The sequence below is a fragment of the Scophthalmus maximus genome, chromosome 18 (assembly GCF_022379125.1).
Source record: "Scophthalmus maximus strain ysfricsl-2021 chromosome 18, ASM2237912v1, whole genome shotgun sequence".
NCBI classification, from domain to species: domain Eukaryota; kingdom Metazoa; phylum Chordata; class Actinopteri; order Pleuronectiformes; family Scophthalmidae; genus Scophthalmus; species Scophthalmus maximus.
The window spans coordinates 16,154,519-16,724,230 of NC_061532.1; the positions used below are offsets into that span (position 1 = coordinate 16,154,519).

Here is a 569,712-nt window from a genome sequence, read left to right on the forward strand (position 1 = left end):
AGAGAAACCTGTTAATCAGGCCTACAAAAATACAGTAGGGCGACAATTAAAAATGAAGCATTTAACTTTTATAAAATGACACAAGAAAAGGAAATGACCTTATTCTAAAATGTTGAATAAAATTTTAACGTGTTGATCACTCTCGGTTATGAACCATTGTGTTGGTGAAGCGGCTCAGTAAACACTCATCAAGCGGCATTCGGAGTCCGACGCGTGGAGGACAGAGACGAAGCCTCGGCAGAGTACGGACACACAGCGCGTGGGCACGTGGGGGAAACATGATTATCTCCCGGGCAAGAAGAAAGTGGACCGGTCGATAAAAAACTAACGAATTAATGGAGACAACATGGGGCTCCGTCCCTAATTCTGGGCATTACGGGCTTCCGTTGAGTTTAACCTATGCGCTGCCCGCTCGACCTCTGACCTCTGGGTTTCAGAGTAAGTGTCCACCTCGCCGCCGTGCGGCCGTCCCGCCCCTGATTCTCCCCCGCGTGCTTCCCCCCTGGCCGCGGAGCGACTCGCGTTCCTCGGCGATTGACAGATGCCGAGGGCGGAGGCCGGAGGGGGTCTATCGGCACCGTCCGACAGTCGGCGGCCCCCCCGCTTCTCAGCGGCGGCGCCGAGCCTCGCGCGGGCAGTGGGCCCCGGCAGTCGGGAGGGAAGAGGTGGTGACGACGAGCGGACCTCTCCTTTTAAACTCCTTCGTGAACGCTCACAAATGATGCTATTTTCCTGCGTGCGCACACTGTGACTTGAGAAACTCGACACACCCGGCACGATGGGGCGGGATGGCGGTGAAACGGCTCAGAGACGGAACCCATGGTGCTGTCGGTATGGGACCACGACTGATGTGGAGGGCCCCTCCCCTCCCCCCCGCCCCCGACGGAGACAAACTTTCTGCTTGGTATTCTCCCAGCATGGCGTCTGTTAGAGCAGGTGGGCTGGATGAACCCTGACGTCCCGCTGAGTATAAAGGAAACCTGGCCACCTCCCGGGAAATCTCCTCTGTGAATTCCGTATAAAATGAGACGCTTCTCCCTCTCTCCTTTTTTTTTCTTTTTTTCGGTTTGTTCGCTCTCTCTTTCGTCTTAGCCATCGTTCTCCTTACCTGTCATGGTTGCCCAGGGCTGGGCAGGCAGTTTTGGCGCGTTTCTCATGTAGTGTGGATGTTTTTTTCCCCGTGGGCAAGCATGCTGGGCTCAAGATGTTCCAGATGGCGGCGGGAAGGAAGAAAGTTGTTCCCTGTCCACAGGCTCCGGAGTCTCCGCCCCGGCGGGGCCCGACCATTTGAAATTGCACGTGAATTGGCTCCGGACAATTTCGGAGTTCGCCCTTTCACGTATGACAAACTGGGCAGACGCTGTCTGAGTCAGACACAGTCACAACGGCAGGAAAATCTCCATTTTTACAGAGGCGGAGAATTACAACAATTCTGCAGTGTTTTTTTGGTCACAGTCATCGGCACGCCCTTTCGGAAGAGTTCAGTACAATGTACAAGAATGCAGCAACATAGTCGAACGTTGCAGTAGGTTTATCCGCCCCTCTGTATGAACATGCCAGTCTTGTGACCGTCAGGAGTCATGCATTTTAATGTTCCGTCACATCGCATTACAAGTGATGTAACATCTGCAAAACAATTCAGAAACTTTGAGTAACACAAGCAGGCAGTAGTGACTGTTGTCGTATCAATCTCAATGTCAACGATCATCAAACTACTTCTGAAGTATGTGGCGGTATATGTTTTGCCCAGGTGTGTGTGTGTGCGTGTGTGTGTGTGTGTGTGTGTGTGTGTGAGAATATGACAACGCCAACCAGGAGAGAGCCCAGGACGCTGTAGTTCACGGAAGCAGCCGACGATGACTCAAGTACAATAACTCATTCACAAATTGGGGAAATGTTCGAGTTATTACTAAAAAAAAAATGGCATAAATCAAAAAGAAAAAAAAATCTCATCTGCCCTGGGGAGCGCTTTGGGGAGAGGGACGTCTGGAACATCCTGCCTAGCCGGCCGCCTCCGCTGCGCAATCTCGGATGTGCGGAAGGAAATGGATGGATGGACAGGCTACGGTAACACCTAGTCACAGTCGAGGAGACACAGACTCAGACTGTTTTGAATGATTGAAAAGAGACTTGTAGGGTGAATGTAATAAATAAAATGTAAATCATCACCGCTGGTCACACCTCAGTGGTATTAATAATCACTCAATGTGAAATTAAACTGTGACAAAACAACATTTTCCAAACTTTGTATCTGAAGTGTTGACATTGTTGTTATATATATATATATATATACTAAAAAAAAGAAATGTTCCTTGACACCTTGACATCAATCTCACTGGTGTCAAATAATATTTTCACAAGTATGAAACGTGGTGAGCTCTCCCTGTTTTTTTTGTTTCTTTTCCAGTATTTGTACACAACGAAAACAAAGTAGACATTGATGATTATATTCAGTCCGTGTGGAGTCGGACCGACTCGGTCCAGGGAAATGCAACATTTGAAAGAGGTGTCGTCGTGGAAAAAACTCGCGCCAAGTGTTAAATCTCCGGAGCACCGTTGGGAGTGGTGATCTGCATCTCACCGGGGGGCCACCGAATGATGAAAATACACCGCGGGGTGTCTTTTTGTTGATGAAGTCAACCACCATACGGCCATCGTCTGGTTAGCAGATCTGACGTTAACCCTGTGGGCGGGATTTTGCCGGCGCTCTGACAAAACATATCGTATCGCGTTTCCGAACATTTGACGCGGCGGGTCCTCGAGGCGACGAATTACTGTCTCCGAGGCACGGAGGACTGTTTGGGCACAGACACACACACACACACACACACACACACTGCTGTCTGTAAACACTGGCGACACGGGGGCGGTGGCGAAAGGGAACTCTCCGTGGCCGTTCTGTGCACCTTCCTGCCCCCCCCCCCCCCCCTCGGGCCTCTGTGTGTGTGCCACAACCTCATTTGTAAAAGAAGAAAGACTTCACTTGGCGACCCTTCTCCGCCAAAGGGAAGAAGTGAGAGATTATAATGTGACTCCATATCGTGTCACATCCCACGTGTTTGTGTGGGCGTGCTCGCTAATGATTTACTGCTTCTTCTTTTGTCGGAAAAAGCTTTGCATATGACGACGCCTGTCTGTCAAAACGTTAGTGTACCAGTGTGGGAATGTGCGCGTGTGTGTCACACTGTGCTTCTGTATGGGAGCTCGGCAAGACAAAGGAGCCATTGAGTCATTGCGTGAGACTCCCGTCACACTCGCCTATTTTCAGAGCTCGCTCTCCCTCCTCACAGGGCTCACACTGCTGACATGTAGCCACCGCGCTCTGCCCGCGCCGTCCCCGGCTCCTCTGCACTAATCGACTGTGTGCTAACGAGTGGGTTAAAGACCGCGGTTAACGGCATTAATGACAGGCCCTGTGAACACAGTGACGAAAAGAGGAGAGTTCCCTTTGCATAAATGGAGCGGGTTAAGTCCTGCTCAGAATCGGGGGGGGGGGGGGGGGGGATTTAGTCAGGGGAAAAACCAGGGGCTTTGCAGAGTCTCTGAGGATATAAAGAGCCGTGGCGGCAATGATCTCGGGGGGGGGGGGTTGAAACGGGGCGGCGCAGCCTCCGAGAGTCACAAAAGTCCACGGCAAAGCAATTAACATGGAGGCGCTTGATGACCTCGGCGTGTGACGGAGGGAAGCAGAAGGCAGTTCGACAGAGACACGCAACTGCCCCCGCTCTGCTACTGAACATGTTCATTTCTCTCGTCACAATGTGATTATCAGCTCCTGGGTCGCTCAGTCGCCCCCCCCCCCCCCCCCCCCCCCCCCCCCATTTATTTTTTCTCCGATGGAACGACAGGATTCCTGCGTCGAGGGTGAAGGTGATGAGTGATGTTGCGTGGTCAATGGTCATGGTATGATTTAGAGGTCACATAATGCTCTCGTATGATGCGTGTTTTGGCGATGTCCACAAGGCAACCATGGCAACATGAAGCTGTCCAGTGGAACGAGCAAAAATAACTAGGGGCAAAAAAATAAAAAAGTGAGTGAGAGAGAGGGAGAGGCATGGGGAGGGAGAGAGAGAGAGAGGGAGAGAGAGAGAGAGAGAGGGGGAGAGGCATGGGGAGGGAGAGAGAGAGAGAGAGAGGGAGAGGCATGGGGAGGGAGAGAGAGAGAGAGAGAGGGAGAGAGAGAGAGAGAGAGGGAGAGGCATGGGGAGGGAGAGAGAGAGAGAGAGAGAGGGAGAGAGAGAGAGAGAGAGGGAGAGGCATGGGGAGGGAGAGAGAGAGAGAGAGAGAGGGGGAGAGGCATGGGGAGGGAGAGAGAGAGAGAGAGAGAGGGAGAGGCATGGGGAGGGAGAGAGAGAGAGAGAGAGGGAGAGAGAGAGAGAGAGAGGGAGAGAGGGAGAGAAGGATGGCAGAGCTGACTTTGCCCAGTCACCATGGCAACCTCTTTGACATGCAGCTGCCATACCTGCTGCTAATATCAGAGCTTTACACAGACATTTACTTTGTGTCTTTGGATTAAAGATACACAGAGCATCACGAATACATAAACAGAATAACTTATTTGACGATGAATACACACATGTGCAATGTTTTCCGCCGGCATTTTTTTACCCTGATCTGGCGTTTGGTAGAAAATGCTGCTTGAAAGGGAGTTTTCCTGCACCTCTCGCTGTGGCAACTGCCTGGTGTAGGCATGTGTGTGTTTATGGGAGTGTTTTGAGGTGTGTGTGTGTGTGTGTGTGTGTGTGTGTGGTCTCCAATGAAAAAGTAAAAGGCACCAAGGCAGATAGAGAACTTTAAAAAAAACAAGAAGATCCCCCCTGTGAGGGTGCTCTTCTCTGAGGAGTTGGTATTGACTCTCAAAGGACTGTCAGTTCTGAGTTGCAGAGAGTGACCGGGTACCGCCCGAGGCCGGGTGACATCCGTGCCGCCTGACAAACTGCGGGCAAAACACCTGCGGCTTCCCGATACCTCTCTCTCTGCACGCAGCCCTGCAAGCCTGGTCCGTGATCCCTGCTTACTTGTGCCGCGACGTGGATTTCTTATGCATTTACAATGGACGGCCTTCACATGCATACGGTAGACACGTCTGCCTGGGTGTGCACACACTCACACACACACACACACACACTCACACACACATTCAGGCGTACGCTGACGCACACATACGCACGGACAGACCAGCGGTGCTAGAAAAACACCTGCGGGGAAGTGATTCTCCTCTGGGTTTTGTGCAGAGCTGCTGAGTTAGGCCCCAAGAGATTGAATACAAATACATGGACATGAATATACACACACACACACACACACACACACACACACACAAATATAGCTGCTCGAAGACTGATGCTTTTAATCCTTGAGGAAACAAAAGCTGCAGGATTCATAAACACCCCGATGAATTGATAATTGCGCTGTCGAAAGCTGCTCTGCGCTCACAGCAGCGCATGTGGACAAAGCCTCTCCTCGGATGACCGCTTGTCACTCACTCCCTCTTCTCGAATGGGGACGCAGATAATTGCGCAGCAAGCGAGCGCGTGAGCTTTCTTTTTCTCTTTCGACACCACTATGCGACAGGGCAGCTTCGACTGAAATGTCAATGAGTCCTTTCAATGCCCTCCTTCAGACCAGTCTCATTTAATCATGTTCCAGTGAATAGTTACTCAGAAACTGAGGTGAAACGGAAAAACAAATTCCTTAAAACACCTTGTTCTCCTCGGAGGCTTACCAGCAAGGCAGCTGAGAAGGAAACCGGAGTGAAATGTTAAAGTATATAGCGGCTGTGTTTACCACGATATGATCCTATATTAACGTATGTAAGTGTGTGCCGAAGCTAATTAGTGCCTTTGTATAAGGGTTTCTTAACTTGCAGATTGACATCTTTCTCATTTAAATACTCTCTGACGGAAACGTGCAAGTGGGAAAGGCAGATATATATATACGTGGATAGAGATAGTGGATAGTAAACACGCGAGTGCCTCTTATCGCACACGACCAGCTCCTTTTCCCAATGCTAATGGGATAAAAGAGTTGACATTTGTGGAAGCGACTCTGGGAGATTGTTTCGCTCATCATAAAGAAATGCAAGGAGCGGGACGAAATACGAGGTCTGAAATTCATTTCTTCAGCACTTTGCAACTGAAGTACAGTAACTGGCCAGAGGTGGTGTCCGACATGTAACTGAGTTGTATATCGTGTTGTGAGCATGTACGTGTAAAGAGATGTGCGTATAGATTATTAGTGTGAAAATCGTGCTAACAAATTGTTAGGTTACTTGCAGGATTCATACGGAATGCAGGGGAGGACATAAAAATTCGCTGTATAAAGTATTTATAAAGTGGTAATAAAGTTTTATTAACATTGAGACACTACGGTTGCTAAAACATCCGACAGCTACGGAGCAACATTAACTTTCTTTGTTGCAGTGTTTCCATCATGTTCACTCTCCTGGCTTTTTAATTTATTTTTTGGTCTCGAGCCAAGTCCTAAGAGAAGATGCTAAGCTACTAAATGCTCAACTTCGTTCACCAGCTAACTTAAAAAATAAACCAAAAAGGCTGAAAGTTAGCTTCCTGTTGTTGCCAAAAACAACTCTACGAGAGAACTAACCAGTATTCCTTTCTTTACAGTTCAATCAGTCCTTTCATCGGTGTTTTGTTGGTTGACTAATTCTAGTGTGAGTTAGCATGCTAACATTTGCTAATTAGCGTGGAACAGTAGGCTACAGCTGAGGCCACGGGGCAAAATGCGCTAAATTCTGAAGGTATCTCTGCCACTGATGGCCTGGAAAAGCAACGATGACAACTCTGACAGTTGTAGTTTCATTTCCAGGAGTTTCCAGCAGTATGTTTTTAGTGAAGTCTGCTTCCTCCGACTGTTTCTCTCTGATTTGTCCCACAAGACAGAGACAGTACGTGTCATGAGCAGTGGTACCGCAGCACAGCTTGTCTGACAGAGAAGCTACTGTGTGTGTGTGTGGGGGGGGGGATCCAGGTTTATGAGATAATGTTAGCTCCTGTCGGCTAACTGTCGACTCGGCACGTTACCGCCCCCGCTCTTGTCCTCTGGATTTGGTTCACAGCCTCCTTGTGCTATTGTGATGAAAAACACAACTCGAGAGCAGCAAGTTGGTTTTTTTTCAGAGACAGCAACTAATGTGACCGACGAAAGCAATATGAACTACAGTTTATGCTCCCACGGCGGCACAAATCACCAGCTAGTTAGCATGAGGGCAGTCGATGTTCTTCAGTGTTTCATAACATTTCATCAGCGGAGGCCTTTAGCCCGCAGGAGGCGCTACATTTTCTAATTGCACAACCATATTTATTATTTTAGCAGCAGTTAAAGGGATAGTTCAGTGATTTTGAAGTGGGGCTGTATGAGTTACCTATGCATAGTTAGCGCGTCACCTTGTGGAGACGGTGATCAGCGATGTCATTTAACGGAGTTTGGAGGAGAAGTGGAAGTAGCGACAGTCTGAGTCCCACTGTTGCAGAGGGGACCACCGAAAAATGCGTTCAATTTAATGCTGGAGGACGTTTTTTTTCACTGCTTTAGTTTTCCGCCAGACATCGCTGATCACCATCTCCATAGGGTAACATATTAACTATGCATATTAAGTAACTCATACAATCCCACTTCAAAATCACTGAACTATCCCTTTAAGGTACACTCATGCCACAAATGAACATTTTCAAATATTCTCTTTTGTCAACTACTACAAGCAATGTTTAACATTAACCGAAGCAGATATGTCTTGATTTTCTGAATTTTATTACACAAGGCACGGTACTTGTATTGTCCAGTGATGATCTTAGATTATTGTTCTGTTACAAAGCCTCGGGGTGTGCCTGAACAGGGTTTATTCAGCGATTTTCTACATTGCAATAATAAGACAACAGGGAAGGGCTCTCAAACTGGGCATTCATAAACACACTAAAAGCTTCAAGTCCCCCACCAATCTACTCTGATGCATCTGCTATGTCCTCAGAGGACCAGAAGGATTTTTTCTTTTGGGTCAATTATACCTTGAAAAGCTGACCGTTCACAGTTCTACTGCTGATGCTTAAAAACGTTCCACCTGCAAAGCAGGGGGACTGGATTAAAAGCAGAGAAGGACATGAATCAATTAGTGCTGTTAAGTGTGTTCATTCTTATTATATACAAAGCCTTGAGAGTAAATGCAACACTGGTGTCGAGTGTGTCTAGTAGGGTAGAAATCTGCATCCGAATAACATGTTGTCCATCGCTACAGAAAATGTAGACTTTGTGTTTTGATGATCCTGGAAATACTCCTGGGATCTGTTGGGTCTGCTATGGAAAGAGTCAGTGTTTTGTTATTGATATGTCTTGTTAATTCTTTGTCTTATGGCATTTCAGTATTGTTCATTATCTTTGTGTTGGTATTTGTGTTGCTCAGACACGAGCAATTCAGTCCAGAAAAGCTCATTTAATTTGAATTTGATAAAGGAGCCAAGAAAGAAACAGAGGGAGAGAGAAAAAAGGGGACAGAGACAATGTATCTGCCGAACTTTGACAGACTTAAAGTCTCACACGTCTCCGTCTACTTTGAAAAGCCATGACTGGAATACTAAATATGTATATTCGTATTCACTCTGTGCTCGTGTTTGCGAACCCCCGGAGGCTGACACTTTCAGCAGTCCATATTTTCTGCTGTTGAGGGCGATAAGGCAACTGAGATAGAGGGTGCGGTTGTGGCTCATTGCATAATGTCAATACACAATTAGGAATTTACTGAATTCCACCCGCGAGCTAATTAGAGCCACGTAATTAGCAGAGGGAGAGTCTTAAGTGTTCCCGAATGGAGCACCAGATAGCCACTTAGACGGCGCTTCGCCGTGTAAGTGGACCGACACTCCGATCACAACCCGGGAGACACTCAGACGAGGACGAGGGGTGCTTGACAAGACTCGACGTTGCCTTAAGTCAGGATAAGTGGTGTTCAGTAGTGACAAGACCGCCCTTTTTCTAAATGGTCAGTGCTATTTCTGTATGCGGTCTGAACTCACACATTTAGAACACGTGGAGACGTGAGTCGGCTTTTCCAGCCTGGGGGCCCGTGCCTCACGGGGTCGTCCCACCACCCCCAGTCCGCATGCCGACGTGTCTGTGGGCAAGACACTCAACTCTGAATCGCCTCTGACGGCTCTTGCGGGAGTGCATCGGGAGGTGCAGTAAATTGCAGCGCAGCATGATTGTGTGTGAATGGCTGAGTGTGACTCTGAGTGGTCAGTAAGCGCCTGCTACCTCCTCCCGTGAACGACAGGTTTAACAAGCGGTGTCAGTAATAGCTGACTAAAGAACTTTTTAACATGCCAAACACAACTTTTCTTACTCGCGTATCCCAGTCATCGTCATCCCCCCTTAATCTCACCTTGTCTTCTCACAACTCATCTTGCCGCCTGTCTCCCGTGGGTTCCTTTTCAAAAATGCCCACATCTTTTTTTTTTTTTTTCTCTAATGGACTCCTAGCTGTGATGCAAGAGTCTCCAAGACTGGCGTGTCTCCTCGCGTCGCCGCCCTCTCTCTCTCTCTCCCTCCCTCTCCCCCCTGTCTTTACATCTCTATTTATCCAAACTCCTCGTTGCGATGTGCTCGAATCAAGAATTCAGTCACATCTATCCCTTGCTCGCCGTCTCTCATCCATCAGTGTATTCAGGATTCTCTGTCTTGTTTCGCCCTTGGCCCAGTCGAGGGGGCAGACAGGCGGGCAGGCGGCCATCAAGCATAGCATTCATGACAACTGTGAACTAAAAGCAACATGTATGTGAAATGGCATGTCTATGATAGATTTTTAATTTTTTCAAAGGTTACACCTTAACTGTTGAAACTGGTTATCTGGTATTTTCAGCTATGATTTTTTTTTTTTCAACCCTGAGGCAAATAAATTCATGAAAAACATGTAATATTTCACATTATTTCAACACTATGGTAACGGATTTCGGAATAGGATAATCCATCTTTTAAGGGGCATCACTTTTAGCATTGAAATCAGTAAATTGCAGATCTTTTTTCTTGAAATCCCTGAAGAAAAATATAAAATAGTATTGCAGATGATTGGTCACCCGCGTTTTCCAACCAGAGATTACTTTTCATGTCCACATACATTTATGAACCAATATCTACCATTCTATCCAAGAGAGACTAAGACAGCATAAATTGGAAGTCTGTCCCCAGCGCCCAAAACAATTCTTGAATCGAGGCCTTAGAATATAAAAGACTCCGCGTCAGTAATAATGTGCCGTGTCTTGCTGTGAACATCCACAATCGGATGTGGTTTTCCTGCGCTCATTCTTTTGCAGTCCTCCCTGTCACATTTAAAACTGACCCGCTGTGCTGAAGAAAGACATAAACGCGCTTGTTGTGTGCAGAAATTGGGAGCAGATAATATGTAACACGGACCAGACTGAAACTCTGGAACAGCATGTCAAGTGATTGATTTACTACTGGGTTTGCAGAAACAGTGCGAGATCTCAGATTTGTTTTCTCTGAAGCAGAGATGGAAATATTAATCCATACCAAATTGTCACCTGCAATAGCAGAACGGGGTCAGCCCTATGTTCCCACAGCCCAATGGTCCCATGGCCCTATGTTCCCACAGCCCAATGGTCCCAGGGCCCAATGGTCCCACAGCCCTATGGTCCCACAGCCCTATGATCCCACAGCCCAATGGTCCCACAGCCCAATGTTCCCAAGGCCCAATGGTCCCACAGCCCTATGATCCCACAGCCCAATGGTCCCAGGGCCCAATGGTCCCAGGGCCCAATGTTCCCAAGGCCCAATGGTCCCACAGCCCTATGATCCCACAGCCCAATGGTCCCAGGGCCCAATGGTCCCACAGCCCTATGGTCCCAGGGCCCAATGGTCCCACAGCCCTATGATCCCACAGCCCAATGGTCCCACAGCCCAATGTTCCCAAGGCCCAATGGTCCCACATTTCTAGGACATTATCAAAATTAGGGTTAGGGTTAGAGTTAGGGCTGCTGGATAATAGGTTGGGTGTAATTGGCCACCAAATTGGGAGAAAGGGGGATAAAATCTGATACAAATTTATGAAGAAGGAAATAGGGCTGTGGGAACGTAGGCACGATCGTAGCAGAACGTCCCTCTCTTTTGTCATTATTTGCATTCTCTCTCCTGTGTAGATCACTTTCCTCATATTTTCTGTTCCATGTCATCCACACGTGCACAAAACCCCCCGAGCCAACCCGTCCGTGCTGCCAGTGGCTTTGGATCCAGTCTCCTCTCTGAGCAGAGAAAGGCTTTGCATTTGGACTCGGACTTCAAGCGTGAATCTGTCGACCCCTGATAGAAGGCCTCGGCCCTCACTTGTTACCACCAGACACTTCATAAGTGATTCCCAATTGGATGCTTTCCTGAACGGGGACCCGGGGATCAGACGGAGAAACGACCGTGACACTGCAGTGTCCTTACAGCTGTGTGTCTGAGCCGTTCTCCTTCCCGCTGAACAACAGCAACCGGCCAATATTTTGTGTTTGTCGAGGGGAAATTCTCTATGATGCCGGCCGGTCACTCCAGGTCTGTATTAGTAGTCTCTTACAGATGTCATGAGATCAGAAAACCTCTGTTCGTTCGTCTTGTCCAGATTTTCATATTCTTTACCCCTCTAATGGTGTGCTCACACCCAACGTACATCAAATCACATGCATAGTCAATGAAAAGACGTGAGTAGACGCCAATGACCGGCCATTCGCTCCACTCGCGTCGCGTGGTGTGACGTCGCCGAGGTCAATCGGCGTCGAGATCCTCCCCAAGTCACCGACGCCCGTGTGCGAACGGTCGAATATTCATGGGCTGTGTGTTACTCGCGCTACCGCGCAAGTAACACACGACAAGAGCTGGAGGCTCAACAACCATACGACCGCAATCCAAAGAAGCTGTTCAGAAGACGAATGGTGACCCTGCTTGTCGTTCTCTCATATTTTTTTCCCACCGCCCGCACAATATGTCTACGAATTCCCCCCGTTCCAACTCCGCTCACCGTCCCTCAATCTTCCTCTCTATTTTGGGCGTCAGGCGAAGGGGGAGGAGTGACAGAGTGTGGCTGCTGCGCTCTTTTTTTTGTGTGTGTGTGTGTTTGTGTGTGTGTAGCTGTCGAGCGGTCGCCTGGGGAGGTAGACGCAGAGAAAGACAATGAGACAGGAGTGTGTCACAGAGGATTGAGCTGTCACACGTATTGAGGAAAGACTTCCATCATCAGGTTCACACACTATACAAGAGGCAGCACTTAGCGCGGCTCAAATTAACATTGAAATGCCAATGCTCAGGATCGCTGAGTGTTCCATTTGTTGCATTATTGATTGTGCCTCGGAACATAACATGTTTTTTTATCATATCATCTGTGAGGGTGCGTGGCACGCACCCCGCCACGGGCTCTATTTTGTTTCACGTGCAACTCTGTGAATGAAATATATGGCTATTCAAAATCCCTGACCATGTCAGCGTGGATATCAAAAAGTACCGGTGAATTACACCGTGCTGTGTGTTGATGTGTTTCCCTATTTTAACACTTTTATTCATAAAAAAAAAAAAAAAATCATTGCAACACCTCGCTGATTCACAAAACTATTTAAAAGTAAATATTTAAAAATACCACTGCAGTGAACTCGGGGACTGCATGCATAATCAGTGGCTCATTTGCGTTTTCTCCCCATTTCTGTCTTCGTTATCTATTGCCAGAGGTTTTTCGGAGCTGCGCTCGTTGCGAGAAGACCTCGTTTTTCTATTTTTGATAGTGGAAGTCTTCTTGCGGCAGGAAACTCGAGAAATCTGGTGTACCCGAGGACACGCATCCTGGGCGAAAATCATTTCAAACCAACTGGGCCCTTCTTTTTTTTTGTGGGGGGGGGGGGGGGGAAATTGCCGCGGGCCGTAATCGTCATTCTCTTACACATGCTGTGTGTCCTTGCCTGTTGCCTGTTGCCATTATGTGTTGATGTACACTTTGTGTGTTTGCCGTGTGTTTTGGCTAATGTGAATTGTCCGCTGTGACACTGATGAATGGCGTTGGACTTTGAGTAGCGGCTCTCAGAGACTCAATCTCCCCCGGCTGTCTTTGCTCATTGCTCCGTCCTATTATTTGTCTGCGAGGAGAGAGGTGGAGGGCTGGCCGCTGTCTCTCAGAAGAAAAATCTATCTGCACCGAGCCCCAGTCCTGTCACCTGGCTGCAACTTCCACTCCTTCTTTCATTTCCCTTACGCCTGGGAGGCTATCCGCTGGCCATTTCCACTGTCGTATGAATCTTTGTGTAATTTTCCCTCACAAAGAGCTTGTTGTTGATAGATTTTCCATTACTCTCGAGTTTCAGATGCAGAATCATGTGGAAACTTGAAGTTAAACTGAACTTTGATTCTCCTCATATTTGTCTTATGCGCATAGTGATTTTTCTAAAGAGGAAAAATACAATGGAAACAATAGGGCAATTGTGATTGACATATGAGAGAATGCTGTTAATTTTGCGCTCTTTCCTGTAGTGTGTCAAACTGTGTATGCTACAAACTATGATGCAAAAACTTTAACCTATTTTAACAAGCTCACGTGGAGGGTTTACAGCCTAACGTTTCAGGATGAGTTCAAGCCTTCTTACTGTGTGCGAAATTTCACTTTCGTAGCATGTTATTCTGTGATGCAAATCACAACAGCACCAACTCCCAGGCTAGTTTACTGCCTGCGTACTAAAGTTAAAGTGGTATTTCAAAGAAATATCATTAGACTGTAAAGATGGACGACATGACAGCTCCACAAAAGCAAAGCCAAATCATCTCGTTCGCCCCCTGGTGGCTGGCTACGGTATATCATCAACCCTCCATGTAAGTGGGCCAAAATAAAAGTACACGTTACATATTTCTTTCTCGAAAATGGTCACTGTAATTTGATGGTAGTTATTATGAGGCTAATGTACGTGTTGTTGTTTTTTGTAAGTTTGGATTGAATATAAGTTTATTGTATGTATTGTAATATAAGTATTTTTTACAACATGAGGAAATGAAGAGGCCATATCTATTTTTTTTATAGTTACAGTGGAAAAAACCCCAGGTGTGAATTATTTCATCAGCGATAGCTCCATCCCGACTTCTTTTGGTCCTTTAATAGAACAGTGTGACAGTGAACCAGCATGCACATTACCAGTACCCTGAAACTGAAGCAGCTAAATGCAATTCAGACATCATTCATTTTATTTTTTTTTCTCTGCTGTGACATAATGTGACACCAAATGTCGTCGGTGGAGTTTGTTTTTTGTAAATTTTGACCAAAAATAATTACACAGTTCGTAACCGACCCCGAGGATATGCGCTTCCCGAGCAAAACTAAATTTAACGTCGTCTGCAATTAGCCGCTCTGATTACTTGTGTTCTGCTCAACGTGGCAAAAGGCCAGTACGTTTCGGATGCAGAGTTATTCCGCAGTCCTCGGTAAATTAAACGAAACTATAGGAAGGAAATGCTAATCTCGGAACATGAATAGGACTGTTGTGTTTAACTTCAAAGACAGTATTGTGTTACATCTCCACCAGTACTTTCACTAACTGGGTCAAGGTCCACATCTCCACTCTATTGTGCCGGTTTGAAAGAGCCTGTTATGCATAAACAACAATCACTCCTTCCCCCTAGTCCTCTGTGTTATCCGATCGAAGTCACCTTGTTCAGGGAATGGGAAGAAAATCCTCCTTTTCTGTTTTTTTTTGTTGTATCTAACTATTTCAGTAATATTTGCGTGGCCAGCCGGGGGTTGTTGCACGTGTCAGCCATCTTTACACGGTATCAGGCAAGTGCAAGAGGTGATTATTCAGGATGACTCTTTGGGGGCTTTGAGATGCAAAAGTGGCTCCTTTTTATGAAAGCCAGATGTTTCCTTTCTGACTTGAGGTCGTAACGAGAGGGTCAGAGAAAAGAGCGACAGAGATGTAAAGGCACAGAGGGACACAAACCCTAGTGAGAGAGGCCTCGGCATTTAATCCCCAAAGAGAAAAGCGGAAGCCCCGAAAGGAGAAATAGATACTGACAAGAAAGCGAGATTGAAGTCGGGGGTTAAAAGAGAGCTACTGCCCACTTCACTGGCAACTCCTCTCCTCAGATCTGCATTGGCTCATGTTCTGGGCATCCATTCCCAGAATGGCAGGCCAGTCAGCCAACTTGCTTTTTTTGTTCTCTTTCACACTCAGTCATGCCTGTAACTAATGGATTTATTCTGTACGAGAGTTCAGCCGTCTGACTTTTATGGTTGTTCTGCTACGGCGGGTTATGTAATATGTATAATTCATCTTTGGAGGCAGTCAGTGAGTGTATATTTATGGGTCAATGTGGGCACAGGTAAACATAAATTTTCATGACTTTTCTTGTGGGACAGTGGATATTTTAAGCCAAGGCTTTTCTCAGCCATGTAGAGTACTGAATATATAATATCATCATCATCATCATCATCATCGTAACATATAATGTTACAACTGTATTAGGCCTTATTAAGCACAAGGGCTGTTTAATCTTTGAAAGAATACAAGTCATGTTAAAAGCATTTTGGTGTACTTAAAGAAAAAGAAAAGAATTGGTCAATTCTGGTCACAGGGATGGTGCATCACATATCGTTGCTTAATTTTTAAGAAATAATCTTCTATTGATGATGAAGTAAAAAGCCACAGGCCTTTCTCTCATGCCTTTCCTGCTGTTCCTGCCAGTTTGTGACTGATATTTTAAATTTTTAGAGTTTTGCTTTTTTTCAACAAAATGAAAAGATCATGCAGTCCTTGGTGTGTCATTGCCTGCAAGGGTTTGGCAGCATATTCTGACTTTGAAAATATTTGGGTATAAATGAGATATTAACTCCCCACCGCTGAATCCACTTTTGGGCAGATATGTCTTTGTCCTACATCATTACTGTGCAATGTGAAGGCCGGCTGGTTATTGATATGAGCGGAGGAGCACAGGTACAGTGGCTGGGGTTAATAAGGGTCACAGCCACTGCTGGCTGTCAGAAGGCGGAAAGCAGGGAGGATCTAGTACATATTAACACAGGTAATTGTGGCTCTAATGAAACATTGCCTCAGGCTGCCCTATTCTTGTAAAAGACCTGAACCATACCAATGGCCCGTCTCTCAGACCATCTCATGAAGTCTGGACCAACATCTCTATTAACATAACACTTAACTCTGTACACTGACTTTTATATTAATAAACGCTGACAATTAAATATGAAAAAATAGGACATTTTAGGACAAATATTTCACTATCAAATCAAAACTTTGGAAGCAGAATGTCACTCATGTGAGTTCATATCTAATATCATTTGCAATGAAAATAAGACAGAATGTTGTTCGTCTATGCCCTCTAGACCAACACAGTAGCATTTTCTGATTTACTACCTATTGGAAATCTGTCTAGGTCAGTTCAGGTTTGGTCTGACACACACACACTGTCTTACTGAAGTGTTGCTCAAGGACACGTGGACGGGAGATTGCGATTGAACTGCCAACAGATTGATGGACCTGCGGAGCCAAAGTCATTGTCAACCCAGAAATCTCACCCGCCTGACCATATGAACCATCTGTTATAATGGGAGCTCATGGAGAGATGAAATTTTGCCACTTGTGTTGGCTACAGACAGTGAGCATGTTGTCATCGGGGCTCCAACATACTTGCGGTCGCAGTACTACAACTGCAAAGGGAGCCTTTCCATCACGCTCTTGGCTGTTGTACTCGCAAATTGACTGCTTCCAAGTCAATGATGTTGGTGCCTCTGGCAATGAGAGTAATGCTGAGGCACTTTGTGAATCTGCCTACGGCTGTAATTTAGGACCTGGGACATGGCCTAAACCCTTGAGATTAACCTGATGAGTCCATACTGTGGATGCCAGCTTCAGAGACCCTTCAACTGACACTTGGATTTTGGGTACCTCTGGGGAGTATCTATCAAACATGAGAAAAAAACACGTGTCCACCACAGCTAGAACCGGAGGGCTGCCCTGGAGCCACCAAAGATGAGCTGGCCATGACATGAGTCGGCCATGTTCATCGTCACCAGGGTGGGCATTCAGGGCAAGACCACACTCGGTCTCTTGGCAACAGGACTGTGGACAAACATATCAGCCAGCAATAGCAATTTCCAAGCGAGATAATACGGTATCGTACTTTGCCGATTTGTTTTGCGGATGAACCCAGGCATGACGATAAATTCATTAGTCGAAATCAACCTCTTATCTTTCTTCCCTGAGCCGTGGCTTCTCTGAGCTCAGTGCTCTCCGGGTCTGAAAGAATGAGTGTTCACAAAGCCACTAAAGAAGGAAGATGTAATTAGATAACGAACCGTAACTGTTTTCACCCAATGAACCTCAAGGACACACACTCATTACTTTCCTATCGTCCTTGCCCTTTGCCGATGCACCTTTTCAAATCCCAACACACAGAGACTGACGTGAGCCTGAAATGAACTGAACCTGGCGCACAGTCAATAGACAGTAGAACTAAGGGTTTTCAAAAAGGCAGTTTTTCACCTCTCTACATTCTTGTCATTGGACTCAATAACGCCAGACACTTGCAGTCTGTGAATACTTCTGCGCAATAACATCTAATATGTGGGAGGCAAGTTTCTGTGGCACTAGCTGATGTGTACTGCAAGTTTCATTCAGAAAGGTTATCACAATGAATGACGAATACTTATATATGTTGTTGCTTTATGTATGTCTGTGATGGGGCAACTGGACCTCTCTAAATTCAGAAGGGGTCTGGGCAGCATATGGTCAAATTCTGCTAGCAGTGTGTGCGCAGGTGTCCCCCGGGCACATTGCAGGACCGCCTACTCACCTGACGCCCTCTGCGTAAGAGGAAGTACATACTTATTCGCGATCTCAAAAGATGTAAGCTGGCTTTATCCATGACGTCTGAAATTCTCGAAAAGCCCATAGAGATACAGCATATGATGAGTGTGTCAAACATTGTTAGCGGTTTTGTTTTGCCTGGAACACTCCAAGGAACTGACCCAGTCTGTAGTGTTATAATTTCTTCTTAGTCCTGTATTTTCTGCCAGGCAGAGTAAAGGAAGTACATTGCTTCCTCCCGCAAATTAATAACAACATCCTATTCCATTGATTGGGATGGGGAGATTGGATGGTCACCCGAGATGCATATGTCAGATATGGGCTTTAGAAAAGGGAGGGTATTGAAACAGTAATCAAAATCCTCCTGCTCACAGTCACAAGCCTACTAACAGATGAATACTGCAACAAGAGAGAGAAAACAAAAGTTAAAGCTCAGCCACAGATGATGTATTCCATGCATAATCTGATTTTCATTTCTCTGTTAGCTGTCATTTCTAGAGGATGTATAATAGATAATAGATGAATATTGCTTCAGCAGTATGAAATATCTTGATGAAATTCATTTTCTGTTACCTTGTCAAGACCTCCAGAACTAAATTTCTTCCAAATATGGAACTGAACACATTTTGAGGCTGCCACGGAGTCAACAATTGGCGACTGTAATATTCCTCAGTATAATAAAATGACAATGGGCAATTCATGCCATTCCAGGAGAGTTTTTGTCAAGAGCAGCATGAAGGGGGGGGGGGGGGGGGGGGGCACAACAATTCTGTTATATAAATCACAAACACAAAACTTGAATTGTTGACAGCCAACTGCAGTTATGAGAAAAATAAGTATAGACAAAACTATCTGCATAATCTACTAATGCTTTAACAAGTATAACTTTTGGTGTCTTTATTATAAAGCTTCAATTATACATTCACACTGCTGGTAGAACATTTGATTGGACTGGTCAAAACCCTCCTTCGGAAGAAATAACGTCAAACAAGCGCTGCAAATCACCAGCATTCTGTGGTAGATTTACTGTGATGTTCAGGGACGTTGTCCGTGCTATATTACCCAACTTTTCACTTTAGTCCGAACCAAAATGCGTGAGGATGCGTCAGATGCACACCTCTCCACAATGTCAACTATAGATAGACGCAGCCCAAATAGGTGTTGACGAATCCTGGATTAATTGCTGTCATTTCATGGTGTGAACAAGGCTAATTGTAAGAGTGGCAACCTTCAGCTGTGGCAAAAATACAACAGAATATTATATGCGAATAGAATATTATTATATATTATATGCGAATAGTATCCGCAGTAGATACCCCATATGTGTTTTGTTCCCTGAACACACACATTTAACTAAATGTGTTTTCACTTAAACTTAAAACCAAAAGGTTTCACAAAGAAGCTGGTAAACGTTCAACTACAGAGTCTGCTTTTTTTGAAGAAGGAGCCGTTTGAGAATTGGCATCTTCGTAGTTTGCCTCATCTTCTGCAACTTTTATCCAAATGAATTCAGAGGTGCAGCCTGGTTGGATCCTCTGGGCCTGATACCTGGTTTCACGTGACTCCGCGGCTGAGGGCTGCAGCAGAACAAGAGGCTGCACTAGCAACAGGAACAGGGGCCACACACATGGGAGTGTGTGGGCCGAAGCAGAGCAGAGAGGTGTGAATGGTGTCAAAGACGGCACAGTGGAGAAAGGAATAATGACTGCAACGGGGAGAAATGCTAGAAATAGTATTTGGACCCTGGGCAGGGTCGACAGGAAAAGGTCATGGTGAAAGTCATGGGGGCCTGGATCTGTAAGAACATCCACGGAGCTAAAAATCTCCACAGCAGGCACGAACTCCTTGACAGCGGCGGCAGGAGACAAGGCCGTGATGGTGTTGGCAGGCACAGAGGCGTCAGCAGCTGAAGGCAATTTACAGCTAGTGTCTCTCAGGTTGAGGAAGAAGAAAAAAAACGGGGTCCCAAGGAGAGAATCTGCAGGAAGTTCAGAATGAGCGGAAAATCATTGGACTGGAGAAGGAACCATTAAGAATTATTTACAGCAGACGGACTACGAATAGATACTACACACACACACACATACACACACACTAACCGATACACCCACCTACCTTCAGATCGCAGGAACAATGTCACTCACATTCTGGACCAAGCAGATCATGTCAAGTTTTGTGTCTACATCCACCAGACTCATTAATGCCTTGTCGATCTTGGGGCTTGACCTTATTCATGTGTTACGGACTAACTCTTGACGATGGACATGCCAGACGCTTGTGGCACGATTGTCATAACGGCAACAAACAATCACAGCTCATGACACACAACCTGGCTAGCTGTCCATGCAGTGCTAAAGGGAAGTCTACAAGAAATCAACTCCAGAACCAGATGACCAACGTGCCACCTCTCTCCATGCTCATTTTGACGTTAGATGTCATGCAGGGCCTGTATTATTTCTTTTATCAACTTCTATCTCATGCAACGGACCCACAATGCAGTACGGCAAAGCATGACGTCACCCCAGTCAAAGCGAATGAGCAGCATTTCCGTTGGAGCCTCCGATGCGGACATATGAATGATATTTTTGTGCACACTTAACCTTATCATCTTAAACTGTTTTAAACTTAAATTAAAATTTTAGAGTGGTTGTATTGTTGCAGCTGCCACAATTACCTGAGGAAGAAAATCCTTTCCTCTAGATTTTCGGCCCCAATTTTAATACCAGTCCTTTTGGCAGTGAGTGGATCTTTCATTCGTTCATATCTGTGGCTCCGGAGGAAGGATTATCATCGGTAGGCGGCCTCACATCCATGACACTGTGTCCTTGATCACTCTCAGACTGCCCGACTAAGCTCTTGAAGCGTTCTCGAGTGCACCTGGCTTTAAGTCTCAGAACACGGATGAGCCGCCTCTACAAGCCAATGGCCCACCAACCCCGGTCGAAGCTCCACCACTCCATCAGTAATATTCCTCACAGATTAACCACTCTTACTATATGTGCTGCAGCATATGTCAGATTTAGTGTGCTAGCAATCCACTTGTTACCCAGATGGATACTCCACTCATACAAGTACATTACAGAGGACACAGGGTGTTGGCAGGTCCTGAAAAAGTTTTAAAGTACTTTAAATGTACTGTACAAATATCTCTACACTTTCATGCACATCACCTTCATCTACCAAGTGTGAAAAGTGGCTTTTTTGGAAGCATCCGAGCAGAAGGCAAATTACTTTATCTTTTCGCATTTTGAATACTGCATAAACAGACAATGTCATTTCCATGTTTATATTTTTCTGCTGGAGTTGCGTAGGTTTTGTTTTGCCTCGACAAGTGTGAAGATCGAGTCAATTTATATGCCTGAACAGAACAGCGTGTGTTCAAGGTATTTAATGAAACAATCTCCAAATAGTCCCCATAGGAGTCGTACAAATTAAATACAATGCATCCACATCTATGTGAGGATAAGAATATCAGCTCAGAACGCAGAAGAAGAGCTGCTGAAATCAAACACGTAAGCTTCCACTTATCGTATCAAATGACTTGTTTGCATTCCTTTGCAAAACTCATCGTGAAAAAAGAGACAAACAGCTGTTCGAGTACTGTGCAAATTAATTCACTCCATATGATCGCTTTAATGAAGGATAGACATTGTCACCAGCCTACTTACCCACACGTACACACACAAACATAGACACACACACACACACAAACGCCCACGTTCACCCTTGAATCCACTCCAAAGTAATTTGCAACTGGGATGGCCGCCATCTCTGAAATAGCCTCTCGGTTTGTCTGGAAGGGAAACCACATTCGAGCTGAAGCCAGAGGCTACTTGCCTGTCAGCGGTGAGCGAAAAACAAAGCAAATAATCTCTATTAATCATTTACAACTTCTCCTCATCAATTATTCTCGCAGTCTGTTAAATAACATGCACAGACATGAAGGTGCCGTGTCAACAATGGACCCCGGCGCGGTTGCACACTCCCGGGAGCTTTGACGGGCCGCCCTCCCTTGTGTTAGTGAGTACCACTGTTGGCTAATCCACCCAGAGGGGGTATTTATGTCCCCCTTCTGAAACATATTTCCACTGCCACCGCCGCGCCATTTCTCGCAGAACATAGTCTCCGATCCTGCAAGGCTTCCATCTTGCTTTCTTCCACCGGAACCACAAATGGGAAGCCTGTTCTGTCTTCAGGGGATTGATGGAACAAAGGATTTCAAGCGAAGGAGAAAGCAAGGTGCACTAATGCACCTTGCTTTGGTATTCTGACTAAAGACTGTGTGTGTGCCGCGAGTGGGCCTTTGCGTGACTTCTCAGAAATGTCCTTGTTGCTCCGAGTAGCCCAGAAGAGCAGTAGTGTACATTAGCTGACAATTTGTCAGTTAATGTACCTCGCCTTTGTTGCATGGATGCCTTCAGAGATCCCACGCAGCTCTGAAAATCATCAGTGCGGACTCGCTGGCTGTTTAGCAAGTTCACATCCAACCACTGTGACTCTCCAAAGCCCTGGTAGTACCCATCACAATGACTGTACCCCACCTTTAGAGCCTCTTTGGTGACAGAATCAGGACAGCTCCACCGTCGGCTGCATCAAAGCCACAGCAGAGACGGAGATGGATTAATAAGTAAAGAAAAGTTCGAGGCAACAAGAAAGGCGCCCAGATCACACAAAGGCGTTAAAGTCACCTGGGGCTTCTGAAGGAGACGAAGTTTTCAAAGGTGTTTGTTTTGTCGTACTCGCTCAAAGAGTGCCTATGCATGAGCGTCTACCGTCCCAGGAACAGCAGGAGCATGGGAGGAAGGGAGATGGACTGCCACTGCTGCTCAGCCTGGAATACAAAAGTTTGAAGAGCAAAAGAAGGCATGTGCTTACACCCGCATGCTCCCAGCATGCCGCTCTTCATTATTCCAGCAATCTGTCAGCCCCCACTGCTGAATCATCGTCGTGACACAGGGGGAGGGCGCACGAGCCCTTTTACTGTAATTTTTTTATGTTTGAGGACAGGAATGCCTCTTTGATTGTAAGAGGTTATTTGAGCAACATGAGGCGATATGCATGAGAAAAGAGTCCAGATGAAGCTTTGAACTTTTCGGGTTTTGCCTTTTGTCTTTTTTGGCTACTTATTCTGTGTCCTAATTTTCTTCCTCTCTGTCGCTTGCCCTCCCTAAAATTTCTCCCATCAGCTCGTTCAGTTTAACACTGTCAACTTTACCATATCTCTCATAACTGCGACAGAAACTCTATTCTCAGGATTCGAGGCTCCATTTTGTGAATGAGGTTCAACTCCTCGTATCAGAGTGGAACGCAGCTACACAGTCTATTTCCACCGCAGTCAATCACAAGGAAGTTCAAATCTGTTCAACGGATAAGATTCTGGGTCTTATTTCTTCGCTTTTTTTTTTTTTTTTGTATCAAAAATGTCCTGCACGCAGCAAAGGGCTTATCTGATGCCTGGAGGTTTATGAGGCGTCACTGTTCATCAGCTGCGATCTGGTGTTTAAATATAATCTCTATGATACCGGACCAAACAGCTGCGACATTTGCAGAGCAGCGGTAAGGGTCACCCTGCTGATGGGCCGTGGCTAACTGCCGCCAAAGTCAACCGCCCTTCCTGCATCTCGCCGGGCGTGACCAGCCGAGGCCTTAACCCGCCCAGCCACTCGCGTCGAACCAGCCCAACATCTGTCACAATATATTACCGAAGACGCAAACGGAAAACATGCAACGTGGATGCGCAAAGTCACCCGCTGAGTCCCAAGACATCCGTGTGCGGCCGCGGGCTGGGAATCGTAACACGCCACGGTCTCCGCGCCGAAACTCTCAAACGGCACTCTCCCTCACTTAACTTTCCGTGATCTTGCCTGACCCAAAGGTGCGGTTGAGAGGCATAATGAAGCCAGCTCTGCTCCATTCCTAATCTGGTCTGACAGGTCCTAACTCCAAGAGTATGATTAATGCGAGCTGCGGCTGCAGCCGGACGCCTTTAATGTCTTCTGCAATATCACCCCGCTCCAACAAATGAGGGCCCAAACGTCATAAATTCCCGTGGCACGTTGTCCATATCCATTAGTAAACAATTTATTGCAGACACGAGAATTTTGTTGTTATTATCCTGCATGCGTCCAAATCCATCAGTCAGCCAGCTCCTGAGCCCCGGAGTGCCACAGGAAGTCAAGAGAGCGATAGCCCGCATCCAGCTGCCATGAATCATTCCTCTGGTATTCACTCATTAAGCAGGTGGCAGGTGGAATTTGGTATTTCACGGGAGCGCTGCAGGTTTTCCCCCGAGGAAGCGGTGGGGAGGAAGCAACAGGAGCATATGGGCTGCGAGCATTCGAAACGGCAGAGTCAACAGTTTTCGGGCCTGGAGTCTGCAAACTCGCGCGTGCCCGTGAGTAAATCAAGTGTTTGCGACTGCGATTGGTCAGGAGCAGCTCGTAATGAGCAGGGGAAAAACGCCATTTGTCAAAGCAGTGATTAATTCAAGGATGCAGCCGTCACAGCAGCTGTACTCGTCCCAAGACGGATGGAATTCATCTGGTATCATTAATGAGTCAACACAAGTATAAAGGGGCAATTACCAAAGTTGTATCTAAGCTGCGAGTGAGCAGATACATTTCAATTGAAGAGGGAAAAACTTTCTTATCTGTCTCAACTACGACCGACCTTGGCACACAATCTTCAAGTATTTGGTTTGGGTTTTTTGGGGGGCTTTTTCGTTTTCTCGATCCCCACCCCCATTACCTCCTTCTTGTTTATGTTTCATTTCACCACCATACAGTATAATCCACCTCCATTTGATTTGTTAAGAGTGTGAAACATTGCCTCTCAGTCCTAGTTCTTGACATTTACCGGGTTTACTCAGCGGAGCGCTGCAAGTTGCACAAATTACAGCCGAATCACTGTTGATGTTGCACAGAGATGCCCTCAATCTAGCAAGCCGCCGCGACAACACCCACCCCCCACCCCCCACCCCCAGCCTTGAGATATTTTCTCAGTCACGGCACGTTCCATAGTAGCAGGCGTCTTAATCTGAAGAGACGCTTCCATCACAGCTCGCTCCCAATAACCTTCCCATTCATCGCTCCCCGTGTACACCTTCACTGAGGAGAGGGGAGCTCCTGGAAATAGAAATGAAAAGGAGATGATTTCAGTGGCTGAGTCATAGATTTTTAGCGGGAGCAACATGAGAGAGGTAGAAAAAGGATAAAGGGAAGGGAGCAACTTGAGATGAAAAGAAAGGAAATGAGAAGATGTACACAGAGGAGGGAGAAAAAAAAAAGTGTTCTGTGGTGTATTAACTTCCTCGGGTTGGAAGAATTGGAACTGAATCTCATTGCAGTCGCTGTCGGTGCGGTTAAAAACACGAGGAAGCAGTCTTTCGAAATTTGCTGCCGAGGTGAACACAACGCTGCATCCTGACAAATGGACTAGTTTAATACTCCACTGCCTCTCTAGCGTCTTGTTTGGAGAGTAATCAGTCCGCTTCCCTGTTTTAACAGACAAACCCCCGAGGGAGCATCCGGAATTTGAGAGACAAATGAGGTTGGGATCGGATATGAAACAGTCTGCAGGGAAGTAATGAGTGGATCTCGCGCTCCCGATGAGCTTCATGCGGCTGACAAATTACCGGGAGACTTAATATTGAATGTTGATAGACTGCGAGGAGGTGAAGAACCTTGTGGAGACTGAAAGCCTGTAGGCTCTTTTCAGTGTCTCTATTGTATCCAGGAGGGAAAACATACGGGAGGCTAATAAAGACTGGCCCTGATTTAAATGTCATTGCACCGTGTGTGTTTTTTTTTGTTGCCATAGCAACATCAGTCCCGACTTTGTCTGCGTCACGGCTCGTTGATTGGTTTTTCGAGACTATATTTGAGTGCCACTGTCGTATTATTCACCTGCTAATGGGGTGGCCACAGCAGGGCCTTTGGTCGAATGAAGGCATGCCGTGTTTGTTTAAGAACGAAAACCGCAGGGGGGGTTGGGGGGGGGGGGGGTAACACCGACACCGGCTCCACTCACCTTTTCCCTTGCAGCGGTGTGACGGAGCCGCGAGATGTGTGGTTTATTTGGTCCTCGGGCTGCCAGAAATGTCAGCAACACACCCCGGCGGGCGCCGTCGGAGGTGGCGGGAGGCGGGACGGGGACAGAATGCTGATGAGGCAGCCGGAACAGAAAAAAAGCTCTCAACATCCGAGTCGCTGCACGGGCAAAGGCTTGCGCATGCACGTGAACAGGTCCGGACGGCTGCAGACCCACACACACGCACACCGCACGCGCACAGGTGCACAGTCGCCTCGGCGTGACCTCTGCGGCTCCAGCAGCTCAGAACCGCCCGTCGCCGGGCTGTTGCAGGGAGCGACGGGAGCAGACAGAGCTTTCCGAGCGGGTGTTGACCTTTTTTTCCGCCCCTCTGACCTTTTGCGGATCATCCGTTCAGCTCAGCTACATCTCTCCGGGGAGCGTTGGTTCTCTCGAACCACTCACAATCCCTTGTTAAGCCTGCTCCGGGAACACACAGTGCTGCTGATGCGGGAGATAGGCAGTATGGGCTTATGAAGAATAGATAAATCAAATAAAGACAGCTCCGGGATGGAAGAAACTTCGAGCGCTCTCTGGAACTTGTTTGCACGCACAGGGAACGCCTCAGACAGATGGAATCCTTCGGAATATTCACACACACTCAATATTATTTAACTATTAAACACCGCTGACCTGCCGCTGAGTCCGGAATTGCAGAATCAGGCTGCGTGGCCGAGCGCTTTGTTCGAACTCGTACCACTTTCTACTCGGGATCACAAAGTTTCCACCGAGTCCAGATGTGTGGGGATGTAAAGAAGAACTAATATGAGTCAGATGATCTGATCTGATCGACACACTTTCTTCCTGCACAAAATGAGCCCACAGGTCGTTGGGCGATCTCTAGCGGCTGTCGTACTTAGGCTACATCCACATTGCTCGCTTCGTTTTTAGTTTTAAAAACACATCACTGCTGCAATGATTTTACTATTATTATTTTAACTACGATGCCAAAAGTTCTCTCAACTTATCAGAAGTCCTTTCTCTGAACCACACCAAAAACTTTTACTGAACCTAGAAAAAAGATACTTCGGTCGGAAACACACAAATGAATTAAGTTTGTTTAACTTAAAGTAAAGAAGTTTAGACAATTGTAAACTTCGATTTGAAAAAACTGAATTCATTTGTGTGTTACCGACGGAAGTAATTCTTCTAAAGTTTGTTGAGCAATTCTCTTTTTTCCCGATTGCACCGTTGCGTTCAAGTTATTACCGTTCACTTCCCATTTTCGGGAGCCGATCCTCCGGGACACGTCGGAGCGTCGGGACCGATGACCTTCAGGGTCGTTCAGGCTGCGGACCCTGTGCTCGTTGCTCTGTGGAGATGTGAGAGGTCATAAACTGAAACTAGGCATGTTACACAATATGAAGACGAGGGCTATATGGCTAAATGCCCGTTTCCCAGAGCCTAAGATGACGTCTTATATACTTTTAAGATATGCTTGGTTGTGTAATAATTTAAATTTTGGTCAACTGAGCAAGTGGTTGACTTATTCAGAAAGTTGCAGCCCCCTTTGGTCCCCTTTTGATATATGAAGATGAAAGATAAATCCCTTGCTGACCCACGGTGGGTGTCTGACAATTAAACTGGTACATTATGCCTTTTTCCTCTTGAAAAGGTGGTGCGGGTTAAACGGAAGGCAATGTCCTCGCGTCACAGGGCGAGTTCCCCGCGCCCCCCCCCCCCCCCAACCTGCCGCCGCGTCGAGCTGTCCGCGTTCCTCCCGCCTCACTTGCTCTCCCCTTTCTGGTGCTGAGACCTATTGATTTTTTATCCGGGGCCACTTCTCACCGGGCCCCCGGCTGTCTCTCTCATTTACGCCTTATGAGCAGAGTTGTTTGGTTTTTTTGCGTCTTTCCTGTTTCTCCTTCTCTCCGGGTCAATAAAGGAGGATAATTACACTGCCGCTTGGATTTTGATTTCAAAAGACTTAATCCACAAGGTGTGGCTGACATGGAAGCTCTTCCTCTACATTCACCTTAGAGGTTTTTGGCTGCGATGTCTCGTATCCGTACCCCCGCTGAGGTGCTTCAAGGACTAGCTCCCCGCTAAATGATGGGATGGTTAAGAAAGACCATTTGTCCCTTAAGCACCTCAAAAAAAAAAAGGCCTCTAATGTTTTTTTCTCCGCCATTTATCCAAAAGTAGTTTTAAATCACCACAAATTGACACCCTTGAGCACAAAGGGGCCTAGTTGCTCCTCGGGAAAACAATGCCTGCGTGTGGTAATGAGGGGAAATTAAGCAAAAATGTCTTTTTAATTAAAAAACAGTAACGCGGCTCACACTTCATGGGGGGGAAGTACACCCAAGATGCAACCGCGTCGCAGATACAGCGCGAAAACCGAAGGGAGCGGGGAGCGCGCAGACATTAGTCAGGCTGTCGAGGGGGGGGGGACGATGCACCCACCGTGTGTGTGGTGGTACACAACTGCTCGACCATCTCTGACTCTGGAGCCCCGAGAGGCACGAGCGCCCGGGCCGGGAACCTCTGGGATCTGTGTTGGAACAGTGTGATGTTTTCTGCCGCGCCGCAAAACCCCCGGTGATCATTACTCAGCCTGAGAACCGACACCGTGGCCCGACCAGGGACTATTGACAAGGGTTATTTTTATAGCACAGTTTGGCTTCAGGGGATATGGATAATGATTATAGCACGTTGTTTATTATTCTAAAAAGTATCAGCATCTAAAGCCCTGTCGTGATCAAATATAAAAACATTATATATATATATATATATATATATAAAACATCTCCACAGGGGTACCTTTCATTTTACAACTGAGAAGAAAAATGAAGTGATAAAAGTTCACCAATGGACTTCTCGTTTCACCATGTAAAATATGATCAACAAGTGTAATTCAACATGTGGTATGAATTTTTACTGCACGCACATGTTTTTTTTTTTTTGTTTCACACTGATTTCAGCAGCAGAAGTTTCAATAACCCCGATTCTTAACCTCAGATATCATCATCAATAATTTCTTAGTTGTACAATTCATGGCGGTGTGCACAGACACACACACACACACACACACACACACACACACACACAATAGCAAAGGCATAAAACATCTCTTTCCTCTCTGCTCCTTCTTTATATTTCATCAAGGATACACAAGGACAAAAGTACACAGCCACACACACACGTGTGCTTCTTGTTATCAGGATACTACAGTGGCTGGGAGAATAGTGAGTGAGTGAGTGAGTGATGGGTGGGTGTGTGTGTGTGTGTGTGTGTGTGTGTGTGTGTGTGCGGGGGCGCGCGCTCTTTCGCTCAATGTCTCCTGCTCAGGCAGTTGGCCACAGCAATTTTGCAGGAGTGAACAGTGACCTTTGACTCCATTACAGCTGATTGGATTGGCCCACCCAGCCCACCCCTCTGCCCCCACGGCTGGCCTGCTGCCCAGCACTACACCCACCACACACACACACACACACACACACACACACACACACACACTGCCTTCAGTCCCCTCCACTTACTCCCTCCCCTCCCTCTCCATCCACCGGTGGATCCGTCTACCTCGACTCCCATTCATCCATCTCTGCCTCTCTCTCTCTTTGTTCGCCCCCCCCCCCCCCACCTACATTTTCTTTCCTCCACACACAAACACTCGCGGATGCCTCTTACGGCGCGCTCACACCACACTTACTCGGGCAAGTTTGGCAGCAGGATCATTTGTGTTAGTCCGCCTTACTTGCGGTCGGAACTAGAGCCCGACCGACATATCGGTTGGCCGATATGTTTAGAGCCTGCACGATATTACCAGCCAACCGATATGAGCCTTTAAATGTGCATGTATGTTTAACATTTTACGTAAAATAATTGTTTTTCTTAATTCGAGTTCTACTTATTTGCTTGTATTTGTCATTTTCATTTGTTTTTTTATGATAAAAGTTGATGGTTAAACTAAAATATCAAGCCTCCGTTACATTTCTTTGTCATAAAGGTTTGATAACGACGTCGTAGAATCATACATACATACATGCAAATATATTTGTCGGCCCCCAAGAATCCATATCGGTCGGGCTCCAGAGGAGACATGAGTAAACCTGTATCCACGCCTCCTCTCGCGTCTTTGCATTGACCTTGTGCGTAATCTCGTGATCCGAACGCACCTCCAGTCTTCTTCTTATTTCCCCCCCTCTCCATGATCCGTCCGTCTCAACCGTCCACCATCTCTCACATCCTCTGCGCCTCTTCCTTCTTTCAAACACACTGCCTGGTCAATGGGATGTGGACGCGATCGCTGAACTGCTCCCATCAATGATGGGATCTGCAGCTACAGCAGCCCTCTGCTCCTCAAGTGTGAAAGGGGGGTCGAGGTCAGGGCCGTGCGCAGGCCGGTGGAAAGGGGTGGCGGCAGGTCAGTTGGCAGAGCCGGGTCGGTTGTCGGTGGTTTTACTCCCTGGCTCCTCGCGTGACCTCGGGCCGCTCGGGGAACCGCAAATCTCGCCTGAGGTGAATATATGCGTCAGGTAGAACAATGGTCCTACAGTGCTCTCCAATCGCACACGAAACAAAGCGCAGGCCTCATACAAAGACGGACGACAGGGATCCGGCCTCGTCCCCGAACACAGATGGGGAGGCTGCCATCTTGCGCCGGTGACGTCATGCGGAGTTTGTCCAGTCGCGAGTCCGTTTCCGTGGTCGACCATGACGTCTCAGCCCGTCTTTGTGGCGTCAAGGAACTAATGCAAGCCAAATTGGTTGAACATGGTGACTCATTATATTTTAATGTTTTACAGGAAGAAGGAAAAGATGAAAGGGCACCAACATTATTTTTGTAAAATATACAGGGAAAAAATCTACTCGGGAACATTAATTGGAACTAAGGGTCTGAAAAAAAGGCCGTCAGACCAAAAAGGGGTTGAACATTTCATCTGTAGCAGTCTCTCTCTCTCTCTCTCTCTCTCTCTCTCTCTCTCTCTCTTCTTTGCTCTTCCCATTATAACACTTTCTTCCCATCTCTCCTTCCTTCTTTCCCTTCCTCTTTACAGTATCTCTTTCTCTCTCTCTCTCTCTGTTCCGGCTCACGGCCCACAGCTTTGCTTCCTGGTCGAGGTCACTGTCGGCTCGCGTTTACAGCGTGGTTCAGTGAATCCATCGTCCGAGTTGAACCCGTGTATTCCAGCGCACGCGGACACACGTGTACCGTTTTCCGTCAGGTGACATGTATGTGCCTGTCTGGATTGTTGGGGCGAAAAGATTCAGCAAGTTTGGAGAGAATAAAAATGCAAAGATGCTGTGACCCCAAATTCTCTGATTTGAATAATTTGTTCAGTTACTTTCAAGAAGAGTATTTAGTTCATTTCTAACTCACAATGACAATATCAGCATGTCGATGCTCAGCGTGTACAGTACAGTGTATATGTCACTCACTGTACTAGTTCAGCATGTCAGCTCTGAACACAAACTACAGCTGAGGCTGAGGAGAATGTCATTAAAAGTTTAAGGACAGTACGATTTTTGACCTGTTAATGGCACTAGATAAAGGTCAGGGTTAGATTAGTTATCGATTTCTAAATTAATCGGCAATTATTTTGATAATTGAATAATCTGTTCAGGTCATTTTTATGAAAAAAAAAATCAAAATTCTCTGATTTCAGCTTCTTAAATGTAGATATTTTCTGGTTTCTTTGCTCCTCTACGACAGAAAACGAATTATCTTTGGTGTGTGGACAAAACAAAAACATCATGTCCGGGTTTGGGAAAACACGATTGACATATTTCACAATTAACAACATTTTATGGACCAAACAACTAATCGATGAATCGAGAAAATGATCGACAGATTACTCGATTATGAAAATAATGGTTAGTTGCGGCGCTGGTCAGGGCGTCGCCAAAGTCGGTAGGATCCCCTGGGTCCACATTCACACAGTTGGTGCTGCAAGCGGATGCTTCTCTGTAAAAAAAATCCCGCCTGCGCACGAACGCTTCACCTTCGATTCCGTCAGTGAGTGAATGTTCTACAAAGCGCGGACGGAGAAGAAAATAATGGAAATCAGAAAAAAGAAAGCGCATGTGTACGTGGGACTCTAAATAAAGTACAGAGGCGGCTCTGTCATTACTGTGTGGAATGCACTCCGAAGTTTTATTGACCCTGACGCTACTGTACGTTCAGACAAACACGCTCGCGTAGGACACACACACACACACACACACGCACACGCACGCACGCACACACGCACACACACACACACGCTCACACAGAGACCGGCGTGTTAATTGAGATGGTTTAGCGGCCTAATTGAAAACTTACCTCGGTGTTTACTTTACATTTTTTCTGCGCATGCATATTCATACTTACTGTCTCTGTGCACTGGGCTGCAGTTTTGTCTCGATGTGGGAAGTTGCGTGAACAATGACGCGATATGGAAACTTACAGTAAGTTGTGTGCGAGCTAATGGTGCTGTCAGGGGTAATCAGGCGTCGAGGTCGTGGCACTGCTTTGTTTCTTCTTTATGTCCTTAAACTGCGCTTGTGAATTCAAGCAAAGCATTTGCAAATCTGTGTGGCTGTGCAAAGAATGTTTCTGTGTGTGTGGGTGTGAGTGTGTGTGTGTGTGAGTCGCAATCTATTATTCATCACCGATTGTAAATTAAGCTTTTCAAAAAACGTCCACGCGCGCATAAATCGCCTGCCCTTACGCGATGGCAGCTGTGCGAGCGGTGTTGTTATACCCTCGCCGCGTCAACCTTGAGCCCGTCCATTGTGCACCGCGGCTACGATGGCGCGCCGCTAATGAGGCGGGAACTCAGCCGCCATTACCGAAATTAAAAAGCGCAGCGTGATTTACACGGTAATGAAAAGCGGCAGCCGATCTTTGACACGGCTCCAAATGGACAGAAAACAAATATCAATTAGCCCCTGTTAATCCTCTGATGCGTTTCATATTCAGAAGCGGTCCGGATGAGGTTGGGTGGGGGGGGGGGGCTGGTCCACTTCGGACCAACAAACCCTTTTGTTAAGAGGATAATAGAGATGATAATGAAGCGCTAATGGACAGATGAGTGCATTTTTATTTTTTTTTGATAGCTGTCTGGGGATGTTGCTTTTAGTTTTTGTGTGTGTGTGTGTGTGTGTGTGTGTGTGTGTGTGGATATACTGTGTGTGCAATACTGAAAGGATCTCAGAGCTCTGGAAGGTTATCTCGGCAGTAATATTATTTTATCTTTTAATAAAATGATCGTAAGATCCATCCGTCCGTCATCTATGGCTCTTATCTTTTCGACGGTGGTGGGAGGAGCCGAGCTGACATTGGGGCGAGAGGCAGCGTATCACAGGGGCCAACGCACCGAGACAAAACAACCGTTTCAGGCTCCAGTCAAACTAAACGGCTCGTCTATGCACGGTGGGAGGAAGCACACGGAGTACCCTCGCAGACAAGGGGGGAACAAGCAAACTACACAACGGCCAATGCAGTGTCTTACCAGGTGTCAACCCACCGTGACGTCACCCATTGGTTGAGGATCTGACCAGCGCCATCTTGTTTTTTTTAGTTAGTAACCATATGTCGAGGAGCGGAGGGTCCTACACCCTCAACTTGCACCTACTGGACGGTGGCAGCTGCCAATCACACGGCATCCACGCCGCAATGCTTTATCGTCCGTTTTAAATGAGACCATAAGTTACAAAATAAACATCATGCTGTAATAAAGAAGACTAGAAACTACAGACTGAGACCATAAACTCCTCAGGAAGGTGTTTACTGACGTCATAAATCAAGTGAAGAGTAAGAGTCATTTCCTCAGAGACTTGTATAGACACAGCCTGGTTTTTGCAACCAGCGGAGTCGCCCTCCAGTGGTCATTAGGGAGAATACAGGCTTCACTTCCTGGAGACCGCGACTGCGTCCATTATTATAAACAGTCCGTGTGTCTTACCAGAGGATGTTGCAAAAGTTGAGCCAAGTTAAACTCTCTTTGCAGAACAATCCCTACCGGTTGGTATACCCCCCCCCCCCCCCCCATGCCATGTGATACTATCTTTCTTACCATCTTATCTGAACTGCTGCTCTATCAGTCTCTCTTCTCTGACTGAAGTGTTGTTTTTTTTTGTTAATATGAAAGTGGGCCCATTTAAAAGGCAGATTAAAACTCGACACGCAGAACCCCCCCCCCCCCCCCCCCCCCCCCCCCCCCCCCCCCCAAAAAAAGTCAATGGCCCTCATTAGAATTCCAGCGTTTTCTCAACCGCCCTAACCCAATTACAGTGGCCATGGACTCTCGCTTGATGATGTTGACGGTGAAGGAATCAGCTGAGTGGAGGAGGACGACCTCGTTCCTCGTAAGTGCTCTTATGAACACGCCGACTGAGAGCCGAGCGCGCGGTTTAACGCGAGGAGCGGAATCAGATCACCGTGTTAAAACGACGCGTTCCTCGGGGTGAATGTGAATATTTCTTTTTTTTTGAAGCTCAGAATCAAATGGAAAATTCCATTAGCCTTGAAGGAGCCTCTGCGGTGCGAGGGGGCGTGTGGACGTTTTTTTTTTATAATAATTTGCTCAACTATTTCCCAAACAGCCTGAACCCCCCCCCCCCCCCCCCCTTGAGAGCGACGGTTAAAAAAAAAGAAAAGAATGCGGCCACACTTTCTATGAGAACCTTTCGTTGTGTTTTTACACAACCGTGTGTGTGTGTGTGTGTGTGTGTGTGTGTGTGTGTGTGTGTGCGGAGGTTATTTCCAGCGTCTCTTGAGTTTGCCTTACAGTCTTGACTGGGCTTTGATCACTTTTCCTATCTCCTCAGCCTGTTCTCTCTCTCTCTCTCTCTCTCTCTCTCCCTCCCCTGCTTTTTTTTTTTTGATGAGGCCTTCCTGAAAACCTTTTGGCTTCCCTCTCCTCTCTGAACTTGTTCAAACCACAGAGGTGGATATGAGAGAGAGACAGAAGGCGAGAGAGCGAGAGAGCCGTCCGGGAGTCAAAAATTGCAGGGCGTTGCGTCTCCACATGAATTTCCTGCACACCTTGTAATTGCTGTCAGCGAGCCCTCCGACAACTCATTTAATTGCCTGCCATCCATTTATGGCGAGATAGGGGGAGGGTGAGGAGAAAGGAAAGAAGGAGGGAAAAAGATAAGCAAAGGGCGATGGCAGAAGGAGCGGAGCGGGCCGGGGAGGTGGCAGCGATGAAAAGAAGAGCTCCGAGTCCATTGTGCCCGAGTGACGATGAACAAAAAGATTCTGCAATTAGGGAGTCGTTCATTAATATTAGCGACTTGAGCGGAATGAGGGAGCCGAGGTTATGAAGCCATAGGTAGGAGGATTTGTGCAGGAGCTGCCATTGTTCTTGTGCGGACGTTTTCTTGCTGCAGTGTGGTTACTCCTGTGAGTGGTGGCATTGGTCTACGCAGCGGTTCGTGCAAAAATTGCGTGTCCGGATGTCGACATTAGCGATTTTTCAGCGATTTTTCACCCCACTCCGACTGGTTTTCTGAGACGTCACAGTGAACACGCGCAGTCGACCTGCGGACACCCGCCGCTCCACATGCGTGTTACAGTCCAGTCCCTGTTCACACGTTAGTGGCATGAAAACAAAACGCGCCCCCTAATTGACAGCGAACAAGCACAACAGCGCACACAACACTGAACACTGAGTCTGGCTGAGACGCAGCAAAGAGGGAGAAGGGAAAAAAGAAGAAATAAGCGAGGCCGGACCCGAATGAACCAAGTGTTGCGCTGAGGATAAAGTGGCCAATCCCTGCAGCCCATGAAATGAGCCTCCCCTCTGGGCGCTGCGCGGGGCTTTGATGAATATTCATGAGGACGTTGCTGGAATGAGGGTGGGGAGGGTGTTTACTCCAGTGGGCAAGTGCGCCTGTATCAAATGACAGCTGGATTGCGGAGGTGGTGGGATGGAGGGGGTTCGTGGAAGCGCTTGTTTGCGTTTTCTTCCCCTCTGGGTGGAGCGGGTGACGGGAGAGGCCACAAACAAATCCGAGAGGCTGTTGCCGTAGGGACAGGTGACACATGGGCGAGCCGGAGACAGAACCCGGGGGGGTCAGAGGTCACCCGTATCAGCTGTAAACATGTGGGCCGCTGTGTGTTTGTGTCGCATGAGGTGGCTTGTATTTTACCCCAGGCTTACATCAGGTCCTGTCCAGGGGAAAAAAAAAGCAATTATGGAAATGCATAGTATCGTGTTAGTGTATGTTATGAGCAGCTTCAGTCCTTTAAAGCTGCAGCGGAGCATTTTACCCTTTGTTTGACATTTAGCCGCAGTGAGAAACACTGAATAAAAGCGGGAGGATAAAGACAGGCAGTACAGGCTCCTTGATGTACTCGAACCAGGGGACCATTTGAGTCCATCAAGTTAAACGGTTGGTGTCTTAAAGGCAACGAACAATTACTGTGATATGGTGTGTGTCACAACAAACCCCACCTGATGTTTCCTATACAAGGACACACACCGGCAGTGTCAAGACACAGTAAATACAACCAACTGAGCACCCGACAGGGCGCACCGCTGAGTCCCTTTCCGGTTTCCAACGCGACGTATTCTGGTCCGTTTTGAGCAACGACCGTATTCAACACGATGTAGCAGACATGGCGACTCACGCGGAGGTCGGGTCCCCCTCATGTAACTATATTTAAATCATTCAAAGTTGACGGAAAAAACATTGGTTCTTTGTTGCAGGTGATAATACATACAGTATATGAACACATAGTTATGGACAATATATACAATTTCTGTGAATAAGTTCTTATTACACACTGTAGCTTTAACTGCCGCACATTCCATGAAGGCTAATGGAATGGTAGGGAGATGTGCTCTGCCTACCCCAGGCTATGCACATATGCACATGGAAGAGCAGGGAGGTCCGAGAACTGAGCCATACCGTCAAATATGACTTATTGCAATGATCCTAATTGAATTGTAATTATATACTGCTCACTATCTACTGCATAAAAGTATATTTTTGGGGGGCTGCCTCCATTCTACTTCTGAACAAGTTTAGTTCAATGTTGTCCCAACTTTGCTTTCTCTTCTACGCCACTAAAACCAAGGGAGCAGGAGTAAGGAGGCAGAGGATGAAATGAAGACAGCTGGAGGGATGGAAAGAAAGAAAGGTAGGAAGGAAGGAAGGTAGATGGGTGGGCGGGTGGGTGGGGAAGAGAAGAGAACATGGAGTTAGAGTTTGAAAGCAGCAACAGACATTAAAGATTATGGCAGATCAAAGAAGATTGTTCTAGGCAACACAAAGAATCAGACCAGTGGGACCGAGGCAGACGGAGAAAGGCCTCCAATCTCGCCGCGGGGGAAACAAGTTTCAGGGATTTATACCCGCAGATCCATTTAAATCGTGGCAGAAGGAAGGCTCTGTGAAATCTGCACGTTAATGATGATAATAATGAAAATGTGTATATTGGCAGCGGGGCAGCTGGGGTCCGACTGCAGAGGTTTGAAAGCAGAGATCACAAGGTGCATCGATCTATCTATCTAATAAGCACTGCTGGGTAACTATTGGACTATTGGACCATCCATGTTCTGGGTTCAGGCAAAGCAGCCAACTGCCGGGGGACCGGAGCTGAGAGGGGGGCCCTCCAAGCATGCCTTATTAAATTAGTCCACGGCAACGATACTACGGCCGTGAAACCGCCTAACGAGGCCCCAGGACACCAGCATTGTCCCACAAGCTTAATGGTTATAGAGGTATAAGTTATATATATATATATATAATATAGGAATGATGTGGTTTGCTATCGTTTGTTTCTTGGGGGGCGGCCTCCCTTTTGCCTGGGGCCCCCGTTAGTCTCTCAAAAACACTCCTGGCTATTTGTTAATCTAACACGCCAAGATTAGGTTGCTTGTTGATTGCTTGTTTAACGCGCCGCGATGCGTTTTTTGATGTTCTTCTCCAAGTTTTGGCTTCATTCCGCCGCATGAACAGTTTATGATTTTTTCGTGTTTGCGCGACGGTGAAATCCACACGGCGGCTCACATTCGTCCATTCACGCAGAAAAATCCATACCGAGCGCCGCTCCTCCATCACACACCGTTCCCACACAGCGCAGCTGTCGGGGGCAATTTGGGGTTTAGTGTCTTGCCCAAGGACACTTAGCACACTTCCAGCACACAGTTGACTCAGCGGCCGGGATGCATGAATTTTCAGGAGGGGCGGATCTCGCAGTGATGTGTCAGTGAAATATCTGGGGACGGACCCGACCGCCACACCGGCAGCACAAAAACTACCCGACTCCCCCATAAATAAAACCCAGAAAAAAATGTCCCGACCCTGCAATTGGGTAGATTAAACAACCCGGCGTGTTTCTGTGCGATGCCTCGTTGGTGTATTTTCCGCATCATTTAAATAACACAGGCATATGTGAAGAGACGAGACGTCTACATTCACGAAGTGCGAATGTGTAATACTTGATTTTCACGGTCGATGAGGAATGTAGTACTGTAATAAATATCACAGGCCTCCCTTTCTGTGTGGACTTTTGTGTGAAGAAACAGTGATTTCTGTGCGGCTGAATATTGATATCCTCTTTCTGTGTGTAAAGGAACGAGGGGCTTGGTTCTGTACGGACGCGGGACGGGTCATAGGTCGTGCCCAGTTGGGTTCGTGTGTATGAAAGTGTATTTAAGTTTTGGCAACCTTATCTCCTACAAAATAAAATGCTTGTATATTGCGAACCTGCCCGTCAGAATAGGTTTTGGAGGAAGCGAATTTGGACTCCAAAAGCTCTGGAGTAATCTCCACATTTCAGTCCAGAGGGGCAGCATGTGAGCACGCAAATGTTGCTCCGGACATTTACCGGAACTTTTCCTGCCGGCCCCCTTGTAGATAGTAATCTCTGAAAAACCCATTACTTTGAAGGTGTGTATGTTTTTTTTTCTTTGAACACAAGTTCTGGTTTTATCACTTTACACTTCAACAGATGTGTAGGCTGTTTGAATTACCGTCTGCGAGCTCGCGGACCTCGAAGGGCGATGAGCCTCGACCCGCACAAAGGAAAAAAAATCTCATGAAACTTAGACTTCATAAAAACGCCGGGGGAGGTTTTTCCGGGAGGTGGAAGCAGTTAAATTTTAAGCAGTGAGTACTGGAGCACCGAGGAGTGAGCGCAGCTAACGCGCACGTGAACAGTTTGCAGATGCATTTGCTATAAACCTGTCCTCACTATATATATATATATATACACACACTGTATGCACACTGTGTGTGTGTGTGTGTGTGCGTGTACGTGAACAGCATATGTGTGCATTTGAATGAAGGGGCCCCAGTTTGTGCTGCACTCAGCTGCTGTCATCCCTAACTCATTGTCATGTTGCATGGCGCTGAAAATGGCTTTGGAAAGCAGAGGCGGGAAACGCGCCCCTGTTATTTTGTCAGTGTCAGTTGTTCGATGCGGTGGGATAGGTTGGGTGGGTTGAGGAGGCGGCGGCGGCGGCGGCGGCGGGGGGTGTCATTGGACCTTGAATTCAAGCAAGCAAGAGGCCAGACCCATGCCGAGCGACGGGGCCGACGCGGCAGGGCGAGAATAAACACCAGGCCCGGAGAATCAATCCAGCGTGCCTGTCAGGAGGACTGTCAAACTCCCCTCCATGATGGACAGGCTGGATGTTCACAGTCTATTTGCCGCCAGGCTGTGGAGCGGTGAGTAAGTGAACCGTGCCGGGCCGAGCACAGACAACATGAAGAGGGAGCGCGGAGCAATATCTGCCGTTGCCATGCTAGATCAGCATAAACGTCAAGGCCGCTCTGGCGTGGCCTGAGGGGTCCTCTGGGAGAGCCACATGTGTGCGTGTGTGTGTGTGCCGGCGGATTGGTGTCAGCGTGGGCGACAGCGCGTGTGGGTGTATGTTTGCAGTGTGATACATATTTGTCAGTGTGTGGTTGCAAGTGTAAAACTGTTAACATAAATCAAGCTTGAAGTCTTAATTAACTCAATTCATTTAACTGTGTTTGATTTGTTTTTCACGCTGCATACAAACATGCACGTATACATACATAGTTATATAAATAATATATGCACCTACACAAACGGTTGAAATTAATGTCCAGAAAAGCCGAGACAGTGACGCTGCGGCGAGTAATTCACAACCACACAAAAAAAAACCCTGTATTGTCTGTAATTATTCATGATGATCGGCCATGTGTTAGCCACGCTGTGCCACCCACAATGACAATGACACGGGGGGGGTTTTCACCTACATCTGCAGTTTCATAATGGAATTCGTGTGCCGGTTCCAGATAAAATCCCTCCTGGGGTTCTGTGTTCCACTTCTATCCCTCGAGCTCCACCTGTCATCTCGGCTCAGCGGTGAGTGGATTTCAATTTAAACAGTTAAAGGGTGAAAAACCTTTTACGTTGGCCTCTTGCTGAGGGTTGGTCTTATAAGTATAGGCATTTTTTTTTTTCCCCTCCATAGTTTTGTTCACTTTGAAGTTTATGCCGGTGACCTGATGAAATGTATAATCAATGTTACTGATTATTGCAGGATTTGTAAAATGAAAGTACCTGTTTGTGTCTGTAATTACGCTGATTGCAAAAATATGTTCTGGAAAATTGCTTTTGTCCGATTGATCCGAGTGGCAACCCACCGTGACGTCACACGTTGGTTTGTGAACGGCCATTTTGAAGCCTCGAGTTTAGACTTTTGACCAGCGCCATCTTTTTTTTGCAACCATATGTAGGAGGGGAGCAAGAGCTCGTCCAATGCTTGCCCACCCACACCTTCAACCATGCACCGATTGGACGGTACTAGCTGTCAATCACGCTGAATCCACGCTCCAAGGTATATTGTGCTTTATCGTCTATTTTACCCCAAATGAGACCATACTTTACTAAATGATCATCACGTTGTATTGAAGAAGACTAGAAACTAGAGATTGGACCCTAACCTCCTCGGGAAAATGTTTACTGATGTTATAAATCAAGTGACAAGTAGAGTCCCTATTATTTTTGCGACCGGTGGAGTCGCCCTCTACTGGTCATTTCAGAGAATACACCTTGAACTCAGGCACTTTCCCAGACCGGGTGACTACGTTCATTTTTATTAACAGTCTATGGATTGATGGCAATTTTTTGGTAGCTACCCTGATCTTTAATTTCGCATTTTGAGTCAACTCCTCTGGTCCATCAAATCCAGTTAGCGGAGCGACTGGCAGCCATGCGAGCTGACAGAGCGTTACATCCCTGCGGTGATGTAACCATCACTATCTTTGCATTTGTCCATTACTAGCAGCAAATTCAGGCTGCATGAATGCAGCCACCTCTCTCTCTCAAGCTGCTGTGATTTTTCCTTCTGAAAAGATTCGACACACGATCTCTTCAAAAGTCCAAACACTGATTGCCGCGCTGTTTGTGCACCACGTTGCCAAAACCGATTGTGGTTTCATCAGTTCATCTGCACGAGGCCTCTTAGTTGTAGCTCGGAATTTTCATTAAAGTTTGACTTTGGAATTTGAAGTTTGGCCTTTATTCGAAAAAGCAAAAGTCCTCCGCTGGCTCAGTTCAACTTCACTTTCGACATCTCAAGTTTATTCTTGAAATGCAAAAGGAAAAAGAAAAAAAATATTCCTCCACTCGTGTTTTTTTTTTTCCTTCTTGTGCCTGGCTCTGATACTCTTCTGTAGCAACAGCAGCTTGTCTTAACACACAAAGCCCCTGACAGGAAAAAGAGCTATTTCCTTCCAGATGATGAAATCCGGAGTCACAGTGGAAAAATCCCTCCGTCCTAACTCCGCTGCAGACAGACCTGTGTTGTCTGGCTAATGACATCTTCCCCGATTCAAATGCCCAGTCTCTAATGGCTCTGACGTGGTTCCAGTGGTGTCACTTTTGTTCAATGGTTTGAGCTCTTCACAGCAAAGTGTTGCATGTAAAGTGACGTAACTGAAAACAGATTATGGGATGGATGTGAGCGATGGGAAAGATTCCCTTATGTATGACTTGTGAACGTCCGGGTCTCCAGACAACTCGGGATGGTTGAATAATGTGCATTCAAAATGCACTTTGATATTCATTAAAGGAGATTTATTCTGCTTTCCCCTTTACTCTAGTGTGTTATAGGTCTTTTTGTGTATGTAAAAGGTCTGCGAAGTAAAGCTCCTCTCCCCGACGAAAAATACAGAAACCATAGTTCCCGAAACATGAGACTGTGATGTCACGATGTCACAGAAGTGCATAAGGCTCGACTTGCGGCTAGTCCTGACTCCCCCACACAAAGCCAGGTAGAGCGAGAGCTGAGGCCGACACTTGCTACATGCTGGAAGCGCTTGACCAATCACAACAGTGGGCCAGCGGGCCAATCAGAGCATACTGGGCTTTGGAGGGGGGGGGGGGGGGGGGGGGGGGGGGGGGGGGGGGGGGGGGCCTTAAAGAGACGGCAGTTAAAACCAAGTGTTTCAGACAGAAGCTGAAAAGGCAGCGGCAGGAATCTGAAACTGGTTTGTTCACTGAACATTAGAGCATGTAAACCTTTTCAAGTAAAAAAACAAATTAAAATTCTGAGCCTGAATATGAGCATTATATGTCTCCTTCAAAAAAAAAATACAAGGACTAACATGTGGCATCTGTTGGTGTTTTGTTTTCAGGCACGTCTGTGTGCCGTCAGATATACTGTATCAAAGTTAGATATCAAGCTAGATAAATAGGTTAGGCAAAATGTGTGAGAGAAGGAGTCATATCTATACATTATCAATGTACCGATGTGATGATTAGTTGATTTGAAATCACCAAGTTTACACCCGTTTGTCCCGTGTCTGTTGGCGTGAACCAAGTCGGCTCGGCTCTTTGGGTGTACACTCACACTCGCAAGTGAATGAGAAGCATCTGCGTCGAAGCCTCCGACATGTGGTCAGCTTGGTCTCCAAAAACCCAAGAGGCCCTAACACTGTGAGCGCTGAGGCACACAGGAGCCCTAGTGGTCAGCTTATGTTTTAAACACCATGGGGCCCACGGGCTGAGGGGTCTCAGCTCACACGGGGGCCCGGTGGACAACTTGCGCTGGGCGCACCAAGGGCCGTGGCGCTCAACTTCCTTCAGAAGTCTTGGGCCAAGCATCGGGCATGAGGCTTGGTGGCCACCTGGCAGTCCCAGGCCCCCGGGGGCACTGGCCCCACTGACGCTATCCATAATCCAGCCTTGGGTACAGACCTTGCGGAGTGAGGACGAGAATCCACGATTTTTCATTTCAGAATTACTATTCCGAAATGGAGGCTTCAGAATTACCTCACCGTCTGAGCGGTGAGGTTGTTGTTCGGCTGGGTGACAGTATGGCTTGTATTCCGAACCCCCCCCCCCCCCAAAAAGAAATTGAGGACGACAGCGGTCGCATGTGACCACCTGGCGACGGATGAGGACCACTGGCCTCTCCGTCCTCTGGGGAGCCGCCTCCCTATGCGTCCCGGCCGCTCCCTGGCTGCGCAGCGTTCATGCTCCATTGCGCTGGTCTGACACGCTCAACTTGCCTCGAGGGCGTTTGAGTCCTGCAGCACGGGACAGTAAATCCTCCCGAGTCCCGATGGCTATTGATTTAGGCATTCACATCCTGCCTCCTGCCCGGGAGAAAACAGCCCTGGCCTCCGCTCTCTCTCTCTCTTTCTCACTCTCATCATCCCTCTTTCCCTATTTTTTTTTTTTACCAGCGGGCCCTCACACAAATATGACAGTATACAGTATATTATGCACGATGCAGGCACAGCGTCTGGAGTTGTTGTTTTTTTTTCTTCTCAGCATCTCCTCGGCTCAACAAACACCTTGCCTCCGCCTTTGTTTGTCCGCCGGCATGGCTGTGCTCCCCTCTCTCTCTTTCACGTCCCCTCACCCGCCGCTTCCTCTTCGTCACTCCGCCTCGGTTCACCCCTCGCTCCCTTCTCCGACCTGTCACTCTCGCCCCGTCTCCCTGGGAACGCAACAGGCGCTGTGGCTGTAAGTACCGCCCGCCGAGGGAGGGCGGCGGCGCGCTCTGGTTGCGCGTCATCCCCCGATCACGCTAATGTGTGCAGGCGAGCCTGAAGGGGCCTGAACTCACCTGACCAGGCGTTCACCTTAACCGCTGCGTGACACCCGGCTGGGAAAATGCTGAGTGAGCGGCACCGGTGGAACCAAGCGGCATAAAGAAACACACCAAAAGGAGGCAGGCGTCCCTCAGTGGAGTCCAAGAGTCGCTTTGGCAAAGTCATACAAACACACACACACACACACACACACACACACACACACATAAAAGAGCAGACTTCAAAGGAACAGGATGACATGATTATTGCGTTTCTCCCTAATGGAAATTTTTTTTTTTTTTTAAAAATCAACTCATCAACTTTTGTGCTCATTCTGCCCCGAAACTCACTCACTCCCGCAAACGCCGACGCGACGTCGAAGAGGGACAGAAAAGTTGCAGCTGAGCTATTTATAGAACGGCCATATGAGTGAACACGTACACAAGCATATATAAGTTATAATTATAATCCAAATTGGAATCCATCATTTTGATTTGCTGCGTGTATTTACAGCATCTTCCCCGTGTCATATTTTACCTAAAAATGTGAGTGTGATAGAGTTTCCAGGTGAAATTGGATTTTTTTTTCCTGCCCCTTTATGGAAATGACTCAATCTCAGCAGTGATTTTGTGTGTGTGTGTGTGTGTGTGTGTGTGTGTGTGTTTGTGTGTGTGTGAGAGAGAGAGAGAGAGAGAGAGAGAGAAAGAGAGAGAGAGAGCACTCGTGATTTTGTGTGGGTTGGTATAAACGTGTGTGCATGAAATCGAGTGGAACCACGTGTGTGTGTGTGTGTGTGTGTGTGTGTGTGTGTGTGTGTTATTGTGGGTGTGTGACAGAGGAAACGATACGGAATGAAAGGTTGTTTATTCATATGAAAGTAGAGATGAGTGTGTGTGTGAGAGAGAGACATGCTCTTCCGGGATTTTGTTTGGGGATTGTCACTGCGGATGTCACCGTGCGTGTGCAAGTGTGACAGGAAGGGGGATTACGGCGTGCGTGGGTTGGTGTCAGTTGTTCTGCTCGCGTGTGATTGCGTTTCCCGGGCTTTCATGTGGGTGTGTGTGTTTACTTGGGCGATACATGAGGACGTGTGTCTCTTCGGGACTTCAAGGTTGCGCGTATATACTGTATATATGCGTGTGTGCGTGTGCGTATGTGTGTGTGTGTGCGTGTGTGTGTGTGTGCGTGCATCCATACAGCGCCAGTCCCTGAGCTGGAGGGCGGCCCTGCCCGGCAGCCTGTGCTGACCCTCTCCTCATGGGATTTGGGAAGCCATCGATTTCATAGTCCTGCTTAGTTCTTCTGCCTTCTCACGAATAGCAGATCAAACTCTCCATCACCCTGTTTGTTTTGTTCTCCTTCTCCCGCAGGCTGTTTACCTCGACACTTCCCACCACTATCCGCGGTACGAGGTGCGGGAAGAAAAGATCTCTTTTTTTTATTTATCCTTTTTTTTCTCAGCGCCTTCTATCAAAGGCAATGCCAGCGTCGTTGTTGATGGCGACGGTGACGATAATGGCGATGGCGACGATCACGGAGAGCCCGGGGACAACAGGAAATGGAGAGGATGAGAACTTTTGACGACGGCCGCAGTAAAGTTAACGGCGTGCGGTAACGATACACGAGAGGGACGCTGACAGTCCTGATGTGGGGGGAACATGAATACGTCAATTCACAACAAATTACAAAAAAAAAAAATATATATATATATTTTTATTTCCTGTTCTCTCAACTCTTGCAGTTGTGCCGAAAGTCTTGGTTCCATGTGTCGAGAGGTTTTTCCGCGTCCCTCTCAAAGATGTCGGCCGCGGACGCAATACATGTCTTTTCGTTTTGTGGCGCTCGCGTCATGGAAAAAGGACATTTACAAAAAACAAAAAAATGAACCGCCGCATTGACACACATTCACACGGCTCTGGTTCTACACTGTCAGACATCAGACGCCCTCCGCAGTTCAATATCTTGCCCAGGGACACTTCAACTTGCCGACTGGAGGTGTTCGGGCTCAAACCGCCGACCCCCGAGCCACCGCCGCTCTAACCCTCTGCTACACGTGCGGAGCTTCTTGGCTGCGCGGTGGGCGGTCAGGACATCCGCAGGTCGACGACGAGCAAGAGCGGGATGACGACGCGACGTCGCCGGGGGGACCGCGGGAGGCACGGCAACCTGTAACGATGGCGACGGCGACGGCGACGGCGACGGTGGCGACTGCCATAAGGAGGCCCGACGCAGACGATGTGCCTTTGGGTGAACAAGGCGATGAAGTCACCGAGTGGTAATACGGCCCTCATGATAACAAGCCCGGATGAGAGTTTATTTCAAGAAAGCCAAATGTTGTGTCTAGCTGGCACAGATTTCCTTCCCGTGTGTCACCGCCCCGGTTTGGTATTTTGGGGATTTGAAGTGAGCGCGACTGCGGCGGGCTGGAGAAGAGGCGGCGGGTGTTTTTTTTCTTCTCTGCTATTTTTAAGACTTTAATTCAGAGCTGTAATATCAGATTGTCATATGAGACTAGATAATGTCTGGGAGCAACTGTCATACATTGAGACACAGTAGCTAAAGACGTGGCAATTTTCCGGCCTCACGACGACGTCTGACTTGAATTTAACAGTTAGTATCGTTGACTGTATCTAATACACTTCTGGCTGATGTATGTGGTGGTTGTTGTTGTTGTTGTTGTTGTTGTTGATGATGTTTAGATTGATCACAGTCGGCAATCGCTCCCCTCTGACAGATAATGAGACCGATAACTCTGTGGCTGTGAAGTGCAAATCACAAAAACAGTCACAAAAACACAGCGACAGACAAGAACACGTAGCGACATGAACCTCTCCGCTGTTGACGAGGAGCCGTCGCCGATTGGACGGACGCGCTGTCCGTCTTTTTAACGGGACGGAAACCCCCCCCCCCCTTTCGGCGCCCAGTGATCACGTTTACACCTGAAAGCAGCATTTCCTTCCTGTTGAAAAAGGGAACGTGAATGTGTTGTCTTATGTGCTCTTCTTTTGTGATTTGTCTTTGTGTTTTGTCGTTTCGTTGTCTTATCCACTGTTGTGGATTACCATTTGCCGTTGTGATTCCTTATTTACCGTTGTGGGATTTTTTTGGGGGGGGATTTGTCTCTTCGCAGCATACAGATGTTCTTCAGTCATAGAAAACATGGCTCCGAGTTGTGTTTCCATGCACCTGTGTAATTCATATCATGTATATATATTCATATTGTTATGGATGGAGTATTTCGCGGTGATCATTTTAAATGAAAGCGACAGATTTGAGTTTATGGATTCCCCCCCCCCCCCCCCCCCCCCGCCCCCAAAAAAGTTCTGTGCTAAACGTTGGAGATGACTTCGACTTGCACATTTTTGACGACTACATTTCAACACATACCGTCTTATACAGGAGCTCTTCCCAAAATGTTCTGATACTCGATTGTGTCATTTGTTACCGATGAACAAATTGTTTCTGATGAAGAGGGCGATGCCAGTGAGTATATCTAAATGACACCATTGTAAAATATGATGATGATCATTGATGAAAACTTCAATGAAAGAGTAAAGATACCAACATTAATGAAGGAGTACAAACTAGTGGCAGGCTAAAACTAATGGAGGCCATTTTGGCTGTAAATCCTCTCGCCGACGAGCAGTAGCTCATCTGGGTGTCAGGGGCAATGGCGCTAAAAGACTGTTCCCTCGCGATGAAACGGTAATATGGCCGGCTGAAAGGCAACCATGGCAACCATTTATCTCAGTGTAATATCTCTGATAGCAAAAGGCTCCAAATTAGTTTCGAAGCTTTTGATTCACACTCGCATTTAGCTAATTTGCCACTGAATTATCGTCGCAATTTATCTTCCAAATGGCATCCCAGTGTGTCCCTCTGGTTTATTTTATTTTTTGGCGGGGGGGGGGGGGGTTCATCTGAGGTTTTGAAGTGGGCCCTGTTTGTTGCGGATGTGCATCTACAAGGAACACAGATGCTGCAGCGTTTGCCTCGCCAAGAGCCTCGACCCCCCCCCCCCCCCACACACACACACAGATGTGCTCATTTCCCCAGGCAATGGGAAATGACAGGCCTCTGTGCAGAAGTTGGACATATTCCCCGCTAATGATACAGAAATGCACGGCTAAGTGATTCTGCTGTGGACGGCTCCTGTCTGATTTGGCGAGACTTTTGTTTACATGTTACACATGTGATCCACACTGACGGATGGTGTCGATGGCTGTGGGCAATTTGAAAGATTTACCTCTCCTGATGCTCTCCAATGGTTGCAAGTGTTTTTGTTGGAGCTCTGCAGAGAGACGCTGACCACAACCGGGCTTTGGGACCAACTGCCAGCAGATTTATAATAATAATAATAACGATATTAATAATACAGCAAAGGAAGAGAATTGAGGTCAGACTCCCCAGTCTCAGGTCTTTTATTCAACGCGAGTCAGATCGCGTGGTGTGTTCTCCGTCATATCATTCCATGAGAACCTATATTAAATCGAAGTATAGATGAGCACAGACCCCCGGTACTCAGAGGACTTTATTTCAGTGCGAAAATTTAATATGGCTGAAACCAGCGTTTGTGTGTTGGCAGTGTTGATTGTCTGTATACGAGACGGGGGGTTTAGAGGAAGCTGGGCCTGAACCACTGGACTGAGCTCTGGGGATAAGTTGAAGGATTAAGGGGAAAAAAGGGGAGAACGTGGGGAAATCGGAAAAGAAGTTTTTCGAAAAAAAGAGAGAGCGAGCGAGAGAGAGAGAGAGAGAGAATCTTCCGCACACAGAGGAGGAGGAGGAGGAGGAGTGAGCGGGGAAATGAAGATGAAGTTAGGCAGCGAGAAAGGAAAAAAAAAGGGAAACCGTCTAGAACGCGTCGAGACGGAGGATGAATGTTTGAGGCTTTAGCTTTTTAAAACTCCAATAAAGCCGGCTGGCTCCTGGCCGCATTGGAAAATGAAGAAAAGAAAAAAAAAAGAAGGAAAAAAAGGAGGCTTTGAGTGGCGAGTCCGGGGGCCAGGGGCCAGCGGAGCGAGGCCGGGGCCCGGTGGGGCCGGGCAGCGGGGCGGCCATCCGTCGTGAGCGAGAAGCCATTTACAATAGTGAAGGCAGGGTGAGCGGCACTTAGCTTGGCCTCGAAACCCCTTCACAAACCCCACACATCTCTCATCTGCCGTCTCCAACAGGACTCCATTGTGTCTGTAATGAAAAACTAGGCATTCACAATGCAGAATTATTCATCAATTTTGCAGCCAATGCTTTCTGCTGTGCCGTTCCCCGTTCACCGGCTCTGTGCGTGACTTATGTATCGCGCCTTAGAGCCGCATGGGGCGGAGTCGCGACGGGAAACAAGGGCAAGGACGTGACGAGGACGACGCTCCGCTCACAGTAAACCCCAAATCTTAAATGTGAACATCTCTTCTCAAAGTGCAGGTGTGCCCCAGTGTGCACATCCGCGATGTATGACGCTGCCGCAGGGCCGACACGTGTTCAACACACACACACACACACACACACCATGAATCTAATTCAACTCCAGGACGGGAAGCAGAGTTGTCGTGCGCTCGCGCTGCTCCTTTAAATGTTCCCGGTGTCGCGCGCGTTATGACCACTTGGTCGTACGGTGAGACTAGATCAACATCTGAAAAAACAAAAAGTCTAATTCTGTCGAAGCACAAATGTTTCGTCATTTATCATCTCAGCCAAAAGCATCTCCCGAGGGGAAAATCGATGTTTTGATATATATATATATATTTTGCCGCGGTAATGTGAACCTGTCCTGATTTTGTGACACCGTGACGTGTGGACAAGTTAGCCGGAGAGTCATTTCTCTGCCAGAGCTCTTTTGTGAAGGTAAATATGTTGCAAATATGCGAGCGTTTGTAGACTGGATTTGTGAACCTGTAGAAAAACAATGTGAGACCTCAAGAAATGGCGCCGATTTCGAGAGGTTGTAATGAGGGAGTTAATAATCGGATTAGTGTTAGATTACAAGTTGGCGGCTGCCATCCTATTCATGTAAATATCAATCTACACATTTGTGAAAAGTATTTTTCTTGCGACGTCAAGTTCAGAACACAAGTGGGCCTTTCGTTCTGTGAGTGAAAATGTCGACGTACAGGCTCAAATTTGTTTCTCGCGCTGTTTTTCCCACAGGTTCACGAATCCAGTGTAATCCATTCGCCTTCACGCTCTTCCTGGCAACGGGCCCTTCTGCGACCGTGAAGCAGGACGGGGTGCAGCCGTCGCTGAAGTGCACACAAAGGGTCAAAGGGGTCGCTCGCGCGCACGACCGTGGAACGACCCCGGGCCACAGGAGTTAAGAGCACCGTGCTCGCCGAGCGACGGGGCTCACCGCGCGGTCACCCATAAATCCTCAGTGCTCTCATCATTACCCAAATTCATCCGGTAAGAGGCCCGGGGGGCGCGGCTCAATCCGGGCTCCCGATTGTCACTCGCTTCTTATTGAGCGGTCCCTCTCGACAGTCCGAGAGGGGAGGGCCCGTCCGAGAGGGGAGGGCCCGTCCCTTTGCCGAGCGGTGCCGACATCTTTACTGCCTCACCCTCCGCTGACTTTGCATACGCTTCCGCCGCGTCCCCTTCACACTGTGCTGAGTCACGCTGACTCGGGGCCGGGAAGGGAGGCGGACGTGTGCCAATGCGTTCGTTCATCTCACAAAGTCACGCTCGTGTTCCCTTTCGTTCCGGGGACCGACATCCCAAATGAAATGACAAGTCGGCACCGCTGCTCCGATGATCTCCATGCCTTGGGGTTGTTTACCTCCCCCCCTGCAGAATGACCGGGAAAAAAAAGCAAAAGTGCAAACACACAGACGCACACCGACGCCATCTTTGTCGAGTCAAGTCACGTCAACCTTATTGTCAGTTCCGGCAGTATTGTTCCAGACATGCAGAGGAATTGAAAAACCCTGTTTGTCTCGGACCCACGGTGCAATAGTACAAAACAAAAGAACAAAACAGAAAATAAGCTACGTAATATACAATAAGTAAATTCTAAATAGTGCAAAAGTAAGAGTAAGGCAAAACCACACAGGATAGTAAGCTAAAGAAATTGAAAATGTGCAATAGAAAGGAAATACTGTACAGAATAAGTGTAATATACAGGAAACTAAATGAATAGAACACATTGAAAATGTTCAATATAAAGGAAATACTGTACAGTATGTGTAATATACAGAAAACTAAATGAATAGAATACATTGAAAATGTGCAATAGAAAGGAAATACTGTACAGTATGTGTAATATACAGGGGGGGGGGGTTCTTCAGGAGTGTGTGTATCCTGTGTTCGCCGTGGGAAGGAAAATCACACGCAGTTTGAGTTCATGTGTTGTTTGTTCAGGCTCAGCTGCTCATCGGGACAGATAGGCAGGAGGAGGCTGCAGTCAGGTTGGAAGGATTGGCAGCTGTTTTTTGTCCGGCGGAGAACTAAAAGGTATTTAAGATAAAAAATGATGTCGCTTTAGTCGAAACACGGGGTTTTTTAATAGCGTTCTTCTATTGTGAGAGCAGGTGGCACCTATTAAACGTCCCCTGTGGAGTTTTCCTCGAGCGGATCCTTGGGGCCTCCCGATGTTCTTGTCTCCTGTAACACATTTGCAAAGCGGACTCTCGCGACTGACACGAAACCTGCACTGAGCGTGTTCGTGTTAACGCTGAGCTGGACGTTTCCGCGTTTGCTGGTGCAACGCTGTCGCTCCCAACAACTGGCGAACGCGAATCAAATCGGTCAAATGTGGGGGGGGGGGGTTTAATCGCAGCCCATTTCCGCCACAGGAACGAACCATACCTGCATTTTTTAAAAAAAAGGGTCGAAAAAAATGTGGTTTCTCAACCTGCCAGTAAAAAAAGAAACTTCCCTGTTCTGGTTGGTGGTACTTTTCCTCCCCCAGGACGGAGTTTGCAGGGCTGACTGTCTTTAATTGGACGAGCGAACGCCTTGCAGCTGCTCCAGCTCGTGTGCAGCCTCGTTCACACGAGCATAACAAGACTTTTTTAGCTCCTGCGTTTAGCTCCTGTCACACCATGGCTCCTGAAACAATGTCTCCAAAATGGACTCTGGTGTTTCATCTGTACATCGCTTTCAAAACACGTGTACTGTCAACGGTGGAGATGGATTTTTTTTTTGCAATATGTTGCAGTACGTTGATCTCTCTCTCTCTCTCTCTCTCTCTCTCTCTCTCTCTCTCTCTCTCTCTCTCTGCCCACGAATTCTACGGGGCGTTATCTCCGACGGTCCAAGAGCACACCTACAACTGATCGCGGCAACGAAACGCGCAACGTAATATATGGAATATGGAATCATCCATATTTTGAGAAGCTGGGGTCGGGCCTAACTGAGGATTTGTCAACTGCACGTCCAACTCCACGTGCAAGCTGAACCTATTCAATGATACTAGCTGTCAATCACGCTCAAGCCCCGCCCCCATGCATACTGTTGCTTTCTCGTCTATTTAACTCTAAATGAGACCACAATTTACGTAATGAACATCACGGTGTATTGAAGAAGACTTGATCCCAGAGACTGGACCATAAGCTCCCCAGGAAAATGTTAATCGACGTCGTAAATCAAGTAAGACGTCGAGTCATATTCTCACAGACCTCTGCAGAAGTGGACATCTTTTTGCAACCAGTGGAGTCGCCCTCTGCTGGTCAGACCCGGTGACTACGTCCATTTTCATACGCAATAACTGAGTGAACACATAGAAAACACAGGGAGAATACACCGCCCGGCTTGTTTAATAACGCCTTGTTTCGCAGATTCAACAGACTTGCTCTCATCAGCCTTCTTGGTTGACGACGACGCGTCAGCAGCTCTCGGCGTCGTGGACTCTGTTGGGTTTTCTTTTTGCGGATGCTTGCGACCACTTCCGAGGAATAGCTCTGAACGAGGGTGGCCATCTGTGAGAGACATTGACGATCGCTCTGGTTTTTTCCAGACTAGCACACTATCTGCCTCACACTCGGAGGTGCTGTGGAATCTGCTCGTGCGGTCGACGACCTGCAGCGGCACACGGGAAATGCTGACACCTGCCACACACACACACACACACACACACACACACACACAACACAAACTGTACTGTATCTCTCCAACCGTTCACTGCTGCTGCTGCTGCTGCTGCCGCTCCTCCCATTCGCAGCAAGAGGTCTCCCAGATAACCCGCCATCTCCAAAAATTAGAGCAGTCACTCAGCCGGCTCCTCCGCAGCACACGGCTGCAGATTTGTGACAATCCCAGCCACCGGGGTTCAGCGACGAATCTCCACTCGACACGCTGGGTCCGAGATGGTCCTCCGGCACAATCTTTCCCGCAGAGGTGGCGAGGCTTTTTTCTCCGCCGCCGAAAACGTCCATGTGTCGAGCGCCACATCGGATTTGGAAGAGGCCCCTCACGCGCGGCGCTCGACCTCGCGCGCTTGTTCGACATCGCAGTGGAGCGGCTGGCATTTTGAAACTGATGCGTTCCATGCTTTGTGCAGATTGACGTCCTCGTCAAGCCTCAAATGTCAGGCACCGCCGCAGAGCCCGAGTCATGTGACGCGGCATTTGACAGCAAACGCGCGTTTCCTGCCATCCACCGTGAAGCGCTGCAGGTACACGGATTGGGGAGCCGACGTCCGCTTCACTGCCAACACAGGGCGCTTGAAATCACAGATCATGAACCTTGAAATCTCCCCAGTTTAGTCCGGGATACTGCAAGTCGCTGACCTCGAGGTGTTCGGAGGGGGGCCAATGTGCAACACAGTCGCCCGGCGCGTCGTACGCTGCGGCGCAACGGGGCGGCCGTTGTGACTCGGCAGCTTTCGTGGGGAATAAAAAGGAAAGGTGTGAATCACCAGCGGGCGCTGGCAAAATGAGCGAGTGCTGGGAACCTGGCAGAATTAATGGGCCCCGGTGAATGAGCGGTGGACTGTCTGGCAGCCGAGACAACAAGTGTACGGAGCTTTTCACTCCTGTGTGTGTGTGTGTGTGTGTGTGTGTGTGTGTTTGACTACTTCCACAGTCTTGGAACAGAGAGAAGCAGCCAAAGCTCAACTTCTGTAAGTTGGAGCCGTGAAATTAATTTGTTTGACTTAAAGTTAAAACAGTCGTTTTTTTCCACCATTGACTCAGAGGTTTATGGACTCTTTTTGTTTCAGGACTACATCGGTATTTTCAGCCATATTCAATGCCACTTGCATATCCCTCTTACACGAGTTGTCGAGTCGCTGCCCAAAATGCAGTAGATAACAGTCTAAGAAGTAAGTAAGGCATATTTAATACACCAACATTCGTCAGGGCAAAGTCACAAAAGCACAAGTAGATTAAAAAATCAGGACGTCCACCCATCCATCCAAGCTCCGGTCAAAAGGCCGAAGCGTGACCTACTATTGGCATAAAGCAGAGGCAGAGGTGCACACTACATCTGTGACCTGCTTCACCACAACACACCATGTCAACAAAGAATAATTGATAAGCAGCCACTCGATAACTGATCAATCGTCTGTGAGGATTCGGCTCCTTTGCTTTATCTTATCGCGATCGGACTAAGTATGTCTCTGATGATGATGATGATGATGATGATGATGATGATGACGAAGGCATGTTCAGAGTCATGATGGAGGCTGCAGCGAGAGCTGCCGGCGGCCTGACAAGCATCCAGCCTCCTGCAATCACAAGGTTTATCTGAATGTCGCCGACAGACGTGAGATGCCACTTTTGGATGCGCTGCGCGGCGGCGTGGTGGATAGCGCTTCCGCCTCACAGCGAGAAGGTTCTGGGATTCGAATCCAACCGGGGGCCTTTCTGTGTGGAGTGGCACTCACAGCGACACTGTGCAGACGTGGTGTAACTCCGCCATCTAGTGTTCAGACGGAATGGTGGATTACAGTAAAAGGTCAACGTCGCTGAATATTAACCTTCCTTCAAGGCTTCGTCCACATCCAAAAGCAGTTTGTTGTACATAAAAATAAAACTTTACGTGACGGCAGGTTTACAGCTGCAATTAGAATAAATGGGGGAATATGACCTAATAAAGTTTGCTGGGGAAAAACCCCAGAATGAATGAGAGGAACAGGACATTGGTTTCTGCAGCATGACGTGAATCATAGATATTTATTACACTAGAGGTTCAAGTGTTCATTTCATCGCACCAGACTTCATGTGAGAAGATTTGCTTTCGTGAAGACTGAGTAGTTTGGCTTACAGTCGTGGCCTTTAAAAAAAAAAAGACCTTTTCCCAAAGTTAAACCGATTATTAAATATAATGACGTGAACAATGATTGCAGATCCGTACATCAAGGGGAACAAAGAGTGTTCCTCAGTTTCCCTCCTCGGGTTAAGATTCGGCGTCCTTATCAGAGAACGAGCGCTCTGTTGAGGACGGATATATTCAATTTCCGAGAGGGAGGCCGAGCGGCTTGGGAAGGAGGCTTATCTGAGTCCGTCTAGCGGAACCATCCGCTGAACAGAAGGACAAACTCTGACGCCAATTGTTATTAACTACTTACTGTGCCATTCTCACGTGACCTTCGCAGAAAACGTACTTCGCGTGACTCTGATGACTCTCAAGTGACTGCGTGGTCATGTGATCTCACCCCCCCCAGGTTGAAATGATCAGGAAAGCTCATTGTAAAACAAAAACTACCTGTTTTTTTACCCTCGAGTGTATTTAAAATACCTTGAGTACCTATGATCCATAATCCAATTTCAACCGCCTCTTAACCTTGTTTGTCTACTTGAACGTACTCGTGCACTCTGGGCTTTTTTTTTTAAATCTCCATCTCTGTTAAAAGATAAGAACTGTAACACCGGATCATTCACAATCGGCCTTTCTTTGCTAATTGAACTCTGAAATCCTGAGTGTTGCTGCATTGGTGCAGCGAAACATGTTGCTCCCAGTGAGGGTATGATTCAAAGAGATCAATTAAAGCCGACTAAATTAAAAAGAGCTGGGCAATTATGACAGTGGCATTCTTTCTTTGTATCGCGTTTGATCAGATTTGGACTTTGCAAGCTAATATTTCACACGGCTTTGTGTTTATTTAATTGGAAGAAAAAAAAACTTGTGCTTTTTAGAAAATGTACGTTTAAGCAAACAAATTGTTCCACTAAACTGGAGACCCCCCCCCCCCCCCCCCCCCCCACACACACACACAGTCATCACATGCTGCATTTACCAAGAACTGTGGCATGACAATCTTAACATGCATGAGATATAACTCGGCGTCCAAAGTGTCATGGGACACACAAAGTCGACAAAATGTAATGAAATGATACCTAGTAATAATTGGTGTATACCAAAGTAATTTGTAATGCCTGTGGGGGGGGCATGTGATGAAAACACAAGTGTAAATATATATACATTATCAATTCTGCTGATAGGTCCCCCCAAAATCCTACACACTGGACCTTTGATAACCAAATAGAAAACAGCGTATCCACCATAAATTAATATAAAGTAACATTAAATTATTGCCCAGACCTACATTGCTGATTACACAGTATAATGTAACAGGCAAAGCTTCCCTCCCCTGAATGTCAACAGAGGATTTAATCATTCATTTAGTCAACATGGACAGAGCCTTGCACAATAGTTCACCGGTGAGTCTGTTTGTGATTATATCTGATGAATAATTCTTCTTTCTTTTTTTTTCGTCAAAAGCCATAATTTCAAAGCCTTAATTAATTACATTGGCTTCAATTGCCTGGCAGGCAGAAAACATTTGACCCGGCAACCGAATTAAGAGATACCACCGCTTGTTCCCCGATTAGCAGAAGCATCGACGATGCGTCGTAACACACTGCTCCACTGCTCATTAAACCAGCAGTGAAAACATTCAAGGGAGGCCACGAGCGAGCCAGCCGTTTGTTTGTTCCTCGCCGTCCTCTTGTTTCAGAAGTGATTCCAGGACTACCGGGCCGATAGTCGGTGATAGTTCGACAGTTGGGGCCGAATTCATCCCGACCTGAAAAACAAAAAAGTGTTGCTTCCTGTCTTCGCCCCCTGACTTTTGCTAAAAGTCCACATTGTCCTCGGGGGTTATTGTCGTAGTTTGCCTGTTTCTTCACTGGCTTATTGTTTTTGTTACAATGGTGTAATTCCGTGGCTTGGTTTGTCCACTGTCTGAGTTTTACTCCTACAAAGGGATAAAAGGTTCATTTTCAAATTCAAAGGGGGCGTGGCCAACGCACGCGGACGAATCACGTGACGTATGTTGCGCGACTTTTTGCGTTGCAGTTTACCTCGGAACTCGGACCCCGGAAGTCGTAATTCCGAGCTCATACTGGATCATACTGGGACGATAAACCCGACTTCCGAGTTCCGAAAAATTTCTCCCGATTCCCGACAAGATATTCCACACCTTTCGCCCACTTTCGTTTTCACAGCCTGTCCCGCGGAAATGGGGAAGTGGGCAGCAGCGCACCATTCAGGATTGCAAGCTGCCGTTAAATCCCAGCGAAGAAGACGACGAAGAAGAAGTGAGGGAAAAAACCCGCGCGGCGAAGTTAGTTTTAAGTTGGATATTCGACGGACGTTCACTCCGCTCCCAGCCGCCGATCCAACTTAACACTAACTTCACCGCGGTGAGGGAGAAATATGTATATACATATTTTCAATTCATTCATTTATGGAAAGAGGAGTTCCCCCTTTTTAACAGACCGGCCGTTACTGCAAGGCATAGCAGTTTTAATTACAATAAGCATTAAAAGATGAAATAAAAGTATTGCAACATAAAAATGTTACAATGCATTCATATATATATTTTTTAATTTTCATTCTTTTGAAGTGGCCAGAATGCAACAATGTCTTTAAAGCTCAAATATTTATTGTTGTTTTTATTGCTTTTTTTTCTCCACATCTTTTATTATCTTAAGTACCCTTCTTTTATTGTTGTCCTTTTAGCCATTGGTTGTTTTAATATACATTAATTCACTTTTAACTTCCTATGTTTTGTCAATCACCTGTAAATCACTTTGTATTGCATTTGATTTGAACATTACGGTTGCTACTTAAGATTCCCATCCACTGCTGCTCCTCCGGGTCGTCAACCTTAGACTTATTATCCAACCACACAAGGTTCACAAAGGTCTTGCTTTCCTATAATGTGTTATGAATGCGCCGCGTGTTATTATCCCCCTAAATGCTGTTCATCCACATCGCTCCCTGGCCATAATTGCACCTCGGTGGCAGGAAGCCTGTGAAATATCTTTCATAATTAAAAGCCTTCTTGGCGTCACACGTTTCATAAACTGTCGTGTGGCACCGAATATTTTGAATGTTTCGTCTAAGTAGCATGATGATGCGTCCCTTCCCAAGTGTTGCAAATTGATGCGGTGATGATATTCTAACGAGGCTCCTAATGATGTTTTAATTATTCTGTTCCGTTTCGTTTGTCTCATAGCATGAAATGCATTTTGTGGCATGAAAAGTGACACGTAAAGGGCCAGTGAGCGATTTTGGAGAAAGTTACACTGGTTGGTGCTCGAACCCACAGACACGGACCTGCTAATCACGTAGCATCCGTCGCTTAAGATGTCGGGGAGTGAGGAAATATTCGTTGAATTTTACAAAGAGTGTATTGGATTATAAATCGCTTACTGCCCCTTTAATATGCATGTGTGCACGCCTGCTAACAGAATCTGGTCCACATCAGACCTTCTGATTCCAGTCTGATTATCAGGATATGTTTACATGTGAAATGCAGCATCGGACCCTCTGCGCTCCACATAATCTATACTGGTTCTTGTGTGTGTTCCCCCTCCAGCAGAGTTCACATTATCTCCTTTGGAAAGTCTACCTCGGTGTCTCAATCTGAAAAGGTCAACAGCAGCGAAAAGGTCAGGAGTGATCGAGCTGCCGGCTCGCTGCTGAGAACAACACTGATGATGATATCGCACGTGTGTGTGCACGTGTCGATGGGGTTATTAACCGTTAAGATTATTTTCACGTGTTGGAGATTAGCCTGGTCAATGAAACAATACCGAAAGGTCTCCCGAGTCATTCTTCCTCTTTGAACTGTCGGCCTGCACAAATCAAGAAAATGGCTCAGGCTGACTCACCGCCGCCCATCTATGGAGGCACTGTGTCCTTTTCACCACATGGTGGCGCTGCCGCATCAGCCGTGGGCAGTCAGGACCAGTGAGTGAGATGGAAAATATTTGTGTGCTGAATGTAGGTGGGGGTTGTTATTGTGATTCAGCTCCTCGCCACAGGAGTGAGACTTCTCAGAGGCAAGCTGGCTTTTTTTTTCTCCTCCTTTTCTTTTTTCAAAGATGGATGGGCGAAGCAACACCAAATGAAAAGCCGTTGGGTGTTATGAGTTAGATTTAGTGGCTTGATTCTCAAGTGAATCTGGACAAAAAAGTGTGTGTGCGTGTGTGTGTGTGTGAGGGGGTAGGAAAACATCCATATACAGTAGTTCACAAAGACTGGCACAGCAAATTACATGTTCGAGGGCAACAAATTGATACCTGAACGCCTGTTTTGGTTTTCACAGCACCCACACACAAACACACACACACACACACACACACACACACAAACACAAACACACAAACACACACACTTACACACACACACCCCGCCCTCCTCTTTACAACTGCTCGGAGACATACTTGACCTCAACTCAGGTCAGCAGTTTATATGGACAAAATAGATTTGTTTGTATGCGTACTAAACAGCAGCCACTGCACTAATAGGCCCCGTGTGGTTTTATATGGCAAAGGGAGAACTTCCACGAAGAAGCACACGGGGAAACATGTCTAGTTCGCCGAAGTCGGTTGCAAATGGATGAACTTCCGCTGCAGTGAGGTGAGCGTATAGATCAAATTAAAAATGAATAAGTGACGGTGAGACTGCTGAGTGTGATGATGTGAAGCCGCCGCAGCGGTGGTTTATAGATCTGCGACTGATGACTTGGTCTGAGGCCCTGTCCACTCACACACGTACTGTAGGCTTTAATGCAAACAGAGTTCTGCTCAAGAGTGATGCAATTCCATATGGTGTAGATAATCTACTTCTCAAAATGCTGCAGTGTATGAGTTGTAAATTGCATTATGTAAAAAAAAAAGAAAGGAAGAAGACAAGAACACTCCCGAGATTTCTACGTTAATTATGATGGGAACTGCAAATTACTGCTCGGAGATTACTTTTGAATTTACTCTTGCAAATTGTCAGGGAGACCAAATGTGTTTTGTCTTGTTTACTGGTGACATTCCGCTGTTTAACACAGACAACAACAGCATTAACAAAAGAAAAAAAGATGTGTTTTTTTCCTCGCAACCTTGCAAAGACATTTTGGTTTGTGGGAAAAATCAGGTTCTGAGATTTATGCCATCACTTTCAACACAACGGAGGTGAATGGGAGGGAGAGAAAAACAAGCTTTTCTCTGAAGAAAGAAAAATAGTCACTTTCACTTTGGATCTCACCATCACCTGTGAGTGGTTAACGTTTACATGCCTGGTAGTTTTGCTGTATTTATTTATTTATTTTATTTTTTACAGGCCTTAACCACAACACTCACCCTCACCAAAACAAAAAAACACCTGAACCAAAGTGAAGATGTGGAAAACAAATATTAACAAAATATATTGGATCTGAGTTAGGACGGATCCTGAAAACCTCCAGTCTCCTTCAGCTGACTTGTCGTCTGTCTAGACATATTCCCACTGCACAGTATCTACCAAGACAGATGCAAACACCGGATAGCGGAGCTACACTCGGTTTCTCTTATCAGTCAGCTGAGAGAGAGCTGCTGATATACGTTGAAGACATGCAGTGACAGAGGAGCTGCAGGTAACACGATCACTTTGGCACGATGAGGCTCTGCCCTGCGCAGACGCTCGTGTCAGTCTGAAGGTCGAAGGGGAGTGTCATCCTTCCGGGAGGGGGGTGGAGGGAGGTGATGGGGGAGTCGCGCCCTCCGTCGCCTCGGTGGCACCGGGTTTGTGTCGGTGAAAGAGCCCGACTGCAGTACAACAACCCGACACTGGTGCGCGCACTGCAGCTTCCACTCCATCCCGCTCCCACCAGGGTCTGCAGCAGGCGCCGTCAAGCCCGCACACGGCGAGCAGGGCACAGACAGGAAACGGCACCACTGGCCCTCCAGAATAAACGACACCAAACGACAAAGTTCATGGTTTTACGTGAATTCATGTGATGTATTCGAGTTATTTCACTATTTAAGAAATAAATGAATTTAAAAATGTAATTGCCTTAGTGGGATTCATTCAAACATTGTTGCACAACAAAAAAAAATCAAATAAAAGATAAACCGTAAAGTAAAAGCTATAAAAAAAGATTAAAATTGACAGTACAACATTGAAGGCCACGAAGACAGTGAAATAGGATTGAATATATATATATATATATATATATATATATATATATATATATATATATATATATATATAAATGTGGATATACAAGGAATCAAAAGGCAGTATAGACAGAAACAAAAACTGACAAAGTGATCCTTGAATAGTGTGAGATGGATTAATTATATGCTTATGTGTTGAAAGTATATGTTTAAAAAAAATAACAATAACCAAAAAGGGGAAACTAAAATCCGCCTGGTATGTACCTCACAATATTTACATAAAGTTAAAAAATATATCATACAATTATGTGTTTATTTATAAAGATTTGTGGTGTTTTACTAAGATATAAAACACACACACACACACACACACACACACACACACACACACACACACACACACACACACACACACACACACAGAGCAAGTTACTGTACTCAGTGAGCACACCCGGTCTTTTATTTTGAAAACCCCCGACCGGATGCGGAGTCCGTCCCCTCCGCGGTCCGCCTTGACGCCGGCCATCCAGGCACAGAGCCCCACAGCCAGAGCAGCCTCCACTGCCCGTGTCCACAGATCCCAGCTCCCCCCCCCCCCGGTTCTCTGTTTCCGCAGCAGGCTGTCTTTTTTTTTTCTTCTTCTGGTTTTCCCCTCTTCTCCGCTACTCTATTTCCTTGGAGCGACGGATCTCGGCCGGCGGAGCCCACGTCCCAGGTAGGTGGTGGTGATGATGATGGTGATAGCAACAACAACCGCGCTTGCATGGCGGAAATGTTGGCGGCGACACGGAGGCTGAGCTCCAGCGCCCCGTAGATCCCCCCCCCCCCCCCTCTCCTCCTCCTCCTCCTTCCCCCCCCCCCCCCCCCCCCCCCGCCACCACCGCTACATCCCGGCCTGTTGACTGCGTCGCCGCTGGGATCACGGTGGCCGCGCGGCGGTCACGGTGCGCGAGGGGAACCGTCCGCCCCCCCCCCCCCCCCCGTTATATCGGCGTCGTGGCGCGGACACTGTCCCTCCGCGGCTCGTTCCCGCTCTGTCTGCGCCGACAGAAGCGAGCGGGCACGTTTCAAAACAACCCGGCGTCACGGTGTGCGGAGAGCCGGGTGAGCTCGCCCGGAAGCTGCCGGCAGAGACGGCGGCCGGAGGCGGTTGAACGAACCCGGACACGAGACGTGATTGTTCAGCGGCGGCTAGGTGCGTGTAGCCGGTTAAGCTAGCTGCGGGTTTGTTTTCTGTTTCAGTGTCGGCATGGCTGCGTGCGGTTGGATGAGAGAGGACGCGCACACACACACACACACACACACACACACACACACACACACACACACACACACACACACACACACACACCTAGCATGAATCAAGAGACACAAGATGACACAAAGGGGGGGGGGGGGGGGGTGACAATGTGTGTGTGTGTGTGTGTGTGTTTGTGCTCGTGCCTCTCAGGAATCAATCTGTTGTATGAAAAAAGAAAAGAAAAACACAGAGGCGAGCTTTGGTTTGCAGTGTCCCGAGGTGTTAATGTGTAACAAGTCCCTCTTCTTGTGTGTGATTGTTTTTATTATCATGGGGGGGGTCTCACCTCCGTCCCAGCAGCAGGACAGCCAGAGGTATCTGCCCCCCCCCCCCCCCCCCCCCCCCCCCCCCCCCCACACACCCACCCACACACCCACACACACACACACACACATATACCTTACAGGGCTGCTGCTGATGATGATGATGATGATGATGATGATGATATAGACGGCAGCATCCCCCCAGGACACAGACTGTTGTTCGGGGGTCTGTATTCCACATGTACTCACTTGCCACCAGTCGGCATGTTGGCATCGCGTTGGCATATGACACCTGACTCTGTAATGTGAGCGATGTTCTGTACCGTGCCGATTCCCGGTACGTGGACTTTTTGCGTATCGGCCGATACCCAGGATCGATCCGATGCCAGCACAATTAGAAAAAGTATCACCTTGTAAAACATATGCCGCTGTTTTTACAACTAACCCCCGTATGGAAAATTGATGATGGCCGTCATTGTTGTTAGGCCTGCATGGCTCAACTAATACAAACAGAGAATGAATGACACAGAACGTTTTTTATTGTTATCTAGTTTGGATTTTTGAAGAACTGAAGAAGCGTGCAGCCACAGTTAAGATAAATCAAATAGTTTTAGCCTCTATCTTTCACAGTAACGGTATAAAATAACTAGTACGGTACTGACGCAGATATCAGATAACAGAGAATGCAAATGTCATGTCCGGCCATATGCACTTTGACTCCTCTTCGTGTTGTACTGTGAACAGTGTACCGAAATAAAGGGCTCCCGTTGGAACTGCATACTGGGCCTCCTCGACTCAACCTTCTGCAAACCCAAAATATTAACAGTCTCTGGCTAAAGCTACACTACTGGAAATCACTTATTTTTCATCGCTCCAAAAAACAGCGCTAATGTTTATCGAGCAGCGAAGAAGAAGAAGTGATCTCTGGTAGCGCAGCGTTTGGCCACAGCGAGCGAAAATGCCTGCAATTTAGCAATATTTTCATGCTGGAAAGTGCTGTTTTTATCTGGTTGCAACGACTTTAAAGACTTGGTATAGGGTCAGTACATAGTTTACCATATTCGCAAATGCCCGATCCGGCATTTCCCATACTGGTATCCTCATTCATCCAGGTCATAGTTATCCAATGGATTTTTGGATGATTGGACCATTGTCCTGATCTCACAACTACAGCTAAAATCAAAGCATGTCAAGGAATAGGACAAGAGGCGTGAATCTCTTTTTTAATCTTATCAAATAGGACAGATTCAGTTGTATAATAATAATAATAATAATGATGATGAACTTACCTTTCAAAACACAGTTACAAGTTAAAAATAAAGAATTGATGGCAAACGAGGTCACAATCCAAAACATTTTGAAGATCACACAGAAGTCGACATTAGAAGAAGACAAAACGATTAATGATGATGAAATGATTAAAATAGTGAGGAAGGTCAGGGGAAAGAAAAGGTCCTGAGGGCACGCTTATAAAAAACAATGTGTCTATAAATAAGTGCCGTCTTATTGCTTTGTCAAAACTTGATTTGTGATGCGGATGAACTGGTTTTTCGTCATCTCTTCTTTCCGCTTAACTTGTAGTATTTCATATCACTTAATGTCTGCCGCTGATATTAAAAGACATCTTTCAGCACGCGGGGAGGCACAATGTGACTTTTCTGCGCGTTCGTCTGACAGTGAATTATTAGCAGGCGGTGTCGTGTTGTGCCACAATTATCCCCAAGTTTTCCGATCCGTTCGCAGCTGACGCCCATCGCGTTCTCATTTGAATTTGTAGCTGCTGACGGGGAGAAACTCAACACCCATGGACAACCGATGCATCATTAATGCTATCTTATAAAGTCGGCCTTGGTAACTGCGAGTGGATTGACTTGAGTTAGTTGCCCTAATCCATTCATGAATAAGTAAACGGCCATGTATATTGCGGCGACAGCGGTCTATATGCCGCGGAGCCGTGCTGCTTCACGTAGACGCTTGATTGAATATTAACCGCTTTAAACTGTCCCGGGTCAATTATCTTTACACAAAGTCAGGTGACTGCCGCTTTTACAACATTTAACTTTGATCGGGGGCCGTCGACGTGTATGGAACCAAGTTCGCGTTTTGGCGCGTGGGAGCGGACCACATTCATATCGGCCCCGAGTGCGAAACAATAACTTCAGGGCAGTTCATTCCAGGCTGCGTGATCTTTTGATGAAGCACTTGAATCCAATGGTGGTGATAACACTCCAACTCATCCTTGAAACCCCGTGGCAGGTTTTTGGAAGGTTTTTTCCTCTCTGGTTTGTGTTTTGGTTCTGTTTGTCGAGTTGATCGCATCGGACAAATGTTGCATTTGCTACCATGTACCTGCTGTAACACACGATACCCCATCCATAATACAGGAGGCTGTGCTTTCTAGAGAGGTAGCCCCCCTCCTCCTCCTCCTCCTCACTTCATCTCTCTCTCTCTGCCCTTTGTGCTTCAACCCTCCATGCTCCATGCCACTGTCTGTCTTCATTTTTCCGCTAATGAGTTCATTAAACATATTAGTGTTGCTCTGCCAAAGAGGTTAGATGCAGTGCGGTGAGCAAAAAAGAAAAGAAAAAGGGGGCGGTGACATATTTCCCCAGTTTTATCTGTATTTAACACTGTGCACATTTGTCATGTTGCCGCGGCACCATTCCTCTTCTCGTTTTTGTCTTTTTTTAGCGCCACAATCCGCCGCCAAGTGGAGTTTTATTTAAAACGGAAGTGGGGATTTTCAATTCCCGCCTGCAATACCAGCCTGTCACCTGCACATCGAGCGCCTCTGTTTGCATGAAAAGCCATTCTAATTTCAAGCATCACAGTGTTTTTGGCTCGGTGTACAGTGTGTGTACAATGCTTGATATTGGCTTCAGTGTGCTGTGTATACATCCCCCTTTTGCACCCTGTTGTCCCAGATATATCCCTTCTTTTTCCTCCCTCTGAGAACGTCAGGCGGATGAGAAGGGAAGGCTGAAAAGAGCTATGGTGGAAACAAACAACACATTTTGAAGACATGTTCCCAGTTTGGGGTGGAGGAGGAGGGGTAGAGGGGGGTCTGGGCGGGGGGGGTCTCCTGCTACAAACACAAAGAACATTGAACTGAAGAGACGAGACACGTGCTTGTAGCGAGCTCCAGTGACAATGCTACCAAAACGGGAGAGCTCATCTGGTAGCATTGTTTTTGTTGGTATTGTTAATCTCTGTGTGGCGTTTCTCTTTCTGCTGCTCCCCGGAAATTCCACAAAAAGTACCATATATAGAGCAGAAGTCGCTGAAAAGACGCCTTTGCATTTGTTGTTCCTGCTTTGACCGAAATCATCACACACGGATTCGTGGATACACCCGTTTCTGAGCCATATTATGAAAGACTCTGCTCTGTCAAGCGGGAGAGGTAAAGAATAGCTGGTTACCGCGTGCGGTTCACTGAGCAATCAACTGTACGTCCAGTGTTGGCATTTGGCTGGCATTTATCATGTGAGACAAGAGCGCGGCGTGTGTTTTCTCTCTCCTCTGGCCTCCAGGATTTTAAGAGCACCGAGCCGAAAAAGATATGAAAATAATCATTAACCTCTTAAAGATGTTAATGAGTTGAGAATCTTAATGATGCCTCGTGCACGAAGGACTGTAGAGCTAATCACCGGCAGGTCGCGTGCGGCGACACACCTGTAGTTTGCTCGTGTCGCCTCGCAGAAGAATGCAGCCCTTTTTTTTTCCCCTAAAGGGCAAAATCTGTAGCAAAGACGGCTTTGTGCCATCACTCTCATCCTGCCTGAGGGCTGTTATTATCTGTATTGTAAGACAGAGTGTCCGTCTAGTGATCGCGCGAGCCAATCGCAGGGCGAGTGTGGGGCAGGTTTCCATGGAGAAGAACGGACTGGGCCGGGAGGCTGCCGGAGCTCAGCTCGAGCAGACCAGCCTGATCCAGGCCGATAGCATACTCCAGCAGCAGCAGCAGCAGAAGAAAAGGACCCAGCAGGCTTTGCCCTGCACTCTGCAGACGTCTCACTGACTGTCCACCTGTCTTACCCAGCTAGATGTGTTAAGACAGGGGCGGTATTGAAAGGAATATTCAGCCAGACAGGCTGATGACAGGTTGGATTTGTGTAGGACCTGGATGTCGGACCACATAATACCTTTGCCACAGCTGTCATGGGTTTGGGTTGAGGGGTTTCGCTCCGAGTTCCTGACGTGGACTTTCCCCCGCAAAGAGTGTGCTAACCCAAGGTCTGTTTTGCCCCGCGGGAAGGCCGCCCAGCCCGCAGTGCACTCACATCAGAGAGGATGTCTGTTTGCTCGTGTGTGCGCGCTGGCTTTTTGCTCTATCTTGGGGAGTTATTGCCGCTGCAGCCCGAGCTGAGAAGTGGGTCTTACGACATTTCTTCTCGGCTCATTGGAGCCGTCTAGAAATAGGCATGTAGCCATCCACATGCCGCACTTAAATTCTATCTTTCATTTTTTTTCCCCCTTTGCAGGAGGAGATACTTAACTGCCTCTTGTTGCACAGACTCCTGTCTCTTTTGCATTCATTTGTATCTAAGAATATCATATATATACTCATACACATATACTATTTGTGTGTCTTCTGTTTTTTCCTAGTTTTTATCTGTGTCTGTTTGGCAAAAAGACAAGACAAAAGAAGGATGCAGTGAAGCTTGTGGCTCCTCTCCATGAGGAACTGAACTTACATGGGTATGACACTGAGATTTTTTTTTAGCCCATCCGAACTTACTGTGCGACACCATAAGCCCACCTACTCCCTGCCAGACCAACCAACCAACCAACCAACCAACCACCTACGCACAAAAATCCCCTGATGCTCGGTGCCCATGGCCCATCAAAGAGCCATGTCAGCCCCTGTGAGTCCACAGCTCAGGCCGGCATCAGGGCAGACACGGAGGGCTGCAGGGATTCAGGGAGGCTGCGAAGAATTCTCAGCCGCCTGACAAGATACTGCACTGTCTGAGTCTTATGTACCCGACAGCATCTGACTCAAAACAGGATTTAAACCCACCCCAGTCTCTCTCTCCTTCAGGGCTCTTTCTAGAATGGGAGCATCCTGAAAGTACAAACCCCGTAATAGCGGCGTCCACGGATGGATGGGACCGAGATTTGGAGTGCAGAAGAGGCAGAGGCATATGGAGGAGAAATTAGGAGAGAAGAGAGAGGTAGTAATTGGGACAGCTGCGCAGCTTGAGGCACAAGCAGCCAGATCACCCACCTCTTTCCCACCCCTCACGCTCCCCAGCCCGACAAATAAAACAGGGAGCCAAAAAGCCAGATGCTGGCCATTAGGATCACAGTGACAATAGCCTAAATTCATTCTGCGGCCAGAACACAGAGGGCACAAGCCCTGCAAAAGCAGAAATAGAAGAGAACGACTATGAGCTCATCTGACAGAATGGGTGCATCTCCCATTCTTGGGTAGAGAGGTTGTGTGACGGGCCTGTCTGTACTTGGGGGATATTATTCTGTTTTCAACAGGAAGCCCAAATTCCCTGAAGCCACTCCACCTCTGCCCACACACATGAGGATTATTGAATGGCCTCCATTTAGCCAGTGGTATCTGATACAGTGCTGGCCAGGACTGGGTGGCCGGCGTGTGACCCCCACACTGGTCCAGAGAGGGTTCAACTCCAGGGCCCCTGGTGAGTGGAACCTGGAGTGCAATGAAAGGTCTGCATTATCTTTCTCACAGGCGGGGGGAAGCTATTTATGCCACTGCTGCCATTCCTGGAGGGTTTGTTTGCCGTGGTGGTGGTGGGGGGTGTTTGTGGATTTTTTGCTTTTACACTAACCCTAACCCTAACCCCAAGGGGGAAATTCATCTCTATGACCTCCGCTGAGAAGCCAGAATGGAGGGTCAGCAACATTTTGCAGTCCTGGAAGGGATCCAGTGTTTTTTGCGGAGCACTAGGCCCCCTGCAGTCTGCGCCAAGTTCACAGGAGGTGAGTTGGTTAATGTGCATGTGTCCATCTCCATATCTCTCAAAGAGTTCATTGTAAGTGTGTGTGGCGTGTGCAGTGTGTGTCGCTGATGGTCGGCGGTGTAGGGCGCCGGCTGAGAGGATTGTGAGGGATCGCAGAGGATTGGCCTGATTGGATTTCCATCGCAGGAGTCCTGTCACCTGGCCCAGCGCTGCGCTCCAGGAAACGGCGGGGTAGCAGTCAAACAGCAGCCACACTGTGAATACACAGCAGAATCTGCATTCGAGCACCGCAGACACAAACACCCACTGTTCAGAATAGAAAGATAAACCTCCTAATACGGAGTTCCAAACATCTTCCAACTCCTTCATTCAACCTTCAGACACTTAGGAATTAATGCTTGTGGTTTGTTTTCTGGAACCATTCAATTGCCTTATGGTTCATGCCAATGTCATATTTTCCCCCGAATTCGTCAATCCGAAGTGAAAGGTTTTCATATCAACCCGTCAGACTCAGACATATATGGAGCCTCAAAAGACCAGAATGCATTGCTGCTACAAGACATTTTGTGTTCTGACATTTAGAGCACAATGCTCTTGACTTGAAACAAAAAAAGAGCTGGTATAAACCTGCCCCCCTCCCCCTCCTTACATATAGGTCTAAAACCCAAAGGTGAGTTAACAGCCTGTTCCATTGAGCCTGTCAGTCCCTTTCTTCTTCTCTAGGGGTTGTTGAAAAGCACTCTGGGAAATATAGAAAATCACTAACTGAAGTGGAATCGGACAAGGAAGGCTGAAGGAAAGTGGGTACAACAAAATAGTAATTATAACAATTGCGGAATAACTCCAGGAGTGCATTGTTCACCGCGTATTGATGGGACTCAGAAGCGCAAGAGTATCTGAGGGTGGATTATTCTTCTCAGTTCTTTTTCTCACAGAAGAACAAGGGTGTTATTTAACAAAGCAGCGCTGGAATTTTACTGATTTTCCTAGAGTTTAGATACATATGTTAATGTATGCAAAAGAATGCAAAAAGGGTATACTCACCAAATAGATATACAAATATCTGCATGACTATGACATTAATTCATACGTGTTCAGTTTTCCCACCCAAAGACAGGAGAGCAGCACAGAGCTAGATGTGCAAAACGTGGAGGAAACATACATCAGGATTGTTTTTGCACTTGCATTGCATTTGAACAAAAATACTTACTGTTCTAACGACCTAGATGTTACCGGGGGAGCTTCTCCTTTTGGACAATTGTGGAAATATCTCTCGTTGGACCTCTCAGTAATGTCCCGCCTCTTGTTGCCCAATGGTGTATCTGTGCATTTAGGAGTTCTGTGTGCCAGCAAAAAGTCCCATTCCAAGTGTTTCAGTTATTGATTGAGCTATAAAACGAATTCATAATGCTCATGTTGCAGGCTTTGCATTTATAGATATTGAATTCCTTTGATACTGAGACGTCAATACTACACTTTCCGTGCAGATGGTTGGAATCTGTAGGTTGCTGGGGCAGTTCATGTAAGTAATGTGTGCGTCTAGTCAAAAAGTAACTGGTATTACCTTCAAGGTAAGACATACCTCATTGGGGCCCAGGGGCTTTCCATCAAAATGTGGCAAATTGATTTTTTTCGCTTTCACTCTGCTTCTAAAATAAATAATTACAGAAGTGAAAGAGGCTGTGCATCCCTGTGTGAGCAGAAAACATTAATGTTGAGGTCAACTTCAGCTTTACATGCAGCTGTCTGTCTTTGCCCCAGTTATCTTGGTACCATTTCAGCCTCAGGTCTTCTTTCCTGTAATTGTCACAAATTCAGAACAATTGTTTTGCAGACTTTTTTACAGGAAGACTTTGAGTTCATTATGGAAGTTACAGTTGGAGAACTTACACCATCCATCTACTGGATGAAGGCTATCTCAGAATTGAGCTAGTGACAGATACAGTGGAGGGTTAAATGCTCATGTGGTGTCTCTGAAGTAGGGTTGGGCGATGTCTACTGAGTTGGCATATGGCGACGTGGACAGTGAAACATCATGATGGATGATGGCGTGGGGAGGGTGTGTTTACAGATTGACGAAGTTCCACCATTTCACAAAGATCATTAGCACTTGCATTGCAGTAAAGAAAACACTCTGTATTTTTGCCCGTCCATTCTGCAACACATGCCATTGTTTTTAAACTAAAACGGAGCCAGCAGCTTTTCCAAACTTCTCTGCTTTAGGTGCTGGAAAAACTAGTGTGGGAAATGTAGCAGTAGTGATGCGCTTTTAAAAATTGCTTCCACCGTTGCCTTCCCACATCAGCCCCTTTCAAGTATCCTCTAGAAAGCCTCTGCAGGCTTGTTGACGCCCCTCCGTCCCCCTCCGGCATTTGCAAGAGTGGCAGTAACTGGCATTCACCTATGGCAAAGCCCTCGGCAAAACTAGCATGAGATCATTTGCATCTGACATGCCTGTCATGTAGCCCCAGGGCTGTTGCAGCACACAGTGTCATTTCCTCCCCATCCCTCTCCATTTTTGTTATCATGATGGCACCGTCCTCCACAACCCCACTGCTCCTTATTGCCGGTGCCGTCAATGCAGAGGGGGCTTTAAAGGGCCCGCATGGCGAACTGATTCCTCTGTTTTAGCAGTGGTGTGGTCGAGCAGTGACAACACGCCAGTCAGATATAAGAGCCCCTTAATAGGACTGAATGATATGACACAGCAGACCAAGGCCTATTATTCTGCCTGAGCTGTGGAACAGACGGAGAGAGAGCAAGAGAAAGTGACTGCACCCCCACCCCCAAAAAAAGATGAAACATGCCTCGTGGAAACAGCAGGGAAGTGCGACATACATACACTATATGTAAGTAAGTATGGGGGTGGTCTGAACCATCGAGATGCCTTCAGTCTGTCCGTCTTTGTCGGCGGTCCAGAGCGAGTTTTGACGTGGATCGAGGAGACACTCGTGTGATGCCAGCCACACTATCAGGTTTTCAAGCATGCTTCTGTAAAATAGCTGTGAGACAAGCCGCTCCGAAGAAAAAAAACAGCCTTTCCCTTAGCCTTACTTTTCTTTGATGTTGTGACAACGGCAAAGAATTGAAGTTGACACATCAACTCGGTGAGGAGCTTTAAACACCCGGCGAGGGCTTTGCCTCCTCACTTTGATTTGTGGAGTAAATTGAGGATTATTATAGATGAATGCGGTGTTATGGTTGTCCTCCAACTCTTGATGTTCAAACAAAAACTAAAAACAGTGCAACTGCTGTGCTGTCGCATTAGAGCAAGAATAGGGCAAGCCGCCACCCCGCATGACTTACTCACCCATCACCGTTCCACATGCGCCGCATTGAGTTTTTTTTAAAAGAGTCCAAACGCCTGTATAGTCGTTGCAGAATAATCTACCCTGTCTGCATTTGAGAGCTAATTACATTTGTCCGAGTGCGAGAAGGGAAGTGGGCAAGGTTTTTACAGCATGGAGAGGCTCGGGCCGGGTCAAGGTCAAGATATGACGGTCAAGCTTCATCTGTAGGCTTACCCCCCTGTTTGAAAGCTGACCCATCCACTCGGTTTAAAATAACAAAACGCCTCTGTCGCTCAGCCGCCTTTTTGCGTCCGCAGTGGCATCATCCGGCTCGCTCCGTCTTTGCCCTCCTCTGGCAATCGGCGCCCTAATTGAGGCACTCTTGAGCCATGTTTAGCACCGTGGCAATGTTGCCCCGCAGATAATCATTGTCTTGTGGATTAGCATAACAACAGAGGAGAGGCTTTGCTTTAATTCCACTAACACTGGACCAAGCTCCTTTGTGTCGGCTCGCCTGCCGAGGTTGTCTTAACCGGGATTAGAAGCATGGGCTGCTAGCGCCCACCAGGCCCCCACACTGCGCTCGTGCCCCTGCCTCTTTGTTCTCTAGTGAACCCTCTTCGTGCCCTTGGATATTTCGTCACGTCAGAACCAGAAAATCACAATTTTCACCTCACCATTGTGCCATGAAACCCCACCTGAATGTCGAAAAAGTTGAAACGAGTGGCTCACCATTAACTATTCATGGCAGCTGAATGAAAACGATCACATTGAGAATCACCTCCAGGTTCCACCCTGGCCTTCTGTCAAAAGGACCGAAGTTAACAAGGCTTTCTTTACATAGCTAAAGAAAAAAAGCAAAACACATCTGCCAACTTTGTTCAAGCAGCTTGTGCACCATGCTCTGTACCAAATAAGTTTTACTTTCCTTCACCAGCGAGTGACCTTGTGCTTGGACGTGTGCTTGAAGTTCCAGCCCTATCTGAAGTAGCTCATGAGTCGCGCCAACTTCATAAACACATTAACATTGGAGACTTCAAACCCTGTCTGAGGATTCAAAGCGCACTGATGCATTGATCCTGATTGGAAATCATAAACTGGTACACGCACCCAAGTGTCATCTACAAAACTAACAAAGAAAAATACTCCTTACTATCAAATGATATTGTGAAGATGTAGCTTTCTTAATAAGACTGACCTGGATCGCAGTTGGTCGCCTGTTGGTTCGGGTGGTGGCGAGTGCAGGCAAACAAGGCCGGCGTGTGCAGCAGTGAGCACGGCACGCCGTCCTTTCCTAGTCTGCTGGTGCAGCGCAGTCGGGGCTCCCACGGGAGACGGGGTGTAACCACTTGTCTGTTTCTGCAGGCGAGAGGGGAGAGGGGAGCTGAGAGCACCGAGACGGAGGAGTGACGGGCGGAGGGAAAAGGCGTGGGGTGGGGTGGGCTGGGGTTGGGGGCAGCCACTGACCCTGTAGGCACATAAGATTAAGAGGAATAATAAAAAGGGGTCTTGGCAGTGCTTCACTAATACGCATGATAATTTAAAGATGCTTTGAGAAGAAATGTCAGAGATGTGTGGGTGGGCACATTTAATGTGTGTGTGTGTGTGTGTGTGTGTGTGTGTGTGTGTGTGTGTGTGTGTGTGTGTGTGTGTGTGTGTGTGTGTGTGTGTGTGTGTGTGTGTGTGTGTGTGTGTGTGTGTGTGTGTGTGTGTGTGTGTGTGTGTGTGTGTGTGTGTGTGTGTGTGTGTGTGCGCGCGCAGAAGAGAGGGAGATGCACGCATCAACAATCTCCATGGAGGATTCCTGTGGCAAAGAATTCTCGGCTTCCCGAGCAAACAAGTGGTGAGGCGTGCAAAAAGGAATTTCAGGCCCTCTCAGAGAGATGACCACACCATTACAACGGCGCTCCTTTGAACGATTAGCAGAGTCTATACGCGTTCGCCACACACACACACACACTGCTTTGTCCTGCAGTTGATTCATTTTGTCCAATGATGGTTTCACACTTTTTTTTTCTCTCTTGCATCTGGCATTATCTTAATATGTTTTTTTTCCCCCTTTGCCAGGCTGTTTTTCTTTCTTCCCCAGGATAATTTGCTGCGTTTGAGGCTACCACCCCACCAGCCAGCAGCGTTTAATTCAGTTCAACTTGCAGTGTCAGTACTTGGCAAGGCCACGGCGGCGCAGGCATAGCCGGCAGCTCTCGATAGCATTTTCTCTTATTTAATACAAAGGACTCTCACGGTGACCCTGTGTGTGAATCCCACTTTGGAAACAAGAGTGTGATTCCAGCAAAAATAACTAGCAACACTGTGGGCTACTTGTTTGTCCCCTTTAGTGTAGTGGGCTGTTTATAAGAGGGCAAGTGGCGGGGGGGGGGGGGGGGGGGGGGGGGGGGGGGGGGGCTGAGCGGTGTGAGGCAGTCTGCTAGAGCAGGTGACATCTGTGACCCAGCACAACAGTGGTGGATGCTGGACACATGCTCCTTCCTCAATGGCTACTGGCACCGTTTCTGCCTCATTGGGCCCGTGCCCACATGCAAACACACACACACAAACACACATTTTAAATATTAAGCCTTTTGTACAATGGATTCATTCAGATGTTCTCCAAACGATAACCTTCAGTAGCAAAGCCTTATGATATAAAGGCTATACCATCACTGGTATAGTGACTGGAGGGAAATGTACTTTTTCCCCATCCTTTTATTCCCGACAGATGACCTACACTCCGAAAAAAAATCTGCTGCTGATATGTACTTCGTGAACATGACCCACTATCCAAACTCCAGGATCAACAGCTTACAGAAAACAACAACCTCCCAACGTATGCAGCTCAGAGCTGATACTAGGTCAGTTTGTGTGTTCTTTCACATAAAACAAGAATGGAATGGGGAAAACCCCGTCTGAGGAACGGCTGCTGCTCCGTGCTCTTCGCTGATGTTACGGCACAAGCACATAGGAGTACATACAGCACATACGCGTGTGCATTTGCCTGCTGGAACTTGTCCGCAGCTTCGCAGAATAACAATCAGATGATTGATCTTGGTCACAGAGTTATTAACCCTTTATATTTACCAAATCATTAGCTTTCCAATAATTGAAGTGTTAATTAAAACAAAGGCCTCAGTTCCCTCTATTGAATCCCCAACTCCCCTAACTGAGCACCGAGCTCTTTAGTGTCCCTCCCGTGGAAAACACTCCTACAACTAATTTAATGACTGATTTTAAATGAACAAAGTGCATTGGTTGGGTGAACAAACTTCGTAAACGAGTTATCTCGTGCGCCGCGTGAATGCTGATCTGCTGATGACACAGCAGCACAAGACAGACACCCGAAGCTTCAGCTCACAATATCGACAGGCGACACACGCGTTAGGAAGACAGACCATGACGTTTTTTCACGGTTCACACCCGTCGTGCATAGAGCTAAAAGTTAACCCGCCTTGCATTGGAATCTACGGTGTAAAATCGAAATACTTCTCAGATGCTTTCACGTCGAGATTGTCCGCTCAGGACGACTTTGCTCGCTAGCATCCTCCATTATTTAAATTTTTTTTAAAAACAGACATATTGTAACTTAGTCACTTCGCCGGTCAAGAGGCCATGCAATAGGTCAAGCCGACGGTGAGCGCCCTCAGCTGGATCCCGAGGCAAGCTACTTCAGACGGTGTGAAGAGCTTTTTAAACTGTATAATTTTAATTCGAAAAGGCCAATTCAGTTCGAATCATGAACTTGACCTCCGCGTTTGAATGAACCTTCCAATGTCAAATAAAAAGTGACAGGCCTAATCCGCACAGAGGTTTTTCCGTCGTTACAAGTATTACAGTCTTAAATCGGACGATAATATTCTTTAATTTTTCTTTTAAGGCAGCAATACACGATTTTGAACGCGGGTTTTATCTATCCCCCTCCACATTGCCCATCCCCTCTCCTCCCCTCTCCCCGGAGGGAGTGCCTTTCTCCTCCTGGTTTCTTGTTGCACTCTGATAAAGCAGACTCTGCCTCTGATGTCTCTTATCTCTTCTGATCTCCTGCAGTAAAGACTGTCTCTGTTTGCTTTATGCTTTCTGCCAGTCCCCCCCCCTTCCCTCTTCCCTGCTCCTCTTAGGTGACACCCAGTGCCTCGTCCCAGTTTCATGTGCAATGTCAGAATAACTTAATGGAGCGCTGACCTGCCTTCTGACCCCTCGCTGTTTATCAAATTCTATCATACACTGTAGCTAGATACAGTGTATCCCCCCCCCCCCCCTTCCTCACCCTCCCATTGTGTGAGAGGTATAGATTTGTTGCTCCATATTTCTGGCAGCGCAGCACTATGCTTGCTTACCGCCGTTGACAGAGTGTGTGTCTGGTGCAGGCTATGCTTGGCTGCGTCAGGGTAATGCTGCCGGCTTGCACACATCCAGCAAGCGAACAAACAACATATACGCTATTACATTGGAGGCGAAGAGAGTGCTTTTGTAGCCAAGGGGCCCTCAGTGTGTATGACTACGACACATTGCGAGAAGCGGCGGGCCCGGACTGTGTCAGACCTGCTCTAACCAGGCCGAAGGCAGCGGTGGAACGACGCGGCAAAGTCAAATTTGCCTGAAGTAGAAACGGGCAAACGGTTTGCATCGTTTGTTTATGTCCCCTCCATGTCAGTTGGGGTGCAGGAATAAAAAAAGAGATAAACATGACCCACAGAGACGGGAATATAAGTGTGAAGTTATATCTTGCGTTTCTAGAAATTTTGAAATAAATATTTTTTTCACTATATCAATATGTATAAATATACTATTTTCAATATATTTATCCATCAAATGATTTAGTGAGACAATAATATTCTAAAATTGGCCGTTAAAATGATAGTTAGAAGCCTTTGTGTTTTTTGAACTTTGGACGAATGTCCTTCAGCCCTGGAAAACGCCGATGGGCATTTTTTTCTCAAATTTCTATTATTTCATAGACGAAAACAAACAATCATTTAATTGATGAGAGAAAATTACTCGTACTGATAGTGATACAATACATACAACTGATATGGACGAAACCTTTTTTTAGAAAAAGAGCAGCTGTGGCGAAACAGGAATATTGTGCACTTGGATAAATCACAGTGTGAGGAGCCTGGTTGGCATAAAGGTTTTAACAAGCTGAGAAAATATATATCCTAAAAAGCATTCATTTTGAAAACAGCTGACTACAGGATGTTGGGGGAAGAGATGAAAAGAGCACAGGACCTATAAAGGGAAACGTAAAGCAAAGCAACATTCTTAATGGGGTGCATGTAAATCTTACAATCTCAGGGTTTTACTGTCCAGTCTGTAGGAGCTATGGCCGAAATTGAACGTAATATTCCCAAATACGTTTTCATTTGTCTATAGTTACGGAAACTAAGGATGGTTGTGTTTCGCTATGATCTCAGAAAGAGCCGATTTCTCATTTTCTTTAATGTGTCTCCCACGTTTACGCCTGCTGTGAGCGCCTCTAACGGAGATGTTTGGAAACGCCGCCGGCCCAGTTTTTAGTTTGGGAACTCCGGCATGCGACGGGCAAAATTGGAGACGGGGCTAAAACTCTTGAGCAGGTCCATCCGTATGTATGAGTATGGATGTAGTAGCCTTAGTCCAGTTGCACTCGGCGGCATGCTGTGCGGATACCTGTTGGCAGAGGATTTGACTCGTCTAGCCGGCCCCGTCTGCCCGTCCACACTCTGGAGCCTTACGCCAACACAAGGTTTTGTTTTCCTTCACTAACCTCAACTCTTCTGTCCACAAGTAACAGACAAAATCATTATTTATTTATTTTCTACATTAAGGCATCAGCTTTAGTGCCTGTGAAGTCTAAAATAAGGGTTTGAACACGCCCTCCTCCTTATTTCCTCTCATTTCTTATGTGAAGCATTGATCTGATTTCACCAGTTTCCTGCGACGCTATTATATTGTTTTCTCCACGAACTCGTGTGTCATTCATCCAAGGGCACGTGAACACAAACGGCCCAGGTGATGTGATTAATTCTATCAAAGGAGCGGTGGTTGTGTTCAGAAGACGCCCCCTGTCAATATGATCTGACGCACTCGTGATAGCTCATTTCGTCTCCATCTGTCACTGTCCCTCACGGGGTTTTTTTTTTTTCTGCTCCTCGGGCTGTAGAGAAACTGACAGATTATATTTAAAGAGCTGTGTTGAATGACCGCGCAAGCACCACCCTGCTTTGAATCCACAATATTCCTGATAGTGAGTCTCCAGACACACACACACACACACACACACACACACACACACACACACACACACACACACACACACAAACAAACATCACGTGTGTGTGTGTGTGTGTGTGTGTGTGTGTGTGTGTGAGGTGGCAGTCTGCTCTCTCTGTTAGGTCCTCAGCTCCCACCAGCCTTCCAGATGGCCATCGTGTCGGCACCGCACCTTTTGCCCACATGACGCTCCCCACATTCGTCCACCCCCCCCCCACCCCCTGTTAAAATTGCAAAATTACAAATCGAGACAACGGTGCCCTGCACAAAGTTCCTCATGAGCATTAATCTCGCATGTGATTAAAGTTAGGACCGCCATAACGACAACAATAAACTTAATTCGCGTGGCACTTTTTCCTAACAAATGTTTCAAAAGTGTTTTACGGGGAAGTGTTAACTCCCGACAGGTAAATAAAAACGGGGATAAAACAACGGAACGGCAGCCGAGGAAACTGAGCGATAAAACGGTTATTTATTTATTTTTTATGATTTTTATCTCGGGATTAGGTTGGCGATGTAAACTTTTTAAACACTCCCAACGTCTAAAAATAAACTTTAACAAACTAGAAATGATTAAACTGGCCCCTGATTGTTCTCTTGTTGACTGATTAATTGATCCTTGCCTCGCAACTTGAAAAAAGTAGCTGTCTCAGCTTGTGTATGAATATGACCTTGTTTAGGACGGGGCCAATTTTCATGCAGGAGTGTTTTTCCAATCGGAAAGGACCAACAAGTGCCGCACACTGCTAATTGTTTTACCCGGGCAAATGAAAAAGCTTTCACACGCAGCCTATTGATTGACTCGCTAATGCTTTGGATCAGGCGGGGCGGGCGGCAAAAAGAAAATGGAAAAACCAGACTTTTATTTTCGAAAGCGCAGATCATTAAATTATTCAGTGGAAGTTCGCCGAGGATGTGCGCCGTTCTCCTGCAATGCCCTGCTTCACATTCACGCTGCGAGTTGCTCAGAGTTGCTCGGGGAGTTCTGCAGGAGAGCCGCACGTTTTGTGTTCTGCTTTGTGCGCTACAGTACAGGTGCGGCGCCAGCCACACGGGGGCGGGGGGGCAGATTGGACGGCGCGTGCTTCGCCCCGCGGGTGCGGCGGGAACGGGAGGTGCTGGGGTGTCGGTTGGGGCGGGGGCGGGGCGCGGGGTGCATTTAACCTCGGCCGGACCACTTCTGGTTTCATCTCTTTGACTTGTGGCTGATTGGTTTTCCAGGCCACTTGTTCGCCCCCTTTAATTCCGCTTCCCGCCGTCGCACTTTCTCGTCATTATTGCTGCGAGGCTCGGCTATTCAGAAGACGTGTTCCCATTCACTCTTTGTGCCCAGCAGCGATCCCCTTTTCATCGACGTGCTTCATTCACTCCACGCTGTTCTCTATTAATACACTCATTCATTCACCCCCACCCACGATGAATTCCCCTGTACTGTATATATAAACTCCCCATTTGTTGCCCTTATCACGATCATCTCTCCTGCTGCCCTCCTCCTCCTCCCCCTCCTCCTTCATTCTGTTCCCCTTCCTTTCAATCTTCCCCTCGCCATGTGCTCTCTGTATCCCCCTCCCCCCTCGTGCGTCCCTGCCTCTCCCCGCCTGCCTCCATCCTTACTGCAGGGTTGAATCATCCCCCGCTTTCCGCTTGCCATGTCACGTTTGGCCCCCGTGTGCATCTGTCCGGGCCTCATCACGCGGCGACGGCGCGAGCTGGACTGACATGTCGCCGCAGCGCTAAGGGGGCCTCTGATGTCCAGTGACGCTGTGGCGCTGACCTGTCCCTCACTCCTCAAAGCAACTGACATCATCAAAGCGAGACCTCTTTCTGCCCACGAGGCTATTTATGGCCCGAGTATGTCATGAGCCACGCTTTTTACATTTTTTTTTTATCAATGCCATTTCTAAATTAGAAGTGAAAGGAGGAAAGGGAAGTTTTATATCAATGTCTTGTTTTTTTGGGGGGGGGGTGGGTTTCAAAACGCATCCTTTCAAGTAGTTCCTCTCCTGCCGTCTCCTCGCCCGCTCGGTATTCTCTGGCTGTTGTCGGAAAAGAGGGACCACATCAGCACCGATCTCTTCAGAGCTTTCCCCCTCACAGGGGAGCCACCGCTTCGCCGCGTACTCCGCATCACACGACACACCTCAGATCACGCGCGTCCATACGCTCACATGCACAGCAGAACAGCAGAACCTCCCTTCCTTGATGCAAATTTTTTATCATTATTAATAATTAAAAAACATGCACACAAACGAAAAGGCCCCGGCATCCGTCTTGGTGGAAAAATTGAGTCATGGTCCTTCTGCTCGCCTAAACAAGCCAAGACAAGACAAGCCAAGCGAAAAATGGAATCAAAATGTCCCTATATCGGGGAGTGTGTGTGGGCATGAGCAGTGGCACTGTGTGATTCTATAACAAGCACATGCAAATCGAGTCAAACCCAACCCGAGGCTCATTAAATAAAACATGGGAGCGAGGACAAAAGCCGGCTTCCACGACGGTAACCTTGCATATTCATAATCATTTCCTAATGTGGAGTGGAGGCATGTTTCGCAAGGTAACATTCTCTGGCTTGGTGCCTCTTGGGTGCCGTCGAAAGTGTGTGTGTTTGTGTGCCGTCAAAAGTTGGCTCCGTACACACATTTCAAATTCGAGAAACGGAGAAAGAGTTTTTTGCCGAAATTTCCACCCTGCGCGGTCCAGGACGAACCCCATCGGCCGGGATGTCGCTGAGTGTTTTCAGTTACAGACCGTGACACAAAGATTCGCCTGCACCCAGAAAATGTGCTGTGGTGTGAAACAAATATGTCCGTACAGCAACTATTTAAAGAAACACTTTGCTCTTCGGTCACAGCACACAGAAATGACTATTAACGTAAATATTAAGCGCAACGAAGAATTTTTATTGGGCATTTTTTAAAGGTTTTTTAAACTAGATGTCGTATATAAGGGTATTAAAATACACAATGTCGACATTCAAGAACAAAACCTTAATGGGAATCATTTGTTTTGGAAAGCATAAGAAATGTATCTGTTATACACATTTAATCTTTATCTATATCTATCTTTTTTTTGAATCCATTCATTTTATTTTATCTATAGTAGAGAAGCACCGATTGAGCTTTTTCTCAAGTTGCGATTGTGCCACAAAAGTTGGCCTGCCGTTACTGAATGAAATTCTAATGATTTATTAGTAATGTGGACTGACGTTTATTATGCGATCATTGATATCAGTCAGACGGATGATTAGTGCATCTCTAATGTAGTATTTCACTTATATATATATATATATTTATATTTTTCCTTAAATTTACAATTTGCAGAATTGTGCGTTTTTTGTGTCACTTAACAATTATTATATTAAAGCTCATAAAAAACTTTTTTTCAGATTTGACAGAATTCTAAACACATATTGGAGCTGGACAAAGAAATCTGATTATACTGTGCATCTATAAGGCGGGCTGGTTTTTAATTTTCAAAACATTACCCACGCGGCTGGAGCGTGAATCCCCCCCTTGTTTTGGCCCCAAATCACGGACTGATCCGGGGACGAGACTCGGTTCACTCTGGTCCTGGTATGTAACAAACACTCGAGGAAGGTGTGCGGAGAGGCCAGGATTAGATTCCTTTTGCTGATCTCGGTGATCCAGGGCCGGCGGAGCAGTTCCGCGCGGAGAGGGAGGCGAGGGAGGGAAAGCTATTTTAGATCGGGGCCGCGCTGGTCCATCGCCCCCAGAGTGACGGGTGAGCGATCTGCGAAGAGACGGTGACAGGCGGTGTTCATTAATGCTGCTGCCTCTGCTGTAGGGTCCAGTCAAGGGGCTCCACACACAAGCACCCTCAAACACACACACACACACACGGGCTCAGCGCGGGCACTGATGGCTTCACCGCCTCAATTGATAGGTGCTTAGACGCGAGTCAAAAGGCAGAGCCGGAGATATGGGGGGCCAGTAAAAACGGAGTTTGCGAGAGATGCCAGCGGCGGGTTGCCCCCCGTCGATGGCTCTCCGGTGGCTTAGCGAGCGCCACTCCTGCTCAACACGCAAAGCCACATTACATTAGCCCACGTGTGGCCCAGCTGTGTCCATTAAACGCCTCAATCCTGAAAATCTCTTGAGGCGTCGCCACGGTGAAGCGACCCCACTTCCAGGTGCTGAGTTATACCAGTAAAAGGCCGCGTCACGTTTTAATAGATATGGAGGCAATAAGCCGTTGCTTGTATTCAGACTGAGTCACGCGGAGGGGGGGGGGGTGATAGAATTTGTTTATTGTCATATATGGCCAACATCGCCTGGCAGGGATGCGATGGTGGATCTCGTGACAGACTCGGCGAGGCACGGAGAGGTGTCTGTCACACTGTCCTGCCGTCTGTTTGCACCGTCATCCAAATGTTTGCCTCCCAAATACCCATCGGAAAATGGAATCAGCGGTGTGTGTGTGCACGCGCGGCACTGTAAGCCTGTTTGGTGGTCTGATTGACTCGGGCGCTGGACAAACAGGCCGCGAGTGGCTGCGAGCGCTTTCCCTCGGATGACACCAACAAACAAAAAAGAAAAAAAGGGGACGATCGCTGACGGCGGGCGCGCGTCGCTCCCCTGATCTGACCTCGACCCGGCCGGTAGGGAGGACACCACGAGCCTTTGGGGACAATTCCACTTGGAGCAGTTTTTGATCACTCTGCGTTCCTGTTTGAAATCGCGCAGGACACTCTCTCGCTCTTCTGTCATCTAACGAGATGCGTGCGTCTTTCTTTCTTCTGTCAATATGTGGCATCAAATCCTGCCCAGTGTAATCCCTCGTTTTTGTGGCTGTTTTAAAATCCGCAAAAATCCTGTAAAATCAAGTTTCGTGTAGCTGTAGTTTGCGACGGCACATCTCTTCTTTTTCCTTTTTTTGGGGGGGGGGGTCCGTTGGCTCAGAGAGGAGGTAGAGCCACAGGAAGTTTTGGCAGAAAGGGGAAGAGAAGACACTTCCTCCCGTCTCGTCTCGGCTCTCGCATTGCGGACGCCGAGGCTGGAAGTGTTTCTCGAAATTTGCAATTTGAGAAAAGGAGAACCGAAAATCCAAAGTCCCCCTAGTGTTGCTTTATTTGACGTGTTGAATAAAAGATATGGAAAAGCAGTCTTGAAAAGATCTCGCACGCACGGAAACCTTTTGAAACCCAAATTTCTCGTCGACAGGAAATGTTCATATTGGCTCAAATGTTGTGTGGAATCCCCTTGGAGATGCTTTTATTTAAAAAGTAGTAGTAGTCTCCCCTTTCTTTTAATAAAAGAGTCTTTTTCTCTGTTGACTAATTAGTTGTTGTTGATAACGGCCTTCATCGGGTCACCAGGTTCTCTGCGCTCACAGTCTCCCGTGCTCTGCCTTCCATCGATTTGCGCGGATCATGCTTTTCCCTGAAGACCGCGCTGCGAGCGTGTGATCACATGAGACACAAGGAAGCAGGGAGGAGAGGCCGCTCGCTCTCGATACCAATGAGTAGTTTTGAGTGGCGGCTGGACCCTGAAGGAACCGACCCGGCTGATTTTTTTTCGAGCTCCCCCTCGCCGCGCGTCCCCCTCGAGCGGTCGGCAACGAAAAACAGATCAGGGCTCTTTCGCTCCGTCAGGAGCGCGGCAATCGAGCTGGGTAATGAATTCCAGGAGGCTGAGCAATCTAACGAGTTCATTATTCCAGCGTGGTTTAGGAGTAATTACCTTTTTGCATCCAAAGCCCTCCAAGACGGGGTTCTGCTCCTGTCAAATTAAGTCAAGTGTGAATTCAGATAAATATTTGCATAAGCGTGGAAGCTCAGGGTGGGGCTTAGCGACAGCCGCAGATCGGTGTGTGGACATGTCGGATCCTCGGCGGTTTGCTTATATATCCACGTCTTTGCTGAGCCCGTGTCTCCAACGGGGCCGATCGCCTCCAGGTCCATAAAACTGGTGATGAGAACATCTCCGAGAGGCCCCACACGAACCCGTGGCGCCCCCTTCTCTCCGCGCTCGTCGGCTCTCCGTGCTTCCCCCCCCCCCCCCCCCCCCCCCCCCCCGCGCCCCCTCATTCCTTTGTCATTTTCATACTTTTTCCATGAGATTGAATGTGACACGAGCCTAATAAGCAGCCGTGCACAGAGCCCACAGCAGATAAGCAGACTCAATTAGGTCTCAGAAGAACATCATTAATTATTTTTCAAAAAAAGAGCACCCCCCTCTAGTTGTCTGTCTCTGGTGCACTATTCCCTGACTTCCCTGAGTGCACAGTCATGAATGTACGACCGCGTCCACTGCAAACGTCAGTGCTCGCGTATGCATCATTTAATCCGTTCACGGAAGTTTGTTTCAATCAAGTTTTTTCTTAAAGGATCTGTCAAGTACAAAGTCCCAACTAGAGAGACGGACCCCTTGGGCAACACCCCCCACATTGCAACACCCCCCCCCCCCCCCAAATTTCAGGATGCTGTTTGCAGACTTCAGTGCATGTCTGAAGGCAAATTTGCAATTCATAAAAACAAAAACAATTTGTGTATATTCAGTGTGTAATAATTCCCTCAAATGTATGACAGTGTTTTCCAGAGAATTAGTTATTATTTGTTGACTTCTTCTTCCCTCCCTCCTTTTTTAATGTTTCCTAAAACATGTGTTATCTAAAACTCTTATCTTTTATTACACATGCAGTTGGGGCTATGATCATACTCCGTTGTCTGTAATAGTGCATCATGTGTGCAATAGTTTTTCTTCTGCTTTGAGTGAATTAATATTGTGGCCATGATTAAAGTAAATGATTCCGTTTACGACCACACGCACGTGATGTAGCGGCAAAGACACATGCTGTTCACAAGAGTGAAACATGAGTCATCAGAGCGTAACGGGGCTTTTTTTTCCCCTCAAAAGAGCCTTGAGTGAACAACCAGCATATCATCGCCTTTTCACAAATAATCTGGCAATATTTGCCGCCTGTGGTACGAGACACATTCTGCAGCGAAACAGATTCGCAAAGGAAATGGTGCATTACCACAATGCTGACTGTGTCAGCATCGAGAGTCCCCACCCAGTGCTATCTATCAGAGGGCCTTTGTTGTCTTGAATAAATAGACGTATAACCCCGGAGTCCAGAGTTCAGACCGCACTGCCAGCCAGCCACCGGCACACACTCCAGTGTCCAAGGGAAAAAATGGGAGAGCACTTGAATGGGAACATCCCAAGACAGTTGAAATCTCAGGTTAGTTTTAATATTAAAAAGATCCAGAAGGTTTTGGAAGTTTTGGAAGGTTTTGGAGATGAATGAAGAGTTTCCCCTAAAGCTGGGCTCTGACTCGGAGTTTTAAAGTCCTGTTCGATTTTGCAATCGGGTTGCATCACGTACTGGACAAGAATCTTCGCAGATATTCTTCTCGCACATCTCAAACCTGCACACGCCACAAGTTTAAGAAAATAATGGGACGTCACTGACTATAGGATATTATTCCGATTGTCACGGAATCAAGAGGCAGCGACACACGTTGCACAGGCACATTGTGTTGTGTTGCCACACATCGACAATCCTTTCCCCCAACTCCGCCGCCCATCGCGCTCGCACAGCAGCTTGTTTCAATGTCGCCATTTCAAAAGGTCTACGGTGTCGAGCAGCTGGCGGTGTTGCCAGCAACGTGTCTCTTATTGGTCCCGCTCACAAAGTGCTGACGTGATAACGCCGACCTAAAATCCCAAATATCAAACATGTTTGCCAATCATCGACCATTCTGTGGACCGAGGTTCCAGAACAGATTTTCTCCTCTGATTATCGGGGGTCAACAAAAGAATAACAAGAAGTTAAAACAACAGCTTTGTCAGCCATCGGTTGGAAGTTAACACGTTTAGAAATTAATTAAGACGTCCAAGCAATGTCTAGGAAAGCGTGTCTAGATGCATTCTGGTTCATGCATCTCACACAGGTCAAGAAAACCTCTTACTGACGAATGGTATGTTAACCCTAATTCCATGCACAGCAGCTCATGTGTCATATGATGTTAACACCATTGGTTTCACCAAGCTAAATTACATATCTGCCCTGAAATATCCTTGGAGTCTGTGCAACTGTTTCCTTCTGTAGATGTGACGCGGGGCGGCGGGGGCATAATAGCGTACCACTTGTCCGCTGCTGTGTTTTGCAAACTCGGAATCACAAAGACATCTTTTTTTTTTTTTCTCTCGGAAAAAACGTGAAGAATGTGGAAGAAATAATAATCTAGCCGATTTCTGCAGGGGTGAATATTTAGTTGCTAGGCAACAGTTGTTGGCATTCGACCGGAGCCCTTGAGTAAAAGAGACGGCGGAAGAGGCGGGTGGGTCGGCGGCCCCCCGTTTGTGGCAAAAGCAGGAGCGCGAGTGGATCGAGAATGGGCTGTACGGACAAAATGGCAATTTCCCCGGGCCTGAAGTGGCTACGTTGTTTTGACAAATTGGCCCACATGCAGGACAGTTGTTTACCAAACCAAGGCCGTTTGAACATGGTGGCCCGCCATTAACGCAAGCCATTTTACGGAGCAGCTATTCCGAGCCTTAAACTTACAAATTCTTATTCTTCCTCTCACACGTCTAATAGTGAAAACACCGGGTTTTTTTAACGGTGACGTAAAGCTGCTGTGCATTTCTCTTTTTTGACCGATGAATGCAGGGAGTCTCTGCTAAAGACGCACCACAGCTGTCATTTTTTTTATCCTCGCACCATCACAGCTTCCTCCCTCAACCCCACCGGCGGCAACTGTAACTGTCCATGTTCATCCTCTCTCTCTCTCTCTCTCTCTCTCTCGCCGCTGCTGTTTGTTGTCGTCTTTGGGTTTTTACCGTAGCCTTTACCCGCCTCCCTCTGCCCTCCGGCAGCCGGTGACACGGCCGTGGCATTGATGCAAGATTTTCTTAACGCGACTCCCCGTCCGGGGCCCAATTTCTTCCTCAGATTGGTAGTTTGGATATTTATAATCTCAGGGCACCGGCTAATGGTATTTGCAGAGCAAAATCAGTTTAGCGCGTGTTTTCCCGTAACGGCTCTGACTGCGTGGCATTGCCAGAGGCCCTGTCGCGAACGGTGGAAGGATGGCTCTAATTTGGGCTAATGGGTGACTCAGCCGTCATCATCATGTGCACCTCAGTGGGATGTAGATGGCTGGTGAGCCATGGCTGCCGCGGAGCCGCCGTTACACACACACACACACACACACACACACACACACACACACACACACACACACACACACACCCCACAGCACAATGCATCAAGTCAATGACACATGCAGTCAATGCTGACATTTGTAGAGCCACATCCAGCGAAGGGGTGGGGGGGGGGGGGGAGACTTGCTCAGCAGCAGTTGCACAAAACACAGAGGGAGAGGTCAATCAGTGGCCAAGCTAATCGAATCATTTGTCATCAGATTAGATTAAAGCGCTGAACCTTCCCCCGGGCAATCATCTGGGGAGACGGCTGCAGACGTGCGAGTCACACAGGTATCCGATAGCTGTGAAATGAAGACGCGCGGCGAAACGACTGCTCCGCTTTGGTATGAACTCAACTCACCGGCGCGCGTGGAAACAGGACGCACAGGGCGAGCAAATCACCGCGGCAACCGGGGGTGCGAGGTGGGACGCTAGTCGGGCCGTTGAATGTGGGGCGGTGGCACTCTGTGATGGGCGCTGGACAACATGCTGGCTCCCTGGGGGGGCGGGGGCAGAGCTTTCCGTAAGCGCCCCCCAGATGCTGACCAGTCAGCCGACCGGTCAGCCGACTTCTTGTTTACAGTAGAGCTGTTTTTTAGACACGCCTCTCACGTGTGACGAACGCAGCAGGAGATTGTCCGAGTCGGACGCGGTCACGCCAACAAGAAAATTGTTCGGAACGTTGGATCCTGGGGGGCGGAGCCCGCAGGGGGGCGGAGAGCGCTGTTTTTGTTTACAGTCATCAACGCTGTATTCTCACATGAGCTCACTCAAACATCTTTCCAGAAATTTGACTTTTCCTTTTTACAAATAAAATAAATGGCAGGACATTTGCGTTTTCTCACATACTATGGAAAAAAATTGAAGCGCATTGTCTGAACGCAGCAAGCAAAGTCTAGTCGGCCACTTCATGACATTCATTTTCAATTCTATAAACAGGATTGTGATCAACAAGTTGTGAGTCACTATTCGTGTACATTTTACGACCACTAAGGTGCCCTGTCTGTCTGTATCAGTCCCGCCCCCAAGTTCCCTATATTAATGTGTGTGCACGTGTGTGTGTGTGTGCGTGTGTGTGTGTGTGTGTGTGTGTGTGTGTGTGCGTGTGTGTGTGTGTGCGTGTGTGCGTGCGTGCGCGTGTGTGTGTGTGTGTGCGTGCGTGTGTGTGTGTGCGTGTGTGCAGAGAGAGAGAGCGGAGGGTGGGTCTTGCGTGGTCGACAAACATTAGCAAAATAATTGACCGCACCTGAGGAACACCAGTGGCGGCAATTTGATGAGCAAGCATTAAAAAAAGTTCACTGAAAACGCTGCATTAGTCATTTACAACACTATACGGTAAACTGCATGAAGACATTAGCGACAACACAAATGTCGAATGTGCCTCAGGCACACGTGGTAATTTCACAGTTTAAAAAGTCCAGAAACGCTATTGCCATCGGCCAATTCTAATGTCAGACGCCCCCCAAAATGAAATCTTACATACTGTATATAAATAGAGTAAAACATATGTAAATATGTTTTTTCTCTCATCATACATTTTATCCATGGTTATCCTGTCTGTGAGGAATTTCCCCTCTTTGCTTTGTGTGTAGCAAATGTTCCCTCTTAAATCGTACCTTTCAACTGCCCTGAGGTGCGGAGTGTATGAGGAGAGGGAGAGGGAGAGGGGAGGAGAGGGAGAGGAGAGGAGAGGGGAGGAGAGGAGAGATGAGGAGAGGAGAGATAGGGAGAGGAGAGGGAGAGGAGAGGAGAGGGGAGATGAGGAGAGGGAGAGGAGAGATGAGGAGTGGAGAGATTAGGAGAGGAGAGGAGAGATGAGGAGAGATGAGGAGAGGGAGAGGAGAGATGAGGAGAGGAGAGATGAGGAGAGGAGAGATGAGGAGAGGGAGAGGAGAGGGAGAGGAGATGGAGAGATGAGGATAGGGAGAGGAGAGGGAGAGGAGATGGAGAGATGAGGAGAGGGAGAGGAGAGGGAGAGGAGATGGAGAGATGAGGAGAGGAGAGGAGAGGGAGAGGAGATGGAGAGATGAGGAGATGGAGAGATGAGGAGAGGAGAGATGAGGAGAGGGAGAGGAGAGGGAGGGGAGATGGAGAGATGAGGAGAGGGAGATGGAGAGATGAGGAGAGGGAGAGGAGAGGGAGAGGAGATGGAGAGATGAGGAGAGGAGAGGAGAGGAGAGGAGAGGGAGAGGGAGAGGAGAGCTGGCATCCAGAAGGAAGCTGCAGAGAGTGTAGTAGAAATCAAAGCACTTTGATGGGGCTCCTTAAAGAAGAAACATGTTTATTTATTGAATAAATGAATGAAAAAATAATAACCCTACGGCTTAATGATTTCTTTTTTCACCTTATGATCAGTCCAGAATAGGCTCGCGCCTGGTTTCAAATATTAACAGCTATTCACAAGCCATACACCCGAGAAGCCTAATTCTTCTCGACAATAATCCATTACGGCGAACCCCATTATGTGAATATCGTGGAATTGCGGCATTTAATTGCACCACAGACCACCAAATGTGGGGGGGGGGGGGGGGGGGGGGGGGGGGCTGGCTGGCTTCTCCGTATCCTTGTGGAATCCCCTGACTGAGGCTGAGGCCTGGCAGGAGTGCTGCAGTGGCTAGTTTACATTCCACAGAGTCGGCTAAGCTTCTCCAACCTCTGCTCTGTTTAGACAACCCACTAAGACACACACACACTAACACACACACACACACACACACACATGCGCGGTATAAAACACATACGATCACATATAGATATCAACATGGACACACTACATCTAAATATATGCATAAATACATACATAATTACACATGTGTATGTAAAAATGTGTGTGTGTGTATATATATATATATATATATATATATATATATATAAAGCAGATTTATATATACATAATTTCTAAACACACACGGTACAATTCCCATGTCCCCACGGACCCATCACTGCCTATGCCACCCGCATCACAATCACATTTCCGTGTCACACCGAACCGTGTATGCAGATAACAAACCACCCCATCTGCACTATCTAACCGCCCCTACCTGAGTAACCTTGGCAACAGCGTCGCTTTGCTTCATTGGAGTGGCGGGTGGAGGAGGAGGAAGGGGAGCGGGGGCGGGGGCGTAGGTGAGAGGAGGCTGCTGCAAGGTGGAAGTCAGTCCCAGAGGAGGAGCCAGCCAGTTTACAACTGTACAGAGCAGCGAGACTCGACTGCACCCCCCTCCACCCCACCACACCCTGCTCCCACCCCCTAGAAACCCATTACCAGGGGTCAGAGCTCTGGTCTCAGGGCGGCAGCGCTGTGCAGGTTCTCTGTGTGCAACCTGTCAAAGATCAGACACGTGATCTGAGTATGGGGGGGACGGTGGGCGGTGGGCATGCACGGACTGAGAGGAGGAGGTAACTGGTGACGAGTGTGTGTGTGTGTGTGTGTGTGTGTGTGTGTGTGTGTGTGTGTGTGTGTGTGTGTGTGTGTGTGTGTGTGTGTGTGTGTGTGTGTGTGTGTGTGTGTGTGTGTGTGTGTGTGTGTGTGTGTGTGTGTGTGTGTGTGTGAGATCCGTGTACGAGCTACTGAAGGAGGGAGGGAGGAAAGAGGAGGGGGAAGGCTGTTTGCAGATTTTACAATTTATCTAATTGCCGCCTCAAGTTAGTTTTTGTTCTATGGTTAATTTGGCTACCGTGATTACGTTAAATGGTATTTATCAAACAGAGATATCAAGCTTTATTTGGCAACTTTGCACATTAATGAGGCCGGCTCCACCACTCATCACCAGCAGTTTGACCCACAGCGCTTCCTGCCCAAGTGTCATTGGGACACTGAACCCCACATTGCTTCCAAGTGGTGGCTTGCTGCCATTGGTGTGCGTGTTTAAGATGATTAATAAAAGCACTGCATGAATTTATCTATTTACCATATACAGAGAATGGCAGAGAAAATGAATGTGTATTCATAGTGAACACCAAGTGACGTAAGTAGGTGGAAGTGATATGTGGGACGTTTAAGTGTGTGTGTGTGTGTTTTGTATGTTGGTAAGTTTTCAGTCATCACTGTTCAGTTGCGCAAAAATAACCAAACCACAACATCAAAATTTGATTCCAACAAACAGCAGCAGTTTTTTCATTTGACACGGAAATCTGTGAAGGTTTAACGCTGCCGAGCGGTAAAAGTTATTGAACTGAAATCGTCCTAAAACCTTGCGCTCATGACGCAAGATGTACGGGTTTGGGAAAAAAACGGGTGCATTAATACCTTTAAACCGCGGCGCAACAGTGTGCAATAGCCCTGCAACAAATGCCGCTGTACCTTTTTTTTGTGAAGCTCACAGTGTTTTTATTCTTTCGGAGAGATGTTGATCCAACTCCGCAGTCTGTGTGGAGGCCACAGTGGGTTGTGGTGTATGATGCTTCTGTTATTCTTCCCGTGGAAAAGAAAAGAAAAATGTCTAAGACAATAGTGCAGTGCAATACTTGTTTTCTGTTATACTGAAGAAAAAAAAATGAAAACACTGTGTCACCGAAAAATGTTTCATTACCTTCACAAAAGTACTTTATATTGCAGGGCTGGTGCGTTGAGTCGCGTTAGGACCTTTTCATCCACCACTTAGGCCGGATATATTCAATACAGTGACACAGATTGAACCGCGGCCCGATACAAGATGCGGCGGAGATAACGGACTGCTCAGTATGTTCATGTCACAGTGTGTTTGGGAGTGTAAATTTCCTGAGCAAGTCAGGTACCACCGGCCTCTCATCAGCGTCACAATAAAGCGAGGGACTTCCGTGCCCGAGCAGAGGCGATGTATTGAGCTGACTAAACGAGATGTCAGCCGCAGTGCTGGCAACATTCATCCCGCTCCAACGTGGACGCACAACGGAAGACTGATGAAACCAACAGGCACACAAGCTGCGGACGGAGGATTTAAGAGCATGTCACAAGTCATTAACGAACGTATCCCCCATTCCCCCGCCCCCATCATCGAAAAATCGACTTCCAGCTATTGGGAAATGCTGTTATGCGCCACGTTCGGTGATGATATGTTTTTTTTTTTGTGAGCATGTTGGTTCCAGCCTCGTATGCTTGAGCACACTTGTGTGCTCTGTTAGGAGTCCAGTCACCCCGCTCCCTCACCCCGCTCTCCCCCCGGCTCTGGCAGGGAGCCGCTGGAATCAAATCAAATCAGACTCATTTCTTGCCCTCCCCCCTCTCCTCTCCACCTCCGAGGAATTCGTCTGACATCCCAGGCACCAACAAAAAATATAAGATGACATTAAGGTGGCGTGTAAACATCATGCTGAGCGTACACGAGGATGACACAGAGCACATGCATGCCACACACACACACACACACACACGGTAAAGAAAATTCAAAGCAGTGACGTGACAGGTTGTGTACAAATGTTCCTCTCTATCCCTATATTCCTACAATGCCTACAGTAGTTGAAAGGACCTGTAGCCCAGTGTGGACATCTTTTTTTATTTTATTTCCAGTAGACATCATATAATGAGAAAGCACCATTATGGCTCCAGCCGGAGGCCTGTGCCTCTGCTGCTGCTGCTGCTGCTGCTGCAGACACACTTTACCCGTGAGGTCTTTCTCTTTGTTAGTTAAGGGGTAGAGCAAGCAGCAGACGTCCCTCGCGCTTGTTATCCAGCAGTAATGACAAGGCGGCGGGGAGCGCGGCAACCAGGCCAGGGCGCTGGCAGGCCCGTTCCCCTCTGCTGGCCCTCAGCTCACCGACAGGAAGGGGAACAGAAGCAGACGCCGCAGAGGGCACACTGGGGGGGGGGGGGGGGGACCAGACCATTAGTGACACATTCTGAGGGTCCAGCTAGCACACTTCCTGCTCAGCTGAACATCATCACCATTCATGCGTGCTTTGTTCAAAATGTCGGTGTGTGTGGTTTCCAAAGACGTGATTAGAATTTAAAAGGTGGCGTTATTATGCTCATAATTCAGGTTCATACTTTTAATTTGGGGTCGCCACTTGAAAAGGTTTGACATGCTCTAAAGTTCAGAAAAGGCATCAGTGTTCCCATGCTGCCCATTCCTGCAGCTCCTCATTCCACCCTCTGTCTGAACCGCCTGGATTTCTTTTAGCCCCGCCCCCTCTCGATCAACCCCAGTCTGCTCTGATTGGCCAGAGCCAGTTGTTGTGATTGGACAACCGATATCAAAACCTGCAGGGAATGTCCCGCCCCTTTACCAGAAAAGTGGAGATTCTCAGATCGCAGGCGGGGTTTACCCCCAAAAGAGTCCCACTGTGACATCACAGTGGGAGAGAAATCTGAACCAGTGGTTCAACGCTTCAGGCTGTATGGTTTAGTCACAGAAAAAAACGACAGGGTTTAGTCTTTTTTTTCAAAGTTTGTGGGCTGACAGGCTCCAAAGATACACACACGTTTGTGCACAAACACTGAAAAGGGGATTTTTGCATAAGATTAGATTGAGTATTTTAATCAAATGAGATGCACTTGAATCTCAAGGTACGGAATTCGAAATATAAACAAACTCTTTTTTTCCCCCTCTTTTAGTCCACGAAAGACGTATTTAGCACAGTGGCATTTCGCAGTCTAATTGTTTCTATGAGATCATGTTTTAGTGGTTTCCAGATGGTCGGCGGTTATCTACGACGGGTAATCTCACACACACACACCCACATCCCAGACCTCAGATGTTACGGTGTCTGTTAATTATGTTTACATATTGCACGGGCAGATCAATAATTCAGAGGCCGATACACAGGCCATCTGCATTACAAGGTAATATAACCGCAATAACATATCAACATTGCCCCGTCGCGTGGCAATCGGGAAAGGCAACGGTTATAACTCTTGCGTGTGCCATACGGTGATATATTTGTGTATTCAGATGTTGTACGGATAGTAATGCGCTTTAATGCACTCCAAGGTCCCATAAGCAATAATCAGTATGAGGGACAGAATCTGGACGACTCAAATGCTGTCGATTGCATTTTTTTTCCCCCAGACTTCTGGTTTGTGCGGAGTTGAAGATGAGACCGTCGATGCCGCCTGAGGGGTGGATTAGACGCAGAGGAAGCGTTTCATTGCGCGGCGGGGCTGGTATTGAGCGGCTGGTGCGCGGCGGGAAGTATTCAAGAGCAACACCAAGAGAGCTGGGGAGGAAGTGCAAAAGGGGGCAACGGCAAGGTTAATTACAGTGGAGTACATCAAATCTGATGTGTGGGAATGAAGTTTTTATCGCGATGCGAGTGCGCTTGAGAACATGGCTGTGTTTTCTTTTGATATTTTTCTTTTTTTTGGTCTTTATTATCCTCATTATGTGCTGCCTCAGCCCAGGGTCAGAGTCTGCGTCCCTTCTGGTGGATTGCCGATCGAGTGCAACGTTGTGCGAAGACACACAAACAACATCTGCAGCGACGGCGGTGCGGCCTGCGCTCCCTCGGCGCCTCGTTCTCCTGCCAAGTCCACCTACCTCCCCTCTCATCTGCTCAGGCCATCATCCCTCCTTCACGCTTCCTCGCTGCTTTTTTGAACATTTTTTATTTATTTTTTTTAACTGTTGTTGCCTTTGAGAAGTCTCATCTTTCATCTGGACTGTTGACTGTTGACGCAGGGCCCCGGTCTGTCGGGCACCGTGGACTCACCGGAACGGGACTGAGCCGAGCGGACTGCAGTGCCGAAACACAATAGGCCGTGCATTATTGATTGTGTTTGTGATCTAACCTTGGTGCACAGGAGTATCCCTCCTCATCCTGTCCCGGTGCCCGTGCATAATTTCTGCATTGGAAAAAAAAAGACTGAACATCTTTCACCCCTTAGTGGAAGTCGAGGGAACGTGTTAGAGATTCCCAATCGCTGCGTTTGGTATTCAAGTCCAGCTCCCTCTGTTTACCCAGTTGTGGAAACTTGTTGTGGGCCTGTTAAAAGGTCAGCGTGGCCGACCGAGTAGAAACGGAGGGGACGTCTGCAAAGGGGGGCAAAAAGAGAGTGAGCTCGAAATCTAAATGGATGCCATCAATCAGGGGGAATGTCCTTCGTCGGGCCCGCATCGGTCCTGCGGGGAGAAATGCATATTCAATCTTGGACAATGACTGTCAGTCACGCCGCTTTCACCAGACACATGACAGCTGTGCACAGTAGCGTGGTGGTTGCACACTCGGCGGAGAATAGGAGCAGAGCGAGAGAGAAAAAAAGGGGGCGAGGGCCCAGTCATTGCTCAGGGGAACTGAATAAGCAACAAGCAAATGAGGGAACAAACAGAGGCAGGGAAGATTGATGGACTTTCGCCTGCGCCGTCTAGACCGGTGTCAGCGCCGATGGTTAATACGACATTACATGTATGTTTCACCGCCATATTCGCATTCGATGTGCAAGCGCGGCTGACGTCTGACATCCTGGGGGTTCCGGCGACGGAGAGCGACAGTCGCTGTCCCCACAGGTCGTCTCTCGACCGATCCTCGCGACGGGAGTTGGGCTGGGGGGGGGGGGGGGGGGGGGGGGGGGGGGGGGGGGGGGGGGGGGGGGGGGGGGGGGGGGGGGGGGGGGGGGTGATTGAATCGAGGATGCAGCTGCTCCCAGCTGGATCACAATGTTCCGCCAGCAAGTTGAAGTTGTTTAGTCTCTCCCCTTCGCTTCTTAAGCTCCTCGCAAAGTCACATTGTGTAAACCCCTGCTCGAGTTCCTAATAAGGCCTCGGCGGCGCAGAAGGGAAGGACGGCAGGAAGGAGTACCGGGCGAGATATTTCATTTCACCCATTTTCTCCAGCGAGAGACGCGGTGGTAAAAAGGTGGGAATCGTGTATTGTGCGCGTGATTGCATCAGCTCAGCGTCGGCTGCCGCCTGACACGCCGCGTATTGACTTCTTTCATCTGCCGTTAGTTAATGTGATCTGAGCAACAGGTCCTGGGTTTTTTTTTTCCCTTTTTTCTTTTCCGCACGGTGTGTGAAGAGGAGGCTGTTTTTCTCGGCATCCGTTAATAGGGGAGGGGGGATGGGGGGGTCAGGGAAAACAGCATGCCAGTATTTCTCCTTAAGCGCGTCCAGGAAGTGTCATCCCCTGAAGGTGAGCTTTCTCTCCCCCAGTGGTGCCTGTTTCTCCCTCATCGTACTCCAGAGGAACGCCGAGTCGAGGCGTTTAGGGCCGAGGCCGAGTGACTGCGCTAAAAGAAAAAAGCCCGCGGTCATGAGAAGCCACCGTAGCCTGTAATTGTCTGTTTCATTACGCTAAACAACCGACGGTGTATCCGCGTCCAGCAAGTCGGGGCCGAGCGCAAGCGGACGAGACGAGGCTTCTCCAGCAAAGCGGAAGCGCTTCACCCTCGATGACGGGATTGTGTTTTTTTTCCCGACAGCACCGGAGCTCTTATCGAGCCCTCTAAACAAAAAAACCAAAAAAAAACCATGCAAGCCATAGCTGCGGTGCTGTATCTCGGGAAAAAAAAATTAGGGTCGCCACATGGAACTGTTACACGTCCATACATTAACTATGCATCAAACATTAACTACAAAAGACATCAAGCTGAAGGGGTATTCAAGTGGAATCTGATGGGGGCTCAGCAGACACACACACACACACACACACACACACACACACACACACACACACACACACACACACACACACACACACAGTCCCAGATGTAGAGCCAGAGTGGAAGAGACAGAGAGACAGAGAGAGAGAGGAGAAGTCAGGCGAGCGAACGAGTACGGACCCGAAGCAGAAAACACAACCTGACTGCGGCGAGGGGTCCTGTCAATATGGCTTTTGTGTTGTGACGCGTGCAGGAGGCCTCTGTCGAGGGACAGGGGAGAGAGGGCCACGCTCTTGATGGAGAGACGCAAGAAAAAATGAGAGAGAGGGGTGGCGAGGAAGGCTCGCTGTGTGAAGATCTGACGTGGAAATTGGGCCTAAGCTGTCCCAAACCCTCGTGGTACATCTGTTCCATCAACTCACTTGAACCCGAGCGTCCCGCATCTCAACGCGAGTCGTCATCATCAAGCGAAGCGAAGAGTGTTTTAACCCCCAAAATTTTGTTAAACAATCCTGACCCAAAGCGAAGCGATTAAATGGAGAAATAAACCCAGCGCCGAGCTTACCCAAGTCTATTCAGGGCAGGTCCCAGCGGGTTTTGGGGTTTAAATGTTGAAGCTCTAACAAAAATCTGTAAAGACGGAGGAAGAGGAAACGGAGTTCAAGAGGAAGCCATCAACCAGAGTCGAGCGACGAGGAGTCGAGCGGAGGGGTGAACGGAGGACAGCGGCGCGCCCGCATACACACCCCCCCCCCCCCGCCCATCTCAACTCGTCAATTATTAATTTCGTCGCCCGCTTCAACATTTATTCGTGCTGATCGTCAGTCCATCACGGGGGGCCAATGCAGGCGAGCCGACGCACGCGGCCGCTGGAGCAATTTTCCGTTGGTTTCATTTCATCTCTCGTGCATGTCTTTGGAGTGCCGGGGGGGGGGGGACTGGAGCACCTGGAGGGAAAATATTAATATTTTATTTTATCTTATATTTTATATTTTATATTTTATTCTCTCTCTCTAGTCTTGGGGGGAAAGAAAGCTTGATTTATTTATTTATTTTTCAAAGGCTGAGCAGAGGATGAATACATTTGTCACTGGTTTACTGCTGACGTGGGTCCCCCCCCCCCCCCCCCCCCCCCCCCCCCCCCCCCCCGCCGCCGCCGCAGTCTGGGGATTTGAGGTCACGTAGACGTAAAGGTTGAAGACGAGAATGGAGGTAATGTAGCAGAGAGCGATGAGTCGGCGGGCCGCCGTGTGTTACTGCCGTTTATAGAAGTCCTTCTCTGTATTAGTCGGGACTCGAGTCCCTCGAGGGGGGGGGGGACGACGACGACACACACTCTTCATTCTCTCCTTCTGTCTGCAGCCGCCATCTTTCTTCTGATCACCGCCTCTCCTGGCTCTCACTTTTTCCTCTCGGACCTTTTTCCTGCTCGCGCTTCTTTCCGTCTGGACATTCTTGTGCTGTTTACTCGTTCTCTTCCTGTCGCTCTCAGTCTTGGTTCTCCCCTCCATCTTTTCTTCCTCCTCCTCCACGCGGCCGCTGCTTTATCATTTGAAGCCTCAGCCTCGGAGAGGACACTCTTGCCCCGAGCCCAGGGTGTGATGGGAGTTAACCGCCGGCCGTAAATCCTGTCGCAGGAGATGAGTGAGGGCAGGTGGAGCCGGGGCGCGCACACTTGCTTATTGTGTTGGAAATGTAACTTATTGCTCAAGAGATCGCCGAGCTCCCCCCGCCGTTCTCGTCAATCTCGGCTTTTATTGGAAAAGGCGACATTTTGACGACAGTTTTTCTCACCGTCCTCCTCTGTGGCTGGTGTCTCCCCCCCCCCCCCCCCCCCCCCCCTTTAAGCGCTGGCTTCTTCAGCCTCACACACATTCCCTCTCCAGTCTGTTCTCCGCCGGCCCGGTCACACACTTCTGTGTGCGATTTAGGATATCTGATCATCACAGTTACCAAACCGGTTAACGGAAAGCTGCGCATCCACATTTAACCTGGAAACGATCATTCTGTTATTATTATTTTTTTGTTAGCCGCTCACAGTGGACTGCGGCCAAATTGCATTCGGCTGTTATCACGACGTGAGCCTGACGGCTCCCACCGCTTGTTCCAAAGGTCTGATTGTAATCTGAGCAAAAAAATCCATATTCAGTGGATCTGGGCGTATCACGTTGTGCGTCAGCGCATATTGGGATGATGAGAGTCACACAATTTTCGCACAGTGTAACAGTAGCTGTTCTCTCGCCCTGTCCTCTTTATTCCTCCTCCTCTCCTCTTCCTCTCTGGTTACTCCCTCTCTGTCCTCGTGTGTATTCAGTCACTCATTAGGGCCCTTTAAAGTGACCGGATGAAGGTTGGCACCCTCTGCATGGGGTCACCGCTGCCCCTACCTCTCCGGCTCATCCAGGCCGCGAAAGGTCAGCCGTCATCGCGACTCATCACGAGGAAGAGAAACTGGAACAGACAGGAAGTGTGTGTGTGTGTGTGTGTGTGTGTGTGTGTGTGTGTGTGTGTGTGTGTGTGTGTGTGTGTGTGTGTGTGTGTGTGTGTGTGTGTGTGTGTGTGTGTGTGTGTGTGTGTGTGTGTGTGTGTGTGTGTGTGTGTGTGTGTGTGTGTAGTGACATGGATAACCCAGACTTTGAGCTTCCCCTTTTCTGTTTTGACCGCCAAGTTTCTGTGCAGCGCACTTTGAGGATCATATTTCTCAACGCTGCTGTGATGAAGTAAATCATCACTTCGTAATGATGCTTAATTATGAGATCTCATTGCGGCCCTCCCTTTCCATGTAAAGATGTCCAGCCGAGCGCTTCAGCTCCGTATCAGTATTCATCCACGTCCACGCCAGCACACCTGAAAACGTGTATCACATGACCATTCACGTACACCGGGCATGTGCGGGCAGGTGTGAACAGGAAGTAGATTCTCTAATCTGCAGTCAGTTGCTTAGTTACAGACGGCACTAATAAGGAGAAACAACAATGTTGAAATGTAAGAAAAGGAGACGAGGCGGAACTAGTACTGACAGTTTGTATTCACCGCTGCCCGTCAACTCACGGCTGATAAGAACCAGTCTGTATATTAATATGTGTGCCATTTTTGCCGGTCCACAAGACAACGCAGCCCCGCAGTTTTCAAAGTAAAACGGGGACGAGCAGCGTTTCCAAACTCTGGAGCAGTGTGGACGGCAGGCGTAAACGTAGCAGCAATGATGTGGATCGTGGCTATAGCCTAACTCTCACACACACACACACACACACACACACACACACACACTCTGACACTGGCTGCAGGCGCTATGCGTGCAGCTGCATGAGTGGAACTACAGTCACTCGTTTCCGGTCACTCTCAAACACACCAGTTCATCACCCTCACTGACATGGTTAAAAATGACCACCGTCGTCCTTGACCACATCTGATCCACATCTCCCTCGGCTCGGGTCCACATTTTTTATTTGGGGAATAAAAAAAACGAGGAATGATCGGTGCCTTTTTAGCACTAATCACACGTTCCTCCGGCCCAATTAAAAACCTGTTTGCGTAAACCATCGGCACAAACGCACACACAGAGCCAAAGAGTTTGTTTGTGTGTGTGTGTGTGTGTGTGTGTGTGTGTTTGTGCGCGCGCCTGTCTCCGTGTCTCGGCGTGAGCGCGCGCGCATCCTGCTGTCAGCGAATTCTCCGCGGAGATAACCTTGAAGGAGAGGCTGCGTGCTGTCGCTTTGATACCGAATGCCACGCCGCCGCCGGGGCTCAGCGGGCCCGCCCGCGGCTGCAACTGCCCCGAGACCTTTAGCCACTTCTCCGAGGGACTTAATCCCAGAGCTGGCGGCTGTGACTTTGAGTGCTCGGCAGGAGGAAGAGCTCAGACAGGTCGGTGGCCCCCGTGATGAAAATGTGTCGCCCTCTGGATGAGAATATCTGACAAACGTTAGATTTTTTTTCCACACTCTCTGGTAACTGTTGACTGTTGAACATTGGCCTCAATTGTTCATATGTTGCCTCCAGGTTTCCATTATGTAAGTCGGTTGCAACCAGTATAACAAGTTGCGTTAGTTGTGGTCATTTGATTACACACACTTTAGGAACAGTCATAATAATAATAATAATAATAATAATAATAATAAATTTCATGTGAGTACATCTCTGTAATTGTTTTTGTCCTTATGTGGCTAAATGTCAGTACCTGCACCTGTAATTCTAAATCCCTTCATTGTTATTTCAGTTGAACTTATTTGTTTGACATAAAACCGTCAGATTTATGATTTAAGAGTCCAAAGACTATGAGGATCAACCAATTCTGTCGACGCGACCTTCGGTTTACCAGCCATTAGCTAATGGCCGTTCCATTCGTCTGTATTAAAACCTATTGCAGCCACTTTGTGCATCGTGCCTTTTTACTTTCCCGTTCTGTTTTCATCTCTTTCCTCCACGCTACACCCCCCCCCCCCCCCCGCCAGGCTTTCTCTCTTCCATTTGGCCCAACTTAATGGACTCTTGCACATTCAGCTCAGAAAATGTTGTGAAGTAAACAGCAGCTCATGAAATATTCACCGCTCTCTTTCCTGTGTGTGTGTGTGTGTGTGTGTGTGTGTGTGTGTGTGTGTGTGTGTGTGTGTGTGTGTGTGTGTGTGTGTGTGTGTGTGTGTGTGTGTGTGTGTGTGTGTGTGTGTGTGTGTGTGTGTGTGTGTGTGTGTGTGTGTGTGTGTGTGTGTGTGTGTGTGTGTGTGTATATCTGTGTATGAAACACTGGGGCGGCCCCAAAAAAGAGCTAAGGGTGTCTCCGCATCTCGGCTCCGAGCCAACAGAGAAGCGAAAAGGGATCACCGCGAGTGGGAGCACTCCGCTGCTGAGTGAGTCAGACGTTTGATGATATTCATATTGAAAAAAAATAAAAAAATCACACAGTCATACTCCAAATTTAATCGCTGTGTTTTTTCGTTGCAAATGGCAGGAAACAGGGGAGCAAACATTTTTTGGGGGTTACAATCGGCCTGCCTGGAGCGTTTCTGTCCTTTTCCCCTTTTTTGGAAGTGATACGTTATAATCAGTTTGTTAAATGCCGTCCCTTGATTTCTTCATGTCGTTGTTGGGTTCACATGTGTCAGCCCGTGTGTGTGGGAACTGGGCTAGAGGCGCAGAGGTCGAACTGGATTGAACCTCCACACGCCAGCTGAGAAAACAAGCAGAGAAGCTGGGAAGGAAACGGCACCAGGGAGCAACCATCAGGTTCAAGAATAAGGCTGCTCAGATAAAACACCCCAGGAAGATAAATGGTTGGAAATTGCCACCATGGTGGCAATTGATGTTTCTCTCTCGCTGCCTCTGTGTAGTTCACACACCTGCGAGCTGCCCCCCCCCCCCCCCCCCCCCCCCCCCCCCCTGCACTGTGCTCATAAGCTGATATAGGGAATCTAACATCTCATACTGGTGTCCAGTCGTAGGTCACATTCGGCTTCATCTGTCAAATAGATATTTGTGAATCGTGACCACAGGTGTGTAAACACCTTTTCCACTGATCTCCTCCTACATCATGCCTCCGCCACCACGCTACATGCCAGAACGCGTACCACATCGCGCGGCACGTCATCCCCCTCCAGCGGCCCGCGACCTGAAACGGTCATATGAAAGAAGCCGTCCTCTGGCGGCGTGCCCTCGTCGCGGGGCCTCGCCGCCCGGAGACCGGCGCCCGCTGACACGTGACCTGCGCTGCGGCCCCCCGAATCACGCTGGAAGATTCACCAGCAGGACGGAAAAGAGGTCATCTGCGTCGATTGCCTCCTGCATGCTGCCGCGGCACATTGGGGGCATTTTTCTGACAGCCCGCCGCGCACTTCCACATGTGCCGTGCCAGCGGCTGCCGCCCGAGCGCCGCTCGGGGTCGCCGCCACAGCAGGGTGAAGGGCGGCGACGGCGATGATGAACGATGATGTTTTGAAACACGACGGTTGAGAGGAAGATTTTGGGGATCGAGTGTGCGTGTGTGTGTGTGTGTGTGTGTGTGTGTCCCATTTTATGAACAGCATAGGTCCACTTATTCCCTCCACTCATAAAAAAAAATAGGAGGACGAGCACATTGAAAAAGTAAGCAGTGGCATATTTCATTTTGTCTTGAGTAGCTCAGAGCTGGCAATCGTGTGTCTACTTCACTCGGAGGATGAGGAAGGGGGGACGTGGTGGCAAGGAAGAGGAATAATAATAAGGACGAAAAAAAGAAAGAGGTACTATACGAACAATCCCTCTAAAATCCTGCGCTCAGCACATCTGTCACGCGGTCCAACTTGGGAATGATTGTGCTACAGCGGGGGAACTTTGACATTATTATAATTTCCATTATTTATGCCCGCTCCCCGCTCGTGGCAACCCGAGGGCAGATGTGAGAGGTTTGAGACAAAATGCTCGCACTCGGGCCATATCTCCGGTGGAATATTACACTTTGGAGATCTTCATCAGTGGCATGAGTTGCGGCCGGGTGTAATTTTCTCTCTAATGAGACCACATTCTGCTGACACGGGAGTCAATAGACGTCTCCCCGTTTCTCCATAGTTACGAAAAAGACACAAATCTGAAGCTGCCGAACGAGAATGTGCGTGAACGCGCTTGTCTGCCTCCTCGTCACCACGAAGGCCGAGGGCTGAAAGAAGCGTTATGGAAACCACCTGAATAATCTCTCATTTTTTCCGCAGCCACTGACTGGAGATGATAATTGCCATAATGTGCCGTTAGTGTCGGTGCCTTTCGTACTCAAACAGAACCGGCTGGTAATCCTTCAGGATTTGCACCTCGCCAGGTGGATACATCTCAGCGTAAACCATCGTCCTTCTGTTGTTAGAGGTACAGTAGATTGCGAGGTTCTGTGATACCTAACCTCTTCACGCACACCGTGTCCCGGGGACGTGATCAGATTAGTCATCTCCTTTTCATCTTCGTGATTCTTTGCCTCGCGGCGCAAAAAAAAAAAAGCCCCTCGCCACGTCCGAGTCTCTGTGTGTTGGATTTTAAGGAAACGGCTGTTCTTCTCTTCTGTCGACTTCCCCTCCTGTTTGAGATTATTTCAGGAAGTGAATGCTGGTAACTGGGTCATCGTGTCCAAACGTCTCCGTTTTCCTGCCTGTCCAGACTAGAGCGGCAACAGTCGATCGATTAGCAAACGACTACTAAATTAATCGCCAGCTATTCTGATAATCGATTAATGGGTCCAGGTTGTTTTTATGGGTCGAAATTCTCTCATTTCAGCTTCTTAAATGTGGATATTTTCTGGTTTCTTTGCTCCCCTGTGACAGTAAAACTAGATATCTTTGGTGCGCGCACAAAACAAAACATCGTCTTGGGGTTTTGGGAAGCACAATCGACATTTTTTTTACCAATTTTCGGACATTTTATGGACCGGACGACTAATCGATTGATCGAGAAAAATAATCTACAGATGAATCAATAATGAAAATAATCGTTAGTTGCAGCCCTAGTCCAGAGGTTTTCACAATGAAACCATGCCGGCAGCGTTTTTAGGGCGCTTGAAAACTCTCGTGCGGTGCGGACAGGCAGGCGCAGACGAACGTAGCAGCAGCAGTGGTGCGTTTTAAAAACTATAAAACATGGTAACGCGGGTGTAGCCTCAAGCGTTTTGGGACATCACAACTTCCCACCATAGGTCCGTCCAGTGTCAAACCCGACCAGGTCCGATCAGAGTAAATCAAAGCATATTTGTGGGTGAGCAGAGCTTTTTGACATGAAGAACTCCATGTTCACTTCGCTCTCTTAACGTACCAGCAATGAACTATGAGCTCGGCTTTCAAGTATGTGCAGAAACCCCCGTTTGGCACGAGTCGCTCGCCTCGCCCCACACTTTCTTTTTGTGGTCATCGGTTTTGCTCGGCCGATGGCAAACATCATTACGCCTCGTCGAGCGCGGCGACAGGAGTTGTTGCCGGCCTCCTCGCGTCCCGGTTGCGCGGAGTGCCACCGTCTTCACACGGCCCCTTTATTCTCCATAATAAAACACAGCTCAGCACATCCCCGCGCTGCATGATTAAAGAGAAGCCACCCCCACGCGTCAGGCCGGGTTAGTCGCAACAGGAGCGCGGGCGAGGGGAAGGGGCGTCTGCACAGATTTCACTAATCCCCACAGCGTTCAATAAGAAATGAAGCAGTTTGCTCGTCGTTGTTTTCTTGGGGGGGGGGGGGTGGTCTCGGCGCCCTGCTGCATTCTGGGCAGTTTGGGCCGGTGAAGAGCGCACTTCCACGCTGACTTTACATGCGGAACCACATATTAACCCGTCACAGAGACACAGAGAGCGTCCGCTCAAACTGCTTCCTGTTTCTTGCCTGTCTCCCTTCTCCCCCCACTGCTGTGAGATGAAGGGAAGTGATGATCCAGGGATTTTTTTCTCTCTCTCTCTCCCCCCCGTTCTCTCTGTTCCATTGATCTCGCTGTATCACCTTGACGGTGTTGCATTCCGGCACGTAGGCTACAGGGATGGCAGCGGGCACTTGGGAAGGGGGAGAGAAAAGAATTTTGTGGGATTTAGTCGTCTCCAAACAAATCCATTTACCGCCGGGCTTTAACTAAGAGCGAGGGGGAAAGGGCTGGAAATGTGTCGTGCGGGTTGTGGTCGATGGTGCAGTGTGGGGCCTGGGAGAAATTAAAAGATGTATTCTTGTTTGTGTGGTTGCTTCTTAATGTGCGTGTGTGCGCGACGGAGCTTCTGAGAGACGAGAGTGTGTATATGTGTGTGTGTGTGTGTGTGTGTGTCTAATGTGCAAGCAGGCAGGACGTTGGAAAGTGGAACATCCCTGTCCTGCCCCGGCAGCGATGCAGCATCAGCCCATTGGCCGTACGTCAGTGTGTAAAATGCAGAATGCGGTGTCATGCTGATCAATCCTGTGGGCTGCTGAGACAGGGTTGTGTCAGGACCAGTCAGGAGCATCTCGGCTGCATCCGTCATCCTGTCCGACCCTGCTCCCGTGCCCTCTGCATGGCGCTAAGTGAGGCGCGTCACGCGATCTGCGGTGTTCGTCGAGGCGGCCTCGCCGGCCTCGCCCTCCCTCGGATCGCTTTTGATCTGCTTGCTGTTTGATCGGCAATCGCAAAAAAAACCCCAAACGTATTTGCAAGACAAAGCGACTCGTGCAGTAAAGTCAACTAACTCCCGTGTCTGTCTTTGTTCCAACAGGATGCCACTCTGATCGGAGGGTCCCGTGGGACTGGGAGAGAAAGAAACAGGACGGCGCGGGACGCACCGGTCGCCGCGGAGCCGGGCGCAGGGGAGACGACGCCAATCGAGCCCTCGATAAAACGCGGACCCCTGAGCAGGCCAGCCATGCTATAGCACGCACACCGAGAAAAGGCTAGTTGAGCTCCGGAGAGAACACCAGCTGCCTTTTATCACACTCACCGAAAACAACAACCGCGAGCATCGCCCTGCTCACCCGTCGCTTGCCGTCTGCCATCCCCGCGGAGATGCCGATGCCGAGGTTGACGCTGTGGCACTTGTTGTGACGGGGCACAGCGCGTGCGCGCACACATCCGGCGGGCGGGTCGGTGGGCGGCACAGGGGCACCGAGGGGATTTTCTTTTTCCGGGTCGGCGTGGTTGAACCATGCGGCCCTGGGCGGGATCGTGGCGTTGGATTACCCTGGTGCTGTTGGCCTGGGGCACGCTCCTCTTCTACATCGGCGGCCACCTGGTGCGGGACAGCGAGCACCCGGAGCGGTCCAGCCGGGAGCTCTCCAAGATCCTGGCCAAGCTGGAGCGGCTCAAGCAGCAGAATGAAGACCTGCGGCGCATGGCCGAATCGCTCAGGTAAAACGACGAGCCAATCGCCGAGATAGTGTGGGGTGATGGTGTCCTCTTTTTTTGGGGGGGGGGGGGGGGGTTCGTTGCACATCCTAGTGTGGATAAACCCTCGCCTGAATCGTGTGGACCAGTTAGCGGTTGGAGCACTTTTCCCTTCGCGATTTCCGACACATGGACTTTGCGTATTGCCCCGACGCCGAGTACCGATCCGACACCGGTGCATTTAAAAAAAAAAAAAAGATATAAACTTATATAACTGTATTTTAACAGCCGTTTGCTACTGGTGGAAGTGAGGATTGCCGTCAGCGTCGCTTGGCCTGGCTCAGTGTTTAACTTCTCTGAAGAAAAGAATAAAGCCAAAGAACTTCTTTTATTATCACTTTGACAGTCGTAACTGGAAGAAGAAGAAAAAAAAAGAACCAAGGAACAAACAACAGTTTTTTTCCTTCAAGTCGCTGTTAAAGTGCGGCCAAAAAAATAGAATAAATAAAAGAGCTTTTTAAAGTTTTAAACAGAACAGAGTTACGGTATAAAACAGAGCAACACTTTCCAGGGTCCGTCTGATGCCACATCAAAGTTTCCGTACAACTTTTTCATTACTGCACTAAACACACAAAACGTGTAAAGCACAACCCCCCTCGTTGTTTTTCCGGGTCAGTCCGTCCTCTTGTTCAGGGAACGCTGTGGCGCAATGCATCATTTCCCTTTCGGCCGACAACCAGATTCAGCCTGGAGCTCACTGCTCGTCCAATCAGTGTAAAGTATTTTTGAGAATCTAGCGACGCTATGAATGTTTCTTCGACTGTTATGTGATCCATGTGATCAGCATCCGCTTGAATAAGCGTCTTCTCTGTGACACACACGGCGAAACAAATGATGCCGCAAGAAGCCTCATCAAAAGCTGATCAGTGGTGTCAGAGACACCGAGGGTGTGTGTGTGTGTGTGTGCGTGACAGACAGACGGACGGACCGTCACACACTTGTTATTCTGGCAGACAATAGCACATTGTACGAGCCCATTAACCGCACAGCGTCTCTCACTCGCTCAAGCTATGTGAAATGGAGAGACAGATGGTTCTGCTCTTATCTCCACACACTGACACATAAACACCGGGCCTGCGCATTGGGTGTCTGTGTGTGTGTGTGTGTGTGTGTGTGCGTGTGTGTGTGTGTGTGTGTGTGTGTGTGTGTGTGCACACGTGCAGAGACTGGGTGTCCTGGTGTGGAGGACCATATTAACCGGGAAACTCGGGCCCTTCAGATGTTGCCATTGCTGCTCCTCTGTGATATTCCGATTCACTTTGATGCAAGGCCCTCGTCCCGTAAACACACACACACACACACACACACACACTTCAGACAGCTGGTCCCTGATTAAATCGCCTTGCTTTTTGTAATTATTCAGAATTGGCTGAAAAACAAAGGTGGAATTCACGGCATAAATCTGGACCAGTGTCCAGATGGGTCCGCGACACACTGCGTGCTTGTTGCGTGTCATTGAGTTTGCCTGTTGATCCGGGACCGGGCGGGGGGCCTCCACAGTTGTTTACCGGGGGGGGCCGCGCTACAGTGCCTCCTCGAGTCCCGCTAAGCCTCAGCTAAGTATCCGGCGCAGCAAGCCAATATAGCAGGCGACCGGCTCGCCGGGGTTAAGCTTTATAAGCTATCGACATAGACGGGGGTTGGTTTGTGCTCTGTTCAAGTTTGTGCCTTGATGTGTGTGTGTGTGTGTGTGTTTGTGTGGGTGTGTGTGTGTGTGTGGTGGGGGGGTGTTATACAGGCCCAGGAGAGAACTCCCCCGCCTTCTCGTCCTGTAGCGTCTCTCATCCTAATATTGGAGCCCTAATAGAAGCAAAGAGGCTGTTAGTGAGCTGTCCATCATTCTCGCCCGTCGCCCCTCCCTTCACTGCTTCATCGCCTCCTCCTCCTCCTCCTCCTCCTCTCTGCCCTCCGCTACCAAACTGCTGACGGAGGCACGGCGCCGGGCCAGACTCCAGCCGACTGAGCGACAATTCACTACCTCCTCAACACACGAGGAACGCCAACTTCCCCCCATCGGCAGATTCCGGGGCGGGGAGCACGGATCTGTTCGACGCTGCACAACAAGCAGGAAACTGCTCCTTCTTGCGAGCAGCCACTCAACAGAAGATAACCAAGATTTTCATACAAATACCCCTAACCTTTACATTTGTGCAGTCATGTTTAGTTTTTTTCTATGAAAGCCCTCGCAGAGATTCAAACAGATGAAACCAAAAATGACTACACCTCCGCGTCGACTTGCTTCGCGGCAGAGAAGCCGCCGCAGAGCAGCCGATTTGAAGCTTAGAGTTTAGGCTTTAACTTGGTTAGTGTCACTTGCACCAGAGCAGCACTAGACGGATGTTGTAAGTCATTATCGGGGCGTTGTTGTGCATTCATTATACATCTGGAGAGACCTTGTTCACAGCGGCTCATTTGCTTTACGATGGAGCGCGATCGCTGATGCAGTTTGCATAGGATATCGATTTTTTTGTTCTGTTTTTTTGGTGGAACGCAAATTGCAAATTTCTATAGAATCACTGACAAGATATTTAGTTACTCTTCCTGCTCAGTGGATTCCTCAGACGCGAGTGATCGCGTTTTCGGCCCAACTCCCTTCAATTCGTAGAATGGAGTTGTCACGTGCAAATCAAGGATTTTATCAATCAATGCTTAGAGTCCAATTAGTATCACCGGGTTCACTTGATTCACTCATTCAGTCCCGTCGTGAGTGACTCGAGCGACAGGGCGCGGTGCCAACCTACCGATCACCCGGCGGCGCTAATGGGAGTTGAGTGCGAGGTTGAGAGTCGCTCTGTCTGGTCTGGCTCCGCCCCCTCCTGTCCAGCAGCTGTCAGTCACCTCGCGGAGGGGGGGGGGGGCGCAAAGCGGCGGGCCCACTGCGGAGACAATGACACGTGCCAGCCGGCCGGACGGTGTGACATCGACGGGATCGAGGGCCGAGAGTGACAGCTGGGCTGAGCGAGGACGACCTGATCGGTCCCCCAGGCATGCCAGCAGAGGGACGGAGGGAGGGAGGGAGGGAGGGAGGGAGGGAGGGGTGATGCTGAGGAGGGCGAGGAAGAAGTGGGGAGCATGATGGATGGGGTGAGGACTGAACTAAGTAACGAGGAAATGGAAATGGAAAATGAGGACTCGGAGGGGGCCATGAGAAGGACCACAGCCGTCGCACTGGTCTGTTCTATATCTGTACTTCAGCCCGGGCCAGAGGCAGCATGATCAGATGTTTGGCATTGTACAGTACAACCAGGTGATAAAAAGACTGTGCAGCGCACCTTTCCTCCGATCAATGAATTGATCAGTTGACCCCGCGCTCGCTGTAAATCCCCCCCCCCGTGCGTGTGAGGTGATGTAAGTAAAGAATTACTCGCGCGTGCGATACCGCGTGACCCGGATCTCGGACGGACCAGAGATTGAAACAAAGTCTTTTTCCTCTCCTCGGTGGAAATTGTCTTTTAATGGAGCGGGACATCGACCATTTAGGCCACAATTACTGTCCTCTGTGCCCTTGCGTGTTTTATGGTTAACTTTCAGCCACATTAGCTGGTAAAAAAAAACTATACACGCGGCCCTTTTTTTTTTTTTTTTTGCATAGGTCAAACTCATTTGGTTTCCCGGTCTTTCGTGGAGCATGGGAGTGTAAACGGTGAGAAAAAACAACGGACGTGTAGTTTGTATGTGAAGAAGCCGGTGTCCACTGTCATTCATCCTGTAATGGTTTAACACCATTACAGTTTTAACTCTTGCTATTTCCCGACCGGAATGCCCATCGACCCGGCCGTAGATCAGACCCAGTTAGGGAAAGTCTACTACCACACACACACACACACACACACACACACACACACACACACACACACACACACACACTAGCCCCATTGTGGGAGCTGTCTGTGGTCGGGACATCTGTGTCAAGGCGGCCTCAGAGCGGAGCGGCCTCGCTCTGGACTTGCTGAGGCGTTGAAGCATGCGATGAATGCACCGCTCACAAATCGGTTCACTCTTCGGAATTGTACAGCTTCAGTCACACGGACGCGTGACATCGGATCGGACATAGGAATATCCACACGAACTCACGAGCAGATACGCAGATTCAGGCGTCTACGCTCGGACGGCCACTGTAGGAAGCCTCATTGCTCCTTTAATCGCCGAACTCCTTCCGAAGCAGATGCGATCGAGCGGTTTTCACGGTGGTTGCGGACTTTTCCTGCTCGTTCCCAATGTCTGCTCGCCTTCGCTCCGCCCACAGCCCACATTCCTGCGGCCTACTGGCTTGACTTATTGGAGTCGAGTGGTCGGTGGTGGCGGAACCACGCTGCCTGCTCTGTTCCCCCGGGACGGAGGCTGCGGCGTGTCGGTCAAAGGCTTTTGACGCGTCGCGACAGACGCAAGGGCGAGGGCGAAACTTGTGTTCACGTGGCCGGCTTTCATCTACGCCTGCTCCCGGGACTCACGTCACATCCGCATCCATATGGATGAACTCACAGTTTTGTTCTCTTGTTGAAGTCCACCGTCCGGAGTGTTGTGAGTGTCACCGCGGAGACGTGTGCGTGCCCGCTCCGTTGGGCGGGAGCGACAGCGACAGCTGGGCCCGGCGTTCTCGTAGGAGACTGGGTTGAGGCGCGCTGAACCTCACCTGCTTTACGTCTCAGTGCTCATCAACAACCCCCCATCCCCCCCATCCCTTCGCTTTCACAGCTTGTCTTTCACTCGGCGGTACCACCCTCCCCGCCTCCCCCGGAGTCGGGAGTTTTCCCCTCATCTGTTACCGCTCCTGTACCGTTTGATTAAGATGCTGTTGAATCCAGCTGCCGCGTCTAGTCTCTTGCCTCAGATCCTCTAGAGATACCGTCAGGAATCATTTGTGTACGCTGTTTTTCCTCCTTCCTGTTTGTGTGTGTGTGTGTGTGGGGGGGGTTGTTTGGATGTATTTTACATCTGCATATATCCTGTTTGGGGAAGCTTGTGTTTTGCCGCCGTGTCTCAGCAGTTTTACGTCTCCTTTTGACCCGCTCCTCATCCGGTGCTCGTCCGTCCTATTTCCTTTTTCACGCCCTGTTCAGTGGAGTTTATCGCACTGCTTTGTCGTCGCCCCCCCCCCCCGGGGAAATGATGTCAGTAAGGAAAATAGTCCTACTAACTAGCACACGAGGGTGTGACCTTTGGGAGCTCCCCCCGTTGAATATTGTTTGAACAGACGACCGTAGACAGTGGAGTTGATACCAGGTCAGGTAATGCACCCGGGTGTTATTGCAAAAAGATCCGTGTCAGGCGGCCGAAACGGCCACACAAAGGAAACAAGGCGGGAATTCCACACAACTAGATAAATATCTGTGATGCCACCGAGGCACAGAGAGAATTCTTCCTTGTCCGTCACGCGGTTACATAACGTCGGAGTTTAAAATATCCTGCTCAGTTATTTCCACGGCGTTGACGCACAAGCACTCGGTTAGTGCTCAGTGAAGTGAGGGGGGGTGCAGAAAGACGCGGCTGCTGCAACTTTAAAAGTCTCATCTTTGTGCCTGCCAGCGACTGATGTTCCTCACTCAGGGAGCAAATTGAGTTTGCATGCCTTGATTACTCATTAACATGGCCCCGGCAGCACTCCGCCAATGCCCCTGTGCATTCAGACGTATTCCATTTTTAATAGTTTTATGTAGAGGAATTGATATGGTACAATGTCAGAGGCAGCTCTCTTCTCCTTCTCCTTCTCCTTCCCCCTCACCTTGACTGACTCGAACTCTGTGTTTCCGTGCGTGACAGATTGCTCATTTGTGTTTCACATAGCCCGACACAGAGAGGTGTGAAAAAATGCCCGTTTAATGTCCGTAACACCTATTTAACAGGGAGCCGTAATTGGCCCCCCAAAAAAACTGAATATGTACAAGTCTGACACGGATTGGTTCACAGTACTACTTAAAGATAGCTCACGGCAGGCATCATTTCAACTCCAGTGCACAATTAAAGCTGTAAATTTACGGTCAAAGTACAATAACAAATTTGATTTAATATGTTTACTGCACTCGAGAAGAATTGATGTGCTGGTTTGTTTTCACCCTGCAACGCCAGCATGGCAAGCGCCAACAGGGCTTTTTTTGTTTTCAACCGTCCGTGTGTGTACAAAATAAATCAACAACGCATGGACGGACTTGTATCAAGGTCAAGTTCGACGAAAATACGATTCATACGAAAACACGTTGTCCAAGATGTCTTCACAAATAATGTAGCTCCAGAGAGAGAGAGCGTATGAAGCTGATATTGATCAGAGGACGATTCCCCCGTCACATGATGAAGTGGCGCCAGATGTCGGTAAACAATGACGTTGTGCATGGTTCAAAAAACGTGTCAGGTATCGCTGCATCGGACTTGAAGAGTATACTGATGGGAAATTAATTCCTGATCTTACGGTTGGAATGACGTCATCATGGCGTCAGGAAGTGACATCATGCAGTCCAGTAATGCTTTTGGAGAAGAAAAAAAATAAGATTGGCAACACGACCCGATTCTAATTTAGATGGTCATCGTACGGTTTAAGTGATAATTGCAAAATGTTGGTGCTCAGTGAAGTGAGAGACGAAATGTTTGAGTCATTTTCGTGCTTCCGTCTTTTTGCGCACGTCAAGTGACATTCGGCACAAAGGCTCAGTTCCGTGGACGTTGTGAGACGACGTGGAGCTTCGGCTCTACTGCACAAAAAAAAGAAAGGCAGAGCTCGGCCCACGAGCTCGAGCTCAGAATGAATGAACACGCACAGAGTGTTCTCAGTGCTGAATGCTTAGAGACGAACATCGCTGCTCCATTTCCCCCGCAACTGTTTCATTCCAAGCGGGAATCGGCGAGACGCACGCCGCACTAGTCGGTGAATGTTTCGATGATAAGCAATCTCACCCCTCCTCCAAACTCGCTGCAACCTGCGTAAAGTCAAATCCTGCGAGCGACAGTTATTTCTCTCAACAGATTTACTGAGAGGCTGGTTTCATTTTGACAGCGCAGGAGGAATTTCACAATATTTGCAAAACGGGCCGACGGATTGCAAATCGCGAGCGAAAAACTTAATTACAGCCAAGAAGCGAGCGGTGTGCATCCAGTCAGTTGTCGGGGAAGGTTGATATTGAAGTCTATATTGTAGCTTTGAATGCTGCCTGTCTCCGGATAATTCATCCATGGCATTGCTCCACCGAAAATGAATAAAGGGGAGAGAAAAAAAAATAATTGTGGGATCGCTCCAGTCTGAGATTCATCTAGTTTGTTTTTCATCGGAAGAATCGCATTCGCAGACCTGCCGTCTTGTGATCGGGAGTCTCGCAGTCGACTGACTGGCGGCATGGGGGTCGCACACTTCACGATCCTTCACCAAGAGAAACCCCCAACTAGTACGTCTGGTATTCAAAATATAAAAAAGACTAAAACAAAACACTTCCCCTTGCAGCTGATTTACAGATTCCTGTACGCATTCGCAAATGTCATTGCGCATTTTTAAAATTCTTTTACACATTTATGAATCTGATTACGAACACACGGATTGATAGACAGTTACACAACTTCTCCACACACAGACACAATTAATATTCTCCCCATATTTGACCGTTCCTGCTCTTCTGTGTCATCCTGCTTTGTTTAGTTTTTTTCACTCACCCCGTCCTGCGCTCCGATTGGCCGTAGTTGTCGCATATTTTATCTAGATATTTAGCCTGCGAGAAATCTAGTCGTCCTCGTGAATCGCATCTGTGAAGAGTCCACACGTGCCGCTTGGCGTCGGCTGATCGAAAACCAATTTGGCTAAAATATTGAGCTTTTGTTGGCGAGTTCTTAAAATTGTCAGCGAGCGGAAAATCGCGCTAAAAAAACGGTGTAGTGTGAACGAGGCCTTAGTTATTGACAGCAATTTTAGTGACTTTATTATTGTTTTTAATGAATTCAGCACGTGTAGGTAAACATCTGGTCAGATTTGGGGATTCGCTGCTTTACTTTGTGTTACGTCATTGTGAAAATTTAAATGTATCATTCGTTGCTTTTTTGTTTTTTATAGACAAAATAAGCAATTTTTGGGGAAAGTTATGTGATTTCTCAGTCATAATCAAATCAAAATATAATTTTTTTCCATTTTCCAGCACCACAGTGGTTACAGTTTTATAAAATCCTTTTCACATTCAATTCTTCTTTTGTGTTTACTGGGATACAGTTTCACACATTTTGCCGGCAGGACGTTTGGCAGAGAAGAAGAGGAGAATTTTTCTCTCTCTCCTCCCTCCGCCCATGTAGACAAGCTCGCTGTCTACATGTTCCCCCGTCACAACCTCTCCCTGTGTCCCCTTCCCCCAGGATACCCGAGGGTCAGGCAGAAGCCGGGTCCCTGGCCGCCGCGGGGAGACTCCGCTCGTTGGAGGACCAGCTGACCAGAGCCAAGCAGAAGATCCACAGCTTCCAGAAACTCTCTGGAGACGGTAAGCGGGGGGCAGAGCCGCCGCGAGAAAGGGTTACGGAGAAAAGCGTTTGGCGCCCGAGCTCGATTTTGAAAGGTGTATAGAAATATCGGACGAGACAGGTCTGCAGCTCTCGTGAGCTTTTGCCCGCAGCAAAGAATCTCGGCGTGGTCCAGCGACCGTGCTGCTGTAGCTCAGCGGCGATGAGGGCGGGAGCGGCGCCGTCGGACAGGCGGCGGGGGTCGTGTGTGTCATTTGCCGCCTTAAGCAGCGGTCAGACGGGTCAGGAAAGCTGTCAGGTGAGTAGGGAAATGTGTGAATGAAGTGGAAGCAGTGTGAACACCCCAACGGCAGAAAGGGGGGGGGGGGGGGGGGGGGGGGGGGGGGGGGGGGGGGGGGGGGGGCAGGCTGAGAGAGAAAATAAAGAAGGAAATGTGAGCGTGGAGGGCAGCGCAGGGTCAGTCTTTCCATCTCGCCGCAGGGGGAAGAAAAATGCTAAAAATACCCTCCAGCTTTTTTTCCACTAAGGAAGCGAGCGAAGAGCGAAGTGAGTGCCAGATAGAAAGGTTAAAAAAAACCCAGTGTTTTTTTCCTTTTCCCCTCTCTCCACCACCATCTTCTCCTCCTCCCGCTCGAGGCCGTCTTTCCCTTCCCCCCTCCTTTTTTTTCTTCTTCATTTTTTCCTTTTTCTGAAATCGCAGACCCACCCATGTGGGTTAGGGTGTAGAGTTCCCATCCTGTCGCTCCGGAGAACCGCGTGAGGGCCAACGCACCAGAGGGAGCCGCGAGACACCGAAAACGCCGATGGAGTGGTCCTCAACGAACATTTTCACAGTTGTTCAGATAAAGGAACCTCGTCGTGCCATTAGCCTATTTAGATCTCCTTCCCCCCTTGCTCCGCCAAGCGCTATTCCCCAGGAGCTGTCCTGATGTTAACGATGTCACCGATTCATCGGTTTTTGAGATCTCACCTGTGCCTCGAAGGGCCGCGCGGTGGCGTAGTGGCTAGCGCCTCACAGCAAGACGGTTCTGGGTTCGAGTCCCGGTTCAAACCAACCGGGGCCTTTCTGTGTGGAGTTTGCATGTTCTCCCACGTGTGTGCGTGGGTTCTCTCCGGGTTCTCCGGCTTCCTCCCACAGTCCACAGACATGCAGAATGGGGTCAGGTTCGTCGGAGACTCTGAATTGGCCGTAGGTGTGAATGTGAGAGTGAATGGTTGTCCGTCTCCATATGTGGCCCCGCGATAGGCTGGTGACCTCTCGCCCAATGTCAGCTGGGATTGGCTCCAGCCCCCCCGCGACCCTTAAATGGATAAAGCGGTAGACAATGGATGGATGGATGGATGGATCTGTGCCTCAAATATCAAACCGCCCGCGCATTGTCGTGTTTTTCCTTTGCCGTGAGCTGTTTTCTTTCTGTTTCCCCCCCGCAGGCCCCGGGCCCACTCAGGAGGAGCTGCGGAGGAGGGTGGAGAACGGCGTCAAGGAGTTCTGGTACTTCGTCCGCAGCGAGGTGAAGAAGCTGGCCACCGTCGAGGCCAGCGAGAGGCAGAAGTACGCCGACACACTCCTTCAGGACCTGGGACACCAGGAGAGGTGGGCAAAAAAAAAACGTGACAAGTGGCAAGGATTTGTAGGAAAACCAGCAAATCCTTGGGGAAAAAAAGCTGATGGTGACATCGGTAGAAAGAAGAAGAAAACAAAAAACAAATCTCGCAGCGAGACGCTAACACAGACCTGGCTGCTGCCTCAGTCGGGCCCATTAGTGGCCGGTCATGTTGAAGCAGACTGTTTTCCAGCGGTGCGAGAGTGACAATGAATGCATGTGTCTGTGTGTTTCCCTGCGACACAACATGCAGAGCCCCTAATTGGACACAGCTCGTTAAAAGCAGATCTGTTGTCGACACAGCCACGTGACATTACCGCAGTTATGACTCCCAGCCAAGGTTTTCTGGACGACGAAAACAAAGGGAGATCTACGGCAACTCAGCAAATCCAGGTGCAGCGCACGACCCCGTGCGTCTGCACGGATCGAGGCCGACGACATGGAACATGTTAATTGGTGAGGTTTACAGATGCTGGTCGGTGGATTTTGTTTCACCCCCTTTGTTTCCAGGGCTTTGTGCTAATCTGAGTTAACGGGGCTGCCGGCTGTAGCTTCATGTTTACCGCACAAAGCCAGCCGCTGTGTCCTCCTCCTCATTCAACCCGACTCCTGTTAGCTCAGGAGTCGGTCGCTGTGCAAATATCGGGCGCGTTTGAATCTTTCATTCGTTCACCTTCACAGCACACTTACTGCTCATGAGCGAACGTTCGCTCATGAGCGGGACTTGAAAGCAGCAGCACTTGCTGAGAGACGGAGGAGGGCCGAAGGTCCCAGACGCGCCGCTCTCCGTCATCCGGATGGCACGCGTCCACGGAGCTGAATGAAGAAAGGCCCGTTGACACCGAGCCAAGTGGTTCGTTGTTATCCTGCCGAAGTGGTCTACACACGGCCCATTGTTTTAGCCTTTTGCTGCCTAAGCAGTTTTATAAAGAGTGATTCCTCACCCGGTACACACGGACATACTCGTACACACACACACACACACACACATACACACACACACATACATACAGTCACAGCCTTCTATACGCTCTCACTTTCATTTCAAGCCATACGTGCTGCTAGTCTTCAATTTCTCGAATAAGTAAAGTAAATGTGGCATAAAAAGTTCATTACGAAGAAAATTCCGTTCCGCAAAACTTTTAGTCACAAGCAGCTGAGACGAAACGGCGTGACAGTGAGATGTGCACTCAACGCACTCGATGTCTTTTTTCTGCAACAGGGAATTAAACACCTCCGCGTCTACAAGGGAGTGTATCACTGCACCGGTGCCACCGTATCAGTAACATACACTGAAGTGGGGGGGGGGGAGATACTCGGTGAAACACACTCGCTGTATGACACGGAACGCACCGCAAACACTTGACGTGAGTAGCCTGGACCTAAGGCTACAGCTCCTACTATGAGGTCGTTCAGTGGTTCAACGCTTGGCTGGAAGTCTTTGGTTTACCACTCGCGCATGTGCATTGTCATGCTTCTCCTGGAATTTCGAAAGATGGCGGACAATTGACGCATCATCCCATGCATTTTCTATGATTTAACACTGCGTTTAACGTTTAGGGTTTAGGGTTCCTTCTTGTTGCCGACTCCAGTTAACTTTTTTTTTTTCAAAATTAAGAATATATTGGTTTAAAAAACAAAACAAATCATCACTCAATCTTTACAACGTCAACGTAGGTACCCCTCCGCTTTTTATTTAAATGGCTGCAGCTGCCAGAGGAAACATGAATGGGTATCTACTGTACAACCAATCATAGTTGAGATCTGTTATCGTGTTGTGGCCGTTCAAACGCGGCCGCAACCCTAACTCCCAGCTGTCCTATCGATAAAGGCCCCAGTGGATAGATTAAATAGAAACATTTTGAAAAGATTTAGATGAAGAAGAACCATTTCTTAATTGCTGCCAAACACTATATAACTTAATACTCATGCAACGGGATGGAGGGGACAGTATGTCTGCTGCTGTCGTGGCATAAGCAGCGCAAGACACAAAAAACACCTTAGGGGCTTTCACACTGGATGTTTACCAGATGCGTCCGTGTTATGTCGTAGAAACAGCACATTATTATGGAGCCATGAGCCAGTTTGAGGATGTCTCGTCTTTCTTCCCCTCGGTCCGTGTCACCTGGCCTGCTGTAAAAATCAAACCCGAAGCCTTTGTAATCGCTCCCCCACCGGCGCGACGCAAGCGCCCGGAGCTCCTGTGCTCGGCTGCCAAGCCCGGCGGCTGCAGCTCCAGACCATCGGAAGCGCCGGGGGAGGCCCACAAGACCACAAGTCATTTATGTGAGCACCTCTCAATACATGTGCGGGGACGTCGTAGACGTGCGGTTTGCTGCCAAATCCCTTCAGGGGGACTATATGTGGAGTCCTATAGTTAAGTTTAGCGGCCCCCCAGGTTTTGCGTTCGCCATTCCCCCGTGCGCTGCTCGCTGGGGGAGAGTTTGACATCCATCACACACCGTGGTCGCATGAGAAAATGAGCAATGATGGTGTATGTAGAGAAAAGGCACCGTTGAAATGGGACTTGGCACATTTTTGTCTGCTCTGTTTTGTGTATCTTTGCATGCCACTACTTAATATATGCATAAGAAGTCACGCACGATGTGACTGATTTGGGTCAAAGAAGTGAGTAATAAATTCAGCTCGCATAAGTGCACGTGCACGTGCGAGTGTGTGTGTGTGTGTGTGTGATGTGTTCGCGTCTGCCGTTGGCAGAATATTTCCGAGCTCATGGGCATGTTTCGTAAGTGGACGGTCCAAATTTTTTGGCAGTGTGTGTCATGTACACAGATTTGCTGGCAGGGGCATGAATATGACAGTTTTGTTGTTGTTTTTTTTTGAAAGGGGTTAGACAAACGGAAAAAAAGTTGTCAGCAGTCTGCATGTCAGTATCAACACTCTGTCCGTAAATATCCCGAAACTCGAGACGTGTTGTGTTCAACACAGACGTTACTGTTGGCAGAGGCGGTCTGTCTGGCGGACGTTCTTATCAAAGACGTTTATAGTCTGCGGGGGGGTTTCCTTCACTGTCTACCTGCGGGAGTACACAAATCCTATGATTCAGAGGTTTACTGAAATATAACAATATTTTCTTGTGTTGAGGAAGAAAGTGCCTGCCACAGAAGCTGCGAAGACGTCGCGCTGCGGGGCAGAAATGGTGTCAGTCACAGACGGAAGTATATAACGTGATATTTATAAAATATGCAGGATCGCATAGTCGAGATCGTGCCGGCATAAATTATCTAGCATTTTCAAGTAGGGGTGGGCCATGTTGATACGATCCTCTGTCACAGTGTATGTACTGTCATATTACGTAGTGAATATCTAGAGATTCAATTGAGAAGCTGTTTATATGAAGACCCAGGTCTTTGCTGTTATCCCGAGGGTTTTACACAACCACAGATTCAAGGGATTTTGGAGTCGATCTCAAGAAAGACCCCAAGAAAATCCTACCTAACCCATCTCATCTTTACAATGAGATTTCAATAAACTTTATTTCGGGCTGCAACCAAGCCCAAAACCCCCAAGATGATGTTTTGTTTTGTCCACACACCAAAGAGATTTAGTTCACTGTCACAGAGGAGCAAAGAAACCAGAACATATTCACATTTAAGAAGCTGAAATTAGAGAATTTTGACTTTCACGAATCATAGAAACTACTTGAACCGATTTATCGATTTATTAAAATAGTTGGCGATTCATTTAGTAGCCGATTATTAAATGATTAACTGCTGCAACTCTGACTTTATCATACCAGCCACAGTATTTTATAGGTGTCCCTGTATGTTTCTGCGTGACTATGTGTTTTCCCTAAAACCTGCGGCTACCCACACAGATTGTAACTTCTCTCTCTGGTTCTGCACCGAGCCTTTTATTTGCATGATGACCACGACCGTCCATTCTGGCCATTTGCATCCCTCTGAATGGCTGCTATGTGAACAAAGGGCTTCACTTTACATTCATGCAGACGTATGTATTTCCTTACAGCGCCACAGTTGTGTTGCATGTTGTCATTGTTAATGAGAGGCAAAGGAGACGTGTCAGTCCTGGAAGTGGGGCATCGGTATGTTTGTCCGTACCGAGTCTCGGCACCGAACCTCTCGTAGGTGTAGTTGTTTGTTGTTCGAAAATGAGCCGAGGCTGCTACTTGTGTCCGGGCAATGTCTGTCCACGTCATGAGTCACAAGTAAGCCCATGTGAGAACACAGCAGACGAATCTCTGGATAATTCACAGTTAGCAAGTGGTCGTGTCCTGACTCCTGCCTCCCGCTGCTCTACTAAGATGCCAGAGAGTATTCCAGAAATGTCCCTGTTGTCGTGAACGCGTCTTGACTCCAACGACATGCTCAGCCGGTTATATAAATGCAAACGCAAAATAATTACAATTTTTTTTCTAAATGTTTGTGTTTTCTGCAGGTCCATCATGACAGACTTGTACTACCTCAGCCAGGCGGACGGAGTGGGCGAGTGGAGAGTGAAGGAGGCTAAAGACCTGTCGGATCTGGTCCAGAACAGAATCACCTACCTACAGGTGACTACAGACGCACCTGTTGCTTTGCCAACTGGCCCACACACACACACACACGCATGGAACCATACACAAACATGAATGTTTCCCTCACACACACAAACGCAAATATGCTATTCTAGGACATATTTCACACTTGCGCTTCTCATTTGCATCATCCATAAATGTCTGCATCAGTTTCCTCGAGGAGGAGCAGGTGAGGGGTGTGATAGCAAGATCTGACGTGCAGGATTCTCCCTGCTTGTCAGCGGTTTAGTGACAGACACACACAAACACACACACACACACACACACACACACACACTGTAGATGCAAATCCAGGACTGGAAGAATGACAGATCGGCAGACACGCGTCTGCACTCAAACACATGCAAGTACTAACCCAGGGCCTAGGTGGACGCACTTGTGTTTACGGCGCCGCAAACAACCCGAGGCCCAGGGCCCGTCCGCTCGGCCCCTCCCGGCAGCCCGCTCCCCGGTTCTGGTGCTGCTCGGGTGGGAGTGGGGGGGGGGGGGGGGGGGGGGGGGGGGGGCAAGCGTGGCCCTGCAGCACCGGGCCCTGCAGCATTAATGAGCCGGTGTGTTTGATGAAGAGGACCCAGTCAGTCTGGCGGGGCGGAGACAGCACCGCTAACAGCTGCTGTCACCACCACTGAGGGATCACACCGCTCCACCAGCTGCCATCACTAATTCATCAAACACACACACACACACAGATGGATTCACCCAAACCTATGCAAGGAATTGACGCACACACACACACACACACACACACACACACATGTTCCGCCACAAGATTGATGCTCATGCTTGTACGCAAAGAGATGCTCTGTGTGTGTGTGTGTGTGTGTGTGTGTGTGTGTGTGTGTGTGTGTGTGTGTGTGTGTGTGTGTGTGTGTGTGTGTGTGTGTGTGTGCGTGCGTGCGTGCGTGCGTGCGTGCGTGCGTGCGTGCGTGCGTGCGTGCGTGCGTGCGTGCGTGCGTGCGTGCGTGCGTGCGTGCGTGCGTGCGTCTCACTATCTCAGTCACTCAGTCACTCACACACCTATATGAACACACACACTGACAGACTCCTCCCTCCTGTCCTGCTGCCTCTGCCGCCCACACCAGCCTCTCCCTTCGTTCCCGGTTTAACTAACTCCATCTCTGCATCCGCTCCATCTGTCCACCGACGACACTCAGTCAACATGGCCGCCGTCTTCAGCTGGTTTGTCTGTTGGTCGTGCTTTTCATCTATTTTCGGACGAGATCGCCGCTCGTCACTCAACAAGTGTGTCCGGGTACTTGAAAGCCGCAATGATCAGTACCTTTGTAATTAACAATGAAGCCCACGTTTACTTGTCTGTGAAAGAGGTTAGGCCCCAACTCAGGGTCCGGGACGCGGTCTACAGCCAAATACACGTGGAGCGAGAGGCCCTCGTCTTCCGCATCCCGTCAGGTGAAAACCTGTGACTCTGATCCAGCCGATGGGAAACGGACGACTCAGCCGGTATAACAGTGAAATCTGCGGTAAATGGAGGCAATTAAAGGACGCAGAAGATTAACTGGCTGCTAACTGAGAAAAAGAATCGCCAGCAGCTAGAACACGAAGTGGGGTTTGATCGCCCGCACGTGGTGTTCTGTTTTTTTCACTCAAACTTATAATGAGCCGCTGGATTTACTGTAAAACTGCGACGCGGAGAAGCGAAGCAGAGATTCACCTGAACGAAAAAATGTCGCGCGGTGTTTCATTTCAACGTCCGGGGCAATTACCTGAGCTGGACATGACTATTGTTCCTCTGCGCTCGTTCGGAGACAGATTCCCCCTCACAGCACCAACAACATCATCCGTGGTCGTCTCTCTCTCTCTTCGGAAAATTGAAATTCTCCGCAAGTGGCCTATACTGTGCGCGTCACCCTCAAAAGAAGCGCAGCATTTGCGACGGACACTTAACCCGCGTTTTTTTTTCCCGGCGCGGTGCTCGGAGGGGCTGCCTCCTTTTTGTGCGCGCGCGTCCGCCGTCATTGTCCACCGCGTCCCTCGGCGACCACGTCTGAGTCAGTCCAGCCTCGTGGTCATCAGCGCCGCGTGACGCCGGCGCCCCGGACCGCCCGTGCAACCATCTCATCGCGGACGTAGTAGAGGCCCAGACTTGTGTGGACAGGAAAACGAGCTCTGTCCCTTTTTTTGTCCCGAGTGCCACTGAGGATGATCAGCACATTCGGGTGGGTTCCACCTGCGGGGCTGGTTGTGTGGCCTGTCCTGTCGCCACGCGGTGCTGTTCTCCGGTCATGTTGCTGAACAGCAGCGGAGGTAAACAGTTCTCAGCTCCTCTCCTCTCGCGCCTTTCTTTTATTTTTATTCCTCTCATTTCCTCCCATTGCTCCACTTTTTCCTCTCTCTCTCTCTCTCTCATTTCCTTTCTGGATTTAAAAAAAAAAAAGAGATCCTCTCCTCCGTTATCCTCTTCGCTTCCCTTCTCTTTCTTCCTCCTCCTCCTCCTCCTCCTCTTCCTCTCCCCCTCTCCTGCCGGTGTGAGATAGGCGGCGTTCACCGGTGGGTGCCGGGCGGCCTGATTACTGTGAACTATTCCACAGCTGCAGCGGCCCTAATGAGGAAAACACTCCCATCAGCCCGTAATTGCTGTTTAGGAAGCCGGTTGGCACGCGAGCGTTCGCGCGAGTCACTCAGACTGGCTGCCGAGCGAATCGCGAACCCAACGCAGCGTGTGTCACTCTGCTGGTTTCACGCAAAAAAAAGAAAGAAAAAGAAAGAAAGAGAGAGAGAGAGAGAGCCTTGTTTTCTCCCCCCACAGCGTCTCTCGTTTGGTATGAGACACTGTTACATGATATTGCAGCTAATTTGTGGAGAAAATAGTTGGGGGAGAGGAAGTGAGGGGAAAGGGAGAAAATGATGAGAATGAGCGTAAAAAGAAGAAAATGAAAACGGGCAGTGAAAAGGGAAATAATAAGAGAAGGCGACACATTTACGGTGATTTGTTTTCCACTCAAGACTTAAATCTTTAAGAGCTGCTCACAGATATGTTTATAGGCCTACGACAGAGAAATCCTTATGCTGTCTGTGGGTTAATCTCAAAACGAGCTGCGGAACCCAACATTTTATTTTATTGAAGAAACGTGTCGCCCGTTTATACTTTTTTTTTTTTTTATAGTGTCTAGACGAAAATGGCAAAATAAAACGACATCAGGGTTTTTGGGGGGGCTATACATACAGACAGGTGGATTTAAAAAAATAAATAAATCGATGAATATAGAGCCGTTTTATCCTCTTAAAAGACGCTAAGAGAGGAATTCTCAAGCACATCACGGAGAGGGGAAAAAAGGGACCAGGCAGGTGGGGGGAGAATAGGACTGAACAGGTAGCGCGGAATTAGAGTGAAGTGGAGAGTGAGACGGACAGACAAAGGGAACAAAGAAAACAATATCAGCCATGTGTTATTACAAAGTCAGCGAGCGGGGCTCTGAGAGATACAAGACGAAGGTCAAGCAATAAAAAAAGATGTTGAAACATGGTTTCCTCTCCTCCTCCTCCTCCTCCTAGAACCCCCCAGACTGCAGTAAGGCGAGGAAGCTGGTGTGCAACATCAACAAGGGCTGCGGTTACGGCTGCCAGCTCCACCACGTGGTCTACTGCTTCATGATCGCCTACGGCACCGAGCGCACGCTCATCCTCGAGTCGCACAACTGGCGCTACGCCCCCGGCGGCTGGGAGACCGTCTTCCTGCCCGTCAGTAACACCTGCTCCGACCGCTCCGGGGCCACCACCGGACACTGGTCAGGTGGGTGCACGCGCACACACACACACACACACACACACACACCATCGCTGCTGTGACCCCCGGAACACAGTCGGCTTGCTGCCTGCTCCAGTCGTGATTTGTTGCTTGATAAACAAATAAGCCCTCGTTATCCCGGCTTTAAGGAACAGGGTTCAGCCAGGCCTCTGGTTTGTGCCGCCGCAGCGAAAAAGGAGGGGTGTGAATTTTCCCTGGCTAAGCAGGACTCTGCAATTTTTCTGCTAAAAGCACTTTATTGGCAGCGACTGGCGCAGCAGCGGGCTCCTGCTCGGAGGTTTTCGTTGCCAACGAATGCCTTGCGACTGGATTTCAGTAAACAGCCCACTCCTCTCTGACCCGCGGTGGGTTCCCTCTCGTCGTCTCGCCGGTGGCGACCGAGGCGCTGCCCACCATTTCTTGTCCCAGGCTTTTTTGATTCGTTATTTTTTCCCGAATAGGGAGAATATCCTTGGCTGACCAGAAATGTGTTTTAAACGATTATGACAAAGTCTTAACTGCTGCAGGTTCCTTTAGATGGTTCAGGCTCAGGTTGGAGCACAGACTGACTCCCCACCTTCAAAGCTGGTATTGTGTAAACTTCACACTGCCGGAAAAAAAATCCACTTTGACATGAATAGTGCTGAATGTTAAAATCCTCCTGAAATCTAATTTGGCCAAACCTCTGAAACATGACGCACGTGCTTCATATCAATTTAAAACAGTGAAATCAAATATAAGTATTCAGCATTCAGGACCAAATCTGAAAGTAAATTGTGGGTTTCTATTATTTTGTCCAGCCCACTTATGTCAGTAAGGTGCAGCTGAATAGCAAAAAACACTTCAGCATAAAACGCAGCACAGCTGAATCAATTCCTCTCTGAAGCAATTTCAATAAAATAACCTTGATGAACGCAGGATATGTTGCAGACTACATTTGTTGTCACTGGATGATCCTCAACGATTACAAATGAGTAAGACATGTTGTGGAAGTGTGTGTGAAAATTTGAAGGAGAGCGCGAGTCGTGCATGGGGTGAATATTATCCAACCACCCCCCCCCCCCCCGCAAAAACATTAACATGAGGCCCCTGACCCGACCTGTCACCCGTGATTACACACACACAATCACTCACATCAGATGGGTTTTATCATTTACTGCGCAGTTTAAACATGCAGAAACGCCAATTCAAAATCATAATCGACCACGCTGCCGCGCGGCGCGCTGACATTTAGCGTCCTGCTGTGCAGAAAACGGAGCACGTCGACAGTCACTCACTGTAAAGTGTTGATGCACGAGCCCAGCGGCTCGGCTCGCTCCGCGGGATAACGAGGGGTTATTTGATTATCACCCTTCGTCGTTGACAGCCGGCGTCCATGCGGACGTGAAGGGGTCAGAGGCCATCACAATAAAAACGAGTCCTTTGCAGGTGACAGGAAGCTGATGAGGTGGTGAATATGCAGCGGAATCAATTTCATTTCAGATTTTTTTCAGGGGGGGAAACAACCACTGCCGCCTGCATTCACTTTATTTTTACCCGTGAAATTATATGAATACATATATATATATATATATATATATATATATTTATTTATTTATTTTTTTGTTTTTAGTTTTTTTCGTTATATGACTAGGTGCAGGACTTTGGCCTGTACACTGGTCGGGTAGCCCAGCGTAGCCAGTAGAGCTGCAACAGTTAATCGGTTAGTAATCCGCTACTAAATTATTCGCCAACTGTTTTGATAATCGATTAATCGGTTCACGTAGTTTTTATGAAAAAACAAGTGAAAATTCTCTGATTTTAAGCTTCTTAAATGTGAATATTTTCTGGTTCCTTTGCTCCTCTATGACAGTATACCGAGTATCTTTGGTGTGTGGACAACACAAAAACATCATCTTGGGGGTTTGGGAAACACGATCGACATTTTTCACCATTTTATGAACCACACAAAATAATTGACAGATTAATCGATAGTGAAAATAATTAGTCTGGGACCTCTCGGTTCATTTTCGAGGCGTTGCCACCGGACGCAGAGCAAAAAGCCTTCCGGACGCCACTGGATAGACCTACAACCAATGAGAGCATCGAATCGTGACCTCTGTTTCGGATTTCTGCTGGTCGGAAATCGAGAAGAGCTCCCGGAATTCATCTGGGTCCCAGGCTACCGGTCGTGTCCAGCCTGAAAAGACCCGGGGGCTGGAGTCAGGGCAATGCTGCTGTATGTGTAGGGTGCCATGACTTTTGAGAACACAAGCTCGTGGGTCGTGAAATTGCACTTTCCTATAGTGGGAAAGGAGCCACGGCTTGTGCTGCAGGGGGAGTGGAAACAGTTTGAACCATAGTGGGGTGTTGCCTCTGTGCCAAAGTCTGGGCTGGAGGGAGTTCCTCCTGGAGAGGCTGCTGCCTGGGGACCTCATCGTTCTGCGTTGGGGATTTCAATTCTCCCACGGGTAATGGTGGGAAGAAGAAAAAGAAAAGCCTGCGGGGAGAGGATTCGGAGGAAGGGCCTGAGCTGAACCGGAATGGTATTTATTTTGAGTCACGCTGCGACGCGGCTCCGGGGGGACGGCGATGTTGGTCTGACGGACGGTCGATCAGCCGGCCCGCCACTTTTACGACTGAAATAACTCAGCAGCTGTGAGACCGACCGCCATGGAATCTGGTGCAGGCGTTCATGTCTTCCTGATTTTTATAATAACTCTCGGTTTCACCTATAATTTCCTTTTAGTGTTCATGAAGATTTTACGCACGCACACCGACAAAGCTAATGACATATACATCAAACTCAGCCGTTCTTTATGTTGGTATAACATTTTACCTGCAGACATGTTGTCCTTCACTAGACTCACCAGAATGGCTCTCGACACTCTGTTATTCATGTGTCGGGGCTGCAACTGACGATTATCTTCATTATCGATGAGTCTCGATTTTGTTTGGTCCATAAAATGTCATGTGATGTTTTGTCCGCACACCAAAAGATATTCAGTCTACTGTCACAGGGGAGCAAAGAAACCAGAAAATATTCACATTTAAGAAGCTAAAATCAGAGAATTTTGACTAAAAAACTACTTTTTTTTACCAATGAATCGATAATCGAAATAGTTTGCGATCAATCTAGTTGTCGATGACTAATCGATGAACTGTTGCAGCTCTGTTTACGTGTTCGATTATAATCCTGCACCTCCGATCGACTGTTCATCAGGAGCACCGTGTTCGAGCCTGAGGTACAGTAGGTCACGTGTACACCAGGCAGGTGCCAAAGATCAATGTGCTTGTTTGGAGTAAATGGATTTCCCCCCCCCCACACACACACACACACACACACACACACACACACACACACACTAATGCTAGGGCAGCAGAATCATGTGTGAATAAACCGGCAGAAAGAGGAAATTAATTGAAACTGTGATTAATGTGATGGTCCGAAACCCAAAGCAGTTGTAATGGAGATGGCGATGATTTGGAGGTACCAACCTCTCCCCTCTCCCCTCTCCCTCTCTCGCCTCCCTTCCTCGTTGCTTTCTCTCGCCCTCTTTGCTGCATCCTCTCCGCTCCCTCGCTCTCTCTCATCTTTCTCATACCGTTTGCGTTTGACTCGTGCTCTCCTGGGCTTCTCCCTCCTTATCTCCCGCCTTTCCCGGGCGCCTTCCCTGCGCTATTCTCCTGCCTTTCATGTGTCCTTTTCCCACTATCTAATGTCTCTCTCTTCCCCTCTCTCCCCGGCGTCTTGCAAACCGCCTCCTATAGATCCATATAATGCCATCTGGGGGCCGCTCGTGGCCAACAGCCATGCTCACACGCGAAGCGACCACAGCTTGTCTTTCTGGAGGTCCTGCATTCTTTTTTTGGGGCCTCGCCCCGTGGTCCTTCCTGTTCTTTTCTCTTTACGGTGCAGTCGAGAACACTCCCCGGGGTACGGGATCTCACAAAGGGGCACGCTGATACCCCCGGAATTAATGATTGGACATACATTGTATATCTCGCTAATTAAGTGGAAGGGGTTTGTCCTTCCCAGGGGAATTAGCGTGTTTGAATGTGGTGAATACTGATCTCTTGAAGTGAGCACCTCGCGTGCGGATGGGAGATGGCCTCACGTGATGAAGGGCGCTGCGTAGAGGTCGAACGGCGGCGACCTTTTGCACATTCGGGACACCGTCGTGTCCCCGACCGTCGTCTGTGGTCGCCATGCGCACACTGCCCCCAGGGGATCCATACTGAGCCAATTCGCTGTGTCTGTGTAGGAAATTGACCGCGTTGGTAATTTATGGCGCGGCCCCAGCAGACTCCGCTTTTACCTCTTTACACGGTTAGCCCACTTTCTATTACGTGTTCCCCCCCCCGAGGAGAGTGAGACGTTGATAGGCAGAGAGAGGGAGGGAGGGTGCACGGTGTATGCGTCTGTGACAGGGAACCTTCTCTGCCTGGGAAACGCATATACTGTATAGCTTTGGGGGGAAATCAAAGATAGTGATGAAGTCATTATGGGACCTACTGATTTTCCTTCCCGCGAACAGGAAATGGAAAATACAAAAAGAAAATCCACATCAAAGTAATCATATTACTTGCTTTTTGCCTGGAAAAAAAAAGTTGTACGGTGAAGTTACTGGAGAGGAAGAAAGATTTATAATGGAGATTCTGTCCCTCCTGTAGTTAGGAGTATATTATTTTTTCGTCTTTGTCTCCGTGCAGCAGTCTATGAGAAAATGATTCTACTTCTCACTTGATTTATAACGTCAGTAAACATTTTCCTGAGGAGTTTAAGGTCTCAATCTCTCGTTTCAAGTCTCCGTCAATACAGCGCCATGTTCATTTTGTAAAACGATGGTCCCATTCAGAGCGAAATAGACAATAAAGCACCGCGTGCAGTGGGGCCGTGGATACCTCGTGATTGACAGCTGGTACCGTCCAATGGGTGCACGGTTGCACTTGCCGTGCCCGAGCTCTCGGTCAGGCCAAAATTCTAAACTCGAGATTTCCAAAACGGCCGCTCACAAACCAGTGGGTGTCGTCACGGTGCCACTTGGCTGACACCAAAACTTTATTAGATTATGTAATTGGAATATTGATGAAGGTTAACCCACCTTGTTGTTTTGTTGTAGAGTTTGTTGTTTTGTTGTAGAGTTTTGCAGCAGAGTCAAAAGGTCTCAAATTTTAAAAGCAAAGTTTGTATGAACAGTAAGCGACTGAGATTAGAAAGCCTGAAAAAAATAAAAAAGCACTAAATTTAAATTTGCCAACGTTTTGATTTTAATTGGGAACCACAAAAAAAACATATCTGAACAGATGTTCAGTGCCTTCTTTATTTATTTTTGCCCTTGACAGTTTTTGATTGTCAGTGCTTTGGACACATTCCTGTCAGCATCAAAATACAGTAATGAGTTCCGACACCCCAGCCTTCACTTGTCTGTCCGGCCCCACTGTTGCGTTTTGCTCATTTACTTAAACCCCCCTTTTTTTTTTTTTAAGTTTAATGGGCAACACGAGAGAGCTCGGTGCCAAAACTCAGGCCCTGGACCAAATTCTGAACACACACACCGGGGGGAAACGCGTCTTTTTGTGGAACAATGGTCCGTTGATCAAAGCGCTAATTTGCCAAAGAGAGGGTATTCCTTTGAGGTCCTCTGCAGAGATATTACTGCCTTATGAGTGAGCCGGAGAGCTGCAGGAGAAACATAATGTTCCCTGCCATGTAAAGCCCTGGAACAGGAGTTCTCTTCAGTTCACAAACTCAATCTCAAATGTATTACAATTTTGAGAAGCTCCTTTTTTTTTTTCCTTCTCTCAGTTTCTCCAGTTTCGTGACAACGTTAATATGACAGATGTAGTAGGCGGCATATGGATCATGGGCTTTAAAAAAAAAAAGCAGGAATTCTGCGTCAGTGGCAGAGCAGACCCATACAGTATGTGTGCTTCACGTCATGATGCATCCAGGAAAATACATGCAGAGGCTTTTTGGAGTTGAGATGAAATTTTAGAGGAGGCTTTGTGATCTAATTAAGTAGCTGTGGGAGGAAGACACACTGAGCGTCTGTACGTTTGTTCCAAGAAGTGCAGGCCTCTCGAAATATGCCCGTTCCCCCTTATGTGGATCATGCCAATGCTGTTATATAAGCAAAGACGGGCCTGGGAATATCTTTTCTGTTCAATATTTAATGCCTCCACCAATTTATATTCAGTTCATGCTCCAGTGTACACACACACACACACACACACACACACACACACACACACACACACACACACACACACACACACACACACACACTAAAGCCTCTGTTTCTGTCCTTGTTTTTGACATGTTGTTTTTTTATAGACCCTCTTTCCATGAAAGGCCAATTTTTAATGACTCACTTTGGCGTTTATTTCGGAAGTGTGTTGTTGTTGTTGTTGTTGTTGTTGTTGTGGTGGTGGAGGTTTTGTTTGCGGCTGTATTAGGGGGCCGGTCTGCGGCAGTTAGAGCAGCCACTTTGGTCCCACGGAAGAACACGGGGCCTCCAACTTATTTTAACGCAAATCAGGGGTTTTTAATAGCAACGGACGAAAATAAGAAGAAGAAATAAAATAAAAGCTCCTCCGGTTTGAAGACCGAAAGAGAGCGAAGGTTGCGTCTGCCAGGCATATCCCTTCTGGTGAGATGAGATTAGCTGGGTTTTCTTTGTGTGCGTGTGTGTGTGTGTGTGTGTGCGTGTGTGTGTGTGTGTGTGTGTGTGTGAGAATGCACGTTTCGACTGTATTTCCTGTCGGTGCGGTAAGTGCATGTTTTCATGCTTGAGTGCGCGTGTTTTTTCCGCCTTTGTTCACACACGCAGGTGTGCGCGTACATGCACATGTATGGACAGAGTTGGCTTTGATGTGTCGGCGAGGTCCGGCGACTGCTGCCCCGGGAGGTGACCTTCGTATTCAACCCTGCTCAGCCCTCTGCCCGGGGCTGACGGGGGCCAATGCCAGACCAGCTCCGCCACAACTCTCCTCCCCGACACAGCCGTGATTGAAAGGAGCTTATACTTTTGGCCTCTAGGCAACGACGAGCAAAGAGCAGCTGTCAGTCACAAACACTGGACTCTCGCGGGTTTTTATATTTATGCCGGAGCTGAACCGCGATAACCCACTGACATGGCACACGGCAATAACATGGTGGCATCTATAACATATCACATGATATCACAGTAAACATACAGTACACATGTGTACGTTACGCCCTTCGTTTGACTGATCAGGAACTTTTAGACCTTAGACTCAATATACTGTTCCAAACATTGAAATAATTGATGTAATAAAATAAGCTACAGTGCAAATCAACCGATAATCCTGTTCGTGAAACAAGGTGTGAACCTGTGTGTGTATGTGTGAAACAGAGAGGAAAATAAAAATAAACTTTTTTCTTCACCAGTGTGAGCATCTGCAGCTTTGTACCAGTTGCAAATGGAAAATCTTTGTGTTTTGATCCGTGCAAAATAAGAAATATGAATTCAACATTTTTGGCTCTGGGAAACTGTGACGAGTGTTTTTTTCCCCATTTCACTGGTTTCCCACATTTGTATAGACCAAGCAATCGACGAATAGACCAAAATATCATCGTTAGTTACAGCCCCGAAAGTTGAATGTGGAGCGTCTCATTCCGTTTTTCCCGCCCCTGTAGGAGAGGCCCACGACAAGGACGTCCAGGTCGTGGAGTTGCCCATAGTGGACAGTCTCCACCCGCGGCCCCCCTACCTGCCGCTGGCCATCCCCGAGGACCTGGCCCCGCGCCTGCACCGCCTGCACGGCGACCCCTCCGTCTGGTGGGTGTCCCAGTTTGTCAAGTACCTGGTGCGCCCCCAGGCGTGGCTGGAGAAGGAGATCCAGCAGACCACCGCCAAGCTGGGCTTCAAGCACCCCATCATCGGGTGAGAACGCTCGGATATCACTTTTCAGTGTATGTGGGTGTGTGTGTGTGTGTGTGTGTGTGTGTGTGGTTATGGGCACTTCAGTTTCTATAGCATTTCTCTACATTGTAAGTTTCCAAAGTGCTTCACAATCAAACCGAAGCAGAAGGCACAGGAGGAGGAAAACAAGGAGGCAGCCGCGAGGCGTGCGAGGGAACACAAACGCAGCTCTGGGTGAGGTTAATACGAGGTTAATACAATAGTATTTAAAGTAACTCAATTTTGACGGCGGCGTTTTGTTTGGTTAATTTTCCACACTCTTGTTTATGCTTGGGAGGCATTTTGGCTTTTCATTACTTCACAGCTTTTACACTCACGCAGCTCGTATTCATGCAAATCATCTTGTTGAAAGAAACTTCTTCACCGTTGTTTTTTTTTTCTAATAGCGCAGGCCTGATACGTCTGATTCTGCCCTGTTTTTTAATAAATGTGCCCGTGATGGGCTTATTTATTTTTGGGGGGTTTGTGTGTTTCCAGTCAAATCCAAACATTATACGCTGACGACCTTTTTATATTAGCAGTTGTGTCGCCACACACTAAAAGCATCACTCGTTCTTTTTAAAGCGGTAAATCCGAATCCAGAAACGGACGGAGAAGTTCTCCAGACATTCGTGACCGCATGGACGACGAATAGCCCCGATATTATTATCTTCCATCGTCTCTGTCAATTCAAAGGATGGCTTTACGCAATACTATTTTTTATCGTCAACAAATCCCAAGAAGAAACCAAAAAAAACAACAATGAATTTTATTTTACACCGTCTGCGCTGCCGGCGCCTGTTGTAGCTGTTCCCTCTGTGCCATCGACCTCCATTGTTGTCAAAGGCTTATTAAAAAGAGAAGAGAACATCAATGAGCCGCAGCGTCGCACTCGGGGACGTGTTCCTTCATTACAGGGAACATGGGCTTTGTAGTTTATTTTGAGTGTAACCCAAATACGCCACGCTGGTACCATAAACACCACGCTGTGATTAATCTGCATCAAAACATGGTCTAAAAAAAAAAAAGAACAATCTGCGTCAAATGAGCGTTTTCACACCTGAAAGTCCCGGAACCAAGGTTCACGTCTTACATTTGATTCCGGTTCGTTTTGGCTTCACGCTGCGATTTCGGTACCAACGGTTCATTTTGGCTTCCCTTCCGCTTCTTTTTCTTCTTCTGTTGTTTGATGCAGTCTCGACATCCTGCAATTTGTTCCAAAAAAAGTGTTTTTTAACACGGCAAACAAACCCAACCATGGTTCGCTTTGATCCGGACCGAGACGACCTCTTTTTGTCGTACTAAATTTCCGTCCATGCTTATTTTGATCCGAACCAAACTGAAAAGCTGGAAAGTCTGTACCAAAAAAGGTAGTCATACCAAACAAGGTAGTCGCACCAAACAAGGTAGTAGTACCAAACAAGGTAGTCGTACCAAACAAGGTAGTCACACCAAACAAGGTAGTAGTACCAAACAAGGTTGTCGTACCAAACAAGGTAGTCGTACCAAACAAGGTAGTCGCACCAAACAAGGTAGTAGTACCAAACAAGGTAGTCGTACCAAACAAGGTAGTCACACCAAACAAGGTAGTAGTACCAAACAAGGTAGTCGTACCAAACAAGGTAGTCGCACCAAACAAGGTAGTCGCACCAAACAAGGTAGTCGTACCGTAGTCGTACCAAACAAGGTAGTCACACCAAACAAGGTAGTAGTACCAAACAAGGTAGTCGTACCAAACAAGGTAGTCGCACCAAACAAGGTAGTAGTACCAAACAAGGTAGTCGCACCAAACAAGGTAGTCGCACCAAACAAGGTAGTAGTACCAAACAAGGTAGTCGCGAAAGCGCCGTAAGTTACTTAAGGTAGGCTACCAATATTTTAGAATTAAACAATTCATCGGAAACCTTATCCATCTTAAATTGGCACAAATGGGCCGTCGGTTAGATCACTGGGCAGCGACGCGGCCCAACGCCCGCGGGGCTTGAGTCCTCCTGCGGCGGCCCTGGGTTCAACCCTGGCCCTTTGCTGCGTGTCTCCCCCACTCTCTCCCCCCTTTCACAATGAACTGTCCTGTCAACGAAGGCTTGAAAATGCCCCAAAAATATCTTTAAGTGGCCACAAACAGTTTCTACAGACAGTTCCTGCATTGCGAGACGGAATAACACATATTCCGTCCACGGGTTGTCGTGTGTCATCGGTTGTCGTGATCTTCTGGGCACCACGCGTGTCTGTGCAAAATCTCATGGCAAACCCTTCGACAGTTGTCCAATATTTTAGTCTCTGGATGTAAGTGGTCGGCTGATCAACCACTCTACAGCAGCCACGCCGCGACGGCTTTGAGAATCCACGTTGCAAGACGGGATGGTTTCCTCTATCCTTACATCTCGAGTACACCTCCAAGATACCGTTCATGAAAACCTGTCACAAATAGTGCACATTAGATATTATAGCGATCCCTTTAAATATGCCATCACTAGCTATTATTTTACCCTTTGATATAAAAGCCCTCGGCTGCTCAAGAGTCGCGGCGTCTCCAGAGACTCGGCAGCGCTCGTGCCTTCTTGCGTCCCGCGCGGCGTAATTGGACAGAGCTTCCTCCGTGTGAGTCGCCCAGTTCCCACGAGGGGCCACTCTTTGTGGAAATGTATGCGGCCGCTGAAATTTTATTTTTTTTGATCTGGTCTTACTCTCCTCCGAATGACGCGCAGCCCGTCCTGAAATGGTACAGTGTGTCATTCCTCCCGGCTTCGAAAAAGACTCGGCAAATGATTCTCTCCAGTTGTTTTAACCTGCCTGGTCGAGCGGACGGGAGAGGATTCACCATATTCGGGACAAACCACACGATGGCTGACTTTCAGGTGGTTTCGCTGAGATCGTGTCAAACTCCTGCGTCATCCCACGAGGCTACTGTAACTCCACCCGCCTGGTGGAGGGAGTAGTTTAAAAACAAAAAGGCTAAGAATTATTTTCTTATAGTTGGTGAAGGGCCGCCTTGTGTCACACTGTCCCCCACCTCGTGGATCTCCCATCCACGTGTCTCAGCCCCCGTAGCTCTTCTGTTTCTCACCTTCTTCTTCTGCATGTCGCCGCGAGGCCATCGCCGCTGCTCTGCCTCTGTCGGCCCCGTCCCGCTCGGCTCGCTCCTCTCTCTCTCTTGCTACGTTCTCCGTCGCTCTCCCTCCTCTCAGATGCTCCTCCCTTTGGTTTTCACCTCTCTTCCTTTCATCACCTGAGCAGCTGTCATATCTTTCTCCCACTCCTCTTTGACTCCCTGCCCCCCCCCCCCTCTTCTTTTATTATTCTCTGTTGGTTTTTTTTTTCTGTGATTCATCCCAAGTTTTTTTTTCAATCTCCTCGTCCTCTCACATCCTCTCCTTTTTTGATCGTTCCTGCGTCCCTGATTTGTTCGTACTGCTCCCCAGATTTTTAACATTTTTATATTTCACACTCACCTCTCCCTCACGTCCCCGCGGGGGGGTGGGGGGGCAATCTGTACCCGCAATTCTCTTGCTCTCATAGTTTCGAACTCATCTTTGTAACTCTTCTTTGTGTTTCACACACACACACACACACACGTACATATATATATATATATATGTATATATATATATATATATATATATGCACAACCCTTTTCCCCCTTCATATCACTGGGGGAAGGGTTATTGAAATCAAGCACTGGGTAGAACAAAGTTTTTATCCCCTTTTCCCTTTCCTCCTCAGCACTGTGGGGGAAGTCAAAATGTGTGTGTGTGTGTGTGTGTGTGTGTGTGTGTGTGTGTGTGTGTGTGTGTGTGTGTGTGTGTGTGTGTGTGTGTGTGTGTGTGTGTGTGTGTGTGTGTGTGTGTGTGTGTGTTTATGGAGAAGGGGGGTGAGGGGGGGAAAGTGGGATTGAAAGAGATCCATAGCCTTGCCTCGGTGCAAGAAAGAGGCAGGAGGGTGGCCGTGGTGGGAGATGCAGTTCCCTCAGGACGCGAGCTGCAGAAAGGCGGGACGCCACCGACTAAAAGCCAACTATCAGCCAGCTCCATCCTGCCTAGTGCTGCCTAATGGAGGCAAAGAAAGAAGAAAAATAAGCTGCTGCTGTTACTTCTTCTACATAAATCTCTTGTCACATGTCTCATTCTTTATGGGTTCATGATATAACATATTTTTTTTGGGTGGGGGAAATCACAGAATGCGTTGATGCAAGACACAGGTTGACAAAAGGGCGTCCTAGTAGAATGTGGGTCTAATTCTTCATTAAGAAATTCAAATTTTGAACCAGAATATCCTTTCTTTTCTCACCTGGGGGCGACTCCGGTGCAGAATTAGCAGCTAATTTTCCTCTTCTCACCATTTTTTTTTTTTTTTTTTTACTCCCTTCTGTTGATATAATTAAGACGACGAGACGTTCTAATTTCTGCTCATTGTTCGAGCGCCTGTTTTCACGACGTGGCAAAAAAAAAAAAAAAGCTGACATAGAACAGATTTGGTTGCCCGTGAAACCGAAAATAGGGTCCGGATATAATCCATAGTTTGCCTTTCACGTGGGCCGGACGCAGCAGGATATTGTCCGAGAAAGGCCTGCAATGAGTGTTTTTCTCTAAGGAACTAAGGCTCATAACATGAATTTACAATTGGCTGAATACATCGGTTGAGAGACTGAACTATGTATTAGTGCATGTATTGTATAGTAGTCAGTATGGTGCAACCCCCATGATAATATGACAGCAGAAATCCAAATGCTGATTGGAAGTTGCAGCCCGGAGCCTCGGAGCCTATAGAGTCACTGCTGCGTGCGGCGCTGACGGGCCGCCGTCAAAACCCACCAATCATTTATTCAGTCTATACGCCTTCTGTCGCAATCTGCCAGACTCAGCACTGCGTCCGGCGTGGGCGTGTGTGACGCCTTCTAATGTACGCTTCCACGCCCACCGCGGGGATCGCTCATGCCTCCGCCGGCGCAGTGCGACCGGGGAGAAGAGAAACGGGCGGAAAGGATGGAAAAGCCCCGAGTGGAGACGTCTGTCCGCTCACAGAGACAGGGACTGAGTGGAGGACTCCGACGCCCTCCCGACACCTCCTCTTCTCTCCTTCACTCTGTGGGTTCTTACGTGTCACAGAAATAAGAGGGTCCATTTCTCTGCCGAGCCCCCCCCCCCCAGCAGCCACTGATCGATCTCTGGCAAGTGGTAGGAAGTGGGCGCGGGGCGTTTGTTCTCTTCCTCTGAACCTTTCACTCTCTCCTTTTCATACTTCCACCTCTCTGCGAAACAGCTAGAGGCGTCCTGGATGTGAGAGAAACTGCTTCAACCCCCCCCCCCCCCCAAAAAAAGAAAAGAAACAAAGACAACAGGGAAAATCCTGAAGGGGACGGAGTCAAAAAGAATATTCTTCTCGGCCGAGGATGAGCCAGTGGAGCTGCTCCGTGGTCAGCCGTAGAGAACAAGGTGAACTGGGTTCTCGCTCCCAGGTGGAATGAACGTGGAGCCAGAGGACGGACAGTCAATCTCCCCCTCGCCAGTTGAAGCCGACCCCCCACCCACCCCCGCGATTGCGACTCTGTGCTGTTTCCAAGCTGTGCTCCTTTTCGCCTCCTCGCGTGTGCAGCCGGCGACGGCGCTCGCTCTTTGTCCTCGCTCGCCGGAAGCGATGACAAGGACGCCGGGAAGAGAGAACGTTTCCCCGTGCCGTCCATCGCTCTGCCTTCGCCACATTTCTCAAACTCCGTCGCTGTTTGTCTTTTTTTTTCCTTTTTGTCTTTTGTGCCGTTATTGTTTGCCTCGCGTTTGTGGCGACAATGGAGAGGTTCCCGAAAAAAAACCTGCCGTTTCCGGGGAAAGTGCCGCTCCTGTTGATGATTTCGCTTTGAAAGAAAAGTACGATTTGCTTTGAAATGTTGTGTCGCCGGACGGGAATTCACAGCCATTGTCAAAATCCCTGTTCACAGTTGGTTCCGAAGGGGCCATCAGTGTTGTTATTCATTTGTCAGCAATCACTCCTTTTTTTCTCCTCAACTTGTTGTGATCAATTTGTGAAATCAAATGCCCGAGGACATCCGTCAAACTGTGTTCTCTTGTTGCACAGGCAGGCATCTGCATTCTGTGTCTGAGAGCAAGTTTCATATTTTCGAATCGATGGCTTCTGTCTCATTTGTGTGTGTGTGTGTGTGTGTGTGTGTGTGTGTGTGTGTGTGTGTGTGTGTGTGTGTGTGTGTGTGTGTGTGTGTGTGTGTGTGTGTGTGTGTGTGTGTGTGTGTGTGTGTGTGTGTGTGTGTGTGTGTGTGTGTGTGTGTGTGTGTGTGTGTCTGCAGAGTCCACGTGAGGAGGACGGACAAAGTGGGGACGGAGGCGGCCTTCCACCCCATCGAGGAGTACATGCTCCACGTGGAGGAGCAGTTCCAACATCTGGCCCGACGCGTCCACATCGACAAGAAGCGAGTTTACCTGGCAACCGACGACCCCTCGCTGCTGCAGGAGGCTAAGACCAAGTCAGTGTGTGTGTGTGTGTGTGTGTGTGTGTGTGATCTACAAATGTGTTGATGTTTGATGACAATGACGTTAGAGTAAGTTGTGCAAATTCTCAGGCAAAGGGACAAATGTCAATCAAAATTAGTAGTCAGTAGTTATTATGATTATGAATCCAACACAAAAAAAACTTGAATTATAATAATGGCTGTTTTTTCAATGTTTTCCATTCTATGCTCATGTCAGAAATAAAATAAAAATATCAGTCCATGAATTTCATTTCCCCAAAATGTAAACAAATATAAAACAGGACTCACGCTGCTGCGCACAGTAATATCAACTGTATCCATAGCAACAATATACTTTCTGTTCCTTGTAAAAGTTTGTTTTTAGCAAAGTGAAGACTTTAATTGTGACATTGTCTAAAATACTAACATAACGAAGTGTAATACAGTAACGTCCTGTTCTTAAAAAATGTAAATTAAAATGGAATTTGGTCTTTGGTCCATTTATTATTTTTCTATTTTCTATTTGAGTATAAAATTGAAGGATGAAAAACAAACTCATTTTATCATTTTTTGTGTTGGATTCCTAAATTAATGACAAAATAGCATTTTTCTTTTTTTTCTTCTGATTTTTGATTCCCAGTTAAATATGAAAACAACAAATGACACGCTGATCATGTTGGTGTCTAACCATATTGATAGTTTTACCTTCTCACGTCTACTGTGACCTATCTGTCCCTCCCAGGTATCCAGAATACGAGTTCATCAGCGATAACTCCATCTCGTGGTCGGCAGGCCTTCACAACCGCTACACCGAGAACTCGCTGCGAGGAGTCATCCTCGACATCCACTTCCTGTCCCAGACTGACTTCCTGGTGTGCACTTTCTCCTCACAGGTCGGTCCACTCGCCAACAACCACTCGTATTTTCAAAGACGACATGAACATGGAAATGGTATTTTGATGACGTTCTTTTAGCTTGAAACTGAAAGCGAAGTTGGATTTGATGTCGGGATGAAAGCAGCCCGAGCTAGTGGGGGGAGCAGATTTTTGATGTGCGTTCGCTCGGAGACTAGAAAGCAATAGAATCAATATGTTATAATAAGTAGATTAAAAAACTGTTATAAAAGCAAAAGATTTTCTTTCATTAGGGGCATTTATGTTTAACTACACTTCTATTGTATGTAGATATTGTCATGCGGCTTCCATAAAATCCCCAAAAGTCAATTTCCTTTGTCCAATTAGAGCTAAATTGTTAGTTTGATAAAGAAAGAAAACATCGTTGCACAAGGTCCACTTACTGTACATTAGCTGGTGCTTTCAGTCACATCTCATGGTCTTCATCAGAGGATGGAGTTTGCCTTATTGTCGCAGGGATCAGTCGCCATCACATGACCCAGCTTTCTTTTTTCTTTTTTTTTTACTGCTTCAGGGCCGTTCACTGTGGTTTTTGTCTTTTACCTTTTAACTTTCAACTGTATTTTAGGGGGGGGCATTTTTGTGCTTTCGCCATTCATGAACTTTTTTGACATCGCCTCCAACGTTGTGTTCACACCGGACGCGAGTAACTGAGTTTGGTCGCAGGAACATTCGTGCTTATTGGCGTCATTCGCGCAAATATTTTCCCGTTCTTCCTTCCAAAAAACCTCCTCTGACCAAACACACACACACACACACACACACACACACACACACTCACACACTCACGAAGAGACAGACAGGAATGCCGACGGGACGCGTCAAAGCGTCACACCACCTTTACTGTACTGTACGGCTGCTGTGACAAATGAATTTCCCCACTGAGGATTAATAAAGTCCTCCAACTATCCACCACAGTGGAACGCTGCTCCACCGACTTCAGACCAGGTTTTTGTCGGGTTTGTCGTAAAAAAAACCACTTCCCTGTGCCTCAAGCTAACAATGTGCCAAGGGATTTTTAAGACCAGCAGACGAGCCCAAGTTAATTTTCTATTTATACGACAAAAAAAAATAAAAATGTACAACCAGCAAAGAGACTTGTGTCGGACATGAGGCTGCTCAATGCAAAAGACCCGAATTACAGTCTATGAAAAATAGAATAACTAAATTCCGGTGATAACCATTCATTTAATAGCTCACTTTTAAAAAGCAGTTAAACTACGGTTAACAGTTGATCTGGTCAAATAATAACACCTTGATTATGGATCATAAACGAGGCTATAGAAAACTAAAATCAGGTCAAAGCTTGGAACCACCACGACAGCTTTCGACACTACAGTGGCGTTGGTTGTCCGTTCTTCGGATCATTGCGGCTGCGTGTGTCATGACGTGACGCTGACGGACTTCCTGCCACAAGTAATTGTAAGCCGCATAGTTCCTGTTCACTCTCTGGGACTTATTAGTGCCCTTCGAGGATCTAACCGGAGCGAGTAGCTTCGCACATCTGTACCCCTCTTTAACCCAGACCGAAATGAAATGCGTACGTCTCGCAGCGAGACGTCCTTTTGTCCCTCTCCCCGAGTGTTTGCGCGCTTCTACAGTGAATTCCTTTTACATTTATCGATTCGAAAAATCTGAAAACCAATCCCCGCCTTCTTCTTCCCCCGCCTCAGGTCTGCCGCGTGGCCTACGAGATCATGCAGACGCTGCATCCGGACGCCTCGTCCTTCTTCTACTCCCTGGACGACATCTACTACTTCGGCGGACAGAACGCCCACAACCAGATCGCCGTCTACCCGCACCAGCCGCGCAACGGCGAGGACATCCCGCTGGAGCCCGGCGACGTGATCGGCGTGGCCGGCAACCACTGGGACGGCTACTCCAAGGGCATCAACCGCAAGCTGGGCCGCACCGGCCTCTACCCCTCCTACAAGGTCAAGGAGAAGATCGAGACCGTGAAGTACCCCATGTACCCCGAGGCGGACAAACTGCTCACCGCTCAGAAGAAGTAAAAAAAAAAAAAAATCATAAAAAGAAGAAAAGAGAAGAAGTAATACAAAGGAGAAAAAAATTATGTTTTAAAAATAAAGGCACGACGAGGAGCGAGGAGAAAACACGCAGACTCCGATTCCAGGGAAGGAGGCTGCTTTTGTACAGAGGAGAGCGACAGAGAGAGAGAGAGAGAGAGACATACTTAGTGCGCTAAGCTGGGAAGAAAAGAAAAGGCCTGCACCCAGGGGGGACAGGAATGAGAATGCACTCTGTGTGTTTCTGCGTGTGTCTGAGTGTGTGTGTGTGTGTGTGTGTGTGTGTGTGTGTGTGTGTGTGTGTGTGTGTGTGTGTGTGTGTCAGTGAGTGCGTGCACTTGTGTAAAAATGCCTGTGCATATGTCAGGTCATGGACGACTTGCCGACCCCTACCACTACTCCTCCCCCGCCCCGCCCCGCCCCCTCGACGTGGGGGTCTGTAGAGACGTAGACGTTGAACATTGATTTTAAGTAAAAGCGGAGAAAGAGCAATTCAAATCTACAACACATCCGACCAAGCTCGCTCGCTCGCTCGCTCGCTCTCTCGCCGTGACGGAGGCTGGGGACTACTGGACGGACGACGGCCGCGGCCTGGAGAGAGCGAAGCTTCCAATCCGGGGGGGGAGAGGAAGAAAAATGACGAACTGGAAAAGAAAAAATGACAAATGACAAACTGGAAAAGAACAAAAAAAGAGAGAGAAAAAAGGTGTTTTTGATTTTTATTTAAAATTATTTTCACTGGTTTTGATTCTAATCTTGCCTTTGTTTTTTTTCTTTGTCTCCTGTTTTATTGTTTACTGAATGTACTGTACTTCTTGCCATGCTCACCGCTGCCCCCCCCCCCCGCCCCCTCCCTCTCTGTTCCCCCTCCTCTTCCTCACTGTGCTTCCTCCATCTTGTCTCTACATGTGCAATTAATTTTAAAATACCATACTGTGCTTTTATCGAGTGTTTTTTAAACGGTCTTATTTTTTGTGTGTATGGGGCTTGTGCATTGTATACTGTACAGTGTGTGTGTGTGTGTGTGTGTGTGTGTGTGTGTGTGAGGATGGATGAATGCGTGTGTGTGATCAAGTGTGCCTGTGTGAATTGTTAAAGTCTAAGGGGCCATGTCACAACCTGGTGCCTGGTTGTGTGTGTGTGTGTGTGTGTGTGTGTGTGTGTGTGTGTGTGTGTGTGTGTGTGTGTGCGTGCGTGCGTGCGTGTTTTTATTTACGGCTTTTCCTCCTGACTGTACAGTGTTTGTGTGGCCAGCGGGAGACTGGCGGTGACAGTGGGTAACTGTCCCCCCCCCCAGCACTTGGAACAATGGTTCTCTCCAGTCATCGACCCTCTCGTGAACAACGATTTGGTGGAGTGCGGTGACCTCGCGCACACACACGCACACACACACACACACACACACATGCACACACACGCACACAGATACAGGAGCCGTCCCGGGGCTCACCGAAAGCACTCCACCGAGATAAATGTCTCTTCTGTCCTTTGTTTGTTTCGTTTCTTCTTCTTCTTTCTTTCTTTCTTTTTTTTACTTTGCTGTTTAAAAAGGAAAAGAAAATGAGGTAAAAAAAATAAAATATATATGCCTATGTTTTAGAAATGATGATATCAAATCTCAGAACCCCCATCATGAAGGCTTTTTTCATAACTTATGTTCTCGGGCATTGTCTTTGATAACCACAGATCGAATAAACATGAGAAACCAACACGGCGATTTCTTCTCTCCCCCCCCTTCGGTCTGATTCTGTTGTTCACCATCTGCTCCTCCGTCGCTCGCCGGGCGACACCTGCTTATTCAATCAGGCAAGAAAAAATGCTTCATATACATCACACACACACACACACACACACACACTTTATTTACATATTTTCAGGAGTCCATTTCCTGAAGGGGCGTCCATCTATCGTAAAAGTCATTACTTGGAAGTTCATCCTTTTGATATCCCCATGAGGAGGAAGACCCCGCTCCTCGAAATTGAAATCTTCTCAGTAGAGCGACCTCCTACCTTCAGAAAGCACCTGCTAGTTTGTTTTGTAAATCATTCATGCGACGAGCGAGGAATCCATTTTGGAACTTTGTCTGCGATTTCCATTTCAAACCGGCGACTGCGATCTCGTCCCGCCTCTCATCCGCAATGCGCCCCGCGACAGCGACGTGACGTTCGCAGGTCCGCGTCGTCAGAACGCAACACTTCCTGTGCTGGTCGTGTCCCACTTCCTGCTTCCTGCTCAGCCGCTGTGTGACCTCGTTCTCCGCTGTGTTTATTTATGGGCTGTCATGTTCCTTCCCTGCTCCGGGGAGTTTCATTACAGATCGCTCTTTTACTTTCGAACGCCGATCTGCATGCTTCATTGGACGCCCCATAACGAACGCCGCGGCGGCGGTGGCGGAGATGAGCTTTCTGTCGTGTGTGTGTGTGTGTGTGTGTGAGATGGGGGGAGAATAATAGTTTTATTGCTTTCCTTCCCCGCCTGACAACAATCCACAACCAATTTGGCCCACATTGACGAAGCACTCACAAAGCTTTATGAACACATTCCAATTTTTTTTTTCTTTTCAGCAGTTCATTGTACATCTCTGTTCCCGGGGAGGGGGAGTTTCCCCCCCCGTGGGCTTCCAGCCTACTTGAGGGCACTTTAATTAAAGCCCGCTTGTTGCTGTCACGGTGGCCTGTAACCGTCGTTGAAGAGAGACGTTAGTTCAGTTAATTATTCTGTTAATTGGCCAAGAGCATTCTGGGGGGGGGGTTCCCTTCACTGCATGTGCGATCTTAATTCGCTGAGAGCACAGTGAGGCCGCTCGCAGGCCGCACACGTGAAGCCCGACGGCCTCGTTCGTTTCCGAAGTCAGCGAGTCAGCGTTTGTCTCTTCAGACATCTACAGGCAACCCCCCCCCCCCATCGCAAACACCGCGGCGACACGTCCGACACGCTGAAGTTTGACAACTTTTTGCACATTCATACGTGGCGCGATTAAAAGCGCCCCGGCAAATTCCCAAATCGTGACTTGGACGAGAACGCGGGCGGCTCGCGTCATTGTTTCAGTGGAGACGAGTCGCTGTCGCTCATTTGCCAGGACCCGGGCCCGCTGCCGATCCGGAGGTCAAGTGACGAGTGCGGCTCCTCGTCTATGTGAAGCTGAGTCGACGTCATATATATATATATATATATATATTGGGGGATGTGATTTGCCTTGCAGGCATTTCCTCTCAAACCATCATGGTGGCAAACTGCAGCCTTGAACCATGTCCCGGAGGCCCGTGGGTCGTGAGGCGTCCCGTGCACACCGGGGACGACCTGTTTTTCGTGGCAGCTCACGCGGCAGAAATGAAATGTTCCAGCGTGAACACCCACGCGTCGCCCATCCATGAAGCAGAACCTCCGAAGACGCGCGCCTGATTTGACTACAAGTGAGACTGCTGAAGCCTCCCATTGGTTTAGATTTAGGACTTTTTAGGATTTTTGTTTTTCCATCTCTCGCCCTGGAAAGTTGTCTTCTGAGGAAAACGCGTGTATAGACAGGGAAGAGTAACTCTTTTGATGTCCTCATGGGCATGACAGTATTGTTTTAAGGCTGCCCCCCCCCCCCCACTTCTTTTTAGTCCCTCAAGGCTCGGAGAACACAGAACTAGATTTTCAACGCGGCGGCGGAGCTCTGATGGAATTCACATTATGCAGAGATAAGTGGGTGTGCCGTCGCCTCGTGGAATTCTAATCCTGTAAAGGGCAGCTGAATAAATCCCGACTGACTCGTGGCAAAAAAGCGCGGGCAGAGGAAGAGGAAATGATCGTCGTAGGGCCTGGCCGGCCTCGGCGCTCGGTCGTCCTCCGGTTTTTCACAAGACGGAAAGGGGGCGTCGACCTTTCTGCTCTTCGCCTTTAAAATCGACTCGGCCGCCGGCCAAAGTTTGGCCTTTTATTACCTCGGTGTTTCTTTTCTTTTTCCTTTTTTCATCCCACCTGTTGTCACGACGACTCGCTTGTAAACCTGATTCCATAAACCTGATCCTTGGCACAGAGCAGAGGAACACCGAGGTGGTTTATTCGGCCCCAGTACTGCACTTACTGTACGTGCGATCGCTGCTGCGTCTGGTGGAGTGCTGGCACGCCTCTAGCTTTATGAATGAAATGAGGGGATGTGGGTTTTGTATTTCACGTCGACAGCTTTGCTCAAAGCGAAACAAGCTGAACACTTCTGGGTTGTCAGACCTTTGCAGTGAGCGGATTTACTGATCCGTTGCACTCTCGATTGTTGGGAGACACTATTATTGAGCTTCCAGTCGTATACTCGGTCATGTATTGCGGGTTCTTTTTCATAAGAAGAGCCAATAACTCAATTCTGTTGATACCCACCGTATGACACTTTTTGGATATTCCGTCCATATTGACATCATCCTGCAGGTGTTGCTGTAGGTGATCAAAGGTCAACCGGACTTCAAGTACCTGATTTTTTTTGTTTGTTTGTCAGAAATGTCGTCAGAACACGGCCCCGTTCAACGCCGCCAGTTGCGTTCACCGACGACGGGACCGTCGGCCGGTTTTCACGGAGCACGCGGCCGCTCTGAGAACTCAGACAATGGCGCCTCAGTGACTCACCGCTCTGTGGCTTCCTCTGGCGTCAGACAGACAAAAGCGCTTTGTGTTACTGTATGAAGACCGAGCGTGTTATTAGACCACGGTGTCACAATTATACGTGCTAGTGACGGCGGTGAATGGAATATTGTGATTCCCGTATCATGACCTTTTCCTGGATAATTGTGGTGTGTTAGAAAAAGGTACTTCGGTAGTAGTGGCCATTAGTCGTATCAGGAACCAGGGAATGAAACGTGAGCAGTCAGACAGTTACCTTGGATTTAAAATCTCCCCTGTCGAATCTTCAGTCTTTCTCCGTGTTGCATTAAATATTCATGACTAAATACACAGAATTTGAATTATAATAATAAAAAAAAAATAGCAGTTAACACTCAGCTATGCTGCTAATCTGCCTGGCGGAGACGGTGTCTGGGTGTGGTGAGATCCCATTTGATGGACGGTCTTGATTCAAATGACTAAATCATGATTGTGCCACATGAGCGAAATAATCGTTCCCAGCTGCCCCCCCCCCCACGAGAAAAAACAAGGATAAATACACAAATGCAGAAATAGTTTGTGTGAAGCGAGGGTTCAATCCTAAAGGAGTGCGTTCATGTAAGACGCCCGTCGCTCAGAGAACACCCTGTACAACAAGCCCCCGACTAGAGCCAACTGATTCTGGAGAGGATTGAAAGCAAAACTGTCCGGTGTACATTAAAATGTATATTTTGTAGTTAATTTGTTACCGGGCCGCGAGCAAAACAAAAAGCTGAATACTATAAATAATATGAAGCCTATTTTGGCATCTATCAACCAATCTTTCATCGGCACCCTTCGCCATTTAGTAGCACATGAAATCTGTTTCTGAGGGTTCCAGCTGTATTCTTTTAAATTTGATGAGTAACCAAGCCATTGCAATAGTTTTTGTCCTATTCACTCTGGAGTATTTTCTCTAAGCCCTCATGTCTCTGGAACAGATCCCACCTGAACCAAAACTCAAATCCAATTGAAAAAATGCAATTCTTTTTTTTTTTGATGTCATAATTCTTCCTAAATAAGCGATGTCACGTTGCACAGTAACGTAATGGGCCGCAGGTCGATGGGGCGCCTGCTCTACTGTACCCGCACGAAGACTAATGCTCCGGTTGAAGCGTCCGCCATCGCTCTGCTCCTCCGTGTGAAGAGCTGGAGTCCACGTGGCTCCGGCCCCCGCAACACCCCCCCCCCCCCCCCCCCCCCCGCAGCTGTGATGACCATTAGCGTCTGGCTGGGGCTGCGGGAGATAACAGGTGATTTAAGGCCCTGTACCCCGACACAGCCAGAGAGAAATGGCCGGCTGCCGCTTATCTCCCCCTCCGCCATACTCCACACACTTTTACATTAGGCTCCCCTATTCACAGCCATCTGTCTTCGCAGTCAGGGTTTGATAAAACCGCCTGCGTACCTCACGTAGCAGCAGGAGGACGAGAAGAGTGAGGAGACACTCCGCCTGCATACTTATACGGCAGGAGCCAAATCAAGAGGATCAACAGCACTGCACCGGCTGAATTCGTTATCCACGCCCGACTGAGAGCCCCCGGGGTGGGGGACACAGTGGGACTCCACAACAATGGCTTTGGTGCAGCGCGCATAAGAAACTGTACCTGGCTGTAAAAAAAAGAAGAGACCTGAGCACACCATCACCGCTGGACTAATTGCAAATCAATGGTCTCGGTGAGATGAATGCGGCGGAGGATAATAATCGCCCACGGCAACGGCGCATCAACCATTCATGCACAGTGCCAAACACTAATCACAGCAGGTGCACCAATAAAAGCTCTGGAGATGTTATCATTTCTCAACAGAAGAGGAAGAAAAAAAAGAGGCATTATATGATGTTGAGGGGCTTTTTTTTCTCCACCCCCTCCTCCCCTGAGCGGCCCAGCGACAATGACAGCAATATCATTCCTACAGATTGCTCAGAAGGCTCTGGCATGTCTATAGACTGGTGATTAAATCTTAATGTTGTGACATATTGGGCAGCCTCCAGCAGGCACCAGGAGAAAAGAGGGGGATTACTTCATCCCCTTTTGGAACGTGAATATACGTGGGGAAATATCCTCCCATCTTTAGGGCACAAGAGAAAAACGCCTGCTTTATTGAGCAAAACACACCAAAGATGTGGAGTAGACTGGAAGTAAAGATAGAGATGCACGTGGAGCAGGAGCTGTATAATTGCCCCATGTTTGCTGACGGGGGGGGGGGGCAGCTAAGCGAACAGTGGCCGGTCTCTTGCTTGGTAATTATAGTGTCATCGTGTGAAGAGAATAGCCTCGACAGCAGCGAAAAGGACGGAAAGTTCCCTTGTATCTGGACAGAAGTTGAGAGAAGGGTGGACTCTCTTTTTCTTCTACCTTTCTTCCCCGCGTCCATCCCTTTAATTCCTCTTATCTTCTAGCTCGTCAATCTCCCCCAACTCCCATTAGCCGCCGTCCCCGTCAAAACCTGATGACCGGGCACAAGTGAAAAAGTGCTGATGCCATTAAGTGAGTTTCACAGGTTAATACATTTCTCCTGATGGTGAGAGATCGTGGCCAAAGTGTCGAGTGGATGATGTCAGCATTCGGGAATATGACATCATCTCAGCGCGGAGTGCATCGGAATATTGGAAAGGTCGTCGCAAGTTGTTTGACCCTTTGCGATCAGGCTTAATTGCCTGGAAACACATCTGGTAACAAGTCTACAATATGACAATATGAGGCCCTGAGGCTACAATTAGGCACAGTGGTATTTGTATTTGGCTGGTACAATGTTTACCTATCTTATCTTAATATGTTGGCAAGCTTACATTAGCTAATAAGCACAAACCAAAGGCGGAAGTGCCTGAAACCTGTATTCTCTCGAACGGCCAGCAGAGGGCGACTCGACGGCTCCTCTAGTTTCTAGAAGAGTCTTTGAGAAGGTGATTCTACTACTCACTTAATTTATAACTTCAGTAAACATTTTCTTTATTGTTTATGGTTTCAATCCCTAGTTTCGAGTCTTCACTAAAGCATGATGTTAATTTTTTTAATTATGGTCTCATTTGGAGTAAAAAAACAACAATAAAGCACAGTATGCATGGGGGGCATTGATACCCTGTGATTTACAGCTAGTGCCGTCCAATGGATGCAGGTTGCAGGTGTAGGTGCGCCCACACCACTCTCCTCCAAATATGGATAGCCTACTTCTTGTTTTTTTTGTTTTTTTAAAAGAATACAGTAGTTTGTCTTGACCGGGGGAAAAGGCAACCTCCAGACCACAGGGCTGAACATGCCTGTGACACATTTCATACAACACAAAACACAAAGATGCAACAGCATCTAATCATTTATTTCTGCGATAAAAGAAATTAAACATGAAATATAGAAGGTTAACATCGTGGTTGACATCTCCTTCCGGGATCTTTCCCCTGCCGACTGTTTGCCTGTCAGGTCACGATCAGGGTGAAGGAAACTCGCGCGCACCTGTGAACGTGTCATCGCCGACGAGCGAAATGGCGCCTGTCGAGAAAAACGTCAACAAGAAGCCGACCGTCGCGCTTTCACAGAGAAATGAACAAATGATTATTCCATCGATGGAGATAATGTTCGTGGTGCGATAGTTGACACCGTCACGGCGAAATAAAAACGGACATGTAAAGCTACACTACAGCTGGAAACTGGCAGCTAAACCGGAGGAATTGTGAGGATAAATGCTAACTGCTAAATGCTAACGCTTTTTTTTAGCAAGGGTTTTGTCCAGGAGAAGAAGAAGAAGCTTTCTCAAGACCAGCTTACAGCTAACAAGCTACCAGCTAACAATCTTACAGCTAACAAGCTACCAGCTAACAAGCTTACAGCTAACAAGCTACCAGCTAACAAGCTTACAGCTAAAAATTGACCCGCTAACAAGCTACCAGCTAACAATCTTACAGCTAAATATCTACCAGCTAACAAGCTACCAGCTAACAATCTTACAGCTAACAATCTACCAGCTAACAAGCTTACAGCATAAAAATCCACCAGCCAACAAGCTAACAGCTAACAGGCTTACAGCTAACAAGAGACAATGTTTGACTAGTTAGCGTTGTGGTGAGTGAGCTAAATCTAACAGGCTACAAAGTTGGAGCCTCATTCCGATGGAGAATCTGTGAGGGGGTTTCCTGTGGCTGCTGCTAAAACCAGACAAAGTGCTGGTTTGGTTTTGAGGAAGTTTACGGTTCTTCTCTCTGGATTGTGATGAAATAATCGACTTTAAAGACATAAAATGAATGTATTTACAAGCAAAGTATGACACTACCCCTTGTTTTGGCTAAAACCAGCTGTGAGCATCATCATCATCATTATCATCACTACCATCTGACATCAGACCTCAGCTTCCATCGCTGACGAGAAGTGAAGCAGCTCCAGCCATCGCCTCATAGAGGTGAGTGTGATCTGTGTTCAATAATTTAGCACGGCCTGGATTATAGGATGTGATATAAATTGAAATTGCCTGTGTAATAGGAAAAAACTTTTTCCTCCACTTCTGGTCTAAGACATTTAAAGTCATAACCATAAATAATCAATCTGTAAAATCAATCTCGCAGTGGAGCTTTAGAGTCGGGACGATCACGGAAGTCCTTTGGTATACACATACAAACAAATTTGACCTGCTGATGGCGCTAGATGAAAAGCGAGGGGATCGCCAATGACACTAGGATTCATCCTGTGGGGACCGTGCATATTTATACAAAAAAGTGTAATCCAATAATTTTTACGATATTTTACTTACACCAACAAAAATGTCACAAGAAGGAGCCAAAGTCAAGGTTCATCCTCTTGGGACTCATGAATATCTATAGTTTAGTCCGTAGTTTCATTGCAGTTGATTCAATATTCGTTGAGTGAAAAAAGTTGGGTGGCCAACTGACCGATTGACTGACCGACAATGCCGTCCATCTCTGCCTGTTCTTATTTCCGCCGCCTCTCTTCGCATGTTCCTCACATTTGTCTCTGCCTCAAATGAATAATTCAGAAAAGCAAAAAATTCAAATTGCGCAGCATGGTGTCAGGAGGATGAGAATTGAAAGTGGTTGGGGGATGGAGAAGAAAAAAAACATTCATTTAATACCAGGAAAAAAGATGGACTTTTGCTTTTGGCATTTCAATGGGGGAAAAGTATCCACCTTTTCCATTGGTGGAGTATCAGGCTGCTCCGATTGGTCGAGCCTGAGAGCAGGTTGCCTCTCATGTGGATCACAAAGCGTTCTGAATTATGAATGTGTTTGTGTCCATATTCTGCCTCGTTCTGCTCTGCGATTGTGATTTTTGACGGGGGGCCTGACTGGAGATCTCGTGGGTAGATTAAAAACGTTGCTCAATTAAAAATCGCTCGCAGCAGTGAGCACAGTGTGCAGACACTCTCGCCTTCAAAGTTGCCACTTTTTGTCATTTTAAATTTTCATTTAGCAGACCTCCAAAACTGGCCTGCAATTCCTAGAAAAAGCTTCGACGTCAGTTTGATTATTCACAGTTTAATCATGTGTTAATTCAGGCACATGTCTCTGACATCACCTCCACAATTATCCAGTTAATATTAGAGGAAGCAGGTGTTTCGGATGAAAAGCATTACCTGTAAGCCTTATTATGAATAAGCCCTAATGTTCCCATCCGTGTTAGTCATCACAGTAATTCTACAGAGGATATTTTCTCCATCACTTAGTTTTTGTTTCTCTTTTTTTTTAAGGGAGAAGGGGGGATTAAAAGAGAGTGCTTTTAGCGTTTTACAGTATGTAACTCTGACATTGCAGGTCACTGAAAATCGGATACATCCCGGTGTGTTTTCGTTATCCTTGAAAAGCACTTGTATTCCGTCTCGTCTGGAGCCACCCGCCGCTCCATCCCCTCTATAAAGTCGGCTTGTAAGGAGTCTTCTCCCGCCAGTGTGTAGTCGTGGCTTTGAAGCTTGGCCCGGTGAAAGTTTTATAATTTCAAGTCCTTCTCGTCCCACCCCCATGCAGATAGGTGAAGTCATTGGAGTCTGAAGCTTCGATTAGACATGCTGTTAGATTACTGCCTCCAGCTCCCGTCTCCCTGTGGTGACGGCCTCTCCCTTGACCCGATACTTAACCCTCTTCACTGTGATCCTCGCCACTGTCATCTTGGGTAAATTGAAGGCTGCTGACTGCTGGCTGCAGTGCGTGCGTGCGTGCGTGTGTGTGTGTGTGTACGTGTACGCGTGTGTGTACGTGTACGTGTGTGTGTGAGGACGAATGCGTCTGCCGGGAAGCATGCAGGTGCATACATGTTAATGCACGGTTGAGCTCTCGTACACATTTTCTCTTTTTTCTTCCATGTTGACCTAGAAAAATGTCACATTGCCTTCTTTTATGGCCGGCTTTCATCCCACCCGCCCGATCCCTCCGAGTCGTCTATTGTTAGCCTTGCGGATTGTGCATTGGCTCGTATTTCACCGTGTGGCCTCAGTGACAGTGGTTTCGAGATCGATGGGCACTTTTGCTCCCTTTGCGAACACTGTTGAAAAGGGCACGCAGCATATAACTCTTTTTTTTAAATTCTCGCTGTGGTGTAATTTCACTCTTGACACACATTCCAGTCAAATCACAATTCCAGCCAGTGCTTCCCCATGAATCAAAAAGTTCAAACAGAAATGTTGTATCGATTAATTAAGCATGAAGAGATATCGCCTTTAACCCGCTGTTTCGTTTTTTGTGCGTTTCCAATTCAGAGCACAGACAGTGAATTAACTCAACCCTCACATGCGTTTTTTTATTCTCATGTCCCCATTCAAATCAGCGAGACCTCGCCAGCTGCCCCTGTCGCCCTCTCTCAGCTTGACAGCGGGGTGAAATCATGAGCAAGTATTTATTAGGATGCCTGAGCACACTGTTCATCAGCCGCTCGGCGGGGGGGGTTCTTTCATTTCCCGAGTTTAGTAGAAAAAATTCAGGTTATTCATTTCATCCCAGATGTTTGCCAATTTGCTTAACATCCATAACCTTATCGGCAATACCCCCCAACGCAAACACGCTCCCCGGCTAATCACAGTTTACTCACCGAGAGGCGGATTCTGACGCCTGCAACATGACATAATACAGATGTCGCCCGGCCGAAGGTGACAACAAACTGCACCTTTTTTACTCAAAGCAACTCTGAAGGGTTGTTTCATCCAAATCACGAAAAGCTAATTTTCTCTCTTACCCTCAGGTTTATGTCTAGGTATGATGACAGTTTTCTCTGTACTTGTTTCTAAAACATTTCTGTCCCTGCAATTTTTTGGGCATCGACCCTTAAACATAGGCGGTGAATGCAGTTTTGATCGTGGTCATTACGCTATTGTAAATGTCAATATCGATGTGTCTTTACGGACACAAAAGGCTTTGTGCGATAAACCGTCGTATCGATAGATTTGTTCTACAAAGTTGCAGGTGCAAGTGATTTAAGAGAACTTCTTGCTTTCACCAACTTCCATGTGTTAAGATTTCTTTTATTTAATATGTTAATAAATTGGAATAAAATAAAAGCAAAATCAATTCTGTTTTATCATATAATGGGATGTCAGTGGTGGATTGACAATTTTTAGAGTTTTAAAACAGTTTTTGCTTGTTGAATTTTGCCGCTGTTCTGCTTTTGATTGTTCCTGTAGGTGGGAAACTTCTGACTCTGGGTCTATGCAAGTTACTGTCCAGTGGTGTAAGAAAAAACTCAGAAGTTAGAAAACCATCTTATTCCACAAGAACCGATCAGCCACAACACTGTGTAGGTTCCTCTCGTGCTGCAACAACATATCTGACCCGTTTGGGAACGGACACAGGACCTTTGGCGATGTCCTGTGGTGTTGGGACATCGGCAGCGAATCCTTTGGGTCCTGTGGGTTTTGTGGCTGGGACCTAAATGGATTTGGCTTCTTGTGGCGTATCCTATGCTCGGATCGGATTGGAGATCTGTGGAGGTTGGAGGCCTCGGGCTCTTCGTCGTGTTCTTCCAGCTGTTTTTGCAGTGTGGCGGCACATTGTCCCGCTGGGTGAGGCTGATGCCGGCGGGTGGGGGTCTGCTTGGTGTTTGGTCTGCAGCAATGTTTAGGTGGGTGGTTTGTGTCAAAGTGACTCCCAGAGGAATGCTACCCACGGTTTACCTGCAGAACATTGCATTTTTAACAAGAAAATTCGATGACATCCACCTCACAGCCCGACCATTCATACTCAGGACTGGAAGTTATGTTCATTATGTTATACTGTACACATTTTCAAAATTTCGGTCTGACACATTTGTTATCGCTGGAAATGTTGTGAACGACCCTCAGTTTCCATGAATCCGATGAATGTTTCATGAGTGTGTAATGACTGACCGACCTGCAGGTTTAATGAGTTAAAATTCCCAGGAGTGCGTGTACAGTTTTCTGCTTGTTACATGTTTTTTTTCCAAAGTGGCACAACACACCACATCGGCTTCGCTTTTGCGATTAAAAAAATCACATATATTCTGTAAGTTAAACCTGCCTTCGACTGTAATTGGTACATACTGTATCTCAAAGTTCAGCTGGAATAATGAGATGGGGAGCATTACTGTACAGGACTGTGTCTTCAGATTGTCACCGGATGAACTTTATTCATCCAGCGAATGCTGAGCAGGCATGTAAATTTGCATACTCGTTCTTTTTTTCTTTTTTTTAAGCTCAGCTTCTTCTTCACAGTACGACTCCATTATCCACCTGGGAGCCGCCTGGTGCAGCCCACCGTCCGTCACCGAGCAGCTCCGCTCGGGCAGTCCGGCATCAAATTTGTTGCTTAAAAGCACCTCAGCACCAGTTAGCGTGGTGAGACAGAGCCTCAGTTCTCTCTCTGACAGGTTTTCTCCCCAGCTGGTCCGAGGGAGCCAAGAATGGTTTGTCTTGCCCGTGGCGTAGGACAAGGCAGAGAGTAAGCCTCAGCCTCCCTTCAAAATAATAATGCAGTGACACTATTCAGAGTCTCCTCGACTAATCCGAGCCCCTGAGAGCCCAGCACAGTATGTTTGTACCTCCATGTAAAGGCTTTGCCTGCTGTGCCTTGTGGGCCACTGAGATCACAGAGAGCTCATAACATGGCGCTAAAATCCCACTCCAGCCGTCTCCCAGAAGAGGAGTGCTCTACTATCGGCCGTGTGCCACAGCCGCAGAGCAGGGGCCTGCCACAGAAGGGTGCCATGATCAATATTCCTGAGAGTGGCTTGCCAAGGCCCTCATGAGATGGAGTAAAGACAGATCTTATCTACTGAGTCTGTGTTTGAAAGAAGGAGTGTGTGTGTGTGTGTGAGAGAGAAAGACAGATGGAGTAAGAATTAGATGGAGGGAGTTCGACACCGATTGAACAGCCAGGCTCCGTCGGAGATAAATGTAGGGGGGGGGGTGCTGCTGAATAATTTATGCAAACCCCAAATAAACAAAATAAAAATTTTGTTCTCGCAACTCACAGATAGATGAGTTCCTTCGGGATCCCGGGAGACTCGCAGACAAAAAGTAGAGAGGGTGGGACACCGAGGCGGGACACACGGCAGCAGGTCCCACCACCATCAGGGCGACACGATTCATAATAACTAGTTATTAATGGACATTTATATTTCATCGTGGAATTCATTTGGGGTCTAACTGTTACGGATTTGGAATGAAGTAATAAAATAACACGGAGGCAATCACACATGAGTACTACAAACCTGACAGAACCCGCAGGACGACATCAATCAAAACACTTTGTATGAAAAGTTGGTTATACTGCATTTCATAAAGCTCCTGTTTCACCACCGCTAATTGTGTATATCGGGGTAACTAGTAGCACGAAGTCGCAGCTGGTGCTCAATTTTTTATTTTGTCTATGCAATTTGTATACTAGAGTACCAATATCGATATTGGGGAGTACAAGATTCCCGTTCGATACATTGACTGATATATATAAGCATATATGTCAATGATTCAAAGATGTCGTTATCAAACCTTCATGACAAAAAAATGTAATTGAGACTTGATATTTTAGTTTAACCATAACTTTATCATAAAAAACGAAATAAAAATTACAAATACAACCAAATAAATAGAACTTGAATTAAGAAAAAACATTTGTTGTACCTAAAATGTAAACATAAATGCACATAAAGGCTCATATCAGTTGGCCGATAGGTATCGCCTCTATTGTACACTATCAATTTCTTTAAAAATGTGCAGATCGCAGGGGGCAATGGGAATATCCACATGATGAATAAACTACACAGAATATAATCAAATAAAACAATATGTGCTGCTGGGCAACACTGACTAGTATCTTTTAAACGATTAAATATGCATGTCTTGTGTATATTTGCAATGTATATTTATCCATGTTTTTGAATTTTGAATGAAGTTTACACAGATTCCCAGTCTTTGAAAAAAAAATCTTTTTCTTTTCTTTAACCACATGTAAAATAGATGTTCAGTGCTCTCCAGGCACGAGGAGGCCCCTCAGGCAACTGCATATTTCTCAACACAGAGGTGTTAATGGGTTGTCTTGACCGACAACAATCTTGATAGTGTCATGAATTTCCAACCACGGGTTGTGACGTTTCGCGCATGCCTTCAAGAAATAAGTGCTGTGATTTTCCCTGCAAATCCAGCTAGACATAATAAAAAGTCCAGTAAATCCTGTTAAACATCAAACTGGATGGTTCTGCTTGTAAATGTTGGATGTTCTGTTTACTTTCCCAAATATTACTCATGGTTGGTGCATTGTAAGAAAGATAACGTTCTTGAATTCATTATACATTTATGTAAATTATTCACATAATTTAGAGGTACAATAAGTCTGCAGGATCCTACATTCAAATTTGGACTCGCAGTCGATCGGGGTTTTACAAAATGCAATTTGAAGAAATAGCTCCGCGTTTAGGGAAACATTTGCTCTCTAACCAAGAGTTAGAGGAGAGGATCAAGAGACCACTTTCATGTCTGTATATTGAATATGAAGGTAAAGCCAGAAGGTGGATGGTTTAGCTTATTATAAAAAAAATTGAAAACATGGGAAAACGTTCTGGTTTAAACAAATTTGTTCACAAACACCTGTAAAGGCAGCCGCTGCACGGAGCAGCAATACTGATAAATCAAGGTGTGGGTAAACACGGAGATGTTTAAAAAAATGCACTTCAGCATTGGCTTCTTCTTTCACACTCAAAGACTACATCTATCTTTATATACAGTCTATAGAGCACCTAGACCTAGACATCTTGAGATAGATGTTAATATCAGGACTGAACAATCCCAGAGGAAGCACTTGTCCCCTGACAACATTCAGTCGCTCGGTCTGAATTCTCACTGGTCAGGAAAGTCCTGCACAGAACTGCTGCTCACTGACTCGAGCTGCACAACAGTCAGTTTGCTGCGCGACGGCTAACGGTATCTCTCGCACCAACATTTTTCACTTACACCAAGTGGGAAAACCCTGACAATCTGATGGATTATCCTTTATTGTGAATTTCACCTGCAGAGCTGGTGGCATCCAGTGGCGTCCATTCTCATTCCCTACACATAATCTGAAGTGAACGGGCTCCTGCCTGCCTCTGCTTCTCTGTGCCTCCCTGCCATTAGTGGGTAACACAACCATATTTCTTCCCAACGTTTTTATGAGATTTGTGTTGAAAGACTTTTTCCTCTTTGACATTACATTACATTTATTTAGCCGAAGCTTTTGTCCAGAGCGACTTCCAATACTCAATACTACAGTATGACAACTATATAATACACTTGTCATGAGTCACAGTAATCTGCTTTAGGGTTCGGGTTAAGATCTAGCTATGTATGTTACTATTATCAGATGGCAAAATCTAGTTTGTAGCCATTTCCTCTGAAATTATTTCTTTCTTGGTTTGTGACTTCAACTATATTTCTTTGAATGTAGTAAGAAAGTCGTAGTTTTTGTGTATTTCATATCAAGATGAGAAATAGGGCATAGATTTAGTACTTTCTATTGTATGGTAGGACATTATTCTTTCATAATTAATGATCAATTCTTAAACTCTGACTCAAAATCAAAACGATATTTCTGAGCAAAAAATAATATTTTAGTCAAACAGAGTTACAGTTATATAGTCAATATTCGAGCAACGTTGCAAATAAAGTGGCCCTTTTAATACTCCAACTCCACCACCATATTCTAATGTGGTTTTTTTTGCAGTGTGCATTACAAAAATTATAATTCAAACATAATGCTAATGCTTCCAGTGTAGTGTTTGAACTGTGCAGTAGCTACTGTCCACTAGTGAAGCTTGCTGGAATTCAAGTGTGTAGAGAGAGCTTTGGTTTATTTGCACACATCTAAAGCAGAGTAGAAAAAGGCGCTGGAGAAATGATGAGAAAAGAAGTTTAAATGCCAACATCCCTAATTGTGCCAAGACTTATCACATCAGTAACCTTTACCCATCACACACGAACACACTCCGACACACAGACGCGCAACACACACACACACACACACACACACACACACACATGCAGATGCGAGTAAACAAAAGTAAGTGGACCATAAAATGCAGCGATAAAAACAAAAGTAGTAGAAAAAAAGACGCAACCAGACCGACGGTCTCCTGCCTTGTTAAAGGTCCCATAAGGCTGCAGTGCTCATTACACACCATGGAGAAACTGGTGGTGGGTCAAAAAGGCGATTTTTATCTTTAACTTACCACAGGGGAAAAAAACATTTGGGCCTGAGGGGGCTAATAAAGGAAAGGCCATATGATGAATTAATTGATTTTAAGGTTTTTCTCCTCTGTGCACTGATCGTTTTTTTTCTGGACATCTCACTCCCAGGCAGCTCTACACGCTGTCAATCTTTTCCTCAGCTTTCATCAGCCTCAGCTGAACTGGTGCTTTCAGGTGAACGCATGGTAAAGCTGTTACTGAGATTGTTTTCTGTGGACTAATCGACGGACTAAATGCCCGCGTGTGACAGTCAATATGTCTGCATGTGACGGACTTGCTAGACATTTATTAAAAGTTTTATGGAACAGAGGTAACGTCTGTATATCTCAGGTCTCCAGATTTATTCCATTTGACTGCGTGTTTTCTGCTGCCTGGAGATAGGCTGCGGCCCCGGGTGACTGCTGGTCCGCACAGAATTACAATAACTGATGAGAGCATATCATGGTGAAATTTTTCAATTACTCAGCCTCTGCTGACATCACAAACGTGTCTGGCACCATAGGATTATGGGGTTTTCCGTTGCTATCACTTCCAGGTACATTTTGTAGGAACTGTAAGAATTAATAAAGAAAAGTATAACATTTTAGAATATACATATATACACATATATGTACATCATTTTCTGGAGTTCCTGTTTCAGAGTAAGGCAGGCTTGGTCTGTCCAGGATTCAATCCCTGTTACGAAGTAACACTACCACTACCCCATCCAGCTGGTATAATACATATAGATGTTTGTGAATATATATTCTCAGGCTTCTACTTATGTCACTATATGTGAGGTGAACAACACTGGGTCAGCATTCAAATTGAAGGAACTTTGACCTTTTGTTTTAAGTTTTACCAACTAGTGCTGATGCAGAAATGCCTTAAGCTACTTCTTATAATGTCCACAGCAGGCCATTGAGCAAGGTCACCAGATGGATTAACACAGGAGGCAACATTCCGCCAGTGCTAAGGTTGAAATTTCTGTACTTAATGGAACTGCACTGCAAATGACTTGGGGCGGGGTAATATCGCATGCATAGCACAAATAACACCCCGGAATAGTCATTCATCTTCCAATTTGCTGTAGAAGTTACAAGCGACACACCTAATCTGTTTTGATATTTTAATTGGCATATTCAGCGGAGAGGAGGGGGGAAATTAAAATAAATCCAACAACATGAAAACCAATAAACACCATCAGAGTTCCATCGTTTTCCTTCTGTTACTTTGAGGTGTGAAGACCACGTTCCCTGTAAGCTACAAGACGAGCCTGATTATCCAACTAATCAAATCTGGGATATTATTGATATCAAGTTATGTAAGTGTGAACAATTTGAAAGCTTTAATCACACTATCACGTTTCCTTTTTCCCTCCTTGTGTCAGGTGCTGGGTTCGTCCTCCTCCCAGTATCTGTATCACATTAGACTACATCGACTATACTTTAGCGTTAAGGAGTCGCAGAGTCGTTAAAATTTTCAGATTTTCAATATTGAATTCTTCATGTCCCTAAGGCAGAAAGTGAAATAATGATTTACTGCATCGAGGGTTTAACTGCTGCCTCTAATGGCGTCCACTGAAACTAGACCCGTGTCAGATTCTCAATGAGGCCCTGAATGTCTTTGACAACACTTCTCTGCACCATCTTCAAAAACTCTACTTGACGGCAGTGCGTTCTTCAGTGTGCTCTGAAATAAAGAAAAAGGTCGAGTGATAATATCTCCCTATTTGGCAAATCACACAGTAGGTGAAAGAATTAGTCCCTGGACCCTCCTTCACATGTAAATTTTTTATAACTCCCCCTTCACCCCACCACCCTCTCCATGTGCTCGCTGGGATCTGCTGAGTAGGGGGTGGGGGTGCACCTGTGTTCTGCTGATGAATGGAAATCCAATTATTTGATGTGATACTAAAGTGCTGACTTCACAGAGACACGGGGAGGTTGGTCGTCCGTTGGATCCCCTGGCCTGGGGACACAGGGAAGTCCGTCTGCTGGGGACGATGAAAGTCATTTTTACTGTCTTATTAAAAGGAGTCGGTGAACACGTTGGCAAACATGCTGCTCAGCAGACACTGAGCAGCATTAGGCTTTTCATGGAGTAATGTCTGTGGCCACCAGATGAATGTAAATCCAATATATTGGATACCTGCTGCTGCGTTTTGGTCTCCTCGGCTCTAGAGGGAAGTATCAGGTTCCTTAGTTTCACTAACTAGTTGATAATGTGGTTTACCTGGTGTCTGGTGTCGGCCAGCGTTCAGTGTTTAAAAAACAGCTACTTTGGTGCATGAAAAACGAGGTGAATGAGAGCGGGGGGACTCAACTAATGATGTTAAGAAATTATGAAGGAAACTGCAGAGTGGGACGATATTTACCTCTGCTGAGGAGGTTTATATTTTCGCCCCTGTCCGTTTGTTGGTTGGTTGGTTGGTTGGTTGGTTGGTTTTTCTTGTTTGTCAGCAGGATTACGCCAAAAACTACAAAACGGATTTCTGCAAAACTTGGCAGAAAGTTGTGACGTGGGTCAGGAAAGAACCAATTAAATTTTGGCAAGGATCCAGGAATTTGAATTTTGACATTTCCATCAATTTCCCACGCTCGTATACTGATATCTATGAGCATGTGCAATTTGGTGCGGCTTGATTGAATTTAGGTGGCGTTATGCGCCTTGATCACAGAGGTGGCCGATCATCAAAATTTTCATACGTCTTATTTCTTTACTCGATATATGGTTCAGTTTTGTGCCGTGAAGTTATGATGAAGGCGTGTTATATATTTAAGGGGTTAGAAGACCTAGTATCCAGTTAAGGTTTGAGATGTAGTGCTTATGATTAAGGTTAATTTAGTTCTCTAGGAAGTTAATGTAGGTCAGTACAATGTTCCTAGAAAAGGGAAAGTGTGTGTGTGTCCACATATGTGCATAACCTCTGTCGATATTCAAGTCCTAAATACTTGGAAAGTAATTAGAGCCATTCCAATAACGCGTTTAATGAGCGTGAGGGAACTGAGTTTTAGACCTTCAGAGTGAGGTCGTTCATTTTTGCAAAATAAGGACTCCTTTGTTCAAGGAAGCGTTTGCTGGTGGAAAGTTGGACGACTCGGTAAGTGAGCGCAGGTACTTGTCCAGTAATACTGCGAGTTATTTGTTTCTGCGTGAAGGTCTGCCCCTGTTTAAGTACCCATTATGTGGGTACAGTACTTTAAATCAAACCTCCAGCAGTCAATACTAAGGAGAAAATGAACCAGGTGCGATAAGATGCATCAGTGTTGTGCGAGTCATAGATCATCTTGAAGGTTACTACGGAATTACCTGCTATCTGCCTGTTAATAGCTTCCAACACAATTGGTTGTGCATTACAGCTAAGATGAAGTGAAATGCTTGTGGTTATGAAAGATTTAATGAAAAGTTTTTTTTCCTCCCAGAATATGTATTATTAATCTTAATCTGCTATGCTCAGATGAAACGCATCATCTCCCCGATGCTCAGGCGGCTTTAATCAACCTGTCATTCCAGTTTCTCATCTTTCTAACTCAGCCTAAATCGTCAGCGTTCCCCCGGCTCAGGCTCTCAAATTCTTTCTTTTTTTTCTTTTTTTCCCCCCCTCATATTTCTCTTCTGTGTTTAGTGAGGGTGTTTGACTTTTTCCCAGACCATATCTCATGGAAAGATAAGACGAGTACAAGCCAAAGAGCAAACCTTAAATCCACGGACGGGACCTTGCTGGCAATTCTGACACCTATGAAGATAATTAAGTCTCTTTTGTTCAGACTCTTCAAAACCAGGGAGAGTCAGGCTGCTTCTTATGCCATCCTTTGAAGGCTCTACACAGCAGAGCCTGATCAATATATCAATCAGCTGACTTGTTTTTTTCCCAGCTGACATCGGCCTACTTAAGATATTTTAGTATCGACGTATATGACGTGATTGGGGGTAATTTAGAAATACATGAATAGAATCTCAAACAAAGAGAAAACATGGACAGAAACAATAAAACACAGCAAAACCAATCATCTCATCTACAAATGAACTAACACCCTATCAACCTAACTTACGGTATGAATGTAATGTATTGAATATGATCCAGTGTATAATTTTTTTCTGCCTAAAATCAGTATTGGCATCTTTCGCCTCAAAAATCCAGTCTTCGGCCCAGCTCCACTGGACACCCACAGTACATGTACACAAGTCGTTTACATTTGTTCTGTCTGATCTGACCGATTCTCTTCAGCACTGGGCTTGATTGGCATTCCTCTCAGTCCATTATCTATGTTGCACTTCCAAAGGACAGGGTAACTTACACCGTTATCATTCTTATGTGATTAATTACCGTGCGGAGAGGGACTCTACGCTGACTTTATTACACTAGAACATTAGATGTCACATTGCATTTGACTTTGTGTTCCTCCAGCTTGGTTTTTCTCAAAGTCTAATGGATCTCTGCCTGGCACAAAGCAAGCAGTAGGAAAACAATATGTACAAAACCCGTAAGATCGAGAAACTGTGGTGGGACATATTAGAGTATGTCAGGCCACCGCGGTCAAAGTAAGAAACAGGAAACTGATAATTATTTATTTAGTCTTTATTAGAGATTTGCTTTCGCCGTTCCCGATATCAATTACAATACCTGGACTTTACCAAGTATCAATCTGATACCAGTGCATTTAAGATAATGACAACTTGTATAACGTGTTTTAACAGCTGTGTGCTCCTAAACCTGTATGGAAATGACTATCATGAATGTCATAGATCTGCTTTTATTATCTCGTTTGAAGTCATAAATGTCTGAATCGGAACATCCGTAGTCAATATAGCAGAGTATACAGGCAAGGTGTTTTAAATTTGTTGTGTAGCGTTGACCGGAGCAGGACCTGTGAATGTTTGAGCATGGGAATAAACACAATAAAATGAGAGGGTTATATGTTATAGTAATAATAAAACTACATCGGCTCGCAGCCTTTATCTTGCCTGAACTGCTCCAGATACGTGTTTTAATGTACCCGTCCGTGCACCTTACAATCATAAATATGTATCTATGACCCAAATCCAACAGCTCAGCAATCTATATAAATTGATTTCATTCTTATGCGTTCCTTCTGCTGCCCACTTCCCAGCAGTTGAAGTCCTTGCACCTCCTAAGCCTCTTCCCGTAGACGGACTGAGATTTATGTGAATTCAGCACGTTTGTCTTTTCAATATGACCATATATCTATTTAACTTGCTGTGGATCTGTGCCGGTGGGCTGAGCGCAGAGAAAAAACCTCTATCTCGTCTTTGTGGACTCGTGTAGTATCAGAGGAGCAGCGTCTCGCGACCGAATAAATACACGTTATCGCCAAAAGAAGTGACGAAGGAGTCACGATTGTGAAGAAGTTTGTTGACACGTACGGTTGCTGCCTCCAGTTGATAGCCACTAACGCAATCATTCTCTGCTCTCACATCAGATAAGGCTTCTGTGTGTGTGCACCATTTGTATACATTTTTCTTCTCTCTTTAAGATTTCATTATTTAACCGAGGGGTCATTTTTATTTTATTCTTTCACCGTGTCACCGTCTGGAGCACCCTGTCAGACTGTTTATGACATTGAGGGCTTTACAAATGAACTGACATTTTAAACAAACTCACATTATCTGTGCTTGTGTGCACACACAGGCAACTTAACGGCGTCACGTTTATTCGCCTCAGAAGAAGCCACGTGCCTCCGTACGTTCCTTTAAAGTCTCACACAATGGGGTATAGTTTAAATTAAACAAGAAGGCTTTGTTTTCTTGTGTTTCCGCATCCATGCAGAGTGTGTATTCACGTCTGTATACACAGCGTCTCATGTTCCTTCTGCTGTCACTCACCTGAAACTCACAGGAAAAGATGGAAGCCTCCACCAGGAAATAATCCCTCGTAAACATGTTGCCTCGCAAACTTGTCACATCCGTATTTTCATATTTAGGCCACCTCCGTGGCTGAGGCAGGAGTTACCATCAAGACACGTTTGACAGCGTGAAAGTCTGTGTTTTTGAAAAGCACGAAAAGCTAAAAAAAAAGGCCATAGAATTGTAATGCATCGCAGCCTGCACCAGGAAATGTAACAATGTGTAAAGACTAATGCACCTAATCAAGAGGAACGGGGTTAAATCCAGACACGGATTTGCTTTTGCTTCATTGTTATATTTGAATTCTAATATTATTAAAACCTCCATCATCTCCATCATCTCCTCCAGTCAAGAATATGAATTTCTTCTCTCTTTTTTTTTCCAGCTTGCTGCTGAAAGTTGGAGAGTTTTAAAAGGCTTACATGAAAAATCTGGAGTCTTTTCCTCCGACACATCCTTCGGAAACATTCGCTGTGTGAGCTGGCTCAGCAAGATATCCAGCCAGGAGCTCTGTGCTGAGACCCAAAGCCATTATATCCTGCGTGAGATCCCACTGATCACCGTGCTGGCGAGGACGCATTCTGAGAATAGACCAGAAACCAGAGTCTGTTAAACCGCCTTCAGATGAACACCATCGAGCGACAGAAAACGAGCAAGACTAAAAAGAACAGCAACAGAATAGGACAGATGCCTCTGATTCCGGCAAAACATAGAGCCAAGGAAAGCAAATGAGTGCATTTACTGGAACATTTGAATTCAATCTGGAGCTACTTTCAATTCATGCTCCTTTTACACTTCTGCTTCAACAATATTCACGGGGTAATACCAGTTGTTAATGTTTCTCTAGCAGCTTGTATAGTTACTTGTTACTGTGCAGGTAAAATTTTGGGATTAAAACACACGCTGATCTTATAAATGCAATTTATTCGAAACCATAAAAATTAGTTAAATCAGTTGAAACCTTCAGCATAAAAGTGCAAAAACTACAAAACACAAACGGCAAAAATGTGACCATTGTTCTAGGATTTCGCAAAACAAAATCCCAGCTCAAGGTCGACTGATCAGCCGTGGTGGTCATGGTTCCTCCTAAAACAAAAGAGGAGAAGAAGAAGTGGTCTTGCACTTATTTAAAATAAATGAGCAAACGAATGAGAACACAAATACTCAAATGTCCCATGTTAAAATTATTAGAACAGTTAATCGATTACTAAATTAATTGCCAACGATTTTTTTAATTGATTAATCGATTAAAATGAAAATAATTGTTAGTTGCAGCCCTATAAATCACCTGTATGATTCTAACTTTAGCTGATGATTGTGCGTTCATATCCATATGGTTAGAAGCCGGGTTACACATCAAGGCATTGATCGATTATTGAAAATCGAGTACTTCAATGGCGGGTGTGGAGGTGAACTCATTTGCCACTCTCTCCCTGTGGAGGTGGCAGAGAAAGGGAGAGGCTCCAGCTGCAGCAGGAGAAGTGTTGACTCCTCCCACGCTTATCGGGAGCATGAAGGGCTGCACCGTGCACTTCTCAAGTATGCACACAGGTATTTCCACCCGGCTGCTTTCCATCCATCGTGTGTGACAGGCGCTCCGGCGCGGGCTTATGATGACATTGTCGTGGGGCCAGAGCGGGTGACAGCAAACCAATCTATTGCTCATCTGTATCCCCTACGTACACATGCACACGTGTCTCCTTCATTGTCTTCTTCCCCCAATCATCTGGAGTGCAGCACGCTTTCAGGTTTTTTCTTTCCCCAAATGTGGCCTCCTCCTCGTTATCCTGTCACAACCGAGGAGGCTGCTGGATTGGACTTGTGATGCTGCTTTATGGCACATAAATCCGAGAGGAATATTCCGATGAAATCTGTAGATTCTTGTAAGTAATTTCACATCAGAATGATTTATAACGCGTTGATGGATTGAAACAGATACCTGGAGGTTTGCGGCGGAGGGTGTGCTGTGCATATGGTACGTTATGTAAATATAGCAAAAAATAGCAGGAAGCTCTTGTCCTAAAAGTATCTTGCCCAACTATAAGCATTGCAAAGATTTCTTTAGATGGAAAGTTTTAATGTTTTCCAAAATAGCTACAGTGTACATGGGTGTCTCAAGGGTAATTTAACAACAACATAGGTTTATGTTAAAGGAATGACTCCGCAGCAGCTGGTTGGTTGGTGCCTTTTACATTCAGAACAAAACAATGCATTATAGTTGACTGACCCCTCCAACATGGACACATGATTCCAAAAGGGAACCGATTTAAATGCTTAATGTATTTTTTCAGGTTTCTACAAGTTTTCTACAGAGCTTCAACTTGCCCTTGGTGACGCACACAATCGAATGTCAAGTTTGATAATTCTTTATGGCCTGATAACAAACCTTGGATAAAGTTGACTCTAACCCATCTATATTAACCAAATGGTACAGAGAGAGAGCGAGAAAAACTACTTTTATACGATTTGACGTGTTTAACACTTTCCTATCAGATCATGAACACAGAGGCCGTCGCTACACATCAAATTTCCTATTCTAGTCATAGACATCTCGGAAGACAGCGTGGAGAATATTGTTTGCTGGCAAAAAAACTCGCTAAGTCATGGCCGAGGGGTGGTAGAATAAAAAGCCCTCATAAATCCCAGAATGAGAAGGTAGGGCGCCATCAGGGGTGGCCGGTACGGAGGTTTCGCTGCGCTTTGGTGCGTTTCATTCAGAGTGATGAAAATGAGGTCCCTCAACACAGAAAATGACCCCAACGATGAGACAACCCCTTTGTCTCCCCCCTCTTCATCCGACAAGGATTATTGATTCATGAATGTAAATGATCGTTCAGGGTTTGATATGCCCTTGAAGTCTCTCCCTCTCTCTTTCCTTTTGAATCTTTCATCACGTCCATATTAGCTGCATTTGGCTAAAACCAAGCGTGACGCCGAGGTTTGGGGGGTATTCTTCATATCCTGCAATATTCATACCCTCTTGTATTATTTTACCTTTTTTTTTTTTTACAACCTCAATAGTAATTCCATATTTGCTTTGCTGTGAGCTGCTGCCTGCCCATCAATGAATCTGATTATTTTTTGTGTGCAGCCTCGGACTAATCTTCTAATAATGAGGTCCATCTGCGGCAGTGACAATAAGTACAGCACCTTCACTTTAATACTCAATCTTGCTTGACACCGACAGCATCATATTGCCAGACTAATCCACTGTTTCGATGTCACGGCATCCTAAATCTAATTTACCGTTCCATTTGGGGCCCAGATATTGCCGTTGCCACGACACCTGTTGATTGCTAACGCTGCTGTCCTCATGCACCCACACATACACACACACACCCCGCTGCCACCCACCCTCCCTAAAATGGTTTCTCCCGCATGGTTTCCATAGCAACAGTCCACTTTTAGTGTTCTTTTGTTTTTCCTCAGACGGAGAGTGGCTAATTTTTCAGAATGAGGGTCTTTGATGATAAAGGAAGCTAGGTTGCGAGATTTACATAATGAATGGATGCCACGCTAGATCAGTCACCACCTCGCACTGATGATTGCTTTTTGATGAATTTCTTTCCTCTGTGGCCTCAGGTAGCTCAGCTGCGGCGGCTCAGCCCATTGTGTCCAAAAAAAGAGCAATGCTCACATTCATCTATTTAGGTCAGTCGTTGTCTCTGTGTGATGTCTGGGCCTTAAAAAAACCTCTGATCAAATTGCACATACGGCCCGAGGGCAAATGTCAACATGTCACTCGAAGTCCCGCACGTCGGGGTCTTTACGAGGGAAAATGGCCACTTTGAGTTTCTGGTTTTTTTTATGTGGAGTCGCGTATATTGAGGTCACACAAGCGGGACCCCGCACCTCGGGGTAAACTTAACACTTCATGCTAACCTTTTCTCAGGCCTTGAACTCGCTCTCGCATTTCTTTTTTTCCCCTCATTTGTCCCCTGCCAAGTGCAAAGAACGTGTTTGAGTGCTGTTTGTGTGTGTTTGTGTGGGTGCATTCCTACGTGTGTGTGTGTGCGTACAGGGTGGATGATGTCAATAGAAATGGAGACTTTAATCACGCCCGCACAGATGTGTGCAGTATTGATTTGTGGCTATTTTGTAAGCACTGCTCCGGGGCCTTTGGGAGGGACATAAACCCTTCTATCAAAGCGACCTCCCCACGGGGGCTTCCACCGTATCCCATTTGTGCGTATAAGAGCATATGTCAGTGTGTGTGTCTTTGCGGCAGGGAGTACAAAGGTGTACCCGAGGTACTCGTTAAACCACTCCAGTACTCGAGTATAGTCCTCTTTGTGAAATGGGTGATTCCTTTATCCAAGAAAAAGGAGAACGTTATGAATAAACAACATTAGGATGACGTTCACATTTCAGGGGCACAAAGCGAAGCAGCGGTAGTTAGGTTGCACCCAAACAAATAGCTGGGGAGTGGGTTACCTTAGTTCTTTTTTGGTGGGGCCTGGTGAGGTTTTTTTTTTTTGCTTTGATAAAAAGAATTTCCCTTCCTCCAGTCAGAAAGCTGAAATTACACGACCTCTAATGTGAACTGGTGCCAGTGTGATCCTACCCCGACCACTGGGACTGTCTCTTCTGCCTTTTGTCTGTTCCGCCTCTGCAACCTGTCACACACACACTTTCAGTTACTCTCCCGTCAGCAGCCAGGTGGGCTGGAAGCGAGCGCAGATAGAGAGACCCATCCTGCCTTCGCCCTCTCACTGCCAAATGGATCAGAGGAAGGGGCTGTGTTTACTGCCATGGCTGATATCCTCACTAATCAGTGGGGGCGTGTGGAAGACGGGGAGAAAAACAGAGGGGAGGTATGGGCGGAAGAGAAGAAGGGGTCTTTGGGTAGTGAATTAAAAGGAGAACCAGAGGGTGACTGACCAGAGGGCTCTTGATATCTTCCCCAGATGGCTTGCGATTGGCCTCGGCAGCCCCCCACTTCAGGCTGGCCATACCCGCAGATGCAGATTCCCACATACGTGCAAACAAATGTGCTCATTAACTAGCCAGTGGAGCAGGGCACGCGTCCACATACAATCTATTTCTTCATTAGACACACAGCCAATGGATCATTACACTAAGTACGCACTCTGTCAAGCCTGAAACTTGAACAACAACGGCCCCCAAGTGGTGCAGCGCCATGCGAAGTTCAGATGTGCCGTGCTGCCAGTCCAAAAAAAACAACCAACCAACCACACGGCCTGCAGATTTTGTTTTTGGGGCCTTGAAATGAAGATGAGATTTCTAATCTGTGGTGTGAAGTTGCATCTGACAGTTAGGATGTAACAGGAAATAATACAAATATGGCTTTACATTTGCCTCAGGTTTGTTTTATTTTGTGTAAACTGCCTCAGTGAATCAGTACAAGTCCAATTCAAAGCTCAACGGTTTATTTTGACAAATAGCACGAGGGCCTGAAAAGATGTTCGGCAGCAGCTGGGTTATTTACTTTCTGCTCAAAGGGTTTTTGTTTTTTTTTCCTTTCACATAATGTGAGGCCTAATTCTACCTGTTCTTAAGCTGCAGTAGAAACAGACTCTCGCGGCTCATTGCTCAGTGAAAATGATGAGTGGCACCAACCCGAAATTCGCGATTGCTTAAAGAATACGGCGAAACACAGATGGAACCGCACAGGCCAGAGCGAGTCTATGATCTCACGGCGCTCCGTGCTAAACAAGCGACTGCATTAACGCGGAGGCAAAGGAGTCGGTGAGGATCGGGAACACTTTGGCTGTAAGCTTCACTGGCCCTGTGCTTGTCAACCATTTCTCAAACACGGCCCAAACGTTTTGTTTTCATTGTCTCCCCCTCCTGATCGGCATCGCTCCTGTCACGGCAGAAAGCCATTTTTCCTTTCCGCTTTGAATCATCCCTAACAGATCACAATTTCAAAATAACAGATTGAAGCCTCGGATAGAAAGAAAGAAAAAAAAAACAGTCCCCATGTAGTCGTGTGGTGTACAATCATCATATCAACATGACTGCGCCCAGCGAGTGCATTATCCTGGATACACGTCTAACGGCTCCACGTTGAACTTTTGACTTCACGTTCACTGGTGAAATAAGCATTAGTCACACATTACTGCCAGAGAGCTTTCTCGTTTGCCTTTGTCTCACTGTTATTGTTTCTGAGTGGCAAAGGTGTAATGACCAGGAGGTTGTTAACACTGACCTGTGACTGCGTGCGTTATGGTCACAATTGCTGTCAGATGTATTTGGCTCTGCAGAATAGATCCCGAGGGCAAGGGGTGGAATTTGGGTTTGCCAGGTTGTAAAACAAGTCAGCAACATTGTGTTTGCGCTTGCGTGTGTTTGGTTATCGGGTTGTTAATCGAGGGCAAAGGGTAAAAGAGCTACACAGTGCTTACTAATATGGTGCTTTATGACATTTGGATTTTTCCTCTGTAATGCAGATCCGAAAAACGTTAGTCATCTTTAGCATTAGACCGACATCTTTTGATATCGGCTTCATGACGCCTGTAAATCATTTGTTTTCGGTATCAGAGTCTCACAAATCAGAAATGGTTGTGGCTCGATGGCGACTCCACCTCAAGGGCACGGTCACACATAAGCTTGCCGAGAGGAATTATGTATCGTCGCTTTGCTGAATTTTGGGAGTGCAGGATGTGATGCATGGTGGAATCAGTTGTGTGGTCTGTAGTCTGGTCGGGGGTTGTAGTATTAGTGGTTTTTGGATGAGCGGTTTGACGTTTTTGATTAGTAACTTACAGTTCAACGCCGGCCTCCCGACATCATAAAGTCCCCGCTGGTTCGAGACCAAGTGGCAACTCACAGTGACGTCACCCATTGGTTTGTGTGCCGCCGTTTTGGATCCTCGAGTTTATAATGTTGGCCAGCGCCTTCTTGGTTTGTTGAAACCACTGGAATTGAGTCGCCCTCTGCTGGTTATTCCAGAGAACACCGCTGTCAGGCAATACCGTATTGGCTTCACTTTCCGCACCAGATGTCTACGTCCAATTTTTTTCATAGAGTCTATGTTCAACAAAGCTAATATCAGGTTCTCCTCCATCTTGGCTCACTATGTTGGAGAATTAAAAACGTTTTCATGTTCACCTGCAGCTAATATCATCACGCCATTGTTCTTTTTACCCATCAGCACATTTACAATGGTGAGTCGGTCTATAAATCTGGGGCCATGGATTAGCGTGTCACCCGGCCATAGACTCATCCCTATCATATCCACTTGTTATTCCTATCTCTGTGTTATGGGGGAGCGTTCGATTTCATGTCTCCCACTGATTTCTGTTTAATGGACACCATTGATTTACCCTCATCAAATTTTCATTAATCACCATGAAGCGGACACCTCGCGCGTGCATTCACCACCGGTGACTCCGGTGGGAAGCAGCTGGTCGTCTGAGCGAACGGATTGAAGAATATTTATATTTACCCTGTGGCCATGTGATTTATAGGTCATCCACTGGTTGTTTTTTCATTCATACAAGGAGCATGTCTTATTTTAAGGCATGTATGGGCTGCAGACAATATCTGGCAGTGGGTGAAACACAATCACTTCCTGGCAGAATGTATATAAAGCTCCATCCCTTATACTCCAGCAACGGGTGGACGGGGCCGAACATCAGCGCCAAGGCTCCGAGTCAATATTAATCTGCCAATATGAAAGACTGGATTATCACTGGGGTCGATTTTCCCGGGCCTGATGTAGGAAGAAGCGTCTAAGGCAGGGAGAACGAAATGGACGGGGCTGAAGGAAGGCACAGAGAGGGAGAGAGGGAAAACTTAAAGTGCCTGTGCAGGGTAAAACCTTGTCGCGCGTCGAGCAAGTGAAGAGCCCTGAAATTGATTTGAATCAAGAGGGAAGAGTTATAGCAGAGGGCAGATATCAGGAAGGGGAGGAGGGAGGGAATATGAGGAGGGCGCCAAGGACACTGGAGAGGTGGCTGTCATAGCATGAGCCCATCTGCTGGGTGTGTGTGTGTGTACATTATGCATTTATTGTGTGTTTCCGAGGAGAAGGTTAAAGGGGACGGAACGTAATGCGTTGCCTCGAGGCTTCGAAGAAAACTAGAATTCAATTAGTCGCTTGAAAAATTGAGGTTAAATCAAACTTTAAGTGTGTGTTTTTAAAAACCCGATGGATAAAGAACCCAGTAGCCACCAGTGCTGTTCGTGAAGCTCTCTGGCAGTGCGAGTGCACGTCTGGGTGTGTTTCGTGTGTAGCGCCCTTGTGTGCAGCGACGGCTCCGGAGAGCAGTAAAACATTCGGCGGCGCGGCCCAGATTGCGACCTCCTCCCGGGCCTTTATGTCGTCTTATCTCCCTCCCCGCTGAGATCAGCTGTGACTCCATCTTGACCCGCTGCTGAACCATCCCTCCATTATCCTCATCCTCCACTCCCCCTCCCCTCGCCATGCACACATCCCTCTGTCCCGCCTCCTCTCCCCTCACACCTCTTCTGGGCCCAGGGAACCGGCTCCGGCTTCCTCGACAGCCATCTCTGCACTGCGACACTTAGTTCCCGTCCGTTGCCCGCTGCCCGCCTGCTAATCGGGATTGGTGGGGAGGAACGGATGGCTGTGAGACACGGCCGTCCTCTGGGGCCCGCAAGAAGCAGGCCAAGGTCACTCGCATCACTCCTGCGCTGCCGCCGCCTACAGCAAACGCGGCAGTGGGAGAGTTAAAGGGAAGGGAGATAAGACCGTCTGCCACCGAGCAGAGCCTCGCGTCCGAATTAGGTCTCAGGAATTGAATAGAAACACAAATCAATAGCAGCGCTAGTTGTTCATTTTGTTTCCCAGCATTGGATTATCATCACAATATCATCTGCCCATTCATTCGAACCCTTTGGATCAAAGATGCCGGCGTGTCACTGTGTTTGAGTGTGAGCTCATAGGTAACCTCTTCTCTTTATTTTCCACTCTTCCCTCGATCAACACTCATCAATAATTCACTTTTGGCCCATTAGTTTTGTCAGAAACGCCGGGGAGCATGTCAGGAAACTCGCCGGGAATTCATTACGGCTACGCAGACGAGCGAACATATGGCACAAGAGCAGCTCCCCACTAAGAAAGTGTAGAATTAGCTTTTCGCCGGGCAGAGCGGTTACATCGCACGCTTACAGCCAACAGCTTGCAGTTAACCTTGAGATAATATTTACACCAACTCCGATCCAGTGGCACGGCAGATTGCTGGGGGAGTGAACGCTGGGGCGGCCCTTCTCACACTTACGAGGCAGATATCTCGGTCAGGAACCGTTGACGGCGTGGTGCCACTCAGCGGCTCATTTCCCCTCGGAGCTGACGACGTGTTTTCGGAGCAAGTTGAGGGATGGATACTAAAGTGAGGGCGGCTGACAGACAAGCACACGGTGTTGTCGTCAACAAGGCTGTTCTTTTTATCTTTGTTTTTTTTTTTCTTCTCTCCAGCCCATTGCCTTTGTCGTAATTTGCGCTCTGTGGCGCTCTCTCTCCCCGCCCTCCCTCCGACCACCATTATTCCAGACAATGTTTTTAGAAATCACAGCCGGCTTCGCAGCCAGTGTTTGCACATTTGTCATTGCATGTCAGCGGGGCCTGGGGATTCTGCCTCTGCTTCGCCCAGGCAAAAAAAAAAAAAAGCAATCGTGTGCGTCAAGCTGCGTCTCTCTCTTCGTCGCCGTGGAGGCTGACACACACACACACACACACACACACACACACTCTCACACACCTGGAATTAAAAGGGCTTGTGGGTGAAGGAGCGTCTGATGTTATTAGGGCTGCGTCCTTCTCGGTTTGTAGGGTCCAGCCTGTTTTACATGTCCCACCTGTGAGCGTGTTTCTTTTGTCTGGCTTTCATCCGCACAATTGTCTCTAAGCCCTCTCAAGGCCCGAGCATCCCCCCCCCCTCTCTTCTTCCACCTCAGCTAAAGCCCAAACAGGCTCTGGCTCTCCGCCGAGTCCTTGGCGCTGTATACAGAGCCGGGCTTCCAGCTCACATAATCTCCCCTCAGTCTGTTCACACTGGATTGTCACAATGATTTCTGATTAGGTGCTTAAAATGATTGCGTCTTACTGCTGTATAGTGTTACATAATTAAGCACCACTGGACGGGGACCAAGCCAGTGAAATCTCTTACGACAGCACAATCACACCGTTGTTTTTTTTTTTTTTAAAGGAGTGATCCTTTTTTGTTTTACAACTTGTGTCGTATTTTGCGTAGTTTTCATCTTTATTGTGCTTTATATGAACGTGGTTCTCATCAAAGTAATTAACGGTAACTTACAACGTGTGCAAGAGTCCATTCGTCAGACCTCCATCCATCATCTATACTGCTTCATCCATTAGAAGGGCAGTAAGCGAATTCTAATCCAATACATTTTTTTTTGTAAAATTCAGTCGGCCCTGGCTCTGTAAATTGAAAACACCATAAGACGGACTAGCGAATGACTACGACTTGGGTTTTTTTTTTGTCTCCCGAGGGTTCGAAGCCCCGGTCAGTGCAGTAAAATCCCAGCCCATCACAGGGCCAACACAAACAGAGACAATCAACCGTCCACACAGCCACATAGATGGTCAATATGGTCGATTTTACAGTCTCCAAGTGACCTAACCTCAATCTGCTAGTCTTTGGACTGTGGGAGGAAGCCGGAGTACCCAGGGGAAGTGTCCAAAATACTACTCTAGCAAACGTTCCATAAGGAAATAGGTCAGTCTGAGTCAGTAGCTTCCTTTAAAGCAAACCTTAAAACGTACTTTTATCAAACTGCATTTCCTGGATTTACCCTAATTCAAGTTTTTATCCTTCTTACGGTCGGTCATGCTTAAATTTTGACATTTTCTCTCGTGTTTTTTTTTTTTTTGAGGATTTACTGTTATGTTGTCATATTGTCGTGTGTTGTGTGTATTTGTGTGTCTGCATCACGTATATTTAAAAGCCAAATTGACCCTCTTGGATAATAAAATGCCATCCGTCCATCCGTCCAAGGTGACACTCTGCACCCAGCTGATGTTCTCACATCACGGCCGACAGTTTGACATGTCATAGTGGGAAAAGCACTGGTGTTAGTGATAATAATAATGGAGGCTCTGTTCAGTCTCGTCGAGACATGAGGACGGTGTGACACTGAGCCAGCGTGCAAAAAATAAACACCTGAAACTGAAGCGGCTGAATGGAATTCAGCCATCATTCATTTCATTGTTTAAACCCGTGCTTTTCCCTCCGGTGACATGTTGGACGCAACCCCCCGTCCAGCGCTGCTACGTGACCCAAATCAAAGCCAACACAGCTGCTGTGGTGCGGGTGGATTCTGGCTGCTGGTGGATGCTCCACGGATGAACTGCCACCTTCAGTGAGGTATGTGAGGCCCTTTCCCGCTGTTTACATTCCCCGCCGTCAGCGAGGTTTCTGTTCGACTGTTGTAACTCACTCTCTCCTGTGTCTCTTCCACTTTTTGTGCGATCGCGCGCAGGTCTAATCCATTACTGCCACCGGATGAAATACCGACGTAATCTTATCGCAAATTGAGCTGATTATTTTTGCGGGATTACTCGGAGCATGTTTAGTGGGGGGAAGGAGAGAGAAAAAAGGAGGTATTTTGATTGTGAGCGTCCGCGCGCAAACACAATCGTACCCATCTTGAAACAATTTGCCGCAGATAAGGCTAATGAAGATGCAGCTTGAAAACGGAAAGGAATTGCTTTTCTGCTGAGGCGTCTGAGGCAGAGAGTCGACATGACCACATTCAACCTGCAGATGTGTGAATTAGTGATTATAATTTTACACCAGGTTAACATTTGATCATGAGTCTCGGTCGCATCCTATTTTGGCATGAGCGTTGTAAAAGAGCAGGACCATGGGGCAAGATCACAGGCACGTCTGAGCTTCCGAGCTAATTAGTGCCCCAGATCTTTACGTCCACAGCGGACATTCACTCCACCCACTTGCGGCCAAGGCAACACAGTAATTGGGTTGGTAAAAGGACTTTGTGGTGGCGGGGTGCCACCGCCAAAAAACGCTTTCATGTCCATCAAAGTTCAGACTCTCTCAAAAATAGTCGGCGCCACACATTCACCTCTGCAAAAGCTGGGGGTGCTTCACCTACACAACGCTGTTGTATCCTTCACTTTCGACAGCGGTCACTGAACTGCCGTCGTACGTATAGTCCACCGAGCGCACCGACGGGCGGGATGAGTGACGATTGTTTCATCGAGAAGGCGCCCAGACGAGTACACATTAAGCCGGGGAGAGATATTCGTCACTTTCACACGGCCCCTCTACTCAATACATATTAATGTGCGCCGCCATTTGGCACGATCAGCCGGCCGGTGGCATTAATATTCCCTCAGATTTTTCCGCGCACGCGGCCATTAAAAACCACTGCCATTAACATCATTACCGCCGTGGAAATATATCAACAAGTCATGTTGGATTAGCGTTAATGTGTCCGCTGACGGGGCCGTGCGCTCCCCTTTCCGCCCGGCTGAAATGCCAGCATGCTGTTTTCTGCTCGGCCTGGCAGGAGGCCTGCTCCGGCTGCCCACTCGCGACCCTCGCACACTTGCTGTTGTCAGGGAAATGGATCTGCCTTTCTGCCGTGCTAAATTCTTTTTTTCAAATTGGATTAATTGGAGTAATAGGAGGTTGTCCTACCCTCCCTGCCATGCTTTTTATCTCGCACTAATTGCTCTCGCCTCCCCTTCCTCCCTGTCTCTCTACCTCCAGACAATATTTGCGCGCGGTGTCTCTTCCACTGTCGTTCACTCCCACTGTCGACCTTTTACACAAACTCCAATATCTTTTTTTTTTCTTCCATCCAGCCTTTGTTTGCTGCTGAGCGACTTGCTCACATTTAGAGGTCGAAACTGAGCCTTTCATACGCAAAAAAATCTCACTTCATTCCGCCGCTCCGGCTCAGTGCACATTAAGCCGTCACGGAGGTGTGTTAACATAATCCAGAATGAAACCTTGGACATGCACAATGAGACGGGAAGCACAGCCCTCATATAGCTCCACACAATGTACAGTAACGCCCGAGCCAGAGTGACTCACGATGCTCGAGCTGAGGCGATACACACTGCTGTACGTTGGTTCACATGGATGGGAAGAAACTTGTTGCCATGGCGAACGCATTGGCTGTGTGGATCGGTATCGGACGGTGGCATTTTCTCATCACTAGTCGAATGCACAGAGAAACAGCTGGCGGCCATATTCTGCTTGTGCTGTATGTATAAGCTATTTATGAATTCATGACATCCTGCATTATGTATTTCTGTTGAAATGATTAATATTCTGAATAGATCTTTGTTCTGCTCCTGGTTGGATTGACCTGCATCAGCGAGATGCTGGACCTGAGATAAACTTGTGCATGAACCATTAGTCAATTTACAATATATATAAATATATGAATGTACAACAATTTTGATAATGGAATCAGATTTTCATACAAAAATTCCATGAAGTTAATGTTTTTGTCTTCATGAGAGTAAAATTTGATAAACAACAAGACCATCCGTATATATGGAGCTACAGCCAGAGGCCGGTTAGCTTAGCTTAGCATGGGTATATGCATAAAGACTGGAAGTCGTCTTCAGTTCTTTCGATTGAACTTAAAGGGGCAGTAAGTGATTTTGGAGAAAGATTGAAGAAAGTTTGTTGTTGATGTTTTGACTGCACTGGTCGGGGTTCGAACCCTGCAGCCGCGAGTATGGGAGACTACTATCACAAGCAGTCACAAGATATATTTTCTGATATTTTATAGACCACACAGAGACCGGTTTGGCCCTGTGTGCATCGCGGCCCCCTCGTATATCTGCACTCTGTCCCGAGACGCAATGGGGGAAGTGTTTTACGACTTTAAAGTCCAACTAGGGCTTTCTCTGTGTCCCACACACACACACACACACACACACACACACACACACAAAGACAGTCTCGCTCACTCGTAACAGCATGTGGGGCAAATTTATGTCCCCGACTATCCGACACTTGCTGATGGTTAAAAATGAGTTATGCTGAATGAGTTGTAAGATGCTTGCGGGGGCCAGCGGCTCCATAAATCCCGGGGCCCGGGCCCGTGTCACAGCGCCCGGGTCGAGCCGAGCCAGCTCTCGCTTATTAATAGCAATTTCCACACCTTGTGTTTGATGCAGTGCGGCTGTGGCTGGCCAGTCCACTGCAGGCCGCTCCCCTCTGTACTACCACTCAAGGTTCAAGCCCCATTCCAGCTGGCAGCAGCCGGGTGGGGGGTTGTGGGAGGGGGGGGGGTTATGGGGATGAGGGCTACGCCGCCACCTGCTGGTCACTGCTGGTACTGTATTTTTGGCATGACTGCCTCCGTCTCTATTAACCCATGCAGTGATCCTCACAGTGAAGGGATGATTAAAAAAAAAATTTCCACGGCCAAAGGCGCACACCACGGCGGCCACATTCGTATGGTGATTTGACCATTAGCCTATGACTCTGGACAAATGGCAGCCCATCATTAAGGTGCGATGGGGGAGGGCTAAGCCTTTAAGAGAGGCTCCAAATCTCCCTTAAGTCATTAAATCATGTCCTACTTTCTCTCCCGTTTAATAAAAAAAAAAAGGGAAAAGGAAAGAAAGAAAAAACATCATTGCCTTTAATGAATTACAAGACTGAGGCGGTCCACAGAGTGGTGCCCTACTCTGGTTGTAGCTCTCTCTCTCGTAGATTTATTATAATTGATGATTGTAAAGGTGTGATATTAATTTATATTGTGTGAGTGTGTGCGTGCGTGCGTGCGTGCGTGCGTGCGTGCGTGCGTGTGTGTGTGCGTGCGTGTGTGTGTCATCAGTTTGATTCCCCGTCTTCTTGTGTAAGTACCCAGGTAGTTGAGAGCTATTTCCCCCCTGGGGCATCTTCATCACTGAAATGTCTTTTTACACTCCCCCATCATCTCTCTGAGCACTCATTTGTTCCCTCTCTTACACACACACACACACACACACACCCTCACAAATACAAATACACACACACAAGCACATGCTCACACGCACACGCTCCCTCCCACCAGGTAAATTAAAGTTGTTGGCTCCGAGGCAGTAGTAGTAATATCAACATGTCATCGCGGGTGTTTTTAATAATATCAGCAGGATTATATTGACAGAGAGGATTAAAATGGTTTTACACGGAAGATTATGAATCCTCGGGAGGGGGGGGGGGTTGGCATTGTAAGTCGCTATTAACACATGCAATCTCATCTCCCACTTAATGCACATAACCGTCTCCCCAGAGCACTTAAACGTACTGTAATGGCCGGCGGTTGGAGGAATTCCTGCTTACCACTTTCAATGGGATTCCACTTAATAAATACGCTCCATCGATTCTTGCATTCAGCAGTAAAACCTTACAGGTGTTTTTTTGGGAATATGAGCTCAGGTTCAATCCCTAATGCATTGCATGCATATTGCGTTTGTGTGTAATTTACACCTTAATAGCAATAAATGCTCATTTTAAAAAAAATCCTATTGATATATTTAGAACCGCATAATAGTCACTTTGTTCACGTCTCGACGCTGACCTTCTCAGTTTCAGTCCGGAAAAATTAATTTTAACAAGCGATTAATGGAGTATCGATTCTCAAAAAGAGCAAACTCGTCAGCCATTTTGTCTGAAACCGCTCTGCTGAGATGACCTAATCCCAGGGGCAGGGTTTGTTTTATGAATTTGCTGCACAGATTTAAATAGATTCAGCACCAGATTAAATGGTTTCCCCCAAAAAAAGGTGTGTTCTTTTAAGCTTTGCTACTTTTGTGCAGCTTTTGTGAGTTTGAGGTTTATGGAGACATAACGAGATCCTAACAGACAATTGATTTGCGCATAATTGTAACAGTGAGGAAGTTGTCTAGTCGGTCGTCCTGGGCCATCTGTACGGGCTGCACCGGCTCTGTGTGATCAGAATGCTCATCACCGAGCATCGTGCCCGGTGCCTTTGTGGAATAATAACACAAGGTGGTGCTCTTGTCCTCTGGAAGAAGCCGCTGTCGAAACTGATGCTGGTGCTGAACAGAACGTGTTGAAACACCTGAGGTTGTTCATCACTCACTGGCTTTCTTGATGTTTTCAGCTTTTTCTTAAAATATTTGACTTTAACAGGAATGAAAGAAAAAGATAAAAACAGCATTGAGTAGAAGGAGAGCTGAGTGGACTGTTTTTCAGAAGTGAACAGTGTCTGATTCTCATTATATCTGCATCAACATAGGCTGTAATGTGCATCTTCTATCTTGTGATGATCTGCGAAGCGTTCAAAAAATGTTCAACATTATAAAAAATCCATTGACAAATGAAAACGATTATATTCAAATTTTAATATTCGCCGTCTAGTGGCCAATGAGAAAGACAAATATTGTATAAGCTCAATGTCCATGTCAAGAAGCCCGAAAGTATAAACTTTAGTAATTCATATATTATTATATTCTTGGTCTGTAGCGGCAGAAAATATCACTGAATAACGAAACAAGATTGACTTTCCTATGACAACATTTCAAGTCGACAGAATGGGTTTTGGGCCGATACGGATATTGGGGACTAAAAGACATCTGATACCATATATTGTATTAGCCAATATATATGTAATTTATATATAACAATGATTCCTAAGATGTTGTTTTCAAACCCTCATGACAAAGAAATGTTAGTGAGGCTTGATATTTTACAGTTGAATCATAAACTTTATTCTTGAAGATAAAATGAACATACAGATACATCCAAACATATAAAAGTCGGATGAAGAACATTAACACATTTTTCTATGTGAAATGTGAAAATAATCTTTTCTGCATTTCTTATTCTGTAAAATTAAAGATTGGACATCAGTGCATATTTGCAAACGTAAACAATGTTTTTTGACACGTCTGTGAAAGGCTCATATCGGTGGATTATCATTGGCCTATCGGTAAATCAGTCAAACACTAACAATATAGCATCAGGTATAAGAGCGATGTAGTATTGCTCTCTCTTCCATGAGGTGGGCCGGGCTCAACACGAGGACACAGTGCGTGATCCGTCTCCGTCGGCGCCGCCCTCGTTAAATCATTTACAAAATTGCACAGGGCCGTTTTAATGTAATTAAGTCGCAAATTGAGCGCGCTGGCGACCCCCTCCTCGTGACTCCTCCGTCTCCGGACGAGGCGAATGTTGTGTGCATGTGCGGTCGGAGAACAGAGGGGAGGTCGGGGGAATTAAAAATGGTGGACGCCGGTGTGGAGCCGCAGCCCTTGACCCGATCAGCTGGCGGAGCCACTATAGGAGAACAACATCAGAAGTGCCGGGGGGATCTCATCATGTTGGGTGCATATTATTCGGCAGGTGCGTGTCGGTATGTGTAAGGAGGAAAGTGTGTGTGTGTGTGTGTGTTTTGGGAGGGCAGGGACAGTTGGAACATCCCACAGCTGTGAGTTAAGCAAAGACAACCACTCCACCACCACCCCCCCTCGCCTCCCTCTTCCTCTCTGCGGCCCCTCTGTGGTCTCCTGGCCGTCCCCGAGTCATTTCAATCTAAATGCAAATTTCATCAACCTCCTGCTTAAAAAAGACTGATATTAGTATCAAAGCCAGTGTGTTGCGGCCGTGTCACGTCGACGTGTCACTCTCAATAGGACCTCCGCCACCGAAGCATGCCAATCTCCCGCCGCCGCTGAGAAACGGAGCTCAGCGTTCTCCATTTTCCTGCTTTCTCTCTTGTTTGTGGTTCTTTTTTAAACTTTCTCTTCCTCCTCTCTTGCATTCTCTCTCATCGGCACACTCTCTCTCTCTAGCCAATGTCGTCCCTTTGTGGCCACTTTGATCCCTCCGTTTTCCCCCTAAACTCCGCCCCTCTCGCCTCCCCTCACACTTGGCCTTGTCTAACCTGCCTCGAGAAGCCCTCCACACAGAACCTCATTAGTCCTCCATATGCTGCGTTTCGCCTCCCCGAGCCCTCGTGCCCCTGCTCTGCACTGAGCAGCTCACCGACTCTGCACAGGCTTTGCAGACCGGCGGAGAAACACAACAGAAACGCACTCTGCAGTCTCACACATTTCCGTCCGTCCTCCATTTCCCTCTCCTTCTCCGTCCTCTCCCTGAGTTTGCAGCGAGGTGAGGCAAGGTGGAGGTCCAGGATGGAGGGACGGCTGGAGAGAAGAGAGGAGAGGAGGCAGAGCGCCCCGGGGAGGCTGCGCTCCAGGGTTTGTTAACATGCAGGTTGCATATTTCTGAATTGCAGAGCAGCCTTATCTCACCGTGCTGGGTCACTGAAGCACTTCCTCTTCGCACAGTGTGCGTGCCTGAGTGTGCACTCTTTTTTTTGGGGGGGGGGGGGGTATATTTGTGCTTGCACGTGCATTTCTGCTATTTTAAACTGTGTGTGTGTTTACGTGCATGTGCCTGCATGTGAATAATGTGCATACGTGTTTGCAACTGTGCTGGTAACAGCAGGAAGTGTGCAGCTGTGATGGGGAGGGATTCTCTTCCCCTCTCTCTCTCTCTCTCTCGTTCCTCTCTCTCTCACTCTCTCGCTCTTTCTCGCACTGCAGCAAGAAACACTCATCAAACTGCAACACGCATCTCGCAGGAGCCCTCGGATACAGCAGCGGCAGCGGCAGCAGCAGTGGAGCCTGGGCCTCCTGTTAACACACAGACATGACACTGGGACAGCCAACAGCTTAACACCCTGCTCCCCAGCTGGCTCTGCTCTCAGGTGGGCCGCTAAGGTCTGCCCAAATAAAAAGCCCTGCAGGGTGTTAGGCGCTCCAGCCAGGGGAGTGACTCCCCCTGTTACTGTCATCCCCCCAACCCCCTTTTAATATCTTCCGCCCCTGCCCGTCGTTGAGTTAAGGATTCTGGCCGGCGCGTGTCCTTGGGAGGTCGGCCTCTGCTCAAGGCTGCGTTGCATTCCGGTCCCATACGTCACCGACATGTACCGGGCGCTAAAACGAGCCTCTCCCTCTCCTTAACATCTTTGTCATGATCCCTCCATTTGTCACGGCGTGGCAGCAGCACTATTGTCATACACGCAGCCGCCGACATTATCCAATAACGCGGTGTCACGCAGAGGTCAGAGTTTGGACTGTGTGTGTGTGTGTGTGTGTGTGTGTGTGTGTGTGTGTGTGTGTGTGTGTGTGTGTGTGTGTGTGTGTGTGTGTGTGTGTGTGTGTGTGTGTGTGTGTGTGTGTGTGTGTGTGTGTGTGTGTGTGTGGAGGAGATTGCATGGGTTTCTACCGAATGTTTAATTAGTGTTGTCTCTGTTGTGACCTCAGTTAAGTGTTTTCGAGAGAGAAGGCGCACGGAAGACGTATGTTCGCAATAAATCCTGTATATACTTGCATTTTGCCTAGATTCATGACCAGCAGTTTTTTTTTTAAAGCTACAGTGTGTAATATTTAGAAGAACTTATTCACAGAAATTGAATATATTGTCCATATCTACGTGTTCATATATGTATAATCACCTGCAACAAAGGGCCGATGTTTTGTCGTCAACTTTGAATGAGTTAAATGCAGTTACATGAGGTGGACCATGTTTTTTCCACGGTTGCACAAAACGGTCCAGAATACGTCGCATTGGTCGCGTTGGATTTTCAGCGCTGCCGGGAATGGAATCAGCAGTGCGCGACCATAAAGTGTCCCCTGTCTGTTGCTCAGTTGGTTGCGGTTTGCAACTTTACCACCAGATGCCGCCAGAAAAGTACAAAAAATTACACACTGGGGCTTTGAACAAGTCAGTTGAGAGTTTTCAACACAGGGTTTCAGGTGTCCAGCCGTCAGATTGTTCTATTTTTGATATTTTTTTTATTTGTGAAGATGTAAAACTCTCCTGATAGTACAGTATTAACATGCACCCCCACAAGATTTTGGGGTGAAATATCCTTTTCAGATGCTGACTACAATCATATTTTTTGCATCGTCAGGGTCACAATGAACATTTTCTACAACTAAAAGTATCATAGATCGTGGTGTTTCACGCCAGCAGCAGTTATGTAACCTCAAGCGGTTAGCAGACGTCTGGTGAGCTCACACTCCTTTGTTTCTCCACCTCGAACTCTGGGTGTTTGAGACCCGTCTGACGCTGACTCAGTTGACACCACTCCAGGCACATGAGGAACCACAAGAGGGTTCATGCAACAATATGTTTTTCCCTTGGCGGACATAAATGGTCCGGAAAGATCCGTGCTATATAATAGCCTGTATTCTCTGGAATACCCAGCAGAGGGCGACTCCACTGGTTGCAAAAAAAAAAGGAGTTAATTTCTTTAGAAGTCTATGAGATAATGACTCTACTTCTCACTTGATTTATAATGTCAGTAAACATTTTCCTGAGGAGTTTATGATCTCAGTCGCTAGTTTCGAAGTCTTCTTCAACACAGCATGATTTTCATTTTGTAAATTGTGGACTGTAGCGTGGACACAGATTGATTGACAGCTGCTCCTTCTGATCGGTGCATGAGCTCTCAAGTCAGACCCCGCCCCCAAATTCTCCGTCCGGTTTTCAAAAAACACCAACAAAAACACGAGGCAGTTCACAAACCCAGCGGGTGACATCACGGTGGGCCGCCACTTGGTCTCCCTCCATGTGTACCCATGCGTGTTTGTTACTGTGTGTGTGTGTGTGTGAACTGTAGCATTTAATGTATTTGCGTGAGAAAGAGCCGACCGGACCAGGAGAGGAAGGCCGTGACCCGTCCCTGGGGTCTCTTCATGACTGAGTGGACTTGCACTTTTGCAGATTCAGGTTCAAAAACGCTGCTTATTATAGACACACTCTTGCCTTCGAGGCGCAGCTCAAGGTTGAACGGAGCCTGTACTTGTGGAGAATATAACATGTCTGTGTTAAACTACAACATGTGCGAGTACCCCGGGGTCCTTGAGGAGCACTCCACCAGAGGCACAGCTCTCTGCCTCTGTCTCCATTGTTGAGCTCTGGCCCCCTGCAAACGCATCGCTGCAATATATTTGCCACATCCAGGCCGGTGTATATTCTCGGAGGAGTCCTTTTCAGCTGCTGATATGGCTTAGCTCAAATCCCCCGGCCCTGTGACGACGCACCAGCGCAAATGGGCCAGACGGAGACCTAGGGTTCAGGGTTTAGACAGCAAAGGGATGAGTGAGGCCGCTGATTACCTCTTGCCTCTTCTCTCTTCTTGTCAAATAGATTTTTTTTTTTTTTTTAAATCAAAAGAGAGCCATTATTTATGTATCCATTCATGTTGTAGATTTTACTCCAGCGTGTTGTTGTGAAAGCTGACCCTTTTAGGATTAAATATTAAAAAGGATGGCTTTGCCAGCTGTTATGTCAAAATCTCAAAAGGATCTCAAACATTTCACCCAGATTAGAAAGAAAAAATGTGCTTTTTGGGAACGGCGGATAAAAAGGTGGACTCAGAGAGAGAGAGACAGAGAGAGGGCTAACTGCATGGCTGCTTCACTGAGTGACACACCGGCCGACTGGCAGATTGACAGGCTAACTGGCAGAACAAGGGGAGAGAAGGTTCACAGCGCCACGCTGTACTGCCAGCAGGCATCAATGAGGCTGTGAGGTCCACCAAAGGCCTGGATGAGTAATAAGTAATAAGTCATGTGGTGCTGGCTGCTATGGACATCCGCTGCTCCCTGCAGCACCTTCACTTGAGGGATGGAGAGTGGAGGAGGAGGAGGAGGAGGAGGAGGAAGACGACAGATTAACAGAGAAGCCAGGCAGGATATTGGTCATCAGTAATCAGCTGCAATTGGTTTGGTAACATGCAAGACCGATTTATTGGTCGGCCGATGAAAATCGACCGATATGAGCCAATCACAGACATATCAGCGTTTATGTTTGCTGAAAAAATGCTTTTGGAAATGTCATCACGTAGTTTGTCCATAACAAATTGTAGTTTATTATGAATTTGTATTTCTCCGACGATCAGTGCAGTATTTACAATACAGAAAAGATACATCATTTTTGGGGGAAATTGCTTAACATAAATGCAAGTTAAGTTTTATATATTTGGTTTGTTTTTGTGTGCTTTTTTTTGTATGTTATAGTTTAAAGTTATTGGTTAAAAATGTAAAATCACAAATTAGGAATCATTGCCAATTTTTGTGTGTGTATGTGTATATATATATATATATATATTTACTCCTTGATAGAGAGAGAGTGTGAGAGAGAGAGAGATGTTAAGGCATCAGGAGAGCGCTCTCTGCAGGAATATGTCTGATCCAATCAGCTGTCAGGTTATGCCACTGATCTCGGGCCGCTGACTCCGCTCCCAGGCTCTGTCATGTCCAGCTTCACTCTCTCTCTCTCTCTCTCTCTCTCTCTCTCTCTCTCTCTCTCTCTCTCTCTCTCTCTCTCCCCTCCATCTTTCTTACCTCCCCCACCACCACCTCTAACTCTGCCACGGAGCTGACAGCTTGGCCCCAACAGCGCGCTAACCACATTACCTGAACTCACCACAGTCATTATCCTGCTCTGGAGCCACCGGAGCTTGAAAGTCATTCCAACTTCTCTGCTGGTTGGAGGTTAATAGGTGTGTGGACGTGAGATCACATCCCAGAGGCTACACGGTCGTCCGGCAAATCCCGCAATTCAACTCTTTCCCTGGGAACAGCCGAGAAGGACAGGTGCTAGAGGGTGTTTTTTGTTATTTTTTCTGCCCTCTTTTCCTTTAAAAAAAGAAAAAAGAATTGAGTTCATGCTCCCTGACTTGCTTATCAGATTTGATGACAGGAGGCAGACACAAGTGTGTGGAACATTTCTGTGCATCTGAAGGATCTGTTTTTAATTTACTAAAACCTCGGCAAGGAAATATGTTGCTTGAAGCCCAATAGCAAGTGCATGAATACATGTTGACGTCTGGTTGGACTCACATCATTTGTATATGAAGCTAAATGAGGAAATTCATTGAATTTCTTCTGTATAGTCTCAGATACATTTATCAATGGTTTTACGATAAAGGTCAATGAAAGACATTAAAAGGCATCCATCTAAATTCTAAAACGTGCTGCGCCACGTGTGTTGCACTGCCTTACGTAAAAGTTTCTCCTCCGTTACTCTGCCAATTTGCTTGAGAAGATTGCATGTAGCTGTCAAGGGAGATCTGTCCGGGACACCTGGAGGGTTGACATGATGTGCGAAGCCTCGGCTATGTTAGCCACAGAGAGTGTATATGGTCGCTTACACAAACATTACATCAGACGTGTCACTAGACGGACGGACGCGTTACCTTCGCTCTTACCACGGTGCCGCTCGCACAAAATGAAGGCGGCGCTCACCAGAGATACAGTAGAGCTCGAAATCAGAGCACCACCTTGATTCAAACCAAAAAGCGACGATGCATTTGAAATCCATAATTGAGTGGAGGTCCCTTCCTAAACTTCCAAAAGTCCAAGCATGTCTGATAATCACCGGCAGGAATTCGGGTAGTGCTCAGCCCATTAACAAGAGGAGGGAATTTATTTTTTTTTGCTTTAAGGGACAAAAAATCTCTATGTTTAACTCCTCTGCATTAGGAGCCAATTACACGGCTGGAAAACAAAATGACCCAGAGGTAGTTTGGTGTCCAAGGTTGTCTGCGCTGACATTCTGCTTTTCAAATGCCACTGCAAATTGACTACGATATATAAACGTATATACGTAGTTATGTGTACACCGTCCCATATATATCCTGCGAGATGTTAGGAGATAACCAGCCATTGTGTCAGTATTATTATGAAGAAGAATTGAAATATGAAATGACCCCTCCGGCTGCGGCGGCGAGCCTCCCTCTCCACTATCCCCTGTTCTCAGACTCTCAGGCCCTCACTCTCCTCCTCTTCCCCTGTCCTCTTTTCTCTTTTCTCTCTTCTGTCTTTTTCCTCCCCCTCCTCGCGGTGCAGCTCTTTCCGCAGCGATGCTATGCGACACTGGCCAGCTTTAGGAGAAGGCGAGTCCACATTGCATTAATTCCGAGCAGAGAGAAATCCAGTATCAGATGTAATGGGTTTGATTCCAAAGCCCCGGGGCGATGTTCTGCGCCGCTGTAATGGTGGTGGGAGTCGGCCCGAGATCCTGCACTCATCAGAAAACACACACACACACACACACTCACTCTCTCACTTCCTTCTCATGTCTGCTTCCCTCATTCTTCCCCTTCTTGTCTGCTCTCTCTCTTCGTCCCCATCCCTCCATTTTTATCTCTACCCCTGACCAGAAGTGTACTCCACCCCCGCCTACTCCGACTCTTCCAAACCTCCTCGCCATGTTGTTGCCTAATTACTGTCTCCAAACGAGGGACTTTGTCCCCGCCAGTCCTGAATTAAGTGTCTGCTGCTCATTCGCGGATGGATAATTGTTTTTCTCTCTCTCTCCCTCCCTCTTCCCCCTTCCTCGCTGACGTCTCCTCTTCAGCTGAGGCCAGATTTAGTCAGGTATTCTGAAGGAGGCACCGTGGGGATAATGAGCCCCAGGGTAAGTTTCCCTTCTCTTGTTTTCTTTTCTTTTTTTATTATTGTGATTACTTTGATGGAAGAGCAGCCCGCCGTAGCGAGCAGGGCACCTCTCCAAGACGACGTATGATGTGTATAATCGTCTCCTCCAGTGCAATTTGATATCCTGGCGAAATATTTGACCCATATAAAATAATGAGGTACACTGTGCCGGAGCCGTAAAGAGGTGTTTAACTCGGTGGAACTGGGCCGCGTGCTTTATCATGCGTTTAACAACTTTTTAGCCCGTGTGTTTTCCTTTTAGGAACGGGGGGGGGGCTCGGCGCTCGTCGGGGCGGAAGTGAAGCTCTATGGCTCTTTGGCGACCGCGTCCCGCATGCTTTATGACAATGGACCGGACGTGCACCTTGTTTTCCCTTCAGCCTCTTCTTCACATCGCACGAAGTCCGGCGACTTCGGGGGGGGGGAGCGACACACGCCACAGAGGTAATAAAACGGCATCCGGTAATATCTCCCTGTAATCTTTTGTTGTGGAATGAGCGATCCACCGCCTATGATTCTGCCGACTGCCTGGCCTGTCCCACAGGGCTTCACACACAAACACTCCCCCCCCCCCCCCCCCCCCCCCCCCCCCTTTGGGGGGGAGGTAAAGAGGGGGCTTCCCTTGCTTGGAACCGCCACTGATATGGGGGAAGCATACGTTCGCAGCTCCCCTCCCGTCGGCCGGGGCTCCTCATGTGATTGTGATGGATGGCGAGGGAAAAAGGGGAGAGCGATGGCCCCAGCCTCCTCGTCACCTATCCATGAACGAGCGAGCAGCTCGAGCGATGGCTGGAGGTAATTACACCGTCATTATAATACGCACTTGTGCACAAGCGTAAACACTCGCACTACATAAACACAGGCCTCACACACACACACACACACACACACACACACACACACACACACCAGATGGGGCCTTCAGTGTCTTCCCCTCCCTCCTTTTTCCTGCATACACCTCTGCTCTACTATCTTCTCCTCCGCTCGCTCTCTTTCTCTCTTTCTGTCTTTCTCTACGCCAACAAGGGAATTCCAGCCTTCCAGGAAAGCTTGCCAACTCTGGACCATGACGTACTTGCAAGTGTGTGTGTGTGTGTGTGTGTGTGTGTGTGTGTGTGTGTGTGTGTGTGTGTGTGTGTGTGTGTGTGCGTGTGCGTGTGCGTGTGCTTGCACGGTGTGGAGCATCCAGGGCCTGCTGGTGCTCACCACTCCCAGGGCCTGTTTAGAAGTGCGCTCCCTCCATCACTGACAGGCTGACAGATGCGGACGCTTGTCGAGACGCCGCGGAGCTCGATCTCCTCACATGTTGCACATCGGTAAATTGGTTTTCTTTCCACAGATGCGGCGAGGCTGGGTCGTCTTCATTTGAGCGGTAGTTGGTGCAATCATGCATATTTTTTTCTATTAATAAGCCAATTTTAACAACTAAACAACAGTTGAAACTCCGGTCCACTCCCAGTGTCCGAGGTGGAACACAGTGGCGTCTACTGTACATGATACGCAGGTATACGATAAAGAGAACATGAGGATTTATCCGCTTAGAAATGCACAAGGACACGCAACAATATGGTTTTGTGACATCAACTTCACTTCACGGTGATTTGCAAATACCAGGTCGAGTATAACTGCAGTAGATGAAGTTTTACAAGCAAAGGAAGAAGGCATCGCTTCCATTTTCTTCCATTTAGAACATTTACTTCATACTTCATAAAAGTTACAGTGCATTCTTCAAATTATTATTTCGCATTTTTTTATGTCCCGATTAAACAAATGAAATTTGACTGTTGCACTGTTGGTCGGCTTCTTTTCTTTTTAATCTTTGAAAAAGCGTTTATGCTAAGCTACACTGTGTTTGCCAGTGCAAATATATTCATCATGAAATGAGTAATGTACGTGGACACCGGTTCCAGCTTGATGTGTTTATGTGAAGATAAATAAAATGATGTTTGAAACAATTTTGCTTGATTGTGTCGGTACACCTGCAGAAACATAAAAGAAGTGACTTGCACATGGCTCACTATACCATAGCGTGTAAGACAAGGTTGTATTCAAGCATTGGGTTTTGTTTGCTAAATCGTCTGGATTCTGCATTGCAACAAATGTGCTCAGAGTCCATGTCAGTCACGCCAAGTTCACACTTCTATTCCTGTTTCTCAGGTGTATACCTTCATTTCCCGCGTCACATCTCGCGTGTTTTTCTTGACAAGACGTACTTTGGAGACATGTCGCCTGGCGAAGGATCGTGTGAAGTCATCAGATAAGACTAAGACAAGGGGGTCAATTTCAACGTCCTTGGCAGACACACACACACACACACACACACACACCTATTGTTGCTAACACGATAGAATCTATATAAAGTGTGGAAAATGGTGTCAGTTCTTTCGGTCCGGTCACTGGACACAGACGGGGCTCGGCTGCGGTGAGCGAGCCAGTCAAGCTGGAAGAGTTGCCCCCTTTTCTCGTCCACCGTTGCTGCTGCGCTCGTTTGCGCGCGTCGGTGAATTACGTCCATCGATAGATATTTCCCAACAGGGAAGGATGGAGGATGGGTGTTTATTTATTTTTCTTCCATGAGACTTAACAAGAGAGATTATACACCATGGAAGCGTGCAGCTGGGCTATTAATAGCAGCACTGCTCGAGGATGCGGTTGAGTTTTTTTTTTTACAGGTCAGACTATGATCTACTCTCAAGCTTCTGTATCGAGATGCAGCCGACACATCTCTTGAGCGATGGCATCTTGTGAAGGGTGGTGGGTAGGGGGTGGGGGGGTCCCCTTTAATTTGTAAAAGCCGGGATGCATCTCATCAAGGATGGGGGAGGGGACTTTCGTGCCCCCCCCCCCAGCATGATGCTTCCCAGTTTGAAGAACTGATGCTGTTAGTCATCAGGTCAGGGGTCAACTCCTTGACATGAGAGGATGTGAGTGGCGTCTGCAGGCAGACAGACAGACAGGCGTGTGCCTGCAGCAGCTGCTGCTGCTCTGTCTCCCCCTAAAAGCCCTTCACGAGGAAATCAATAGTGGTCTCCATCAGAATGAATCTGGGCTCCATGCACACACTACTCCCGCCGTGGCAGGCGGCCAGCCGAGTGATGTGCGCGGCTCCGAGCGGCCCCCGCATCCTCCGGTAGGTGTCCCACTGATCACTCGGGCCTCTACTCATCTCGTCTGGCTGTTTTTTGTTTTTTTTCCATCCTTATTCTGTATCCCAGCCCTCTTCCATCCCTCCCTCCCTCCCTCCTCCCCCTCCTCCTCCTCCCTCCCTCCCTCCCTGACTAAGTTCGATGCGATCGGCTCTGGGCCCTGCCGTGAGTTCTCGGTGCGGGCGACAGCGCTGCTGCTGCCGCTGCTGCTGCTGCTGCTGCCGCTGCTGCTGAAGAACATGGCGTCGGACGGGATGATTTTAACCAACCACGACCACCAAATCCGGGTCGGAGTCCTGACAGGTGAGCGCAGAAACACAGACAACAATCGGTCTCCCTCTCCTCCTCTCCACATTTTGGCTCATGCGAGCTTCATGCAGGCATCTCTCCGCCGGCTGCTGATGCTGATGCTGATGCTGCTGCTGCTGCCCGCATCCTCATACATGTCGTGTTGGATGTCGGTCTCTCTAAACCCTCTTGAAGGCGACACTATGTTTTAAACCCCCCTTCTCTCCTCTCTCTCTTGCCGGTTTGCATTCATGTACATGCCGTATATTATGCGGTGGAGGCGGCTACGTGTGTGTGTGTGTGTGTGTGTGTGTCTCCGCACTCGCATGTATAGCCTCGATCTCCCTGCTGAAGAAGAGGGAGATGAAGAAGAAGAAGAAGAGCAGCTCAGTTTATGTGTATTGAATAATTCATGTCCCGATCTGCGTGTCGGAGCCGCAAGAATTACAGCTGATCGTGTGTGTGTGTGTGTGTGTGTGTGTGTTTGGATTCGCGTTTATTATAGCGACACCCCAGCTGACCGCAGCGGGGTTTTTTTTTTTTTTTATTATTTTAAAATTGTATTCCGGAGTGTGGCTGCACGACAGTGGGCTGGAGGCTGGATGGATGGATGTGCTGCTGGATGTTTGGTTGGCGGTAGAGAGAGAGAGAGATGATGATGATGATGATGATGATGAAGCGCATCATCCTCGGCCTGTATCCAGAGCAGGGAGAGATGGAGGGAGAGGACAAATCCGAGGTGGCTTATTTTATTTTTTATATCTGAATGACAAGAGGAGTTTGAACGTGATGGTGAGGGTCAGGGCTCGGGTTGGGGAGGGGGGGGGGGGGGGGGGGGGGGGGCACACGCGTGAAGCCTCCTGACATTCCTCCGAACGCGACGCGATGACGGCGCGTCTCTCACTTCCACCACGAGTGGAAACGTTATGCGCCTTTTTTTTTTCTTCTTTTTTTTTTTTTTTTAGCGCGCGAGGTGGTTAGACCTGATCCATGTCGGCCCCTTCATCTCCTTTCTCCTTTCTCTTTTTTCTTCTTTGCCTGTGCGTGTGCGTGTGTGTGTGTGTGTGTGTGTGTGTGTTAGTGTGCAAAGCCCACTGCACTGTCATGTTTCCACGGTGAAGCCAGTGGTGGTTGTCATGTCATGTTCGGAAAGTAAATGAAACAGTAATTATTGTTTTTTGAGGAGATGGTAGTGGAGTGGATGCATGTCCAGATGAGGATCACCCCCCCCCCCCCCCCCCCCCCCCCCTCCCCTCCTCTCCCCTCCTCTCCTCTCCTCTCCTCTCCTGTCCTCTCTCCTCTCGGTCTGTCCATCCTGTGCGAGGCTGGGTCGATCAATATTTCATGAAAGCCGTGGTCTCACACGCACACACACACACATAGCGGCATGATGTCCTCCCTCCGCATGTAAATCCGGCACGGAGGAGGAGGAGGTTGGTAGGCGATGTGTAGCGATGGAGGAATGACTGTGTGGAGCAGAGACCCTCTCCCTCTCTGAAATCTGCCAGGGAAACCCCTACCACCAGCACCACCACCACCACCACAAGCCACTCGTCGTCTCCTTCATGCCTCCTCCCCCTCCTCCTCCTCCTCACATTGGAGAGATGGAGAGGGAGAGCAAGCGCTGTCCGTGGTGCTGAAATCCAGCGTCACTCACAAATCAGTGCGGTACTGACCCAACCGCGGTGAACACTGCATCAGATAGACACACACGGGGATGAAGAAGAGGAGGAACCCATCCTCAGCACCATCACCAGTTTTTTTTTTTTTTTTTTGTGGAACTGACATCAGTGAATGTGAACGGAAATAGTCACAGAGTGATTAGCATGTGGTGTTGGAGGGCGGAAAATAGTTGTTGTATTGTTTTGTTTATGTGGGATGTTTAACACCAACATGAGGTCAGAGTATATCATGCCAATATTTTGTATGTGCCTTGCCACATCAGAGGGGGGTTTAATTTCCCCCATGTGTCATAAGTCACTTGAATCCCCAGCGAAGTGCGAGATCCCCAGTTTGATCATCTCGCTGTGCGGCCTTTGAAGATTCCTGCACACACGTGTGCCCATGTGGAGACGTGCAGGGACACAAACGACACCCTTTTTTATTTATTTGCGCGTGTGTGTGTGTGTGTTGGAGGGCGGGAACAAGGTGACGAGGAGAAAAAGGTGCAAGGTGGCATTAAGTTGCCGTGTTTCACCTGACCTTTAGCCTTTGCATAATCCATTCACGGCAGGATTTGCTCGTGGCCACAAAGGCTGCTGTTTGATTCCCTCGTTAGGGCGGGAAATGTTTTGCGCGATGATGTATTTTGACAGCGGGGGGGGAAAAAATCCCTCCCCTGCCGCGCCGCTGCGAGGGAGCAAAGCTCCGAAAATATTCAGGTTGACTGGATCTTTCTCACAGCGCAGGAAACCGCCTCCTTGTCGTCGTCGCACCACGCCTCGAGTCTCGTGCGTCCGCGCTGTTTTTTCCGGAGCCGTTTGTCGGCCTGTGTGAGCAGAATGCTAATCGGGGGGGGGCACAGGAGCAGTGCTCAATCTCGCCTCCTGCCCAGGGTCAAAGGTCACACGTCCACTCCTGCATCCAGTCACTGGGGAGTGGATGGGACCTTGGCTCACCCTCCTCCATCACTTAACCCCACGTCCCTCTAGACAGGTGACAGAGCCCTGGGGACGACTCTGTTCAGACCCTGGACACACAGAGCACGGGAGGTGAGGTTGACGTGTGTGTGTGTGTGTGTGTGTGTGTGTGTGTGTGTGTGTGTGTGTGTGTGTGTGTGTGTGTGTGTGTGTGTGTGTGTGTGTGTGTGTGTGTGTGTGTGTGTGTGTGTGTGTGTGTGTGTGTGTGTGTGTGTGTGTGTGTGTGTGTAAGATAATGTATGTATTTTGCGAAACGTGTGGACAAGAGGCGGGGTTTTGTTCTGCGAGGAGAGGGAGCGGCGGGGAAACTTGAAACGGGATAATTGGGGTGAACATATTGTCAGTTGTCAGAGATGTCACACCGAAACCGTGAGCTTTGTTCGGAGTGGATAAAAGCTGCTCACGCTGCGCTCAGCCTGTTGTGATGTGTGCATGTGTGTGTGTATTCATTTAATTTTTCCCGTCTACCTGACTGTGTGTACGTGGCTCCGTGTGTGTGAGTGTGTGTGTGTGTGTGTGTGTGTGTGTGTGTGTGTGTGTGTGTGTGTGTGTGTGTGTGTGTGCGCGTGTGCGTGTGTGTGTGTGTGTTTGTGTATTTTGATGCATGAGTGCTCAGTACCCAGTTTCTAGCTGTCAGTGTTTCTCCCTGTTCAGTTTTAATTGTCCTGTGTCTCTCTCTCCCTGGGACCGCCTCAGGCTCCGGGCACTCGGCTACACACACACACACAAACACACACACACACTCCGACTGAATATGCGCGCCCGCAGCACTCGATGCATGTGCGTTTGTGTATGCAAAAAATATGGTCGCGGATTTTAAGGTGATTTAGGGCGAAATTGTGACGGGCAAAGGGAAGGGACCCTTACGAACATGCTCCACATTAACTGTGGCTTTCAGACACGTTCACTCTCTTGTAGAGATGCTGGTCCGACTTGGCATGATACAGTATATATATATATATATATATATATATATATATATATATATATATATATATATATATATATATATATATAATATACATCATTTACATCAACACTTCTGTAATGTGTGTTGCCTTTTGAAAAGGTGACTCAACAGTTACTGGATTTTTCCAGGGAAACCGTTGACGCGTGACGGTCGTGTCACTGCACACTGTAATTATTGGTGCACATATGAATACATGCAAAATTGCTGAAGTGTACAGTCATGGACCATGCGTGTGCGTGTGTGTGTGTGTGTGTGTGTGTGTGTGTGTGTGTGTGAAATGTGTGTGTGCCTTTTGCATGTGCGGTATATAGATGTATGCATGTGACTCTGCTCTGCTCTTTATCTCGGTGCACTAATACTGAGCTCTGGCTGGAAAACACACGGCTTGGCAAATCCCCGCTATCCCCAAATATAGCCACTGTATGCTATACCTCCCATGATCATACAGTGAGAGAGAGATAGACCTGCAAAAGGCATTGAATGGCTTTTAATCTGCATGTGTGGGACCGTACGGGTTTATCCCGCGGCAGCGCTCCACGCGTGAGCCGCGGATGCTCTTGGATGTGCCGGCTTGATTCGCGGCCCATAGAAAAGAGCCCCATTGATGCCGGCTGCTGAGAGTGTGTGTGTGTGTGTGTGTGTGTGTGTGTGTGTGTGTGTGTGTGTGTGTGTGTGTGTGTGTGTGTGTGTGTGTGTGTGTGTGTGTGTGTGTGTGTGTGTGTGTGTGTGTGTGTGTGTGTGTGTGTGTGTGTGTGTGTGTGTGTGTGGGGGGGGGTTAACTCCACACACACTCCTTCCCCTCAAAGAGACGCGGACTCACTCTTCCACAGCTTCCGGCGAGGAGCTCGGGCGGGAAGCGAGCTCCACTCTGGGACAGACAGACAGACAGACGGCACACGTTTCTGTCTCTCTCTCTCTCTCTCTCCTCCATGTTTTTTTCTATCTATCTCTTGGTCGTAACCAGTGAGAGGCAGGCGGCTTCGGGGATGACGCGGGCCGCTCTCCAGAACGCGCACATCTATCAGGCCGAGACATGAGTCGACAGCAGACGGGGCGTCCCGAAAACAGCCGTTGTTCTCAGATCGGGCCTCTCGACCCCTCCGTTCAGTAGAACTGATTCCGTGACTGCCCGCGGGACGGGTGGGAGCTTTTTATTTTCTGCCGCTAGTGTGGCTGCTTTCCAACAAAAACACGTGTTGGTAAGAACCTTTTTGAAAGAACAACACGATGAGCGGTGATTCAATCTCAACTCAAACTGCGTCATCCGTCGGTGTAGATCACGTGTGTGTGTGTGCCTTCGCCCTGCGTTAGCGAGCGTGCATGCGTGCCTTCTCGTGTGTGTGTGTGTGTGTGTGTGTGTGTGTGTGTGTGTGTCCTTGTCTGGCCACAGATAGGATAATAACTATTTAATCTGCTTTTCCACATGATTTAATCTCTGGAGTGTGTCCCGAGCTCACCTTAACAGCTGAAGGCGCCAAAGAGGCTCGCTAGAGGGAGAAAAAAAACAGGTCGAGTCAAGTCAGCGAGAGGCGGCGGTCGCGTGCCAGCAGGCTCCTTGACCGACGCGAGGAGACGCGGCCGTCTGTCTGCGAGTCGGGCGTGGGCGGCTGCCAGGTTACGGGGCGAAAACCTTCTCTCGCCGTCTGTGTCTGAGTGACTCAATCCACTCGCCTACGACGATTGCGAGACGGCGAGTGTTTCGACGAATAAAAGAAAAACCCGCGATCGCTGATACTCGGGACTCGTGATTCCTCCCGGGACACTTTTGGGGCCTGTAGTTTTGTCCCGTTCTCAGCGAGGTAGAATTCTTTTTGAATAGGAAAATGTTTGATTGCTCAGCTTGGCCCTGCATCCCAACAAACACTGAGGTATCACATCCTGGATGCTCCGCTAGGACTCCGACCAGTCGTCTGGAGGGATGTAGCATAAGTTAGGACCGAGCGATGATTCACTAGTCTCATTCTCGTTCTCATTTCCTGACTCGTTTTTTTTTACAAAATTCGGTTTGAAAAAGCTAAAGACTTCAGTGTTTGAGTGAATGATCGTAGCACAGATTCAGTTTGAATCCATTCAGCCTTCATATATATATATTATTCCTTCATGTCGCGATGTGTATCGATGTTCCTGAACTGGCCACGTTTGAACACATAGCTCGGAGAAGGAGGGGGAAAACAAACCTCTGCCTCCTCAGTCGCAGCGTCTGTAATATCACATTGTCTACATTTGAGCAGTTGTCCTCTGGGAGGAACCCAAACAAACCATGAAACATGCAACAACAGGCATATTCAGAATGGACACCGAAAGTACGTTATTAACTATTTCCCCCCGATCTTGAACAACACAGGTTCGGGGATTATTGTTTATTGGTTAAAGATTCTTCTCACTAGAAACCAAGTTCTATATTAGGACCCAACTCATCCCTCCTGCATATTTGCCGGAGTCATCGGCAGCAACCCGTCCGTCCCGTCGACGGCGAGACGACCGGGCGTAACATCCGGACGCGTTACCTGACGTCGTGACCGGACAAGAAAACAAACAGAAGGTGTCGCCATGCGGTCCGCTGGTGATATAAAGATTGGTGGTGCGGATGGGAATCCGAGAGCCGCGGGCCTGCGTCTACACACTGGTGTGATTTCATTCCTGCCTCGACCCGACTCTGTGTGTTTGTCTGTGGTTGAATCATCTCGGAGCTGCTCCCCGGGTGCTCCCTCTGCGCCGATATGTGGGCATCTGTTCAACAATACGCTTGTTCGAGAGGGGTACTCTCGGAGCAGGAGACCCAAACGTTCCTTTGAAATTATTTCATAAATATTTTTAGAATCGCCCTTATCTGATTTCCCCCCCCCCCCCCCCCCCCCCCCCCCCCCCCCCCCCCCCCCCCCTTCATGGTGGTTCGCCTCTGCATGATATGTTTTTGCTTTTAACAGGCTTGTAAAATTAGAAATGGTAATAATATTGTAATCCTCGGGGCCAAATAGAAGCGAAGTTGTTAGAGAATAAACATGAGGCTGGAAATATCTGAGCTCTTCGTGTGTCGCGCGAGGATTTTACCTTTAGAGTGTACCAGAAGTTAAAACACAGACTGACCCTTCTCTCACTTTGTTCCAGCTTTCTCTCTTTGCAACACACACACACACACACACACACACACACACACACACACACACACACACACACAGCTGTCACAGTGGACAGCAGCAGTAAGACGGGCCGACCATATGACCAGAATAGACAAAGGGGATCAGGCGCACGGACACAGAATGAGAATTAAGTCTTCTCTCCGCAAAGGAATTATTTTCAGCATCGAGCAGTCGGAGCTGCGGAGTGGAGCCCGCTCTCTCTCTCTCTCTCTTTCTCTCGCTCTCTCTCTCTGCTTTCATAGCCCCTGGAAATAATCCCCCCTTACTGTAAATAGTCTCTAATTGGTCGACGCCCGTTCAGAACGAGCGGCAGACGGCGTCCGAGGAGCGTCTCCACCGAGCTCCGCCGGGTTCTGCCCGGGAGAAGCGTATTCCCAGACCGGGGACGGATGCGTCGGCGTGGGAAGCGTCGCTCGGTTTCCCACTCCCCTCCTTGGCCCAAAGCGCCGCTTACAGTCTGTCATTCAGTCGAGGTGATAATCACAGGAGGCCCGCCTGACGCCAATAAATAGAGGTGCTAGAGGATTTTCTTCTTTTTTTTTTGGCGTCCGCCGCACTCGTGGTGTTGTGACAGAATAACAGGGATCGGACGAGCTGTTGTTTTCTCTCTCTCTGTATTGGAGGTCTTAAAGAGGCCGATAAGAGGAAAAACACAGAGCTGTTTAAAGAAATGACTATTATTAATCTTGCTGGACAGATGTGCGTTCAGTAAATACAGTAGTTTGGGTTTATATTGTGTGTCGTTCCATAACGGTGACGGGTAAATTCTATACCGGAATACGACTTGGATGGAACATGCGGGCAGAGATGAGAGAGATGCACGAGATGTTTTTTGTGTTTTTTTAAAAAAAAACTTCCGTTCTGTTGCCGCGAAATGGAATTATTCATTTCACAAAGTTGATTCGGACTCTTGAATTGGCAAAATTTAAAATTGGAATCACACTGCAGCTTCTGGGACTTTTCAAAGGGCCTTTTTTTCTACGGCGGCCCTGAGAGATCACAGCAATGCAACTTAGGAAAACACATGAAAAAACTAGACAAAACACAAGCAAACCCGAGAAAACATCTTCATTAATTGGACAATAAAAAATAAAAAAAAACGCGTTATTGCGTAATTTGCAGTGCTGCGTGCTCTCAGGGCCACCGCACCCTTGTTGCTCTCAAGACTAAAGACGCTTCCCGCTTCGCTTCGTACTCACGGACAGACGGCGAGCGGGGCCCCTCCCCCGCCTCCTTCGGCTCTGACGTCGGCCCCGTGCGATGAGAAACAACCTGTGCGCGGAGGAGAGCCGCCGCTGAGTGATGGCGATAGAGATTGAGATAAAAGATACAGCGGTGTGGGTTTTTTTTGTTTGTTTTTTTAACTGATGAGTCACTCTCGCGGTTTTTGCTGCCACTGGATCCCGTGTCCTGGGCTTGAGGTGTTAATTAAGCGCTGGAGGGACGGAGCGGGGCGGCAGCGGATGCAGGAGGAGGAGGACGAGGGGAAGAAGAAGTCACTGATTCATCAGTGGCCTCGTGTGCTGCCTCCCGTCTTCATCAGTGTCCCTCTTATAGGTGTCTGAAACACACACCGCTGCCATGTTTCACTCAGGAGGAGGAGGAGGACGAGGGCAGCTCGTGGGATCTGGCGTCTGTCACCGGCCGACTGGGCGCCAAATTGCACAGGGGCCTTCTCACTGGGAGGAGTCGCTTCGCCAACAATGTATATTTGATCGTAGCGTTGGCTGATTGACGCTCAAATCTTACGCGCATTTTAGCGCAAAGAGTTTGCGTGGTAGATGTGCAAGGCGAGCGCTCACCTCTCCGGGGTCGTAGCCAGGCGACAACCCATCGTCGTGGCGTCGCCCAACAGCTGGATACGTCAGAGTTCGACTGCAAAATGAGCAATCTATAGATAGAAATAGATTGAATCAATGAAGCGAATAAAAGCCTTCTCCCTGATTTAGCGTGTCTTCGGTCACACGTGTTTTGAGCTGTGGAGAGGGTTTTTTTTTTAAGGAATAGGAGGCGTATCACAAAGGAGATGCTTAGGCTTGTCTTAGCTCCGCCTCCACGCTCTGCGTTCGCAAAGGCATTTAGAGGCGCAAAACGAAAAGGTGAAGTTACTCCTGTATTCAAGCTGAATCACGCTGAATCATCACAAACGCCTTAGTTTACCTCCAGTATTTGGATGGTGACTTATTCTGTGTTACCTGTCCGGCATCACGGCGAAATCAGGATGTTTGTATTTCAATATGCCGACTGCTCGGACGCATCACTGACAGTGTGCTCCGACGTCCCGACGGTAAACATCTTGCTCATCGCCGGTCCGTGTGTCTGATTCTGTCTGAGCTGCCAACCACCTGTTTGATGGAACACATGTTGCCTGGTTAGATCCACACACACACACACACACAAACACACACACACACTTCATTGCGGCTGCGTTACGGAATCAAATCGCTCCCCGTCTGCTTTATAGTGCACTAAATTAAATTAAATGACGTACTCAAAAACGCCGCGAGCTGCGTTTTTTTTACAGACGTGAATATATTCCCATTGTGTGTTGATTGGTGAGTGTCTGAAATCTCAGTTTACTGATCACTATTGAGTACGCCCCTGAGTGTCTGTCATCCAGGGGGGTGTGGGGAACAAGGGGTGATATGAGGTGACACTTGTGTGGGAGATGAATCATCTGATGCTCAGCGGCTCTTTGGCGCAGTTATAGATCGTTATAGGATCTGGAACATGTTAATGCCTGATGGGCAACTTCGTTATTTCCCCGTGCGGAAAAAAACAAAACATTCAAACTTGCCGATTGTGTTGTTTGGCACCAGTCCTAAAAATGTGAAAGTCCAACTATCGGCCGAAGGTAAAGTCTAGGAATATTTCTCAAATGCCATCACCTCTTGATTAGTCTTGGCTTGAGCTTGGAGACTCGTTTTTGAATATGAAGGTATACCGCTGGAGTTTGAAAGATGTGGGCTCCTACAAGGCGAGATGGAATTAACATTGGGGAGGAAGGGCAACACTAATCACTGGAGTCTTTGAGCATTTACCAAATTAGTTGGGTTTTTTTCCTGCCAATTATTCAGCTTGGAGAAACATGTCTTCTTAAATGCACAAATCAACCAGATAACTTAATGATTAAGAAACACTTGAATCAATAAGATATTGACGCCCGCTGTTCCCCATAGCAACAGTAACCTCCCTCCTCCTCCTCCTCCTCCTCCTCCTCCTGGTCCATCATCGGTGACAGGAACGAGAAGCTGATGAGAGGGAGGAGGAGGACTGAGGAGCAATGCCGCTCAGATCTTCTGTGTGTAGTGCGGGAGGAGCTATTAAATCTGCTTCACTTGCAAACAGAGACGGGGGCAACTCCATTCATGTCAACATCGCTCGCGGTTTTCACTCTTTTTGTTGTTGTTGTTGTTTGCCAAACAGAGAGAGAGAGAGAGAGAGAGAGAGCGAGGTGTAGTCTGAAGAGGGTCGAGGTGGAAAACGCGAGAAGACACGGCACGAGGCGAACGTGACGTTATGACGAAGTCAAGGCATCGCACAGTATTTTCTTCGTCCGAAACTATTGCGGCTCTTAAATATTCAGTCATACTTCTCTCAGCCATTCATGAGAGGACGGATGAGCGTCTGTATCTCGAAGGTGGACGGAGGTGCAGCTCCGTGAGACTTCTGGCTGTAAGTAACCCGTGGCGACGGTCGCTTCTGGGACACCTCTGTCGAGGGGCGGTTCCAATTTCGAACAGGCACGTCCCAAAAGAGCCTCGCGAAAGAAACCGACGTTGCGTGTGATCGTTCTCGTGTCCGCGGTTGCTGCGGTGGAGCAAACTCTCCAGAAACTCAAAAATCGAGTTCAAGAGCGTCACAAGACATGGGACTTCGGCCTAATGCATTCGCTCTCCCCTTTTACTATTAATATATCACATTTCTGTCCCGAAAACATCGCCCCTTCTTCCCGCTCGCTCGCTATTTCCGTCCCCGTGCCCTCGCCTCTCCTCTCGTCTCCTCCTCCTCTTTTCTCGGCCCACCTTTCTCGCCTGCTCACCGCCGGCTGCCCGTCTGCACTCAGCCCACTCCGTCTCCCCGGCACGAGGTGAGGGAGCGGGTATGAGGCGAGCATGTACGTGTGAATAATGGAGAAGGCCAGCTTCTCCCTAACGAGGTGTGTTTGATGGCCGACCTCAGCCCCGGTGAGTGTGTGTTTGTGTGTGTGTGTGGGGTCCACATGTCCCATATTCTCCCCTTCCATTATTCAGCGTCATGCCTTTCTCTACCACAAAACCCTTTCAGATCATAGCACCTGGGAATCAAATGTTAATAGACACCCCCCACACACACACATATATCACAGCCACAAATGTGCGACACACACACACAGACACACTTGAGTCAGTTTGACTGACATGATTTGGCATGGCGCGACAGCTTTGTTGCCCTTTTGCATCATTTATGCTCCGACAACAGGCATGACTGGTGACTGGTGGGGGTTTTTTTAATCTTGCCACCGCACGACTCTTTACATTTGAAGGAGTGAGTCAGGGAGTTCCTCTCTCTCAATTTCCTCTGTTCTGCTTCCATGCCCCACCTGTTTTTTTTGTTGTTGATTTTTTATTAATTTTTTTTATTTTGTCCTCTCATATTTTGGCTGCAGATTTATGGAGAGAAAATTTGTCTCAGCGCTATTAGTGACCCGCTGGGGAATTTCCGCACGAATGTGCTGCAAAAATGCCCCCGAAGTTTGCTGCCAGCACGTGAATGCAACATGCGTTAATAGAGGGAGACATTAAGAGGAGTCTCACAATTACAGGTGATGGCATCATTGGAAAATGATTTTTGAATGTTCATTTAAAAATAAATCAGCCGATTCCAGATGTTCATATTTGAGGATTTGCTGCTGTTCACTGGAGGTCACCCAGATATTTTTTTAGACTCTTCAACAGTCAAGTCTGCGGTTAAGATTTTAACCAAAGTGAGTCATTATTTTTGTAAAGAAGTTATTATTGAGTAACTCTATGCTTTTATCGGCAATGGGCAAATTAATGGTGATAACAACCAAGAAAATACTGAGCACATCATGAAATACAGTTTAGCTGCAGACTATACGTTGAAGAAAAGATGCGTTTGTCATCTTATTTGAACTTATCTCTTTCCGCACGACTTTGCCCAGTGATCAGAAGTCATAGGTTCCGTCTCTACACCACATCCCAGTGGAACTTATCCCTGAAAAACTCTCGGACTCCTCCAGGGGCTTCCCTGTGTGGTTGCCCCCCGCACTGACATGCACATGCACATGTGTGTTTGTGTGTGTGTGTGTGTGTGTGTCTCGGTGGAATAAGAGATGTGTGAGATGAGATGTGTGAATTATGGCAAGTGGCGAACTCTATTAGGCAGCTCCCCCCTCGCTCGCCTCCAGGCCTCTCCTCTGCCTCGACGTACAGAGAGAGGCCTGGCAAAGACAGACGTCACACTTTGTTTTTTTTTTAAACATCCGCGTCCGAGCCAAGAACACCCACCTCCGCTGAAGACGAGGAAGAGGAGCGGGAACTCCTATAGCATTAGCATTAGCCCTCAGAAGAAGGACAAGCCTCCGACTGACTGACTGTGTGTATGTGTGTGTGTGTGTGTGTGTGTGTGTGTGTGTACATGTGTGTGTGCTCTGACAGTGGGATGCTGCAATGTAATTGCTGACACTGTCCAGAGGATTGAATGTAATGAAGGTAGCTGCTTACAGGCTGCTTCATTAGTACAGCCGGGCCCCGGGCACTCCCTCCGTTTGTGTGTGTGTGTGTGTGTGTGTGTGTGTGTCTGTGTTTGTGTGTGTGTCTGTGTCTGTGTGTGTGTGTGTGTGTGGGCAAGCAAAAACTCATCATCCTGGGAAATAAGGCGAGTCGAATGGGTCCTCGCACACACACATATGCACACACGCGTACACATATGTATTACCGCCCACCCACCCACACACACATTAACCAACACATGAAAAAGGCCCCGGCAGCTGTCGATTGTAACTTTAATCCATATGAGTTCATTTCCTGCTCCTCAACTAAGACGCTCTTCAAAAAATATTTCTGAAGTTGATATCAACAGCAATACTTCGTGTTGCAGGGTGTTTTGCAGATGTAATGGGATGGGGGGATGTAGAGCTGTAACTAATAAAGTTAATTTGATTACTCATTATTTCTAAAGAGGCAACGGGCAACCTTGGTGCCCCTAGTGGTTCCAGGTGGTATTTTTGTTTGGTCACTGACGTAAAGACGCTGCGGGGCCTTTTTCCTCAAACCTATAAATCTGTAATAATAATTGGTTAATTTCTTGACAACACCTACTCTGATACTTTTGCGAGGATGTGACGGGACTGAGTGACATGAACAATATTCATATTTTGACGATAACCTTTTTCTTAGCGATGAGTGGTCTGTTGACCTTCAGCAGGCAGCAGCCGGAAGCTCCCTGTACCTCAGGAGAGTCGGACAAACCCCTGAGCTCAATGCCTCCCGGTGCATGCTTTCTTTTCGGGTGCTGCAGAAAGTTCCACTTCTGCTTTGTTCCGCTAAATTTCGCGACGATTGTCGGCACAATGTGCTAACGCCGCGGCTGCTCCACCGGGGGGCTTTTTGTTTTTTGGCCTTTTCAGAAGCGAGGCTGGCATGAAATCGGATTTGTGGGCAGAGAGGCCGGTCGCGGCGAGGTCAGCCGGTGGTACGGGACGGACGCCGAGGCTGCCGTGTTGATAGCGGCGACCCCTGTGGACATGTCAAGTTTAGATTAACTTTTCCACTTAGTGAACAATGTGCCACTCGCTATGTGGCCGTGACTCCTCCTCCAGGACATTGGGCCCGACAGCTTGCACCTCTTCAAACGAGGCCTGTGCCAATCGCGGGACGTGCCCATTAAAACGATTCCCCGGGTCAGCGCGAATGTGGCCCTCCGCTCGGATCAGAGGCCCGCCATCGATTGTGAAGTGGCCACCTGCCAGGCTAACCTTGACCCGTAAATCTGACTGCAGTCATAACCATAAACCTTGACCCCGGGCCATCGCGCTCCCTGCCTTCCGATCCCTCCCTCCCTCCCGTCCTTCCCCTCGAGTGAGAGATCACGGACGAGCAGGGGGAACATTAAGCTTCCTCTATGAAGACCGATCAATACCTGATCTGATTAGGCCTGCGCACATATGTTTCACTACAAACCTTCAAAGCCAACAGATAAAGAGCCCCCCCCCCCCCCCCCCCCCCCCCCCCCCCAGCTAATGTTAGCCATCCATTTCAGAGCGTTTGTCATATTGAGCCGAGTGAAATGAACGAGCAAAGTGTTTTTCCCAAGCAGATTCACTTAGCTTGTGCAAGGAGGAGTAAAACAAAAACAGATTGTGCAGCTGAGCTGTGGTTGTACTGGTGCAGCCCTGGGTTTCCCTGCATCAGCAGCTTGGAGGGATGAAGGAGGAGGAGGAGGAGGAGGAGGGGGGGGGGGGGCAGAGAGACGAAGGGAGAAGGGGAGGGGAGAGGAGAGGAGGGGAAGTTCTGACGGGAGAGGTATCAGAAAGTGTGCAGCGCCGTTGATGCAAGTGTAAGCACATTTCTATTGAAATCGATCGAGCCGCTCTCCAGCTCGTTTTGGCTTCTAACGAGACCTGGCTCGCCGACGGAGCGGCTGTAGACGACGCGCACTGAAACTAAGCTACGTTGGGGGCGAAAAAATGAAAAGAACATACCAGTTATTTGTGAATTTATTAATTATTTTGTTTAACTGTCGGCCTCTAATGATATTACCATCTTCAGAATGACATGAACCAGTCAAAAGTCGTTTCTATCTTCCCCTTTACTGGTACGTAGCCACGCACACTGATTTGCTTTAATAAGAAGTTGAGGGGAAATTTCACCAATGGTGATTGGTGATGTTTGCACTCAGCCAAAGGCCGATTGTGAGCGTAAAGACGTATCACTCTGTGCGACCGCTCTTTGACCACCACTGAATGGTGACTTCTTCTTCTCTAGAGACACGATGCTGTCACAGCAAATGCAGGAGACTGTAATGCATATCCTATCAATATTTTAAGCTTATTTCGCAATGTGATCGTCATTATTTTCAGGGTGTAACTACAGGTTGTGAACAACTAAAAATCTGTAAGTCTTTCTGGCTTCTCAATCAAGAAAAAAAGCAAAAGGTGATGAAAGATCTTTGCGTTTTAATTCTCCATAACTGTGATTATACTTCAGAGAACTTTTGGGAGGACTTGGATGCGATCAAATGTCGTTGGGGTGAAGTCAGAGGACGTGGGCGACACACATCCCAGCGTGCCATTAGAAGGTTGTAACGTAGTGAACTGATCCTTTAATCGTTGTGTTGTAATTCCCTGAAAAGTTATAGTCTTTGTTCGTCCTTTATCTCCTCAAGTGGCTCATGTGCATCTATATACAGAGAACTACTGTAGGATCATCGTCACCTCACTTTCATCACCTGGAGCCTTTTTTAACTACAACCTATACATATACATATACATGTACTCATGTGCTTAGAGATTACACATTGCACATTTAGTTAGGGTGTGTGTGTGTGTGTGTGTGTGTGTGTGTGTGTGTGTAAACAGCTGCTGTAAATGCCACGGAGAGCTGGCTCGCCGTGGGCCCTCTGCCATCCAAATGTCATGCTACATGGGGGGAAAAGCTGCGATACCTCATCCACACACGCACACACACTCCTGAATGGCTATATGATAATGCCACGCCGAGCCACAGACACATTCATCACACCCGTTGTCATTAGAAACAAGCCTCATTATACTCGGAGCCTGTGATTTATGATTAATATTCGCAAATGGGGGTGTGGCGGATTGTCGAGCCTCTCCAATCCATTGCTCTCATTGAACAGGAAAAACGGAGGATAGGGGAAAGAAGAAGATGGAGGAGGAGGGGGGGGGGGGGGGGGTTGTTGTAGCTGCGTGGGAAATGAGATGGCGAAGAAGAGTTAAGTAGAAAGACGGGCGCAGGGTGCAATATTCAAGGTCCCTGTACTCCCCTGGTGCCGCAAATTGTCTCCGCAACTTCTCTCTCCGCGGCTTCATTAGTAAGTGTCTTTTTCAATATTAATGGCGGCGTTAATAAAACATCAATACTTGTGAGGCCTTTTGTGGAGAGCGGCGGGGCTGCACAGGGCGCCGCAGTCTCCGGCTCTCCACTGATGTTTGGACGATAAAGGTGAATCAGTAAAAACAGACGGTGGATAGTTGTTGTTTTTTGGACATGCACTGCTTTTTTGGAAGAGAACATTAGGTTAAATGTAGAAGAAGAAAAACAATATTCGCTGTTTCGCTATATGTCGATTTTCGGGTTGGTCTGTTTTCCGATTGGTGGTGTGTGTGTGTGTGTGTGTGTGTGTGTGTGTGTGTGTGTGTGTGTGTGTGTGTGTGTGTGTGTGTGTGTGTGTGTGTGTGTGTGTGTGTGTGTGTGTGTGTGTGTGTGTGTGTGTGTGTGTGTGTGTGTGTGTGTGTGTGTGTGTGTGTGTGTGTGTGTGTTTGTGTGTGTGTGTGTGTGTCGTTGGTCCCTGCGCCAGGCTGTTGACTGGTGTAAGTGTTGGAGTTCAGCCTCTCATGTTTTATTTATTCCGGTTGGAATAAGCGACGGTGAGCGCAGGCCTCCGGAGCTGGAGAGGAACACTCAGGGTCAGCACAATCGCTCTCTCTCTCCCTCTCTACCTCACTCCCGCCACAACTTACGGCACATGCGGGACTCCCAACGAAGAATCAATTCACTTCTTTCAATTAAACACTTGTTTCAACAACAAAAAAACTGGTCCCCCAGAACTAGATTTCTGTTCAAATTTCTTGGGCAGGCCGGGAATAAAAAAATATATATATTCAGTTTGAAATTGTATAAAGCGCAGAAAGGTAAGCGGAGGAACCCCACTCTGACTATTGATGTGCCATTGAGCACCGCAAACTGCTCAGTAGCCACAGACTGGACGTAAAAATGGAGGTAGTCCGGCAAATGAAGCCAGTACGGAAGTGCCTGAACTCCTGTATTCTGTGGAATGACCAGCAGAGGGCGACTACATGTGTTTGCAAAAGGAAGTCCGTTTATATACATGTGTGTGAGAAAATGATGGTACTTCGCACTTGATTTATAACATCAGTAAACTTTTTATTTTTAAGGACAGAAAAACGTTCTCATATGCAGATTACGACCACGATATACGTATAATTTTGGGGGGTTAATCAGACTTTAATCCAAAGGCCCCGTCGCCTGATCTTCGGTATCCAGATGTACATAAGGTCATAAAGTTATTTTGCATGTTTACATTTCTGACGCTTACTGTGCTCTCAGTTATAAAGTGTTACGAGACTAGAAGAAAAAATCAATAACAGTAAAGACTGATCCTATTTCTATCAAAGCCCCTTTATGGTCAAACTGTGTCCGTGGCAATGGGAAGGGAGGGACTCAGAGGAACTCTCTCCTGTTTGCTCTTAGCATTTCATATCTGTTATATTCTTCCTCTCTTTTACTCTCTTCTGCCTCCCCCATGTATAATATCTCTTCCCCTGCACAGCCTAACCCCCCACCAGTTATTTCCCCATCTTCCCATTTTACCTCACCCTCCCTCTTTGCTTTCAGAGAATTCCCAATGCTTCCTCCCTCTCTCCTCTCCCCCTCCTCTCATCATCCAGTGCGGATTGCTCTCTCAATCCTGCAAGGGGTTAGGCTCCGGCTCACCCTTCCTCGACTCCACATGTCCGTCCTCTTCCTCCTCCTCATCCTGGGATGGAGGGGGGGGGGGGGGGGGGGGGGGCTGCCTCTCCTCTCCAGGGAGACATGCATGCAGGAGGAAGAGTTTGGGTGAGCCGGGGCCAGGGACCGGCTCCGCCTGCCTGGGACACAGCTGTGAAGAACAGTGCCGCCTCTCCCTCTCCTCCGTCCTTCTTGCTCTGCACATCTGGTGCGTAGGGGGTTCACTGGGCCATGTTGTGCTCTCTTGTTTTTGTCCTTGGCTCAGCGCGGTTTGCCGGATTTTGGCCTGGCTACGCTGGAGTAGGTTTGGATTTGTGATGCGGTTCGGCCCACTGCTGTGCCCACACGGATGAGCCGGGCTCCACTGGTGTATTAAGCAACGGTTATTAAGCCGATAGAGTAATTATTAGCTGCAGTGTGAGCGTGGGCCAAGTGCATGGGTTGTTGTTTTTGGGCCGGATTCCGTGCAGTGTTCTTCCGTGGCTGGCTCCGTCAGCAGCAGGTGGAGTGTCGCACTCATTGCATTATGTAACTTCACCCCAATTTAGATCTGACTTCAAATAAATGAAAACCAAGCCGCCGGTTGGCTCCTTCTCCTCGCGGATATAAATAGCCCTTTTTTCAAATCTTATTGAGAAAAGTGTTGTAGAGGGGAGATGCTTTGAAACGCAGCCCGGCGATTAGGATCCCATTGTTCCGCTCCACACCCCCTCCATTCTGCCGGCTGCTTACAGTAAGCCCGGGGATCTGTGTGTGTGTGTGTGTAGCTATGTGCACATGTGTATGCGGTCATCAGCATCACAGTGTGATTGAGATAGTGGCTAATGGTAAGATAGCATGTGCATGGTGTTGTGGAGTTAGTGAGTAACTGGTGTGTGTGTGTGTGTGTGTGTGTGTGTGTGTGTGTGTCTCCGGTGATGGATGCTGCTGCTTACCCCGCCGCTCCTCTCAGAATTAACAAGGTTGCTAAGATACAGTGGGTTTATATTAGATTAGGTTATCTCCTGTTATATCTGTTACTATATTTTACCCAGCACTGTGAAGCCTTTATTAATTTGGAAATTTAAGCCTGCCGTGGAATGAAGATGCTGGCATTTGTGCACCATTGCTCCTCTGCTCCTCTGGCTAGGAGGGTGTTGTTGCCCCCAAGTCAGATGTCTACCCCACCACATTACAATCTGGAGGCGTATCCATACATCCATCCATCTATTTACCATTAAACCCATTTAATCCAAAGGCCTGGGGCCCAGTGTTTCCTTTTCAACGCAGAACAAGCAAGTGATATCACTCAGACTATTGGTGGACAGAGATGTTGTCCCTCCCACCAGCAGATGTCATCCCAATCCAGTGTTTGACCTCCATAGGAGCTTCTCCAGGGCTGCAGGGCCATTGGCACCGCTGTCAGCAGATAGACAACAGGAAACAGTGAAGATGCCAAGTGGACTGCTCCGACGGAGGAGGCTGCTCTCCCTCCAATGGGGGATTTGCACTTTTCCCTTCAAGTGTACAGACACATTTTTGGACAAAATGAATTGAGCGTTTCAGTCAGGATGAGTTGCATTACATTACTAGATTTGACTGGCTTAGAACTTATAATACCCAAAGCAAGATGAGCGGTGTCATGATTGGACACCATGACGTCACCCATTGGTTTATAAAAGTGCCCTTTGAACCCTTGAGTTTAGTATTTTGGCCAGCGCCATCTTGTTTTTTTTGGAACCATAGAAGTAACCATATTTGGAGGAGCGAGGGGTGGGCCCCCATCTACTGCACGTCCACCTGCACCTGGCTGCAACCGTGCGCCGATTGGACGGCACAGGCTGCCAATCAATCAAGTTGTATCCATGCCCCAATGCATACCACACTTTATCGTCTGAATTTTCTCGAAGCGGGACCATCGTTTTTTAAGTGATGATGAACATCACGCCGTATTGAAAGAAAAGACTCAAAGATTGAACCATAAACTTCCCAGGAAAATGCTTACTGACGTTATAAATCAAGTGAGGAGTCATTTTCTCATAGACTTCTATAGAAACTGACTTTTTTTCTGTAAATATGAGCAGTGTATTGTAGTGTGTGTGTGTGTGTGTGTATGTGTGTGTGTGTGTGTGTGTGTGTGAGACGACCCGCTATAAGGGAAAATCCCATTAGCGTGGGATCCCAGCGAGATAATGAGTGCTGACTGCTTTATGTCCTGGAGATGATTGAGTGGAACAAAGGAAGCAGTTTATGAATTCCCCTCTGCTATTGGCTGACCTGGCCTGCTGGCACGCAGCATGCTAGCTAACTGACTAGCTAGCTGTTTGGGTATCGACTGTACCAGAGAAAGAGCTAGCCTTGTCGCTACCTTAGCTTCATGTTGTCTAATTATTTCCACCTGCGTTAACAGATATCTTAGCCAGGTTAACACGTCATAAACACGTCAGCGGCTTTCTAACATCCATTGATATGATTACATGATTCGCTCTCTTTGAGCTCAGTGTTTTTTGGTCCACCGATGAACACCTGGAGGCCACATGTGGCTCTTTAGCCGCTAACGGCTCCACGAGCTAGTTGCTAGCTATGTCTATTCTGTTGTTTGGCAATGAGAAGGGAAACATAGAGTTGGGTTTTTACAGTTTTTTAAATTGAAAAACAGCCGCCTGCTGTGGCTAAAAACTATGTTATAAGAGCGGTAAGAAACGGACATGGCCTGCTTTTACACTGTACTGCCTCCAGGGGAGCCAAGACGAGGAGCGCTTCAACCCCTCATTTGTTTTCAAATGTGATATTGATATATTTTTATTCCATAATTCATTTTAACCAGGTACTGTGATATTGTTTTTGAAAAGTATGAAAGGATTACGATTATTAGTTTGGTAAAACAAGAATGAGTCAAAGTTTTGACCTCGGAAAAACAATGAACAAAAATGTAAGGGAGTCCCACAGAGCTTTCATCCACATCTTTCAGGCGTATTGAAGAAAGACAGAGCAGTGACATTGACAATCTTCGGCTGCACATGATATCAGAAATGTCCGATTTGAAAACTGAACTTTAGCAATATATTATGAGATGTGTTTGACCACAAAATAGCAGCGTGATATACAGGTGGACTAGAGAGTCACGATCAGTCCAAGCTCTGACAAATGGCCTCAGATGTCTCTTTAGCCGTCTCCAGGTTTGATTGTCCGGCCATGTGGAAGCATCGACCTTTTAGCTCGCCGTGTACGTTGGGTAATAGCGCCCTCGGGGGGGGTGGCGGCACAGGGGGTCACTGCGTTGCGTACCTTCCCTTTCGCAGCGGCCCGGGGAATCGAGCGGCGCTCGCTTGTTGCTCAGGGGATCAGCCCTAATTCCAAATCCATCCGAAAGGGGTTAGGAAGCAAAACTAAGTCGACCTCTGCTCTGACGAGTAAATCCCAGGTTCCTCCCACACTGCGGCTTTTTGGGGACACGAGAGATGGTGCAGTGCATGGTGGGATTCGGGGGGGGGGGGGGGACGATGAAAGCTAAGCTGCGGATTTACCTGGAGAAAGGTGCATGGGTGGAGCTTTGAGCGTGGGAGGGAGCGGCGTTGCAAATTCTTGCGCACCTTTTCCCCCTCCCCTCCTCCCCTCTCACTCCTCCATCCTCCATCCTCCATCCTCCCCACCTCTCCCCCCTTCTCCTCAGCTCTTGCACAGGATCACATTAATATTCCTTTGAAGCCCGTTTCAACTGCAGCCAGAGCTCCCTTCCTCTCTCCCTCTCTCTCCCTCTCTCACTCCTTCTCTCCCCCTTCTCCCCCCCCCCCCCCTTTTTCGCCCTCTCGCTCTCCGTTCCGTCGCCGAGCTGTTGTTTTCTGGAGGGGAGAACCGCTTTCCCACCATTTTTCTACCGATCAGTGCAGCGCGCTTCTGTTACCTTTCCGTCAGGAGTTCCCCCTTGTTGCACACATCATGTGCACACACGAACACGCGCGTGCTCGCACACACGCACACACGCACACACACACACACACGTGTGGTGGGTACCGATGCCTTTGACAGAGTGTGTTGATTGGTTCAGAATGGTTGCTGCCTCTTGTAGGAGAGTGGAACGGCTATTTTTAGATCATGGGGTAGCTGGGAGAGAAAGACTGAGGAGGGCTGCGTGTGTGTGTGTGTGTGTGTGTGTGTGTGTGTGTGTGTGTGTGTGTGTGTGTTAGTAAGGAATACCGCAGTCTTGAAGGAAGTTCCCTCTTCTCACACACACACATACACATGCACTCTTGCAGCAGTGCCCCTTTAAAGCCAGGGTGGTGTGTGTTCCACGGGCTTGCTCCCTTTTCCTCTTCTCTCTCTCAACCCTTTTTTTCCCTATACCCCCTCCTCTCGCTGTCTTAACATCTCTCTGGTTCCTCTCTTTCTCCCTCTCTCTCTCTCTCTCTCTCTCTCTCTCTCTCGCTCTTTCACGGTGTGCAAATGTCAGCACTCTCCCATTTATTTGCCCAGAGCAACGTCCTGCGCCCTCTGTTTACCTCTGTCTCCGCAGCGTTGCCCCGTCGCTACTGCTCTCCTCCTCGTCACTCTTCCTCCTCTCTTCCTCTTCTCTTTCACCCCCACCCACCCTTTCTCCGCCTCAATCTTGCATTTTTTCGTCATCCTGCCACTCTTCCCCGTCTCTGTTGCATCCTTACTCCCCCCCCCCCCCGCCTTTGCCACCACACTTCAATTTTTTACACCATTCTTGCTTCACCCGCTCGATCCCCCCCACCCCGCCCCCTCCTCTCGTTCATGGATCATGGCACTTCATCGGTGTAACACCATGACATTTCCAGTCTTATCTACAACTAGCGCATCAAGTTTTTTGGGGGGGGTTTGAATCAACCGCCACCATCATCACCAGTATCAATCCCCCCCCCCCCCCCCCCCCCCCCCCGGTGCTTGGTTTTCCCAGGCGTGTCCGTTCACGTTTGGCCCCCCATCAAATCACAAAACACCTTGTCCCTCGTTTCATCCTCCTTGTCCGTCCTTTTTCCCATCTCCCCTCACTTTGTCTCTCACTTGTTTCTTTTGTCCCTCCCTCTCCGCGTGTCTTCGTCTTCCTCCCTGTCTCACTCTATTCGTCACTCCATCCATCAGTGATCGCCCCGATGACTCATGTTGCTCGCACCTGCTCTGCAGTTGAAGGGGTGCCGACGTGGGGGTTTTTTCTATGAGAAGAGGTCGGAGACGACGAAGGCGACGGCTTCACGTCGGCACTGTGCGATCAGAAAGTTTGCACGTGGGTTGACGGTGGCATTGGCTTCATTCGAACAGTGGCTGTATTTCATTTGCAAACACGGAAGACTCAATCAGACATGATGCGCCCGGTGCGCCGAGATACGGGACACAACATAAAAGTGTTCCCAAAGCTGGACAGATGCGTTCAGGGGCGGCATGTGGAGCGGAGCTCCTTGGATGTTGTTCCTCTAGTTTCACTCATCGCATTCAAACGAGGGTTGGTTTAGTGTGTGTCCTCATTTTCTTCATTTGTGAATCCGTTCGGTCTTGCACCTTCGTGAGGCCTAACCATGACACCATTGAGAAAAACTAGATATTTGTGTTTCTCTGTTTTACAAGGTGAGATGTGCTTGAGAGTTTTTGGAAGCTGAAAGACTTTTAATTGTTATTCAAATCTCTCCTCCGTTGATTTTCTCTTTGGAAAATACCTGTGATTCGACAATTGGACTTTGTGCAGTAAACCCCTCGTGTATTTTATATTGGATTGCTGATACATCTGTGTGCTCTCTCTCCCTCTCTCTCTCTGTCTATCCAGTGAGCGACAGCTGTTTTCGAAACCTCGCGGAGGACCGCAGTGGCGTCAACCTCAAAGATCTTGTACACGATCCGTCCCTGTGAGTATTGGCCTCTGACGCCATAAATCGATCTACAGAGCGAAATAAAAACACCTTTGATGAACATCTGTGCTTTCTTGCACACAAGTGTTTAATCCGGCCGTTCGACCTACCTCAGGTCTACCAAAGACACACACACACACACACACACACACACGCAAAAGATGCACAGGTTCTCTGTCTGCATGTGTGCGTCTTTGTTCCTGCTTGGAAGCCCTCGTCTTCTTCTTCTTCTTCTTCTTCTTCTTCTCTTTTTTTTTTTTTTTGCTGGAGCGTAACTAAGAAACTAAAAATATCTCTTCGGCACAACATGTCGGGGGCTCTGTGTCGCCCTATGGAGAGAAATTCCCAGCATGCACCCAGGCAACAACAAAAGCGCTGCGGCACAGGCTTCTGTCTAAGGACGGCTTCTTGGTGGCTTGCAAGGCGCCATTATTTGTTCGAGGAAAAGTGAAGGAGGCGAAACAAAACCGTTGATTTTTGTTAACGGGGGATGTGATCGCTGACACAGCGGATGGTGAACCGCACGTCTCGCATGAAGTCTTTCTACGTCCGCAGTGTGAATTAGACACAAGAGCAACAAAAGTTTACGCCAAATGCTCGACTCTATAATCACGGTTATGCTTATGTCAGAGAAGCCACCAATGTGGCTTTTATGACGCAATCGTGTCACGACAGGTGTGTTGCACAGAACCTTAGGAGGGTGTGGAGTTGTTCGTACGAACGCCTCTTGAAAAAGCTGCAAGCAGCAAATACCACAAGCCCCAAAAAGACGGCCCGTTCCAAACTGCACTAGTTGTACGTACATCTGACCACAGAACTTTGGGCATATACTATATATGTTTCAGCTTTAACAGACCACAGAAGGATAGGTTTTCTGACAAATCTGACTTGCAAGTGCTCACAATCTTCAACCCATCATCAACAGCATCACGTATCACACGTCGCTGCTCTCCACAAACTGCTCTGACACGCTTCTGTGGCCTGTCTCAGTGCGGCCATTGATTTGCCGGAGTTCCCCTCGCTCCCCTGTCTTCTGTACAACACCAGTCGATACGACCGTGGAGTGTCACCGGACCCCCCCCCCCCGCCGGGGGACCCTGGACAGATCCGTGATCTCGTCACGTCCTTCATGGCGTGTTCATTTTCAGGCCTGTGATGTGGAATGTATGTGTTGAGTCTGTGTGTGACACTGTCGTGATGCGTCGCGCCAGAGAGTGATCGGGGATCGTCACGTGTTTATTTGTACAGCAGGGTCTAACCCCGGAGAAATGCAACTGTCTGGAAGTTGATTTGTACTTGTGGGTGTAGCGTGTGTGAACATGCTTGGGTCTATGTATGTGTGTGTGTGTGTGTGTGTGTGTGTGTGTGTGTGTGTGTGTGTGTTTTTTATTCACTGGGTCGATCTTTATTTCTTGAGATTTACACCGCAGGCAACTTGTTGGGTGTCGGTTTGCTCCGTTGTCAATGGCTATTGAGATCGAACGATCCTCCTGTTACAACTCACGTGTACTCACATGTAGGGATTTGCCACTAAAAGCTTTGAACAAATTGAATAATTAATCTCAAACATTGCCTCTAACGAATTGACATGCAGTCGGTGTTTAAACCTTGAAACCGAGCAGAACGAGGAAGTAGATGTCAAATGTGAAATGCATTTGTTTTACACACACACGCAAATGAAAAGTTTGCTTTCTTTGCATGCGTATTTGAAAACCTGTGTATTTTCTCGGTTATTGATAGCAAAACACCTGAATCTTTCATGCTGTGAATCTCTTATTGAAAAGACAATCCCGTCGGGGAGAAGCCGAGAGCGACGCTCCTCGGATGTTGTGCACGTTTGCTTGTAAATGGCCGTGATATATCCTGATCTCCTCCCTCATTTAGATTTATAAACAGAAGAGGTGGATTTATATAATTGAATATTTGGATACCAGTCAAGGCGAGGTGTGCTCATGGCTTCCCAAGGGGCTTTGAATTGCACTTAAATGTCGCAAACATAAAAGTTACAGTGAACCCTTGAATGTCTCCAACCGCTACAAATCTAGTGAACAAGTAAGTATGCGCTTTGAAGATGGAATATTAATGGAAACAGAATCACATAAGGAGAAGGAAGTGCGATTGGATGTTGACAGTTGATGAAAGGGTCAGTTGTGGCCTTCTTGTTTTGGGTGGCATGTTTGCTGATGTAAGGGTTTTTGGCTGAGTTTCCTCGTTGTTGAGTTACAGGATCTGTCGTAGGCTCATTCCACTAAAAAGACACTTTGGATGAGTGTGTCGTACACCAGTGGGCCGATAGGGCTACGCTTGGATTAAACACAATGCTGTTAAAACATTAGAATTGGACACAGGGACACGCAGGCGGTCGGTGCTGGCGTGTCCCTGCGATGGTGGCGGCTGCAGACGGGCTCTCCGGCTGACCTCATCTGGCCTGAGATCGTAAATGTCCACCAGGTCAGCGGCTCCATCGGGTCGACCGGACGGAAAACGCCGTGCCCTCAATGTGCCACCGCTGCTGTGACAGAGGCACGGACGGAGATGGAGAGAGAGAATGAGGGAATGAGGGAAGGAGGGAGGGACCACGGGGCCACAGCAGGACACATAACATGAACTGTAATCATAGCAACTCCCTGGCACACACACACACACACACACACACACGTCGGCACAGGCGATGCCTCGGTTCGGCCCAGTTTGGCGTCCACGAGCATCCAGAGGTCTGTCAGGTGGAGGGAAAAAACGATTTGTGCCAAAAAAGAAAGAGAGAGAGTAACAGAGGGGGGGGGGGGGTCAAACAAATGATACCCAGACTCAAGGACACACAGATGAGGCAGAGGTGGATGTGTAAGTAAGTGTTCCTATGTGTGTGTGCGCGTTAGTTTTTTTTATCTTTACCTTTTCTTGTGTGAGAGAGTACTTCTGTGGAGATTTGTGTGTGTGTGTGTGCGTGCGTGCGTGTGTGTGTGTGTGTGTGTGTGTCTCTCTGTCTGCCCTCCAGCAACTTGTTCGTAACCACCTTTGTCGATTTTACAAATTGTCATGGCTAACAATAGCTAGAAGTCAATCAGACGGGTGACAGTCAGGCCAATTTTACAGTGAGCCGACACTCAGGGGACAAAGACACACACACACACACACACACACACACACACACACACACACACACACACACACACAATGCTGGTCTGTTAAGAGAGTCAATGGATAAGCACCATAAAAACTATAAAGCTCACTGGATCTACTTCTTGAAAATATGTAACGTTAATTTGAGCAGGCAACACTCATCAGTGTTTTCATATTGACGATAGATCAAATGATTTCCTTTCAATGTAGCTCTATACTTTTGAAACAAACTGACCATTGGCGCTATATATCATCTTGATAGTTTATCTGTAACTAGAATTGCATTATGATTTTAAGCTCATTCAACCTAAGAAATAATGTTCCTGTTCACCTCAACCTAGACTATGATTAATAGGGTTAGGGTCACAGACTAAGTTCAATATCAGCATATTTGCAACTGGCCCAAATGCGTTAATGGACGACATTTCCTCATTATGTTGCTGGGAAATCCGATCCAGCCGCAAATTACATTTCCATCAATAATCCGATCACCAATCCCAACAAGTCGATCGGCGAGGTGAGAGCCAAAGCAATGGGCGAGAGCTCGGTGACAATGGCGATTCAGTGTAGTTCACACACTGCCAAGGAAATTGAAACGCACAGATTTTTTAAGGTTTATTGTTTTTAAATGTGTGAAGTCTGTTTGATGTGTTGCTGCGTAGCTGTGATGGTTGGGGGGGGTGGGGCGGTGGGGGGGGTGGGCACAGGAGAGACCGTCAACAATGGCGGATCTGAACCAGAATGACATTTATTCAGTAAATAAATAGAACGCTCTTGGGGTGGAGTGCTCCGTCTGTGTGTGTGTGTGTGTGTGTCTGCGTGTCTGCGTGCGTGTGTGTGTGTCTGCGTGTCTGCGTGAGTGTAATCATGGAAGTGAACCCCCCCCCCCCCCCCACCGAGCACTCAGAGCTCTCATCACTGTAGGGGTTTTGAAGAGGTGGGCCGGTCCACTCCTTCCTCCACCCTCCCCCGTCTCTCCCCTCCATCAGCGAACATGTTGAGAGGTGACCCCCGGAGAGCTTTCCCACATATACGGACCAACCGACAAAACATGGGCTCGACTCCACGCAAGCAGAACCACCGGGAGAGTGCGTAGAGGGCCGCGGCGGCTCTCGCGTCTCCTCCCCAGGACGGAGTGTGTGTGTGTGTGTGTGTGTGTGTGTCGGAGGCGGCGAGAGACAGAAGGAAGGAGAGAGTGAGATTGAGTGCCGTGTACAAAGAGCTTGTATTATTAATGAAATCACCCCGGCAGATGGGTCTCATCTTGGAAGTGTCCCACAACCACTGAGATTTGCAGCTGGCTCACATGCACACTCATGCCCCCCCCCCTCTTGTTAAGTGTGCCTCTGACAGTCTATCCCTCCTCTTTTCACCCTCTCCGCGTTCTGTCCTTTCTCTCTTTATCCTCCTCTTGTGCTCGTCTTTTATTCATTGAAAGATTTCGGCCGTGGCGTCCAAGGCTTTCAGGCCAAAACTACTGCTATGCTCCCCCCCCCTCTCACCTCCCTCCCCCTGCCCCACTCCTCCTTTCCCTTCCGCTCCTTCCTTCGCCCGCGTCTCATTTGTCCACACCTCGAGCAAAAAGCCTTTATTCCACGCTGACTACCTACACCCTGCAGTTTGAGGAAAAGCTTCATATGTCAGAACCCCCCTCCATAAATGGGTGTTTAAAAATGTTGCAGGCCCTTTCCCCTCCAATAGGCTTCCTTCAATTCAGAGCACATGCACCCTACAGAAGAAAAAAACAGCCAAGTTCTCTATTTGCAAAGACGCCACGCTTTTTTTTGCTCATCCTCATTTACAGTACAGATTTATGAACATGAATCCCTGTGGTTTGGTCCGGGCCATTTATATCAATTAGGGAACAGGCTGAATATCAGAAACAGCTCCCTTCTCTGCATGTGCACACACGTACCGCACAACAGGATGACCACAGACAGCATAGCCACAATAATACATATGATATATATATATATGTATATACTGTATATGAGTGTGTGTGCACATGCATATACATATACATGCATGTAGTGTGTGTCATAAAACTCCAAACACATTATTCACCTTTGTAGGGCTGCATATGTAAAATACATGTCATATTTGTATCAATGTGGTGTACGCAAATGCAACACATACTGTATGTAAACTGTATATTTATACGAGCGAACAAGCTTACACAAGCTTACTATATACTTCCATACACATTTACATATATAAAGATACACAAGCATATACTGTACATGCGTCAATGCGCGTTTCAAATTATACCTGAAGATGTTCCATGAACACGTGGGCACACAAAATGTCCAGTCAACAACATATTTCCTCCCTTCACGCAGAAATGGCATCCCCGATAGTTACCAGAAGAAAAGAAGAAAAAAAACATTCATCCGCTGGCACACACAAACTCCCTCACACACTTCCTCACAATGAACAACACGGCAACTAGAGGCTTCAGACAGGAAGGGGTTGCCTAGGAAACGGTGGGAAGGAACCCTAGTTATTTGTGTTGAGCATATTTTCATTTGGGCTGAAACGGAGAGGCATAAAAAAAAAAAAAAAAAAAACGGGAGAGGGAGAGAGGTGATTTGTCCTGACAGCTCCTTTACTCTCCCGAGGTGTTGCACAGACACACACACACACACACACACACACACACACACACGTAAACGGACGAATGCACATGCATGAACACATAAGATAAATATGATAAAATACACGCTTGCACACACACACACAGACACTTACAGAGATGCCAAAAAACTCCCTCCCCTCCAAAGCACAAATCACTCGTGCCATCACAGGAATGTCAACAGGGGAGTGTGTGTGTGTGTGTGTGTGTGTGTGTGTGTGTGTGTGTGTGTGTGTGTGTGTGTGTGTGTGTGTGTGTGTGTGTGTGTGTGTGTGTGTGTGTGTGTGTGTGTGTGTGTGTGTGTGTGTTGGGTGCACAAGTTAGGGAACGCTCCGAGTAGCCCTACATGTGCAGTGTTTCATGAAAGAGTACGTCTCAAATGATTCCCTCTGACTTCTCGGGCTCTTTTGTCAGAAGCAGACAGCTTCTCTGTGAGTTTCAGGCTCCGTCTCCTCCGCGTTGCTCGCTGCAGTATTTTTTTGGGGGGCGGTGGGGGGGTGATGCCTTTTCCTCTGCCTCTGCTTCTGCTGCTGCTGCTCCCGTGCACAGTTTGAATACTGAGCAGAGCTGGTGGATTTCTGAGTAAATTATATTTTAGTCTTCACAACTCGTTACGTCGCCGCGCGTTTAAAAAGCATCTGAGAATAGCAGATGCCTTAATGTTCGTGGAGGGTATTTGAAGTGGCTGACGTGGAGAGGGGGGAAACATGATGCAGTATAGTCTCCCAAAAATAGCGCTCCTTAAAAAAAGAAAAGAAAGAGAAAATGGTTACATAAGAGGTGTCTGTGCTGAGCCTTCACCTTGAGCCTGTGGTGGTTTGTTCGGGTGGTTGTCGTACTCGGACTGGCCACCGGAGGTCGCCGTGGCTCGCCGTGCAGCAGCCGCAGCAGCAGCAGCAGCAGCTCTGTCCTTGTCAGAGCGCCCTCTTCAGTGGGCCGTCCTGTGGAAATCCTTTCAGGAGGAGATGTTCAAGGGCATTCTCTCTCTCTCTCTCCCCTCCTTTTTTTCGCTGTTATATTTCTGTGTCCCTCACTCCTCCCTGCACCTGTTTAGGTCTCATTGGACTGTATTTATTCCCCTCATCCTTACGGTATCTGCGATTGGTTCTCTATCCTCTCCCTTTTTCTTAAATGGGACTTTAAAAGTCTTGTTGGCTTCAAGGCCAGAGAGGCTGGAGGGGAAAGGATGTTACAGCCCCCAAAAAACAAACACAACATATTTACGGCCATTGGTGTGTGTCTGTCTTTCTGGATGATATCCAAAGCCTGAACCTTAACCTGCTGATCCACATGTAGCCCTTTTCCACAAACGCTGGTGATGGTTCCTCCTGCCAGAAACCAGAACACGTTCCACAGATGTTTTCGTTAAGGTACAACATTTCTAGTTCAAAACCTGGATGACGATAATAATGACGCCACCCTTGAGAAACCATGAATGAAAGCAGCCGCAGTGAGATGCTTTCTGAAAGCCTTCAAGCCCAAGATGTAATGACTTTAAAAGAAAATGTTTAAAAAGGCAAGAGAAAGGGTTCTGTCAGCCTCGACGTATCATTCTTCTTCTTTGGTTCATTGGCAGTTGGCAGACCACATATAGCTGTTACAATAATCCGAAAGGAGTTTAGAGCCGCTGCTCCCTGGCGTCAAAATGAGGACGTTGAGGCGGGTCGGGGAATCTGATTACGAGGCCTCCAGGGCGCCTTCCTTTGGAGGTTTTCTGGGAATGTCCAACTGGGAAATACCCAGAACTCTCTGGAGGGATTATATTTCCCATCTGGCCATGGGAATGCCTCGGGGTCTCCCTGGAGGAGAGGTCGGTTGGTTCGTCTGGATAACCCCCTGGTTAGCCTGCTGCCACCCCGACCCGACCCTGGATAAGTGAGGACGGACGGATGAAATGGATCGAGTGTGGATCACTTCTCAAAAGGACTAAAATGGCTCCTAACAAGATCCGGCTCTCACACCATCCCAGTGGAAAACCGATATTTGACATTCGGCAGCAGGGTGTTGTATTTACAGTACAGAGATAAGAGCCTGGCGGCACAGTGGTACAGCGGTTGGCTCTCTAGCCGCACAGTAAGAACGTCCTGGGTCTGAACCTGACGGCCAGCCCTAGCCTTTCCATGTGGAGTTTGCATGTTCACCCTGTGCCGGCTTGGGTTTTCTCTGGGTACACTACAGGTGTGCATGTTTTTCTGTCTCTATTGTCAGCCCTGCGATACACCGGCGACATATCCAGGGTGTACCCCAACTCTTGCCCAATGCCAGCCCCCCCTGCAACCCTCAAAGGATGAGCAGGTATAGAGAGACCGTCCTTAAACTGGTCACCCTGTGTTTAATCTTCTTGTGAGGTCACATCACTCCTCCTTAGCTGACCCTTTTTTACCTGATGATTTTCCTACTCGGATCCATACAGTTGTCTGTCGTCTTGAATCTCATACATGGAACGATTGTAAATTTGATTAGTGACGTCCCCTCTTTCCTCAGGTTGGGGGGTATGATCACGGCCTACAAGATCGTGCCAGATGAAATCGATGAAATCAAGGTACATGATTGATTGTTCCGTGTCTGTATCTGTGTCTGCCTTTCTGTTCTGTCATATGCAGGGTTGATTTTTAATAATTCGAATTAACAGTGTGTGTGTGTGTGTGTGTGTGCGTGTGCGTGTGTGCCAACAGGAGACTCTGGTGGATTGGTGCGATGAGAAGGAACTCAACCTCATCCTAACCACCGGAGGCACAGGCTTCGCCCCGAGAGACGTCACACCAGAGGTGGGTTCTCGTTGGACTGTGTCAATCACGAATCCGTCCGTAAAATCACGAATTTTAAAGGGACATTTTTTTTATCTGATGAAAGAAAAAATTGACTTGTTCAATAAGCGATGTGACGGCGAGAAAGCGATTCAAACGTGACCGTGGCATTTTGAAAATGTGTTCTAATATATGATGAAGTACCTTGCCCTATCCATTTCTTTGTTTCGAGGTTTTGAGTTGAAATATGAAATTCTGACCAAACTTACAAACATCACATACAGATTTTTCTTCTAAGGCTGATGTTCACGGCATCTTTTCAATCTTCGGAAAATCTAAATTGCATTTAAGTATTTGCTCTAAAGATTAAGCTTGAATGTTGATCATATAGCCAGGTTGCCTAAGAACAAACGAGGACGAGATTATGTTTTTGCCGAGAGGTCATATGAGGGCATTTAATCCTCCGCGATAGACGCTTGGCGTCGGCTGAAGTAAAAAGGGAAGGGGGTTCGTCTGCAGAAAGGTGGATCCCTCCTGTTGCTCTCCGCGCTTCATTCAGACGACCTCAGCATGTTTTCGCTGATTACAGATGTGCGTTGCAGCGCTGATTAACACACGTTGTAATTAGCCCCTCGGTCACATGGGAAATAAAGAGGCAGGAAGTTAGATCCTTTTCAACTCACGTTTAAAAAAAGGGGGGGGGGTTGCATTGCAAGCAATTCAGAGATAATTGGTGGCAGGTCTCAGGATGGATGTGTTATTTGTGAGTATTTCATATTATAAAGGCTTGTGCACACATTTCAATAATAAGGGAAACTCTTAAGGTGTATTAATATGAAAGATTTAAGTTAACGGTTGAATGAAATAAATGAATTGTGGTTCAGTGTGGTGATTGTCTGCCCCTTGATTTTGCTGTTTACCACATCAGATAAAATAGTTTTATTTTTTATTTCAGACAATATGAAGTAGAAAGTGTGTGAATCCTTTATGCACGAACACATTTGTTCGTGCACGTACACGCGTCGACTGCACCGTGAACCCAAGTTTACACAAGACAGAATATACATTTAGTCTTTCTCCCTTTTACCTGTGTCATCACACACCTTTATATTGAAGGATTAGAAGAAGCTGTTTTTGGATTTTACACTCCTCCACTTCTGTTACATGCACTCACACACACACACACACACATACACATACACAAGCAATTTGGCAGGGGATGAGCTGTGGTTCTCAGCAGTATCATTGGTCCTCATCAATCATGGGAGACAGCAGCAACCTTCCTGGAAGGGGGGAAGACACGCGCGCACACGCTGTAGTCGCTGATAATACGGGATATCTGATCCAACCCTGTGTGCCCGGAGACGGCGATATCTCTCCGTCTCCGTCTCTCTCTCTGTGTTTGAAGACCGTAGCCGGACACAGACGACTGTATTCTGTGTGGATGAAAGCGAGGAACGGATTATACTCCAGGTCTTTACTCTCGCAATTTTTGTAGACATATGAGCGTCACTTTTTCTAGTTTTCCCTCTAGTTTTCCTGTCTGTTAGAGTTAGCGCAACGCGTAACCGCAATTTCCATCGCGTCCATTAATAAACCTCGTTTCAAACGTCGGAAGGCCGGAAAAATCCTTATCTGACCTGTCGCCTCCCCATCTGCACCTCCATTAGCAATCAAGATTGGCTTAATCTTTCAAATCAATATCGAAATAGACTCTTTATTTTTTTTCTTCTTCTCGGTGAGCGCGTCCAGTTCCTGTAAGAACCGTGTGCGTTCGCACCATTTGCCACGGATTGAATTGTCAGGGATTAATGTGGTTTGGAGATGTGGTGGTTTTTTTCGCAGATTTCCCCGTTTCCTTTTACCAGCGTTGTAATGGTGCAGTGATGAGCAGCCTGGTTGCTATTGCTGGAGTAGTGACCCCTAAAAATAATTATGTATATCCCACTCTATACCCTTCCAGAGTTATTTTAACGGCCTAACGGTGGTGGAAAATCCGTGTACAGTGCCTGTAGTCGTCCGTGCGACTGGTGCCTGTTAACCTTGGTTGTCAAACTCTTGTTAATGTCAGGTCAGAATATCTTTTTTTTTAAGTTTCTCACACAATTTTCTTTCATTGCAAATATTATATATGTTTTCCTGTTTTGATTAGACACTGACGCGTTCATGCAGACCTGCATCAGCGGGCTTACAGATGCATGCTCAGTTAATTGCTTTCCGCATGCAAGTAGAATTGATTTCTGGTGATAAGCACAAAGGGCGTGATCAGAATTATACATATCCTCTTCTGGAAAGTCATTTTTCCAATGTGCTTGGCCACAGGAGGCATCTTTATGACCTCACTTGGTCAGATTTTATCACACACCCTTATCGTGTGTGAGTCCTGCTCCCGTCCTTGTTATACTTACCCCCCCCCCCCCCCCCCCACACACACACACACAAACTTTCAACATTTACATGTAATAAAGAACCTCCCCCCCCTTTCTCCCTGTTCCTATTTCCCAAATCGTTTACCTTGTGCACATCTAAGCCAACTCCCTCTACTTCCAATCACTAACTTTATATGATGTATGATGATGAGGAACAAATCCAGCCTCCCTCCCTCCCTCCCTCCCTCCCTCTCGTTTCCGTCTCACCCCCTCCTCAGGTCCCACCCACACTCTTTTCCCTTCTCCTCACCCTCCCCTCCCTCCCTCCCTCCCTCATCTCCCTCTCCTGAGTCCAAGCCCACGATGCTCATCAGTGGCTCCTCCGCTTTGAAGTCTTTCCTCTTCCCCCTCTCCCAATTGCTAATGGTGCGTTTTGAAGTGTCACTCAACTCAAGGGCACCCAACACACACAAACACACCCACACACACACACACACGTTTATGCCCGTATCTCTGCCAAGACGACGAAAGTGGCGACACCGACAAGGCCCGGAATTTGTACGTTGTGCAGAAAAGTGTGTATGGCGGAAAAGGCCCAGGCTTTAGAGACAAACGCATCCATCATTACGTTGTCTAATTGCACTGATCGACCCAAGAGAAAGACATATTCCCGTATTGATTTCAAAGACTGAATCAATGTCGATCGCTAATGGAGGTGTAGATGAGGACGAGACGGGTCAGATGAGGATTCTTTCTTTCAGCCCCTCATAGACACTAGTGAGGCATGAACTGTGCCAGAGGGATTGTTACTTCCTTGTTATTGGAAGGGCAGTCCGGGTGTTTTGAGTCGAGGCTTGTGGGATGTTGTTGTTGTTGTTGTTAGTCAACCATGGGACTATTATTTCCTGGTTATCTACATAATATCTACAAATGAGACTCGGACCACTCTAACAACACTCCTCCCTCCTCCCTCCTCTCTCCTCCCTCCTCTCTCCTCTCTCCTCCCTCCTCTCTCCTCTCTCCTCTCTCTCCTCTCTCCTCCCTCCTCTCTCCTCTCTCCTCTCTCCTCTCTCTCCTCCCTCCTCTCTCCTCCCTCCTCCCTCCTCTCTCCTCCCTCCTCCCTCCTCTCTCTCCTCTCTCCTCCCTCCTCCCTCCTCTCTCCTCTCTCCTCCCTCCTCCCTCCTCTGTCCTCCTCCCTCCTCTCTCTCCTCCCTCCTCCCTCCTCTCTCCTCCCTCCTCTCTCCTCCCTCCTCCCTCCTCTCTCTCCTCTCTCTCCTCTCTCCTCCCTCCTCTCTCCTCTCTCCAGGCCACTAAGGAGGTGATAGAGCGCGAGGCTCCAGGGATGTCTCTGGCAATGCTGATGGGATCCCTCAATGTCACACCGCTAGGCATGCTTTCCAGGTCAGACACACAATCTCTGAACACAACAACACAAACACACACTGCAGTCGTTCATTCAAACTTTTCCTCTGCGTTTGTGTGTGGTGTCGCAGACCTGTGTGTGGGATCCGAGGGAAGACGCTCATCATCAACTTACCAGGAAGCAAGAAAGGCTCCCAGGTAGGAAACACGACAAACTGCTGCGACCACGGCTTCCTGCTCTGGGTGTTGGTGTTCGGTGCGGTGGAGCTCCAGTAAAAAGAAATGAACATGTCCAGTGTTTTTAAAAAGATTTTTTATGATTCAAACAAACCTACCTTTGGTCTGAGGCCTCGATGCCTGACATGACTCCTGATGTGTAGACCATGGCACCTTTCTGCCATTGTTGTGTGAAGGGGTGAACGTCTGAGTTTGTGTTGCGTCCACGTGTGTGTGAGATTGTTTGTGTACGGTAGCGTAGAGTGTGTGTGTGTGTGTGTGTGTGTTCCTCCCCCTCCATCTGTCTCCCTCTCCCCTCCCGTTGCTGACCCGCACATCTGTCTCTGTCTCGTTACACGCCCGCTCCTCCTGATCGATTTTGGTATTTCTTTCAATCAATTATGCCACCTCTCCCCACATCTGCTGCCATATCAGTGTCTCCCTCATCAACCCCCAGTTAAAGTTAACGGCACAGGCTGCCCCACTGCGGGCTTTTTTATTACGATGATCCCCCCATCCGTCATAAAGATAGCGGGGAAGTCCGGCCGAGCCAAACCGGATCAAGCCCCCCGCGTGAGTGTCGGCGCCGCGACTTATTTACACCGCAGATAAAACACACAGTATATCTACTTCCCTTGTATTTATTCAACCTTAAATATAAAAGATGTTACCCAAAAAGTGCAGGAATCATGCAAGCACATTCAAAAAAAGTTAGGATATGATTTTAGCCTCAGAGGGAGCAGTCTGGAAAAATCTCCAATGACGGCTTCCTAATTAGTGGATGGACCTCATGACATCAAATACAAACCTTTTCTTGGTTCTGTGACTGTGTAAATGTTCTGGTGAATAAATGTCAGGAGGGAACACCGAAACCTTTACATCTAGAGACTAAATGTACTTAAAGTGGCTGCTTCTCCAGCGATTTAACACTGTGTACTATTACAAAGTTTCAGGACTCTGAGGAGAGACTCTGACCTTTCATCGGGGTCAAGCTCAGTTAACGCCGAATCCTACATTTCCCATAATGCCGCTCGGGAGCATTATTCCTTCAGGTCTTCCCTGCCTTTATCTTTTAAACTGCACTGAGACGCCCTTGTAAAAAAGGACTATATTGGTGTAAGTTTTATGACGTTGTGATTGCTGGGCGCTTTCAGCGGCCGTAGTAAGATGATCACAGGAGCGGAGGAAGTCAGCTGACGTATTATTTATAAAAATGTCACAGGGTTGGAGGAGGAGGATCGACGGGTCGATAAAAAACTTTCACACGGGGAGAGTGTCGTTCATTTCCCACGAGACGTCGGTAATGAACTCGAACCACAATCTTTTCAATATGTGCCCATACGTAACTACACCTTCACTGCGTGTGAGGTTATCGTAACCATAACGACACAGAGAGGGCCACTATGCCTTTTTTTTTTTTGTAGGGCTGCTTCCATTATGGATTTATCTGTCGATTGTTTTCCTGATTAATCGATTTATTATTTATTCCTATTAATGGTGAAAAATATTTACAGATTCACAAAAACGGCCAAAACCACGGCGCCGGTTCGCAGTTTCACCCTGTTGACACCCGGGGACACAACATCGCAGTTCCTCTTCTTGAATCATATCCTTGTTTCCCTCATCTATTAAAGACTTAGCCCCCTTGTCTATTGATGTGTGTACTGTATATGTGCCCGTGTGTGTAGACTATGTGTACAGGCATGTTTCGTCAATATAAAGATGCGACATGAACAATTTTAACAGAGAACATCGTTTGACCCGAGGCCCTCATCTGCTTACTCGAAACAACCGGTTCGTCTTCACTGTCCCTGTGTCTGTTTATCTCTTGTCTCACTGCCTTTTTTTCACTCTCTCAATGAATCTCTCCATCTCCTCTTCCCTTTCTCTCTCATCCTCTGTCTCTCTCTCTCTTTCTTTCTCTCTCTCTCTCTCTCTCTCTCTCTCTTCCCGTCATCCTCTCTTGTCTTCTCCTGCAAACCTCAGCGCTCCATCCCTCCATCTCCATCCCTCCACCTCCATCCCTCCACCTCCATCCCTCCACCTCCGTCCTTCCACCTCCGTCCCTCCACCTCCGTCCCTCCACCTCTGTCCCTCCACCTCCGTCCCTCCACCTCTGTCCCTCCACCTCCATCCCTCCATCTCCATCCCTCCACCTCCATCCCTCCATCTCCGTCCCTCCACCTCCATCCCTCCACCTCCATCCCTCTCTCTCTCATGCTTGTGTTTCTCATCCTCTGGCAGTATATTCCAGGGATGCTGCGCTCTTTAGTGTTCTTGACAGTTACTCTCCTCCAGGACAAAACAGAGAATGAGAACCGGGGGCCTGACGTACGTTAAAAAATAAAAATCCCTGGCACACAGTGAAAGAACAAATCGGGAAAGGAGGAATGTCCCCAGGCTCTTGACACCGTCCTCCTCACGCCCCACTTCAGCCTGACCCACCCAGCCCCCCGTTCTCAAAAACGCTCAGATCTGGTTCTTGAAACGTCTCGGCAAGAGGCACAGCGTGTGGACTGTGTGCTGAGGGGGTTTGGGTTGTGTGTGTGACGGACGGTGGGTGTACGAGGGGGGGAGGTTAGCTGGAGGCTACGCAGCAGGGCCGGCGGGGCTCGTGGTCGACTGCTGAGATTAACCCGCTCGACCTCGTACCTGTGGTGCGAAGAGCACTCCTGCCCCCCTCCTTTTTCCACGCGCAGCAGTCGAGGATGAGGCGAGCATCACCTAGTGAGCTTGAAACTCAGTCAAATCGAGGTTAACGTCCCCATCTCCAATCCGGCCTGTCACACATTAAAAAAAAAAGGGGGACAGGGAGTGAAGAGGCTTTGTCTCCCGACCGCGGCCGGCAGTAGATACTGTGGAGCGCGGGGGGCCGGATTAATAATGTATCTTCTCAATGCTTAAAATACACAGGAAGATAAATAATTTCGCAGATTAGCTCTTGTCTTGGGAGCGAGGAGAACGGAGCGTTTAGCACAGCCGAGGAGCCCACAGGCACACTGACACACAGAGAGACGCCGGAGAGGAAAACAGGGATGGAGGGAGGAGGAGGGAGGAGGAGGGAGGAGGAGGGAGGAGGAGCGCAGGCTGGTATTAGAGTGGCCAGAGGGAGGCGCTGTGACCTGCTCTGTTGTCTTCCTCCACGAGGGTCACACACAGTGTTCGTTACATGGACGTGAGTACATATGTATTAATGCTCAAAGAAGCATTTGAAACAGTTCCAGATGTTGGGATCTCAATGCAGTTTCTTGTTAATCTGAGCTCATTTTTTCCTTCATAGGTTCTCTGTGAAGTCAGGATTTATTCTACATTTCCACAACACATCAACGTCAAGTCGCTCCTTCTTCATTTTCTCTTCACTAATTATTTTTCAGTTCCTCTCTTCTGCATGGATTTGTATTTACCTTCCAGCTGCATAATCTCTCCCTTTCCCCTCTGAGGCTTTTAATGTGTTGAACACACACACACACACACACACACACACACACACACACTACTGTGTAGTGCTTTGGTGAAAGTTGGATGAGAAAAGGTTGTGAGCCGTTTCAGTGTGAAACGAGTGCATTTTCAGTGGCAGTAGCAAGTAAAAGATTTAAAATAATCAGTAATTCTGTTAAAACCAGAAATTCACTCCTATAGAGGATCTTAGTGCAGTGGAAATGTAGAATATGTTGAATTTACCATGTGAGCAGTTCACAGCCCAAGCTATCATTTGAGACATTTTATGAAATATCAGCTTTATTTAGTTACTTATTTTATTTAATATTTGTTACTGTAAATCAGTTGCAGTTCAGGAGCCAATTTCTTCGTCTGTGTCTCTTGTCGCTGACATTCTCCTCTGCCTCCTCCGCTTTCCAGGAATGCTTCCAGTTCATCCTGCCGGCGTTGCCGCATGCCATCGACCTCCTGCGCGACGCCGTGGTGAAGGTGAAGGAGGCGGCGGACGAGCTGGAGGACCTGCCGTCGCCGCCGCCGCCCCTCTCTCCGCCGCTCAACAGCTCGCCGCGCCGCCTCACCGAGGACAAGGGCGTGCAGTGCGAGGAGGACGACGACGAGAAGAAGGACAGCGGCGTGGCGTCCACCGAGGACAGCTCCTCCTCCCACATCACCGCCGCGTCCATCGCCGCCAAGGTATCAGCGCGGAGGGGGGCGGGGGGAGAGGAGAGGGGGAGGGGTTTTCGCACATCCGGCTCCCATCCACTTCATCTCCACGTGTTCGCTCATCATTCATACAGCGCCAGCGTGAAAGGTGCTACGCGCTCAACGAGTCATTTCTGAAACAATTAAAAGGCAAGAGTGTAATCGCTATGAACTCTCAATATTATACAGATTGTGAAGTGTACGCCACGACGAGAAGAGGGTGCTGAGGGTGTCAGGTTGGGAAAAATTCCACCATAGTTCATTTCTTCGGTAAAGACAAATGAAAAAATGTGTTTTCACTACCAGCTGCAGGTTTATGATGAAATACGCAGATTAAAGACGACATTGCTTTTTTTTGGTCTACGGCAGATGTTGCTGATTGAAACATGAATATGAAGCAGGTTAGATGTTCATATACTCTTTGATTATACTTGAATTAGACAAAGACCAACTGTGTGAATTACAAGAAGCACTTTTGTCAGATGTGTCAAAGCGGTTTGAAGAATCTAAGGGTTTTTTGTTTTATTGTCCAGGCTGCTTCCATCGTGATATCCTGATGTTTAAAAATGCTACAGGTGGCAACTTAATAGAAATGTCTCGGCTGTACTTTTCCGACCGAGCGGTCAAAAAACCGGAAGTACACGGTCGGATATTTTTTATCACTTTAAGACATTTCTGGGACAAATGAGAAGAGTCTAGCTCAGTTAACGGTGCATTCAGGTGCTCCTCGACTTATAAAGTCACATTTAGGGAGATTACAGAAAGAGATTATTAAAAAAGTCAACAATAATCAGCCAAGAAGACAACAAAACCAGATAAATTAGAGTCTCGACCTTGGTTTTTTTGAAAGCCAGAGAATAAAAATGGTTTCGTAGGAGAGTTTTGAAAGTGTCCAGAGTTGGTGGGGTCCTGATGTGGAGGGGCAGACTGTTCCACAATCCAAGACCAACAAGGTTAAACCTACACCTATCCATATTATCATCATGTGTATCAAATATCATAACCGTGTGGTTCTGCATACATCTGTGTGTCTGCTCTGTCCACTTACATGTAACATCATCCCCATCCTCCCATCCTGCCCAGTCTGCAGCTTGGAACTGCTTTTAAGGCTCTCTGTTGTCAGGGCAACTTCCCTCCTCATTGTCCAATCACAGATGGATGTTGGTAAGACTCGGCGACCCCCCCCCCCCCCCCCCCCCCCCCCCAAAATCTCAACATCCCATATTTGTCATTGTCTTGTCATAATTTTGTGAAATACTTTTGTGTTTCACCTACACCCACATACTGTATATCAGAGATGTTGGAATATTTGTCCTCCGCATGCGTGTGCGTATTTGGTGTGTGTGCGATGCGTTTACATGCACGTTTCTCCATGTACACTTGTGTGTGTGTGTGTGTGTGTGTTCTCGCACAGATCCCAGACTCCATCGTCTCGCGGGGTGTGCAGGTGTTGCCCAGGGATACGGCCTCTCTCAGCACCACGCCCTCGGAGTCGCCCCGGGCCCAGGCCACCTCTCGCCTCTCCACGGCTTCCTGTCCCACTCCCAAAGTGAGTCTGTGCGCTCACACACACACACACACACACACTTATACTTACTTATATCCTTGTGAGGACTTATAGTTGACTGTATTGATTTCCCCTGATCTCTACCTTCAACTCTTTCATTAAACATTCCATTTAATCAGTAGAACCCAACCTGGTGGCAACATGAATCTGGTAGGTTGCGAGAGGATCTAACCTGTAAAAACTGTGTAAGAGTGATTTATAAATCTTCAAACAACTGGTCGTATTGGATCGTATTAGCTTAGTTATTGGAGAATAGCAGGCCCAGTTAACTTTGCCACACTTTGAACTGATTTACAGAAGCTTATCGTAGTTTCGTCACAGAGATAATTAGATGGTTTTTTAAAAAATGTTTATATTCACATTCTGCAAAGAGTTATATTTCATTTGCAGGTGTAACAAGCTCCCTCAGAGAATATGTGCTGTTTTACCCAAAACTTGCCTTTCCCGTCTCCATCTGACCTACATATTTTTTTTTTAAAATGTTACGTATCTTGATGTGACTCAAAATGTCACGTTTAGCCCTGATACGTAATGGTGAAGAATCCTTCGAAAGAATTCCTGGATCCGTAACTGAATCCCTCCCAACATGTAATCACCTGTTACCATATCTCCTGTCCATCTTCACACACACACACACACACACACACACACACATGCAAACACGCAGACACACAAAAGTCTCCCACAACTCAGAAGTATCTCTCCAGACAATAGATACTGTCTCTATACTGTTTACTGTTTGGTGTCCACACATATAATGTTTCTCAGTTTCTGGTTGAAATGCCTTCAAAATCAAAATATGAATTGTGATTCATTCGTTTAAATTATTTTTATTTCTATTTTTGGGGGGGGGGGTGGAAATATTTGACTGTTTTTCCTTTTTCATTGAATTTATTATGTGCCAAGTTTTTCAATTCATAGCTTTAATTTTGTTTCCAATGATCTCGCACGCACGCACGCACACACACACACACACACACGCACGCACGCACACAAGTTCTCCTTCTCTAACAATGTCTGAACTATGCAAAGTGTCTCTTTTGTGTTTGTGTTTTCTATGTAAAAACCCCTGTCGTACGTGTGTGTGAGTGTGTGTTTTTTGTGTGTGTGTTTTATGGCGACAGCAGGTTGTGGGTCTTGTGCTTGGATGCGTTTGCCCGACAGTATTTGATCTCCCCCAGGTTTAATTCAACACACGGCGATGTGTGTACCTGAACACTGCACGTCAGTCTTCTCTGTCTGCGCCTGCTTCGAGGGGATACTGTAACATTTTGTCCACTCGGGTTCCTGCTCTTTTCCTTAAAGTTGTCGAGACCTCTCTGGTTAGTTTGGGGCTTGTTTCCTGTGTAGCGGAAGATCTACCGCACGGATACAGACTGCAGCAACCCGATATGACCAAGTGTCCCACTGTGTCTTAACCCATCTCTCCTGCAGGTTTTTTCAAATACCGACTGGCCCCCGCTCCCTTTCCCCTTTCTCTTTCACCTCATCAATGTCACGTCTCTCAAATGTGTCTCCCGGACAGCAGGCAGGTGTCATGGGAATATATATGGGGGGGGGGGGTTACCATGGGAACAGAGGGATGGGATGCTAGCGGAGGAGGGAGCAGAGGCGGGTCATGCGACAGAGGAGGCAGCCAGAAGAGAAGAGGTCTCTCTCTCTCTCTCTCTCTGTGTCTGGGTGTTTGTAGAGCGGGCGAGAGGTCGGCGCTCGAGAGACGGTCAATCCTGGCAGCACATATTTGTCTGATGGCAAAAACGTCTGATGGAAATAGTAGATGTAATTCAAAATGCAAGTTGTGGTTCAGCCAGATGTGGAGATCAGTGAGGGGGGGATGTTGGATTCTCAGGTTTAAGCCACACCCATAATAGTTACAAGAGTAGCACATTATCATTCTGAGATAATGATCTTGTTTGTTTCCATGATCCTGAACACCCGAGTTTGTAGGTTTTTTGTGTTGATATAGTTTCCTTTCCAACTTTTCTCACCACCGGTGCTGATTCTGCTTCTGGTTTTTAACCCGCATCAGTTCAGGATTTGATTTGACTCCAGAAGGAAAAGAGAAAAAAACTGTCAAAACACAGAGATTTCGGAAATGAAAGCTCCGACTGAAGCCGTCTGCACGCGGATCATCGCTGCTGCATTGCTTGGCGCTGGTGTCAGCCGTTGTTTTCCTGTGGAGACGCCGGAGACAGAGACGTCAAACATTCGTGCTCCTCCGGGTGTAGGAGGCAACTTGGATTTCAAACTCCACGGTCCTTTCACGTGGAAAGTCTCTTGTGTCTGATGTAAACTGAGAGGGTTTATGATTATCTTGACTGTCCAGTTATTAGATCTACCGTTGGCTCTTTGTGCCTCTTCCCCCTTTAACTGGCTCCCAGCGAATGCAAAAATTCATCCCACACCGATTACGTTCGGAGAGCCTCAGACTTTGGCCAAGACGTTTCTGACCTCAGCTGAGCCACAGTGTGTGTGTTAGTGTGTGTGTGTGTGTGTGTAGGTGTGAAATAATTAGACGTTGGGGAGCTGTAACGCCGCTGCTGCTGCTGCACCAACATACAAACCACCTGTCTCTTCAGTGAAGAGCATCGCTCGCCTGTCGAGAGCACGTGCCAGCCACGTTAGTCAGCGTTTTGCGTGCGCGAGACATGCTCGCCTGGACACGTGCGTCGTTGAACGTGGCAGATAGCAGACTCTCATCCTGCTTAGACGGTGACGCACGGGCTGTTTCCCAGCGACAAGCTGCCATATGTCTCTTTGAAATTCCCACGTCGCGAGCGGCTGCCGACGGCGTGCGTACACAATGCCCCCCCGAGCCGGGGGCCGGGGGCCGGAACGGCTCCCGTCGCTGATGCATTTCGTGTCGCCACTGTCGGCCTTGGTAAGCGGCGGGTCTCGTCGGCAGCGCTGCCTCGCGGCTTTTGAGAAGGAGGAGGGACGGGGAGGTAATAGTCGAGCAGCATTCGTCAAGTGTGGGGGTGTGTGTGTGTGTGTGTGTGTGTGTGTGTGTGTGTGTGTGTGTGTGTGTGTGAGTGTATGAGCTTTCAGGTAGATGGCAGGTGTGTTAAGGATTTACAAATTAAATATGCTCAAGTGTGTATTTTGTGTTTGTCAGGCATGTACATGTATGTGTGTGTACATGTCTAGGATGTTAGGATCTGTAGTTAACAGGTTTCCTCATTACTCGTGGAGCGCGAAGCCCGTATGTGTGCCTCTGCAACACAACTCACGTCCAAACCTTTCTGTCCGCAGTGCAACAACAAACGCACGCACACATTCAAATGGAACGCACAAAATCATCCTCAAGGGAGAAAGTGTCTGCCTCAGTCTAATACAAACACACACACACACACTCACACTCACAGCCCACGAATGCGAGAAGATACAAAAGGATTACAAACCTTGCAGCTTGACAACCATTCATGTAACCAGATTTTCCTTCTCTGTCGCACTGTCGCTTACTTGTACTCACGCGCACACACACACACACACACACACACACACACACACGTACACAAGACACACACACGCACATAAGACACACACACGCACACAAGACACAGGGAGGCTAGTTGTACCCTTCCACTCTTGTGAGCATTTAGTACAGTTATGTAATGGCGAGTTTGGATTAATGAAGCATATGGGAGATGGGGCTGTGACTCAGACGACGGCTGACTGTGTACGCGCGCGTGTTATTCTCACTGGAGCAATATTGGTCAGGATTTTTCATGTGTACTCGTTTGCACAAAAAAACTACCACTGCATGTTTTCCAGGTAGCATCCGCATCGCGGTGCGACACCGAAGAGAATGTTCCTGAGCGCTGACTATAAAACGTTGGATTATTTTTACGAGCTCTCAACGTAATTTCTGCTCTCGTATTTTAAGATGGACGGTGCGATATATCTCTCGCGAGCCTGATGCGATGCATCATTTTGATGAGGAATGAGTCTGTGTTCAGTGTTTGTGGCCCCTCTCGCCTCAGGTGTGGACTTCCTGTCTGAAATAGCGTTGGGGTTAGGCTCAGGGTCGCGGTCGAGATCAGAGCCCTACAAGTGACAGCGGGGAGTGGGGAGTGAGGAACGACAACAGAAACAGGTATTTTGGGTTCATCGGTGTTTATTCTAGACATGGAGTGTATTCAAATTTGTTCCTTCTTGTCGCGCTTGACGCCTCAGAAGCAGAAAAGAAGTCTGCTGCCCTTTCATCTCCGCTCCCCTCTCTGTCGCCGAGTTTGCACCTTGGCGCGGCTGCAAAGTGCAGAACATCATTCACGCTCTGTGTGTGTTGTGTACTGTTCCAAGCATCCCATCGACGTGACCGCTGTCGGCATTTATTTTGATTAAAGAATCGGGCGCTCTCTCTCTCTCTCTCCCTCTCGTGGTGCCCTTTTGCACAAACTCTTTCAGGTGCTGGCCGAGAGGAACTCTGCGCTGATCCTATCTTTTTTCTACTTTTTTTGATTGATGGCGTGACGTGCGGCTCCGGAGCCAAGGCCAGGGCTCGTGGAAATGAACTCCTCCTCCTTTTTTTTCCCTCTCCGCCGGAATGCGGGAGCCGGAGTTCATGTTGTAATTCAGCTCACGCCACTTTCGCGACCTTCACCGTGGACGTATATCGGCTTTCTGGTCATTCCTGCCACGAGACGACGGCGTGTTGAGGTGCACACGCCGGGCTCGTGCATAGATTTACACATATTACACGTTAAAAGAAACGGAATCTCTTTTTTTGGGACTTGTTTTGATCATGGATGAGTTGGATTTGATACGTGAGACACTGTTGGATTATTTCAGGACAGTAACCATATCTGACTGTAATAGAGAAACTTAATGTTAATATTTTATCCATCCATCCATCCATCCATCCGTTATCTATACCGCTTATCAATAATGGCTCAAGGGAGGAGCTGGAGCCAATCCCAGCTGACGATGGGCGCGAGGCGGGTTAAACCTTGGACAGGTCGCCAGGGCTGATATGCAAAGACAAACAACCATTCACGCTCACATTATAAATGATGTCTTTGTTTTCATTCATCATTTGAGCTATACAATGTCTTGAAATAATGAAAAATTGCCAAACACAAGAACCCGTGGTTGACGTCTTAACACCGATTACTTACTCTGATCAGTCCGAAAAACAAATATAATGTGATGTACAGTCACACCACTGTAATTAGAAAACAAGTTCTAATCGATTAATTGCTGAAATGATTAATCAACAGACTAATTGATCCACCAGCAATCTGAATTTGTCCTCCGACATGGTTCAGGTTATGGACACAATCCCACATCTAGTTGAACGTGTCCAGCATGTGCACGTTCATCAAAGCTGAGTAAAAAAAAAAAAAAAAAGTACGCAGGACAAGAACAAGCTTGGATGAATTAAAACGTCGTGACAATCTGTCCCTGGCGGGAATTTTACCAGCAGTCACAAGTGTGACAGTCATGGTGTGTGAAAGAAAAATAACAAGTCCATGCCGCTTGGGCCGGGGCCCGATCTGTACACCAGTCACCGGATCGTCGCTTGCAAATGAGAAGTGACAGCGGATCATTGGCAGAGTGAAGTGATCAGACAGAGGGAGATGAATGATTTATGTCCGTGGCTGCACGAGTACGTACCGTTCCCACGTCAAGCCAAACCGGCTGTGGTGTGTGACAGATCACTCATCTCCGGCCTGTGTGTGTGTGTGTGTGTGTGTGTGTGTGTGTGTGTGTGTGTGTGTGTGTGTGTGTGTGTGTGTGTGTGTGTGTGTGTGTGTGTGTGTGTGTGTGTGTGTGTGTGTGTGTGTGTGTGTGTGTGTGTGTGTGTGTTGGAACCTCCTGCTCCTTTGGTCCTGCTTTTGAGCTACTAGGTAGATGGTCGTGTTTATTATGTGTATGTGAGGACACTCACACTTATAATGTACGTTGTCAACGCCAGTCGCACGCCCGTCTGCAAACCAATCAAAGTCAAGTAAAGGGGGAAAGGCAGCATGTAGGTGATAAGAACAGCACGTAGGTATGTCATCTGAAACCAAAAATAACCAGATCAAATGTAACACAACAACACACAAGTGTTGGTTCGAAACCTTGGTTCCGGACTTTCAAAGTGTGAAAACGCCCCCAAAAGGTTGGTCTGTTGGTCTGTTGGTCCGAGCCTAACAAGGAGTGAAAGTTGCCAAAGATGACGACAAGACCGTCATCCAAAAACGCCAGATGAGGGGAAATATCTTTTGGGAGAGTGATGTTCATCCGTCAGTAGATGCGGCACTGAAGCACTGAAGCTGATCTGGAGGCTCACAGTGGACCACCACCTCCCTAAGAGGGTCCAAGAAAGATAAATAATATAATAATAGGGCTGTTTGTTTGTCTGCTGTACTGTTAGGGAGTGTGAGTGTGTGACCGGATGCTCTCGTTGGTCCGCTCCGTCGAGGACATGGGCGTCTGGTGCAGTGTGACGCTCCAGCGCTGTTTTACAGCTCGTGTCGCCGCCGTCGCCACTCCCTAAAGGTTTATCCCCCCGTGGAAACGATAGATAGCACTTGTTATACGCCTTCGTGTTCGCCGGAAATGATTCACCCTGCGCTTCACCTGACACTATCGGCCGCCTTGTGTGTGTGTGTGTGTGTGTGTGTGTGTGTGTGTGTGTGTGTGTGTGTGTGTGTGTGTGTGTGTGTGTGTGTGTGTGTGTGTGTGTGTGTGTGTGTGTGTGTGTGTGAGCACCACTAGATATGTGTTATTGTCCTCCTCCGGCGCACTAAGGCTCATAAAAGTGACCCTCTCCCGTCCCCTGGTCCGCCGGAGAGGTGGAGGATTTATGATGGAGCGAGTGAGAAAAGAGAGGAAAAAAGCGAAGAGAGGGAGATGGAGAGAGGGAACAGGGAGTGGGAGGGAGTGAAAGAGAAAGAAATGGACGGAGAGCTAATGAGTTAGTGAGGACAAGGGGACTGAGAGAGAGTGTGGGAGGTGGGGAAGGGGAGATGGATATTAAAATGAAAATGAAAAGGAAACGCACACGAGGGAAGACAGAGGACAGTTTTGTGAGCTGGGCCCATGTTGCACAGTCTCTTTCAGTTTTCAGTTTCTTTGTCTACCTGTATCCATCTGTCCATGCCCCAAGGGCAAGAGCCCCCCCCCCCATCATCATCATCTCATATGAGTATATGAAAATGACAGGAACATGGACAGAGTGGGAAGAGAAGTAGTGAGAAAGAAAGACTGAGGGTTGGGATGGAGGAAAGCATCACATCCGTGTCTTTCCTCCGCAAAAAAAACGCTCATGGGAAAAGCACACACACACCAGCACACACACAAAATTACAGAACAGACGTCAGTCATGCGTGTATGATTGAGTTCAGCACACGGCGCCGTATGTGCCACTATATACTGTACCCTCCTCCTCCTCTTCCTCCTCCTCCTCCTCCTCCTCGCTCTCCACCTCTATATTGTCTCTTCGGCTGTTGCATTTCTTGCTGCTCTTCGCTCTCTTGTGCGTCCTTCTCACTCCAGCCCCGTCCTCTCTCTCTCTCTCTCTCTCTCTCTCTCTCTCTCTCTCTCTCTCTCTCTCACACACACACACAGCCTTCCCCTTCCTCACTCGCCCTCTCCCAGTTAGTGAGTGTGTAAAAGTGTGTGTTTGTGTGTGTGTGTGTGTGTGTGCGTGCGCGTGTGTTGGTTCTTGTGTGCATGTGCCGCGGAGCTCATTCTGTTTCGACTCCAGGCAGAAGATGGTAAGTAATGTCTTTTGCTCCTGCATCCCAGAGAATGTTTACAGGTTCTGTGTGCGCCTGCGCGCCTGCGCGTGTGTGCGTGTGTGCGTGTGTGTGTGTGTGTGTGTGTGTGTGTGTGTGTGCACAAGTCATTTGTGTGCCTGTTTTTAATAAGAGAAGGATTTTGTGTTATCAGCTGAGTGGGCATGGGGGGGTGGATGTATTGCGTTTTGCAGAGTGTGTTTTGTAAATTTGTGCATGTGTGGTGCTGCTGATGATGATGATGATGATGATGATGATGATGTAGCCTGAAGGAGGTACGCTGACAGGCCACGGATGAGTTTAGGGGGGCAGGAGGGTGAGTAATGTAGCGATTGGACTGTTGACTCTGTACAGCTTGAACTAGCAGCGGGGGGGGGGGTCATGATGATGAAGGGGCTCAGGATGCTGTGACTGGGGTGTTAGAGGAGGCGGTGGACATGGTTTCGAGGACAGTGAAGCAGCCTCGCAGGTCTCCGCGGCCCCCCTCCAAACAGAAGCCCCCTCCGCATCTCGTCCACGCTCAACTGATACTTATTTCATCCCGAGCTCCTGAAAATCCATAGCGACGTCCCCCCCCCCCCCTTCGGTCCTGACGCCTGCGCTGTTGTTGTTCCACGTCCCCGGAGTTGTCGCGTGCTTCCCCTCCGGTCACAAACAAAAAGCAGCTGAAGCGCTACTGTACACGGAAGATGGAGCCTGTATAGATGGAAGGGGGGGGGGGGGGATCCATGATGGCTTTCAAGAGGAGGGGGCGGCGGGGTATCGACGTGGCCGCGGATAATGACTACTCCGATAGTTAAATGCAACGCACAGCAATAGATCAGCAGCTTCATCGATGCTATGTTGCGCACACGTTTCCCAAAGTGCGAGGAGAATAGATCTGCGCTGGTTCGTTAATGCCTCTGGTGCCTTTCTGTGCCTTTTTATGTGTAAGTTGTTAATTCCTGCTACTTTGTACAGAGACGATAAAGCATCGATTGTAGCGTATGTCAAGACAGGACACCGATGGGAAAAAAATCCAATGTAAACATAAAATTGTATTTGGATTCAGTTCAACAAAATCCTTCAAAAATGTGCTCGGTAGGCAGCCAGTTAGCTTAGCTTAGCACAAAGACTGGAAACAAGGGGAAAGTGCTAGCCTGCAACAAAATCCACCTTTCAGCTCCTACAATTACATATATATATTTTTTTTATATATATATATATATATATATATATACACACATACATATATATACATATATTAATTATATCTTGTTTCTTTTAAATGCTACAGCAAAAAAAAAAGCCAAAGTTTAGAAATGACAATAAGCAATTTCACGGAAGATCATGTGCCAGTTGTCTGCTACGCCCAGTTAATGTATGAAGTCACAGTTACTGTAGTAGAATTATGAAAAAACAGATTTCTTCCGGGCCATTGGAGACACTCAATATTCTCATTGTACTGACAGAATTTTTTTCTTTTGCCTTTTTTCTTTTAGATCTTAAGGTTCTACAGAGAAAGATTTCATCGGGAGAGTTCTACCTTTTTCCTCCCTCTTTCTTTTTTTAATATCTGCTTACTAGTCCAATCTTTTTATGTGGCCTCGCGGGGGGGGGGGGCAGTTTTTCGTTGCTTTTAACTGGACGGAAGAGAGAGGCCGCGCTGCATTTAATTCAGCCCTGACGAATGATTTCCGTTAGATTCCCGGTGCGCAGACACACGTGAGTCATATGTACAGAGAACAGGATGCATTATGAGACGTGTGACACACTGTCGCAGGGACCGGATGAAAGTAGCTGTTGGCCAGAAGGAAAGTGCTCTTTTGTCTCGGATTTAATGTGCACGCATTCAGCCCCCCCCCCTCCTTCCCTTCGGTTGGCTCGCACTTACCTCACAGACCATTTGGGTCAAATTGCTGCGGGCGTGAAGTCGAAAAAATCAGTTCAGCTGAGTCCGGTTGTTCTCGTCTCGGCCTCGAGATGATTTTTTTTTAGTTCTAAGGGACAAATGGCAGGAGTTAAAAGTAGCAGAGCGGGACGAAGTCGCTCGGTTCGGCACAGGTCCGCCGCGGACCACGCGTCCGTGACGTGTGAAGTTTGCGCGCGCGATGCGCAACGTCGCGTTTTGGCCTCGAGTTACTCGCGCCCCGCTGACTCTGGGAGTTTGCCCCGGGGGGCCGACGGCGCGGAGGAGAAAGAGAGAATGGAGAGTGCACAAGAGAGCAGAAAGAGAAAGAGAGCGAGGAGGGGGGGGACACGACAGGATCGCCCGTCGGGTCAGCCGTGCTAGCTCTCGTCCTCTGCTCACTCTCTCGCTCACTCGAGTGGACGCGGAGACGGACGCGGGAGGGCGGTGATGGACGAGCGGGAACACGCGGCGCATGCTCCATGGTCAGGCCGTGGTTCACGGGGTTGTTGGGCTTCTTCCTCGCCTTCATTAACAACCCGACGGTTGGGGAAGCAAATGTTCCTTTTGGGGTTTTTTTTCAATAACCCCGCCGCTGTTTTCAAAAGTTCCCGAGAACACAAGTTTAACTTGACGACTCGTCGGGATCCTGCATCGTCCGGGGGGGGCGGCGATATTATTTTCGAAGATGTTCACGTTGATGAAACTGAATCTGCAGTTCAGTTGAGATCTGAGGGATGTGTAGTCCAATAACGTAGTATCGTAGTTGTTTTCTATGTCAGTGCCAGGACAGAAACATTCTGGTCTACTTCTCATCATTTCTGGTCTGATGGTTTTTTTGATTGTGGAAAAGTAACTAAGTACATTTTTAATTTAATTACAATTTTGAGGTACATAAATATGTTAGATAATATTTGCAGGAAGTTTTGGTTTCACGTTGCTATTTGGGGAGCCCCCTCGAGAATGTTTACACAGGTACGTACCTGCCGTCATCATTTACGGGTTGTAGTCAAAATAGTAGTCAAAATAGTTCATGGCATTAATTTCCATATCATTATGGTTTTACCACCAGGGTCACCAAGTTCAGGAGCAGTACTCAACAGTACCCAAACATCATATACAATCCTGCAGAAAAATGGAATTGGATATCTTTCGTCTCATCTTGGTTCCACGTGGTACCACGCCTCGCGTCGCTTCTCTTCCTCTTCTTTTCCTTCTTTTGTTGATAAATGCTCTCTCTACTTCCTGCAATTGGTCTAGAATGTCGGAACCATCTTCCGGTTTGATCCAAACCCAGACCAAACCCCTTTTTTGTCTGACAACATTTTTGTTGCGTCGGTCTGGACCGCGGTCGGAGGGAACCTTTCACGCCGGTTGTTTTTCTATTTGACTAAACTGAAAAGTCAAAAAGTTCCGAAGGTCCGAGCCAAACCAGATGGGTAACACCATGCGTTTGCTCTCCCGGCCTCCGTTTTAGAGTTGACAGAAATGTGGACTCATCATCCACCTATTTCCCATAAATCATTTTGAAAACCTGGCTCAATGTTTCAACATACGTAAACACAGAACTGTATGAAACATTGATTGTTTCTAAAGAGTTTAGTTTGGGTTTGTTGAAAGTTTCCTATTGAACTGGCACTGTGCCTTTTTTTTTTTTTTTTACCGGAAAGCTGCTGCCAATTTTAACAATATGTAGGATACAAAAGAGTAAGTGACGATTAAACTTTTTGTCCATTACATGAGCAGTGAGTGTGATGAGGGCGACTACTGTGAATCCACAGCTCTTTAATTAGGAGGGGCGGGACGTTCGTCTCCTTGACAGCCCCACTTTAAAAAGGACAATTTATGAAACCATCTAAAAATTGTTACTGTTTCACGAGGGAAGGTCGGGGAACTCGTCTAATTATTTTAGTAATAATTCATGGTGAGATCGGTTTTCATGCCAGCCGTTATTCGTGGATTTTTCCAGTGATATGTCTTTTTTTCTTTATTTTTTTGGAGCTGGAAGGCAATTGGACCAACAAAATCCTCTTATATCAGTAACCTTCTGAGAGATCTTTTTGAGAGAGGCACGGACATGACCTCCTTCCAACCTCATCAGCGGAGCTAATGAAAGTCTTCATGTGCCGTTTGTTATCAGAACTTCCTGACCACAGCGTGAATGAAGCCCGGCGGAGCAGTTATAGGTGATTGGGTGCTAGAAATAAATTATGCTGCATTTTCTTTTCTTTCTTTTTTTTTTCTGGCAGATTTTTTTATTTCCCACGTGATTTCTGTTTTGTCTACCGTTTGCAAGTTGGAGACTATTTGGATCTGTGATTGACGCCTGCATTGACTGCGAGGCTCAGGTGTGTGGTCTGTATGTTTCATCAGTCGCGATTGATTTTTGGATTTGTGAGACCTTCAAAACCATTGGAAAACGTTTATGTTCTATTATTTTTATGAACTAGCACCGTGGCAAACACTCGTCATTTGTCTGTGGTGTTGGAAACAAACAGAAATTCAGAAAGAAAGTGAAACTGATGCATCAAAATCAGGACTTGAAGTAGAAGTTAGCTCTGTGTTTTCCTCTGTACAATGTCGTCAATAGAGTCTTCCTGCCAGACTGAGGAGTTCAAGGTCACACACACTTCCTATATCCTGGATTAAGATGATTATATACACAAGAATGGAGTAGGATAGTGGCAGTGCAACCGTTTAGTTTTTTTCAGATGGACACATTTAAACTGAAGATGATGAGAAAATGTCAAAATGTTCCTGTGAAACCTGTTTTCCTATTGTTCTGATGAGAGTGAAACCCAGTGCGACTACCTACCTGCTGTCATGTCCTGTCCTGTTCTGTCCTGTCCTGTTCTGTCCCATCCTGTCCTGTCTTGTCATGTCCTGTCTTGTCTTGTCCTGTCCTGTCCTGTCCTGTCCCATCCAGTCCCATCCCATCCTGTCCAGTCCCGTCCCATCCTGTCCTGTCCTGTCCTGTCCTGTCCTGTACCGTCCCGTCCTGTCCCGTCCTGTCCCGTCCTGTCCTGTACCGTCCCGTCCTGTCCTGTCCTGTCCCATCCTGTCCTTTTCCATCCTGTCCTGTCCCGTCCCGTCCCATCCCGTCCTGTCCTGTCCTGTCCCATCCTGTTCTGTCCCGTCCAGTCCTGTCCTGTCCCATCCTGTCCTGTCCTGTCCCGTCCTGTCCTGTCCCATCCCGTCCTGTCCCATCCCGTCCTGTCCTGTCCTGTCCCGTCCCGTCCTGTCCCGTCCCGTCCTGTCCGTCATGCCCCTGGCTTCCTTGGCCTCGATCCGAGACGGTCACACAGAGACCTGTCTCGCGGACGTCCTCCAGAGGGCGCTGTCTCGGCTCCACCCGTCAGTCTCTGTGTGTGCCTCTGCCCCCTCCTGCCCCCGCCCTCTGCCCCCCTGCTCTACCCAGCTTTGGCTCTGTTAACCCTCTTCTCTTCTCCCCTCCTCCTCTCTCTCCCGGCCACAGGCGCGGCTCCCCTCCTGTTCATCCACCCTAAGCATTGCTGAGGTACTCCTGCATTTGTTCGGTCGTCATCATCATGTCATCCGTTTTCTGCCCCCCCCCCCTCTCCAACTGCACCTCTTACCTGCTGCCTGGCATGATTGTTGCCCCCCACCTCACCCTCTTGTCCTCTTCTCTTGTGTGTGCTCTCCTGCCTGCCACACTCCCGCTGTCTCTCTCTAACGTTTTTTTTTCTTTTTACAATCCTTTCTGTTCCCCTTCTGTTTTTGTGTGGACGTGTTCTTGTTGGGTATTTACTCTGATTTTGTCTTGTAGTTAAATACCCCCCTCTCTATCTAACCCCTTGCCTTGTTTCCACACTCCAAAACAAACACACCTCCTCCATCACTTGGCATCTTCCTCGACTGCATTTCAACCTCCCGCGAAGTGAAGTTAAAAGATGCTTGAATTATGTATTTGAGAGTGAAAATGATATTGCCCTGCACAAACAGAGTGCGTTCCTCTCTCTCTCACCCCCTGTGTACACACACACCTCAGTGCCGCGTAAAGAAAGAAGGACCCCCTCCCTCACACCCACCGCAGCCTGTAAACAGAGGAGCTGCTGGATGTGAGCCCTCAGTGTTACTCTGGTCGGCGGCCCGACGACTCCGTGACAGATAAAGACATTAGGCCTCGGTGCGAGAAGGGCAAAGAACAGCGCCGACATCAGTAGCCTGTAATTGCGCTGCAAAGAAATCTGGAAAGGTTTAAAGTAATGTCCATCCCAAAGATACTAAAGAGATTCTGAAGAGATAATTCAGCTTTTTTTGCTGTTATTTTAAATACAATATACAGTGAAATCGCCTTGTCCCTAAACTGTAATATAATTTCTGATTTGTCATGAGTAAGAGATACAGTTCAAAACTAGTTCATAAACAAATCACTGTAATTGGATTACTCATTATTGTCTCATTACTTACACCTTATCACAGACATATTGGTTTTGCCATTTGTGTAATATATAAGTATAGTATATATAAGATAATGTAAAAAAAAAATGCATTACTTAAATGTTACATATACTGTATAGAATGTTTTAGGTTATTCATTTTAAGTTTATAAAGCAGGCTTATCTTGTTCAGTGTAGATTCATTTGAAATGTAAAATTAAAAAAATACATATTTACGTTCATAATCTTTATTTTCACATTTTCTTTAATATTTATATTTCCTCCACTTTAACATTATGTTTGTTGTATTTAATAGTTGTTATTAAGGCAAATTTAATTCCCATTGAAAATTTGCTAATATATATTTATCTTTCTTATCTTTATTTTGTGTTGACATGTTTATTTTTTAAATTGGAAAAACTGCTGCTCAGTTTATATCTTGGTTGCAACTTTTCGATAACCAAATCCATATGATTCTTGGCAGAAACCTTAGTTTTTCAGTGTTGCTATATTTTTGAGGTTTCATCACATACAGTATGTTTTGATAGAAATTAAACAAATTTCTTCCTTTTTAAAATGTAAATCATTATTCACAAAAAAAATATCACAAGAAAGGTCTAATTATCACCTCTTATCCAGACAGTAATCCAATCACAGTGCCCACGCTTACAGTGTGAATAATAACCCCCCTCCCCAGCGGGTCACATGTAGCCAGAGAGAGGCCTCGGCCCCTCGGGTTAGGGGAAAGGAAGTCAAGCACTCTCTTCGGGTTCACTTCTCCACTTTCACTTGCACACATACTAAACTGAGAGATGTGTCTGGAACTGTCGTCAAACCCATGACCTGGTTTCTCCATCCGTCTTTGGTTCTGTTGTGTCGGTGGTGGTGGTTAGTGTTTGCTAGTGACTTGTTCGCCACATGTTTGCTTTTTTTTTGCTTTTTTTGAACTTCCTTTCATCTGAGTGTGTGTCAGGTTAGTACGGGCTTGGCTCTGGGGTGTGTGTGTGTGTGTGTGTGTGTGTGTGTGTGTGTGTGTGTGTGTGTGCGTGTGTGCGGGAGCTTTCAGTATGTTTTTTTGTGTGTGTGCAAAGTCAGGAGACTGCGTGGGCAAATGTGTTTTCACCACTAACTGATATGTTGTATTGATCAGGGTGTGTGTGCATGCTTGTTGCCTTGCACATTTGTGTGTGAGTGTGTGTGTGTGTGTGTGTGTGTGTGTGTGTGTGTGTGTGTGTGTGTGTGTGTGTGCGTGCGTGTGCGTGTGTGTGTGTGCGCGTGTGTGTGCGTGTAGCATGAAGGTGAGTGACTATCCTGTGGCTCCCCCCAGGCCTCACGGAGAGAATTCAGGGCTCACCTGGATGAGGTCATCACGCTCAAGTCAAGGTACTCTACCTTGGACCAGGTAAACCCCGCTAACCTTCTACCAACCTCTTTATATCTACTATTAGCATGCAGGCCACTGGCATCCCACATAGCACCGCACCACACCAGTGACCAACGACTCACACACCCAGCAAGGCAGAGCGGCAGCTGGGACCAGGGGGTGTCCTGCTGTAGCATGTAGCACTGGAGCAGGTCAGAAACCCTGGTCTTCCTTCAGGTTACTGTCAACTACCACATACAGTACACAGTATCTGGGACTTGATAAAAAAGCTCAAATTCACATTCACAGTGTGAAAGATCATTGCGGTTTATCGCGGCCTTAGCAGGCCTCATTGACCCAGTTTAAAAACTGGTATTAACATGACGGCTCTATCTGGATATTATATTTGAATTAGAAAGAAACCCGTGGTCATGCAAGGTGTTATAGTAGTTTTTTTCTTAGTTTTTTTTAAAAAGCATCATAATGCTGTCAGTGAGATCAGGAAGTCCATATTTGTGGGGTGGCTATAGCTCATAATGTTGACCACATTCTTAGAAATAACCCTCCTATCAAATTTGGAAGGTCACACAAGCCTTTTCCTCCTATCCCAGGCAAGCTACAGACAACCCACGCCTCAACTAAAGACACTTATGAAGGGCTCATGAAGCAGCGTCGAAGGATTCACCATGTTTAAGTCCGCCAGCTAATTTGCACGTTGAAATCTGATAACTCTGCGGAGCCAAACGAGAGCGATTTATTAACACCAGCGCTTACATGAAGCATGCAAAGGCCGGTGTTACCATCCACATTACTTGAGCAGATATAGATCATATGTTAATACCGGGCCATAATCGGGGTCTTATGAAACAAAAACATACATTTCAAACTTTCCCACGTAACAGATTTCTACAGGGGGAGATGTCCGTTGCATAAGACATTCTGAGCTATACAGTCGGTTTTGAAAGCAGTGTGGTGATGCACATGGTAACACGGGGGGGGGGGGGGTGGAAAAAGTTTAAACATGCGATCTCAAGTTGAAAAGATACAATTTGCGTCTCCTCAGATGTTTTCCCTGTGCATCATCACCACATTTTAGCGCTCAGCAACATTTCCTGCCCATCGATTCTGTCTCTCGAGATCTCCACCAGCGCTCATCCTGTCATCCATCATCCACAGTGTGTGGACACGTGATGTGATCTGTGTGTGTCAGTGTTCTGGTGATGTTGTTTTGTTATTTGTTGTGTTTTTTCTGCAGAAGATGTGAGCGTGTGTGTGTGTGTAGGGAAGCCACGAGTGCATTGGAGAGAAGAGGCCTTTGCTGAAACACACACTCTTCCTCGCCGCTCTTTCGTCCCCGGCCCCCTTAGGCTCCTCCCTTTACTCCCCAGGGAAGAGGACTGTCCTGCCCTCTACCACTCTGTCGCTATCACTACTGCATTTCGTCCTCTGCTCCGTCCCTCTCCCTCTCTCCCTCATCCCGTGGGGGGGGGGGGCAGTCGAAGCCAGATGAATGGAGCCCCCCCCCTGCCCTGCCACAGCCCTCTCCTGCTCGCGGCGGACGGATAAATCTTCCCCCCTTTTTTTCTTTGCATAATTCGTCTGACCGCTCCGTCTGTTTTGTGCTGAGCTCAGCACTGCGGCGGAAGCATCCCATCATTTCCTGGAACCCCTCCCCCTTCCCGTCATTGGCCCCTATCGATTTCCCGCGGTTGGATCACGGCCCCCGGGGCCACGCGCCTCGCTGACGTGGCCACGCTCACTATTCTGCGTTCGTACACACACCGCCGCCACCCTATCCCCCAGCCCCATTGATCCTCCTGGCAGATCTCCATGACAACCCCGTTGACTGTTTCCAGGCGACGATGGGGTTTTGGCGCGTAGAGTGATTAGTGTTTCTGGCATGGAGGCACATACTTTAAGACACGTACTCTGAAAAATAAAGTGCGTGTGTGTGTGTGTGTGTGTGTGTGTGTGTGTGTGTGTGTGTGTGTCTGTGTGTGTGTCTGTGCACAATTCCAGCATACTGCCACGTGCTCCTCAGACCAGCGAAGGGTTGTCGGCCCTCAAATCCTCAAGAATAGCTCTCAGTTACTTTATTTGATTTAATTTTTTGTGTCATTTATTTTTGCCTACTCAGGGATGTGTCCACACTGTTACGCCTTTGTGTGTGATGTGTATGTGTTAACATCTGCACCTCTCATGTGGGCCCATTCTCTTCTCTCACTTGGTTGGTCTCTCACCGGTAACGTGGGGGGATTTCAGCGGAGGGGTAGATTAGAAATGAGTGAGAGAGTGTTTGACTGTCTGCTTCTTTCTTTTTTTGCATCATTCGCCCGAAACACCCCGTTCTGCTCCTGCACACCTCCTCCACATATTCTCCTCACCTCCTAACACACACCACCCCCCATGTGGCTTTTTTTTTCTCACCACCACGTCTTTTCCATATCTCCATATTCAAACTGCCCCCCCCCCCCTCCCCCATGGCTCTCTGATGGTCTCGACCGAGCTACTTTGTGCTATATCGACGTGTTGTTTTCCACCCGTGTCAGTCGTCACTCCACACTTGCATCAAGGTGTCTCCAGTTCTTTTACGGTTCTACGACTGTACATGTGCACTGCATTAATCCCAGCTGCAGGACAGATTGACGACACGCCACTGCAAAGCACTTAGTAGGCCGCTGAGGAAGTGGAAAGAACTTGTGTGATTCTCGTGGTTCGTGTCTCAAGTTCTCAGGGAGATCCTTGATGTCACTGTTCTGCGTCAATCGTGTGGGTTGTTTTTTTTTTTAATTTGAGATTTGAGATGTCCTCTGTGGTTCTTTTTTTTGTTGTTGTTTTTTTTTAAAACAAGGCACACCTTGTATAAAAGAAAATGTCCTCGCTGTCTTTTGTTAGATGTCATGTGTGCTCTTCAATGTCTGCAAGTTTGATCTGTGTCTCGCCGCAGCTGCATTTAGCTCCCGTGATCCCCACCTTTGTCTCTTTTCTGTCTTTCTGTTTTTTTTGTTTTGTCTTTATCATACATCTCGCTCTCTCTATATATATATGTATGAAGGTGCTGCAGCTGTGGCACATATCTCCTAGCAACCACAGCTGCCACCTTCATGGACATCCACTGAAAAAATAGGCTGCGTAAAGAACATCTGAGTGAGAAAATGGATAGCTCGTCAGGTTTAAAGTCAGTTATATTCAAATACTTCAAAAGTTTGGCTGCTGCGACACAGTAAACTGCTCTCGTCTTTCAGGTTTTTTTGTACTTGCACCAAAGTGTGAAAGATTTGAAGTGTTGGTTTCGGAAGAGTAAGGTCAGGTAGGCAGATTTCATGAACGTCGGTCCATCTACTCGTAGACCAATACGCTGCCGAGCTAATGTAAACGAAACGGCTTCCGGGCAAAATACAAAACACAAGCGATGATGTGACGTACAGGACATGAATACATAAACGCACACTCGCGCAGGAGACCAAAAAGTTAGATCGACAACTTTGACAGCATTGTATCCCAGTCAAAACAAGCACAAAACTTTTGGGATTTTGGTTCATCATCACCACGGTTTCCGTGACCTCAGGGTGAACCTATTTATCTCTGTCTTATCTGTCTCCGTTCTCTCCTCGCTGCTCCTGTCCCTTCTGCCGTCAGGTTGACCTGTCGTAGTGGATGCCCGTCTGTCCGTCTGTCTTATTTGTCCTCTCGTCCGTCTGCCTTGTGTCCTGTCTGTCTGTCTGTCTGTCTGTCTGTCTGTCTGTCTGTCTGTCTGTCTGTCTGTCTGTCTGTCTGTCTGTCTGTCTGTCTGTCTGTCTGTCTGTCTGTCTGTAGTGTTGTTGTCGTTGCCGGGACAGATGCACTGACGCCTGTGATTCGATGCTTTATCTCCACTAGCTCCAGTGTAGGTTGGAGGGGCTTAAAGATGATCGCAGGAGGACCTTCAGCTCTCGAGTAACTATCCCGCCCCACCTTTCCCCCCCTTTGCCCTTTGCCCCACCCTCCTCCGAGGAGCGCGCAAAACAATCGCCCCGCTCTGTGTCCCCCCCCCCCCCCTCCTCCTCTCCTCGCTTGCCTAGCTTTCTCTCCAGCTGTCGCTCTCTCTCTCTCTCTCTCTCTCTCTCTCTCTCTCTCTCTCTCTCTCTCTCTCTCTCTCTGATTGTCTCTCTCTACCGGCCTTTTCTCGTTCTCAATCTTTGTCTGTCGTTCACTCCTCTCTGTTCGGACGCCTCCTGTCCTCCTTCGTCCTCCCAACTGTCCCCCCGTTGTCCGTCTTTTCTCTGTCCGTCTTTTTCTTTCTCTCTCTCTCCCTCTCCCTCTCCCTCCATCTGTCTGTCTCTCTCTGTCTCCTGTCTTTCCGGTTAACATACTCTGCTTTCAGTAGCTCTGTCTGGTTGTGCTGGATGTCTGTTAATTAGATGCCATCAGACCGCTCGAGTGGTCTTTATTGTTTTCCGTTTCTTTTTTCCTTCCTGTGTTCCCTCCTTTCTGCTGTGTCTCGGCTCTGTAGTTTAGTGAAGTCTGTCTAGTCCGTGCTTCCTGTTTTAGTTTCTTTCTTTCTTTCTTTTCTTTCCGGGCTGTGGGACCACGTCATGCTGATTCTCATCCTCCCACCCACCCACCCCTGTCACTCTATCTGTCTAACCACCTGTCTTGTTCTATCTCTCTTGTCTGTCCATCCCTCCGCTTCCCAACCATCCCACCCTCCTCCTGCCCGCCCCACCTCCCATCTCCCTCCCTCTCACCTTGGCTGTTTGGTGCCCAGTGGTGTCGCAGTGTTAGCCTAGGTATGATGGCGGTGAGGGAGGGGAGGAGAGGGGAAGGGGCGGGTGGGTAGAGAGACCTTCACCTTCACCATGGGGGTTTTGGTTCTCCACACACCACACACTGCCCACACATTAACTTAAGCGATACCTGCAGGTCGCGGAGGTTATTGAGATGCAGCAGTTCAACAAAAGGAAGGGAGGACTGTCAGAGAAAGACATGTCAGGGCAGACAGACAACAACTGGACAAACAAGGGGGAAATTAGAAAGGTCAGGCAGGCAAGAAGACGAACACTGCGAAAATAAAATATGAGAATCATGCCCAACTGACAATTGGCCAATAGCTGCACCTACTACAGCTTTTTAAACACAAGTTCATTCAAATAACTGCCCTGGATATTTACACAGACTGTAAAATCCTGCCGTCAAAGTTAATTTTGGCAAAATGTATATACTTTCAAAGCACCTAGTATATCCAACCGGGCCTATAATGTTTGTAGGTGTATAAAGGATAATGACACTATAATTCTTTGCCAAACATGTGGCCTGTTAAACTGCAGCCGGTGATTGTCTTTTACTTATTTTTGTCTCTTCCCTGAGGCTGAGCTTCCCAAAAGCGTGTTCACACCTTATCACCACATCTCCTTAACTTAGACTGTTAGAACTGGTTTTAATAATAATTTACAGATAATTTGCAAAAAAAAATTCACTTAACTTCCCGATAATGTAATAATTTGTCTTAACAGATAATGTAATAATCTCTCTACCGATAATGTAGTAAAAACATATATTAACAAGAGGTTATTACATTATTAGGCTACCCATATTTTAGCAGAAGCCAATAATGTAATAATTTATAGACTAAGCAATAACTACCAAAAATGTAATCAAAATATCCACTTAACTCCATAAATACAGCCCCGGTAATGTAATAACTTACTTCTACAATAATGTTATAAAATGCCTTATCAAATAATATAATTATCTCTGTACCAATAATGCAATAAATGATTACATTAACAGGAGGTTATTACTATAAACTTAGGTATTTTGGTGGAACCCAATATTGTAATAATTGACTGATTATGTAAAAACTACCAATAATGTATTTAAAATGTCCACCCTATCAAACATTTTATAAAATCTTGTTGTGTAATAACTTCCCAATATTGTAATAAATTATCTTAACTAATATAATAATATCTCTACCGATAATGTAATAAAAAATTGTGTTAACAGGAGGTTTTTACATTATTGAGTTACCCATATTTTGGCAGAACCCCATAATGTAATCATTTACAGATAAAGTAATAAGAATAATATTAATATAATAAAAAAACTACCAATAATGCATTAAAAAATGTCCACTTAACTAATTTTTTATAAAAGCTGATAATGTAACAACTCCTAATATAATAAAACGTCAACAACAAATAATGTAATAATCTCTCTACCAATAATGTAATAAATAATTACATTAACGGGAGGTTATTATAACCATATGGTCATTATTTTGAGAGACCACGATATGAGATTACTACAAACATGCCTTTTTATTTGTATTCCTAATCATACCGAGGTTTTGCATTTCAATTGCCAAGGGTATATTAGTTACAAATGTGGCTGGCGCAGCTTTTTATATCCATTCGCTGGCTGTGGACTTAAGATGTTTTTTGGGAAACTCAGCCCCGTCTTTTAACCCACTCCGCTCTCCTCCCCTCCTTGCCACAGATTATACTGTAGGTATTAGTTGAGCGCTCCTTTGCAGCATCAGCGGTTTCCACCGAAAACCTTCTGCACCACATCTGAACAGCCACGCTCTGAACTCGACACGATACATCTCCACTACATTTGATGTGACACAGTTAACACGTCTGTTATGACCTCTGTGATACGACACTGTCACCCTGTATGTCGTCGCCTTTGTCCGTAAACATTTTTAAAGTGCTTAAATCTAATCGCAGTACTGTGACATGTCAGTGTGAACATCACCTGTGATTTTGTGTAATGTACAGATGATAATTGTTACGCGGGAGATGCAGCCATCGCCCAACAGCACAGGACAAAGTGCACAGTGTAGTGTGACACGGCTCTTTGTTGCCGCTGTATGAACAGCTTCTCATCCCAAAGCATGTGAAAAGAGCAGCCTGGTTTATCACAAATTACCACTGCTTCTCCTCTCTCTCTCTTTCTCTTTGCCCTTTGTCTTTCGCTACCCAATCGCTCCCTCCATCTCTAGGTGCAGTCACGATGCAGCAGCAAAGAAAATATCCTAAGATCAAGTGAGTAGCTAAGCTCCCGCATTCAAACGCACTCTCTGTGTGTCACCCCCGTGTACGCTCCACCGCGCAAAAAATAGATTTCTTAAATGAGCATGTTGTGTGTTTGGCTGTGTGTGTGTGTGTGTGTGTGTGTGATGTTTTGCCAGAGGTTGTTAAGCCTCATGTTAAGCATCAGAATATGCTGTTGAAGCGTAAGAGTATGGTTAAAGGAGAGAAATTGGGTCAAGGGAAATCAAAGCAACCGTGCCTGTTCTTCGCTGTGAGGCAGAGAGGCGGTGGGAGAGCGAGGCAGAGCGAGATAAAGACAGAGTGGGGGGGAGAGAGAGAGAGAGAGCACATTACACATTAGTTACACCTTGCTTTGTTCCCTTTTACCTTTTGCGAATTATTAGAGAGGTATTATTAGACCAACGCGGCTGCTGTCGAGCACCTCTGTCGTCCAACTGGCTTCCACAGCATCTGCAGACTAACAGGACTAACAACCCTCCGCGCGCTGTCTGAACTGTGTTATTATTACACATGCATGCACCGACACAAATAAATCATGTTAATCCGGTTCTCTTGGTGCAGTTAGTGCAGAAAAACACACTAAGATTACACGTGTTTATGTACATAATTGTATGTTTTGCATAGGTGCATTATATAATGTACCAGGTTTGGGAATTTGCCGCGAAAGCCCGAGTGTGCTCAGATCAGTGGAAGTATTCCGGTGGCTCTCGGGCTAAAAGAAAATTCTTAAAATATATATATATGTGTGTATATATATATATATATATATATTTAGTTCTCCAGAGATAGTTGAGTGCTCTTAGTTTCCTGCCTTTGGAGACACATGTTTGAGTCCCAGCAGATTTATCTTCTCCTCTTCCCTCCTGTTTTTTGCTGTCTTCCTCTCAACTTTTAAACTGTCTAAATTAAGGATTAAATTGCTTTAAAAAAAAAATGTTTTAAAAGGTCAAACTCTGGGGATACAAGCCCTGGTCTAGAGATTTCAAATTATTAGTATGAAATGTGCTCTATGTTTACACCATTTTTAATAATGTGTCAAATATATGCACACTTAATTCTTCTTAAAAAAAATTACAGTATTCGAATAGTAGAGTAATAAATAATGAATAATCTCTTGCTACCGCAACTCTACACTGCAATTGGTTGGTGAAAATATCACAAAAACACGAAAAATGATGATTCCTGCATCTCCGAAATCTCAATTTACTGCTCAATGTGATGTAGACTTTTGAGAATATCAGCGAATATTAACTTAAAAACCAGCGTATATATCTCAACCAGTTAGTTTTTTCTACAGTAAATAGTTTTTGGTGCATATCTTGGTCAAATATTTTCGTGTGATGTCTCTGAAATGATTTTACACGCGAATATATAAACGTTCTAAGATCAATATCAGTATTGTGCTTGATAAACTGTGTTGGTTGGGCTCTAATATCTATTTCATGAGAGTGTGTGTGTGTGATGTCACGTGTCTCCTCAGGTCACAGTGCGGTGGACATCACCAAGGTGGCGCGGAGGCACCGCATGCCGCCCTTCCCCCTCACCTCCATGGACAAGGCCTTCATCACTGTGCTGGAGATGACCGCCGTCCTGGGCACTGAGATCATTAACTACAGAGGTGAGGAGGACGGATGTGTGGTTGTCGTCAGAAGAGCGCTCAAAGGCAGATTCCCCGAGGACAAAACCTCTTCACGCCCACGTAAATGTGCCCAAATTTGTTAATCTCGCACCTTGACACGTCCAATTTACCCTTCCCCCGTTGCACCCGCTGACATCAGCGACCGAGCTTACTGGGGATGTTGACGTATTCCACCTTTCAGATCGATGCGGCGACACACGCCCGCTAAGTTCACATGGCAGCGTTTAGACGCTCTCTGTCTGCAAAGCGGACACCTTACTGAATCAGCAGCTTCCGTCCGCAGGCCGCAGTGTCAGTCACACAGACAATCGAAATGCATGCGCACACACACACACACACGCACACGCACGAACTTGGCAACAAGAGCACGTACATAACAAACAAACCTTTGCTAATCATCCATATGTCCTGCTTGAACCACCCGGGCCGTCATGTATCTCACACACATGTCAAATGTGTTTTCAATCAAGTTTTTCTCAGGGTGTTGCTTGTATGGTTACTGTTTGGTTTATAAATTGACTGTAGATATAATAGTATGTATAAAGTCTTTTCAAATTCAGATTTTCTCCCCTTAAAGCTGCTATAATCAATACCTAAATGTTAACCATGGATCAGGGGTTACGTGTGATGTGGGTTATGTCACTCATAGTTACAAAACCCACAGAATTATGACCCGACTCTGCAATTTCCCTCGGTGTCGCATGGCGATTTTGTGCTTTTGAGCTTTTTGTTTTGTTTGTTTTTTGGCCTAGGACTTAACTGTTTTGGTTCACTCTCACCTTTCATGCTTCGTATCTGCTGGAGGTGTAATTGCATTTCACTTTAAATTCGAATGAATCAAGTCTTAACATGTTATAAGTTTTCTTTTCTGTCAACTTTTGTTCTTGATAACAATTTCTCCTTGATTGAGGAGTTGTTGTTGTTGTTGTTGTCGTTTTTTTAAGTTATGTTAGCACCTTGGGGTCAAGTTCCTCCTTCTGGCACCAGTGGCCTCAGCACCAGTGGAAGGTGACACACAGAAGCAGGCTCTGGGCCAGAAGAGACAAAAAAACGAAACACTTCACGTCTTTAATTCATCTCTGAAGACGAGGTAGAAAAAGGGACTGCGGCCAATAATGGCCCGCGGCGCACATGACTCCTAGATCGATGATGGCAGAAGGAGAACACTCTTTTATTTTCCCAAGTGTAAAGTGATGTTTCATGTCCTACGGCTGGAAGGAGGACGGAGCAGTGAGGACGAGGGGATGAGTGGACTTAAAGGATGAAATATTTAGACAGACGAGAGCTGCAGCAGCTCCCCTGCTGGATTGAGAGGGGACTGCATGTGTGAAATGACAGTGTGTTAATTGGTGTATATATACTGTATTTTTGTCTCCAGTGTATTTATTATTATTTATTTAATCTGTGTGGAATATTACACTTTCTTTACTGTAGTATTTTAAAGAAGTGTTTACTAGTTCACTGGCTCTGGGCTGAAATTTCATATTTACTGTACACACATGAGAGCGGTTAAAAAAAAAAGTGAATATATATTTCCCAAGATTTCGAACAGTTGGTTTTTTCCATCCCATCTAAGTTGAAGCAAGAAAACTGTGTATTAATTGTCATAATTAATATTTGTTGTGCATGTGCAAATACATTTTTGTAAATACTTACAAAAAAGATGTAAGCATTGGACAAAATTACATGTGTGTGCTCACTGCTACTGAGATACATTTTTTACAGTAGCTTGTTATCGGTGTCATCAAGTGTGTGTGTTTGTGTGTGTGCGTGTGTGTGTGTGTACATGCATTTTTTTTCTTTCCGTCGACTGATTGAAATCAAAAGCTTAGATCTTCATATTAACACCCACATAATGGGCTCACAGAGATGCTATATATAGCCACGCGGCATCTTATGGTATTTTAGTGGCAGGATTGTTCTCTTCCACCCACTCCCCCCCTGTCTTTTTCTTTCTTTCTTTCTTTCCCTCACATTCTGTGACCTATTGTTTCTGTGCAGAGTCTCCGTGAGTGTTTTCAAGTTGTTTGTCTGGTGGAAGTCATTGAGAAATTTGGACAGAGAGACACTTGCGAGCCTCCACGTTCTGCGTATGAATCAGCTACGGTGGAAATAGGAAAGAGAGTGAGAGTGCGTCCCAGTGTACTGCGTCAGGTGATGAGCCTGAGTGCATGGTGTCACTCTCTGTAAAACACGCACACACACACACACACACACACACTCTCCTCAGACACATACGTCTCTACGTATTTTAATGCGAATCCAAACGCACCATCTCCCTCGCCCTCTCTGCTTCTGTCTGTCCCCTCGCCACGCCTCGCCTCGCCCAGCTTCTCCTCGTCCTCTGCTCATGCCCATGTTCTTCTTCTTCTTCTTCTCCTCCCACAGATGGGATGGGTCGAGTCCTGGCTCAGGACGTTTATGCCAAAGACAACCTGCCACCCTTCCCTGCTTCTGTCAAGGATGGTTATGCTGTGAGGGGTAAGTACCGTGGATTATGGCAGGCGATGTAAAACACGTTCCTCTGTGTCTCTCTCTCTCTCTCTCTCTCTCTCTCTCTCTCTCTCTCTCTTACTGTCGGGACGTTTTCAGATCCGGTCCATATTTCTAAGGAATTTAGTTTTTGCTGATATGAATGTAGATCGGACACAAAATGTTGACGTTGAAGCAATGAAACAACAGTTTACATCTTAAAATGGGAAATGGTTTCAATCTACCTGTCGTGGTTAATCAGCGAATCTACCAAGGGACATCAAATTTACACAAACAAGCGATAGATCTGACCTGTCACATCAAAATGCTCATTGTTGCTCAAGCGTTATGCTAAGAACATTTAACAAAATGACCAAACGACATAGTTGAGGTTGCACGAATACAACTTGCTCTGCGTATTTGTGGATCGAATCAAACAAAAATCATTTCTACATTTTTTAGTCATAAATTATTGTTTGGTCCCGTAAAAAATATTATTTTTGGTTAATTTCTATTTGGTTACAGCTTGGGATGCTGCATTTCCTGATTGCTTTTGATTGGTCAGCGCTACAGATGTTTCCCAGCACCAGATTCTCACCTTATTAAAGTTTAAAGATTTGATTTTTAATCCACTTGACCATTTTGTTTGGCGTCAGTCAGATGTACACGTGACTGCCGTGATTCTTTTTCAGGAGGAAGTTGCAGAGCATAACCAGGCCCAGTGTGTCTGTCTCCCTGTGCTCAGCTGATCCGACTGCCCCACTTAGACGTGAACAGGACACCGGGGCAAGTGGGGAACTGCCTCAGGAACAATGTGAAGGGGGGGGGGGGCTTCTCCTGCCAGGGCACAGTCGAGGGAGACTGAGGCTCTGCCCCGAGGGAAAGAGAGGAGGAGGAGCTCTGTAGCCTGCCAGGTGGAGACGAGACACAAGAGGATTCAGTCCTCAAACTGTTCGGTGTTTACTTTTTTCGTCCAGAAAGATGAGTTTCATTCCCACAGTCTGTGATAACTCCCTTAGAGCTGGTTTGTCGGGGAGTCGTGGAGATGCAGCGAGTGGCCCGTTAACCTGAGGAGCAGGGTGGCAGCTTGTTGGCTCCAGGCAAAAACAAAAAAAAAACTCCTGCATACAACATCTGCTGTGGGCTCAGAGGTGTGGAGAAGAACACCGCATCTCCGTGGATTTGATACATAGTGTGAATGTCCTGAGGGCCCCCCCCCCCGGCGCCGAGCGCCGAGGCAAAAACGTGCAGATTTCAGAGAGACCTCGTTGCCGAGACTGTGGGCGTGGAGGGAGCGAAGAACCTATCGCTTTTTGCAGAAATGCTGCATGTTCGGCGGCAGTCCTGAGTTTATAGTGTGTAGGTCAAGAGGTCCGTCTGCTGTCGGCATCACCAGAAATGATGAGATAGAGAGAATGAGAATGAGATATCAGTAGAAAAGAAGACCGCAGTTTGGACATGAAGAGGTTAAAAAAGTGTTTTGAAGGAAACGAAGGTGTGAACAGCGGATGTTCGTTGTCACCGTTGGAGTTTCTCCAAGTGGAAAAGAGTGGCCAGTTGTTTTTTTTCAATGAGCCAGGAGTCGCAGGTCATCACGCAGCAGGACATTTTTACAGTGTCAAAGGTTATTTTAAAAGTTCATCTTGTGTCTTGCTTCTGTTTTCCTACAGTTTCAAGTCTATTTTGGTGTAACAATATCAAAGGGTTGGCCTCTCTGTACACTGGTGTTCGCAGTGCATGATCCAAGTAATGCATACAGACGAAATAGGATTAATTGTGATGCAGATGATGATTAAACCTGTGCCTGTTCGATGAAAGCACACCAGACGTCAACATGTCTCCCCCTCTCTCTCTCTCCTTTTTTCCTCCTATGTGCTCATCCCGTAAGCCCGCCGGAATAAAAATGACTCGACCTCATGACGCGCTCCTACGCACGCTGACCTTTTCAGCTGCACACAGGTGTAATGCTGTTTTTTTTCTTCTTTTTTCATTCCAGCGGCCGACGGCCCGGGCGACCGCTTCATCATCGGCGAGTCCCAAGCTGGAGAGCAGGTCCGAGCCCCGCACTCGCCACACGGTCCCCCTCGCTCACGCAAACAGACGCCAACGCCGTCACGCTCACACAAACGGACAAACAAACCTTCACATTTTGCTCTTCACCTCGTTTCCTTAAACCACCCGTTACTGCGCCCCGTGCGTTCCCGTAGCCGGGTGATGAAAGAACCCTTCGCCCCCCAAAGCGGGGAACGAGAAAGTCAAAGTGCTGCCAAACTTATAAAGCAGATTTGACCTCGGAGACAAGGACTTTATTGACCTCAATCACTGTTTTGATTTACTTTACACACCTCGACAAAGGCATCTCAAATGTTTAAAAGGTTCATCCTTCCTTTGTAGTTGCATTGTTATCATATACATTTTTCCTCTGGGTCCCCGCTCAGCCAACTCACACAGTGATGCCTGGCCAGGTGATGCGGGTGACGACGGGTGCCCCCATCCCCTGCGGGGCCGACGCTGTGGTCCAGGTGGAAGACACCGAGCTCCTCCGCGAGTCCGAGGACGTAAGTGTGGCCGTTTGAACAGGATGCACGAAACGAATCTTTGTCCACGACACACACACACACACACACACACACACACTTCTGTTCACTGTGATGGATCTGACGGCTGGTTTCATCCTTTCAGGGCACAGAGGAGCTGGAGGTACGAATCCTCGTACAGGCTCGGCCGGGGCAGGACATCAGGTGAGTGTCTGCTTACCGTCGATCTGTGCATCTCTCTAGAGCTGCTTTTTTTCAGAAGTCCGCATATTTTCCTAAACCTTTCCGGAGGCGGGGGGGGGGCTGTTTGCGAGAACTCTTTTCCTGGCTGCCCCCTGGTCAAATTTCCGGAAAATGTCTGAGTGTGAATGCAGCAGGGAAATCTCCGGCGCACACTGGATGTTGCAGAAATGTTCCTGTTGGCGTGAATGCGTCTGACGCCAGACAATATCCTGCTGCGTTCGTCATGTGTGAAAGGCGAACTCCGGAAAATGTCCGGACTCAATTTTCCGGACAGGTTCCGTAGTTCATGTCTGAAAACAGCTTAGTTTACATGTCATAGTAAGAAGGATCAAACTGATAAAAGGGTCTTTCAAATTAAAAAAACTGACAGTTGATGTAAGTATAATGTAAAAAAACAAACTAATTCAGGTCTTTCACACGTCTTAATTGTTTTATTTCTAATTGTCTCATCTCTCCATAGGCCCATCGGCCACGACATCAAGCGCGGGGAGTGCGTGCTGGCGAAGGGCACCCACATGGGCCCGTCCGAAATCGGTCTCCTGGCCACTGTCGGAGTCACAGAGGTGGAGGTCCAGAAATTCCCCGTGGTGGCCGTCATGTCCACAGGAAACGAGGTAAGGGTGAAGACAACAGGTAGCGTTCCTGTTCCCTCAGCTGCAGAAGGTTACAGCGGTGTGAACCGCCTCTGCTGAGCAGCGTGGCTCGTTCCTGTTCGCGCACAATCGACGTTGTCAGCCTCGACTTGTGGAAACAGCAGTCAGGGCTGCTCGTCTGTGTCACCGTGTGCCCTCTCACTTGTGAAGAACCTGTTTATCTGTGACCAGGTGATTTCCCATAAACACCGGAACCACATTTCCTGCTTTTGCCGCGTGACTGCTGGTGCAGTTTCAATTTCACGGGGTGTGTATTGTAACCTTCGTGGCAAAAGATCGCCAGCGGGCTCCGATTACCCATAACACCCTGTTGTCGGCGACGTGCAGATATGTATTGAAGTAGATATAAATCAGCCGTGAGTCACCGACTCCATGGCCACATGCAAAGTGGTATGTTGTCCTTGTGTCCCCCTTTTTATATTTACCTTCTACGTTAGGCATTAGGATGTCAGCTGGTATTGTTTTCTTTAAAACATAATTTAAAGACATTTCAACTTTCACTTTAGAGTGCATTCAAGTACATGAACTTTGAAACATTAAATTCTCTTATCCTATTATCGTGAATCCAAATCAAGGTTTTGAAACCAGATACGATGGAGCTGAACCAGTGACGAAAGCCACAAAAGGAAGGGATTCAACGTGGCCTCCGGAGAGTCACGGGACAAAAATAAAACACTGCTCTCGGTTTGCTTAGGGGCAGTGGTTCATTTTTATCCAAGTATTGCATCATAATTGAGGATGTGTTGCGTCGTGTGAGTGTAAAAGGCCAAGGAAGGGTTTGTACCACCGAGGATGAACCGAGTCTGATGAAACAGGAGATGAGGTTCAGAGACGATACACACGTGCACTCAACCCGAAAGTTCTGGAAAGTTCTAAAAATGTCCCTGCTGTGGTGAACGCGTCTGGGCCGGACTATCGCCCCGTTGCGTTCTTCATATGTGAGCGGCAAACTGCAGGAAAATATCCACACCCAATTTTTTCGGACATTTTTCAGACATTTTCCCACGTTCATGTCTGAAAAAATAGCTAATTGTTAAAGAAACCAAAGAGTTCCAACAATGAGGCAAACACAAATTCCCTTCACGCTCACATTCACGCCTACGGTCAAATGGTCCATCTCCAGTTAACCTTCATGTGTTTGAACTGTGCGAGGAAGTCGAAGAAGAGATGCGCCTCAGTGTCGGCCCTCAATGATATTTTCAAACCCGCTAATAAGTTTAGCCATCTCTGACTGTATTGGCCTATTTTTCACAATCAACCCATTTGTTTTCAAGAGCAGAATAAATGTGACAGGTGAACTAAGGATGTTGTCCAACAAACAACTCGTCTTCTAACTAATCATCAATTTCTTTGCCCACCAGATTTCCAGACCACCTGCGGGATATTTTTTCTGAATGATGCTTACGCCTGATCTGGTTCTTTGTGCCACTGGATGCATAATGAGTGTTTTTTTCTTATGTTTCACTTCTATAATGTACGTATGTCGTGGAAGCTGCTGAACCCAGAGGATGACCTCCATCCGGGGAAGATCAGGGACAGCAATCGCTCCACCCTGCTGGCCACTATCCAGGAGCACGGCTACCCCACCATCAACCTGGGCATCGTGGGAGACAAGTACGCCTTCACATTCATCTTCAAACAGACTTTTTTTTTATATATATATATATACTTTTCACTCCTCCAATATAATGTCCGTCATCTTACTCTACTTTCTCTCAAACTTTGCTCCCTGCTGTCCGACTTAGTGGTTAACAGTGTGTGTGTGTGTGTGTGTGTGTGTGTGTGTGTGCGTGTGCGTGTGCCCCGCAGCCCCGATGACCTTCTCAACGCTCTGAACGAAGGCATCAGCCGAGCTGATGTCATCATCACCTCAGGAGGAGTGTCCATGGGAGAGAAGGTGTGTGAGAGGAGGGAGGTGCACGCGCGTTCAATCGTGGCGTTGTGTTTCGCTGACACCTTGTGGCAGGAAGTGCAACGACAGCCTGTATTTTACAGTAAATGATAATAAAACTGATTATTTTTATCCTTGGTTTTAGTTATTATAGTATTCTATTTTTTTGTATTTATTTTTTGGTATTCTTATTATCACAAAGTTTGCAAACAAAAAAGTACAGTATTATAATTTTTTTAAGTTGTTGATTATTTTTAATTTGGTTTGTAAATGTGTTTTTCATCTCATCTATTTTGATGCCTTTGTATGTTCTGTGTCTTATTGTTTTTTATGTAGTTCCATTAAATTAAATTTTATATAATTTATATTATTTTCATTCTATTTTATAATATTCTATTCACCTTTGACCTGCACTCATTCTGTCTTTGGGCTTCTGTAATAGCTGTAATACCCAAATTTCCCCGATGGGAATCAATAAAGCATCATCCCTTATCGTATATAATCTTGTCTTTTTCAGGACTACCTTAAGCAGGTGCTGGATATCGATCTTCATGCTCAGATCCACTTTGGTCGTGTGTTCATGAGGCCAGGGTAAGAAGAGAAGGAGTCCGATTTATTCTCATGCAACTTCTCACACAACATCAGATGCTTTGCAGGCATTTGTATAGAGAATGAGTAAAAGTCAACAAAACCTCAGATTAAAGCGCTGTTGCACAAATCGCGTTGGGAATGTGAACTAATCTACGTTGTTGCTCTGTTTGCAGTCTCCCAACAACATTTGCCACCCTGGACACAGACGGTGTTCGCAAACTGATCTTTGCCCTCCCAGGTAGTGTGTGAAGTTGAGAGAAAGAGTGATTCACTCCGCTGGAGTTGAGGAGGTGTCACTCATATATTGTCCTGTCCTTGCTCTCTCCCCTCTCTCTGCCTGTCCGTCTGTCCTAGGAAACCCCGTGTCCGCTGTCGTCACCTGTAATCTTTTTGTCATCCCTGCCTTAAGGAAGATGCAGGGCATTTTGGACCCTAGGCCCACCATCATCAAAGCGAGGGTAGGATGCACAGGTTTGGCCGCGGCATCCTGACTTATGGGCCAGAGACGCACAAAACGAGTCAAAGTTCATCACGTTTTTTAAATACTGGGGGGGGGGTTCCTGTGTTATGAGCAGGCGCAAGATGATTCACAGTCATTGTTTGTGTGACGAAAAAAGAAGTTTCTGGTTGAAAACAACGTGCCGAGAAGGTTCTGACGTTGACGTTGGAGTCGATTCTTCTCTGTGTCTCAGTCAAGTCAAAAAAGGTTGAAAGTTCTCTTGAGTGCAGATGTGACAAACTGTAGCAGGGAAGGAAAAGTGAAGCGTCCGATTTATTTTTACAATTGTATTTGTACTTAAGTTTCCGAGTGTAACGTTGCAATCCATCGCATCTTAGCTCATAACTTTAAAGCGATATTCATCATCTGCTTGATACATATTCATGACCCTCCCATGTTTTGCCCGGACTTGGCAGAGGAGGCGATCGCGGCCCACGCTGACCTGCAGGGGCCTGCTCCCTGCTCGTGAATATTCATAACTGTTGAGCAAGAAAGGGAAAAAGAAAATCACAATAATATCATGCACCACTGCGCCCACCAGAGCACGTGTCCCCGAGTAGCATCATCAAGTACGAGGGTCTGGTCCCCTGCCATCACGGGTGCCTCTATCCAGAGCGCTGGGCTACATCACTCGCTGTTGTAAAGCAGTTAGAAATCAACTTGAATGCATTACTGCCACTTAGCGGCGGGACTGATGGCCTAGAAGCGCAGACGCAGCCAGATAATGTTCCCTCGGCAGATGGCATCAGACCCGGGTCAAGTAGTGTTCAGTAAAAAGAAAAAAAAACCTCTGCGTCTGCCAGCGAAGTTGGAAGAGCCTCCCGCCGCTTGCCTTTTCGCCTTTTCGCCTTTTAGCAAACGCGTAAAGTTTAACATTGTACAAATATATTTAGCGCAGTTTGGGTTGGCAGATAGCCTCAGTTCATTATACTCTGGTGAGGACCCAGAGCCGGGATTGTTGCCCATTAGATGTGTCTGGTACGTCCCCTATTGCTGGCAGACAATCAATTCTTGAGGACACACACGAAATATTAGTCCAAAGCTTTGGGGTGAATTATGGCACAACCGCACCGACTTCCGAGGTGCACGGAGAAAAGCATGAGAAGGACGAAGAGGTCAAAACTCCAGGCGACGACTGCATTGTGAGTTCAGCGTGTTCCAGGTTGTGGTCGTCACCGGGGTCATGAGTCCACAGCTTTACCGGTCTACTATAGTTAAAAGTTTGTATCAAGAATCTTACGTACGCGCCAGAATAGTGGAGTTTACTTGCCTAGAAAATCAGACCAACCAGTGGCCGCTGATACCAGGCAAGGTGGTTTTGCCATATTTGGACAATAAAGGAGGATTATTGAAATCCTCGTACTTCTAGTACGTAGTAAGTATTTTGCAAGAGTCAAAGCTATCTTCAGGTCAATCCGCGACGATAAAGCTGACGTGTTGAAACATATTAACATCATGTACATTGCATGTTTTTCCCTCCAGTTGTCTTGTGATGTGAAGCTGGACCCTCGCCCTGAATACCACCGCTGCATTCTGACATGGCACCACCAGGAACCTCTGCCATGGGCACAGAGCACAGGTACCGGGGGGAAAAAGTCTGAGTCTGAAAGATGCTGTAGGTGTAAGACAACCACAAAGTGTATCTGAGTTAAGCCGGACGATTAGATGATATGAAGGATATGATGGTGATGAATTTGGGAGACACCGTTTTAAACTCCATACAATTCTCAAAATAAACACATTCACTTTCATGTATTTACTATCAATAGATTCTTTTTTATTATTTTTGTCTCAATCTTTCTCTTTTTTTTCAATACAAATATGTGGTGTATTTTCTGGGCATTTTATATTTCATAATAGCCAGAAAAGAAAAAGAGAGTATAAGTTTAAAACCGTCTTTTAGTCGGAGTTCATCCGTCACTCTATGGGTCAATCTACAGTATATAGATGGGAGTTAAGAGCTTATACAACGCCACCTTGAGGTTGTTTGTATTTATTGCACGTGAGCGCTTGATCTTTACAGTAATTATAATATCAGCCAGTTTGACAATGGAACTAAGACAATCAATAGAACTGGTTGATTGTGATGGGATGAAATTCCGAATATTCCACATTTCCTCAAATCTCTGATTAAAAGAGGTTTTTTCCTCCTCTCTGCTGCAGGGAACCAGGTGAGCAGCAGGCTGATGAGTATGCGCAGTGCTAACGGGCTCCTGATGCTACCTCCCAAAACAGAGCAATACGTGGAGCTGCACAAGGGCGAGGTGGTTGACGTCATGGTCATTGGCCGGCTATGATGTCATCACCGAGGGACGGCGAGAGATGGCATCATATAGAGCGAGGGGCCGGAATGGGTGGTTCACGGTGCATGTCCACATATCATTGACTATTCTGTAATATGCAATGGCACAGCTAGTTTTTATTGATTTGGATAACGTTGAGGTATAGTCAACATCTTGATCACAACCTAGATACATATGAAAAAATTAATTAAAAAAAAGAATATAGTATTTCAAACAAAGAAAAATATAACTTTTAATGAAAAAAATCAAATTATAAAAAGAGATTTATTCTGTAATATATTATTATGATTATTCTTATTATTATTATCATTATTCTTCTTATTATCATCATTATATTAAGGCAACTTCGTTCCTTTCATTGCAATTGCTTTGTGTGTTCAATGCTAGACCTTATCTATAGCAGTAGCATTTTAATAGACAGCTGTAGGTGCCTGCCAGGACAACAACAAAAAAAAGAAAAGAAAATTATTATTTTCTCATCTTTAGTGGCAAAAAAAAAAGAAAGTTTTTTGAAAAATGAAGAAAACATTGAGGAAGACTCCAGATTTCCCATGGTGCTCAGCTTAGAAGAAGATGGAGGCACATCAGGGCCGCGTCCTCTTTTGAGCACCCATCAGGGTGACACTTCTGTTTTTTCTCTCATTAGTATGCATCATAATGGCTTCACAAAGAGCTTTGCTTGTTGTTTATCTTGTGAGTCTTGTTTATGTGCGCGGTGCCAAATGCCTGGGCAGGGAAGGTGCTGTTGGGGAGAGGGAGAAGAGGGGGGGGGGGACACGACCCAGTCTGCCCAGACCCCGAAACTTCCTTATATTCACGGTGACCGGGTGTAAACTCCCCCTCCCCCCTCCTCCCGTCACCCCAAGGGGCGAGGCGAAACCTGGGAAAAATAATCTTTTATTTGATCAACTATTTAAGAATTTCAACAAAAAAAAAATAGAAAAGAAAAGAAACAGCTTCTTTGAGTGCTGACAGCCTTTTTAACCAACTTCACACAAAAAAATGTACAGAAAAAAAAAACAACGAGAACCATATTGTACAGATATATGTGACCAGCACTCCTGAGGAAAATTATTAAGCAATGAGGAGACATTGAACAACGCTGTACTATAACATTTTCTGTAATGATATGAAACTGATGAAAGAGACTAAGATAATAAAAATCCTTGATGATTATGTAAAAAAAAAAAAAAATACAATTCTTGTTGGGTTTCCTTTTTTTAATAAAACATATCTAAAGAAAAAGCGGTGATTTTTGTTCTTTGGAACTAAAAGTTTGATAGGCGGTGCTGTAGCCGGAGTGCGTGAATTAGGAAAGAATGAGTAATGAACGTATACTTATTATACCGTATCGCCCATTGACCAAAGCAGCTCAATGGATAAAGGCCAAATATGTGTTTCGCTGTATTCATACGCTGGTTTTCAGGAACAAAGCGTTTTATGCTCTGCAAAAATCCCTCTGAAGCAGGGAACTAAAAAATTACTAAAGTCCTGTATTAAGGAAATTTTTAAGTTACTTATCATATTTCCATTCATATTAAGGCCCCATTATCATATTTCAAATAGTTGTATAAGTTGCCGTTTCACCAAAGAGACATTTCCCATCTAAACTTCTCATATTTTTCTATTAAACTTCCAGGTCCAAAGAGGCCAAATCATCCAATATTTTAGAAGAAAAAAAAATTACCAAAGAGCTGGAATAAATAAATAAATACAAATTTGTAAAGTAGAACTTTTTGTCTTTCCTCTCAAGGTAACCATCTCATAACCTCTCAGATGTATCTCGCATCATTGAAAGATGGCATTTTCTGCCAAACAAGAACTTCTAGTTTTTCTGTTTTTGCAGATAACACATTCTGTACTTTAACTTTTATCTTTTTTAAGCAGGCACTTTTAACATCTTTGTGTTGGTACTTTCAAGTGAGGTATCTAAGAACCTATTCCACCGCTGCTCCTTGGGGGGAAAAAGGAAGAAGAAGAAAAAAAAAAGCTGCATTAAAAAGAATCCCTGCGAGGAACCAAGGGGGAGTTTAACCGTCTCTCTTTCCAGGAAGGTAAGTATTTAAGAGTCGGGAACTGGCAGCAGAGAGCCTAATGAAGAAAGGAGGCTAAGCACAGAGGTGTCACAAAGGATTAACCTAATGGAGAATGCAGCAGGGGGGAGAAAAAAAAGGCAGCTTCAGGCTTTGGCGGAGATATTTCTGAGGCGGCGTGAGATTAGACAGTTTCTGTTCTGCTCTGCGAGGTGAAATGACAGTGGATCCCATTAGCTGGCGAAGTTTAATAGCGTTGTGACAAGAACTTAGTTAAATTCTTCTTATGTTGAACGTGTATAAAATGTGTGGTATTTAAAGGGGATCAATGTGCAGATGATTGTAGGGAAGTAACTGCACATTCCTAATGCCCTCGAGCGCAATGCGCGTATGCTTATTAAAAGATACACTGACGGAGTTAGGAAGTTGCTCCATGAGTTTATAATTTTCCTAAGAGATACTTCAGCATCTTTCTGCCACAAGGTGGATTTGCGGCTGCAGGAGGACTCAGTCCTCATGTGGCCCCAGAGCTCCCTGCAGCATCTATAGGCCGGAAATACACAAATTGACAGTCATAATGGCCAGTTTCAAATTCAAATTACTGATACTAAATATAATCAACAAATCGTCATGTATTATTATAGACATGCTGCCCATGTGGTATCAGCTGTTTACATATGCATCGATGACTAGATTGGCACACAGTGGAGCGCATTTCTCCTCCAAGGTCGAACAATCCTACACATGATTGTCTAGCTGTGATAGTAAAAACATACAAGAAAAGGAAGTGGCCTAAATTATTTATTTTTCTTAATCCAACCCTTAATCCAAAAATTTGATGGGTTATTCCCAGGCACAGGCCCCATCCCTCAAATCGATTTAACAGTTTTTGTTTTTTATTACTTGTATTTATTTGTATAAATCTTTTATTATCTTTAAGTCTTAAAGTCAAACATTTTGAATTGCATTTCCTTTGATTGATTGATTGATTGACTGATTTATAAAAAAAATATTAATAATACATTTTATTTATAGAAAACTTTTCATTGCTAAAAGCAATCTCAAAGTGTTACAGCGTGAAAAAACAGATAAAAAAATAGGTTTAAAAAAAACATCGGTAAAAGAAAAAGTACAACATTTAGGCAAATGCTTGTTTATCATCACCTTTACATCTTTGAAGTATTGCCTGCAACTTTCCTAAACAAAAAAGGTGAAATATTTTTTTCAATCAATCCTGTTGGCATGTTTTATTTTCTCCATTAATGTAAATTTGCCAATATAAAAACAATTTTCTCAAAAGATATTGAACTTTTCGTCAAACTGATTTCTAAATCTAATAACGAAAAGTCAATGTAACATGTAGTTTTTTCAAAACCCTGGCTCTTCTCTTTTTACTACTGTCCTTCTACAACTGTGTCCTTGTCTTCTCTCTAATAAAGAATTTTAACAAAACAAAAAAAATAACTGCCTCGTCACATGCAACACGCGGCAGTGTGGTGTCTGACAGAGAGGGGGCGCTGCGGAGCCGCGAGTGTTGCCAGGGCGACGACTCAAAACACGCCGGGCGCGATGGACCCGAGTGTCCCGGAGGCGCCTGCTCAGAACTCACCGCTGCGGCTCAGCGCGGTCCCGTGAAGACCGAGGGGCAGACCCGCTGTGGTGGTGGTGTTGTTGTTGTTGTTGTTGTTGTTGTTGTACTTGAAGACAAAACAAACATTTCCCGCGTGTTGGAGCACAGAGGAATATATCAAAAGGTCCGTCGACTCGCGGTCTCTGACGTGGTGAGTACTCGGGACACTGGGACGGGACCGGCGACCGTTAGGAGCTACGCAGTTAGCGGGACCGGGCTACGAGGCTACGGTCCTGGCTACTGTTCTCACTGTAATAGGTCCGGTTTAAAAACAGCAAAGATCAATATGTGTGTGTGTGTGTGTGAGAGAGACAGGTTATTATGGTCTGGCCGACGTGTCGCGCTCGTTTCTACAGGCGAGAACACTCGAGATGAGCGACGACTCGGTACGTGTCGGTTCCTTCCGGTGTTGCCTCGAGTGTTTAAACTCCTCGGCCGTGACTGAATGAATTCATAAGACTGTCTTCCAACAGTGTTTGGACTGGAGCTGATTTCAGCCAGAGACGTTGGAGCCTCCAAACACACACACGCACACACACACACACACACACACACACACACACACACTTGACCCATCAGTGACGATAAGTGGCTTTTCAGTGTGTGTGTGACTAGTTCACATCCAAGTCTGGCTAATAACTACTTATTACTAATCTATAGGTGGGGTAATATTCACATAGTGGCGCTTTTGTGTGCTCATGTGCTGTATTTACCTTGTGTGTGTGTGTGTGTGTGTGTGTGTGTGTGTGTGTGTGTGTGTGCTATGACATGTGTGGGATATAATTCCACCCTCAGCTGGGATTATGTGATTAGTTATGAGGCAAAGCACTTAAACTATTCTAAAGAAAAGATGTGAGCGGCGACACAAAAGTACTAGTGATTGTTTTGTGTGTGTGTTTTTTTAAAAATTGTCTTCATACATCAGAATGATCATCTTATATGTGGGTCATCGTGCCCACGCCACAGCTCAACACAGTGCCTTGAGTGATAAGTTTGGTTTTGTCTGCATATTCAAAATTCAAAATGATACAAGAGGACTTTTATGGTCATACATACCGCTCAAAGCGCTTTACAGCGCTCCACGTCCGATGTAATGACGATATTCAAGTGCTATGTTTAACTCGTACATTCGGACTTAATTGTAGGTCAGAGTGAGAAGCGTGAAAGATGATGCTGAGGACACAGCTGTGGGAGGACGGAGGACATCAAGGTGTGACATCCTGGTTTGTTTCTGAAACTAATAATGTCATAAGTGAGGTCCCACTTATGACATTATTTTAGTATAGTAGTTTTGGAAACTTCTGAGATCCCTTTTGTTTCTCTGTCATAGTGTGTATCTCATACCAAATCCCTTTGAGTCTGTATTTTGTGTCACACGCTCTAATCTGTCATATGAACTTGATTGTCACGGTCTTAATTTGATTTCATATGGCAGGACTTCACCGTCTCCCTGAAGTTGCTCCACATATCTACCTAACTCGTTCCAAACATGTCCCATTGCCCTGTGTGTTTATGTCCCACGCCACGTCCCTCGGTGCCCCTTCCCAGCATCCCCTCTCAGTTGCAGCAGCCTCTTTGAGCCAGAGTAAAGCATGAGATCCCAGGCTTGATTAAGCCCACAGGAGCAGATGGCCCGCAGACAGTCTCTCTGCTGTCTGTCAGCCGGACGCCGCCGCCGCCGCCGCTCTAAACGGAGATAAATGTTCCTGCAGGGGAGGGGGTTTTGGAAGCTCGCACCAAGAGCCGGGCAGGGGATAGACCTGCCAGACGTAATTAGCTGTGGGAAGTAGGTAGAGGAGGGAGGGAGGGAGGGAGGGGGAGCGCTGGCTGCCATGTGGTGATAGGTGACGTGAAGTGTATGAGTGACCATATGATATGAGCCTTAGAGGCGTCTTTTCATAATTATCTGTGTTTATCCTTAAGGTACATGTTGTTGTTTTTTTTGTATTCATACAGAAAGTAAAGTGTCTCTAACTGGTTACTAGTTATATATAGTAGTTTTCACAAGCCTGCTTCTAGGAATTGTGTACAGACGTATGTTGCGAGCCTGCAATGTGTTTAAGACAAAGCAAGTGAGCGAAAGAGAGCCCTACCTAAGCCTCCACGTCGTATTTAAACAGAAGCTGATGTCATTAAGTGAAAGATGAAGACATGCTTATGTCTTTTCTAGATATATATTCTACTTTTTGCGCCTGCAAAAAACACTAACTCTTCACTCTTCTCCACAAACTTAACTTACAAACTCAAAATTCAGGCTACGAAATTTGCTAATCCAGATAAATGCACGTAGAGACCCTAAAAATAGACTATAAGCCACAGCAATCACAACACAGGCGGATCAGGTCGTTGTAGTAGTAGTAGTAGGTGTGTCATGTATCACATTCATCCAGTGCATTAATATTTAGGTGGCCATTCGGTATAACAGGCCACAGGTGGATGTTTTTGATCAAGCCGTCCATAAGGACGGGACAGTCCCGGTACAGGTGTACCCGAGCGAATTGCTGGATGAGGCTGAACTGAAGGGATTTGAGGTGACCGAGGCCAGGGAGCTTTCCAATGTCAGGAGTTAGATTAGCGGCGTGATAGACGAGAGGAGGTGGGCAGCAAATGTTGCTCGCCGATCAACAGGCGGCAGCGAGAAGGAAAACGTGGGTAAAATTACCGCGTTTGACGATGAAACCACTTGTTAGCATGACTGTGTTTGTAGAATACAAATACATTGGGGGAATTTAAGAACTTAAACGTGCAGAGGAAAATGTGTCTCTCACCAGATACCAAGGTTAAAGGTGCTGAATGAACTCTAAACTGATCTAAACACGTTGAGGGACTGTCGCAACTCTTAACAAGTTACTTTTGCTTAATTAACGTCAGAATTTATTATGCCATAGGGAGATAAGTGTTTAGCTAACTATTAATATTATTGAAACAAAATAACAGTTAAAGAATTTTTTTGTGGGGTTTTTTACATTAAAAATATATTTCTGTTGAATTGAAATGAGTTTGAATATTGGAACAAGATGAATGACTAATGACCAATATTCTTTGTGATGAAAAATAATTTTGTTATGATGTGATTGACAAAAATCTCTCATCCAAACATAGAACATACTTGTTCAAAAGCAGAATTTTGTAAACCAGGCTAGTTATTATATTTGTTATTAACTTCTGTTAATACTTTTCTAAGAATGAAATTAGTAAATTTGGGATTGTTTTATTATTATTTTTATACTCCCTACATTTTGTTCATTATTGTGCTGTGTTGTTTGTATTCTTTTTAAAAAAATGAAGTGTACATTCTTTTTAAACAAACAAGTTATTTTACAATTTAAAAACCTATATTAAAGTTAATATAAGAATGAATCAAACATTCAATTTTCACTTTTTGTATTTCAGGATGACGAGATCACAGAAGGTGCATTAAGGTCTACGTCCGCCACTGGTGTGCTATGGCCCCGGAGTTGAGCAGTCTCGGCACCGGAGCCTCGTAACGCTCACGCCGATCTCAGTAGACGCTGGGGTGGTTTCAGCTGTACACCGCTGCAGCAGGCATGATCACGTCCCACATGAACGGTTACGTGCAAGAGGCCTCTGGTCAGGCCAACTACCCGAGGGAGAGGGCCGTGGACTGTCCGGGGGAAGACCTCTGCCTCGTCAAACCGCCGCACTGCAGTGCCCAGATGGAGAGGATCCAGCACTACCAGGAGGAGCTGAGGAAGAGGCGAGAGGAAGACGGCAGGGGGAGGCACGACATCGACCCCAACGCTTCGCTGAGGCTCAAGAAGCTATCGCAGAACCCCAAGGTGGGGATTGACAATCCCACCTTCGAGGCAAAGGAGAACGCCACCTTAGACACATGCTACCATGATCCTGTAGCTGGTGAGTTGAGTTGTGTGTGGGGGGCAGGGGTTGTAAGGTCTCTGTGGGGTCAAGGAGGGTGGTAGGAGGAGGGGAGGTTACCAAGGAGAGGAGGAATGCAGATATCAGAGAAGAATAGGGAGTTGTGAGGGTTTACAAAAAATCTGATTGAAAAGAAAAGGAGTTAAAACAATGACCATTGAAGGGGCAGAGCAGAGGGCGGCAGTGGAGGAGGGGAAGCTGTTATAGTGGCTGTCTACCATTTCCTCTGACGACCGTCTTGGTCCCAAGTCTGGAGCGAGGAACAGAGCCCCTCAATCACCACGTTGGTTTGTTTGTGTGCACAAAATTATGTTATCTTATCAACAGAATTTCGGTTGAACTTACATGCAATTGTTGCTCTGGACATTTTCTGGAACTTTTCCCGCCAAACCCCAATTTCTGCAAAAATGTCCAAGTGAGAGCCCGTGTGAAAATTCAGCTGGGAAATCTGCAGAAACTTCCCAGTGAGCGAGTGGGCGTGTTGATAACGAAAACACTGCTTACCATGGCGGATTTATCGTCATGTCCTGCCTCCTGCATGTTCTTCTACTCAGACGCCACAGAATGTTCCTGTTGGTGTGAACGGGTCTGAGCCAAACTTGATTTTCCTGAGTTCATGTCTGAAAACAGCTTCATTGTGAGATGCTCTGGCAGTTTTCTGACTCAGAACCTGGAGAGATTCCATGATATTATTTGATACGGCTCCAGGGTGAACAAAAGCATTTGTTTACCTGGTTAGAGCAAAAATGTTAAAAGTTTATATATATGATAGTTTTGTATACAGAAAATTACACAAGACTCATACCTCCACAGTGATGTTGAACATAGGTCTGATAGTACTCAGCTTTTTACTATTGAAAGAAAAGGTAAACACATATTTCTGTGTGATTTCTGTACAGTTACCATAATTAGTAAACTGTTTAATCACTGATATAATTACAGCCTGTATGGATATCAACTCAAGCTTTAGGTATATCAACTATGAAGCTTGCTCTTCATAATCTTATTGATAATGAATATTACTTTAGAGTTCAGGTTGTATTAACTCTACATAACTATTAACTATTCATAAAACAATCCCTGAAATGTCATACACCAGTACATCGATATTTTTTCATTTTATTTTGATCGTCAACAACTAGCTTTTTATTTATTCAATATTCAAATGTCTGAATTTATAATACAAAATGACTTTCTCTCAGAAAAACATGGTTTCTAATAACAGCAGACAACTTGCTCCCTATATTCATAGACCGAGGTTGTGTACAACATGAGATGACAACAACAATAAACAAGTATATGACTATATTCAGAGAACATTAAAACTGGCAGATGGTCAATAAGCCCTGTCATCTTAGAGGAGTAAAACATTTCCTCTCTCTCACTCTCTCAGAACTGGAGGAGCTGCTGCTGACTCTGAAGTGGATGCAGCAGTGCCTGACCGACGCACAGAGCCAGCAGGACGTGGAGCTGATAACGCAGCTCCTTGCCAAGGAGGACTTCAAGAATGCCTTCACCATCTACAGCGTTGTTTCCCTGCAGATGAGCAGAGTCGCCCCCACCTCACCGCTCACGGCACAGGCACAGGACCTCTGCCTGGAGGTACACACAGAGAAAATCATGTGGAAGCACTTTGACCTTGTTTGCATCAAAAGTTAATCAAAAGTTAAGGAAATATTGAATTGGTACTTGGGTCATATAGTTTTGTTAATGTGGTATAAGTGTCCACAGCTCCTGGAGAATCTGAATCAGGAAGAACAGGCCGTCATCTACCCAGAATAATGAGTAATATTTAGATATTTTTAATCTCCTGGGACTAGATCATGAGACTAGCAGGAGGCAGTCTGTGCAGAAAAGGGAAAAGATTTTATTTGCCAAATTTGTAGTTGGGACCCTGTGAAGCTCATATTTAGAAAAGAGCAGCTCTGTGTGAGTGAAGAGAAAACTCAGTGAAGCATGAACTGAACCTTTGCCGGTAGAAATTATTAATTCAGTGAAAGTAAGAAAGATTTGAATTCATAGGATCCATCCAAGAGATGGGTCAAGTGAAAAAAGACAGGAAGGAATAATTAAGTTTGAGAGGTTGGGTGTAAAGTGGATCAGATGATTAGTAGATGATTTTAGACAGAGAAAGAGGAACAAGGCGTCAAACAAAATGTAAATAAGGGATTTTGCTGTTGTATTAGTTTGCAACATGCATAATTTCTAGATCTCGACTGATATGGATTTTTGGGGGCCGACGCCGATTTCTATATTTGGGAGTACAAGATTCCTGATTCCGATACATCGGCGGATCGACAAATATTTATTTTACATAAAATGTAAACATAAATGCCCATTTAAAGGCTCAAATCAGTTGGCCGATAATATCGGTCAGGCTCTTAAAATATCAGCCGATACTGATATGTCTGTGATATTATTGGCCAACCGATATATCGCCGGGCTCTAGTAATTTCCCCGTCCACCAGTAGATGTTTTCCTCTCTGCACCGTCTGCTGGGCCCCGGTGCAGAGAGTGACACGAGAGCAAAAGAAAAAATCATTTTCAGTTACTCAGGTTTGAGTAGGTGGGGAATTTGCCACAGCTGACATCCCCGCTGACAGAAACACAAGCCTAGTCGCTCTCTACCCCGACGCAAAGCGACAGTAATTGACTTGTATCCCAGGCAGAGCTGAGCTGCTGCACGCTGAGAAACTCGAACGCAGCCTGTCACACTGAGCGCCCCCCCCCCCCCCCCCCCCCCCCCCCCCCCTCGTGAAAAAAGACATGGAACCTGTGATGTGGTTTAGGTAGACGCTGTTGACATCCATGACAAACTACTCCCACAATAGGCACTTGATTAGGATTAGTGTCAACTTTTGATGCTCGTAACATGAAAGAATGTAATACGGGCTTTTCAGCAGCAGTCAGACTGGAGCTGATGGCTAGATGTGTAAGATTCAACCTTTTTTTTTTGGATGAAATCAGCTGCTGTCAGCACTGACACAATTCCATTATTTACAGTCGTGGTTTTAACATACACACACACACACTGTACTTTGTCTTTCTAGATACAGGAGAATCAGTGTGTGCGGACGACTCCCGAAGCGCTTAACGACATATAACAGTTTGAGCCGCAGTGTGTTTAAACTGAGTGGCTGTGCTGTGTGACACTCAGATTGGCCTTTGGGCAAACTAATCTCCCCAGCAGCCCCTCGGTGCTGAGTGCTGCTGCCGCACACCGCAGGAAGGTAGGCCAGGATCTGGGCGGCCAGAAAAAGAAACCCCAGCGGCTTACGAAGCGGCGTGGCTCCGAAGGCACCGCAACCGCGAGGTGGGGGGAGGGGGCGGGGGAGGGAAGTGCGTCACCTTGTTAGCGAGAGCTTCGATTAGTGTAACGGATGACCTAACCTCTGAACAGGAGATGAAGAGGGAGAGGGACATGCATAACTGTCACAATTCAGACACAAACAATGGCGTTCCCCACCAAACGACAACAGAGGAACTAAATGATTAATGTGTCAAGAAGAGAGGAATAAGGAATAAAGGAATAAAAATGGAGCAGAGTAGAAAGCCAGCGAAGGCGTGGAGTAGAAGTGTAGCGTGTTGTAGTTCAGGCAGACGCTTTCCAAGTTTGTGCTTGTTAAATGTAGTTAAATACAACGGTGACACGGTGAGAATGATCCCGTTGCCGATTTAGTTTTACCTTTTTTTTTCTTTTCTTTTTTTCTTGCTGCATAACAGCCGCCAGCACATAACAAGATGTTTTACAGACGAGTGAATATAGAGAACTTCTCTGTCTGGAATGTGAAACACCACTGTGAGTTACCAGTGTGTCAAGTAACAACACAACAAATGCTAAACACATTGTCTTGACAAAGGTATTGAGACCAAGCAAGCAGAACATGTTACGTTACATCCAAAGATGACATTGGTTGGTAAAAGATTAATGGAATTATCTATTATTATAAGTATTGTACAAGTTGTAAAAATCATTCTGGGATGAGTGTGGGGGGCTAAAGGAAAGGTTCCCGTTTGTAAGCCACTCGTGAAGACTTAGGATGTCTTATGTTTGGAATATCTCGTCTATGAATGGAAGATAACATGTGTAAAGAGCTGGCAGTCTGCCCTCAGGTTTGCACCAGAGCGTTAAGGTCCTTGAGTGACCAAAATCCTCGGAGGAGCATTAATGTATTCATCAAATATCACGATTCATTGCCTTTCAGATGTTGGTGTAAAGTTGGAGATTTCAGCCAAAGCGGCAGAATTTTAATTAGAAACTATTTGAAAATAAAACCTGCTTCATCTACTCTTTGAAAATGCTTATATGGTTTGAAGAAGGAGCATGGAACAAGCAGCATGGCTTTGACTCTAATCTGAGTTAATCTGAACCTTTAGACTCAAGATTTGACATTTTGTATTGTAGTTTTTAATCATACTAAATGTAATCCAGTTGGGTTCAAGTTTCTAAATTGGTAATACACTCTTTATATTCGTCTATACTCTCCCTCTGTTCGTGACGGTCGTACAGTTCTCCTCACCACAGTGCTGTGTTTGTGTGTGGTTGTTTCCGTACAGGTGCACAGGATCCTGCAGTCCAGCCAACAGCGGGAGGGTTTGGAGCTCAGCACTCTGCTCACAAATCCCCATCTGCAGGTCAGAGATTAGTATGCCCGCCCGACTGTGACTTTTCATATCTCCCCTTGACCCCGCCGCGTGATTATAATGTAGCACCGGCGAGGCTCAGCAGGGTCCCCAGAGCCTCGTAGAGCCACAACTCATTTATTTTGATACGCTCATAATTTGAAAACTGGAAATGATTCCAAAGACTGCACTATCACAGGTCAGGGTCAGGGTGTAGGAGACGACGTGCACATATTCTATCAGAGGAGTAGAATTGGACTCGTCACGATTCCAGCTCAAAGATGACCGGAGGAAAGTTTCGCCTTTGCCACATTGTAACTTGATTAGAATGCAGAGCAAATGACCGTTTGCTCCATTGAAATGCAGTTACTGTACCTGGAGCCACTTCGTGACTCGGAGGTCATGCCCCCTTGAGCTGGCTGGAATTTTATTTTTTTTACTCAAGGACACTTGTTCAGGGCCGACGCTTGTTTTACAAATTACATCCTTTACAACTATTTCCTTTTATCCCTTATCATCGGCGTCAGCTATTATTTTAGGCTGTGCCAAAGTCAAACTTTTTCAAGGTGGGCAAGTGTTTTGCTTTCGAAAATTAATCTGGTTGGTCCCAAGAAAAGGCCATTATGCAAATGAGGCTGTGATGTGGGTCACCTCTCGTGGTAATGAAAACGTGTGAGTGGTTAATTCTTCGCGGCAGAGTGCTCGTCAGTTTCCTTTAAATACATTTTTTCCAAGAGGGCCGGTGTTGTGTGTTTGTGTTGAACACAGCCGGCAGCAGTGTAGCGGTTTACAGTTTCTCTTTATCGATACACAGTAGTTCCGATTGATGACGGTCATATTTATGTTGGCTTGGGTCTTAAGTTTTACTCTTACGGGTGAAATCGTCGTTCTCCAGGCAAAGTGAGTTCTCCTCAATGTGGAACGTAGGATGGTGTCAGACATCTCGCAAGATTTACGAGGTTGACCTGCGATCCAAAAATGATCTAATGTGTCATTTAATGGATGAATTTTTGGAAGTGAGAAATATTTGAACAGTGGACTGTCCTGACCTTTCCCCACTGAAAAATGATCTGACGGGTTTTAGACTATGAAAATGTTGGATGAGGCTACGTAAGTAATCATTTGCAAAGAGGAAAAAAATATCCTGCCTGAAACTATTAATTTTGTACTTGTTAGGGGTCGACCGATATGGCTTTTTCAGGGCCGATACCGATTCAGATTATTACCAAAGTATACCAAGCATATTATTGCCAAAGTAGCACATTTGAAATGGGGGGGGGTCCCGATGTTTGACCCATGTGAACGACCACTGGCCTGTTGACCCCTCCGCCCAGCACAAAACGTGTAGCCAGCAGGTCGCAGTGAGATGTGATGTGAGCCGAACCTTGTGGCGCATGAAAGTTGAACAGATTTATATTTGTTTCTCTGCAGAGAAGCGGAGGATCACATGAGTCACCAGGTGTGTGTGTGTGTGTGTGTTTCTGTGTGTGTGTGTGTGTGTGTGTGTGGAAAAGGAGTGTTTCCTTCCTCAAGATGAGCATTTTTACTGGGACACATTATCCTCACGAGCCAAACGTGTTTGATGATTGATGGCGGTGGATCCTGACTCCTAACTGCAGGGAGAGATTAAGACGGATTGTGCGAACGCCAAAGCTTAGCCCGGCCTCCGGTCTCTCAGGTCCATCCCCCCACCCCTCCCTGCCGCAGCACAGAGAAACTAATGTGGACTGACGGTTATTAATTAAGCGGTGCGGAGCGCTTGTCATATTAAATGAAGTGAAGGAACGGTCTCTGTATTATTCCTGGCTTGGAGGTGGCTCTGCTGACTGCTCTTGTTAAGAAAGATCGGCGGTAGTAGCAGGTGCTAAGGAAACTTTGGCATCATTGAACAACACACACATAAAGACAGTTTGACTGAAACTACCAGATCTATGATCAGTTACCAACCATTACCTCACACTGCCTCTTCCATTATTTTTGTTTTGTTTTGTCTGTCTTTGTTTCTGTCTGTCATGTGTTTGTAAAAACATTTCTGTATGTACGTGCTGTTCGTCTCTATGTGTTTTGTTTTATGTGGCAGGCGCTGATGCAGGCCCACGACACTGTGGCGGTGCAGGACCTGGCCGAGGAAAGCGTGGCGCAGTACCTCGGAGAGACGGTGAAACTCGTGCGGTTAGAGAAGACCCGCGACACTCCGCTGGTGAGACGCCGCCGTTTAGTCCCTTTATTTTTCAGACGCTTGTTTTTCTACCGTGTCTGCATTCGTCGCTCTGCATTTTCTCACAGTCTCTCTTGTGAAAGTTGTAAATCAGAATTACAGAAGGCAAAAGCAAAGCATGAGAAACAAACAAACAAACAATTTCAAATCTAAAATTTCACCCAACTGTCTCATTGAGTTATCTAAATAGAACATGAACAAAATAACTATGAAGGATGATTGAATCATTGAGATATATATATATATATATATACATATATGGGTGTTGAGCATCATTCAGTATTGCATTTTGGGAGTTTTTGTGCATTGTGTGTAAGTCTGAGTTTGCTCTGGCTCTCACATTTATCACCTGGGTGTGTCACTCGGTTTACCCACAAATCAACAGGGCAGCAAACTGCCTGTCAGTTTGAGTTCCAGCCATCCAACTGGAAAAGAGTTTAAAAGACACAAAACTTTTTCACAGCATGTGACACGTTTCTTTGTATTCAAGCCTCTCGCCTTGCTGTTAGAACTGCACCTATACCTGCATCTCAGTTCAGTGTCTTTTTACAGTCAATTACACGTTTGTAATCCAGTGTTGCTTGTTTTGAAAGATTATCTACTGTGTATAAACAATCCATTTGTGTGTCTGGCCGTCAGGGTGCGACGGTACGTAACGACATGGACAGCGTGGTGGTGAGTCGCGTGGTGAAAGGCGGAGCGGCGGAGCGGAGCGGCCTCCTCAGCGAGGGAGACGAGATCCTGGAGATCAACGGGATTCCCATGCGCGGGAAACACGTCAATGAAGTCCACGACTTACTGGTGAGGGGCCGGGGGGGTTCGTCCAGATGGTGTCCGCAAACTTCCAGCGCTTTTTAATTTTCATTTACAGTAATCTATCGGAATTTCACAGGAGTAGTTGTAGAGAATCTAAAGGTGCTTGAAGTGTCTTGAAATCTATTTTGGTCTTAGGTTGACCACCTATTTGTCCTTGGTTGGCAAAATTATGTTTCACACACAGTTGTAATTCTGTAATTGTTGTAATTCTCATTACATTTCTCCTTTCTTACACTGTTGGCAGACAAAATCAAAAACAAAATTCTATCAAATGAAGATACAAAGTTTGTCTTTCGGAGTTTTGGATATACAAATGTTTGAAATTGTGTAGTAAAGAAAAGTATCACCTGAATAGACGCTCTCTATATATATACGTCCACCTGCATTTGCAATAAAAATGTCGCTTAAAGTTTGAGCCCCCAGGTAAATACGATCAGTTAAAAATACTCTTCTTTGGAAATATTATTCTCTGTCATGTTTAATTCATCGCATCTCTTCCTTTTCTCCATCAGCAACAAATGCAGGGCACTCTGACCTTCCTCCTCATCCCGAGCTCTCAGATTAAACCTGCCCCGCACAGACAGACTGTGGTAAGTCTCTAATGATGTGTGTATGTGTGCACGTGTGTGTGTGTGTGTGTGTGTGAACGCCTGTCTGCATGCACGCAGCCCCAACCTTGAAGTTGTACACCTTGTCCTCAGATGCACGTGCGAGCCTACTTTGACTACGACCCCTCCGACGATCCCTTTGTGCCGTGTCGGGAGCTGGGCCTGTCCTTCCACAAGGGAGACATCCTCCACGTCATCAGCCAGGACGACCCCAACTGGTGGCAGGCCTACAGGGACGGGGACGAGGACAACCAGCCCCTGGCTGGACTCGTTCCAGGTAGGGATCACACTGGGGCTGAATATCAATATTTAATGTGCCGCTTCAATTGCAAGGACATAACATATACCAATGCAAAAAAAGACCTGAAAAGACAAGTATGGAAAAATGTATAATTATGTATGTGAGTCGTGACATATACATAAGGGCGACATGGCTCAGAAAGGTTGAGCGGTCTTCCCCCCACAGAGGTTACAAGATCATTTCTAGGGGTCGGCAGATGGTTGTGGAGAAGAAAAAATATATATATATTCAACATCAAATGACACATTTTAGACTGGGAATTGTTTTACATTGAATTGTCTGTACTAGCGATAAGATCTGCTTTAGAGTGGATGTTATTGAGTGTGTTCGTGAGAGTAACACATGAGTAAGTGCTTGTACAAAACTAAAAACTACAAAAACCTATTCTGTGAAATGGGCTTCATGCGACACAGAGGAAGAGAGAGAAAAAATCACAGGACGCATCACATTCCTTACAACCTTGCTCTTGAATATTTTATTACATATTTGAATCATAAGGTCAAAAAATGTCACGTTACAAACTACACTGCAGAGAAGCATCTGACACATCCTCTGCTTCTCCATCTGATCAGACGGGAGCTGCATTACGCACTCGTGGTGCCGCCGGCGACTCAAAGTTCCTGGTTCTTCCAGAGATTTGAGTGATTGACTTACCATAAGATACGGAGCAGGATACTACAACGGACTGTTTGAACTTTATTAAAACTGGAGTACGTTGATGCCAAAATATTATACATACAGTTGCATTTTGCCTGTTTGGTGTTTTAAATTGGAGTTGCATGCAAACAATTGCTGTGGGAATAAACATCAGAGGATGTAGTGGAACCGGCACAGGGCTGAACTGTCAGAAAAATATCTATGTCAATGTTAAATAATCTGTAGTATATGAAGCATACTCATGTGCATGACAGTAACTAAATGGCTTATGTCTTCTAAAAAAAATATTAGTAAGTAAAATCTATCAGCTCACGTTAAAACAAATTAACCACACGGGACAACTTCTCAGGATAGTTTCCCTGGTTAGTTATTTATTCCATCCCCGGTGGTGCATGGGGTAAAAACGGTCACAGAAAAAGAAGCACCTGTAACAGTCGTCTGTGACTAAAAGCTAACCTGGCACTACGTAAACAGTCCTGGCAGGTAAACTCCACCCATCTGGCAAGTAGATTAAAAGAAACACTTAGGAATGATTTGGCGATTACTCTCTGACCCAGGCCTGTTGTGGCTGGAGGAGGATGAGGGCTAAGCACTGGAAATGTAAAGCAGGACATCTTTTCTGGAAAATCCAAGAAGAGTATGAAAAACATGTGTAGGACTTTATCCATCAGCTATCATGTGAGACGTTTGGGTCAAATGCCTTTTTTTAAATGACTTAAACGGATAGTACACCAGTACCTGCCGTATATGTGTAGTGTTGGGTCGTTGACTTGTTTCCATCTGTCTTATCTCAGGGAAAAGCTTCCAGCAACAGAGAGAGACCTTGAAGAAAACCATAACAGACCAGAGTCGAGAGCAGCAAGGTGAACCGATTGTGTTTGTTTAGAAACAGAACTGAAATCATTTACATTTGCAAGTGTCTTCTGGGGGTAAAAGTGAGAAGATAATCCACCTTTTGACGGCTAAATCTTTTCACTCCAGGGAAACTGTGGTATGCAAAGAAGAGCAAGAAACCAAAGAAGAAGAACACGTCGAACTTGAGCAAAAACACTGGTAAGACTTTTACTTTTTTCATTCTCGTCAGCAGCTTAACAAACGAAGAATGTGCCTCTGTCTTCTTCAACAATACCACTGAGATGCTACACACCTAATCCGACAAACACCGTCTCTCCCACTGTCTCTCCTCATTCACGACTTACTAAGTGTCCACACACTGTCAGTATTAAACCTCGACTTGTTTGCCGGAGTTGTCACGTCTCGTCACTGCCACCGCGGCTTGTCCAGACTCGGCGTGTCACGGGACAGATTAGTCGCGTCTTTCGCAGACGGCATCCGAGGGAGGCACCTGCAGGTGCCCAGCAGGTGCCTAAACGGTTTGGACGGACCTGTAGTGTTTTGATTGGTTCACGTATAGACACACACACACACACACTGATAGTAAAGGACTGTGTGTGTGAAGGAATGTGTGAATCAGGATGTTGCCGTGTGAAAAAAAAGATCACACAAATAACAACATCCTAGAGTGAAATTTTAATAGCTCTCTAAATCCTCTTTTCCCGCCTCCACGGGCTAAAGGTCAGAGTTAGTTATGGAAGAACCGCAGGGGATTTGGTCAGGGTTGTTCCATTAATCTCTCTCCCCCAACTGTCTCCTCAGACTACGACGACATCCTGACCTACGAGGAGATGTCCCTCTATCACCAGCCCGCCAACCGCAAACGCCCCATCGCCCTGATTGGTCCGACGAACAGCGGCCACGACGAGCTGCGGCGGCGGCTTCTCTCCATCGAGCCGGAGAAGTTTGCTGTCGCCGTGCCACGTAAGTCCGGGGACATGGCAGCGTTAAATGCACTACCATTTTGGTTTTTTCTCTTGCTTTCAAATGATCAACAAACGTGTGCGATTCAGTAAGAAAATCTAATTAACATCAGTGTTTGTTCATTTTTTTATTTTAACGTGGCATTTATACATGAATAAATATCCAGATAAACTGTTCCCCCCATTGACTCATAGACACCACCAGAACCCCGAGGATACACGAACGAATCGGGCGCGAGTACCATTTTGTGGGTCGAGTCGCCTTCGAAACCGACCTGGCGGCGGGGAAGTTCATCGAGTCGGGGGAGTACGAGAAGAACCTGTACGGCACGAGCACCGACTCCATCCGACACATCGTCAACTCCGGACGCATCTGCTTGCTGTGCCTGCACACGAGGGTATGAGACCTGTTACTGTTTCTATCCACCGTATTCACTGCAACGCCCATTTTTATCCCTCATCCATGCCCTTCACCGTCATGGCATGACAAGAACTTAATTACGTGTTTTCATATACTAAACATTAGCTTAGAACATCCTGTTTATTCCTTTTGTTTTATTTCATTCACTCTTACATCCTTGTTCCTCCCCTCGTTTAGTCACTGCAAGTGTTGAGGTCCTCCAACCTCAAGCCCTTTGTCATCTTCATCGCGCCTCCTTCTCAGGAACGACTACGCACCCTGCTGGCCATAGAGGGGAAAACACCAAAGGTACAGGTATTTCACTCTCAAGTTAATATTTAAAGTAAAATTAAGAATTTAAGATTCATCACACCAAAGGAAGGAATTTATAATGAAAGCCTTCTTTAAATTTGGGCACGATGCTTAACATGCAGACTGGTTTCAACCTCACTGGCTCTTTATTTAGGTTGGAAACAGCAAAAACAAGATAGATAGGCAAAACACAGAAAATAAGCAATATCACACCACATCATGAAATGAACAACAGATATAGAGATCACAACGATCATATCAAAATATTAATATCGTAAAGAGAAACAAGCATGTAAGATTCATGTCCAGTTTCCTCTCTGGCGTCTCGTTTCCGGTGCGCAGCCGGAGGAGCTGAAGGAGGTCATCGAGAAGGCCCGGGAGATGGAGCACAACTTCGGTCACTTCTTCGACGCGACCATAGTGAACATGGATCCGGAGCAGGCTTTCCACGAGCTGCGCAGGCTCATCGACAAGCTGGACACTGAGCCCCAGTGGGTGCCCACCTCCTGGCTGTGCTAAGAGGTCACAGGTCACAGGGGCGAGAACGAGGTAAACAGAAGAGCAAGAATGTGTGTGTGTGTGTGTGTGTGTGTGTGTGTGTGTGTGTGTGTGTGTGTGTGTGTGTGTGTGTGTGTGTGTGTGTGTGTGTGTGTGTGTGTGTGTGTGTTTTCCCCGACGACTGAAAAATCGAGGACAACGAAGGTCAATGTGGTGAAGAAGAAAAAGAAGATGTTTACAGTTGGATTGTCACTTGCACACATCCTCTTTGGAGACGAGGTTGATTGACCGACATGTTGCAGGGACGGACTCCAGATGTTTGTTTTTGTTGGTGTGTGTGCGTGTGTATTTGTGTTTTTCTTCTGCTTTAATAAGGTCCTTTGTTTTCACAGTTTTATGCAAAGTCGTTTATTTAACGAATAGAAATATTTCTATTTCACTCTCAATAGTAATTTATAATTGTAAATATATGTTTTCTAGACAAAAATATTCTATTGTTACATTTTGTGTGTGTGACATATCAGACGGCTGCTCTCGACTGAGAAAGCAGTTATTAAAAACAACGATCTGCTGAGGTACCACTCAGAAGAGAAGCACTTGTGCTCAAAGTAACGTCTTCCATTCAGAAACATGACAGAACCTGCTGTAACCTCCACAGTTCTACACCAATATCAGTATTTATGTTTTTTTTTCGTCTCATGTCTCATGTCTCACTGTAATAACAGACCTCAGATCTAAAGTTTCCTCTTGCTGGCGTCATTACAATCGATGCTGAAAAGTACGGAGGTTTTTTCTTTCTTTCCTTTTTTCTACCAGTATTGTATGGAACCAAAACATCCCATCACCTGGTGAAACTCCTTACAAATACTGTATATCTCTTCTTTGCAGGGTTCTTTTGAAATCATAAAGCACAATTCTGTGTGTTAATAAAATTTAATCGGATACATATGTGAACATGTGATGTACGTATTTGTATGCGCTGCTTTATTCCATCTACCTTGGAGGATTTTCAATGTTGGTCGTATAAAAGATTGATCTCGTTATGAAAGATATACACACACACACTAGTACATCCTTTGCAAATGCCAAACTAAAAATAACATTCTGGTGCAGAATGGCTGCCGTCGCTCACACGTGTGTGTCACAGAAATACTTGGACAAACTTCTCCTCAGCACAAGACCGGTCCTTTTCTTCTGTACATATGAAACTAAAAAGCTTCGACTTCACTGAAGGTGCTAATGTCAACATTATAATTCATTTCGCTGACCCGGACTGGGAATCATACACCCCAACCTTCTGTACCAAAGTCAGTGGTGTAACCCGCTAGCAGCAGCTTTGATCATGGAAGTCCAGACAATGGTTGAATATTTAGAACATCTTTATTGGGACGAAGTCTCGGGCCTTGTTGACACATTTTACAGCGGGGGGGTCACATTAGGGGCCAACGTTCTCGTCCAATGAGGTAACAACAACAACAACCCGGTGATATGAGGTCAGCAGTGGGAGGGGCCTCCACAACACAGTCTCACACACACGCTTTGAAATCTACAACCGCCTCGATTCTCTACAGCATGCAATGGTGAGCAAACTGAAGTATCTACAGGTTGGTCAATCACACGGAATGCTTCTTTAATGTCGCTCGCAAAACCACGTGTAAACATACATAATATTCTCGTTATTTAAATTATTTCATAACCGCCAAGTGCGACAACACTGGTTCTGTACAGTGACTCGTCCGGAGAAACAAACACGGACACACACACACACACCTTCCAGCGCTGAAACGACAGAACGAATCATCGACGACAAAAGTACACGTGAAACCAATTTCATCACTTGCGCGAAGACATGAGACTCGGCCAGAGAGGCACCGTATAAATAGGATGACGGGCGAGAAGAGGTCGGCGTGAGGAAGAAGACGCCCGTCACTCGAACAGCATGTCTTCGTCCGTCTCCTCCGTCAGCATGTTGGACGGCTCCGCGATGGGACCCAGCTTGGCCAAGCGGGCGGCGATCTCCTTTTCCGTCCGTTCCCTGAGCTGCTTCTTCTTCTCTTGGATCTTTTTCAGCCTGGAACCAGGAGGGGCATGTAAGTTTGGGTGACAGACACCGGCTTGAAAAAAGTGCAACTGAAGTAGTTGTGGAACGAATTAACATGGGGACTGAATCTCGCGTCCAATCAGAGTACAACATTCATGGGGAAAAATGATAATTAAAAAATCGTACAAACTCTGGGATTTACCTGTAGAACTCCTCTCGTTCTCTCTCATCCAGCTCCGTGATGATGTAGGTGAGCGTGCGGTCGATCCTGGGGATGATCACTGATGGAAGTGGAATAAAAAGAAAATTGAAGCTGCGGTAACAACATTTATTTCACTTTTGTGGAGTTCTGTAGTGTTGAGCTTACCGTGCTCGATAGCATTCACGCGGCGGTTGGTAATCTTTATGGCTTCGTCCAGAGTGACAAAGGATGTCTGCAAAACAGAAAGTGGTAAGAGTGTGAGCAGCATTTCAGTGTTGAGGTTACGAAGTAACTACAGGTGCAATACATACAGAGGTTAAAAGTAAAATATTTGCCTCCGAAATAAAAGTGTAGTAATAAAGCATAGTGTAGCATAAAATGGACTTTTCACCCCTGTCCACTTCACTTGTCAAGAACTTGAGGTGTTCTCCCACAGCGCCCCCTACCTGTAAGGAGGCCAGCTCCACCAGCAGCTCCACGGCTCTGGCGTAGTTCCTCTTCAACCTGGAGACCTGCTCTCCACCTCGGGCCAGACCGGTCAGCTCGTAACCTCAAGGGAGACAACTGCCTGTTACTCGGCGGTTCACAGAGACTTCAATAGACTTCATCATCTAAACACGAGGTGTGGGTTCAGAGCAATTCAACAACTGAGACTTGGCTTACTGTCGCCGCCTTCTTGGTAGTGCTCAAACACTGGTAGGGTCACACCTGAAAGACGGGACAGAAGTGCGGGTGAGAACTTGTCCTGGTCACATAGCGAGGATTCTCAGAAGAGGTGAGATGATTATTATCTTATTTCTTTTTGAGCTAACCTGCCACGTTGTCCTTCTTGGCTCGGACCTTCACTTGGGCTTTGTTGACATTCTGGATTACAGTGGTGCTGTGGACAGAAGTACAGATGGGAGTTACACTGACATCTGCAGCAAACACAAAACTACCACTTCACATCATCACAACGTTGATTTTTTTTTTTTCTTCTTTCTTTCACCTGAAGTCTCCAGCTGCAAATTTGGCTTCGGCCAAAGAAAAGGCCGCCTCTCGCATCACCTCTCCCATCTTGGTCTTAGTCTGAAGGAACAGAGACGAGAGGACAAGGTTTAGGACACGACTGTGAAACTAAAGCCTCCAAAATAATGTCACAGTTGAATAAACACCTAAAACTGTTTCAGCAAAGTTTGGACATCACTACCTTTGTGATTTGAGGATTCATTGCATCGGTTTTAGCTCGGTGTACCTACGCAATTATCAGCTGTGTGTAATGCGAGGAGAAATAAGTCAGCTACTGGTGATTCTCAACTGACCTCAATAATTTTGCGAAGGATCTGGCGGAAGCGCATGGAGAGGGCGTCGGACTTCTTCTTGAGCAGGTTGCGGCCGGTCTGCGCCCCTTTCAGCCGAGCCTTCATGATGGTCTGAGCCCTGTGTGACGGCGGACAGAACACACATTTTTAATCTTTAAAATAAAACTAAAATGAAAAACTCACCTAGATTGCTGTCATGTTACAGCTAGAACAACATCTCAGTCAGTTTGTGAAAATGCCCCAAGGCTGCGAAATGTCAGTGTCACTCATATACATGAGTGGTTTCCAACCTTTGTGTTCAAAAATCCAACTACACTCACGTACGTCTTCATTAAACCACTTTCCCTAAACCCTGAGATGATGTTTCGTTATGTCCACACACCAGAGATATTTAGAAGAAAAAATGTTCACATTTAAGAAGCTGAGATCAGAGAATATTGACCCTTTTTTCTCCATAAAAAACACCTGAACTGATTAATCGATTATGAAAATAGTTGGCGAACAATCTAGTAGTCGACTTCTAATCGATTAACTGTTGCAGCTCTAATAAACACATATAGTCACATCACAGTCCACTGACATTTACATTAAAAACAATCATATTTCTCTTTCACAGAGATGATGACAACATTGAATCAATGTGGGGAAAAGATGATTAAACTACACTCGGAGACTTCTTCTGTCTGCAGGTCAGACTTGACAGCTCACACATGAATGATGTTGGACTCGCATCACATGACAAACACAAGGACTCTTCCTCTTTCCCAGCAGCAGCCTGGTGGTGGCGGCCTCTCGGTTTAAAACTTCACATTTAATCATTTTTAAAGCATCTCAGATCAGCATCGACCGATTCGTGTCGGATTCAACAAATCAGCTCCGTGTTAGTTGGCTAGCATGCTACGGCGGCGTTAGCATGTTAGCTCGCGGCGCAAGCCGCTTTACTTACATCCTGGACGGGAACACGTCGATCCTCTCCTTGCCAGACATCTTTGTTCTCTTCTGTTTGTCCCTGTTTTCCTTGAATAAACTCCGGTGTTTGTGTGTTGTCGTTGTTGCTGCTGCTGTTGTTGTTTTAACCGCATTCGCCGAGATGACGGTCGTGATCTTGTCCCCGTTCGTCTGTGATGAAGTCGATCAGCAGGTCGCCCCCTGGGGTCACGTGACTAAAGCCGCACTCCGCCGTGCGCATGCGCGCCTTGAAAAAAAAAAAGAAGGGGAAAAGGCTCTTCCGTTCTTTTCCGGGTCGAGGAAGTTAGCACACCCGAGACTGAGAGCTAGCGGGCCCGACTTCTCCATCTACAACAAAAGAAAAACGCCCACAAAGAAAAGCAAAGTCGGACATTTAAAACACAACATTCCCGCGTATCGCCCTGTAACTACATGACACAGGTGAGTCGTTGTTTCGGAGGCACAGAAGAGACGAGCGGGTGCTAGCTAACCTGTTAGCATCGGCATGTGCCGCATGTGAGCCGCTGCTGTGAACCCGGTCATTAGCTGCGAAGCTAACGGATAATGGACTAACTGTTATTTTTGTTTAATATCTTATTTATCAAACGCGATGATTGTCAGCGGCTGCGTTGTCTGCGACAGCGTCGCGGCTCGTTTCCAGGGGCCGACGTGTGTGTTGGGAACTTTGATCCGGTCAGTTTTCGTGGTGAAGCGGCTTCTCGTTGTGTCTGCGTTGCATCATCTCCATTCAACAGTGAAAACATGAGAAAATAAAAAGCGCCTGCTGTTTGACCCAGGTCCGTGGTCCAGGCTGAGCTTCAGTCACGCAGCATCTCTGATCTGAGACTGATGTGATGTGAATGATGTCCTGGGCCGTTTAAACGTTCTGGGCTGTTGCTATTACCTCCTGCAGCTTTAATTCTGTCATTCAGGGTTCTGACTAAATATGAAAAAGATGTCCCTCAGTGGATCACGATGTGATTCAATTCGTCTTTTCCAAATCTGAATCAGTCATTTAAACTGTCTTTAGCTTCTCTGGCTCAATGTGAGTCCAGTGGTTTTGCATCTTGACCTGGTCTGAAGTAAAAACGGTGGAATCACCCTTTATTTAAAGTGCGTGTTCACTAATGTAATAAAAGGTTTCACAGATCTAAAATGTTTTTGATTGGGTGTAGTGACATTGAGTCAGTGGTTGAGAGCAGCAACAGTTGTCTGAGAAATTCAATAGTTGATAGACAGAAAATCTATTATCTATTTTTGATACAAGGTTCATATATATATCTGTTTTTCATAAAGAAATGCCAAAAAAACACAATTTTAGTAACTAAAATACCAGTACCGATATCAGGGAGTTCTGATGCCTATGTGTGTTGTGTGTGTGTATATGTATCCAAATATATATATATATAGAGAGAGAGAGAGAGAGAGATGCATACATATATTTGAAAAATTGTCAATAATTCCTACGATGTTTTTATCAAACCCTTATGACAAAGAAATGTGATTAAGAATTGTTGTACAGTTTAACTATAAACTTTATCATAAATAACAGAAAAAATACAAAGATTTAAATATATAGAACTTGAATATATTTTTATGTAAATCTTAAACATGAATACACATTTTTTTCAGCATTTTTATTCCGTAAAATCCAAAAGAAAAGGGATATCGGCAAATATAAACTCTGACACCAACCAGGTTTGTCAGATTGAACACAGCGTTTGATGACATTTCCTTTGTGCGATGGGCATTGTTCAGTTTTCTTATTAGTTATCGGCCAAACAACAAATTGATTAATCAAGGTCAGAAGCGACGGATAAATCAACGATGGATGAGTTTTATTTTAGTAATGATGAACTTAAGAGCTGTGGAAAACGTTTGTGTGTGTATCTGTAAAACCACTGTAGGTGTCGTCATTGTGTCCCAGGAGTGTGGATCCATTGTTCATGTTCTGCGGTGCTGCCTCAGCTTTTGTCGCTAGATCAGTTGTTCCCAGGCATTTCACAACGTTGTTGTGATTCGTAAAAAATGAAGCTGATTATTTTTTACCTGATTGTTTGACGCATTTATTCACCCTGAAGAAGTGAAAAAAGGAAATCATCTTGATTTCATTTCTTTTTTCCCTCTCGCAGCGATGCCGGGGCTCAGCTGTCGATTCTACCAGCACCGGTTCCCAGAAGTGGAGGACGTGGTGATGGTAAACGTGCGGTCCATCGCCGAGATGGGCGCCTACGTCAGCCTGCTGGAGTACAACAACATCGAGGGCATGATCCTCCTGAGCGAGCTGTCGCGTCGGCGTATCCGTTCCATCAACAAGCTCATCCGCATTGGACGCAACGAGTGCGTGGTCGTCATCCGAGTAGACAAAGAGAAGGGTGAGTGAGGGCGGAGTTACCATTCGTTCCTTATGGTTAACAGGTTTTCGCTAGAGAAATGGATTAGTTCACTCTATAATCAAAGTGATAACAGCTGCATATCCAAAATCTCAAGGAGAAAAGCTTTTGTCACCTATCGTGTCCGCGGTAATGGAGTCACTGCATCTTCTCATCTTTCTTTCTCCAGGATACATTGACTTATCAAAACGAAGAGTTTCACCAGAAGAGGCCATCAAGTGTGAAGATAAATTCACCAAATCTAAAACTGTAAGTCAGATTGTTGTACCCTGGTTTTTCTCAAATCATCTAAACCCGCTCACGTTTGTTCAGCCAACCGACGAGTTTCCCAGCATTTCCTTTTATTTTGTAAAGCTGCCACCAGCGCGTCTGTGAATGTGAACTCAGCTGACTGGAGGCGTGTTGTGTTTGCAGGTGTACAGCATCCTGCGACACGTGGCGGAGGTGCTGGAGTACACTAAGGACGAGCAGCTAGAGAGCCTGTACCAGCGCACCGCCTGGGTGTTCGACGAGAAGTACAAGCGGCCGGGATACGGAGCTTATGATGTCTTCAAGCAGGCCGTGTCGTGAGTGATTGTTTGAAAGCGATGTGTATGTGTGTGTGCCACCCAAGTCAGGACATTTTCTTGAAAGTTTCCAGAGGGGCTGCACACAAGAAAGCAAATTTTGCTGCCAGCCACCTCGTAAAGTTACCGAGAGATGTCTTGAGTGAGCCCGGAACATTCACAGCGAGCGAGTGTGCACTCTACCTATTCACCAGAATGTTCCAATACTTTTCCTGCAGGTGTGAACGCATCTGACTGGGACAATCCCCTGCTGCGTTCTTTATATATGAACGACAAACTACGGGAAATGTCTGGACCCGATTTCTGGACATTTTTTCGGGGGTTCATGTCTAAAAAAACTGCTCCAAACTCTTTGTTTAATGTCTTCAAACAACATCAACAACAACAAAATGACTCCGTAAAAAACATAAGAACTTTTACAAAGTGTTAATAAAAATGGTGAATCTCTCTTCCGTCCTCCAGAGATCCCGCCATCCTGGACTGTCTGGACCTAACGGAAGAGGAGAGAGCGGTGCTGATCGACAACATCAACAGGCGACTCACTCCACAGGCCGTCAAAATCAGAGCAGGTAAGAGGCGGCCGGACATCACAACGGAAAAACTACAGTGTGAAAGTATCTCAGCAGATTTTGAAAATATGAAATGACATTATTTTTCCCTCTCCCTGTTCTACCCACAGACATTGAGGTGGCGTGTTACGGGTATGAGGGCATCGATGCAGTGAAGGAGGCTCTGAGGGCCGGACTGGGCTGCTCCACAGAGGCCATGCCCATCAAGGTAACACACCGGTCGAAGGATGTGACGAAGAGGTTCCCACTGCTAACGTGTGACGAGACCATGACGTTTGTTTTTTGTGTTTTTTCCCTCAGATCAACCTGATCGCTCCCCCTCGCTACGTGATGACGACGACGACTTTGGAGCGCACAGAGGGTTTGTCTGTCCTCAACCAAGCCATGGCCGCCATCAAGGAGAAGATCGAAGAGAAGCGAGGCGTCTTTAACATTCAGATGGAGGTGAGGGCCGACGCCGGCTTCTATAAAAAGCATTTCTGTCGTGTCTTTACAGTTAATTAAAGATTTTTTTTAAGAAATGTGCTTAAATTTTAGTTGGGCAAAGGTTTACAGTGAGGGTGATGTAAGGGGAACATGAATATTTCTTTAGCTGCTACAGTGCTGTGTGGGTTTTTGTAAATGTCACAAACATTTTAGATATAAGGAAATAATATAGTTGAGTTTATTTGCAATATTGCAAATAAAGCACAAATATAATTTTATTTTAAATTATTTTTTTGTAATTTTCAACCTTTATCTTGCAAAACTGACATTATTCATCCTCATTAAATTAAATATCTATCACATTTTGACAGTGTTCTTAGAACGATTCTTGACACATTTCCTTTTTTTTTTCTCTCCTTCAAAATATTAATTTACCGTTAACTTTCCCCCAAAGTAAACACCAAAATATATTTGTTAACTTTTTTTCTTGGACTGCACAGAATTTCTTCCTGCATAGAGATCCCCCTTGATTTTCCGTCTTTTTTGTTACATACGTACAAATAACTAACAAACTGTCCCTTTATAGCCTAAGGTGGTGACGGACACGGATGAGACAGAGCTCGCCCGGCAGCTGGAGCGGTTAGAACGGGAGAACGCCGAGGTGGACGGAGACGACGACGCCGAGGAGATGGAGGCCAAAGCAGAGGACTAGAGTCGGTCCTCGTCCGAAGGCGGCTGGTGTGGGGGAGGGAGAGGAGAAAAGGAAAACGTGGACAAGACCTGGCCACAGTCACTCAGTTCGACAGATGTTAACTTTCACATTGCAAAACGTTACCTGGTGATAAAAGTTCATTGGCAAACATCCAGGTTTGTTCATCAGCAGGTTTGTCTCAGTGGATGGTCACTCCAAAAAAAAAAACGTCTTTCTCGTTAAATTACAAATTACTCATAATTGATGTAGTTTCTATTTTTCAACTACACCGATTTGAATAAATGATAACTTCCCCCCCCCCCCCCCCCCAAAAAAAAGGCTGTACACAAAGCAGTGGCATTCACCTGCGTCTTGCTGTTAAGAGCCCGGCGTGTCTCCGTGTCCACGGCGCTTCATCTCTGTCTGGTCACCGGATGTGGTTTATCGATCGAAGGGGGGGGGGCAGTCTGCGCATTATGTAACTGTTTCTCTCCCAGTTGAAGGGTTTTTACTGGCAAGACCTGCTCTTGTTCCGCTCACATGGCATCAATCAATAAAGCTCTGGAAGTTTTGATCTCAACGCATTTTGTCAGCTGCTGTGAAACTAACTGCCTGAAGAATTGGTATCGAATGACAAAATATCACTTCTAAAAAGTATACACTGATTTGTAAACCTGTCCTAAGACAAATTTATAATTTGTGCATGTTGCCCTACTACACTATTTGACTCCATGTTCTGTTACTGGCTTCGAAAGACACAGTTCTTCTTTGCGACTGGACTTCAATTTCCACGTCAAGGCCTCAGAGGCGTATCCCGTTGTCTCGACATTCCCCCCCACCACGTTTTCAAAACGATAACAAGAAGTTTCTCTCCAGCTGTAGCTTCATGTTAGCTTGATTGGCTTAAAGTGTTTTTGGTAAATATTAACACCCTTTTAAAAGCAGAGCACATCAGGTGTTTTGTAAGAGCCATTTTGCAGCTGTTCTGTAGCTTTTTTGTTGTCACTGTGCCGACGTGGTTGTAGACTTGTAGATGGTAACATTTTGATGAACATTTAGAATTTTGAATCACGTCAAATTTCACCATGATCAGCACCGTTTCTGCAATTAAATCAATGTGAAAGAAACAAATGACGAGGGTGAGGAAATCAAACTTTGAACAAAGTTATAAAAATCAATTTTATTCAAATGTTCACGAATACAAAAACAAATGGAGAGCATCTTCTTCAAATCATCCCCCCCATTCTTAGCTCATTTCCCTCTAGTGGTCATGTGTGTGTATGTGTGTGTTTACAGCTGCAGGGATTTTGCCACCCAAGATATTTCTGTGGGTCTTGTCCATAGATAGCTCTGTGTTCATGAGACGAGAACATGCCAACGTGTTTATCAGGAATGTGATGAGGAAAAACAAATTAAGGAAGCTGAGTCTAAATCATTGAATAAATAACCCTGTAGATGAAAAATAATCACATCCTTGTTTGTAGTTGTGCGTTCTCTGAACTCTCAGCTTAACCAACCTGAAGTACTGAAGACACCGGTAAACTGGCTGCTTGTACACAAACAAAAGAACAGGACCAAGAGATGTTGGTGCTTGGCTTCCTCTTTTTTTTCGTCGTAGTCAAATAATAACGTACTGTATATACATGAGAACACCGACACGGTCAGCAGCCGCAAACAGACAAGGTGAATTTAGCCTGAGTGTGTTGAGCCCAAAAAATTAAAAAACGAGACCTGAACAACGGGTGAAAATGAGCAGAACCTGCAGTTACAGTCTATACTGATGAGGACAAGTCAAATTGTTTGGGGTGACATCATAACGCTACACTATGTATGGAAAAAAAAAAATGTTGATCTTCATTCAGTGGCTGTTTTCGCTTATTTCACCAGTCCAATCTTCTTGGCCTCCGTTTCGTAGATGAGTAACCTCCACATCTTCACGATGAACACTTCGGCTTCTTCATCAAGAACCTGAGCAGCAGAGAAAACAAAATGTTTGAATGAGTTAGATGAGGAACTTTGGACTCTCCGCAACTTATTGAAAGGTAAAGGTATGGTAAACTTATCACGCCAACGGCCCCACAAATTGGGGGAAAAATGGACGTTTGGTTTCAGTTACAGTTTCTCACATATTTCACTGTAGCCATTTTCAGACATAAACTCTGGAAAATGTCCCAAAAAAATTAAGTCCGGACATTTTCCGGAGATTGCCTTCGACATATGACGAGCGCAGCATGAGATTTGTGCTGAGTCAGACACGTTCACACCGACAGGAACATTTCTGGAACATTCTGTGGCGTCTGGGAGGATCATACAGGACATGAACACACTTTCCTGCTGTATTTTCACATGGCTCAATTAGGTATTTTTCAGGAAATGTTACAAGGGGCCTGGTAGGAAAAGTTTCGGAGAACTGTTTGTATGAACATCCGTGTTCTGAACTTGATGCCCCCCTGGAAAAAGAAATCTGAATACTTCAGTGAGAGCTACCCGTCTGTCTATGACATGAACATAGGGATAAAAAAAACAGTGGGAGCGCTATGAACTCACCGTTGCAACATCATCCAAGATGCTCTGTGGCATACTGTGAGCCATCACCTGAGGAAACAGAGACACCAAAAAAACATCAGCATCATTTTCTCTTTCCTTCCAAATCTGAATGAAGTCAAATGTAGAAACCATCACAAGACCGGTACCTTGGAGCAGACAAAGTCCACTAGCGTCGCCTCTTCCTCGCCGATGTACTCAATGATCTTTTTATTGATCCACGGCCGAACGCGCCGCTCCATTAACGTCTATGGAAACGACAGATTAAAGAAGGTCAAGTTTTACAACTGGAAACTGCATCGGCTGCTATTTCTGTCTGATTGAGACCAGCGAGGAAAATCACAAAGGTCTTTTACTAAACCAAAAATAATAAGTTAAAAATCTGTGTCCCATGAATCTCGTCCCGTCCTCACCGTGTCGACCATGGTCCAGTCCAGTTCGTAGGAGAACAGCTCTGGCTTCCCCGTGGGAATCTTCTCGATCAGGCTCTTGATGTGTTTGTGCTTCTCTTCGTTGTCGGCGTCCTTGACGCCGGAGAGCCCGGCGCCGTCCACGCCGAGGCTCTTGTCGTCGTCGTAGTCCAGCGGCACCAGCTTCCTCCTGCGCGGCTGCTCGTCTGCCTCCTCGTCGTCGAACTTGTCGAAGACGCTGTCCACGGGCAGCTTCTTCCTCTTGCCCGCGTTGGGTTGACTGGGGCTTCCTGTGGCGCCTGGAGACAACGACAAAAACAATTCATTCAAATAATCTTTGTTATCCGATTAACTTCCCGACATCTTATCCATCAACATCGTCTTTCTTGTCAGCGATTTCCTACGTTAACCCGACGAAATTTCAAAGTTGACCGAGAATGAGGCTCTTTGTTTTTGACGACTCCAGCAAACGTGCGTGTGAACGGAGCACAACCGAGGCTTTGTACGTTTTTTTCCTAGTCAAATGAAAGTGTGTGGAGAGACGGCAGAACTGTGGTTTGTGTGGTAGTTAAAATGACAAAAATCCACTGGAGAGGAAGTCGTGCACAAGAGCCACTGACGACATATGTGCTAATTGTGCTTTGTGGTCCGTGTGAAGGCCAAGATCGCAGCAGAATATATATATATATCCTTTTTTTTTTACTGCATCATTTTATGACATTAACATTATTGACATATGACATTGATTAATCGAGAAAATAATCAACAGTTTAATCGATTGTGAAAATAATCGTTAGTTGCTCATGCTGTATACAAACTACCCACAGAAATGAATTCTGCATAAATGTCCTGAGAGTCATCATTATAGTTTAATCTGCCAGTTATTCTCTTCATTAATCATTAGTCCCCTTGTCTTTAGAACGATGGAAAATAATTTTAAAATTCCCGTCACAATTTTTACTCTGGGTGACGTCCTCAAATTGCTAATTTTATCGACCAACCGTCGAAAACGTAGTCTTTTTTATTACCAATGATAAATTAAAAAAATTAAAAAGCAGCGAATCTCATTAAATAAGTTTCGAAGTATCCTTGACCTCAGTTTTCTCCGTGTACTCACCTAGTTTGAGGCTGAGGCCGATCTTGGGCCGGTGCTCCTCCTGCGGCAGGGCCTCAGGGGGAGAGTTCTCGTGGGGGATGATGATGCCACAGGGCGACTCGTCCCCCGGCGAGTTGGGTGTCGCGCCGCCGCTGCCCGACGACACGGAGGGCGCCGCTGTGATGGGCCTCATCTTGGGCTTTGGGCAGGGTTGCGCGTCGGGGTTTTCTTCACCATTGCCGTAATCCTCCTCCTCCTCCTCGCCCTCTTCCACCTCGTCATCTGAGGGGGCGGGGGGCCGTGAACGCGCTTCCGCCCGGTCTGGTTCCGTGCCGCGGCGGTCCCGGTGGTCCCGCGAGCCCCTGTGGTGCTCTCGTTCCTCCTCGGGCTCCGGTTCTGGGACGACGGGCGGTTGTCTCAGACGCTCCTCCTCTTCCTCTTCCATCTGGACCAATCAGAGGCAGATGGACAGAACATAAAACACCCAACAGCTTTGATTTGCACAAAAGAAGATCAACAGACGGTGAAACGTGGATGCCACTGATATGCAAAAGTGCAGAGAGAGTCAGATGATGAAGTGACCTTCACAAAGACAACTGGCAGCATGCTCACAGGCTGAAAATACACACAAAACACACACACATAGTATTATTATTAATATTAGGATTATGATTAATAAAGACAAGCATACCCTGCGTAGCTCTGCGTCTGGGTCTGGATGTCCCTCTTCCAACAGCCTCTGTCTGATTTCCTCCAGCTCCTCCTTCTCCCTCTTCCTGTCACGCTCGTCCGCCTCCATCTCCTTCTCTCGGTCTCTGAGGCGCTTCTGCAGTGCACTGCCCCTAGAGGTCGCACCGGGAACAACATCCTTAAGAACAATGGCCGTGTGGCTGCAGTGCTGCATCTGCTCCGTGTCACAAAGCATCTGCTGCGACTTTTTTTTACATGATCAGGAGCCACATGGTTTTAAATCTCTCAAACAGCAAAGAAATAAATAAATTCACAGTTGACACAGCCGTAAAAATTCACACAGCTGTAAAGTCCAATTATTCAAAGGCTGCATCATGAAAGATGCAAATCCTCTTTACATGTAAGCATTTATTTTTTAATTATAATAAGTCGCTCACCTGTAATACTTCGGGTCGTCTCTGTCGTCATCATAGTCTTCAAGAAACTCTTTTAGCCTTTTCCCCTCTTTCACCTGAAAACACACAGGATATATATATTTAAACAACTTACTAAATAATACATAACACCAGAAGAAAGAAATCTTAGGGTAAACCATGCTAATGTTCACGAATGTTAAAATGAGGATAATGTGAAGTAGGACACCTCTATGAATGTCATCATTCATTCATGGTCTTCTCACCATTTCTCGTCGGCGCTCATCTTCCCTCTCGGCCTCCTTGGCATAGTCCCGAGCCTTCTTCCTCTCCCTGAGCTCCCAGTTTTTTAGACGCTGTAGTAAAAGACCATGTCAGATAAGCGTCATCCAAACACGTTCAGACAGACATTCCCCCGTTAACGACAAGCCGAGAGCGATACACACAAGTTGTTCTTTTAATTAAAAAAAAACCTTTCCCCTGCCCTACCTCCTGATAGGCTGCTTCTTTGTCTCGGAGTTTCCTCTCCAGCTTCCTGCGCTCATATGCCTCCTCTTCATCCTCCGGGTCTCGCTTCTTTTCTCGGTCTCGACTCTTATCCCTGCAAAGAACGAGGGTGGAGGTATATTATTTCTCTGATATCGGATTTGGAACTAGACACAATACCAGCTTAAGTGTCTTAAGTCTTAGGAACAAAACTAACAGAACTTCCACACCTCTACTGCGTTTCTATTTGGAAACGTTTCCTCCCGTACCTGGATCGGCTGCGTTCGACGCTCCGTTCGCGGCTCCTTTCTCTCTCCCAGTCTCGGTCGCGTTCCCTCTCTCTAGGCCGGCGGTCGCGGTCCTTGTCCCGGTCTCTCTCCCGCTCTCGCTCCCTCTCCCTCTCGCGCTCCTTCTCGCGCTCCTTCTCCCTCTCGCGGTCGCGCCGCTCTCTCTCCCGCTCGCGCTCCTTCTCCCGATCTCTCCGTTCCCGCTCGAACTCCAGCCGCTCCTTCTCCCGCTTGTCCTTCTCCTCTTCCAGTTTCTGCAGAGCAAAACGCAAGACGTGTTCAGCCAATGGCAACATTTGGGTCTAGCCGTTCATTTGTTCTACTGGGCACAGATCAAGTGGTTTCCAGATTTATAAAAAAAATTTAGATGTCATATAGTTACATGCCCTATACTAGTCCGTGCAAAGGCTTGCAAGTGAAGCTGGATTCCTAAAACTCAAACTGGGGGAATACGTGGAAGTATCAAAAGGCTCTCCCTCACAGAGAGACAGCTTCGTTTCAAGTGTTTTCTGCTTCAGACTTGCAATTTTAACTACAGAATGTAGCTGGAAACCACTTTAATGGTGAAAGAGATCTGTGGAGCATGTTCAGCTTGACGGCGTTCACAACGAGAAAAAGGGGGGTGATGCCAAAAGACAATGCTTTTTTTTCTCTCTCTTCTCTCTCTCCTTAAAGAGTCCTCCTCTCAGAACAAGGAAAACAAAAAACAGAAAAACAGGCGTCAGTCTTTTGTTGAACTAGTTGTTTGTGACTTACAGGTGTCGAACTACGGACTCAGCCCTTCGCTGCCCCTACAAGCCTTTTAAAGTTAGGCCTGGGAGGAAAGCAGGTCACACGGTATACAAGGGGAAAAACGTTATGGGATTCTGTCTTGCTTCAGTATCATCATGAGCATAATCAACAACAACAACAGAAACAACAACAGCCTTTACTTCAATGTCATTCGGTTTAGTGCTAAAATCAAGAAAAAAGAACATCAGGAACATCAGTTACATTTCTGCACAGATAAATAAAATTGTAGAAGCAGTCTTACCCCTGCGGAAGTCTTCAGAAGCTCTTCATGACTCATTACTCGCACACAACACGACGTTGTCTTTGCAGACATTACACACAAAGCTTTTAGAGTAAGATGATATATTGGACAAAATAAGAATAAAAGACTATTTTCAATGTTTTGCAGTTGGTTTATTTAGGCCATTTGTGCATCAGTAAAAAAAAACTGTTACGTAAATTTAATATTACCTTAAGATTAACACAGAAAACACAAGTATTTCACAATAAATACAAAAAGAACTGAAAGTCTTGGGTATAATGCAACGCAGGAGATTTTTTTTACATTTATGTGTCTATGGTTAAGTATAATCATCTATGCCTTTGCTCACCTACAAATCTGTTATATGTCCGGTCTATGATTTTGCCTGTATTGGTTTTATTTTACTTACCTCTTTTCAGAGTCTGTCTGAGCTCCTTACTGTTCCTTTTTAATTTTTTAATCAAAGAGTGCAAATTTTGTTCATGATCTGTATTAGTTTTTGTAAGAAGCTGTTTTGTAAGAATTTATATAACATTCTAAAAAATAAGGGCAATAAATAGGAAATGTGAAAAGGACATAACAGTGTCAGTGTTGCACAGTTCTTGACTTTCCTGTTTTTGTCTGAATATTTGACATTTGACAAACAGACAAGGAGATTACTTATGAATATGTGGATGAACTTACTGTCAGAGGTGCCGAGTGTAAAAAAACAGACAGAGAGCAATAGATCGTAAGAGAATCCTCACACATCTCACACAGAGAGCACGTACCTCCACAAGTCTTCAGATCAGCGTGCTGCTGTGGACAGGGCGCCCCCCCCCCCACACTAGCATTTATAAAAGCTACAGCCAAAGTCACTGCAGTGGTTATTGACAGAAGAGTCGTTGTGCTTCAACATGAACACCAGTAAGACAGACCATACTTTACATTAGGACTCGCACAGGTTCACTGACTTTCCAGCTTTCAGGGAGGGAACCCACCAATGCTGTCATACGGATCCGGATCATGAAGTGGGGGAAGAACCTTTACGGTGACGAAAATGGATGCAATGTAAAACCCAGGCCAGCGCACAAAAGGTGCAGTGCAGTTGCCCCTATGCAAGTCCTCAAGAGGGGGACGCCCGGTATATGTAGATAGTAAATAAAGGCTGATACTTACATCCTATCCTCGCAACTTTTTCCAAAGCTCTGAGATTCATCTTGCTTTAGTCACCATATGATCACTATCATAATGGTGGGGTTTAATGAATAGATTAGCTTTTTAAGTAACTTTACATAGTCTCCATGCATTTTTTTTGTGTGATGAATGAAGAATGGATCTTATAATGGTCACACCTAGATAGTTTCACGAAAAATTGGTGACAAAAATTGCTAGCTGTCTGCCTGCTTGTGGTGTCTGAACACTGAACATGAAACATTTCATTTGTTATGGGGCAAATTAAATGTATTTCGGTGTAAATTATTTTTGGGGGACGGCGAATTCGTAGCACAGTATGCATGTTACTGAGATCTAGAAAAAAAGCTTAAAGGTAAATGTGTCAACTAAATGTGCAAAAAACTCTAGGAGTGAACTGCTGTCCAAAAAACCTGTAATGTCAACTACAAGATCAAAGGAGCCACTTTACCTTGTGGGTGTCACGAAATTTATTAATCTCTCTGGAAATCAGGTCCCTCTTGTCATCCTCCATGTCGATTGTGTTAATGTCATCCTGTATAAAAGAAGAGAAGCGGTTCTTAGGTTGAAAAGACGACGATCGAGTTCTAAGGGATGGTGGTGTAAGTTAGAAAGTTACAAATCAAAGTTAGCATACCTCTTCTTTTTTCTCTTTTTTTCTCCTTCGTCGCTGGGATTCCTCGTCCGGCGAAGGTGCGTTGAGTTCGGAGGCGTATTCCCGCATCAAGCCGTCGATGGCGCCTTTAATTATTTGATCCCTCTTCTTGGTCTCCTCGTCCAGGACCTCTTCCTCGTCGTCGCCTCCATCTTCAGCCTTTTTAGTCTGCTAGTGTGGAGAGAATCAATCAATTAACATTTTTTTGAATCGATTGAGAGCGAGTTGTGGCCAGCAGTTTCAACGTCTGGAATGAGGCAGACAGATTCAGGCATACAGATTAAACTGAAAAGAGATTCATACCCCATTTGCAGTCTTCTTCTTGGCCTTCCAGTCGTCTAACTGAGCTTTTGTCTTGGCGTCCACCTTCACAAGGAGATTTTTGTCTCCGATCTGCAAGTCATGGAGCAGCCTCAGGGCCCGTAATGTAGACTCCGGCTCCTTGTACTCACAAAACCCAAAAGCTACAACAGAAGAAATACATATTGAGACAAATTCAAATATCACAGTTTCATAGATACAGACACAGAAGTGAAAATTTTCTTGTGTATGTAAAGATTGGCCATGAATCAAAGTATTTTCCTGCCCTAAAGATGCTCAATATTATGTTCATCATGGATTACCTTGAAGCTTGCCAGAGGCTCCTTGGACTCTCTTCCAACTCAGAACAATTCCACATTTCTACGAAAAGGGGGGGGGGGGGGGAGTTCACAATTCAAGCAGCGGTACACAGCACAAGATTCAGTCCCGGAAAGTTCTGTGATACAACTACATTCATTAGAAACTAAACTGAGGTCATAGATTTTGATTTCCCATTACCGCAAGCAGCTGTCTGATCAGCATATCTGAAGCCTTCTCCGATATGTTCCCCACGAACACGGTGGTGGTGGGCCCGCTGCTCTCGTCGTCCTTGGCTCGCAGCGCGGCACTTTCCCGCTTGTGAATCACAGGCTTACTAACCACCGTCACGGAGGGCAGCATCATCGCGGGGGCCATGATGCCCATGTGAACCGGGATCATCGGAGCTCCTGCAAAACACCAAGGGAAACGTGTAAGTACGTCGACGAGAGGCAAAGCAACCTGGGGTGGAAAATAACAACACGTATAATAGACATATGACAACCGTCCTTTCTACAGATGTGAAGGCCGCGAGTGTCCCTTGTAAAAAAAATACATGTTGGGTGAAACAGGTAGGAGCTTACCTGTGGCGAAGCCAGCATACTGAGGCGGGATCCCAGGAGGTGGCAACAGCGGCCGGTTCAAATGCGGGGGGAAGGACATTCTGGCTGTGAATCGAACCGACCTGCACAAACAGTGGAACCCATTAGTTCCACAACAGCCCATTTGGATTTGGGGTTCCCCCAAATAATGCAACTTCAATACAAGAAGTACCTTTTAAAAAAAGCAAATATGTGTACGCGCATATTAAACAAAGGAGACCAAATAAAACACAGACATTTTCATTTCGCGTCGCTTGTTCGATTCCAACATTACAAAATCATGTGGATTTGAGACTTTTGCTATCGGACTGAGTTTGGCGGGGCAACGGGCCACTAACTCGATATCACGAGACCATGCTGTTTATTGTGCTATTACAACAATCTGTTCTCCCCGAATGACTCTGCCCCCATGTTACAACCATTAACAAACAAACGAAAAACAACTAGCAGCCTAGTTAGCTAAAGTTAGCATGGAGCACGCCACCGCCACCGCACAGTTGATTTCGGCTAAGCTAATGTTAGCTAGAGCCGCTGTCATCTAAAGGGGCAAAACTCACTTCCGCGGCCGACGTATAAGTTGGAAATGAATGTGAAAGTGTCCACACATACAAACCTTAAATCCGGCGGCGCATGCAGAGATAAAAGGGGCTATCAGAAGTTAGTTATTTATAATAATAAAAAATCTCTGTACGGTTCCGTATATGGTGGATTAGCACGCTGGCTAGTCGCGGGCCTTCACAAAACATCGACGCAGGCGCACTACGTACCAGACCCCAAAGGGCGCTTGTTTTGGGTACCGGAACGTGGCGGCTGGACGGAGCTGAACTTTTTTGTTTTTTGTTTTTTTGGAGGAGGACAGTTCAACATACACAGGATAAAAAATTTAACTCAGCCTAAAAAAATTTATATAAATAATCATGGTAGTTTATCGAGTTTTCTACTGAGTGAATATTTTGGCCCTTTTGCCTGACGATGATCAAAGTATGATGAAGAGTAATAAAACTAATGATAGATAGATAGATAGATACATAGATAGATAGATAGTTAATTTATTTACCCCAAGCTGGGATATTCCGGTGTAACAGCAGCATGTGTTTCACACAGCACACAAAATATATACAATATATACACAAAATATACAAATTCCATAAATATAGAGAATAAGAATAATAAATATAAAGAATTTACATTAATATATATAGTGGAAATAGTGCAGTAGTACAATCAATTACCAGTAGTGTGCAGAGGAACATGGTAACAGGTGCAAATGTGCCGGGATTTATGTTTTAATTTATGTTTTGTTTTATTGATCAGTGTGATGATCATTGTTCTAATGAAGGGGATAGTTTTACGTTTTGTATTATTATTTATCATCACAGTCTCCTCGTGTTGTTCCGAACTGCAGTGAACACTTGTCAGGGACTTGTCGGGTATCAAATCCTCTTTATTGAATTCAAATGAAGCTCTAGTATTAACAATGAGTCTATTTTATTTAGTGTGATCAACTCTCCTTCTGTTTATTAGAAACTGCACCAATAGCCCATTTATCTTCTGAATCAACATTTTGATTATTAGCCATGATGTCATAATCATCCAAGGTCGACTCACCACGAGCTATGAGGTTGTGAAACGATGGTATATGCACCCTCGGGCGAAGCACTGGTGGGTAAAGGGGACAGACTACCCAGGGCCCTAGGGTGGGGGGCCTGGAAAGCCTGCAGCTGGTAACTGTAACTTTTAATACCTGAATACAGTAGGAGTTGGCTAGCTAGTTACTATTAGAACACACACACAGTATCTTAAATTAATCATCATCAAAGCTGCGGGGGGCCCCACAGAGACTGCTTATGTATAGAGCCCAGAATTTGGTGCTACACCCCTGTATGCACCTGTAGAAGCCACAAATGCGAATGGTGTCAACCTTGTTTTCAGCAGAAAAAATGTTTTATTCACTATCTCATTGAGAAGTACTACACTACCCACAATCCTAAAGTGTAACATCAACGGCTCTGATTGGTTGGAAGTCATCGGAAAGGCATTCGCAATGGTTGATGGGATGAGTAGTTACGATTCATTTCATGGTTTATCGGCTTGGTTCCAGGCTAAAAACTCTTTATACAAGGATTTTATGAAACATCAATTGAGGGAGTGCATCGGAAACTTCCAGAACCGGAGGCGCTCTAAAAGTGGCTATTGTTGAGCTCAATATCCTCTTTTGTCCCAGTCAGGATCCCGTAGAATGATAACTCTGGTTTTCCAGTGATCTGATTTGTCAATAGTTGGACTTGGCAGTGACTGACTTTGATGCCTTTGATTTCAGGTCAGCCCTTGAGCATAAACTACTTCGCTGACTTATCCCGAGTAAGAAGACAACCAGCTTCAAAGGACGGAAAACCCAACTCAGGTACTAGCTCGTACAATTCTAATATATTATTTTACTTTCATAATAGAATTTAAATTTTTCAATTTTTAATTATAATAACCTAATCTAATCTATAATATCTAATTATAATAACAGCAGTAGCAACAACAACAGCAGCAATAACAGCATCATTTTTACATTTGTATTTCTTATATTTTTCATGTTTTTATCATGTGTTGTGAGCCTGATCTATCTGTATTCTTTATTTTTTTTGCCACTTTTAATGTCTTATGTATCCCTGTACGGTGTCCTTGAGTGCCGAGAAAGGCGCATTTAAATAAAATGTATTATTATTAGTAATTCAGTGTGATAGAAAATGTGGAAAAAATGATAGTGACCAATGATGATCGTGCTATTAATTTAGAGGATTATATAATGTCTGTAGGAATAATCCCACCATTATTTCACGTAGCTCTTTAATGCAGTTGCTTGTCAATTTCAATGCTACAGAATATAATAGTGTACAGATAGGGAATGTTTCGGTTAGTCGGTTACCATGGTGTTCCTGTTCCCGGTGACAGCAGCTGTGTGCCGCGAAGGGCTGCGTCTGACAAGCCCGTGACGTCACTTTAGGCGGGTTTTTTTTTTTTTTCCTCGTGGAAAGTGCTAGAAGAAACGAAGCACACCCTCCCAGTTGGGAGATATTCCTCCGCGAGATCAGAAAGCTCCTCGTTCTTTTGCTAATTTCTCGCTGAATTAACGACGCACGATTAAGATTTCTAAGTTTGATGCAGATAAAAAAAAAACATTTTTCTCAATGCTGCATTGCGGCAGCTATGGCCTCTCTTCTCTCACCATAAGTTTGATGTCTGATTTAAATGATCCCTTGCGACACAAACAGTCACAAGGGGCAGCAATAATTGACCTCATTGTTTATGTTCCAACATTTTCATATAATTTTTTACCTTTACCACTAACATTTGCTTGGAAAACCCAGGCCTCTAATTATTCCTTTACAGAAGCACACAATCTGTTTATTTTACTCTATTTCCCCTCTGATGAAGTGCGTTTTGAATGTAAGATATATTTAAGGCCTTTTAAAAATGCATGACTGATCCTTTTAGTGTGTATTGCAGCTTGGTGTAGTGAGTATGTCTAATTAATATGAGGTGTCAGACTCAGTTCTCTGGAGATTTAGATACAGTTTTGAGTCCCTTTATTTATGTGTCTTTGTGATAGTTGTCTTATTCTTCAGTCATTTTGTGACTTTGTGGTCATTTGATTATGTTTGCCCCAAAAAATGTGACCTATTGAGTTCTCTTGTAACGTTTATTTTATCTTTATCATTTATTCTATTATTATTATCTATTATTATTTATTATAGTAAAGAATAATTCACTGGTACAAAAGTGCAATAACCAACTGTGCAATATTTATATTTATACTCCATGTGCAACTATTGCTACTGATCCGTACATAGTATTTATATATTTTAATATTTTGTTATATTTTGTATATACACTGCTTTTGTAAAAAAAAAATCTTAAAATTTCTTTGTAAATTCCGCTATTTCTGCTATATTCTGTCCACTGTGCTGCTGTAACGACCAAATTTCCCCATTGTGGGACGAGTAAAGGCATATCTTATCTTGTACCATCTCATTCAACGACTGAACATCATCTTATGATGATTTTACTATCATCTAACATGTATATTGTATTACACTCAAGTTATGTAATTATCTGCTTTCATTAATAAACATTCATCCTCTTTATAATGTCCATGACAAGAAATCCCAGTTGACTGTATTGACTGTCAATATTTTTCTTCACATTATTTTCCTCTGACTTTGTCTCTTTCTGCCACACAGACTAGTTCCAGCGACGGTGTGCGCCGCGCGGAGTGATACGGGGCCGCACAACTGCGGAGCGTGTGTATAAAGATTCCGGTCTATTAAAAGGAAGTCCCTTTCCATTTCCCTGCGTCAGAGAGCAGAAGGGGACTGTACTTTGGTCGCATTTTAATTCAAGAAAAAGTCACCGAAATAAGCAAAGGTACGTACTGGAGCGGTGCCACTGCACACGGTCACGCGTTTTTACTCCCGTTTGCGCGGAGTTTTTGACCGAGATAGTCTCGTGGATGTGTGTGTGTCTCCCACGACGAGACCTCATGAGTCACGACGGTAAACCCTTAGCATCGTGTGGGCAGACGTTACGAATATAAATACTCGTCGTTTTTAAATATTCGTGTACATGTTGCACGCTGCTGTTTTTTTTTAATAACCTTCACGCCTTTGTGTCGCTTTGAGGGACAGGGGGTTTGTGGTGCTCGGCGGCGTTGAATGCGGCAACTGCTAGCGGCTGCGCAGTGGTAGGCCGGGGGCTCGGACTGCACCAAGGCAGGTGTGGTGGTGGCCGCAATGACACGCGATGTTGTTTAACACGAGCTGGTCGTGATAATTCACACGTTGCGCTAATGGGATGGATCATAAAACCCGTTAGCCTCTTAATAAAAACTCATTTAAAAAAAAAAAAAAAAATCATTTTAGCGTGACTAATGTAGCGTTTGGCTGCATATTTTGAAATCAAAATCAGATTTCTAGGTTACGTAACCTACCTAAAATGGTGTTTTGGGTTGGGTTGGTTTAAATACTAGTTTGTTTTAATGTATAATGGTATCTTTGTGGGGTAACATGGTCCTTTTATACCCGGAGGTGTAAACGGCTTTATGCTAACATCCGGTTTGTCGTAAATCACCGTGTGGACTTTTTTTTTTTTTAACTTTTAAATTTGACGAAGTTTTAATCGCACAAGTGTTTCGCGATGTAGTGCAGCGTTCCTCAGCGGTGATATGTATTTTTCTATCGCCGGCCGTTCCTCAAAGCACGTGTTTGCGGAGTCCATTGTCTGTCGGTCGACGCCATGTTGGTTAAAGGGGGCTACTTCCGCCTATCTGTGGTAACCGGCGATGGCGGCGTTCCAGTGTTATGGGGCCGGCGCGATCGAAGAATGGTTCCGCTTTGATCGATAAAGGAAACCGAAAGAATTTGATTCTCCGTTACTCCATGTCGTCGGTCGCCCTCTGTCGAGTGAGTTTAGATTACACACCGTTTTTTGGACTGTACGTTTTGTATCGTTAAATTCTGAGTCTACTTGCTGAAAAATGTGATTTTTATCTTTTGTGCAGATGCCTGAAGAAATGCACCAAGAGGAGGAGGCTGAGACCTTTGCCTTCCAGGCAGAGATCGCTCAGCTGATGTCCCTGATCATCAACACTTTCTACTCTAACAAGGAGATCTTCCTCAGGGAATTGATCTCCAACGCTTCTGATGTGAGTTCCCCCCCCCCCCCCCCCCTTTCAGATGCTCTTTTTGTGATGATGGGTCATTTAATATTAACTGTAATTTCTAATCTATTTTTGTGTGTTACAGGCTTTGGATAAAATCCGCTATGAAAGCCTGACTGAGCCCACCAAGCTTGATAGTGGCAAAGATCTGAAAATCGAGATCATCCCCAACAAAGAGGAACGCACCCTGACCCTCATCGACACTGGAATCGGCATGACCAAGGCCGACCTGATCAACAACCTGGGAACCATCGCCAAGTCTGGCACCAAGGCCTTCATGGAGGCCCTGCAGGTATGATGATGAAACATGATCTCAATTGCAGCATGTGAAAAAAATAGCTATGTTCAAGACTGTTTTTTTTGACTGCTCTATTCTGAAGTTTGAAATGATTGTTCCCTTTTAGGCTGGAGCTGACATCTCCATGATCGGTCAGTTTGGCGTGGGTTTCTACTCCGCCTACCTCGTTGCCGAAAGGGTGACTGTCATCACCAAACACAACGATGATGAGCAGTACGCATGGGAGTCCTCTGCCGGAGGGTCCTTCACAGTCAAGGTTGACAGCGGTACGTGTCCTGGCATCGTTGCAGTATCAGAGAAGCTGACTTGGAAACATCTGCAATAATATGCTAATGTGTTTTTTGTTATAGAAATAAATTACCAGCAGATATTTTGAGTATCTTTCAAGCAATTTGTCTCAAGATAAAACGTTCGACATTCAATACTTGGACAAGTCGCATTGATTTTGGGATTGTTGCATTCAAACACGTTAAAAATGACTGGCAGCTTGACGTAAGCAAAGTGAAGTTGCGGACCTTGTTGAAAGACAAGACTCTGACGAAAACAATGTTTTTAAAATGTTTGTACAACTGTTGACAGGCGAGCCTATGGGCCGTGGAACAAGGATCATCCTGCACCTGAAGGAGGACCAGCTGGAGTACATTGAGGAGAAGAGAGTCAAGGAGATTGTCAAGAAGCACTCGCAGTTCATCGGCTACCCCATCACCCTGTTTGTGAGTATTTTTTTAAAATTTGACTCGACAATGTTCCATGCTCCTTTTTTTATAGTTAAGGCTGGTTAAGCTGTTGCGTTGTCAATGAAGTTAAACGCTTTCATTTTTTAATGTGCAGGTGGAGAAGGAGCGCGACAAGGAGATCAGTGACGACGAGGCAGAGGAGGAGGAGAAGGAGGAAAAGGCGGAGAAGGAGGAGAAAGAAGAGGGTGAGGACAAGCCAAAGATCGAGGATGTGGGCTCGGACGACGAGGAAGACTCCAAAGACAAGGACAAGAAGAAGAAGAAGAAGATCAAGGAGAAGTACATCGACCAGGAGGAGCTGAACAAGACCAAGCCCATCTGGACCAGGAACCCCGACGACATCACAAACGAGGAGTACGGCGAGTTCTACAAGAGTCTGACCAACGACTGGGAGGATCACCTGGCTGTCAAGGTAAATGGCGCAAGGCCTAAGCAACCAGTGCATGCGTATTAATGCCTCAGCCAACACAGTGGCTAAAATGGTGTCAAAGTAAAAAGAAATTAAAGTGGTTTCTTTTCTCCTTCACAGCACTTCTCTGTGGAGGGCCAGCTCGAGTTCCGTGCTCTCCTCTTCATCCCCCGCCGCGCTCCCTTCGACCTCTTTGAGAACAAGAAGAAGAAGAACAACATCAAGCTGTACGTCAGGAGGGTCTTCATCATGGACAACTGTGAGGAGCTCATCCCAGAGTACCTGAGTAAGTGATGCCCCCCCCAGCGGACCACCTAAAACTTCAAAGCTATAATATGATAACAGTACATTCAACTAAACCATGACTTCATTTATTTTTCCAGACTTTGTCCGTGGTGTGGTTGACTCCGAGGATCTGCCCCTCAACATCTCCAGAGAAATGCTGCAGCAGAGCAAGATCCTCAAGGTCATTCGCAAGAACATCGTCAAGAAGTGTCTGGAGCTCTTTGGCGAGCTGGCTGAAGACAAGGAGAACTACAAGAAGTTCTACGAGGGTTTCTCCAAGAACATCAAGGTATCTGAAATATACATGTGCTGCAATTTTATTTTTATTTGGGGGAAAAAAACAAATGAGCTTTTAATGAAAAAATTCCTTTCATTCATTCCTTGTCTTCAGTGCATCCCATGGAGTCAAGGTTTATACTGTCATCGTTGTGGTTGCTTTGCAGAGTACTCAGTTTAGTTGCTTCAGGCCAATCAAATCGCCTATAAGATATTTTGTGTAGCTAGTGAACAGAATGTTGTTTACTTAAAGATCAATTAATGTCTGTAGATTAGTCGCTTATTTTGTTGAATCGGTGTTAGACTATGTCCATAAATTATTCAAATAAGGCGTGACAACTGATCTTGCGTGTCAGCACAAGTCACATGATGACGCAGAGTTGTCCTCTAATCATGTGAATTGGTCTTGTATTACAATATACATATAATTTCAAAAAAAGGGAATCAAGAGCGGGGGAATTGGATAAACCATGATTCAGGCTTCTTGTTTTCCGAGTACTGAACGATTTTCCCATCATCTCTCCGTAGCTCGGTATCCACGAGGACTCCCAAAACCGTAAGAAGCTCTCCGAGCTGCTGCGTTACCAAAGCTCCCAGTCTGGCGACGAGACGACCTCCCTCACAGAATACCTGTCCCGCATGAAGGAAAACCAGAAGTCCATCTACTACATCACCGGTGAGACTTGCATAACTTTACTTTCGGAGTAGTTGTAAACTATATAGAAGTTTTAAAAAATTGTAACGTATGTGGAAAATGCTAAATCTGACCCAATTTGATCTCCTAGGTGAAAGCAAGGATCAGGTGGCCAACTCGGCCTTCGTGGAGCGCGTCCGCAAGCGCGGCTTCGAGGTCCTGTACATGACGGAGCCCATCGACGAGTACTGCGTCCAGCAGCTGAAGGAGTTCGACGGTAAGAGCCTGGTGTCGGTCACCAAGGAGGGCCTGGAGCTGCCCGAGGACGAGGAGGAGAAGAAGAAGATGGAGGAGGACAAGGCCAAGTTCGAGAGCCTCTGCAAGCTCATGAAGGAGATCCTGGACAAAAAAGTGGAGAAGGTCAGTGATGAGAATGAAAGATTTAAAAAAAAAAAAAAAAAATTGTATCCAGTCTTTCTCCTCATTGCAGGATTTAGTCTCTTAAAGTTGACAGTATTCTGTTTGGTAACAGGTTCCCTAATTCAGCCCAGCTTGTCTCGTGGTGAGTTGAATCAGACTTGAGACGGACCCGTGTTTTTATCGAGTGTTCCCCGAACGATTTGCAGTTGTTTTTTTGAGTTGTGAGTTTCAGGTGATTTGTGTGGAGATGCTAAAAATCCAGCGATGTTTTCGGAAACCTAACCTTTTTTTGTAATGCCAGTTTAACACGTTTCAGTTTGCATACTTGGTTTTATGGAGTTTGAAAAGCATTTTCTGACACTGGCAGAAGATTTAACAAGTTGGTGTTTAATGTTTTTGTTCGACAGACTAGACGCAGCATGTTGAGGTTTGTTAGAGTTGGTAAACGAATGGTTTGTCCTGGACGTCCCGGTGTGTTATTTCTAACATGACTTGTCTGCATGCACTTATTAACTTGATTTTTCTTCTAGATTTTTCTAAAGTACGCCGGCCTGCTGCTAAGAACATGTTAGGTTATTTTTTTCTTTTTCTTAATGTTCCCTGTTTCTGTCTGTCTCGTCCAGGTGACGGTGTCCAACAGACTGGTGTCCTCGCCCTGCTGCATCGTGACGAGTACTTACGGCTGGACGGCTAACATGGAGCGCATCATGAAGGCCCAGGCGCTCAGGGACAACTCCACCATGGGTTACATGATGGCCAAGAAGCACCTGGAGATCAACCCCGACCACCCCATCGTGGAAACGCTCCGGCAGAAGGCCGACGCCGACAAGAACGACAAGGCGGTGAAGGACCTGGTCATCCTGCTGTTCGAGACCGCCCTGCTATCCTCGGGCTTCTCCCTGGACGACCCTCAGACCCACTCCAACCGCATCTACAGAATGATCAAACTCGGACTGGGTAAGGACACACTGCTGATTAACTTCTGGTAGTTATGGCGATTTTGGTTACTCGCATTGATCTCTAACGACCAATCCTCGTGATCTCCCAGGTATCGATGATGACGACGTTCCCGTGGAGGAGACCACTTCCGCAGCCGTCCCAGACGAGATCCCTCCCCTAGAAGGCGAAGGAGAGGATGACGCTTCACGCATGGAAGAAGTTGATTAAATCGACCGGCCCCTGCTCCCAGATTTTTAACACTTTAGCCTCACTTTTCAATTGTTCATTCCTTAAAAAAAAAACGGCAGTAAATTGCAAAACAAATAGTCATTCATGTTTGTGTGGTGGACCAGTGTTGCTCTTGCGTCCGGAGCATTTACTCTGCAAACGCCCCCCCCTTTTAAGAAAAGCGATTTTTGGTTCTTGCTGTAATAAGTTCATGGTGACAGCACATTTGTTCATCAAAGTACCCTGTTGCACTGAGTTTTAAATGTCCGAGTGGTAAACATGTGAACACGGGAATGGTACATTCCAGTATCGGGTCTGGAGGGTTCGGGGAGGTTCTGCTCATGTGCAACACTGCACGCTGCATGGAGAGAGGACTGTATGATTCCTTTTGCCTGAGTCCAGGCTTGTCTGTATTCCAAGTCGTCTTTGTTTTGCAAAAAATTAAAAGATGTAATACCTTATTTTGTCCTTTTGTTGTAACTGTATCTATTACCTTTAATCCCAGGGAGATTAAAAGTCAAAATTCAGTTCCTGTGTTTATTTTGTGACATTAAAAAAAGACTGTTGGGATAATTGTCATTCAGGAAATGATCTAATGTCCTGATTTTGAACACCTTGCCAAACAAACATGTTCTTTAACTGACCACTAGGTGGAGACATACTACATTTATCAAGTACGGTTCCATCCAATTGTAATCTATTTAAGGGAAACGACATTTTAATAAAGATTAGCTCAAAGATTAATATAGCGACTAATCGTAACAAAACAATTTCTAGGGAGAGTATTCACAAGGACAAACAACTTGTAGATTCTATTCACATACTACATTACGCCTTGTGTTATGCTAAAGAAACCCAGGGACAGTAAACAATTCTCTGAATGAGACCTAATGTCCTGAGTTTTCTCAGAACTGTCGAACAGACAGACGACCGGTTCTTTCCGGATAGAGGGGATTTTTTATTCTATACTAAACATCCTGGAGAAATTTCTCTTCGATACTTATGGATGGATTTCCATGGCATTCATGGTACCCAGAGGATGAATCTTAATGATAGTGGTGATCCCAATTTTCAATTTTGTGAATTTAAGTGTTAGGATAGATCAATTGTTTATCCCTTCACATTTCCCTTAAAATATGTGACAGATGACCCAAAGGTTTCTTCCAACCGAGATGAGTTATAGGTCCAATAAAGCAGAGATGTAACTTACTGTAACTAGCAGCACGTGTATGATGGAGTACTGCAGTTCATTCTGTTCACCGGTCTCCTCAAAGTCAGTAAATCCAATAAAGCTCATGCAGATTAAAACAGATGAGTTAGTATTCAATAAATCGTCTGCCCGCAAGTGGCGGCGGTTCAATTACATATATTTGCTCCTGTGACAGCAAAGTGTGTACACAACGTCCTTAGTCTACATGAATGTTTGAGTACGCATCTAAATCTGTTGACTGTCGATAAGTCACATCAGGCTCATGGTGTCACACCCATTCCCTCACTTTGTCCCGTTTCAGATCTAGTGATGTCCGGCCTCGCTGGAATCCAACTGGCGAAATCCTGTCGCTGCGACAGAGAACTTTGTCTCTGCAGTGGCTTCCAACCACCTGAAAGATACATTTCCAATATTCTTGTACTCGTCTATGTAGGATGTTCAAGGGCTTGTTCCAACTATGTGGCTCATATATGCAGAAAATGTGGATCTGCTCACTGAGCAGAAAAACAAAAAGACCTGCGATGAAGCTGGTCTTTGTAGTTTTTGGATTTGACTGTTGTATCAAATGTCTGCCATTTTCTTCACGATTCATCTGACTGTAAAGCACCTTGGACTGTATTTTTTTGTTCAATCAATCTATCAAACTACCAACATCGTATTACCCTGTAAAAACAGTTGCGTCCAGTACAAACCAAACCCCTGCACTTAACAGATTTTAAGTTAATTTGTTTTTTTATTAATAATCCAGTTACCAGAGCAAATAGTAGAATGATAAAAAAAAAGAAAAAGAAAAACAATGTACCAGTAACAATTGCATTTGTATTGTATACTGCATTCTCCTCTGCAAACACTCCCCAGATTCTACAATGTACAATTACCTTCACGTCCGCAACATCCATTCAGTCTCCTTCCAAACATTGACATATAACAGTGAAACACACGAGGCAGTCCTTTTCTTTTCTGTTTTTTTTTTTGTTTTTTTTACAAAAGTACACAACAGACAAGTTGGTTTGGAAATAAACAATATATTTACATGATTATTATTATTATTTTTTAGCTAAATTTTGAAACATTAAATAAAAATCTTGTATTGTGAAGACGAGGACAAAAAGGAGCAAAAGAAGTACCAACAGCAGCAGCTTCTGGTTCAGTGAAGTCGGGAAAAGTTACACAATTTTGTAAGTGACTTAAGTATTGTGTGCATTTTGTTACACCAACTGTTGTTCACTGCCTCGAGAACAAGTTTGTCAATATTCCATAAATCAAACTACTTAAGTATGTACCTTGTCCAGTACCTTTGTTTACAGCTTTACAAGTTTACAATGAGAGATAAGATTCTCGCTGTTGTGACCGAAAAGATAAGACGGTCATATGGATCGACAGCGTTTATCTTTATGGAAGGTTGTTTTATTCAAACTAGAGCGCGACCGATATATCAATTATCAACTGATTTGAGCCTTTAAAATGTGCATATATGTTTACATTTTATGTAAAATTTATGATAAAGTTCATGGTTAAACGAAAATATCAGGCCTCAATTACATGTCTTTGTCATAAAGGTTTGATGACGAGACAAATATATATATATATATATATCGCCTTAAGTATCGGTATCGGGAATCTTGTACTCCTAAATATCGATATCGGCCCCCCCAAAATCCATATCGGTCGTGCTCTAATTCAAACGTTCTGGATGAAGTTAAGCTATATGGCATTATTCAAGAAATCTTGAAAAGTCATGCTTAGCTATACGGCTCACAAACCTTTACCAGAATCACGGTAACCTCAAAACCTTAAACCGCCTGCACAAGCCTCATATTGTGGTTTATAGAAAAAAACAAAAAACAACAACATATATTTCACCATTTAACCGTGAAAGAGGTGACGACACAATCTGGAGTTTTGGGGGAATTGTGTATTCAAACAATATCGCAGGCACTCAAATCACATGGACCCCTTAGGGGCATTGTGGTGTAATAGTCAAATTTTGCTGAATCCCTTTCTGTACCTTGCTAACAAAAAATCAAAAAAAACAAATAAGGAAAATTAAAGAAACCAAAAAAAATGAACGAGCCAAGCAGATACACAGAGATTGACAAAAAGCACCACAGAAAACGTGGCCTCAGTTCCCAGTTTCGGCGCGACGTTGGAGCGCTACACCTTCTGCGGGAGCGGCAGCGCCGAGCTGCGGCCCGACTTCATGCGGTTGCGCGCGTACACCCGGAGGAAAAGTGCCAGGAAAACCACAGAGACGCCGAAGCCGCCCACGAGGGTAACGGCGTGGCCGTACAGGAAACACGAGAGGAGGATGGCGATGGCCTGCCTCAGGGTCATGATGATGGTGAAGACGGCGGCGCCGAACTGGCTGATGGTGTAGAAGATGAAGAGCTGGCCGCACGCGGAGCACACGGACAGCAGCACGGCGTGTAAGGCAAACTCGGAGTGGCGCGCCATGAAGGCGAGCGAGTCGAAGAAGGCGCCCTGCTCGAGCAGTGAGCCCACGGTGAAGAGGCAGGAGAACAGGTTGACGCCGAACATCATCTGCACCGACGACATCTTGTACTTGAACATGTTGTCCTGCCAGTTGGAGGTGAAGCTGTCGAAGACGATGTAGCCGACGAGGATGAGGACGCCGCTGAACGTGGTGACGTTGGACGGGTGCTTGCCGGCCGTGCTCGACAGCAGGAACATGCTGACGCCCACGGAGATCAGCGCGGCGGTGAAGTACTCCCAGTACTCGTAGCTCTTGCGGGAGATGAGCTTGCCCATGAGCATGACGGGGATGACCTTGGAGGCCTTGGCCAGGACCTGCGTGGGGAAGCTGATGAACTTCAGCGCCTCGTACTGGCACCAGCTGCTCAGGATGTTGGAGAGCGAGGCGTACGAGTACTTGTACATGGGCGCGCCGTGGCGCGGCTGCTTGAACACGATGCACCAGACGCCCGACACGGTCAGCGCCAGGATGCGGTTCATGAAGACCAGGAACTGGGAGTCCTTGAACTTCTCTCCCTCCTCCTCTGGAGTCGTGGCGCCGTAGGAACGCGTCATCACCCTCTCCTGCAGGACGCCCCATGTCAGGTACGACACCTAAGGATAAGGAGTATTGACTTTTAAAGGAGTGGAGAAATTTTGAGACATTCTTTTGCAGAAACAATTTCTGTTAATTGCGGCAATGGGTGGTTCCGATTTCTTTTGGCTAAAAAATCACTGAACTTCTGAATTAATCCAAATCTGTCCTAACACAGAGTTCAGTTCATGTCATACTGTTTATAACTTAAAGTTAATGATTGCTGTAATCATTCCTCCTCTCTGCACTGGGTGTGAAAGGATCCCTTGTTAATGCAACTAGACATGAATCCGTATCTCTGTCCTTTGTAGTCACATGCTGGTTTATTATTGTCTGTTTGCTGTTAAAGGTACAGCTGCATACAGCTACTGATGCGTCTTCGTTTTAAAAACTACGACGATCTCTGTCCGCACAAGCATTTTTAGCTCCGAATCAGTTATAATCCCCCATCCATATTAACACCCCTGAAAACTTGATATCCCGTCACCAATTCACATACACTGAGCACGTGTGTGCCGGTGTAAACAGGAAGCAGATCTTCTGCTCTGCAGCTGGCTGCTTAACTAACAGAAAACACTAGGGAGCGAGAAACAACAATGGGGACGGCTGCCCACCTGAAGTCCGGCGGCACAGAAGATTAGCTTGATGGCCTGTTTGACTGGCGAGCCTGAATCTCCCTCGTTCCTGGGTGCGACCGACACGTCGTCCAACAGGCCCGTTTTGGCCTCGCTGCCAAACACGCAGGTTCTTATCAAAGGGAAGCAAATCCCACTACCTGAAATGTGCAGGAAACAAAAAATAAAATTAAAATAAATGTACTAGGACTACAATCAATTAATCAGTGCGTCAGTAAGTGTATCGTTTCCGTGTGCCCAAACCTGTTTCTAGGTAGTTGGTGCGCTTCACGTAGCTGATGAGGAGGTAGCCGGGGACGATGATGGTGGAGTATCCCAGCATGTTGATGAGGAAGCGGAAGAGCCAGACATCGTGCCAGCCCTCCAGTACCGAGGATTCTCCCACAGCCACGGCGGAAGGGAGGAGAAGCAGCACGAGTGCGGGCGAAACCCTGAGGGTAGAAATACAAATATGGTAGATCAGACAAAGAAGGCCAAAATCTCATTCTGAATCCTTTGCTAAAAAAACATTTGACATGCAAGTTGTGTGTGTGTGTGTGTGTGTGTGTGTGTGTCTGCTGACGTGACGGGGGCGGACCGACACAACTTCAAGAAGGTACAAACAGGTTTTTTTACAAACTGATTACAGCGACCGTCAAACTCCGACTAAATTTGTTTAATGTAATGTACATTTTCATAACAAAAGTTTCCAAAACTCTTCCTTCATATCAAGACCGATGATAAATAACAAACCAGGTGACGATGGGCAGAAACTAAGTCGCCGATATAAAAGTTAATGTTGAAGCATTTCTGGCCCATTTCGTGATATTTCCTTCCTCATCACACTGAAACATTAGGAATCGATCTGATGTGGGGTTTTTTTTACTTTCCAGCACATTGACAGGTTTCCTGAAAGACAGCGGTTCTTTCCTATATTGACTTGGGATCAATCACTCCAACAGAGGAATGTTGCCATAATGAAACATTTTGCAGGGAGATGAATAATAATGGCTGCTCTGGAAATTTAGTTCTCCATTCATGAGGTCGGCATGCTTGCACAAGACAAATTTAAAAAAAATAAATATGTATATAGAGAGAGAAAGGGAGCAGAGGTCACGATATCCAAACTGTTTGATCTTAAGGTCGAGTCAAGCGTCAAAAAATACTGGAGCCAAGCAACACAAAGGCATCTTTCATCAGACCTATCCTCAGTCACCGAGTCAACAATACAAAAACATGTAGAGTACACGCCGACCCACGATAACCTGTTAAACCAGACACGGGCGGGGAGCGAGGTGAGATGAACCTGCCTCGCCCCAAACCCCACTACGATTATCTCACCGGCGACTCGAGCAGCACCTGCGACGAAAGGGGCCCACACACACACACACACACACACACACACACACACACACACACACACACACACACACACACACACACACACACACACACACACACACACACACACACACACACACACACACACACACACACACACACACACACACACACACACACACACACACACACCATGCTGTCGTGGCAGTGAGTTGGGAGCGTGAGTGAGGGCAAGGGCCTCCTCCCGAGGGGGGGGGGGGCTGACGAGCACATACAGAGCCTCTTTTGTGAGGGGGGCTCGGCTCTGCTCTGCTGCTGTGGCCCTGGCCGGCCAGTGGGGCCACTGCAGCGACACCCTGGGCCTCGGGGAACAAGAAGCGTATTACATGGAGGAATGCACCGACTTGGGCCGGTCGAACCCACGGGCCCGACGAGTGAACTGTGCCAAAAAAAAGAAATTTACCTGAGGAGAGAGAGAGAGTGAGCGCTCGTTGTCTTGTATGAATACATGACGGAAAATAAGATAAGATAGGACGGAACTGTCCTCATGCCACGGCCGGGGGACGTTTACCTTACGTGTATATGGACTGAATAAAGACAATGACATAACACACCTGCTTTCATGTAAACTCCCTGGTTCCTGGTCTGAATGGATTATTGATATATTACAATCAGATCCTTTAAAAAACCTTGTATTTTGATGATTCCCATCGATTTCGATGTGGCCAAGTGACCAACTATTATCAATATGTCGACCTAAGATGATCAGAGCTACAGACAAGACATTGTCGAGCTATTAAATGACATCAACGTCTTTCCAATCAATATGTTAATGGGCGACATGATTTATGATAAGAAGAAGATGTGTTAAAAAAAGGAAAATAAGGTGGTAGCATATGGTGGCTCACTGACACCGGTTCCTCTACTTTAGCCAGCAGGAGGAACAATAACAGAGTTCTTTCGACTACGAATTATGGTAATTAACGATGTATTTCTCATAATCATAACTATCATGATCATAATCAGCTACTACTACTTCCTCCCTCCCGCGCCAGGACCGACCACTCGTCCGGTTAGCTCCTCTCCGTCCCTCCAACCGTTACCTCCATGAAGAAGATGGCATGTTTCCCCCCCGACGACACCGGGCGCCGCGAACCCGCCCGACGGACTCAGACGCGTCCGCTGCGGTGGAGCATGAAGCCGTGGCGCGGCCGAGGTCTCTGGTGATACTACGGGGGCTCGTCTTCCTTCCTTCCTCCCTTTAGCTCCGCTGGTCCTCAACTTATCCGCCGATGTGTTCACTTGAGCAACAGCGGCCCCTTCCTCCTCCTCCTCCTCCTCCTCCTCTTCGTCCTCCTCCTCTTCTTCCTCCTCCTCACGCTCAACGGCAGACGAGGCCGCAGACGTCGCGCCCTCCAGCGACTCCGCCCCCTGTCGGCGCGGAGGAGTAACTGTCACGACCATAAAAAAAAACTATATTTAGATTTTCCCCCCATTATTTAAAAATGATAATTGTAATAATAATACATTTTATTTATAGAGCACCTTTCATTGATAAAAGCAATCTCAAATCTCTAAAAACAAGATAAAAATAAATATAAACAAAGGTTCAAAAAGAAAAAAAAACATTGGTAGAAGAAAAAGTACAAAATGTAGTCTAATGCTTGTTTAAAAAGAAAGTTTTTTGGCCCTTCTTATACTAATGTAATGTAACTCATTATTTTTATTTATATTTACACTTTTGTGGTAGCCCATTGAGATTTAACCAAGAAATCTGTTAAATCAGGTTACTGATGAATCAATAATTGATGGTTGATGGATTGAGGTGTCCTCGACATGAGAATATAAAAATAAAGATCCATTGATATTTAAAGCTGGGAACATTCATGCAATTAGTGTATTTTTATTTTTATTAGATAAATTAGATAGATAAATAGATAGATAGATAGATAGGTAGGTGGGTATGTAGATAGATAGATAGATAGATAGATAGATAGATAGACTTTATTCATCGCAAACTGGGAAAAGTGCTGTTTAGTACTACCCCCCATAATCTGTTAAACCAGACACGTTGGAAATTAGATGACATGCCTCGCCCAATCCCCGCAAACAACTTAGGTATAGGTAACACTGGCCCACCTGCAGCAGTTCAGAGATACGGAAATGACAGAAATACAGAAAGTTCTGCTTGCAGAATTCATGTGTTCTTTCTGCCCCTAAGCGTCAACGGTTGTGCACATATTGAACACATTATAATGTGTTACTATAAGTTGGAGACACATCAAAAAACATATGAAAGTAATTAAACATAAAGCCAGTAATTTGCACACTTTACAGTTTCCATGACGAAGTAACAATTTAACCATGAGCAATATTGGTGTATGTTTGCAAAGAACAAGATTGATGCCCGTTATAAGGAAACGCTAAACGTCACCAATGGGGGAAATGTTTAATGTAAGATATTGTCCATAATCATAAGATTTCTGTTTTGATTATTTTTTCACAGGTTTAAGTGTTTATGACAAGACACATCTGGCTTGGTGATCATTGATCACTGCTTTGGCACATTAAGAGACGTTGAGTGTTTTACACTAAACTGAGCCACTTGTACTCAACAGAGTCATCTTTAAGTGTTATCAGTTACATCTGTGCTTTACCTACCCAAGGACACGTCTGCTCTGCAAACAGCCTCATGCTGACCCCTGGCGTAGAGGAAGGTGATGGAGGGAGGAAGCAAACAGTGTTAATCTCCTCTGCGTGTAACACAAATGCAATTTATTATATTAACCTGATGTTAAAAGTTCTTTTTAAAATTCATTTGTAGTGAGATTCTGCATTTCTTTGCTTGTTGAACAGCTTTAACCAGTTGTGTGAGCCATTCTAGGAGGGTGAAAAAAGGTCAGCCCTTTATATTAAGGGAGAAAACATGCACAGGGGATCTACTGCTTCTTTTTTCCCCATATATGGGGCAGTGCCCTGAACGTAACGCACAGTCACAATGAAGTCAGATGAGCTTTAATGGTGCCTTCAAGTGTAGTGGGAAAATTGGCTACACACACAAAAAAAAACTATGACAGTAAAAACCAAAAAGGCCATAATTGGTTTCAGTTAGATAACAATTTAATTATGAGGAGCGTTTGAAATTCTGGAGGCAAACTACTTCAACATAGTGTCTTGTTGGATTTCGGTTTGACTAGTTCGTGTGAAAATGTTTTTTTTAATGTTTGTGCAACACAAACTACAATTATTTTAGAAGTGTTTAGTTTTTGTAATTAAATCAATGAAGCACGACCACAGAGTAAAAGTAATGTATTAAAAAAACTAACAACAACAACAAAAAAAAACCCAGACCGCCCTAAACACCCGAGGCAAAGAAACAAGAAGTTATATATTTTCCGAGCACACCCTGAACGCATCAGCAAAGGCATTATCCAGCGGTGGTGCCGGGGTTCATCAGAAAGTCGCTCCTCTAGAAAAAAATTTACAAGAACCAAGGTCGGTATATTTTCATCAATTTCATTTTCAAGCCTCCATCGGGTCGACTTCGATTTTTTCAATTTTTTTAAACCCGCCACACATTGAATCCGTTCTGCGGTTTCAAGGAACTCCTCGCTCGCTCCTCCTCGGCAGGTCTTTTGGCTACAAGCTAACGCTTCACCGGCGAGCTCACGTCTGCGGCTCCGTGGGGGAAAACGTACAACCTGAACTCCTGAAAGAGAGAAAAAATATCAGTGAATTGTGAACACGAATCCACCACAAAATGAGCGAAACGCCTTTCATTGAAAATTAACGAAATCATTCGTTGTCTTGTGATGTTGGTTTGGCACCGGAGTTGCTAATCCACCTACTTCCGCATTGGTAGTCCGCCCTGTTCATGTTGGAGCCTGCCAAGTCAATTTTCCTTATACATGTTACGGATGTAGTTGTTTTTTTTTCATGTTCTTTCCATAGGTGAACATGAATTGTATTTGTATTTCATTTTCTAGTCATAAATCTTTTTTTTTTCTTTTAAGGAGAAAATCTCAATCCCAGACTCCATGCGCAAATTCGCCAAATTTGGAATCACCTCACTAAAATTTACCAATTTAATCATCGGTTGAGTAAAAATAAAGCCATATTCTGAATACCCACCCTCTTAACGTATATTCGGCATACAGTAAATCACCAAACGGCAAATAATTTAATTCAGATTAGTACTCCAAAAAGGACTTCACATTGGCATGGTTGCCCTGAGTGCCTATGATGTCAAAAAGGAAAGTTGTAAATTTAATTGAAACAAAAACTGTTTTGCTGGTTCAAATTTATGCCGATTTGAAGGATGGAACGTAATTAATAAGATGTAAAATTTTTCTAAGGAGGCATTCTCTGTTTTGTAGAAGCAACGCAACATTAAAATGTCACAATTTTGAACAGAGTTTGGCTTGGTGGCCACTCCCTGCTCATGAGATTGGGATAATTGCTCCCATCCTATAAATTGTATTGACCATTGAAATGAAAAGGTTTTAAGCTAAATGTATTTTGACCAAAATGTTTTTTTGTCCTCTTCCCTCATTTAGCAACAATGAATGTGGAACATGAAGTCAAATTGCTGGTGGAGGAGATTCAGCGACTTGGCAGTAAAAGTGAGTCAAGTGTCAGTGAAGTGACACATTCTCTGAATTATTTCAAGTATTGTGCTCGTAGCGGAACTATTGTGAAGCCGGTTCGCGGCATTAGTGCTTCTGTTTAACATGCGGTCAAGTGGTGTGGTAGCTCACTTAATGCAGGGATGCATAAATAAACTCGAGCACCAGCAGGCGCCACCTTGAGAATATTTCAGTCGACCATTTCTCACAGTCATTTATTTAAATTGAGTCTCTGTAGCCGAGAGCGTATACGTTAATTCTGTTCAATCACCGCAGCAGCAGTGATGCACATTTACATTTTTTAGTGTACAGCAAATGTACATTAGTCGTACAAATCTTCTGTGTGTGCCTGTGTTTTTTTGGTATTTTTTTTGTCATGCATCTATGCTTCATTCATGTTATATCGGGAATCTCAAATCAGCCCTGACCTCCCAAACGGTGAGAAGAATTGGTGTGCCAGCCAAAATACCCTCAAAGTCGCTCAGTCCTGCAAACCATTAGTCGACTAAAAAGAATAAATTGATCGACAGTAAAGTGATCAACTATTTTGAACTTCAAATTAGTTTCAAATAAAAGACTTCAAATATTATGCAAATACAGATTTAATTCAGATTATTTGCATCATTTTCATGTATTTTTAGTAGAACCCGACCGATATGGATTATTGGGGGAGTACAAGATTCCCGATACATCGGCCGATATATATATTTGAATCTGTCAATGATTCCTAAGATGTTGTTTTCAAACCTTTATGACAATTCATGAAATGTAATTGAGGCTTGATATTTTAGTTAAACCATAAACGTTATCATAAATAACTAATAAACTGAAGAAAAAAACATTTATTTTTTGTAAAAAAATATCATAAATGCACATTTAAAGGCTCATATCAGTTGGCCGATAATATCGGTCGGGTCATAAACATATCATACCGATACCCATGTCTGTGAAAGGGTAATATCGGCCGATATTATCAGCCAACCAATATATCGGTCGGGCTCCAATTTCAGTGTAAACATTTCATTAACTTTTGCATACAACTAATCACCACTCTAACAGATAATGAAACTGATTTATTATTTTCTAAATAAAGTGACTGCTCGTAATTGAACAATAATGATAAGAGTTTTGTTTTTTTCTAAGATTGAAAGATTCAAATAATCTTTATCAATCATTGCTAACTTTTCTCCTCCAGACGCCGATGGTAAGACCAGCGTGAAGTTCGGAGTGATGTTCAACGACGACAAATGTGCCAATATCTTCGAGGCGCTGGTGGGCACCCTGAGAGCCGCCAAGAGGAAGAAGCTGATCCACTTCGATGGCGAGCTGCTCCTGCAGGGGGTCCATGACAACGTGGACATTGTCCTCCTGGTGCAAGAATGAGACCGAATGTCTCGGACCGGATGGGTTTTTTTGTATTGCAACTGTGGGTCTCTCACTGAATCCTTCCAAATTCCGGAGCTTCTGTATCGTACCGGCTTGTCGCTGAGCTTCTGTTTCCAGTCATCAACTCCATCGTCGTAAGGCTCAGTATTTGAACTCCAAATGCATTGATCAGAACAGATCAGACCTCACAGTGTATATCAAAGACCCAGCCGGCATCTCGGCGTAAGGTCTCCATTTGATTTCATTGTGCCAAAATTTGAGATATTTCATAGTTTCAGATGACAAAGGAAAAAGTAGCATTTCTCTAATTTTCTCAGGCGCTGCTGTTTTATCAACCACGGGTCTGTAATGTCATTTTGACACACTTTTAGGTCTGTAAATGCACAAAACGGTAAGGTAATGTTTGGGATTAAATACAGTATATATTAATTATCACAACCAAAAGCCTCTTTTTTTTTTTTTTAGATGTGATCAGTATCGTGATAACAGACATGCAGGCCAAGATACTGGTCAGATTTTTTGCAACTTCATCATATTTTCGTCCTCGTAGTATTAATTTGAGCGCTCTGATTTATTTCTACCAATTGTTTATCAGAGATACTTGCTTTTTTTTTAAAGCTGCACTAGCAACTTCTCCCTTTTTTAACAGTCTCAAGTGGCAGTGGGAGTTCAGTAAGACTTCGTTGCTCAAAAATAACGCTGTTTTTTACATATTAATCTAGTGCGGTTTTAAAACAGTATACAAGTGTGTGTGTCCACCAACAGTGTCACCGAATGGCCGTTTCATTTATTGTTTACACGAGCCATTTATACTACCTCTTGTGGACTTTAAAAAACAAAGATGTGAATAGACCAGATCTGTTGGAAATGTAATAACAATTTCTAAACTACAAAGACAAGTGCAAGGGCTTTTTACAGAAAGATGTTTGCACCTTTTTTGTACCAGCTGCAATGTCCAAGGGTAGTTTTGATTCCATCTTTTTTATATGTGGTCAATAATGAAATGTCTCTGCTCAACAAGCTCCGGAAAACTTGCATTACATGAGAAATAGTCCACGAACAAATGGCGCATGTGTTTCTTGTGCAATTTTTTAATTATTTTTTAATTATTTTTTGGTGTGTCATTACAGGGTGATTGGTGCCAAATGCAAAAGATTCATTTGTAATCATTCTCAGGACCAAATCAACATAACCAAAATATGTTCAATGACTGTGCTTCAATTTGGTCTGCTTGTAACGCAAATGTGGATTTATAGTTTTGTTTTTGTTTTTTTCCAGGCTTGACCACTTTGCTCTGTTTCCCGCTATCATCTAAAAAAAGAAAACTCATCTGTTAACAAAGATCACAATCATTATCACTGCTTAGTGTGGAGGCCCAAAATGGTGGGGGGAGTAAAACAATAAATTGTGAAATAATTAAATGTGTTTTTAAAACTCACATAAGAAATTTTTATTCTGCTCCTTTTCATATAAAATTTCATATCATTCCAGCAGTTTTTATCTCAAAATGTACCTTTTTTTTCAGTGATGGTCACTCAAAAAAAAACGTCACAATGTGAGTTTTAAAAATCCTTCTAATTATTTTACAATTTTTGCTGAATACATTCATATGTGACCTTATGTACTTTATCTAATTTAGACCATTTTGGGCTTCCATAGATTATTCTAATTGTATCATACATGTACGACCGGCAATCAAACTGTTATTCGTTTGAATGTAACATCTGCTTGCCACTGCTGTTCCGTCAACCAAACTAAATCTGTTTGGTTCAGATTTTGTTCGATTGATCCGGTTTGACTTGAAATCAAGAGATTGAGCTTAGTCATTTTTTAATTATGAATGATACTGAAATGTAGCCCGGACAAAAGGAAAATCTGTCACGTGAAATGTGAGAAAAGTATAGAAGCCAGTAAAATTTGTAGTAATTATTGGAGAAAAGTCGAGAGAGAGAGGAACATGCTGCTTGCATCGCTGTCATTTTTTCAGATTTTAACATGATCGTGCTGTCGCTGCTCTCACTGTGAGTTTCAGAATTACGAGCTGGTATTTGGGAAGAGGAGAAAGTTTATCATCAGAGCAGCAGCCAATAAGTCGAGCCATTTCTGTAAACTCGGTTTCGGGTGCGTCATTACTGTCTTTTGTATCGGCAATAACACATTACTGAAAAAAGAACAGAGGTGTCTGTTACTGTGGAATACATGAGAATAAAAATCTTTACACTTGAAGCCCTCAGTCTGCTGTGATTCTCCCCCCCCCCCCCCCCCCCCCCCGTCATGATTCCTGATCTCAAAGCTTGGAATTACATTTTAATTATTAGTTATTCTGTAAAAAAGCAAATGTATGATGATGAGAGATGATACTGGGTTATGTTTTATTTATTGCAGAAATGGAAAAGTGACAAAGTGAATTGGTTGATTTATGAATGGAGTTTGGTGCTCCAATCTCCCACATTTCACAACTTGTTAAAAAAGCTCCAATTACTGCACAGACATCTGCATTGATTTGAATATTCTGTTTCCCTACTGAATTCATCAAATTTGATTAACTGTGTGTAGGAGAAATATCTGCTGTCATAACTGCTAAATAAGACGTGTGATGCCTCCCACAACAGTATATGCCACTTGAGCACTTCCTCTCATCTACTGTGCTGTAATTACTGTACCTCTTCACAGTCTCCTGGCTGAGTCTTCTGATGCATTCAGGTACCATGGGAATACCAGACAACAGCTTATTTCAGTAAACTAAATGTAGGAAACAACTGCCCCGATGCCAGAGTTGTATCCTATATATTTATTCATGACAGTATTGTCGTACTCCATTATTTACTATTTTGCGATCCATTTACTTTTCTTAGTGTAAATGAAAGAGAGGCCTAAAAAAAACCCTCCAAACCAAAATATATTTAGGGTAACATATTACAAGCAAAGTCTCCCGTTTGAAACAAAACTGGTACTAGCTAAACAAATGTAAAAGAGTACAGAAACAACGGATACATTTCCTTAAAAATGACAGTTTCTTTCGCTGTGCAGCTGACAGAAACCCAGCGCCAGCTAGATGAATGTAATGTAAAAATATTTAATGTCTCTGTATAGTTTTCCCATTACTGCTCTTCTAGTTGCACTTACAGTTGGTGTTTTAGTTATATACCAAAACACCAAAGCAAAGTTTGATATTTAATATATTATATTAATACTTTTAAAAACCCATCTCTATACACTGGCTTTTATGTGATGTACTCATTTTATAGTCTTTTTAAAAAAAAATACAGATATGTTACCTGAAACCGTATTATTGTTGGAATGCTGATTTTAATTGTCTGAGATTTGTATGTTTTTGTGAAAGCCCTTTGTGAAGCTACTTCTGAAAGGTGCTATATAAATACAATTATTATCATTATTATTATTGTTATTATTATAACTCCTTCCTGGCAATAGACACGATTCTGTGCTGACCAGGGCATGTGAAGTGGTTAAAAATCCGAGCTTTCCCACAGGCTCGGGAACGCGGCGCACATCTTTGACAGCCAATCGCGGCGGGGCGGGGCGGGGCTCCGTGACGTCAGGGGGGGTGGAAGAAGACGACGGCAGAGCAGGAATCAAAACAAGAGACGGACACGCCTTCGCGCTTAAAGGTTATCGCTGCTTGTTCGCTCGGCAAAGTGCTGCTGCTGTCAGAGCTGCACGAAAAAGAAACCCCCTGTGTCGTCCACGAGGGGACCGACAGCAACACAGGGAGGAAAAAACTGCTGCAAATTAAAGAAAACCATTTTTTTAAAACACCCCAGCAGAGCCCGCTGCACCAATGGAGTCCACAGAAATGTCAGACAGCAGCTAAGAGAGGGTCGAACATAAACACACACACCACCACCAACAACAACAACAACAACAAAATGCCCAACCAGAAGAACAACAAGGGGAAGAGAAGCAAACGCACCAACAGCAGCGGGGATGAGCAGGAAAATGGAGCCTGTGCGGCCGCAACAGGAGGCGCGGCCGCACAGGCGTCTTCGGCGGCGGCGGCGACGTCTTCTTCTTCGTCGTCGTCTTCTTCTTCGGCGACCGCCGCTGCCGCCGCCGCACCGAGGAGCGAGCGCTCGAGCGGTAAGCGAGGCGGAAGATGTGGCCGGTGAAGTTTGGTGGATGTCGCCTCTTTTTCTTCTTCTTCTTCCTTAAAGCTCCGTGTCTCTGTCTGTGCGACCGTGACATGCATGCACTGCGACTGTTGCCAATGTTTCTACTATACACCCCGCCCCCCCCCTCGTCGCTTCTCCGCTACCTGGAGAGAAAAACCCCCGCGCCGCCAAACTCCGCTCAGAAATGTTGACATTTTAACGGTTCTTCGATTGTCGGCCGCATGTGGGCCACACGGGTCGATCACGACGCGAGGCCTTGCGTGGATGCAGCGTTGTCTTCACTTCGTCGTTGGTTGTATGCGTGAACCGAGCTCAGGTGCGCTCCAAATCTCGCCTCGTGTCATCGCTTCACGGTGATTTATTTGACAAACGTGCTCCGTTTTGGCCCAAGCGCGTGGGAGCAGTGAGGTGAACAAGTGGGATAATTGTTGAAGCAGGTGTCCGTTGGCGCGTCGCAAACGAAGCCGAATCACACCGCGCACAATTCCACCTCGTACATCAGTATTGAATCGCGAGTGAACCGGTCGCAATAGTTCCCGGTGAGCAGGAAATCGGCAAATTGCACAAAGTATTAATGGAGTTTGGCGCCTTCGGAAGAAAAACGGTATGATCACATATGGAAATATAACATTATATCCCCTTGTTGTCTAATGAGCTGTCGGGGAGTTTGCAAACGACACGCTGATGGTCGATGGCTGTTGTATAGTCATTAGTGTGCAGGCCTCAGCTCTCCTGCCTCCCTGACGTGCACCTTTATTATCCACTCGGTCGTGGCCTTCCTCCTCCTCCTCCTCCTCCTCAAGGGTGTAGTACTGACACCTCACCGCTGGTCGGCGCTGCTCAAGTTCAACTTCATCCCATGCAGACTTATTACAGCACCTAGACAGAGTCACCACCATGCTTGCACCTGCTAATGTTATATAGTAGTATAGTTAAGTATAGTTTTAAAGAGTTTTTGAAGAAAAAAATATTATTACACTGCTATAACTAAACAACAACAACAACAACAACAACACACAAATCAATGCACTTCTCTTATTTTCCTGTTGAATTCAGTGGAGAAAATGATCATTCTTTAAGTTAGACATTTAGTCATTTCACAGATGAAGCAATAATACTCATAAAAGTGTGTTTTTAGTCAACGTACAGTAGATATTATCTCTGTGAAGCTGCGCTGAAATGAGTCAATTCATTGGCGATGAAGACACAGCTAAGAGGCGATTGTGTTGATCATTAATTGATTGATTGATAATCAACACTTTTCTTACATTATATACACAACGGGCTTATCTGAATATGTCTCCTCTTGCTCTGGGAAATTGTGATGGGCATTTTTTATTTTACAACTTCCAATGACGTAGTGACCAACAGTTACTCAATTTATCATCTGAATTTATTCAGAGAAAAATGATAAGCATATTATAAAATAGTTTTATCCTTGAGTAACATTTTTTATGTAACTGTACTTTTTAGAAGTGTAAAAGCACATTTTAAATCTCAGAAGTGCTGGGCTACGCTGCTCGTTTTTGAATGCTTTTGATTTCACCTTTCATATACCACAATGAGAGAAAAAATTCTACCTTTTTTTGTCAGCACATCAATTGTCAGATAATATATATTTTTTTTTGATCTTTGACATAGTGTATGAACAGATTGGATCTGAAAAAACTCCGAAAAACCAGACACACAATGTGAAAATACATTGGTAAGTGTTTGTTTTTCGTACGGCGACTTGAATAGAAAGAAGAAAAACAGTGAACAGGAAAAGGAAGGAGGAAACTTCTTCCCCCTCAACACTTTTATCATGAGCTGCTGCTTGAGTAGTGTGTGTGTGTGTGTGTGTGTGTGTGTGTGTGTGTGTGTGTGTGTGTGTGTGTGTGTGTGTGTGTGTGTGTGTGTGTGTGTGTGTGTGTGTGTGTGTGTGTGTGTGTGTGTGTGTGTGTGTGTGTGTGTGTGTGTGTGTGTGTGTGCGTGCGTGCGTGTGTGTGGAAACCTCTCTTTAAGATTTCAGCTCATGTTGTGTTCTTTGTGTGCGTGTGTGTGTGAGTGATGAGAACACAACTGCTACTGTTTGTCTGAAATTTAAATTAAAAGATGTCATATCATCACCAAAACTGTTTGATTATGTTAGTTCTGGAGATAATTGATGCATTATTCGATTTCTGATTAGACTGTTTATTGTTTTTTTGATTAACAGATTCATTGTTTCTTTTACAAAAAGGCCAATAAAGTGAAAAAAAAACTGATGAAGAAACCACAATCACAATTTCCTTTACGTCGGAGGGGGAAATATTGAAAATCTTTGTCTCCAAAATCCCTCAAAAACTCAGTTTTCAATCATGTATCTTAACATTTCAGGAGCATGACCCATCAGATGTTTGCATTGATTAATCCTAAAATTATCGGCAATTGCTTAATGTTTGGTGGCGCCAACTTCTTAAATATGAGTATATAATCCTTTCCTCCATTTTTGATTCATCGATTCGGGAAAAAAAAATAAAAAATCATCAGTTGCAGACCTGAAATCTATAACATATTAAACATGAGGGAAACCGGGGAAACCTTTATGAGAAACACATTAAAACCCTCCTCGCTCCTCTTGTCTTTGTCCGCCCAGAGGTCCAGTGTGCGACCCCCCTCGGCTGCAGCCTCGGCCGGGCCATCGACCTGGACAAGGACGACTACCAGCGGGTGCTCTGCAACAACGAGCTCTGCCCGTACGGCAACTGGATGCACCTGCAGTGCTTCTACGAGTGGGAGAGCTCCATCCTCGTCCAGTTCAACTGCATCGGCCGCGCGCGCTCCTGGAACGAGAAGCAGTGCCGGCAGAACATGTGGACCAAGAAGGGCTACGACCTGGCCTTCCGGTTCTGCTCCTGCCGCTGTGGCCAGGGCCACCTGAAGAAGGACACCGACTGGTACCAGGTGAAGCGCATGCAGGACGAGCGCAAGAAGAAGCCGTCGGAGAGGAGCGCGGGCAGGACGGGGGCGAGCGGAGGCGCTGTGGGGCCAGGGGACGGGCCCTTTGAGGAGCCTAAGAAATGTAAGCCACCCGGAGGAGCGGTGGGAGGAGGTAAACAACCGCACAGGGCCTCTAGTCAGGAGTTACCTCGTAGACTATCGTTAGACCGACAGAACTCTACAGAGAGAGGAGCAGTGGCGGGAGGAGGACATGCTGCAGGGGGACTCTTTCCTCTGGGACTTCCTCTGAAATCTCCCTGCGACTCCCCGGGACAATCTCCGCCGGCCAGCTTCTCCCTCTCCCCCACTGCTGCTCCGGGATCGGGGGGCGGAGGAGCAGTTCTGCGGGGTTCCCGTCAGCTGGGCGAGTTCCTAAAATCGGCCGTCCACATGGACCCGCAGAGGAAACACCTTCTGGTCGGGGGAGCCCTCGGCAGGGGCGGAGGCTGCTCGCTGGGAGCCTCCGGCGGCGGGGCCGGCGGTCATCACCTCGACCCGGGGTCGGTTATTCCCCTGCCGCTGACCTTTGCCCTCCCGCTGCACCACCGCCTCAACGCGGGCAGCGTGGGCGACGGCCCCCACCCTCACCCGGTCCAGTTCCTGAGGAGGCTGGACCTCTCGGAGCTCCTCACCCACATTCCTCGACATAAACTCAACACCTACCACGTCCGCATGGAGGACGATGCCCAGGCCGGCCAGGGGGAGGAGCTGCGCAGGTAGAGCCTGAGGCAATTTTGGTTTTCTAATGCCCGATTGATCAATTTTATCCAATGTTGAATTCGGTTATGTTTTAATGTAGCTCACGGATCATGTTTGATCAATTCAGTGATTTGATTGAAAGATTTTTGGGTTATTGATCGCAGGAAAGGGACAAATGGAAAAAGCTACAGCAACGTTTTTAGGAATCTCAGTCTCTGGTCATCTGCTGCTTTGAAAACCTAAACTGCTTGATTTAAAAAGACGAAATAGGTATATTTGTATAACACACTTCGGCATAAAGGCAATTCAGAGTGCTTTAGGCGGAAAAAAGACGCATATACTGAAGATGGGATTTCAAAGAAACATGAGATAACCATAAGCTAGACAAAACAAATGAAAGTAACAGAGCAGATTTAATCTACACAGAGAGGTTTTCAGCCTCGATTTAAAGAACTGAGAGCTGGAGCAGACCTGAAACTTTGATGAATCGATTTGCTGTTGTACCTCTAGTAGAGTCATTTTGCAATTGATTCCTCAAGTCCAGCTAAAACCAGCAGAGAAACAAAAAAGGGGATGATTCAGCGCAGGAGACCAAATGATGGTGTTTTCTAACGTTTGGTCCACGTCGTCCTCCAGGTTCATCCTGTCGGCCCTCAGTGCGAGCCAGAGGAACGTGGTCAACTGTGCGCTGTGCCACCGGGCGCTGCCCGTGTTCGAGCAGTTCCCCCTGGTGGACGGCACGCTGTTCCTCAGCCCCTCGCGCCACGACGAGATCGAGTACGACGTCCCCTGTCACCTGCAAGGTCAGAGCTGCGGGGGGTTTTCCGAGATAACGGCCAAACGGAGATCTGAGTTTACGTCTGCACAAAAATATGCTAAATATTAACTTGGCAAAGCGCATGCAGAAAGACAAAACACAAGGGAGTGCACTAATTCAGTACAACCAAATATGTAGAACTTGAATGAAGTGTACTTTGGTAAATGTACTAACTGGTTGCGTTCCTCTTATCTCTTTAACAGGCAGGTTAATGCACCTGTACGCCATCTGTGTGGACTGTCTAGAGGGCGTCCACAAGATCGTCTGCATCAAGTGCAAGTCGCGCTGGGACGGGAGCTGGCACCAGCTGGGCACCATGTACACCTACGACATACTGGCCGCTTCGCCGTGTTGCCAGGTAGAAACGCCCATCTCTGCGAGCGGCTGCATGACTGTTGCTTATTGCAAATGAGCAGTAATGTTTTCCGCCCAACATTAAAACCATTTATGCAGAATGTCGTAATAAAGCGTGATTATATTACTTTTTTTTCTTCTTATTTCTGACGCTGGTACCCTTTCATAAGCACTGCACTGACGTCTCTGCACTGAATATGACTTGTACTGTAAAGTGCTTTGAGCAGTCAATAAGACTAGAAAAACACCACATAAATACATTTACCATTTACTTCTCCACTTGATGAAGACCGTCGGATGTAGTTGAAAGCCAGGTGAACCTTTGAGTTGAGATTATTTCGTCAGTCAGATGTTTCCTCGCACCACCTTAACTCCGTCTCCTTCCCCGTGCGTGTCCCCAGGCTCGTCTCAACTGTAAGCACTGCGGGAAGCCGGTGGTGGACGTCCGAGTCGGAATGCAGTATTTCTCCGAGTACAGCAACGTCCAGCAGTGTCCCCACTGTGGCAACCTGGACTATCACTTTGTCAAACCCTTCTCCTCCTACAAAGTACTCGAGGCTTATTGACACACGTTGTCCGTGCATGCTAGTTATGCTGCTTCTGTTCTCATTGTTCTTTTTCTAACGCAATCTAGGAAAGATTTTATTTTTTGGGCCTTAAAGGTGGTTTTATGTTTTTAAGTTTTCTCGTACATATTTCATGTATAGGAAAAGTATGAGTCTAGTTTAAAAAAAAAAAAAACTTAAAAAAAAAATAAAGTTCCAGGACTGTATCTCTGCCGTTTGAGAAAGGTGTTGATGAAAGTGGAACTGACCGCTTAAAAGTCGAGCAAACACGTTTATCTATGACAAGTGAATGTATCTGTACGCCAAATTTGCTTTTATTTTGATTTTTAAAAAAGGAAAAAAAAAAAACAACCAAAAAATATAAAGATGAATCTTGAATAAAGCAGAGAAAGATATTCACTGACGTTGGTTTGATATGTTCCTCACACCTGAGACACTTTTCTGCTCCAACGAAACAGGGCAGTGTTGGTAAGTGTTGTTGTCGTCAAGCTGTCTGTCATCTTCACTTACTTAAAGGGGCAGTAACCGATTCTAAAGCAATACGCGCTTTGTCAAAATCAGCGAATATTTCCTCACCGTCCGTTAGCTGTCGCTCTTGTGTGTGCGCCGGGAAAAAATTCTGGGCTTTTCGGCCCAGCCCAGGCACTGTAAATCGGACACAAAAAAATGGTGCGGACCGCACCACACAACACTGCGAGAGGAGTTTGTAAACATAACTCGTTGACACTTTAAGAGACGTGCTAGCGGGTGAAAAAAAGAGAGAAACAAGCTTTCTCCAAAATCACTTACTGCCCCTTTAATACAGTTTAGCAACAGTTACACAATACACAAGGCGTAGCAGGTCACAAATTGCTTTTTTCTAAAATAAAATGTCATCTTTAGGTTACTAAAACAGGCCGGCAACTAGATAACAAGCTATTTCGCCCGATGATTTGCTGTAATAGATGAAACAAAAGTTCGAGTGTGTAGCTGCGTCGCTCGATCCCACCCTCGAAGGAGGTGGCTTATAAAGATGAAACCTCCAGGAGACTTAATGGTTTATCCTTTTGCTGGATGCATCATATTTATTTACACAAAAAGCTTTGTTAAATACCTACACAACACAAAATGGGTAGAATCCAAAGGAGGGGATTCACACCAAATGTTGCCATCCAGGCACAGACTTGTACTTGTTCGTGAAAATGTTTTACTTCCATCAGGTCACTGCTGTGCAGCTCCTTCTGTCGTGTCCGTGGTGCCAACAGGCGACGTGTCGCTCTGAGCCGACATCGAACCTGCGGCGGCAGATGGCGGCGGCGCTGCCGACTTCTTGTTTCTTTGCGCGACCTCCTTTGCCGAAGCCTGACGGAAGATGCACGTGGCCGCTCGACCTTCGCGTATGATCTGCGGCGCGGAAACGAAGCTCACCGATGTCTCCACTTGCTCCACCATCTGCTCCAAAGTCTTGTCCTGTGGAAAATGAGAGATCTCCCATGTAAGATGTTGATATTTACACGTAACAAGAGATAATGATAATATTTCCAGTAATTTGTCTTGAAACTTTCATTCACGACCGAGTTGTGGACATATCTCAGGCTCGTACCTTCTTTGTTAGACAAACAGTATATGCCAATGGTGTGACAGTAAATCTGTGGTTAGGGTTAGCCAAAATCAGCCAAAAGTTTAAAAAAATGGTAAAATGTAATTATATGAATATCTTACACAAAATCCATAGCTGTGTCCGAAATCACACACTAGCTCGCAGTTTTGTAGTGCTGTCCGAATGTCTAGTGAAATTATTTATACCCTACAAAGTGCACTCGTAATATCCCACAATGCATCATGGAAAAGTTTTGTACAACTGATGGTAGTTTATTGAGCCTGGGAAGCTAGAAACAAAATTGTGCCTAGTCCAAGTTCCCCCAGAAGAGGGTGTAGTCTGACCATGACATTCTGACAGAGAATTCATATATATTAAATATGAATGTACAGTTTATGTTCACTGGCATTTTTACAGACAGGTTGAGTGTTTTCTTAATATTTTTCGATTGGTGTAATTTGTTTTATGTCGATTTGTGGCACTGAAAAACACAAACTTTGGCAAATAAGTTTATTTCTACATTCAAGGCAATTTAAATTAGTTTCTTTATCTAAAAATATTTATACAAAGTTTAAAATAATCATGTTGTCATCTTCCTTGTCCTGTCACATAAAAAATGCCCTGAAAATAATGGAATTGGAAAAAAAGCCTATTTTCCCTCACCAGGTCGACTGCAGATTGTCCCCGTCCCACTCGCACCGTGACCTTAACGTGGTTCTTCTTCTCCAGCCAGATCTCCGCTTGCTTCAGCTTGGTGGTGAGGTCATTGGACGTGATGCCTGATGACAAGCTGAGCTCCTTCAACTGCACCTGATCTGCGGAGGAAATAACAGCGAAGCGCCATTTTACACAGACTTGTGTGCACAACATCTTCAAAAAACCCCAACCTCTTCTTGACTCGATTCTATTCTAGGCAACATTATTCAATAGCTTTAACAACTTTGGGTTGGGGTGTAATGTTTCTCCAAATCCACGGTTCGGACATAGTTCGCCAAACTAGGCTAACATTTACCGCAGGCGGATGTATTTAAACAGAGGCTTTCATTCGGGCTCCTGTCAGGACACCACATACCTGGTTTTGCTTTCTTCTGCTCCCGCACCTTCAGCTGCTCTTGGTGGATCTGTTTGCCGCTCATCAGCTGGTAGACGGGAGGGTCTGTGTTTCCGTTGAGCAGCACCAGCTTCAGACCCTGCTCCTGCAAGATCTTGATCACGTCCGCTCGGTGCATGGTGCCCAGGTTCTCGCCCTCCTTGCTCATCAGCTCCACGTGACGCTGCGGGATCTTGTGGCCGACGTTGCTGATCTGGGCATTAACTTTGGGATTGTGCTTTTTCCCTTTTGGCGCAGGAGTCAGTTCCGTGCCATCCACCGCTGTGGAGAACGGAGACCGGCTCCAGGAGGCGGCGAGGGTGTTTGATCTGTCACTGCGTTCGAGAAGCCACGGCGCTGGGGCCCGGGAGCCGGGACTGACACCACATACGGCCCTGACTGCGTGGCTTAGCACCCACCGCATGCAGCCTGCAGACATGTCCTGTATTAAAGATTGGGGACAATTGAGATTGATTATATAAAAGCGGCACACTTCAAGACAAGGCCATAATTAATCCTTTATTGTCTACCTGACTGTCCAGTGTAGTTAGACCTAATAGTACACAATTTTTTTTCTAGATGTAAACCAAAAATGCACATTATTTGAAGCAGAAACATCAACAGACAGTAAAACAGAAGTTTTGTTTCCTTGGCAACCTCGGCCCACCAGCCTCCATTCAAAAATGTGCAAATTTAAGATTGTTTAGCTTATTTGTCAATCCCCACACCAAAAAACAAGTCATTTATGTTTTCCTTCAAACCCCGAGGGGTCAACTTTATTAGTCGGCATACACCACGCTGCCTTCTGGGAGTTTTTTTACATTTTATTTTAACGGATTTTGGTTCACCCACATCTGCAGGCGACAGTCACCGCAGTGAACGTTCCGACCGTAAAAGGCGAAAGTAAAAGTTCATCACCGACGTGCCGTCGAACTGATGATAAAACCTCGATTGTTCTGCGATAAATTTCACCATATGAATATTGTTTGGGGGTTTGTGTTAAAATACCATGTACACATTAAAACACTAACATTTTGACGATGAGCCTGCTGGTGCGATTGTCGCCGCACAATTTTCCCCGAAACATTCCGTCTCTCCGTTTAACGCCAACGCACTGCGGGTTATAAACATCAATGCAGGCGGACACTTCCAAAAAAAATAGAGATACTTTAGCTACGCCAGTTATTAAAACCCCCAAATTTGCTTTTTACTCACTGTAGGTCAATGTCGCAAATTCATGCTACTTCCGCCATCGTCTCTTCTTCTTCTCCTTCTTGTTGTTGTTTCACTGGCGATTTGCAACCACGTGGAGCAGTATCGCCCCCAAGCGACTTGATTAGGTACTACCCACATCCTGGCGACGAGTCCTGTGTCTTGTAGATCGATTAGTTCATGTTTTAAAACACACTTCTCGGAGTTATTTGAATTGTGTTTGATTCCTTCAAGTTCCAGTCCAACGGTCTCTGATTTTGTATATTTATTTATAAATTTAGGACGGAGGAGGATGACATGTTCCCCTTGAGGCGCTACCAGCAGATGCAACCAGACCACAGTGTTGCCCCCTTGAGGACAAAGCTGGACACACAGTCTAAAATGGACGTGGGGGGTATGTATTAAATCTGTGGATCTGATGTCTTGGTAGAGTTGCTCTCTTTCTTCCCTCCTCCTCCTGTTGTGCAGTGGCTCCACAGTCTGTCTTCTCTGGGGGAGCCTGGTCCGGCCCGTCCAAGGCGAGGACATGGCCTTCAGTCCAGAGGTCAAAGGTCTGTATTCTCTGTTTAAGGCCAAATAACATTACAATTTGATTTGGTCAATTGTCTCAGGGGCTCTGCGTGTGTTTGTGAGCTTAGTACCAGAACCAGCTGACTGACGGGGCTTTTAAAAAGAGTAAAGTCAATACTTTTCTTTCACATACACGCATACAAATGCCATCCACGTACTTACATACACATTCATACATACAGGCATGCACGTGTATATATATATATATATATATATATATATTTATATATCCATTTATTCAATATATATATATAAATACACACACACATTTGACATATATTCAAGATCATCACACACACACACACACACACACACACACACACACACACACACAGAGTGAAAATAGTACCAGGCACACTGTTGCTGCTGATAAATATGTTGATTTCCTGTTTCTCTCTTATGCTCAATGACACAAATACTTGGACAGATCGATCTTATCAGTAGTACAGTACCAGAACACTTTCATCAGGAAAGAGATGTCTCAGAATCGGATATCAAAAAAATCTTTATTGATCCTGATCCACGTGGCAGATAGATCTAACTGGATTAGTTGCTCTCACTCTGTAGCTGACTGAATTGCGTTCACTGTATAGGATTACAAAAGGGAAATGGAAAAATAGGTGTCAAAGACTTACACTTGAACTAATATGTTAATAAAGTATACATAGAGTATTGGTGATGGATGACAGATGAAAATAGGTTAATTTTTTTTATTTTCTTCTCTGTTTTAATTTAATTTTTATAACATTGTGTGATATTGGAACATCTCGAAAAATGTGGTTAAAATCAATGCGATAAAAATCTTTAAGTCACTTTTTGTATATTGGCTCAGTCGGGTTAGGGAAAATTAATGTCCAAATATGTTATGACCAGTGTTTAATGCGTATAATAAGTTCAGTAAAGAAAATTGTATGGAGTGAGAAAGTGCTTTTCACAGTAAGAACTATAGCAATAAAGTTCAAATCTAGATCTGAATGTTCTTCATTGGTTAAACTCTTGATTTTTTCCCATCTGCATGAAATAGATGTTATTTTTGCAGATAACGAACAGGGAATCCTGAAAACGAATAAAGTATGAGATTCTTGAGGACATTGTTTCTTGTGCGTCATTCAGCAGGGTATTTCTACACATGTGGCATATTTTACTTGACGCAGTCAGACAGTGCTGTTTATATACCTGTATATCACAAGCGACTTCCTTGTGTACTGTTACGCCAACCCGTGCATGGTCAAGCGCAATATTATCTGGGCGATTTTGCATAGGACACACTCTTCCAGGAAACTTGTGTGAATTTGCAAGACAAATGTCCGGAGGTGGGCGGCTGCACAGAGTCCGTTTGTCGAAGTCAGGTCCCGTCATCCGTGCTGCCGCTCAGTGCTTTGATGTGACTATAACCAGAGAAAAGGTACGACCTAAAATGCTCGTGTTATTTTTTTTAAATTTTTTGTTGTTGTTGTCAGATAATATACCTATTTGTTAATAGATACAGTATTTGTTCTTCGTCTAGCGTAGCAGTGACCGGATCACACCTCCTGACCGTGGGAATCGAAAAGAACATGACACAAAAGTGCCGGATGACGTGGGTTTTGCTGCTGGGACACCTGTGGATTTCGCCTGTTTGTGAGTAGAATGCGCCACCACGCAGCAACGGGGACCTTCGCATCTCTCAGTCGAGTGCCTGCGTATCGCCTTGTATTATTCTCATAGACACATTTTAAAGTCTTAAGCACTACCATGGTTACAATAATGTGTTGTGTGACCCTGCTTTTCTCCGTTGTTATATGATTTTAATAGGGGGAAGTTCACAAGGAGGGACCATTGATAAAATTCTCCGAAATTGTTTGCTTGATGATGGAAGGAGAATTTTTTTTGTTGCCGATACCTTCAATGGCTTCGTCATTGCACAAAACTTTTGGAATCAGAGTGAGTCAAAACCATAAGTAGCACATTTTATTGACAGAAGCTGTGGATTTTATCACAAAAAACCTGAAAAATGAAAATGATGTTTTCTGTAGTGTCCATCTCACAAGTGAATTTGCCTCTTTTCCATGACTTACTGCAGTTATTATGACAGTACATATACAGTCGTCAGACTTTTGTGTACACCATAACTAGATAAGTACTTTCAGTGTGATTCATCTCTTAATTAGCAGGGGGTGGTGCAGCAAACAACGAAAGTTGCATTGTATTTCTGGAGAAAAATGCAACTGTTACAAGTGACAGTACAGTCTTCTTTTTATACTCGCTGAATTCAGATAATATATAATCAGCATTTCGACAAAATGTAACAGTATCTCTGATTTTAATTCACAGAAATGTCGCACAAAGTGTGGCCTCGAATGGAGACAAAGGGTTCTTCTTATCTTCTGTACCTCTCAGAGTGGCACATTGAAAAAAAATTCAATGTGTCTGTGCTGCATGGGAGGCAATGCAACAGCACCACAACGCCTGACCTCGACGGTGATACGACAAAACTGTTTTACAACTTCATTTTTTAAATGATTGCGTGTGCATGGTGTGGATGGACAACAGTTCAAGGTTAAAAAAAATGCAAACATTAAAGCTGATGATTTTTTTTTTTTTTTTTTCGTTAATATGTTTTTAAAAAATATAAATAATCCAGGTTCAAAGTGCGTCTTCAGCCACACTGTCCAAGGTGAGATTGTATCTCTTACAGTTCAGTCTGGGGTGGAAAAACTAAATGACCAAAACAGAGCTAATGAAAAAACATCACCAATATGGTATCTCCAGTTAATTCAAATTTTGGTAATGAATAATCAAAAAATCGAGTATCTTTTGATGATAGAATCAGCGACACCAATTTGATAACCACAAATGAGTCATTTCAAAGATATAATTTAATAATTTATGGTGTTTACTTTCAGAAGTGTCATGTCTCTACAGTACAGTTTTGTCCCACTAAGTCTATGCTGTTTTATATTTCTTCTTTATCTTCTATGACAGCGTTTTCATCCATAGAACCTTGCCAGGTTAGATGTATGAACACAATGACCATATGTAAGGACTCTGACTATAATGAAACAATCTGCAATAATATAGGTGAGTTCCCTTTAGATAAGCAATACTACTACTACTACTACTACTACTACTACTACTACTACTACTACTACTACTAATAATAATAATAATAATAACGCTGTGGATTTAAAGTGGCAGGAAACCGTTACTGTATTTGACCTACCATTTCTAGTGAAGGAACGTGCAATGACTAAGATTAAAAACAAAAAAAGAGGATGAACTTCTCCTACTGTATGATCAAACGGCCAGAGTGACAATTCTTGAGGTGCTGATGAACGCCATCGCATGTTGACCAGAATGCCACCTGACACAATGACAATAAAACTAGCCGTCCCTTCACTTTCAGATCCGGGGATCAATGTCGAGTATGTCGTCAACGTCACGGCAACACGGGAGCACTGCTACAACTGTGACCAACCAGTGAAGAAACCGGGGACGACGTATACGCTGAACGCATCCGTTCCAACCGACGGAGGGAGACTGGACACACGCGCAGTCGTGTAAACCCACGGCTTCGCTGGATTTATCAAACGATGAATGTTCTGTCTTTTTTGGGGGCAAATGTAGTCAAATGTAAGACACGCATATTTGTTTCGTCCGTCAACAGTCGAGCCGTGGAGGAATTTACCAGATGGGCCGCCTCGTGCAGCGAGTCTTCAGCAGCTTTTAATGGGGGCGAGGGAGTGGCGGGCGTCATGGTGAAGAAAACAGACCCTGCAGACGTCACAGACGTCTCCTTTGCTTATATGTCTCCCGGGGACAGCGTCAGTGTGGGTGCAATTCTCTTTCTCTCTTCTTGTTTTCGACTGAAGCCCAAAGGATGAACCGCACTGTGCACTGCGCCGTTTTCTCTTTTTTTTTTGTTGTGCTGATGACGCTCGACTTGTTTTCTGCTCCTTCCTGCAGATTGTGTCAAATTCTTATCTGCCCACCTTTTCGAGATCCGTCACGGTGCCACGAGAAGCGTTTGACCAAGCTCTTGCCTCGAACGTGAGCGAGCCGTACGTGGCCATGTTCAGATTGCTGAACATGGCGCAGGTGAGAAACGAGGACTGACACGCTTCACTACGGAAGAGTATTGGGGCCAGGAGGGGGGCGATTTTTATTTACTTATTTAATGGAGTAAATAAAAGTCGAAGTGTCGAGATTAAAGTCGAAATGTCGCGATTAAAGTTGAAATGTGGAAAATAACTATGGAATGTTGCTGCTGAAAAGTGCTTCCGGGTCACAATTTTATGAGTATTTCGACTTTATTTCTCGACATTTCGACTTTATTCACGAACTGTAAAAAAAAAAAAAGAAAAGGAAAGAAATCTTCCCTCTCATTTTTTCCTTCTTCTCGTGACTGGCCCTGATGGTCTTCCGTACCGCACACATTGTGATTGTGTTTTTTTTTATTTTGCAATGATCCCATTTCTTTTCCAGGATGAGCGGAACAGCACTGTGTTAGGTGACGAGGTCTTGGCGGTTGAAATGGGAGCCGAAATCACGAACCTCACGCAGCAAATAAACATCCATTTTAGGAACATGACATACGTAAGTCAAAAAAAACAAACAAAAACATGCATAATCAAATGCACATTATTTGTACTTGAATGCGTTCAACATTCCGAGGGCACATTTTTAATGGAGCTCTGTTGCTTTGTCTACAGACAGGAACTCCATCTTGTCATTCATGGAACGGCGAAGGTATGTCAGACACTGGTATCGACATTTGCAGTCAGGAAATTCTGTACGTGTCTAAGACACCACCAGAGGAAAAAGGAAGGTCACTGTGAGCAGAGTTGGTGTGCCCCCGGGGGGGGGGGGTAATTAATAACAGTAAAGATGGCTGCCCTGGTCCCAGGTTGGACGTCCCATGCAGTTCCAAGGTCCAAGTGTTGCGCGTGTTGGTTCACCGGCATCATGGCATGAAACCCACTTAAAAGCCCATTCCCACCTTCAAATCTTCAATTTGGGGTGGGCTCACGTAAAAAAACCAAACAAAAAAACTAAAACAGGCCTGGAAATTTAAAAAAGGACACAAAAGGGGTTTTACGCTTCATTGATTTGTTAAAGTTAAAGTTTAACACCGTAATAATACTGTATAAAAATAAACTTTATAGCACAATTCATGGCATAAAATGCAACAGCCAGTGCTTCACATAAAAGCCTGTTAAAGCTTTTTTTTGATAGAACAATAAAAAAAATAAAAATAAAATATTAATAGCAGGTTGAGACCAAATTAAACAGCCACCTGGTAAAACACTAAAAAGCAGTGTATTAATTAAACAAAACAGAATTAAGACAACAACTTATGTGGCGGAACGAAGCATCCATTTGGTAAAGCACTTCAGGAGAAGGCTATGGGGAAAGGCTTTCTTCTGAAAATGGCAATTTCCCCAAAAGTAGATGAGCTAATTCATGAGATAAATGATGGAAACGCCAGTTGATTTGCATTCTTCTTTCCGCCATGACCCACTCTTACAAAACAGCCAATTAGAATGCAACACCAAATGTGTGTACGCCATAGACTTAATAGAACAGAGCCATCATTATTGTTATTAATAACGCCAGTGCTGGATGCCTACGCCTTCGTTTTTTGTTCCTCATTCGAATACAGTTATAACCCCCCGCAGTTTCTGCTCTGCACTGTTTACACTGATCGTCTCCCACAGGCAGTCGACCCAACTGGACCAGTCACGGATGTCGGACAGTGTTCAATGGAACAAACGTCTCGTGCGAGTGTACACATTTGACATTCTTTGCCATCCTAATGGTGTGTTCTGCTTCTTTTTCACTATTTGTATAAAGACGAACCCCCTTTAATTTCCATCCTCAGCGCGATACAGATATTCAGATATTCCTCTGTACGACCCGCACTGTGAAGCTGCCTCATTTGTTGGAATGTTTTTTTCAGTCTCAGATCGCAGTAAATGAAACCATTTCTAGTTCTGATCTGAAGAACCTCACCATCATCACCCAAGCTGGCTGTGGCTTGTCCATGTTCTTCCTGAGCATTGTGCTCTTCATGCACTTCCTTTTAAGGTAAAAGAAAGAAGAAACTTTATTTAATTTCCACTGTTATTTTTGCACCTATATTTTTCTATTCATATTGCACTTTCCATTCAATTACAATGTACCTCACAACAAATGGGCATGGACGTAAAAAATACATGTTAAAAGTAAACACAGAAAATCCTAAATGAATATGAAATCATTCATAAATATATAATCTGGTGCAGGGCCACAAAGTAAATGAAAAATTGGATTAATAAAGCAACTTCAAATGAAGAAAGATGTGTGTAAAAAGTTTTGATTTGGGATTTTCATATATTATTTCTTGGGGGTAGCACGCAGGATTTGAATTAAGCAGTTTGTTTCATAGACTGTTAGAAAAAATCAATCAATTGTCTCCCACAATTAGATCCAGATTGTACTTTAATGGAATTATCAGGAAAATTATGGCCCATTTGGATACAGCATGAAGGTTTTTTTGTTCACAAATTATAAAATAAATGTTTCACATTACTGTTTGTAGCCATACGCACACAGCGAGATGTTTTCAGTCCAAAAAAAAATGGGAGAGAAATCCTGGTTTCTATCCAAATAAGAAGAGACAAATGTTGAGCAAATGAGCAAATGAAAAGCGATAAACTGCAAACTGGTAATGACTGATCCAGAGTTACTACAATAATGAATATTCATATGACAAAATCCTAAACCTTTATCATGTAAAAAAAAAAAAGTGCCAAAAGAGTTTAATGGAAAAACGAACAAACAGACACTGAGCAGCTTGTTCCACCGCTGTGGTCAACGTGGCTAAAGCTCATGTTAATACAGAGGCGATCCTGAGAAGCCGAACACTGTGGCAGCTCGTGTCCAGTAAAAACAACCCGACAGTAAGGAAATGAGTTTGTTGAACAGTAGCCTGTTATTTATCATGTACGTACTGTACATTTAAATATTTGAATGCCACCACTGTGGCAACTTGGACAAACAAACAGTGTCCCTCTGTAAACACACGCGGTGTAAGGTTATGCATGTGATATGTAAATGAAGATGAAGTGAAGAGGTTTTGAATAGACTTTGCATTCAATATAAATAGCAAGACAATATTACAGAGCTTCATCAACGTTGGCATTCAGAACGGTGCTATTAGCGCCGTTCATATATATGTAATTAAATATTACACACACACACATATATATTTGGTTCATTAAATTGAGAAGACAGCTCCGAGTCCTGCAGAGAACAAAGTGACGCTTGTCCTGCTCTCTTGGGGGCCTGCGCTCGTCAGGTCATTTTGATTAAACAGCTACTTTATTGATCATTTTTGATTAGTCCCTTAATGATCTACTTTATAAAATGTCCAAAAATGCCCATTGCAATGTCCGAGAGCCCACAATGAAGATTTTGAATGGTCACAAAACCAAAACTTTTGTTGATCAATTCGAAATTAAATAATTGTTTTCAACCCCTTATCAACACGAGGGCAATGCAAAACAAGGAACCCCCAGCATCACATGACGCCTCTGTGTCTCCCGTCTCCCAGGAGGACCAAGGCCACCGACACGTCGAGGATCCTGGTGCACCTGGTGCTGGCCATGCTCCTGCTCAACCTCACCTTCCTGACCAACAACTTTGTGGCCGAGCTGAAGAGCGCGGTGGGCTGCAAGATCATGGCGGTGCTCATGCACTACTTCATGTTGGCCACCTTCATGTGGTTCGCCGCGCAGGCCTTCCACCTCCGCCTGCAGATGAACAGGGGGCCCGACGTGCGCATCCGGCACTACATGGCCAAAGTGTCCCTCACCTGCTGGCGTGAGTTCACACCGAGTGTTTCTGGGCCGACGGCGACGTCCTTTTCCCCTTGCCGCTTGATCTGACACTTGATTTTTTTTTTTCTCCATTTCCAGTCATTCCCAGCGTGGTGGGGATTGTCCTGCTGTCCCTGGGAAAATACGGTGAACTAGTCATCTACACCGATGACCCCGCCGACAACGTGGCCATGTGAGTCGCCAAACGACGTCGAAGTCATGTGCTGTATTCAATACACGGTATCATTTTGGGGTTTTTCTTGATTGACATTTCTGTTCCAAGGTGCTGGATAACGGACGGGAACGCGCAGTACATTGTCAACATAGGCTACTATGCGCTGGTCTTCATCTTCACCTTCGCCAGCTTCATCTTCATCCTGTCCTGGCTCTACTGTCTCAAGAGGATTAAGGCCGACGCCACACAAGTCAACAAGAGCGGCTCCAGCATCGTGACCGTCATGGGACTGTGTTGCCTGCTGGGCCTCACGTGGGGTTTCGCCTTCTTCGCCTACGGTGTCCTTCGGATCCCGTCCTACTACATTTTCACGGTCCTCAATTCTTTTCAAGGTATCCGTGATCAGTAACAATCGGGTCAGGCAATCTGTTTGATACATCAAATTGGGTCGTATTATTACAGATAATACGACCCGATATTACAGGAGACCAGCAAAAGAGCTAAAAGGGGAATAAATGTCAGATTTATATTTTCAAGGGGAACATAAAAACGACTCCAAAGGAATCCATGTGTATGTCGGCAACTGTTGGTTCACATATTTGCCATCGTAAGGTGATAATATGTAACGGTTTACTGAATTTTTACAGTTCATCTTACTCCCGTGGTAAGTGGTAAAAGTGAATGTAGTGTGAAAGTGTCACATAAATCACATTTTGGGACTTTCTAACTCAAGACACGTTTAGTCTTTTCTGCTGAGTTTATAACAGTGTCGGTACAATATAGATAAAGTCAATAAGATTTTGTTGCGGGTGCAAGACTCTCCAAAAACCACTTGGAAAAATATTAAACAATAATGAAATGGACTGCTGATTTTTACGATTTAAGTGAAATGTCCCTTTAAAACAGGCACAACACCTCACTCGTTAGCAAAAGTCAAATCAAGGAAAACCAGTACCGCATATGTGGCATAGAATTATTAACATATAAACGATGTATAACAATCTACACAAGCGAAGAAGATAAAAACCTTTTGTAACAAATCTAACACCTAAACTAATTATTACTGCCAGTGACAGGCAAGAACACATAGTTTGACATTTGTAAATCAAACCTCAGACCTTTTTTAGGACTTTTCTTCCTTCTGTGGTTATTAATGATTTTCATGGCCCCAACAAACCCAAATTTCACCTATTTTCACCCAGATCACACTGCACTGCCATTGTCTTTGGATTACAGAGCGATGTATTCCACTGAATGACAATCATGTAGTGTCACTCCCCCACTCACTGCATTGAAATCTGAAAGGCAAACTGAAACAGCATGGGAGCAAAAAAAAAGAAAAAAGGATTTATGACTGTGAAGAAGAAAAATTAATATTACCAGTAAGGTGTAAAATTAAAAAAACAGAAACATTTTGACAAGACCTTCTTTCTTTGCTTGGCAGGTTTCTTCCTGTTCATTTACTACTACACCACCAGCCACCCGAGGGAGACGAACTCCGGCACGAGCGGAAGTACAAGCTTAGAAGGCACCAGCAGGATCACCACCATCCCAGTTGACCTGTTTAACCCCTACGACAACGTGCCAGAGAAAAAAATGAGTTCGTTGAAGACGTCTCAAGAGTGATGAAATGTTCATGGTCGGCTTGAAGTGTATGGACTTCAGTGCAAGTACAAAAACATAGTAATATAATGCTACAATAATGTCCTGACATATTCATCAATGATTATTTGTATTCAATGGTTAAATTGTGCATTATTTATGTTGGGTTTTTATAGTGAGGCTCAGAAAAGTGTATGTTTCATAAAATATAATTAATGACCCTCAGCTTCTTTTAAATGTACCAACAAAATAATTGTATTTTCAATGGTAAAATTGCAATATATATATATATTTAAAAAAAGACAAAGCTTTAAACCCTGTAAATCTAAACATATACACAAAATATATCCAGTTGTGTAGTTATATAACCAGAATAAATAATGTCAATAAAGTCTACATGAGGCGATCTATACATCCTGTTGGAGACACAAGAATACTTAGTGTGTAAAAGCCTGTTTTGACTGAGACGAGGAACATGAGGAAATAAGAAATCATTTATTCATTTTTAGTCTTTAGTTCAAAAACGCACAATAAACATCAATATAGACACATTTTATTTCAATACTCATTTCACGGCGAGATATTACACGTTTTACAGTAAGAGAGCCTCGGCTTCCGTGAGAGCTCTTTCCATCTCAGCAGCCTCCAGCGAGAAGTTCTGCCTTTCCTGCAACATGTGTTCTCGGGCTTTAGCCAGGTCCGTCATTGTTTTTTGGATTTCCTACAAGTGTGTAAAAGGAAGGGATATTTAAAACACACACACACACACACACAACAACAACAACAACAACAACAAAACACCCCACTTGTGACTTAGTCTCACCTCTAGCTGAGTACGTTGCTGTGTTGCAGTATCACCAAATGTTCTTAATTCGTTCAGCAGGTCTGCAGAGACGCTCTGAGACGGGGACAAGGAAGAGGGTTTGTTTGAATTGATGGTATTCATAACATATGAAGAAAGCCTGTCATGTGGTTGAAATATGTTGTAGTATATTGTAAATTTTGATTCTTCCTTCACTCTTGGGATTTGTGGGTTCATGAGGTATGGAACAACTAATACATTACATGTTCATAATTTACTCTATATTCCAGTTTGTAGTAACTTTTGAGAGTTTGTTTCAAATATTGCTTTGATTTTAAGTTTGATAAAATTAGACTGAAATGAATCTATACATTTTTAGATTTATACAATATCTTGCAAATGGATAAAGTATATACATATATATACCATTGCTTCATTCCTCTGATCTTCATTTTGCTGTGCAGCTTCTCCAACCCTTCCTCCTAAAACTAAAGAGATTTCAAGTTAACAACATAAAAGCAACCACTCAAATTGCAACTCACAAAAACACATTTCTGAAATTTGGGGAATACATATTCACCTGGGTCCATTTTCGCCGCGACTAGGAGAACATGGCAGTCCTTCAGGTTTTTCTGCACCTCTGCGTTTTCCTTTTCGAGGTCACCGAACTGCATCTCCAACTCAGCCATTCGTTGCTGCAATAAAACAAAAAGGACAAATTTATGTACACAAGCAGCTAACAACAAACAAGTGATGTGTTTTACACCAGGAGCCTTAACTTTTCTTAAATAACGTCTTGGAGTATTAATACGTGCACTTAGATTTATTGCAATTCAACAGTACCTGTGTCTCTGTGAGGTTCTTTTGCAGCTCCTCGTTGACAGTCATCAATTGCTGATTTTGCTCCTTGAGCTCTGCCTGTTGCCCGTACCTGGTGGAGACCCTGTGGAAGGGGGCGCCACGAAAGTTTTGAAAAACACAGAATGAGGCCCACCATTTTTCTGGAAATATTATGTAATATATGACTCACCCTTTGTGACCTTTAGGGGCAATATTTTTTCTGGAAGATACAGAAAATTTAGTTCAAAAGCTGTGTAGCAAAAAAAACACAGGAGCCCTGAAGGCATAAGGCAAAAAAAGTATTTGATGATGATTTACAATAACAGAGAGACCAGAGAAGATGGGAGGATGTGAGATCTTGTGTTTTTGTTCTCACTTCCATTATTTCCCACCGACCCCCTCCATGTTCTGTACAAAGGTTCAAAGCTTTGATTTGTCATTTCCATTTCACGTCAGCAGGGAATTTGGTGTTATCTCTTGAGTCTCTACAACATGTCCGTGTGTTGTGTTTACTGACTGCTGTATGATGAAGGAGCCGTTTCCAAAAGAAGACAGTTAATCTGCCCCATGACCGGAATTGTTTACTGTCAATATATGTATTGTCAGAGCCTCACACGTCACCCTTACCTGTCTCTATTTTAATTGACGTTCTCGTTTCTCTTCTTTTTGAGTCGTGTGGTGTCAAGTAGGTTTGTGTTGAATTGAGAAAAATAAAAAAACGATTTATTTGTCAGGGACCGTTCGTGTACACGTCACAATTATTATTATTATATTTTTCTTACCTGGGTACATTTTCTTTTTGAGATTTAAGGACGACGTCCGATCTCTGGGCTGTCGCAGACGCAGCTGCTGCGTCTTTGGATTCAAATTTGTGGCCCGTTTTCTTCGTCTCTGCAGGTAAATGCAAACCTGGACAAAACACAAAATATATAAAACCTCGGCTTTGCTTGAACTTTATTAAATTGAAATACACTTTGGCCGATGAAATAACTACTAAAAAAATATCTTCTGCTCACCTCTGGGAATTTTTGAAGACATTTTGTTTTTCAACCGGGGGACACCTGTAATGAAAAATAATGAGGTAACACAGGAGTCACCGAATCTGCTGTTTAACTATAACTTATCTATTTGGTTTCTTCTTTTCAATGAGTTGCTGTTATATTTACTGTAAAATAGGATAGCTAAGGCACAGGCTTCTATATATACGCCTTATATTCGCGGATCTTAAAAATTGACAGATTCTGAATGGAGTTTGGTGCGATTTCCTCAAACGCAACATTCGGCGCAGGAATATGCCCATAAAGAAGTAACACAACAAGCCTTAGTTAGATCGACTAAAGTGTAAGTTGAGCGTTCCGTGTCAGAGAAAGATACTAATATGCGGGATCGATAACAAGACATCAATGCCTACCTTTAGGAATACTTTGAATATGAGATTTGTCAACAGTCAAAAACGACCCGCACAATTTTATTTTAAAACGTCGCGCCCTCTGCGGTCACTTCCGGTCTGTTCAACGTTACTTCCTGTTTGGCTAAAGTACGCTAGCTCGTACAATTTCTACACTTTGGATATAAAATAATGATGTTATGTGTAAGTAAGACAGACGTTATATTATTCTGAAGCGTTATTCTGTTGAAATTCCTTTTTTCCCCGGCTGTATAAGGAAAAAAAAAAGTAGACGACGACGACGTCATTGGGCCGAGACACTGCGCACTGCGCATGCGTGGGGGCGGCTAAATTCAAAACTGCAGACGTTTGCCCCTCGATGCTCGTTGACGTTAGCACCAGCTCGACGCTTAAGAAGAAATAATAACAATAATACGCGACATGAAAAGTGTTTCAGGTTAGAGAACAAGTCACAACACAACCGCAGCCGTTGTGACAACTACAAGGTATGAGCTGCAGACATTGTTCCGTGTGTTCCGTTGTTTTCTTGCTCAAGCTAACACCTACGTTAGCTTAATTACATAAATGCGCTTTAAATCGGCGTTTTAACCTTTTTTAGCGAGATCACTAATGTTTACTTTGATTTCTGTATCAAACAAAGAGAAATGCAAAGTCAATAACTATATTAGGAAAACATGTTGTTGTTGTTGTTGACACCTTTCCATATCTCGCGAGGCGCTGTGTCGATGGCGTCCGTTCGTGTGCAAATGCGTTTGACTCTTTGTCATGATCTTTATTTATTTATTCTGGAAACATCCATAAAGAGCATGTAAACAATGTTTGTACCCGGCCCACGTTTTCCTGTTGTCACTGTAAAGACAGACAGTTTTTATTCATAATAATAATACTGTATATATATATAGTAATACTTTATTTTCATATTTTTCCAGAGTTGAACATGGAGCCTCAGGAATTTGCAAAGAATGAGTGAGTAAAAAATGTTATTGAAAGACGGCACTTATATAATATGTGCTGTCTACACATGTTCTCCTAAAGGCCATGGGATTATATATGTATATGTGTATATGTATGTCTCGTTATATGACAGGTTTCACATTGTATGTAACTATAATAATAATAATCACTTGCACCTCGTTCACAATAGCTAACTGTGTTTCATGTTTTGTGTTTCAGTGAGAGCGGTGGATTCTCCAAGCGGCGCATTTCCTCAGTCAGTGTTTCAAATAATTTTTATAGACAAATGTTTATATACTTTTCATTTCTTTATCCATAAAACTGAACCATAATATATTTACAATTTATTATTTTCAGATTTTAAAGGCGCCACGGAAATCCGCCAGATTCCCCGATCCAGAGCAACAAGAAAATGTTAAGGTAAATTGGATGCTCGAAATGAGATTTCACCCCCTGAAAATCATAATATATGTATATAATACCTTTGTATGTATATTTTCATGATTAAGGTGGAATCATGTGTCAAACCCGTGGAAAAAAGAAATTCCAGAAGAGTCAGCTTTGCCCCTGCCAATGATGTTCTTCTGTTTTCAAAGTGAGACACTCAGTTGAACCAGAGTCATGCAATTCTTCACATACAAAATAAAAACACACTGATATTTCACAACCTAATCAATACTTTATCCTTACAGAGATGTGAAAAATACCTCTCCTGGTCGAAGCCCTTTACAAGAATTGATGACAGCAAGTATGTAATGTAGTTGTATAGATCGGCACAACATTTTCTTCTTCATTAAGCAGCTTTGTAATATTTGTCCTGTACTTTTCCCCAGCAGGCGCAACGACTCAAAATAGGTAAGGTTACTTACCCCTTTCATCTTTACCATGTCAGTTGTTTTTCAGATGATGTTTTTAAATTTGTCGTATCAAATGAATGTGACAAATTTTATGTTTTCATCACATAAGGATCCCGGCAGCTGTTGCTGAAGATGGGATTCAACAGCTCAAAGGTAAGAGTATAATAATAATAGTAATTATAATTATTTTACTTAAATGTATTATCACTAAATGCTCAGATACATTTTTTGCATTATTAGAAGGCCTTTACTAAATTAATGTTTCCACATTTAGCAATGGAAACCCTCTTGAACGCTCCTCTACATGCTTGTAAGCAGGATACGGTGAGTTTTTTTTTAATAGGTTTGTTAATATTACATCTCAGCAGTTTTAAATGTAAAAAAACTTTATATTTAATGATTATTTAGTGTTCACTGACATAAAGTTGATTTAACCTCCACCAGGTCAACTTTGAGACTGTGGAAGGCTTCGGGGAGAAAACAGTGGTGTTTTCCACAGATGACGCATTCATGGACATGACCCACAGTCATTCCATCAACTTTGCCACTTACGCAGATATTTCCCTCCACAACTGTGATGCTTTACCCACTGGCAGAGAGAAAACGGTGGTGTTCGCTGCGGATGACGCGTCCATGGATTTGACCCTGAATCATACGATAAACACGGCGAACAAGGATCTAAGTGTCGAGAAGAGAAACGTTTCCTCCTCAGTGCCCAGTGTGGATCCGGGATTTGAAAACTTCCTCGCGAGTCTCTTTAAACCCGGTGGCCCCCCCTCGTCCTCCACTGCGGAGACAAGCAGCTCCCTCGCTCACATCAAAACGCAAAAGACCGAACGAGTGGACAAAGAGAATTGGCTTCCGACTTCAGTTTCAGCCGCGATGGACAAGTCAGTGGGTGAATTCAGGAAAACCGGGCAATCGTCTCACGGAAGTGCGCTCTGTCCAGAAGAGGATGTTAGCATGAACCTGACTGAAGTTCACACAGGCCGCATTCTGGGAGTCAACGAGGATGAGAATCCATTTCACTTTCTTTTCCCCACACAAGACATGTACGCCCAAGCTGACAAGAGACTATCACAGACAGCGGAGATGGGGAAGAGCAAGTCTGACCACAAAGGTACTGAAGTACATTAATACTTTCTTCTTTTTTTTTTTACACATTGGCTGTTAAAATTCTATAATGTCCAGGTTTTCTCTTTCTGATGTTGGTAATAAAACCGACACTCTAATAATTTGAAATGCCTTGTGCATAATTCTCACAAGTCTCATCTATAGCAAGTGGCTTTTCACATTTGTCCAATCTTTTCCACAGCAGCAGCAACGACTGAGAACAGGTGAGACTTCGTACACTCTCACTTGGTTTATTGGTTTAAATTTTTTTTTGATTCTGACCAAACATTTTTAAGTTTTATTGTGACATATAACTTTTTGTCTGAAGGGTCCAAAAGGTGAACATTGAATACAGGAGTGGACCAGTAAAAGGTATTTTGGAGAATTAACATGACTGCGCTTGTTAAATTGATTAAAAGTTGCGTCTTGTTAAGGGTTGTTGTAACGATTATTTCCATTGCTGATTAATCTGACTATTAATCTCTTAATTAACAGTTTTTCTGTGAAATCCCAGAAAACAGCCCAATGTAATGTCTTCAAATCTTGAACCCAAAAGACTTAGTGTCATGTATGACAAAGAAATGGCATCAAAGTCTCACATTTTTTGCTTTGAAATTATTTAAAACATAATAATGAAAATAGATTTTAATCCCTCCGATGAAAATTTGTTACATTAAATTTCCAAATTTAGATGCGGCATCCTTGAAGAATCCATCTCAAAATGCTTCTCATCCAAGACGCAAGGTGAGTTTTATAACTAGTTTACTTTGATATGTGAAAATAATTTTTCCATCAACTAACATCAGGGGAAACCAACGATGGGTGTTAGTCTCATGTAGTAAATATATGAGTTGTGGTTATCGTGCATCAGAATCATTTTCAAAATGTTTTGAGTGCCGCAAGCAAATGTTTATTGAGTAACGTGTAAACAACGAGACTTTTCTTCTTCAGGTCAACTTTGACGCCAGAGACGAGCGCACAGAGAAAACCATAATGTTCTCCGCAGATGATGAGTTCATGGACATGACTCAAAGTCACACTGTCAACATTGCCCGTGGTCCATTAGCGCCTCAGCAAGAGTCCGCAGGCGGTTTGGACCTGGGATTTAAGAACTTCCTGACAGGTCTCTCGAAACCTACTGGCCCCGGTGTTAAGCCTGTGATCGAAAGAATGTTACCCTCCGCTGCAGCATCCTCTAAGGAAACTATCACCACCAGCAGCTCCTCGTCTCAGCTGAAAACGTCAAAGGCCGACCCAGGCAAAGATAATCGGTCGCCGAATACAAGCCAACGCTTTGGACAATCTTCCACTGCCGGGGGAATCTGTCCTGAGGTGGACGTGGGCATGGACCTGACTGAAGCTCAAACCGGCCGCATCATAGGAATCGCTGGTTCGGACGATCCTTTTCAGTTTCTTTTCCACACGCAAGACCTGTATCCACACGGTGGAGGTCTGAATAAAACAGAGAAGACTTCAGGACAGAAGAACAGTGAAGCACTGGGATCATCGAACCGTACAGGTAAACCAAAAACCCTCCAGGTTGTCTTAAAGAAAAAACAGTAGCATTTTGCACAAGACATGATGTCAATTCAGTTTATTTGATTCATAATGTGGAAATTTTTTGTTATGATTGTGATTGCTAATTTTTCATTCAATCCCACATTAGGAATGGGAAGCTCATTGAAGCCATCTTTAAAGACGAAGTTGCAAAGTCATCAGGTCGGTTAGATATTCACTTCAATTTCTTATTTTTATTTTGCAGAATGAATTATACAGCTTACTTGCTCTGAATATGAAAATGTATTTCAGATAAAAAAATAATTCTTCTAGCTGTATTTGTTGTTCTGCCTGTATTGTAAAGTTACGCACTTATCGTATCCCAGTAATTTCATTTCTATTCTTTTTTCTATAATCTCTTTTTTTCTATCACTTTACACTCATATGGATTCTTTCTTTCTTCACACCCAGGATCATTTTGACCCTGAAGACGACCACAGAGAGAAAACTGTGAGGTTTTCTGCCGACGACGCCTGTATGGACGTGACACGAAGTTACACGGTCAACATTGGCAACGATTTGAAACTGCTCTCTTGCAGAGATAAAACCATGAGGTTCAACGTAGACGACGCCGGTATGGACATGACCCAGTGCCTCACTGTAAATATCGCCAACAATTTAGGGTCCGAGTCAATTCTTCCTGTCTGGGAACAAGAAAATGAGACACGTGGTCCAACACCTAGAGGCAGATCTTCATCAGCGCACGGTTTGGCTCCAGAATTTAAAAGTATGCCTACAAGTGGCCCTGGTGTCGATCCTGCCATCGCAAGAAAGACGCTGACGGCTGCACCATCCTCTGACGTCAGAGACTCGTCTGGTGTGGGTTCAGTCTGTCCTGAAGATGATGTCAGCATGGATATGGAGATGACTGAGGCTCAAACGGGCCGAATATTAGGAATCACGCACGCAGACGATTCTCTTCAGTGTCTTTCCCCCACACCAGATGTGTATCCACACAGTGGAGGTCTGAACAAGGCATATACGACTTCAGGACAGAAGAACAGTGAAGCACTGGGATCATCGAACCGTACAGGTAAACCACAAACCCTCCAGGTTGTTTTAAGTTAAAGGAACCACAAGGCAAAGACAGTAGCATTTGCCTAAAACATGAAGGTTATTATGGTGTGTGAATTTCAAAACCTGTGTTTTATACCTTGTTTAGGACAAGAACAACGTCAATTGTGTCATAGTTCAGTTGATTTGATTTTAAATGGGAACATTTTTAGTTGTGATTGCTGTTTGCTGATTTTCTTTTTATTTAATTCCACTTTAGGAATGGGAAGCTCATTGAAGCCATCTTTAAAGACAAAGTTGCAAAGTCACCAGGTCGGTTAGATATTCAATGTCTTCTTTTTTGCAGAATGAATTATACAGCTCACTTGCTCTCAATATTGTGTATTTCAAATTGAGTGCAATTCTTCTATCTGTATTTGTTGTTCGGCCTGTATTGTAAAGTTACGCACTTATCGTATCCCAGTAATTTCATTTCTATTCTTTTTTTATATAGTCTCTTTTTTTCTATGACTTTACACTTATATGGATTCTTTTTTTCTTCACACCCAGGATAATTTTGACCCTGAAGACGACCAAAGAGAGAAAACTGTGAGGTTTTCTGCCGACGACGCCTGTATGGACGTGACACGAAGTTACACGGTCAACATTGGCAACGATTTGAAACTGCTCTCTTGCAGAGATAAAACCATGAGGTTCAACGTAGACGACGCCGGTATGGACATGACCCAGTGCCTCACTGTAAATATCGCCAACAATTTAGGGTCCGAGTCAATTCTCCCTGTGTGGGAACAAGAAAGTGAGACATGTGGTCCAACACCTAGAGGCAGATCTTCATCAGCGCAGGGTTTGGCTCCAGAATTTAAAAGTATGCCTACAAGTGGCCCTGGTGTCGATCCTGCCATCGCAATAAAGAAGCCGACGGCTGTACCATCCTCTGACGTCAGAGACTCGTCTGGTGTGGGTTCAGTCTGTCCTAAAGATGATGTCAGCATGGATATGGAGATGACTGAGGCTCAAACGGGCCGAATATTAGGAATCACGCACGCAGACGATTCTCTTCAGTGTCTTTTCCCCACACCAGATGTGTATCCACACAGTGGAGGTCTGAACAAGGCATATACGACTTCAGGACAGAAGAACAGTGAAGCACTGGGATCATCGAACCGTACAGGTAAACCACAAACCCTCCAGGTTGTTTTAAGTTAAAGGAACCACAAGGCAAAGACAGTAGCATTTGCCTAAAACATGAAGGTTATTTTGGTGTGTGAATTTCAAAACCTGTGTTTTATACCATGTTTATGACAAGAACATCAGTTGTGTCATAGTTCAGTTGATTTGATTTTAAATGGGAGCATTTTCAGTTGCGATTCCTGTTTGCTGATTTTACTTTTATTTAATTCCACTTTAGGAATGGGAAGCTCATTGAAGCCATCTTTAAAGACGAAGTTGCAAAGTCATCAGGTCGGTTGGATATTCAATTTCTTCTTTTTTTGCAGAATTAATTATACAGCTCACTTGCTCTGAATATTGTGTATTTCAAATTGAGTTCAATTAGTTTAGCTGTATTTGTTGTTTGGCTTGTATTGTTACACACTATATTAAATCCCAGTAATTACAATACTATTCTTTTTTCTATTCTCTCTTTTTTTCTGTCACTTTACACTTATATGGATTCTTTTTTTCTTCACACCCAGGATCATTTTGACCCTGAAGACGACCACAGAGAGAAAACTGTGAGGTTTTCTGCTGACGACGCCTGTATGGACGTGACTCGGAGTTACACGGTCAACATTGGCAACGATTTGAAACTGCTCTCTTGCACAGATAAAACCATGAGGTTCAACGTAGACGATGCCGGTATGGACATGACCCAGTGCCTCACTGTAAATATCGCCAATAATTTAGGATCCGAGTCAATTCTTCCTGTGTGGGAACAAGAAAGTGAGACACGTGGTCCAACACCTAGAGGCAGATCTTCATCAGCGCAGGGTTTGGCTCCAGAATTTAAAAGTTTGCTTACAAGCAACTCCGGCGGCCTGAGATGTCAGGATCCTGAGATCGCAAGAAAGACGCTGACGGCTGCACCATCCTCTGACGTCAGAGACTCGTCTGGTGTGGGTTCAATCTGTCCTGAAGATGATGTCAGCATGGATATGGAGATGACTGAGGCTCAAACGGGCCGAATCTTAGGAATCACGCACGCGGATGATTCTCTTCAGTTTCCCACACAAGACCTGTATCCACACAGTGGAAGTCTGAAGAGAGCAGAGATGGCGTCACTTCTGCCGAGCAGTGAAGTGTCTGGATTGTCTGATTGTAAAGGTAACAACAGAACATACGGATTTGACTCTGGACAGTAACCAATTAATTATAACATTAATCAATGAAGCATTTAAACTTAAGTTATTTTGGTTGTGTTAATTATGATAGATGACTATAAAAGTCCAAATTCTATGTGTGCAGGGTTGATGTTTCATTTCTTGTTTTTTCCAGGAACAACATGGAATAAAGCAATTGAACAGTGATTGTAATAATTAATCTACGAGACACTTCTATAGTGTCACTTTAATAATTGGAAATTTTCTTTTGCACACGCAGGTATGGATAAATCATTTCAGACTTCTTTAAATACAGCGATGGAGAAACAGCAGGTGAGTTTTTTTTCTCCTCTAAATTATCTAATATGTAACTTTCTTTACTCTGAAAATTAAAATACAAAATTAAAATTAAAATACAAGTTTCTCTAATCATAGTTTTATTTTATTTTAGCAATGGCTCAAGTCATTAAGTATTCCAGCTTAAATCAAATAGTTGAATTCTCTGTCGTTAGTCCTTGTGAGGATTGCATGTCTTTGTTCTTTTAGAAAGGCGACAGAGATATGTTTTGTTTTTTAATATATATAGGGTTTTTTCATGTCTATCCCTCAGGTCAAGTTTGATGCTGAAGTCGACTGCAGAGAGGAAACTGTCAAGTTGTCCACAGATGAAGCAGCTACAAATGTGACCGCCGGATTCACTGTAAACGTTGCCAGCAAATCTGTGTCCGCGTCATTTCTGCCACACCAAGAGTCAAACATTGTACCCACCCAGCGAGACGCGGGTTTCCCTTTTACTGTGAAGAAGGGAGAGAGAAGCAGATCCTTGTCAGCACGCAGTCTGGACACAGGATTTAAAACCTCCCTGTCGAGGAAGAGTTGTCCGTGGGCCAATCCCATGATCACCAAAGCAGTCGCTGCTGCTGCTGCTGCTGCTGCACAGTGCCCTCTAGAGGGCGTCGGTGCAAAGGGCCACCGTGAGCAGCTTCGAGCGCAGAGGCCTGATGTGGATACTGAAGATGCAGCTCCAGGTTTTGTTCCTACTGCCATAGAGAAGTCACAGAACAAGACCATGACAGAAATCAATATGAGCATGGATATGACTGAAGCTCAAACAGGCCACATTTTTGGACAAACCTACACGGATGAACTCCCTCAATGTTTTCCTCCAACGCATGACTCTGACCCTGAGTTTGACCTTTCGAAGCGAATGGAGGCAACTTCCCAACGAAGCGACGAAGCACCGGGTCCGTCCAACCAAGTCGCAAACTTTCCAGGATACGTCGACTCAGATGAAATCGTGACCGGGAAAGAACCCGAACCAAGAAATGAATCGAAGATGGAAAGTCCTCGTAGTACTGTCGACCAAGATCCAGAGACGTTGGGTTCGCGGAAGTTGAGACGGTTGAGTTTAGCCGATCTCCAGTCGAAAGCGAGACGTTTGAGCCGCCTGATAAATACAGCTCCCGATACTTTGGCTACGGAAAGCTGCGCCCCGCCTTTGGCCCAGTTGGAGGACGACGACGACTTGGACCAAACCTCCAAAGACAAAAACAAATCCCCGGAACCCGAACTCGCAACGGGTTCGGAGAACACTCGAGATGACACACAGGCTCGGTGTCTCGCCCGAGGAGGAGAAGCCTCGGCCGCCACCACTCCCTTCAAGTTGAAGACCAAGCAGCTGATGTCCAGACTGTCCGTGGGGAGCTTCAAGCCGAAACTGCCCCAGAGAAACAAACCCAACCAGCCGAAGACGGGGAACTGCGCGGGAGAGCACACGAGGACGATGACCGTCAACGTCACCAATCAACTGAGTAACTTCGACGACGACGTGAGCGACATTTACGACGAAGAGCTCGGGAGCTTGGAGGAAGAGACGGAAATGGTGGACGCAAAGAGTCCACGGAGGGTCACGGAGAAAGTGAGTCGTGCACCCGAGGCCGACGAGCCTTTAGAGGAAGAGGAGCTGGAAGAGGATCTCATCGGTGCCGTCCACGGAAGAAAGAGACCTCTGCCAGAAGATGAAAACAATACGGAGGATGAGAAGAGGATGAGAGCTGAGAGGAGCACTGACGTTGCCGAAATGGTGAGTCGAATTACATGCTTCTCAAATTTTTTGTTTATTTACATTAATTACACTTTTATGAACTGCACAGAAAAAACAGCTTTGTGACAGAAAGGCCTTCACTTCTAAATTGTATTAAATTAATTTAGAATCATTCCCCGTTTCCTGGTCCTGTTTTGATTTTCTATTAATGCAAATTTAAAACCTTCTCCATGTTTATTTGTTGTGTTGATAGTATACACAGTCATGTCACACCCACCCGTATTTTTGCCATTTTTCAAGCATGATTTATTTCCTGTTCGGTTTCACAATAAAAGCCTTGCAGCGACCGAACGGACACAATCAAGCCTGTTCCCTTACCGGCTTCTAATTTGAAATATTTCTATAAGTTGGGTTGGATTGATGGTCGTCAAGTAGGCGTGTAGATGTTGGTACTAATGTTGGAACTGACTTGTTAATGAAGTGATACTCAGAGCAGCAGATATGTGAATATGACATGACTCAGTATTGACAGACATTTTTTGTTTTGTTTTTCCCTCTACTTCCTAATTAATCTAATCACAGTCTCATTTCGTGGAGTGCGACATCACGGCCGCTCCGACCGTGACCGCACACGCCTCCGACTGCTCCAGCAGCATTCACACAGCCAGTGTCAGGTGTGAAGCCACATTTGAGTCAAGTAAGTTTCACATGGATGCGATGAAGAGCCTTTAGTCTTTGATACAATTATTATTCATGTTTATAAAATATGTTCATATACCTTCTTTCTTTTTTCCCAGCTTTCAAACAAAGTCTGTTTGAGTCTCAGCTTGAAGATTATGCGAGTGACGTACAAAAGGTACATTTCTGCTATATTTTTATTAACATCAGCGTTAACGTAATTCCTTAACGTCAGTTATTTAACTGTTCTCGATGTTTTCGTTTGCAGAAGTTGGACGACGGCACCATCACGGTGTTGGAGTTCTTTAATCTCTTCAACATAGACTTTGTCATCCACAATCCTCGGCAGAGCGTTCTTCCTGGCAGAGTAGGTTTAATCTTTATTTATTTTTACAAATCTTTTTTTTAAAATGGCAGCTACATGTCGTGATGTGACTTTTTAACATTTTTTGTTTTTGCAGCGTCTGTCCGACACAGATTGCACAACAATGGACGTGTTGAAAGACAGACACATCAGTCGTCCCAAACAGACGGTGTATGAGACCGACGTCCTGAACCTCACCGAAAAGGTGGAGGGGTATGTACTCTTCAGACTGTATGAATATTTTTTAGAAAGATGGATGGATTGGTACTTTATTGAGCCCAAGCTGGGGAAATTCCGGTTTCACAGCAGAAGGTATCAGTCACGCACACATCCTTACAAAATATAAGAAATACAAATGTAGACATATCAGTTGCCAGTAATGTGCATAAGAACATGAGTCACATGGATGGAGCTTGTGTATTAAATATTAATACGAAGTTTGTCAAATTGAGTTGTGTAACCTTGTGGTTGTACTTCGATGAGATGGAATAATATCTAATTTTAGATTCCCATCAATGCAGTTCAAACCTCAAAAAACTTGAATTTACAAATTCTTTATTTACAGCTTTGTTACAGCGCTTTAGCAGAGTTCTAGAAATAATAATAATAATATTAATCACAGACTAAAATTGGCCCTGCTGTGGATACTCCGTATTTGTAGGAAATTCAAAACGACACTTAAACTCTGGGGCAAACTCAGATATCATGAACGAAGCTCTTAAAACCCAAGAACTGTTTTCTTCCACAGGTTGAAAGTGCGAATGCAGGATCTGGACAAACCTCTGAAGATGGTGAACAAACCTCTGTGGGAAGAGATAAGGAATTGTTCAGAGAGAGAGGTATTGTTCAGAACTACAACTTGTTTCCCTAACATTGCAATAACACTTGATTCCTCCATTGAGAACCATTTAGAGTGTAATCTGTGTTGAATAGTTTTATGGATTTAACCCTCACCATGTGAATCCACAGCTCAAATCTTTTGGTGCGAGTCTAAAAGAGAGAAATAACTTCTTCAGAAAGACGAGCAAAGCCCAGTCGCACGAAATGAAGGAGGTTCTCTACTCGAACATTGTGCAGGCGAATCTGGTGAGTTGTCCTACAGGAATACTGAGATGCAAACTCTGGAGAGCGTTTGAAAAGTGGATGGTAACAGTCCCTTTTTTGCATCTTTTCAGGAGGAGCAACAGAAGTTGAGAGGAACGATCGAGGAAGCAGATGAAATGATAAAGAGTCTGGACGACTGTATTTGTGAATTGGAAGCAGGTATTACTAATGAGGGGGAAATGACCCGTGACTGTCCAGTTTATGAAGCTTCCTCATCTGTGCAGATTTTTATTAATGACAGAAACCATTCAGGTCGGCTGCAGGTAGAGCAGAGGGTGAAACATCTTTAACTCTTTACCTGTTTCACCGTCTTCAGAACTCGCTGCAGTTGGAGAAAAAGGCTTCCTGGACAAGCCAAGTCTGAAATCTCGTCAGGAAGGTAACTTGTAATGCCGACTGATTATTAGTTTAGATCTGTTTGTTTTTCTTTGCAAGCTTAAGATTGACCATCGAGCTTTTCTCCTTCTTTTTTGGAAACAGAAATGAAGAACGTCACCGAATCTTTGGCCGATACCGAAAGGTGAATTGAGAATATTGATAAGTAAATTATTATATATTGTTTCATTGGAATGATTCTTATTCTTCTCTTATTTCCTGCCCAGACAAACGATTGAAGTGGAGTTGCAGAAGAAGCACAACTCCAGTAAACTCAACCGGCTGAAAGCCGAGACGAGGAACCTCGAGAGCCACGTCACCGTGCTGCAGATGTGGGTCGAATATGTTTCATGTCATAATGCTTTGAAAACATGTTGGTCCGTTCTTTTTAAGTTCACATGCTGGGAAACGCTCTATTCTCACCTCAGCTTTATTTTTAAGGTTTTAAAAACACAAATATATTGAAGTTAATACTTTTTTTCGTACATTTACTTTCAGGGTAAACGAATGGAGGTTTGGAGAGCAGAGTGACAACTGCACCGTCTACACGTTCCTCCATGACACCCTGCATCTGCAGTTGGTGTATAAAAAATCTAAAGGTGAGATATTTAAAAAATAATATATGTTACGATGTGGTCTTCAGCAAATAATGAATAAAAATAGTTGACTGATAATGGTTTTTAAAAAATAAATGTCAATAATGAATGTTCTCCTTTTTCTTGATTTTGAAGGAACTGATGCTGATAATCAGTCCGAGAGGAAAATATCTCACATCAATTTCAAACTTCAACTTGATGGTGAGAAGAAAAAAACCCACAACACGTCATGAGTTGTACTTTGTTATAGATCAGCGAACATTGATTTAAATAAATAAATGTCTGTTTCTCGCCTCCTCACCCGACTGACTGCCTTCTATGTCCAGCTAATATTATTTTATTCTTCGCAAGTTGGATTGTAAAATGACGAGGAGGACCAGGCCTGTAACCGGTCATTTGTGAAAACAATTTTGTACTTTAATTTTTGTTTTTCCACCCAGATGAGAAGTCACAGTTCCACGCTCGCCTTGTTCACCAACTGCTCTCTGGATACATTGAGGGTGAAACGCCCTGGGTGGAGAAATACCCGACGAGTAGACATGTGCCAAAGGTTTGTGGAGAGGGAGAAACAAAAGACAACCAGTGTTTGGTTTATCGTACATATGAATGAATATAAAATGCTGTCATGTGCTTTTGTCCTGGTGTAAATAACATTGATCTGTAACGTCAGACTGAAGCTGTTGTATCGTGTCTGCGCAGCTGCTCCACGACGTCGGCCTGGTGGTGAGTCGCTGTCGTCTGCTGGGAGAAGAGCTGCGTCTGCTGAAGCTGTGGGGAGGTCTGAGGCTCGACATCCTGGACATCAGCTGCGTGGACACCAGGTGAGACGTCTTCCTCTTGGAAAAATGTTGTGCCACCTAAATAGTTAAACTGGCCATTAAATTTCCATTCCAAGTTCACGTTATGACAATTATTGTGTAATATCCTGTTGTGGTCTTCCAGGCTGCACGTTGTCTTCAGCCGTCTCAAGACACTTTCCAAGTTTGAAGTGGTTTTCTCCGTCAGTCTGATCGACCGCCTCTGTGTCGTCGAGGTGGAGAGCTTTCACAACGTGATGGGAAACACAACGTGAGTATCACCCAGATAATACCAACTGACACATTGATGACCTTTTAAAAATAAGGGACTCTCTTGACAACCACGTAGAGACAACACTTTTTGTTTTCATAGCAACGTGTTGCGCCGTCTTAAGAAACAACTCACTTTTTAATATTAGATATTTTGATGGTTTGCAGGATCCAACAGATCAAAGAGATTGTGGCGTCGTTCAGTCCAGCCAAGAACCTTGTGACGAAGATTGTCAAAAAGATTCATCACGATCTGCTCTGTTGAAACCGTTATTTTATATAAAAAACATTTTTTACAGATCCAAAAATAAATATAGTTTAAACTTTTACATTCTGTGTGGAAACAGCAGTGTTGTATTTTCACTGTATTCTATGTCGTCATAATGCATCCACGTCTGTTAACGATTCACTTTTTGCAGCAACAGTCTTATTTTATGAGGAATATACTGGTTTTAGAAAACAGTACGTTAGAAAAGAACATTTATAGTCAAATTGTTAGAATACAGCAAATCGGATCAGTGTCAACTACAGTTCCTGTGCAGAAGTCGCTTATAACCACTAATATTTAGATATTATATTTGCTTAGTCATCATGATAACCATTTTAAATATTACTGTTTCATTGGCCTGTGGTGAAGATAGTGCAGTATTCCGAGTCGCCTCCAGGTGGTGAACTAGCAGAGGGATCCATAGAAATATATATATACGTATATCAACAAAAACATTCTGCATTCCTTTATTTGAGACACAGAAGGTTGTATATCTGTCACACGTTATTATAACTTTGTGCAGTACTGAACATATGTAAATAGTTTTTCCCTGTTTCGTTCACTGTAAATCAGCTTCTGTCATCTCTTTCAGTTGTTTCCATTAAATTGTTTTTCCTTTTTGTCAATTCCATGATGTCTCAGCAGTTGTTTTTCATCCCCCTCAAATCCCACAACTGATGGCGCAGCTACGGTGACGCATCGAAACAAAGATGTTGTGAATTATGTTTTTAAGATAGAGCGGAAGCTGAAACATGAGCTTCTGTGTTTCTGTTCTTATACAGTATTCCCTGCAAATCACTAATGAAAGTACATCAGTGTAATTTTCCTCTCTTGCTGTACTGTTTTAAGACTTAAGGTGGCGCTATGGGCTTGTGCAATACATAATTCACTACATCACCCCTTCCTGTTCTCAATGAAAACTATCCTCATATTAATCATCACAATGTTTACTCTTAAAAACAGAAATCTGTATTTTTCTTTTTAAAAAAAGATACGAGTTGTGAGCAGTTGAGTGTTTCCTCTCAGATTGTTTCATTTGAAGGATTTTTTTTAGAGGTCCTCAATACCTACAATCATTCTATTAAGTATGGTGGATTCCTGAAGAGGTTCGAACCCCAGGCCTTCAGGTGGGGAACCATGAATAATCTGATCTAATACAGGATGTAGTTTCCACATGTTTGCATTTCTTTAGTCAGGCAAGACACCAGCTTTGCAGCCGCCAACATATAGTTTTAGCGAATCAATATATTTTTTCGGCTCTGCATGCAACATGCATTTTTGATTTCCAGTAGGTTTACGACCCTTTACGGTTTTGTCAAACCACAGACATTCCGTGTAATCCCTCGATCTATATCTTCTACTACAAGGACGGATTTATTCCTCTTAGCAACGAACCAGAGCAGCTGCAGAGAGAAAACCCATCGGTGCAGCTTCACTGCTTCTTCTGTTGAACCAAGACAAACCTGACTGGAGGACGGGATCATTCAGCTGCACGAGAGGAGGGACAATTCAAACATTTGCATGATCTTGCTCTGGCCGAAGCCGCACTGCAACGGCCAAGACGTGACTGACACGGACAGTGTCCAGGGGTCAAAAAGGTCAAACAGCCTCTGAGAGGATGTGGTAGCGGTGGAGGATGGTCGGGGGGAGGGGGGGGGAGGGCATGACTGTCCAGTCCCTGAAGCCCTGACGTCAAGGGGGTCAAAGTGGACTTTCTAAACCGTCACCCTCGAGTGAGCCATCAGGGGAGACGAGTTCCTCCCTCCCTTCCCCCCCGGGAACAACGGCTGCTGTCAGACCAGATCGAGGACACACAGGGTGGTGTCCTGGGGGGGCGGGGGGGGGGGGTCTGACTGAAGCAACATTTGGGTCTGCGTGACCTCAGCCCCGGGGGTCAACTCAATTCCATTTCAATCGATCCGCCGAAGGGATTTTTTTTCTTCTTCACCATTTACACGTGTGAAACGGATTCATTCATTAGCTCATGATACAACAATGCACATAGGAATTTATTTTCATTTTTCCCCCCCAACTAGTTTAAAGTTTGATGGTCCCATCTTCTGTTTGCGATTGAATTTCCAACTTCTTTTTGTAAATGTTTCTGCATGTGGACGAGTCCTTGCTTGCTCCGTGCCATTTCCATCTGTTACGTAATTACCAAATTATAACATTGGCGGAGTAAAAACTAATTCATGTAGCACAGTTTTTGATTCAAACATTCCTTTTTTCAGCGAGCTCCTTCTGCAGTCAGCAGACATCTGGATTTTGAAGTTGCGCGCACGCGGAAAACGCCCCTCACAAAACGTGTGCATGCCCACACCAGGCTCGACAGGCACATGAATTATCTGTTGATGATAATAGCTGCAGTTATCCTCATCACTGTAATTTCAGGGTAATTTCGGTCTCAATAAGTAAAATACCGGGTGTAAAATGTGAGACTGGCATTTTTTGCCAAATTGGACTGTAAATGGATTTGAACTTTGATTGAAGTGCATGAAAGAGAATCATCATGCCGCACATCCTCTGTGGGATCTGACAGATTCAGTGACGGGGTCCATCCAATAGGTTTTGTCACTCAAAACCATGAATGTCAACGTGAAAGTGAGGGGATATGAGCCATCAGGGTTCATCCTCTGGGAAACACGAATGTCCAATTTGTGTGTCCAGCAAAACATCCAATAGCAGATGAGAGCAGAGAGGCGGGACCAGTTGCCGTCCCAATGCAAAAGACTGGCTCAACTTCTGATGAAACTGAAATCAGAAATTGAACATTTGGACCAGTTACACCAACTTCATAACCAATCAGTTAAACATACAAATCCTTTTTTGGATGTCTTACCAGATTTATTTAATAGCTAAACAATCACAGATACTGTGGAGTTCTTAAAATTCAATGTATATAGGGTCATGAAAAAAAGTATATTAAAAAAAGGTGAATCCAAATTAATCACAACACAACTACACGACAGTTTCCACCTCTGAGTGACAAATGTAACGGCTTATTGAGGATGTAAATGAAATTAGGCGGCGGCACATTGTCACCACACCGAAGGCGTAATTCTGTAGAGAGGAACATTTGGCCTCGGGTGACCTGGTTGTAATCTGTTTATCCTCGGAGCCCGGAGCAATATTTCACCTTGGTAACCTCGTCAGCGTCGTTCACCGACATCAGCGAGGAAGGACGGAGGGAGAATTGAGTTTGGAAAGATTGGTTCTGTCCTATCGGAGTAAAAAACGCAAACTTGCCAAACACTCCGAAAAATATTTATCCAAGAAAGAACGGAAAATTAAAACAATAAATAGCTTGGACCAGTTTCAATTTGTGACATGATATGTCCGCATTTTAAGAACACCTACTGTTTATGGTGCAAATGTTTTAATGTATTGTCAATTATAGGACCTGCAGTGTTCCTGCCTGGATTAAATGGAGTTAATAAAGTAAGTGTTAATAATCATTAGAAACCTAAATAATGGTTTTGCGAAAGCTGCCACCTTATATCTCCATATTAATACAAAGCGGGGTCCCTCAAGGCTCGATTCTAAGGTCTACATTATTTTTAATGTTTATTAAAAATGTCCAGTTTGTTGAAGGGGGAGCTTCCCACCACTGAAAGAAAAGACAAACAACAAAAATAGTATCGTTGCTCAGTCGCTCGAGAGAAAAAAAAGTTTCCTAATAACAATGGTTTCCAGATAATAATCAAACATTTGAATTCGCTCCATTGTCCTTCCCTTCCTTTGGCCTTGGCGGCCATGTTTGTTCACAGAGCGAACTGGGCCACGTTTTTGTCACAGTTAATCTGACGGTGACAGATTCACTCAAAAAGATAAAGGCAGCACAGTGTAAACCCACGTTGGGCTTTTTTTCTGCAAGTCCAGAGGGAGAGATTGTACCGAAGCCAACACACACAATGAATTTTATTCTTCAGGCCTTCACAGCGCATAACACTGTCAATAAGTGAGCATAAGAATGGAATGGTGTGGCCGTCCCATGGTACAGCTGGAGGTCATTTCTTTCTTAAATCAGTCACCGCAGAGAAAACTATGGTAGTTGATCAAGTTTTTATATTACTGAAGTTTTAAAAGATCTATATAGTATATTATCCTCCATGACAGGTGGTGACCCTGCAAGCCAATAGCTGTCAATAGGCCAAGATGCAACACATAGGGACTTTGTTAAAGCAATACTTATTACCCATCCACACACATTCAGTCAGATATTAATTACGTTGCTCCGGGTTCGATTCTGTCTCATGTGACCGTTGTTGCATGTCATACCTTATTTCCCATCCCTTTCTCTGTCTACACTATCTCATAAAGGTGAAAATGTTGGATCAGTTGGGGACGTTATGCTTCAATTTCATAGCAACTAAGTGGTGACTTGGGATTGCCCAATGGTCTAAGGCCAAGCGAGCCATACCTCCACGCACAGTTGACCCCCGGACATTACTGTTCACGTCACCATCATCATTCTCTTGTATGTGTCCGTCGGACCCTCCCCACAGTCGCCCAGCACCGCTGTAGGCCCTCTGTCGAGCCGAGGTCATCCTGTGAAGGGGCATTAGAGGGTGTTTTAATTGGTCCTTCCAGGCCAGGTAATTAGCTCTGGTGGCATGTGCTCCCATAGAGATGCGAATGACAAGGACACGACCACAACCCGCCCCTCACCCCCAATCACCGACACACACACACGCACACACACACACACACACGCGCACCCGAGTGACCCAAGTTGTTGCCACATTCTCTGGTCATTCTTGGGACAAGACAATGGGTCTGGCTTGTTAAAATAGGCTCCCTCTCAGCAGGGGGACAGTGGAGCCACAGCAGCTGTCCCGTAGCACCAAGCGCCGCTGTTCCCCAGCTGCTCCAGGAGGTGTCCGGTCCAGAGGTTGGGGTTTTTTTTCTCGTCGGCAGGACAAAGCTTCAATGTTCCCTAAATCTCTACTTTGTCCCGTGGAGATATGATATGTTCCCGGCGTGATGCGGAAAAATGCACTTCATTACTGATTATAAAGGTTTACCTATACATCCCATTAGAAAACATGGAATTAAGTTCCCCTCATTATAGTAACATCAAGTTATCTAGTCGCGGAAAATGACCAGCACCGGCAACAATGACTCAGTCCAGCCATGTGCTGTATTCTGCATCTAGTTCAGTTGTAATGTTAATATGATAGTATATATAAGATAATAGTGAATATACAAAACTATGACCATAGTTATATTTTAGCCACAATGAGCCTTGAATGGTCAATATTTAATATACATATATATATATATATATATATATATATATATACTGTATATATCTTTCTTCTTCCAGATCTATCTACAGCAAATCACTTGTGTCCCAAGTGCAGCTTCCGGTTGAGTCTGACTGGATCCAGATTATTCTCTACAACATGTCTCTGCTCGGCATTTCGTCTGAACGCCATTTCAGGGTCTATTTGTGTCCATGGAAGACAAACCGGGAGCGGGGAGCCCCGGCGAACCGAGAGAGCACTGCCCTGGTGCGGTGAACTATTCTCTCGTTAGAAACAATAATGATGACGAAACAGGAATTCTTACCCTTTCCGGGGGGGGGGGGGGGGGGGGGGCACACACACATCCTGGGGCTATGCAAAGCAACGAGGGGAACAGAACAATAATAGCTCTTCCTAAAAATATAAGGTGCCTGACGGAGGAGGGTTCTCCTTTACGACGGCCTTTGAGAGGGATTTCCTCTGAGCATAGGTCCAGTCTCTCATTGGGAAGACAGGTCGCCTGCTCATGAGGAGTACACCTGGATGTATCATTCCACTGTACTGTCTTCTTAAAGTCTTTGTTTGCCAGTAATTGCGAACCATTTACATGCTGACCAGTGTATAACTTGACACTTGAATATTTTTCTTACAATGCTGTGATATAATCTTTCTGCATAGCTGATTCCAAGTCACCTCATATGCATATTCATGCATTTCACGTCACAATTTCCTTCAGCACGAAACTTGAGACTTATAGAATATTATATATAAATCCATAAATAAGTATAGTCCTCGTTTTTGACTCCGACCTCCACACGTAGATTTTTTTGGCCTCTTGGGGGCAGTGCAGCAAACTTTAAAAGTGATAATAGCATACTATCACTTATATATTTAGATATATTTACAGATCTAGACTAGACAGAGAGCAACCGTAGCAACATTTTCACTCTTTTCACCTCTGCTTTGGTCTCCACCACCTCCTGAGGTAAAAGCTCCACTTAAGTTCACAAGCAGAGCGTTCGTCCGTGTCTGTCTGCTGTTGGTTTCTTAGAGCTTCCTCACTTCAAATAGTTGCCTGCTACTGGAAAGACACTTATCATTTAATCCATTGTTCATATCAACGTATTGGATTAGTGCTGCTTTAAATCTAATCCAAGTTCAAGTCCGTTCACACACCTCAACCGCACAGCGTACAGATTTTTTCTTGCCGAGGATATCGGGGGTGCCCTTTTGACACGTGGCGCTATTTTGAAAATGCAAGCCGTCGTGGGAGGATTTGGGAGCGTCTCCCGAGCGAGGCCCGGTGGCGGCTGAACGTCCAGACTGCCGGACGGCGTGGATAGCGCCCGTCTTGACCCACACCCCGGGCCCGCTAACAGAGGTGCAGCAGCCACCTTGGCTAAGTGCATTCTCCGGGGTCCTGGCCCAAATCCCCGCTTGACCCTGACTGATAAACTAGGCTATGGATAGACCGCTGGAGAGTTTTGCCTTTTGCGAAGAAGGATTTGACCAAAGGTTCAACCGCAACAAGGTAATTCATACAAGTAAAACTCCACGACACAAAAAACAAGGCAAACATCACTGACACCAAGTTTCAAAATGTTGTCTTAAACTGTATCTACATCCAAAAGAAATTAGTCAGACTTGATAATTTGATTTGATTATTCATACTATTCAAGGTGTTTAAAGCCCCGAGAGCAGACTTGAGATTGTAGATGTCAAAGACACGCCGCTCCGCGTAAGGCTTCACTTAAGTTTCACAGACGGAATCCCATGCAATGAAACCAACCAAGGCTCGGTGGCTTCAGTCGGTCCCAGGTTTGGCATGTGCACTAAGCTCAGGGACGCCTGGCCGCCATCAAGCGCCTGCGGGCTGTAATTGGTTGTGACTGCCACGACCCCGCACCCGCATGTTCGTGGAAGGAAGGGATTAACACGACCCCGGGGCCCCGGATGAGAAGCTGATAAGATTTTTTTGCGGAGGCCCTTTTTTGTTGGGTGATGTTCAAATGAGGCCCCACGGAGGAGGGGATCCAGTGTAAGGGAAAGTTCATTCATCGTTTGTTTTTTTTCCCATTGTGACTATATCCCTCTGAGAGAGGTAGTAGAAGTACACAAACAATTGATGTATGGCGGTTACAGAGGCTGTGTTCACGCAGAGACAACAGGGCACATGTCACCAGGGGTGTAGCACCAAATTCTGGGGCCCCTACACATGAGCAGTCTCTGTGGGGGCCCCACAGCTGTGATGCTTATTAAAGGGATAGTTCAGTGATTTTGAAGTGGGGTTGTATGAGTCACTTATGCATAGTTAATATGTTTCCCTATGGAGATGGTGACCAGCGGCATGTCGTTTAACGGAGTCTGGAGGAGAAGTGGAAGTCGCGTCCCACTTCAGCAGGGGGGACCACCGAAAAATGCCGCATTTTGAAATGCTTACCCCCCCAAAAATGTATATCCGCTCAATTGTACGCTGAAGGACGTATTTTTTTCAATGCTTCAGTCTTCCGCCAGACAGCCGTTTAAGTTTGCACTTTGCAAAACTAAACTTCTGTGCGTGTCTGAAAGATGCTTAAGGTTAACATGTAACAAAGAATTGTTGGGTTTTGGACTTTTCATAAGATTTGATGACAGTGAGAAAAATATAGAATCTTTTCGAGTCTTCAACGTTTTAAAAGTTATAGGTTTTAAATTCTAGCACTCCTTGTTGAAAAAAGGGAGCTCTATTGTTATTCATTGGTTTGCTGATTGATTGATTGATTGATTGATTGATTGATTGATTGATTGATTGCCATGGAAAGATCACATATTAAAGGCGTCCCACTGAGACAGGTTGTTCACAGAGGTTTTTGTTTTCGGCGTCCTGACGGGGGACGATGTTTTCATTTGTCACATGGAAAAACTGCAAAAGGTCCCGAAACTCAACGAGCACAGATGGTCACGTGCAAATCAACCCAACAAACAGCTAATGAAAGCGACAGTGAATCACCTCTTGGCGACTTGGACCGGCACTGAAAAAAGCGAGAGGAACAATGTTCACAGCTCGTCCAAGAGAGTCTTTCTTCATGTTGTTGTAAAACGGACTCCTGGCACAGAATATTGGCAGAGAAGAGAGAGAGAGAGAGAACAAGATTATCATCAACATCAGCCTACACAAACCTGTACCCCTCCAACACTCATGGCAGTTGTCAATGGACATCATTCATTCCTGCTTATTTACATTCCTTGCTTCTTTATTTTTTCTGAGTGTCATTTTATCCCCTCATTCTTTCTTTGTGTCCGCGTCTCTGAGCGTGGCGTGAAGCCGGAGCAGTTTGACTCAATACTTCCACTCGGCCGTCCCTCCCGTCTTATCGTGGCCCCGCAGCTTGGCCGGATTGGGCAACATAAATTGGGACTTTGCCGCAGAGGAGAGACGGCGGGTTCCTCTTTTAGGTCCGCACACATTGTTTCGTCTGGGGCCTGTATTTATTTAGATGTAAATCAGCCCCGAAGCAAGTGTTACGTCCTGTCCTTGTGTGGCGGGGCGGCGGACTGGGAGGAAGTCAGCCCCGTCGAGATTGGAGATCTGAGGATTGTTTTCCCATTATAAGGCTGTTATTGATGTGAGAGGGGGTGACATCACGCAGCCTCACCCTCCGAGGCAGGGTCAGTGAGAAAGAGCTCCGGCACCAGGCTCTCGATCATTACTCAGCAGCCCGCTGAGGGAGGACGCGGGACTTCTTATCGTGTTTCCAATTAATGCATGTGGGGTTTCTTTTTCAAAGATTCCCACAACGTACTCGTAGAGTAGTGCTGCCATCAGATTCGTGAAAAACTATGAAGCAGATCCTTTTAACATTTAACTGTCCCGCACCCTCAAAACCCATATGGATAGTTTATGAGAAAAATGGGCCCCTGGTCACAAACAGGTAAAAGAACCCCTCACACTTCGTAGAGAGGTTGTGGCCCTTCGGCCTCCTGACCTCACGAGCCCCCGTCCCAGTAAAGCTGCGTTCAGACATGCACTGAAGTTCCGGACATTTTCCTGAACTTTTCCACAGCCGCTATATGTGAAAACGCAAATCTCGGCAAATGTTGCCCAGGACATTCTGCGCCATTTTCCTTCTAGCCCTCAGGAAAATGTCTGATTGAGCCAATGGGAGAATAAAACAGGGAAATCGAACAGGAAAAAAGACGCCCGAAACCAATTTTCCAGACATTTTCTGGATTTCATGTCTGAAAACAGCTGTGGTAAGTGAGCATATTTCCAAAAATTGTCAAACTATGTTTTCTGAACTTGCTGCCGATCATGTTCGACCTTGGAAACCAGGAATTGCACCACACACATATGAAGGGACTCTATTGAACTTTGAAAAAACACAACTAATGCACATTTTTCATCTATTAAACAGACTTTCATTACAATTGGGTCTTTTTTTCGCTTGTAAGTTATTCTAGCAGCTGGACGACACAAGAGATGATGGTGGACTCCCTCTCCCTTTTTACTCTCACATCTTATTTGTTCAATTAGCTTCACTAAAAGGTGCAGATTAAAACATTACGCTGCTCTCAGCTTCCACTTCTTACCCAGAATAACACACTGGAAACTCTACACCGGCAAAAACAACAACATGCCCTTGATGAATAATTCACTCCTCCTAATTAGTAACAATTACGTCACCTTCAGTTGACCTACTACTGGTGTGCTTCCCTTGAGCCAGTCACAGGGATGTTAAAAATACCAGAGCACAATAGCGAGATGCAGCACCAGGGTTCGTCTTTGTCTTTGGTTTCTTGGCCGTCGACTGAACATCGTTTTGATTGTAGATTTCCTCTTTTCTGAAATTGTGCCAACGAGGACTCACATTTGTTCCTATGTTTGAGAGGTCAGCTTTTTATTTCTGTCTCTGCGCTGTAACCGTCCTCTTTTTGCTCGGCCTCTCGTACCTGGAGGTGGACTACAGCTGCAGGGACAATCCTGCTCCAATTGAGCTGGCGAGGTGGTGATGCTTTTTTAAAAAAAATATGGCCAGGCCAAATGAAACAGTCAAGTCGTGTACAACAGTAGTAAACCCCACCTCAAGCCAAGTGTCTGTTTCATCCAGATGTTCCAGTCGTTTCCTTGAACTAACCTGCAGACAATGCTCGGCACTTTACTGGAAAAACTGTTATCAGCTGCTCATTATGGATTATTAATTTTAAAATGAATGCATTATATTAATAATCGGAGGCTAGTTCAGTTACATTAAATTCATTTAGCTGACGCTTTTGTCCAAGGCGACTTACAATCATCAATTTTTGACTCATATCAGATGTAGGCAGGTAGCATTAAGGGCCCCACATTAGCCGGGACCTCGAACCCTGACCTTCTGTACCAACGTAAGCGGTGAAACCCACTAACCCATTCCAGCTGCAGATAAACTATATGATAAAGTAAGATAATTTAAGATGAAAAGAGATGAGATAAGAAAAGATGAGAAAAGAAGAGATGAGATATATTTTGCTGCTTTGAATTTTAGTCTTTTAGTGTTTGTTTCCTCATTGCAAATTGGTGAGACAGCATTTCCTCAGTTCCTGTTTTTCTTTTTTCTTTTTTTCTAAATGCTCTATTAAAGCCCTTGTTTGAGTGTGCTTATGAGTGAAAGTGTGTGTACTTATACTTATATCTTTGTGAGGACTCTTTTCAACATTATGGACTGAGAACATGGCCTGGTCCTCACTTTCCCAAAGGGATGTTTGAGGGTTCAAGGCTTGGTTTTTTGGGGTTAGGGGCAGACTCATCATTTAAGTTCAGGTGAGTGTATGTGTGTGTGTGTGTGTGGGGGGGGGTTAGGGTGTTTTTATGTGAGGCACAGTGTTGAATTTTGTTTGTATGAAAAGTCCTGTATAAATAAAGGCTTAATGAAATGATTCAGATATTTCTAGATCACCAAAAAATTAAGTGAAGTAAATAGTCTTCCGGTAGTTCAGACGGTTATATATATATATGAAAGTGTGTGTACTTATACTTGGACTGAGAACATGGCCGGTCCTCACTTTCCCAAAGGGCTGTTTGACAGTTAAGGCATGTATCAACAACCTGCCGAACTATATAAATAAATAATAATAATAATAAAACAAATATATATATATAATAAAGATGAAAATAATACTCAAAAAGCTAAAAGTCCCTGTGAGTAGCTAACGTCCATCCTTTATTATTGCTCCTCATCATCATCATCATCATCATCATGCCGTCGTCGCATGTGGCTCCGCCGTCCCGTGTCCTCTCCCGGCCACCGTAGACATTCCTCCACTGTCAGTCGAGTGCCCGGTGACAGACAGGCAGACCGTCGCTGAGCCGCCGACCCCCCTGCTCCGAGTCTGACACACTATGGAGGAGATCAACAGCATCGAGGTGGTCCCGTGCACAGAGTCCGACTACCTCAAGCCGCTCCGGGTGCACTACAACCAGGTGAGTGGTCTCATCTCTGGTCCCCTCGACCGCCCGCTGACAGAGAGCGGGCTGCCGGGTTGCTGTAGGCTAGTTCAACCCTCCCCCCTCCATTCATTTGTGCTAGCTAGCATGCTACTAGCATAACATGGCATGAATGTTGACCTTAAACACACCACGTTGGCGGCGACACTCGACCCTTGTTTCTGTAAACCACCACGACACAACCGCGCCCTTCGCTACGGTTCTCTCTCTCCACGTGTGACGTTTCAACAGTTGCGGGTTGACGCGAAGCAGACACGGCTAAGCAACTGAGCAGCTAACATGCTAGCATGCTAACATGCTAATATGTTAACATGCTAAAATGCTAACACGCTAACGCTAGCTTGCTGCAGAGAGGGGGGCTGGTTGAGAATCACGTTGAACGCTGGCACATGCTTCACATTACTGCGAGGAGCTTGTGGATGACATGGTTTACCAGTGTTAGGTGAAGGGAGAAAAAAAGGGAGTTTTGTGAATAAAAAAAGAAAGTCTGGCTGGTTTTTGTAGGTCAGAGGACTTGGCAGCTCAGGTTTACATTGAGCTAAACTGCCCATTTGCAGTAAGTTCAATGTTACTGTGTGTTTCACAGTAAAAATACTCCTAATATACGTTTTACTTCACTATGATGGAAGTACAAGTACACGATACAACGTGGAAAACTTCACCTCACAATACTTTTTTACTGCAATTATTTAAAGGTATAGTCACGTCAACTTTATTGTCAAATCCTGCAAATATCTTCTGGACATACTCGAGGAAATCGAAAATCCGTTTCTCTCCGACCTACGTTTGTGCAATAAGTACAAAAGATGTGATAAAGTTCAGTAACATATATATATATATATATATATATATATATATATATATATATATATAATAAATCAATTCTAAATAGTGCAGAAGTAAAAGTAAGGCTAAACCAAAGGGTATAGGAAAACTAAAAGAATTCAAAATGTGCAATAAAAAACACATACTGTACAATATGTGAAATATACAGGAAACTAAATAAATTGAAAATGTGCAATGTAAAGGACAAAGTGCAGAGTAATAGTGATCTTATAGTCCTTCACAGACCTGCTCATGTTGACACACTGGAGCCCGTTGACGTCGTTATTTGGTCACTGATCAATAGTTGCAATGTTTTATTTGCTCCAACAACAATATTTACCCCACTTATAGTCAATTTTGATGTCATTGAACATGTCCATAAAGGTTTCCTGCTTTAAATATAAAGCATATGTGATACTGTGCCTTCAAACAGAATCACCTTGATGTCCAGATTTATTTGACAATCTCGTTAAGATGTTATTCGCTGCAATGATTAGTCAATCAGTCGTTCCAAGTGGAAACCAATTGGATAGTACAATAATCTTTTTATTTTCTTTATCTACCAGGCTGAAATATCAAGTTTTTGCTGTTTCCAACTTCCTAACTATAAGGATTTTGTGCTTTTCTTCATCTACAATTCTAGTTGACTTGATATTATTTGATTTTTAGAGTCTTGGTCGGACGATTAAAAAAAAATATCCCACTCCGTTTGTGGGATGTTAAAACATCAAAACGATTTTTGGAAAAAAGAATCTGTAAATGAAATAGAGCTGAAAAGAATCCTTAGTTGCTGCTGTAATGTAGAGACGTAGAGCTAGATAATAGAAATACTGGTCCTCACTAAGTGTTTCCCCTTTGAAATAGTTTATTCGTCAATATCTGTATAAAATTAACCATTTCTGCCTCTATTAGTCAAGGTCACTCGGTTTAGTGGCCACAGCAGCTTATGACCTCATGTTAGTTAACCACGAATTTGGTTCTAATGACTTCCACACAGTGAGGTTTCTCGCTTTCCGTGACTAATCGACAAGAGGAAGTCCGTCTAATAGAACACATCGCACAACTGATTTAGGGATTCTTTGATGCAGCCTTAACGTGCACATCGAAACCACAGATCACAATCATTCTTGATCAGTTGATCAACAACAACCAAAGCAGTTGTCGACCACAACCTGAAAATGAGCGAGGAGCGGGGGAAAAAAACAGAAAAAGAAGATTCAGTTAGACCTCTGAAAAGCTGATGTTCATCAAAAATCTGTATTCAAGTCATCTGGTGAAAAATTCCGTATTTTTTTTTTGATATCACAATATCACATACATCTGTGGGATTAATTTTGTGTAGACAAACGAGTAAATTTATATTGTCTGAAGTTAAATATGTACACGTATTGCTCAACAATAGTATGAAATCAATCCTGACAGGTTAACATTCAAACCTACATAACTTTCTAATAACTTAACTAGCTTATTGTATAGATTCAATTGCCTTCTATGCCTATTTATGCACTGGATTGAACCATCCCATCATATTTAGTGTTTTTTAATGTGAGTGCAGGAATAGTCTCCATCCATTCATCCACCCATTCATTCATCCATCCATCCATCCATCCACCCACTCATTCATCTGTCCATTTGTGTCTGCTTATCCAGGTCATGATGGCAATCAGGGCAGGCCAGGCGGAGTGGGCGCATCTGTGACTAGAATCTTGTTAACTGTACATTTTTCCGAATTAGTTCAAAAACCGTGGCAGTATTTTCAATTCCATACTGGAAATGGAAAAGTGACAGTGAACATTACCTTGGTGAGTCATTTAAAATGTGTCTTTGATCGAAGACCAAGTGTGATGATGGCGATAGTGTGTGTTGTGATGGTCTCCCCTCCAGCAAAGTGAGAAATGTTTCCTCACCCCAACATAGACAGTGGTCCAGCACGAATTTAAATTTAGGTTTCGTAACATTTGTGCAGTTTCTTCCGAGTGGGCAGCTGTAACACACAGAGGAAGTATTGTGATGAAACTTGCGCGTTAAGAAATCAGAAATTGCTTCGCCGTGCTTCCATCACTTACATAGTAGATGATCTTGAAGATTGTCATTGAACCTGGCGTTACCGATTATTGTCATTGGTCGAATGCAAGCTGACTGCAACTTGCTGTACGTCTATAATGTGAAGAAGCTCTTTTTTGTTGTGTTGCCGCAAACGCCCAAGTACCGAGACTCGCACCTGTGATGGGCGGCGGGGTCGATCTCGTCAGGACAAACGGGTCGAGACTCAAGACGGCAGATGGAGGACAAAAGAGAGACGATGGAGGACTCCCTCTCCGTCCTGCCTTTTCCTTTCATCCTCGTCATGAGGGGCTCGTTCAACCGGCTCCCCACAAAGGCTTTTTAGTCACACTCTTCCCTAAACCTTTTTTATGTCCATGAGTACATCTGCAGCCAAGCCCCTGGTCGCTAACCCACACACACACACACACACACTCTAACTAGATGCCATGTGTGAGGGGCTCTCTTCATCATTACCCTTTATTGGCGTTTTTTTTTCTCTCCTCTCCGTCTCCTCGTCTCCACAAAGCAGGTGATTTTCCCTCGTTGACTCCGGGAAACCCCTCTCATCTCCACGGCCTCGTGCTCACGTCGAACCACGGGTCGACGATCGCAGCAGGATAATAGCCTCCCATTTATTCATCATAATAATGATTTGCATTATTCATCGGGAAATTATTTATCTTGTGCAGCTTTTTACAATTCAGTTGGCCCCTTACTCCTCCCCTGGTGAATATGAGATCTGTTACTGAAACAACATTTTCTCACATCATGAATAGTTATTAATCGGCTTGAGATTAAATCGCGGCAGGAAAATGACCGTAATGTGTATAAGTGTGTTTATGTTCAGTACAGTAGGTGGAGAGATGATTGTCTGCAGGTCTTAAGGCAGCGTGACATTTCAATTAGATCATTTATTAACTTTTAGAGGAACTGTTTCTTGTTTTGCAAAAATCAGTTTGAATTCAATGACTCAAAAGCAAATTTTGATTGAAAATGTGAGTTATTGAAGTTTCTTGTTTGTCCGACCGATATATTGGTTGGTCGATAATATCGGCCGATATGGACCTTTTATAGACATGAATAATGCAGAAAAATTATTCATTTTTGATTACGTTTTACGTAAAATAAATTATGTTTATTTTGTTCATTCAAGTTATAGAGATTTGGCTGTGTTTCCTTTTTATTTATAGTTATTTAAGATTAACTTTATGGTTAAACTAAAATACCAAGCATCAATTACATATTTATGTCATAAAGGTTTGATAAACGACATTTTAGGAACTATTGACACATTAGGATATAATATATAAACATCGTCCGAAGTAATATCCAAATAATATCCAAACATCCATATTGGTCGGGCTCTATACTATAGTGGTATATATAATTTATAATGTTAATTACATGTCTAATATATAACATGGTAAATACAGTTAGCTACCGTCCCCAGATGCAGGTAGAGCAACATGGTATTTTGTTTTGTTTTTCAGTAGGAAAAACATGGTGGATACCAACTATAATACTTTATGTTGTGGTAAACTAAAGCATATTTCAAATAATTACCATTCTGTTTAAACAGAAATAGGCTACACACAGTTTCAACCACGTAGTCAGTTTTGATCTGAGGGTAACAGTAATAACATGCACAGGGACTTTATTTGATCTGAGTCTCTGACGTGCTTTCTGTGGATTTCACCCGAGGACTCGGCCACATCATGGGTGTGTGTGTACGTGAAGCGTGCGTCCTCGACAGTGGATTTTGGCACTTGCACATTCGTCCAACTGTTAACGAGGCCGTTCTTTCAGTGCTGCAGATCCTGTATTTCAGCCTGACCGGTTCATGCAGGTGCAGACGCTTCTTGCCGTTGATGTCGTTGTCCCCGGGGCCTCGCCGATCGTTAGTTGCGTGACGCGTGTGTGATACTCGTGTCGCGTTGTCTTTGTTGAGGCTGGTAAAAAAACCTGGAGAGAGTGCATGTTGAGAATCAAAGAGTTCTATTGTATTTGAGGAGGTAGTTGATTTTTTTTTTTCTTTCTTTCTTTCTTCTTCCTGCTGCAGCTGCCAGCTTTATGGTGTAGTCGGCACAGGAGGTGTGTGTGTGTGTGTGTGTGTGTGTGTGTGTGTGTGTGTGTGTGTGTGTGTGTGTGTGTGTGTGTGTGTGTGTGTGTGTGTGTGTGTGTGTGTGTGTGTGTGTGTGTGTGTGTGTGTGTGTGTGTGTGTGTGTGTGTGTGTGTGTGTGTGATGGTTATTAGACTTAAAGCACCTCAAAGATCAAGACCATACATCCCTCCCTACAATGGCCACTCACACAGGAGCATTTCTGAAGCCCAAAGCCAGAGGGACCACATTAATTTGCAGGTCCCGTGTCGCCTCTTCCTGCTTCTCTTCCTCTCCAGCTCTCTCTCTTTCTTTTTCCGGGTCTCTCTCTCTCTCTCTCTCTCTCTCTCTCTCTCTCTCTCCCTCCCCATGGGCTAATCTCTCTGTCGTAATCCATGTCGGCCACGATTCCCCGTCTCCCCCGGGCCATTGAAGCTGAACCCGCCCCCCTTCTCTCAGCAAGTGGCCTGAGTAATGAGGGGAACCCCACCATCTGTGAGTGATGACAGGATACTATAGTGTGTGTGTGTGTGTGTGTGTGTGTGTGTGTGTGTGTGTGTGTGTGTGTGTGTGTGTGTGTGTGTGTGTGTGTGTGTGTGTGTGTGTGTGTGTGTGTGTGTGTGTGTGTGTGTGTGTGTGTGTGTGTGTGTGTGTGTGTGTGTGTGTGTGTGAGACATTCATGCCGAGCGGTTTTTACCTCAAACGAAGTTTCACACCTTCCACCACGAATTGTCAGAAAGCTCTGGCTCCCGTGTAGCGCACATTCTGCCGCTGGTGCTGTGAATCGCTCTCAACCTAGGATCACTGTTCAGACCCCGTATTGAATCCATCCCGAGTGATCTGATCTCAAGTCCATAGCTGTCAGGATGTACAGGTGTGAAGGCACCCTCTTTGAGATCTGGCCACACGCGGCGTCGATCTGGGATGCATGTGGCCGCACAATACGCCCTGACTCCTTGGCCACATTTGACACCGCCCCCACTCAGCTGACGTCCTCCGACCCGCTACAGTTTCATAAATATCGTAAGAATTGAATTGTTTGTAGCCGCCACAACACTAACACTGACCTCCACACAATTATGTCAAATCTTATTTTAATGCTAGTAAATGCTAAACAGAGAAACTTGCAGTGTTACCATTTAGTGGTGATGATGTTGGTTTTGTTTAAAATGTTGTTTGTTTTCTTTGCCGACTTGTTAACAGGCTTCTGAATGAAGTAATGATAATTGATTTTATATATTTTTTTTGCATATGACTTCCTCCACTGCAACTTTTCAGAACCACACCCCCAAAATATTTGTTTTTCAAACATTTATGTTGCATTTTTGTTCAATTTTATCCTCCACCAATGTATAATTACTAAACATTTATGAAAAGACAGTTCTTACTCTGTAGCAAGCTAGTTTTTACTCATTGGAAAATTTGTTGATTGTCATATTTCTGGTTTTGGCACCAGGATCAGGATAAGGATGGTCCTTGCATCTCTTTTTTATCATTTACTAATGCAAATGTTCTATAATTAACCTGCAAAAGCTTCATTGACAGGAAAAACACTCTGTCTTATACATTATTCAACAAGCACTCTTTACTAAGCAGCAAGACATAAGAAGTGCAGCCCTGCCTCAGTAACAAGTGATTTATCACACACACACACACACCTTCACACTCCTTTTGCTTCATCGATGAAAAGTGAGAGGGGTGCGGCTGTGGCTGAGCCTCACAGAGGAATGACTTGTATGTAAGACACACACACACACACACACACACACACACGTTGTTGACATGACAGGATTCTGTGAGCGCAATTACAGCAGTTGACTGTTGTCTGCAGCGAGCTAGAGCATCGTTCATGACGTGACTGCACAGCAGGGTTTGTTTTGATGATGTCAACAAACGCTCTGCCAGTGGTTGACAGCGAGACAGCGGAGAAAAAAAACCCCGACAAGGCGTCACATCTGTCTTTGTCGTCGCTTGTCGACGGCGTTTACATCTTGTGGGGTCGTAAGCGAATGGATTCAGCGAGTAAAAGGAACCCTGCAGCTGTGGTTTTGTTTAAACTAAATCTGTTGCACAAATTTGATCGTCTTTGTAAATTAAATTTCCTCCATTATTACATAAATCACAGTATGTGGTACAACTGCAGCAATGCTTTTATCTATTTATTCAAGGGGTCAACCAATTATCGGCCTGGCTGATTATCAGAGCCGATATTCAACATTTTTATGATTATCGACCTTATAACATTTTTATGCTTCAAGGCATTTCATTAAAGTTTTGTGTTAAGAGTTTGTGTTATTCTAAATCTTGACGACTTTTGACACCCTTTTTTTTTTTTTTCACTGCTGACAAATATCCGTTATCGGTCTCTTTGTAATAATCAGTATCTGTATTGGCCCCGGAAAAAGTCGTTCGACCCCTAATTTATTAATTTTATTAATAGACCATTCATTTATTTGTTTCAATTCATAAAATGTTGAGAAATCAAAAACATACCTCTTTTATCTGACCCATATATATATATATATATATCTATCTCATCTTAAATGAAAATGTCAAAATTTGTATATCATTGTTATACTATTTATTTTGTAAAGCATTTTCTCAGCTCAGCGTGCAAAATATATAAAAACTCTTAACTGAAGCCTGACGCAGCATCTAAAGTGTCGTTCCCAGAGCACCATACCATAAAACCATGAAACCTACACAAACTCTGGCTTCATGCTCTCATGTCACATCACAACACGACCGTTAATGATGCGTGAACGGCATTATTGTAGCTTGGCTTCACATTGAGGCCATGTGGTGGTGAACTGGTTACTGTTGGGTCATGCACCAGTCGTTTTAGACTGTTTGGTCACGTGATTTACAGTCGTCTTCGTTGGCTGCGTCTTTTCGTTTTTGTTTTCGGTACCCAGACTTGAATGAATTGCAGAAACTCTGCAAAGTGGGAATTGGTAGTTTTTTTTTATGGATGGAGATGAGGTTTTGTTGATGAGTTAGGCAATGCTTTTGCAGCGCTTCTCCGTTAGTGCACTTGCGCTATTATCATTGTTTATAAAATCTGAAGTGTTGACTATGAAACCCACTTGGAACTGCCACTCAACGAATCAGTGATTAAGATGGAACGCAGCTTAATCCGCTGTTGTTAGGAGCTGGTTATTTAAAGGTGTGTCGTCATAAGGAACGGAGATGCACACAGGCCCAGCATGAATACTACAGTTCGATGGTGAAGTGTAGTATGGAAATTATGAAGCAGTTAGTCAGCAATATTAATAATCAATAATCAAGTAATCTTTTAAGACCTTTTATCAGACAAAAACTGAACAAATATTAGTAGGACAGCTTAAAAATTGAGGATTTCTTCCTTTTCTCTCTTAAAAAACATTAATATTGTAAATTTAGCAGAAACAAACTCAAGAAATCGTTCAAAGACAACACCCTGGCATCTGGGAATTTTCTTTTGAATTCTGACATTTCATCTACCAAATAAGTAGTTAATTAACAAATTAACTAATTGTGAGCATAATAAAAACAAGTTGCAGCCCCATGTGGGTTTGCTTCTGCAACCTGTAGCACTCAAGTTTTGATAATGTTCTGTCAGAGGCCATAGTTTGGTTCCTGCTATCTGTCTCTACCAGATACATATCATGTTATCAAACTACAAATATTTTTGCACCCATCAAAAGAGTGTTGTGTGAAAGGAAACTCCTGCACAATCAGTGAGTTGTAATTAAAAAGACCAAGGAAGGGTTCATTCCCTTTAGTTGGAAATCCAAACGTCACCCATTGTAGTTCAAAGAGCATCTTTGGCACAGTGGATCCTGTTGCTACAACAGCGACGCTATTATGTCTGATTCTATCAGTGCAATTAGCTCGCCTCTTCACCTCCCATCTCTTGGGTGGTAATACACACTCTCACGCACGCAGACACACACACACACACACACACACACACGAAGAAGGAATAATTATTGTAGGTGAAATGGGCCTTTTGTCGTTAAGCTGTCATCCGCTGTATGTGTCTGAAAGTGCTTGTGGGTGGAGCGGAGATGTAGCCTAAATTTGAATCAAGGCCATATTTCCTCAGGCACAGAAAATGTAGGCCAACTTTAACATATATATAATAGCATGTAATGTGCAGAGAGGGAAACGTGCCTACGTTAATGATTTAGTCTGATTCTGCTGATGTCTTGATGCCAGACACCACAGGCGCAACCTCAGAGGTCGTGCAGAGCGAGTCCGTGTTTTGGTGTGTCAGGTCTGTTTTGTTTCCCTTAAATTTTTCCTGCCAGCCTACCCCCTAGTAAAATTTCTGGAAAAACGTCCAGAGTGACTCCGACTTTCCCCAATCATGTTTAAATGCTGATCTGTTAACCCAAATAGTTTCGTGCCGACTGTGCCACAGCTGCAGACATTTATAATAATAATAATAATAATAATAATAATAATAATAAATTTCATTTATAGAGCACTTTTCATTGCTAAAAGCAATCAGTGAAGACGAAAGTTATGAATGACATATTTGAATTTTCCTGTAACAGAGTTTGGCCCCATCTGAACTGCATGTAACTTTCCTTTTGCTTCACCGGTTATGACTGAACACGAACCGTCAGCGCGTTGCCCCGATTGTCCTTTCACACTTTGTGCAGCTCGACGATGAGCCAACACCTCAGACGACGTGCGCCACTGCCCACATATTTAAGATCTCTGTGGGCCAGAGCATATTCTGACGGATTCTCTTTTGTGCAGGGCACGCACCCGCAGCGGCACTTTCGATTGTAGTCAGTGGAAATTTACTGGAGGCGTAATTTGGCTTCAATGTCCTGTCGATGTGATGATGTGACCATAGGGCATTAAAAAAAACTTGGTTGCAACCCCGAAGAATAATTACAGCACATGTTCAAAGCACTGAGTCATTAGGAATCTCTCCCTGCAACTCAATCCGGCTTCTTAATATATATATGAAGTTTGGCTGTGCATCCTTTTGTTACTTATTATTTATAACAAGGTTTCAAAAGAAGGATTCACTGAGTTAGACTCCCAGAAATCACCTGGGTAGTCCTTGGGGGGGTTAGTGAATAACAATCAATAAATGTGAGGACCTTAATGAGACAAAAAATAAAATTAATCAAATTGAATTGACATGACCTATTCATTTATGACTCTGACAAAACAGCATATTTTGTAACTTAATCATATTAACCACAATGATTTATTTTTTATGGAAGAACAACGAACACTTTTTCCACATTTCCATCGCTTTGACGACAGTCTAAACTATAATGCAGTTCTATAAACACTAAAGTGTGCATTTTCTTTCACCTGCTCGTCGAACTGCATTGGTGTCATTCGATGCAGGCGCTGTGCTTTTCCTTTGCTTTTCATCTGCAGATGCTTTTCTTAGGTGTGGCTTGTGTGATATTACTTTTAGCGTGCTCAAGCAGGCATCGGTTACGGGGTATTTATTGTGTTTTCGCTTTGAATAAATCCGATGATCTGTCTTCCCGCCATGCAATTGTCACGCACCAAAAGGGGAGTAAGAGCAAAGTTCCACCCCAGTGCTGAATCACCACATTGGGTTGAGATGGTCTGTGTTGTGTTTATTCATGCATGTTTGTTTTGTGTTATCTCCTTTTTACAGAATGGCACAAAGAAAAGCTGGGACTTCATGCAAACCCATGACAGGTAAAACACCTTTTATTCACGACGCTTGAATGGGAGCAGTGCCCCTATCCACTTGCTGTCTCCACTCTTTAACACATACTCTGACATAATCATTTGAAGATTTTTTTTAGGTAGGCCTAAATAAAGAGAAGTTTGGCATAGTCAAGTCTTCACGTCTAAAGAGGGAAGGGTTGAGTGCAAACTCCTAATTAATCATGGTTGTGCCAGATTGCTAGGTTGGTGGATTGCTAGTGGAATGCCTTCTCTGCCAGACAGACGGTTTCTCTACAGATGAAACAGGTCTGTTTATGTATGTTCGTTTTGCACCTAACTGTCAGCCAATATTATTTCCTCTTAACCGACCTTAAAAACAACAGCGAAATGCTGTGACATTGACTGTAGACCAGGTTTTTCTTGGTCAATCGCTTTCGGCTCCCCTGAGGGACAGAAAAGCGCCAACTATGTGCCTGGCCACACCTCATTTTTCAGACCAACACACCCATGTGCGCTCAGATGGGCATTTGCTGTTCAAACAACGTGTGCACTGGACAGGAAACTTGACAACTGAAACTTGCAAAAGACAATCGTGGCACACTTGGTGCCAGGTGCAAGACGCGGTGCTAAATCTTATCTCTTCTCTCCGTCTTTTGCCTCTGAATATTTTTACAATCCAACAAGTGTTCATATCTCAAGAGAAGTACTGTTTGTTTTCACAATTTGACTGCTGCTCATTATTTAACGCTATTGCCATGTACAGGAAAAGATGGTTAAAGTTGATCTGGATCCTCTCCAAAAAGTAACCAGTTCATTCCTTGCCCCACCCTTTCACCAAAGTTCATGAAAATCAGTTCAGTATTTTTTGAGTAAACCAAACAAACAAACATGACCTCATTGGTGGAGGTAATAAATGCAATAACACAATCTGCATGTTATCACCCAAAGCTGTATTCAGCATCTTCTCCTCGTGTTATTCTTATATCTCTGTCCTACACTGGGAGGATGGTCAACCCTAGCAGACCTTGTCTTTCCTGGATCCAGCGCCTTGTTATTCTACTTGGGAATGGCTGTAAATGTCCGAGCTTCACAGGGGGGGCACTGTAAGAGAAATATCACACATTTGTGTCAAAACCCTTGGTTCCTACGGTCTGTTTTGCTCAGGGTACCATGATGCCCCCCGGGGTAAGTCTCAGGTCATTGAAACCCTCTTTCCTCCTCCCCTGACCCCAAAAAGAGGTCCCTGTAAAAAAACTAGTCCCGCTGAGACAAAAGCAGTAAAGGAAATACAGCCCATGGGAACATTCAGCTGTTCCTCAGGTGGAAATTCTGCCAATGTGTTATCCCCCCTCCCAGCCTGTATTCAATGGACCCAGGACTGTTTTGCATTTTTGCTAAAGAGTGCGTAACATTTTCTTCTCAGCAGGCTTCATACAAAACATGCACCAGGAAAAAAATGTGAAAGACAGATTTGAGCAAAGACCGCGTGAATGTCTTAATGAAGATTCCCTGCTTGATATCAAAATGTTGCTAAGATCAGTTTCCTGTGACTTTGAAACTGATTCCACTTTCTCATCGTGAATTAAGTAAAGTTATGCCAACTTATACATTTGTATTTGACAAATTGAATCAACCTTTGTAGTTCTTCCAAGATTTCCATGTCCCAGTGGCCACTGCTTTGACACCATCCATCAATCCTTTTAAATGACCACAACTTATGTCCATGAGTTGAAAACATTACAAGGTGACGCAGATGACGTCCTTCTACTCCAAAATGGCCCCCATTTTTTTTACACGGGATTCCAAGGGGTTCCCTGTTCTTAAGGATATCTAATCTCTCCAGCAAGGTCTGGGTCGTCACTTCATTTTTCTCAATTTGAACATGACAGAGCGGTAGTTTTACTTCGTGTTGTCACGACTCACCAACGACGTAGGACAAAGAGTGTGAGGGAAACATACCTCATTTTGGATAAAGGCTGGAGGCTCAGCTTCCTCTTCACCATTGAAAAGCCGTTACAACGCTGCCTTTGCCACTGATGGCATTCCAGCTTCCATCGCTCTCACACCACATCTTACCCTCAACCTGACATACTTCTCACTCCTTCATTTGAGACATCGAGACATCGAGACACTCAAAGGTCTTCTCTGAATTTACAAAAACAAAAAACACATGTAGACTGAACTGGCCAATTCCCAACGCTATCATTTTGACACCCATGTGTTTATGGGAGCGTTTGCCTAGTGGTGCTCCTTTGTTGCCGGAAGCAACTTTTTAATGAGAGCCACGGTTAATTAAACTGTGGGCAGAAAGATGAAGGCATGGGCAAATGTTGTGTCTTTGTTCATTTCCATGCCGTTCATTTCAGTTAGCACATTATTTCATCTTTTCTGTTTGGGATTAGTTTGGGTTTGCATCGATGTTAATTTATATTAATGAAGTGAGAATTTCTATCTTCCAATTGAAAAAATGAAAGAATGATTCTTAAAGGTTGTTTCTCTGAGAAGAGCAGCAAAGATAAGTCTATTAATCTGAAATTTTAACAATTGATTATTGTTTCAGTCATGTGGGAATTTTCTGCTTTTTCTCAGTAAAGAATATTGAATACTTTTGGGTTTTTGAATGTTGAATGGATAAAACAAGCAAACTGAAGACTCGCTGAATAATTTCTATTATAAATGCAATTTGTTCATTATTTTTCACCATTTCTAGACTAAACAATCATAGGGAATAATAAATCATTAGAGGTCAGAGGAAGATTTATATATTAAAAACAAATAGAGTGTAAATTATGACAAGCAGTTTATACTGCTTGTCATAATTAAGTACTTCAGGCAAGTTGGACTTGTAAAGGTCCATCCTTAGATCTAGTATTTAAGATGGATTATATAGAACTGTACCTATTTTTTCCCGTGTTCAACTGGAGCCTGATGATAAGGTACTGATAAGAAAAATATTTACAATGGAATCCAGCACTCACTTTGCTCCGGCTCATCATATGTCGGCCATAACCCAGTTTCTCCGGCTGTTCGTCCAGAAAGCGCTGCAGAGAAAGCCTAACGGTGCGTGAAAACCCCTAAGTGTCCGTTTAGCTCCCTTCGTGGTTTAACCATTAGGATTTTTGTTTTTCAGCAGGAAGCCAAAGAACAGCAGTAATGGTGTGGAACAGCACTATAGCACCCAGACCGGCCTCAGGGGGGTGGGAGGCTTCATGCCTCAGGCTTGTGTGGTCCACTTTTTGGTCTAAATCGACCACATTACAATATACATACTCTTTCTGTTCCAGCTGTCGGCTCTCAAGTACAAACCCCAATTCCAATGAAGTTGAGACGTCGTGCAAAACGTAAATAAAAACAGAATACAATGATTTGCAATCCTTTTCCATCCATATTCAATTGAATACACTACAAAGACAAGATATTTAATGTTCAAAATGATAAACTTTATTGTTTGGTTTTTTGCAAATATTCACTCATTTTGAATTTGATGCCTGCAACACGTTCCAAAAAAGCTGAAATGTTGCTAGTTAAGTATCAGACCTGATTTCTTTTACTTGCCCCAGAGCTGTGGAAGCAACACCGTGTCCAATTTTGCCCTGAAGAAGTGGCGCTGCTCAGGGGGGCGTATTATATCCTTCTAGTCATGTAAACACAACAATGGCTGAAGCTCTCAGCAAGTGACCATAACCACAAACCACTCCCGGCAACAAAAAAAACTGACCAAAAACGTTTTGATCAGCAGCTGAGACTCTTACATGCTGCTGAAACTGAGCAAACATCATTATTAAAGATATTAAATCAGCATCTCTGGCTAGAAACAAGTTGTAACGGCCAATCTCCTGATTCTCCCTCACCATGGGAAAGACAGGGCAGGGCTTCCTGCCGCCTCAGACACATCCGCTTTCCCAGCACATACCCCGGGCCCCAAGTCTCCACTGGCAGACACACACACAAACACACACACACACACACACACACAGACACAAAGACACACACACACACAGACACACAAACACACACACACACACAGACACACACACAAAGATACACACACACACACACACACACACACACACACACACACACTGGGTGCCAGTGCAGAAGTATATCAGGCTTACTTCTCAGTCATTCACACTTTTCAATGTCTATTTAAATGACATTTCAACCATCACATACTATAATTCAGGATTTTTAAAATGTTTAGAAATACTCAAAGTTTTACTTTTTAAAGGACAAATCTATTATTTGACAGTTTTAATGCACCTGACCTGCCATACAGCACAGCTGTGGACAAGCTACGGTAGCTGGGAAGTGCCAATCCACAGAGCAAACCTGACACAATTGCCGCTTTCCTGAAATGTTCCTGGGAAACGAAAAAGCGCGGCGTATCATGATGCACGCTGCTGCCAGTGTACGGGTTGGCATTAAAAACAACAGGAATCTGTGTTGCAACACGTATCATTCACTGCCGGGGTCTGTTGCCTCTTTTCTGTGATAGTTGGAATTTATTCGCTTGTTCATGGTTTGGCCATGGAGGCCGGTGAGACGTAAATCTCGGCATCTGCTGAAGTGGTCCGCCCCAGATTTATGAGCCTAGGCTACGTAGTGTAAACAGAACCACGTGCGCCATACCTACCCCTTTTAGTCACTGTCCAATAAGAAGAGTCCAATGAAAGATAAACAAGGGGGAACACGGTGTTCTGATATTATTCAAACATATTCATTTGTACTAATGATTTAGTTCAATATTTTTTTGTTTAAGGGGGCTTGTTTTTCCGTAGTGATTTTTTTTTTTTTATTCGTCAGGTTAATACTAAAACAGACTCTTTGTCCGATCATCAACCAACGTTTACATGAGGACCCACAATCCCAAAATGCTGGATGTTCCCTAGGGAGACATTTTCTTTTAATCCAAAAGTCCCCAGTTCCCCGTTACCGTCTTTTTGATAGCTGGTATTTCTGTACTAAGACGTTATAAGAAGGTGATCCAGCCATGAATTATTTTCCTCTTGAAGCCAAAGTCCCAGATGTGCTGAAAGCAGAAACAGTTGTCTGTGATATTAATTTAAAAAAATGTTTCTCCTCTTTTTTTCCCAGCGTGTCAGTGCTGATCTTCAACACCTCCTCACATTGTTTTGTCCTCGTCAAGCAGTTCCGTCCAGGTAAGTTCCCAACCACACCAATAAATACTGTGCAATTATTAATTTTTCTCCTCTTGTCGCCACCATAGATCTAGATTGTTGCATATCCTGTGGGCACTTTCACTGGAACAGCATTACGTTACAATCCCTGTTTATTCAACTGGGTCCCAGTAACAATGCAGGTTCATAAATAGACGGCGAGAAGCCCCGTTACAAAGCAGCCCAACCTCCTTTGTGAGGAGTCACCAGGGACTGTCCCACACCGCACTGTGCTAAATTCAAGGAAGTCTGGGCACCGATAGATTTTTCTTTCATTGCTGTTTGCGGGGGGAGGAAAAAAAAGAAGTCATTTTTTTATCTGAAAGAAATCAGAGTTTGTCTAAAGCCAAGAATGGCATTCATTTTTAAACAGGGAGGGAACAATATATTTGTCCGTTTTATTGATACCAGAAAACAAATGCATTGAAATGTTGCCCTGAGATACGGGGGCAACCCCCCCCCCCCATAACCCACATACATTTTTTAAAAAGATATTCATAGATGAAGTGAACCAATTCCTCAATTTACATTTACAGCTTTTAGCTTTTAAGATCATTTTCATTATTGATCTGTTGATTAGTCTTTTAATCATATCAGTCTATACATTGTTCAAAACAATTTTACATTGAACGTGTTCAGATCGGTTTCTCCACAAACCCCAAATATTAAATTAGCTTTGACATAAAACAAAACAACAGCGGCACATCTTCACATTTAGGAGCTTAGACCAGAACAAAATGGGCATTTTTTTTTCTTCTTCTTCATTTTCAAATGAATAGCCTCCTTTGTGAGGAGAAACCAGGGACTGTCCCACACCGCACTGTGCTAACTTCAAGGAAGTCTGGGCACCGGTAGATTTTTCTTTCATTGCTGTTTGCGGTGGGAGGGAAAAAACAGGTTCTTTTCAATGGATGAACCAGGTTTATTGATAAAGAGGATTCAAATGTTAGGTGAAGTTAGATATGTTACATATGTTCTCCATTTGCGTTTATTGAATTAACACTGACACAAAATCTGTTGTGCTTAGTAATGAATCAAGTCACTAAGCATCGCAGTAAAAGTGTAATAGCTAAATCCAACTGGAAAACAAAGGTATAATACTAGAGTGATTTTTTGCCTCCCTCAGATATAACAATTCATTCTGTGTTTTTTTTCCTGCCACCAGCTGTATACATGTGTGAGTGGGAACGGTCCAAGAAGCAGAAGCCTCAGCCTGCAGAGAAAACTGAGGAGGAGGGCGGCGCCGCCGCCGCCGCCGCTGCCGCCGGCGAGGCCACGGCCCCCGAGCCTCAGGAGGGCCAGTCGACCTCGGAGGGGGGGAGCTCCTCTCAGTGGCCCCCGGCCACAGCGGGGCTCACGTACGAGCTCTGTGCCGGGCTGGTGGACAAACCGGACCTCTCCCTGGAGGAGATCGCCCGGCAGGAGGTGCTGGAGGAGTGTGGCTACGACGTGCCCGCTTCCAAGCTGAAGAGGATTACCTCTTACAGGTGAGCTGACTTGTCCATCCTCAACACGAGGATGTTGCCTTATTCCAGTCATGGGCATTTCTTCTCATATCTCCAGCAAAAAGGTTTTTAGCAGTTTAACCAGGTTTGGTGTTTTGAAAAGACAAGCGAGCCAATCAGAGCTCTTTAAGGTCAACAGTGGAAATGTCACGGTCTTGTGCTAAAGCAAGAAGAACAGCTACATCCATTAGAAACCAGTAGCGGAAAACATCCACGATAAATGGAAACTGGAAAATAAAAGTCCGTAATTTTTTCTATAATTCTCACGCTAGACCTCATCAAGCTCGATAGCAAGTGTTTGCATTAGTTTGTGCCCATGAGACCAGAGCTGCAACAGTTAATCGATTAGTAATCGACTACTATTTTGATGATCGATTAATCGGTTCAGGTAGTTTTTTAATAAAGAAAAATTTTAAATTCTCAGCTTCTTAAATGTGAATATGTTCTGGTTTCTCTGCTCCTCAATGACAGTAAACTAAATATATTTTGTGTGTGTACAAAACAAAACATCATCTTGGAGTTTTGGGGAAACATGATCGACATTTTTCACCATTATATGACAAATAATCGTCAGATTAATCGATAATGAAAATAATCGTTATTTGCAGGATAGAGCGGCCCTGAGACTGTGCTACTATTAAGTTAAACTTAAGGTATAACTTCACATGCGTCTGTCTTCGTTGGTACACGCTCCAATCAGAGAAAAGACTGCATATTGATTCATCAAAATAGTTATATATTAAGATTAAAAAATATATACCCTAAAGTCAGGGGCTGATGTTTTTTTTTGGAGGAAGTCGTAAACCGATGAAGTCAAAGTGCCGTGATACGAAGCAGTAGACGAACCAATCAATCTTTGTCAGTGTATGTACTGTATCCACGTTGAATGTGTCAGGAGACGAATCATACCCACATCAGACTGCAGCACCTGGGCAGCTTTGACAGAGGGATCTCGCAAAACGCTGCTTTTGATTTGACTCGCGCGCCTCCTCCAGCTCTGTTGGTGTCGTCTACGGCCGCTGTTATGTGTGGGCCGCTTCCATTACACAGAGGGGTATCGTGTTAACCCCCACGACCCCTATGAGGGTGTTTTCGACAGGAGCAGACGGCGGTGTGGTGGTGAAGCCGAGGTCACGAATCTCTGCAGCAGAGGAAATACACTTTGGTTTGAATTGCAAAGGAAACTCCCCGAGAACTCTGGTGTTCTTGTATGTTGAACAGTATCATAATTCAAAAAGATGGAAATTAGGGCTGCAACAAACGATTTTTTTCATAATTGATTAATCTGTCGATTATTTTTCCCGATTAATCGATTAGTTGTTCGGTCCATAAAATGGTGAAAAGTGTCGATCATGTTTCCCAAAACCCAGAGATGATGTTTAGTTTTTTCCACATACCAAATATATTCATTTTACTGTCATAGAGGAATAAAGAAACCATGAAATATTCACATTTAAGAAGCTGAAATCAGAGAATTCTTTCACATAAAAACTACCTGAACCGATTAATCGATTATCAAAATAGTTGGCGATTAATTTAGTAATCGATAACTAATCGATTAATCCATTAAGCATTTTTAGTGAAAGGAAAGATTTATGGTGACGGAACAATGTTTTTTTCTTTTCTTTGGGCAACAGAGTAGTTTGATCAATCAGACGTTACAGATCAGTTGTTCAGATCTAATCATTTTCATCATCTTATCAAACTTGTGTTATGTTCCATGTCGTCGGGGGTTGTTTTGTCACATTTACCCGAATCAATGTTGAGAGACAAATCCGTCCGACCAGTTATTATTCGTCTTGGAGGCTGCGGACGTGGCGGCAACGGTATCGAGGAAGGAAGAGTTTTCGTTTCTGTAAAGCTGTTTTCAGACACGAATTCAGGAAAATTTCCAGAACATTCTGTGGTTTCCGGAAACATCTCCCGTGTTCCTTATCGTAATGTACCAAAAAGAATACATTTATTTATTGTATTAGTACTGATATGGTTTCAAACCACACCCAGCCTTCTGCAGAATCTTCAAAATACGGGGAAATATAGAAACCAACCATTCTTCCCTGTCTTGTCCCCATCAGGTCAGGCGTCGGCGTAACGGGCGCCAAGCAGACCATGTTTTACGCCGAGGTGTCCGACGACAACTGCGTGAGCGCAGGCGGAGGTGAGCCGCGGGAGGGCGAGCTCATCGAGGTGGTCAAGGTCCCGCTGCACGAGGCCATGACGTTCGCCTACGACGAGCGTATACCCAAAACCATGGGCGTCATCTTTAGCTTCATCTGGTTCCATAATAACATGTCTCCCAAGTACAAGATCTCGACTAATGTCTAACTAGTATTTACAAAACCTTCTTTCAAAAAAAAAAAAAAATAATAATTCCAAATTCAATGAAACACTGGCCCAGCACATCCATCGTCCCCCTTACAGCTCTTCATCCTCTGTTGCCTTGTTGCTCATTGGTACACGATGAAGGGTGGGCCCCTTGTCCTGTCGCCAGCAGGTAATGCTTACGTTTCGTCCTGTTTACCTTTTCAAATTTCATGTGGTCTTAAGAATCTTTTCCTGTAAAAACAAATATGCCATAGCTGGTTGTCTCTGGCACTTTTTTTTTCTTTTTTTTTTCTAATGTTGATGTTTTTTTTCTTGTGTTTTTAAAATATGCCACTTATTTCATTTACTGTGCCATCTGTTAAAAATGGCTGGATATCACTGATTTCATACTGACTTTGTTCGCCTGCCCCTTGATTTAGAGGAATGCTCCACTGATTTGAATTGTGGATGTTGAATGTTGCCTTTAAAATATGAAGAAAAAAACAAACACATATCATTCCTTAAACTTGTTTCGACCATTCCTGCATCGCACAATGTTTATTGCGAACTCTGCGATTTGTGATGCGCTCATGTCACATCGGAGCTTTCGTCCCACTTTGTCAGTTCATTCACGACAACATCCAAATCATTATTGTGACATAATAAAGTGCAAAATTAACAAAAAATATGGCTCAATCAGCCAAATGTATTTCCATGAAATTGGATACAATTTTAAAATATGGATTTGGATTTATATTGCCGTCCCACAGTAATTTATTTTCCACACTCCCACTGCTCCTCGATTGCTGTGTGATTGTAATCATGCAACAATCGTGATGTTGTGAATGCTCATAAATTATCAACATGGGGAAATATTTCCCTTCTCCACCATCCATCCCATATGATGTGAACTTGGCTTTAAGCCACGATGCTAACCAGCCACGCGCTCCTGGTTAGCTCCGGTTAGCTCTACATTGTTCATTTCACAATTCAACGGCAAACAATGGCTTTTTGTACGTGTTCTCATCACCCCAACCACTAAAGACTAGAAGAAACAGTGGAGTATTCCTTTAAGCCATGATCCAGTAATGCAAAAACTATGCTATTTAATTGTGGGGCCTCGTAACGAGGGATTAGTGAGGTGTGTGTGTCTGTGTGTGTGTGTGTGTGTGTGTGTTTTTCATCCACCACTCGTTCAGGCACGCCTCAATTAATTTATCTTATCCGCAGCCTTTAAGCAATACTTATCACACAGAACCCCGGGGCTACACAATCACTCCGTGTCGCTGAACTCCAGCTTGCACTCTGTTGGAAAATCCTTCATCAAATTCCAACCCGGTCGACATATTAGCAGACGTTATTGACCAAGCGGAAAGAGCCTACGTTGAAGATGTGACACACAGCTTCACGTTTAGTTTGAGATCCAAAAAGCTGCAGGTTTTTTCTTCTTCCAGAACAATATATTTTGGCTGTCACATTTACTTTATTTTTTATTTTTTTTTTACAGTTTTGGAGGGAATTCTTTTTACCCTATATTACACATTATTTTCAGAGATATAGACAGACTGGAAATACAGTCGACAAAATACCATATACCTGTATATGCTAAAAAATATATAATTCTTTAGCATATCCTGGGAGAGGAAATGTCCAGGTTACATTTGAACACATTGCCGCATGTTTAGAGGGAGTTCAACCATCCGACCGCCTTTTATTAATAGTTCATTCTGGATTTTCCAGCGTGATGTGTGGCGAGTTGTCATAAACACACAAACCCTAATCTCACCAAAATTAAATCCTCAACAGCAGTTTGTCAAAAATCTCTCAGGTCCCGAAGTCATCAAACTTTAGGCCGTTCAGGGAAAATCTCTGAATGTGATGACGACCAGCATAGTTATTATTATACGATCGTATTTCAAAAATCACTCGCAGCTTATAGACGACAAAGGTTCTTACTCTTCTTACTCCAGTATTTATTAATATTTTACTTCATTCAAAAAAGGGCTGGTACTTCATTTATTACTTAGTATGTGATAAGACCCCCTCCCCCTCTCCCACCTTGTTTAAAAAAAATATGCAAGAACTGAAAAATCACTGCTCACCAAAAAAAAAAATACACCATCTCATTATTTATACATTACTACAGTAGGATAATAATAATAGAAATACCCTCCAGATCTTTTGATAACCAGTGATTTCATATTGACTAGCTCCTTTTAGTGCACCAGCAGAGTTTGCAAGTGGGAAAACATGTGTGACACGTGCGGTGAGTTGTACTGATTAACTTGGTTGTTTGATGAACTTGAAATATGAAAAGAAAAAAAAAAGAAGCTGTATTATTAGTAAGGATGTGCAACACCTTAAAATCATCATACAAATGAATTTTTTTTAACAGAACAATTCTGGTCCCCATATTGAAACTTGCTGTATTTTTTTCCTCACCCAGTGTAAAATGTTAAAGATCCGAACGAGGATTAATTTGTTCTTATCTGCTTCTTGAGCCTGAGGGGAACAGCTGACAATCAAATTTCAACATTCATCATCATTTACCAATTAGTACCTCGGATGTTTCCTGCTCTTATTCTTTCATTGACCTTGTTAGGTGTTTGTCCTCGTCCCCTCCTGAAGCTCAGCATCACTTTCAGGCGTCGCTGTGCAGGAATCCGCTGCCACATGAAATTAATTGTTCTCATCTGCGCAAATACCCAAATTTAAAAAATGATTTGAATGAACCAAACGAAATACTAGTTTCCTGTTACGAAAACATTTGAGGAGTAATTTCCACCCAAGCCGTGTAGGAAAATATGCATATAACCCCTTAAGCCATATTCATCTCCCCTCATGGCCAATCAGTGAGCTTCTTCGTCCCTAAAAGATCCGTCCTTGATGTAGGATTGTCTAGTTTTCTGGAGAAGCTTGAATTGTTTTGCTTTCATTATTTCATTTGCTAAATGGATTCATATTCTCTCAGGAGTAACGAGGTTTCCCAAAACTGTTTTAATAGTTGTCGGCATCAAGTGTAGACTTAGATTACGACGCTTTCAAACTACAGGGCGTATCTTTGGAAAAAACGTGGAAAGCACCTTTGGAAAATCACGGAATGACCTGGAAGTGAAGTGAGCAGGGCTGTATTTTCAAGTCTTTAACAACATTTTTTTTAAACTTTAACACCTCATCCCCATCAGATTCACTACGTCATTCCCTAATTCTCCTTCTCTCATCCGACTCCTCCCGATGTGACAATCTTTCCTTTAGTCTTCAGGTGAGCAAGGTCCGCGTGGGTCTCGGCGGTTCAACGCGGGACCTCGCCGAACGCTTTCCAAATGGTGCTCACAGTCTCCCGATGTCCAGCCCCGTCGTGGAATGACCCTTGAGAAAAAAAGTGTTTGTCGCACACATTTTACAGGTGTTAGCCATGACCACCGCGGCGTTGACAAGAGACGAGTGAGACCTGCGCATCGTACATCGTTTATCGTACAACGAAGCCGTCCGCACCTCAAATGTGACAAACTAAAGCCATTTGAACTTCTAAGGCCAGTCTGCAACTCCGTGTGCCTGTCAAGCGTGGAGAGCTGCCATGTCTCTCTTTTGGCCAAATCTATATTTTTTTGAGGAAATTTCGTCGCAGAAATGTGAGGCCTGCGTTGCCCCCCCCCTTTTTTTTAACGTAGGTTTGCCCCCCCCCCCCCCGAGCGCGAACGACGCACAGTAGCATTAATGATTGACGCGCTGAAAACAAAAGTGACATCCAGTCCGACGTGTACTGTACGTGTACGTGTCACCGAAGCCGGATCGTTGCAGAGAATTCAGCTGCCAACCCCCCCCCCCCCGCATAAACCAGCGTGGCAGCACTTCAGGTTCGTCCGGTTCATCCAGGGCCTATACAAAAATATAGGTGGATAAATATATGCGGTAGAAAATTTCAATTTAAGGTTTGGCCTGTCGATTTGTTTTCGTTCAGCCTGTGGAGTCGAGACTCACGAGTTGGATCTACTCTTATCAGACCTGCGTTCTATTTTCTACTGGGGCATTTATTTTATTTTTAATTAGTTTTTATAAGCTATTCAAAAGTGGCTGGCTATATGTTTTGTATAATCCTATTCAGGTTAAAAATTTCTGTCTTTTTTTTCGCTGCATGAAATTTCAAAAAATTTGAGTTTGAAGCAAAACTGTCATAATTGTTGAATTTTGGTCTAATGGGGGTATAAAAAAAAATCAGTAACACTTCCAGAGTTCCTGGAGGTCTTCAACTTCAACATTTTAAGAAATGCTATTATTTGCCTTTTTTATAAAGAGCTGCGTGTTAAAGATTGACACCGATCTTGCGTTTATATACAGTAAATATGAAGCTATGGGGACGCACCACTAACAAGGTATAACAGGTCGTACCCGTCTCTCTCTCTGCCCTTGTTTCCTTTCCTACAGTGTGTTAATCAGTGAGCTGTCGATTTCATAATTTACCACAATGTGAATAAGCACATTTTGGGGGGAAGAAAAGATGCTGAACTTTTCCCACTCTGCGACCAAACTCGATGCACTTTTGACAGTTGAGTGATGTTGCACGCTGTCCTGGTGGTGAACCATGTGCTAACTTCTATTAGATATGCGTTGAAGACTAATATGCGAGCTAAGTAAACGGTTGTGTAATTCATTTCTGGATATATTAACGATTAGCCCAGCATCGGACTATTTCTACCTCCATCGCTCAGGCACATGATGATGAGTACTTTGTTCTATTTGACATATCAAAATTTCCGCCACGTCAGAAGTGTGAAAACTCAATCCATCAGTACCAGATTTGTATAGATGCCGCCCCCCCCCATGGTTATACTGTAGTTGCTTCTGCAAGTGTAATTGTTATTTTTGGGGGTTTTCTTTTGTTAACGGATTGTTCGCCGTTTGACAACTTGCTCCTGTATCTTCAGTGATCATGAGCTGAACCACAATTCATCCTAAAGAAATATCGGGTTTTCTCAAAGGTGCTATGTGTAGTACTGTCTGATTTTCAGTAAAGACGTATTACTGTTAAAATTTCTGTAGGACCATGGATGTGACAGTTCAGGGGTCGCCTCTGGTGATCGACCCAATATTCATGTGTGTGTCATTGAACACATGGTGACTCTTGATTTGCTCGTGAAGGCACTTTTTTTGTTTTTGGAAGTCCGCTCACTTTTGCCTTTTTATTTGCAGACCGGTAGCGGAACATTTCAGAGGCAACGGGGGGGGGGGGGATAATTAAATTTTGCTGCTATTGAGCAGCTTATAAATCCGACGCGTATCTCACTCTTATTACCGAGTGTAATATTTGACACACAATACCTTTAAGTGAAGTAAGTATAATGATTTTTCTCATTGTAAAGACTTAAAGAGAGTTGTCCAATTGTGTTTTTTTTCTTTCTTCCTTTTCTTGTCTTATACTGAATTTGTGTTTTTGAAAAAAAAAATATTTCGGGGGGGGGGGGGGGGAGTACAAACACGAATATTACAGTTCTCTCAATTTATCATGTATTTTAAGCTTTATTAAAAGTGTGTACTCATTGTGGGCAGTGTTTTCAGTAAGGTTTGGATTTTGTTAATTTATTTCCTAAATGTTGAAATATTTAACTTTTAAAACATGACACTTGGTACAAACAAACGTATATATATTTCAATATGATACTTTGCATGTGCACTAACTGTCTTGGATGAAACTGCATTAAGTTGAAATAAAATGGGTCCGATGCCCAAAATGGCACTTGGTTGGTTCCGTCTTGCACTTATTCCCTCACTTCTTCAAACGCACTCGACACCAAACAACGCGAAAGACGTTGAAATCCAAGTCGTCTCGCTGGAGTTGAAGTATTTTTGCGTGGTGCGATGTTTGCACCAGGTGAAGGTGGCAGTAGTGAGTAGTTCCTTAGCCACTAATATAGTTTAATCTTCCCTAGATCGTGGGCGTTAACCATCAGATCGGTTAACGCCCCCTCCCCTCGTCCGCCGCCCATCCGTCTTCAGCAGGGCGGCGGCGGCGGCGGGGAAGGGCGGGACGGATGGTTTCTTAAATTGCGTTGTCGTAACAGGACACACGGGGATGTCTCCGCTCCGCAGAGGCCATCTGGATTTGTGTGTTACCACAGCAGATGGATTACCACCCGGCTTGTTTGTCTGAACGCAGCCCATTCACAGGTGGGAGCTCCGACCGGCCCTTTGAAGGACGGACGGGATCCACCGCCGCAGTCAGAGGATCCGCCGAGGTGCACTAAGCCAGTGTGATTCCAGAGCACCCTCTCACGCACTCTCCATCTGTGTGCAAATGAGACGGTGCACACATGGGAAAGACGTGCACTAGTTTGAAATCTCCTTAATGTTCATCGCTAACCTATTCCTACCTTTGGGCACTTAACTGGTTCCCACTGGAGCCGTCACAGCATTTGAGCTCCTTGCTCTCGGACATTTAAAATAGATTTTTTTTTTTTTTTCTTCATCTGAGGCGATGTTTATGGTTCCTCACAGCTGTTGTCAAGAGTCATTCAATGACACGTTGAAGATACGATGTGACTCTTTGGCATCAGGACGAATGTGTCTACGAGTTGTAAACACTTTAAGCCAGGGACTGATCATCAATTTTTTTATGTTTTTAGTTTGTAAAATTGAAAAGCATAAATGACAAAAAAAACTGTCCAATATCTCTTAACTTGCTTTGTCTTGCTAAGTATTTAGTCACAAACTCGCAAAATCTTAGCCAAAGTGATTTTTTTTATCTTTAGAATTAGATGCTAGAACGAAAGTTTCCAGTTTATGAAATGTACAGTATCACAATGTATCAGTCCAATAGTTGTCAGAAATACACTCAGAACTACAAATGTGCAAAAGTCAAGCGATGATAATGTCTAAATGAAATGTGCCAGTCCATCCAGTATTTGTTGAGATATTTTTCATCAGGAAGTGAAAACTTTGGGAACTCTGTGAAAGGTCAAACTCTGCTCAAAGTCCCATGACAATCCATCCAGAAATATCACCGTGACGACGGTGCTACAGAAAAAAAAGTCCATACGTGAGCATGAACGCGTCTGTGGGGGTTCATCCTCTGGGCATCATGAACGTCTGCACGAAATTGAACGGCAATCCATATTGTTGAGTCTGGAAGTGGTGGAGCAACAGACCGACCGACTGAAACTCATCTGTGACTAAATCTTTACGCTCTGCTCTTAAAATATTAAAACTTTTCGTTTGTATAAGCGCATGTCAGTGGTGTGGGTCTAAACTCCGTCCCACGACGGACTGCAGGATGAATCTCCCGATCCGATCAAGCGATCCATCACTCCTTCCCTTCTTTCGTTTGTTTTATCTACAGTACCTTTTTTTTTCCGCCATAATCACTACAAGATGTTCTCTGCCCTCCACTCTGGAGCGATTAGGTCGCGACCTCGGATTAACCTGGCGTCCTGGTTTGAGGAAGAGCAGAGGAGGAGGAGGAGGAGGAGGAGGAGGAGGAGGAGGGGGGACTGGATCTAACTGATAAAACAGTCCCGGACAGGAACCAGGTGAATACCGACGCAAACTCCTTCAGGTTTTAAGGGGCTAACATGGCGCTGACCATAGGGGTCTTGTTGCTCCTCGTGCAGCCTTATCAGTGACGTGTATTAACGAGGCCCTGGGCCGGGATGGTTTAGAGTAAGTCTCCCTCTAGGTACCTCCACATGTGGAGAGAGGCAAATGAGAAAAAATCCACCACGCTGACGGGAGAGAAATCTAGTGAACAACACACAACCTCGTAGCCTCTTCAATCATATCCTTCAGTCAGTGATGTGTAGTAGGATCAGGTTGATCGGTGCATCATGGAGTCATGTCTCAGGCGGCAGGCAGCAAAAAGGGGGCAATGGTTTCGGTTCGACGGGCTCTTGGAGGCAGCGCTTCAGACTCCCGGTCACGGTCGGAGATGCCATCGCGAACTGAAAAGGTGTCATGTTGCTGTCGTGTGTGTGTGTGTGTCTGTCTGTGTGTGTGTGTGTGTGTGTGTGTGCGTGTGTGCGTGTGTGCGTGTGTGCGTGCGTGCGTGCGTGCGTGCGTGCGTGCGTGCGTGCGTGCGTGCGTGCGTGTGTCAACTGTCTGAAAGGTTAAACCAGGACTGCCACTGCAAGAGTGTGAACAAGAAAAGCAAGATATGAGCTACTATGAAGTGTCATCGACTGGCCCGACTGGTTGACGCCGTAACCGGGTTTTTCCACTGTGAACCGCTCCTCCGTGTGTGCAGTTTGCGGGCGACTTGTTTCCCCGTTGGCCCCGTGTCTCACTGAAACCAAACTGTGCACATCTTCCTGACGGTTTAAACGAAATTGTCACTCACGCTCCCCTCCCCTCCCCAACAGCAACCCCCCCGGTCGCACGGGGCCGGCTCGGCACGTACGAGAGCGCCGGTACGCGGATGACCTCAGTGCAATCCGGCCCCCGCCGGCTTCCCCATTCCTTTCCTCCACAGATTTAGGGATTTCTACAATGGCTGAAAACTAAATTCACTCAACCTTCCTTTTCGCTCTACTTGTGACAGACGTGAGCTATGCACACATCTTTCCTGTGGGGAAGGAGGCGTGTTTCCATCCGAACCGCCGATGCCCGATGTCTCGATTTTGTGGAAAGTGCAAAATAACCGCGACATCCTCACTTCGCGCGTGTCCATGGACTTCCCTCTCTCTCTCCGTCTCCGTCTCCTCCTCCACATGTTCAATTTGACTCTACGTCATCGGAGGGAACAAAGGGAATACTGTCAGCGCCGCACGTTGAATCTCTTTAATTGCGTCTGGGTTAAAGCCAAGGACAAAAATGTCCCAGTACCAGATACGGAGTTTGATTGACGCACGGCCGCTTAGAGCAAAGTGTGAGAGGAGTTGAAGCGAAACACAGGGAGTCCCCAACAACTCTTGTTTTTACATCGACCTTTTATTCCTTCCATGTGACATATGAAGATTATTCCTGGTCTTTTCAAAAGGCATCTAACCTTCCACGCCTGTCCATCTCTGCACAGATGAGAACTCTGATGCACAAATTCGTTGTTCACCAATTATAATTCCTGTTGTTGGGGCTTTTCAAACACGCGTGCGACAAAGCGGTATTGCTATTATAGTATGTTTTACGCGATGCTCATCATTGGATCATTTCTGTTGAAGACAGGAAACAAGCTCGGTCCATGACGCTGAACCCGAGAGGTCACTAATCGAGATCATCAATTATTAAGACACCCCCCCCCCCCCCCCTTCAAAAGAGAAATGTTTAAATTAATCCTCGGGGGAAATAAACTGTTATTGAACTCCGGTGTTTACCCGCGGTCAGAGGCCTCAACGTGTTCCTTCATCCGCGCTGCGGAAAAAAAAACGTACAGATCCACGCGGTTCTCACTGAATATTTAGAATTCGGTATCCTGCGGTTTAACCGTTGGAGGAAGACACAATTCCAAATTTAAAAAAACCCTCTTCTTCAAAGACTCCAGCAAATGGGCTTCGTCTCAGTAGCTGGTGTGGCGAGATATTCGTTATAGCTCGATGAAAAACTGTGTCTCAACATTGACCCACGCCGTCACCATCAACGCCCCCCCCCCCCCAAACCCCACCACACGCACAGACACACACACACGCACACACACAGGCACACACACACACACACACACGCACACACACACACACACACACACACACACGCATCCCCAAAAGATGCTCAGAGATAAAAGGGAGTCGACCCGTCAGCCGTATGTACAGAGACCGGAGATCTGAGAGGGGGAAAAAAAGCCATGAAAAATGGATGAGAGAAGAAATCCACTTCACCTCCCCCCTGGAGGCTGGCGAACCCCCCACAGTGCTCCCACTCATAATCCCCTCTCCTCCTGCACACACACTCTCATCTCTCTCTCTCTCTCTGTGCCTCACACACACACACACACACACACACACTCCTCTCTCTCTCTGTTCCTCACACACACACACACACACACACACACACTCTCCTCTCTCTCTCTGTGCCTCACACACACCCATGTATACGTGTGTGTGTGTATGCAAACAGGAAGACAGGGTAGGAACACACCACCCGAGGCCCCTTTAGTTGTCGTTGTATTCAGGAGATACTTTGATTTGCTGCTGTGTCGGATAAATATTTGTCTTTTATGACATACCCAATATCGTCCATTTGGTAAATGTTTTAACCGTCTGCAATTTTACATTAGAATTTTAATTATTAACATCAAATCATTACGAATATTTGTATGTTTTATTGATTAGCTTCTTGTGCAAAGGCTCAATGTGTCCGTGACCTCTCGACCTTGAAGAGACGCTTAACAAATCTCATTGGTCCCGATCTCAATGGAGACCAGGCTCATATAGGGGACGCGATATGGTCCTAAAATGCTTGTACAAAGGGAACGCCTCATTAGGAAGGCAAAAACACCAGGTTTTCAATTTTATGGGGATGGAAATAAAAAAATAAATAGATTCAGCACAAGAAACTAGTCATCGGGGCAAAGGGAGGGAACGCAGGGCCGACCAGCGTCTGGTCGGCACCAGATGGGAATCATAAACGGAAAGCGGGGATTTTTTTGGTGTGCCAAATGAAATGGCAATCCATCCATTGGCTGTCAAGACATTTCACTCAAGAGTACAAATTTGAACCTCAGTATGGCCCCGGGGGAAAGGTCACGAAGATGATTTCATTGCGGTTCATTACGGCACCAGGAATATCTGCACATGACAATCCATCCAGGGGGTTGTGGAGATATTCCGGTCCGGGGCAAAGTTGTGGAATTGACCGATGGACCTATCATGTCAACGTCCCCCCCCCCCCGGGGGGGAGAGAGGCTAAAGACCCCATGTGTGACACTCAGACACGGTCCCCTCGCCACCCGAGGCCCTTTACAAGGTGCGAGCCGACTCGAGGCACTCGCATGCACTTGTGACAGCGTGTGAAATGTTCCAGTCGCGGCGGCGGCGGCGGCGGCTCTGGCTATCGGCGAGCCTCCCCTTTCGAGGGCCTATCTCACGGACTGGCAGTCGCCTGATGAGAAGGAGACAGAGACATGGAGGGGGCAGGAGGTGGAGGAGGGAGGGAGGGAGGGAGGCCGGCCGCCGTCACACACACACTTTGATTGGCAGCTTCTCTTGTCTTGTTGGGCTTGTCACGCGGCGAGTGAGGTGGCGTGGTACGTTTCTCCTACACGTCAGCAGGGATGTTGGAGAAAAACTAGGTCTTGCTGTCAAGAGAGTCAAGTGCTGCCCGCTGACTCTTCCCAGTTCATAAGTGAAATGTTTGGCATTGACATTACATTGATGATCTTAAAACACTCTCTAATGTCTGCAGTTGACATTAACTGCAACCGGAACTTGTTACATAAAGACAGTCAGAGGTGCAATTATACTTTTTGCCGCTGACGCTGGCTCTATGTGAAGGTTTTTGATGGTGCTTCTGTTTTTTTCCATTATGATGTTAAGGAACTAATAACCATACTAATTTTGATAATGGCGTCGCAGTCAAACAATATTTAGTCAGCGCATGGCAAACATATTTTGGCATGGTTGTGAAAAGAAAAGTGTGTGAATGATCATTAGATTGAAGGATAAAGCCTGGAAAGTGTTGTGTTACCACGTACAGGATAATGGTGTCACCCACCACATCCACACTAATACAGAAACAGGCATATGAGGCAGAAAAACTTAACCGGTCTCTGTGTTTTTGTCGACTTCCGTCCAATTACGACAAAACTACAAGCACACAGACCCTTTTTTCTGTGTTTTCACATGTTGTGAAAGTGTCGGGCGTAGCTTCACATCTACCAGCACACTGACAACTTGTCATTCACGTATACTTTTCATTTCAGGCTGCACCTCCGGTTGCATTACCTCAAAAAAAATGTTGCTGCGATGAGGAGAACGCGTTGGCCTCCGTCACGGCTCTCGAACTTAAATTGTTTGCACCCACCCAGCCCCCCAAATCCTTCTTTGGCCATTTATCAACAAGGACAACAGTCACCTGATCGTGCTTGTCAGCTGTATGTGCCTCGTGTTGGCGCAGCTGCAGGTTACAGCGGAGAATATATCTAAACGGGTAAGAGCACGAGAGTACAACGTACAAAAAAAAAAGCTGCGTTAAGTGTGAAATACACAGACACGTCTAGATCCATGTCGTCTCTAACAGATTCCGAGGACATCCACGTGTGAACAACTTCAAAGAGGGGCACTGCAACGTACCCTAATATTACTTTTTGAAAAATATTTATGCATCAGAGAATAGGTGAGTCAACTGGTGAGTGGTGCTTGCAGCAGACAGTAGAGGGCGCTCTCAACTTCTGCAATGGATGGGATTCTCTGGGCTACTTCAAAAAAGAAAACTCTTAATAGACAGAAACAGGTTATTAAAAACAATTTTTTTTCGACAGTGTGATTAAAATACATGTATATCAATATCCCTCGCACATGAGGCCAAACCAGATTTTGCCAGTTTTTTTTTTGAAACATCATTATAATGAAAAAAGCAAATAGATTAATAATTGGAAATGCCAGAAGAAAAGAGAAAATCCACTCCAACACGTTGAGAGGCAATCCACAGCACAAACATCTCCATATATACTGTTCATTTAATGTAGAGCACGATCACGGTGTCTGATCACATGTCAATCACCAGAAATGAATCCAATGAAAGTTTTTGCTGATCATCTCCATCGAAATACGCATTTGGATGAAAAGACTCATCCATCTTTATCTTTGTGCTAAATCTAGACTGTGACTGCGTTCATTACAGGTCCTCGTTGATTCTATGTATTTTAAATGACAGCCACTGCTCGTGATAATATCTTCGGGGGGGGGCGTTTAATTAAAGTCGACCCCCTTTGCTTTTGTTTGCTAATGCGGTTTTGTCCAAATGGAGCTCAATGGGAACCCGGGATGATTCAAGTTTTTTGGGGAGGAGGAAGAGGAGGAGGAGGAGGAGGGAGGGTGGTTGGTTGGTGGTGGGGGCCATTATACTATTGTCCGCCCCCTTTAATCCGGTTGGCTCAGAGACTGCCCGCAGGCCAATTTGTAAGTGGTTTGCGGAGCTGCCAATCAAATCAGACATCCTCTCCTCAGGCTGTGGCCGCGGAACATCTCAGTTGCCGTGTGGAGAGATTTGACGGAGGGATCCTCCGGTGCATGGACCGTCGCTGCGCTGCAACCTCTCTCTCTCTCCCTCTCTCTCTCTCCCTCCCCACCTCACACACACACACACACACACACTTACGCACACGCATGTTAAATGCCTCCTCGGTGAAATCCGGACGCGCGGAGAAAACAAACGCATGTGATATATATATATATATATAAATACATATATATATATATATTATTTTTCTCCCTTTATTTTTTTCTCCTCCTCCTTCCCTTCTCTGGGGTTGGGTTTGCATGTCAGGAGCGCAGGAGCCAGTCGCCGGCTCCGCGGCTGTTTGTCTGCCCCTCGTCGCGTCCCTCGCCCCATGTCGCGCTGATCGGTCGGAGGCATGTGGAACCGCACCAGGATTAGGAACCGCTTCCCGGCTCTGTGCCTGCTGTTGGCGCTATGGACCGAGGTAAGGTCGGCGGCTCCCTCTCTCCCCCTCTCTCTCCGTCTCACACCCACATTCAGGTCGATGGGATTCTTTTTTTTGTTGTTGATGCTGCTCCGTGTTTTAAAATGATCAACGTCAAAAGTTGGTGGGCGTGGGGCGGATTTTCATTTTTTGCTGGCCCATCTCATATATATATATATATATATTTATATATATATATATTTATATATATTCATATTCGCATCACATTAATCGATAATTGAAGAATTACGCAGCCCGTCAGTTGTGCGGGGAGCATGTGATCGTGATGTTTCCATGACAGGGGGGTTGAAGTCGGGAGGAGGAGGAGGAGGAGGAGGAGGTGTTGATGATACGGAGCTTTTAGGCTTTTTTTACACAACATGTTTGCAACGTTCAAAACCCCGTGCGTCTTCGTCCTCCTCCTCCTCCTCCTCGTCCTCCTCCTCCTTATTATTATTATTATTATTATTATTATTATCATCCGGACGATTCGAGGCCGAAGTGAACAAGTTGCAAGTTGCATTCGGATCAATTGGCCCGTTCACGTGCTCCGTTCATGATGCAGCACATTGGCACATTTGTCCCCTTCGACGTTGGCGTCAGGCGCCGTTTGGACACTTGTCGCCACCTTTTACGCACCGATTGAAGCGGCCGAGTCCCACTCCGCTGCCGCCGCCGCCTGTTTTACCCATTGACCTATATACACACACACACACACACACATATATATATGTGCATACAATTCAAATGTTGGTCCCCTTTCCTGGCAGGTGTCCCGGTCCACCGGCTACTTCGAGCTGCAGCTGATCTCCGTGCAGAACGTGAACGGCGAGCTGGCGGACGGCGAGTGCTGCGACGGCGCGCGCAGCTCCGCGGACCTGCGCTGCACGCGCGACGAGTGCGACACGTACGTCAAGGTGTGCCTGAAGGAGTACCAGGTGGAGGTGGCCCCCGGCGGCCCCTGCACGTTCGGCGCCGGCGCGACGCCAGTGCTCGGCGGGAATATGATTTCGTTCGCCAAGGGCGCCAGGGGCAACGCGCATAGTCGCGTCGACGAGGCCGGCAAGGTTGTGATCCCCTTCCAGTTCGCGTGGCCGGTGAGTGGGACGATTTTTCTTCTTCTTCTTGTTTCCTGCAGAAGCCTCGTTTAGAATTATGGAGGGAGGGGGGGGGGTTGAATGGTCACTTTGTGGTGCACGTGAACACAAACCAAGGGGAGCAGGTCATCCAACCCTTTAATGAATGGATGATGAGCCCCTCTCCCCATGGTCCACTACATCGGCCACTGACATGGATACAAAGTTCACCCTCTCGAAATAACACTCGGATTAGTTTGATTGTTTGGTAAATCACCTTGAAGGCATTGATCAAATATACCTAAACCACAAGGCGATGTCAACAAATGTCCTCTATTAGTCTGGCCAACAGTAAGAAGAAACCCACAAAATATTGAGTTCACTAAGAGTAAATGAGTATGAAGTAGCAAATCCTCCCACTTGAGAACGTGGAGGCATGAAAATTGCTTTTCGTTCTTGAAAATGACTCAACTGCCCTGTCGACCCTCTCGTTGAGTGACTAATCAATTGATTGACTGATATTTTAGTGTCTGTGCAGTGGAACGATTGACGAAAAGAACCGTAAGAAGTAGCAGTTGTACTCGTATCCAAACTGAACTGCAAGCTCAATGAATCAAACTGTCAAATTTGACCATAGCGCCTCCATGACTTGGTCCCGTGCACGTGGCTCTGCGGAGAGGATAGACCTCATTAAAATGTTAGGGGGTGGCTGGTGTTGTATCTTCGCCGCATCCTTGTCCTTATGAGAATTGACACATCGCGGCTAAATGATTGCACGCTTCGCCGGGATCCGATTGCAGCTACAGTGGTACACGGTGTCGTCTGGGTCATCTTTTAAAGTCGCCCCCTGATATATGAGGGCTGGCTTTGTTCCAATCCGCCAGCTTGCACCTGCCAGCGCCATGATCGGGTAATTAGACGGGGGGGGGAAATGCTTTTGATATGTAGACCCTGGAGGGGGGAACTCTGTAGAAATGGTTTTGAAGGCCGTTGACTTCCAAACGTGACACTTTCTCACTTCTTATTCATGAGGTTAGTTTTTTGTCGCTGTACAATCCGTCCAGGGGAAATTCGGTTTCAAGTTTCACTCCGGCTTCTGAGACTGGTCCACGTTGCCTGCCGCTGTCAATTTAGTTTTTTGGACGATCAAGGGAAGTACCAAAAGTTGACTCTTCCGTGGAAATAGGTGGCTTATGGTCTAGAACTTTTGAGCAGGCGTACGAGTTTGGCTTGTGTTATATTGGCGGCCACAGCCCGGCGGTTTGGACGGACGCTCCAATTAATTCTCCAACATAATCATGAGTGAGTGACATTACGGTGCGAGTGTGAAGGGTGTGTTGCAGCAGAAGTGTACGACGCCCCGGGGCAGTGGTTCGGTGTGTGTGTGTGTGTGTGTGTGTGTGTGTGTGTGTGTGTACTGCTGAATGGTTTTGATACCCCCACCCCCACCACCCAGCACCCCACTGCTTCCACTCCTGCTGTGGGTGCCAGGTGGCCCCTGGAGGCCCCTGGCAATTAATCTCGTTTTACAGCGGATGAGTGCTAGCTGACGGATTGGGGCGTGTGAATAAGGTGTGCAGGCAGAGAGAGAGAGAAAAAAAAAAAATATGCTAAGCACTTGTACCGTAGAGCAGAACACACTGTTGGCTCTTTGTTTGAGAGGCGTGCACTTCCAGTTTGGATCCCTTTTAGCTTTTGTTCCTTCTCAATTTGAATGACGATGTTGTAAATCGCTTCAGACTGTGTGATGTAATGTTTGTTGGAGTTGTCGTGATATTGCTAAATGTTGTTGTCTCAGATTTTCAAGGGAGTTGTGATGGGACAAAGACTTTCATTAGGAATGGAAGGGCTGCAGCGCCGCCCAGCATATGTGCGCGATTGGTTGATTTAATCTCGACCTGCAACTGGGAACGTGACGACTGGCATTTTTGAGTAGTGCCAGCTTTGTAGTTGTCATGGGAATCTTCACGTAGAGACGTAGAAACATTTTCAAGAATGTGATTCCACAATTCAGCGAGAAAATAAACAGCCGATTCATTGAGAATCAAATAACCCTCATTCGCCACGCGAGATTAGGCGATGAGCGGAGGATGGTGATGTGAGTATTTGCTGGCATTTGATTATAGGTCAGATCAAACAAGACATTTGTCGTTTATGAAAAAGCAATCCTCACATGATTAGTTGCATGCAGACCCATTTTGAGGAAAACCTTGAGCTCCTTTTACTTCAAACTGAGCAGTGAAAAGTTTGAAGACAAAAACTAAATTCTGTTGAAATGTGATGAAACTTGTTTCCCATACTAGGTGATGATCAGCAGCTCGCCGTGTGTTAGTACTGTGAAAAGGAGGGACAAAAAACACGTTTCTGCCGCCTTCTGTGTTGAAGGCATCGTGTGTTTGATTCAGGCTCCAGCCCTTTTGTGTATTTAATGATTTCAGGGTTTCCTGCAGCGTATTGCTTCGGTGAATGAACAACCGCCCTTCACTGAGGTCTTTTAAGCTTCAGGGGGGAAAATGGCAAAGGTGCGATTTTCACACTGTAAAGGCCATATATTTAATGAGGGCGGCCATTGTTCAGAGTCCACCATCAGGTGCAGGGTGGCGGCGGCGGTGATTAGGGGCCACATTCACCACCTGAGCAAACCAATTTTCCCGTGGCCAACCGTGGGTATTTTCGAAAAGCCACCGCAGAAACATCTCACCGTCACCTACCGTGTGAAGCACGAGGGGCTCGCTTACTCGAAGCACTTAGTGACACCTCGAGGCAGAGGTGAAGAGGGCTATTCTGGTGTGTTGTCTCCCCCTGTGAAGTGGCCCGGGCTGATAACGGCGCACTATTCCCGTGCCAGATGTCACAGCAGGCCTGCGGGGGGTCACTGGCCGCGGCGTTGTCGCTTTCCTCGCTGGAGAAACAAAGATGCAGTGTACTATTGGCTTTGTCATCTGGCCGCATGCCCATGGAAACCAATGAGGGCTGCACTATTCTGTCATCCCCAACCCAGCATCCGACACAATCTGAAAATGAAAGTGGAGTATGAATTATTCCGAATGGAAATTAGTTTTTTTGGTGTCATGTATTGGGAATGGGGAAAAAAAAGCCTGCAAGGGGTGTGATTTTTCTGATGTGGGCTAATTAATGTGATCCATCATCGAGTCCTGAGACGTGCAGTCTACATTGTATCGTTCCTCTGAAAAAAAGCTGACACGATTATGGCATGATAATTATGGAATGCCATGCGTGGCGTCCTCGTCTGTGCAAGTGAGTACAAGCTTTGGGGGGTTGGAAGTTGAGGAGAGAATTTCACTTGACATTTTCACAAAAATCTGCGGCTGCGCAAATCAAACAAAGTGTTAAACGTTCCCGGCGTCCGCGCAGATTAATACCGAGCCATTTCCTACAAAATTGGACGTTTAAAAAAAAAAAAAAAAAGCAGTATAACAGAGTATTTTAACCCCAGCGAGAGAGGGACTGCAGTTTTATTGAGTTCAAACAATGTACCTCGTCGAGTATTTAGAGTTTCCTGACGGGAGACGTTGCTAACAGCGTGCTAGCTGTTCTACATCATCATACTTTTCTCCCCCCTCTTGCCTTCTTTGAAAGCATGCTACGGTTTTTAAGGGACAGTCAAACATTTTCATCGACTGTTTCTTTCGGTGACGAGAGAAAATTAAATCCCTTTTGTCGTTTTCTGCTCTATGAGGATTAGCATTAACGCGGAGAGCTAGAGCCAGAGCTAGCTCGGCCCTCGCTAACGTGTCGGCCACGCTAGCGACTCCTCTGAGGCTCAGCAGTGCTTTTATCCAAATGCTAACATCACCATGCTAACACGCTCACTCAGTCAATGCTGACGCTACAATGTTTAGCAGGTACAATATGAACCGTGTTCAGTTTAGCATGTTAACATTTGTGACCAGTATTTGTGACCAATATTTTGACGTTTGACTTTTAAGCCGCTAAATGCTCCAGTATGTTCACGCGATGGCCTGTGAATCATCTGCTGTGTGTTGCGGAGCAGCTTGTGAACAGTGTGTCACTGCAATGGAGGTTTTGGGCCGAAAAACTGCCATGGCCAGAAACAACGGCCATCAGAAGCTGTTTTCAGACAATTGACTATAATTCCCCGGTGACGTTTTCCGGACATTTTTGCGAGGGGGCTCTGATTGCGGCAGATTTGGGCGTTCATTCTCTGTAGGTTCGTCACTACGAGCAACTCTTTGTTTTTCCCATTGGACACTTAAAGAAATGGCATTCATATCAAAGTCGATCAGCTTGCCTTTGCCGAAGCATTGTCGACGCGTACCTTTCTTTGGGCATCAAACATTGACGCTGATCCGGCAGCCAGCCGACCCAAGTTAAGGCCTCGCTTCGGCCTCGTCTGATTGAGTTTCCATTTTCTTTTCCCCCGCCGTGTGTGCACTTCAGACTAGAGAGAGAGAGAGAGAGAGAGAGAGACTTGTCTTACATCCATTTGATCGCTAATGAAATTTGCCGGTGGAATTTCTCCGCCACTCTCTCTTGCCCCCCCCCCCCCCCCCCCCAGCTACATCAGCCGGACGTCCGTTTCGACGTGAGCCGGCCTGTAACTGTATCTGCTCTCAACCTGGATTTGTATTAGACCTCCGGTTGTCACGGAGCTCGTGAATGGACGTGTGCAGACCGTGCAACCTCATCAAGAAGCGTAATTGTTGCTTTGGAAGCTTTGGAAGTCGAGGGCGTTTCCACACCCCGTTCCTGTCAAATAGAACCCCTCAGATCAGTGGGTTGCGTGTGTTGCTGGTTTTGTTCGATCTGCACCTCGTACTCTCCTTCGGCGGGCAGTCGGTCTCAGCAGTGGGCGGCACAGACGATCTCATGCAAATTTAGACACGTTAATCTGCACGGACCTGCTGAGAATCGCTTTCTTTTTTTCTTGGCACAAACTCAAACTATGTGAATGGTTTTGGCTCGCAGCTCTGGCCAATGCATACGGTGTGTCACACGCATAGTGTTGCTGTCAAAATTCTTTTTTGTGCGACTGTCAAGCATTGACATGTGCATCTTTTCTTTTAGTCTAGAAAAAGGGGGTATTAAGGTTGTCTCTCAGCGACGGAATCTTTGGGACCACCCAGGTCAATCTGACGTATTTTACTGTTAGCATTTACGCCCTTTAATTCTGAGGTATCAGAATATGTTTTAATTCAATGCTTGTTCTCCATTCTGGCTTTCTTACATTCATTGCTCCACAAGATCGTGGATCAGCATCCAACCGTGATCGGACTGTTTGGTTGGATGTGCATCAGGGGCTCGGTATACTCAAACTAGTTCATACCATGTGTTGTTTGATCACGTCTGAAGGCAAATGTCTGCATGGCTGCCACACTTGGAGGCAGATCCAACAGCGAGCAGTCAAATGCATCCACGTTATTTATTTTTAGAACGCATAACTGCTCCTACGTGTCCACACAGCTCCAGAGTTTTCGGGCACCTAAAACAGAGCCCATAATACAACTCCGGGGCTTCGTTGTAGTATGGACGGGCAGAAACAGAAACTTTGAAACGATGAGAGAGGCACCCACATTCATTACCTGAAGGCAACACTTTGTGAACACTTTATGTAGTTTTCTGTAAGTGAGCAACCGACTGCAGAGAAGACGGTCTGCATCCTGCACATGCTCAGTGTACGTGAGTGGTCGCGTGATACCGGTGTGTTAGTATGGACGGGGATTTCTCTTTATAGCTCATCTGGAGATCGTCTTCGTCTTAAAACGAAAACCTACTAATGGATGTAGCCAAAGACTCCTCCAGGCTGCATCACTCGTCCTCCCTGATACCTCAGTCTCAACGCAGTTAATCATATAAAAGACACTTTCTAAACTCTGTTGTACAATCCATAATGACTACTGAAGTATTTGAGTGAAGAGTGACAAGAGAACTAGAGAGAAGTTCCTATCCAACTTTCAAAAGGTTATGCAGCCTGACAGCTGCATCCCACAGTTGAAACTGTGTGTGTGTGTGTGTGTGTGTGTGTGTGTGTGTGTGTGTGTGTGTGTGTGTGTGTGTGTGTGTGTGTGTGTGTGTGTGTGTGTGTGTGTGTGTGTGTGTGTGTGTGTGTGTGTGTGTGTGTGTGTGTGTGTGTGTGTGTGTGTGTGTGTGTGTGTGTGTGTGTGTGTGGGAGGTTTAGGGTTTCAGACGCTGATGACAATTGAGCATTTAGCATTAGTACACTGACCCCTTAACTCTCAACCCATTATCAGAGAGGGAAGCTCAGTGACTGGCATATGATGACTTGTAAACGGTCGTGTGGCTTAAAAGGATGAGTCGCTCGGACAAAATGTTCTTCACAGCGGCGCGTTGGCTATGTTCATGTTTTCTTTTGGGATACACGTTAATTTGTATGGCAGGGATAAATCCTCCTTCAGTATCAACCCTCAAAAAACCCCTGCAAACTGTAACAAAAAACCACCTACAGCATCTTTTATTGTAGGTGTTTATGTCCTTGGGGATTTGACTGAATTGTGGACATTTTCAGGATTGCGTATCAAGTCAGCGGTCTTCGCTTCTTTTCCACTGTTGTTTCTGGTCGTCTTCCATGCGAACGCTCGCAGTTTGTACTGATGAGAAAACAAGAAGATGTGGAGGAGGAGGAGGGGGGAATCAGGATGGGGACACTTGACAGATATGGTGTACTGGTTAATATTGGGAAGAAGTAGGACAGAGGCTTATGTGGAAACGCTTTGACTTTAAACATTAGCTGTATGCCCCCCCCCCCCCCCCCCCCCCCCCTCCCTCCCTCCCCTCCCTACTGCAGTTACAGCGGCCGCTATATTTCGGATGCACACACTCACCGAGCCAAAGGCTAACGGAGGCGGCCACGCTTAGCCACACCTGATACGGTACCTTGTCAGAGCCGTTGCTAGGAGACGGCTACATAGGCCTCTAGTAAACAATTATCCTCCCTCCCTCCCTCCCTCCCTCCCCCGTCCTCCCAGTGTGTCTATAGTGGAAAGACACTCACGCGAGTCACTCACCTGTGATTCGGCTCGGGCCGCGTATTGATTATGTTATTTACCCAGTCGTGCTGAACTCCCGAGGTCAAAGGGCAGCTTTTCACCGAGAGATTTAAGTGCACATTTTCACCGCCTCTGTCTTTTTTATATGCTGCAATTAAGGCGGTTTGCTCTTGTAGTAAAATCCAAAAATATCCTGTTACACACACAAACACACACACAGGTTTATATATAACAGACGGTGGGTTTTCGTTCCACGTCCGCGCCGCTGCTTCATGGGAAAATCTGTCCACTGATGCGAGCTTGATCCGCTGTGGGTCTCCACGAGTCCACCTCAAACCTCAGCCCTAAGATTTTGTTTGGTTGCTATCGGTTTCACGAGTCTGCATCACTTTGATATCATCGTTTTTTTAGGCTATTTGTATTGTTTGGGAATTCTTGCTCTTAAGGCAAGGCAAGGTATTACAGTAATACATCGATGCCGTCTTCAATCTTTCCTCCTCATCTGTATCATACGGGATCCGTGGTGTTTCTGAATAACACTCTGGTTATATATCGGTGTGCTTGTCAAAGCGGTACAAGTTTTGGAAGGGACGTCCAGGAAGATCGAGATCACTCCACAGTTTGGGGGGAAAGCTATCATCCCACAGTAGATTGGTCAATCTCCAACAACAACTTGGCTAGTGCTGTATTTTTTTTTTTTAGAAGAACTGTAGTGATGGACGCATCAGGAGATGAAAAGCCAACCTTGAAATGTCATGAGTTTTCTATTTCTGCCGCCTGGCTATCATCATCATCATCATCTGCACACAGTAGATACTGTACAGCCCAGTTTGAAGAAGTAGTGCCCCACTTAAGCATCACATTCCAAATCATTCTATAGCGCTTAAACTAGATTATTAGATCTCAGGCTTAGTTTCATTTTTACCGCAAGTGGTTTATATTTAATCTCTCAAATTTATGTTTCATACATCAGGCATAAAACTCAACTTTCTAGTTTCCTTATTTCGAGTCATCATTGTTTAAGCTCTATGTTCTTGATTACCCTTTGTATTCTACGCGGCTTTATTGGACTCATTTATAGCCTGATTCAGTTTTGACTTCCTTAACAAACACACAATGGACTCTGATTTGCACACATCACATAAAGGTAATGAAATTTTTTAAAAGCTAAGGTTTATTTACTTTGCAAATTTAGTAGCGCCTTCACGTGTAACCCCAGACTTTGAGATTTCATTTAAGCGTCAGTGAGATAAGGACGAGCTGTAAGTATTCCTTCTCAGCAAGCCCTGCAGAAAGCCGTGTCAACGGAACTCTGAGCGACTATGTTCTTGATATTAGACGGATCTAATAGCAGGGGATTTTCTCCACCAGCGTGTATGAGCAGGAAGTGATATGGTTTAGTCAGTTTTGAACAATTAGGTTGTTTTTATTTCTTTTTTGGGGTTGGGTCAGTGAACCAGCTGTTTTGTTAAGGAAGCATCTCAGTACTCGCTCGGAGCAGTGTCAGTGTTCAGCCCGGTAGATTTAGAGTTCTTCAGTGACTTTTCTGCTAATTTTGGACGAAGTTCTGTCTGGGCCAAAACGCACCAGTTTCCCTCCGGTGCTGTCCTCCTTACCTAGTTAACTTGCAACGCTGTTAGTCCCAACTTTATCACAAAGTTGATTCATATCAGCTGTCAATATCAGCTGTTTAAGGAGTCTGGCTTCCTTATTCTCTTCTCTGGCTTCCAATTAAATCTGTCTGTCAAGGTGACTGAAACGTTGCAATGATGGTGCTTTGTCTCTGATTTGAAATGGAGCTGCACCCGTCATGTCGCCAACAAGTCCTTGCCTTAATAAATACAATGGAAGAGTTCCCAACCTGTGGCCACAATGTATGGAAATACACTCATCATTTATGTTTAGGTTGGTTGCCACCGCAAACCACTGCTCGGGGGACTAGCCCGCCCAATGGACCGGGTGGCTTCATCGTTTTTGAATGTTCAAAACCAACATTCAAATCGGCTGTGGGTGTCATGGAGACCTTTGCATGTTCAAAGTTGGGTGTTTACTGGTTGCTACGATTAAAATCGTCTGTCTCTGCACTTGTTTCCTTTTTGATCGCGAAGACCTTGGGTAAAGATTCTGTGAGGCAGCCACTCACTGCACTAAGTCTGGCATCGGAATGGCAAGCAGCTTGTCACGTTTCACGATAAATGTGCATTTTGTTCTCGTTATTTTTGAGAAATCATTGGACGTAGAAGTTAAGATGTTCCCCCCCTCCAACGTATTCCTTCTTTTGTACACAACAATTCTTTGTATTGAAAGAGAACTGCATGTCCTGTCTGATATAGCAAAAGCGGTAAGCACCAGAGTCCTTTTGTTGTGTTATGATGTTACATGTATTCCTGTGGGTGAAGTCGTCAGCATGTTTAAAGACGCCTGCCCGAGTAACCTCTGGAGCCTGAACTCGTGTGACACATCCTCCACAATATCTCTGAGGCCAGCTTGATACTCTGTTATTTTTGTTTCCTTGAGTCAAGTATGTGGGGAACATTTTGGCACATTTTTTGGAGCATTGCATGACTTTCCTTAAATAGATAATAGACCATGAAGAGCTGACAGGAAGAGAGACTTGGAAAGACAGAAGGCGACTGCCAGACTCACACCAACATCTGCATGTCCAAGTTTGAAACTGATAAAACTTAAAACATAATGTTACATTTCTTTTGTGGCCCTTGGTTTGTTTGCGAGGAAATCTGCTTGTTTACTTTGCTGCACAATGGAAGATAAGTTGATGTCAAGAGCAGCGTGTGAACATGTGTATTAACTTAAAAGATGCATATTGGCTGCTGTCATGAACTGGAAGTTAATGGGAATTGTAGTATTTAAGAAGTAAAAAAAAAAAAAAAAAGCCCCTACCACAAATAATTACTCAAATTCATGGAAAAATTAAGGAAGAATTTATTCAGCTGTAGCCTGACAGTAAATAAAGTACCGTCAAATTCAATGCCTGAATCATGCAACTACATCTCAGGTGTAACTTTCAACAACTCCAACATAGGCCGTGTACCACGCAGATATGCATAACAGTTGTGTAGTTGTGTGTCTCTGCGTGTGCCTATTTCCGTCGCCGCTCTGCATTTATTCCTCTGTTTTAAATCCGTGTGCGTGTTGCTGTGGCCCACCGCATCCCCTGCCTCTTGTTAAATGAATGGTGTGCAGGTGCTGGAGGCTCCTTGCGGGGGTAATTAAAGCGTGTCATTACATGGGCAGTTAAATTGTCACTTTACTGTTGAACCGGTTTGAAATGACAATGGGGGCTCAGCCGGAGGCAGGACTGTATTGCTCTGCAGTCGGGCGCCCTGCTGATTTTGGATCAGGAATTAGCCCGTTAATATTTCTGAAGCATTTCTATTGGCGTAATAGCTTCTCGGGACTTCTCGGGGCAAATTAACACCTGAGGAAGGCATTCTCAAACAACTGAGAGTCCACGAGAATTGAGGTTGAACCCGCCTGTTTGAAAATCTTAAGTCGTTTGACGCATGATGGTAAAAAGTGTTATCGCACGTTATTATTGTGACTTCTTGCCTTGTTTTTTGATATAAGATGCATGAATTCATCACCACATTTATGTGCTTTTTGCTCAACTGACGCTTTCATCAATCCTGCAAGAAATTGAGTTCAGTTTAGTGTTTTAGTTTGAATGTTAAAACACGAGTTAACTCTGTTCCTGTCTCGTCAGTGTCACATCTCTCATAAGTGTTTAACTGTTAACTACAGGATGTCAACTCTTGACATATCTGTGTTTCGCATGCAAAGTCATTTAGTTTTTAAAATTTCATTTCATGCAAATGGGCATGTGTCGGTGTTTGTTTTACGTGTTGCATACTCTTGGATCATGCTGGTTAATTAGCACCGGGAGGGGAGGGGTTTCTTGTATTGGAAGTGCATGGGTAATGACCCTGTTGGCATAGTAGCAGCATGCTCAATGGGATGTGTGTGTGTGTGTGGGTGTGTGTGCACAGCCAGTATACACCAGCCAGCCAAATGCCTTGCCATCAGTGCGACATCTCTTGGCACGCGACTCTGGCAAGCAAACTGTGTGCAGAGCTCGCAGCCCTCTCCCTGCCTACCCAGCAGAGATGTGACTGTCTGTAACCTGCTCCCACATCCACACATGTACAGTTGTGATGGTGTAAAATGTTGTATGTAATTTTTTTTTGCATCAGTGTGAGTTTGTACTTGGTGTTTGTTGGGAAAAGGAGTCACTGGCAGGAGAGTGGGAAAATTATCACTTTGGTTAGCTGAGTGGTCAATTCAAGCAGATTCTTAACTAGGAACTGTTTCAATATCAAATCGGTAGCTACAATGGTGAAATTGTGTCAATGTATTAAACTAAACTAGACTGCGTTGCTTTTTACCTTTTGTCTGTTTATTGTTATTATGAGCAAAAATGATTCATTGAGAAATTGGCTGATTAATAATTAAAATAACTGTTAGTTACAAAAAAGTGTCAAAGAAATGTCACCTTGGCCTCTGAAAAAAACTGATCGGCAGACATTTTACTGACTAAATTGTCAATAAAACAATGATTTATACAACAATAATCAATTTAACAGAATTTGCTCACCGTAAGGTCGTCTTACAAAAAGTGGTCACAATGACCTGTGTTAATATGAAAACTGCTGTTTTTAGTGATGTGTGTTTGGATGGAATTCTGAGGTCCAACTTGAGTATTTTTGAATAATGATTAAAAATTGCATAAGAATAATGGTCTTTCATGTCAGAGTACTAAAATACAATTCTTAAACTGCAAATGTTGCAAGGGGTTGGCATTGTTTCTGCGGCACAGGTGGAAGCGAAACTGGTCAGATAAGGTTCCAGGACTTATTCCAAGATTAAATGTTGATAATTTTGAGTCGACTTATACAAGATTGTTAAGCTCCGGTTTTGTTTGGCTAGAATCCCGGGAATAGCAAAGTATAGCAATGTTCAGTACGGATGTCAGAAAACGGTCCAAACCCATCCAACTTGTAATTCTCGGCCTTTGGCATTTTTGAGTTGATTAACGGATTCATTTTATTGGACCATCTTTCATTTGATTATTCCTCATATTGAGGGATCGGCTTTCCATTTATCCCCATTAAGAGTGATGGAGTACCGCTGTCATTCATCCGTAGTTTTACCATTCATTTTTAAGACCAGTGTTCAGAGAAGGTAGATGCTTTTGTGTCCAGTGGTCCTTCATCTTCAGCAGAGACGCCACAGCTTTATGCCCTTGCTGGAACAGCATAGACTCAGCCCTAGTAAAACCAAAAGCTGGGATTGACATCACAGATTAATGAAGATTACATGCAGTGATTACTGGCCACGGGATGAATCGTGATGACCTCATGTCCCATCAGAAGGCAATAAATCAGGAGATGTCAGTGGAGGAGCTGGGAACAGGAAGGTGGACATTCAGGTCACCTCTCAATGACATGGGGAAACAGAAATGGGAGGACTGCTCTGTGAATTTTTTCAGTTACTGCATGAGAGGCACAGAAAAACCCTAAACTGAGACCGAATTTCAGATCCCAACTTTCCCAGAGGGAGAAAATGGTCAATCAAACCTCAGTCCCTCGAAGCAGATGCACCCCTCCATTGATCGCGAACTGTTGCCAGGCTGGGATCTCGCATGGGATTACACACCAGGCCTGGATCTCACATTCCTAGTTTTCTTCTGATGCAAACACGCACATCGCCCCACATGCAGAGGGGATGACCCCTCTTTTGAAAAAGAAGCGTGCAGATCCGATGCTTAGTGACCCCAACCTGCCCCGGCTTCCACTTCCCACTGCCACCTCTCTCTGTTCCCTGTAGATTTTCATTTCAATGGCCACCTTCCAATCGCCCATCCACCCCCTTCATCTGGCGTGGGAACCTACACCTGTGGCTCTCCCCAGACATTTCCACCGTCCCATCTTCTGCCTTCACAAGAATGGCCTTTTGTTTTGACTCAATTGACTCTACCTGGATTCAATTTAAGAATGAAGGTTTGGTCCATTTTGTGACATGTGATGCAAAGATGGTGCTTGAGTGTTACATCATTTTGAGGAAACACAGATTCACTTAGTATATGACACATAAGCATCCTTTTTTTCACTATGCCCCCCCCCCCCCCCGCCCCTTTTTGACTTGAAAACTAGGATTTCTCCCAGTAAATCCTCTAATCCATTTGGACCAGGTTAGGGTTTGGAGATTTGACTGACAGAGGATTCTTTGTAGTCAATGATGAAGCATCTTACATTTTGAAATCTGTTTGACATGTGTTGAGTTGACAAAAAGGGCAGGTTGATAAAAATTAGGTCGTGTTCAGAATTGTAAGTCTAGGATTCTTACGAGAACCAGAGGCTGCTGATTACATTTTTTTTTACTTCAGCCATGCAACTGTCCTGCCCAGGCTCAGTTGCACACATGCTGACACTAATTGTCCTCGTGCTGACTGTGTCTCTTCATGGACAATGGATTTGATTGGGATGGGGGTGAGTTACGGTGTTGGGACAAGGGTCTTTGTTCAGTAGCCTTTCCCCCTTCCCTCCCCCACTCCTCCCCTTTATCCCCCTGCCCATCCACCTATCTTGTTCCAACCATTTGGGCAGCTGTCACTTAATCCAGCTAATCACAGACTGGGATGGTCTGTGGGAAACCAGACTAGTCCGTGGCTTTGCTCAAGCCCAACACACACTGACTGAGGGGGACTATTTAACCCCACATTTACAACATGTCGGCATGCAAGCATGCCTGGCTTTTGGGTAAACCCAAAAAGGTCACGGTCGGAAAAAGGCCACCAGTCCTTTCTTTGGTCTTTGACGAGATTTGTCTGCAACACTTGCATAGTCTCACGGTACAGGCAGGCATCACCCCAGGACCGACATCTCCAGTCATTGAGGCATGCACTGCCACTTGTCGTTCCCCTTGTGTGCGTTGGCATACGCACACACCCACTCACATGCTCAGTCTGGGGCAGCCAGCCCACCCTATTGTGGTGGGGGGAGGGGAGATGGGTGGAAAGGTCAGAAGCCGAGCTACATGTCGTGGGATGATCCACGTTCATGTCAAATAATCCATCTTTGAGGCTGCATCTGTTGTGTGTCTACGGTTGGACGGGTCGGCAGAGCTTCCGGCAGCAGCAGCATCGGCCGCCATCAAGACTGGCTGCCGTTGCCTTCACCCCAAGACTCTCTTTTACCCCTTCTCTTCTAACTGTAGTTTTTCCTCTCAACCACCTCTTCTACCCCAGTCTCGTTTTGGCTTCTCATGTCTTGCCAGCAGCTACGGTCTCATGCAGCTGGACCACCCGCTGACCAAACTCTGACCCAAGCCCTTTAGCTCACCTCTATCCCATCATCTTCCATTCCCTTCCCCTGTCACCCGTGGTCTTCCACAATAACACTCCCCTCCCCGTCCTCCCGCCACCACCCACAGCCAGACAAGCCTACTTAATCCCACAGCCCAGCAGCAACCAGCCTACCAGCTTGTTGGTCCCCCAGATCAACAACACACACACACACACACACACACACACACACACACACCCTCTCTGTGATTTCTCTCATTTCAAGCCCCCCCAATACATCCCCAATGCTTTTATTTCTGCCACCCTCCCAGACAACGTCCCGTTGATGACTTTACAGTAGAGGTCACAGCAGTCACACTGGCTACTACAACTGTGACGTAATGAATGCTATTTAGGTCAGCTGGTTGCCTAGCAGTGTGCAGAACCAGCTAGATTACTCCTGTGATGCTGGTTAGCTCGGTTAGTTTCCGTGTGTGTGTGTGTGTGTGTGATGTTTACTCAGACCATGGAGATGTGCAAATAGCTCAGGTTAAAGAATTTTATATTTTGTGTGTTTCATGAAACAATATCCCAACATGCATTGTGTCAATTAAATCAAAATATATAATTTTGGATCACTTGAATACTTGATATATTACTAAATATACTGCATTTAACTGGTGCTAGTTTCTCAAATGGGACTATTTGATGCTTTGGTTTGTCTCTTATGATAATGAATTGAATCTTTTTGAGTTTAAGACGCTTGGTCAATTAAGCAATTCATTTAAATGTTACCGGAGTTTTTAGGGAATTGTGATGGACATTTTTCAACTTTTTCTTATATTATCTCGACCAAATAATCGACTCATCAATAATGCAAACAATTAGTTCCTGCCTTAGGAGCCATCCCATTCTGACAGAGTTCAATGGGACGTCTTCAACGGTCCAAAACAAATGTCGACTTTGTCAAATTGTTCAGAACAAAAACGAGCAGAAAATTCTCACGTCACTCAAAATGTTCAGGAGTTTCGAACAATAAATACCTTATAGCCCAACTATATTGTCAAACTTGCTGTTCAATAATAATCAATTCATCAGGGCATCATTTTCTCTTATGCGGGTCGGCACTAAAGCACAACTTGGAGTGAAACCAGATAATCCCCTTAGCCACTGATTTACCTCACTGTCTGACAACCAAGGACAAAGCCAGGCAGAGTTCATCTCACACAGCTAATATTGGCAAAGTGACCTTCTTAATGGATATCATTACCTGACGAGGCTTTACTTTTCCTAAAAACATGATGGAAAAAAACAAAATTACATGTTTTTAATGCACATTGATTGCGTTAGAGGAAATTGATTTCTATTCGAGGAATAAGGGTCTTAGTGGTGGGCTGTCAGAGAACACAAGGTGTAGATGGTAAGAACGTAAACCCTCGTGTCTGGGTCTCGGTAAGATCCAGGATTGCGAAGCACAATGTGCCGCCACCAACCGTTTAGCATATAAACACTCAAGTTTAGATATGCTCCCTTCAAATGGAACTCGTGTGCGGTTACGACATGGGAAGTTGTGTACAGTACACCGTTTACTTAGCTTACAGACACGAGCAGTGGTATCAATCTTCTTATATAAACTGGCAAGAAAGTAAACAAGCATATTTTTCTAAATGTTGAACTGCTCCAGGAAGACAAGTCCAATAAACCAACGGAGACCGCAGCCATATGCCAGCGAGGTCTAACAGACAAATTAAGCCCGATTTAACTCAATATCAGTTGCCCCATATTTGATTTAGATTCAGGCAAAGTTGCGTTGTTGTTTTGGTGCGTGCGTGCGTGATTGATGGCGTGAATGATCAATCATCCGGCTTTGGGACGGACGATAGGTCGGATTCTCTGGCGTGTCCCGTTCCGCGGTCGGACAAAAGCAGCCGCTCCGTCAATGTCATTGCGGAGTGTTTTACACGTCGCGGCCAATTGGTCCCGAGTGATTCTGTTGTGATGTAAAAACTGAACTTCGCTGCAGAGCAGACCCGACCATCTGCAGCGCCGTCTCCTCCACGCGGCGTTCTCAGTGGAACCGTCAGCGCGGTCGAGGAAACGCTCGTCTCCGTTGAACAAAACGTGTTAGAAACCGCCAACGAGCCAAACAGTTCGGGGACGTTCCTCGTCTTGCAGCCACTGTACAGTGTGAGAATAAAAGTCTCAGCAAAGCTGATTAAAAAAACGTATATTGTAAGTTACAAATCATACAAGACTAACATCTGTGGCCTTTTTCTCAGTAGAAACTGCGTACATACATTGCTGCCCCGGTGGTGTCATACCTACCTGGCACCCTTTCCCCTTCCACGGCTCCGTCCCGCAGCTTCTCTTGGCCCCTCTCCACTGTTTTACTTACCGTATCTTGCTCTCATATCTCTGAATCGTTGGGTTTCATCGGCAGCGTAACTCAAGCGCGCCTCCGAGTAACGTGGCCGAGTCGCATACGAGCCTCTGTAGTTGCGATGAAATCGATTTTGCATCATCTCTCTCTCTCTCTCTCTCTCTCTCTCTCTCTCTCTCTCTCTCTCTCTCTCTCTGTGTCTGCTGTTTGTTGAAGAGTTGCATCACTAGAGTAGTGTACAGTGTAGACCCTGACATCTTTGTCTTATTTTAGCATTTGCTGGAATAACTATGAAAGCTGTTTATTTTTTTTTATATCTGGCCCAACATACAGTCACAACATGCAATGTGCAACTCTAATTTACTGGAAAAGTATTGATTTTTCTATTCCTGAGGAAGGTTTCCTCATTCCCATGTGGTGGGGTGAGAAGGTTTCATGCAGTGCTGCATTTCAGCAGCATAGTTTGTTCCCATCACCTTTCCTTTATGGCTGAAGTGTCACAGATGCTGGAGACGCAGCCAAATGAAATCAGCCAGTCGACAGCAGCATCGGGATGCACATAAATAAACAAACTGTTCTGACTTGTAGAGTGAACCTGAATGATATCTTGTCCATAATTTGACCTGATTATTAATTTGTTTCTACTTTCTTTTCTTTCCAGCGGACGTACACGTTGATCGTAGGGGCCTGGGACTGGGACAACACCACACGCAGCAGTAAGTCTAAACTTCACATAGAATACAGTACATGCTGTGATTTCTCTTGCCTGCAACGAGAAAAATGGATTTCAAAATCAAAGTATGAACTATGTTTTATTGCAGTATGTAGTATTAGAGCACAGATATATATATATATATATATATATGTATTTTAAAATACATTGGCCAAAATATGTACTGAGTGGGACATTTTACAGTTTAAAAAAATAAACTTTATAGCAGACAAATATTATTCCCAAAAAATGTTTCTTCTTACTTATCAGATGACACTGTAATAATAGACTGAAATATCTGTGATTTAAGTCACCGTCGACCTACTGTAAAGACATAAGTGCTATGATGACTGCTTTACTTCTATATCATGAGTGCATGAGCTGTCCTATTCAAGTTTTGCTTCTTAATATTTTAAAATTGTCCATTGATTCCTGCGTGAACACTGCAAAGGAGCACGTTGTAGGCATGTCGCACTGCGAGCCGCCGCCACTTAAGATGCCTCACATAGAATTCAAGCCTCGGTTCTTCTGAGCTCCGTTGGCTCTGGCGGTCGCTGCTGACCAGCTGTATCCTGTTTTCCTTTTGGTGATGTCCGCTGGGTTTGTCTCCCGTACAACCCCCTTTTTCCCGTCTAAGCAGTAGCTCAGTCTGGGAGGAAGAGGACCCACCGACGACTCAAAAAATGTCCGCATGAGTCGGATGCGGCTTTGATCCGCTGGAGACGGTGGCATTTTTCATGCCCCGCAAATACCTTTCCTGTGCATGCGCGTATGAGCGTGAATGTGTCTTCCATACACTCCACCATGCTGTCCCTTCCAGTCCAAGCTTGCGCCTTATTTATTTGAGGTCATCGCATCCTGTTTTGTCCATCACATCAAAGGCATTTCCACTTGCGCAGTCGGACAATGGGGAAGAAATAGATTTTGACATCACAGCTCTTTTATTAGACCGTTGCGCTCCTTGTGTAGTCTCCTGTTCCTACAGTAATTGTGTACATTCACAGTAATTACTTCCGTTGTTTCTGGTTGATACAAGGCCTGAACGTTGCCTGTTCCAATTGATTTCCTGCCAGCCAGGAGCACTTTAGTCTCAAAGCCAAACGGCTTTAACGAAGCAAAATAGACGCGTTTCTCACTCATTTGGCACTTCAGAATGGATTCCTTTCATTGAGATGAGAGCAAAGTCAATTTTTCAATTTAACGCTCAACATGTTGGAATTTGACCTTTCGGTAAAAGTCTTTTAGAGTTCTCTGTGGCATGATTTTCCTGCCTGCTCTCGGGTCCCAGAGACGTCGGCCGACTCCAACCTTAATGTCATGGGTTGAAGAAAACACAGAGGTCTGTTCAACCCTCCGCTGGAGACGACGAGGGAATCTCTGCTTGTAGTGGGAAAACTTCGGAAAAAGGTCACAGCGAGTTGCAGTTTGCGTCTGTGGCCTTTGCCCGGCAGACGTGCCGAGCAGGTACAAGTGCTCACGCAACTCTGTTCGGTTCCGTGCTATTCTAGGTTCGGTGCAAAGTTGGACCAACTGTAAAATCAGCACCAATTCCACTTTGCATACAGTTTCTGTGTCAATGTCTTTAGGAAATTCAATGTATCAGCTGTCAGTTACATTGATTTAGTAACAACAGGCTGACTGACGTCCGTAATACCACAGCAATCTTGGTCCTTGGGTTACCTTGCATTACAATGAACATAACCTGTTTCATTCAGGTAGATGTAGAGATTTTGAATTTGGAAAGGAGACACGACTGGATTCGTGACCAGGAATTCAGCGTTGGCAGAGACTCTGAATCCGTAACAAGCCACAGGTATTTGACCACCCTCTGTAAGATGGCATAGCAATAAACACCCAAGTTGTCTCTGGTGCACCCAAAAGACATAAGTGGAGTCAAACGTGGAAATGCACAGCGTGTATCTTTTGAGTTCTCCAGCCTGAGTCAGCAGCAAGCTCATGTCTCGTCCTACGTAGGAGATTCCTCTCCTCCGGCGTCATGTCGTCCGACGTGCCTCTCGCTCCCCTTCCCCCTGTGTTCTCAGGAAAAGCGGGCCGGCTGTTTTCCTTGTGTTTATCGAGCAGGAAGTGGAGTGGACTGGGCGGCCGGGCGCAGTGTTTAGACACCGAGGTTGCAGAGCCCGGCTCGGGCCCGGGGCCCATTGTTCTCTATCTGGCAACTGTTATTTCTGTTATTGTTGCTTAATTCTGTCCCGACATTGTGTCAGTCCCCCAGCAGAGGAAGGTGTGTGTGTGTGTGTGTGTGTGTGTGTGTGTGTGTGTGTGTGTGTGTGTGTGTGTGTGTGTGTGTGTGTGTGTGTGTGTGTGTGTGTGTGTGTGTGTGTGTGTGTGTGTGTGTGTGTGTGTGTGTGTGTGTGTGTGTGTGTGTGTGTGTGTGTGTGTGTGTGTGTGTGTGTGTGTGTCCGTTCCTGCTTCCTCACTTCAAAATGTCTATGGTGCATTGCGGTCCAAAGCCATGGAGAAAAAAGGAAATCACAGACCCCCTATTTCCACAGAGATTGTTTGCCAGCTTTCGATCCCACTGTGATAAAGATTGCTTTCTTTTCTGGAGGCTGGCGCTGCAGCGAAGCCCCCGCGGGGGCAAACAGTGTTTAACGCGAGGTGTTGCCTACGTGCTGGAGGCCAAACGGCAGCGTCCCCCTCCACATGACAGTGCACACACACACACACACACACACACACACACACACACACACACACACACACACACACACACACACACACACACACGGGGAGATCAGAGGCACTGGTGATGTGTGCCGTCACCAGAAAATTGATCAATTTGCAGACGATGAATTTCAATCGCGTACTTAAAATTCAGTGGGTACTTTCCACACGTACACACTGTGATGTAAAAGCATCTGTCTCCTGAATAACAATGCGCTGCGTCTTTCCTGTGGGAGAAGGGACTTCACATCAGAGTAAAGTGGATTTTCACATCGCTCTCCACTCTCTGTGTTTCAGATAACACACGTCACCTCCCCTAATGCAGTGGCCCCCGGGGGCCGTCTTAGTTGTGTTGGACTGTTTTTCAACCGTTGAATTCGGCAACTGTGTTCACCGATTACGTCAACTTGAAGTGTCATTTCTCTTTATTTTCTTTATGGACTACACATATTCACTTGGTTCACTTTCCCAGAGTTAGATGAGAGGGTTGGCATCCATGTCTTGTATGTGAGCTTAGCTTAGCTTAACATAAATACTGGAAGCATAGGGTGGGGGTTGATACTTCTTTTCCCCCCCTACAAACTTATCTTATATAATTTACATAAAAACACTAATATTGAAGTACATTGAATATTGAGACTGGGGTTTTCAGTAACGTCCTGAAGTTGTGTTGTCCCATTGGGGTTGCCAGGCAACCAGCTGGGCTAATTGGTTGTTGACTGTCTCTCTATATGTCATTGGTTGTTGTTGCTATTCTCATAGTTCATTTATTTTTTTAATTGTTGGATTCAAACTATTTATTTAGAACAATTACACAGAAGAGAGAATATTTATTTGTTCTGTGGTCAAATCCGAATCCATCTTTACCTACATCTCTCTCTCTGTTCCAGACGACGAGGAGCTGCTGATCGAACGCAGCGCGCACACCGGCATGATCAACCCCGGCGACCCCTGGCAGACCATCCTGCACGACGGGCCCACGGCTCGCCTCAAGTACCGCATCCGGGTGCGCTGCGACGAAAACTACTACGGCAACAAGTGCAACAAGCTGTGCGTTCCCCGCGACGACTACTTTGGCCACTACCGCTGTGAGCCCTCGGGGGCTCAGGTGTGCCTGGACGGCTGGATGGGCCCAGACTGCTGCACAGGTGAGCTGGCAGCGGATCACAGAGATCGACGGGACTCGGCAGCTCCGTAATGTCTTCCCCCTAAGAAGAGAATAGAGAGAAAGGAAAGAGAGTAAAAACAATCCAAGGGAAGAACAGCTGTCAATTAATCTCTTTCAAAAGAAATCATAGCTGCTTATGTGTAGGGCCCAGAATTTGGTGCTACACCACTTCCTGCAGTTAATGTAAAGGATCCTGAAGGCGGTTCGATTTCATCCTTGTTTATATTCAGTCTGCCAAACCCATCCCATCCCATCGCAGACTGTGAGCTTCATTCTAGAGCTGCAGTGATCCATCAGTTAGTCAATTAGTTTCATGCAGAAGTGTCAAGTATCTGCTGGTTTCAGCTCCTCCAATGTGAAGGTTCGATCATTGCCTGTGTCGTATAGGATGGAAACCATATTCGTCAGTCAATATGAACATATCACCTAGTAGACTATCCAATTAACACTGATATTAATTGCAAGCCTACACTTAACTCCGTAGGGCGGCAAATAGATCAGATCGCTGTGGATTATTCGTTTCCTATTCAAATCTTAGATCAAATATTAGGGATTTTTAATATGAAGTGCGAATGAAAGCGCGTTGGAAGGATCCGCCTGCCCGTGTTAAAGCGTGTCAGCGGTCTGGGTCGTGTTTGTGGGTGGTGCTGCAGAGAGTGGGGGGCCCTCTGCAATAAATCACCCGGCTGACCTCAGAAGTCGAAGGGGTGAACGGAGGAGGGGAGCGCAGCAGGGGCTGGCTTGCTTTTTAAGAAGGGGGTGTAGTGTTGTACACGAAGGCCATAAAGTTGTCCCGTCCTCGGTCCCCCCCCCCCCCCCCCCCCCCCCCCCCCCCCACAACCCAGGTCGGGCTGCCATGAATTCTCACGTCTTGTCGCACTTGTTAGAAACATGGCAAACAAGCGAGCCGTCTCCTCCTCCACCCGACACCACCTTTTCCACGTCGTTGCCTCCCTTCCGCTGCTCCCCTTCAAGAATATGTATTTACGAGATGAAATGTAACAACACATAAATGCCTCTCTGTCTCTCTCTCTCTCTCTGTCTTCCAGCGATCTGCAAACAAGGCTGCAACCTGTTACATGGCTCCTGCTCCGTCCCCGGGGAATGCATGTAAGATTAGCAGGGATATATCTGTGTCTTTCAAACGGAGAGAGAAATGTGTCTTGTTCAAAGTTTTTTTTTTTTCTTTTGTTGTCAGTGAACATTTGGTTTCTGTAACAACTGAAAAATACAACTTTTGATGTTCGGGGTAATGGTGTAATCTGATTGCCGCCGGAGATTCATTGTTAGATGCCAAACTAACTGAGGCACCTTCGCTTGTCGCGGCCTGCTGTGTTTTTTTTTTTGTGCGCCAGCCTTTTTCTTTTCCCTCGCGGGCATCTCCACTTCAGTTCAAAGGAAAAGGGCAACGCCGCGGCCGCCTCCTTGTATTTTTAGCCACTCGAAATCCTCCACAGAATACCAAGCATCTCATCTGCGCGGCTCGGGCCTCGTCGGCCGCGTGTGAATTTTGACCACTGTAAACGTGCCGGGAATGGTCACGTCCTCCTCCCCATCCGCATTGCAGTCCCCCCCTTGAAGGGCAGGGGGGGGGCGGAGGAGGAAACGAATATCCCACTGTGTGATGTACGTTTCCCGATGTGGAAGCGGGAGTTAGATAGAGCGACGCAGATTGGCCCCCAGTTGCTCAACGCTTTCAGGATGTGGCACATCCCGTCGTCATTTGTAACCCACCCCGCCCCCCTCCTCCTCCTCCTCCTCCTCCTCCTCCTCCTCCAGCTCCCACCTGCCGGATGCAAAGAGACACTTGCCTCCAATTATGACCAGCGTTAGGAAACTTTTACGCCGTGTGTCCACCTCGGCTACGTCCTTAGACCAGTGAGCAGACAGACAACGGAAGGGAAGCACCTTAATCTGATGAAATGCCAAGTTCCAGTCAACAGGAAAAAAAAAAGTGACACGAACGCAGGAGCAGCAGTAAAGACTCTTCCTGCAGTGGCATGAATTTAATGAGGCTTCAGGTCACAGAAGGCTGGCATTTAATCCTCTGCCATCTGCTTTCATTCTCTCTCTTTGCGTTTATGGGCTTTGCCCCGTTCGCCACTGAGCTTTTGGCAAAACACAAAAGCTGGTACGTGCCTGTCGTTCCCTAATGTGCACGGAGCGGTTCTTTTTAAAAAAAAAATTTATTAGCACACATTCGACTTGTTCTGGCGTATTCGCCGGGGGCACAAGGAGCGCCGTGCCTCGACATGTACCTGCGAGGCTTTTGAAGGGTAGCCGCGATACGGACGTGACTCCTCCGGGCTTAAAAAGGAAGTGGCCGGATTTCCCTTCTTTCCGAAAGGTCCCTGGGTGCGTTGTGGCCACGGCGCTGTCCGACTTCTCCGGGGGGGCCAATGGTGCACGGGGGGGAAGGAGCGTGACAAGAATTTCCCCGCCGCCCCTCCACACTGCGGCCCCGGGCAACGGCGGCGATCTCTCCGCCAGGGCCCCGTCTCGCGGACAGGGAGGCAGCGGTGCCGTCTGCCGGAGGACTCAAAATAGCAGTCAATTGACAAGACAGCTGGCTCGACGACACCTCGGCCTCGGAATAGCCGATCGCTGTCATGAAGTCCCAGACTCTAACCCGAAAGCACGGGAGCCGCTGGAAGTATTCTTAACCCCTCCTGCCCCGGAATGTCACCCTCCACCAAGATTAGTTGGCAGCAGGCCTTTGGGACGGGCTGACGAAGGAGGCAGGTAGAATATTAGGTGCACTTCCCCACCGGGATCGCTTTTATTTTCCCCCTTTGTCCCTTTCCGCATATTTGGTTTCTCTCGAATCAGGACATCTCTCACAGATTTCTATTAAAATGTTGTTGTTTTTTTTTTCTCAGAAGGGTTTGAACAAACCCATTTAGACCTTTTAGATCTTTTATGTTTCACTGATTTCTTGAGGTCACATCTTCACCAGCAGCAGAAATTCGTCGATGTTGTTTGTTTGTTTTCCTTTTCAGTAGAATTTTTTTTTTTTTTTTTTTTTATCGGACTAAAATATAAATCATGTTTCTGACCCTTTGACACCATCTTGAAGTGAAATAAAGTGAGAAAGTAGATGTTTTCTTCAAGGAATCGACTGCAATGAAGAGGCACATTTTAATACGTCCTCTGAACAGTGATGAACTTATTCAATCGAAACACTCTTAAAAATGAATACATAAATAACAGCGATGGCCGTCACGTTTTACATTTGTCTAATCTGCAATTTGGCGATTGATCATGCACGAGCAGTGCAAAGAAAACACGAGATAAGACGGCAGCTGGCGAAGGGGAACAGAAACGGATGTTTTCCACGGAGCAGGTAAATGATTGATGGTGACCCTTTTTGGCATCTGCGTTCCGACAGGTGTAACTACGGCTGGCAGGGCCAATTCTGTGACGAATGTGAGCTGTTTCCTGGATGCGTCCACGGGACCTGCAACATCCCCTGGCAGTGCAGCTGCGAGAGGAACTGGGGCGGCCTGCTGTGCGATAAAGGTACGAATGTATTCTTTATTCTTCCGTGGAAGTTCGTACCCTTCCACACAAAGCGCTGGCGCAGTCCTCACTTTTCATCCGGCACGTCCCCTCCAGCTACACTTTGCCAGGAGTTGATGAGTCACAAGCAAAAGCAACCTACTCGGAAGTGGAGCTGTGAGACAAATACCTTTTGAGGAAGAAATATGTCAACGTGCAAAATGCTGTAAGTCCAATGATGCCCGAGGGATGATTAGACGATAAGTCAAAGAATCAAGGTGCTGGATTGACATTAATTAGAAAGTGTTTTGATTATCAATTCATTCTAAATTGTAAAAATTACAAACTTTGCCCCTTTGCAGCTTCAATGATGGTAAACTGAATATTTTGGAAAAACGGTCCGACAGCTGTAGCAATTTAGCAAGCTGGCGCCGTTGGCTTTGGTGCATTCTCCGTAATGTTTAATATTTTATAGACCACATAACGCATATCGTCATTACATATTTGGGTGTCATTCACCGGAATAATGGCGCGGGATGCGTCTATACGTGTAGCCAAGAAGACCTTCATTGCGACGGTCTGAATTCTCTCGGAGAAGAACAGCAGCTGGATAGTTTTACTGCCCCGTGTGATCTGAGCAGCAGCGGGGACACTCGATCCCCCCACCCCCCCTGTCACCGAGGAGCTCCTCGGGGGATGACAAACGGGTCCTGAGATCCCGAGTGGAGACGGATCCCTGCTCATTTATTTACCGGCCCTTCGGGGTGACCTGGCCTTTGGCCTGAGGATGGCGTGCAGGAATCAGATACATGGAACAACACTGCGGATAATGAGGACGAGAGAGGAGGCAAAATAAATAGATGGTTTAATGCTAATATTTCTCTGTGTGTTTACACATACGACGGGAGGAGAGACTGGAAACACAGTGCAGAGATCCAATTAGACAAGTCCGAAGGCGCACGGTCGCTGCTGACGCTGGAAGTTCGCTGTGGATTAGTTTCTCATCCCAAGGAACGGTGATGGCACTTAATTGCCCAAGCAGCAAAAATAGCAGTGCTCCTTTTCTTTTGAGTCGTCGCCTCGGATGATCCTTCCTGCCTTCTGAGCAGATTGAATGCACACGTCTTTAGCGGCTCCAGCTCCCGACTCCCTCTCAAATTGCCATGTGAAGTGCGAATGAAACGCTTTTGAGGCACGAGAGACGGATGCAGACTCTCAACGTTCATCGGCAAGCCTAGCTTTAGTTCTCTCTTAAGGGGTCAAACCTTTGCAATCAGTAAAGTTTACCGACTGTAGACTGTCGCCATGCGTTGTTGAGACTTTTAACCGGCGCAGCTGTCTGCCCGCTGCTGCTGCTGTTGCTTCTTTCGCCTCCTGCAACTTTGAGCCCAACACAGATTGTAGATCTTGTTTAGGTGGCTCCAGGTATAATACTGATCACTGTGCTTTCGTGTTTTGAAATGTGTCTTTGTCCCTGGTCTCGCTCTCTCTCCCTCCAGATCTGAATTACTGCGGTCGCCACCAGCCGTGTGTCAACGGAGGAACCTGCATGAACACCGAACCGGACGAGTACCACTGCGCCTGTCCACAGGGCTTCTCTGGCAAGACCTGTCAGATAGGTGAGGGAGAGAACGCGCACTAGAACCTGCACCGATGTCCTTCGCCGTGGACCGGGAGACACTTAGTATGTCCCGCTTCAGACCTCTTGTTCTACCAGGTTCAAGTCTGGAACGGTGTTTCCTGCAGAGTAAATTGGACAATAAATGAAAGAAAACAAAGAGAAGTGCAGGAATAGAATACAACAGAATAAATATACAATGGAATATATCGAGAAAACCCGTGGGTCTCCAGTTTAACCATAAAAAAAAATAATGTCCGTGGCGGGGGGAACACTTGGTGTTCAAGGGGCAAACGAGAAGTTTTCCTTTTCATTCTGTGACCACGTCCTCCCTCTTCCAATCAGCCGAGCACGCCTGCGTGTCCGACCCCTGCGCCAACGGTGGCACGTGCCACGAGGTCGCCCCCGGGTTCGAGTGCCAGTGTCCGCCGGGCTGGGAGGGTCCGACCTGTGCCGACAGTGAGTCGCTCCGCTACTTCCATGTCATCCCCCTGCCTCGCATGTCCTGTTTTTTCCTCCCGCACCTTCTGAATATGACTCTCGTCGAGCGGCCGCCGGCCTTCAGTTAACACGTCGTAGTGTTTTTGACGGGTGAACAGCGCGTTTTGACATTTTGCCTCCAGATTTGGACGAGTGTGCGTCGAGTCCATGTGCTCGCGGTGGAACCTGCATCGATAAGGAGGACGGCTTCGAGTGCGTGTGCCCCCCACAGTGGGAGGGGAAGACCTGCCAGATCGGTGAGTTTTCAATCGTCGGCGTGCACTCACACACACACACACACACGCGCGTGTAGATATTGTTTTTAGGATTTGTGTGCGTCCATTTTTTCCCCCTGTTTTTTCAGTTTCCTAAAATAGACGCCTCCTCGCTCGCTGTCCGGGATAACTGTGTTATGGGATTAAAAATTGAAAACCAGCCGACCTGAGCCCCCGTGGCCAGACGGCACATTTTCAATATCCTGGACGAGCCAGCAACCGCCCCACAGCTCAGGGTGTTCTTTTTCTTTTTCTCAATGACTTTACGAGCCACTCGCGAGCGTGTCTATATCCGGCTGTTTGTTTGTCGCCGGCGGTGGCACTCCATTCCATATCGCTCACATCCCAGCAGGCGGACGTGACCAACACGAAGCCAGGAAATGGATTACAACCGGTAAACAAAGTTAGGGAGTGTGTGTGTGTGTGTGTGTGTGTGTGTGTGTGTGTGTGTGTGTGTGTGTGTGTGTGTGTGTGTGTGTGTGTGTGTGTGTGTGTGTGTGTGTGTGTGTGTGTGTGTGTGTGTGTGTGTGTGTGTGTGTGTGTGTGTGTGTGTGTGTGTGTGTGTGAGTGAGAGAGACGGGGGGGGGGGGGTGGGAGGATAGAAAAGAGATCCAAAGAGTTCAGTGTCATCTTTCCATCTCAGTTTACAGGCAGCTATTGGCCTCCTGTCGTACCTGGCGAAGTGTGTGTGTGTGTGTGTGTGTGTGTGTGTGTGTGTGTGTGTGTGTGTGTGTGTGTGTGTGTGTGTGTGTGTGTGTGTGTGTGTGTGTGTGTGTGTGTGTGTGTGTGTGTGTGTGTGTGTGTGTGTGTGTGTGTGTGTGTGTGTGTGTGTGTGTGTGTGTGTGTGTGTGTGTGTGTGTGTGTGTGGCGCGTGTAGGATTTCACAAAGAAGACAGGTGCGTGAGTGAACACAGCAGGAATCCCTGTGGAGTCGTCCGTCCCCCCAAACCCGTTGAATATTTGAGCAGCAGTGCTTTTCTTTGGTTTGCCCCAAGCTAATATGTTTTAGTTTTTTAAAACGAGAACCATCTCCGTCCAGACGAGCGTTTTTTCACTGCTTATCAGATGCGACCTCCATCCATACTAACCACGACGCTTGACAACACGCATCATGTGACCATCCAGGGACGCGTCAGGCGCTCGTGTTGCCACAGCTTTTATAAAAGGCAGAATTTAATGGCACCAACAGCTGCTCGCAATGAACAATAAGGTTTGGCAAAACGCCTGTGATTCATTATCCATGTTGAACGCGCCACCGGTACATTAACTGGGGGCTGATGCCATTTGTATTCATCCAGTAAAGCATCAGGTGATGAATCAGAGAAAGGGAAACGCTGAGACCCAATCAATAATATGAACATGGGCGCGTCTGTGTCATCGTTTCTCATCCAGATGAAAATGTGTCCGTGGAGTTTTCAGAAACGGGGCCAGCAGCGTTTCCAAAAGTCTCCGTTTTAGGGGATCGAAAACTCAAAACTGCGCTTTGAAATTAAAACGTATTAATCTGGATATAGTCTATGTTGTAACGCTTTTGATGTTTTCAGAGGGGACAGAGGAAACTAGTGTTTTCATTTTTTTTTTAATGTCAACTACCGTTTCCCAGAGACTTTTCGGAATCTGTGGTTGAGTAAGTTGATAACATGGCTCATATCGATTCATATTGTACTAGAAGGATGAAAAATATAGATACCATTAAAATATATCATCATGTTGTCAGCTTGATTTCTATGGACAATTTTGTCTGGGTTTTTTTTATTATTGATTAACAGACAATATTATGATGAACTGTATATTCATTGGTTTTGAAATATAAAATGGCTAAAAAGGTTTTTATACATGATGCCTTTTTCAAAAAAGGCATCATCTTTTTTGTATTCTCGAGGCTTCAGTAGCTGAGTTTCTGGTCTTTTTTTTCCCCCCGTTCTCCCTCGGTTCGTTTCATTTGATGGACTTGGGGTCTCCTCCTGCCTTCACAGATGCAAATGAGTGTGCGGGAAGCCCCTGTGTGAACGCTTACTCTTGCAAAAATTTGATTGGCGGATATCACTGCAACTGTTTTCGGGAGTGGTCTGGACAAAACTGTGACATCAGTCAGTATTTCCCCTTTAAAGTCACTTCTCAATTTTCCCTTTTCCTTCCGCTGGCTTCCCTCTTCCTCTCACTTCCTGGACACACAGTGTATTTTAGCATCACTTTTCCCCCACACGTGGTAGCCAAGACGCTCTTACCTCGTCTTGGCAAACCGAAGCTCCCGGCCTCTGCCGTCATGACTGAACTTGCATGCCCATGTTCCTCTCTCTGGATCCGCTGCATGCCCAGTTCACAATCTACAAGGTCTATGATGGTGTCACTAGTTATTCCTTTTCCACACTTTCACTCAATCTGTGCACATCCCACATAATAATGGATTAGGTGGACAAGTGATTAATTCCCATGTGGACGTCTTAAATAATGAAATATAATGTGTCCTCTTCATCAGACATCAATGGCTGCCATGGCCAGTGCCGGAATGGAGCCACATGCAAGGTATGGACGATTTCATTTTAACATTCGATATGAGCTCAGGATGTGAGTTGCGCTCTTTGACTCTTTAGTTTCCTCTCTGTTTTCTTTCTTCAGGACGGCGCGAGGGGCTACCACTGCCAGTGTGCCGCGGGCTTCGTGGGCACTCACTGTGAAATCCAGAGGAACAAATGCGACAGCAGGCCGTGCCTGAACGGCGGCAGGTGCCACCCGGTGTTGGGCGGCTTCGTGTGCGAATGCCCACCGGAGTTTGCTGGACAGCTGTGCGAGGTGAGTGTCATGTTCCACACGTCCCAGCATTAGACGGTCACTGAGCGATGGAGCGAGAAGCGTACGAGGCGGCGGCGGCGGCGGCGGCGGCGGCGGCCCACGGGATTAAAGCGGGGGACACATTAGACGTCTAGCACCTTCTGGGCTGGCGCATGGAAAGCAGGAACCAGGAATCAGGTAAGCCTTTGGGAATCTGTCCTGCAGGTCTGAACTGATATACAAGTCTGCAGCATCTGACTCTGTTTCCCGGGCAAATGTCACACCACAGGTTCAGGCTACACAGCTTTTGCGGTGTCAGTAGGTGGATTAGGAGACCCAGAGCAATTTCAAATACAATATAGCTGCTGAGGTGAAAAAGCATTGGTAATGATTTGACAGGCAGTTGGATTCAAAGAAAATATAAGTCACTTTGCACGGACTATAGTAGCCATTACAACTCTGTCATCTCAGCCAACTGTCCACGTGCCAAATCATCACCGTTGTTGCCTGAAAGTCGTATAATACTACGTTCCAATCCATCGAGCCGGAACCCGGCTTTGTTTGCAAATGTTTTCCGTGCTGACAGTACATGTCAGTGTCCCTCACATAGCCCTTTATGTTTGAAGTTTGCGTTTGAAGCTAAAGTAGGTTAGCGGCGAGGAAACCGACACTTCGCCGCGTCCCCCGGGCCCTGAATGGAGGACATTGCTGGTCAGGAGCCAATCCTGATTTAGCATCTCTCCTATAAATATGAGCCTCTCTGAATGAGGGGACGCTGGATTTCTGCCCCCGTACTACAGACCTCTGATGTCTGCCAGGACGCAGCCTGCATTCCTGCCCTGCAGTGTCGAAACTCGGACGCGTCTCTCTCTGATTTTGTCTCCGCATCCGTACACGTTCGATTATGTCACGGCGTCGAGCCGGTTGATTCATGTCTTCAGAAAACTCAAAGCCCGCTTCCTATTGCCAGTGGAAACGCTCAAGAACATTCATTCTCCGAGTAAACGTGTTTGTCTTCGTCAAGTGGGACCAATTTATTCATTTTAACACGTTCACAGAATAATTTCAGGGAGGCGGCCCCGAAAAAATCTTTGATTTAGATTCTTGTTGGTCCTCAGCTAATCTCTCCACCTCTTTCTCGCCAATCATTGGATGCAATGCCGTCAAATCTGGTTCAGACATTAATGTCCCCCTAAAGATCGAGTGTAATGAGCCTGTCATAATTTTTAATATTGACCGTTACTTGATGACCAAATAACCTGCAAAGCGCCGTTCATTCCAACGAGCCTCGGCTGCACTTTGTGTTGTGTTGTCGTCTGTGCGTTCTTCTGTCATGCAACGATCTTCCACCTCTTATCGCGGACAGTTGGTCTGCTCCATGTTGCGACCGATGTCTACCGCCAGCCATGTCCTTCTTTGATGACGCGTCCATGGTCGCAGCGGTTTTGGGGAAACGCAAAACCGATTTAAGAACCGGTTCCTTGTTGGTGGGAAGTGGCTGAGGATGAGATCTCGACTGCGGTTTTCCATGGTTGAGAATAACACTTCATGTTACAAGATTTTTTATTGTTGCGCGTGCAACATTGGTGGGTGCATTGCAAAATAGTTTGAACAAGGCACTTCAGATATACGACATACTGCAGGATTTATTTGCGTTTGACCCCAATTACGTTTTTGCGTGGAGTTCTCCCGCCACGAATAAATTCTCAACCTTTCTGCTACTGTGAAATGTGCTGAATATTTATAGACACTTGCCCTGGGGGGGGGGGGGGGCATGGATGATCCCCTGACCACACACATGCAAATAGTAAAGCAAAAATGTATCCGTCCCTGTCAGTTGGGGTAAAATAAACTGTGACCGCAGACTTCACCACCCCGTGTGTCCCACTCTCCACTCCCCTGTTCAGCACCTTAAATGGCAAAAAGGTTGCAACCCATCGTTTACGCCCTGTAAGCTTCTGTTTACATGAACCGAGCGATTTTCACTCCAACCTGCATGTCGCAGCATGCAGAAATGGTAAAAATATGACGCGGTGACCTCCGGTTCAGTTCTTTGTGGCATGGCAGATGATTTGTCTTTTATTGCCTTCGCTGTGGCTCTGCAGCATGTTGGTGCACAGAGCCGTGAAACCAAAAGCGCGGATTCCCCTTTGATGAGCTTAGGGGACGTTTCCCGAGGCTTACTTTGCTCTCGCGCCTTACCTTCTCGATCTAAGCCGCTCACCTACGCGGACTTTGGCCGCGCTTTCCCGTTTGGCCTCACCTGCTTAATTGTCTTAATAATCACCGAAAGTGCCGTTTCATGAAAGCGATGCTTAGTTAGTGTGGCGCCTCACCCCATGGCTACTGTCTTTACTCATAAGAGGTTTTCAGACGTGCACTTCCAGAGATTTCCCTGTTGCATCGTCACGTGGGCTCACTTGAACATTTACCGGAAATTGTTCCAGGGGGCTGGCAAGAGAATTCCGGAAAATGTCCGGAGCAAAATCATTACAACATTACATACGACCCCTCAGTGCGTGTCTGGCTTCTCACATTGCACACTTGGGCATTTGTACTCTGATTTGCATTTATTAAATGACTGTATGTGTTTTGTGATTTCCACAGATCCCCGGCTGGTCCCCCTCCGACGCCTGCGATCCGAACCCTTGTGAGAATGAGGCCAAGTGCCACAGCATTTACCAGGACTTCTACTGCGCGTGTCCAGAGGGCTACGAGGGGAAAACCTGCGAGCGGCTCAAGGAGAACTGCCGAACCGCCCCGTGTCAAGGTGACGGGATCCCCGTGCAGCATCATGGGTGTGAAGACTGCTGCGGTACACTGAAGAAAAAAGTCACTAACCCGCCTTTCACTTCCTCACAGTGATTGACAGCTGCACCGTTGCCGTAGCGACCAACGACTCGGCCGGAGTGCTTCGCATCTCCTCCAACGTCTGCGGCCCACGAGGACGGTGCATCAGCGGGCCGGCGGGCAACTTCACCTGCGTCTGCGATCCGGGTTTCAGCGGCATCTACTGTCACGAGAGTGAGTCGGGGCGGGATCGTAACCATGAAATCAAACCAAGACTGAAACGCATTTCAGTCATTCAGCTTCTGTATGCAAAAAAATATATTGTTTTGATAGAATTATGTAACTCAAATTAAATTTCTGTAATATTTTGTCCCATGAGACGACACAAATATCCTTAATTATTTTCCTTTGTTTTAACCCCTATTTAGCATTTGGTCATAGTTTTAAAATCATTGAGGGATGGCTTATAGCAAATTATGAAGTTTAAAAAGAATTTCATGTGAAATGTCCTACATATACTCAGTATGACACAGCTTTAAACATATCTAATCATTTACAATATAATCCCAGACATGAAATAAACCTGATAAAATCCTCATATTTTCTTACAAACTGCATAACAGTGTTTGAAACTCTTTATCCAGGGGCTTATATACTCAAAATTAAGTGTTTCTATTTCAGATATTAACGACTGCATCAACAACCCCTGCGGAAACGGAGGGACCTGCATCGATGGCGTGAACTCCTTTCAGTGCTTCTGTCCCGACGGCTGGGAGGGTCGACTCTGCGACCACAGTGAGTTCACGTGTCCTCCAGCGCACGGAGCATGTTTCTGTTTCCCCAAGCGGTGTGGCGTAACGACGTCTTCTTCCTGTCGCCCGACAGATGTCAACGAGTGCAGACACAACCCCTGTAAGAACGGCGGCCGCTGCGTCGACCTGGTGAACGACTTCTACTGCGAGTGCGCCGACAACTGGAAGGGCAAGACCTGCCATTCCCGTGAGTCCCGGCGACTCTGTGTTAATGTGTGTGTTTATGTTCGGAGCTGGCGCCGGCCCCAGCTCCACCATGCTTTACATCTCTGTGTGTTATGACAGCGGAGGCATGGCTTCGGCATGTCTTTCTTACTGCCAACGGTCTGTCTTGTCAGGCGGACGGGTCTCCCGGTGTTGGTGCAACATGCGATCTCAGTGTTTCTCTTTCAATCGCCAGGTGAGAGCCAGTGTGACGCAACCACCTGCAGCAACGGGGGCACCTGCTACGACCACGGCGACGCCTTCCGCTGCGCATGTCCACCCGGGTGGGGAGGGAACACCTGCAACACAGGTGAGGCGCCAGGATGACGTGTGTCACAGCTTTGAGGAACTTAGTCGACCATTGCTGGAATTTTTAAATCTTTGCGCAAACTTTTTTCGTTTTTGTAACCACTTGGTGCACCTCTGTGACCTTTGGCTCATCCTCTCTCTCCTTCCGCAGCAAAGAACAGCACATGCGCCTCCAGTCCTTGTTCCAACGGTGGAACCTGCGTGGGAGGAGGAGACACCTTCACCTGCATCTGCAAGGAGGGCTGGGAAGGCCCCGTCTGTGGCCAGAGTCAGTGCCTCTGCATCGCTCTTACACCAAAAATCCCAATGTTTTCAGTTGCAATATACTAGTTATGCATGATAAGGCTGACATGTGATGCAATGTAATGGATGCAATGTCGATATTTTTCGAGGTTCTGAACACGGAGGCCATTACTTCCTTAATTTTTTAAAACACATGCCAAAAGTCTCCAGCTGAGATGTGATGTGGTTTCTCCAATTAAATTTAGTACGAAATTTATTACAAAATGACTTGATTATATAAATATGACACATGATTAAGGTACAATAGGGAGATCAAACGTGATAAATAGTATAGAATACAGTATAGAATCAGGGAGATATTATGTAACTCGACACAAATATGCCACTGTATCAGCTCAACACTGAGCTTTCTTTCATTTCTTCTCTTCAACAGATACAAACGACTGCAACCCACACCCATGGTATGTCCCGTCCTTCCCAACCCACCCAAACAAATGTCCTTGCTCCCTCGCCCCCATGCTTCTCACAGACTTTGCATGCTGGAGGGGTGAAGGGCCGCGAAAAGCAGTGGAAGTTGTGCTTAAATCAAGCCTCAAAGAGGGCATCTCTCAGAGGAAAGAGGGGGGGGGGGGTCATATATATTGAATAGGACTGAGAGAGAGATTTTGGGGCGAGGGAGGGGAACAAGACTTCCACCTACCCCATGGTGAATGCAGGTGGGGGGAGGAGTGCTGCGTATCCATTCTTCCCGTGCGACCTGGGGGGGAGCTGGGCTTTGAGGAGGACTGGAAGAGAGGCAGGATGAGAGGAGGGGAGGGACTGGACACGCCTATTAGCATCTGAAAGGTGGAGGCTGGTATTGATGAGATGAATTGAGCCTTGTGACCCCCACCGAAAGAAAAACCCTGATGTGGCTTTGTTGCAGCTGGAAAGGATGTGGCTCTTGTTCGGCCTCATCTAATATATATATATATATATATATGTGTGTGGTTTTTTTATTTCCTTTCTCAGTTACAACGGCGGTATCTGTGTGGACGGAGTCAACTGGTTTCGGTGCGAGTGCGCTCCTGGCTTCGCCGGACCGGACTGCAGAATCAGTGAGTAGTGACATGACGTTTTTTTTTTTTTTTATCATATAAGATGCTCTATGATGCACCGCCTCTTTCATTTGCTAAGACCCTAATGTAGATCGTGGCACCTAGTACGATTAGGAGGATGGATAAATGGAGCGATGAAGGAACCGAGAAAGATGGTGGTGGGGGGGGGGGGGGGCCAGAAGGAGATGGACACTTTGACACCTAAATGCAAGACCGGGGCGCCGCCCTCTCCCTTTTTCCTCAGTCCTTTTAACGCCAAAGGGGTCAGAGGTCGTCCCTCCTCCATACTCACACGGGCACACAAACACACACTGAGGACAAATTACCCAGTGACCCTGAAATTCTTCTTCTCCGCTCCTTTGTCTCGGCCGGATAGCGTTCACCTTTGCTGTCAGGCTCGAATTTGCGAATTCTCCTCCAGCCCGTGTTCATGTGAAATCCGGATGACAATGGTCGGCCTCTCAGAGGTTGAGGTGGGGAGTCACAATTGATACACGTCTTTCAAAGAGGCTGGTCTAATGGCCGAGAGGTTGATCATTAAACATGTGAACTATTTACCCATTGATAATGATTAAAATTTAATGTTTGGGGTCTCGATCAGCTGCTGTTTCCTCCAGGAGGCCATGCAATAAATTGGAGGGGTCATGGGTTGATTGACAGAAAAGGTCATGAGAGGAAAAGACACAATTGCATCACCAAATTTGGTTTATTCTTTTATTGCTTTAAAAAAAAGAAAAATCTGCGCTGTTTTCTACCTCGAAGACGACAATTCAAAAAATGAACGAAAAAACGACGAGAAAGGTGAACATTAATTTGTGGCTATGCTGCTCACATCTCATAAACCGCTGCAACCAGTGACAGCAAGAAGGGTTGAAGTCCTCGTAGCATTTCAGTTCAAATCAGCTCATTCCAAATGCCTCACGGCGATCTGCGGATTGTCGGGCAGCGACAGAGTCAATCCGCGCAAAATTTGTACGCGTCAAAAAAAAAACTGGTTGACAGTCAGAAAGCCTCAGAGTCCATCTGCCAAACTGCTCCACCGAGGGGAAATGTGACGCTCTCTTCCCCCCCGCAGACATCAACGAGTGCCAGTCTTCACCCTGTGCCTACGGAGCCACGTGTGTGGATGAGATCAACGGTTTCCGATGCATCTGTCCGCTTGGCCGAACAGGAGCCAGATGTCAAGAGTGTAAGTGGATCTTTGTGCTGCTGCTTACGCGTTCAAAAGACATAACCTACTCGTTAATCCGAGGTTTGTGTTCAGTTCGCGTGCTAAAAAAACCCTTTCGACGTGTCTCGTTCTGCGCGTGCAGTCATAGGCATTGGGAAGAATTGCCACTACGCCGGGCTGCAGTTTCCGCATGGCAGCCGCTGGGAGGAAGAGTGCAACAACTGCCACTGCATCAACGGCAACGTGGACTGTACGAAGGTAGCGCGGCCTTTTTCTAAACACACTTGCAATGACATATCTGCTCCTCTTTACTTTGCTCGGTTCATTGGCGTGCGTATGGGAAAGAACGAAAAAAAACTACAACAACCATTTTACAGTGCTCGGATGGAGAATCACATTAAAACTAAAACCAAGTTCTGCTTTTCTTTGTTTTACGAAAGTAAACTCATTTTTTAAGGGCTTTGGATCTTTGTTTTGACTAATTTGAAGACATTACCTCATGTGATTTTCTAGAAAAAACAATGACTAGGTCCTGAGAAGAAACAACACAATTGTTGTATCAAAATTGGTATATTATGTTGTTGTTTTTTCAAATCTTTGGGGCTTTCCCTGTGAAATACTGTCCAGTTTGACCTCTTGAGGACTATATTCACGGCTATTCAAAATAAAACAGTCCGAGAAAAGTGTTGGCACAGATTTAATCGAGGAAGAATGACCACAAGATGAGTCTGTAATGAAATAAACCATTAGTTGCAGCCGTAAATGAGATGTCACCGAGGCTTGCTGGTTGTAATGATGCATGGAACATGGAGGGCAATGTAAATATGAACGCTCTGTGGCGTCATGACCCCGCGACCCCAGGTGCTGTGCGGTCGTCGTCCGTGCCTGCTCCAGTCATCGGGTCCGGAGCAGCAGCAGCAGCAGCAGCAGCAGCGGCGGCGGCAGTCCTGCCCGGCCGGACGGGAGTGTCTGAAGCACAGCTACCTCACCTGCTTCTCGCCGCCTTGCCACCAGTGGGGGGTCTGCTCCATGGCCGGACCCTCGGCCCCACAAGTGACCACCAAGTGCCAGCCAAACGGCGGGCATTTGGACAACAGCTGTGTCCGCACAACGCTTGTTTTCAACAGAGGCCAAGTGCCACCAGTGAGTCACGCCTGCGCGAATAATACCGCCTCTTTTCAGGGGCACAGGCTTGATTGTCAAGTCGTGGCTCTGGTGGCGTTTTCTGATCAGCGCCGTCTTTTTTTTGTGTGTGTGCATACGCAGGGAACAACAGTGGAGAACATCTGCTACGAGCTGAGGTATCTCCCTGCCATCCGAAGTCTGGCAAAAGACCACGCCCTTGTGCTGCTCTGTGACGTCGCCCATTCGAATCGGGACGCTGTGGAGGTGGCTATAGTAAGTGAACCTACCACACTCAGATTCTGGCAAATGAGCTTGTTGGATGTCTATTGTGTGCAGCATGATAATCTTTGGCCCCATTGCAGCCAGGAAACACAGCGTTGGCGGTCATCAGTTCTTATCTGGCACAGAGTGAGTCGGTTGGCACCCAAATACCCCGAACAACTGCTGCTCTGTAGTTTGTTGTTCGAGACAGTCGAGCGTACAATTGCTCTCGCAACCTGTTGCAGTAAATCAAACTTTGACCGGTCACTTTGCCAGAAGTGTGGGTTAATGATGCATGACACATGATGTGTTTGGAAGATGTTCAGTCCTTGAATTAGGTTAAAGGATTAGTTTGGAATTATAGGAAACGGGCTTACTCTCACAATTATTCTCACTTTACAAGATGAAATGAATACGCTGATTTCACAAATAGCCAAATCCTGAATTCAACTTAATTATGTTTCACTTTGTCTAAACCTGCTTCCTTCGTTACTCATTCTAATTTGACTGTTTTATCTCTTATGTGACCTTATGTCCTTTTATTAAATCTGGTTTTACAACTGCTTTTTTTCCCTCTTTAGATAAAGTTTATTATTGTCGTTATATTACTTAGAATCTGAGTACATTACCTAGTCGTACGTCCTTTGAAAGCTGCAGTGACACATAAATAACGGTATAAAAAGAACCTTGGTTCGTGTCATTGGGCGGTTGTGTTTAACTTCCTTGTTCTCTGGTTTTGTTCTCAGTCTTTCCAGCCAGAAGATCTACAGGACCACAGTCTGATTCAGAAGGTTGCCAGCGCCATAGAGGGCACCTTGTCAAGGCGGCACAACAGCACTATAATGCTGGCGGTCACTGAGGTCAAAGTGGAGACGCAGGTCATGCCCCCCTCAGTGGGTGAGTAATAATTAACAAAGGTGTCCCACAAGGGTTTGTAATGGGCCCCCCCCCCCCCAGCTCCCGATTAATCCGCTGATTCCTCCGCGGTTGTCTTGAATTTTCTTTCTCCGTGTGCGTCTTGATGTCGACAGACTACCTGGTGCCTCTGCTGTGTGTGGTCTTCTGCCTGCTCTGCCTCTTCTGCATCATCGTGAGCGTTTGGTGGACACGCAAGCGGAGAAAAGAGCGCGAGAGGCACGGGCGATCTGCCGCCGACGACAACGTGAACAACCAGTGGGAGCCGCTGCGGCTCGTCGTGGGCCGTGCGCCGCAGCCGCCGCCGCCGCAGCAGCAGCAGCAGCAGCTGAAAGAAAGCAACAGGGTGGCGGAGCAGGAGCGCAAAAAGCTCATGGGTCCCTCCTATCGGACGTGTGACGAAGGGGAGGAGGAGGAGGAGACGGAAGGCGAGCTCGAGGAGGAGGAGGAGGAGGAGTGTGGCGGAGCAGAGGCGGGAAAGCAGCAGGTTTATAAGTACTCTAAGACTGCAGTGCAGTCCAGTGCCGGGACGATCTGCACCCTGCACAGCTCCAGTTCCCCCCTCAAAGCGCCCCACCGGACCACAGGCTACAGCCCCAAAGACAACCGCTGGAAAAATGTCAGTGCCGTCCTGACCGGTCAGAAAGGCCTCAGAGACCACTGTGTATAAGACGTTCAGACAAGAGGGACTCGCAATGTGCAAGCGGGAGACGCTGCGAGGCGGCAGCTCTTCTTATTTTCAGACTACTTTTGGAATGAAAAAGAGGCTTTGTGTTTTAATAAGCCATTCTTTGCTTTTCGACGTTTTCGTCACTGTCACCTGAAACGATTTTTGACTTCGGGGGAGGCTAGAAGCACAGTGAACGTCCTTTTATGTTTTTTTGCTTATGTTTTTTTTCGCTTATTTTTCTTTACTCATGTACAGGCAAAAGAGCTGAACGTGTTTTTTTTTTTGTTGTTTTTTTCCCCCGGAGGCAAAAGAAAGCTCTCTGCAATTTTTGTTTATGGAATTTGTACCATTTAAGAAACGATGAATCGCGATAAAGAGGAGGAGGAGGAAGAAAAAAACAACTTGTATAAAAGATTTTTTCGTTTTGTTTACAGATTATGATTTAGTTTCAATTGTCTGCGGGCTCCTGTTCAGTGTCTGTTGGGAGTGGGCGGGGGGGGGGGGGGGGGGGGGGGGCAGATTCACATTATAAAGGGACGGTAAAGGAAAGTTGTTGTTTTTTTTTTTAAGGGAAATGCACTGTTGCAGTCACGGCGACAGAGGAACAAAAGAAATTCCCTTTGCTCCGTCTCTTTCCGGCTCCGCCCCCCCAGCGATCCACCTGTGGCCGCCATGCGCCAGCCTTACCAAAACACTTGGCCTGGAGGGGGGGGAGGGGGGGGGGAGGGGACAGAAACCCCAGTGCCTACTACGTGGCCTTCCATTGTTTTTGCGTTTCTTCGATCTCCTGTCTCCCAGCTGTCGTTGGCTGACGGCGTCTGTTTTTGGAGGACATTTTTTTTTTGTTGCAGTATTTGAGTTGGTAGCAAGTGCCTTTCCGAGAGCCGCGTCCAGGCTCCGAGTCGCGCTGCCCAGTTTGACCTCCGAGTTCTCAGATCTCAAAGGGATACAAGTGTACATTCAGAGAGTTCAATTTCCACAGCAACGCCACTCAAGGTATTTTGATCAAAATCAGAAATGAATACTCTGTACATACGTGTAAATACTAAAGGAGTCGCTGTGTATATTTGAAATAAGTAACTTAAAGACAAGTCACACATTTTTATTATTATTATTATTATTATTATTATTATTGTTGTTATTATTCTAATTAATATTATTTTTTTTACAATGCCATTCCTTTTATTTATGCCAGTCGAAATAGGCAGGTTTTATAAACACTTTATATCCAGTCTCACAGTTAAGAACCTTTTACACTGAGGTACCACCTAATGAAGGGGCTTCTGAAGGGTTTATTAATGGTTTTTGGTCATTTTTGGAGAATCGCATCAATTCCATTTCTTTGCAACATGAGTCGTTGGATGCTCTTCTCGTAGAAGAACGCCTCCCTTCACTCCTCTCCTCCCTTAAAAACCATTTTTATGCCCCAGTCATTTTTTCTATTATTTACTCTCTATCAGTTCATTGATTATGGTTGTTCAGGACCGGGATTTGCTTTAACAGAAAACTGCCGACATGACACTGTAGCCTTAAAGACCGTTTCCCCTCCTAACCATTTCTAAACCCATCACAAACCCCTTTGGGCTTCAGGTGCCTTCATGTGACGCATAAGTTGTGTAATCCATGGTCATCTCTTTATGTTGTTGGTTTTGTTTTTCTTTATCAAGGAAAGTAACTCTTTAAAACATTGTGTGGTGTATCGTGGCGTGTTTTATTCGCCTGAGTAAAATGCTCTCCTTCTCTCACTCTGCTATCATGAGATCTCTGGAATAAAAAAAAGGCTGATGGAGGATTAGAAAAAAAAATTATAATCAGTCACTAGGTCAAATGTGGACTTCATGCATTTAGCTTCATGCTTGGTTCAAAGGCTTTAATGAAGGGAACAATATTTGCTGATGGTGAATTTTTCACATGCAAATGTGTTGTTGTTTTTTTGGTTTTTTTCAAGTTACCAACTCAGTTCTGAATTACAAAAAGTTTGACCCCTTTTCATATCCATGTCCTTGTCTCAAAACGCCAACCTTTTTTTTTCTTCCTGTAAATGGGACACAGCAAAATAAAGAATTAAAGACGCATCACTGCTGGTGTTAAAAAGCTGAACAATGCATACTGTACACAGTTTCTTCTTCAAGGGGCACGCCAGTTGATTTTGTACAAAGTGAAAAGGTTTCCGTTCTTTTAGTGGATGCTTAATTGTTTCAAAAATAATCATCCCAGTTATTTATTAAAGCAGTTTTCACACATCTCGACCGAGCTTGTAGTATTTGGTTCGCTGAAGGTTCTCATATCTGCGCTGAGGCCCGTCGGCCGACGGAGTTTGGCCACTTGTCACGGAGCTGCGAACATTTTCAGGACCTTTCATCTTCAGGTTCGTGGACCAGAGTCGCGGTGGCGATAATAATCGTGGCTGTGGTCATGGGACGGTCATGGATTGGTTTTGGCTTGGCCACAGAAACTACGCGGTGAGATTTAGGGAAAGATCGTTTGGATCAAAATGAGTGCATCTAATTTAGAGGACCTTCGTTGTCATGGTTGCAATTACAAACGATGACACATCGCAGACCACTGACTTATCCTGATGAAATGAAGCAGGACTTTTTTACTTTTAACACCAAAAAAGAACTTCCATTGGGTGACGGCTAACACCTGAGAGACCGATATCTTAAAGGCAGTTAAAGGAAATGTAGAAGTTACATACCATATCACTGTCGTAGAAGTGTTAACCCTGTCCACTAGAAACTTCTAAAGAACATCTTCTGACTTTCCCACTTCCAATCAGATCATTTACCGTCAAGCCTCCGACCGTCGTCATTCACACGAGAATGACCCGTCGTCTGAAACCCTGCAGCACTCTGCCCTCGCCCTCGCCTGGGTGTGGGCCGATCGATCCATCCTTCCATTCTCTCCGCAGCGGCCTCTCTTCTCGCCGTCCTGCCCGCCAGGCCCCCGGCTCGCGCCGCGCCAATGGAACCCCATCTCCTGTTCTGGGCCGATCCGGTTTCCGCCAATGAGAGAGGCCGGCGTGATCGCCGTCCCCGGTCACGTCAGGATGTGAATGTTTCATGAGTAATGTTGTGATGCTGGGCCGAGTGGGGCGGGGCGGGGGGGCGGGGGGATGGCACGATCTTCTTCCCGACTCCCGTGGGTGCCCATGGCCGGCGCTAATGGGACCGTCCGTCGTCGAGGGGAAAAAAAAGGGCCGGATCCAATTACACAGCTCTGTGGAAGTGGTGGAGTCGCAGACGGGAGCTGATGGTGCTTATGGACATACTCGTATATGGATGACTGTCGAATCACAGGGTTTGGTCACATTGTCTGAGCCTCAACGACCTCTGCTTGATTCGTATCTGAGCGTTTTTGCAGAAAGGCTTCTTGTCTGATTTTCTCTCCGGTGTATTTTCATAACACCGTGACTCACTTGCGGAGGCCCGTTCCTGTTCCAACACGACGCTGCTCCCCTGCGTTAATCCAGGTCCATAAAGAACTGGGTTTTTTTTCACATTTTGGTTTGGAATGATATGACTTAGTCCCTTGATCTCAACCCCATCCCAGATGAACCGGAAAACACTGAATGGAGCAAATCCCTGCAGCCGGCCAGGTTCCACCACCTTCTCCGAATCCTTCCCAGAAGATCGGAGGTTGTCACAACACCATATCGACGCCCCGGGGTTTTTACGAATGAGATGGGAACCAGATTGCTCTTAGTCCAGTGGAGTCAGTCGCATTCATAAAGCCTCCAAAGGTTTTGCAATCATCACAGCATAGGATTAGGATAAAAAACACATTTAGACTTGACATTTCGCTTGATCGTGGTTATTTTCCGTTAAACATACTGACTTGATATCCCGTTTTTTTCTTCTGTTGCTCTGCCAATCATAATGAAAAAGATTTATTTATGACCGCGTCTTCGTAGGAGGCGGCCGGCCGATGCCAAGTCGCCCCGGTGCCTGTCAGCATCAATAACCCCCCTGATCCCAGACTGCATCAGTAAGCTGACACCAGATTCCAAAAGTGGCTCCCTCCTTCCTCACAACGGCCAAGACGAAGAGCCAAGGACATTTCTGTAGGCTGCCTCTGTAAACACGTAGTAGTAGCACAGCGCTACAGACAGGAGAAGCAGTCACTGGGAAAGTGTGGAGACACATATTGTAATAACCGCTTTGTGTATCTGAAGGTTGCAGGCGTCGTTTGTTACACGCATGCACCTTCTGTGCACACGCACATACGCACACAGGCAGACTGCAGCAGAGTGACGGCGGTATTTTGTGTGTGTGTGTGTGTGTGTGTGTGTGTGCGCGCTCTGCTCCCTGTGGCAGCTCTTGTACATCTGTTGATGTGGGTCTTTGGGACCATCTGACAGTGGAGGCAGCTGGGTGACAGGATTTTAGGCTAAGCCCCTTCGTTCCCTCGAATAGACACACACACACACACACACACACACACACACACCAAACGACGTGGCCTTTACAGAACATCAAGCTGGCACGTGCTGGTGGACAGTGGGCTGCAGCTGGCACAGTGGGGCTGACGGAGGCAGGCCGGGGGAACAAGCCACAGTGTCCCGACTGTGTCGCTGTGTGTGTGTGTGTGTGTGTGTGTGTGTGTGTGTGTGTGTGTGTTTGTGCACTGCTGGCCTGGCACCGCAGGTCTGCTTTGCCACCGCAGCAACCCCCACATGTGCTGTACCCTCTGCACCAGGAGGTGGGGCGGCGGCGGGGGGGGGGGGGGCACAGTATCTTGGCAGACGGGAGGGAATGGGTGAGGTGGGGGGGGGGAGTGCTTGTGCCATGGCAGCTTTTCCGGGACAACTGTTTTTGTGTGTGTGTGTGTGTGTGTGTGTGTGTGTTAAAATAAAAGGGCCAGGGAGGAAACCCTGCATGATAATCAGATATGATGTAAGAAAATGTACATTTCATATATAGAAAATCGAGCATTTCTCATCGCTCTCTGATTCAGAGGGACTCACTCATACATCATCCAGGCTGGACGTCTGTAGCTTCCTCTTTCTACACGTCTGCTGTAGCAGCTCGCATGCAGCAAGTCCACATCAGCCCGCTCCTTGCATCCTCACCCGGTCCTCCCCGTTCATTTCGGGATAAACGTTCAATCCTTCAGATTGTCTGCAATTCTCCGAATGGTCCGAACCTTTCACACAGCAGCGCCACTGGACCCCCGGCCTCTTCTTCTTGTTATTTCAACAGAATCTGTTGTGCACAAATATATTTCAGTGCTTGGATGTGCACTGTATGTGTTTGTTATGGTGAACTGAACTTGAAATGTCAAAGGTCAAAGTAGGGTAGGCTAACTGTGGCCTTAGGTCTACTTGCATAACTCAGCCAGGAGGCCTCGTGAACACACACACACACACACACACACACACACACACACACACGCACCCATGCACACATACGTATTTAGTGGCATGATGCCAGCACAGCAAACGTTGGTCGTATGAATATCCAATGAGAATCTGACCTTTAGCCGCAGTAAAACAAATCACGAGCCTAAACATCCGGAATATGTATTTATCATAATACACACACATACTGTATAAGCCTACATGTTTACATGGACAGACAGATGGAAAGATGGCTTTTTTTGTTGTTGAGATGTCATCATGTAGTTTTCCCCGCTCTATGTTTGGTTCCAACATATTCCATGCGTGTCTGTTTGTACACGCTCGAGTGACAGTGTGCGGGTGCAACCCAACACCCCCGTGCAGTGATATGCAAGGTCAATTTTCACCTCTCGCTGCCAGAGCGGGAGTGTAAAATACCCCCCCGAGGATGTACTCCGAGGCAAGTTACAGTATGTACAGTACAACTAAATCATGATCTGTGACATATGTGCAGAGGCGGATCTGAAAGTATGCAGGTAAATTCTCCTAGTCAAAGGAAAGTATTGGTTTTGTATTATATTATATTTGTGTAATGTATAATATACATAACTGCATTTAACCAGGAACGATAGCAGTACTAAGGTACACATTTGAGGTACTTGTACGTTACTCAAGCGTATCCATCTGATTCTACATCACAGAGGGAATATTGCACCTTTCTTTTTACTCCACTTCAATAATCTGTAAATGATCAGGCCGGTGGTTCCCCCTCGTCGTGGCCTGTGACCCCCGCACAATAAAAAGCAGTTGAGGCCCCTTGTCACGTGTTCCGGCTGCATATGATTATTATAATTGTCAGGTGGTTTCATTGGAATAAACCATGAACGGACTGTTTTTCTTTTATCCTCGCAGCCCATTGAAAAACACGGTACAGAGATTTAATGAGCTGGTTCTAATGATAGTTTTTCTCCCCATCACAGTTTAATCTGCCAATTATTTCCTCGTGGAATCACTTTTTTTTGTTGCTTTTATCAGGGTTTTTAAAAACAATCTGAAACCCAAAGATATGAATTGAAGAAAGCATCTCAACAATGTCTTAATGTGGGCGAGGTTATGTTCGATACAGAGAACAGTCTGTACATTTAGAGTTAGCTGATGATTTTATTTCTTCTTCTCCCCCTCATATCGGCACTCCTTCTGTGACTCCGCCTTGACTCGTCTGGTTCATAAGGAATAAGGAAATCATAAATGAAAGACTTTGTAATACCACACATTCCTCGGTTTGGTTCGGGCATGCCACGGAAATATGTTGCCTCGAGTCATGTCAAGTTTGGATGAGCCAGGCGGCGTGTTGGGGGAAATAATGCGGGAGAGAAAAAGTCATAATGATTATGTTTATTAAACAAACTGAAACTCAACTTCTTGGATCTGATCCACATCTCAAACACATTTCATTAAATGAAATGGAGGTAGTGAAAATAAATGTATTACAGTAGAACCTTTCGTCACATCTGATGTTTGATGCAGCGATAAATAATATTTCATTTCATTAGTGAGCGTGCAGCTGAACTGCAGCGTGTCGGGGCTCGGTGCCTTGCTCAGGGGCATTTTATTGGACAAAATCTTCTCTTAGGACTTTAACTAACAATTGTTTTCATTATCGTTGAAGCTGCTGACAATTTTCCCAATGAGGCAATACATTGTTTTGCCTTTAAAATGTCACAAATCGGTTTAAATACCTCGATTGCCCAAGATAATCTACTTTCATAGCTTGTTTTATTCGACCGGTGGTGAAACCCCCCGAAATATATTCAGTTTATTATCATGTTTGACAAAGGAAAGCGTCTATATGACACCGATACCAATATATAAAGCTCATATTGGCCAATATATTGGCCCAATATGATTTAAACTATAGTTGTGGAAAAACACTTTATATTGCAGGACAGATGACAACCTTCTTTAATTAATAAAATACATCATGAATCCAACCCAAAGCGAACTGACCTATTCATTCATTTAAGAATAACCAAAACCGGTCAGTTTTGGAATCTGGTCTGAACCGAAACCGAACGGGAGAATCTCCTTTTCCTGATTTCTAAAAAGCAGCGGAGCTGGTTTCAGCCTCGGAAGTCTGATTGATCTATGTTTGAACGTCTCTCCGGAGGCGAAAGGGACACTCTCCAGAAGGGGAAGGAGAGAAGAAGAAAAATCAATTAATCAGATACCCATTCGATCCTTTAATCAATTTCTCTCAACTTGACACTTGACAGGCGCGACCTCACGGTGGCTGATCGGAGGTCAACTCCATCTGGGCCCAATCCGTTCAATTACCGGGACTAAATGAAAGGATCATTTAAAGTTATGGAGGAGAGAGTGTCCCATTTGAACCTAATTGAATGGATTCTATAAGGCCATTGATCGCTTTCATTCATCCCGACTTTTTCGGGGGTCTCGCATTCAGCTGTAATAAACACAGGCACGACAACGGGGCGGAAGCTATTTTGAACATCTGCGTCGTTCCTGTTAGTGAAAATCAGATTACGGGGAAAATATCGCTGAAAAACCAAAAACCTCTTACCCGGGGTTGCGTGAGGTCACGCCCGGATTCGGCAGTTGGCCTCGCGGAAACAGGGGCACAGCTGGGAACGGCAAGTGGATGGATGTGCCGCTTGGCAAGGTGCCCGATGTGACAGCTGACTTAATAAGGAGGGCCTTTCATCCCGCAGACCAACATGTCGCCGGGGCCGCGGCAGCCTTTCTAACAGACCGGGGGGGCCCGGGGGGGCCGGGGGGGGGGCCGGGGGGGCCCGGGGGGGCCGGGGCTGGACCCACTTAGAGATCAGTGGCTGTCAGTAAAGCCGATTGTGGCGCTCGAACTATCCACTATTTTTTTTGATTTCCAAAAAAAGAAAGGACAAGCGTAATGCACTGTGGATTTAATCAGGGCGACTTTGACCTCAATTAACCAAAAGTTTAAAAAAATAATGAGAATGTCCGCGCAGGAGTGCAAAAGGTCATCGTCAGGCTTGACTACTTACATAGTTTGGAGCCACTGGAATGTGGGCCTTTTTAATTTGGTTAAAGACACGATTCACGAGCTCGAAATCTTTACCCCACACCGAGGAGGTCACGTTTCCCTTCGTTTGTCCGTCGGTAGCTTTGCCCAACATACTACTGAATCGGGATCAACGAAGTTCGGTGGAGGGGGTGGGACGTGGCCCAGGGACGAACCCGTCGCACGTCGGAGTCGCGTCCGGATAAACGGTCCGTCCGTTCCACTTACTTCAACATTGTGAGATGCGGTGTTCACGCCGAGTGAGATCACATACAGAGTCAATGCGAAGACACGAGCAGACACGCATTCCCCCGCATGTTCGAATGGACCGGGGCGACGCGAACGGCACAAAGCCAATCCGGCGTCGAGATGCTCCCTGCCGCATTGTCGTCGCGACCTCCTGACGCGTCCGTCGGAAAACGGAGGACACAGTTACTGTCGCTGTTCGTGGGCCGCCCGAGCTTTTTTGACACGAGTCGCTAGGAAGGAAGAGGAGCTCGGCAGAGAGTGCGCGAGGACGCTGGGCGCCGGTTTTAGCCCCGGTGGCACCACCGCCCTGTGTGGTTGTTCAGCAGGGGGTTTGTTGGAGGCAGTGATTATTATTATAATTTGATGTCATTGGACGAATGTTTTAATCACAGTTTTAAGTAAGAGCACAACAAAACAATAAAAAGCTCCATGAAATGTGGGACAAACGTCCCGTTGAAGGGAAATTCGAGTGGTTTCCCCTTTAAACCCTTTCATCGCGGAAGGTCCTGTCCCTCACCCTTTCACCCAGTCCATTCCCACCTCGCAGGCCCGCTACAGCCGACGACCCAAGTGCTGATCCTGAACGAGTTAATGACCAGACGGGGACGGACTAAATGTCCCTTACTCGGGAGGACTTATCTCATCTTTCTATCATCATGAGGACGACACACACACACACGCACACACACACACACACACGCACTCAAACATCCTCCAGAGTCAAGTGAATTATCCGCTCCCCCCCCTGTCGGTCCGACCGAGCTCCCGTTCCCATCTACCCAGAGAGCTGGGGCCACTGGAGACGCTGAGAGAAGAAGAAAAACACACTTTGTTTTTGACGACGTTACAAGCAGGCAGCCCCGTCGCTGTCTCTCTCTCTCTCCGTGTGTGTGTGTGTGTGTGTATTACCTTGTTTGATAGGGGAATTGGATCTGGACTTGAGAGGGGAGTGTAATGCGGTTAAAGGCATCATGAAAAGCCAGCGGTAACAGGATTTCATCCTGCGTGGAGCTCCGACTGACTGCTGCCGTGAGGCAAGTCATTAGGGGGAAATCCGTGTGTGTGTGTGTGTGTGTGTGTGTGTGCGCGCGCGCCTGTATGTAGATGGTGTACACAGTGTAATAGGTGTCGTGAGTGTGTAGTGTGGTAATTCAACCTTGTACCTGGCTGAGGGGTCAGAGATGTCAGAACAAGTCACATCACACCCGACACTGGCGAGTCGGTGATGGAGATGCCGTAAATGATACGGTTGATGGCTGCGACAGACGGCATTGGCCGACGATGGCATGCGGTTGATGTCTGGGGGAATGGTAAGATTGACATGGCGCTTGAGTTCGTGGTTTTTCCACGTAAAGCGAAGGACGTTTTGTTCTATGAAACTGCGAATATTGCTCTATCGCAATTTCCTACCACCCAAGGCGACGTCGGCAAATCTACAGAAATGTATTAAAGTCTACTAAAAATGATTGGACCACAAAAACCGTTTTGTCTCAACTGACAAAATCGATCAATCATTTTTTTTCCAGGCCAAGCTGAGGAATCCATTGTTTTCTTTAACATACATACGATGTTAAACTGAATATCTTTGGGATTTATGCTCATTTTTGGGATGAATTATTCAATTGGCCTCTAGGAATTGACATCCGAGGTATTTTATTACTGTTGTCTTACATTTAGACTCATAGATTGTCCGTCCACAATGAAAACAGCCATCGGTCGCAGATCTAGATACAATACACCAGGTCGCTGTAGGTCAAGGTTGCTGGAGATGCAGATGGATACAGACTCTAGACACAATGCACCAATAGAAAATGCACCTCTCGTCTCCAGCGCAGCAAATTGTCTTGTCCGCTCACATTTGTTTCTCAGCCAGGAGCCGTTAACATGTCTTTGCTGCACACTCACGGCGAGCGCGTGTTTTCGCTCTTGTGCCAAGGTGAACGCACATGCGGGCCTCTTTTTTTTTCCTTTTTTCCTCGCCTCCGAGCACACATTCTCAATAGCTCCTCGCCAAGGTCGGCGCCTTCGCCCGTGCCGCGCGCGGAGTGAGCGAGGGCCTCCGCTCGCAGCGCCTTTCGGGCCGACTCCAGAGAGTCGCGCTCCATTGTGTGGCGGCCGATGGCGGAACAAAGACTTTTCCACCGGAGGAACTTTGGGTTCCTGTCGATAAGGAGGGCAGCGTCGCGAGCCCGGGGGCCTGTGCACAGCGCGGGGGGGGGGGGGAGCCGCGGCGCGGCAGGGGCCGGCACTTTCCACACAACAAGTGGTGGCTGTATAAATAGTCCCCCTTGGACGAAGGCATCAAAGCGAGGGGAGCGAAATTCCACCCGACGGTCAAGATTCCCAACCGTGTTCATTGGGGTTTAAGGGGGGGGGGGTGTGACATCACACCCGACTTTCAAGCCTATTTGAAACCTGCCAAGCGTGTGTCATCTAGGACAATAAGATAAAAGCGTCAAATGCTTAACCTGGATCAAAATATGTGGTCAGTTGTGGTCATTTTGATCTCTTTACGTGAAGGTACTGTATACTTTGGCTTCAATACGTGTTCAGTGGTGAGTATTGTTACAACTTTTACAGTGTTTCACAACTAGAGTTACAGTGGATTGCGTTTTTGTAGTTAACTTTGAATTTGCTCCAACTTCAACATCAAAATTCGTCTTGAATGTCAATACGTCAATGAGGATGAGATATTGAATAGATGGCTAGGTGTACTCTGCTGATCCCATGGTGGTAAATTCTGGTGTTACAGCATCGAGGTATCAGGCCCACAACACACAACATACAAATATGAAGATAGAAGTACTGCAAAACTATACAAATATAAGGAATACACGTCAAAAGAATGTGCAATGGGTCGCCAATAATGTGCATAAGAACATGGCAACAGCAACGACATACAGTAAACCTGTAAAAGGGGCCAGTTTGAGAACCTTTCCTCACGATACATTAACTCTCAATGTCGCAGTTTTACCTTTAACAGAATATTTTATGTTGCGGGTTAAATCGCTTACTGCCCCTTGAAGTCCTAGTTCTGAAATCCACTCTCAGTTCCTGGTGGACGCAGCCCGTCATACCCACCAACTACAAAATAACAAAGCGCCTATCAACTCCGCAAAAGAACCAGCTTCTGGACAATGTGTCTTCCATTCAGGGTTTTTATCCACATTGGCGTCGGGGGTTAAAACTCCCTGACAGATCGTCCGGGGGGGGGGGGGGAAGCTTTGATGGTTACTCACGGATCCATTCTTTCGAAAGTGCATTCCATCTTAAGTCAGTGACTCAGTGAGTCAGTCGGCTGACGAAAGACAGAAAGTTGCCCGCGCCAATAAACTTACTCATCAACCAAAATGCTTCAGTACGCCGGGGGGGGGGGGGCTCTGTCTCCGTCTGGGCTCTGTTGCCCTCCACAGGCCAAAGTCCACCGTTCCGTCCGTGACATTCAAACACGACAATGACTTGTATGAAAATGTCCGTTTTTAGTTGAACAAATGAAAGGATTGGTTTCATTTCATCCTTGTGCAGAACCACTGCTCGAATCAAAGACCCCCGCTGTGAACCGGCCTCCGGGACCTACCGGTGTTACTGTAGGAATGTGACGGCGTAAAGCCCCTGATCCTCGTTCTGTTGGGACCACCACCACGTTGACCAACCAAGCCCTGGGACAACATTCACACACACACACACACACACACACACACACACACACACACACTGTCTGCGGCCTTTCCTGCCCACTTATCAGCCACTAATTGCCAATAATGTCGGGGGGGGGGGGACAACGTTGCATCTGAACGGTTCATTCACTTATCCTGGTGTCGAGCCGCCGGCCTTTCATGTCCCCGTGTTCCCACGGTCGGCTGCAGCGGGGCTTTCCGAAACTCCTCCGCAGACAGTTGAGGATGGTTTCCGCATCACGGGAACCATGCGGCAGTGTGCACTGTGGATTTGGACCCGTCGCAAGTGTTGTTTCGGTCGCGTCCATGGGCGATGCTCGACCTTGTGCTGCTCCTGCAGCCGCACACTTGTGTGATGTCAATTCCTTTTTTGCAATGTCCCGTGAATCAGATGTGGTGAGCGACGGAGAGACGTTTAAAAAGTGTTTTAAAGTGACTATAAGAAAGTCTTTTGTCTGACCAAACCTTCAGAAGTACCCAAAGATAGTGATCATGCATGACAAGGAAAAGATCACCTCTTCACCTTTGAGCAGCTGGAACCGGTGCGCGACTGTCGAGGACTGTTCCATCGCCAGAACGCGTGCGTGACGCAGGCCGTGCTTGTGCAGCGAGGCTCAAAGGGCGGCGCGCGAAGGGGGGGAAACCGACAGGGCCTCCGGCGACACCAAAGGCACATCCGACACCTGATAAAGGAGCCGGAGCCGCGGGCACGGACGCCGCGGCAGGCGCGGAGCCAAAGATACCCCGTGTGGCGGCGCATTCACGTGGAGGCCCGAGGGTGCTGAGAGGTCAGAGAGGTGCGGAGGGGGGGGGAAGATAAAAAAAGGGCCCACGTCTTCACATTAGGGGCTAATCGGAGGTTTCCCTTTGCGTGTGCATGTGTTCGAATCCATTCATTTATAAAGTTCCAACCGTTACCTCGAAGGAAATGGAGAAGAGTGCACGCGCGAACATGGACACAAGTGATGCCTTTGTGCTGCGGCCGCGGTTGCGTCCTCGATGAGTCCTGTGCTGATGGTTTGATAGCGTTACCAATGCTCCCTCCTTCAGTGGCTGTTTTGGCCCGTGCTTATTGATTTTCTCCACAGAGGGAGTCGACGCAGAGACGAGCACTACAGCTGCAGCAAGGAGGGTCAGCAGGTTTATAGCCGGAGGAGGCAGGCAAGGATTTTTCTACCCCGCACAAACACACGCACAGAGAAAAGAAGCAATGTTTCTCCGTCACGGGGAGCTGGTTTATTTTTAAACCGTGGCCTGGGATAGCATTTTTAAAATATGATAATATCTGGGCTGTGAGTCGCAAGCGAGAAGAAAAATGAACGTCGTCTAATGTCGGGTGCTTGTTGCAGGACTGAGGCTTCATCAGTTTCTCCTTTTCAAAATGTAAGAGATGCGAGTAAAAGAAGGCGTCTCGGCCGTCGGGGTTCTCTGCAGGTGGTAGAAAATCACGCCCCCAATGGAGTAGTTGATCGAACAAAAGAGACGCATTAATCTTTAACATGGCCCGTGGCATTTTCTTTTTTTGATAATAAGGCTTATTTGGACTGTAAATGTGTAAGATTATATCCATCCATCCATTATCCGCACCGCATTATCCTTTTTAAGGGTCGCACGGAGGTGGCGATTGGTCGACTCTCACATTTTACCTCGGAACTCGAAGCTCGGAATGACGTCACGGCCGAACATACCGAGTCGATTGCGTTCCAGTTGCACTTGGTCGGAAGTCGGAGAACAAGATGGATGCCGGGTAGCCATTGTTAGCAAAACCAGTTCATAACAACGCATCATGCGTCATTTAACACAGTAGTGACACGTCCACGGACAGTACTATGTGTACCACAAATTTAATGACACACAAATAAGACACAAATGCTAATAAACGGTAAAAAAACCACAGCTACTGTTGAAACGCGGAGAGCAGCCATCTTGGATTTCAAAGCCTGGGTTGGTGACATTGCTCCGGCCGAGTTCTGAAGTTTAATGGAACGCAGCATGACGCTACAGGAGTTTTTAATTTTGTACACACTATATTTCATCATTCACAGTGATCACACAGCCAAATACAGCAGAGTTAGAAAAGAAAACCCCTACCAAGTCTTTAAGACCCTCACTTTACTGGTCCCCTCTCCGTGTGGCGTTAATGTTTTTGTTTTTGTTTGTATTTGCTCACAGTCACATCCGGTGTCGACCAGCGTACAGTAGGTCTCCATGACCGTCCAGCGCGTGGCCGATGAAGGCTGTGACGTCATCGGAGAGGGGAGGAGACTGTGCTGTGTGGACATAACAGTAATGTGAGGACGGAGAGCGCTGTCAACATGCAGCCACGCTGCTAATGAAAGTGTAAGTGTGTGTGTGTGTGTGTGTGTGAGAGAGAGAGAGGCATTACATTACATTTATAGTACCTGCACTTGGCACTGTGCTTGTATTTGTTGTCGCTACACATGCTTATACTGACCCCTACTGTTGGACGGTGGCACCTACAACTATACTTAAGATTCAGATTCAGATTTATGATTCAGGCATCAATAAAAAAAAAGAAAGATTATTTAGGAAAAACAAACAAAAAATGAAATGGAGATGAAATTGTTCTCATCAGCGGTTGACCTGGCATTGGCCTGAAATTCATATTCTTGTATTTCTTACAGATAATGTCTGAAATGTTTATAAAGCAGTTCACTTTCACTCCAAATTCAACCTGCTGGACTCCTGTTCAGACCCTTGATATTCAGTTTTAATGATCCAGTAATTGTGAATGAACACTTTCACTTGTGATACTTTCAAAAGTACGCTCTCTTCTTAAGTAGGATTTTGTTTCAACCTTTGACCTTTGGGAGGAGCTGCAGGCCTTTGCCCATCAAAACAATCAAGATAATATTTCCTGCTGCTATAAGGACTTTTGATTCTTCTGATTCTTCTTCTTTGCCTCTCTGCATCCTCCTCTTGCATTGTACTAAACGCTGATCTTTCATAATCTATAATTGCTGACATTATTATACTATCTCACGTCGCGTCTACACATGGTGAAGCTGAGGACCTTGTACTCGACAAATTCTAACTACTCTGCTCATGAAATGAAATGGGGAATTTTACCTGCAAAACACGGGTGAAATCATTTTCAAATACCATAGTTTGTAGTTACATGAAACGAGATGTCGTGCATTTTAGAATTATACAAAAAGCTAAAGACAGCAAAGCTGTTATACTGTATGTTCACGTGTGTGTGTGTGTGTGTGTGTGTGTGTGTGTGTGTGTCTAACGGGGGGAGCTTAATCATTACCCGTGTCTTCATGCAAACTGCCTAATTAATGGAGCGTTCAACATTCCGGGCTTTTATTGTGGAACACAAAGGAAGCCTTTCTGTTTTTGTTTTTGTGTGGCTCAGTGATAAATCAGTGGCCGCAGTCAGTCAGTGACACACGGACACAATGTAGCGCTGATGTTTCCGCGGCGGCCGCAGCCACGGAGGCGTCGCCGGCCTCACACATCTTCTGACCTCCCCGGTGAATTGCTTTTCTTTTTTTCTTTTTTTCCTCCCGCCTTTTAAGGGAATTGGAACTAACCGTGAAATCAAGCGTGAAAAGAGGGTTAACTGTTAACCAGAGGCGACGTCGGCCAATCGGCAAACAACTGGGGAGCTTTTTTGGAAATAAATGCGTTTCCAATGGAGTCATGGAGATGGATGAACTAGCGTCTGCACAAAGGCCTTTTGTGTCGATTCTTGTTGGCTATGAGTTATTTTGCAGAGTTTTCTACATGCACAGATTAGATCCCAAAAGAAAGTAAGTAGATGAGAAACGTCAGACTCACTGAGTTACATTTAATCTGGTTTCGAGGCATCGCGTGATCAGCTCTCTCTTGACGTGTGCACCTGCAGTCTAAGCCTCGGAGGGGTGTGAAGTGCAGTCAGCCACATGCATGCACATCGCAGCGAGCCGCTCTCTTTGTGTCGAACGTGTCGTCCCGCTGAGTGTCGTCACAACAGGCAGGTGGTGCAGGCCGAATGTGCTTCAATGGATTCAACCTTATCTTTTTGTATGTGCAAATGTTGAGTGGAGCTGAGGGAGGAGGAGTTCTTGTTAAATCTTGTCTCAAAACCTTTCTCTGAGTACAAGCTTTTGGAAAGGTTTCATATTTTTCCATTTATTTGTACTGTTTTTTATTACGTTTTATTACGTTTTACTGTTGCATCCCTTATGTGGCCCACGTCCTTTTGGTCGAACTGCATTGTCTGGCTTTAAACGCTTTGGCTTTTTTATTTCTTCTTCTTAAGCACTTTGTGACATTGTTAAGACAAATGCGGTATACATATAGTTTATTATTATCATTATTTATGCACATTATTGTCAGGAGTCCATTGGGAGTTGTGGCTCACGTCATGACCATCGATTAAAACAGTGAATTGTTTAGTTGTTTGGTTGCTTCTGTTTCCAGCCTTTCAGATGTCAAGGTTGTGTCATTGTAAAGTAATAATAGCAAGATATTTGAATCCATAACACACGATGTAATAACACAGCAGTTGCAGCCGAAGTCGAGTTGTTCCAACTGAATTGTCCTTAGTTATTTCAATCACTTCTAATGCAAACAATGTCAGATATTCTTTTAGATTCTGCTCCTGAAATGGGAGGAAGTTAAAAATCAATTGTCACCATGACTGGTCAGAAAAAAAAGTGCGGCTGGTCCATGTGCTCAAAAATGGAAATTGATTTTTTTTCAGAATTTTATGTTTTGGGCAGAAAAATGTAGAATATGTGACGAAAAGATGACTCAGTGTGTGAAGTGGTTGTTGGGGCCGAGCGGCAGCAGATGTGAGCAGAGAGCATCCAGAAGGGGGGGGGGGGGGGGGGGGGGGGGGGGGGGGGGGTGAGGGCTGCCTGGTGACGGAGAGCTGTCGTTTCCATCAACCTCATTAGTTAATTATATTGTCAGGGATCCCATTAGTGTTTTTACAGTTCACTGAACTCCTCCCTTTGTATCAACATCTCGTGTGTGTGTGTGTGTGTGTGTGTGTGTGAAAAATCATTTGTTATTCAAACAGCTTTTTTCCCCCATAGTATTGTTTGGTTTAAACTGTTTTACTCATCAGTTTATATGGTTTTATATAGTAAAGGAAAATATTTTTGGTTACTTTCTTTTTACATAAAATATTCTTTCTGTGGTAGATAGGTGGCAAAAGGAAAACAACACAGTGTCAATACTGGAAAATGTGACTCAATATTATTACGGTCTCTATTTGGTGTAGGTGAGGGAAACGGCCACTAGGGGGCACTGTCATCCCACTAGCAAACTTTTTTTTGTTTTTCCCAGGGCAAATAAATCCATTTACTATGTGAAAGAGGCAATATACAGTATGAACTGGACGGAGTCACTCAGACCGTGTTTAAAGGAAGTGAAACAAACACAAAAAGTTCAAAACATTAATGAAAAAGAAGATGTATTTTCTATGACAAGACAGAGACAAACTGGAGACCACTCACCAGGGCCTTGATGCCATTTTTAAAAAAAAATCATAAAGATAATCTTCTGATAATATTGACTTTTAAATACAATGTGTTATGAAGAAATGTGTTGCTTTGATTTTGAGTCAATGGATATGTAGTTATGGCAGATTATGTCTGAATGTGTCAAGCAAGACCACGATGACAAGTTGATTTTCAAACTACAATCTTTTGGCCATTTCATACCTTTTATTGAATAGTCAGAGACACAAGAGAAGGAGACCAACTCGGCAAAGAGTCAAAGCAGCGACTCGTCACTTTGTGAATGTGGCCCTCAACAAATTTCCTTTCTGTAAAAGGAACAAAGTCTCTAAAAACAGAGCTATTAATACAAAGTGCACCAACGGCCGCACTCGTCTTCTAAACACAGCAAGCCAACTGATTATATGATTTATTGTAATATTGTATCTGTCCCATCTCGTTTAATTGACAAATTAAACCGGGGCCCACGAGCTTTTAGTCTGTCGAGGAGCCACAAAACTAGGAAAACATAATAAAGTCATAATAAAAAAAACTCCCGCTCGGTTGTCAGGGCTGCGAGATTCACTGGCACAGTGAAAAGTAACCGAACCGTTAGATTTGCTTTTAACAAAATCACTTTGTTTCGCGCAGCCGCAGGATCAGACTGAATCTGATTTGGGCCAAGGTGACTTCTTTTTAGATAAGTAAGTTTAAAAAACAGTTAAAAAAAAAGAGAGAGAGAGAGATTTAATGAGAAATTCTCATTGAAGTCCCTTTTTATTGGAGATGGATTGTATTAGCCGGACAGATGTGGCTCCGCTGGAGGAGAGAGGAGAGTCGCTTCCCTCGGTCCACTTCATCTTCAAGAGAAAATCAAAGAACATAGTTTTCTCCCACGCATCAAACCAGAATAATCGCAACAAAAAAAATAAAATATAAAAATAATAATAAATCCGCCTAAGCCATTACAGAGTTCAAAAAAAAAAAAAGAAAAGAAAAGAAAAGAAAAATGCTCAGAGAACATTTTGGAATAATTGGCGGTGGCTTGTTGGCTGCATTTTTCAAAGTCCTGGATGGTTTTAATTGCTTTTATAATTCAGGAGCACGGCGCTCTGCGGCAATAACTCAGCCTGTTACTGGACACACACACACACACACACACACACACACACACACACACACACACACACACCTCCCACCTTCTTCCTCTATTATTACTGCCTTTGTTTCCCTCTGTTAAATCTCAGGCAACCTTCTGTCCATTCGTCTGTTCGATGCCGCTCACAGAATAGCAGTTATAGATCCACTGTTCGTACTGTTCAGTGTCCTCCTAAAGACACAATCTGTGACTCCTATAAAATGTTAGATATTTGCAAAAAAAGAGTTCACGCCGGAAACCCTGACAGTCCGGTGGTCGTCTACCTGCCGACGAAGCCGACTGGGACAAGGTGTCGTTAAAGTGCTCAAATCAAATCTCCCCGTCTGTCCCCTGCCTCTCTTTAGGCTGTCAGCTGTCAAATCATGGCAAAAAATACAATAGATATCAATAAACCAGAGAGGAAATCTTCGGATTGGAGCGTGTGGGGAGATGGTTCTCCCAACAGATTGTAGTTGGCCTGCTGGTTTAGGCCCACAGGGAACCTCCACGCCTCTGCCCAGGTTCCACAGGCCACAGTCTGATATAGACTCCGGTCTTTCGTAACTGCTGCGTGGATGGAAAAGATGCGGACGGGATCCAGAGATTCTTGCCAGGAAGCGGCTGCAAGTCTGACGACATAAATCTTTAGATTCCGGCGTTTTTTTCTCATCTTTTTCTCTGCTTTTCTGTCTCCGTCAGTCGCTTCATCTTTTCTTGTTCTCTCAGTTTATGGAGCGTTTGCTGGCCCGCAGCCGTGTACAGTACTCACCTTTATTCCCCCGTGATAATCTCTTGACCTGATTTCCCCCTCCGCTGCTGTTCACGTCTTACTGTAATCGACATGCTGCCTCCTTTACCACACGTCAGAAATTCCGCAAAGCTTATTAACTGTGATGATTTTCAATCGGGGGCGAGTCAAACAGCAACGGAAGTTTTAACAACCCACTGTCGGCCATCGCGAAGGAAAGCGTAGAAACAGAACCGCGGGCCGTGGACTACATCAATTCGTACGGTGAAAGTTTTGATGTGTGATTTTTCTGAGATTATTCAAAAGATCCCCCCAAAAATCTTTAGTCCTTACCCAGGACAGGGACAGTCAGAGGACAATCCCAACATTAAATGAGGTCATTTAAGCCTTAAGACTGTTAAACATGTTACTTAAATAAGATGGATATGATGATGTAACTGCGCTGGTGTTTCTTTTTCCACTTCTCCCGCTTCATAACCAGCTGAATCATTTCTTACGCCTCCGCTTTCAATCGCCGCAATAACGCAAACCCCCCCCAAAACCCCAGAAGGTTCCCGCAGCGGTCGGCGTGTGAAAACAGCAGCGACAGTTCCCACAATGCCCCCCGGCGTTACAAGAACCTCGTGTGCCAGGCGGGTTGCCACAATAAGGCACGACAACTTCCCACTCTCACTTCTACAAAGCTGCCAGCGCGTGATGCGCGGCCTGCGCCCGTGGCCCGCAGAGGTCAGCGTGACCTCTGACCTCGACGGGACCTCTGCCGGCGCCGAGGTCGCGGCAGCTCTAATTCCTCGCTTCGATGCCCGCTGCTCGGGGAAAAGAGCGACGGAGGTACTCTCGTGTTAACGTCCGCAGTGATTCATGCCGCACACAGCTCGGGGGGGCTTGTATTTGTATTGGATGATCGCGCGAGAGTGTGAGAGCAGATCAGTCCTCGGATGTTCGGCAGCTTTCGGTGTCGCATTATAACACGGTTCATGTTTCTTATCTGTAGACAGATGCAGCCCGCAGTGAAATGGAGGGCAGCTTCTTTTTTTGGGGGGGGGGGAGGTCAAGAGTTTCGAAGGGGACATAACCTTCTGTTCCTCTTACTGATGGACCCATCTCTCCCGGGGCACACGGGACTTCTCCTTTCTCTGTGCCAGCTGTTTCCGTACAAAAACACTTTCATAAAAATATTTATCCGAGGAAAAGAAAGAAAAAAAAGAAAAGAGAAATAAATTAATAAGAAATTGACCTTTGCATGCTGCCAGGCACAGACATCGGTGTTTGTGATGTCGTCCGTCACAGGACATCATGCAAGTGTCCGTGTCGACGGTGCATACTGTACTATACTATGATATGAAGGTAATAATAATAATAATAATAGTCAACTCTTTTATTACGCTGTTGCACTTGCTTAACAGGAAGAGAGACATTTCAAAGAACAGCAATTGAAACAAGAGAACGATCATGAAACAAATGAATCACGACTTATGTTGAATATTCCTAAAAGCGTCATGTTTAAATCAAACAAACTGTTCCACGACTTGGGGGCTCCAACGGCGAGGGCCTCGTCACCGTTTACTCACGATCCGAGATCTGGGAATCAGAAAAATATGGATGAATCCAAAATGAAATAAGTGTGTAGATGGCGCCGGTGCGAGCGCAACATCTGCTGTGAAATTCCTTCAAGTCCTTTGTGGACAATCGTGAGTGGATTCACTTGGATGATCTGGGTTAAGGCTGAACCGAGGAAAAGAATGAGGATAGACAAAAGAAGCACTGATGCTCACTTCCTTGACCAGACATAAGCCGGCCTGCGTATCAAATCCCCCTTCAGTCGGCCTTCATGGCCATTTCTAGGGCGACTGATTTCGGAGTGTTTTAACCTGCAGGCCGGACTCAGAGCAAAGTGATGGAAGCGATTCACGTCGTTCGCCCCGTCCTCGCCTGATCTCGTCCTCATTTCATTCAGCATGGCATCTCTGATTTACCCTTTTTACAACCCTGACCTCCTCCTCGTCCTCCGCCTCCTCCTCGTCCTCCTCGTCCTCCTCCTCCGCCTCCACCTCCGCCTCCTCCTCGTCCTCCTCGTCCTCGGCCCCCGATGCCGAACTTTTATCATTCCTGTGTGTCCCCTTCAGGTCTTTGTCCCTCGGACATTAACACATACATTGTTTTTTTGGGACATTTGCTGAGATGAGCGATGCTGTTGTTTCCCGGAGAGGCTGCTCCCCTCGTTCTTCTCCCGCGGAGACTAATGAAAGGCAACGAGAGAGAAGTCAGACAGAGTCGTGATGAAGCACGTCCTGGTCAGAAGGCTTTGACTAGTAATAAAAAATATATCACTGTTCTAATACTGCACAAAAATAGGATTTCATTTTGACTCTGAATTTTATCATCATGTGGTATGAATGATGTCATCGTGACATCACTGTGAAGTCAGTGAGCAATGTCGCACAGCGATGTCATGCATTAACTTTTGCCATCCGCTTTCTACAGCCTATCGAGATTGAGCAAATCATCCGTAATCACACGCATATCTCGATGACGTCATCACGAAATGACACTATCACAACGGGTGCAGTGGCCCCTTTCCCTTAATCTGACGTAATCTCAGCGAGCGATTATTCAAAGTTTATTAATATCGAACGTACGGCCGGTCCAAATCACGCCAAATTCACTCCAACAACACGCATGCCAAGTGGGAAGCCGATAAAGGTGAATGGTTCTCGAGATCTGCAGGCCGCGTACTGTGCAGGAAGCCAAGCTGATCGGGGGTATATACAGCATACGCCCCCTCCCATGCTTTTCCTTTCCTTTTTGTATTAGTCACTCCAGAGGACACACCAATGGGACACCAAGCAGGTAAAGTGAGGGTGAAATGACTGTAACGTTCATTAGTCATTTGCCACCGTGACAACTGAAGGTTAAAAAAGGTCAATTCGGCCCCCTCGTCTCTCCGCGTACGTCGCGCGGCGGAGAGGCGGCAGGTCCCCGCGCAGTCCCGTCTCCCCCGGCACAATTTGCACCTCGCAACCTGCGGTGCACTAATGGCGGGTTTGGCCCGGCGGCGGTGACAGACTGTGGCCCGTTACCCGGTCAACGTCAAACGAGCCTCTGAAGCACCGACGAGACCAAACGTAATCACGGAAAATGGGGATTCGAGCGGCGCGAAATGAGCGCATCGTAATTCCGAGTGATTATCTCGGCAGGTGTGACTGTGAAAGGCTCTTTTCCTCCCCCCCTCCCTCCCTCCCTTCTTCTTCTTCTTCTTCTTCTTCTTCTTCGTCCTCAAAGAAAATTGCAAGGAGCGATAAATGCTCTTTCAGACACAGACAGTCTGTCTCCTCGGCGAGCAGGTGTAGAGGCCAATTGAATCTGCACAAAGTAACGGGGGAAAAACTGAACGTTGAATTCTCTGTTTCCCTCCTCTAATTGCAGCGGAGAGCATCGTTTGGTCTTTTGTCGCCGCCGCTGACTCTGAGTTTGATGAACTCGCCTTTTCTCGTTTAATTTCCGAAAAAAAAAAAGCTGGCGGCGGGCCCGACAATTAGCAGAGGAGCTACTCGGCAAAATGACGATGATGGTCCACTTTGCAAAGTGGTTATCTCGGTGGGGCGGAGAGAGGGAAATGATCCATCCGTACGCGTCCGGTTTCTTCGGGACACTCGGGTCTTTCGGTTGCTCGCACGCGTCACACACTCCTGGTGGATGGTCCGTGTTGTCAACACGTGAAGTTCATCTTTTTATGCCACAGAGAACACGGCTGTATTTTTCCTGTTGTTTTGCATGAAATATGTTGAAAATATTGACCACAAATCAATGATGATCAACCAGGCTGACACACTGGCTCATTGTATGTACAGAAACTAGTGTATACATTTATTTGCGTAATTCGTTGTCTGAAGCGCATTGATATTTTTGCCGGATGTGTCATTATCGTATTCAAAATACTCAGCCGGGATAAGCCTTAATGAATATCTATATTGAAGTATTGGTCGGGCCATAACTGTGGAGCTATGAAGCAAGTTGGGTCCCAGCAGGTTTGTTTGTGTGGTTCACATCTCGGTGTTGGTTTCACCATATTTTGCTCATCGACGTTTGGTAGCAGTAGGACAACAGTCCACGACGAACTCGACCAGTCTCATAAGGTGCGTTCACACCAAACGCGGAGCAAGTTTTTCGTGCAACGCGATTACGTATAGGCACGAAATTCACCTGCTGGAGTTGAAATATTTCCATTGGAGTAAAAGATGTCGCGAAAGCCAATTCATGCTGAGATTCTCCTGACGTCACTGATGTTCTGCCACTGTATCAGAGATGGAGGACAAACTTATTGTTTATTAACAATAGCGCAATGCAAAAAATTTGCCCGTTGAGAAACACGTTGTAAAAAAACCAAGCAAACCCACCAACGTTTTCTGGTTTGGGCCTCTTCAAATATTGTATATTATATGTAAAATTGTAAACTGACTAAGTTTATAGCTTTTGGACTGTAGGCTGCCGCCATATAGGCTCTGGGAATTATGACGTCATGGTGGCCAATGTGCTTTTCTATTTTATTTTCTATTTTGTATTCTAACCATGTTTTGAAAAACTGAAAAAAAAGAAGATATGAAACTATCAATAATTAAAATAATGAGCATTAGTTGCAGCCAAAAGTGCAGGCGGCTATATTTGTACAATTTGTTCAATATCCGCTGCGTTTGCATGACAATACTGTTCAATGTGTATAAGCAGCCAAGTCAACATTTATTCATAACCACTGAGGCACAAGAACCATAAACTATATATAAAAAACAAATAAGGGTGAGTCTTAAAAAATTTGTAAGGTCTTTTGTTAGATATCATTCAGGACGAATCAGATGACGCAGAACGTGACATCTTGGATGTGGACGTAGCCTCCAGTCAAACCGCGTCTGTCCATCATTGCCCGGGAAATAATAAAGCATGTGTGGCATTGTTTGTTTGTTCCGCAGCTCTTTGCGGCCCTGGATGCAGCGGTCATTAGCGGTTTCCTCTGTGGAGTCTTTGCTAATGAGCTCAGAGGTCAAACTTCCCCCGTGTGCCGCTCAGCGACTGACCATCATTTAACGGAGCGGCGGTCCAGGCCTCTGACGCCAAACATGCACCGCTGGATAACACGCCCATTGACAAAGAGTCAGTGGTGCATGGAGAGGCAGCATAAACACATAGTCCACGATCAAACGGCTACTGATGTCACACTCATAGACATTTCAGATCTGCTATAAATTATAGATTATCGATTTATGGATCATAACTTTGGCCCATGAGCAGATGTATGATAATCTTCTGGACTTCTTTGTACAGTCAGAAGTGGACTTACACAAACTGGTATCTGAAATCAATAATCCTCACTTTTGAAACATACAATTAGCTTCAGCTGTTGCTATGTTAATATTTTCAGCTGATTTGAGAAGCTGTAAAATACCAAAATAAACATGACAAGTGTAGATTAATAGATGATGTTCTCTTTTTTCACTGATCTAATAGTGACAGTATCTGTAGTATGGTGTTGTTTGAGAGCCTCCAACATGTGCACACACACACACACACACACACACACACACACACACACACACACACACACACACACACAAACACACACACACACACACACTGGTGATGATAAGACACCAACCAGGAAGGTGTGGTTTAATCTGATGCGGTTTTGTGACTTTCCCTGAGCACATTCAACTTCACGTAGGCAGACCAAACCGGAAATAGGGTGATTTCCTTCACGATAAAACCAAAGAATTTTTTTTTGGCCTAATAGAACGACGGATTCAAAAATCCAAAAGTTTTGGCATACCAATTATCTGGTGACATTTGGAAAAACCCTGAATGTTGTTTAAAGTTCTTCTGTGGTGAATATGTTTCGGAAAATCCCCCATCCAACCATCTGGATTAAAAAAGTGATAACTTTTTTTTGGACCCATTCCCCAGGTTTTCTAATACTCAAGTAACTTGGCGCGCTGCCATTTTTGTTTCAAATTTAGAAACGGTGATATAAATTAATGTGATTATGTGTTAAATTGACCATCTGGGTTTTTTAAAGATTGTTGGGTTGTTCCTTTAGAAAAACTAATCGTTATGTCTGTGAATGAATGTAATACATCACATCATGCACAAGCCAGGGATTTTTCATTATGGATTAAATCTTCTGATTACACATTTCACCCTTTTTTCTTCCAGATGACATGTTCACTTTATCCTTTGTCAGAAAGTGACCACATAACCAGATCGTCACCTCTGACGAGCACGGAACAGCATTTTACACTTTAGTTTTAAAAAGTTCTTGCATAAAGTCGTACTCTCCTACCACCTGACCGATATTATCGGGCAACTGATTTGAGCCTTTAAAGGTGCTTTTATGTTTATATTTTATGTAAAAAAAGATGTTATAAGTTGTATTTGGTTGTTTTTTTAATTTATGGTTATTTATGATGAAGTTTATGCTTGAACTAATATATATATTTTAATATACATATATATATATACATATATATATCGGCCTATGTGCCGTTATCGGGAATCTTGTACTCCCAAATATCAATATCGGCATCGGCCCCCAAAAATCCATATCGGTCGTTCTCTATCCTCGACCCCTTTGAGATTACTGTATTTATAAACCAGCCATAATCCCAAAAGAAAACTCCCAAAAATATGACCCACTTCTCAGTAAATGAAAAAAAAACAACCCAGTGTCAGTCATTTTCATCTGTACATGTGTTCATATTTTTCATATTCGATGAGTCCAAAACGTTGGTGGAGGAAAGGCTTTTATTCTGAAGGCTTGCGCGCGCCTCACCCTGTCGCGCTTGACGTCGGTTCCCTGAACGCAGCTGCTCGCTCGCCCGCGGGCTGGAAGTCAACAGTCTTATATGAGCGTCGGTCAGTCGGTCGGTGAACGGACTCGGAGCTCGACCTCTCCCGCTCCACACCGCCCACACCAGGCCGGACTTCACCTCTCTTGTCGGCCCCGGGGCAACTTTTTTCTCTCCTCCCGCTGCCGCCGCCGCCTCCGGTAAGATATAAATATTAATATCTCCCATGTTTTCAAACGCAACACGTTCATGTTTGTGTCCCGAGCAGGCGACGTGCAGCGCTGCAGGGAGAGAGGAAGAGGAGGAGGAAGAGGGTATTAACTGTCCCACACTGACTTATTATCATTATTATCATCATTATTATTATCATTTTACTATTACACAAAGTCATGCAGGCTTGAACGCAACAAGCGGAAGGCCCCGGGAGCGCGTGCATCAGAAATTAAAGTGCGACTTGTGCCGCGGCTGGTTAACAGGTGACAGAATGGATCACAGGGAAAAAAAAGAATCACAGGAACAAAAATCATTAGCCAGACTTTAATCGAGAGTTTGCATGAAGTAGAAAAAACATTAATAGATCTGTACTGGATGGAATAGGCTTATTTTTTTTAAAACAGATTTTTGCAAAGAATTATATCTGCAAATGCACATGGATCCATGGGGCATATGAATATGATGTAAATGAAACGTGTCTTTTTACAGCAATTGTGTCCTGAAACATCACATCTCAATCATTCTCATTCCCCCCCCCCATCTTCTAATTTCTTCAAATGTGGTTTCTTGTTATACCCTGGTCTGAACTGTGCATCCCAAAAGGTACCATCACTTAAAAACAAACAAAAAAAAGGGAGTCGTTGATTCAAACAACTATCATCAGCAGCTAAATCACACGAGACACTCAGCACTTCTTAAACATTAGGCAACATGATCAATGATTTTTCATTTTTTTTTATTAAAAGTTTACTGTTGTAGAATACGCCAGGATTTTGTGACCTATGTCCCGCACCAAGGTCTTAAATACCCCACATATGTGTCTTGTCCCATTTTCATTCCTTATATATATACATATGTGTATATATATATATATATATATATATATATATATATATATATATATATATATATATATATACCTGATGCCCTCTTGTCCCTGGGAGTAGAGCTGCAACAGTTAATGGATCAATCGATAAGTAATTGACAACGAAATGAATCGCCAACTATTTTGATAATCGATTAATCAGTTCAAGTAGTTTTTATGAAGAAAAATAAAGCAAAATCCTCTGATTTCAGCTTCTTAAATATGAATATTTTCTGGATTCTTTGGTTCCTCCAGGACAGCGAACTAAATATCTTGGCAGTGTGGACAAAACAAAAATATTGTCTTGCGGTTTTGGGAAACACAATCAACATTTTATGACAATATATGGACCAAACTAATCGATGAATCGAGAAAATAATTGACGGATTAATCGACAACGAAAATAATCCTCATTTGCAGAACTAGCAGGGAGTCAGATCATGGTTTGCACTCTACCTGCCTTTCATAAATGATATGATGATGTCTTTCTCCAATTGCTGATATCATGTCGTTGTCCGATCTATGAAATGCAGCGTTTTATTAACAATGCAATGAGACGCCCACTTGCTGGACTTTGAATGTGAACTAGTATTTTATACTGTCACTTGAGGACAGAGAAATGAAATACGTGCATCGTCTCATTTTCCTTAAGTAGATCTGTACTTTTGTCCGTGACGAACTAAAAAACTGAGTCTGTCCAGCGAAGAGACTTGTGCTTCCTCAGGGAGCGGAAGAGTGAACGCGATCAACGGCCAATCTGATCATGTTCTGTTCAGCAGATTAGAACGTGCCAAGTCCCTCGTTCCAACTATTAGGAACTGTAATCATATTTTTGATTTATTTATTTACTGCCGCTCTTTGTCCCCTCGTTCCGATCCGAAACTGTCGATGCATGTGTTGCCTCTGACATCACCAACTTGCCCATGAGTTGAAGTTAAGAGAATGAAGTTGCCTTGAATCTGAACGCTGTCCGCAGCAGGTCGGCCATTTTATTCAGTGTTGTCGGTGGTTTAAAGGCGGACGTTTGAAAAAAATCTGGTCAAGTTATGATTTCTTTTTATTACTGCAGCACGGCAAACAACTCAACGAGGGTTTTTTCTTTTTTCTTCCTCACATTCTTTGGCATCAACCAGCACGGACATGACCGCCCGCCACACTCCCTGCCTGTGTTGCAGAGGCACTGCGTCTTCTCGCCGAGCGGTTTCACATCCGTTTCCGCCCGATTTCGAGGGGAGGCAGTCAGATTTTAAGGATGGGAAAAAAAAACGACATGGCCTTGAGCTTTTGTGCGTCAGGCGTGCACTGCTGGCTAATGGCTGGGAACGGTCGCTCTTTGGATTCGGCTTTATTTAGCTCTGTTTGTCATTTTTGAGGAATTGCCGGACGGGGGTTTGTGTGTGTGTGTGTGTGTGTGTGCACACACGCAAAAGAGTATTATCTACATGGATGTTTGCGAAATGTATGCATCATGCCAAAACATATTTGGGCAGACAAAATATTTCAGCATCAACGATTTTGTCAATGTAAATGTTAACGGGCAAAAGCTGCAGTTCACTGCACTCAGGCTAGTTACGGCTAGCTGGTGCGCCTTAGCTAAAGCTAATTTACCCACTTTTCCCTTTGATTGAAAAATCCATTTTTAATTCTCCGACATCTTTGTAATGAAATATGTTGAACTATATATGAAAAAAGGCAGTAGCTAAAATCTAATCAGAAAAGCTTACTAGCCTAGCTTAGCAGAGTAGCATTCTTTCTAACTCCGCTAACCTAGCTTAATAGTGCTACTTAGCAGAGTAGCACTATTGCCAGCTCCACCAAGCTAGCTAACCTAGCTTAATAGTGCTACTTAGCAGAGTAGCACTATTGCTAACTCCGCCGCTGTCTCAATATTGCTAACGCAGCTTCAGACAAGACCTTAAATCACATTTAAATATATTTAATTAAAGATGAATCCATGAAGCCAGCTCACTGGTTCAAAAAATTACATGGTTCCAACGTTTTTAGAGGTTTTCTTTTTTTGCCGAAAAAACAAATCTACAAATTATTTATTATTATTATTTTATCAGCCAAAAAGGCATACATTTTTTTTTACAGCTTATATAGCTAATTAAATTTGTGGCTAAACTTCAAATCCTATTTCTCAATATTAGCTTCTATACTTACGACCTATTCTCTGTCTTTGATACACATAGTGCAAATAGTTTGCGTGAGGTAAAGTAAAAAAAAAATAAAGATTTTGCATATAATCATATAAAGCCACTGACTTGGGATACTTTGGACTATATCGAAACATGAGAAATCACAATATGTTTGCTTATCTGATTTGCAGTTTTAACTCTGGACCCACTTCTAGTGGAGAGCAGAGTTACGTAATGTGTGAAATCACAGCTGTATAAAATTAATCCCACAACTATTATTTGTTTTTTAACTGATTGAGCTTCTGCTTTTGCCTCCTGACTCGAAGTGGACACGTGTTGTGGAAGTCGGCAAATTTGGGATCAAAGTTCAACATAATAGATTATTTTGGGGGGGGGGGACTCGTTTCTCTCTCTATTGACAATAATGGTTAAACTTGTGTGTTTGTTGTAATAGCTCTGTAAAGCAGTAATGGGCGCAGTGGAACTGGCCCAGTAACGTTTCCCACCTTTTGCAGTGCCCTTGAACCGAAAACCTTGCACTTTCAAAACTCGACTTCTCTCTAAAAGGGCTCGGGTTTATATGGAGTGTTTGCTGTCTGTGTGAGTTTGCCTCGGCGGCGGCGGCAGGATGAGCAGCGTTGCGTTGGGAGGATCCGGGAGGTTTTCTCCCACAATGGGCTGCCAGCTGCCGGACAGTGTGACAGTGAGGAGGTTCGAAAGTTGAAGCTTCAAAGGAAACTAAAACTCTCTACATCTGCTTTTTCTTTTTTTTACCCCCAAATGGTAATTAAAGAAGGAAATTCTTGCTACAATGCCTTTTTAAAGAAAAAAAACAAATCTCTTAAAGTGACTCATCTGATCTAGGAGTCGGTCACTAGAAACTTGAGGCTGAAGAAGACGGCTCTCTTATGTACAACATCCTGACATTAAGTGTGATCAGATTTGAATTTCTGCTTGCACATTATTGATGGCGGGGACGCATACGTCGTACCAGACAGTTTTCTGCGAGACGGCGTATTCCTTTTTTCACCATCAATCATCCCGCCGTGATTTAAGCTGAAGCAGATGAGCTGGCAACCAGTGCAATTAAACTTCAAACGGGGAATAGGCCAGATTTCCTGGTATTTCATCAGGGGAGATGTCAGATAAGAATATTAATAAACCCCATGGATGACGCTGGTAAAAAAAAAAAACCCAACATCCTCCCACTTGCCAACGCAATCTCAGTGTTATGAGCCAGCAAATGGATCGTTGGTCAAATGAAATGTCACCGAAAAGCACAAATGCTCCCGAAAGCGTTGCTCTGTTGTAACAGCTGAGAGAAATGTTCTACCCAAACTGTTCAGGACGTGTGAAGGCCGAGGCGCCGGGAGCAGCAGCACTGCGGCCGTAGGCGTAATTAGTCAAACATCTTAGGTCAAAGGGGCAGTTAGCGACTTTTGGAGAAAGCTTGTCTCTCTCTGTTGTGTTTTGATTTTACGGACGCATTAACCACCGGGCCAAACGCGCGGAGTTGCAGCACCACCAGCTAGCACGCCTCTGAAGGAGTCGACGAGTGATGTTTACAAGCGGCACTCGCAGTTTTGTGCGGTGCGGTCCGCACCAATTTTATTTTTTTTTGCCTCAAACCTGCATTTTTTTTTCTTCCCGGCACGCACACAGAACCGACAGCTGGCGCACCGTGAGGAAATACATAATAATACATTTTTACAAAACATTAGAATCGCTTACTGCCCCTTTAAATAAAGTAAAAGGAGACACTTGAATGTTAATTTTGTAATAACGATTTAAAATTGGGCTGGTGTTGGTTCTCCTGGTGTCTCTGGTGTAAGTTTTTGCCGACTCATGATTTGCCCACAGCAAAAGCTGAATCCAGAAATGCAAAAAGAACGAACATCCACTGTGATGTGTGGTTTTTTATTCAAGGCGCAGAAATACAAATGGCCTCAGGGTCTGAGGGGGATAGTAACACAACAACTTTAAGTTTCCATTTTTCTTTTTTTATTTGTCATACTGCCATACCTTTTGACTTTTTCATAAAAGTGCCATAGAATCAATTCCCCCACAGTGTTTTCACAGCTGTACCGGTGCGTTTTTCCAGTCGTGTTTTAATTTGACACCACAAAGGAGCAAATCCACTTTTGCAGTATTCAGCATAAATAATGGCGACCGGTTCTATTCGCAGGTTTGCCGGATTTAATTACTGCTATTTTCCTGCAGAGCTCATTATTACTCATGTTAGACTCCAGCTACTCCTACAGGATTATCGAGTTCTGTCGGCCCCGGCCAAACCAAAGCTCTCCTCAGCTATTTGGCAAGAACCCCTTTCCCCCGTCTTCTGAATCAGTAACAACTTCCAGGAGGGAGCTCCATGCCAGAAATGTTGGAGACGATATGTACCAACTGTGCCCGGAGACAGACTCCTGCCACCCAGGAATGATTAACTCCGTTGGACCTGCTGTATCAGATCTTGTGAAAAGAAAACTCAACACCGACATGTGCCCGGACTTTTACTCGATCTCAGTGTGCGTTGCGTTTTATTGAGCTTCCAGCTGTCTCTCGCTAAAGTACAGTATAAATCTAACTCTCCTCCCCTGTCACTTTTCAGACACAGCACGACGCTCAAAGTGGTGGAATTCCTCCCAATCCTTCTGCAGGCCTGGATTTTCACTCTGTGCAGCTCCGGCTCGCACGGCATTACACCGTTCTGCGTCTGAACTATCAGAGGACACGCTCAATTTTTAACCCGTCATTAGTTTTTTGCTTGGACAAAATATTACATGCAATAAAATCGTCTTTCTCTGATGCGTAACGGGAAAAATCTGAAAATTTTCTCAAGGTCTTTTGACCATTGTTGCTCCCCCACAAGACAGTCACTGGAGATTTAAAAATATTTTTTACCAAAGTCAAGAAATGCCTCTGATAGACCCCAAAAGTCCCCCTAAAATACATCGGTATTAATGTAAATGTAAAATTAAAAACATCAACAACCAAATCTGTACTTATTTAGACCTTTATAGAGATGACACTCTCCCTATAAATTCAAAAATCTGAAAAATTTGCTCAAATCTGCTTATTAGAATACCATTTGATATATTTCTTCCTTTAGGATCCAGTAGTTCTCTGCTCATGTTCATGACAGTTTTATTTAATTTCAGTTGAATCAAAAATATGCGACCTCTTAAACTTTGGCCAAATCCCAGGAGAATTGTTTACAATATTACCCGATGCTTGTTATGAACAATAATCTCATTCAAAGGGTCAAGCTACTCGCTTTTCGTCTCGTGGTCGTCTTCGGCAGTGGGAACTTGCTCAGGTGTTGCTGTGCAGAGTACAAAGCTTTGGTCACATGAGGAAACAAGTGGACGTTCCTGGAATGTTGCATTTGAGCGAGGCACAGCTCCTCGTCCCAGAGCGAACCGAATGAAGAATCACCGTCATCACTTTGCAGAAAAACTCAACCGAGCGTTTTCCCCTCTCTGTCTTCCAGCTGCCGCGCGTCTCCGGCCGGATCCACGTGCCGCCGCCTGATGACGTGGGACTCGTGGCAGGACGGAGGGATGAGCTGTGGTGAAGACACGCTCCTGCCTGTTGTTCACCAGCTGCTGGATTGCTTCACATGATCAACCCCTCAGGATTTAGAACTGGGATCGGCTCTGTGTCGACACGTCACCACTGAGCAGAGTCATTACGAAGTCGGGCGCACGTTTGGTGTGGACACTTGACTCCGTCTGAGGATTCACCATGTGAGCTCAGAGGTCACATTAATTTACAGCGGGCTGTGTAGGTACATCTGCCGGTCCTTGTCCTTGTTCTGTGCCAGTGGGGTTTTCTTTTTTTCCCGTCAGGGCTACGATCCAGTACTTGTAAAAAAATAGATGACATTTTCACAGTGAACTTGACACCGGGAGAAAGAAAAAATGACTCTATCCTTGGCCCTCATTCTCTGTTGATGATGGAGTAAATCTCGTGACACCGAGACTGAGTCCATAGCCATGATGGCCGCCGCCTCTCCAGAGGCGAACCAGCCCCGGCTGCAGCTCCAGGAGGTGGACTCCGGCCGAGTCGGGAGTTGCGTCCTCGCCCCGATGCTCGGCTCCCCGTCGCCCGGGCTGTCCCTCGACGCCAGCAAGCCCATCTGCATCCCGTCCCCTTACACCGACCTCGGCCACGACTTCACCACCATTCCCTTCTACAGCCCCACCATCTTCAGCTACGCCGGTCCCAGCATTTCGGACTGTCCGTCCGTCCACCAGTCGCTCAGCCCCTCCTTGTTCTGGCCCGGCCACGGCCACATGGGGGCGCCCATTCCCCTGCACCACCACGCCCCGGCCCGACCCCAGCACGGCCAGGCCATACAGAGTCCGTGGGTGGATTTGGCGCCACGGGACAGTGTCTCAACAAACAGGTGGGGGCGCTGCATTAATCTTTTAGAAAAATTAATTTATGGTTCAGGAAGTGGGAGCAAACAGTAATTTCCAGGCGTGGCATATTGGGAAAGAATATTTTTGTAGGTCAAATGAACAAAGTTGTGTTGCATGACAGTCTCTGTTTGCTGATTTGTTTGTCTCTCACTTTGTTCGATCATATTTTTTATCATAAAAATCATGGGGAGAAAAAAAACTAAATATATGTGATTTTTTTCTTTCATCAAGATCCATTAACCATTCCCTGGGAAATGTCAAAGATTGCACTGTTCGAGAAAGTGGCGACAAATCCCTGGATCCGCCCCTTTTTGTTTTTAATGTTTTCTTTCTTGGATCATGTCCCATCCTTCCACCAAGTTTTGTGCAAATCTGTTTTTGTAGTTCACTGGATGATCCTGCTGGTAAACGAACAAATGGGTGACGGGGGTGAAAACGTCCCAGGTTTCACCAATTCGCTTTTTTCTGTTCAACCGACCGCCTAAAATCCCAAGAGTGACGTAAAATATGGGGAAAAAGCAGCAAATCCTCGCATGTGATAACACAGGAAATTGGAGAACGAGGGGCTGCAGGGAGCCGAAAACAAACGGTAAACCAAATAATCGCACTGCTCTCCTTCTCTTGTCAGCAAGAGCGCGAGGAGGCGTTCCCAGGAGGGCGAGGAGGGCGTGGTGTCGTCGGGCGGCAAGGCGGACCTCCACTACTGCGCCGTGTGTCACGACTACGCCTCGGGCTACCACTACGGCGTCTGGTCGTGTGAGGGCTGCAAGGCCTTCTTCAAGAGGAGCATCCAGGGTGAGATGCAAAAACGTAAAGTACCCGTTCCAGCGTGCGTCGTCGGGGCGGCCTTGTGCACAGTCCAATCGTAGAATTCAAAGGGGGTTCTCACAAGGTTGTCGTCGCTGTGGACTAACAGAATCAGCTGTTCTCAGCTCGAGGCGTCAGCCTGCTTTGTTTGCGACGCCCGCAGATCGATGACTCTTCCTCTAGCGTCGCCATGAGGTCGACGTTTGTTGTCATGCATCTCCACCACATTTGGTACAAAGTTCAAAGTGCAGCCTTCACAGAGCCTTTGACCTACTGCGATGCACGGCGTTCCCGAATCACAAAAGCATATTTACATTCCTGCAAATGCGAAAATCTTCTCAGGGAATTTAACACTCATCACTAACCAAGTAATCGTTTCTCAGGGAAATACTGCTGCTGCGTTGAATTAAACCACAATCAAATGATAAATGCGATATTGGATTTTTTTGTTGTTGTCGCCTGTAGTTGAATCCCACAGTGTGAACTTTAGTTATCTGCTGAATAATCCTTCGTGGACACTACAGGTGTCTGTGGATCCTTAATGCAGAGATTTATTTTTATTTCGTACGATGGTGACGGCAATATTTCTCATAAATGATGAAGTGATGACATTTTGTATCCACTAAGTCAGAGGTCAACTTTATTGTGTTGTTCTGCAAAAAAACCCTTTTTCTGTTATTCTTATTTTGTTTCATTCGTGTTATCTTCTTCTTCTTCTTCTTCTTCTCTGTTTCAGGACACAACGACTACATCTGCCCGGCAACCAATCAATGCACCATAGACAAGAATCGCCGTAAGAGCTGCCAAGCGTGTCGCCTCCGGAAGTGCTATGAAGTCGGCATGACCAAGTGCGGTCAGTGTCCTTTTGATCACCTCATCTTTTTTTTTTCGTGCCCCCGACAAACAAGAAACCAGGAAAACATATAATTTATTAATATGCCGCTCTGTTTTTAATCCTTCCATTTACTCACCGACAACACGTTTCATTTTTCTGACACCGTCTCAGGAATGCGAAAGGAGCAGGGAACCTACCGGAACCCGAAGACGAGGCGACTGACCCGTCTGTCGGCGCAGGGCAGAGCGAACGGGCCCAAGGCTCTGACCGGGCCGGCGGGCGGCCTGCTGATCGAGCTGCAGCCGCCGGCGCTGACCCCGGAGCAGCTGATCAAGCGGATCATGGAGGCGGAGCCGCCGGATATCTTCCTCATGAAGGACATGAGTGGACCGCTGACGGAGGCCAACGTCATGATGTCGCTCACCAACCTGGCGGACAAGGAGCTGGTCCACATGATCAGCTGGGCCAAGAAGATTCCAGGTATGTGTCGAGGATCAACGCTTTGGGATAAAGTTTCTTCTCTCAGGTCTTGGAAGTCATATTCATTTTGTTTTCACGTATATTTAGTCAGTCTGGGAGTTTTTGAGATGAACAAAAATCGAGAATATCACCTTTTAAATGACCCATTCTTGCGGTAGAGTCACAACTCGCATGAGCAACAGTATGTTGAATATTTTTTATTATTATTGCTTATTAAGATGCAACGGCAACTGTAATCCGCCATTATTCGTTGGTTTTAAGCACTGAGGGTTTTATGCGTGTACACACCATTTCTGTTCTTATCACTATCACATAATGTGCTTTTGTTTTTTTGGTCAAATTATTATTTGTTAGAAATTGTTTGACATTTTGGGAAATACATGCATTAGGGTCTTAGTCGTGTGCCGGCTGCGGCCTGAGACGTTATATTTTACGTCTTCCGAACGACATATCTGAGGAAGGTCTGTGGGCGGTGTCTCCAAATTTCCCTCAAACCTCCACTTGGTCTCAAAGATAAACTGATTGGAATTTGGTGGTCAAAGGTCAAAGGTCAAGGCTCACCGTGAACCCTCATACCATCGCATTCCTGTATACGCAATAAATTCAGGAACACTTTGAGGGGATTTTATTACTTCTGGCACAAACGTCCACTTGAGACTCAAGGATGAACTGATTAGACTTTGGAGGTCGAAGGTCAAGGCCCACTGCGACCCCCCCACCACAAAACTCATTTATGGCCATAACTCAAGAATTAATTTGCTGATTTCGATCAAATGTCTAATAGGATAAAACGAGGTAATGACATTTTTTTCTATCCAAAGCTAACGTCACTGTGACATCATTATGTTCCGCAAATACACTCAATTCCCCTTTTTTTTATGAAATTCCTTTTAAAGGCGTATGTTTTGTCCGTCTGGACAGACTCTCGGAGATGAGATATAAACAGCAACCCGACTGGTTGGCGAAGGAAAACAACAGCGAGTTGAAGTATCCGCATTTGTTTTCATGGAATTCTTTAATGATGCCGGATTTTTTTTCTTCTTTTTTTTTCATGTGTTTTCTCCCGCAGAGCGGATCAGTCTGCTGAGCGGCAGAGTCAACCACTTTATCTCGACCAGACACAGTAATCGTCTCTCTGCCTTGTTTTAGCAGGCGACATCACTGTGATCAGTGTGAATCTCACAGCCTGGCTCCGTCTGTAAAGGAGACATATTATGATTTTTCAGTCTTTCCCCTTTTCCTCTAGTGTGTTAGAGGTTTTTGTGTATGCAAAATGTCTGGAGAGTTAAAAAAAAGTACAAAGTCCGCGGTAAAGGGAGCTCCTCTCCCCGACGGAAAACACTGCTCCTTAAACGCCTCGTCAGCACTCCGGAAGATACTACCGTAACATGGTGATGTCACGATGTTACGGAAGTGCATAAGGCACGACTAGCGGCTAGTGCCGACTCCCCCAAACAAAGCGGGGAAAAGCGACAGCGGAGGCCGACACTTCCTACATGTCCTAGAAGCGGTTGACCAATCACAACAGAGAGAGCCAGCTGGCCAATCAGAGCAGACTGGGCTTCAATGGGAGGGAGGGGCCTTGAAGAACCAAGCGTTTCAGACAGATGCTGGAATGAGGAGCAGCGGGAACGGACAGTCTGAGGAAACCATCAGAGCATGTCAACCTTTTCAAGTAATAACCCAAATTAAAATTATGAACCTGAATATGAGCATAATATGTCTCCTTTAAAAGGTCTTTTGCGAGACAACTGCGTACAGTTTCCTGCATTTGTAGAGAAACGAAGCATTCTCCCAGATTTTTCAAGCATGAAGTAGAGACACCTTGATAAACTTCTCTTCTAATTATCAGATTTATAAAACTTTTATCTCCAAATGTAGGAAATACCACCGCAGTGAGTCAGCGATTGCGCAGCACAACCTGATCTAATGATCTCTACTCTTTTACTGATTCTATCTTTTCTGTTGCAGCAGCCTAATTGGCCCCTTTTGGATTTCATATTAGAAACAGAACTTAACATCATTAATCAAGTCACTGCAATATGAAAGACCTTGCTCCTTGCTTGTCTTGTTTTGCCCAGCGCTGGGAATCACAAGCAGCACACGGGGTTTTGTCTAGCCCGGGACCCAGGCGAACTCTGGGAGCTCATTTCATTTGCTCTGGCAGACTCGCGGCCTGGACCCCCACTCCATTTGACTAAACGTACCCTCACTGGTTGTAGGTACATCCATTTGCGACCGGGGGCAGTTTGGTCTGCGTCCGTCGGAAATCGAAAAGTGAGGTTCCAGATTCGAGTATTAGTCTGGCTACCCCGGTCTAGGGTTCTGTACTAATCTGCCAACGGTGCCGTCCCCAGGGTTCGTGGAGCTCGGCCTCTTGGACCAGGTGCACCTGCTGGAGTGCTGCTGGCTGGAGGTGCTGATGATGGGGCTGATGTGGCGGTCGGTGGCCCACCCGGGGAAACTCATCTTCTCCCCCGACCTCAGCCTGAGCAGGTACCGCTGACCCCAAATCTACCCGCCTCCGCGTCGCCAGCAAAGATTTCAGGATGATTCAAGTTTAGTACAACTCGGGTACGACAGTTTGTGATGGGTGTGACCGATGTCAAAGAGGAAACTGAACCAGTAGTGTCGTCATTATCATCATTCAAACGTTTTTTGAAGAAACACGAGCAGTCAGACGATCAGACCCCCGGTTGTCATTAACCGGTTGAATTCCACCAAAACCACTGTGGTAAAACTGAAAGTGAGAGCAGGAGTTGCCTCTTCACTGTGGCGGATGTTGAATATTGGGAATATTTAGAGTTTGCCTTGGTTCTTCTCCTCTGAATAAGAGGAGTTCCTTTCGCTCGTTCCTCTTCCTGCTCTCGGATCTCAGATCAGTTTCCCCGCCGGTGTTTTGCGTGTTAGGACGACCTTCGATATGTCAAGTACAAAATACGCTGTTATGGTGGAAATACTGTTCGAATCGACGAACGTGTCAGCCAGTCCTGTGTTCACTGGGAACACCGTGTTCTGATGAGTGCCTTTTCCTTTCCAACCACAGACTCCTCAACTCTCACTTTCGGTGTGATTCTTGCTCTCAGTGCGTCGCACGCTCGTCACAATCCATAACCGGAGGTCGTCGAAATGTGAAATCACAGCCTCAGCAAAATACACCAATTGGATTGGTTTAAATACATCGGACTGTGACCTGATGAGGGATCGTTCATCTTTAATGAAAAAGGAGGCACTTCCTGTTTCCTGGTCGCTGCCACCGTCTGATCGTACCGTATCTCTGCAGGGATGCAGTGAACGCTGCTTTGCTTTATTAAAGGCGGCGGTGATGCAACACCATAAACACTAGTCAAAGTCCTGCATTGAAGTTAAAGTTAAAAAAGTTTAGAAGTATTATCGGCACTTTGTATTTAAAGTACAGAAGTTTAAGTATATTAACTCTTTAACTAATAGGTTTGTATTTTCCTTTTCATTTCGTAGAAAGTTCCTGGTTTGGAACTAATTACAACATTTAAACTCAAATGAATCTTAGTTAAATATTCACTTATTGCTGAAAGCCTAAATGTTCTGCTGACCTTCTGTAGTAAATGAATTCGCTTGTAGTTTACCAATTGACCAACGTCTCTTTCCTCCTCTTTAGTGTCGAGTCACGGAGTTCTTTTCAGGAATTTTTTGGTTGGGGAGGGAAATTATTTGGAATATTCAGAATTATATTATTGGATCATTTAATCGATGCATTAACTTCTAATTGATACTTTAAATGTCGTAGTTGAAAAGGTTTAACTATCACGTTGTGTTTAAATGCAAGTCGAGCGAAAAAAGACAATGTTTCCATCCGGTGTAGAAGAAGAAGAGTAGCATGGAATGAAAAATTGTTAAAAAAGTAAAGTAGTTGGTTAAAGGACTGTATATGTGTGTAGAGCTATTCTCGTCTCAAAGTCCCATTCATCCATTCACACACTGTACACAAACTGTACTCGGGTACGGAACCGTCAGTAGCGTTAACTCACCATCACAATAATGCTCCCTACGAGAAAACATCTGTGTTTCACAAAATCTTGCATCAAACAGTCAGAGAGCAGTTTCGTGACGAATGACGTGTTGCTGCTCGTGTCCTTGTACGGTAGAGAAGAGGGGAGCTGTGTCCAGGGCTTCATGGAGATCTTTGATATGCTCATCGCCGCCACGTCCAGGGTGAGAGAGCTCAAGCTGCAGAGGGAGGAGTACGTCTGCCTCAAGGCCATGATTCTCCTCAACTCCAGTGAGTGTGTGTGTGTGCGTGTGTGTGCGTTGTGTATGCGTGCACGTGTGTGTGTGTGTGTGTGTGTGTGTGTGTGTGTGTGTGTGTGTGTGTGTGTGTGTGTGTGTGTGTGTGTGTGTGTGTGTGTGTGTGTGTGTGTGTGTGTGTGTGTGTGTGTGTGTGTGTGTGTGTGTGTGTGTGTGTGTGTGTGTGTGTGTACGTACGTGTGCGTGCGTGCGTGTGTGCGTGTCAGCCTGTGTTCTCTCCATGTGTCATGCACTACGTGTGTGTGTGTGTGTGTGTGTGTGTGTGTGCATGCGTGTGTGTGTGTGTGCGTGTGATGCTTCAGTCTGTGAAACCACAGTCGAATGTTCGATTGGCGTCTCGGCATGAAATCCTATTTCTTTTTCCGGAGTGGTTGGCAGGGCGACCGGCGAAATAACTTACCGAGTGAAAAATAAAATAAAAAATACAGCCCTAATGGGAACATTGTGTGAAGTCGGGAGTCTCTGCTCTCATTGGTTCTGCTGAACGCTCTGAGTAACAGGCCGTACCCGTCAGGAGACGAGCAGGGTCAGAGCCTCGCCGGGGAGCGTTCACACCAGACGTCTCCACTAAGGTTTTCTTTTTTTAATTGCCTCCGCCAGCCACAGTTCCACAGGGCTCATGTTTTTTGTGCAGCAGCTCCTCCATCACAGATTTTTGTATCAGCAGGGCTGAAACCTCGTAACAAAATGTGAAGGTTGGTATAAGAACAAGTTAAGAGATTTAAATTACATTAATAATAATAAATAACCTTATATAAATGTATAATAGTTTGTAGTGGAAGCTGCTAGTGATGCTAGTAAGATTCCTTATTCGTCAATACTAATATAAACCAATACTAGAAAGAGCAGAAACGATTCTGAACGTTTTTATTGAAGGCTGCTCATCGTGTGTCATGGTTAAAATTTAATAGATTATTAATAGACTTCTCTTAATGCTTTTGTATTACTACCGGATGGTTTATGAATGTGTTTAACACGAGACAATCACTGAGTTTGAATGTTTTTCAGTCAATTGTTTGGGCTTATTTTTTAAAAATATTTTTGATGCAGATATTGATACTCATAACAAAATAGTCAAGATTGTTATCCGCCTACAAGGTTTGACTTTATAGCTGTTAATCCGCTCATCCGCAGAATCCGAAAACGTCCGAGTGGATTTACATAAGACATTCTACCAAAGTGTCTGACTTTGTTTCAACGGACGAATGAAAATGTACTTTTCTTGTTCAAACGTATACAAAAATAAACGGCAGTGACATCTCTGGTCGTTTCGTAACTGAATTCCGTTCAGTGGCTTCGTTGTGGCAGATGCGAACTCGGCACTTTGCAAGTCCAAAAGTCTGCTGCGCAAATGACCACACACAGGAGGACAGAGTCATTTTGGCGGGTTGTTTATTTTTCCGCCCCCGTCCACCATGGCGTTGTGTTTGTGTGTTTGTACCAGACATGTGCCTCAGCTCCTCCGAGGGCAGCGAGGAGCCGCAGAGTCGCTCCAAGCTGCTTCACCTCCTGGACGCCGTGACGGACGCTCTGGTGTGGGCCATCGCCAGGACCGGCCTCACCTTCCGCCAGCAGTACACCCGCCTCGCGCACCTGCTCATGCTGCTCTCGCACATCCGCCACGTCAGGTGAGAGGCCACGGCGGTATTTTAAAGATGGACGCCGCGTCCCTTCCCCCACCGCTGTACGAAAAGCAATGAAGCCGTTAATGGACGCCGCCATTTTGTGCCGGCGATGTCATTTGCGTCATGAGCACAAATAACAGACTATCGCGGTTATGGAGTTAAATCAAAGTTAGATCTCTCAATGGTCCCGACCAGATGTACAATGTCTAAAAAAGAAATCGGCAGGCGACTACTTAACTCATGACATCACAACACATTTAAAGCATCCAATAAGTAAATTGACGAACTGAAACGAGCGTTGAAAAGACGGAGGGGGCGGGGTTTGTGACATATACTGCCGCCAGCCACCAGGGGGTGATCAAGATGTTTTGGCTTCATTTTTGGGGGACGGTCATGTCGTCCGTCTTCATATACGTCCATCTTGGTTTGCCATTACAATCAAGTGATGTTCAAATTTGATTTTCTGAATGTTGAGAAAAAGGCTGTGATTTTCTTAAATACTCACTTTTTGAAGATCTTCTCATTTTGATTGACCCAAATTACACCCAGCCCCATGGCGGGGCTACCGTCCCACTGAGTAATAACCATTTGCTTTTCTTCTCAACTGTGCAGCAACAAAGGCATGGACCACCTCCACTGCATGAAGATGAAGAACATGGTGCCTCTGTACGACCTGCTGCTGGAGATGCTGGACGCCCACATCATGCACAGCTCCCGCCTGCCTCGCCAGGCGTCCCCCCCGCCGGAGTGCGCCGACCTGGGGGAGGTCGCGGCTCGGCCCCCCGGCAGCACCGGGGACGCAGGCGAACCCCAGTAGTCCCCAGACGGGAGAATCCACACGCCATGAGTTATTTCACTGCTTTGCACAAACCGATCCACAGGACTGATTCTGGATGCCCGGTGAGCTTCTCGAGTCCCAAGATTAAAAGCTTTAGAAGTTCGACCGGACTTGCATGTTGGAACAGAAGTTTTTCAACGTTCACGTCTTTTCTGCTACCCGCCGCGAGGTCTCTCAAGGCTCAGAGGGGAATTTTTACACCAGATAATGAGCCACTTCTTGTGCCGAAGCAAGGCGATGAGTTACACTTGCCAAAGTAATTGGGACAGGAGAGCGCTCTGACAGATGCTGAGATGTTCTTACCAGAGATAATACAGCTGCAGCTGGAGAGAAAGGCCTTGAAATTGGAAATGAATCCGTGTTTGTTTCCAGTCAGAAAACCAACTTTACAGAAACGACAGCGACTTAAATTTTTCTGAAGTCGAGAGAGCGGATTTGTAATCGAGACGTTTTAGTTGACCACCAGAGGGCGCTGTGAAACGCCAGCTCACTCCCGGCAATCCGTCGCTGTTCAGTCCTCGGCTTTCAATCGCTGGCCACACATCCCTCTTCTCTCGTGACCGCCGTTGCCCTCGACACAACCTTGCACTCACATCTGTCGAGTTTCCGCTCTGAGGCGAAAGAATAAGAATGAGGGTATTTTTGTATCTCGCTACAGGAGCTGCTGTGAAGCACAGTCGAGGCGACGCAGCTTCGGCGAACACGATCACTGTGAAGTTCACGGTCGCTCACCAGACGTAGACTTTGAATACGAACTGCTGTCTGGTCTCCGGCGCCCCCTTCAGTCCGTCTGTCTGCCGTGTTGTTCCCTCTAGTCTTACTTTATATCATCGATGCGCACATGTACTTGTAGTAGAGTCCGACCGATATGGATTTTTAAGGGGGCAGATGCCGATATCGATATCGGGGAGTGACGAAAATGACGATGCCGATGACAAACCTTTGACAAAATATGTAAATGCGGCTTGATATTTTACAGTTTAACCATAAAATTTTAAATGGACTGTATTTATATAGAGCTTTTCTAGTCTTATAGACCAGCGCAAGTCACAATCGCACATTCATACAGCGCTGCTATTTACCACGCTTTCAAAACATTTTTTATATCACATTCATACACTGAGTGTCTTGCCCAAGGACACGTCGGCATGCGGCCTGGGGGAGAAGCTGGGATCGAACCGCCACCCGCCCACTTTAATGCAAATAACTAATAGAACTTGAATTAAGGAAAAAAAACATTTAGCCTAAAATGTGAACATCTTTTCTGCGTCGTTTGTTCTGTAAAATAAGTTTTCATATGGGTCATGTAACAAACGCTGACACGGCTTTGTCGGTGAAAGGCTCATGTCGGCCGATTGGTCGGGCTCTACTTCCTGCTCTTAGAAGAATCTCATACCTGCTTCATTTCTGGTGAAATCTTTTAATAATGAACGTGTAAACTAGTAATTCTACGTTTGTCAATTATCAAACCTTTTCAGTACGTTCGACGTCATCATTAACGTAAGAATCGTGTCGTTGTGTCTCTGAGGGTTTTGAGTTTGCAGACAGTTTTTTAATTCCTTTGTTTTTCTTGTACGTTTGTGTTTAGTCACTCATTCTGGTTTTACACCACGACATGAAGCAAAACATCTTGTACAGATACGACTGTGGCACATTGAAATGTGGTTTATAGATGCCATTAAAAAAAATGAAGTCACTTTTGTCGTGTTTTTTTTTTTTTTAGTAGTAGTTTCAAAGAAAGGCAACAATTTTACATAATCAGTCTTTTTCAAGCAAAACACCAAACAATTGATGGTTCCAGCTCCTAAATGACCTCTTTTTTTATTGTACATTACAACAAACGGAATATTTTGAGGTTAAATGTTGATCAGACAAGACATTTACTGACACCATTGGCTTTCTTCCCCCAGTTTCTGATGATTTTACCATTTTGCACACAGAAGACAGTACAGGCCCCCAAAAAATGAGGTGAGGCAGAAAAAATGTCATGTCTGGCATATGACTGCAAAGGATTTAAGAACAGAACCGTATTTTCTTTTTTTAGGCCTTTGCATAAAATTTAATGTCCAACAGATTTAAGCTTGAATTAGATTTTTTTTTGGAACAAAGAGTTTCATTAAAGCGGTTTTCAAATGTCCGGAAGATTGGATCTGGACAGTTTGTGAAGAACGCAGCTGGAGAGTTCGGACGCCTTCGTACACAGAAGGAAAACTTCCGGAACATTAGGGTGAGGGCGGGGCGACACCATCTGACACGAGGTCACTCTGACATTTTCTGGAAATTTTTGAAAAGTTCCAGAAAAAATGTCCGGAGCAACATTTGCAACAACAAAGCAGTTAAAGTCATCTTCTAAAAAAAATGTGCTCTCTTTAGTGTGTCATGCTTTTTTGTTGTCGCCGTTGCTTTATGTTCTGGTTTAATATTTAAAGGTCTCAGACGAAAGTATATATTTTTTCTGTCAAAGCAACAATTTCTTTTTTTAAAGGTGTATTCACTGTATGTGTTCATTCTGTCACTGCAGGACTTACGGGGAATAAGGAAAGGAAAATACTTTGAGCAAATGGAGATGACAAACTCAGTGTTTACTACCAGAAAATCCAAAAGATCATAAGCATAAATCCACACTCGATGTCATAAATATGAATTATATTATTACATTATGTACATGAAATATCATCCTGCTAAATCTAACAGTGTGCACCAGGAGCCGTGGAAATGTTTGCTCACATCTACTCAACACAAATAGCATCTAAAAATATGCTATATACTGTGTGTATATATATATATACTGTGTGTATATATATATATATATATATATATATATGTGTGTAAAAATGGCTATAAATTAACTATCAAATTTAAACTTTTGTTTTTAAAAAATCAATTTTTTTTGTTAAGTCCAGACAAAATGAAATGTGAACAATTCATAAAATAAGAACAGTTCAGACCGCGACAGCAGTGATATCTGAATATAAAAATGTAAAAAACTTTTTAAAATGTAAATTTGAACATAAAATAATTTGTGGACGGCTCCAAGATCTTTCCATTATCAAACTGAAATATTGACATTTTTGTCGATATCTCAAGTTTTTCTCTTAATGAAATGTCGTCTAATGGGTTCTGTCCCTGGAATAAATAAAATGACTGAAGTTCAAATCTTAAAAAAAAACAGACATTGACGGACAATTTAGGGTCTTTGGGAGGAAATAGATTGATGTGCGTGACTTTATATTCATTGATACAAGTTTGGTCGTGAGTGTGTCTGTGTTACGGTGATCAGGTGGGCGGGGGCCCGTTGGTGTAGTGCAACATGGGGTAGAAGGAGCTGGCGAAGTTGTTGGCCACGGAGCAGCCGGGGTCGCCGTCGGTCAGCGGGATCAGACAGGGCAGCAGCAGGACGAGCAGCAGCAGGAGGTGGAGGGGGAAGGCGGCGCGCAGGACTCTGTGGAAGAAGGAGCGCGGCGGAGACGACTCCCGCTTCTCTCTGCGCGGGACGCACGGAGACGTCGAAGCAAGACAGCAGAGTGAGCGGTCGGCAGAGAAACGTCAGCGACTGAACTTATTCTGAGGCGGCAGCACTTCCTACCTTGCGACAGAGGAACCTGTCCGTGCGCGAGCGGCGTCCCGAGAACAATCCGCCGAGACACTTTGGTCGGGAACGTCTGACGCGGGTTCACCGTTCTGAATTGGGAAGGAGTCAAAGGAATAAATTCACGCGTGCGCGTAGGATGAAACAAAAGTCATCAGAGAACGAACAAACACCACATCGAGTCTTCAATGAGTCCACAGCTTTGTGGAGGTGAAATATTGAAGCCCTTACAAAATACTTGATCTACAAAATTTCAGGAGGGTTCAATTAGTTTGACGGTCACCAGTCGCTGTTGCAAGCCGCTCAGGTCCAGGTCCACGTCCCTCAGGAGCAGCTTCAGCTTGCTGCCCGTGACGTGGAGCTTCTCCTGGGCCTCGTCGCTCCTCTCGCCGTCGTCCCCGTCCTCGCCGCCGTGGTCCCCGCCGCCCTCGGGCCGGAGCTGAGACCACAGGGCCTGGAGCGAGGCCTGCTGGGCCTGCCTGCCCCGCAGCTCCTCCCGCAGACCCTGCACGCCACGGGCGACACGCATGGTGATTCTTTTGTTGCCATGACGTCTTTCTATCAAAGCATTTAACACCTGGAATGGTTTTTTTTTTCTAGATTAGCTGAATGTAAAGATTCTGAATATCTCTCCAAAATCACCAGCCTCAAAACCCCAAAATAAACATTTCTAACAGCCACTAAAGACCACAATGCATTTCCCTCCTCGTCCTCAGTCGCCTCATTCCCACGACGCGATCTTTCTTACAGCGAGCGTGTTGCGGTGCTGCTGCAGCGCCCGGACGGGCGTGTCCCGGCGACCGATGTCGACCGCGTAGCGGCGGCTCTCTGCGTGGGCCAGCCACAGCAACAGCGAGTGGAGGGTTTCGTGGAACTCCTGCACGGACAAGGGGTCAAAAAGGTCACTCGGCCAGAAATCTTGTGACTGTAGCATCAGGAACGTTACAGTGAATGTCATCTGGACAGAGCGTTGAAGTGCTGGAGCCGTATATCTTTCAATTCCTTTAGCTGCGAAGAAACTGCACAATAGCCGTTTTTCAGACACGGACGACGGAAAATGTCCGGAGGATTTGGGGCCGGACATTTTTCCAGAGTTTGTCTTTGGTGTGTGAAGAACACAGCGGCCAGTGGACGGAGTCAGACGCCTTGACAAAAGAAGCGGGGGACATTCGGGGGGCTCACTCTTAAACATTCTCCACACATTTTTAACTAGAGGACAAATTCGGCAAAGCGTCCGGAGCAAACACTTGCAGGACATTCGCCTTCTCACGTCCAGAGACTTTCGGAAAAACGGCCGGTCGTCGGTACTAGTTTTAAAGCAATTTTTTTAATAAAGGCTGTAGGTTGAGTTGATGAGATTTAAAATACAAACAGCAGCACTGATAGAGGAGATTTTGCACTTTTGACGAATCAGGAAAAGCCATAATACCAAATGTTGTCTAATGAATAATAAAATAAGCAATAAATTCACACTGTAGCTGCATTTCAGATCGAGTCATTTCCCCCTACAAGTTAGTAGCAGAGGAAAGGCAACAGATCTTCCTCTCACCCGGCAGCGCAGCAGAGTCTTCCTCAGACTGGCGTCCCACCGCTGCAGGCCCGTACACACTCTGCTCCAGTCTCTGTTCACGCCCGTCAGCCTGGGCTGCAGCTCCGGGGCCTCGGGCGCTCGCAGGTTGACCGACAGCATGGTGGACTTGTGCTGCGTGAACATCCTCTGCATCTCCTGCAGAAAACAAACCCCATGCACGTGTACGGCACGAACCCGGATGCTGCGACAGATCTCGTCATATTTCGCTGTAAAGAGCTTTTACCTTCAGCTCTCTGGCTCCGGCCTCCATGTCGGCGACGCTCGCCGCCGGGTTGGACCGCTGCAGGCGCTCCAGCTCCGGGCTCACGCTCGCCAACCAGGAGGCGAGGTCGTCGAGCTCGGAGCGGAGCCGGTCAGGCCCCTGGGGGCCGCCCGGCCGGGGGCTCCTGGCCTGAGCCTGGAGCAGCTCCCAGCGCTCGATCACACCTGAGCCAGGACAGAAAACCTGCCGGTTAGTGTCGTGTCACTCGACAGCTGGTGGAGAACGTACAACCTCGACACGCCTGTCAGATATAAGCCTATTGAAACTGAATGATTTGCTTTTCTGATGCTTGACACAAAAATGTGATTTTGGACAATATCAATAAAAGAAAAAAATATTGTATATATATTGCTCCTAATTGCGAGTAGCTCCATAAAATCATAAAATCCACAAAAGTACCTTCCTACGACCATGATGACAAAGTGTCAAGTATTTTGGTTTTGTTGGAAAGGTAAAATCACTTTTGTATAATCTATTATTGTTATTGTCTTAATAGTTTGTTCTTATTGGGTTTCTGTTGCAGCTTCATTCAAGGCTGCGTGTTCCGAATATGTTGTTGTTGCCTAATAAGAATCTTTCGCGAGGTCGTCTGATATCGATTAAAAAGAAAATACACGTTCACGTGTGCGTTGATTGATTGATTCCATATCAGGAATATGATATATTTTAGGGTCACACCAGTGGGTTTTTGCTGGTTTTAGCCCATTCAATGTAAAACTTGACGACGTTTGCAAAGCGCGCTGCCGTCTTTGAGATGATCCGGATCGCTCTTCAGTGCCGGTCCATCCCAGGGAGTGAACATCTCTCACCCGACTGCTTGTCTGAGGCCGTCAGTCCCGTCAGGCCGAGCTCCTGCTGCTGCCGCCGCTGCTCCCCGTCGTCGTCCAGGATCAGCGAGACTCTTTTAATGTCCTCGATGCTGCCGCTGCACTGGGACATGAGGCCCAGCTGGGGACACCACACACGCAAGTCAGCACAGGACGGCAAACAGTAGCAGACGTGCTGACATCTAGTTTCACAGCTAGGTTAACGTACGTAGCTCTTCTTCCGGGGCGTGCTGGTGAGGGGGGGCGCAGCCCCCGTGTGGTCGCCCGGGGGCAGCAGGAGCGGCGGGGTGTCGGCGTCCCACACCGGCGACTCGTGGACGACCACAGACCTGCTGGGAACTGGGACACAAAAACACACACAAATCCCCTTTCAAATTACTGTACTATCTACCAAAAACGTTACATTTTGTGTAGAGCTATGTCCTGAAATTGTTGACCCATAATAAATCACGACTCGGTCGAGTGGGCAAGATGTTAGACGAAGGTCAGCAGGAGCTTTTACACATGATAAGAAAAATACAGTAGATACATGCCAATTTGAAATGAAACTCATTCTTAGATATTCAATTATTTATTTCATGGTGTATTTATTAAACTGAGTCTTGAACATGTGCATGTTTGGAATAATAAGTAAGAACCTTGAATTTTCGAATTGATGTTCGTGCTCCGTTTGTATGATTGAGAAGAACTGACTCATGTACCTGATGTCAATGTTCTGTATCGATTTACTGCCGTCGACTCATTTGATGCCGAAGAGCGGGAGAAAAAAAAAAGAGGCAGATGCTGAAAACAGTTCATCAGGTTGTGAAACTCAACTGAAATGAATCCAAAACTACAGTCGCGGATCAAAAGCACGTGACGCCGCCGCCGCCCGAGCGCAAATCTCCTCGCCCCAGAATAGAAAAGGCTTGATATCTGTGTGTTGGTGTTAACTTGATGTCAGAGGTCACATGTTCGTGAGAGAGAGAGAGAGAGATGAAAGATCAGCTTCTGCTGTTGTGTCAGATTTTCCTCAAAAGGCCGTTTGACGTGGGCCGATGAAGGAAACCGGCCACCGCTTGTTGTAACGGCAATCTGCAGAAATGAATGGGAGGTGGCGAAATGTGCAGACATAAGATTCCACACACAAAAACCGGGTGGAAGTGAAGAAGACGAGAGAGAGAGAGAGAGAGAGAGAGAGAGAGAGAGAGAGGATGTCGGAGGAGGATGAAAGAAATAAACACGCAAAACAGATTCGAGTGAAAAACAGTAGGAGGAACGGAAACATGCTAATTCTGTGGAAAAAGAAAAGATCTGTACAGACACAAGGTGATTAGAAAGAAAATAATCCAATAACATCAGACAATATGAATGTGGGCTTTATTTAAATGTTCTCCTAAAATTGCACATTCATATTGTTTGATGTTATTGGATTTTTTTTTAAACCCTTTTGACAAGTTTGTGCCAAAGACAAGTTTGTCTTTGACTCGGAGAGTCTCCCCCTCGATCAGAGAGACAGAAATATCACACGTCATATTTCTGGGCTTTAAAACTATAAAATCGAAATCCATCAGATCGTGATTTCAGTGCGGCCGACGTCTTCGTCTGTTCAAACATCAACGTTTCTGCAAGACACACGTGTCGTGTCTCTATGTTTTTCATGTCATTATGGACATTATTGCATGTCAAACATAGTTTCTTTTTAAAAAACATTATCTCTTCATTTGATGAACTGGTTTATCAAGTGTGGGGAGGAACTCTCCAATGGGCGCCAGGAGCATTCGACGAACTCAGGAAGTGGAGGAAGCAGGAACAACATTTCAGCACGAGTAGAAAAATCCTGGAAAAAAGTATTTCACAACACGAGTGTGGGATGCAGCCAGAATCAATATTAGGACGAGGGCGGCACATTGAGGGTATTGATTCATTTTTAGGAAACGCAGACGGACGCTTTGCTGTTCGCTTCACAAACCTGAAGGAAAAAACAAGAGCGGGGGGCCTGCAGGTCGAGTGACCTCGCAGGCGAGCAGCGGCAATTAAGAAAAACGCAAAGATGGCGGTGGTACGGAAGTTAATGGGACGATTGTTTCATCGCTGTAACGTCCGAAACAAATGAATAGATATTCATCAGCGGATGGTTTTACTGTGACGTCAGGTGATCGGGGGTTTCTCTCCTCTTCCTCACATCAGATACAAGAACAAGTGGAAGACTCAGTTTCCAAATGTTTGAATATTGTTTTAAATAGGCCTATGTCGTTTCCTTTTCACATCTAAAACTCTATAGAAAGAGTGTGTGAGCCTATAAACCATAAATCTGAATGTGCTTTAGTGGGATCAAACACTCTAAACGTACCTGACAGTGCACTGAAGTAAACTCCCTCCTCCCCCTCCTGCTGCTCTTCCTCCTCCTCCTCCTCCTCCTCCTCCTCCTCCTCCTCGTCATCCTCGTCCTCGTGCGACGACGACGCCCCCACGTCTCCGGTGTGGTCCCACTCCAGCGGCAGGGAGTCCACGCTGACCGGCGTCTCGCGGCCCGAGCGCTCCAGCGGCGAGGCCAGGAGGTGGGTGGGCGTGGCCGGGAGGCTGAAGTTGCCCCGCCCCAGCCAGGGCCGGCCAATCAGCTCCAAGCTCGACTCCAGGGAGAAGGTGGCGCCGGAGAGCTCCGGTTCTTCTCTGACCTTCGGAGGCAGAAGACATAAACGCGGATTCAGACTATGGGTTTGTGTTTTGACTTGGGGCTTTGGCGTGACGAGACTCCTTTCACCAAGTAGGCAACATCAGATCATTTGCTCTCCCGTGAACTCAGCGATGTGTCAGTGATTCTTCTGGAATTTGCAAAAAAACAACAACCAAAACAATCCATTGAGAATTATGGCATATCATCATATCAGTTATGGCTATCTGAATGAAAGCACTTGCACAGTCAGCGAAATCTGCAATCTGAAAAAAAAAAAAGTGAAGTGAAAACTATTGGCCATGTGTGGTTTTGTGTTTGCTTTGCTGCTAAACACTTTGTAAACCTGTATTTTCCGGACACTGAAACTATGTGGTTCTGTTCCCAGGACTTTCTGTTGAAGAACTGATTTGAGACTGTTTTTTGCAGTTACAAGGTGAAGACACTTCAGATCGCATGAAGTTACATGAAGTCTGTCTGAAGGCAACATGAAGTTCAAGTTAAAAAGGCCCGGGGGCGAAACCCGCCGGTCCATGACTCATCTGTTGGTGCCTGCATCTTCAGAGGAAGCTCAGAATCAAGAAAGAAAAAGGGGAAATGTACTTGGTGATGTGCTGAGATCAAGGGAAGAGTTAACCGTCCGTGAAATGGAAACAACACAAAAGGGAACCGCGCGAGTGCGCTCCAGCTCACCGGGGGCTGGCTGAGGCGCTGGTGGAAGCGCACCAGCCTGCTGAAAACCTCCTGGCAGTAGGCGTGCAGCTCCTCCAGCTCGTCCTCGATCAGCGCCGCGTCCTGCGGCGAGCTCCTCTGGATCAGACCCTCTCCAAACACGATCAGTCCGTCGATGCGCTCGGTGTTCAGCGTGATCTCCTTCTGGAAACTCTGCGGGGAAGGGGGAGGGTGATGTGTTTCAGAAAAACCAAACACGAACTGGAAGACAAACAGCCCCGACCAAAAAAAAGTAAAGAATTAGCCGCAGTTTGAAGACTGCAGCCTGCTCCTTCTTCCAATGGCTGCGAGATGTGAGCGCCAAGACTGACGAGGAGAACATCTGCAAGACGTTTTTTAGATTGCCTCTCGAAAAAAGAGGTGTGTTTGTTCAGGAGAGTGAAGCGACCGGGAGATTTCTGGAGCGTGACGTGCAGTTTGTGGCCCGCGCAGGACTCCATAATAAAACCAAACGTCTGTGTGTGCGTGTATGTGTGTGTGTGTGTGTGTGTGTGTGTGTGTGTGTGTGTGTGTGTGTGTGTGTGTGTGTGTGTGCTCGCGCGGGACGCGTCCTCACGTTGAGCTGCCGCATCTTGTGGTGGACGTCGCTCTCGGAGAAGTGCTCCACGTTGGTGAGCTGCAGGTCCAGCTCGGTCAGCCACACCAGCATGCTCTCCCTGGTGCCCTCGAACTCCTCCCGCTGGCTCGTGAAGTACTGGGGGAAGAGTCGGGAGAGAGTTTAACATATTGTTTAATGCAGCGGGGGAGATAAGTATAGTTCACAGGGTGCTTCAGTGAAGTCTGTAATCTGAGGCACTTGAACTGGTGTCGAGGACTGTGCACAGTTCATCTTCAGACTGTACATAGAGATCTTTATTGTCACTGTACAAGTGCAATGACATTTTGTGTAGAACAAACCTGAAGGTGCCCAATGAGGTAAAACACACAAATTAAAATAGAAGCTAGTAACAGTAAAAACTTACAGACAAAGAAAACAGTCAAATAAGGGCGGAAATACATACGTGTGTGTGTGTGTGTGTGTGTGTGTGTGTGTGTGTGTGTGTGTGTATACACATGGAACAATACAGGTGAAGGAAAATCAAAATCAAACAAATCCTGAAAATGAATGTCAATCCTTCAAATAATATTCAAACCAATTGTCAAAATTCAATCAATCAGCAAGAGATTTACCTTTAAAATGCTACTTTTGCAACAATTCAAAATGTAAAAATAACGGATTTTAGATTGTTTTTTTCAAATTGATTTGTTTAGGCTTTGAAAAAAAATTGAATGTAAAAAAAGCAAAAATCTAAACTGACATAGACAGAGGGGAAAAGCATATCACCAAAGTCCCAGCATGTCAGAATTAGTGTAACTGTAATCTGGTGAGAGGAAGAGCGCAGCACTGGTACACTTTAATAAATCACCAGTTGGCCGTTTGAAATATTAATTGTGTAATCATCAGTGATGTGGTACAAACTGTACTCGGCGACGCTGGAACAGGACGGTGTAATGTCAGAACAATGTCAACATGGCAAAATCTCACACTCATTAATTAGATATAGAAAGAAAAAAATAAAAGAAGAGTACTTTAATGATGTATATATGTATGTGAATACTGAATAATATCACATGCATGACACACACACACACACACACACACACACACACACACACACACACACACACACACACACACACACACACACACACACACACACACACACACACACACACACACACACACACACACACACACACACACACACACACGCGCGAGTGCAGGTGTGTCGTACCTTGAGCCGGCGGAGGATGGCGGCCACCCGTCGGTGCAGGACGTCCCAGCGGCGGTTGCCCTCGTGGACCATGACTTTGAGCTGGCTGGCCCGGTCGGTGCGGTTCTCCCGGGCCAGGCGGCGATACTGGTTGTTGACTATTTCCAGCTGAGTGAGTCGCTCGTGAACCTGCCTTTGGAAACCCTGAGGGGAACGAGGGGGGATGAGGATGAGGAAGAAATATGGATTAGTAGAAATCATTGCTCCAATTACCCACAAAGGTTTTGTCATAAACACTGGTTTTTGTTGTTGTTGTGTGTGATCCAGTGTCCTTTTCATAATGTCAAATAGATCTGAAATTATTAGAAAATCTGACAATTTTTTGCTGACAATTTTAACCATAAATGATGGTGATGAAAGTGATGTTTAAAAAAAAGAGAGAGCTCAAATACTTAAATATTTTTACTATTTAGAGCTTAAAAAGTGGAATATTTGCTGGTGTTCTATGAAAGTACATCTGTCTATTCATGAAAAAAAGACAATTCAGATATGTCGAACTTGTTGCGATGGACATTTTTCTCTATTTTCATACATTTCATAAACAAAAAATGATTATTTGATTAAATGATAATCAGAAGAACAATCAGTGATATAGAATTGGTTGAGCCCAAAGGATTTGATTTACTTTAAACATAAATTTTTTATATTTGCTTGTCCGTGACAGTGATTGGTGAGAGTGAACGTGCGTCTTGAATCAATTCAAATTTGATTTGAAACTGATGTCAAACATTTCAGTGTTTTCCTCTAGTTTCGGTTGTTTAATAGCAAAAAGGCAAAGACCTTTTAAATCTGCCAGGTCATGATTCGTGTATTAAGTCACATAACAAAAGAAACATAGCTCCACCGAGCCTGTTCCTCCTGCCGACCTCGAACTTCTTGAGCTCCTCCTTGGCAGCAGTGTAAAGGACGCCTGCGGAGTTGGGGTTGGCAGCGGTGCGCTCGGCCATCTTCAGCCAATCCTCGAAGCGAGAGTAGTCCTCGAGGAACTTGCACCAAAGTCTCCACGTCTCCTCGATCCTACAGGGAGACATCGCACCGCAGTCTCAGTCCACTGTGGACACCGGAGCACTTTCATGCTCTCATCAGTGAGCGAATTTCCTTTCCTTTTTCAAGCCTTGACATAAAAACAGTACTATTATGACACAGGAAACTTTAAATAGTCTCATTAAAATAGTAAAAAAAAATGGACCGCAGCATGACACGAGTCAGTGTTCATGACAAACTTGGGTGTTGAACAGCTTCAGTTTCATACAACTGGACGACTGTGATACGTTCAAGAGCTACGTACATTTTAAATACAGTTCGCAGGAAAAGACAACAGACGAAGAAACCAGGAATAAAGGGAGTAAAGTTATTCCGTCTAACTTGGAGGTAAAGATGAGGATGTGCACTGGTCTGACTGACACATGGGTGTTGGCATTGGCTCCTACCTGAGCCTCCTGTCCAGAGCCAGGCTACAGATGGTCCTCCAGCGCTGGTCCAGGCTGCGGCTGGTTTCCTGCAGGGAGTCGCCCTCCGCCTCAGCGGCGCCGGCGGCGTCTTCATCGCGCAGCAGAACGTCGCACAGGCCGAGCACCGACGCTACGCCCTCCGTGTGCTGCTCAATGTCCCTCTGCAGCTCCTGGACACACACGCGGACGGACATGGTCGTCACCGGTCCACACGCCACAGATGTCATGTGTTAAAACACCAGTCACCACAGACGGATGGGACGGCGCGGCACTGCAGGAGACCGCCGCTCCCCAAAGTTAAACAAAGGACGGGCGTGAATTATTAATCATTAACCGGGAGAAAGAGGGAGAGAGGGGGGTGACGGAGAACCGGGAAAACAAAAAAAAAGTGGGGATGCATGTGAAGAGAAAATGCAACAATACAAACAAAGAAAAAGGAGGTAAAATGTAATAAAAGGAAAATAAAGTACGAAACCTCAAACACTCAGTGTGTGTGATTGTGAACAGTGTCATTGAATGTGTGTGTGTGTGTGTGTGTGTGTGTGTGTGTGTGTCTACCTGCTGCTCGGCCAGCCTCCTCTGGATCTCCTGGTGGTGACAGACGCTGTAGGTGATCGGTCTGGACAGCTCGGCCTCGATGCGCGAGAGCCACGAGCGGAGGTTGCTCATGTTCTTGTCCAGCTGCTGCACCGTCACCAGCGTCTCCGTCAGCTTCTTCACCCTGCAACCACGCACGCACACACACACACACACACACACACACACACACACACACACACACACACACACACACACACACACACACACACACACACACACACACACACACACACACACACACACACACACACACACACACACACACACACACTGTATTTGAACTCATCCATATTCAAGTTAATAATTAGGACTCGGAGCAACATCGACGCACAATTACCAACAACTAACCGAGTGGTTTCTAAAGTTTTGGGCTTGTGAACCAGTAAAAAAAAAAAGTCATGTCTAGTTGTGAAGGGAATGTTATATCCCCAAAGAGATTAAATACATTTTTTGAGGAACATTTACTTGTGAATAAATCAATAAATGCTAAATGGCAAGAGTCTTTCGACATTGTTGACTGATCTGTGAGCCCTCGGACACATTTAATGTTTGAAACAAAGATTAAATCAGAGAGAAAGAAAGACACGGGAAGAGAGGACAGAGGGAGGGAAAGAAGGAAAGATGGACACAGAGAGAAAGAATAAAAAGCAACAAAAGCAAGACAGAGACTAAAAGAAAGAACAAGAGTAAAAGGGAGAGAAAAAAAAAAAAAGTCAGCAAGAGAGAAACAGATCAATAAAGATGAAAAAAGAAAAGCAGAAGTAGAGACTTAAAGAAGGAAACGGGAACAAAGACCCTCCAGCTCTCCGCTAACCTGCTACTCTCTCAGGTATCCTACACTAGAACTTCAAAGTCTCCATGGCGACCGACCTCCTTGTGAGCGCGCACACACACTGGGTGTCATGGCAACGCCGGGGACAATAAAAGCTCTCTCTTCAGAGGCTCACCGGCCTCTGAGAGCGCGCCCCCCCCCCCCCGGTTGATCCTTCCTCTGCGGAGACGCCCGCGACTAAAAAACAATAAGCTCGGAACAAACCTGCCGAGTGTCCAAACACATGTCAGACACTACAGATGAGAGGGTGTGCGCATGAATGAATGAGAGGCCGGATGAAGGTTCAGACTTTTAAAGGCAGACCGCTTGAGTCACTTTTAATGGTTCTAGTTTCTTGAAGAGGCCAGTTTGGATCGTGACTCAGTTTACGATCGTGTAAACGTTCACGTCGTCTTCAAAGAGGATTATATCAGTGATCACGCTTCAAAGTTCAAGCCAAAGTGTGTCTTTAGTACCGAGTCAAAAGACGGCATGATAACGTACGCTTAAAAACAGTTTCTGACAGATTTTTGCTCATTTTAGACGACTCCATTTTGTTTTTGTTTTTACAGAGAAAGTTCTTGTGCGGCTGCTTGTGTTCAGACACGATCAGAGACAGTCGAGACATTTATCTTCTTTGGTTACATGAATGAATGAAATGTGAGGCTGAAGTTTAAGATAAATGCTAGCAGCGGATTGCTAACATGCTAACAGCGCTGATGCTACCATGCTGGATGTCGTAGACTCTTAGCTTAGCGTGTTAGCATGATGACATTGACTAATGAGAAGTTGGCATGAAAGACACCTGAGGCTGATGTGAGTGTTTTTTTTAATTTGACCGGTGTTTGGTTTATAAACCTATGAATGCACTGGACAAATAATTTGAATTTAAACCTGACGACGGTGCTAAAGAAAAACTCAGGGATTCGACCTGTGGAGACCAGGAATGTCTGTAGAGAAATGAATAAATTTGATGACAATCAATCCAATTGTTTTTATAGGAAGATACTGTATTTATTCTTCAAAGTAACATTTTGATCCAAAAAGTTGGCTACAAACAACATCCAATATGGAACATCCAGAGATCAGACCATCTTTTTTTAGACAATATTTATGGAGACTCATTGCACTGTCACGCGCTCCTCCATAGTTCCCATTTCCTTGGGCCGTCGTTCCGAATTATTGCGATTTCTACCAGTCAGAAAATCATTTTAGCAAATATTCCGGCACCACGTGAATGTACTGTCGATGACTTGTTGAAAAACATCTTTCAAATAAAAGGATTGAACGCGTGAACGGCGTCGGTGGCCGTGCAACAACTCTGGTGCTGCAGTAAAACCAGCAGTAAGACGATTCACATGAATATGATACAGTATGTTGTCAGTGGACGTGTGTGTGTGTGTAGTTCATGTGGCTCCATGTTTTACAGCCGTGTAATGAAGACATAATACAGCTACTGTATATTCTGTCCGGCAAACACTCGGCGGCACTCGCACAGAAGCCACCGTCCCCTTCAGCCGAATTGTCTCTCCGTCCCCTCCGCCCCCCTCTCCTCCACCTCTTGACGGACGAACAAAGGACGGCAGCCTCGCGCGGGGGCCAAACAAAAGGGACAAAACCCTGCCAGGGGTCCGTCGCCGACGGAAAAGCACAAGAGGAGAGAGCGCAGGGAGAGAAAAGGCGGAGCAGGAGGACGAACGGGAGGATGAGCGAGGATGTGCGGTCGGAGGAAGTTAAAGGGCAGCTGTCCACAGGGGGGCTCGGAGTTACCAACGCACGAAACTCCAACTGGCATTTCACTCTTGTCACTGTAATGACGTGGCTCTTTACTGTACATGTGCTTCTTCAGTATTATGCTTATACATACATTGTTATTATACATTATACAGTACATTATTCATGTTACTATAGCCTCTGTCTGGTATGGATGTACTCAAGCGCTGCAGTTTTCATCCATAGCACAAGTTTGATGAAATTGGTTTTTTTCATGTCTAATTTTTTCATGTCTAATTTAATTCTAAAGAACATCTGGCTCCAAATAACATGGATTCTGTATTTAAAGCTCCACTCCCCACTAGTTTATATGAACTTTGAATTAAATTGATATGAAATATAAAAGGGGCAAAGCCACAGGGAGCGGCCGTCCAACTACTCCAACAGTGGAGCTAAAATTGACTCAGAGACGATGTTAGTGTTGTTCTATATTTATTTGAAATTTTTTGCTAAACATTGTTACTATACTAACTTTATAACACGATTTAAAAGAGAACCTTTAAAAGACATTCTTTTCAATGCGTTCTGGAGTTTTTGTGCCTCCTTGTGATCATAAATCAGCTGCAGCGGCTTTAATTATTAAAGTACTGTACATATATGCACTTTATAGCTTTAAAACCATCTTACTCATTAATGTGGTGTAGTTGAAACTGTTCAAGTTTGTGTAGTAAATAATATTTTTCGTTGGATAAGACTTTTACTTTACTATCATTTTATCATAATGGAGGTTATGTCTTTTTCTTGCATTATTAGTATAGTTGTTCAGGTGAATCATTGAGGTCGCTTGTTCATCTCTCTGGCTCAGAGTGGCTTCAGATCCGGCCTGAGATCGTCTTGTGCGTGAACACTGTGAGTGTAATTTAACAGGTTGACAACAGTGAAGTTTGTCCGCGTTGCCTCCTTGTCGCGCTGACGCTGATTATAACAAAAAAGGAATATTCAAAGGAACTTACAGATCACCTGCAGGCCAGAGCGACTGCAGAACACTCGCTCCATCGTGAATTCAGGGCTACACCGGGGTCTAGGCCCCTGCAAAATCTGCACACGAACCTCACGCTGGCGAACGGGTGATTAATGCATGCCGACAGACCCCTCCCCGTCCATACCAGCCCACCAACCCGCCCGTCCTCGCCCGCTCACGTCATCCCATTCTGACAGACGAGAAGAGAGGAGGGTGCGGCCATGGGGACATATGGTGCGGTCTGAGTCTGAACTCGCAGCTTTTTTTTTGGGTGGGGGGGGTGGGGTTTGGTGATGGGGTTAGTCTGGGTGGGCAGAGTCTGTATCTCCTGCTCTTCCACAGGACTGTCCATCTGTCTGAGGGAGGTCGGGGAGGGGAGTGGGGGGCGGTAACTGTTTATCATCACTAGTTTAACCTCCGCAGTCTGTACATTAGAAGCCATGTATTTCCTGACAGCTGCGGGAATAGACAACAGCAGGCGGATGGCTCCGCATCGGGGCCATTATTCAATTACAGGCTCCCCCCGTTGAAGCCCACCAGTGCTTAATTGCGCCTTTTCTCAATGCCGAGCTGCTGCGCTGTGCCGGTTGCTTCGTGCAGCATGCTGTGCGGGTCTCACCTGGCCTCGATGTGGCGGAAGAGGTTGTGCCAGCGCTGGTTGACCTCCCGCAGCGAGCCGCCGACCTGCGTCTGCTTGGCCTCGTCGCTGGCCAGCAGCAGCTGCTCCCCCAGCTGCTTCAGGTGGCTCTTGTTCTCACTGAACAGGTTGATCTCCTCCATGCAGTCCTGTGTGTGTGTGGGGACACGGCACGATAAGATTCCGCCGCCTTCGCCGATCCGACGGAGATTTTGATTCAAAGTTCTACGTGGGATCTACTGATATCTTTCATTCTCAATTTGGCCCAAAGAGATGAGGAATAAGCATTTTAATTTTGACTCAACCTCATCTGTTTTACCGTAAAATGACCAAAAATGTAGATTCGGTTGGAGAAAAGGCAAATTTCAAACACCTGTTTTCGTGCCCAGGAGCAGCCGGCTGAAACCTAGAAGTTCCACATTCAGCTCTACGAAAAATAATTCCAAACCGCCACCACGTGTCTCATCTTTTTCATTTATCTACTTGTCTCATCTCACCTGACGGCACTAGACATCGATCCCCTGTAAAACGCTCAAGCCGTTTATCGTCTTGTTCGCTAAACGGGCATGCTTTCACGATGACACAGGGATGTACTAAAGGCTTTCAGTCGCTGAGAGGACAACTGTTGTGTGCGTGTGTGTGTGCGTGTGTGTGTGTGTGTGTGTGTGTGTGTGCGTGTGTGTGTGTGTGCGAACAAAAGGGCACGCAGCCGCTCTTCCATCCCATTCCAGGCCACCATCTGTTATAAAGAGGATAATGCGCATGTTGCTCATGTATGGATTTTAATCACTCCTGCTACATGAGTGCTGTCCATGCCCTGAAACACGGGTTTCAAATTGCAGGGGGAATAATGTGCATTCTGGAGGATACCAGTCAGATAAGAGCTGCAATGTCAGATATTATTGTGTGGTATTTGAAGGAAGGGAAATTAATCCCTCACCAAAATGAATTTGGAAGAGTAGTATCACTCTAATTTCCTTACACACATATTTTCATACGAGTCCCGACGTGCATCTGTCCCCCCCCCTGTTATGTTTTTACAGGAAAGATATTAATATTTCCTGGATGGTGTACCTTCTTCAGCTTCTCCACCATCTCCTCGATGCTCAGGTCGGCGCTGCGGCACACCTTGCTCTCCATCTGAGCCAGCCAATCGCAGAACTCTCTGTTCTTGTCGTTGAAGATGGTCCAGGCGTTCAGGCGGTCCGCGATCTCCTGCTTGCGCAGTGACACCTGGGAAAGGTCGAGGGGGCGTTTACGGGAAGAAAAACTGGCACCCGCATGTAACAAAACGTGGAAAACCGAGGATGTTTGATGGCTGAACGCTCACACCGGCATCGTGCGAGTGTGAGACATACAGGGGATCTGGTGGATTGTCAACAACAGGCACTAAACGTGATTTGCGGCTTTTCGAACGAACCGTAAAACTGACAAAACTTACAACGGCACAACGAATGTTTCTCAATTACGAGGATAAGGGACTTTCTTTGGCAAATTTACGACACACTTGATGGGAAGAACTGCAATAAAAAAGGAAAAAAGAAGGCCTTCGCTGTTAAACATGGAACAAAAGCCGTCGGAGCAGTTGGGGGCCAAAAGACTTTGACGGATTTCAGTCCAGTCTGAAACAAGAGGGGTTATTTGTTATTATGATACTTCCTGGTATGTGTCCAGGAAACACCGTGACCCAAATCTGACGCACAACAAAGCTTTTTGTGGACTTGAACTTGGTGCATGGGCGCACACACAATAGAGACATTCTAAATTATAGCTCAGTTCAAAAGCCCTTCAGTAAAGTTTTAAAGGTTTTTTTGTGTGAGTTTTTCTCCATCTACGCTGAAGCAGTGGGAACATTTGATCTCATATCAGAATCAAGCGTATTCAGCTGAATTGAGAGAGAAAAATAAATCCCCAGGAGACTCTGGATCTTTGATATAATTAACAAGTCCATTTTCCTAATGACAGCTTAACGCTCCGAACCCCCCCCCCTCGTCACATGGCCGAGGAGGGGGGGCCGATGAGCTCAGCGAGCCCACGTGGGCCTGTTTGAAAGTGGCTATATTTTACTCTACAGTGGCATTTATTTGATTTAAATGAACCCCCCCCTGCTTTTGGTTGTAATGTACTGACAACCCCTTTTGGACTCTGGAGAGTTCAGGGAGCATTGTGAGCTGCGGTCACCCTGCGAGGACTTTGTGCGTCACCCTGGGAACAATAGAGCCTGTCCCCCGGAATCCCTTTAGACCCGCCAGGCCATCTGCTCGTTGCCGGACCCCATTCCTGTGGCTTCCCCCCGCCCCCCCACCTACAACCTGTTAACTATGCAAAGGGGAACTGCCGTGGCTCAGATCCTTCATGGCCCCCCAGGCCATGTCAGGGATGAAAAAGCTCAAATGTGATTAAAACAGCAGAAATGACTCTGTGCTTTCTCAAATTAAATGACTTTTCCCCCCACTGATTTCAAAATTGAGCAATTTTGTCAATTTTACAATAGCAGAATACAACTTTGTTCTATAAAACCAATATAAACAGAAGAAGGTTTAACTTTTAAACAGCCTGCATGAGGCTTTTATTTTGGTATTCTGAACTGTGAGGCAGTTTTACAGAGAAATAATTCATCCAATAGCTTTGTTTTTTGGCAAACTTAAGACGAATTGAGGTGCTGAGATGAGCTGCTTATCATGTAACAAAGATAAACCTCCACATCCAAAACTTGAAATGTCCAAAACAAAAAAAACATTGACTTTGCATCCTGGCAACTAACTGCTGCATCTGTGAGAGAGTCCCAGTGACTCCTGCCAACTTACTGCAGGGGGAAGGCGGAGGCCACTGGGGCGAACCGGGGACCCAATTAGGCACGAGTGCAAATCATCCCATAACACTAATAACTGATGAAAAAAAGAGGTCCCGGGCATGACATAACCGTTGGTTTCTCCAGAACAAGAGCGTGTTTGTGTGTAAAGCCAACGGTCTTAAATTGTAGGAATTTGAGTGTGTTCAAAGTGGAGCCACTTAACACTTTATTAATAACACAGCCACAGAATTACAGTAACCGCCTGTTCTGTACCGAGTTTCATGTGATGGCTCAGCTTTCACAGCGAGGCCGAGTCGGGAGCTGAGAATAACTTTAAAGAGCTGTCGAGCTGCGAAAGGCTTCTTTTTTTTTTGTACGAGCAGAAAGAAGTAAGTAACCTTTTTTTTTTTTTTCCACAGGTCAAATTTGTTTTCTTAACATATCTGCAGATGCAGCAAACAGCAAATGTTTCCTAAATGAAACTGACAAAAGGGCAGGATGTTGAAGTTTTCCCTCCATGAACCTGCACATGTTGGTTCTTTTCTCAGACAAATGAGTGTGTGTGTGTGTGTGTGTGTGTGTGTGTGTGTGTGTGCGCTCAGCCCCAGTGGTGCTTTGTGTTGCTGGTCACGGCCAACAAAACCGCTGGGAGCAACTTTTCCCTCCCCCCGGTCTCCAAAACTCCCTCTCCACCTGCACCATCTGGGCGATATCCAACCTTCTCGGGCTTATCTTACTTCATCGCTTCTCTCTCTCCATCACACACACACACACACACACACACACACACATTATAAAGATATGTCCTTTCTCACCTTCATACACAGCTCTTCCCATTGACCGTGGAGTTGTTCCAGCTGCTGCTCCAGCAGAGCCGAGTCACCGGCCGTGATGTACTGGGACAGGTCCGTCTTCATGGTTCGCAGTTCCCTCAGTCCACTGGCCAAACGCTGCAGAGAGAGCTCTGTCTCCTGCATAACACACACACACACACACACACACACACACACACACACACACGGACCCGGTCAGGCGGCCATACACAAGCCGTGTGTCCACCCTCTCTCTACCTTTTTCTTGCTCGCATTCGCTCTGACCGTCCAGATTAAAGGGCTGCGGACGGGACGGGGGGAGGGTACAGGGGGCAGAAAAGGGGGAGGGGAGTGAAAGCATGGGGGTATTAAATAAGGGAAAGGGGGGCAAACCCAGAGGCTCTCCGGTGGGATGGGGGTAGCTACTGATGGAGCTGACGGGTGGGGATAACTTCAGTCAGCTTTCAGACTCTGACCAGTTAGATTTTCCTCCACGCTCATGGCGATTAATGCTGCTGGGACTTGTGTGATAACTTTATGTGTTAATATGTCATACACATTGTGCAGTGATGACAAATTTTTACTGAATTAACTTCATTTTTTATTATAGGTTACGAAACCACCACTGTCTGGCTCCCTCGGTGTGAACTTCTAACGAGTAAGTTGTGTTTTAGACGGATTTTTAGTCTTAAATAGAATCCTGCCCTATTAATACTAATAATCTAATCATAACAGTTCGACCTTTAGTGATCAGTTAATATTGTGCACAATATCTACGTCCTGTTAACTCCTTAGTTACTCCTTAGGATTTTTTATTTTATTTCATTTTTTGGAATAAAAAAAATTGTCTGGATAGAAAGACACTGTGCCTAAAATACTGTAATCGGCCTAGAGAAGTTGCTCAAAGCCCCAGATAACTATGTGGTATCTGATTTGAATAAATCTGCAAGAAAAGCACAATATTGTTTTTTTAAAATCTTTTGTCTTTTCATCAAAGCATGACGTTGGACGATGACAGGAGATTGTTGATGCCTCGGAGGATCTGAAAATGATCAACAGGTATTCATGATACGCCCATGTTCCAATCACCTGGATGAGCTTCTCCGAGTCCTCTGGTCTTTCGAGCATCCGGGTCTTCACCTCGTCCAGGTCACACGCGATGCTGGCTATTCCGTCCTGGCACCGAGACCACTTCTAAATACACAGCGGGACACGAAATCGAAGACGTCAGAAGTCGGAGTCAATGCTTTTACAAACGGTGTGTGGCTCCGTCGAAGCGAAAACTAAAGTCAAGATCATTTCGCTGTTCCTCCGCAGTTAGTCAATCGTGTGTGATGACAAAGCTGCTGTCAGCTCTAGTTCGTGCTTTAATGCTCCTCTCTGTGGGTGCGATCTTTGACATGTTGCTCAGAGGGATTGTCCTTCGCCCGCGTAGGTCCTGTTTAGATCACGGCGGACTAACACAACTTCTCCCTGACCTCTCTCTCCGGACACAAAAAAAAAACATTCAGTTGTTCTACTGTAAAGGAACACGGCCTCACGAAGCAGAGACGACCTTCTGACGCAAAAGCTTGGAGCCAACAGAAGCCACAGGCGCACACACACTTCGATTTCATAATCGTTATCGTACTGTACAATATCTCAGTGTAGCAGTGATGGGATGAAAGAGACGGACAGGGACGAACTGCTGAGTCTGGATGTGGATCATGGGTAGATTTGAGCAGCTCTTTGATCCCTCTTGGCGGGAGCTCAGTGCCAGGGCAACATACCAGCTCCAGAGTGTGTTTTTATTGGGGCAGGATCAAGTCCTGGATATAGGTCAGGCGAAGCTTAATACTTCACTTTTTTTTTTTTTTTGTTGGTCTGATTACACAGAATAAATCGTTTGACCATTTTGTAAAATGTTGTATTGCAAAAAAAAGGGGTGGGGGTGGGATCTAAATGTAGGTTATATTAAAAAACATACAAAAATAAATATGGTTCTGACCTGAACAGCTGAATGATGCAGGTCTCTTCTCCTCTCCAGCCGGGAGGTGGTTCCTTTCCAGGCCTCTCCGATGGCGCGGAGCTCCGACTGCAGTCGACTCCGCCACTCGGACTCTCTCATGGTCTCACACAAACGCTGGCCCGCCTCCAGCGTCTGGCGGTACACGGCGGAGTGCAGGTCCAGAGCCCCTTGGACACACTTGGGACAGATAGGGAGGAGAGTGGCTCGTCTTTAAATTTGTCGTAGAAGAAATTCGAGGGAATGAGCTTCTCCTCCAGTGCAAATGACATTCAAATGGGGTTATATGGAGGAAATGTGGTCTTTACTTTGAAAATGAGCAAAACCACAGGTTTGAGATGCAGACTGACCTACTAGCCTAAGTTGAAATGACACATTTGTTTGACTTTTATTCACTAATTGAACTATTCTAATCCAGATTACAGTAAATCTGTCATAAACACTTTTTTTTACTCCACAGAGACAGATGGAAAATTGCAGACAAGCATTACATGCATTGGAATTCTGTCACACACGGCAGGGTGCTGATTGGATATAGATATAGTACAATAGAAATATCAAGACCGAAGCTTGAATTTTCCGTTGGTGAGATCACAGTACACATTTACCCAGAGCCATGCAAATATCTTAGATATGGCTGGGTTGACAAGTCAACTTAATGGACTGGAAATAGCAATTTCCACTAAATTGCAAAGTTGCGGATGAAATATTCTTGAGCATAAAGACGAAAAAAAAGAAAAGAAAAAGCCGAAAAACTCTAAGGTTAGAGATGAGTGACGGAACTTAGATTTTTTAAAGACCTACTGTGCGGCCCTGAGTGTATTTACAGTAGTTTTGTCCATGTATGTGCTAAGGCCTAGTTTGCTTAGCTTTAAATATTATTTACAGAAAAGTTCTGCAAATGAAACAATGGAAAATAAACCCTGTCATCTTTGCTAACCTGGTAATCATCCGCGCAGCTTCGTAACTGCTGCGGCGTGCAAAGAGCGGTGCCTGCAGGGGGCAGCAGAGGGCCGACGTCCCTCAGCAGCTTCCACAGAAGTTTCAGGCCGTGGTTGTAGATCCTCCGCTGCCTGAGCTGCTCTTTTGCCACCGACCTGCACCGACCGGCCAGAGCGACGGCGCTGAACCAGCCCTCCCTCACACTGGACACTCGTGCCACGAGCTCAGACCTGGACGAAGAAGCAACACACGAGGGGTTGAGGAAAAACAATGATGTTGCTTGGAAAGCTTCGTCAAACTTGCCGGCACCCATCCAGCAACTAAAAACACGTCATGAATTCAATATAAAGTGGGAGATGAGTTGAAAACGAAGCATCATATATTTTCCTTGCAAAAACACCCCCCCCCCCCCCCCCCCCCCAACAACATGAACACAAACTTGTAGAAGTCATAAAATAAAAAGAAATAAAAATCAGTCCGTCAAAGGTTATTCACAGGCAATTGCTACAACAACACAAAAACGCAGCAGTTTTTTAAGACCGTCGTAAAGTCTAAAGTAGCAATCCCAGCAGGGGGAACAGGGAGAACTTTCCCCTCGGATCCCCATAAAATTTAAGAGCTCTCCGAGATTTCCACACACACGGCAAAGAATGATTTAAGGAAGCATCAAGGAAAAATGAAAATCTAGCTGTTCCAGGGCAGGAAGCACCTGCACACACACTCCAATATGGTGTGTGTGTGTGTGTGTGTGTGTGCATCCAACACGTGCAAGTATTGAAAGCAAAGAGGGAACGCGACCGGGAAAAAAACTCAAATCTAATTACTTTATTAGACTTTATTAGGTAATTCACTGATGGGATAACTACAGTTTCCCTCCAGTATGGGGCCCAGACAGAGCGGAACATTCCTAAAAGCTTTTACCAAAAGGATTGCTGCTTGTTTTGTACAAATACCTAAGGTATAAACTATTCTGTCAGTCCAAAATTTGAAAATACACAAAAGTACCGAGGCCTGACGTCCCAATCCTACGAACGGAGAGCGATACCTTGACCATGATGCATCACAAGTCCTGCGCAGACACTTGTCATGTTCAGATGGTTGTCGTTCTACATTGTTTGCCATAAGTGTCAAAAGGGCAGGTCTTATCTAACACGAGGAACGCAAGACCTTGACCCCTTGGCGCCCAGAAATATAATGGGAGAGGACAGAGAAGGAGGAGGAGGAAGAAGAAGAAAAAAAGCTGCCGTTTTTCAAAGTAACATGAAACTTTTCATCGAGAGTTTGAATGATGAATAATAACCTTCACCCCTGAAGGTTTTTGTTTTTGATTTAGTTTCTGTTATAGCGCTGTAGAGACTTGGGCGAGTCATTCCCCCGGGCGCAGTAACAGGAATTATTTTCTCTTACTTCTTCCTGTGCCACGACACAACACACGATAAAAAATATGCCTGTTGTAAAAGCCCCTCGGCCCTTTCAGGCTCTCGATGCGCGATCGTAAACTATTTCAACTTGGTGATCGTGGCGCCAAATTAGCCTCTCTGGAAACCCCCCCCACCCCCCCGCTCTTCCAGGGAAGTCGGAATTTTCAAATTCAGAGCTCTGATCTGGGGCCTTCTCGAATCTGTGACCTTCAGTCGTTTTGACGTCATACAATCAAAGGAAAAGAACCAGGGGAATGATGGCAGCAAGACTTCGTTTATAACTTCTACGTACCTTTTCTCTCCGGTTTCTTTTTCCATGGACGTGACTGCGTCACAGAGAAGACCCTGCAGAAGCTGGTGTCCGGTGATCATGTCAGCCTGGAGTCTCTGCGGAAAGAAGGTCCATAAATTTTGCTTCCCGGAGCCTTAATCGCCAAATATTTCTTTGTCTACATGTACTCGTCATCTAGTAACATATTATAACGTATATAGATGGGCTACAGTCTTGAACCGCAGCTCTCCCATAACAAGACTTCACAGAACCATAGGATAAACTAATTCTGACGGTGCCAGGATGTAAAACCTATACAAAGTCTTAATTCCCCGGGAACATTTTTAAAAACTCAAAAAGTATTAATGCAAATCAGAGTCTGGTTTTCTGGGTATTGTACCTGTTGGACAGTCAGGATCTCTTGGAGGCTGGACGGACTTTCAGCTTTTCTCGATTCCTCAGCAAGTTTCTCCTTTAAATGCGTCAGGTTGTCACACTTCTCCTGAAAGGTCTGGTGAGACTGACGCTCAGCCTGCAGCTCTCTGGAAACACACACGCACACGCACACACACACACACACAGACGCACACACGCACGCACGCACGCACGCACGAACCCAAATAAGGTTTCCTGACCCCTTTCGAATGAAAAACAAATAAAATGCACCACACATTTCAACCCTCTATGAATTCACATTTAGTCATGTCAGATCTACATTGTCTTACCTGTTCATGTCAGATGTGCGGGTCACGCCCTCGACCCACTCGCTGCTGAGCGCGCGCAGTCGCTCCGCGTCCCGGTTGTCGAGGGTCAAATAGCTGCTCATCTCCCTGACGTCAACCAGCGGTGGAAACAGATCGCCGAGCTCCAAGAGAACCTGCCACATTTTTTAAATTTGTTTTTATTTAATACCGTCTTGTACGATCCAAGGGTTTTTATGCACAGGGAACGAGCGGTGATTGGTACCAACCTTCACAGAGTCTTGGTCCTCTGAACCGGCCTTCAGTTTGTCTTTTATGTTCTGTGTCTGCTTCTCGAGACTCTGCAAACAAGTGTGAAATAGTTTCTGGTCCTCCAAATCCTCCTGCGCACAGAGCGAAGGATAAACAACATAATCAACATGGATTTGATCAGACAATATCGACCAATATCTGATGTTATGATTGTTGCAAAGGATGCAGGGGGTGTTTTGACACATTTCCTTGCCTGAAGACTTTTCTTCTTCCCCGACATTGCCCGGGTCAGCAGCAGGAGGTCACGCGACAGGAGTCTGATCTCTGATTGGATTAAATTGGCGGCCAGTGGCGCTAGCCGTCCAATGAGAGGCTTGGAAGCCTCCAGCGCGTCGTTCACGCCGCTTTGCAAGTTCTCAGCAACATCCTGCAACTTCTGGCGTTAAAAAGACAAGAGGAAAAAAAAATATGAGATGCAAATAATCAAAGGAACGCAATAGAGAAAACTGTTTTTACTGTCACCAGTGATGGTTTGTAATTAATTGTTTTTAATTACAAAGTGTTTCCGATGACCCATCATCTTTCCGACTGTTTCCAATGAACCTCGAAAAGCAAACTTAACATGGTAGCTGCTTTTTTGTTTTCAACAAATGGATCTGACGCAACCATCCCAAAATACACCTTGCTGTGTACTTTTGAAGAGAAAAAAACAACATGAATGGAGACCGCTGACGCTTGTTTTTTTTCTTTGCATGAATGTTCAGAACAGCACCGGATACACGGCATCTGGACTGAGCATAAGTGCAACAGATCAGGTGTACGGACAAAGGCTTAGACCGCTGCTGATATTTCTGTCCGTGACTGCATGCAGTCTGTTCTCTTTCCCAGAACACGGGGCGGGTGGGGAGGGAGGAGAAACATAAAATCGTTCAATTGAATTGTGAATGTAATGCATGGACTCTCTGAATCTGGACCCGGAACAGGATGAGCCATGCAGAAAATGTCTCTTGGTGAACTTCATCTGCGCCCAAAACTAGTTTCCATTCAACTGCTGACAGGACACAAGAATCCTTCCATGTGTCTGTCGGTGTTGACGACATGATTTATACATCCTATCTAATCTTGCGTATAACACAATTCAATTTAAAGAACTGAACACTTTGATTTAGATTTTGCCGTCTGCCCATGAACTCACCTCCACTGATTGAATCAAGGCCTGCGTGTCGCGGTCACGTGACCGCGAGGAGCTCAGCAGCTCCTCCCACTGAAGCCACAGACGTCGCAGGTGAAGGGAGGAGTTCTCACAGAGACGACTGTGCTCCTGCCACAGGGAGACGGTCTCTCCGGCCTTCACCCGCTCGTCCTTAAGCTCCTGCGTCGCGTTCTTCCACCTGACAAGGCCACAATGAATCATGCATCATATCATGTTTGTCTGCGTACAGTAGGGTTACTGTTGTCTGGTTTGGCTGAAACCATGTGTGGAGAAGATATGGCTTACAAGGGTGGTAATGAATTATGTAAAGCATAATACACATTATGTATGGGCCAATGAAAACATCTATATTTCATTGCTGTCATATAAAAACCATGGATTTCCAAAATATTTTTTTTAGCCATGCTACGCTACTGACCGTTTCTGCTCTGCCTCCACTTGTTCACCCATCGCCTGAGCTGCTCCACAATGAAGAGTCTTCACGAGACTCGGGAACGACTTTTCCACCGCTGCCCAAAGCTCTTCTCCTTTTTCAGCCTTCCCCTGGATTTCCTGTGCAAAAAGCCCCGAAAAGCGAAGTTAAGGACTGAAAAGATGAGACAACTTGACATCCGTGTACGCCCCACACCATTTCTGAATCAAAAACTAAGATGGTTACAGCTGTTTCAGAGAAGAAAAACTTTTTTCATGGCTTGAAAAAGCTGTCAAGGATCAATTTGCTGTTGTTGAAGAGGTCTCTTGAATTAACGATGATCTCTATGATAAAATACAAGATGTGATTTGTTTTTTTTTCCTTATTGTATCTGTAAAGTACATGGCCAACGCTTCTGCCCACCCGGAGAAGGTCCACGTATCCCTCTGCCTGCTCCAGTGAGAACAGAGGCGCTCGCTGATGCTGCAGAGCACAGCGCAGCTCGCTGGCCTGCAGAGAAACCTCCCGCAGGTCTCCATGGAAACGGCTCCACTGCTCGACAGTCTGTTGCAGAGCCGGTCTCAGAGCCTCCATCTGCACGTGGCCGGGGGAGAAAATATTCATATTGATTATTACAGCTATAAAACTATGAAATGAAGGTGCAAGTAAGAACAACAGATTGTGTGATACAGTTCACCAAGATGACTGGATGGTAAATACAATTTGGAGCTGAAGGTGTTTCAGGTGAAGTATGTAACTACGATATGTCCTATGACTTATTTCGGAGGAACTATTTGCCCCCTGCTTATGATGGAACCGACAGGTTTCCCGTTCACCTGCTGACTCAGATCCTCACAGGCCCGACTGACGCCCTCTGCCTGGCTCGAGAAGGCCACATCGCAAGGACGCTCCTCTTCGCTTCCGGCGTGCACTTGTGCGGCTTTCAGCCGCTGCAGAGCCGCGGCGACCTCCTCCCCTCTGCCCACGACAGCCTGCGAGAGAGAGAGAGAGCAGAGAACAGAGCAGCGCCGCATCCGAGGTCAGCAGCGGCACACGTTACAGGCGCAGACAGAATGCGTCCGCCCGCTTCCCGTCACTGTACCTCCCACTCTCGCAGAGCCCCGCGAGCCCGGGTTCGACTGGCGGGCTGCTCCCACCGACTCAGCTGCTCTTTCTGCTGCGCTATCCAACCGCGAAGATGCTGCAACCGCCTCTCTCGGACCGCACAGGTGCGACGCGTCTGTTCGGCTCCGCGGATCTGTGGTGGGGGGACGGCGCGAAGCCAAACAGTGGCTCGTTCATGTTAAACAACACAATGTCATGTGCTCATGGGGATATAGAGCTCATTTGCAAGCTCTACCTAGAACCAAGCTTTAATGAAAACATTAAGGCAGGAAATACACAAAGTTACAGTTGGCTCGTAGTAATACATTTTAGATTCCACAGGTAGTTTGTGTTGAATTGGATATCACTGGCTGAGATAGTAACCTGGCTCTCCAGCTCTCCCTGGAGGTGCAGCCACCGGAGCCTCAGGTCGCCGAGCGTCTCCGCAAACATCGTACGTTCGGACTGGAGCGCGAGGACGTCTGCTCCCGCCGCCTGGGGCCGGGACTGGCACAGGAAATCCACGAGGAGCTGCCCACTGACGATGCCGGCCTTCAACTCCTGAAAAGGGAGGTGTGAAATGTGAAGAAGTCGTTGGTATGAAAGGGAGCTTTCTAAATGACGAGAGAAAAATAGGCTACTTTGATTGAACATTTTTGAAAAATAATCCTTTATCAGTCAAGTGTTACAGCAGTGAAGGAGATCTATAGAAAAAACACTGCATAGAGGGAATAAAGAAAATAGAGTCGAAAGTAGATATGATTTTTGTTTGTCTGATGCACTAATGAATTTCTTTTTGATACATAATTTCATCTCAGGTGTCTGACCACATACGTGTCCTTTGTTAATGGCTCATTTCCCATAATCCCATATGTTTTTCCTCAATTAAAAAAAAAATTGTCATCATTGCCCAGATAATTATCTTCACATAGACACCGTCTAAACTCTACAATGTATTCATAATGAAGAAGGGAGCAGCAACTTTAAGATGCTTTTCATTAAAACCAAGGTGTATATATAATATATTCTGGACAATTACAGATAAATTATCTGTAATTGTACAGAATATATTATATGTTTGCACACAAAATGTTACTGTAGCGTGAGTCATTTCAGGACTCAACCAAACAAAAGAGAATGGGGGAGTCGATGCTGGGACAGAGGAGATCCTCCCAAGTGAAAATTGAAATTCGAATTCCTGAAATTGAGGCATCTGGACAGTGGAGGTTCAAGTACCCGATAGTGCTGCAGGACTTCAGCGATCTGAGCCGCATCTTCGGCCTCGAGAAACGTCTCCTCCTCCCGGCCCAGCGAAGCCTCCTGCTTCTTCAGCCACGTCTCCAGGTCAGAGAGCAGCTCCGCCGGGGGCCAACCAGCCAGCAGCCGCTGACAGACAACAGAGAAATGAAGGAAGGGGGTTAACTTTGCACATTTCCTCACTATCCTAAAAAAAATATTCTTTCTTCAGTAAGATAAGATCTTTGGATCGTCTCCTAAAGGTGATTGCCAACATTTCTGAGACATCAAAATGAACCTTCGGTCGAACCTGGCCGAACTACCTCGTATCTGGTTCCATTCGCTGGTGATGAATGGTGAAGGAAAAAAAATAAATGAAGTGTCCTTCTGCTGCTTTGAAAATCCTCCCTATCCTCAATCAACCCCCCGAAACTAATTTCAACTAGTGTGCACTCCCCTTCAGCAGAAGGGATTTCTCAATGATCTAATTATCTTTTGAAAACCAACAGCACCGCCGTGGAATTTTGGACCGGTCGCACTTTAATTCATCGGAGAACTGGAAGTTCAGGAGTTTATGGGGCATGTGGTTGAAATTTTGGAGAAACAGTACTGTATGTGATGCAGGCCTGAGATAATCATGACTGGTGTATCGTTTTATTCAGGAAAAGGAACAAATCATTAACGAATGACAAGTTACTTTGAGAACAGACTGCTTGTACTTTGTTATGTTAATGTGATTATGAGCTGTTAATGTCAAAAACCAAATACGTTTCTTCCTTATCATTTGTTACAATCGTTACATATTTTCCCCCCGTTCATTAATCTTAGTCAAATACTTTAAACTATGACTTAAATGAAGGAGTTTAGGTTGTGAAAACAAAAGGTTATAATTCTGGATAATATTATAATAATATAATAATTCTAATAATACTTTTTTTTTTGTTTTTTCTTGGACAAAATTTGAAATCTCTGCAATGTTTTTATCCGGCTTTGATCTTAGTGAGTAATAACAAACATGTGAGTGTGAAGTAAAAATTCCCACACTTGATTTTTTTCCCAGCCGAGTTGGGCTAAATCCCGCCCCCTTCCCTGCCGCTGATTGGCTTAGGTTCAGGCTTGAGGAGCGCCCCGTCAAGTTTGAAGTCGACCAGATGAGCAGTTGCAGAAGCAGTTTAGAAGCGTAATGAATGACAAAAAAAAAAAAAGGCACCTGGTGTAGCTGCTCTTGTGTCTTGGACAGATCGGAGGTGTGCCGGCTCCAGTTGACCTCCAGCTCAGCGATCTGGGCTCTCAGCTCGGGACGGTCAGCTTCCCACAGGTGGAGCAGCCGAGTGGCGTCACTGGAGACGGATGCCCGCTGCGCCGACATGGCCTCCGTCTCCATGGAGAAGTCCTTCGTGGGACAGAGGTCATGGTTGAAGGGGTCAACTAACTGTCAAGACGCGGTTCAAGTCAAGTCCAATGGACGTGGTTATGAACAGCTGAATGAAGTCTTTATCTCAGTTTCCTGTCGACAAACTTTCTGTGTCAGTGGGAAGATAATGAGAAGCCTCACCAGCAGCTCGATGATACTGCTGCGGTCACACTCCCGGTTCGGGTCCGACCAAGACTCCAAGCGTTTGTTGGCACCGACCAGCCAATTACTGACCGAGGCAGAGTTCGTCTGGAATCTGTGGGGAGGGCGAGGAAAGACGTAGCTCATCCAGTGGGGCAGATAATGACTGACAGAGTGAAGTCACCACTGGGGTTTGTGGCCAATACTCATAGACTAATTACAGATGAGCGGCATGTATTGTCAATTGAACATGACATCATGGTTGCACAGCAGGTATGAACATGTGTGAAATACATATTGTTGAAAAAACTTTAAATCCTGTGGACTATTTCTGTAGCCAGATAAGACCATACACATCAAGCACATATTAATTTTGCATGACCCCAGTTTTCGGCAAAACATTATTTATAGAAATTAGATCCTCATGGAATTGGGGAGAAAAATCCCCACTGACAACCGGAGCACTCTTCCCAAATGACGCGAGGCCACATGGTAATACTATGGCCATACAGACGTAGCTACAGTGGATGTTAACATTCATACTAATAGACTCAACAGGTCTGAATAAGACACGTTGAAGGGACCTGAGACGTTGTGAAATAACATCCAGTCCTGGATATCCCATTTCTTTTCTTTTTTACTAGCCTTTAAAAGGTTTGGCCTCGGAGTGAAGAAGAAAACACTTTGAGACGACAAAGTATTCTTTTTTTTTTTTTGCTGACGTGGTTGTTCCAGACGATAACATTTGTCAAACTGTTCAGGCAACAATTAAAAACCTGCCTGGCTTCCACTGACAGATAATAAAGACTTCTAGAGCTCAATCATCTTCTCTTTTTTCAAGTTACACGTTGGTATTTTTGAGCCGTTCCCACCTGGCCCGGGCGACCTGGATGTCTCCGCAGCGCTGAATCTCCTGCTCCGTCCGCCTGGAGGCACTCCTCCATCGCAGCTCCAGAGCACCTCCTGTCTGGCCGACGGCGGCGGCGAACGCCGGCTCCGTCTGCAGCAGCTCGCGCTGATCCAGGAGCAGTCCCAGGGCGGCTCGGCTCTCGTCCAGCTGCACCAGCGTTCGCTGCAGTGACGAGGGGGAATCAGTGCGACGGGTACGAGGAGTACACTTGGTGTACACCTCAACAGATATATTCATCAACAACACAGTCCCACACTTTGTATTGTTTTATCCAATGCCATATTTGTCAATGCAGCCTAAAGTGATGACACAGATTCTTCTAGTGCTACTGCACTAGGTGCAGTAGATCACCTTCGCACCTTCATGTTACCATGTTCTTATAAATAAACATTACTGGTAACTGATTGCACATACTGCACTATTTCATGTACATTCTCTATATTTATATTTCTTATTCTTTTATATTTTTGCAATTGTTTATTTTTACATTTTCTATTTCTTATATTTTTTAGAAGGGTACATCTATCTATCTATCCATCCATCCATCCATCCATCAAGCATTAACAGTAAACTTTAAATTTGTTAGATTTTCACATTAAAAAAAAGCAAGGGCTTTTTTCTTTTGGGCAAATGTTCCAAATAAGCTCATCCCAGCTGAGGCAGAACACAGTGTTCCAAAAGTCAACATATACAGTATAAAATGTATATGTACAGTAGTGGTCCCTGAGGAGTGAAAGGACATGTAGGAAATGAGCAACAGAATTGTGAGCAGGATGAGCAGATTGAAGAGTAGAGGTTAGAGCAGGTTGGTGAACAAACAAAGTGGAAGCCTGAGAGTTAAAAAAAAAAACTGCTTCAGAAAGCTCAGAAGATGGAAGGAGGCGAAAGTGAGCAGAGCAGGTGTGAGCAGGTTTTAATACCTGACAGGCCTCCAGTCTGCGCTGCACAACAACCTCCTCCTCCTCATCGGCGTCTCCCTGCGCTTCCCCGCTGCTGATGAGCGCTTCAGACTCGTCCAGCACTCGGCCCAGCCGACTGCAGCGATCCTCCCAGAGGGTCCACTCCTACAGCAGCAACGGAACAGAAACACACACGTCAGAAGAAGAAGAAGAAGAAGAAGAAGAAAAAAAAAAATCCAAGTATCCCGCAAGAAACTTCTCATTTGTCTGTGTACAAATGAAATCTTTATGGCCTTCAGCAAATGTGCTCCACGAACCTGCAGCCTCCTCTGAGAGGCGGCTTCCCGTCCCAGAGCCTGCTGCTGCAGAGCTTTGGCCCTGACTTCCAGCCGCGACCTCTCATCCTCCTGACTCTCGGGCATTGCTGGCTCCTCGCGTCGGAATAGATGCTGCACAAAGGCCAACTGAGACCCGAGGACCTGCAGGAGCTTCTGAACCCCCGGGGGACCAGAGTTACGACAGGAGTGAGGTGCAATAGTATGCAAAGTGGTGAATATAGCGACAACACTGGAAAGGAGAAATGAGGCAGAGGATGCGATGGCGGTCCAAAGTGTTAAATTTGATTACTATGTTGTTTGAGGTTGTTTCAGCAAAAGGGCCGCCTCTTTGAAAACCATCAAGAGGCTTCTGCACACTTTTGGGAAAGTGCCCGACTTTGCCTGCCTGCCTGCCTGCCGGAGAACTTGCAGAAAGCACAGCGAGATACCTTGTGTCTGCAGAGGGCGGCTTGAAGTTGGCCGCGGCTGTGAACCTGGCTCATCTGCCTCTCTTTTATGCATCCCTCGCCCAGTTCCAGGAGGTGAGTTATCCCCTGAAGCGAGGCCCGGGATGCTCGCTGGAGCTTGGCTTTCTCCCCCGGACTCTCCCTCAGATGTCTGCCCAGGACACGCCGCTGGGAGACACAGAGGGGAGCACATGGGTTTAAGGAGAATACCATTACGTTTGGAAACACAGACCCTGTGTCGTCTTCCCCGGTCCATCCGCAATGGAGTTGAATGGATGTGTGTATTGGTATCAGACTGTGATTAGCACTAGAGTAAATTGTTGGGGGGTTTTTTTGCCGAGGGTTTAGACAGAGATGCATTTTATTGTGTAATATTTAGTAAGAGATAGATTTGATCATTAATTATGGCAACAGCATCGAGGCAGGAAGTTACTTGTGTTGGCCAACGTGTCATTAAAAATGTGACTTTTGTGAGAAAATAATTCTATTTAGACCATTTGGACTCTTTTTAACACGTGCCAAAGGTTTTATATCTCTACACACACACACAAATAAACATGTATACAAATCTGCGTCGCAGTTGTTACCTCCCAACTAGGTGCGTCCTTTAGACTCGGGAAGGTCTCACGCTGTCCCAGGTCAAACTCGTCCAAAATGCACAGCTGGTTGTGGAACTATGTGAGAAAAAATAGAATATGTGTATATGTCATAAGTGGTAAAAATGACAATTTAAATGTACTCCATTTTGAATCTTGCTAAGGTTAAAGGATTACAACTAAAATGTAATAGTTTTCAATGTGAAGCAGGAGGTTGTTGTCAGTTTGAAAAGATCAATTATTCTTGCATTATTATTATTATTATTATTATTATTATTGGTGCAGTAACAACAAATTGTTCCCCCTAATATGCTGTTAGATATCTATAATCTATATTTTAGTGAAGGATTGTATGTTTTAAATCATTGAGTGGTTGAATCGAGTAAAAAAAACTACAACTAGTACAAAGTACTTCAAACTTAGTTTACTCGTTTACTTTGTTGCTTTCAACAACAGGTCCAGATAATGTTTATTTGACAGAGAAGAAATGAACAGGATCCAAGTCATTATATATTGCCATTTTTAGAATTACTGTCGATAGATTTCTACAGCGAGGCTGCGAGAGCCGACAACACATCCAAGCACAAGTTTTCAAACCTGATGTTGGTTTCTGAGGCCCAGACGTTCAGCGAGCCGATCGTGGGACGAGGTGAAGAGCAGCTGGACCGTACAGAGACAATCCCGCAGGCAGGCCAGACAGTGGCGCGCGTCCGCTTCCTCCTCGCTCTCTGACTGCACTTTATTCAACAGCTCAGCCACAGTCGTCAGCTCCGTTGATACACACTAAACAGGAGTTTAGACAGAAACCATCAACATTCTTTAATACTGCAGATAGAGTTCTTTCATATATACATGTGTGTGTGTGTGTGTGTGTGTGTGTTTGTGCAGCACTCTGCTCCGTCACCTCCTCCTGCAGCAGCCTCAGCTGCGGCTCGTCTTCACCCGCACCGTCAGGACGATCGGTCCAAGCGTCCAGACAGAGGAGGACGCTGCGCAGAGCCTCGTACGTCCCCTCCCCCCCACCCGGATGAGAACCGTCCGCGGACTTCACCTGGGGAATATAAAACACAATGATCGGCTCCATCACTCAACGCTGGATTTTTCACCCGTGGTTTGACTTTGAGGGGGAACGTCTCGGATCTCGCTGCACTCACACTGGCAGCATCGCTCAATGAGGAGCAGTGTACCATTGGTTCATCACTGCCTACTGCCACATGCGTACAGCTGGTTTTGAATAATCATTCATATGATCAAATAATTCTGAATCCCGTCATTTTTTTTATCCTTAGTCAAGACTCAAGTTTTAAAGAACTTGTTCAACTTGAACCCGTGTGACTGCACGTACTATTCGTCTCAGCAGGGTGATGGACTCGTGTGTCCTCTGGAGAACAGCAGGAGCAGATCCGGTTGATATCAGCTGCTTTTCTGGAGCCTGAACAAAACCAGACAGTTGTGTGAGAGTTACGTTTCACAGTGGGGGACGGAAAGAGGAAAGGGATGCGAGGACTGAGGGAGGAGGCACGAACAGAATAACTGGACAAGTTTTAAAACTGCGACTACATTAATTCATTATCATCTCAAGGCAAAGACATTTTTTTCTTGCAGCCTTTTTTCAAATTAGAAACTTTAGAATTAAACGTACATGCACACACGCACCTCAAAAACAAATAGAACATTAGATGACATTTTAGTGAAAGCAAATACACCATTATTACAAATGTTTTCAAAGGTTTTTGCTATTGAACTAACATCTTTATAGCTCTGATAGGATGACACCGTTGCCCTGGTAACAGACGGATAACTGCTTGCATCTACTGTCAACCCATCTCACCCCTCATCCGCATCGTTTGCAAAAATTGGAATCATTCTGTCTTGAACCTCGTCAAAGGACAAACATCATTATCATTTCTCTTCATTTTCCAAACCTTCTCCATGACTCCTCCGTCTTCCGAGCGAGTCGAGGTTCGATGCAGCTCCTCCACTCTTTTCAAAGCGGTCAGCTTTTCGGAGATCCGGGCATAAAGTCGACTCCACCTTTGCTGCTCCTTCTCATCTCCCTCGTGTCCTGACGAGCTACCGGGAGCAGAGGGGAACACACGCGACATGAGCCCGAACCCCGTGGAATGCTTTGAGCGTGAGGCGCGTTTAAAACCACTTTCTCATCAATTCCTATGACCGATCTCGCGTCTGTTACCTGGACGGCACCTTGGACGACTCCTGGGCTTGTTGGGATTGGTCCCAACCATCATGACCGCTCCCGGCTTCACAATGCTCCTTCGAAAGAGTGTCCTGGACATTGAAGGGGAAACAGGGGGGGATCTTCAGAAAGATCATATTAGATGTAGTCCAGATCTTGTTTGACACTCAACATGACATTTCATTTACCACATCTCGATGAGGAGCTGTGGACGAAGCCGGATCGTCCTCGTCCTCCCGTATGGACTCGAGTGATTCTCTAGTGGACGTGAACGGAGCTACAGGTCTTGCAGGGACCAGTCTTGTTTCTTCAACTGCAGCCGCGGCCTGAGGGGACTTTGTTCGAGGGTCGAGGGCGTCAAACGTTTCATGTTTTGCTGATTCATGTCGGTCCGTCGTATCGGCAGTGGCACATCTGTCTCCGGCTGCTGGAGTGACCGCGGTGATTGGCCGCTCAGCCGTCAGAGTCTCGGGACGGGACGAGTCGCCGACATCCGCTTCAGAGTCCATCGCTCTTAATCCGGTCTCGTCACTTTCAGATGCAAAGTGGTTGGAATCAGACCCAGGCTCCGCAGAGAAAAGTGCAGATTCAGCACATTTTGAACTCGTCTCCGCTTCAGGAGAAAACTGATGAGCCGAACTCTGCAGTTCCTGAAAGACAATTGAAAATGACTATGATTAGTTGGTGTATATGTATGTATATGTGTTCTCAAGCATCACGGATACACTGAGAAAAAAGAAATGTTGCTGAGCAACTTAAAAGAAATTACTTAAATTGGTAACACACAAATGAATGAAGTTTGTAACTTAAAGTTATCGACTGTCTTGATTGATTTGAGTGTCACCAAATGAAATACATTTTTAAAAGCATCAAAAGTAATACGAGAAAAGCAAATAAGTTTGGGAAATAAATGTTCAAAGTGTTCACTAAACAAATACCCTTGCCAAAATTAAAAAATATATATTTACCTTAAGCGGCTTCACGTCAGTAACATCCTCACTTGCCACATCTGAAGTGACGAGCATCTCCTCTGGGTCCTAATATATGTGTTGTATAATACATAAATGCATAAGAAATCCACACACACACACACAAAAGGAAAGGTTCCTGAGGAGAAACACATTTCAAGCAGCTGCGTGTGACAGTGCCTGAGAGTTGATTGACCAGTGAACAGAACAGCTTGATATCAACATGCAAAAATCTGCTCCAGGCTTCCACACTACAAGATAAATCAATGCAATATTTATAAGTTGAAATATATTAAGTAAAACAAAAAAAATATATAAGGGTTAAGAAACTGGGAAGAAGAAATTTGAGTTTCATTCCAAAAGCATCTTTCAAATTGTATTTAGAGTATTGGTGAAGATTCTAATTCTTTAAGTTCAGTGATTTTTTATTTAGTCATGTTTTACCGAGAGCAGTTCAATGTGAGATTCTGGAACGAAAGCCAAAGAAAGAGGAAACCCCGAAACATGCGTTCCCTCACCATTAGTCTTTTTAGATTTACCTCTGGAATACTGCATGTTAGTGTGTCAGAGGACGACGAGTGACAACTCTCGCCCTCCTCATCCTCCTCTTCCTCTGAATTAGACACTTCACAAGGCTCCTGCTTTCGGTGATAAGGGCGATAATACGATCAAAAAACTGATTTCAAACAATAAATTGACTTACTTGCTCCTAAAGTGAAGTAATATATATATATATATATATATATATATATATATAGTAATATCAGTAGAGTAGTGTTTTTCTGTATGCATACCACCATGACTCATCATCTCATTTTGCTATATTTACCAACCCTCAGCTCTTCACAGTATGTGGAACATGATGAATGTGATTTTAAGGACTTTCCAACAAGTAATTTCACTGCTTAAAATGAATCTCTGCAACAAGACATTAACACTTGAACGTTCCCGGTGAGTAATGGAGTCTAATGGAGAAAATACATTTTAATTCAACATTTCAACATTTAGTTTCTAAAATATGGTTGGTTCATTTTGGGGGGAAGATTATTATTTGACATTTCTGCGTGTTGTGTGCAGTTTAATAATGTAAATCCCATTTAAAAAGTATTCATCTTTTAATATCGGAACTAAATCGGAACTGGCGGTTTGACAGTCTTTGGATATGTATGAGTACAAAAATGATAAAAATCCTAATAACCCACCGAAAATAACAAAAGATTACTTTGCCTCACAGCCCGGTACAGAACAAACTGCACTTTTTTGGTGATGTTTTTTTGGAGACTGAATGAGAGTCACAGAGGCTGACTTCCTTAGTGATTCAGTTTGATTTGATATTAAAGGTAATTTTCACCGTTTAATACCCAGTGGCAATCCAGGGACTTGGTTAGTTCACCTCAAAGCTGACGCCAAGTTAAAAAAAAACACTAGCATTTTTGTTTTAGTTCGTGTTTGATGATTAAATCTACCGATTTATGATTGTGATCATTATTATTATCACCTGGACTTGCTGCTGTATCTCTTCAGCAAAATTGGAGACTGAGGTGATGCCAAGATTCTTCCTGGTTTCTTCTTCCATCGCAATCTTGTTCTACGTCAGTCAGAGGACAACGAGAACAATAGAAAAAAAGGAACGTGACAAAAGCTGCTGAAAAACAACATGCACGGTTGTGTTGTGGTGTCATTGTTGCTCTTTGTGTTTGTCTTTGCAGTGAGGAACAAAGCTGAGGGTTAAGAAGACCCAGGAACAAAGATGCAGAACAACCGTGGGAGCTTTTTAGAAGAAAAGGATAAAATAAAGATATGTGGATGTCCAAAAATGAGATGTTGTGCCAGCAAAATAACTCCAATCCTAAGAATTCACTGAAAACCTTCTGCCCAAACCCAATTATCATTACTTTTTGTTTTTGCCACGTGCGGTGACATTCGGACTGTACCTCCAGCAGCGAGGCTTGATACTGGGTGAGTTTTCCCAGCTCCTCCAGCGGCTGCAGGAGCAGCCTGGCCCGGGAGAAGACCAGCAGGCTCTCCTCTGCTCCCTGCGGGAGGGGGAGCTCTCCTTTGCACTTCTCCATCTCCTCCAGTGTCGTTCGGATCGACTGCACATTGGCCAGGATCACCTGTAGGTGGAAGCCCCCCCCCCCCCCCAAAAAAAGATCAACACGTGCTTAAAATAAAACTTCTGATGGGCTGTAAACTGACAGTGACAAAAATTCAGATAACACAAAAACACTTTAATTAACACTCTGTTAAAAAAAAAGAAAAAAAAAGGATGCGTCTATTGTCTTCTCACGAGAAGAATGTTCTCTCCCACTGCGGTAAATCACAACTTGAATTAAGAATGGTTGAGTCGTTTATTTTTCGGTGGTCACGTTGACATTTCATTTTGGGAAATTCAGAAGAATTCAGCAAATGTAGAGGAAGTAGTTATGTGACATCTACCAAAGAAAACCTTGTTTTTCATAAATCTGTCGCAACAATGAAGTCTAAAATTTAGTTTCCCAAGTATCCGACTTAAATTTACCCGGGTCTTTGTATTCCTTCCCTCTGAATCTAAAGAGATAAATATTTTTTACAAGTATAGCGCTATACCTTGCTGGTATTTGCATGAAAATGAAACGAGATGTAGGACTGCACTGCTTTACCTCTCGGTTGTGAAGATGCTCCGCCAGAGTTATGTTGGTGTCGTCCATGGAGGATAAAATCGTCCTGATCTTCGGAACATTCTTCTCCATAGTCTTCACCTCGGCTTCCATCGCCTCCACCGCCTGAAAAAGGAGATTGCCAGCAAGGAGAATTAACCAAGTGCCCATTTCTTCTTATTTTCTGCCTTGTAAAAATATAATTGACTTTCTATCTGGGACCTGATTCAGTTCTGGCAGAGGACTTCAGCTGCACATCATGTTTCTGCTAATGCTTCCTCTCACTTTGTCTGATGTACTGTGCATGTCTACTTTATCAGCCCTATATTTAAAAATCCTCCCACCGCCATTTGGGGGTCACTAAAAACCTCAAACGTCAACAATTTCATAACGCTTACCACAGCAGCCTGCAGGAGCTGCTCCAGCGGCTCCAGGAGGTTGCGTTGCATTTGGTGGACTCGTTGGTCGTTGTGGTCCAGCGTCTTCTCCTGCGTGCCGACGTCACACACAGCGGAGATCTCCGCCAGCACCGGCCTGAAGTCCTGCAGCATGTCCCTGATCCGCGCAGAGTCGTCCAGGACGAGCTGCGGTTCGGGATTTGGAATCACACACGTCGTTGAAACAGGGCATGTACGAAAATTATTGTGGATACTTTGATCAGTATTGAATAATGTCTCTTAAGGTGACTAATGGGATCTGGCGTGCAGTAGGAAATAGTGACAAGATATAATAATGAAGTAATATACATAAATATTGTACAATTAACCCAAAACGAATCATTGAAAGAATAAAGAAAACGTATCAGACTATTCAAAAATAAGCAAAATCCTCAAAAAATAAATGAATATAAACACATATTGGAAGATACAATGCAAAATATGACAATATAGAGGGGGGAAAAAACCATACACAACATATAAAAGTTTGTGATATTCCATATCACAGGTCTGCAAAAGCTTCAGAAGTTCGCTTTTTACTCAGCGTCACTGACCTGCAGGGAGTTTGCGTGATTCTGGAGGCTTCTGGCCGTTGTGAATGAGCAGGCAGCGCTGAGCCATGACTGGGCCTCGTCCAGCCAGCAGGTGGCGCTGTACGAGATGTCTTCAAACTGCCGCAGACAGGCGGGGATCTGCAGAGGAGGAGAGGAAAAAACATGAGGTCGCAGAGTGGTAGTTAAACCATGGTTTCTGTTGATGGTGTGATATGTGACATTGATGCTTTTGCTGCATTCAATAAGGTACAACACGGTGTAAATATCGTACGACGCAGCGCGTCTGACCTTGCTGAGGAAGGCGGTGCGGTACTCGGCCATCTGCGACGCGTTTTGGTGGAGCTGCAGTGGCTGTGCGATGTGGTCCATGAGGGCGTGGGCCTGATCCGGCTGCTCCTCGGCCAGATCCTGCATCTCGCTCTCCAGCAGCATCAGGCGGCTGTGCCACGTGTCCAGCTCGTCCCAAACACGCTGGAGAACAGAGGAGGGACAGTTTGATGTCGGGCTTTGAGACAACGAAACGTCGACGACAAAGTCACCAAATCAGCAACGATTAGATGTGGTTTTGTGTCTGTAATCTTATAGTTGTGTTTGTATGTTTCTGCTGAAACTAAATATTAACATCAGACTTGAAACCCAGTGACATTGAAATCAAAATGTACATTTTTCAAATATTTTATTAACTTCTTAAGTCTGTTCCATTAGAAAGATTAATAGTATTATATATCATTACAAAATGATATCATGTGCAAATTATTTGAATGATGTGAAGAGGAATCAGTCACACTCAAAACGTTTAACTCCGTATACATAATAGCAGCATTTATACTCTACAGACCTTGAGCACATTTTGAGCTTCTCCGACTGTCGGACTTTTCTGTTCCAGTAACGCCGTCACTTTCTGGAGGCCAGAACCCAGCTCCACCACTCGACCGGCCAGCTTCCGAACTGGGTCGCTGCCCTTCACGAGCTGCAGAGCACGAGCACACACGATCAAACAAAAATTCGATATTTTTTTTTGTTTTGATTGATTGATTTGAGCGCCAAAAAATCTTGTTACCTCCTCCACCCTCTGTTGAACTTCTTGCAACCGTTTGCCGATATCAGCAGGAATCTCCGCATACCGGCTCTGCACGCCGTCCACGATACACTCGAGCTTGGCCTTCTGCGAGGACAAAGCCTTTCGGAGTTCCTGTCAGTGTTGAAAAGACAAAAGACAAAAAATGGGAAAGACGGAATATCAGAAGGAGGGTTATTAAATTGAATATGCTCCATCTTTGAAGGACAAGGATGACAGTAGACCATAACATTAAAGTATTCGTGTTTTGTCATGAGTGAAGCATTCAAAATGAGCCTGACCTGTCCTTGGCTTGGATTCCAACAGGCTTCCAGCTTGGGAACAATGGCGAACACGTGTTTCTCCACCTCTTCTATCTCCTCGAGGACTTGCTCTCTCTCCTTCTCCTCTGCTTGGGCTGCAGCCACGATCATCAGGTTTCTCTCCTTTAAGCTGTGGGGGAACAGTATCCCTCTCAGCATCTCTGATATAAATAAGTTATCACCCTCCACACACACACACACACAAACAAAAAAAAAAAAAATCCTACCTCCTGACGTTCTCTTGGATCTTCACCAGCGTTTTGCCGACAGGCCCTGGACTGACGGGATCCAGGGAATTAGACAAGCTCAGGGCGTGTTCCAGTCGGTGCTCCAGGGAGGCCAAGTCCTGCTGCTCCTGCTCCAGACCAGCCTGGTGTATCTCGGCCTGGGCGAGAAGCTCCTGAGGTATCTCCTGGGCGAAGCTCACGGTGGAGGAGTCGGGCACCTCGGCCTGAAGACTGGCCAAAAAACTGCAACACTGCTGCATCTAAAAGGAATAGAATTAAAACTTAAATATTATCTTTACATATTTTTGTTTGCCTTAAGTCGCACAGAAAGATGCTCGGCTGGTGAACTCACACTTGTGGTGATGTCCTTCCATTCCTCTTGCCTCTGTTCTACGTGTGCCATCAGGAGGCCCACACCACGTCGCAATGCTACCCAGCGCCGCCAGAGGGCGCCCAGCTCACCGTCTTTCCCCACCCCGCAGCCCTGCATCGGACACGCAGCCCTCAGATCCTCAATCTTCCCAGCGAGGCTGCAGAGATCGTCCATCAGAAGCTTTCGAGAAGAAATGAAAGTATAGAATTGGGATTGCTGTAAACGGTTCAAATACATTCCTATATCACCAAGGTGATCCAGTGGGTATTAGAAAATGCTTGACAGTTCTTCACAGAACTTACCCGAGCTCTCTTTTGTTGGGCAACACATTTGTCGTATGACGTCACTTGTACGGCAGCACATTCCGAAAGTCTGGCTTCAAACCCAGAAAGACGCTGCCGTACGTCTTCATGACAGCTCCTGTGGCTCTGTTGTCTTACTGCACACCTGTAAGAAATGTGTTTCTTGGGTGATTTTACTCTTTAGGGAAAAGACAAAAGGTGTGCAGAATTGGTTCTGAGACACAAGAACAGTACCTCTGCAGGGACTCCAGTCGGAGCTGGGCCTGGGCCTCCAGGACGGCTCTTCCCACCAACAACTGGCTGAGAATGCTGATGTGGAGCTCCTCGACTTTTCGGTGGGAGAGGCAGGGCTGCTGTGGGAGCAGTTCCACAAGGTGGGAGATATGAGCCTGAAATCCCTCTTCTAGAGCTTCTAGAGCCTGCTGGGTCTGTCTTTGTTCCTCGGTACAGTCCAAGAACCCTCCGAGAGCTGACAAGAAGGTGGCCTCGGCATTATGAAGATATGCTATTGCTCCTTGAGCAGCCCACTGGTAATCCTTTAAGGATTCTCGAGCCTGGGATAAACTCTCCTGTTGAACAAATTGTCAAAGGGGAGTTTAGAGCAAAGAAAAGTATGAAACCCTCAGAAATATGTGGGAGTAATATTTAAGCTTACCATTCCTAAATGACATTCTTGCATGGCCGCATCTCTAAGAGAGTGAAGCTCCTCGTAGTCCTTCAGGTTAACTTTTTGTTTCCGTCCCAGAGCTTCCACTACCCTCATGCCAGACTTCATATTTCTCCAAATGACCCAGTATCTTCGCAACGCACCATCTATCGCTTTCTCATCTGGATCGACCGGCTCGGCTCCCTCCAGCTCCGCTCTGGTTCTTCGGAAAAGCTCCATTAGCGCGGGAAGCTCCGAGGAAAAGCGCAGACCTAGCAGAAGTTTGGCCTCCATATTTATGATGTCGTCTGTGACAGAATTTTCCATGGAGACCAACGTTTCCACGGTGTGACGGATCCTCTGCCTCTCTGCATGAAGCTGAGATGGATACAGCTCCTGAGCTAGGGCCTCCAGTTGGTCCCCTGCTTCCTGACACTGTGTCTTCACCAAAGGAAGTTCAACAAGGAGCGTTTGGCATAGTCTGAACCTCTCCCCGACACTGACCAATTTCTCTCTGGCCCGCCGGATTTGCTCTTTGGCAATGTCCCTCGATTCCTCCATCTGTCTCCTCAGGTGCAGATATTTGTCTTGCTCGAAGGCGCTGCGACTCAGAGCTTTGCACTTGTCCTGCAGTTCTCCAATGGTGTGCAGCAGGGCACTTCGCTTGGCCTCATTGCAGTGCTGAAGCTCTTGCGCTTGACACCGATTCTCCACCAGCACGTGCGTCAAATGTGCAACCATTGAAAGGGTCTCCTGAGTCAAAGGGAACCTCTGCTGCTCCAAATCGATGGAAATCTTCTCCAGGCTAGTCTGGATGATTGACAGTTCCTCATCCGAAGAGGTTCGCTCATGAATCAGCTCCTCTAATTCCCAGCTGGTCGCGTTCTCGTGAGCTAGCAGTCCGTCCAGCTCTGTCCAAAGGCCCGACAGTCTGTTGACAAGGTAGCGGCTCTCCCCCGGACTCAAGCCCACTGTGATATCCTTGCAGCCTTCTGCCATGGCCTCCGCCAGTTTCAGCCGGCTCCGGATCTCCGCAGCGGCCAATTTGTGACTCCTCAGCTCGCTCTCCAGCTTTTGGACGTCAGCTTTGGAAACATTTTCCACGTGGGCACAGGCGTCTCTCGTAGCGTGCGATTCCGCTAGCCAGGCATCCATGCTAGCAAGCTGGGACAAGAGCTTCTCCCTCTTCTGCAAGTGCTTCTTCATGGTGTCGAGGACGTGATCCAAGCTGTCAGCAATGGCTTCATAGAGGTCTTCTATTGTCTTCAGCACTTGGTCACTTTCCTCCTTTTCCATATCAGAGGCTACTCCCGTCATACCCTCAACTTGCACCCGCATCTTGGACCGTCGGGACAATATGCCGGTCTGAAATTTCTTCATGTCAGCGATTTGAACACGAGCCTCCTCGGGGAAAAGGGCTAATTTTTTCCCCGTGGAGATGTGGTTTTCTGCCTGCTTGGCCCACACGATCAAGTCTTTCAACTGTTTGTTGATCTTGGCGGAAGAAACGTCTCCACAGCCGCACGTGGAGTCGTGGAGCTTTTTCTTGGTGACATCAAGCAGTGACCCCAACTCCTGAAGATGGTTTTGGACCTTGTCCTTCTCCTTCTGACCCAGAGAGAAATGTACGAGAGCTTCTGACTGGGACTGTAGGTGTAGATAAAGCTGGTGATACAGTTTCAGATCTGTGGTCAGACAAACAGATTCTAAATCGCTCTTGCTGTCGTTGTTTTCAAAGTCGGAACTCTGAAGATCTTCAAGCTTGGATTTGAGCTGTTCGGCCTCTTTTACAAGAACGGAGGATTGAGAGGTGGAGTTTGCGGCGTGTTCCAGGGCCCTCTTGATACTTGCTTCTAAAAGCCTCCATTGCTCCTGGACATCTCCGAGCTGGGCAAGAAGAGCACCTGAGCTTTCGGCGTAGCTCAAGTGCACTGACATCTGGCTGCTGAGGTGGAGCAGCTCCTCCATTATGCTCTTCTTCTGTTCCATGGTTTGCAGCAGGGCCTGAAGTTTGTCGGCTTGAACGGCACTACTCCCCAAAGCATTTCTGACAAAACGACGACAGAAAAGATGCACATTATCAAACGCTGTCAAGTGATGATGATGTCCGATCAGATTAAAAGAAAGATTACTCACAAGCTCATTTTTTCCCTCTCGGCAGCCAACACCTCCAGAAAAGCTCTCGTCAACTTCATCTGTCTGTGATACTGTTTGACCTGATCCAGCTGCGCTGCTTTCACTTGCACTGTGGCGGAGGCGTCCAGCAGTGCCGCCCTCCACTGCCCTTCAGCTCTTCGCAAGGCATTCGGGTCGCAATCCTTGGCGGCGCTCGTGCTTTTCATCGTAGCCACTTGCTCCTGCACACATGACCTGTAACCCTACAGTGGACAGAACTGGCTTTAGAATGGATTAGACCATTGGGTTGATTTTATTTCATTTAGTAAAATTGTTACAGAAAAGGACATGTCATTAGAAACAGAAGTAATCAGAAGTACTACACATACCTCTGCTTCCTCCAGCTGTTGGGCCATAGCTGTGACGTCAAGTTCCGCCGGTTGATATCGACACGCTAAGACCCACTGGACGGTCCGCACCAATCGGATCTCTTGTTCGCCAGGCGAGGACTTCAGATACCAATTTAAATCAATGTGCGGCGTCCTCTGTAACATGATGACAATAAAGAACAACACAACATTGGTGGGAGACCTGTTTTGAGACCTGCTTGCTAAGCCGCTTGACCAGAAGGAGAACAACTGGCAGAAAACAGATCAGACTGCCATGTCTCCTAAAATTAAGTCAATTTAATGCTTATTTGTTTATTCAGTTACATTATGTGGGGAAAATTGAATTGCTGCATGCCAGGATCATGTTGTAATGGAATTTTTTAAAATTTAATATTATTGTTTTGCGGGAACGGTGGGAACGATGAATTCCAAGATACACTGTTTCAGCACTAATGTCCCGTGCTTCAGTTTGAGTGCTTGTCCTCACGCCCAGGGCTGCTTCGGCAGCTATTTGGCAGAGGGAGAGGCGGGCAGGGTTTTCAAAATCTGACGATGAAATGAGGATATAATGCTCTCAAAATGAAAAGCGCACATTCTTGGAATACAGATAAGGAAGAAAGTCCATACATGAACGGAATACGGTGGGTAATTAGACCCAGCAGGAAATTATTGTATCTGTTGGGTGCTTCCTGTATAACTTCCTGTGGGCAGCATCATGCACGCACATCATTCAAAACACTGCTGCTCCTATCTACTCACTGTTCCATGCATTTATAATTGACCTCTTGCCCTTTTGGACTCATGCATTTATACTTAGAATTTTTATAATAAAACGCTTAAAAAACTACATTTTCATTTGAACACCATTTAGCTACATTGTACAATGAATGAACATTTTTTTAACACGCCCACAGTAACTGTCAGAGAGGTGCAGCAAGCTGCTCCTATTTGATTAAAAAAAACAGTTGATATACTCACATTTATTATGTTACTTCTTTCCACCAAGCTCTGTATCTCTGACAAAACATCCTGCATGGTGGATCCATGCTTGTGGGACGCCGTCGCCGCCGCCGTCCCCGCAGCCAGACCGAGATCAGCTGAGGAACCCGGCGCCGTCCTCTCAGGCTCCATGCCTTCTCGCATCTGAGGCTGCAAAGCGCACGAGAAAAAGGGGGTGGTGTCACATTTGACCTTTTTCTTCTTTCCTGTGCTCGCCTACAGATAATAACAGAGTTTCCTGTTCTTTCCCTGCTCCGCAGCCGTAAGTGCTATCGTGTTGACAGTGGCCCGGCGAGTCAGTACAGTTAACTCAAGAATGTGCCTGGGTAGGGAGCAGCCTGCCCCGGGGGCGAAGGACTTTGTCTGTTCATCTACAGAGTGACGCCTCCCATACACATTGGAACTAGTATTGATTTGTTAGAACTCGGTTGGACCGGGGAAGCACCAAAAGCATGACGTGAATTGCTGGGTTACCAGACTACAAACAGGGGAGGTGCCTTTTAAAACATCACGGGCACGACCAAGAGGTGTGTTGTAGCTGGGTACAAGGTGGAGCCTGAAGAGGATCAAAAAACGTACCGCTGACTTGCTGGAGGCAAAAACAAACAAAGAGTGCAACAGATTCTCACACTGTAAATGGTGTGAACAATTAAATGGAAAACACTCAAGTGGCAGTCGATAAAGTTAACTGTATATGTATACTGTATAAATACTTTTAACAGATTGAACACACTTCTAACAAAAGTCTAACATATGAACACTATACATATGTATACTTTGATATTACTGGTCAAATCACATATCTCAAATGGACAAATTAGGAAAAGAAAAATGAGAATAAAAGAAAAGATCTCTATCGGTTCAAATCTAATTCCATTGGAAATTCCGCCGGACTCGTGCTCATTCAAACCAGAAATATACACTCGACTTGTTGTTTGCTGCAATTAGGGTCGTACGCGAAAGAACTGTTGCTTAAATGAAAAATCTTTTGGGAATTTGAAGGGACATTAAGACAATCAGAGTTCAAAAGAAAAAGAAGTCAGCTGTTTGCAGAGCGAAGGCCGGTTGTTTTATTACTCGTAATAATGAAATTCCTCAAAAAACTGCACTGTGGCCCGTACCATCAAAACACATCAACAAAAGGACATGGTACAGCATTTGCTCGGCACATACTGACAGATTTGCAGCAGGCAAAAACGCATTGGCACACGCAAAGTAGCAACATCTTTTCTGTCTTACGCTGTATTTTTTTTTCTGTGGCAGTGAATATATGTAGGTCGGTGTAAAAAAAAAAATCACTGTCGCACAATCATGATTGACCGGGACACTTGAACTGAACAGAGGCAGAGACAATGACATGACAAAATGTCTGCTGTGAACACGGTCTGTACACCTGTGACATGGACTTCTCTCATTTGTCACGAGACAAAATTCATGACCAACATTTCAAGAGTTGGAAAAAAACAAACGCGTATGACTGGACCGAGTTATGACATTCAAATGCCAACTGGTGAGAGGAACACGAGTACGAGAAGCAACTAAGTTCCAGCTTAATGAAGGGCAAAGTTCAGGACTAAATGACAGTCGCAAAATGTCAGAAACACTTCACACACGCCCGCTCTACGGTGAAGGGATGAGACGGGGGAAAAGGAGAAAGGCTTGTAAATGTCAAAGAAGACCACGTTTGATGGAAAGGACCTGTGACTTCATCGGGGACATCTGGGGTCTTTCTGCCCGCTGGGAGGACAAACTTTTTTACTTTAACTAACATTTTGTTTCTCTAATTATTTTTGAAAAGTTGTAAAAGCAGCCAACCGACAGTATTGGAACAATTTCATGGGATGTCGTGGAGACGCAGAGGTCTAAGATGCTGAACGTGTAATCTCAACTTTGCCTATTTGACCTTTGTTGCAGAGTCGTGCCACTTTGTTTTTTTCTTACTTCCTGTTCGCTGTCTTCAATGTGGATATGAAATGCAAAAAAAAAAATAGATGAGGATTTTTATAATAATTTTTGAATGTTTAAAACGTGCTCATTTTTTTTTCTCTTTATCTGCTGATATTTTACTTACATATATTTTCTCTTGTAGAAAAATTATAGCCGTTTCAGACTGAAGGAAACAGCCAGTGCTGTATTAATTATTGTATAATCATGAGACAGATAAACAAACTGCATCATACTGCACTGTATTAGAGTTTGACAAAAAAAAAGAGCTTAAAATGATTTTTTTTTTACTTAAAAAGAAATTTCAAAATGAAGCCCACCTGTCCCTGTGTCACCTCTGTGTGCTCCAGCGACGCCGGCGACTGTGATTCGCTTCCTTCTTTCAGCAGCGAAGTGTTCTCTCGTCTGACTGGCTCCTCTGAGCGGTTGGACTCCGGGCCTTCGGAGCCACGTGCTTCTCCTGCCGCCGACTCTGCACGTCCTTCACCTGCGGCGCCGGCGCCCACCGCGTGCTCGCTGTCACCGGCAGGTGTGCGAGTGTCACGGTTCGCAGAGGCGTCTCCGGCTCGCACTGGACTTTCCGCAGTGCACAAGCCTGAGCTCAGCGTTCGCTTCTCGGAGTGACGGGAATCTGTCGCCTCTTCTTTGACGCTCAGAAACGTTGCTTCTGCTGCGCGAGCGCCGGCGAGCTGACACCCTGCGACGCTGAGCGACTGCACATTGGGCATCGGTTCACGAGTTTCTGATAATGTGGCACTCGGAGATTGTACCTCCTGCCACTCTGCACTCGTCTGAGCCGAGGAGGACACTGCGATTACACGGTCAGCATCTTCTGACGGCGAGTCAGCCACTCGAGACGCGTTCGATTCACGGCCTTTCAGGTCCGTGTCATCCGCTTCAGGAGCAAATAATGTTGAGAGCAGATCAGATTTTGAAACTGCCGCGGGCTTTGCACCACACAGCTCTGCTCCCTGTGAACATCTGCTGGCTTCTACATTTACCCTTTGCTGTACATCCTGGTGCACAGGCAACTCCAGCACTATTGTAAACACTTTGTTTGGGCTCGCATTGGTATCCTTCTCTTTCTCTTGACCATCATTAAATGCCTTCGATGTCTCAGATTGTGCTCCTATATTTTGGGAGTCCATTTTGTCTGATTCTGGACAGATTAATGTTGTGAGCAGGTCAGATTTCTCCTCAGGGATCCCCATGACTTCACCTTCTGTGAGCTTTGCATCGCACATCTCGGCTCCCTTTGAGTTCATGGGGATTTCTGAAGTGCTAACATGTTTATTGTCCTGCATGTTGTGTGGCTCCAAGTCCAACACAATTGTAAACACCTTCTTTGGGGTCACACTGGTGTTCTCACACCGTTCCTGTACTCCTTGAGCATCAGCAACTCCCTTGGATGCGTTTGATTGTGCCGTTAAATATCCAGACGCAGATGAACTGATTTTTTGGGTATTGTCCATCGTCAAAGCGGACGGTTTTGAGTCCAGGACTGAGGCATTGCCAGCAGTTGTCCTGTGCCCAGTGTTTTGATGGCTGCTATGAGTGTTAATGTTGGCAATATCATCATTTGGCTTAACATCAGTTATCGAGTCTATTTTTGGTGAAGCAGATGTTAACCGTCGTGGTTCCTGTCGGGTTTCTGACTTTAAAACATCTGGGATCTTTGGATTTGGGACTGGATAAGACACTACGGCATCTTTTTTGGCCGTTTGCATCAAGCTATTTGGAACACATACGACTGAAATGTCTGCTCGTTCCACAGAAACACAGTCTAGAGTGTAGCGGGAGCCTTTTGTTATCACGTTGTCATTCTGAACACTGTCCAAGTTGTCCTGGTCCGTTGCTGAAAGGGCTGGAGGCTCTGGAGGACACACGGCCGGCGTCTCATCCGGTGAAGCTGAATGCGACGTGTCACTTCCAAAAGTTTCTCCAGCAGTTTCTCTCTTGTCCAATTCCACGTCGCCGTGACCTCGACTCACCTACGAAACCCAGGAAGTTGAACAAAAAGACATTAACCGTACTATATGGCCATCACCGCTTTGTACTTTAACATTCAGTGGCTGAAATGCAACTCACCGGCCATTTAGACGAGGCCTCAGGTGCACGTGCGCTTTCGCCGAGGGCATCCGAAGCGTCTTTCTCCAGTTCCTTTGACACTTTTGTGCCCAAACAGTTCAGAAGATGATCTTTGTCTGAGAGCACCTCTCGGAGATACTGTTGAAGCTGCAGACCTTCCTCCAGAGCTGCCTAGCGGAGCACAGACAGGTTTATGAACTCGTGAAAGGAAAAACACCTTTTAATAGAAAATAGTTCGTTGAGATCACTGACCTAAGAGGGAACAGTGAGCGCACTATTGGCGTGGTGTCACAACAGCCGGCACAAACAACGCTCCGACAGTTTGGTATTCCTGGTATGTGTGTGAAGTTGTTCTCTGTGATACACAGCATGGTGCTGTGAACCAAATGCTAACGTCGGCATGCTAACGTGCTGATGCTTAGCAGGCATAATGTACTCTTAACATAATGTTAAGAGTACATGTTCACCTTTGGGGAACATGAGTGTGTTGGCAACCCATCTGATAGCATGGTTTTTTTGAGCCAAATGCTAACATCAGCAAGCTAACATGCTCACAACGACAATGCTAACATGATCTTCTTAGGGAGTAAGCCGGCTAGCATTTGCGCTTTAGCTCTAAACGCAAAATACAACTTAGGTTGATTAGTGTTGGAAGTAATGTTGGACAAACAATTCAATTTGGCCAGATTTCGGTGCTAAAGAAAAGTTAACAACATTTTTATCTTCATGATACATCTTATAGCATGGTTCTTTAAGGCCAAATGCTAAGGTCAGCATGCTAACTCGCTCCCAATAACAATGCTAACATACTGATGCTTAGCAGGTATAATAATTAACCATGTTCTCTGGAAGTAATCTTGGGAAAATTAAAAATTTTGGCCAGATGTAGGGGCCAAACATTTTTATGGATTACAATCCATCCTTTGTGGAACATGATTGTATTGGCAAACCATCTGATATTAAGCTGTGAATCTTTTGGAAATTGATCCCAAATATTTCTAATAGATTTGAAATACTTAGATAATTCTTGCATTTTATTCATCAGTAAACGATTATCATGTCAAATCACTGACAACAGTTTATTAATTGTACACATACCTACGTAAAAACCATTACTAGACTTGCAAAACAGGAATAGCTCAGTTGGATTTAAGCTCAAAGTGTTTTTGGCAGCTGCAGATTTAAGGTTGATGGGGAAAAACATGTTTATGATCTCCAATAATACCAAACCTTTGACAAAATGAACCACATGCTCCCCTGTGAGGACAATCTATTATGTTCGCCATGTACCACACCGGGGAGGAGGTACTCCCATTCCAGTATGAATAATGGACCTGTGGCATTTTAAGAACGACTCTAAAAGAGACAAAAGCCCTGCTGGGTACAATCCTTTTTCTCCCAAGGCCGATCCTATAAAAGCTATATTCTTTGTATCATTGCAGGTTCAAATAAGATTGGATGTTTTAGCTTTGTGCCTTTGTTGGAACATACCTACCGTCAGACAATGGCATGAGGGGTTAGTTAGAGTGCGGCATACTTGCAGTTTTCATTTGGATATAGTTCAGAATAGTTTTTGAATTCATTTAAAAGCAGATTATTATTTTCTGCCTACAGTATTGTGCTTTGTACGAAACAGAAAAATGTGTCTTACCTGGCTGGGCGATGGCGGTTCAGCTTGTACCGTCATTTGGCTCCAACGCTGCAGCTGCCCGATGACCCCTCTCACCACACAAGCAGTGGTTTCTTCACACTCCTGCTTGTTTTGCAGAAAAATTGACCTGAGGCTAAAGAGAGAGAGAGAGAGAGAGAGAGAGAAATAACAGCCTGGTAATGAGTTCATGTGATATTTAAAACATTTAATAAAAAGAAAATACATGTGGAAACCAAAGTGGTAGCCCGTTTTTATTGGTATACTGAAAGTTTTTCCAAAGTTCAAGCCATACACTATAATATATTATGTAATCAACTCTTTTTACTGTCTGTTGCAAACACAACATTTCTATTCCTCCAACTTCCTTTTCTGGCATAACTTTGAATTGATTTTCTTTTGGAAGAATATATAAAGCTGAAGAACAAGGGAAGTCTTGAGGTCCATGCAGAGAACCAGTTTCCCCTTGATATGTCTACCTGCTCTTATTTATGATCGTGATTAATGTTTTAACATTTGTCTGCGCCACACTTCAGGACATGAAAAAAAAAGAAGCTGCAGGGATATTGTGAGTGAACATTGGGGGGAGTTAATCATTCTGAGGAATGCAACTTTTGTTTTTGAAACCAGGAATGAGGTACGAAGTACCTGTCAAAGTCTTCTGCAACTCCATCAACGGTCGAAAGAACATCTGCAGGAAGCATTTCTGCTGTGATGCCGGACTCTCCAATGTTCTGCAGGCCGTAAACCCGTGCGGCCAAATCTGTCAGCCTGCAATCAAAGTCCTGAGGGAGGAGCAAAATGCTTTTGCAATTGAAAATATTGCCGGCTGTATAAGATTTCAGGTTTGATTGGGGGGGGCACAAAGGCAATTTCATTAAGCACATATTCCTTCATGAACTAATATGGGATAAAACAACATTTTAAAGGATCTCTAATGTTACCTGTATGGCAGACCACTGCTGTTTGATCAAGCTCACGTCAGCCAACGCCTCATGGTTCACAAACAGATTCCCAACATTGTCGGCCAGGCCTCTCACGGCCGCCTGAACGCAGGAGACCTCCTCCTTAACTTGCCGAACCCTCCGGTGGTTGCCGTTTGCTGCGAGCGGCGCCAGGTTGCCTCTGATGCTGCCATCTAGTGCCCTCTTGTGGCTCTGGAGGTTGCCGACTTGCCGGGAGAGGCTGGCCTGGGCCTCGGCTGTCGAAGTGTCTGCGATAGAGTCCTTCAGCGCTTCGAGCTGCAGAATGTCTTTTTCCAAGTCTGTAACTTCGTGTAGCAGCGCCTGAAAAGCGGAGGGGGTTGTGCATGAACACTTTGTGCGTTCTTATGAATAGAAATGCAACATGGGTGGCAAAATGTAAGGAAATGTGACATAAACAGCTTGTACATGATTTACAGGCTGGTTTGCTTTATAGACCCTCACCTCCAGAGCTGGCACATCGGTGGACGGTCCAGCTGAGCCGTCTCTCGGGGCCCGACAGGCCGACGTCCGGTCCTGCAGGGATGTCAGTTTGCGGTGGCAGTCCTGCAGCAACTGGCCAAAATGTTCCTCATTACTCGCACCTTCCTCCAGGCGGGAACATGCATCCTGTGGACATGTCAGGGGAGAACCAAGCCACAGTCAGGGGGGCTTATAACAGTTAATAAAGAATGTATACTTATTGTGATTAAATAAATAACCCAGTGGACACCAGGGCATTTTTAATCTGGTGTATGAATGCATCTTTATCAAATCAGAACATTGACCAAACCTTTAATGCCAAACCTTAGTCTAAAATATTTAAACTATTTCTCCTTTTACTTTTTATTACTTAACTTACTTTCATCATAGCTTTTTAACTATTTATCAAACACTTCCAAATAATTTTTGATTTTTAAATATTTATTATTAAAAATAAAAATAAATGTATTTCCTTCTTTACAGATACATATGGATATGTTAAAGAAAAAAATCATATTTCTTTTCTTTTTTCCAAATGAGGTAAGCAACTCTACCTGTATACTGCAGAAGTACCCCCTGGGGTTAAAGTGGCCCTGGTTGGGAATCAACCATGATTATGACTTTTAACGTGTAAAGTTGTGTTAGAGTCGTGTGAAACTTTTACCTTCAACTCTGCCATCAGTGACACGCAGCAGTTGTCCAGCTCATCCCAGGAGGAATCTCTCCAGATGTCGTGGTCGCTGGTTCGCTCAGCCGGACCCCCCCTCCGCCCAGCCAGGCTGCCCAGGGTTATTTGCAGGGATTCGGACTCGGCCCACAGTTGGCGCGCCAGACGGCAGGCTCGCCTACGTTCGGCTGCGCCGGGCCAGGGGAACGAGGCGGGGAGCCCAGTGATTTGACGCTGCAGCTCTCCCACTCTGTGGCGCACCTCCTGTGGCCTGTCCAGATAGGAGGAGGGGATCTCCGCATCAGTCTGCAGAACCCTGACCCACCAGCAGACACCGAGGGATTATAGCTTCTCCTGCCTTCAAGTGTTCTCTTATATCATCCTATTGATTCAAAATCATCCTCTCACTCTCTGCTCACCTGTGATGAGGCTCATCTGACTGCAGAAGGATCCTCTGCCGCTCTTCCATTTTCCGTACGCCGTCCTGGATTTCCCGTTTCAGGTCGCCTCCGTCGCGCGGCCCGTGGCTCAAACCGTTTCCAGCGACTCTGAGCTTTTCCAGGCGAGCCTCTCCGTCTGCCGCTGCACTCACCACGGCCTGAAACACATTTGGTTTTTTTTACAGATCCGTGGATAAACCATTCAGGACAAAGTTACAAAAAAAAAAAAACCCCGTCTCCGTGATTCCGGGCCAGTGTAACGTGCAGACACAAGTGACACATTTGTCTCACGAACACCAGCCCTGTGCAGGAGAGTCTCTGTAATTTACAGTCGTCGTAACGTAAGTTCTGCAGAGACGAAGAGACACTCCTAGTTTTGGAACAAGTAGGGACGAATGTAGACGAACAGATCAGTGGGACCACACCCTGGTGTGACCATAAAAACACATCTGTGAGCACTCCCGTTTCTACCAATATGAAACAAAAACAAATTAATTCTGATTTAAAACACTATGATTATCCTTGCCCTATTGCAGAACGTCCCTACAGGCCCATTGTTCACATGTGATTTAGACTAAAGTAGTTGTTGCGTCTTAATTTGAAACGAATCATGCTCAGATTTGTTGCAGGGTATGATTTGTACAAGCTGTCTTACTCGAGCACGGTGAAGTGTCTGCTCCACAGGACTCTGGCCGCGGGGGCTTCCGCCGAGCGGCGCGTCGCCGGGTCGCCCAAGGTCGCCGACCCAGGATTCTGCGGACCTCGACGAAGGCCGAAACGCCTCGACGTCCCCGCCCACAGAGCACCGCTTCTCCTCGGAGCCGCGCGGCGCGTCGGCGTGGAAGAGGTGGTATCGCTCCAGCAGCCTGCGACTGTCGTCCACCAGCGCAGACCGCTGAAGGTTACTGCGCCGCAAGGACGACACGAGCTGACCGAGGAGCTCTGTCCTCGCCCTGCAGAGAGCGACACGAAAGGGGAGCTGACGTTTAGTTACGGTTTATTCACACTTTGCAACGTTAATAATGGGGCGACGGACGAAAATGAAGCTTCGTCGATGTCGGGCCAAGGTTACCGACCATCTGTCACAACCTTGAAGCTCATTTAAAGTGCATAAGAATCAAAAGAAAAGAAATTCATAGTCATAGTTTCATATTAAAACAATGTATGTAGGCCTTTAAACTTGAGAAGGCTTTATACAGTAATAACACCGTGTGTGATATGATGTTGCACCTTATTAAAAGCTTGATTTACCTACTATAAGCATGAGCTCCAGACCGTTTCCCTCCAAACATTGTGGTCAAATCAGGCTTCACATTATTGTACTGGTTGTTAAAAAATATTAAACAGCTTTCAAAATGGCCGTCGACTGAATTATTGATAGAAAATAAAAAAAAGAGGGTTGTGTCATTCTTTACATCTCAATCTACGATTTTCCACCTTTTGTGTGTCAACAAACGGTCACGTGGCTCAGCGTGAGTCAGTCGCCTCTGGTGGTGAATAACAGGACAAACAACCTCCACAACTCATGTCTGTAAAGTCAGAACCACTGCACTTTGTTGATTCAATTGTATTAATCTGGTGCTTATTTCCTCACTTCAATCCTGATCGTGATTCCCGATGTGTACACATCAGATTAGATTCAGCACCGACTTTACTTTGGAAAGAGAGAATCTTGCTGCTTTATTTAATAAGAATTTAAATCGTGGACTTATTCATGTGCAGACAAGACTTGCATATGGGATGTTTGGTCACGTATGACTAATTTGTATTGTACTGCTGCTTCATGGAAGTCAATAAACTAACTTGAGCCTAAATACGGACGCCGCTCCCAGTGCCTGATAACAGCTCACAAATACATATGAAGTCTTAATTAATACAAGATTTGCAAAAACAGCAAACAGAGCATTACCTTGCCTTAACTTACCTTATATTAAGTGCTTCCTCTGACAGGAGACTAAGATCCTCCGCCCTCGCTGCCTTTTCCTCAGCGGCTTGCAGCCATTGCTCCACATGCTCACTCTCCCTTTGCAACCTGCGACACACGCACACGCACACACACACACACACACACACACACACACACACACACACACACACACACAGACAAGGGACAAAAGTTGCAAATTAGCTACAGCTATAAACTCTCATCGGTTTCCGGCTTTGTACTTTGCACTAAGTAAATTGCACCGTCCCTATCAAATAAAAAATCCATTCATACATGCAGCATGAATGCAGGCACGAGTGCACACGACGCTCGTGTGCAATATGCAAAACCTACTATACAGTAGATTCAATTCAATTCAATTCAATTTTATTTGTATAGGGCCATATCACAACATACATTGTCTCAAGGCACTTTACATAGTGAGGTCAATATTACAATATTACAGGGAAAACCCAACAAATCCCACAATGAGCAAAGCACTTGGCGACGGTGGAGAGAAAAAACTCCCTTTTAACAGGAAGAAATCTCTGACAGAACCAGACTCAGTTGTGGGCGGTCATCTGTCTCGATTTGGTTTGAGTTTGTATTTGTACATATATCACTTTGAGTGGCAGAAGTTGGGACTTTTCAACTACGTAGCTTAGTGTTAGCCAACACATTTAAAATTTTAAGCTTATTATTTACATCATCCGTTATTGTAGCCAACTATTGTAGCTGTTTAATTATCACTTCTTTTTTTTTTTTTTACCATTAAACTATATTCAAGTGATATCAGGGTGAGAACGTGAGTGCAACAATAAAGCACTGACAGGCAACGCAAAGGTGAATTATTATATTAAGAAATATCATGGATTCAACTAAATAATTTCCTTAATACTCAAGACAGATTTTTTTCTTTTCAAATCTGATCCAATCTGATGTTCTCTAAAGTATTAAATAAATATGTTCTGCATTCTTCACTGATCACCGCTGCTCTCGTGCTTTGAGACTCATCCGCGACTGTAAGTTCACTTCAGGTTTTGCCTGCTTTGTGTTTCTTTAGGCTGGTGACAACCACTAAATCACAGCCAAGCGATCAGGCAGCTTTCGGACAATAGATTAAAACTACAGCGACTCCGGACATACCTGCCGAGCGGCTCTTCAACGCCCGTGTTGTGGTGTGCGAATGTTTGTGAATGTGAACGTTACGTGACCGTGAACTTCTGGCACCTGTGGAGATCCCGGGCGTTCCGCTGAGTCTGTTCTTGCACCTCGGAGAAGAGCCGGCGCGAGTTCCCGACCTCGTCGTGCAGCCGCAGCGCCTCCGCCGACAGACTCTGTAGAGCGTCCGGGCCGCAGACGGAGCTCAGGGCGCGCAGGTCGTCCAGCAAGCTCTCCACCCGCTCGTCCTGGGCCTGGAGTCGCCGACATAGATCCTGTGTAGAAAAGGGGAAGTTACTGGAATCCAGACTTTAAAGCCACTTTAGTGCAGAATCAACGTGACCACGGCATCTGAGTTTATACAATCGAAGGGTCGATGCTGATTCCACCCCAGTACAATCGGTCCAGTGCATCATTTCTGTCGGGGACAGTCGTTTGTGATCGTGCTGGGAAAGCACCAAAGTCACAGATTTTATAATTCAAAAAAAATGACGATGACAAATTATTCTCATATTTGATACAGTAAGTTCACGCCACTGTCCCAAATTGAGCCGATGTCCTCATAGTAGATGTTCTCCACACAGACACGTACAAATTAAATTGAAACTTAAAAGCTTCCTCCAGGAGTTCCTGTGGTCTAGCCACAGGAATCTGGGCTCCAAGATGGCCGACTCTCCACACAAATGTTTGAAAGTGAATTTTACCGATATCAAACTCAGTGATATCTGTGCAGTGAAGATCTTTGTTACTAGAAACTTCTGGTTGATTGGTTCATTTTCGTGTGAATTGATTTCTGAGTTGTGTTTTGGGTGAGGTGGCAGCCTCTCAGTTCAAAGGGATTGAAGGCCTGTGGCCTGTAAGTGAATCAGATATTCCTTTGACTCGTTTAATTATCATGGATTATATTTTTAACAGTCTGGTTACACACACACACACCTAACTGAATTCAAGTGACTGAATTTCTGAATGTTTGTATTTGTTTGGTTTCTTATCTCTGCTGTTGTTGTGTTGTGTCTCTGCTCCAGGGCGTTTGGGTAAAAGGATTCCCCAAGTGGCCAAACACCAGTTTAAAGGTTCCAGGAGGAACCATGTGAAAAGATGGTGAGGGGGGTGTTGTGTGCACTGTACTTTAAGCAACTGTTTACTTGCTCATTTTTTTTTTTTAACTGAATGTGTATAACGGCTTTTAGGCAATTCAAGTATATGATGTATAATTATTACATTTTAGGTATTAGAATAGTGATACACTCTTTAGTGTTGCCTCTGTTGCCCTGCCATTGGCCCACAGTAATCCAGTTCTCAGAATTATGTTTGTTGTCGTTTGTACGTCCTCCAAGCTGATGAGAAATTGGTCTGCACCGAATTGCGAGTTCAAAACTTTAAATTCTAACTTGTCCCGCTGCCACTTGGTGACGAGGAAAAGGTAAATTGTTACATGCAGCTTCGGGGCAACTCTGCGATTTTTCGTGTGTATTTGCTTTTTCTAAAATGAGTATTTGGAGATTACATTTGAGACTTGACCGCTGAGACTAAATACGATGCCAGAGCACTACACATACATGACACATTGTGAGTATTTATACATAAAATCACTTTCACGAAACATCCTAAATTAGTATTCCACATATTTACAAAGGATAATATGGTAATATTTCTGTTTATTTAGTGCATGTATATCATTTTTTTAATGCATATTGATTTTTTTGGGCCTCTTACTTTAAGTTTTGCGAGGACCGTTGCCACATCTGATCCACCGAGGGCGACGAGGGAGTCCTGAACGTTCTGGAGGCACTCGAAGCAGCCGGCGATCCGCGCAGCTATTTGTCCCCTGGCAGCCTCCGTCTGCTCGCGGACGTCCTCAGCCTCGGACACAAGCTCCTTCAGCTGCTCCAGCGTCTTCCTCATCTGGGCCTCCGCCACCTGTGTAGGCGAAACGAAATCAGCCAAGAGACCCCGCACAGGTGACGCACTGTGACTCCATGTAAAAACATACAGTACATGGAGATTTAACAGAAACAGAGAGTTGAGTGGAACCTGCAGCTCCAGCGGGGGATCTGCACTTCGAAGCAGAGATTGAATCTCAGCGGCTCTCCGTTGAAAACACTCCACATTCTCCTCCTGGGCCACAATCTCCTTCTGGAGACAGAGGAAGGTCATCACTATTCAAAGCACCTGCAGAAATGGTTTAACTTCACATACGACAACCACGAGGGGTTCTGAAAGTGTGCATGTTACAGGAGGATGAGAGTAAACTTCGGGTTCCACCTGCAGTGCCCTGACGTCGTCCTCGGACTGAAAGCGCGGCGACCGAGCGAACGCCGCGAGTTCATCGGCGCTCCACTTCTCCACCTGCGCTCCGAGCTGCAGGACTCCGTCCCACAGAGTCAGGCAGAGGCGCGAGTTTTCCAGGTGGGAATCTGTCCTCTCTGAGATCTGTGAGTCACAGTGGACACTGTAGCACCCGTCTCACATTTTTGCCATATTTTGCAAAACATAACCACCCCGCGAGAACACTTCACTTTATCGCTCACATATATGGGATCATCCGCTCATGAGACAAGGTCAATTCTGCTTCAAGCACAGTGAATTAAATGCTGGAGAAATGCACAAATCACTCAATAATTATTAGTGAATTAGCAAAAAATTATTTATTACTGTTGACCCATATTACCAGGAGAAATTTGATGAAATATATCTTCCTTGATATTTTTTGAAATTCCACATTAATAGTTTTTGTATTGAATGCAAAGTTGCTGCACAATGACAGAAAAAAACAAAAAAACAACACATAATAAAAAAACCTGAATAAACAAGGCATTTTTTACATTAAATTTCGGGGAAAACAACAAACAAAATAACATTAAAAAATGTCTTTTTAAAGTGTTTCGAGCGACTGAACTCACATCCAGCCAGCTGTCCATCAGAGCGTCAGCATCGCTCTCAAATGGGACGACGTCGCACTCCGGCATCTGACGCAGGTGAGTGTGAATCTGCCTGCAGACGCCGCGGACCTCCTCCACGCCGTCGCCGAGGCCGTTCAGCTCAGCTTTCGTTCCCTGGACCTGAGAGGGAGAGCGCGCGCGCACACACACACACACACACACACACACACACACACACACACACACACACACACACACACACACACACACACACACACACACACACACACACACACACACACACGCACAGAGACAAGGATGTATAACAATCTAACCAGGGACATGATTGATGATTTGATGTCTCATGAAAGGGCCAAAAATCTCACCTTAGCATATAATTTGTGCAGGTTTTCTTTCCCCATGTAGGAGGCGTGTTCACCGATGGTGCTTTCTGCTTTCTGCAATGTCCCACTCAGCTCCGCACGCACGCACTGAAACCTCTTCAGCAGCTCAGTCAGGACACAGCACTGCTCCAGCCTGCACACACACACACACACACACACACCAAACTCAGCAAAGACAGACGCTTTGACAATGGAACACTGTGCTTGTAACTTCTCCCTCTCTCTTCTTTACCGCTCGTTTACGGCCTTCGTCGTCTCTGCCCAGGAACCTTCCACCTCGCCGCTCCGACTCGCGTCACAGTGTCCCGACGAAGAGGCGTCCCGTACGCGCCGCAGCTCAGAGAGGAGGCCGGCGTGACGACTTTGCAGCTCAGTCAGGGCACATGTCCTGGGGAGGATGACACAGTCATTAGTGTGCCGGGTCACGAGCGCCCAGCAGGGTCACAGGGAGGTCATGGAGACCAATGACAGCATGAGAAAACTGGATTTGAGTGAATACCTATTGTTTATTAAAGCAGTGGAATACCAGAGGACCAATGTTTTGTGGGTCATGTATATATTCCCCTTAAGTTTCATTTTTGAATTGTGAGCTTTGCATAATATTACTTTTTTTATTTGTTTTTGTTATTTGTTTTGTTTGAATTTGTTTTAAGAAAAAGAGGTTACAGTGACTAAAAATTGTATTTTTGGGGATGTGCAGTGTTGTACCTCTGCTGCAGAGCAGGCAGGGTGAGCTCGTGCAGCCTCAGCTGCTCGGCTGCTCCCCTTATTTCCCTCAGCGCTCCGAGCAAGGCGGCTCTCCTCTGGACCGAGCTCTCCTTCTCCTTCTCCTCTCCCTCTTTCTTGACTTGCCTCCTTCCTCTCCTCTGGTCCTCGGCGTCCCCATCACTCTTCCATGTTCCAGCCTGGTGCTCTCCATCCAGCTTACACCTTTTAGCCTCCAGCCCCGACTCCTCCTCCGCCGCACTTGGGGGGCGATGCTCTCGCTCCTGTGTTCCCACCTGCCGCGGTGAACCATCACGAGTCTTTGTCGCACATTTCTCCACGGGCACGAACACCTCGCTCCTCTGCATTTGTTCCGCTCCAACAGGTCTCATCTCATCTTTCATCTCCGAGTGTTGGTCAATCTTCTTGAGTCGAGGCTGAAATACCAAGAAGGACGTTCTGCACCTACAGTGAAAGATTGACATAAGGTATGTGGCAGACTGGTCTGTAGTGTAGTTCTATCATTTAGATTAAATAAAATGGGTGACCTAGGCAATAAGATACAATGAATTTAAACTGAATTGTAAAATATTGTTTTTAAAAACTGTATAAAACTGTCACTGTCAGAGGATGTTGCATATCCAGAGGATTTACCTACAGCCAATTTTAATTGAAGAATGTGTTCCTCTGTGCTAATCTGTCAGATCTTAGTTGACACTTTATTCCACATGCTGCCAGCTCTTAAATATGAACTCATACCGTTCCGGCACTTCCTGTCCAGAGCGCTGCTCTTCCTGCGGCGGCGGGCGGACTGCGTCCGGGATGACGGTCCACTCTGCCGCCTGCTTGGTCTCCACAGTGCTGCTCCTGATGACGGCCTGAGAGATGGAGAGAGTTACTTACTTAGTAGTGACAGAGGGGAGACGGGGAAAAGATGGAGCGGCGAGCCTATCCCATTACCGAGGATTAGTGCCTTACAGCTGGTGCTGTGGCTCGTAGAGCCAATTAAACACATATACACATATACACATTCTGGCTTGTAGAGCCAGTCTCTTCTGACGGCGAAGAGGAAAGGCCACTTTAAATGCATTGTATGAAGTAAATGGGATTAATTTAGGGCTAATTAACATGTGCGGCATATTTATTCCAATTTACAAGATTAAATGACATTATAGGATTTAAGATGATTGGCTTGCTAGTATAGAACCACAAAGAAAACCGTCTTGCATAAAAGGCAATTTTTTAAGGTAAAAATTATTATTTTTAAAGTTATTTTATTATTCTGTTGAGAGAAAAATGTGCAGAAACACACATTTCTAGGCTTTTAAAGTAGAAAGATTGCAAAGTTTTCTTCTCCTTCCTTTGAAGCAAGTGATTCCTGGCACCTGACTGTCCTGAATTATGATTTACTCTATACGAGTATGGACACTGGAAGTTTCAAACTACTGTTAGAAATAGAATAAAAGTAATAATGTAATGTTTACATAAAGGGAGTAGCAATTAAAACTCAAGCAGGAAATTTAAATATTTTCGAAAAAACAATGAATAACTGTTAGATCAAAAAACCGGCTCTGGAGCTAAGTGGAACTGAGAAAATTAAAAGAAAATAATACATATAGATATGTATAAATGAGAAGCATTCACGAGTTCTCATCATACCTGTATATGAGTTTGGGTTTGCTCATTGCTCTCTTCCATGTGTAGGAGACGAGCTTTCAGCAGCAGCTCTTTGGCTCGAAGTGAAGGCTTTTGCTTTTGCACCGAGTCCTTTCTCTCCGTCGGGACGTCCCACGCAGATCGCAGTGGCAGGGAGTCGTCCGCAGGTGAGAGGTCTTGTTGTGGGACGTCCGAGCTTCGTCTCTCCGGCAGACTGCTGCTCGGCCGTGCGTCGGCGGACGACGTGCCAGTCGCTCTCAGCGGGGCGCTCGCCCCGAGCTGCCGTCCCCTGCCGAGTTAAGAAACCCAATCATCAGGGGGTGAGGTCAGGGTCAGTCGGTTAGACCCAGTGCAGCGGGCACCGCATCGAGATTAAGGATTAGACCGAGACAAAAAGAAGCTGTCTGCTTCAATTAAAATGATGCGGTTAACATTCAGTTGAGAGATATAAAGTGAATATTGATTCCAGGATAAATTCTAATGCAATATCTTTATTAAATCAGACATTCTTCATGCGAGTTCATGTTCTACCTCCCACTGAGGAGCTTCGGCCAAAATACACATTACATTTTAAGCTTGCTTTGCTCAAACTCTTTTTTATTATTATCAATATCAAATTGAGCTCTATGTGACATATGAACTGAATTTTATTTGTAGATGTACAAAGGAACTGTCTAATCAGAAAGAGTCAACCCTAACATTAATGTGTGCACTTTATAAGGTAAAATTCAAGCACTTTTAAATAATTGTAAGGTCTTTTTTGTTGAAAATCAAGGGTTCATATTTTGCATCTCTTGGTCTATTACGTAAGGTAAATACCTTTTAAACCATTTCTATTGCAACACAGTTGTTTTTTCAAATGCCATCTTTGCACTTGCAGTAATTGAGAGAGCTGCACAAAATATATTCTTTGAAAGGTTTTTCAGGTAATTTTTTTCTCAAATCCATAACTTTCCAATAACATACATTCCGCATAAAAGAGACTCTTTCAAAAACACAAATCCAAACCGAACCATTCAGCGCTGGAGGAACAGCACGCACACACTTTACTTCAGAGCAGTGTGGAAAAAGTGGAAATACATTTTCATCATTTCCCTCCTTACACTGGCACTATCTTACCTGCGTTGCGGGAGCACCGTGTCACCGGGTCGCGTTTCCTGCGCTTGGTCAGCCTCCTCCCGCCGCTCCGTGGCCAGGCAGGACGACTGACTCGGTGTCAGAGTTTCACACAGCTCTCTGAGGGATTCCACCCGGTCCTCCGCGGATCCAGCTCCGCCCACGACGTCCTGAGGGGAACGAAAAAAAACCCTCTCAGAAAAAAGGAAATCAAGTTTTCTTCCTTTCTGGCTATTTGATCTTCTGTAGTGTACTACACGGTGCGGTCGGATCGGATGTTAATTCCTTATTGTGCGGGGCCATGCAACTACCTGTTGTTGCAGCAAACAGTCACGGTCAGTCGGGTCAGTGGCTTCATGGCGGTGAGCGTTAGTATGCGTTTCACTTTGCACGACAGAGAATGACTGCTTTCCTCCTCCGATCAAAGACCATAAGTCGGGAACAAAGGCAGCCATTTCTCTGCACACATCCTGGGTGCGACACAGACGAGTGGAAACATTGCTTTAGGGAGGTTTTTTGAGGGAGAATAGGATGTTGTAAAGGTCTGGAAAATATTGGATAAATATGGAAAAACAAAAACAAAATTACACTAGAGTTAAAAGAAACCTTTTGACACAAAGGCAAACACTTTCTATTAAGCTCCACTTAGTAGAATCAATAAAGCGACAGAAAGCTCCAGTGGTGTTTTAAAATTATTTTGGTATTTGGTTAAAGCCTTCACATTAGGGTTCATTCGATCTTTGATTCAACCCCTTCAGGTAAGTGCGTCAGTCTTTTTGACGGACTCTCTCTTGCCATACCTCCCACTGCTTCCTGACCGAGTCCGAGAGGAGCGTCAGCTCCCGGAGCTGGGGCCCCGAGCAGAAGGCCCCGAAACCTTCCGCCGCGTCCAGGAACTCCCCGAGGGCGACGGGCTGCAGGGTTTTTAGAGCGCGCTGTGCAGAGAGACAAGACGCAGAGCTGGACAAACACGCACGGGCAAAAAAACCAAACAACTGGTAGCGGCTCAAAGCAAAAACACCACAGACCTTCGAAAAAAAGAATGTGTCCTGATTCTGAAATGAAATGTTGGGATTCGTCAGGTCTGGATGTTGTTTTTTTTGAGCATTTAACAAGCAACATGCAAATAGAGAGCGGACTTCAAAAGTCTCACACTTTTCTCTTGGGGAATCTCTCTTCTATCCTTAATGACTGTACCTGTTTCTTCTTGGCTTGTGACTCTGAAATCTCTTTGCCGCCAAATAACTCCATGGCCTGCTGGATGCGTCCCTGCAGACGGACCCTGGCCTTCTCCAGTCTGCTCCTCGCCATCGACCGGGCCCTCGAGTGAACTTCCCCGCGGACCATGACCGGAGGCCGCGGAGATGTCCCGTCCGTCTGCGGAGGGTTCGGCGGCGCTCTCGTTCTGGATTGGGGTTCGCGGGTCTGTGAGGGCGGCGAGCTTTGGTTTCCCTCCGTTGCTGAACTGGTCACATGTTTGGACTGAGGCAGACTTCTTCGAGCCGTTGGTCCGACATCAGTTCGGGCGGAGGAAGGTGAAGGTTGATCCCTTTGACGTAAAGCTTGAGCATGGGATCCAGAAAAGGACTCTCTATCGTTCACACTTTGAGCAAGAGGAGAGTGGAAACGAAGAACTGGTTCCGTCAAAGGCCGAGGCAGCATTTGGATTTTAACGAGGGGTACGACGATGGTTGTTCCATCTTGTGCGTTCGTGCGCTGGTGTTGAGGCCAACCCTGTGGATCTCTTGCACCTCGCTGAGACGTACGAGATAACGGAGTCCGAGGCGAAAGTTGACCCGGGCCCTGGGCTTGCAGCTTGACATTCCCGGTCTGCTGCGCGTGTTTGGCTCTGGCCACAACGAACGGCCCCGTCTCTGGTTGTGTGTGAGTCCGACGGGCTGGTTCGCCCACGCGCTCCTTAAACCCGGGGGAACCAGGAATCTCCTAGAGAATGAGTCAATGTCAAGACGTCAATTATGAACATTTTAACATTTTTTCTTAACTTACATCTTAACTTACAAACTTGGTCCTCTTCACACATTCGGCCCAGTGCTTGTTGACCTTGCCGAGTTGTCCGGCCAAAAGGCGGCCGGTCGAAGTTTCTGTCACTTCAATGAGAAGGTTCCCCGCCTCATTTAGCTTCGCTTGACATTCGGTCCACTCACTCATATCCTGCAGTAACCAAAACAGAAGTTTAATATGTATATATATATATATATATATATATATATATA

General features: G+C 45.8%; 18 protein-coding genes across 57 annotated transcripts in view; 12 read left to right on the forward strand and 6 right to left on the reverse strand.

Annotated features, from left to right (window-relative positions):
* Positions 1–61,738: 61,738 nt before the first annotated feature.
* Positions 61,739–144,097, forward strand: fut8b (fucosyltransferase 8b (alpha (1,6) fucosyltransferase)). Of its 4 annotated transcripts, XM_035617067.2 has the most exons (11): positions 61,739–61,916; positions 101,687–101,770; positions 106,091–106,719; positions 115,075–115,196; positions 116,608–116,770; positions 121,200–121,314; positions 124,852–125,089; positions 132,726–132,972; positions 139,286–139,462; positions 140,190–140,340; positions 142,035–144,097. In XM_035617067.2, exons 3-11 carry the CDS (start codon positions 106,517–106,519, stop codon positions 142,371–142,373), a joined length of 1,755 nt encoding a protein of 584 aa, XP_035472960.1. In that variant the 5' UTR covers positions 61,739–61,916; positions 101,687–101,770; positions 106,091–106,516; the 3' UTR covers positions 142,374–144,097. The 4 variants fall into 4 exon arrangements, with proteins under 4 accessions (XP_035472960.1, XP_035472959.1, XP_035472962.1 ...); XM_035617066.2 differs by lacking the exon at positions 101,687–101,770; XM_035617069.2 differs by lacking the exons at positions 61,739–61,916; positions 101,687–101,770 and adding an exon at positions 62,221–62,396.
* Positions 144,098–150,414: 6,317 nt separating this feature from the next.
* gphnb (gephyrin b) lies at positions 150,415–271,291 on the forward strand. 14 transcript variants are annotated; one of them, XM_035617061.2, is made up of 28 exons: positions 150,415–150,665; positions 151,285–151,388; positions 176,723–176,824; positions 189,833–189,892; positions 216,569–216,647; positions 224,887–224,944; positions 225,078–225,170; positions 228,825–228,919; positions 229,012–229,078; positions 232,955–233,227; positions 234,651–234,785; positions 247,894–247,935; positions 250,146–250,220; positions 254,061–254,117; positions 257,167–257,209; positions 258,699–258,836; positions 261,246–261,338; positions 263,326–263,381; positions 263,768–263,887; positions 264,012–264,070; positions 264,570–264,723; positions 266,255–266,376; positions 266,572–266,659; positions 267,171–267,244; positions 267,418–267,485; positions 267,599–267,702; positions 269,226–269,322; positions 269,907–271,291. In XM_035617061.2, exons 6-28 carry the CDS (start codon positions 224,897–224,899, stop codon positions 270,038–270,040), a joined length of 2,235 nt encoding a protein of 744 aa, XP_035472954.2. In that variant the 5' UTR covers positions 150,415–150,665; positions 151,285–151,388; positions 176,723–176,824; positions 189,833–189,892; positions 216,569–216,647; positions 224,887–224,896; the 3' UTR covers positions 270,041–271,291. The 14 variants fall into 14 exon arrangements, with proteins under 14 accessions (XP_035472954.2, XP_035472955.2, XP_035472957.2 ...); XM_035617062.2 differs by lacking the exon at positions 189,833–189,892; XM_035617064.2 differs by lacking the exons at positions 176,723–176,824; positions 189,833–189,892.
* Positions 271,292–273,635: 2,344 nt separating this feature from the next.
* pals1b (protein associated with LIN7 1, MAGUK p55 family member b) lies at positions 273,636–290,804 on the forward strand. 6 transcript variants are annotated; one of them, XM_035617606.2, is made up of 15 exons: positions 273,636–273,860; positions 274,855–274,919; positions 277,103–277,585; positions 279,000–279,208; positions 282,164–282,241; positions 284,310–284,429; positions 285,087–285,248; positions 285,776–285,853; positions 285,965–286,148; positions 287,624–287,692; positions 287,811–287,882; positions 288,486–288,647; positions 288,842–289,044; positions 289,245–289,361; positions 289,701–290,804. In XM_035617606.2, the coding sequence occupies exons 3-15, from the start codon at positions 277,258–277,260 to the stop codon at positions 289,875–289,877; spliced, it is 1,959 nt and encodes a 652-aa protein (XP_035473499.2). In that variant the 5' UTR covers positions 273,636–273,860; positions 274,855–274,919; positions 277,103–277,257; the 3' UTR covers positions 289,878–290,804. The 6 variants fall into 6 exon arrangements, with proteins under 6 accessions (XP_035473499.2, XP_035473498.2, XP_035473502.2 ...); XM_035617605.2 differs by lacking the exon at positions 274,855–274,919; XM_035617609.2 differs by lacking the exon at positions 274,855–274,919 and having other exon boundaries at positions 284,322–284,429.
* A 413-nt stretch (positions 290,805–291,217) lies between these two features.
* On the reverse strand, positions 291,218–294,565 carry atp6v1d (ATPase H+ transporting V1 subunit D). Its single transcript, XM_035617614.2, has 9 exons — positions 294,347–294,565; positions 293,401–293,518; positions 293,088–293,167; positions 292,912–292,979; positions 292,763–292,807; positions 292,546–292,649; positions 292,265–292,331; positions 292,100–292,178; positions 291,218–291,927 (listed from the first exon to the last, which is right to left on the reverse strand). The coding sequence occupies exons 1-9, from the start codon at positions 294,385–294,387 to the stop codon at positions 291,783–291,785; spliced, it is 747 nt and encodes a 248-aa protein (XP_035473507.1). The 5' UTR covers positions 294,388–294,565; the 3' UTR covers positions 291,218–291,782.
* Positions 294,566–294,614: 49 nt separating this feature from the next.
* eif2s1b (eukaryotic translation initiation factor 2, subunit 1 alpha b) lies at positions 294,615–299,573 on the forward strand. The gene is made up of 8 exons (XM_035617613.2): positions 294,615–294,789; positions 296,481–296,723; positions 296,911–296,990; positions 297,156–297,307; positions 297,770–297,876; positions 297,987–298,084; positions 298,177–298,320; positions 298,889–299,573. Exons 2-8 carry the CDS (start codon positions 296,483–296,485, stop codon positions 299,012–299,014), a joined length of 948 nt encoding a protein of 315 aa, XP_035473506.1. The 5' UTR covers positions 294,615–294,789; positions 296,481–296,482; the 3' UTR covers positions 299,015–299,573.
* Positions 299,574–300,158: 585 nt separating this feature from the next.
* On the reverse strand, positions 300,159–309,768 carry rbm25b (RNA binding motif protein 25b). Of its 2 annotated transcripts, none has more exons than XM_047328545.1 (17): positions 309,614–309,768; positions 308,983–309,083; positions 308,600–308,808; positions 308,404–308,461; positions 308,084–308,244; positions 307,763–307,948; positions 307,577–307,660; positions 304,902–305,173; positions 304,636–304,747; positions 304,413–304,502; positions 304,171–304,244; positions 303,735–303,885; positions 303,065–303,488; positions 301,951–302,246; positions 301,687–301,785; positions 301,541–301,588; positions 300,159–300,961 (listed from the first exon to the last, which is right to left on the reverse strand). In XM_047328545.1, exons 2-17 carry the CDS (start codon positions 309,059–309,061, stop codon positions 300,869–300,871), a joined length of 2,436 nt encoding a protein of 811 aa, XP_047184501.1. In that variant the 5' UTR covers positions 309,062–309,083; positions 309,614–309,768; the 3' UTR covers positions 300,159–300,868. The 2 variants fall into 2 exon arrangements, with proteins under 2 accessions (XP_047184501.1, XP_047184500.1); XM_047328544.1 differs by having other exon boundaries at positions 307,763–307,951.
* A 3,464-nt stretch (positions 309,769–313,232) lies between these two features.
* Positions 313,233–319,394, forward strand: hsp90ab1 (heat shock protein 90, alpha (cytosolic), class B member 1). The gene is made up of 12 exons (XM_035617604.2): positions 313,233–313,416; positions 314,549–314,692; positions 314,793–314,999; positions 315,112–315,271; positions 315,585–315,718; positions 315,837–316,154; positions 316,272–316,437; positions 316,535–316,725; positions 317,241–317,388; positions 317,498–317,766; positions 318,390–318,723; positions 318,815–319,394. The coding sequence occupies exons 2-12, from the start codon at positions 314,549–314,551 to the stop codon at positions 318,931–318,933; spliced, it is 2,190 nt and encodes a 729-aa protein (XP_035473497.1). The 5' UTR covers positions 313,233–313,416; the 3' UTR covers positions 318,934–319,394.
* Positions 319,395–320,856: 1,462 nt separating this feature from the next.
* slc35b2 (solute carrier family 35 member B2) lies at positions 320,857–326,520 on the reverse strand. Its single transcript, XM_035617611.2, has 4 exons — positions 326,269–326,520; positions 324,089–324,276; positions 323,825–323,985; positions 320,857–323,230 (listed from the first exon to the last, which is right to left on the reverse strand). The coding sequence occupies exons 1-4, from the start codon at positions 326,286–326,288 to the stop codon at positions 322,298–322,300; spliced, it is 1,302 nt and encodes a 433-aa protein (XP_035473504.1). The 5' UTR covers positions 326,289–326,520; the 3' UTR covers positions 320,857–322,297.
* Positions 326,521–328,552: 2,032 nt separating this feature from the next.
* On the forward strand, positions 328,553–333,402 carry abracl (ABRA C-terminal like). The gene is made up of 3 exons (XM_035618556.2): positions 328,553–328,660; positions 329,722–329,787; positions 330,986–333,402. The coding sequence occupies exons 2-3, from the start codon at positions 329,727–329,729 to the stop codon at positions 331,171–331,173; spliced, it is 249 nt and encodes an 82-aa protein (XP_035474449.1). The 5' UTR covers positions 328,553–328,660; positions 329,722–329,726; the 3' UTR covers positions 331,174–333,402.
* Positions 333,403–334,693: 1,291 nt separating this feature from the next.
* On the forward strand, positions 334,694–341,101 carry heca (hdc homolog, cell cycle regulator). Its single transcript, XM_035618544.2, has 5 exons — positions 334,694–335,277; positions 337,927–338,986; positions 339,606–339,772; positions 339,990–340,144; positions 340,542–341,101. The coding sequence occupies exons 1-5, from the start codon at positions 335,067–335,069 to the stop codon at positions 340,704–340,706; spliced, it is 1,758 nt and encodes a 585-aa protein (XP_035474437.1). The 5' UTR covers positions 334,694–335,066; the 3' UTR covers positions 340,707–341,101.
* mtif3 (mitochondrial translational initiation factor 3) lies at positions 340,997–344,720 on the reverse strand. 2 transcript variants are annotated; one of them, XM_035618553.2, is made up of 4 exons: positions 344,591–344,720; positions 343,358–343,817; positions 342,949–343,100; positions 340,997–342,155 (listed from the first exon to the last, which is right to left on the reverse strand). In XM_035618553.2, the coding sequence occupies exons 2-4, from the start codon at positions 343,812–343,814 to the stop codon at positions 341,907–341,909; spliced, it is 858 nt and encodes a 285-aa protein (XP_035474446.1). In that variant the 5' UTR covers positions 343,815–343,817; positions 344,591–344,720; the 3' UTR covers positions 340,997–341,906. The 2 variants fall into 2 exon arrangements, with proteins under 2 accessions (XP_035474446.1, XP_035474447.1); XM_035618554.2 differs by lacking the exon at positions 344,591–344,720 and adding an exon at positions 344,407–344,550.
* A 746-nt stretch (positions 344,721–345,466) lies between these two features.
* LOC118290718 (adhesion G-protein coupled receptor G2-like) lies at positions 345,467–356,000 on the forward strand. 6 transcript variants are annotated; one of them, XM_035618552.2, is made up of 18 exons: positions 345,467–346,562; positions 346,670–346,777; positions 346,952–347,080; positions 347,311–347,379; positions 347,471–347,617; positions 347,781–347,813; positions 348,122–348,217; positions 348,543–348,696; positions 348,804–348,966; positions 349,103–349,234; positions 349,622–349,732; positions 349,849–349,885; positions 350,854–350,954; positions 351,096–351,223; positions 352,731–352,999; positions 353,095–353,188; positions 353,279–353,562; positions 354,615–356,000. In XM_035618552.2, the coding sequence occupies exons 2-18, from the start codon at positions 346,714–346,716 to the stop codon at positions 354,794–354,796; spliced, it is 2,193 nt and encodes a 730-aa protein (XP_035474445.2). In that variant the 5' UTR covers positions 345,467–346,562; positions 346,670–346,713; the 3' UTR covers positions 354,797–356,000. The 6 variants fall into 6 exon arrangements, with proteins under 6 accessions (XP_035474445.2, XP_035474441.2, XP_035474442.2 ...); XM_035618548.2 differs by having other exon boundaries at positions 345,468–346,562; positions 346,641–346,777; positions 347,308–347,379; XM_035618549.2 differs by having other exon boundaries at positions 345,468–346,562; positions 346,647–346,777; positions 347,308–347,379.
* knstrn (kinetochore localized astrin (SPAG5) binding protein) lies at positions 355,249–358,018 on the reverse strand. Its single transcript, XM_035618555.1, has 9 exons — positions 357,826–358,018; positions 357,431–357,475; positions 357,197–357,323; positions 356,605–356,634; positions 356,418–356,517; positions 356,155–356,269; positions 356,001–356,062; positions 355,596–355,670; positions 355,249–355,493 (listed from the first exon to the last, which is right to left on the reverse strand). The coding sequence occupies exons 2-9, from the start codon at positions 357,450–357,452 to the stop codon at positions 355,365–355,367; spliced, it is 660 nt and encodes a 219-aa protein (XP_035474448.1). The 5' UTR covers positions 357,453–357,475; positions 357,826–358,018; the 3' UTR covers positions 355,249–355,364.
* Positions 358,019–358,155: 137 nt separating this feature from the next.
* On the forward strand, positions 358,156–372,762 carry knl1 (kinetochore scaffold 1). Of its 2 annotated transcripts, none has more exons than XM_035618542.2 (38): positions 358,156–358,307; positions 358,752–358,788; positions 358,996–359,032; positions 359,134–359,196; positions 359,286–359,371; positions 359,469–359,524; positions 359,610–359,631; positions 359,743–359,786; positions 359,908–359,957; positions 360,078–360,753; positions 360,949–360,970; positions 361,075–361,118; positions 361,438–361,490; positions 361,698–362,265; positions 362,413–362,465; positions 362,715–363,336; positions 363,577–363,629; positions 363,867–364,488; positions 364,726–364,778; positions 365,012–365,639; positions 365,916–365,968; positions 366,246–367,718; positions 368,262–368,376; positions 368,477–368,535; positions 368,626–368,724; positions 368,819–368,934; positions 369,470–369,560; positions 369,691–369,807; positions 369,897–369,984; positions 370,142–370,204; positions 370,306–370,345; positions 370,428–370,532; positions 370,699–370,799; positions 370,932–370,997; positions 371,237–371,346; positions 371,496–371,617; positions 371,739–371,864; positions 372,032–372,762. In XM_035618542.2, the coding sequence occupies exons 2-38, from the start codon at positions 358,760–358,762 to the stop codon at positions 372,126–372,128; spliced, it is 6,822 nt and encodes a 2,273-aa protein (XP_035474435.2). In that variant the 5' UTR covers positions 358,156–358,307; positions 358,752–358,759; the 3' UTR covers positions 372,129–372,762. The 2 variants fall into 2 exon arrangements, with proteins under 2 accessions (XP_035474435.2, XP_035474436.2); XM_035618543.2 differs by having other exon boundaries at positions 360,952–360,970.
* A 10,872-nt stretch (positions 372,763–383,634) lies between these two features.
* Positions 383,635–409,184, forward strand: nudt14 (nudix (nucleoside diphosphate linked moiety X)-type motif 14). The gene is made up of 5 exons (XM_035617940.2): positions 383,635–383,813; positions 394,448–394,491; positions 399,559–399,623; positions 400,807–401,128; positions 403,222–409,184. Exons 1-5 carry the CDS (start codon positions 383,733–383,735, stop codon positions 403,469–403,471), a joined length of 762 nt encoding a protein of 253 aa, XP_035473833.1. The 5' UTR covers positions 383,635–383,732; the 3' UTR covers positions 403,472–409,184.
* A 7,327-nt stretch (positions 409,185–416,511) lies between these two features.
* jag2b (jagged canonical Notch ligand 2b) lies at positions 416,512–459,801 on the forward strand. Of its 2 annotated transcripts, XM_035617945.2 has the most exons (26): positions 416,512–417,008; positions 417,779–418,105; positions 435,415–435,469; positions 439,041–439,298; positions 440,368–440,428; positions 442,707–442,837; positions 444,316–444,435; positions 444,780–444,893; positions 445,058–445,171; positions 447,166–447,279; positions 447,669–447,715; positions 447,809–447,982; positions 450,569–450,731; positions 450,824–450,985; positions 451,433–451,546; positions 451,637–451,750; positions 451,964–452,077; positions 452,228–452,344; positions 452,753–452,780; positions 453,331–453,416; positions 454,492–454,605; positions 454,730–454,845; positions 455,449–455,730; positions 455,854–455,985; positions 456,720–456,870; positions 457,005–459,801. In XM_035617945.2, exons 1-26 carry the CDS (start codon positions 416,940–416,942, stop codon positions 457,556–457,558), a joined length of 3,831 nt encoding a protein of 1,276 aa, XP_035473838.2. In that variant the 5' UTR covers positions 416,512–416,939; the 3' UTR covers positions 457,559–459,801. The 2 variants fall into 2 exon arrangements, with proteins under 2 accessions (XP_035473838.2, XP_047184669.1); XM_047328713.1 differs by lacking the exon at positions 447,166–447,279.
* Positions 459,802–484,077: 24,276 nt separating this feature from the next.
* esr2a (estrogen receptor 2a) lies at positions 484,078–502,260 on the forward strand. 4 transcript variants are annotated; one of them, XM_035618024.2, is made up of 9 exons: positions 484,080–484,255; positions 490,762–491,679; positions 492,324–492,505; positions 493,239–493,355; positions 493,509–493,817; positions 496,175–496,313; positions 497,942–498,075; positions 499,546–499,729; positions 500,339–500,683. In XM_035618024.2, exons 2-9 carry the CDS (start codon positions 491,267–491,269, stop codon positions 500,541–500,543), a joined length of 1,683 nt encoding a protein of 560 aa, XP_035473917.1. In that variant the 5' UTR covers positions 484,080–484,255; positions 490,762–491,266; the 3' UTR covers positions 500,544–500,683. The 4 variants fall into 4 exon arrangements, with proteins under 4 accessions (XP_035473914.2, XP_035473916.2, XP_035473917.1 ...); XM_035618025.2 differs by having other exon boundaries at positions 484,081–484,255; positions 492,324–492,490; XM_035618021.2 differs by lacking the exon at positions 497,942–498,075 and having other exon boundaries at positions 484,078–484,255; positions 500,339–502,260.
* Positions 502,261–502,352: 92 nt separating this feature from the next.
* LOC118290631 (nesprin-2) overlaps positions 502,353–569,712 on the reverse strand; it is a 75,242-nt gene continuing 7,882 nt past the window's right edge. For 2 of the 7 annotated variants that reach the window (XM_047328883.1, XM_047328881.1), the window contains 90 exons: positions 569,498–569,650; positions 568,676–569,422; positions 568,279–568,413; positions 567,790–567,948; positions 567,482–567,648; positions 566,366–566,651; positions 565,466–565,584; positions 564,710–565,171; positions 564,234–564,389; positions 563,984–564,134; positions 563,619–563,777; positions 562,981–563,148; positions 562,750–562,851; positions 562,432–562,635; positions 560,785–560,990; positions 559,555–559,662; positions 558,286–558,583; positions 557,610–557,788; positions 557,188–557,506; positions 556,506–556,670; positions 556,023–556,364; positions 555,727–555,863; positions 555,082–555,214; positions 553,431–553,601; positions 551,663–553,333; positions 549,378–549,548; positions 548,400–548,555; positions 548,032–548,273; positions 545,905–547,942; positions 545,484–545,818; positions 545,250–545,394; positions 544,927–545,127; positions 544,575–544,834; positions 544,327–544,477; positions 544,028–544,159; positions 543,806–543,937; positions 543,256–543,438; positions 542,968–543,105; positions 542,375–542,560; positions 541,980–542,102; positions 541,272–541,454; positions 540,836–540,925; positions 539,877–539,978; positions 539,338–539,406; positions 538,558–539,019; positions 538,367–538,461; positions 538,098–538,245; positions 537,518–537,604; positions 537,077–537,223; positions 536,770–536,955; positions 536,164–536,250; positions 535,559–535,744; positions 535,110–535,283; positions 534,814–534,957; positions 533,856–534,055; positions 532,984–533,098; positions 532,639–532,821; positions 531,429–531,578; positions 530,577–530,753; positions 530,191–530,346; positions 529,925–530,080; positions 529,512–529,682; positions 529,095–529,228; positions 528,659–528,854; positions 527,717–527,899; positions 527,481–527,594; positions 527,236–527,387; positions 526,911–527,052; positions 526,532–526,626; positions 524,817–525,048; positions 523,859–524,056; positions 522,961–523,065; positions 521,875–522,030; positions 519,340–519,498; positions 518,248–518,414; positions 514,042–514,204; positions 513,463–513,653; positions 512,899–513,049; positions 511,994–512,176; positions 510,775–510,912; positions 510,180–510,371; positions 509,166–509,490; positions 507,042–507,172; positions 506,816–506,954; positions 505,968–506,170; positions 505,703–505,879; positions 504,902–505,030; positions 504,437–504,658; positions 504,151–504,245; positions 502,353–504,048 (listed from right to left, as the gene is read on the reverse strand). In XM_047328883.1, the coding sequence (XP_047184839.1) occupies positions 503,841–504,048; positions 504,151–504,245; positions 504,437–504,658; positions 504,902–505,030; positions 505,703–505,879; positions 505,968–506,170; positions 506,816–506,954; positions 507,042–507,172; positions 509,166–509,490; positions 510,180–510,371; positions 510,775–510,912; positions 511,994–512,176; positions 512,899–513,049; positions 513,463–513,653; positions 514,042–514,204; positions 518,248–518,414; positions 519,340–519,498; positions 521,875–522,030; positions 522,961–523,065; positions 523,859–524,056; positions 524,817–525,048; positions 526,532–526,626; positions 526,911–527,052; positions 527,236–527,387; positions 527,481–527,594; positions 527,717–527,899; positions 528,659–528,854; positions 529,095–529,228; positions 529,512–529,682; positions 529,925–530,080; positions 530,191–530,346; positions 530,577–530,753; positions 531,429–531,578; positions 532,639–532,821; positions 532,984–533,098; positions 533,856–534,055; positions 534,814–534,957; positions 535,110–535,283; positions 535,559–535,744; positions 536,164–536,250; positions 536,770–536,955; positions 537,077–537,223; positions 537,518–537,604; positions 538,098–538,245; positions 538,367–538,461; positions 538,558–539,019; positions 539,338–539,406; positions 539,877–539,978; positions 540,836–540,925; positions 541,272–541,454; positions 541,980–542,102; positions 542,375–542,560; positions 542,968–543,105; positions 543,256–543,438; positions 543,806–543,937; positions 544,028–544,159; positions 544,327–544,477; positions 544,575–544,834; positions 544,927–545,127; positions 545,250–545,394; positions 545,484–545,818; positions 545,905–547,942; positions 548,032–548,273; positions 548,400–548,555; positions 549,378–549,548; positions 551,663–553,333; positions 553,431–553,601; positions 555,082–555,214; positions 555,727–555,863; positions 556,023–556,364; positions 556,506–556,670; positions 557,188–557,506; positions 557,610–557,788; positions 558,286–558,583; positions 559,555–559,662; positions 560,785–560,990; positions 562,432–562,635; positions 562,750–562,851; positions 562,981–563,148; positions 563,619–563,777; positions 563,984–564,134; positions 564,234–564,389; positions 564,710–565,171; positions 565,466–565,584; positions 566,366–566,651; positions 567,482–567,648; positions 567,790–567,948; positions 568,279–568,413; positions 568,676–569,422; positions 569,498–569,650 (19,638 nt within the window). In that variant the 3' untranslated portion in view covers positions 502,353–503,840. The remainder of the gene's footprint in view (positions 504,049–504,150; positions 504,246–504,436; positions 504,659–504,901; positions 505,031–505,702; positions 505,880–505,967; positions 506,171–506,815; positions 506,955–507,041; positions 507,173–509,165; positions 509,491–510,179; positions 510,372–510,774; positions 510,913–511,993; positions 512,177–512,898; positions 513,050–513,462; positions 513,654–514,041; positions 514,205–518,247; positions 518,415–519,339; positions 519,499–521,874; positions 522,031–522,960; positions 523,066–523,858; positions 524,057–524,816; positions 525,049–526,531; positions 526,627–526,910; positions 527,053–527,235; positions 527,388–527,480; positions 527,595–527,716; positions 527,900–528,658; positions 528,855–529,094; positions 529,229–529,511; positions 529,683–529,924; positions 530,081–530,190; positions 530,347–530,576; positions 530,754–531,428; positions 531,579–532,638; positions 532,822–532,983; positions 533,099–533,855; positions 534,056–534,813; positions 534,958–535,109; positions 535,284–535,558; positions 535,745–536,163; positions 536,251–536,769; positions 536,956–537,076; positions 537,224–537,517; positions 537,605–538,097; positions 538,246–538,366; positions 538,462–538,557; positions 539,020–539,337; positions 539,407–539,876; positions 539,979–540,835; positions 540,926–541,271; positions 541,455–541,979; positions 542,103–542,374; positions 542,561–542,967; positions 543,106–543,255; positions 543,439–543,805; positions 543,938–544,027; positions 544,160–544,326; positions 544,478–544,574; positions 544,835–544,926; positions 545,128–545,249; positions 545,395–545,483; positions 545,819–545,904; positions 547,943–548,031; positions 548,274–548,399; positions 548,556–549,377; positions 549,549–551,662; positions 553,334–553,430; positions 553,602–555,081; positions 555,215–555,726; positions 555,864–556,022; positions 556,365–556,505; positions 556,671–557,187; positions 557,507–557,609; positions 557,789–558,285; positions 558,584–559,554; positions 559,663–560,784; positions 560,991–562,431; positions 562,636–562,749; positions 562,852–562,980; positions 563,149–563,618; positions 563,778–563,983; positions 564,135–564,233; positions 564,390–564,709; positions 565,172–565,465; positions 565,585–566,365; positions 566,652–567,481; positions 567,649–567,789; positions 567,949–568,278; positions 568,414–568,675; positions 569,423–569,497; positions 569,651–569,712) is intronic. The other 5 variants (XM_047328885.1, XM_047328882.1, XM_047328884.1 and 2 more) reach the window with 5 other exon arrangements.

What these genes read in the sequence shown, in the direction of transcription:
- fut8b (XM_035617067.2), top strand. Translation starts at nt 106,517, where the DNA reads ATGCGGCCCTGGGCGGGATCGTGGCGTTGGATTACCCTGGTGCTGTTG. An exon ending in CCAGAAACTCTCTGGAGACG is followed by an intron (nt 115,197 to 116,607) that starts GTAAGCGGGGGG and finishes TCCCCCCCGCAG; the next exon opens with GCCCCGGGCCCACTCAGGAG. An exon ending in TGTGCACTTTCTCCTCACAG is followed by an intron (nt 140,341 to 142,034) that starts GTCGGTCCACTC and finishes CCCCCGCCTCAG; the next exon opens with GTCTGCCGCGTGGCCTACGA.
- gphnb (XM_035617050.2), top strand. Translation starts at nt 193,298, where the DNA reads ATGGCGTCGGACGGGATGATTTTAACCAACCACGACCACCAAATCCGG. An exon ending in GGTACTCTACCTTGGACCAG is followed by an intron (nt 250,221 to 254,060) that starts GTAAACCCCGCT and finishes TATCTCCACTAG; the next exon opens with CTCCAGTGTAGGTTGGAGGG. An exon ending in GAGTGTCCATGGGAGAGAAG is followed by an intron (nt 266,660 to 267,170) that starts GTGTGTGAGAGG and finishes TGTCTTTTTCAG; the next exon opens with GACTACCTTAAGCAGGTGCT.
- pals1b (XM_035617606.2), top strand. Translation starts at nt 277,258, where the DNA reads ATGATCACGTCCCACATGAACGGTTACGTGCAAGAGGCCTCTGGTCAG. An exon ending in TCACAAATCCCCATCTGCAG is followed by an intron (nt 282,242 to 284,309) that starts GTCAGAGATTAG and finishes TTTATGTGGCAG; the next exon opens with GCGCTGATGCAGGCCCACGA. An exon ending in AGACCCGCGACACTCCGCTG is followed by an intron (nt 284,430 to 285,086) that starts GTGAGACGCCGC and finishes TCTGGCCGTCAG; the next exon opens with GGTGCGACGGTACGTAACGA.
- atp6v1d (XM_035617614.2), bottom strand. Translation starts at nt 294,387, where the DNA reads ATGTCTGGCAAGGAGAGGATCGACGTGTTCCCGTCCAGGAT. An exon ending in GACGTGTTCCCGTCCAGGAT is followed by an intron (nt 293,519 to 294,346) that starts GTAAGTAAAGCG and finishes GCCGTCACACAG; the next exon opens with GGCTCAGACCATCATGAAGG. An exon ending in TCCTTCGCAAAATTATTGAG is followed by an intron (nt 293,168 to 293,400) that starts GTCAGTTGAGAA and finishes CTGTTCCTTCAG; the next exon opens with ACTAAGACCAAGATGGGAGA.
- eif2s1b (XM_035617613.2), top strand. Translation starts at nt 296,483, where the DNA reads ATGCCGGGGCTCAGCTGTCGATTCTACCAGCACCGGTTCCCAGAAGTG. An exon ending in AATTCACCAAATCTAAAACT is followed by an intron (nt 296,991 to 297,155) that starts GTAAGTCAGATT and finishes TTGTGTTTGCAG; the next exon opens with GTGTACAGCATCCTGCGACA. An exon ending in GTCTTCAAGCAGGCCGTGTC is followed by an intron (nt 297,308 to 297,769) that starts GTGAGTGATTGT and finishes TCCGTCCTCCAG; the next exon opens with AGATCCCGCCATCCTGGACT.
- rbm25b (XM_047328544.1), bottom strand. Translation starts at nt 309,061, where the DNA reads ATGTCCTTCCCCCCGCATTTGAACCGGCCGCTGTTGCCACCTCCTGGG. An exon ending in GTATGCTGGCTTCGCCACAG is followed by an intron (nt 308,809 to 308,982) that starts GTAAGCTCCTAC and finishes GGTGTTTTGCAG; the next exon opens with GAGCTCCGATGATCCCGGTT. An exon ending in GACGACCCGAAGTATTACAG is followed by an intron (nt 303,886 to 304,170) that starts GTGAGCGACTTA and finishes TGCGACCTCTAG; the next exon opens with GGGCAGTGCACTGCAGAAGC.
- hsp90ab1 (XM_035617604.2), top strand. Translation starts at nt 314,549, where the DNA reads ATGCCTGAAGAAATGCACCAAGAGGAGGAGGCTGAGACCTTTGCCTTC. An exon ending in TGATCTCCAACGCTTCTGAT is followed by an intron (nt 314,693 to 314,792) that starts GTGAGTTCCCCC and finishes TGTGTGTTACAG; the next exon opens with GCTTTGGATAAAATCCGCTA. An exon ending in TGGACAAAAAAGTGGAGAAG is followed by an intron (nt 317,767 to 318,389) that starts GTCAGTGATGAG and finishes TGTCTCGTCCAG; the next exon opens with GTGACGGTGTCCAACAGACT.
- slc35b2 (XM_035617611.2), bottom strand. Translation starts at nt 326,288, where the DNA reads ATGCCATCTTCTTCATGGAG. An exon ending in ATGCCATCTTCTTCATGGAG is followed by an intron (nt 324,277 to 326,268) that starts GTAACGGTTGGA and finishes TTCTACCCTCAG; the next exon opens with GGTTTCGCCCGCACTCGTGC. An exon ending in TCTGTGCCGCCGGACTTCAG is followed by an intron (nt 323,231 to 323,824) that starts GTGGGCAGCCGT and finishes CCTTATCCTTAG; the next exon opens with GTGTCGTACCTGACATGGGG.
- abracl (XM_035618556.2), top strand. Translation starts at nt 329,727, where the DNA reads ATGAATGTGGAACATGAAGTCAAATTGCTGGTGGAGGAGATTCAGCGA. An exon ending in TCAGCGACTTGGCAGTAAAA is followed by an intron (nt 329,788 to 330,985) that starts GTGAGTCAAGTG and finishes TTTCTCCTCCAG; the next exon opens with ACGCCGATGGTAAGACCAGC.
- heca (XM_035618544.2), top strand. Translation starts at nt 335,067, where the DNA reads ATGCCCAACCAGAAGAACAACAAGGGGAAGAGAAGCAAACGCACCAAC. An exon ending in GAGGAGCGAGCGCTCGAGCG is followed by an intron (nt 335,278 to 337,926) that starts GTAAGCGAGGCG and finishes TTGTCCGCCCAG; the next exon opens with AGGTCCAGTGTGCGACCCCC. An exon ending in CGTCCCCTGTCACCTGCAAG is followed by an intron (nt 339,773 to 339,989) that starts GTCAGAGCTGCG and finishes TCTCTTTAACAG; the next exon opens with GCAGGTTAATGCACCTGTAC.
- mtif3 (XM_035618553.2), bottom strand. Translation starts at nt 343,814, where the DNA reads ATGTCTGCAGGCTGCATGCGGTGGGTGCTAAGCCACGCAGTCAGGGCC. An exon ending in GCAGAAGAAAGCAAAACCAG is followed by an intron (nt 343,101 to 343,357) that starts GTATGTGGTGTC and finishes TTTCCTCCGCAG; the next exon opens with ATCAGGTGCAGTTGAAGGAG. An exon ending in GACAATCTGCAGTCGACCTG is followed by an intron (nt 342,156 to 342,948) that starts GTGAGGGAAAAT and finishes CATTTTCCACAG; the next exon opens with GACAAGACTTTGGAGCAGAT.
- LOC118290718 (XM_035618548.2), top strand. Translation starts at nt 346,714, where the DNA reads ATGACACAAAAGTGCCGGATGACGTGGGTTTTGCTGCTGGGACACCTG. An exon ending in CCTGTGGATTTCGCCTGTTT is followed by an intron (nt 346,778 to 346,951) that starts GTGAGTAGAATG and finishes TGATTTTAATAG; the next exon opens with GGGGAAGTTCACAAGGAGGG. An exon ending in ATTTTAGGAACATGACATAC is followed by an intron (nt 349,733 to 349,848) that starts GTAAGTCAAAAA and finishes CTTTGTCTACAG; the next exon opens with ACAGGAACTCCATCTTGTCA.
- knstrn (XM_035618555.1), bottom strand. Translation starts at nt 357,452, where the DNA reads ATGTCTTCAAAAATTCCCAGAG. An exon ending in GTCTTCAAAAATTCCCAGAG is followed by an intron (nt 357,324 to 357,430) that starts GTGAGCAGAAGA and finishes TGTTTTGTCCAG; the next exon opens with GTTTGCATTTACCTGCAGAG. An exon ending in ATCAGAGGAATGAAGCAATG is followed by an intron (nt 355,671 to 356,000) that starts GTATATATATGT and finishes TCCCCGTCTCAG; the next exon opens with AGCGTCTCTGCAGACCTGCT.
- knl1 (XM_035618542.2), top strand. Translation starts at nt 358,760, where the DNA reads ATGGAGCCTCAGGAATTTGCAAAGAATGA. An exon ending in GGCGCAACGACTCAAAATAG is followed by an intron (nt 359,632 to 359,742) that starts GTAAGGTTACTT and finishes TCATCACATAAG; the next exon opens with GATCCCGGCAGCTGTTGCTG. An exon ending in CAAAGTTGCAAAGTCACCAG is followed by an intron (nt 363,630 to 363,866) that starts GTCGGTTAGATA and finishes CTTCACACCCAG; the next exon opens with GATAATTTTGACCCTGAAGA.
- nudt14 (XM_035617940.2), top strand. Translation starts at nt 383,733, where the DNA reads ATGGAGGAGATCAACAGCATCGAGGTGGTCCCGTGCACAGAGTCCGAC. An exon ending in TCCGGGTGCACTACAACCAG is followed by an intron (nt 383,814 to 394,447) that starts GTGAGTGGTCTC and finishes TCCTTTTTACAG; the next exon opens with AATGGCACAAAGAAAAGCTG. An exon ending in AAGAGGATTACCTCTTACAG is followed by an intron (nt 401,129 to 403,221) that starts GTGAGCTGACTT and finishes TGTCCCCATCAG; the next exon opens with GTCAGGCGTCGGCGTAACGG.
- jag2b (XM_035617945.2), top strand. Translation starts at nt 416,940, where the DNA reads ATGTGGAACCGCACCAGGATTAGGAACCGCTTCCCGGCTCTGTGCCTG. An exon ending in GGACAACACCACACGCAGCA is followed by an intron (nt 435,470 to 439,040) that starts GTAAGTCTAAAC and finishes TCTCTGTTCCAG; the next exon opens with ACGACGAGGAGCTGCTGATC. An exon ending in CGGCATCTACTGTCACGAGA is followed by an intron (nt 450,986 to 451,432) that starts GTGAGTCGGGGC and finishes TTTCTATTTCAG; the next exon opens with ATATTAACGACTGCATCAAC.
- esr2a (XM_035618021.2), top strand. Translation starts at nt 491,267, where the DNA reads ATGATGGCCGCCGCCTCTCCAGAGGCGAACCAGCCCCGGCTGCAGCTC. An exon ending in CCCGACCTCAGCCTGAGCAG is followed by an intron (nt 496,314 to 499,545) that starts GTACCGCTGACC and finishes TGTTTGTACCAG; the next exon opens with ACATGTGCCTCAGCTCCTCC. An exon ending in TCGCACATCCGCCACGTCAG is followed by an intron (nt 499,730 to 500,338) that starts GTGAGAGGCCAC and finishes TCAACTGTGCAG; the next exon opens with CAACAAAGGCATGGACCACC.